Source organism: Sturnira hondurensis, unplaced genomic scaffold (genome assembly GCF_014824575.4).
Source record: "Sturnira hondurensis isolate 20B ecotype Veracruz unplaced genomic scaffold, ASM1482457v3 Scaffold0024385, whole genome shotgun sequence".
Classification (NCBI taxonomy): domain Eukaryota; kingdom Metazoa; phylum Chordata; class Mammalia; order Chiroptera; family Phyllostomidae; genus Sturnira; species Sturnira hondurensis.
The window spans coordinates 1,488,126-2,061,200 of record NW_028097016.1 but is presented as its reverse complement, the minus strand read 5'-3'; the positions used below and the strand labels follow the sequence as shown (position 1 = coordinate 2,061,200).

The window sequence follows — 573,075 nt, the reverse complement described above, 5'->3', positions numbered from 1 at the left end:
GTGATCATAAAAAAGGATATGAAGTGATTGAAAAGTGATGGTCTTATTTAACTAAAAAAAATTCCACTGGAACCAGAGCCAAATTCACAAGCACACTCAATTAGCCTTTAGGATAAATCAACATTGCTTCTTAGCAAAGTCGCCTAGATTCAGTCTGATATTTGTCTTTGTGGGTGAGGTGGTTTATTCTGTTTGACTTAGGACTTACATTTCTTCTTTTTGTTGCATAATTGGAACAGCTGATTTTTACTGCCAGTTACTGTGCTGAACATTGTTCCTGAATTAATTATTTATCCTCGTATAAATTGTTTCCTCTCAACCTTCATGTACAAATGAGAAAACCGAGGCTGAGGGGATCAGCACCTTGCAGAAGATCCCCAAAACAGAAAGTTTCACAACTGAGCCTGAAACCAGGTAGTCCCTAAAACTGGGCTGTTGCTCAAAACTCAGTGAGTGAATAAATTTGAAAGATCCAAACAGCGCTGCAGAATTCAAAACAATGTGTAAAACGTCCTGAGTAAGATTCTCAAGTGGGCCGGATTGAAACTCTTCAGTAATTTGGCAATAGTTGACTTTACATTTTCTAATATTTCTTCAGCAACAAGGTGTGTGGGCCTTGTTGTTTTCAGATTCCTTGTTACATTTGTGAGCAAATATCATGATATTATCTGTCAAGCTTTGCCTCTTCGAACTGTGTGAACTTCAGTGTATTCTAGTTGCTGCTGAATTTCCTGTTGTGAGTGGTGCCCTTATCTCCAAAGCGTCAAAGGATGAAACAAGATTTGGGGAAAACAGGGTGGTTTGCAGGCCACCCTGAATTCAGCTGCATCACAAACTTTCATCTATTCTCACAGGTTTTCTCAGGAGGTTATTGTGGAATTCTCTGAGAGGTGATCCACCATCTACATATCATGACCAATTCACTGATTTTTCTCTTGTCTGGTTTTTCCCCTTGTTTGAAGAAAATGACATCAACATGATGGTTGGCCTTCATTCTTTAGCAGTCTTTAGTTCCAAAAGAGTCTTAGACTCACAGAAGATGGAGGGGAAAGTACCCAGCGTTCCCATTTACTCTTATTTCCAGACAGGCACAGCCTTTTCCGTGATCAGCATTACACACCTGGGGCCTGGGGACAGGAGGCAGATGGGCCCTGTGGGAGCTGCTACTGGAACCCTGAGGACCAGCAGGTGCCAACCTCCGCACTGACAAGAAAACTTTCAGGACTGCTTCCTTCTTGATTTGATGGAACCCTGACTTAACCGTGTTTGAAACCTTAGTTGAGAGTGGGATGGTGGGAGCTGGGGAGGTAGTCTTCCTCTTGGCATGGTGTTCTCTCAAGACCTAAACAACTGATATCTTCACAAATGCCCCACACCACTGGCCTTTCTGCCTCAACTTGCCAAAGTGACCCTAGTCCAGCAAGCATCCGTTTGCCCTAAAGATACACCCAAAGCAAACATTTCAAGAATGTGTGTTGATCCTCTTCTCTGTCCCAGGCACTAGACTGAGAAACATGAGCAAAACCTATCACAGCCCACAATTAAGGAGTTAAATTCTCAGGATGCTTCCATCAATCAACTGATTCTAAACCTCCAGTTAAGAAGCTGAATCCTGAGGGGCACCTGCTAGTAAACTGATTATAGTTTTGTATAACTCCAGCCTCAGGATTGCCACAAAGGAGCTATGCATGGTGCCACCAATGGCTACGCAATCAACTCACCAGGGCTGTGACCATAAAGGTTGGAATTCAGCCACAGTGAGAAAAACAGAGCTGGAAGTCAGGCCTTGTGGCCTACCATGTCCAAGTGGGCAGGACCTGTGAGGCTCACTGGGTACAAATAGCCTTGAACTCCTCAGGCTGCTGAGTCCAGCTGCTAACTAACTGCTCATTGTTTGCTAAAGCTGAACTCAAAGGAACATTGACCATGAAACTGTCCCTGTGTGACCTGTTGATCACTCTGGCCCTTTGCTGCTATGAGGGTGAATATCACTCCTAATCAGACTACCACCAACCCAAGTAAGTAACCTTCTATGAAGTAGGTAACTTATTTGTGAAGGATTGGTGAATGGATCTGAACCCAAACCAGCTCCACTACCTCTAGACTAGCTCACCGAACTCCAAAGTCTCCTCTACTGATTCCCAATACCCAGAAACATTTCAGAACACCCTCTGAGGCCACTTTAAAGAAATTCTCTTCTGAAACCTCACTCCCTGTCTAGGGTCTATGTTCAGAAGCAGCAGGATGTGGTAAGATTTGGTTGCATCACACTTCTGTCCCTCAGCAGACCTGTGACTTGAACAAAATGCTCTACCTCCCAAGAGTCCTCTTATCCTCAGTTTTTACACCCACTAGCGAGGGCAGCTGTGATTGTGGAGTAAGACAAAGGGTGTCAGGAGCCAGCTCTGAGTCTTATGAGGTTTTCAACTTCCCAGAGTCTTTGATGCCAGTTAAACTATGGTTTTCAGGGCAACTAAGTCGCTGGGTTGTGACGTTGTATGTGGGGGCAGGGTCAAAGAGGAACAATGGCGTCCCATCTGCCGCCTGCCGCTGCGGCCCCCACTGGTGCGGCAGCTGCCACCGTCACTGGGCCCACGTGTTTCGTCCCACTGCACTCGAGTGTGCCACCACCGTCAGCCCTCGCCCCCTGGGGCCTGCATGGTCCGTCTCACTGTGCGCGAATGTGCAACCGCGGTCAGTCCGCCCCACACCCCAACTGGTTCCGGGCTGCCTCTGCGCCTGGGTCGGGGGACCTGTCCTGTCCAACCCTGCTCGCTGCTGGCTCCGCCCCTCTTACCGTCCCCGTTGAATGGTTAGATGTAGTCAGACTTCCGTATAATTCAATTTTCTGTCCTTTGGCTGTGTCTTTGTTCTCCAACCCTTAGCTGTATTCAAACTTGGTTGTGGGAGAAGGCACTGTGTTTCCACCTATGCCTCCATCTTGGCCTTAGGGCTCTGATCCTGATACAGAACAGGCACGAACAACCTGAAAGGTGGCACAAGAAGAACTCAAAGTCCAAGAGCCAATAACTCTCAGCTACCGAGAAATTGCCAGCCTCTCAGAAGCACAATTCAAGATGCTTACAGAACTGGTTGATTATAGTCACAAATTAGAAGAACATATGAAGGCTAAACTAATTCAAATAAAGGGAGATGTCCAGGAAACCAATGGTGGTGGAAAGGAAACTGGGACTCAAATCAATGGAATGGACCAGAAGGAAGAACTAAACATTCGACTAGAAAGGAATGAAGAAATGAGAATTCAAAAAAATGAGGAGAGGCTTAGGAACCTCCAGGACATCTTTAAACGTTCCAACATCCGGATTATAGAGGTACCAGAAGGGGGAAAGAAACAGCCACGAGTGGAAAACGTATTTGAACAAATAATAAAGGAGAACTTCCCCAGTCTGGCAAAGGAAATAGACTTCCAGGAAATCCAGGAAGCTCAGAGAGTGCCAAAGAAGTTGGACCCAAGAAGGAACACACCAAGGCACATCATAATTACATTAGCCAAGACCAAAATGAAGGAGAGCATCCTAGAAGCAGTAAGAGATAAGGGGACAGTCACCTACAAAGGAGTACCCATCAGACTGTCAGCGGATTTCTCAAAAGAGACCTTACAGGCAAGAAGGGGCTGGAAAGAAGTATTCCAAGTCATGAAATCCAAAGACCTACAGCCAAGATTGCTCTACCCAGCAAAGCTTTCATTTAGAATGGAAGGCCAGATAAAGTGCTTCTCAGATAAGGTCAAGTTCAAGGAATTCATCATCACCAAGCCCTTATTATATGAAATGCTAAAGGGACTTATATAAGTAAAAGAAGATGAAAAATATTAACAGTGAAAGGACAGCAAACACACAGTTATTAACAACCACACCTAAAACAAAAGCAAACCAAGAGGACAGCTAGATCAGGAGTGGAACCATAGAAATGAAGATCACATGGAGGGTTAGCAACAGGGGGGTGGGAGGAGGAGAAGGGGGGAGAAGGCACAGAAAATAGCATAGAGGGTAAGTAGAAAATAGATAGGGGGAGGGCAAGAATAGTGGGGGAAATATAGAATCTAAAGAACTTGAGACATGTGGTTATAAACTAAGGGGGGAGAATGGTGGGGGAGGGAGTGTGTGGGTGGAGGGGAATGAAGGGGGGAATAGGACAACTGTAATGGTATAATCAATAAAATATATTTTAAAAATAAAAATAAAAATAAAATAAAAAATAGAAAATTTTAAAAAAACTATGGTTTTCAAACTCTTTCACACTCCTAAAATGCTACAGCTGGGAGGGTTTTAGGAGAATTTTGACTCCAGTTGAAGAACCAGGGTGCTCTGGCTCTCTCAGGAATCAGTCAGGATCAGCAGCACTCAACACATGCACATGCCCTGCTTCTGTGCTAGGAGTTTACACAGATTCAGAAGAACCAGTGCAATCTCAGGGCTGCACTGGTTGTGTTTCTAGCTGCTGCTATCCACTCATCCATCTGTACTTTGTTGTGGCATCATACCCTCCACTCTGACCAAAGCGCTTTTCACTATTTCTCTTTCATCTGAGTTTCTCCACTCCTCTGCTTTCCCCATGTTGCCAAAGATCTGTCCCTATCTCAGCATAGTTGTTGAGATCAGGTAACATAGGAGCTTGGTAAGGCAGGCACATTTTCCACTGCAGGTGATTATAAAGACCTGGGGACAGAGCTGGAGGTGGGGATGAAAAATCCACACTAGGAAGTACAGTGACTACAGGTCTTAGCACAATCTCTTTGAGTCAAAAGCAGGCCCTACTCTGCACCTCCCAACATCTCAAAGGAATTCTGTACTTAGTGCAAACCAGAAGAGCTAGTGGTGGTTCATGTGTAAGCCTCAGATTGCTTTCTAGGCTCTTTAACTGCTTTCACCCAATGACATAATTCTGTTTAACTTGCTCTCAGAAGAGCATTTTCCAACATTCAATCATTCTCCCTATCCCTCTCCAGTCTTGGTCCTTGTTCTGACCTTTGTGAGTTCGACCCTTCCCACTTTGCTGAAAAGACTGATCGCTAAGACTTCCTCTTCCCCAATGTCCAAGGGCAAAGAACATGTCACTCTAACAAAAGACCAAACCCTAATTTCTGAAACCCAGGGAAAGTGAATTTCATCAAAGCAGAGTTGTCTTGGGAAAATGTGCCTGTACTTAACACAGGAGAAGAGCCGAGTTGCATCTCAGTGAACATGTATTCTAGGACAAGCCCTGCTGCTTCTATGTGATTTGAGCATGTCATGGCTTTTAGGATTTTACAATGTCATTGGTGCAAACATGGGATGAGACCATACACCTCCAGGTGTTCCTGTCTAGTTCTACTAAGCTCAGAAGCCATCAGGGAAAAGTGACTTTTTTACATTAATTGTATTTCTTCTTCTACTCCAGCAAATGCAAGAGTCTGCCCAGCTATTGTGTCTTCATTTAGAAGCTTCTTTTTGGATCCTGCACCGCTCTACAATATCATTCTTCTGAAATGTCTTCCACCTAGAGAAGCTGCTGAGGCCATGGTAAAAACGAAGCAATGTGTTGACCTTTTACCCAGGCAATACAGACAGGATATTTTCAGTGTTGCAGTAAGTTGTTTCTGCTTCCTCTGTAGGGCCTTCTGCTCAGCTGTACAGCCAGGACAGAGATCAGAGTTATTCACTGTGGCACAGGGTGGGGAGGCACCTGCCCCTCTTCTCACCTCAAATAAAGAAACTGGTGGATATAGGGTGGATGATGACATGACACCTGCTGAGCTAGACTAAGGCTGCACATTATGTGTCGCATATTCCTCCTTCTCAGATAACCTTCCTGGGCACCACGTCCCCAAAGTGTCCCAGGCAGGACAACCAGGACCCAGGTGGTGATGCTGAATGGCAGGCACTGCTGCCTCATTTCCTTGGAGGATTCAGAGGTTGGAGGGCCAGTTCTCTCAACAAGGGCACAGTTCCTGATTTGCCTCAGGGAGAGTGGAGAATGTTGGAGGGATCAGCAGTTGAGAGGGTGCAGGCCTAGGCCCTACATCAGGATTGAGGGGTGGATGTTGGGGCTTCACCAGCTCTCACAGTGCAAGGCCCTCCCTATACCTAAACCCCACTTTTCCAACTGGATATGTCACCAACCATATCCAGCAGCCAGAGACCCTCCCTGTATGTCCTCTCCCACCTCTCGTGGAGCTAAAACACTTCCTGAATATATTGAGGAAGAAATCAGATACTTACAATAGTTTGCCAGCTTGTCCACCCCTGAAATGAAGTTGGGTTTGGTACAGATTTTTACACATTCAGTGAGGAGATGTCCATGTGCTGTCAGTTTGGTTTCCTCAAGGAGACAGGACATCTCCTGGAGACAGAATGTCCTTTGTCCCTTCTTGCTCCTGTCCTGTTCTCTCACCCTGCATCCAGTTTGCACAGAAAACATAGAGCCCTTAGTCCTGAGGCTCTGAGGAAGGACCTCCTGGGCTGCTCTACCCAACCCCTGAAACTATCCCAATTCCATTAGAAATTCGAGTCCCACTCCTGGGCCACTCAGGGTTTGTTTTTTGGTTTTTTGTTTGTTTGTTTGTTTGTTTTGTCTATGGACATATTCTTCCTTTTTCTGCATGTTTTCTTTTCATTGTTTCAGTATTACTGAGTTCTCCATCCACTCAGCCCTCCTGCCTAATGGCTCCATGTGCCTTTGCTGTGTGTGATGTCCTTCACATGTTGGGGTGATCAGAAGTTTCTGTGAACGTGTCACCTCCAGGGACAGCATGACTGGCATCCCCTGTCTCTCTTTATTGCAGAAAAATATAGCGTCCACATGTAACAAATAGACTTTAAAAAAAGTCTTACACATGAGAGCCTCTGTCATTCAAAAATGGCCTGATCACCCCCGGAAAATGTGAAGGTTTCAACGTCTTGCTTCAATAAAGTACTTGCCCTGCACTTCTCCACCTGTTTTGTTTTTTGTTAAACAATCTCTCCCTGTAGTTGGGGTGGTTCTCCATATGAAGTTGCCACATCTCTTCAGTCTCTGCTCCAATAGAGGACCTTGCCATCTCCCTTTCTGTGTATTTGCAAACCTCTCTTGGCTTTTTTCTTTACAACACATGGGATGGCATTTGGAGGCCACCAGGAAATTCAGAATTTTCTCTCTAACTCACAGTCTGCACCCATGTCACATCTACAGAACTCTTTGTGCCATGGAGGACAAACCATGGGCCTTGATTTATGATATGGATTTGGCAGGGCTCTGGGGGTGTTATGAACCTACTTCACCTCATTTGCTTCCTAAAACCTAAGGGTCTACTAAGTTCTGCCTCCTTCATGGCCAATAATCCCTCGGATATCTTTGCCTTCCCATCCCCAGAGCCATTCTCACAGTTGAGGCCTTACCCAGTGTGCATAGGTCCCCTAAACAGCCCTCTGGGTCAGAGAGGCCCCTCCTGAGATACACCCTCCCTATCGACTCCACTGTGACTCTCCAAGTCAGACTCCAACCTTACATCTGTAACTTCGAAATACTAGAGGTCATGGCTTCCTAAATGTTTCAAGTAAGAGTACTTATTATTAGATCTAACCCATCTCTAATTATGAAGGATATGTGAAGGACAAGCTATGATTCAGAAACCAAACCATAAAACTTATCTACTCTTATTAATTATGTCCAAACTCCTTACAATAATTGTGTACTTTTGATTACTTCAGGGAACATGTACACTTACATTAGTCTCTGTTTTCTGAAACACATTCTATATTCAGTCTTCATACTGTGATTGGTAACCCCAAGCATTTGTGACACCCTTGGGCTATCTTGAGAAACACACCGGGCCACACAGGGAGCACAGGGGACCACAGTCGGTGTTGTACACAAGGCCTTGCACCACCCTGAGCCTGGATCCTCTGAACACATCATCCTGCTCACCAGGCTCTTGACTCAGCCATCCCCTTCCATGTACCATTCCTCCTGTGTAACATTGAATCACACATCTGCACGGGGCTAGTAGTGGTTCCTTTGCCTCTGTATTCTCCACTGCACAGCTGATGACCTCAACTTTCAGGCCCCTTTCACGTCCCTTCTTCAGCGAGAACTTTTCTAACTCTCACATCCTACAGTAAATCTTTACACACAGACACACAACTAAACTCATGAACACACAGATGGTGCCATGCTGGCACACACAGCACACCTGCAGGCATGCACTCACATGCAGACACAGACAATGAAAGGTGCTTCTATTTCTCTGGCAGCACTTTACTTTTCTCTGGGGTGGCATTCATACCAAAAAGTTCATTGGAGACCATACTGACTGAACTGACCATATGAAAGCACCAATGTTCTCATTGTTATTTTTCTATAACACATAAGAGTTCACATGCATTGAATACCCCTATGGGCAACATAGTCCTGGAATGTTGCTATTTTCAGATTCATTTGACCCTGACTTGTCTCCAAGAAGGTGACAGACTGTTACAAACATGGCCAAGGGTACGAGGGATGTCCTGCCCACTAAGTGTCAAGCCTGCCTCTGTGTCTTCTCAGAATCAACTGGGAAGACACCAAAAGACAGTGAGGCCCACACCGCACTCCAGGACTCACATGCAGGAACATCTACAATAGATGGGTTATGGTAGTTGAGGGCCATCAACTTTCCTCTTTGTTTTTCCAAAACAAAATGTTCTGGAAAACTAAAAAATATCACAGCAGGAAAATGTCATAATGGTTATGGAAGATAAAGCAAAACTGCAACAAAAGTACATATGATGGGGAACTCAAATGTTGAAAATTGTTCATTTTCAGGTAATACCTAAAAAGCTTAGTAATCAATATATGTAACAAGGTATTCTTTCAGGAACTGAAGGTATGACTCACTCTGGCTCCAGGAGACCATCAGCAGTTCCATGTTTGTACCTCAGGAGAAATGCAAGCAATGAACATGGTATCTGAGCCATTTGGATCCGGAGCGAAATGCCTACTGCCCAGGACGCATATAGAAACCACCACCCAGGATACAGATGAAAGACCACCAACCAGGACCCAGATGGAAGGCTCCTGCAGCTTTAATATGACAAATATTTTTTCTGAAGTCCAGTCTCCTTACCTACACATTTCTCTCTTTATTGAAAGAAATTATTGAAAATGAAATTGAAGACAGTCTGTTAGGGTAAAAACTCACCATCTTCTCAGTTCATCAGCCAAGTTAATAAAGTGCCCATAAAGATTCAACCTCTGCCTCTGCTTTTGGTTCTGGTAGGTGACACGCAGCAGTAATGCTGGCTTTTCTGGGTTCCCTCATATAAAATATAGAAATATGAAAGGAAAAAAGCACATCTAACTAAAAATTTGGGAGATGAGAGAGGTGAGTAAATTTTGGACAGATATGAGACAAATGATGGTGGGAAGAAACTCACCAAATAAATATACTTAGAAAAATTCCCCACAGTGAAAAATATGACATGAAGCACCTCTGTCATTTTCCACACATTTTGTGACTTTTTGGAACATCATCATAAACAAAGATGATTCTTCAAAGAAGACATGTCAATCAACAGTATGGGGAGCTCTGCTGCATGCCTCTCTCCTCTAGGTAAAAATCCAGTGGTAGAGGTTTGGGAAAAAAGAAAAGAGGTCATTCATGCAAAAGCTCCACAATTCTCAAGGAATAGCACGCTTCTACCACAGAGCCTATTTCTTCTAGAGCACCCAGAAAACCCCCCACTGCTCTGCCATACACAGACATGGTGTACCCTGAGTTCCTTCTCCCATTTAAAAATACCATCCCTCCAGAAACTGCAGGTGGCTGCTGCACCATTGTCCATGCAACATGGCTTCTTTCACCTTCACTGTTGGGCCTCAGCCTTCTCCTAGAGTCGGGTGGTAGTCAGTGTCCTACATGCAATGCACTGCCCTTTCTTCCACTTGGTGCCCCTCAGCTCAGCACCTATTCTCCATCACTCTGACTGTATGCTCACCCATGTATCCATTCAACCAGTGGTTCAAGAAACTGCAGCACCAGTCACTACCTCAGCTGCTTCTTACTATCTTGAGACAGGGACCAGGTCCCGTCTCCTAGCAAAGTGGCAGTACTTCCAACTGGTTCGCAGGCACTTCCACCCAGCAAGCCAGGGAAATAAAATCAGCATGTTTCTCCCTACCTTTTATTTTACATCTTCAGGCAAAAAATTTTGTGAACTCCTAGAACGTTCTGCTTCCCCAGCCAATCTCATCATTTTCCCCACTGAAAATGGCAGTTCATCACCTGACCCTGCCACCGTGTTGTGGAAAGGAGATGGTGTGCTTCTCCTTCTGTCAATCACCAAGGCCAATCTGTGCTGACACAAGGCAGGGCCTCCTTCTCACTAATTCTCATCCTGTGGACAGGGAAATCTGTCACAATCCACACCAGAGGATTCACGCTTACCATCTACAGTGTTTCCTGCAACCCGTCACACACTCAGCCCCTCCTCACCACCCACCCCTTTCCCACGACCATCTAGCCAGGTCTCTTCCAGATCCATCTCTATCAGAAACACTAACTCACAGGCAAAGGTGGACAATAAAAATTCAATCAACACAAGACTGGAAAATACAAAGTAATACTGAAAATTCAGAGGCTCTGACCTATACTTGTGTACAACTAGAATTCTTACACAGTCAGTTAGCCTTTAAGCAGGAAGATAAACATGTTTCAGAATGGCAAATATTCAAAAGTTTTATCACCAATTACCTTTTTCTCAGAATGCAGGACAGAATATGCTCTACAATGATGTATAAATGAAGAATGATGAGGCATGCGATCCAGTGAGCACAGGATACAACATGGGTGTCCATAATGCATCCACACAGAAGAGTATAAAATACTCCCACACTCAACATCTGGAAGCAAAGTGAAAGAAGCTGCAGGTGAGGCTGGTACAGCAGGTGTGGGCCAGTTTGGACAGGTGTCTATTGCCTCTCATTGGAAGTTCTTTCTCCTTGGTTCATTTTGGAAACAATGTTCCTATTTCATTACCTTTTTAAAAATGTTGGCAATGACAGGAAGTTTAAGACAGAAATAGCAGAGAAGGACAGAATTGAAATTTGCAGAGAAAGAAAATTGGCAAAACATAGCTTAAGATGCTACACATCATCTCAGTCAACCTGGATGCTACGCTGTACCACAAGTTCTGTATTTGTTAAATGGATATCAGGGAAGAAGATGCTTGTACTTTCTTTTCTTTTTGTGGTTGCCTGGACTATGGTAATGATAAGATAAATGGAAGGAAGGAGAACCATTTAAGTTGCTAATTAACTCAAAAGGCAGGAATGGAGGAGAAAGACCCAGAGATGACACTGATGGGTTTGCAATACAGAAACGTGGGTGGAAAAGAGACAAAAACGGTTTTGAACACATCAGAGGACAGGAGGATATTGCTGGGGAGAAAATGAAACAGGTGGACATGAAGAGAAGGGAGGTCTGAGTGAAAGGTCATTTCAGGTATTTGTTTTCTACACCTACGGTGACAAACTATCACAAGCTGGGAAGCTGAAAATGATAGCGATTAATTTTCTCATAGTTATGGTATTGAACATAGAGGTATGAACAGGGCTGTGGCATCGGTCAGCAATGGAGCTCCATTCACCGCCCAATGAGTATCCACTGAGACCCCCTCCCAGTCTTCATCTGTTGTCACAAGGTTGACAGAGATATGTCTATCGCTGGGAGTCTCTGCCATGCTTTTGTGCCACTAGAAGTGAGACACTTATTTCAGTGGAATTTCTGAGCATCTCAGGCTATTTAGCGACACAACTGGCCTCACCCTTTTAATGCACATACCACACCACCCACCCTGTCGGGACATCAAAATATCTCTGGACTCAGAGGTATGAGGGGACAAATGTCAACAGAAGTGGACGCCAGGAGTGAGAAGATCCACTGCAGTAGACAACTGTGGCTCTACCAGAGTAGAAACGCACTGTTAGATTTCCCATATTCTTTGGATAAATTCCCCCAAGGGACAGAAGGGCAGGTTCTGGAGGCCCATGGTTAGCAAGAAAATGTGAGCCTGAGCAGAGGGGAAATGAGTTACTGAACAGGGAAGATCTGGTCTAGAAATCTAAAGAACCAGTGAATGTCATGACTGTGTGCTGATTAAATATTTAACAACACACTTTGTATAAATGTCAAGTTATATAAAGTTCAGAATTTAGGTGACTGAGCCAAGGAGAGTAGCTACAGGTGACACCTGATCCTGACTCAGCTTCCAAACCCAACTCCTTGTCCCCAGTTAGTGAATGAATCCAGGATAGGTTGGATCAAGAGAATGTTTATTCTGTGGACCAGTAGGGCTGAGGTGGCCCAGTCCCTGAATGTCAGGGCTCCAACTTCTCCCTCTCCCAATCCTGACCTTGCCTTTGGTGCCTGAGTCCACAGCCCTCACCAGAAGCACAAAGAACATGGTGTTAGCACCAGGAGGTCAGACTGGTTCCCAGGCTTAGAAGTGGATGGGAGTCTTACCTTTATTGGAGTTTCTATTTTAAATGAGCTTCTCTTTCTAAGAACACCCCCAAATAACACATATTGTGTAATCAGAGAGTTCTTTGTAGAATCTCAAAATATGCCCCCCAAAGCAGTTACACAACAACTAACTAAATGCCTACTGTGTCACCTTTGTCACACAAGGACAAGAAGAACACAGGTCTCTAGGAGCTACACAGAGAGAGAAGACCCATAATGTCAGGTCTCACTCACTAGAAGAAACTTGCACATGGAGGGCCATGAGGTCTTGGAAACGAGATTCCCAGAGATTCTAGACCATCATATGATACAGGAGGTAGGCTGTCTCTGATGTGGCATCCAGAATATATAGAGTTTTAACCTTAACAGACTTAGGCAAGGACAATAGAGAAGACTTCAGGTGGAGCAGTGGCCTCAGCAGAAAATTGTGGGGTCTGCACAGAGATCTACCTGGAGTCCACAAGGGCAGTTGTGCAAGACAAGGTCACAAGAGTCCACCCAACTCACAATGGGAAGTGCCCATAGGGGTCAGACTAAGGGAGTCAAGAGTGTTGAGAGTTGTCTCTAATGCCAGAACATCTGGCTCTCTAGGTGCCTCTACCATCCACTATCTCTGTGCCTTTGGTAGAGTTACTTGCACTGTCCAACCCACCTGTTACAAATGAAGAGAAATGATATCCTTGCCTTGTGGGTTGGAAACCACATATCTCCCTTTGCTCATCAGAGACCTTGTCTATGCTACTGTCCTGGTATTCCATCCTTTCTGTGACCACGTCTACCTTCTGTAGTGACCTCAGTTTGGATAATAATTTCTTCATCACTCTGCTCAATGGCTTGTTGTGAAAATTAAAAGCGGTGGTCCAAAGGCCTTGCATTAAGTAATTGCTCTGTAATGGTTTGCCATCTGTATTTCACTAAATCCACATTTAGTAAGCAGCACAGGTAGGAGCTACATTGTGAGAACATTAATGGGACACCAGGAGGTAGACTACATTCAATAGCAGTGTGTAAATCATGCTTCAATAAAACTCTTCAAGAAAGGGTCTGGCAATTATCAAGTAAGGTCAAAATATAGGGCTTAGTTTAAACTGTGGTGGTTTTCCTTCTAATGGAACAAGAATATCTCTAGGAAATGTAAAGCAGCAGCAAGTTTCAGGAGTCTCTAGCAGTCTGAGCAGTCCTCCCAGAACTTCAGAAAAACTTCCTCAGTGTTACAAATTAACCTCTGGCAGCTTCTGCGGAGGCATTCGCTGCCTCGTGCTTAGTGCACATGTGAAGACTTTCCACTGTAACTCACTAGGGCTCATGGAAACTCCTGAATGATTCCCACTGTACAAGAAGACCCTGCTGGGGCAGCTTGAAAGCAACATTGGCCTGAGGCCTGGGAGGCACCTGCTCTACAAGTGGCCAAGAAACTCTGACCATTAAACATCTTGTTGCTGTGCAGACGTCTCCAAGACCAGGGTCATCCCTGAAGTTTGTGGCCTAAAAAAGTACCGCTTCACTTGAATTCTAAATGTTAGCTGGATCAGAAGTTTAGAGAGGTTCTTGTCTGAAGACCGTCCTGGGGGCTAATGTCAGCCCTAGAGATGAGGGGCAGAACCAACTTTACAGAATGAGTGAAAAAGAAAAGCATGACTTATATTGTGCCCAAAGACTGTGGGGCTGATTTCTAGGAACTACTTACAATCAACAAAATTCAGGTATCATTTCATTTTCAGAACTCTTTCATAGTCTTGCTGCCAATGCATAAATCACCAAGAAAAAACATCTTTCAGTTCATGTTATTACTTTTACTCAGCCTGGCAAGACTTCAAATGACAAAATATTAGTGAGATTATATTTCAGGTCTTCAATAAGCTGAAGTACAGGCCCAGTATAACTCTCACTTATCGCACATGTACATGTTCCTCATGACCCAAGCTATCCAGGGTAAAATGAGAATAGTTCTCTTCTACATCAGGGTTTCTCATAGCAGGTGGTCAGTAAATGTCATGCCAGCATAAAACCAAAAGCTACCCTATTCCTTTATTTCTGAATTTAGTCTGGGAACTTCAATCTAACTACCTTCCGGAGGAGAAATCAGGAGGTGAGCAATACCAGCATTCAACCTTTCAGAATCTCCTATTTCTGCTTAAGAATGTTTCCTTTTAAATATCTGTTTTGTGAGTGGTTGTATAATTCTTTCACACACCAGGAATAGTCACTCTAGGCTCTGCAACAGACACGGAGATGAAAAAACACACACTTCACTGTACTTGATGTGAGATTGCTTTTGCTGAGGACAAAACCTGGGAAGAATCTGGTGTAGCAGCAGATAGCAGAGCAAGTCTATATCCACTGGGTATGAAGCAGAGCCCTCACCATGGCCTGTTGAATGAGTCTGGCTCCATTTCCTTATGACAGTCTTTCCCTCACCTTTGTAATGAAGATCTCGAACAGTGGTCAACAGGGAGAAAGTACACATGTAAGAACATAATGTTCTTTCCATTTCTAGCTTCTTCCTAAATCAATATGGTTCTTAACGACTTCGGATCAGCTGAGTGATGAAAAAACATGAGTTCCTAACAAACCTAACAGAGAACAATGTATCCGCAGGTGGTTGATCATTGACAATATTTCAGGCCCTGTTGTCCATTTCTTTTGTCTTCACTCTCCTCCCAATTTGTTTGTGTTGTTTCTCTATATTGTCCCTGCTTAGGCTGATGTGGTGACTCTGTCCTAGGAAGCAGCCCTGTCTGCCCCTCACTGAAACCAAGAAGTGCACATTGACTGCTTTTGTCAGCTGGCCAAGTGCCACCTGAACTTCCTATGTACTTGCTATTCCCCCTGCTTAGACAACTCATCCCAAAGGACCCTTGGGATACAGCATTTACTCAGGTAAGCTGAGAAATCACAGTCCAATAGCCTGCCTGAACATCCTACAGGATGCTGCCCTAGTAGTTGTTTTTTTTTCTTCTTGACATACTCACTTTTTCTTTCTCCCCTCTCTAAATGCAGCCTTCTTTGTTACTTCCCATTAGAGGCAAGGTGCACAAGTGCAAGGTCCTACTTCACTTGTTCCTACAATGAGATTTCTGATATGTAGCACAGTGCCCATCCTAGGAGATTCATGGTTGTTAACAGCATGGATGGATACATGAATGGGTGGATGGATGGATGATGGTTGGATAGATGGAAGGGCGCATGGGCGAATGGAAGACTGAAACCTCCAGTTTAGTTCTAACTACTCTTTTCTCAGCCCTGTGACAGGCTCTTGACATAAATATCAGCCATCCTTACAAAGCCAGGCATGGGATCATGGGTGCCCACTTCAGAAATGAGAAAAAGGAACCTGGGGACAACCAGCACTGTAACTTGCCTAAGAACACGTCATGATTAGGGGTTGCATCAGAGGTTTGAATCTACAGATGCATGAGCCCAGGTTATAATCTTCTCACCATACATCACTCCCTCCCTCCCAGCATCTGTAATTAAACATCTCTAATCGTCTTTTGAATCAGTGGAACAAAATCCCTAATGAACTAAAAAGCACTTAATTTTGAACTTATGACTAATTTGATGAAGTTGACCTAAAGGAGAGTGTCTTTGTGAATACAATCTTCAAAGGAGATGAGAAATTATTTCTATTTCCCAAGCAAAAGCACCAGAGTTGCAGTCTAAGGGTGAGGAAAGTCTGTCTTCTAGAGGCAGCATGTGGAATTGCACCCAACCAGGTGTTTGCAGAATCGGGAAGAACACAGATTGAATGTGAAATGTGTTGTTGTACCCTGAAAGGTTAAAGGGAAACAAGAGGAGTAACAGGGTGCAGGAACAACAAGAGGGGAAGAGGATGGTGGAGAAGAAGGAAGAGCTGAAAGTGAAGAAGAAATAAGAGGTAGGAGGAGAGAAAGAATTCGGGAAGGGGGAAGGGGTAATGAGGACCACAACAATAATAAAAGAACAGGAAGGACCACACAGAATCACAAGGTTATCATTAGCTTTATTATTTTGCAAGCATTTTGATGTTAACTTCATCTAATGTCCTCACCATTCTGGGGACCATGGAGGGTTTTCAAAGCTCTTTCTTAGGGTTGTAGGAACAGAGCCCAGGCCTGCTGTGTCTGGGAGATTCTCTCAGTCCCTTCCTCTGCCAGGGCCAGGTTTACCCTGTATTCATCCCATCATCCACATGAGGGATTAGGGCAGCCACCAGCAGAATAAAAGGCTTTCATATGGACAGTCACCTTCATCAAAGCGCCTTCTTCCTGCCACTTCTGAACAACCAGCCCACAGCAGCTGCCTGAACCATGAAGCGCGTGAGAGTCCTCATGCTGACCGCCCTCCCCTTTACTTCTGTACAGGTGAGGATGGACTGATTTCTGGCTTTGGAGGAGGGCTATGCTCAGGGCTGAACAGCCCGTTTTTCTAGTGTCAGAACTGTGTGTATTGTAGTTGGGTGGCGGTAAAAGCCAGGAGGCAGATGCTTCAGGGCTACAAGAAACTCCCAGGTCCTCAGATGAGTCTCCTAGAACTGAGGACTCAGACCCTACCAAGGCCTCTCTGAGCATGTGGTCATATGGGGACGTAAGATGATAGCAACACAGTCAAGCCCTACACGAAGCTTATACCTATGTCACTGAGCCTGCCTTTTCCATGCTATTGTCCCAGGGATTGGCTTCGATATTTTGGATGATGTGGTGAATATGACCATTGATCCTGATGTGGATGTAACTGAATACATCAGTAACATGCAAGAGTTCTCACCAGGCAAAGAAACTGAAAAGGCCTTCACATTCATGAAGGAATGCTTTCTCCCTCAAAGCAAAGAAACTCTGGAGAAGGTCCAAGAGCTGCAGGTAATTTCGGTGTCTCTTTAACTGCATTTGAACTGCCGGACAGGACACACAGTTTCTCAGTTAGTGCAACTCCTTGGAAGCATGCGACGGTCATGCTAGTCAGGAAGATTCCTTTCATCTTATTAACACAACCTTCAGTACACTGTCAAGCAACCTAGGTGTGCTAGCACCAGTGCTTGGATTCGTTGACAGTGAGTCCACATGAAAGGACACAGAGTGACACATAGAAACCATGGCTGTGAATCCCTCCTGGGTGGTGGGTGAGGTGAAAACAGAAGTTTGTGGTTTCACATGCGGCAGTCTTTCCATGTATGACAGATATTGTATAGTGTTTTCTAGTGCCCATTCCATGCCCTAATATATGTTTTGTCACACTTTTAGGTAAACACCTGGACATACTGCCACAGCAGAAATAGGAAGTGCACATCGCTAGGATATTCCTGACACAGGGGGTGGCCTGGAGGAACCTTGAGGAACTATGAAAAAACAAATGTGCCAGTCACCAAAAGACAAATATCATATTTTGTAGAGTAGACAAAGAGCTGTACTTTGAAAGTCATGAACGAATAACATTTGTATGTGATATCACTGTAAGTAACAGTTTTAAATTATCAGCCCCTTCAATTCAAGGTGATGGGTATTTTCTTTCAATCCTTGGTTAGACAAATCACTAGGAGCACACACCTGCAATATGTTGCTGACCAAAACTGCTGGGTGGGCAGCATGGGGCGGTTGGCTCTTCTTCTAACCTGTAGAAACTCAGAACTTCACATTCCCTCATTTTTGAACTGAGGTACTGAAAACTGAAACACAGCATATTGTTGGCTACCTTATTTCAATGAGAAGGAAATAAGCAGATAACCTAACCAAAGGAACAAACCCTGGGGGAAAAAGATCAGGCACCATCAGCAGCCTTTGTCATCACTCATGGTCACCTGAGACAGAACAAATGTGATACTTCCAGCTTCTCTTCCAGTACCAGCTTCCTGTCAATATCCATTGGTTTCCTGGACCAATTCAGGAAAAAAATGCCGTGGCTTGTTTGTTCATCAGGATGTTCCTTGGTAAACACAAGTGAGATGTAAGTGATGTCTCTGTCTTTGTTTTCCAGCAAGCAATATACAGTAGCTTTTGGTGTGTTCGGTACTAACTTCCACACCACCTCAGAGATTGTCCAGAAACCGATGTTCATGGGCAGAAGCCACAGTTTAGCTTTCCTTCTTTGTCTTTAGATCTACAAATGCGAGACAATTGTTGAAACCTCACAAACATTTCATTTTAGTAAAGCATCTGCAAGACTACTGTTCTTTCTTGGTGGTTGAATAAAATGGAGGATTTAGAGAGGCTTACATCTCAAACACATATTTCTCACACACACGCATGTGCACACCCACCAACACCAAATCGATCTTTACACAACTCAAGGGCAAAGTGCTGAAAATCTGAAAGGCATCTTGTCCTTTCTCCCACGCAGCTCAACACAAAACCAGTCTCTGGCAAGTGACTCTCCTCCCTCCTCCCCGCACTTGCAGGTCCATCTGGGCACTTGCAGGCTCTCAGGTCCTAGTGATGTTGTCCTCCTCAGGTTCTAGGGTCCATGGTGGGCCTGGAGTGATGCTGTCCTAAAGGCATTCTTTTTCCTAGACCTTAGGTCTCCATGCACAGCTGACAAAGACCCTCACCATCTATGTGCATGAAACCTTTACCTAATGCTAATGAATATGCTCACCCTCAATTCTCACCTCTAAGAGGAAATTCTGACCCTTGCTTGTATGCCCACTATACACACTTGGTTTCTGACTATGTTGAGCTTTCTCTGGGACAGTCAAGCGTCTGTGATGACCACTGTATGCCACGTGGTGGCTCATCTCTTTTCCCGCTTACCCCCTGTAGTGTGCCCCCACTGGGCCTGCCTCCACAGGTTACTGGCAAGCTTCCCAGGGTATATCAATCAGGGGTGTTCACATTACCTTGATCCCTTTCACTAAATATTCATTCCCTGGTTCATTTTGGCAGCTTTCACCTGCTTTGCTCCCTCTCAGCCCATGGCATTTTCAGAGGTGTTGATCGCACATATTTCTCATTGGACACTTTCTCAGGAGTCAACGCCCCCTCTTCAGGATTCCACACAAGCCACCACTTGGAACTGGCACTCTGGCGCTGCTGCTTCCCTTCCCCAACCTTCAACATTACTTTCAGTTCTTCAATCAACCTCGTCCTCTAGCCATTCATGGTGTGTTGGAACAATCCACATAGTTCATTGTGATTTTTCCCAGTGATGCAAACAAATTCCCTCTGACTGACCTCCAAACTATATCATGAGACAAGCGGGACACCGGGAAACACGTGAACACATAGACGGTACCCTAATTGCACTGGGGCAGCATAAGCATGTCCTTAAGCACATCGAGGCAATGTGGTCCAGGAGTTGAGTCTGAGGAGCTGGGGGTTATCACTGACTGCCTAATCCAGGGGCTGACCTCTGGTTCTCCACTCTTGTTCTGGGCATCCTTGTTCTTGAGCATCATTGCTCAAGATCCTGAGCCCTGTCCTTCTTTCCAAGCCAGTAAACAGTCCAATGAGAACATGACCATTTCAGTAACTGCAATCAGACTTCCCCTTCTGACTCTCCAGCACAGGCTTCTGTTGCTCCCTCCACACAGCCAGTCCAAGTACAGATATGTGGAACCCTCTCTGAAAGGGCCATATCAACCAGTGAGCAATGGTCAACTTCTGCATGTACGTGAAAAGCACCGAGACAGAGCAAGGGCTATGAGTCACTAATGAACAAGTTTGTCTTTTGAGAATATAATAACCAAAATGTGAAAATGTGAGGTGTGGATCCAGAAACATGGTCCTTTTGTTTGGGCCTAATATTGTCACCGACCTGAAGGTGCTGTGGAGAACTGGAAGGATGTTCCTTATGATGACCTATTGAGTCTTAGGTACTTTCAGCCTCCTCTTTATGCATTGATTTTTTTTAAATCGCTCTTCTGGGCAACACAGTCATAGGTACATATGCTTCACCTCCTCATGGAACCAGAATAGGTAAACAACCAATTTACAAACAAAAATCAACCAGAAATAACACAAAATTGAACTGAATGGAAGCCTCACAATAAAGCAGTTAAAGAAGCAAAAATCAACTAGACTGGTGGGAGCAGCAGACATAGCAGCTGGGGCAAAGAGGATGCGTGGCAAGGCCACCACTGGCAGACTAGGTGGTCCTACATTTGCCTGCAGATAAACCAGGAGAAACAACATGGAAGAGAAACACACTGCACAACCCAGGGTTCCAGAGTGGGCAAGATGAATCCTCTGATCCACTGATGTAAAAACCTGTTGGGGTTGCAGCAGTGTGAGAAACTGCCAGTATCTTGAAAGTGTGAAGAGAGCCAAGAAAGCACCATTGTTTCCTTTTTCCCCTCCCATGCATAGAGCTCCACACGCAGCATTGTGGATTGCCCTGCTCTACAGAATACCTAAGCCTCTGCCCCTTACAACATTAACAGGTGTGCCTAGAGAAAGAACTATGCACCAAAGAAGATGGTTTCGTTATCAAAGTAGATACAGTTATCAAAACTATAAATAGTAAAATGAAGACAAACTCACACTTGTCAACAACTAAACCTAAACAAACAAAAACTAAGCAAACAAGTAGAGTAGGAAAATAGTCAGAGAAAGGAACATTACATGGATGGTTTTCAGTGGGAACGGGGAGGGTAAGAATCGTGGGGAAGTTACAGAATAAGAAGAATAAGAAACATAGTTGGTCAGCATGAAATACATGAGGAGAGGTTAAGAACTGTATAGAAAACAGAGAACTCAAAGAATTTATTTGAACTACTGACGGACATGAATTGAGTGGGGGGGGGATGCTGGAGGGTTGAAGGTATATGGTGGAGGAGGGATTAAGCGAAAGAATTGGAAAAACTGTAAGAGCATAATTAATCAAATATATTTTAAGAAAAACATATATAAGTCCAATTAAAGAACTAACCAAAACTCTAGAAATAGAACTAGGTGACCAGGAGATAAAGGAAAAGTTAACACTATACAAAGTGATTATATATAGGGAACCAACAGTGAAGGGAAAGAAAGCTGGACTCAAATCAATCATTTGGAACAAAAGGAAGAAAGAAACGTTCACCTGGAAAAGCATGAAGAAGCAAGAATTGAAAAAAACGAGGAAACTATCAAAAGACTTGGGAAAATGTCCAAATATGCGACATTAAATTCATAGGGATGCCAGAAAGAGAAGAGGAAGAGCAAGAAATTTAAAACTGATTTGAAAATATAAAGGAAGAAAATTTTCCCAAGTTGGTGAAGGAAATAGACATACAAATACAGGAAGCTCAGAGAGTCCTGGAAAATTTGAATCCAATAACTTGAATCCCAATAGGACCACATCAAGACACATTGGACAAGAATTAAAGATTAGGAACATATCTTAAAAACAGTAAGGAAAAAAAGAGAGTTATGTACAAAGAATTGCCCATAAGACTGTCAGCTGTTTTTCATTAAAAAAATTTTTAAAACTTGCCATTAAAAAGGGGCTAGAAAAAATATCCAAAGTCATGAAAAGTCATGGAAACCTACAACCTAGATTACTGTATCCAGCAAGTCACTCATTGACAATGGAAAGGCAGACAATGTGCTTCACAGTCAAGTCAGATTGAAGGAGTACATCATCACCAAGTTCTATTATATGAAATGTTAAAGGGACTTGTCTAGGAAAATGAAGAAGATCGAAACTATGAACAGTAAAATGACAACAAACTCACAGCTGTCAACAACTGAACCTAAAATAAGAAAACAACCAAAAACAAACGGAGCAAACAACTAGAGTAGGAACAGAATCACAGAAATGGAGATCACATGGAGGGTATCCAGCAGGAAGTGGGATGAGGGAAAATGGGGAAAAGTTCAGGGGAAAAGAAGCACATATGATAGATACAAAATAGACAGGGGCATGTTAAGAATAGCAAAGGAAATGGAGAATCCAAAGAACTTATATGTATGTCACATGGACAGAAGTAAAGGAGGGGAGATCCTGGAGGAAATAGGGTACCAGGCAGAGGAGGATAAAGGGGAGAAAGCAACAATGGAACAACTGTGATAGCATAATCAATAAAATATCATTAAATGAATAGACAAAGAGAACCCAGAAGATTCATTCATACATATTCATTATTACTATTGTCACTTTAGGTTAATATTGTTGGAGAAATTGTAACAGTTCCATGGAACCTAAAAATATTGATTGCCTAATTCCCTATTTGGGTTTTGCCTGGTGAAAGAGTCAGTCCTGAAGAGAGCTGAATTGTCCTGAGAAAGGTCAGGGGTCATTCTGGGTGAAGAGATTTTCTGGGAAGGAAGAGGGACTAGCAGCAATTTGAGCAGAAGGGTATTCATAACTTTTGCCTGCAAACAGAACTCTGGGGACTGGCAAAGGGAGGAGGGCTGAGGTCCAATCTCAACATCTCCTGCTTTGCTTTATTCCTGTGAAATGCACACATGTCCCACAAACCCAACTACCTGTAGGTGACAGAGGAAGAAATGACAGAATGGGCCAATTGCCACTTGCAGGGAGAGTCATACAGGTTAAGGGGGCACCAGTAACCCCAGTAATCACATTTTAGTAAAAGGTTGTTTAAAACCAAAATAAATGTCATATACCAACTTTCAGGATTAAGAGAGCATGTGGCCCTGCTTTGTCTGATCACCTCTCTCACTAGCTCAGTTCCCCTCCTGGCACCTTGGGTCCCAGACAGAGTACACCCAGAGTGGAGTTTCACCAGCTATAGAAAGCAAGGCACAGCAATTCCCCTGTCCCTTAGAAGTTATCATCCCCCTGCTGTGTGTTAACTAGTTTGAAGACAAAACCCTAGGCAACCCCTGGGATGTCATCCTGAGACCTGAATGACATGTAATGTATGCCTGCGCATCCTGCTGAGGACAGAATTTGAAGACCCTGTGTGCCCTGGGTAAGTAACACCCAGCTTCACCTGTCACCCTCCTCTATGCTGCGTTCCAATATCCCTTATTAGGGTTTTTAACATCACAGTAACAGTGACTCAGAGGTGATCACGAAACAGTAAATGAAGTGATTGAGAAGTAATGATCTTACTTTAACTGATAGAAATCTCAGTGAAGCCAGAGCCAAATTCAGAAGCACACTCTGTCAGCACAGGAAACAAACATTTCTGTTGGCAGAGTCAGTTAGACTCAACCTGCTGTTTGACTTGGGGATGAGGTGATTCATTTCATGTGACTTCATATTTACATTTGCTCCCTCCTGATGTAGCTGTAAGAGCTGAATTTGCCCCCCAGACACTGTGGAGCACGTTTCTTCTTTTAATCCATTCATCCCAACACAAGTCTTCTGAGGTCGGCACTAAGATATCAGCCTTACTTTACAGATGAGGCTATGGAGGCTAAGAGGGTTACCACCAGCTGAAGACCCATGGGTAGAAAGATCCAGAGGTAACCTTGAAACCACTAGACTGTGCCCAAAGTCAGGCTTCTCTCCAATAACAAAGAAATGCAAATGTTCTCATTTTGAGTCATGCAGACCGCACTTTAGAATTCAAAACAGAGCACACCTGTCCAGCTAGGGTTCTGGTGGGGACAGCATTGAATCTGTAGAATGATTTGAGAATAGTTGACATCTGTAAAATTATAAATGTTTCCTTGAAAAATAAGGTGTGTGGCTCTGTGAACAAAGTTTCAGGATTTTTCCTGAAGACACTGCGCATTTCTGCAGGTCCATTTCAGTGTTATGCTGTTCCTCTTGTCACCATCCCACTCTTACCACGATGTCATGTGATGGGAATGGCTGAGCTACAGAAGAGGAGTCACTTGTCCTATATTGAGCGTAAGTTCAGCTCATGTGAGGAATTCTTATCAGTTCCAATAGTTTTCTTCTCAGTAGATTATCTTAAATATTTATTTATTTTTTTGTTTTAACTTTCTTTTTTTAAATAATTTTTTATTTAATTCTTGTTCAAGTAGATTATCTTAAATATTTAATTCATTAATTCATTTTTAGTGTAATCTTCATTGTACTTTTCCCATGACTACCTAGTTCCCTTACACCCATCTGCCCCCAGCAATCTGCACACTGGTGCCCATGTCTATCAGTCTTCAAAAATTCATCTTTCAAAAATCCTCACTTGATGATGTGCTTATTGATTATAGAGGAAGGGGTGGCAAGGAAAGGGAGGAAAACATCAATGTGAGGGAGAACATTTATCAGTTGCCTCTGCTATGCACCCCAACCCTGGGTTGAAACTTCAACCTAGGCATGCACCCTGCCCAGGAATCGAACCTTTGACCTTTGAGTTTAAGGGACATCGCTCCAATGCTCTGGGCTGCAATGGCTAGGACTCAGATTATTTTATATAGATTTTTTTGCCTAAAGAGTATATTTCTTACACTTTTCTACTTTCCTTTTTAATAGGCAATTTTTAGAGCTGTTTAGGTTCACAGAGCAATTGAACAGCAAGTGCAGGCTTTCCACATACATCCCACTCCCGAACATGCACAACCTCCCCACTCCACATTTGCAGCCCCACAAGAAAGGGACATTTGTGTCACAATTGATGAACCTCTGTGGACACATCAATGAGACATACAGCCCATAGTTAACTTTAGGGTTCATAATTGTGTTGTATATTCTATGTCTTTGTTGAAATTATAACAATGTGTACCCACCCTTACAGTGCAGATAGCTTTCCTGCCCTCCACTCTCTGTTCTCCACCTATTTTCCCTCTCTCTCCTATACTACTTAAGACCACTGACTGATCCCTCAATGTCTCCATGGCTTTGACCTCTCCCAGTGTCTGTCATAGCATCATAAACCCTGTAATCCCTAAGGGCCTGTGAGATGCTGTAGCAGGTCAGTGGGAGAAGCCTGGGTCTAAAACTAACCCTTGACCTCAAGATGTGTTCTGGACAGGCATCCAGGAGCAGTAGGCTCCAGGTCAAGGTAACAGTTATCTATAGTGTCCATCACAGAGGACTGTGTTAATGGTGATACTATTGAGAACACTGAACCTCAGTGATCATCAAAAGCACTGGATTTATTTCCATTTTATTATCATTTCTCAGTTCTCCACAGGCAGCACACTGTTCATCACACACACCCCTTGGGGCACTACCACTGCCCCACCCTCCAACCTCAGCACATTCTACACCATTTCTCCTCTGCTGGCCTCTGCACTGCACCCAAATGTTACAATAATAATCCACCATTTTTTAATCCACTACAGGGAAAAAGATAGTGAGATGATGATAGACATGTGTTCTGGAAGAAAGGGAAGATTAGAAACTTTGGAGAACACACACAGCAAATCTAATAGATTGCCACCTTGGTCCTGTGTGCAAGCGGTGAGTCTTCCATAATACACTGAATAACATACTTGAAGCTGCCTGGGGTTTTTTATTGCATATGCAGTGTGCAGCAGTGCTTCAGTCCTCTTTTACTTTCTCCTCAAATTCCCTTAGTTCTTTGGTAATTTTTAAAGGATTATATTTCTTTCCTTCCACAGAAGAAGGGAGTGAGAATGAGAGAGAGAGAAACATCTATGTAAGAGAGAAACATATTGGTTGGAGGCAAACAAGCTCACCTGGGGACTGAACCAGCACACAGCCATGTGCCCTGAACAAGAATCCAACCAATGACCTTTTCCTTCACAGGATGACGCCCAACCTACTGAACCACACTGGTCAAGGCTCATTGGTCTTTATTTGAATGTCTATTTTCAGAGGGGAGAGTAACACTGTTTAGATCTTCCTAAGTCTTTAAATGTCTGGCTCAATGGAAAACAGGTGCACTCACTTATTTGCTTCACTCTTCACTCTGCTGTCATATCACAGGTCAGGGAGTCTCCAGAAAACTCCACTGCACACCTGTGAGAGAATGGCATTGAGCAGAGATTATAAACCTTGAAGTTGTTATTAACATAGGTTTGTGCCAGACCCCCTGAGCCAGAGGGTCCTATAGGCAGTGACACATAAGTGTGTATTTGTATAGTGACATTTCTGCTATGTGACATTAGGTGAAGTCCAGGGAGAAGACTGGCCTTAACAAGTTAAAAATGCGGAGTGGATTCCAGAAGCAAGTGTGCACTTCTACTTCTAAGGCTTTAATATATGTTCTTACTTCAACAAGTGTACACCGTAAAATCTTGTGCACTTCTTTTTGTTTGTTTCAAGGAGGGCTTTACTAGGTAAAGTAAGTGTAAAAAACATTCCAATTCATAAAATTTAGAGAAAACAGTAAAAGCACACTTTGTAGCTCTAGTAATCGCTTTTTATCACAAATAAGGTAAAGTCTCAATTACAACCTAAGCAAACACTATTCTGTTAGGCTCTATTGTAAACCCAGGCAGGAAACCCTGCAGTTATTAGAAGGGAGACCAGTGTTGTATCTGTGTTGAGGCTGAAAAAATGGCAAACAACATGTTCTGACTATGGCATCACAACATACCCACAAGAACAAAGGTAACTTGGCTGATATGTGGAGCGGTAGAGTGTGTGTTACTAATGTACCCATGCATTAAAATTCTCATCCTGTCCCTAAGAGAGTAATCAGTCTTCTTCATAATAAATTATGTTTTACTGAGTTTTCTGTGGTTTCTCCCTCTCAGAATTGCTGCTAGTAACATTACTCCTCTGGGGACAGGTTCCTGAGATACCCACTTTGTTTTCCCTGACTCAGTTTGGTCATTGAATAGCAGACAAAAAGTCAGAATACAGGGTGGGTAAAAGGCCCCTCCCTGAACCCTAGGTGAGTCAGCTCTCCCCACCATTCAAAACCTGATGGCACAATAAGTCAATGGGCACCACACTTGGCCAAGAGCATTATTTAAAACTTAGTGTGGGATTCTATGAGTAAGACATTTTTACTTTTATTTAAGCTTATGAGTTATACCTAGAAAAGGAATCCTAAATTCTGAAAGTGTTAATGACCAACTGAAACACAATTGTGCCCTTGCAAAAGTCCCCACCTGCCCAGGTTTAAAATCTGTGCAATTTGACTTCAGTGTGCTATTCTTCAAAATCATTCTAGTGAAGAATTGTGACTGATGTTAAGGGCCCAGAGGGTTTGGAGAAGCTGGCTAGTGCAGCCTTGGATGTTGTCCCTGGTACTGAATTCTCTTTGGGCTTCCACAGGGTTCACCTCCATCTTCGGAGGTGCCCATTTAATTCTGGCCCGTGTCTTGTCCTATTTCTCTGTCTTCACCAAGGCCTTTCCTCAGGTGTCTCCCTCTTTCATGATGCAGATGGCAGTTTGGATAAAGCCATACTCTGAGACCTCTGGTATTTAGTGGAGGCCACAAAGAATGCATTCACCTTCTGCACTATGTCATTCATCAAGTTATTGGTGGCCCATATGGGGGACATGGCCCTGCTTAAATGAGAAAATGAGCTCCCTCAATGGCTCTGCACCTCATCCTTGACCTTTCTACAGATACTGAGCTTGCAGAGAGCAATGCGCTATAGGGACACCTGGGTCTCCAAATTCTAAGTGTCTCACTAAAAAAAGAACATGGAATAATTTTAAATATCTTCAAAGATAAAATTAAATACCTCCACTTGCCGACAACATGGTTCTTTCTCCAGGAGACAAGAGACAGGCTCACACAGAACCACTGAATGTGTTCAAATAATATGAGGAGATACATTGTAAGTGGCTGAATACATGTTCTATATATAAAAATACAAAAAGTTGTGTATGGTATAGGAGAGAATGAGAACTACAAATGGAAGAAGTGTCTCATTGGAAAAAGTGACAAAACCATAAACACCAAAGAACAAATCTAATGAGTAAGGTAGTATATACAGCGTGTTTGAAAGACTAATTATAAAAATGTCAATCTTTCCAATGTAGCTACATAAATTCGATGCACTTTCATCCTGAATGCCACTGGATCTTAGTGAGAAAATGGATAAAATTATTTAAAAATTCATATGGAAAAATATATGTCTGAAAATGGCCAAGAAGATGCAAAATAACACTGAGTAGTTACTTTTCACTCAGATATTGAAAATGAATTAATAAGAACCTCTCCTTTATCCAGATTAGTATGGCCTTAGAAATAGACAACTATGCTGTGGTACTTGATAGGTAATTCAAAAATGGATGAACATGCAGAGAGAGCTTAATGCATGGTATAAACAATGTTGCAATTCAGCAGTTCAAAGACTATATTTTGTGGTCAGACATGGCTGCTGACCATCAGCAAAAGAGAAAGCAAGACTTCTACCTTTTACAATATACAAAATCAGAACTGGGTTCAACACTGACATATAAGAAGTGAGGAATTTCAGTAAACTGCTTAGGGCAGGAGCCAGATTACATTGGGTCAGGAGGGGGATTTGACGTGAGCAGTGGAACCAGTCACTGGAATGTGACACAGTAAACACTCCCACATCATGTGATGCACACACACCAGCTCTGGAACACACTGACCTCATCTACAGGTGTGTGGTTTTCTTTTCAGCCTGAAGGAGGTCATTTTTTGACCTGTAAAAAAGCTTATAGTGGGTAAGATAAATATCCTAAAACATGATACAGATGACATTATCAGCGTAATAAATGCATCAACGAACTAACACACAAGTTTAATTGGTCAATACCTGTGTTCCAAGGAATGTTGAATAAAAAATATTCCTTTGCAGTCTTATGCTTTGTGTCTTACATCTTACACCAAAGAGTGGCCAATCTACAATGAGAGGAATTTACAGAAGATGCCAAGGCTAGGTGCACATGAATGTCAGGTGTTTAGGGATTAATGAGGACCAATATTCACAAGGAACAGAAGACTTCTATTATCCCCTTCACTACAAAAACCTGTTCCAGAAGAAAGGTCTTTCTGGTGAGCAGGGGATAAAATTAAGCAAAAGAAGTAGTCTTGAGTATCCTCTAATGAGTGTTAGTTCATCAGTTTCCTCGTCCATCTGACAAGCCCTGAGGCCTTTAGGCCACTTTTCCCAGTTCCTTTTAGCAGTTCCTCCAGAATCCCTAAACCAATTCTGTCAACTTCCCATGGTGTCCCAACATAGTGCCTTTATTCTCCAGAGTCAGGACGAAGAACACCTGCTTGTTTTCATAAGCCTATTTGGCACCTGTGTACGCAGAGGACTCAAACTCCCATGACTAAAAGGTGCTTTTCAGCATTATCCTCCCGGTACCTGTTCACATGTAGGCTAAGATACACTGAGAAGCACAGACTTCAAGGATGTCCAGCACACCTACCTCATGTTGGGAGAGTCAAGAAGAGCTGAGTGAGGAGGTGAACTTCATAGCTTTCAGTCAGTTCATCCTTAGAATGGCTGTGTGCAATGTCAAGTCCTCAGGTAGAACATGTGTACTGTGAAAGAGCCTCCACTTGGCCCAGTAACCTCAGCTTCTGCTGAAAAAAGCTCAGGATGGAAGGACAGTGCTTGACCCCTAATTGCTTCTCCAGGTAAAGAACACCACTGGATCCTACCAGGAACTCTTTTAGGACTAGAGGAGGTCACATGAGTAGAGCTCCAATCACCTTTTCACACAAGCTCCATGGTCACTGATACAGAGAGAGCTCGAATCCTCTTCTGGGTTGTTCGTTTCTTTGTTTGTTTGTTTGTTGTAATTTACTCATTCTTTACCTTTCTGCTGGATCTGTGTGACCTTCCAGAGCTCTGGGATTGGAGCAGGGTATGTGATTGTAATTTGATGTGTAAGACTTTGTGTATCTGTTGAATAGTTTTCCTCCTAAGATGCGATACGTGATTATGACACAGGAAAAAAACATGCAGCCATCCTAGTGCAATGAAGCTGTAGCGAGAATTGCTGAACAAGAGAAACAGAGCAATCTCTGATGCCCCAGCACATTCCTGGATGTGGGTCTCCCTTGGCAGCTCACCACTTGTAGCCAGCAGTCAGATCATTGTTAGGGGACCAAGGGTTGCAGACAGGGGCCAGTGGGAAAGAGAAGGGGAGGTGCAACCACCTACACACGTCCTTGAAGCCTCAGACGCACGTCTCAGGGGCTCTTATGTTCATAAGACAGGGGAGGAAGTGGTAATATGCTTTATGGAGTTTGTCATATGAGTCACATGACTAATGTGGGCACCATCACAGACCCTTGCAACCTTGAGTAAAGCACACACTTGTATATTCCCATTTTTTACACTTATCAAAGTAAAATGTTATCGATAAATGCATTTGTTATTGAGCAGACGAGGCCTCCTTTTTATGTTGTATACACCTAGATAGCATCATGTATTAGTAAAAATGAGTCCCATTTAGTCATGTGCTTCATTTTTAAATGCCTTGACTCAGAAACCACGTGTCACTTGATTGTGCACATGTAAAAAGGACAAGACTGTGGCGCTGCTGTCACTGGCATATATAGCATAAACAATGTCACAACTCAGCAGTCCAAGTATTCCTTTGGAGAATGGGCCAAGACTGACAGTGGTACCTGACTCTCAAAATTATTTTTAATAGTTTATCAGCCATAGCATGTTAGGTCCTTCTTTGATGGTTTCCTAAGCCAGGAAACAGAGACAACTCTCTACAGAAATATACTGTGTCCTACAAAATACTGCCTACACTGAACTCTTTGGAGTTTAAAGTTGTACATGCAGAGTCAGTGCCACATAAGATCAAACAAACCACGTGTACATCATCTATTTTGGGAAAAGAGAACAAGGATGTCTATGTAGGGGAGGTGGCACGTAAGAACCAGTGTCACGAGAAGACACGTAAATTGTATTTTAAAGTACACTGGGACATCATGACCAGAAGTGATGATGTCTCCAATGTTTCCATCCCCCACATTCCTGTTCCCCAGTTAAACACAGAAAGCTGAAGGATCCCTGAAATTTCAACCACTGCTGAAGGACACCTGTCACCAGTACGTCCTGGTGAGGACTGTGTTCCAGAAATTCTGTGTGTCTTGGAATAGAGTACTCACCCTGCCCACCACTGTCCTGTACTCTTAGCTTCAATACAAAGTATGTAGGATTAAAAATAACAATAACAGTCACTTAGATGTGACCACAAAACAGGATATGAAGTTATTGAAAAGTGATAATCTTATTTAAGTAAGAGAAATTCCACTGGGACGAAAGCCAAATTCAGCACAGTCAATTAGCATTTATGATAAATCAACATTGCTCCTTGGCAAAGTTGATTAAATTCAGTCTGATATTTGCCTTTGGGAATGAGGTGGTTATTCTGTTTGACCTCCCACTTACACTTCTCCTTTTTGTTGCACAACCGGAACACCTGACTTACTGTCAGTTACTGTAGTGAACATTGCTCCTGAATTTATTTACTTATCCTCGTATAAACTGTTTGCTCAAAACCTTCATGTACAACTGAGAAAACTGAGGCTCAGGGGGTCAGCACCTTGCAGAAGATACCACAGGTAGAAAGTTCCACAACTGAGCTTGAAACCAGGTAGGCCCTAAATATGGACTCTTATTCACAACTCAGTAAGTGAATAAATTTGAAAGATCCAAACAGCCCAGCAGAATTGAAAACAATGTGTAAAATTTCCTGAGTAAGATTCTCAAGTGGGAGGGATTGAAACTCTACAGTAATTTTGGAATAGTTGACTTTACATTTTCTAAAATTTCTTTAGGAACAAGGTGTGTGTGCCACGGTGTTTTAAAACTTCCTGAACCAATAGTGATGGGAAAGAAACTGACACCAAAATCAATCGAGTGGACCAGAGGGAGGAAAAAATGAACAAACAGAAAAGAATAAAGAAACAATAATTTTGAAAAAATGAGGAGAGACTTAGGAACCTCCAGGACATTTTTTAAGATTTTATTTATTTATCTTTAGAGAAGAAGGAAAGGAGGGAAGGAGAGAAATATCAATGTATGGTCTCCTCTTGTAGGTCCCCTGCTGGAAACTGGCCTGCAACCCAGGCATCTGCCTTGACTGGGAATCGAACCACAATCCCCTGGTTCACAGGCCCATGCTCGATCCACTGAGCTACACCACCCAGGGCCTCCAGGACATCTTTAAACGTCCCAACATTTGAATTATAGGGATACCAGAAGGGGAAGAGGAACAGCAACAAGTAAAAAAGATATTTGAGCAAATAATAAAGGAGAAATTCCCCAATCTGGCAAAGGAAATAGACTTCCAGGAAATCCAGGAAGCTCAGAGAGTCCCAAAGAAGGTGGACCCAAGAAGGAACACACCAAGGCATATCATAATTACATTGCCCAAGATTAAAATGAAGGAGAGAATCCTAGAAGCAGCAAGAGATAAGGGGACAGTCATCAACAAAGGAGCTCCCATCAGACTGTCAGCGGATTTCTCAAAAGAGACCTTACAGGCAAGAAGGGGCTGGAAAGAAGTATTCCAAGTCATGAAATCCAAAGACCTACAGCCAAGATTGCTCTACCCAGCAAAGCTTTCATTTAGAATGGAAGGGCAGATAAAGTGCTTCTCAGATAAGGTCAAATTCAAGGAGTTCATCATTACCAAGCCCTTATCATATGAAATGTTAAACAGACTTATCTAAGAAAAAGAAGGTAAAAAATATGAACAGTGAAAGGACAGCAAACTCACAGTTATAAACAACCACAACTAAAACAAAAGTAAACTAATCAGACAGCTAGATCAGGAGCAGAACCATAGAAATGAAGATCACACAGAGGGTTAGCAACAGGGGAGTGGGAGGAGGAGAGTGGGGAGAAGGTACAGAGAATAAGTAGCATAGATGGTAGGTAGAAAATAGACAGCGGGGAGGTCAAGAATAGTATGAGAAATACTATGGAACTGTGTGAATCTTACTGTATGTTAGTTGCTGCTGGATTTCTTGTTGCCAGTGGTGCTCTTATCTCCAATGCGTCCCAAGATGAGACAGGTTTATGGGAAGAGAAGGTGGTTCGCAGGCTGCCCTGCATTCAGCTGCATCACGAACTTTCATCTGTTCTCACACTTTTTCTCAGGAGGTTATTGTAGAGGTGATCCACCACCTACATACCCTGACCAATTTATTGGTCCCTTTTTTTGTCTGGCTTTTTTTGTTGTTGTTGTTTGAAGAAAATGACACAAACAGGATGTTGGCCTTAGTTCTTAGTAGTCTTTAGTTCCAGGACTGACTTATGTGCACAGAAGATAGAGAAGAAAGTACACAGTGCTCCCATCTACTCTTATTTCCAAACAGGCACAGCCTTCTCTGCAATCAGCATTGCACTCCTGGGGGCTGGGGACTAAAGGAGGACGGGCCATGTGGGAGCTGCTGCTGGGACCCTGAGGACCCAGCAGGTGCCAACCTCCGAACTGAGAAGCAAACTGTCAGGAAAGTTCCCCACCTGACGTCATGGAACCCTGACTTGACCATGTATGAAACCTTAGATGAGAGTGGGAGGGTGGGAGCTGGGGAGGTAGTCTTCCTCTTGGCATGGTGTTCTCTCAAGACCTAAACAACTGATATCTTCACAAATGCCCCACACCACTGGCCTTTCTGCCTCAACTTGCCAAAGTGACCCTAGTCCAGCAAGCATCCCTTTGCACTAAAGATGCACCAAAAGCAAACATTTCAGGAATGTGTGCCCATCCTCTTCTCTATCCCAGGCACTAGGCTGAGAAACATGAGCAAAACCTGTCACAGCCCTCAATTAAGGAGTTAAATTCTCAGGAGACTCTATCAATCAACTGAGTGCACACTTCTAAAACTCCAGGTAAAAAGCTGAAACCGCGGGGAGGGGCACCTGCCATTAAACTGATTGCAGTTTTGTATAACTCCAGGCTCGAGATTGCCACAAAGGAGATATGCATGGTGCCACCAATGGCTACTCGATCAAGTTAGCAGGACTGTGACTATGGAGATTGAAATTCAGCCACAGTGAGAAAAAGAGAACTGGAAATCAAACCTTGTGGCCTGCCATGTCCAAGTGGGCAGGATCTGTGAGGTTCGCTGGGTACAAATACCCCTGGGCTCCTCAGGCTGCTGAATCCAACTGCTAACTGCTCATTGTTTAATAAAGCTGAACTCAAAGCAACATTGACCATGAGACTGTCCCTGTGTTTCCTGCTGATCACTCTGGCCTTCTGCTGCTATGAGGGTGAGTATCACTCCTAATCAGACTACCACTAGCTGAGGTAAGTAATCTTCTATGAAGTAGGTAACTTATTTAGAGAAGAGAAGTGAATAAATCAAAACCCAAACCAGCTCCACTACTTGTAGACTAGCCCATCTAACTACAAAGGCTCCTGTATCAATTCCCAATACCTAGGAACTTTCCATAAAACCCTATCAGGCCACTTTAAAGAGCTTCTCATCTGAAACCTCACTCCCTGTCTAGGGTCTGTGTTCAGAAGCAGCAAGATTTGGTAAGATTTGGTTGCATCGCACTTATCAGCTGTTCAACTTCCCAGAGTCTTTGATGGCAGTTGAAACTTGGCTTTCAAACTCTTTCTTCCAGGCTCCTAGAATGCTCCAGCTGGGAGGGTTCTGGGAAAGTTTTCAGTTCAAGAAGAGCCAGTGTGGTCTGGCTCCCTCAGGAATCAGTCAGGTTCAGCAGCACTCAACACATGCACATGCCCTGCTTTTTTGCTAGGAGTCCACCCAAGATCAGAGGAACCAGTACAGTCTCAGCGCTGCACTGGCTATGTTTCTAGATGACGTCTAGCCACTCATCCAACAGTACTTTATTGTGGCATCATGCCCTCCACTCTGACTCACATGCTTTTGACTCTTTTTTGTCTGACTTTCTGAACTCCTGCTCTTTCCTCGTGTTGTTGGTGATCTATCCCGATCTCAGCATAGTTGTTGTCTGATCAGGTCACATGGGAGCTTGATAGGACACACTCTCTGCCGCAGGTGGTTATAAAGACTTGGAAACAGAGCTGGGGATGGGGATAAAAAATACAGACTAGCAAGTGTGGTGACTTCATGTCTCAGCACAATGCCCTTGGAGTCAAAAGCAGGCCCTAGTTTCCACATTCCACCACCTCAAAAGAATTCTGTATTTAGTGCAGACCAGAAGAGCTAGTGGTGGTTTGTGTGTAAGCCTTAGATTCCTTTCTAAGCTCTTTAACTGTTTTCACATTATGACATAATTCTACGTTTAACTGATTCTCAGAACATTTTCTGACATTCAATCATTATCCCTGTTCCTATCCAGTCTGTGTCCCTGTTCTGACCTCTTTGAGGTTGGCCCTTCCCACTTCGCTGGAAAACAGATCACTAAAAGTTCTTCTTCCCCAATGTCCAAGAGCAAAGAACGTGTCATTCTACCAACAGACCAAACCCTAATTTCTGAAACCCAGGGAAAGTGAATTTCAGCAAAGCAGGATTGTCCTGGAAAGGTGTGCACATACTTAACACAGTAGAACAGCTGAACTTGGGCTCAGTGAACCTGCTTTCTAGGAACAGCCCTGCTGATGCAATGTGATTTGAGCTTGTCCTGGTTTACTAGGATTTTTTAGTGTCACTGGTGCAAACATAGGATGAGACCATAAACCCCCCGGTGTTCCTCTTTAGTTCTACTAAGCTCATTGGCCACCAGGGAAAAGTGATTTCCTTACATCAATTTTATTTATTCTTCTACTCCAGCAAATGCAATAGTTCATCCAGCTTTTATGTCTGAACTTTGAAGCTTCTTTTTTGATCCTGCAAAGCTCTACAATATCTATCTTCTAAAATTTCTTCCACCTAGAGAAGCTGCTGAGGCCATGGTAAAAGTGAAGCAATGTGTCGACCTTATGCCCAGGCAGGACAGACAGAATATTTTCAATGTTGTGGTAAGTCATTTCTCCCTCCTCTGTAGGGCCTTTTGCTCAGCTGCACAGCCAGGATGGAGATCAGGATTATTCATTGTGGCACAGGGTGGGGACTCACCTGCACCTCTTCTCACCTCAAGCAGAGAGGCTTGTGGCCATAGAGTGGGTGATGACATGACACCTGCTGAGCTAGACTAAGGCTCCACATTACATGTAGCATGATTCTCCTTCTTGGGTAACCTTCCTGGGCACCACACTCCCCACAATGTCCTGTGGAGGGCAACCAGGGCCCAGGTGGTGATGCTGAAGGGCAGACACTGCTGCCTCACTTCCTGGGAGATTTCAGCGGTCAGAGTGCCAGTTCTCTCACCTAGTCACACAATCCCTGGGGAGCTGCAGGGAGAGTGGAGAATGTGGGAGGGAATCAGCAGTTGAGAGGGTGCAGGCCCAGGCCCTACATCAGGATTGAGGGGTGGCTGGTTTGGGGCTCCACCAGCTCTCACAGAGCAAGCCCCTCCCTATACCTGAGCCCCACTTTCTCAGCCATTACAATCCATGGCCAGCAGCCAGAGACCCTCCTTGTTATGTCCTCTGCAGCCTCACATGGAGATAAAACACTTCCATTATATCTTGGGAAAAGAAATCAGATATTTGCAGTAGTTTCCCAGCTATCCACTTCTGAAATAAAATGGGTTTGGTACAAATTCCCACACAGACTGGATTCTCAGTGTAGAGATGTCTATGTGCATTAGTTTGATTTCCTCAAGGATACAGGACAACACCTACAGACAGAATGCCCCACGTTCTCTCTTCCTTCAATCCTGTTCTCTCTCCCTGCATCCACTGTGGAAAGAAAACATAGAGCCTTCAGACCTGGGACTCTGATAAAGGATGTCCTGGGGTCCTCAGTCCTACCCTTGACTCTATCCCAACTCCATTAGAAACCTGAGTCCCATGCCTGTGTCACTCAGAGTTTATTTATGAGGCTATGGACATATTCTTTTTTGTCCTGCATTGTTTATCTAGGCTGAAACAGGACTATTGAATTCCCCACCAACTCAGCTCTCCTGACTGGTGGCTCCATGTGCCTTTGCTGACTGCGATGTCCCTCACATATTGGTGTGAACAGAAGTCCCTGGGAATATGTGTTCTCCAGGAACAGCATGACTGATGTCCCCTGTCTCTCTTTCTCTGTCTCAGAAAGAATTAAAGTCCAAACGTAACAGCTACACATCAAAAATCTTACACATGAGTGCCTCTGTCATTCAAGGATGGCCTGATCACCCCCAGAAAATGTGCAGGTTTCAACATCCTGCTTCAATACAGTACTTGCCCTGCACTTCTCTACCTGTCTTATTTTTGTCCAACAGTCTTTCCCTGGAGTTTGAGTGGTTCTCATCATAAAGTGGCAACATCTCTCCAATCTCTGCACTGGGAGAAAACCTTGCCATCTTCCTTTCTGTGTGTTTGCAAACCTCTCTTAGCCTCTCTGTTTACAATTCATGGGATGGCATTTGGAGGCCACCAGAAAATTCAGAATTTACTCCCTAACTCACAATTTGTACCCACGTCACATTAGCAAAGCCATTTGTGTCATGGTGGATAAACCACAGGCCCTAATTTAGGGTACGGATTTGGCATGGGGGGGGATCTATGAGCCTATGCAGCTCATGTGCACATGACACTTAAGAGTCCACTAAGTTCTGCCCCCTCCAAGGCCAAGAATCCCTTGGATATCTTCGTCTTCCCATCTGCACAGCCATCCTCACAGTCCAGGCCTTACCCAGTGCACCAAGGTCCCCTAAATAGCCCTCTGCTTCAAAGAGACCCCTGTTGCAAAACACTCTTTCTATCGACCATACCGTGACCTCCAGGTGAGATTCCATCCTTACTTCTGCAACTTGGAAACACTGGAGGTCATGGGTTCCTTAATGTTTCAAGTAAGAGTATGTATTATTAGATCTAACCCATCTCTAATTGTGAATGATGTGTGAAGGACAAGCTATGATTCAAAAATGAAAAAAATAAGACTTATTCACTATAATTAACTATGTCCAATGTCTTTAAAGTAATTCTGTATTTTTGATCACTTTAGGAAACATGTACACTTACATTAGTCTCTGTTTTTCTGAAATGCATTATATATTCAATCTACACACTATGCTTGGTAAACACAGGGACTCATGAGGCCCTTGGGACAGCCTGAGAAACACAGACGGGACCACACGGGGAGCACGCAGGTAAATCTTTGTGTTACACATGAGTCCAGGCAGGACCCAGAGCCTGGGCTTCTCTGACCACATCCTCCTGCTCACCAGGATCTCTACTCAGTGATCCTTGTCCATGTGCCATTCCTCCTGTGCTACGTTGGGTTACATCTCTACATGAGCCTACTAGTGGCCCCTGTGGCTCTATATTGTTCCTGGCACAGGACAGCAGACCATCTCAACTGTGAGGCCCTTTCATGTCCCTTCCTCGGTGGGGCTTCCTCTAACTCTCACATCCTACAGTAAACCTTTACACACAGACACACAGGTTACACTCTCTGACACACTTTTGGTGCACATGGTGGCACACACAACCCACCTGCAGACATGCAGTCACACCCAGACACACACACGGAATGGCACTGCCAACCCTCTGGCAGCACTTCACTTTTCTGTGGTGTGGTATTCACCCCACAAAGTTCATTGGAGACCATCCTGACTGAACTGACAATACCACATTGTTATTATTTGTAAAACATGAAAGAGTTTACAAGCAGAGTTTACACAGATGGAAGACTGCTGCAGCTTTTTATCTGATAAACTTTTTCCCTGAAGTCAAATCCCCTTACCTACATTTTCTCTCCTTATTTAAAGTGTCAGTTGAAAATGGAGTTTAAGACGATCTGTTAGGGTACAAACTTGCCATCATCTAAGTTCATCTGCTATCTGAATAAAGTGCCCATAAAGATTCTATTTCTGCCTCTTTGATTGATTCTCATAGGTTACAGGCAGCAAAAATACTGGCTTTTCTGGGTTCCTATATATAAAAAGCAGGAATATGAAAGAAAAGAAAACCATACCTAACTAAAAAATTTGGAAATGAGACAGATTGTGGTGAGAAAAATGTCACCAAATAGATATACTAAGAAAATTTTCCCACAGTGAAAAATAGGAAATGGAGCACCTCTGTCACTTATCACACATTTTTGTGACTTTTTGGAACATCACCTTAACCAAAAGTGATTTTTTTTCAAGAAGAAATCTCACTGAACAGTATCAGGGGCTCTGCTGCACACTGCCACCCTCTAGGTGAAAATCCAGTGGCAGAGGTTTGGGGAAAACGGAAAGAGGTCATTTATTCAAGAGCTTAAAATTTTTAAATGATGACTAGCTTCATCCTTGGAACCTATTCCCACTGGAACACCATGCCAACCTCCCATGGCCCTCTGCCAGAAAGAGACAAAGTGTACCATGAGTTCCTTCACCCATTTAAAAATACCATCCTTTGGGAAACTTCAGATGGCCCCTGCACCATCCTCCAGACCACTTGGCTTCTTTCCCCTTCACTGGTGAGCCTCAGACATCTCCTGGAGTCTAGAGATAGTCAGTGTCCGCATGCAGCACATTTTCCTTTCTTCCACTCGCTGCCCCATGGACCAGCACCTGTGCCCCATCCCTCTGGCTGACAGTTCACTGGCCCATTGGTGTGACCAGCAGAAAAGGACAGTGCAGCACCAGTCACCAGTTCCACTACCCCTTCCAGCACTGGGGACAGGGGATGGGGCTTGTTCTCTGGACATGTAAATGGCAACATGAATTGCATTGCCCATTGGTCCACAGGCACTATGGACTACCAACATACTGAGCAAGAAATGGGGAATCCACATGTTTCTCCCTACCCTTTGTTTTATACCTTCAGGCCGAAAATTTTTGTGAACTCAAAAAGGGCACTATTTTCCCAGCCAATTGCATTCTTTTCCCAAGCAATTTGCAGAGATAATATTTGGCAAAAAAGAGGTTAAGATGCTGCACATCATCTCAGGTCAACCTGGAATCTATATGTATCATGCTTGCTGTGTTTTGTTAAAAGGATATCATATAAAAAGACTTTGATCTTCTTTTTATTATTACCTGGACTATGATAATGATTAGGAATATGAAAGAAAGGAATACCTCTTAACCAGCTAAACAACTCATGTATTTGTTTGTGTTGCATGTTGAGTATGCTACAAGGCAATGGAAACACAGGAGTGCATGAGACAGACCCAGGGATGACTCTGATGGGATTTGTGGTCCAGGACAGTGGGTGGGAAGAAGATTAAAATGGTGTTGAGCACATCAGAGGACAACTGGTAATTGCTGGGAAGAAAATGAAACAAGTTGAAATGATACGAAGGGAAGTCAGGCTTAGATGGTTTCATATATTCATTTCCTACAGCTTCCCTAATAAAGTACCAAAAGCTGGAGCGCTTACAACAACAGAAATTAATTCTCTCATACTTATGGCATTGACTATTGGTATTGACAGGGATGAAAGATCAGTCAGCAGTTCAGCTCCACTCACTGTCCACTGAATGTCCACTGAGGCCCCCTCACACTCCTCATCTTTCACCACAAAGTCAACAAATTACTCTGCCACTGGGATTCTACACCATGGTTTATACCATTGGACTTGAAGAATCTCTTTGTAGGGAAATCCCTGAGCATCACAGGTTGTTTAGCGGCACACCTGGTCTCACTCACTTGATGCCAATAGCACAACACCCACCCTCAGGACACCAAAATATTTCTAGACATGGACAAATTACCACAGCGGTGGGTGCAAGGAAGAGGAAGATCCACCCAGTAGTTCTAGCAGTGTAGAAACACATTGTAAATCTTCATTATCTCTGGGTTTATGCCCCTAGGCACTAGAAGGGCACACTCTGGAGGCCCACTGTTAGCAAGAAAACGTGAGCATGAGAAGAGGGAAAATAAGTAACTGGACAAAGAAGACTTGCTATAGAAATCTAATGAATGAGTGAATGTCATGACTGGGTGCCAATTAAATATTTAACTACACATTTTGTAGAACTCAAGTTGTGTAAAGTTCAGGATTTTGGTGACTGAGCCAAGGAGAATAATTACAGTGACACCTGATTCTGACTAAACTCCCAAATCAGACTCCTTGTTCTAAGTCACTCGATGGATGCAGGTTAGGTTTAATCAAGAGAATGTTTACTTCTGGGGACCAAAAGGGCTGAGGTGGCTCAGTCCCTGGATGTCAGGACTCCAACTTCTTCCTCTCCTCACCTGGCCCTGCCTGTGGTGGCTGAGTCCACAGCCTTCTTCAGAAGCAGAAAGAATGTGATGTTAGCACCAGGATGTCGGGCTGGTGCCCAGGCTTAGACTTGGGTGGGAGTCTTGCCTTTATTTGAGTTTTTATTTTAAATGAGCTTCTTTTACTGAGAGCACCCAATAATAACACATGTTATATAATCAGAAAATTTTTTGTAGAATCTAAAAATGTGTCCTCAAAAACAGTTATAAAACAACTAATTAGATGCCTACTGTGTCACATTTGTCACACAAAAACCAGAAAAGCACAGGTCATGCCTGTAGGAGCTTCACAGAGGGGGAAGAGTCATGGTGTCAGATACTTATGACCAGTAAAAAGGTTCACTCAGAGAACCATGAGGTCTTGAAAAGGAGATCCCCAGAGACTCAAGGCCATGATACTTCCTACACAGGAAGTAGGCTGTCTCTGATGTGGTATCAAGAATATATAATAAGTTTTCAACTTAAGGGACTCAGGCAATGACAGTAAAGGAGAGGACTTCAGATGAAGCAATAGCCTCAACAGAAAACTGTGGGGTCTGCACATACATTTACCAGGAGTCCACAAGGGAAATTGTGCAAGTCAAGGTCATAAGAGCCCACCTGACTCAGAGTGAAGGCCCATGAGAGTAGACTAAAGCAGTCAATAGTGTTGGGAGCTGTCTCTCATGCCAGAACACCTGGCTCCTTAGGTGGCTCTGCTACCCACAAGCTGTGTATCCTTGGTCAGGTTACTTAGCCTCTCTATCTCACTGTGTTTGGCTCAGGGGAAATGATATGCCTGCCTCATGAGTCAGAAACCACACATCACTTTTTGTTCAGGAAAATCCTGGTTACTGCTACTAGAAGCGGTGGTCTCAGTACCCTGCACTGAGTAGGTGCTCTATAATGGTTTACCATGTATGTTTTGCTAAAACTGGAAATAAATACCACATGTAGGAGCTAGATTCTGAGAAGATTAACAGGCCACTGGGAGACAGAATATGTTCAAAAGCAAACCTATGTGTAAATTACACTTCAAAAAACTTTTATAGAAAGAGTCAGGCAACTATCAAGTAAGAATCGATCAAAATATAGGGCTTGTTTTCAACTCTGGTGCTTTTCCTGCAAACTGAACACAATCCTCTCTAGATCTCGTAGAGAATGAAAAGTAGCAGGGAGTTTCAGGGGTCTCTAATGGTCTGCTCTGTCCTCCATAGGGGTACAGAACAACTTCCTCAATGTTACAAATTAATCACTGGCAACTGACATGGAGACAGTCCCTGCTCCATTCCCAGCCCTGTTGTGAGGACTTCCCTGCTGTACTCAATCCAGCCTCATGAAAACCCCAGAAAGATCACTATTGTATGAGGAGACCCAGTGAAGTCAGCTCCACAGCAGCATTTGCCTTAGCCCTGGGAGGTGCCTAGTCCAGTAGAGCTCTGGATACTGTGATCAGTAAACATCTAGCTACCACCAAGACATCTCCTAGATCGGGGTCTTTCCTGGAGTTACTGGACTGGCGAAGTACTACTCCACACAGCTTCTAGACATCTGTGTGATCAGAAAGGAGGATAGATTCCCATCCAAAGCCCATCCCAGAGGCTAATGTCAGCCCTAGAGTTAAGGGGCACAACTAGCTTTACACAATGAGTGGAGAAGAAAAGCATGAAGTATCCTGTTTCTAAAGACTATGGTGCTGATTTCTAGAACTAGCTTGCAATGAACAGAAGTCTGATATCCCATCTTCAGAACACTTTCACAAGCTTGGTGCCGATGTGTGAATCACTGAGGAAGGAGAGCTTTCACTGCATGTTATTACTTTTATTCAGCCAGGCAAGACTTCACATAACAAAATACTAGTGTGTGTATCTCAGGCTTTCAATGAGCCTGAGGATAGGCCGAATATAATTCTTTCTTACAGCACAAATACCTGTTCCCCATGACCCAAGCTATCCAGGATAAAATCGGAATACTTCTCCTCTATAGCATGGCTTTTCATAGCAGGTGGTCAGCAAATGTCATACCAATATAGAACCAAAGACTACCTCACTCCTCCAGTTTCTGACTCTAATTTTGGGCCTGACTCAGAATAGCTTTGGGAAGAGCAAACAGCAGGCCAGCAATACCAGCATTCACACCTTTTGGGTTCTCCTATTGCTGCTTCACAACCCTTGCTTTTACATATTTCTTTTGTGAGTGGAGTTGTAGTCTTTGACACGCCAGGAAGGATTACCATAGGCTATGCAGAAGACACAAAGATGAAGAAACATATACTTCATTGCACATGATTTGGGATTCTTTTTGCTGATGATGAACCCTGCTGTGGGTCTGGTGTCACAGAAGACAGCAGGGCACATCCAGGCCACTGGGCACCACACAGAGCCCTCACCACGGCCTGTTCAACCAGTCAGGCTTCATTTCCTTACAAAAGTCTTTTCCTTGCCTTTGGAATGACCATCGCCAACAATGGTCAATGGGGAGAAAGTACACACATAAGAACATAACTTTCTTTCCATTTCCAGATTCTTCTAAATCAATATTGTTCTTGGCAATGTCACGTAAGCTGAATTATAGAAACACATGAGTCTCCAATGATACTGACAGAGAACAATGCATCCACAGGTGATTGACCCTTGACACATCTCTCAGGCTCTCTCACCTATTTCTTTTCTTTTAATCTCAACCAACTTTGTTTCTCCATACCATCTCTGTTTAGGCTGTTGTGGTGTTTCTGCCCTAGAAAGTGATCCTGTCCCTCGCTGACACCAAGAGGGACACATTGACATCATCCCTCAGCTTTCCAAGTTCCATGTGCACTCATGGCCTGTGTATTTGCTGTTGCCTCTGCCTAGACAACTTGTCCCAGGAGGTCCCCTAACTTACAGTGTTCATTCAGGTGAGATGAAAAGTCCTCATCTGATAGCTTTCCTGGACCTCTTTGTAGGATGCTGCTGCCCTAGTGGTCATTTTGTTGTTCTTAACACAAACACTTTCCTTTTCTATTCAATTGCAGGCTTCTTTGTTACTTCTGCCTAGAGGGAAGGTGCACAAGTGCAAGGTCCTGCTTCACTTGCTCCTATAATGGAATCTGTGACACGCAGCACAGGGCCAATCCTAGGAGATTCAAGGTTTTTAGGAGCATGGATGGATACATGAATGGGTGGAGGATGGATGGGTGGGTGGATGATGGATAGATATACAGATGGGTGGATGAATGGATAAATGAATGGATGGATGGATGGATTAGTGGAAGGACTAGTGGAAGAATTAAACCTCAATTTAGCCCTCACCACTCTGTTTTAAGGCCTTGATAGGCTCTTTACATCGACTGTTAGCCATCCTTATGAAGCCAGGCATGGGATCCTTTGCGCCCACTATAGAAATTGGAAAAGGAAGCTCTAGACAACCAGCACTGTAACTTGCCCAAGAACATGTCATGACTAGGGGTTGCATCCAAGGTTCAAATCTACAGATGCACAAGCCCAGGTTCCAACCCTGTCACCTTCCAGCACTACCTGCCCCCTCCCGATGATCTCTAATCATACTTTTCACATCATCCTTTGAATCAGTGGACCAAAAACCCTAAGGAACTAACAAAGACTACACTTAATTCTAACTTTATAACTAATTTTATAACATTGGCTTAACTGAGAGTGTTTTGTGAAAACAGCCTTCAAAGAAGGTGAGAAATTGTTTCTATTTTCTCCTTCAAAAGCACCTGCGCTGGGGTCTATGGGAAAGAAAAGTCTGTCCTCCAGAGGCAGCATGTGGTATTGCACCCAGACCAGGTGGAGAATAAGGAGGAACAGACTGAATGTGAAGTGTGTTGTACCCTGAATAGGTAAAAGAGAAATAAGAGGAGAAACAGGGTGCAGGAAGAAGAGGAGGGGAGGATGGTGGTGGTGGAGGAGGAAGAGTTGAAGGTGAAGAAGGAGGAGGAGAGAGTTGAGGAGAAAGATTTAGGGAAGAGGGAAAAGATAATGAGGACCACAACAATAACAAAGCAACAGGAATGACCACCCAGAATCACAAGGTTGTCATTGCCTTATTATTTTGCAAGCACTTTGATGTTAACTTCATCTAACATCCTCACCATTATTTGGAGTCCGAAATCTTTGAGGCTTTACAAAGTTCTGTCCCCTCAGGTTATATGAACAGAGGCCATGGGTGCTGGGTCAAAGAGATTTTCTCAATACCTTCCTGGCCCAGGGCCAGGTTTACGCTGTGACTCATCCTGTCATCTGTGGGATGGATTAGGGTGGCTACCAGGGGAATAAAAGGCTGCATTCTGGACAGGCATCTCCAACTGAGCTCCTCCTTCCTGCCACGCCAGCGTGACCAGCCCACAGCAGCTGCCTGAACTATGAAGCTGGTGACAGTCCTCATACTGACTGCCCTCCCCCTGTACTGCTATGCTGGTGAGCATGGGGATGATGCAGGCTTTGCAGGAGGGATGTGCTCAGGGCCCCTGTGCAAGTGCTGCTGCTCCCCAACCCCCAAGCAGAGCAGCCCATTTTTCTAGTGTCAGTGCTGTGTGTATGGGGAGTTGGGCGGGGGGGGGAGGGGTGGCAAGGACAAGGAGGCAGATGCTTTAGGGCTAAAAGAAAATCCTAGGTCTTTGGTTGAGTCTCCTAGAAGTGAGGACTCACACCTGACCCACCACCATTTGAGTGTATGTCCCTGTGGGGAGGTAAGATCACAGCATCAGAGTCAGGCCCTACACAAAGTTCATACCTATGTCACTGAGATTGTGTTTGCATACTTTCATCTCAGGGATTGGCTGCAATATCATGGATGACGTGATCAGTATGACCATTGATCCTGATGTGAATGTGACTGAATACATCAATAATATGCAAGAGTTTTTACCAGGTGAAGAAACTGAAAAGGCCTTCACATTCATGAAGGAATGCTTTCTCCATCAGAGTGAAGAAACTCTGGAGAATGTCAAAGTTCTGCAGGAAATTTTGGTGTCTTTTTAACTGTGTTTGAACTGTGGGACAAGACACACAGGCTCTCAGTTTATAACAACTCTTTGGAAGCACATGATGGTCATGCTTGTCAGGACGATTCCTTCCATCTTATTAACACAGCCTGCAGTGTACTGTCAAGCAACCTAGGGGTGCTAGCACCAGTGTGTGGATTTCTTGACTGTGGATTAAAGGCCCCAGAGTGACTTGTGGAAACCACGACTATGAATTTCCCTGGGTGGTGAGAAAGGGGAAAACAAAAATCAGTGGTTTCACATGAGGCACTCTTTCCATGTATGACAGATGTGTAGAGTTTTCTACAGCTCATTCCCTGCCCAAACATATGGTTTGCAACATTCCAGGGTAACCACCTGGACATATTGCCATAGCACAAAGAGAAAATTGCAGATCACTAAGAAATTCCCAACACAGGAGACAGCATAGATGAACCTTGAGTTACTATGAGAAAAACAATGAGCCAGTCACAAAAAGGCAAATATCACGTTGTTCAGAGTAGACAATCTTTTAGACAGAGAGGTCGAAGAGTGGTTTCCAGGGTGGGTGGGGAGGAAATTGGCAGGTGGGGAGGGTCTGTAGCCACATGTCATTGAGATGAGAAGGTCCTGGAGGTCAGGTGGGCTGCTGACTAAATGTTATTCACACGATTAGCTGTGCTTTGAAAGTGGTGAAAGAGTAACATTTGTATGTGTGTTTACTGTAATTTATAAAATTTTAAATTACTAGCCCCTTCAATTCAAGATAATGGGAATTTTCTTTAAATACTTGGGTAAACAAGGACCACACACATACAATGTGTTGTAGCCCACAGGGGCTGGGTGGCAAGGCGCATTGGACTGTTGGGTCTACTTCTGATGTGCTGGAACTCAGGATCTCACATCCCTCATTTTTGGACTGAGGTACTGAAAACTAAAACACAGTTTATTGTTGGCTATTTTTTTTTAAAAAAAAGAGGAAATATGCGGTTAAAAATGGCCAAGGGAAGTAACCCTGGTTGGGACAAGATGGGGCAGCACCAGCACACTTAGGATCAGTCATAGACACCTGAACAAAAGAACAAATACTATACTTCCAGCTTCTTTTCCAGCACCAGCTTCCTGTTAATGCATATGGACCAATCCAGGAAAACAATGAGGAAGGATGTTTGTTCTTGAGGATGTTCCTTGGTAAGAAAAAGTGACATGTAAGTGATGTCTCTGTTTTTGTTTTTCAGCAAGCAATATACAGTAGCTTTTGGTGTGCTCGGTACTAACTTCCACACGACCTCAGAGATTGTCCAGAAACTGACTGTTCACAGGTAGAAGCCACAGTTTAGCTTTTCTTCTTTGTCTTTGGATCTATAAATGCAACACAATTGTTGAAACCTCACATGCAATTCAATTTCAATAAAGTGTCTGCAAAAGTACTATTGTTTCTAGGTGGTTGAATGAAATGGAGGCTTTAGGGAGGCTCACACATGTGTTGCTCCCACACATGCACATGCACACCCACCAGGACACAATAATTGCTTACAGAACTCAAGGGTGAAGTGCTAAGAATCTAAAGGGCATCTTGTCTCTCAACACCCACAACCCAACACTGATCCTGTCACTGCCTTGTAACTGTCCTCCCTCATCCTTGCCCCCAAGACCATTGGGTCACTGTCAGGCACTCAGGTCCTAATGGTGGTGGCCTGCTCAAGTTCCTAGGTCCATGGCAGGTCTCGCATTGACTCTTTGCCCTCTCACCAAATCCTGTCTCCACTCTCATCATTCTCTGTCTTAGACCTGAAGTCTCTACCCAGTGCTGACAAAGACCATGACCATCTATCTGCATGAAACCTCCACACAGTGCTGACAAAAGTCCTCACCCTCAATTCACACCCCTAAGAGGAAATTCTCACACCATAGGTGAACCCCCATGGGATAATCTTGCCCCAAACAGCAAATTAATGCCATCTCCTCCTCCTGACAAAGCACTAAGCCCCGCCTGAAGGTCCACGTTCCACACTTGGGTTCTGACTATGTTTGGGCTTTCCTCCTGGGACAGTCAGGCATCTGTGATGGCCCCTCTAAGCCAAGCCATGGCTCAACTGTTTCTTCTCTTTAACCCCTGGAGTGTGTGCTCCCACTGAACCTGCCACCACTGCTTTTTGGCAACCTTTCCAGCAGGCATCAGGCAGGGTGTGCATTGGGAAGCTTATGCCTCAAAGATGCTTTCACACCTTCTCTTTTCCCTCACGTTATTTGGATCCCTTTCACAAGAATGTTCATTCCCTGGTTCATTTATTGAGCTTTCAGCTACTTTTCTCCATGCCAACCTTCTTCTTTTCACTGGCATTCATTGGACGTATTTGGCCATGGACAGTGTCTTGGGAGCAACTCCCCCATCTGGGGTCCACACACACCACCACTTGGCACCAACACTCTAGTACCAGTGTTTCCCTCGCCCCATCTCCAACATTTTTTCCAATACACCAGTCAACCTTGTCCTCTGGCTATTGCTGTCATATTGGCACAGTCCACATGGTTCACTGCGACTTTTCCAAGTGATGAAGGCAATGCCCTCTCACTCACTCCCCCAACTATATCATGAGACAAGAGGGGCTTCCAGGAAACATGTGAACACATAAACATCCCCATAACTGTACTAGGGCAGCTCAGGTGTGTCCTGAAGCAGATAGAGCCAATGTGGTCCAGGAGCCAAGACTGAGGAGTTGGGGGGGGGGGGCGTTCCTGGACTGCCCAGTCAAGGTTCTGCACTCTTGTTCTGACAATCCTTGAAACTGCCATTGCTCAGGATCCTGAAGCCTCTCCTTCCTTCCAAGCCAATAACCAGTCCAATGAGAACACGGCCATTTCAGTGGCTGCAGTCATACTTCTTCTCACTCTTCATTATAGGTCTTCTGTGGCTCCCTCCACATGTCCACTCTGAGTGCAGATAAGTGGACCCCTTTACAAATAAGCCACATCAATCTGTGAGCAAAGACCAACTTCTGCATGTGCGTGCAAAGCACCAAGACTGAGCAGAGCCCATGAGTTCCTAATAAGCAGATATGTATGCAGGAGGTGTAAGAAGCAAAATGTTACAATGTGAGGTGTGGATCCAGGGACATGGTCCGTTTGTTTGGGCCTATTATTGTCACCAATCTGGAGGTGCTGTGATGACATGGAAGATATTTCCTATTATGACATATTGAGTCTTTGGTACTTTCGGCCTCTTCTGTATGCATTGATATAAAGAAAAATAGGAGCTCTGGCCAAGATGGTGACATAGGCAGATGTGTTTCATGTCCTCGCACAGTCAGAAGAAAGAAACAACCTATTTAAAAACAAAAACCAACCAGAACTAACAGAAAAAGCAAACTGAATGGAAGCCTGACAACCAAGGAGTTAATGAAGCAACAATCATTAGACTGGTGGAAGTAGCAGAGACGGGCAGCCAAGGCAGAGAACACCCATAGCAAGGCGACCACTGGTGGACCATGCAGTCCCACATGAGCTTGTGGATAAAATGTGAATGACAACTGGGGAGCAACAAAGCCCACACAACCCAGGGTTCCACAGTGGGCAAAATAAACATTCAAAACCTTTGGCTGTAGAAACCTGTTGGGGCTGTACCAGTGGGAAAAACTGCCAGTATCTTGAAAGCATGGAGAGAGCCAAGGAAACACCATTGTTGCCTCTCTGACCCCTTCCCTGCATACACTTCACAAAGCAGCCATGTGGATTTCCCAACCTGGAGAATACATAAGGCTCTGCCCTTACAACGTTAACAACTATGCTTAGAGAAAAAAATATGGACCAAAGAAGATCAAAATAATAAACAGTAAAATGACAACAAACTCACAACTGTCACCAGCCAAAAGTTATAAAAACTAAGCAAACTACTAGAGCAGGAATAAAATCACAGAAATGGAGGGGTAATCAGCAGGGAGGAGGAAGACCAAGAATGGGGAAAGGTGCATGGAATAATAAGTATAAATAGTAGGTACAAAATAGACAGAGGAATAGTAAAAATAACATAGGGAATGGAGAAGCCAAAGATCTTATATGTATGGCTCATGGCCATGAACTAAGCAGGGGAATGCTGGAGGGAATAAGGGTACTGGGAAGATGCAGATAAAAAAGAGAAAGAAAGAATGGGACAACTGTGATAGCATAATCAATAAAATATAATTAAAGAATACACAAATAGACTCCATGAGTTTCAATGGTACATATTGGTTATTACAATAGCAAAGATGGATTATAACACTTTGGTGAAACCTAAAAGTATTCATTGCCTAATTCCCAGTTAAGGAGTCACTTGGTGGAAGAGTCAACCCAGAAAGGAGCTGAATTGTCCCAAGGAAGGCCAGAGGTCATTCTGGGTGAGGGTTTAGCCTGGGAATAAAGAGGGACCAGCAGGGGTATAAGCAGGAGAGTAGTAATAATTTTTCAGTCCTGTCCTGCAGACAGGACTCTGGGGACTGGCAAAGGGAAGAGGGTTGAGGTCCAATCTCAACATTTCCTGCTTTGCTTTATTCCTGTGAAGCATATGCATGTCCCCTGAACCTGAGTGCCTGTAGGTCACGGTGGAAACAGAGAATGGGCCAATAGCCACTTGCAAGGAGAGTCATACAGGTTAAGGGGGCACCAATAATCCCAGTAATCACTTTTTAGTGAAAGGTTGTTAAAACTCAAGATGAATGTCATATAACAACTCCTAAGACTAAGAGAGTATGTGGTCCTGCTTTGTCTGAGTCACGTCTCTCACTGGCTCAGTTCCCCTCCTGGCACCTTGGGTACTAGAGAGAGAGTGCCCAGAGTGGAACCCCACCATCTATGGGGAGCAAGACACAGTTATGCCCCTGTCCCTTAGAAGTTTTCGTCACCCTGCTGTGTGTTTACCAGTTGGAAGAACAAAGCCCCAGGCAACTCCTGGAATGTCATCCTGAGACCTAAGGGACATATGTGCCAGCGCATTCTGCTGAGAGCAGAGGCCAAAGACCCTGCGTGCCTTGGGTAACTAACACCCATCCCCACCTGCCACCTTCCTCTACCCTTAGTTCCAATATCCTATACTAGGGTTTTAACATCACAGTAACGGTGACTCAGAGGTGATCATGAAACAGTAAATAGAGTGATTGAAAAGTAATGATCTTATCTTAACTGATAGAAATCTCAGTGAGACCAGAGCCAAATTCAGAAGCACACTCTGTCAGCACTTAGGAGAAACAAACGTTCCTGTTGGCAGAGTCAGTTAGACTCAACCTGCTGTTTGACTTGGGAATGAGGTGATTTATTCTGTGTGGCTTAGTGTTTACATTTGCTCCTTCCTGATGTAAGTGTAAGAGCTGACACTGACCCCCAGACACTGTGTGCAGCACGTTTTCTCTCTTGATCCATTCATCCCAACACAAGCCCTCTGAAGTCGGCACTGAAATATCAACCTTACTTTACAGATGAGAAAAATGGGGCTAAGAGGGTCAGCACCAGCTGAAGACCTGAGGGTAGAAAATTGCAGAGCTGACCTTGAGTCCACTAGTCTGGGCCCAAAGTCAGGCCTCTCCCCATTAACTAAGAAATGCAAATGTTCTAATTTTGATTCATACAGACCACACTTTAGAATTCAAAACAGAGCACACCTATCCAGCTAGGACTCTGGTGGGGGCAGCATTGAATCTGTACAGTTATTTTAGAATAGTCAAAATCTGTAAAACTGTAAATGTTTCCTCTAAGGACAAGGTATGTGGCTCTGGGAGTAAAGTTTTGGATTTTTCACAAACACATCGCCCACACCCCTGGGTGTACTACCACTGCCTCACCCTCTGACCTCAGCATGTTCTGCAACATGTTCCCTTTGATGGCCTCTGCAATGCACCCAGAAGTCACAATGATAAGCCACTATTTTTTAATCTACTGCAAGGAAAAAGTTAGCAAGATGATGACAAATGTGTGTTCTGCAAGAAAAGGAATACTGGGGACTCAGAAGAACCCACAAAACAAATCAAATGGATTGCCACCTTGGTTCTGTCTCTGAGCAGAATGTTTCCCAAAATACACTGAATGACATACTCGAAGTAGTTATTTTTTATCGCATATGCAGTGTGCAAGAAAGCCTGAATCCTGTTCTACTCTGTCCTCAAATTCCCTTGGTTCTTTGGTCTTTACGTAAATGTCTCTTCTCAGTGGGGAGAGTAGCAATGTTGAGATCTTCCCAAGTTGCTTAATGTCTGGCTCAGTAGAAGACAGGTACATTCACAAATTGGCTCCATTCTTCACTCTTCACATATCAGGTAGTCTCTCGAAAATTCCACTTCACACCAGTGAGAGAATAGGTTTGACCTGAAAGCATAAACTTTAATGTTCTTATTAACACAGTTTTTTCCCAGATGCCCTGAGTCAGAGGGTCCCATTGGCAGTGGCACGTAAGTGGTGTGTGTGTGTGTGTGTGTGTGTGTGTGTGTGTGTGTGGTCACATTTGTGCTATGTGCCAATTAGGCGAAGGCCAGAGAGCAGACTTACCTTAACAAGTTAAACATATGGAGTGGATTCCAGAAACAAGTGTGCACCTCTACCTCTAAGGCTTTAATTGACATTCTTACCTCAACAAGTGTACAAAGTAAAATCTTGTGAACTTTTTTTTGGTTTCATTATGGACTTTATTAGAAAAAGTTAGTGTAAAAAACATTCCATTTCATAAAATTCAGAGAAGACAGTGAAAGTATACTTTGTAGCTATAGTAATCACTTTTTAATCACAAATAAGGTAAGGTCTCAATTACTGCCTAAGCAAACACAATTCTGTTAGGTTCTATTTATTGCAAGCCCAGGCAAGAAACACTGCAGGTATTGGAAGGGAGCCCAATGTTGTATTTGTGTTTGAGGCTGCAGAAAGGTAAATGGCATGTTCTGACTATGGCATCAGAACATTGTAGCCTGAACAAGGGTAACTTGCCTAATGTGTCCTGCAGTGGAGTGTACTTAGTAATTGTACCCATGCATTAAAATTCTCATTTCTGTCATAAAGAGAGTAATCAGTTTTCTTCCTGAAAGATTGTGTTTTACTCAGTTTCATGTGGCTTCTCCCTCTCAGAACTGCTTCTAGGGACATTGCTCCTCTGGGGACAGCATCCTGAGATACCCACTTTGCTTTCCCTGACTCGATTTGGTCATTTAATAGCAGCCAAAATGCCAGGATGCAGAGCTGGTGAAAGCCCCCTCCCTGAACCCGGCGTGAGTCAGCTCTCCCCTTTATTCAAACCTGATGCCACACTAGGACAACAGGCATCACACTGGGTCAAGGACATTATTTACAAGTTAATGTGGGATTCTGTTTGATTATGAAATGTTTACTTATATTTAAGCTTATTGAAAATATAGCTAAATATACGCTCCTGAATTCTGAGAGTGTTTGTGACTGGCTAAAACACAAGTGTGCCCTTGCAAAATTTCCTGACTGGCCGGATCTAAAAATCTGTGGAATCTCACTTCAGTGTTCTATTCAGTAAAAACATTCTAGTGAAGAGCTGTGACTGATGTTAAGGGCCCTGAGGGGTGGTAGCAGCTGCTAGTGCAGCCTTGGGTGCTGTCCATGGTTCTGAATTCTCTGAGGGCCTGCACAGGTTTCACTTGCATCTTCGGAGATGTCCTTTTAATCTTGGCCTGCGTCTTGTCCTCTTTCTCTGTCTTTACCAAGGCATTTTCTCAGGTGCCTTTATCTTCCATGACATAGCTGGCAGGTTGCACAAATTCATACTGTGAGACCTGTGGTATTTGGTAGAAGCAGGTTGGAGAAAGCCATACTCTGAGATCTCTGCTATTTGGTGGGGGACACATAGCATACCTCCACCATCCTCACCATGACATTTATCAGGTACTTGGTGGTCCAGATGAGGGACAAGGTGGTGTTTTCCCCAAAGACAATGAGCTCCCCACCATGGTCCTGCACCTTGGCCTTGACTTTGCTGCAGATGTGACATTGGAGGGCAATGCGCTGTAGGGATGCCTGCAGGTCCTGCTTGCAAGCACATCTTGGCAATGGTCTGCAGTGGCGTGGCCACACTTGTCTATCTTGAATCCCACCTTGGCAGCACTATGTATCTGATGTATTTTTGAGTGATCTCAACTTTGAGTGAAGACCTTGGCCTCCACCATGAACCCACTCATCTGCCTGGGTCCCACAATCATGTTGTTACCACTGTCGCCCCTTTTGAACACTCAGCATCCAGGTGGTTCTTCTCTTCCTGGATGCTGCAACCCATTCCACAGTGTTCCTTTTCTGCTCTTGGGGAGGCTGAGTCATGATGGCCCTGGCACTCTGGCCCGCTATAGGCTGATCATATCCTGTCAAGATATTTGTCTTATTTCAGACAATGAAGTCATCACTCTCAAAGTCAGAGTAACCCAACTCCTCAGGAGTCCCTATCACCAGCACCACTTTCCTGGTGTCCCTCATGCCATTGCGCTCAAGGTAGGAGGCTTCAATCAACTCATTTATTCTCATCCATGGGCTGATGGGATCCAAGCTGAGGGCTTCCACCAAGCTTCTATCCAAGCTTGGTAGCTTCCAGCACCTTCTCTGTGTGGTCCCCTAGCCCATAGATGTCCATTGCTGAAGTGACTGCAGAAATGACCCATACTGCTTGGCACCAGGTGGCACCAACTGTGTAGTCCCGCCCATCCACATCTTTCTCATGGGGAACAATGACACATTTGTTTACATCTTCCAATATGTGATTCTCTGAGACAGCCAGGAAGTCATCAATTGAGATGACATCACCGACAGCGTCTGGCAGGACATGGAGTTGTTTTACCCATTGTTCTTTCAAAAGATCCATGTACTGGACTTGCAGCCAAGATGGAGAAGTAGGTAGACACACTGTGCCTCCTTGCACAGCCAAAATAAACACAACAATTTAGAAGCAAAACAACAACCAGAACTGACAAATCATCGAAATGTATGGAAGTTGAACAACCAGGGAGTTAAAACATAGACACATTCACCCAGGCTGGTAGAAAGGGCGGGTCAGATGGCCAGGAGGAGAAGGATTGAGACACAAAAAGCAGTGGCACTGGGCACGCAAGGCACCCTGGGCACGCAAGATAGTGGTGGGGGGACCCTGGGTTCAGGGTGGCAACAGGCAGACCCAACGCGGTGGTGTTTGTGAAGTTAGGCAATGTGTGCAGGGCAGGTGGCTGACAAGTCAGTCCCATGTTTGTGTGCAGATAAACCACAAACTGGGGAGAAAGACAGACTGCTCAACCCAGGGTCCCAGCTCTGGGAAATAAAGCCTCAAAACACCGATTAAAAACACCTGTGAAGGTTGAAGCACTGGGGAAAACTTCCAACCTCACAGTAGAGTTCCTTGAAGAGACCCACAGGGTCCTAGAACACACACAAGCCCACCCACATGGAAATCAGCACCAGAAAGGCCCAGTTTGCTTGGGGAAAGCAGCGGACTGAGATACAACAGAGAGTAGAGCAAGCAGCACTGTTCCTTCTTGGACTCTGCCCCCACATACAGCATCACAACCCAGTGAAATGAGTTGACCCACACAGGTGAACAACTAAGTCTCTGCCCCTCATATGTAACAAGCATGACAAGAAAAAATGGTCCAAATGAAAGAACAGATCAAAACTCCACAGCAAATATAACTACGTGACCAAGATATAGCCAACCTATCAATGCACAGTTCAATGCACTGCTGATCAGGATGCTCACAGAATTGGTTGAATTTGGTCGCAAATTAGATGGAAAAGTGAAGGCTACACTAAGTGAAATGAACCAAAATGTACAGGGAACCAATAGTGATGGAAACCAAACTGGGACTCAACTAAAAGGAGTGGACCAGGAAAAAGAAACAACCAAACAGAAAAGAAAGAAGAAACAAGAATTCAAAAAAATGAGGAGAGGCTTGGGAACCTCCAAGACATCTTTAAGCATTCCAACATCCGAATTATAGGGGTATCAGAAAGGGAAGAGGAAGAGCTACAAGGGGAAAAATTATTTGGACAAATAATGAAGGAGGATTTCTGCAATCTGGCAAAGGAAACAGACTTCCAGGAAGTCCAGGAAGCTCAGAGAGTTTCTAAGAAGGTGGATCCAAGAAGGAATGCACCAATTACATACTTACATTACCCGAGATGAAAATGAAGGAGAGAATTCTAGAAGAAGCAAGAGGTAAAGAAACAGTACCCTACAAAGGAGTACCCATCAGACTGTCGGCTGATTTCCCAAAAGAAACCTTGCAGGCAAGAAAGGACTGGAAAGAAGTATTCCAAGCCCTGAAAGGCAAGGGCCTACATCCAATATTGCTCTATCCAGCAGAGCTTTCATTTACTATGGAAGTGCAAATAAAATGCTTTCAGATAAGGTCCAGTTAAAGAAGTTCATCATCACCAAGCCCTTATTTATTTTATTTTATTTTATTTTATTTTATTTTATTTTATTTTATTTTATTTTATTTTATTTTATTTTTATTTAATTCTTGTTCAAGTACAGTTTTCTGTCTTATATTCCCAGCCCTGCCTGCTCCCCCCCAGTGCTCCCCACCTCCCTCCCATCTCCGCCCCTCACCCTTAGTTATTGTCCATGTGTCCTTTATACTTGTTCATGTGAGTCCTTCCCCTCTTCCCCTGTGATTCTCTCCCCTCTCCCTTCTGGACCCTGTCAACCTGTTCTGTATTTGAGTGTCATTGGTCATATTTTGCTTCCTTGTTTGTTTTGTTGTTTAGATGCCTGTTAATGGTGAGATCATATGGTATTTGTCTTTTACCGCCTGGCTTATTTCGCTCAGCATAATGCTTTCCAGTTCCATCCATGATGTTGCAAAGGAAGGAGCTGCTTCTTTCTTTCTGCAGCATAGAATTCCATTGTGTAAATGTACCATAGCTTTTTGATCCAGTCATTGACCAATGGGCATCTAGGTTGCTTCCAACTCTTGGCTATTGTGAATTGTGCTGCTATGAACATCGGGGTGCATAGGTTCTTTTGGATTGGTGTTTCAGGGTTCTTAGAATGTACTCCTAGAGGTGGAATTGCTGGGTCAAAAGGCAGGCTCATTTTTAGTTTTCTTAGAAAATTCCATACTGTTTTCCATAGTGGTTGTACCAGTCTGCAATCCCACCAACAGTGAACTAGGGTCCCCTTTTCCCCACAACCTCTCCAACACTTCTTGTTTGTTTCTTTGTTTATGATAGCCATTCTGACTGGTGTTAAGTGGTATCTCATTGTGGTTTTAATTTGAAAGCTAGTGATATCCAGCATCTTTTCATGTGTCTCTGGATCCTCTGTATGCCCTCCTTGGAGAAATGTCTGTTCAAGTCCTTTGCCCATTTTTTTAATTGGGTTGCTCATCTTCTTTGAGTGGAGTCGAGTGAGTTCTTTGTGTATTTTGGAGATTAAACCTTATTTTATGAAGTGTTAAAGGTACTTATCTAAGAAAAAGAAAATAAAAAACATGCATAGTAAAATGACAACAAACTCACAACTTTTAACAAAAACACCTAAAACAAAAACAAACTGAGCAAACAACTAGAACAGGAAAAGAACTACAGAAATGGAGCTCACAAGGAGGGATAGCAACAAGGTAGTGGGAGGGGGAGAGAGCGGGGAAAGGTAAAGAGAATAAGTAGCATAAATGGTAGGTAGAAAATAGACAGGAGGAGGATAAGAATAGTATGGTAAATGTAGAGGCTAAAGAACTTATGACACATGGACATGAACAAAAGAAGGGGAATGTGGGTGGGAGAGGAGGTGCAGGGTGGAGAGGAGTGAAGGAGGGAAATGGGATGACTGTAATAGCATAATCAATAAAATATATTTTTAAAAATCTATGTACTCTTTGGCCAGTTTACTCCATGGTTTTTCTGTGACAGCCAATGCAGCATCAATAAACTTAGGATAGAGGGCTTCTAGCAAGCAGGCTGGCAGATATTCAAACAAGCTTGATATCTTCTTCCTTGTTTGAAATGTAACAGGCCAAGTTGGTAACCTGACTTTGCTGGCACATTCCTGGAAAATCTGGGTACGCTCTTTAATTGCTTTCTTATTTCCATTCCTTGCAGCTTCAATCTGTACTAACAGGAGAACATTGGTTTCCAGGAATGAATCTGACCAGGGTTATGTGAAAGTTCCCAAAGTTCTCTGCATAGATCTTCATTCTTCATCATTTTACTGATTTCAGAATTGAGTTCATCTGTTCCTTTTTTAAACATTTATATATTTATTCATTTATTTACTAATGAAGAGAGATAGAGAGGGGGAGAAATATTGATGTGAAAGACAAACACTGATCCCTATGAGTCCCCACATGATCATGTTGGCCCACACCTTTCACTCCCTGTTGCCTTTTACCTGCCGTGATGTTAGGTTTATCCCCATGAGGATCCTGGATTTTATACTGTATTCCCAAGACTTGTTCAGTACCATCATTACTCGGTTTCAAAACACCATCTCCACACCTTTCAGCTGAACAAGTAATCTGTAGACACCTGCCATGTCAACCAAAAGAGCATCCAGCTAACAGGGAAGAGCAAAGCTCAAGCTGCCTGAACCACATTGCCTCACATCACAGAAAAGAGGACATTTGCACATTCCCCCACAGGCCTCTGGATCATTCACCTTGTTTTCCAATATCTTCTGCAGCAGAGACTAGCTTCTCCTTGAAAAACTGACTCTCCTTTGGAATTTTATCTCATTCCCAATTTTATCTCTCACTTGCTCATTCAACAGATGCAGCCAGAACCTAGGCCTTCTTGGAATGGCCTCTCTTCTCATTAGAGGTCCCCTTCCTACTGCTGCTCACCAGTCATAATGTGTGTAAGTAAGTTCTTCAACAATCTCTCCACTGCCAGAGTCATGATCTCTAGACTTTAGAGGATTACCCTCTGGAGCCTATGTTCTCTGCATAGACAGCAGGCATCTCTGTGGGGAAGGGAGCAAGCATAGGAATGTTCCAAGGCCCAGAACCAATGGACACCAGTTGGTCTCCCTTCCATCCAGCTCCAAGGAGAGAATTCCGGTGAACTCTCTCAGTAAAAATTCTAAAGAAATCCCTGGCTGGCATAGCTCAGTGGATTGAGCATGGGCCTGCGAACCAGAGGATCGCGGTTTGATTCCCAGTCAGGGCACATGCCTGGGTTGCAGGCCAGTTCCCAGTGGGGGACTCACGAGAAGCAACCATACATTGATACCTCTCTCCTTCTCTTCTTCCCTTCCCCTCTAAAGATAAATAAATAAAATCTTTAAAACAAAATCTGAAGAAAGTAGAAACAGAAAAAAACTGTTTAGAACCAATAAAATCAGTGTTCACAGCCAACAGCCAACATCACTCTAAAACAGTAAATGCTAAAGGCACTTCACTATAACAGGGGGAGAGAATCCCTGATGAACCCAGTATTAGTCAACATGGGTGTGCAAATTCTAAGTGTCACACTAAAATAAGAACATGAAATAATTCTAAATGTTTCCAAAGATCAAATGAAATTCTTCCACTTTCCAACAACACAAATCTTTCACCAGGAGGCATGAGACTGGATCACAGAGAACCACTAAGAGTATTAAAATGGCATGAGAAGATACATCGTATGTGGCTGAATACATGCTCAATATAGAAAAATACAACAGCTTGTGTATGCTGTAGGAGAGAGTGAGAAATAGAAACAGAAGAAAATGTCTCATTTGTACAAGTGACAGAACCATAAAATACCAAAGAACAAATCTAATGAATAAGGTAGTATATACTGTGTCTTTAGAAGACTAATTATAAAAATTTCAACCTTTCCAAAGTTGATATATTAATTCAATGTACTTTCACCCTGATAACACTGGAGCTTAATGAGGAACTAGATAAAATTATTTAAAATTCACATGGGACAATATATGTTTGGAAATGGCCAAGAAGTTTGGGAAGAACATTGAGTGGTTACTTTATACTCAGATATTGAAAGTGAATTAATAAAAAACTCTTCTTCATCCAGATTAGTGTAGCCTTAGAAATAGACAACTATACTGTGGAACATGATAGGTAACTCAAAAATAGATGCACACACAGAGAGAAAATATATGGCATAAATGGTGTCACAACTCAGTAGTTAAAAGGCTACTTTTTTTTTTGGTCAGACACTGCTACTAACCATCAACAAGAGAAAAAAACAAAACTTATATCTCTTACAATACGCAAAATCAAAACTGGCTTCAACACTGACACATAAGAAGTGAGGAATTTCAGTGAAATGGTTGGTGCAGGAGCTAGATTGCATGGGGTCAGAAGGTAGATTGGAGGTGAGCAGTGGGACCAGTCACTGGAATGTGACGCAGTAAACACTCCCACATCATGGGATGCACACACACGAGCTCTGGCACACACTTACCTGATCTACAGGTGCTTGGTTTTACTTTTCAGGCTGATGCAGGCCACTTTTTCCACCTAATGAAAAGTTCATAGTGGGTAAAGATAAGAGACTACAAGAAGATACTGATGGATTTATTAACATAACAAATACATTGACAAACTAACACATGAGCTTCATTGGTTAACAACTATGCTGGGCAACGCTGGATAAAAAATATTCTTGTGAAGTCTTATGTCTTAGAGTGGCAGATCTACAATGAGAGGGATTTAGAGAAGATGCTAAGGCCACATGCACATGAATGTCAGATGCTTAGGGGTTAATGAGGACGAATATTCACAAGGAATAGAAGACTTCTATTGTCCCCCTCACTACTAAAGCCTGTTCCAAAAGAAAGGTCTTTTTGGTGAGCAGAGGATAAAGTTAAGCAAAGTAAATAGTCTTGAGGATATTCTAGTGACTGTTAGCTCATTAGTTTCCTGGTCCATCTGACAGGACCTGGGGCCTTTTGTCCTCTTTTCCCAGGGAGTTGGTCCAGAATCCCTAAACCATTCCCCTCATACTCTCAAGAGTGACCCAACATAGTGCCTTTCTTCTCCAGGGTCAGTACGTAGAACACCTGATCATTTTCATCAGTCTAAGAGGCACCTATGGGTGCAGAGGACTCAACCTCCCATGACTGGGGGATACCTTGTTAGTTTATGACTTGCAGTCCTCCTGTTCCCTGTTCACATGTGGGCTGCCATACACTGAGGAGCACAAACCTCAAAGATAGCCAGCACACCTGCTCTGTGTGGGAAGGGACCCAAAAGCTAACAGAACAGGAGGCCTTCATGGCTTTCAGGCAGTTCTTCCTTGAAGTGGCTGTGTGTGACATCAGCACCCTGAGTAGAACACATCCACCCTGACAGAGCCTCCTACTAACCCAGTACCATCGGCTCCTGCTGGAAAGAGCTCAAAATGTAAAGAGTCCTTTACACTCAAGAATCTTCTCCTGGTGAAGAACACCACTACTACCCCACCTGGAAGTCTCCTAGGCCCAGAACAGGTCACATGAGCAGAGCCCCAAGCACCTTCTTTGCATACACCTGGATAGTCACTGTGACACTCAGAGGACTTGAAGCAACTTTTGGGTTACTTTTCTGTAATTTACTAAGTCTTTACCTTGGCACTGAATCTGTGAAACCTTCCAGAACTCAGCATTAGGGCAGGGTATGTGGCTATAATTTGATGTGTACAACCCTCCATATCTTGGATAACTTTCCTCCTAAGTTGAGATTCTTGGCTACAACACAGAAAGAAACATATAGCCAACCTTGGGCACTGGACTTATAACAAGAGTTGCTGAACAAGAGGAAGAAAGCCCTCTCTGATGCCCCTGGCCTTTCCCTGGTCGTGGATCTCCCTGATAGCAAGCAGTCAGATCATGGTTCGGGGACCAAGGCCTGCAGACAGGGGCCAGTGGAAGAGGGAAGTAGAGGTACAGCTGCTCACACGCATTCCAGAAGTCTCAGGGGGTACATCTCAGGGGCTCTTCAGTGCACAAGTCAGGGGAGGAAGTGGTAACATGCCTATAAAGTCTCTCAAAGGAGGCACATGGGTGGCGTGGGCACCATCACAGATCCTTGCAGCCTTGGGTAAAGCCTAACATGTATCTTTCCATTTTTGATACTTCTTATCAAACTAAAAGGTTATTGATAAATACTATTCTTAATGAGCTGGATCAGGCCTGCTTTTAATGTTATATATCCCTAGAAAGCATCATGTATTGGAAAAGATGAGGCCCACTTAGTCACATTGTTCTTCCTTAGAGGTCTTGACCAAGAAAGCACTTGTCACTTGATTGTGCACATGTGAAAAGGATAAGTCTGTGGCTCTGATGTCACTGGAGTCCAAGTATTCCTTTGGAGACTGGACCAAGACCGACAGTGAAATCTGCCACCCGAAGTTATTTTAATGAATTATCAACCACAGCCCATTAGGTCCTTCTTTGATTTTATTCAAAGCCAGGACACAGAGATCCCTCTCTGTAGAAATAAATTGTGTCCTGAAAAATACTGCCTACACTGAGCTCTTTGGAGTCTGGAGTTGCACCTGCACAGTCAATGCCATGTAGGATCTGACAGATGACGTGTACATCATCCATCAGTCTTGGTAAAAGGAAACAAGAATGCTTATGCAGGGGAGGTGGCACATGAGAACCAGTGTCACCAGATGATACATAAACTGTATCTTAAAGTAAATTTGGACATCATGACCAGAAGGGATGATGTCTTCAATGTTTCCACCCCCCACATTCCTGTTCCCCAGTTAGACAGAGAGAGTGAAGGAGCCCTGGGATTTCCACCACTGCTGAAGGACACCTGTCACAAGTGCATCCTGCTGAGGACTGTGTTCTAGGGATTCTGTGTGTCTTGGGATAAATAGTACCCACCCCACCCACCACCCTCCTGTACTCTTAGTTCCAAAATGCAGTACTTTCGGTAAAAAAAAAAAAAGAACAATAGCAGTCACTTAGATGTGATCATAAAACAGGATATGAAGTGATTGAAATGTGATGATCTTATTTAACTAAGAGATATTCCACTGAAACCAGAGCCAAATTCACAAGCACACTCAATTAGCATTTAGGATAAATCAACATTGCTCCTTGGCAAAGTTGATTAGATTCAGTCTGATATTTGTCTTTGGGGATGAGGTGGTTATTCTGTTTGACTCCTCACTTACATTTTTCCTTTTTGTTGCATAATTGAAACACCTGACTTTTACTGCCAGTTACTGTGCTGAGCATTGTTCCTGAATTAATTTATCCCTGTACAAATTGTTTGCTCTCAGTCTTCATGTACAACTGAGGAAACTGAGGCTGAAAGGGCCAGCACCTTGCAGAAGATCCCACATGTATAAAGTTTGACAACTGAGCTTAAACAGGTAGGCCCTAAAATTTGAATCTTCTTCACAACTCAGTAAGGGAATATATTCTAAATTTGGAAGATCCAAACAGCCCTGCAGAACTCAAAACAATGTGTAAAACTTCCTGAGTAAGATTCTCAAGTGGGCGGGATTGAAACTCTACAGTCTACAGAATAGTTGACTTTACATTTTCTAATATTTCGTAAGCAACAAGGTGTCTGTGCCTTGGTGTTTCCAGATTCCTTGTTACATCTGTGAGAAAATACCATGACATTATCTTTCAAGCTTTGCCTGTTTGCAATGTGTGGACCTCAGCATATTCTAGTTGCTGCTGGAGTTCCTGTTGCTAGTAGTGCCCTTATATCTAATGAGTCTCTCACAGGGTGAGACAGGTTTCTGGAACAAGAGAGTGGTGAACAGGCTGCCCTGCATTCAGCTGCATCATGAACTTCCAACTGTTCTCACAGTTTTCCTCAGGAGGTTATTGTAGATTTCTCTGAAAGGTGATCCACCATGTACACACCATGGCCAATTCATTGACTTCTTTCTTTATCTTACATTTCCCATTGTTTAAAGAAAATGGGACCAAAAGGATATTGGCCTTTGTTCTTTACTAGTCTTTAGTTCTAGGACAGTCTTAGGTTCAGAGAAGATAGAGCAGGCAGTACAGAGCTCCTATCTACCCTTATTTCCAGACAGGCACAGCCTTCCCTGTGATCAGCATTGCACTCCTGGGGGCTACAAACAGGAGGAGGACTATCCCTGTGGAAGCTGCTGCTGGGACCTTGAGGACCCAGCAGGTGCCAACCTCCACACTGACAAGAAAACTGTCAGGACTGTTTCCCACTTGATTTGATGGAACCCTGACTTGACCATGTTTGAAACCTTAGATGAGAGTGGGAGGATGGGACCTGGGGAAGTAGTCTTCCTCTTGGCATGGTGTTCTCTCAAGACCTAAACAACTGATATCTTCACAAATGCCCCACACCACTGACCTTTCTGCCTCGACTTGCCAAAGTGACCATAGCCCAGCAAGCATCCTTTTGCATTAAAGATACACCCAAAACAAACATTTCAGGAATGTGTGCTGATCCTCTTCTCTGTCCCAGGTACTAGGCTGAGAAACATGAGCAAAACCTGTCACAGCCCTCAATTAAGGAGTTAAATTCTAAGGAGGCTCCCATCAATCAACTGATTGTACATTTCTAAAACTCTAGTTAAGGAGCTGAAACCGGGGGTGGAGTGGGGGGGTTCCTGTCAGTCAACTGATTGTAGTTTTGTATAACTCCAGCCTCAGATTGCCACAGAGGAGATATGCATGGTGCCATCAATGGCTACTCAATCAAGTCACCAGGGCTGTGACCTTGGAGGTTGGAATTCGGCCACAGTGAGAAATAGAGGGCTGGAAGCCAGGCCTTGTGACCTGCCATGTCCAAGTAGGCAGGACCTGTGAGGCTCACTAGATACAAATAGCCCTGGGATCCCTAGGCTGCTGAGTCCAGCTGATAACTGATCATTGTTTTCTAAAGCTGAATTCAAAGCAACATCAACCATGAGACTGTCCCTGTGTGTCCTGCTGGTCACTCTGGCCCTTTGCTGCTATGAGGGTGAGTATAACTCTGAATGAGACTACCACCTGCCCAGGTACATAACCTTCTCTGAAGTAGGTAACTTATTTTAGGAAGGGGGTTGAACAGATCAGAATTCAAATGGGTCCTGCTACTTGGGGACTAACCGCCTGAATGTCAAGGGCTTCTGTATTAATTCTCAGCACCCTGAACCTTCTAGAAAATTCTTTCAGGCCAATTTGAAGAGCTTCCAACCTTAATACTCACTACTTGTCTATGGTCTATATTCAGAAGCAGCAGGATGAGATAAGATTTGGATGTGCATCATGGTTCTGCCACTCAGCAGCACTATGACTTGAACAAAATGCTCAACCTCCCAAGTTTCCTCTCATCTTTGGTTTTCACAGCCACCAGCAAGAGCAGCTATGACTACGGAGTGAGACAAAGGGTGTCAGGAGCTACCTCTAGGCCTCAATAGCTGTTCTCCTTCCCAGAGTCTATGGTGCCAGTAGAGTCCACAGCTCTCTGTCTTTCAGACTCATAGAATACTCCAGCTGAGGGTTTTAGTGGAGTTCTCAGTTCAAGAAGAGCCAGTGTGATCTGGCTCTCTCAGGAATCAGTCAGGAGCAGCAGCACTCAACACAACCACACGCCCTGCTCCTTTTCTGGGAGTCCACCCAGAATTGGAAGAACCAGTGCAATCTCAGGGCCCCACTGGTTGCATTTCTAGGTGACTTCTAGCCACTCATCCAACAGTATTGTTTTGTGTCGTTATGCCTTTGACCCTGCCCAAGTGCTTTTGACTTTTTCTCTTTCGTCCGACTCTCTGAACTCCTCTTTCTCCCTGTTGCCTCTGATCTAATCTGTTTCCATCTCTGAATAGTTGCTGTCTTAATACATTATATGGGTGCCCGAAAGGAAGCATTCTCTGCTGCAGGTGGTTGTAAAGACAGGAGGGCATAATGCGGGGTGTTGGTGGAGAAACCAGACCAGAAAGAGTGGTTACTTCAGATCTCAGCAAAATCCCTGTGGAGCTGAAATCAGGGCCAGGTAGCTACCTCCCACTGTCTCAATGGAATTCTCTATTCAGTGCAGACCAGAAGAGCTAGTCGTGGTTCATGTGTAAGCCTCAGATTCCTTTCTAAACTTCTTAGCTGTTTTCACCCAATGACATAATTCTACTGTTTAACTTACTCTCAGAAGAGCATCTTCCAACACTCAATCGTTGTCCCTGCTCCTTTCCAGACTTGCTCGCTGTTCTCTGATCTCTGTGAGATTATCCTCTCCCACTCTGCTGCAAAGACTGATCACTAAGAGCTCCTCTTTCCTCATGTCCAAGACAATAGAACCTGTCACTGTAATGACAGGCCAAACTCGAGTTTCTAAAATTCAGGGAAAGTGAGTTTCAGCAAAGCAGGAGAGTCTTTAAAAGGCCTACTGAACTGGGGCTCAGTGAACATGTTCTCCAGAACCTGCTGCTTGCTCGGTGATTTGAGCAAGTCACAACTTCTAGGATTTTCCATTGTCATTGGTACATTTATTGAACAGGACCACAAAACCCCTAGTGTTCCTGTCTAAGTCAGAGAGGCATGGGGGGAAATCCCACGGTTTTGAGAGTGACTTCCTTTCATTAATTGTATTTCTTCTTATTCTGCTCCAGGAAATGCAAAGGTCTGTCCAGCAGTGATATCTGAATTTAGAAGCTTCTTCTTCGATCCTATAAACCTATACAAAACCCATCTTCAGATGTTTGCTCCACCTAAAGAAGCTGTCGAGGCCATTGTAAACGTGAAGCAATGCGTAGGACATAGGTCCCTAGAGGGCAGAGAGAGACTTTACAATTTTCTGGTAAATTGTTTTTCCTTCCTCTGTAGGGGCTTCTGCTCAGCTGCATGGCCAGGAGGGAGGTCATGGTACTGCACTGGGCACAGGGCAAGGAGGCATCTGCCCCTCTTCTCACCTTTGAAACAGTGGCTGGTGGCCACAGGGTGGATGATGACATGACACCTACTAAGCGAGATTAAGGCTGCACAGTACATGTAGCATGTTCCTCTTTCTCGGGTGACCCCTTTGGGCAGGTATACCCAGTGTCTTGGGGAGTGCAACCAGGCCCCAGGTGGTGATGCTGAAAGGCAGAGACTGCTGCCTCCCTGCCTGGGAGGTTTCAGAGGTTGGAAGACCAGTTCCTCACCCAGGAGCATAGTCCCTGGAGATTCTCATGGAAGTTGGGGAGTGCTGGAGAGGAGACAGTGAGAGGGACAGCATTGTCCCAGGCCATCTGTCAGGGTGGAGAGGTGGCTGACTGGTGGCTCCACCAGCTCTCAAAGAGTGTGCCCCTCCCTGTCTCTCCTCCCCACTTTCCCAGCCCTGCCCAATCATGTCCAATGGACAGAGACCCTCCCTGTTATACCGTCTTCAGCCTCTCTTGGAGCTGAAACACTTCTGTTATGTGTTTGCAAGGAAAGTGGAAGCAGAGGGTTCTACATGCAGAGCTCACTTGTGCTGCTGTGGATGAGAATAATTCTACCAAGACATGATCTGCTTGGGAAAGAAGGCTGACCAGTCTCTCAGAGGAGAAAAGTTTTTTAGCCTCTCTCCCAAAGGGCTTTTATTGAGTTTGGCTTGCATAGGGGTGCATATCACAAAAAAAGAGGTGTGGTTTACAGATAACATTTCTGAGATTGGGGTTCCTTTCGAGTCACAGTCTGGTGACAGTGTGACACCTATCAGCTGAAAAACCTTGGGAAACAAACTGATTTTGTGCTTGGACCATTAACATTTAAATTCAGGGCATTCTTAGCAAAGCAGGTTTCATGGGACTTCATGCATTGTCTCTGAGACCTGTTGGTCATCCTCCAGGATCTGCCAGTTCCCTCACAGGGATGCACCTCCCATCAGCATTGTTTCAGGCTGGAATCAGGTGGGGGCAGCAAGACAGCCAAGAGGTTAGGAGACATTTTACAGATACAATGAGGACTCAGGCTGTGATAAGGCCAAGGGGTGAGGGGTGTTTCCCTTCTGCACAATCCCCTGAGTTCTTCCCAATGGCCCCTTTGTGGCTGTGCCCATCTTAGGTTGTTTCTTTCTTCAGGAATCTTACCCATCACTGGCTATCCAGCCATCCTCCAGGGGACACAGAGGGTGAAGAAAAGGAACAGAGGCTGTTTTGGTGGGAGAATAGGCTCCCTTTGATGGGAGAATATGGTTTGCCTCCTTAGTGGCCTATGGTCTCAGGCCCCCTAGACAAGGGGACTGTTCACCTATTGGCATGGTTATATCTCCTGAAACCAGGCAGGATGGTCCCCAAAGAAGAAATCAGATACTTACAATCATTTCCCAGCTGGTCCACTCCTGGAATGAGGTTAGGTTTGCCACAGATTTCCACACAGGCTACATGCTCAGTGTGGGGAAGTCCATGTGCTCTCAGGTTGATTTCCACACAGAGGACAGCACATCCCCTGCAGGCTGAACATCCCACATCCCCTCCGATCCCTATCCTGTTCTCTCACCCAGCATCCAGTTTTGAGGGAAAATGTAGAACTCTGAGATCTGATACTCAGAGGAAGGAGATTCTGGGCTGTTCGGCCCAACCCTTTACCCTCTCCAGGCCCCATTAGAAACCCGAGTCCCAAGCCTGAGTCACTTGGGGTTTATTTGTTGGGCTATGGACTTGTTCCTCCCTGTCCTGCACAGTTTTGGTGTGGCTGCACCAGGACTATTGAATTCCCCACCCACTCAGCTCTCCTGACTGGTGGCACCATGTGCCTTTGCTGGAGATGTCCCAGCGCATGTTGCTGTGAACAGAAGACCCTGTGAAGGTGTCATTTCCAGGGGCAGCATGACTGGCACCCCTGTCTCTCTTTCTCTATTTCAGAAAAATATGGCTTCCAAATGTAACAACAACTAGACTATAAGAATCTGACATACCAGTGCCTCATCATTTAAGGATGGCCTGATCACCCCCAGAAAATCTGAAGGTTTCAATGTCTTGCTCAAATAAAGTATTTGCCCTGCACTTCTCTATGTCTTGCTTTCGCCCAACAGTCTGTCCCTGGAGTCATGGTGGTTCTCATCATGAAGTGGTCACTGGTTGGTGTCCATAGTACATTTCAGTGATACAGCATTCAGTGAGCATGGTGGCCTGATGGAAGGATCCCAGAGAGACTGCTGGCTCAAGAGCCATCCCACATCCCTGCACAGACCCCAAGCCATGGGACCATGAGAGAAAATGAAATTAGGGATCAAAATCCCACCTAAGGGTCCTGCCCCTGGGCTTTGCTGAGGGAACCACCACCTCCCTGAGAAGTCACACAATTCCCAACCTTCAGCCCCACTGCTGTTTCATTCCCATCAGAAGTACAAACAGCCTGCCTGGTTCTCACCCCTCCCTGGGTTTCCATGCTGGGGAATTTCCATGCAGAGTAATTTGTTTTCTGTCCACTTCTCACTTTGTAGTGAGTCTTGGGGCTCAGCCTTCAGGGAACTCTTTGCTCTCTGGACACTCACATTGCTCACCACCCTCGGCAACTCTTCTTCTCTCCAACTCCCCCTCAAAGCACAGAAACTAGCACCCCGCTGCCATCTAGGCAGTGCCATGCACACAGTCCGCACTTACTGCAGGAGGAACAGTCCCCTGAACAGTGTTGTGCCCAGCCAAACCCTCCCCTGGGCGTCCTGCCCAAGTGATAGGCCCACCCTCCAGGGAGACCACTGACACAGAGCACTGGGAAAACCCTAGGCTCTGGGATCAGTTTCCAGTGTCTGCCTGAACTCAACACCACGTACTTGGTGTCTTCTCAGAAGGTGTTTTCTTCAGATGTGGGGAACAAAAGTCTAATGTCTGGGAGACTCTGCCCAAATCACACCATCAGGAGGGCCAAGCTGGCACTGGAGAAGTGAGGTGAACATTTGTTCCTGGCTGCTTTCACCTTTGAAGGTTGATGGCAGTCCTTATCTGGTGCCCACATCACTCCAGTCTCTGCCCCGGGAGGGGAGCTTGCCTTCTCCCTTTCTGTGTGTTTGCAAATCTCTCTGCCTCTTTCCTTCACAATACATGGGATGGCATTTGGAGGCCACCAGGAAATTCAGGATGTCCCCCTAACTCACTATCTGCACCCATGTCACATCTGCAAAGCAAGCCCCTTGTGCCATGGTGGGGAAACAACTGGCCCAGGTTTAGGGTATGGATTTGGCGAGGGGGCAGGGCTTTATGAGGCTACTTCAGCTCATCTGCTTCCTGACACCTAAGACTCCACTGAGTTCTGCCCCCTCCACATCCCAGCAACCCTCAGATAACTTGGCCTTCTCATCTGCACAGTTGTTATCAGTGTCCAGTCCCAGGCCTTCTGCACCCAGGACCCGTAAACAGCTCTCTGGGTCAGAGAAGCCCCACCTGCCACACACCCTCCCTATCCACCCCAATGTGACCCTGTCAGTGGGATCCAACCTTATTCCTGCAACTTCCAATCACTAGAGGTCATGTATTCCTAAATGGTTCAGGTAAGAGTACTCTTTATGGGATCTGTTCCATTCTCTAATTATGAAGGTTGTGTGAAGCACAAGCTATGATTCAGAACCCAAAACTTAAGAGTTATCTACCATTATTAATTATGTCTAATTTTTACAATAAATGTGTATTTTTTATCACTTCGGGAAACATGTACACTTACATTAGTTGCTGATTTCTGAAGTGAATTAGGTACTCAGTCTACACACTATGCTTGGCAAACACGAGGACTTGTGATGATCTTGGGACAGCCTGAGAAACACACACAAGGTCACATGGAGAGCATGGAGGCCCACAGATGGTGCTGCACACGAAGCCTTGCACGACCCTGAGCCTGGGCCAGTTGCACCACATCATCCTGCTCATCAGGCTCTCTACTCACCCATCCTTATCTGTGTGCCATCCCTCCTGTGTTACACTGGGTTGCATCTCAGCACGGGGCTCATGGTGGTCCCTGTGCCTCTGTATTGTCCCTGGCACTGGACACCTGAAAACCTCAACTGTGAGGCCCCTGTCACGTCCCCACCTCGGCGGGGCCTCCTCTAACTCTCACATTCTACAATAAACCTTCACACACAGACACACAGGTTATAATCACCGACACACATATGGTACACGTGGACGTACACACAGTCCACCTGCAGTCGTGCAGTCACACCCAGACACACACACAGAACGGTGCTGCTGTCCCTCTTGCAGCACTTTACTTTTCTGTGGTGTGGTATTTGGCCATCTCAATAAAGTTCCCAAAAAGATTCCATCTCTGCCTCTGATATTGGTTCTGGTTGGTAGCACAGGTAGGAGCTACATTCTGAGAAGATTAACAGGCCACCAGGAGGTAGAATAAATTCAAAATCAATGTGTAAATAAGCCTCAGTAAAACCCTTCAAGAAAGAGTCAAGCAAGTAAGAATACCAAGTAAGAATCGATCAAAATATGGGACTGATTTTAAACTCTGGTGGTTTTCCTCCTAATGAAACAAGATTATCTGGAGATTTGTAGAGAATGTAAAGTAGCAGCAAGTTTCAGGTGTCTCTAGCGGTCTGAGCCATCCTCCACAGGGGATCAGAACAACTTCCTCAATGTTACAAATTAACCTTTGACAGCTGGTGTGGAGGCAGCCCCTGCACTGTGCCCAGTCCCCACGTGAGGACTTAACTGCCGAAACTCACTGCATCCTCATGCCAACCCCTGAACCATTCCCAATGTCTGAAGATACCCAGCAGAGACATCTCCACAGCAGCCTTGCCCTGAGTTCTGGAAGGCACCTGGTCCAGGAGTGGCCAGGGAACTGTGATCAGTAAACCTCTCATTGCCCTGAAGAAGTGTCCAAGATCAGGGTCTTTCCTGAAGGTTTTGATCTGGGAAAGTACTACCCACCCAATTTCCAAATGGTGGATCCATCAGAAGATAAGAGAGGTTCCCATCCAAAGACCATCTTGGAAGCCAATGTCAGCCCTGGAGGTAAGGGGCAAAACCAAATCTACGGAATGAGTGGAAAAGAAAAGCATGAAGTATCTTGTTCCCAAAGACTGTGGGGCTGATTTCTTTCTTCTTTTTTTCTTTTTTTTTATTTTTTTGGTTTTGTTCTGTTTTTTTTTCTTGTGCTTTATTTTTATTAATTTTCAAACATCACAGAGCTTATAATTATAGATAGCTACTGTTCAAAATAAATATTGGATTAAAAATCTGCATCTCCCAAACTCTGCTCGTCTAAAAAACATTTCTATCAGCTTACTCTGGACCAAAGATCTCCACAGATATATCATTATTGAACTCCAAAAAGAGTAAACCATGATTTATTCAGTATTATTTCTCACGATTCCTCTAAAGTTCTTCTTAGAAAGCTATTCCAAACTCCTGTCTCTATTTCAGGGTGTGGGGGAAGTAGCAAAATGCCCGTTTTAAGGTTAAGCATCATGAATGTTACCACGTGATAATATGTGTTATGATCACCACATTGCTTCTGGTTTTCTGTTGATTTTTCTTAATTTAATTGTTGTCCAAGTACAATTTTTCTGTCTTTTAGTCCAATCCCAGCCCAGCCCCCAGTGCTCCCCACCTCCCTGCCATATCCACCTTCTTAGGTTTTGTCCACGTGTCCTTTATACTAGTTTATGTAAATCCTTCCCCCTTTCCCCTGAAATTCCCTCCCCCCTCCCCTCTGGTCACTGTCCGCCTGTTCTCTATCAGTGTCTTTGGTTATATTTTGCTTACTTGTTTGTTTTCTTGTTTAGCTTCCTGTTAAAGGTGAGATCATATGGTATTTTTCTTTCACTGCCTAGCTTATTTCACTCAGCATAATGCTTTCCACTTCCATCCATGATGTTGCAAATGGTAGGAGCTCCTTCTTTCTTTCTGCTACATAAAATTCCATTGTGTAAATGTACCATTGTTTTTTGACCCATTCATTTACTGTTGGGCACATAGGTTGCTTCCAACTCTTGGCTATTGTTAATTGTGCTGCTATGAACATTGGGGTGCATAGGCTCTTTTAAATGCTGTTTCAGGGTTCTTAGGATACAATCCTAGAAGTGGAATTGCTGGGTCAAAAGGCAGGCTCATTTTTAGTTTTCTGAGAAAATTTCATACTGTTTTCCATAGTTGTTGTACCAGTCTACAATTCCACCAACAGTGAACTAGGGTCCCCTTTTCCTCACAACCTCTCCAACACTTGTTGTTTGTTGCTCTGTTTATGATGGCCATTCTGACCGGTGTAAAGTGGTATCTCATTGTGGTTTTAATTTGCATCTCCCTGATAGTGATATTGAGCATCTTTTCATGTGTCTCTGGATCTTCTGTATGTCTTCCTTGGAGAAATGTCTGTTCAAGTCCTCCATCCACTTTTTAATTGGGTTTCTTGTCTTCTTAGAGTGGAGTCGTATAAGTTATTTGTACATTTTGAATATTAAACCCTTGTCTGAGGTATCATGGGTAAATATGTTTTCCTATATAGTTGGTTCTATTTTTATTTTAATATTGTTTTCTTTAGCCGTGCAAAAAGTTTTAATTTTGTTTTTATATATTTTATTGATTATGCCATTACAGTTGTCCTATTTTCCTCTTCATTCCCCTCCACCCTGCACACTCCCTCCCCCACCATTCTCCCCCCTTAGTTTATAACCACGTGCCTCAAGTTCTTTAGATCCTATATTTCCCATACTATTCTTGCCCTCCCCTCTATCTATTTTCTACCTACCATCTATGCTACTTATTCTCTGTACCTTCTCCCCCCTTCTCCTCCTCCCACTCTTCTGTTGCTAACCCTCCATGTGATCTTCATTTTTATGGTTCTGCTCCTGATCTAGCTGTCTGATTAGTTTGCTTTTGTTTTAGGTGTGGTTGTTAATAACTGTGAGTTTGCTGTCCTTTCACTGTTCATATTTTTCATCTTCTTTTTCTTATATAAGTCCCCTTAACATTTCATATAATAAGGGCTTGATGATGATGAACTCCTTAAACTCGACCTTATCTGAGAAGCACTTTATCTGCCCTTCCATTCTAAATGAAAGCTTTGCTGGATAGAGCCATCTTGGATGTAGGTCTTTGATTTCATGACTTGGAATACTTCTTTCCAGCCCCTTCTTGCCTATAAGGTCTCTTTTAAGAAATCAGCTGACAGTCTGATGGGAGCTCCTTTGTAGGTGGCTGTCCCCTTATCTCTTGCAGCTTCTAGGATGCTTTCCTTCATTTTCATCTTGGCTAATGTAATTACGATGTGCCTTGGTGTGATCTTTCTTGGGTCTAACTTCTTTGGGACTCTCTGAGCTTCCTGCATTTCCTGGAAGTCTATTGCCTGTGCCAGATTGGGGAAGTTGTTCTTTATTATTTGTTCAAATGAGTTTTCCACTCGTGGCTGTTCCTCTTCCCTCTCTGGTACCCCTATAATTCGGGTGTTGGAAGGTTTAAAGATGTCCTGAAGGTTCCTAAGCCTCTCCTCATTTTTTTGAATTCCTGTTTCTTCATACTTTTGTGTTTGGTTATGTTTTTCTTCCTTCTGGTCCACTTCCTTGATTTGAGTCCCAGCTTCCTTTCCATCACTACTGGTTTCCTGTGCATTTCCCTTCATTTCAATTAGTTTAGCCTTCATTTGTTCCTCTAACTTGTGACTAAAATCAATTAGTTCTGTGAGCATCCTGATCACCAGTGTTTCAGAACTGTGCATCTGAAATAGGTTGGCTATTTCTTGGTCTCTTAGAGTTATTGGCTCTGGGACTTTGAGATCTTCTTGAGCCATAATGTTGTGGTCTGTTCACACCTGTTAGGTATGAGGGGCAGAGCCCTAGGTGCTCACCAGAGCCGGGCAACTCAGTCACTGGGCTGTGACACTGGATGTGAGGGCGGGGTCCAAGAGGAGCAATGGCGGTTCCCTCTGCTGCTTCCCGCTGCTGGGACCTGCGTGGTCAGTCTCACTGCTTGGCCTTCACCTGGTTTATCTGTGCACAAATGTGTGACCGTGGTCAGCCTGCCGCCTTGTGCCTTCACTGGGTCTGCCCATCGCAAGCCCACGCCTGGGATCTGCCAGCCACCACCCCAGCACCTGGGTCAGTCTGGCCAAATTTTCGTGCACAACCCTGCTCTGCCAGTCGCTGGCTCCGCCCCTCTTACCAGTCTAGCTGAATGGTTGGTTTTTGTGGGACTTCATATGGTTCCATTTTCTCTGTTTTGGTTGCATTTTTTCTTACTAAAACTTTGTTGTCTTTAAACTTGATTGTGCGAGGAGGCACACTGTTCCCATCCACACCTCCATCTTGGCCAGAAGTGCCCCAAAGGTTTTCAATTTTGATGAGATCTCATTTGTTTATTCTTTCCTTTATGTCTCTTGCTCTAGGGGACATATCAGTAAAAAATGTTGCTGCATGAAATATCTGAGAATTTCCTGCCAATGTTCTCCTTTAGGACTTTAATGGTGTCACGGCTTATATTTAAGTCTTTTATCCACCTTGAATTTATTTTGGTGTATGGTGTAGGTTGGTGCTCAAGTTTCATTTTGTTTGCACGTAGCTGTCCAGTTCTCCCAACACCATTTGTTGAAGAGGCTATTTTTTTCTTCATTTTATGTTACTGCACCCTTTGTTGAATATTAATAGACCATAGAGACTTGGGTTTATTTCTGGGCTCTCTGTTCTATTCCATTGGTCTATGTGCCTATTTTTATGCCAGTACCATGCTTTTTAAATTACACAGGCCTTTTAATATAGTTTGGTATCAGGTACTGTGATCCCTTCTACTTGTTCTTCTTTCTCAAAATTGCAGCTGCTATTTGGGGTCTTTTATGGTTCCACATAGATTTTTGAAGTGTTTGTTCTATGTCTGTGAAATATGTCATTTGTACTTTAATAGGTATTGCACTGAATCTGTAAATACCTTTGGGTAGTATGGACATTTTGATGATGTTAATTCTTCCAATCCATGAACATGGTATATGTTTCCATTTGTTTGTGTCTTCCTTGGTGTCTTTCTTCAGTGTTGTGTAGTTTTCTATACACAGGTCTTTTACCTCCTTCGTTAGATTTATTCCTACGTATTTTATTTTTCTGTTTGCTATATCAAATGTGATTTTTTCTTGATTTCTGCTTCTGCTGATTCATTGTTAGTATACAAAAATGCCTTAGATTTCTGGATATTGAGTTTGTACCCCACTGTTTTCCCAAATTCATTTATTAGTTCAAGCTGGTTTTTGGAAGAGTCTATAGAATTTTCCATGTACAGTATCATGTCATCTGCAAACAGTGAAAGTTTTGCTTCCTCCTTTCCAATTTGGATGCCTTTTTATTTCCTATCCTTGTCTGATCACTGTGGCTAAAACTTTCAATACTATATTTAATACAAGTGGTGAAAGTGGACAACCTTGTCTTGTTCCTGATTTTAGTGGAAAAGATTTTAGCTTTTACTCATTGAGTATGATGTTGGCTGTAGGTCTCTCATATATGGCCTTTTTTATATTGAGAAATTCTCCCTCTATTCCCACTTTGCTTAGTGTTTTTATCATAAATAGGTGTTGTACCTTATCAAAAGCTTTTTCTGCACCTATTGATATGATCATGTGATTTTTTTCTTTGTTTTGTTTGTGCGATGTATTACATTTACTGATTTGAAAATATTGAACCATCCTTGCATCCCTGGGATCAATCCCATTTGATCATGGTGTATGGTCTTCTTAATGTATTGTTGGATGTGGTTTACCAACATTTTGTTAAGGATTTTAGCGTCTTTATTCATCAGCAATATTGGCCTGAAGTTTTCTTTCTTTGTTGTGCCTTTATCTGGTTTTGGGATTAGGATGATGCTGGCTTTATTTAAAACGTTTGGGAGCCTTCCATCATTTTGAATTTTTTGGAATAGTCTGTGAAGAATAGGGGTTAGCTCTTCCTTACAAGCTTTGTAGAATTCTCCTGTGAAACCATCTAGTCCAAGGCTTTTGTGTGTCGGGAAATTTATTATTACTGCTTCAATTTTATTTGCTGTTATTGGTCTGTTCGTGCTTTCTACTTCTTCTTCACTGAGTTTTGGAAGATTATATTTTTCTAGAAATTTGTCCATTTCGCCTAAGTTTTCAAATTTCTTGGCATACAGTTCTTCATAGTAATTTCTTACAATCTTTTGTATTTCTGTAGTGTCAGTTGTAATCTTCCCTCTTCCATTTTTTATTGTGTTTCTTTGGTTCCTCTCTCTTCTTTTCTTGATGAGCCTACTTAAAGGCTTGACAATTTCATTTATCTTTTAAAAAAACAGCTCCTGCATTCATTGATCCTTAGAATTGTGCTTTTAGTCTCTATGTCATTTAATTCTGCTCTGACCTTGGTTATTTTCTTCCTTCTACTTGCTCTGGGCTGTCTTTGTTGTTGTTCCTCAAGTTCTTGTAGGCATAGGGTTAGATTGTTTGTTTGAAAGGTTTCTATCTTTTTTAGGTAAGCCTGTATTGTTATGAACTTCCCTCTCAGGACTGCCTTTGAGTTAACTCCTATTCTGCCTTTGCTGCGTTCCATAAGTTTTGGGTTGCTGTGAGTTCATTTTCATTTGTTTCCAGCTACTTTTTAATTTCTTTTCTAATTTCATTCTTGACCTATTCAATGTTTAATAGCATGTTACTCAATCTCCATGATTTTGAGTGTTTGGGTTTTTTTTCCTTTGGTGTTGGTTTTCAGTTTCAGTCCCTCATTGTCGGAGAAAATATGTGGGATAATTTCAATTTTTTGAATTCGTTGAGGCCCATTTTGTGTCCTGTTGTGTTGTCTATCTGAAAATACTCCATGTGCATTTGAAAAGAATGTGTATTTAGCTTCTTTGGGCTGAAGGACTCTATACATATCAGTTAAGTCCATTTCATCTAGGGCATTGCTCAATGCCACAATATCTTTGCTAATATTTTGTTTGGAAGATCTCTCCATTTTTGACAGTGGGGTGTTAAAATCCCCAACTATAATTGTGCTGCTGTTGATATCTTTCTTGAAGTCCTGTAAGATTTTCTTTATATAGTTTGGTGTTCCTACGCTGGGTGCATATATATTTACAATGTTTACGTGTCTTTGGTGGATTCCCCTGAGTATTATGAAGTGACCTTCTGGGTCTCTTTTTATGGCTCCTGTTTTGAAGTTTGTTTTGTCTGATATGAGTATTGCTACCCCAGCTTTATTTTTCCTGGGGGTTGTTTTTTTTTTTTTTGCTTTGAAAATTTGTTTCCAGCCCTTCACTTTTAGTCTGTGCACGTCTTTTGTCCTGAGGTGGGTCTCTTGTAGGAAGCATATGTATGGGTCATGCTTTCTAATCCATTCAGCTATTCTGTCTTTTGATTAGAGCATTTAATCCATTTATGTTTAAGGTTATTATTGAGAGATACTTATTCATTGCCATTTTTTACCTGTGTTCCTCTCTGTCTCTCTCTTCTCCTTCTTTTCCTTAAAGCAGTCCTTTTAGCATCTCTTGCAGAGCTGGTTTGCTCAAGGTGTATTTTTTTAGACTTCTTTTGTCTTGGAAGCTCTTTATTTGTCCCTCCATCTTGACTGAGAGCCTTTCTGGGTAAAGCAGCCTTGGTTGCAGGCCTCTGGTTCTCATTACTTGGAATACTTCTTGCCATTTTACTCTTGCTTAGAGCATTTCCATTGAGAAGTCAGCAGCTAACCTTACTGGGGCTCCCTTGTATGTGATTTCCTTTTTCTCCCTTGCTGCCTTCAAGATTCTCTCTTTGTCTTGGAATCTTGCCATTTTAATGACGATGTGTCTTGAAGGGAGCCTCTTTGGGTTTCTCTTGATTAGAATTCTCTGTGTTTCCTGGATTTTTGTGACTTTTTCTCTCATCAAATTAGGGAAGTTTTCCATCATTACTTTTTCAAATCGGTTTTCTATTCCTTGTTCTTCTTCTTCTCCTTCTGGTATCCCTATTATTAGAATATTATTACATTTTATATTGTCTTGAATTTCTCTTAATCCCTCTTCATTCTTTCTGAGCCCCTTTTCCTTTTCTTGCTCTTTCTGGGAGTTTTTTTCTGCTTTGTACCCCAACTTGCTGATCTGATCTTCTGCTTCATCAATCCTGCTTTTCATTCCTTCCACTGTGTTCTTCAGTTCAGAAATTGTATCCTTCATTTCCCCTTGTCCCTTGCTGATAGTTTCTTTTCCCTTTTTCATGTTCATATAATTTGCAGTGAGTTCATTGTAGTTCTCATGTAGTTTCTGGTAGCTCATTGTGAGCTCTTTGAACTTCCTGATAACCAATCATTTGAATTCAATATCTGATAGCTGACTTGCCTCTATTTCATCTAGCATTCTTTCTGAGGCTTCCTCCTTTTCTTTCATTAGAGGATCGTTTCTTTGTCTTCCCATTGTTTGCGAGACTCTTCTTGTAAGCTTCAGCTTCTTAAATTGATTTGTTCTGGCTTCCTGGGTTTTTGGTGTGAACTTCTGTGGTATAATACCTGTGAGATTCAGTCGTATAGTCTCCTTGATCTCCCAAGCTCACTGGTCTTGGGCTTTCCTTTAAGTTGACTCAGTGTTTGTCTTTTGGTTTTGGCTGTTTTGGGGTCTTTCTTTTGTGGGTCCTTCCCACTAGCTAATAACTGATGGTCCCTCTGTTCATCACCCATTTTAATTTGTTGTTTTGGTGAGAACAGGTTGTGTTGAAGCTAGTTCATCTGTGTATACAAGGTTTTAAGGATTCTCTTTTGCTCTTGTTCAGTTCTTTGCCCTAGGTAGTTTCCTCACTGTTTAGTTGTATCTCCAGATAGGTCTTGGATTAAGATTTGTGTGGTTTCCACTCTCTCTTTCACCTTCTTCTATTGTTATCTGTTGGTGGTTCCATTGTTGTTGGGTTTCCTCTTCCAGTAGGTATCCTGGTGTTCACCACTTCCACCTACTCTTTTTTTGTGTGATCCATTGGAGGAGAAGGCAAAATGTTTTGTGACAGCAGAAGAGTATTCTATATTCACAGTAGCAGGTGGTAGAGAAGAGATAGGAGATCTTTAGATTATTTATAGTGTTAACCGTAATCTTCAGCCCAACTAGCCACTTTTTAGAAAAGATAGACAGGAGATAAGACTCTTGTTGGGGAGGGAAGGCTTGTGAGTTGGATCTAGAAAGAAGTGAGGTTATAGGAGATTGGGTTCTAAGGTAAGGTGAGAGTAAAGGATAGTAAGTAGGTATAGTGTGTGAGAGAATAGAGTTCACCACTGCAATAATAGAGTTCAAGAAACTGTGAACTGTGCTAAGATCCAGGAGGGGTGTTGTGAAGTATATACAATTGTATGGAACAGCTATTGTTTACAATAATATTAGAGAAACAGTCAAATGACAGAATCCATGTGATCTGGATAATGAAAATAGGGTGTATAGGACTTTGAGTGGTGTGCTAAAGGAACACATGTAAAGTGAAGGACAGTAAATTAGCAGTAAACTGTGAAACAGAGAACAGAAGAAACCTTTCAAATAATACAATATAACCAGCCAAGCAAAAAAAAAACTATACAGAAAGAAGAATATAGAAATACTATTAAAATAAAAGATGTAAAAATAATGAAAAAATAAAAAATACAAATATGCAGTAACTTGTAGTTTCTCTGCTATAGCAAAGTGAAATTTGTCTCTCTGTCTCTACTATTGGGATGCCCCCTCTTTGGGTCCAATTCTGGTCTTTTAGCAGTTCCAAGTTTTTAGTCTCACTTGTCAGGGGGGAAAGGCAGAAGGGAGGAAGAAGCAAAAAGTTTGGAAATAAAGAAAGAAGAAATAAAACAAGAAAGAAGGAAAGAGAGTAAAAAGGTATTGAAACATAAAACATAATAAAATGTAAAAAATAAAAAATTACTTAAAAAAAAACACCTCTTGTTGTTTTCAAGCTGGCCAAACTAATTTTTCATGTCTTGCTGGCTGCAGCTGGCTCAGGTTGCCATTGTTGTGGCCTTTCTTCCTTCCCTGTGCCTACTCAGCCAGTCTGGAGAGCACTCTCCATTAGCTAATCTGGCGCCTCCCCCCAACATCCCACTCAGGGGATCCAGGTCCCCTTCAGAGTCCTCTTTTGTTGTGGACCACTCTGCATGGTTTCAGAAATTGTAACTCTACCTCCCATGGCTAAGGATGAGTGAGCGACCTCCGGAATGTGAGCCACAGGAGACAAAGTTTGTCTCTGGTAGCAAATTCTGCCTCAGTTTTCTCTTTCTGCCCCCAAAGCATGGTCTATGTTGTTGCTGGGTAAGACCCCTCAGGGGAGGGGCCACCTAAGCCAGACATGATCACGTGGAAGGCCATGATGGAAAGACTAGGGGGACTGCAACAAAGAGAGAGCAATAGATCCATGCCCCCTGGTTATGTGACATAGCCCAAGTCCCCATGTCCTCTGAGAGAAGCGCTTCCTGGCCCTAATCCACTTAATCGTGAATACCTGTTGGGGAGAGTTGCAGCTCCTTTCCTTGCCAGAGTGAATGTCGGGGCGGGGGGTTGGCAATCTGACATCACAAAGAACTCCTGAAAAACCTGTGAAACCTGCTCTGCTAAAAGTGCTTTCATTCATATGTTAAGGGTCCGAGCAGGAAACCCTAAAAGTTTCTGCAAAACCCCCTTTCTGACAGACACTGACTCAGACTAAGTCCTCAGTTTCTTTGAAATATTATCTACTGTTTGATCCTTGCCACCCATATTCCTGTGTATTACAACCCAATAAAAGTTCCTGGAGGAAGGGGCTCAAGGCCTTTTTCCCCTGAGAACCTGCCCACTGCTCTGGGCCCTCCCCTTTTGGGGGATCAGCCACCTCTCCTCCCAAAGAAGATCATGTGTTTACTTTTATCTGTGGCAAATTGGGGGACATGCAGGGACACTTACCCCCACACTTTTTTTCAGGGGTCATGCCATGGACTCAGGTGCGGGCAAGTGGGCCCGGCCAGGCTGCCTGTGTCCCGCAGGTTTGGGCACAAACCCTTCCCAGTACTATGGGAGAACACAAGGCCTTTCACCCAACCTTGGGATCCCATTGTGCACATGGGGAAAGAATAAGTCTGTGTCAATGTCACTGGAGTCCAAGTATTCCTTTGGAGACTGGGCCAAGACTGACAGTGAAATCTGCCACCTGAAGTTATTTTAATGAATTATCAACCACAGCCCATTAGGTTTTTCTTTAATGTTATTCAAAGCCAGGACACAGAGACCCCTCTCTGTAGAAATAAATTGTGTCCTGAAAAATACTGCCTACACTGAGCTCTTTGGAGTCTGGAGTTGCACCTGCACAGTCAATTCCATGTAGGATCTGACAGATGACATGTACATCATCCATCAGTCTTGGTAAAAGGGAACAAGGATGTTTATGAAGGGGAGGTGGCACATGAGAACCAGTGTCACCAGATGATACATAAACTGTATCTTAAAGTAAATTTGGACATCATGACCAGAAGGGATGATGTCTTCAATGTTTCCACCCCCCACATTCCTGTTCCCCAGTTAGACAGAGAGAGTGAAGGAGCCCTGGGATTTCCACCACTGCTGAAGGACACCTGTCACAAGTGCATCCTGCTGAGGACTGTGTTCTAGGGATTCTGTGTGTCTTGGGATAAATAGTACCCACCCCACCCACCACCCTCCTGTACTCTTAGTTCCAAAATGCAGTACTTTCGGTAAAAAAAAAAAAAAGAACAATAACAGTCACTTAGATGTGATCATAAAACAGGATATGAAGTGATTGAAATGTGATGATCTTATTTAACTAAGAGATATTCCACTGAAACCAGAGCCAAATTCACAAGTACAATCAATTAGCATTTAGGATAAATCAACATTGCTCCTTGGCAAAGTTGATTAGATTCAGTCTGATATTTGTCTTTGGGGATGAGGTGTTTATTCTGTTTGACTCCTCACTTACATTTTTCCTTTCTGTTGCAGAATTGGAACACCTGCCTCTTACTGCCAGTTACTGTGCTGAGCATTGTTCCTGAATTAATTATTTATCCTCATCTAAATTGTTTGCTCTCAGCCTTCATGTACAACTGAGGAAACTGAGGCTGAGAAGATCAGCACCTTGCTGAAGACTCCCAAGTAGAAAGTTCGACAACTGAGCTTGAAACCAGGTAGGCCCTAAAATTGGGCTCTTCTTCACAACTCAGTAAGGGAATATATTCTAAATTTGAAAGATCCAAACAGCCTTGCAGAATCCAAAACAATGTGTAAATCTTCCTGAGTAAGATTCTCAAGTGGGCGGGATTGAAACTCTACAGTAATTTAGGAATAGTTGACTTACATTTTTTAATATTTCTTCAGCAACAAGGTGTGTGTGCCTGGGTGTTTTCACATTCCTTGTTACATCTTTGAGAAAATTTTCACAACTTTCTCTTTCAAGCTTTGCCTGTTTGAATTGTGTGAACCTCAGTGTATTCTAGTTGCTGCTGGAGTTCCTATTGCCAGTGGTGCCCTTATCTCCAATGAGTCACAGGGTGAGACAGGTTTATGGAACAAGAGGGTGATGAGCAGGCTGCCCTGCATTCAGCTGCATCATGGACTTTCATCTGTTCTCACAGTTTTTCTCTGAGAGGTTATCCACCATCTACACACCATGACCAATTCATTCATTTGTTCTTGTCTGGTTTTTCTCCTTATTTGAGGAAAATGACAAAAACAGGGTGTTGGCCTTCATTCTTTACTAGTCTTTAGTTCCCGAACAGTCTTAGGTTCACAGGAGATGGAGCAGAAAGTACACAGTGCTCCCATCTACCCTTATTTCCAGACAGGCACAGCCTTTCCTGCAATCAGTATTGCACTCCTGGGGGCTGGGAACAGGAGGAGGACTAGCCCTGTGGAAGCTGCTGCTGGGACCTTGAGGACCCAGCAGGTGCCAACCTCCACACTGACAAGAAAACTGTCAGGACTGTTTCCCACTTGATTTGATGGAACCTTGACTTGACCAAGTTTGAAACCTTAGATGAGAGTGGGAGGATGGGACCTGGGGAAGTAGTCTTCCTCTTGGCATGGTGTTCTCTCAAGACCTAAACAACTGATATCTTCACAAATGCCCCACACCACTGACCTTTCTGCCTCGACTTGCCAAAGTGACCATAGCCCAGCAAGCATCCTTTTGCATTAAAGATACACCCAAAACAAACATTTCAGGAATGTGTGCTGATCCTCTTCTCTGTCCCAGGTACTAGGCTGAGAAACATGAGCAAAACCTGTCACAGCCCTCAATTAAGGAGTTAAATTCTAAGGAGGCTCCCATCAATCAACTGATTGTACATTTCTAAAACTCCAGTTAAGGAGCTGAAACCGGGGGTGGAGTGGGGGGGTTCCTGTCAGTCAACTGATTGTAGTTTTGTATAACTCCAGCCTCAGATTGCCACAGAGGAGATATGCATGGTGCCATCAATGGCTACTCAATCAAGTCACCAGGGCTGTGACCTTGGAGGTTGGAATTCGGCCACAGTGAGAAATAGAGGGCTGGAAGCCAGGCCTTGTGACCTGCCATGTCCAAGTAGGCAGGACCTGTGAGGCTCACTAGATACAAATAGCCCTGGGATCCCTAGGCTGCTGAGTCCAGCTGATAACTGATCATTGTTTTCTAAAGCTGAATTCAAAGCAACATCAACCATGAGACTGTCCCTGTGTGTCCTGCTGGTCACTCTGGCCCTTTGCTGCTATGAGGGTGAGTATAACTCTGAATGAGACTACCACCTGCCCAGGTACATAACCTTCTCTGAAGTAGGTAACTTATTTTAGGAAGGGGGTTGAACAGATCAGAATTCAAATGGGTCCTGCTACTTGGGGACTAACCGCCTGAATGTCAAGGGCTTCTGTATTAATTCTCAGCACCCTGAACCTTCTAGAAAATTCTTTCAGGCCAATTTGAAGAGCTTCCAACCTTAATACTCACTACTTGTCTATGGTCTATATTCAGAAGCAGCAGGATGAGATAAGATTTGGATGTGCATCATGGTTCTGCCACTCAGCAGCACTATGACTTGAACAAAATGCTCAACCTCCCAAGTTTCCTCTCATCTTTGGTTTTCACAGCCACCAGCAAGAGCAGCTATGACTACGGAGTGAGACAAAGGGTGTCAGGAGCTACCTCTAGGCCTCAATAGCTGTTCTCCTTCCCAGAGTCTATGGTGCCAGTAGAGTCCACNAGAATCCATACCAGGAAAAGTGGTGACTTCATGTCTCAGCACAATCCCAGTGGAGCTGAAAGCAGACACCCATTGCCAACCCCACCATCACAAAGGAATTCTGTATCCAGTGCAGACCAGAAGAGCTAGTCATGGTTCATGTGTAAGCCTCAGCTTGCTTTCTAAGCCTCTTAGTTGTATTCACCCAATGACATAATTCTACTGTTTAACTTGCTCTCAGAAGAGCATCTTCCAACATTCCATCATTGTCCCTGCTCCTCTCCAGACTTGCTCCCTATTCTCTGATATCCGTGAGATTTTCCTCTCCCACTCTGCTGGAAAGTCTGATCAGTAAGAGCTCCTCTCCCCTTGCATCCAATAAAAGAGAACCTGTCACTGTAATGACAGGCAAAACCTTAATTTCTGAAATCTAGGGAAAGTAAATTTCTGCAAAGCACGAGAGTCTTGGAAAGGCATGCGTGTAATTTACAAAAGATAACAACTGAACTGGGGCTCGGGGAACCTGTTTTCTAGGACCAACTCTGCTGCTACTCTGTGATTTGAGCAAGTCATGACTTCTAGGATTTTCCATTGCCATTTGTACATTTATGGAACAGGACCATAAAACCCCTGGTGTTTCATGTCTAAGGTCAGGGGGCCATGGGGGAAAAGTGACCTTCTTACATCAATTATATTTCTTCTTATTCTGCTCCAGCAAATGCCAAAGTCTGTCCAGCTAGGATGTCTGAACTTAGAAGCTTCTATTTAGATACCGAAGAGATGTACAATCTCCGTCTTTTGATGTTTGCTCCACCTAGAGAAGCTGCCGAGGCCATGGTAAAAGTGAAGCAATGCGTGGATCTTGCACCCCTAGAGGGCAGAAAGAGATTTTACAATGTTCTGGTAAATTGTTTCTCCTTCCTCTGTGGGGCTTCTGCTCAGCTGCATGGCCAGGAGGAAGGTCAGGGTGCTGCACAGTGGGCACAGGGTAGGGAGGCACCTGTCCCTCTTCTCACCTTTGGCAGAGTGGCCTGTGGCCACAGGGTAGATGATGGCATGACACCTGCTGAGCTACACTAAGGCTACACAGTACACACAGCACGTTCCTCCTTCTTAGGTCACCTCTTTGGGCACATGTACCCACAGTGTCCTGGAGAGGACAACCAGGCTCCAGGTGGTGATGCTGAAGGGCAGAGACCACTACCTCCTGCCTGGGAGGTTTCAGAGGTCAGAGAGTACATTCCCTCACCCAGTGGCATAGTCCATGGAGAGTGTCACGGAGCTTGGAGAGAGTTGGAGTGGGGACACCAGACGAAAGGGCACTGTCCCAGGCCCCCTGTCAGGATGGAGGGGTGGATGGCTGGGGAGTCCACCAGCTCTCACAGAGTGAGCCCCTCCCTGTCCCTCTGCCCCACTTTCCCAGCCCTGCCCAATCATGGCCAATGGTCAGAGACCCTCCCTGTTATGTCCTCTGCAGCCTCGCTTGGAGCTGAAATACTTCCATTATGTGTTTGCAAGGAAAGTGGGGGTGGGTTTGCCACCCAGAGCTCTCTCATGCCACCATCGATGAGAATAATTCTACCAAGACATGATCTCCTTGGGAAAGAAGCCTGACCAGTCTCTCAGAGGAGAAAGGTTTTTTAGCCTCTCTCCCAATGGGCTTTTACTGAGTTTAGCTTGCATAGGGGTGCCTATGAAAGAAAGGAGGTGTGGTTTACAGATAACATTTCTCAGATCAGGGGTCCTTCTGAGTCAGGGTCTGGTGACAGTGTGACACCTATTGGCTGTAAATCCTTGGGAAACAAACTTATTTTGTGCTTGGACCACTAACATTTAAATTGAGGACATTCTTAGCAAAGCAGTTCTCACAGGACTTCATGCATTCTTTCTAAGACCTGATGGTCCCCCTCCAGGAACCACCAGTTCCCACACAGGCCTGTGCTCCCCACTGGCATTGTTTCAGACTGGAATCAGGTGGGGGCAGCAAGGCAGCCAAGAGGTTAGGAGATGTTTTACAGATACAGTGAGAACTCAGGCTGTGATAAAGCTGAGTGGTGAGGGTTTTTGTCCCTTCACAATCCCCTAGTCCTTCCCTGATGGCCCCTTCATGAATGTGCCTGTTTTAGGATGTTTCTCTCTTGAGAAATCTTACCCATCTTTGGCTATCAAAACATTTACTCTGAGGAAGAAAATCCTGGGCTGCTCAGCCCAAACCTTGACCCTCTCCAGGCCCCATTAGAAACCCGAGTCCCAAGCCTGAGTCACTTGGGGTTTATTTGTCGGGCTATGGACTTGTTCCTCCCTGTCCTGCACAGTTTTGTTGTGGCTGCACCAGGACTATTGAATTTCCCACCATTCAGCTCTCCTGACTGGTGGCACCATGTGCCTTTGCTGGAGATGTCCCAGCACATGTTGCTGTGAACAGAAGTCCCTGTGAACAGGTCATCTTCAAAGGCAGCATGACTGACACCCCTGTCTCTCTTTCTCTATTTCAGAAAGAAGTGGAGTCCAAGTGTAACAACTAGATGTTAAAAATCTTACACAACAGTGCCTCATCATTTAAGAATGGGCTGATCACCCCCAGAAAATCTGAGGGTTTCAATGTCTTGCTCAAATAAAGTATTTGCCCTGCACTTCTCTACCTGTCTTGCTTTTGTCCAACAGTCTGTCCCTGGAGTCATGATGGTGGTTCTCATCATGAAGTGGTCACTGGTTGGTGTCCATAGTACATTTCAGTGACACAGCACTCCGTGAACATGGTGGCCTGATGGAAGGATCCCAGAGAGACTGCTGGCTCAAGAGCTATCTCACATCCCTGCACAGACCCTCAGTCATGAGGCTGGGAGAGAAAAGAGAAGTGAGGAATCAAAATCCCACCTAAGAGTCCTGCCCCTGGGCTTTGCTGTGGGAAACACCACCTCCCTGAGCAGTCACACAGTTCCCAGCCTTCAGCCTCACTGCCATTCCATCCCCATCAGACGTACAAACAGCCTGCCTGGTCCTCACCCCTCCCTGGGTTTCTATGCTGGGAGGGTGCAGGGTAATTTGTTTTCTGTCCACTTCTCACTTTGTAGGGAATCTCAGGACTCAGACTTCAGGGAACTCTTTGCTCTTTGCATACTCACATTGCTCACTACCCTTGGTGACTTTTTGTCCCCCCAATTCCCTCTAAAGGCCCAGAAACAAGCACCTCAATGCCATCGGGGCAACCACATGCACACAGTCCACACTTACTGCGGGAGGAACAGTCCAATGCACAGGATCTGGACCCAGCCAACCCCTCACCTGGGAGCCCCATCCAGGCTAATGGGCCCACCCTCCAGTGAGGCAAAAGGAATGTAAGACAATCTGTTAGGTTACAAACTTTCCACCTTCTCAGTTCATCAGCCATTTGAATAAAACTCCCATACACATTCAATCCCTGCCTCTGTTATTGGTTCTAGTAGGTGATAGGCAGCACGAATTCCAGCTTTTGGGGGGTTCCATTATATAAAAGGCAGGAACATGAAAGAAAAGAAAAGCATGTCTAACTAAAAAATTCAGGAATGAGACAGATCTCCTCACAATTGAGATGGGAAGAAAGTCACCAGATGACTACACTAAGAAAATTTCCCCGCAGTGAAAAATATGAAATAAAGTAGCTCACTCACTTTCCACACATTGTTGTGACTTTTTGGAACATCACCTCAAACAAAGCGATTCTTTCAAGAAGAAATGTAACTGGATAGATCGAAGGCTCTGCTGCATGCTTCACCCCTCTAGGTAAAAATCCAAAGGCAGAGGTTTGGTGAAAACAGAAAGAAGTCATTTATTCAAAAGCTGCACAATTTTGAAAAAAAATGGCACGCTTCCACCTCAGAGCCTATTCCCTCTAAAGCATCCAGAAAAACCCTAGCACTCTCTGCCAGACGAACACAAAGTACACCCCAAGTGCCTTCTCCCTTCTAAAAATACCATGCTTTAAGAAACTGCAGGTAGCCGCTGCATAATCATCCAGGCCACTTGGCTCCTTTGCCGTTCACTGTTGGGCCTCAGGCTTCTCCTAGAGTCTGGTGGTAGCCAGAGTCCTGCATTCAGCACACTGCCCTATCTTCCACTTTGCTGCCCTGCAGCCCAGCACCTGTGCTCTATCCCTCTGCCTGTCAGCTCACTGGTGCACTGCTGCAACCAGCAAAGTAGGACAGTGAAGCACCAGTCATCAGCTCCTCTGCCCCTTCCTGCACTGGGGACAAGGGCTGGTCCTGTTCCCTGGCCATGTGGCTTGCAATGCTCACTGGTCTGCAGGCACTCTGGACTCCAAACACAGGGAGCAAGAGGGAGAAACCCAGTATTTCTCCCTACCCTCTGTTTTACATCTCAGGGCCCAAAATTTTCTGCACTCCAGAAGGGTTTTGCCTCCACAGCCAATCCCATCCTTTTCTCAAGCAAGTCTGGCTCTGCCACTATTTTTTGAAAAAGAGTAGGCAGGCTTTTCCCTCCCTCAATCACCATGGCCAGCCTGCACAGACTCCAGGCGGGGCCTCCTTCTCTCTGAGTCTCAGCCTGTGGGGAGGGAAATCTGTCAAACACCATACTAGCAGCTTCACCCTTTCTACCTACAGTGTTTCCTGCAAACCATCCTTCAATCAGCCACTCCTGGCCCCCTGTCTATCCAGGTCTCTTCCAGATCCATCTCTATCAGAAAAACTAAGTCACATGCAGCTTGTCAATAAAAATTCAATCAACACAAGATTGAAAAACACAAAGTAATACTGAAAATTCAGAGGCTCTGACCTATACTTGTGTACAACTAGAATTCTTACAGTCAGCTAGCCTTTAAGCACAAAAATATGTATGTTTCAGAATTGCAAATCTTCAAAAGTTTTATCTCCAGTGATCTCAGAAGACAGGAGAGAATATGCTCTACAAAAAGGCCTAGATGAAGAATGATGAGGCTTGCAATCCAGTCAACACAGGACAGAACATGGACGTTTATAATGCATCCACAGAGAGGAGTGAAAAATATTCCACACCCAACACCAGGAGACACAGTGAAAGAAGCTGCAGGTGAGGCAGGCGCAGCACATGTGGACCAAATTGGCGAGGCATCTAGTGCTTCTCACTGCAAGTTCTTTCTCAATATTTCCTTTTGGGAACAATGCTCCTATATCATTATCTTTAAAATGAAAATGTTGGAACTGACAGGAAATTTAAGACAGAAGTGGAGAGAAAGGACAGGATTGAAATCCTGGAGCTAAAATTTGGCAAAAATCAGGTTAAGATGCTTCACATCATCTCAGGCCAACCTGGAATCTATACTGCACTGTGCTTGCTGTATTTTGTTAAAAGAACATCAGAGAAGAAGACCATTGTTGCTGTTGTTGTTGTTGTTGTGCTTCTTCTTCTTCTTCTCCTCCTCCTCCTCCTCCTCCTGAATGCCTGGAGTATTATAATGATAAGGAATATGGAAGGAGAGAATACCATTTGACTAGCTAAGTAACTTGTGTATTTGTCTGTGTTGTGTATCGATGCAATGCCCTGCATCGAGTAAGTGTTCTATAATGGTTAGCCATGTGTGTTTTACTAAATCTGGAAGTAAGTAGCACAGGTAGATGCTACATTCTGAGAAGATTAATGGGCCACCAGGAGGTATAATATGTTCAAAATCAGTGTGTAAATGGTGCCTCAATAAAACTCTTCAAGAAAGGGTCAGGCAAATACCAAGTAAGAATCGATCAAAATATAGGACTTTCTTTAAACCCTGGTGGTTTTCATTCTAATGAAACAAGATTATCTCTAGATTCGTAGAGACTGTAGAGTAGCAGTGAGTTCCAGGTGTCTCTAGTGGTCTGAGCCATCCATCACAGAGGACCAGAACAACCTCCTCAATGTTACAAATCAATTGCTGGCAGCTGGCATGAAGGTGGCTCCTGCACTGTGGGCAGCCCCTGCACTCTGCCCAGCCCCCATGTGATAACCTAACTGCTGTAACTCACTCTGGCCTCATGACAACTCCAGAATGATTCCCATTGTCTAAAGAGCCCCCTAAAGAGAGCTCCACAGCAGCCTGGGCCTGAGGTCTGGAAGGCGCCTAGTGAGGAGTGGCCAGGGAATTGTGATCAGTAAACATCTTGTTGCCATAAAGATGTGTCCAAGACCAGGGCTTTTCCTGAAATTTCTGGCCTGGGAAAGTGCTACCCCACCCAACTTCTAGATGTTGGCTCAATCAAAAGTTACAGGTTTCTGTCCAAAGACCATCCTGGAGGCTAATGTCAGCCCTGGAGGCAAAGGGCAGGACCAACTTTACACAATGAGTGAAAAAGAAAAGCATGAAGTATCTTGTTCCCACAGACTGTAGGACTGATTTCTAGGACTAACTCACAATGAACAAAAAGTTAGGTATCACCTCGTCTTCAGAACTCTTTCATAGGCTTGGTGCCGATGCTTGAATCACTGAGGAAAAACAGTTTTCACTGCACGTTATTACTTTTATTCAGCCTGGCAAGACCTCAGATGACAAAAATATTAGTGTGAGTATAACTCAGATCTTCACTGAGCCTGAGGACAGGCCCAATATGATTCTTACTTACTGCACATGTACATGTCCCCCATGACCCAAGCTATCCAGGGTAAAATCTGAATAGTTCTCCTCCTCAGCATGGCTTGTCATAGCATGTGATCAGTAAATATCATACCAACATAGGAACAAAAGTCTACCTCACTCCTGCAGTTTCTCAATTTAATTTGGAAACCTGAATCAAAGTAACATTGGGAAGAGAAAAGAACAGGCGAGCAATATAAGCATTCACACCTTTTGGATTCTTCTATTGCTGCTTAAAAACACTTGATTTTAAATGTGTTTTTTGGTAGACTTCCGCCAAGATGGAGGCATAGGTGGAAACACTGTGCCTTCTCCCACAACCAAGTTTGAATACAACAAAGGTTTGGAGAAACAAAGACACAGCCAAAGGACAGAAAATTGAATTATACGGAAGTCTGACTACATCTAACCGTTCAATGGGGACAGTAAGAGGGGCGGAGCCAGCAGCAAGCAGGGTCCGGCAGGACAGGTCCCCCGACCTAGGCACACAGACAGCCCAGAACCAGTTGGGGTGCGGGGCAGACTGACCGCGGTCGCACATTCTCGCACAGTGAGACAGACCACACAGGCCCCAGGGGGCGAGGGCTGACAGCGGTGGCACACTCGCGTGCAGTGGGATGAAACGTGTGGGCCCGGTGACGGCAGCAGCTGCGGCACCAGTGAGGGCCGAGGCAGCAGGCGGGCCTCGGCGGCAGGGGGCAGACAGGACGCCATAGTCCCTCATTGACCCCGCCCTCACATACAGCGTCACAACCCAGCGACTTAGTTGCCCTGAGCTAGTAAATACCTTAGGGCTCCGATCCTGCTATGGAACAGGCACGAACAGCCCAAAAGATGGCACAAGAAGAACTCAAAGTCCCAGAGCCAATAACTCTCAGCGACCGAGAAATTGTCAGCCTCTCAGAAGCACAATTCAAGACACTGTTTATCAGGATGCTCACAGAACTGGTTGATTATAGTCACAAATTAGAGGAACATATGAAGGCTAAACTAATTAAAATGAAGGGAGATGTCCAGGAATCCAATAGCGATGGAAAGGAAACTGGGACTCAAATCAATGGAATGGAACAGAAGGAAGAACTAAACATTCGACTAGAAAGGAATGAAGAAATGAGAATTCAAAAAAATGAGGAGAGGCTTAGGAACCTCCAGGACATCTTTAAATGTTCCAACATCTGGGTTATATGGGCACCAGAAGGGGGAAAGAAACAGCCACGAGTGGAAAACGTATTTGAACAAATAATAAAGAACTTCCCCAGTCTGGCAAAGGAAATAGAATTCCAGGAAATCCAGGAAGCTCAGAGAGTGCCAAAGAAGTTGGACCCAAGAAGGAACACACCAAGGCACATCATCATTACATTAGCCAAGATTCAAATGAAGGAAAGAATCCTAGAAGCAGTAAGAGATAAGGGGACAGTCACCTATTAAGGAGTACCCATCAGACTGTCAGCTGATTTCTTAAAAGAGACCTTACAGGTAAGAAGGGGCTGGAAAGAAGTATTCCAAGTCATTAAATCCAAAGACCTACAGCCAAGATTGCTTTATCCAGCAAAGCTTTCATTTAGAATGGAAGGCCAGATAAAGTGCTTCTCAGATAAGGTCAAGTTCAAGGAATTCATCATCACCAAGCCCTTATTATATGAAATGCTAAAGGGACTTATATAAGTAAAAGAAGATGAAAAATATGAACAGTGAAAGGACAGAAAACTCACAGTTATTAACAACCACACCTAAAACAAAAACAAACCAAGAGGACAGCTAGATCAGGAATGGAACCATAGAAATGAAGAACACATGGAGGGTTAGCAACAGGGGAGTGGGAGGAGGAGAAGGGGGGAGAAGGTACAGAAAATAGCATAGATGGTAGGTAGAAAATAGATAGGGGGAGGGCAAGAATAGTGGGGGAAATATAGAATCTAAAGAACTTGAGACACGTGGTTATAAACTAAGGGGGGAGAATGGTGGGGAAGGGAGTGTGCGGGGGGAGGGGAATGAAAAGGGGGGAATAGAACAACTGTAATGGTATAATCAATAAAATATATTTAAAAAAATAAATGTGTTTTTTGTGAGTGGAGTTATAGTCCTTTGACACACCAGGAATGGTCACCATGGTCTATGCAGAAGACACAGAGATGAAGAAACACACATGTCATTGTACTGGATGTGGGATTGCTTTTGCTGAGGACAAAACCTGGGCAGGGTCCAGTATTCCAACAGACAGCAGGGCAGGACCAGACCACTGGGCACCTGGCAGAACCCTAACCAAGGCCTGTTCAATGAGTCTTGGCTTTCCATTTCCTTATGAAAGTCTGTCCCTTGACTTTAGAATGAAGATCGCCAAAATAGGACAAGGGAAAGAAAGTACAGATGTAAGAACATGTCTTTCTTCCAATTTCTAGCTTCTTCCCAAATTCATATTGTTCTTGACAACTTTGGATCAGCTGAATGATGGAAAGACATGAGTCTCCAACAATCATGACAGAGAACAATGCATCCACAGATGATTGACCATTGGTGCATCTCCCAGGTGCTCTCACCCATTTCTTTTCTCTTTACTGTCAGCCAACTTTGTTTCTCTTGTTCCTTCATATTATCCCTGCTTAGGCTGATGTGGTGTTTCTGTCCCAGGAGGCTGTCCTGTCCCTCACTGAAACCAAGAGAGACACGTTGCCTGCTTTCTACAGCTGGCCAAGTGCCACCTACAATTAGGACCTGTGTAATTGCTATTTCCTCTGCTTACACAACTTGCCCCGGAAGGTCCCCTGAAATTAACCATTCACTCAGGTGAGCTGAAAAGTCCCAGTCCAAAAGCTTCCCTGGGCCTCCTAAAAGATGCTGCCCTTGTGGTTATTCTGTTGTTCTTGACACAACCACTTTCCCTCTCTCTCCTATTCAATTGCAGTCTTGTTTGTTACTTCCAGTTAGAGGGAACCTACACAAGTGCAAGGTCCTGCTTGACTTGTTCCTAATGGAATCTGTGACATGCAGCATGGCGCCCCTCCTAGGAGATTCATGGTTATTAGGACCATGGATGAATACATGAATGAGTGGATGGATGGATGATGGATAGATAGATGGAAGGGTGCATGGACGAATGGAAGAATGAAACCTCCGATTTAGTCCTAACTACTTCGTTTTCAGCCCTGTGATAGGCTCTTGACATAAATGTCACTCAACCTTATAAAACTAGGCATGGGATCATGTATGCCCACTTCAGAAATGAGGAAAAGGAACCTTGGAAACCAGCACTGTAACTTGCCCAAGAACACAGCATGATTAGAGGTTGCATCTGAGGTTCAAATCTATACCTGAGGGATCACAGGTTATAACTCTCTCACAGCACATTTATCCCATCCCCATGCCCACACCCGGAGCATCTGTAATCATACTTCTCACATCATCCTTTGAAACAATGGAACAAAAACCCTAAAAAACTAGCAAAAACTAAACTTAATTCTGAATTCATTCTTTATATTTTGAAGTTGACCTAAGTGAGAGTTTTTGTGAAACCAACCTTCAAAGAAGGTGAGAAATTATTTCTATTTCCCCACCAAAGCACTTGTATTGCACTCTGTGGGTGAGGAAAGTCTGTCCTCCAGAAGCAGCACGTGGAATTTCACCCAACTCAGGTGTTTGGAGAATCAAGTGGAACAGAGACTGAATGTGAAGAGTGTTGTACCCTGAAGAGGTAAAAAAGAAACAAGAGGATTAACAGAGTGGGGGGAAATAAGGAGGGCAGTAGGGTGGTGGAGGAGAAGGAAGAGTTGAAGGGGAATGAGAAGGAGGAAGCATAGGGGAGGAAGTTTGGAGAAAGGGGAAGAGATATTGAGGGCCACAACAATAAGAAAGCAACAGGAATGACAACAGAGGGTCACAAGGTTGTCATTTGCCTGATTACTTTAGCAAGCACTTTGACGTTAACTTCTTCTAACATCCTCAGCATTATTGCAGCTCTGAAACCTTTGAGGGTTTTCAAAACTCTGTCCTCTCAGATTTTATGAACAGAGCCCAGGCAGGCTGGGTCTGGGAGAGTCTCCCAGTACCTCCCTGGTCCAGGAACAGGTGTACCCGGTGATTCATCCCATCATCCATGGGGGGGATTAGGGCAGCCACCAGGAGAATAAAAGGCTGCATTATGGACACTCACCACCAACAGAGGGTCCTTCTTCCTGCCACTTTGGAGTAACCAGCCCACAGGAGCTGCCTGAATCACGAAGCTGCTAATGGTCCTTATGCTGACCACCCTCTCCCTGTACTGCTATGCAGGTGAGCCCAAACAGGGCACCAGCTTTGCAGGAGGGCTATGCTTGAGGCCCCTGTGCAAGTGCTGCTGCTCCCCAACTCCCAAGCAGAGCAGCCCATTGTCTAGTGTCAGCGCTGTGTGTACATGGGGGCAAGTGGGAGCAGAGGCAAGGAGGTAGATGTTTTAAGGCTAAAAGAAAATCCTAGGTTCTGAGTTGGCTCCCCTAGAACTGAGGACTCAAACCCTTCCCACTGCCTCTCTGAGCATATGTCCCTGCAGGGAGGTAAGAAGATGACAGCATCACAGTCAGGCCCCACATAGAGCTTATACCTGTGTCACTAAGCCTAGGTTTGCATGCTTTCATCCCAGGGATTGGCTGCAATATTTTGAATGATGTGGTCAATATGGCCATTGATCCTAATGTGGATGTGACTGAATACATCGATAACATACAAGAGTTCTTACCAGGTGAAGAAACTGAAAAGGCCTTCACATTCATGAAGAAATGCTTTCTCCATCAGAGCCAAAAAAAATCTGGAGAATGTCTCAGAGACGAAGGTAATTTTGGTGTATCTTTAACTGCTTTTCAACTGCAGGACAGGACACGCTCTCAATTTGTGACAACTCTTTCAAAGCACGTGATTGTCATGCTTGTCAAAGAGATTCCTTTCATCTTATTAACACAACCTTCAGTTTACTGTCAAGCAACCTAGGTTTCCTGGCATCGGTGCTTGGATTCCTTGACTGTGAATTAAAGGCCCCAGAGTGATACATAGAAACCGTGGTTGTGAATCCCCCCGGGCGGCGGGAAAGCTGAGATTAGAAATCAGTGGTTTCACACGTGACAATCTTTCCATGTATGACAGATGCTGTGTAGTTTTCTACTGCTCATTCCCTGCCCTGACATACCATTTACAACATTCCAGGGTGACCACCTGGACATCCTGCCACAGCACAAAGGGGAAAGTGCACATCACTAAGAAATTCTTGACACAGGACAACATAAATGAACCTTGAGGAACTATGGAAAAACAAATGAGCCATTCATCAAAAGACAAATATCACACTTTGTAGAGTAGCCATAGACACAGAGATCAAGGAGTGGTCTCCAGGTTGGGTGGAGAGGAAACCGACAGGGGATAAGGGTCTGCAGCTGCACATCAGCAAGATGAGAAGGTCCTGGAGATCAGTTACACTGCCGAACGAATGTTCTTCACACAATTAGCTGTGCATTGAAAGTGGTGAAAGGGTAACATTTGTATGTATGTTTACTGTAACTAAAAATTTTTAATTATCAGTCCCTTCAATTCAATATGATGGAAATTTTCTTTAAAAGCTTGGTCAGACAAATCACAAGGAGCACACACCTGCAATGTGCTGTCAACCACAGGAGCTGTGGGGATTTGGGCACGGGGCTGTTGGCTCTTCTTCTAACCTGCAGAAACTCAAAACTTCACATTCCTTCATTTTGGGGCTGAGGTACTAAAAACTGAAACACAGCATATTGTTGGCTATGTTATTTAAAGAAAAGGAAACATGAAGATAAAATAATCAAGGGATCTTTGGTAGGGACAAGATCTGGCAGCACCAGCACCCTTTGGGATTGGTCACCTGAACCATAGAACAAATGAGATGATTCTAACTTCTCTTCCAGAACCAGCTTCCTGTCAATGCATGTGGACAAATCCAGGAGTACAAAGAGGAGGCATGTTTTTTCTTCAGGATGTTCCTTGGTAAGAACAAGTAAGATGTATGTGGTGTCTCTGTTTTTCTTTTCCCACAAGCAATATATAGTAGCTTTTGGTGTGCTTGGAACTAACTTCCACACGACCTCAGAGATTATGCAGAAATTGACTGTTCACAGGTAGAAGCCACAGCTTAGCTTTATGTCCTTGTCTTTTGATCTACAAATGTGAGACAATTGTTGAAACTTCACATACATTTCCATTTCAATAAAGTCTCTGCAAAACTAAAGTTGTTTCTTCATTGTTGAATAAAATGGAGGCTTAGGGAGACTCGTGTCACACATGAGTTGCTTGCATACATGCACATGTACACACACCAGCACACAATAATTGTTTACAGAACTAAAGGGCAAAGTGCTGAAACTCTGAAGAGTATCTTCTCTTTCACCACCCACAGCTCAACACTGATCCTGCCTCCACCATGTGAGTGTACTCCCTCATCCCCACCCTCAGGACAATCGGGGTGCTGAAAAGCTCTCAGGTCCTACTGATGGGGCCTGCTCAGGTGCCTTGGTCCATGGCAGGTTTCGCATCAATGCTGTGCCCTCTCAGCATGGCCTAGCTCCACACTCTGCATTCTCTGTCCTAGACTGAGGATTCTACCCAGTGCTGACAAAGATCCTCTCCCTCGATTCACACCCCTAAGAGAAAATTCTCCCCCCACAGATGAACCCCTATAGGATAAGCTTTCTCTAAACAGCAAATGAATGTCATCTCCTCCTCCTGACATGGCACTGAGCCTTGCCTGAAGGTCCACTTTCCACACTTGGGTTCTGACTATGTTGGGTTTTCTTCTTGGGACAGTTAGGCACCTGCGATGACCCCTCTAAGCCAAGTGGTGGCTCATCAATTCCCCGTCTTACCTCCTGAATCATGTGCCCCCACTGAGCCTGCCTGTATGGGTTACTGGAGAGCTTCCCAGGGGGCGTCAGGCAGGGTGTGCATTGGGCAGCTTATGCCTCAAAGGTGCTTTCACACCTTCCCATTCCCCTCACATTACTTGGATTCTTTTCACAAAAATGTTCATTCCCTGGTCCATTTATGGAGCTTTACTCTCTTCCCTCCCGGCCTCGTGCATTTTCACTGGTGTGGATCAGACATATGGGCATGGACAGTTTCTCAGGAGTCAGCCCCCACATGTGGGGTCCACACAAGCCACCACTTGGCACTAGTACTCTGGTGCCAGTGCATCCCTGACCCCGTCTCCTACACTAATTCTAATACTTCATTCAACCTTGTTCTCCAGCCATTGCTGGTGGGTCAACACAACCCACATTGTTCACGGTGTCTTTTCTAGGAGATGCGGGTAAGTGTCCTCTAACTGACACCCCCCCAACTATAGCATGCAACAAAAGAGGTATGCAGGAAACACGTGAACACACAAACAGCCCCCTAACTGCACTGGGGCACCTTGGGTGGGTCCTGAGTTACCTGGGGCCAACCTGGTCCTGGAGACAAGTGTGAGGAGTTGGGGGGCATTCCAGAATGCCCAATCCAGGGGTTGACCTCTGGTTCTGCACTCTTGCTCTGGGGTCCCTTTTAGCTGACATTGTTCAGGATCCTGAGATCTTTCTTCCCTTTCAAGCCAGTAACCAGTCTAATGAGAGCATGGCCACTTCTGTGACTGCAGTCATACTTCTCCTTCTGATTCCCCATCACAGGCCTTCATTGCTCCCTCCACATGTCCAGTGCAACTGCAGACATATGGAGTCCTCTCCAAATGGCCCATGGTCAATCAGTGAGCAAAGGCAAACTTCTACATGTACATACAAAGCACTGAGACTGAGCAGTGACCATGAGTACCTAATAAACAAGTATGTGCATAAGGAATGTATAAGCAAAATGTTAAAATGTGAGGTGTGGATCCAGGGACATGGTCCTTTTGTCTGGGCCTAATATTGTCACCAACCTGGAGGTGCTGTGAAGAAGTGGAAGATATTATCTACTGTGACCTATTGAGTCTTTAGTACTTTCAGCCTCTTCTATGCATTGATATAAAGAAAAATAAAAGTCCTGGCCAAGATGGAGACATAGGTGAATATGCTTCATGTCCTCACACAATCAGAAGAAGGAGGCAACCTATTTAAAAACAAAAACCAACCAGAACTACCAGAAAATGGAACTGAATGGAAGCCTGACAACCAAGGAGTTAATGAAGCAACAATCAACTAGACTGGTGGGAGCAGCAGACATGGGCAGCTGGGGCAGAGAAGCTGCATAGCAAGGCGACCACTGGTGGACCAGGTGGTCCCACATTTGCCAGAGGATAAACTAAGTGGAACAACTCAGAGGCAAGACAGCCCACAAAACCCAGGATTCTAGAAATAAGTCCTCAGAACCTCTGGCTGTAAAAATCTGGGAATGGGGTGGGGTTGTGGCAGTGGGAGAAACTGCCAGTCTCTTGAAAGTGTGCCAAGAGCCAAGCAAGTGCCATTGTTCCCTCTCTGTCCCCTCCCCCACATACAGCTCCACAACACAGCCATGTGGGTCGCCCCACCCTGGAGAATACCTAAGACTTTGTCCCTGACAACAATAACCAGTGTGCCTAGAGGAGAAAATATGGGTCAAAGAAGATCAAAACTATGAACAGTAAAATGACAACAAACTCACACCTATCAACAACTGAACCTAAAAATACAAAAACTAAGCAAATAAGTAGAACAAAAACAAAATCAGAGAAATAGACATCACATAGAGGGTTTTCAGTGGGGGTGGGGAGAGGAAGAATGGGGTGAGGAAAGGTACAGGGAATAAGAAGCATAATTAATAGGATAAAATAGACCGGAAGATGTTAAGAATGGTATAGGAAACAGAGAAATCAAAGAACTTATGTGTATACCTCATGAACATGAACTAAGGGGGAGAATGCTGGAGGGTTGGGGGTACAAGGTGGAGGAGGGATAAAAGGAAAAAATGAGAAAACTGTAATAGCATAATCAATAAAATATACTTTAAGGAAAAATGGGCCAAATTAAAGAACCAATCAAAACTCTAGAATAGTGGGGGGTGGAAAGTGGAGGGAGGCGGGGAGCATGGGGTGGGGGGTGGGCAGGGTTGGGAATATAAGACAGAAACCTGTACTTGAACAAGAATTAAATAAAAATTATATTTTAAAAAAATAAACTAAATAAGTTAAGACACACACACACACACAAAAAAAAACCTCTAGAATAGAACTAAGTGACCAGGACATAGTACCTATCATAATTCAAAACACTAGCAACCAGGATGCTCACTGAAATTATTGGGTACAGCCCCAAAATAAAGGAAGATGTGAAGGCTATACAAAGTGAAATAAAGAAAAATATACAACAGTTCAGGGAAAGAAACTGGGACTCAAATCAATCATTTGCAACAAAAGGAACAAAGAAACATTCAGCCAGAGAGAATGAAGAAACAAGAATTCAAAAAAAAAAAAACAGGAAAGTATAAGAAGGCTCTGGGACATCTCCAAATCTGCCAACATCCAAATCATAGGGATGCCAGAAGGAGAAGAGGAAGAATAAGAAATTGAAAATTTGTTTGAAAAAATAAAAACAGAAAACTTCCCCAATCTGGTGAAGGAAATAGACATACAAGTCCAGGAAGCTCAGAGTGTCCCAGACAACCTGGATACAAATAGAACCACACCAAAACACATTGCCCAAGATTAAAGATAAAGAAAGAATCTTAAAAGCACTAGGGGTAAAAAAAGAGAGTTGCCTACAAAAGAGTTCCAATAAGACTGTCAGCTGGTTTCTCAAAGAAATCTTGTAGGCAAAAAAGGCTGGAAAGAAGTGTTCAAAGTCACAAAAAGCAAGGACCTACAACCTAGACTACTCTATCCAGCAAAGCAATCAATTAGAAGAGAAAGGCAGATAAAGTGCTCCCCAGATGAGGTCAAATTAAAGGAGTTCATTATCATCAACCTCTTACTATATGAAATGTTAAAGTGACTTATCTAAGAAAAAGAAGGTCAAAGCTATGAACAGTAGAATGACAACAAACGCACAACTGTTAACAACTGAACCTAAAAAAAAAAAAACTAAGCAAACAACTAAAACAGGAACAGAATCATAGAAATGGAGACCACAAGGAGGGTAATGAGCAGGGAGGAGGAGAAGCAAGAATGGGGAAAGGTACAGGAAATAAGAAGCATAAATTGTAGGTACAAAATAGACAGGGGGATGGTAAGAATAGCACAGGAAATGAAGAAGCCAAAGCACTTGTATGTACAGCTCATGGACATGAACTAAGGGGGTGATGCTGGAGGGGTTAGGAGTACTGGGCAGAGGAAAATAAAGGAGAGAAAGAAAGAATGGCATGCCTGTAATATCATAATCAATAAAATATAATTTAAAAATAGACAAACAGACCCCACAAGATTCATTGGTACATATTTGTTATTGCAATGCTCACAATAGGTCAATATTGTCAAGAAATTATAACACTTTGGTGGTTTTGCCTGGTGGAAAAGTCAATCCTGCAGGGAGCAGAATTGCCCCAAGAAAGGTCAGGGGTCATTCTGGGTGAGGAGATTACCTGCAAAGGAAGAGGGACTGGCGGGGGTATGAGCAGAAGGGTGTCCATAACTTTTGCCTGAAGATAGGACTCTGGGGACTGGCAAAGGGAGGAGGGCTGAGGTCCAATCTCAACATCTCCTGCTTTGCTTTATTCCTGTGAAACATATGCGTGTCCCCTGGATCTGACTGTCTGTAGGTCATGGTGGGAACAAGAGAACAGGACAATAGCCAGTTGTAGGGTGAGTCACACAGTTTAAGGGGCACCAATAATCCCAGTCATAACTTTTTAGTGAAAGATTGTTAAACTCAAGATAATGTCACATATCAACTTTCATGATTAACAGAGCATGCGGCCCTGCTTTGTCTGAGTCACCTCTCTCACTGGCTCAGTTCCCCTCCCAGCATCTCCGGTCTGGGACAGAGATTGCCCAGAGTGGAGCCCTGCCAGCTGTGAGGAGCAAGACACAGCAAGTTCCCTGTGCCTTAGAAGTTTTCATCCTCCTAGTGTGTGTTCACCAGTTTGAAGACAAAGCCCTAGGCAACTCCTGGGATGTCATCCTGAGACCTGAGGGCCAATGTGTGCCTGTGCATCCTGCTGAGGAGAGAGTCCAAAGACCCTGCATGCCCTGGGTAAGTAACACCCATCCCCACCTGCCATCCTCCTCTACCCTGAGTTCCAATATCCCTTATTAGGGTTTTAACATCACAATAACAGTGACTCAGAGGTGATCATGAAACAGTAAATTAAGTGACTGAGAAGTAATGATCTTATCTTAACTGATAGAAATCTCAGTGAGGCAAGAATCAAATTCAGAAGCACACTCTGTTAGCACTTAGGAGAAACAAACGTTCCTGTTGGCAGAGTCAGTTAGACTCAATCTTCTGTTTGAATTGGAAATGAGGTGACTTATTCTGTGTGGCTTAGTGTTTACATTTGCTCCTCCCTGATGTAAGTGTAAGAGCTCACATTGACCCCCAGACACTGTGTGCAGCATGTTTCCTCTATTGACCCATTCATCTCAACACAAGTCCTCTGAGGTCAGCACTAAGATATTACCCTTACTTTACAGATGAGGAAAATGAGGCTAACAGAGTAGGGACCAGCTGAAGATCCACAGGCAGAATGTTTCAGAGCTGACCTTGAATCCACTAGTCTTTGCCCAAGGTCAGGCTCCTCTCCACTAAGCAAGAAATGCAAATGTTCTCATTCTGAGTCATGCAAACCACACTTTAGAATTCAAAACAGAGCACACATATCCAGCTAGGGCTCTGGCAGGGGCAGCATTGAATCTGTAGAATTACTTGATGATAGTCAACATCTGTAAAATTATAAATGTTTCCTTGAAGAACAGGGTTTGCAGCTCTGTGAGTAAAGTTTCAGGATTTTTGCCGAACACACTGCGTGTTTCTGCAGGTCTATTTCAGTGTTATGCTGCTGGTACTGTCCCTGTTGCCAGTCCCTCTTTTCCCACGAAGTCGTGTGATGGGAATGGCTGAGCGACAGGAGAGGAGTCACTTGTTCTGTGCTGAGCATAAGAATTTCTCATGTGAGAAATTCTTATCAGTTCCAATAGTTTTTTTCAGTAGATTATCTTAAATGTTTAATTTGCCAATTCATTTTAAATTTAATCTTTATCGTACTTTTCCCCATTACCATTTAGACCCCTCATACCTGTCTCCTCCAAGCAATCACCACACTGTGGCCCATGTCCATGAATCCTCATCCATTAGTTTTTGAAAATCCTCACTCAAGGATGTCATTATTGATTTTAGAGAGGGGGTGGCAGGGCAAGAGAAAGGGAGAAATATATCAATGTGAGAGAAAAATATCTATTGGTTGCATTGTGTATGCACCCCAAACAGCCATTGAACCCCCAACCTAAGCATGTGCCCTGGCCAGGAATCAAACCTGGGACTTGGGTTTATGACATATTGCTCCAACCCTGAGCCACACTGGCTAGGGCTCAAATTGTTTTTATATACGTTTCTTTCCTTGTCAGTAGAGAATATTTTTTACAGTTTCCTACTTTCATTTTTAATAGCAATTTTTACGGCAGTCTAAGTTCACAGAGAAATTGAACAGCAAGTACAGACTTCCCACATGCATCCCACTCATGGCCACGCACAACCCCCCCAGCCCCCATCTACAGCCCCACCAAACTGGAACATGTGTCACTATTGATGAACCTCTGTTGATACATCAGTATCACCTACAGCCAAAAGTTACTATTAGGGTTTGTACTTGTGTTGTACATTCCATGTGTTTGGTGAAATGTATAATGATGTGTACCTACCCTTACAGTGCAGAGAGCTTTCCTGCCCTCCAGTCCCTGTGCTCTGCCTATTTAGCCTCCCTTTCCCCAACCCATGGAGACCACTGACTGATCTTTTAATGTCTCCATAGCTTTCACCTTTCCCAGCATCTGCCATTGCATCAGGAATCATGTAGGCCTTGAAGGCCTGAGACATGCTGGAGCTAGTCAGTGGGAGAAGCCTGGGTCTGGGCATCTGGGAGCAGTAGGTCCAGGTCAAGGCAACAGTTGTTCAGAATGCCCATCACAGAGGACTATGTCATTAGTGATATTGTTGAGAGCACTGGACCATGGCGGTAATCAAAAGCAGTGGATATATTTCCTTTTTATTATCATTTCTCAGTTCTCCACAGACAGTGTACCCTTCATCACCCACACTCCTGGGGCACTACCACTGCCTCACCTTCTGACCTCAGCACATCCTGCAGCATGTCCCCTCTGCTGGCCTCTGCATTGCTCTCAGATGTGTCAATGACAAGCCATTATTTTTTAATCCACTACAAGAAAAAAGGTAGCGAGATGTTGACAGATATGTGTTTCAGAGGAAAAAGAAGATCAAGGACTCAGAAGAATGCATAAAACAAATCGAATGAATTGCCACCTTGACCCTCTCTCAGAGCAGCATATTTTCCAAAATACACTGAATAACATACTTGAAGCAGGTTTTTTTTTTATTGCATATGCAGTGTGTAGCAGTGTTTCAGTCCTCTTTTACTCTCCTCAAATTCTCTTACTTCTTTGGTATTCTTTTTTAAGGATTTTATTTATTTTCATAGAGATGAGGAGGGAGGGAGAAAGAAAGAGAGAGAAACATCTATGTAAGTGAGAAACATAGATTGGGTGGAGGCAACTGCACCCAGACTGGGGACTGAACCTGCACACAGCCATGTGCCCTGAACAGAAATCCAACCAGTGACCTTTTGCTTCAAAGGATGGTCCCCAACCTACGGAACCACACTGGTCAGGGCTCTTTGGTCTTTATTCAAATGTCTCTGCTCAATGGGGAGAGTAGCACTGTTTAGGTCTGCCCAAGTCTCTTAATGTCTGGCTCGGTGGAAGACAAGCACATTCACATATTTGCATCACTCTCCACTCTGTTGCATGTCAGGTAGTCTCTGGAAAATCTCACTGCCCACCTGTGAGAGAACGAAACTGACCTGAAAGGGTAAACCTTAATGTTCTTATTAACATTGTTTTGTCCCAGACACCCTGAGTTGAGGGTTCCATCATCAGTGGCATGTAAGTGTGTGTGTATATGGTGACATTTGTACTAAGTGCCAGTTAGGCGAAGGCCAGAGAGCAGACTTGCCTTAAGAAGTTAAACATATGGAGTGGATTCCAGAAGCAAGTGTCTATCTCCACCTCTAAGTCTTTAATCAACATTCGTGCTTCAACAAATATACATAGTACAATCTTGTGAACCATTTTTATAGTTTTCAAGGTGGACTGTATCAGGAAAAGTTAGTGTAAAAGCATCCAAATTCATAAAATTTAGATAAGACAGGAAAGCATACTTTGTATCTCTAGTAATCGCTTTTTAATGACAAATAAGGTAAGGTCCAGTTACTGTCTAAGCAAACACTCTTCTCTCTGGCTCTATTGCAAGCCCAGGCAGGAAACACTGCAGGTATTAGAAGGGAGCCCAATGGTGTATCTGAGTTTGAGGCTGCAGAAAGTGTAAATGGCACGTTCTGACTACAGCATCACAACATTGTAACCTGAACAAGGGTAACTTGGCTGATGTGTCCTGCAGTGGAATGTGTGTGCTAGTAATTGTACCCATGATTAAAATTCTCCTTTTTGTCATTAAGAGAGTAATTAGTGTTCTTCATGATAGATTATGTTTTACTGAGTTTCATGTGGTTTCTCCCTCTCAGATCTGCTTCTAAGGGCATTCTTCCCCTGGAGACAGCTTCCTGAGATATCCACTTTGCTTTCCCTGACTCAATTTGGTCATTGATTAGCAGCCAAAATGCCAGGATGACAGGCTGGTGAAAGAACCCCTTCCTGAACCCTGGATGAGTCAGCTCTCCCCTTTGTTCAAACCCTGATGCCACACTAAGACAATGGGCGTCACACTTGGTCAAGAGTATTATTCACAATCTAATATAAGATTCTGTTTGGTTGTGACATTTTTATTTTTATTTATGCTTATTAAAAATATAGCTAGAAATATGCTCCTAAATTCTGACAGTTTTTGTGACCAACTGAAACACAAATGTGCCCTTCCAATGTTCCCTGGCTGGCCAGGTTTAAAAGTCTGTGCAATTTGACTTCAGTGGTCTATTCAGCAAAAACATTCACGTGAAGACTGTGACTGATCTTAAGGGTTCAGAGGGGTGGGGGCAGCTGGCTACTACACCCTTTGGATGCTGTCCATGGTTCTGAATTCTCTGGGGGCCCTCACAGGGCTCACCTGCATCTTCGGAGATGCCCTTTTAATCCTGGCCTGTGTCTTGTCCTGTTTCTCTGTCTTCACCAAGGCTTTTTCTCAGGTGCCTTCATCTTCTATGACACAACCAGCAGTTTGGAAAAAGTCATATTCTGAGACCTCTGGTATTTTGAGGAGACCACATAGGAAGACTTCACCATCTGTACCACTATGTTCATCAAGTTCTTGGTGGTCCAGATGAGGGACATGGTATTGTCTTTCCCAGAGACAATGGGCTCCCCACCATGGTCCTGCACCTCGGCCTCAACTTTGCTGTAGATGTTGAGCTTGTGACAATGGATGGCAATGCACTGCAGGAAGGCCTGCAGGTCCTGCTTGCAGGCCACATCTGGGCAATGGTCTGTGGTGGTTGGCCATGCTTGTCCATCCTGAAAATTGCCTTGGCAATTTTTGACAGCACTGTGCGTCCAGTGTATTTTTTAGTGGTCTCAATCTTTGATGAAGTCCCTTGCCTCCACTTCAATCACAATTATTTGCTTGAGCCCTACAATGGTGTTGTTACCATTTTCATCCCTTTTGAACACTCCAGGTGGTTATTTTCTTCCTGGAAACCTCTACCCAGGCCACAGGGTTTGCTTTTTGCTCTTGGGGAGGCTGAGCCATGATGGCTCGGGCACTTGGGCCAGCTACAGGCTGATCATCTCCTGCCTGGACACTTGTTTTAATTCAGACAATGAAGTCATCTGTCTTGAAGTCAGAGTCACACAATTCCTCAGGAGTCCCTATCACCAGGACTGATTTCCTGGTGTCCCCCATGCCATTGAACACCAGGCAGGAGGCTTCAATCAACTCATTCTCACCCATGAGCTGGTGGAATCCAAGCTGAGGGCTTCCACCACTGCATCCACTTGCTTGGCAAAGTGCAGCATAACTGTGTTGGAGAGAAGCTTGGGAGCTTCCTGCACCTTCTCTGTGTGGTCCCCTGGCTCATATGTGTCCACTGCTGAAGTGATTGCAGGAATGACCCAGGCCACAGGTGGTGCCAGCTGTATGGTCCAGCTTATCCACATCTTTCTCTTGGGGAGGAATTACATGTTTTTTCACATCTTCTGAGATAGCGAAGAAGTCATCAATAGAGGTACCATCACTGACAACATCAGGCAGAACATGGACTGTTTTTTTCCCACTGTTCTTTCAAAAGATCCATGTACTCTTGGGACAGTTTGCTCTGTGATTTTGCTGCAACAGCCAATGCAGTATTGATAACATGAAGACAGAGGGCTTCTAGCAGGCTTGCAGGCATCTGAACAAGCTTGATACCTTCTTCATTGTTTGAAATGGAACAGGCCAAGTACTGACCTCAGTTGATTTGTTGGCATGCTCCCAGAAAACTTGAGCACTCTCTTTAACTTTTTTCTCATTTCTGTTCTTTGCAGCTCCAATCAGTACTAACAGGAAAACATTGGTTTGCAAGAATGAATCTGACGAGGGGTGTGTGAGAGTTTATGGAGCTGTCTACTCAGGTCTCTGTTCTTCATCCTTTTACCTATTGCAGAATTGAGTGCATCAGTTCCTTTTCTTAAAAGATTTTATTTATCTATTTATTTATTCATGTATTTAACTACTTAATTATTAGAGACAGGAGAATGTAGAGAGAAAGAAATATCAATGTGAAAGACAAACATTGATCCCTATGCACCCCCACATGATCACGATGACCCACATTTTTCACTTCCTGCTGCCTTTTAGCCACTGTGATGTTAAATTTATCTAATGAGGTACCAGGGTTTTACACTGTATTCCCAAGTCTTGTTCAACCCCATCATTCCTCATCTACAAGATACCATCTCCACAACTTTCAGCTGAACAACTAATTTGTAGACACCTGCCATGCCAGCTAAAACAAGCAGCCAGGTAGCAGTGGAGAGCAAAGCTACAGATGCCTGAACCACATTGCCAACATCACAGAAGAACAGAGGACATTTGCAAATTCCCCGGCAGCCTTCTGCATCAAATAACCTTGTTTTCCAATATCTTTTGCAGCAGGGACCAGCTTCTCCTTGAAAAACTGACTCTCTTTTACAACTTTATCTCATTCCCCAAGAATTCTCACTTGCTCATTCAACAGATGCAGCCTTCTTGGAAACCTGGACCTTCTTGGAATGGCTTTTATTCTCACTAGAGGGCCCCTTTCTGTTTGGTGTTTGCCAGTCATAACATGTGTAGGTAGGGTTTCCAACAGTCTCTCAACTGCCAGAGTCCTGATCTCTAGACTTCAGAGGGTTACCCTCTGAAGTCTATGGTGTCTGTGTAGACAGCAGGCATTTCTGAAGAGAATAGAGCGAGCACAGAAATTTTCCTGAGGCTCAGAGCCAACAGACGCCACTTGGTCTTTTCCATCCAGCTCCAAGGAGGAAATCCTGATAACTTTCTTAGTCAAAAATCTAAAGAAAGTAGGAATAGAAGAAAACTCTTTAGAACAAATATAACCAATGTCCAAAGCCAACAGCCAGCATTGCTCTAAAACAGTGAATGCTAAAAGTGCTTCCACTATAATGAAGGGGAAAATACCTGATGGACCATTTGTTAGTCAACATGGGCATGCAAATTCTAAGTGTCATACTAAAATATGAACATGTGATCATTGTAAATATTTCCAAAGATGAGATTAAATTCTTCCACCTGCCAACAAAATCATTCCTTTGCCAGGAGACTTGAGACTGGATCACAGAGAACAACGAAGAGCATTAAAATAGTACGAGGAGCCCTGGCTGGTATAGCTCAGTGGATTGAGCGCGGGCCTGCGAACCACACAATCGCGGTTCGATTCCCAGTCAGGGTACATGCCTGGGTTGCAGGACAGTTCCCGGCAGGGGACGCACAAGAGGCAACCATACATTGATATTTCTCTCCCTCTCTCCTTCCCTTCCCCTCTAAAGATAAATAAATAAAATATTTTTTAAAAAATAGTACGAGGATTTACTTTATAAGTGACTGAATACATGCTCAATATAAAAAAATACAATAGCTTGTGTATGCTGTAGGACAGAGTTAGAATTAGAAATGGAAGAAAATGTCTCATTTGCACAAGTGGCAAAGCCATAAAATACTTAAGAACAAATCTAATGAGTAACGTAGTATATACTGTGTGTTTGGAAAACTAACTATAAAAATGTGAATATTTCCAGAATTGATATATAAATTTGATGTACTTTCAACCTGCATGCCACTAGAACTTAATGAGGAACTGGATAAAATTATTTAAAAATTTATATGGTACAATATATGTCTGGAAATGGCCAAGAAGGTTAGGAAGAACATTGAGTGGTTACTTTCCACTCAGATATTGAAAATGAATTAATAAAAAAGCTCTTCTTCATCCAGAATAGTACAGCCTTAGAAATAGACATCTATACTATGGAACATGATACATAACTCAAAAATGGATGCACACACAGAGAGAACTTAATATGTCGCATAAACGATGTCACAACTCAGCAGGTAAAAGACTATTTTTTTGCTCAGACATGGCTAGTAAGCATCAGCAAGAGAGAAAACAAGACTTCCACCTCTTACGATATACAATATTGGAACTGGTTCAAGATTGACATGTAAGAGGTGAGGAATTTCATTGAAATGGTTGGTGTAGGAGCCAGATTGCACAGGGTTGGGAGGTGGACTGGAGGTGAGCAGTGAGACCAGTCACTGGAATGTGAACTGGTCTCACTGTGAGACCAGTGTTCACATGATGTGAACACTCCCACATCATGTGATGCACACACACCTGCTCTGGCAGACACTGACCTGATCTACAGGTGCTTGGTTTTGCTTTTCAGCCTGATGGAGGCCATTTTTCTGACATGTAGAAAAGTTCATATCAGGTAAAGTAAATAGCCTACAAGAAGATAACGATGTCTTCATTAGTATAATAAATACATCAACTAACCAACACACGAGCTTTATTGGTCAATACCTGTGTATTGAGCAGTGTTAAGTAAGAATTATTTCTATACAGTCTTATGTCTTATATCTTACACCAAAGATCGGCAGATCTACAATGACAGGGATTTAGAGAAGGTGCCAAGGCTATGTGCACATGAATGTCAGGTGCTTAGGGATTAATGAGGACCAATATCCACAAGGAACAGAAGACTTCTATTGTCCCCTTCACTACAAAAACCTGTTCAAGAAGAAAGGTCTTTTTGTTGAGCAGGGGATGAAATTAAGCAAAGTAAATAGTCTTGAGGATCCTCTAGTGAGTGTTAGCGCATCAGTTTCCTGGTCCATCTGACATGCCCTGAGGCCTTTTGGCCTCTTTTCCCAGGGACTTCTTCCAGAATCCCTAAACCAATTCCTTCAATCTCCCAAAGGTGGCCCAACATAGTGTCTTTCTTCTATAGGGTCAGGACATAAAACACCTGCTTGTTTTTATCAGCCTAAATGGCACCTGTGTGTGCAGATGACTCAAACTCCCATAACTAGGAGGTACCATTGTGGGGTTATGACTTGCTGTCCTCCCATTTTCTGTTCTCATATGGGCTGATGTACACTGAGGAGCACACACCGCAAGGATGGCCAGCACACCTGCCCCATGTGGGGAGGATCCAGAAGAGCTGAGTGAGGAGGTGGCTTTCATTGTTTGAGGCAGTACTCCTTGGAAAGCTGTGTGTAACATCACATCCCCAAGTAGAACATGTGTTCTGTGACAGAGTCTCCCCTAGGCCCTGTAACCTTGACTCCTGCTGAAAAGGAGCTCAGGATGGAAGGAGAGTCCTTGACACCTGAGAATCTTCTCCAGGTGAAGAGGATCACAGGGTCTCACCAGGAAGTATCTTGGGGCCAGGACAGGTCACATGATCAGAGCTCCAAGCACTTTCTGTGCACACAGCCTTTGTGGTCACTATGACACTGAGATCTTGAAGCCATTTTTAGGTTATTTTTTTTAATTTATTCAGTCTTTACCTTGTCATTGAATCTGTTGACCTTCCAGAACTCTGGGATTGGGATGGGGTCTGTGCTTGTAATTTGATGTGTAAGACTTTGTGTGTCTTTGGATAACCTTCCTCCTAAGTTCAGATTCTTGGCAACAACACAGAAAAAAGATGTAGCCATCCTTGGACAATGGAGTTATAGCAATAGTGGCTGAACAAGACGAAGGGAGCCATCTCTAATGCCCCAGACCCTTTGCTGGTTGTGTGTCTCCCTTGGCAGCTCACAGCCCATAGCAAGAAGTCAGGCGATGGTTAGGGAACAGAGGGCTGTGGGCAGAGGCCAGTGGGAAAGGGAAGGAGCTGTGCAGCCACTCAAATGTGTGAGCCTCAGGGCATATGGCTAAAGGGCTCTTCGGCGCACAAGTAGGGGAGAAAGTGGTAGCATGCCTATGGAGTCTGTCAGATGAGGCGCATGGCTGATGTGGGCACCATCACAGATCCTTGCAGCCTTGGGTAAAGCCCAACATGTATCTTTCCATTTTTGATACTTCTTATCAAACTAAAAGGCTATTGATAAATACTTTTCTTAATGAGATGGATCAGGCCCGACTTTGATGTCATATATCCCTGGAGAGCATCATGTATTGGTAAAATGAGGCCCATTTAGTCACATTGTTCTTCCTTAGAGGTCTTGACTCAGAAAGTACTTGTCACTTGATTGTGCACATGTGGAAAGAATAAGTCTGTGGCGCTGATGTCACGGGAGTCCAAGTATTCCTTTGGAGACTGAGCCAAGACTGACAGTGGGGTCTGCCACTCAAAATAATTTTAATGAATTATCAGCCATAGCCCATTAGGTCCTTCTTTGGTGTTATTCAAAGCCAGGACACACAGACCCTTCTCTATAGAAATAAACTGCCCTGCAAAATACTGCTTACACTGAGTTCTTTGGAGTCTGGAGTTGCACATGCACAGTCAATGCCATGTAGGATCTGACAGATGACGTGTACATCATCCATCTTGGTAAAAGGGAACAAGGATGTTTATGCAGGGGAGGTGGCACATGAGAGCCAGTGTCATCACATGATACATGAATTGTATCTTAAAGTACACGTGGACATCGTGACCAGAAGTGATGATGTCTCCAAAGTTCCCATCCCCCAGGTTCCTGTTCCCCAGTTAGTCACAAAGAGCTGGAGGAGCCCTGGGATTTCCACCACTGCTGAAGGACACCTGTCACAAGTGCATCCTGCTGAGGACTGTGTTCTAGGGATTCTGTGTGTCTTGGGATAAATAGTACCCACCCCACCCACCACCCTCCTGTACTCTTAGTTCCAAAATGCAGTACTTACGATTTAAAAAAAAAAGAACAATAACAGTCACTTAGATGTGATCATAAAACAGGATATGAAGTGATTGAAATGTGATGATCTTATTTAACTAAGAGAAATTCCCCTGGAACCAGAAGCAAACTCAATTAGCATTAGTATAAATCAACATTGCGCCTTGGCAGAGTTGATTAGATTCAGTCTGATATTTGTCTTTGGGGATAAGGTGGTTATTCTGTTTGACTCCTCACTTATATTTTTCCTTTTTGTTGCATAATTGAAACACCTGACTTTTACTGCCAGTTACTGTGCTGAGCATTGTTCCTGAATTAACTTATTTACCCTTGTATAAATTGTTTGCTCTCAACCTTCGTGTACAAATGAGGAAACTGAGGCTGAGAGGGTCAGCACCTTGCTGAAGACTCCCGAAGTGGAAAGTTCCAAATTGAAGCTTGAAACCAGGTAGGCCCCCTAAAATCAGGCTCTTCTTCAGAACTCAGTAAGTTAATATATTCTAAATTTGAAAGATCCAAACAGCCCTGCAGAATTCAAAACAATGTATAAAACTTTCTGAGTAACATTCTCAAGTGAGCAGGATTGAAACTCTACGGTAATTTGGGAATAGTTGACTTTACATTTTCTAATATTTCTTCTGTAAAAAGGTGTGTGTGCCTGGGTATTTTCAGATTCCTTGTTACATCTGTGAGGAAATATCACGACATTATCTTTCAGGCTTTGCCTGTTTGAACTGTGTGAACCTCCTTGTATTGTAGTTGCTGCTGGAGTTCCTGTTGCCAGTGGTGCCCTTATCTCCACTGCGTCACAGGGTGAGACAGGTTTATGGGAAGAGAGGGTGGTTAGCAGGTTTCCTGCATTCAGCTGCATCACGAACTTTCATCTGTTCTCAAATTTTTTCTCAGCAGGTTACCATAGGTTTCTCTGAGAGGTGATCCACCATCTACACACCATGACCAATTCATTGGCTTGTTTTTTGTCTGGTTTTTCCTCTTGTCTGAAGAAAATGACACTGATAGGATGTTGGCCTTCATTGTTTACTAGTCTTTAGTTATGGGGCAGTTTTAGGTTCACAGAAGATGGAACAGAAAGTACACAGCGTATCTCCCCCTCATTTCCAGACAGGCACCGCCTTCCCTGTGGTCAGCATTGCACACTTGGTTGCACCTTTGTCCCCGCAGAGTGCAATTGCTGGGTGGTGGGGTCAGAGGACATTTAGTTTACAAGAAACAGCCACGCTGTCATCCAACTGGCAGCACTGTTTGGAATTCCCAACACCCAAGAGGAGGAGGTCCCATTGTCCCACATAAGAAAGCAGTGGGGCAAGTGGACTGGTATCGCCTCAAACACCCCTCATCCTCAGGGCTACTGGGGCACAGGGTCCCTTTGCTTGACCTGACCCCATCCGTCTACAGTCATAAAGCCGTCCCTATCCCACTGTGCACTGGTGTTTCAGGGTAACACACACAGGTTCCTGGGTTCCCTACCCACCACCTGGTTCATGGTGTCTGGTCTTCTCTTGCTCTGTTCCCACAGGATCCCTCCTCCCAACACCACTTCACATCAAACCCTGTCTCTCCTGAGAGGCTCTCAAGCATGCTCCTCTGTACCAGACTGCTTCCTAATGTCTTCCTCAAAACAGTCTGTGCCTCTGGGCTTCAATGGGGTGCCTGTGTGTGCCCATGGACAGGAGGAGGGTGGGCCCTGTGGGCATTGCTGCTGGGACCCTGAGGACCCAGCAGGTGCCACCCTCCTAAATGACAAGGGAATAGTCAGTTAAAACAGTTTCCTGCTTGATTTGATGGAACCTGGGTTAACTGTGTTTGAAACATTAGATGAGAGTCAGGGGGTGGGAGCTGGGGAGGTAGTGTTATCTCAAGACCTGACCACAAGAATCCCCACACAACTGACCATTCTCCCTCAACTCCCAAAGTGACCCTGGCCCAGCAGGCATCCTTTCACACTAGGATGCTCCCAAACCAAACATTCCAGAAGTATGTGCCTATCCACTTCTCTTTGCCAGGCGTTAGGCTAGGACAGATGAGCAAAACCAGTCACTGCCCACAATTCCCACAATTAAGGAGCTAAATTCTAAGGGGACTCCATCCATCAACTGACTGTACATTTCTAAAACTCCAGTTAAGAAGCTAGATTCTGGGGGCACCTGCCAATCAACTGATCTTAGTTTTGTGAACTCCAGCCTCCATATGCATAGTGCCAGCAATGCCAATGGTTAACCAAGTCACTAGGGCTGTGACCTTGATGGTTGGCACCAGGCTTCTGTAAAAAAAAAAAGAAAGGCTAGAAGCCAGGCCTTGTGTCCTGCCACATCCAAGTGGGCAGGACCTATGAGGCTCACTGGGAACAAATAGCCCTGGGTTACCCAGGCTGCTGAGTCCAGGGGCTAGCTGCTCATTGTTTGCTAAAGCTGAACATAAAGCAACATCGACCATGAGACTATTCCTGTCTGTCCTGCTGGTCACTCTGGCCCTTTGCTGCTATGAGGGTGAGTATCATTTTGAATCAGACTACCACCAGCCCCAGTAAGTAACCTTCTCTGAAGCAGGTAACTTATTTGAGAAGGAATAGTGAACTGATCAGAACCCAAACTGGCCCACTACTTGTGGACAAGCCGCCCACATGCTGAGGGTTCCTGTATCACTCCCCAGCAATTTTAAACTTTACTCTTTCAGGACACTTCAAAGAGTGTCTCACCTGAAGCCTCATTCTCCATCTAGGATCTATGTTCAGAAGCAGCAGGACACAATAAGATTTGGATGTGCATCACGGTTCTGCCACACAGCAGTGCTGTGTCTTGAACAAAATGCTCAACCTCCCAAGTCTCCTCTCATCCTTAGTTTCCACAGCCACCAGCAAGAGCAGCTCTGACCACAGAGTGAGACAAAAGGTGTCAGAGGCCAGCTCTGGGTCTCATCAGCCGTACTTCTTCCAAGAGTCTTTGGTGCTAGTTGAGTCCACAGCTCTCAAACTCTGTCTTTCAGACTAGTAGAATGCTCCACCTGAGAGGGTTTTAGTGGAGTTCTCAGTTCAAGAAGAGCCAGTGTGGTCTGGCTCTCTCAGGAATCAGTCAGGAGCAGCAGCACTCAACACAACCACACGCCCTGCTCCTTTTCTGGGAGTCCACCCAGAATTGGAAGAACCAGTGCAATCTCAGGGCCCCACTGGTTGCATTTCTAGATGACTTCTAGCCACTCATCCAACAGTACTTTGTTCTGTCACCATGCCCTTGACTCTGACCCATATGCTTTTAAGTCTTTCTCTTTCATGTGACTTTCTGAACTCCTCTTTCCCCATGTTGCCTCTGATCTGACCTCTCCCCATCCCTGCATAGTTGCTGCCTGATCGGGTTACATGGGAGCCTGGCAGGGCACATGTCCCGCTGCAGGAGGTTGTAATGATGTGGGGGCAAAGTGGGGTGTGGGGATGGAGAATCCATACCAGGAAAAGTGGTGACTTCATGTCTCAGCACAATCCCAGTGGAGCTGAAAGCAGACACCCATTGCCAACCCCACCATCACAAAGGAATTCTGTATCCAGTGCAGACCAGAAGAGCTAGTCATGGTTCATGTGTAAGCCTCAGCTTGCTTTCTAAGCCTCTTAGTTGTATTCACCCAATGACATAATTCTACTGTTTAACTTGCTCTCAGAAGAGCATCTTCCAACATTCCATCATTGTCCCTGCTCCTCTCCAGACTTGCTCCCTATTCTCTGATATCCGTGAGATTTTCCTCTCCCACTCTGCTGGAAAGTCTGATCAGTAAGAGCTCCTCTCCCCTTGCATCCAATAAAAGAGAACCTGTCACTGTAATGACAGGCAAAACCTTAATTTCTGAAATCTAGGGAAAGTAAATTTCTGCAAAGCACGAGAGTCTTGGAAAGGCATGAGTGTAATTTACAAAAGATAACAACTGAACTGGGGCTCGGGGAACCTGTTTTCTAGGACCAACTCTGCTGCTACTCTGTGATTTGAGCAAGTCATGACTTCTAGGATTTTCCATTGCCATTTGTACATTTATGGAACAGGACCATAAAACCCCTGGTGTTTCATGTCTAAGGTCAGGGGGCCATGGGGGAAAAGTGACCTTCTTACATCAATTATATTTCTTCTTATTCTGCTCCAGCAAATGCCAAAGTCTGTCCAGCTAGGATGTCTGAACTTAGAAGCTTCTATTTAGATACCGAAGAGATGTACAATCTCCGTCTTTTGATGTTTGCTCCACCTAGAGAAGCTGCCGAGGCCATGGTAAAAGTGAAGCAATGCGTGGATCTTGCACCCCTAGAGGGCAGAAAGAGATTTTACAATGTTCTGGTAAATTGTTTCTCCTTCCTCTGTGGGGCTTCTGCTCAGCTGCATGGCCAGGAGGAAGGTCAGGGTGCTGCACAGTGGGCACAGGGTAGGGAGGCACCTGTCCCTCTTCTCACCTTTGGCAGAGTGGCCTGTGGCCACAGGGTAGATGATGGCATGACACCTGCTGAGCTACACTAAGGCTACACAGTACACACAGCACGTTCCTCCTTCTTAGGTCACCTCTTTGGGCACATGTACCCACAGTGTCCTGGAGAGGACAACCAGGCTCCAGGTGGTGATGCTGAAGGGCAGAGACCACTACCTCCTGCCTGGGAGGTTTCAGAGGTCAGAGAGTACATTCCCTCACCCAGTGGCATAGTCCATGGAGAGTGTCACGGAGCTTGGAGAGAGTTGGAGTGGGGACACCAGACGAAAGGGCACTGTCCCAGGCCCCCTGTCAGGATGGAGGGGTGGATGGCTGGGGAGTCCACCAGCTCTCACAGAGTGAGCCCCTCCCTGTCCCTCTGCCCCACTTTCCCAGCCCTGCCCAATCATGGCCAATGGTCAGAGACCCTCCCTGTTATGTCCTCTGCAGCCTCGCTTGGAGCTGAAATACTTCCATTATGTGTTTGCAAGGAAAGTGGGGGTGGGTTTGCCACCCAGAGCTCTCTCATGCCACCATCGATGAGAATAATTCTACCAAGACATGATCTCCTTGGGAAAGAAGCCTGACCAGTCTCTCAGAGGAGAAAGGTTTTTTAGCCTCTCTCCCAATGGGCTTTTACTGAGTTTAGCTTGCATAGGGGTGCCTATGAAAGAAAGGAGGTGTGGTTTACAGATAACATTTCTCAGATCAGGGGTCCTTCTGAGTCAGGGTCTGGTGACAGTGTGACACCTATTGGCTGTAAATCCTTGGGAAACAAACTTATTTTGTGCTTGGACCACTAACATTTAAATTGAGGACATTCTTAGCAAAGCAGTTCTCACAGGACTTCATGCATTCTTTCTAAGACCTGATGGTCCCCCTCCAGGAACCACCAGTTCCCACACAGGCCTGTGCTCCCCACTGGCATTGTTTCAGACTGGAATCAGGTGGGGGCAGCAAGGCAGCCAAGAGGTTAGGAGATGTTTTACAGATACAGTGAGGACTCAGGCTGTGATAAAGCTGAGTGGTGAGGGTTTTTGTCCCTTCACAATCCCCTAGTCCTTCCCTGATGGCAACTTTGCAACTGTGTATGCCTTAAGTTGTTCCTTTCTTGAGGAATATTACCCATCATTGATTATCCAGCCATCCTCCAGGGGCCTATCAGGGTGAAGTAGGGCGCAGAGGCTGCACCTCTGCTGGGAAGGTAAGTTTTGTCTCCTTAGTGGCTTACAGTCCCAAGGTCCCCTAGCCATGGGGCCTTTTCACCTGATGGCAGGATTACAGATCATAAGACCAGGAAGTATGGTCCCCAAAGAGGAAATCTGATATTTGCAATTGTTTCCCAGCTGCTCCACTCCTAGAGTGCAGTTGGGTTTTGTACAAATTCTTGCACAGGCTAGATGTTCAGTGTGGGGATGTCCATGTGCTATCAGGTTGACTTCCACACAGGAGACAATTCATCTTCTGAAGACAGAATGTCCCACATCTCCTCCCACCCCCGTCCTCTTCTTTCACCCTGTGTCTTCTTGGTGTGAAAATGTAGAGCTCTTGGGACTTTGAGGAAGGAAATCTGGGCTGCTTGGTCCTACCCTTGACCCTCTCCTGGCTCTATTAGAAACCTGAGTCCCATGCCTGGGTTACTCAGGGTTTATGTGTCAGGCTATGACAGGTTCTTCCCTGTATTGCATGGTTTGTCATGACTGAACCAGAACTATTGAATTCACCTCCTGCCTTGTGCCTCCATGTGCCTTTGCTGGGTACAATGTCCTTCACATATTGGTGTCAACAAAAGTCCAGGTGAATGTGTCATCTCCAGGGGCAACATGACTGACTCCCTCTGTCTCTCTTTTTCTATTTCAGAAAGATATTCAGTCCACGTGTAACAAGTAGATATTAAAAAGTTTACACATGAGAGCCTCTGTCATTTAAGAATGGCCTGATCACCCCCCGGAAAATGTGAAGGTTTCAACAACTTGCTCCAATAAAGTACTTGCCCTGCACACCTCCACCTGTCTTGTTATTGTTCAACAGTCTCTCCCTAGAGTTGTGGTGGTTCTTATCATGAAGTGGCCATTGGGTGTGTCCATAGTACATTCCAGAGATGCAATGTCCAGTGACCATGGTGACCTGAGACATGGATCCCAGAAGGTCTGCTGACTCGGGAGCCATCCTGCATCCCTGCACAGATGCCAAGTCACGGGGCCGGGAAAGAAAAGAGGGATGAGGGGTCAACAGCCCTTCTAAGGGTCCTGCCCTGGGCTTTGCTGAGGGAACCACAGCCTCCCTGAGCAATCACATGGTTCCCAATAGCCAGCCCCACAGCCATTCCATCCGCATCAGAAGCACAAACAGCCTGCCTGGTCCTCACCCCTCGCTGGGTTTCCATGATGGGAGGGTGCAGGGTAATTTGTTTTCTGTCCACTTCTCACTTTGTAGGGAATCTCAGGGCTCAGCCTTTGGGGAACTCTTCACTCTCTGTACACTCACCTTGCTTACCACCCTTGGTGACTCTTCACCCTCCCAATCTCCCCTAAAGGCCCCAAAACAAGCACCCCACTGCCACGCAGGCAACCACATACATACAATCCACACTTCCTGTTGGAGGAACAGTCCAATGCACAGTGTCTGCACCAAGCCAACACCTTTCCTGGGAGCCCCGCCATGCTGATGGGCCCGCCCTCCAGTGAGGCAATGCGGACTCAGCATTGGATGCACCCTGGGCTCAGGGATCTGTTTCCAGTGTCTGCCTGAACTCAGCACCACATGCTTGGTGGTTTCTTGGAAGATATTTTCTTCAGGTGTGGGGGACAAAAGTCTAATATCTGGGAGACTCTGCCCAAATCACACCATCAGGAGGGCCAAGCTGGCACTGGAGAAGTGAGGTGAACATCTGTTCCTGGCTGCTTTCACCTTTGAAGGCTGATGACAGTCCTTGTCTGGTGCCCACATCACTCCAGTCTCTGCCCCGGGAGGGGAGCTTGCCTTCTCCCTTTCTGAGTGTTTGCAAATCTCTCTGCCTCTTTCCTTCACAATACATGGGATGGCATTTGGAGGCCACCAGGAAATTCAGGATGTCTCCCTAACTCACTATCTGCACCCACGTCACATCTGCAAAGCAAGCCCCTTGTGCCATGGTGGGGAAACAACTGGCCCAGGTTTAGGGTATGGATTTGGCGAGGGGGCAGGGCTTTATGAGGTTACTTCAGCTCATCTGCTTCCTGACACCTAAGACTCCACTGAGTTCTGCCCCCTCCACATCCCAGCAACCCTCAGATAACTTGGCCTTCTTGTCTGCACAGTTGTCATCACAGTCCAGTCCCAGGCCTTTCCCACTGTGCCCAGGTCCCCTAAACACCCCTCTGGGCCTGAGAGTCACCTTCTGTCATACGCACTGTTGGCCCCACTGTGACCCTCCAAGTGGGATTCCAACCTTACTTCTGCAACTTGGAAACACTAGAGGTCATGCTTCCTAAATGTTTCAAGTAAGAGTGCTTACTGTTAGATCTAGCCTATCTGTAATTATGAAGGATGTGTGAAGTACAAGCTATGATTCAGAAACCAAAAATTATCTACTGTTATTAATTATGTCCAAAGTCTTTACAATAAGTGTGTATTTTTTATCACTTCAGGAAACATGTATACTTACATTAGTCTTTGTTTTCTGAAATGAATTATATATTCAGTCTACCTACTATGCTTGGTAAACACAGGACTTGTGATGCCCTTGGGACAGCCTGAGAAACACAGATGGGGCTGCACAGAGAGCATGGAGGCCCACGTCTGGCATTCTACACCAGGCCTTGCACAACTCTGAGCCTGGGCCCTCTGACTGCATCATCCTGCTCACGAGGCTTTCTACTCAGCCATCCTTGACCATGTGCCATTTCTCCTGTGTTACATAGGGTCACACTTCCACACAGGGCTGATGGTGGTCCTTGTGCCTCTGTATTGTGCCCTTACTTCACACAGACATTCAGTGGCTCTCCATTCTGATGACGTGAGACTCATGACTCCACTCAGAAATTAGCGTATTCAGGCCTGTGTGATCATCAAACTTCGCCTTGTGTCCAAACAAACACCTCTTCATCTCTGTTCTTTGTTTAAATTCTTATTCAAGTACAGTTTTCTGTTTTTTATATTCCCTGCCCTGCCCCCCAGTCTCCCCACCTCCCTCCTATTTCCACCCCCCCACCTTAATTATTGTCCATGTGTCCTCTCTATTCTTTACTTCCACCTTTTCTCTCCCAGACACTAACCTTCCTTTCTGACAGAATAGGGCATAAAGAAGGGGAGAGACAAAAAGACAAGAAAGAACTCTCCCAACATTTATGAAAGAAAAAGCAATGATGGTAAGTCTCTAAAACATAGTCAATTTTTCTGGGATACTCTACTTGTAAGTGTGAAGTTTGATTTCCAAACACATGCCAGGGCATATGTGGTTCCCAATTGTGCTGGGTCAGTGAGAGGTTGGAATCCTAAAATGTTCACCTTGCAGCTTTTTCCAGGCTCTGGTCCGTCTTTGGATCAGCAGCAATCATCTGAAGAGCTACAATGGCGGCAATAATTCTGGTCTGTGTTTCTTTGAGCTCTTCTATGTGCAGCAATTACAGAATTTGAGCAGCTTCATCAAGAACTGCATCTCCTGTGTCAAACCAAGGCTACACTCCACTAAAGTAACTGGCAATCAACCCTTCTGTTGTCTGCTTTGCTTTGGCAAGTGTGCCTTTGTCTTGTGCTCCTGGACCAAACAGTATGTGTCCTTCAGCATTTCCAGGTGATCCTGATGACTTAGAATCTGAAGGGCAGCCAGGGTTGTTATGCCAGCCTTAAGATCAGCATTATGTACATGCAAAATGATGAGTGCTTCCATATTTTTAGGTGCACTGTCGACCTCTTTTGTATTTTCAGATATTGAGTCCTTGTATTATTCAGCATTATGTCCATATTCAACTCTAACAGCTAAACCAAGAAGCCAGTTGATTGATTCTTGTCAATCTTGAATCTTGAAAAGACAACTAACACCTATGAGATACTTTTCAAAAAATGTGGGTCAGTCACTGCTGTGGATGTTGCTTAAATTACTGTGACTTCAATCTTTTAGTGTCTCGTTTTCTGGTCTGTAAGCCAGAGAATAAAGTTTCTATATTCTGTTTCACCTTTGCAGACAAAGCTGCAGGGTTACGGTAGTTGAAGGCCATCAGCTTGCTCTCAGCCTGGCCTGGCTTCTTGCTCTGCTCTCTGAGGCTCAGCCAAGAAGGTGAGGCAAAGATGAGAAAGCCAAGCAAGAATTTAATCGACACATACTCGTTTAAAACTATTCCAGGTTCTCTAGTCCAAACAAAACGTTCCCTTGTGGGTCTTCAGAAAACTCATATTACAATGGTCTGTTCTTTTCTCATGGTTAATAAACATTTATGGTAAAACAAAGTGTTCTGGAAAGGTTAAAGATAGCACAGCAGGAAAATGTCATAATGGTTTCAGAAGACAAAGCAAAATAGTGCAACAAAAGTACATATGATGGGGGACTCAAATGTGGGAAAATTTTCACTTTCAGATGATAGTTAATAAGCTGAGTCATCAATGTATGAAAAAAGCTATTGTTCCAGGAACTGAAGGGAGGATCCACCCCGACTGCAGGAGACCATCAGCAGTCCCACCTTTGTGCCTCAGGAGGACTGCAAGCAATTCAAGATGGTATCTGAGCCATTTTGCTTCAGGGTGAGATGCTCACTGCTTAGGACACAGATAGAGACCACTGCCAAGGACACAGATGAAAGACTACCAACCAGGACACAGATGGAAGACTGTTACAGCTTTTATCTGATGAGCATTTTTTTCTGAATTCCAATCCCCTTACCTACACTTTTTTATCCTCATTGAAAGGGTCGGTTGAAAATGGAATTGAAGACAGTCTGTCAGGGTATAGACTGGCCATCTTCTCACTTCATCAGTCATCTCAATAAAGCACCCAAAAATTCAACCCCTGTCTCTGTTACTGGTTCTGGTAGGTGACAGGCAGCACAAATGCTGGCTTTTCTGGGTTTCTATATATAAAAGGCAGAAATATGAAAGAAAAAAAAGGCATGTCTAACTAAAAAATTCAGAAATGAGACAGATTGTGGTGGGGGAAAAGTCATCAAATAAATATACTAAGAAAATTTCCCCACAGTGAAAAATATGAAGTGGAGTAGTTCACTCACTTCCCACATGAAAACACATTTTTTGTGACTTTTTGGAACATCACTCCAAACAAAAATTATAGTTTCAAGAAGAAATGTCCCTGAACAGTATCGGGGGTTCTGCTGCACACCAACACCCTCTAGGTAAAAATCCAGAGGCAGAGATTTAGTGAAAACAAAAAGAGGTCATTTATTCAAAAGCTGCACAATTTTGAAAGAATGACAAGCTTCCACCTCAGAGCCTATTTTCTCTCGAACACCCAGAAAAACTCCAGCTCCCTTCTGCTAGATGGACTCAGGGTGCACCCTGAGTTCCTCCTTCCATTTAAAAATACCATCCTTTGGGCCCCAGCTGGTGTAGCTCGGTGGATTGAGCACAGGCCTGTGAAGTAAAGGGTCGCCAGTTCAATTCCCAGTCAGGGCACATGCCTGGGTTGCAGGCCATTATCCCAGTAGGGGACACATGAGGGGCAACCACACATTGATGCTTCTTTCCCACTCTTTCTCCTTCCCTTCCCCTCTCTCTAAAAATAAATTTTAAAAAAATTTTTTTTAAAGGAAACAAATACCATCCCTTGGGAAACTGCAGGTGGCCACTGCACAATATCCAGGCCACTTGGCTTTGTTCCCCCTTGCTGTTGGGCCTCAGGCTTCTCCTAGATTCCACTGGTAGTCAGCGTCCTACATGCAGTGTGCTGCCCTTTCTTCCACGTGCTACCCTATGGCCCAGGACCTGGGCCCCATCCCTCTGGCCGTCAGCTTGTTGGTGCATCAGTACAACAGGCAAAGTAAGAAGTGCAGTGCCAGTCACTGGCTCCTCTGCCCCTTCCTGCACTGGGGACAGGGGGCTGGTCCTAACCCCTAGCCACGTGGCTTACAGGGCCCACTGGTACCCAGGCACTCCAGACACCCAACACAGCAAGCAAGGGGGAGAAACTCTGCCTGTTTCTCCCTACCCTCTGTTTTTCATCTCCAGGCCAAAAATTTTGCGCACTCCTGGAGGGCTCTGCTTCCCCAGCCAAACCCATCCTTTTCCCAAGTGAGACTGGCAGATTATCATTTGCCCCTGCCGCCATGTTCTAGAAAGGAGTTGGTAGGCTTTTCCCTCTGTCAATCACCATGGCTGTCCTGCGCCGACTCCAGGCAGGGCCCCCTCCACACTGAGTCTCAGCCTGTGGGGAGGGAAATCTGTCACACACTGCACTAGTGGCTTCACCCTTTCTACCTATGGTGTTTCCTTCAACCCATCCCTCACTCAGCCGCTCCTTGCCCATCCCCCATCTAGCCAGGTCTCTTCCAGATCCATCTCTATCAGAAACACTAAGTCACAAGCAAAGGTGGACAATAAAAATTCAATCAACATAAGACTAAAAAACACAAAGCAATACTGAAAATTCAGAGGCTCTGACCTATACTTGTCTACAACTAGGATTCTTACACAGTCAGCTAGCCTTTAAGCATGAAAATAAGTATGTTTCAGAATTGCAAATCTTCAAAAGTTTTATCTCCAGTGATCTCCTCAGAAGGCGGCAGAGAATATGCTCTACAAAAAGGCCTGGATGAAGAGTGATGAGGCACACAATCCAGTCAACACAGGACAGAACATGGGTGTTTATAATGCATCCACAGAGAGGAGTGAAAAATATTCCACACCCAACACCAGGAGACACAGTGAAAGAAGCTGCAGGTGAGGCAGGCGCAGCACATGTGGACCAGATTGGCGAGGCATCTAGTGTTTCCCACTGCATGTTCTTTCTCAATATTTCCTTTTGGGAACAATGCTCCTACATCATTATCTTTATAATGAAAATGTTGGAACTGACAGGAAATTTAAGACAGAAGTGGAGAGAAAGGACAGGATTGAAATCCTGGAGCTAAAATTTGGCAAAAATCAGGTTAAGATGCTTCACATCATCTCAGGTCAACCTGGAATCTACACTGCACCACACATGCTGTATTTTGTTAAAAAGACATCAGAGAAGAAAACGCTGTTCTTCTACTTCTTTTTATAGTTGCCTGGACTGCAATAAGGATGAGGAATATGGAAGGAAAGAGCACCATTTAAGTTGCTAATTAACTCCTGTATTTTTCTGTGTTGGGTGTCACTTGTGGTGCCAGGCACTGGAAATACAGGAGTGGATGAGACAGACCCAGGGATGACTCTGACGGAATTTGTAGTCCAGGAGGGTGGGTGGGAAGAAGACAAGAATGGTGTTGAACTCATCAGAAGACAAGTGGTAATTGCTGGGAAGACAATCAAACGTGTTGAGGTGATGTGAAGGGAGGTCGGGGTGAGAGGTGGTTTTGCATATACTTTCCTACAGCTGCTGTAACAAATTACCACAAATTGGGGAGCTTAGAACAACAGGAAGTAAACATTTCATACTTATGGAGGCTAGAAGTCAAAATCAAGGTATTCAGAGGGCTGCAATATCGGTCGGCTCTACAGCTCCGGTCACTGTCCACTGAGTGTCTACTGGGGCTGCCTCGCACTCCTCATCTTCCACCACAAAGTTGACAGAGATTTCTCCAGCACTGGGAGTCTCCACCATGGCTTTAGTACCATTGGAGCTGAAGAGTTTCTTTGCAGTGGAATCCCTGAGCATCGCAGGTGACTTAGCAGCACACCTGCTCTCACCCCCTTGATGCCAATAGCACACCACCCACCCTGTGGGGACATTAATATATCTCTATACATGGGCAAAGGTCCACAGGGATGGGTGCAAGGAGTGAGAAGGTCCACTCCAGTAGAGAATCGCTGCTCGAGCAATACAGAATCAGGTTGTTAGATCTCCCATACTCTCTGGGTTAATGCCCCTGAGGGCCAGAAGGGCACACTCTGGAGGACCACGGGCACAAGAAAATGTGAGCATGAGCAGAGGGAAAATAACTAACTGAGCAGAGAAGATTTGCTCTAGAAATCTAATGAACCAGTGAATGTCATGAGTGTGTGCAAATTAAATATTTAACCACACATTTTGTAGAAATGTCAAGTTGTGTGAAGCTCAGGGGTTTGGTGACTGAGCCAAGGAAAATAGCTACAGGTGACACCTGATCCTGAATCACCTTTCAAATCTGGCTCCTTGTCCCAGTCATTGGATGGATCCAGGATAGGTTGGATCAAGTGAATGTTTACTTCTGGAGAACAGAAGAGATGAGGTGGCCCAGTCCCTGGATGTCAGGGCTCCAACTTCTTCCTCTCCTCACCTGGCCCTGCCTATGGTAGCTGAGTCCACAGCTCTCTCCAGAAACACAAAGAATGGGTATTAGCACCAGGATGTCAGGCTGGTGCCCAGGCTTAGAGTTGGGTGGGAGTCTTGCCTTTCTGTGATTTTCTGTTTTAAATGAGCTTCTTTTACTAAGAACACCCAATAATAGCACATGTTATGAAATCAGAAAATTCTTTGTAGAATCCCAAAATCTGTCCCAAAAGCCAGCTATACAACAACTAATTAGATACCTACTGTGTTACCTTTGTCACACAAATAGCAGAAGAGCACAGGTCATGCTCTCTAGGAGCTTCACAGAGAGAAGAGCCATGGTGCCAGGTACCACTCACCACAAGAAAGGTGCACACAGAAGGCCATGGGGTCTTCAAAAGGAGATCCCCAGAGAATCAAGGCCACAATATGACACAAGAAGTTGTCAGTCTCTGATGTGGCATTGAGAATATGTCAGGACTTTTAACCTTAAGGGACTCAGTCAAAGACATTGGAGTAGAAGATTCAGATGGAGCAACGACATCAAGCAGAAAACTGTGGGTCCTGCACAGAGATCTACCTGGAGTCCACAAGGGCAGTTGTGCAAGTCAAGGTCACAAGAGTCCCCCTGACTCATAAAGTGAAGTCCCATTGATGTCAGACTAAGGGAGTCAATAGTGTTGAGATCTGTCTCTGATGTCAGAACACCTGGCTCCTTAGGTGGCTCTGTCACCCACTCACTGTGTGCCCTTGAATTGCTTGCAGCAGGTGACTTGGCCTCTCCGTCCAACTGTGTTCATCTGGGGGAATGATACCCATACCTCATGGGTGGGAAAGCACTCATCTCCCTTTGCTCAGGAGAATCCTGGTGTGTGCCGCTAAAAGCGGTGGTCACAGGGCCCTGCATCAAGTAAGTGCTCTATAATGGTTTGCCATGTGTGTTTTGCTAAACCTGGAAATAAATAGCACACATAAGAGCTAGATTCTGAGAAGACTAACAGGTCACTGGGAAGTAGAATATGTTCAAAAGCAACATTATGTCTAAATTACACCTCAATAAAACTCTTCAAGCAAGAGTCAGGCAAATATCAAGTAAGAATGGATTAAAATATAGGGCTTATTTTCACCTCTAACAGAACACGATTTTCTCTAGATCCCTTAGAGAATGTAAAGTACCAGTGAATTTCAGAGGTCTCTAATGGTCCAACCAGTCCTCCACAGAGAATCACACAGCTTCCTCAATATTACAAATTAATTTCTGGCAGTCAGCGTGGAGACAGTCCCTGCTCTGTCCCAGCCCTGTTGTGAGGACTTCCCTGCTGTAACTCACTCCAGCCTCAGGACAATGCCAGAAGCATTCCCATTGTCCAAGGAGACCCAGCTGACAAAACTCCACAGCAGCACTGGCCTGAGGCGAGGAGGGTCCTGGTCCAGAAGTGGCCGGGGTACCGTGATTAGTAAACATCTCACTGCCATCAAGACTTGTCCAAAACCAGGGCATTTCCTGAAGTTTCTGGCCTGGGAAAGGACTACCCCACTTAACTTTTAGGCATTGGTACGATCGGAAGGTAGGAAAGATTCCATCCAAACACCAACCCAGAGGCTAATGCCAGCCCTGGAAGTAAGGGGAAGAACCAGCTTCAGAGAACAGTGAAAAAGAAAAGCACGAAGTATATTGTGCCCACAGACTGTGGGGCTGATTTCTAGGACTAGCTTGCAATGAACAGATTCAGAACTCTTTCATAAGCTTGGTGCCGATGCGTGAATCACTGAAGAAAAATAGCCTTCACTGAATATTATTATTTTTATTCAGCCTGCCAAGACCTCAGATGACCAAAATATAAGTGTGAGTATATCTCAAGTCTTTAATGAGCCTGGGGACAGGCCCAATATGGTTCTCACTTACCTCACATATACCTGTCCCACATGACCCAATGTATCAAGGGTAAAATAAGAATAGTTATCCTCTACAGCATAGCTTGTCATAGAAGGTGGTCAATAACTGTCATATCAACATGGAAACCAAAGGCTACCTCACTGCTCCAGTTTCTCAACTTAATTTGAGAACCTGAATCAGAGTACCTCTGGGCAGAGAAAACAGCAGGCTGGCAATTCCAGCATTCACACCTTTGGATTCTTCTATTGCTGCTTAAAAATGCTTGCTATTCTATTTTCTGAGTGAAGATATAGTCCTTTGACACACCAGGAATGGTCACCGTGGGCTATGCACAAGGCACAGAGATGAAGAAACACACGTGTCATTGTACTGGATGTGGGATTGCTTTTGCTGAGGACAAAACCAGTGCAGAGTCTGGTATCGCAGCAGACAGCAGGGCAGGCCCATAACCCATGGGCATCTGGCAGAGTCCTCACCAATGCTTCTTCAATGACTCAGTTCCCATTTCCTTATAAAAGTCTTTCTCTTGTTTTTGAAATGAGACTGCCAACGACGGTCAACAGGGAGAAAGTACATGTGTAAGAACATGATTTTCTTTCCATTTCTAGTGTCTTCCTAAATCAATATTGTTCTTGGTGACTTTGGATCAGCTGAATGATGGAAAGACATGAGTCCCCAACAATCCCAACAGAGCAAATGCATCCACAGGTGATTGACTGCTGACACATCTCTCAGGACCTCTCACCCATTTCTTTTCCCTTTACTCTCCTGAAACTTTGTTTCTCTTCTTCCTGCATACCATCTCTGCTTAGGCTGATATGGTGTTTCTATACTGGGAGGCTGCCGTGTCCCTCACTGACTCCGAGAGGGACATATTGCCTGTGTCTCTCAGCTGGCCACGTGCCACCTGCACTGGACACCTGTGATTTGCTGTTCCATTTGCCTAGATAACTCTTCCCAGAAGGTCCCCTGGGTTTCACCATTCACTCAGGAGAGCTGAAAAATCCTGGTGCAATAGCCTGCCTGGACATTCTTGCAGGATGCAACTGCCCTAGTGGTTGTTTTGTTGTTCTTGACTTAATCACTTCCCCTTTCTCTCCTATTCAATTGCAGTCTTGTTTGTTACTTCCAGTTAGAGGGAAGCTGCACAAGTTCAAGGTCCTGCTTGACTTCTTCCCACAATGGAATCTGTGACACATAGCATAGGGCCCATCCTAGGAGACTCATGGTTGTTAGGAGCATGAATGGACACATGAATGGGTGGATGGATAGATGATAGATGAATAGGTGGAAGGGTGCGTGGGCGAACGGAAAAACGAAACCTCCAATTTAGTCCTAACTACTCTTGTTTTAAGCCCCGTGATAGGCTCTTGACATAAATGTCAGCCATCCTTGCAAAACCAGGCATGTGATCCTGTATGCTCACTTCAGAAATTAGAAAAAGGAAGCTCAGGACAACCAGCACTGCAACTTGCCCAAGAACACGTCATGACTAGGGGTTGCATCTGAGGTTCAAATCTACAGCTGAGGGAGCCCAGGTTATAACCCTCTCACCACTCAGCGTGGCCACCACCCGAGCATCTCTAATCCTACTTCTCACATCAGCCTTTGAATCAGTGGAACAAAAACCCTAACAAACTAACAAAAACCAAACTGAAATCTAAATGTATAACTAATTTTTTGAAGTTGACAAAACTAAGAGCATCTTTGTGAAAACAACCTTCAAAGAAGGTAAGAAATTATTTCTATTTCCCCACCAAAAGCACCTGTATTGCACTCTGTGGGTGAGGAAAGTCTGTCCTCCAGAGGCAGCACGTGGAATTGCACCCAGCCCAGGTGTTTGCAGAATCAGGAGAAACAGAGACTAAATGTGAAGTGTGTTGTACCCTGAAGAGGTTAAAGAGAAACAAGAGGAGTAACAGGGTGGAGGAAGAATAAAAAGGGAGGAGGGTGGTAGAAGAGGAGGAAGAGCTGAAGGTCAAGAAAGAGGAACAGGGGAGGAAAAATTGGGGAAGGGGGAAGAGATAATGAAGACCATAACAATAAGAAAGCAACAGGGATGGCAATACAGGCTCACAATGTTGTCATTTGCCTTGTTACTTTGAAAGCACTTTGATGTTAACTTCATCTAATGTCCTCGCCATTACTGCAGTTCTGAGACCTTTGAGGGTTTTCAAAGCTCTGTCCCCTTGGGTTGCATGAAACTAGCCCAGGTAGGCTGAGTCTGTGAGATTTTTCCAGTCCCTTCCTGGCTCATGGCCAGGTATACCCTGTGACTCATCCTGTCATCCACGTGAGAGATTAGGGCAGCCATCAGGAGAATAAAAGGCTGCATTCTGGACACTCACCTTCAACAGGAACTCCTTCTTTCTTGCCACTTTGGGTTGACCAGCCCACAGCAGTTGCCTGAACCATGAAGCTGGTGACAGTCCTCATGCTGACCGCCCTCCCCCTGTACTGCTATGCAGGTGAGTACGAACAGGGTGCCAGCTTTGGAGGAGGGCTATGCTCAGGGCCCCTGTGAAGTGCTGCTCCCTAAGTCCCTGTGCAAAGCAGCCCATTTCTCTAGTGTCTATGTTGTGGGGGGTGGAGAGCATGTTGGGCTGGTGCAGAGGGCAAGGACGCAGATGTTTTGGGGCTTAAAGAAAATCCCAGGTCCTGAGTTGAGTCTCCTAGAACTGAGGACGCAGACCCTACCCACCACCTCTCTGAGCATGTGTCCCTGAGGGGGTGGAGTAAGATGACAGCATCACAGTCAGGCCCCACATAGAACACTCACCTCTGTCACTGAGCCTGCATTTGCCTGCTTTGGTCCCAGGGATTGGTTGCGATATTTTGGATAATGCAATGAGAATGACCGTTGATCCTGATGTGAGTGTGACTGAATACATGAAAGACATGCAAAAGTTCTCACCAGATGAAGAAACTGAACAGGACATCATATTCATGAAGGAATGCTTTCTCCAGCAGAGCAAAGAAACTGTGGAGAATCTTCCAAAGATGAAGGTAATTTCAGTGTCTCTTTAACTGCATTTGAACTGCAGGACAGGACATGCAGGCTCTCAGTTTGTGACAACTCTTTCAAAGCACGTGATGGTCATGCCTGTCAGGAAGAGTTCTTCCATCTTATTAACACAATCCTCAGTGCACTGTAGGGCAACCTAGGTGTGCTAGCACCAGTGTGTGGATTCCTTCACTGTGGATTAAAGGCCCCAGAGTGACTTGTGGAAACCATGGCTATGAATCCTCCCTGAGTGGTGGGTGGGGGGAAAACAGAAATCAGTGGTTTCACAGGAGGCAGTCTTTCCACATGTAAAACATGTTGTATAGTGTTTTCTAGTGCTCATTCTCTGCCCTAACATATCATTTGCAACATTCCAGGGTGGCCACCTGGACATACTGCCAGAGCACAAAGAGGAAAGTGCAGATCACTAAGAAATTCCTGACACAGGACGGATGAACCTTGAGTTACTATGAGAAAAACAATGAGCCACTCGCAAAAAGACAAATATCGCATTTTGTAGAGTAGACAATCTCTCAGACACAGAGGTTGAAGAGTAGTTTTTAGGGCAGGTGGAGAGGAACCTGGCAGATGGGGAGGGTCTGCATCTGCATGTCAGCATGATGAGAAGGTCCTGGAGGTTAAGTGTGCTGCTGACTGAATGTTCTTCACACAATTAGCTGTGCTTTGAAAGTGGTGAAAGAGTAACATTTGTATGTATGTCTACGGTAATTTAAAAATTTTTAGCCCTGGCTGGTGTGGCTCAGTGGATTGAGCGTGGGCCTGTGAACCACACGATCACAGTTCGATTCCCAGTCAGGGCACATGCCTGGGTTGCGGGCCGGTTCCCAGCGGGGGACACATGAGAGGAAACCAAACATTGATGTTTCTCTCCCTCTCTCCTTCCCTTCCTCTCTAAAGATAAATAAATAAAATTTTTTTTAATTTTTTTAAATTTTCAGCTCCTTCCATTCAAGATGATGGGGATTTTCTTTTTTTATTTATTTAATTCTTGTTCAAGTACAGTTTTCTGCCTTGTATTCTCAGCCCTGACCCCTCAGTACTCCCCACCTCCCTCCCATTTCCGCCCCCCACCTTAGTTATTGTCCATGTGTCCTTTATACTTGTTCATGTGAGTCCTTCCCCTCTTCCCCTGTGATTCTCTCCCCTCTCCCCTCTGGACCCTGTCAGCACGTGCTGTATTTCACTGTCTTTGGTTACATTTTGCTTGCTTGTTTGTTTTGTTGTTTAGATTCCTGTTAATGGTGATATCATATGGTATTTGTCTTTCACCGTCTGGCTTATTTCGCTCAGCATAATGCTTTCCAGTTCCATCCATGATGTTGCAAAGGGTAGGAGCTCCCTCTTCCTTTCTGCAGCATAGAATTCCATTGTGTAAATGTACCATAGTTTTTTGATCCAATCATTGACAGATGGGAATCTAAGTTGCTTCCAACTCTTGGCTATCGTAAATTGTACTGCTATGAACATCGGGGTGCATAGGTTCTTTTGGATTGGTGTTTCAGGGTTCTTAGGATATACTCCTAACAGGGGAATTGTTGGGTCAAAAGGCACGTCCATTTTTAGTTTTCTTAGAAAATTCCATACTGTTTTCCATAGTGGTTGTACCAGTCTGCAATCCCACCTACAGTGAACTAGAGTCCCCTTTTCCCCACAACCTCTCCAACACTTCTTGTTTGTGTCTTTGTTTATGATAGCCATTCTGACTGGTATTAAGTGGTATCTCATTGTGGTTTTAATTTGAATCTCTCTGATAGCTAGTGATATCGAGCACCTTTTCATGTGTCTCTGGATCCTCTGTATGTCCTCCTTGGTGAAGTGTCTGTTCAAGTCCTTTTCCCATTTTTTAATTGGGTTGCTCATCTTCTGTGAGTGGAGTCGAGTGAGTTCTCTGTATATTTTGGAGATTAAACCTTTGTCTGAGGTATCATTGGCAAATATGTTTTCCCTAACAGTTGCTTCTCTTTTTATCTTGATACTGTTTTCCTTAGCCATGCAGAAGCTTTTAAGTTTGATGAGATCCCATTTGTTTATTCTTTCCTTTATGTCCCTTGCTCTAGGGGACATATCAGTAAAAATATTGCTGCGTGGAATATCTGAGATTTTCCTGCCAATGTTCTCCTCTAGGGCTTTAATGGTTTCCCGGCTTATATTTAAGTCTTTTATCCACCTTGAATTTATTTTGGTGTATGGTGTAAGTTGGTGCTCAAGTTTCTTTTTTTTGCACGTAGCTGTCCAGTTCTCCCAACACCATTTGTTGAAGAGGCTATCTTTACTCCATTTTATGTTACTGCCCCCTTTGTTGAATATTAATTGACTGTAGAAATTTGGGTTTATTTCTGGGCTCTCTGTTCTATTCCATTGGTCTATGTGCCTGTTTTTATGCCAGTACCAGGTTGTTTTGATAACAGTGGCCTTGTAATACAGTTTGATATAAGGTATTGTAATTCTTCCTACTTTGTTCTTCTTTCTTAACATTGCAGCTGCTATTCAGGGTCTTTTATGGCTCCATATAAATTTTGAAGTGTTTGTTCAATGTCTGTGAAATATGCGATTGGCACTTTAATAGGTATTGCATTGAATCTGTAAATTGCTTTGGGTAGTATGGACATTTTGATGATGTTAATTCTTCCAATCCATGAACATGGTATATGTTTCCATTTGTTTGTGTCTTCCATGATTTCTTTCTTCAGTGTCGTGTAGTTTTCTGTATAAAGGTCTTTTACCTCCTTGGTTAGATTTATTCCCAGATATTTTATTTTTGTTTTTGCTATATCGAATGAGATTTTTTTCTTGATTTCTGTTTCTGCTGCTTCATTGTTGGTATATAAAAATGCCTTTGATTTCTGGATATAGACTTTGTATCCCACTGTTTTGCCAAATTCATTTATTAGTTCGAGGAGTTTTTTGGTAGAGGCTATAGGATTTTCCAAGTACACTATCATGTCATCTGCAAACAATGACAGTTTTTTTTCCTCCTTTCCAATTTGGATACCTTTTATTTCCTTTTCTTATCTGATCGCTGTGGCTAGAACTTCCAACACTATATTGAATAGAAGTGGTGAAAGTGGGCAACCTTGTCTTGTTCCTGATCTTAGTAGAAAAGCTTTTAGTTTTTGTCCATTGAGTATGATGTTGGCTGTAGGTCTTTCGTATATGGCCTTTATTATGTTGAGGAATGCTCCCTCTATTCCCACTTTGCTGAGTACCTTTATCATAAATGGGTGTTGAACCTTATCAAAAGCTTTTTCCGTGTCTATTGATATGATCATGTGGTTTTTGTGTTTGCTTTTGTTTATGTGGTGTATTACATTTACTGATTTATGAATATTGAACCATCCTTGCATCCCTGGGATGAATCCCACTTGGTCGTGGTGTATGATCTTTTTGGTTTCCTGTTTTCTTACAGATTTATTGGCTGCCAGGTAGTGAAAGGAATTATGTCAAGTTGAAAGCTCCTGGTTTTCAGCAAGTGGCCCGGCTAAACCCCATTGAAGAACTTACAAGAGAAAATATCAGTATAATAAATGTTGACTACAAGAAGTTGTTCTACAGTGGGTTGAGGTAAGTGCCTAGCCACACCTCTCTTGGCACATATTGCCTGCCTTGCACAAAAACCTGCATTCTGACCAAACTGCTTAGCTTCCCCTTTCCATCTCAGGATTTCTGTGTGCGGCTGTCTGTTTGGAATCCCCTATCATCCTCTTCTTGCTCTTCCCTCTCTTTCCTTCTTTCTCCCTCTACCAACAAACCCTCACCAAGTGTAGACTAGCCCCTTCTCCTTTGTGCTTCAGTCTCTCATCGTTCAATACTCGTTTTTGTATGCTTGGCATTTTTGTTTTTTATAAAGTGATTGTTGAAAAGTCAGAACTCAGAAAGGTGTTTATTTCCTCCTGCCATTGTTAAATGAATTGCAGTACCTCATGAATAATAGCTTTGTGGTCCAGATAGCCAGATTTCTAATAGGAGTAATTAAAGACATTACTAAATCATTATTTTAAAAAGTTCAAGCAGCCAAGATGGGAAGAAACTAAAATTATTAACCACCACATTGGTGAATATGTAGTCAGAGACAGTTTTCAAACTTAAAAGCACCTGAGAATAAAATGATAACTTTTTCAAACTTAACTGTTATGAATCACTTTTTAATTTAATCCATATCCTCTTTTTCTTGAGATTTAAACATAGTTTTTAAATTTAGGTAATTCTAAATGTTTAGGAGACGAAGTCATCCTTGGAGATAAATACATCCAAAGTCTCCTTGGGCTTAATAAAGATTCCCCCAGATAACTCTCTGCACCTCAAGCTGTGAGCGAAGCTGTGGAACTCACCTCTGTGTCTCTTCCTGCTTTTCCTAATGCTTGCCCAGGGGCTGGTGGAACATACCATATGTCTCTTTTTTAGCACTGGAAAATTATGTGCTATCTTCATGTTCTAATTAGATTTCTCTTTCCCCGACTACTCCTCTATTTTGAATGGATCTATAATTTTAACATTTTTAAAAGAGAAAATGGCTCTAATGTGACTTGCTTTTCTTTTAATCATAATTTAGATTAATCTAGTAGTTGAGAAAGAATTTTAAGAGCTTCTATTTATTAAGCATTTATTATGTTCAGGTTCCGTGATTGGGAGACTATAGACTCTTTTTCAAATCCTAGACTACTCTTTAGCTACACATAGGACTTTGGACAAGTCTCTAATTGTCAGTTTTCCCATTTGTAAATTGAGAATAACAATAACCTGATTGAATTGTTAAATTATTAAATGAGATAATTCTAATTATGCACATAGCAAAATGCTGAGTAAATGTAAGAACACAATAAAAGTTAGCTTCTGCTTTTATCTTTACCATCCTTATGTTCTGTGCCCTAGAAATTGTCTTGATGCCCATTTTGCAAATGAGGAAACTTTGGCTTTAAAGAGGAAGATTTCAGAGGGGTTAGGTAATTGGCCATGGTTAATACAGGTGGTCAGTAGGAGACCAAACAGGGCAAATGTAGGTTTGATGGATTACAGAGTCCAAATTATTTTGCCATTGAGCCTTTAAATTTATTGCTTGGCCATAGTTACATGGACAAAGTTTCAGCTGACATTAGAACTAAGGGGGTGCTGGCCATGTCCTGAGTCCTATTACAAAGTTAAACAGTTTATTTTGGTTCAGCAAATACTTACTGAGTAGTAATATGTAGAGTGCAGCATAATAGTTTCACCTGAAAAGTCGACCTAAGCAAGGCATCATCCTTTTCCTTAAGGAAACCGTATGTTCTAGTAGGAAGAATAAGGGCTTTTCCAATAAAGCTATACTACAAAGCTGAATTTATACTAATAAATTTATGAGCTGGATGTTGTTTCAAATCATCTCCCTAAGATATTAAACAGTTGTGCCTTCAGTTATTTGTGTGATGTTTAGGACCAGAATACTGGGGATCCTGCTGGTATTTTCAATGCATTTTCTCTGATGGGTGCTCACTTGCTAGTGAGGGGACCTCAGACCACTGCCACATGCAGGCACATGTGACCTTGCCATGTTGACAAACTGTTTTAAATATGTTATTTCAAATTAAAATTATATTCATAGAAAGATGTCCTCTGTTTTACTTCTGATGTGGGGGTTATTAAGGGTTTTTTTGACATTTTTAATTTTAAAAACCGATTTACTAAGATGATATTTGCATAAAAATTTAAAATATACAATACAGTGTCATTTCATACATTCACAGTGTTGTACAGCTATCACCTCTAGTTCTGGTACATTTTGATATTCAAAATTTTTATTTTCCCAACTTTTTTGGACGGTCTTGCTAGGGGATTGTGGATTTTATTTATTATTTCAAAACACCAGATATTGACTTTGTTAGTTTTTCTTGCATGTTTGCTTTCCTGTTTATTATTTCTATTTTTTCCCTTTGACTTACTTTAGGTTTTTGCTTTTTTTAATCAGCCAGCTTCTTTACCTATGTAGAAAATGAGATGGATGGTTTTAGATCTCCTGTTCTAATGTAAACACTTAAAGCTATAAATTTCTTTGCAAACATTGCTTTAATAGCATCCCACAAATAATTTCAATATACTGCTTTCACTATCATCCAATTTAAAATATTTTAAAATTTCCTTATTTTCCACTTTACTCATAGGTTGTTTAAAAGTCTGTTAACATTTCTAAAATTCAAGGTTTCTCAGCTATCTTAGTGTTATTGATTTCTGATTTAAATTCATTGTGATGAGAGAACATTTCTATATGATTTTAGAACTTTTAAATTTATTTAATCTTGTCTTATGGCTCACTTTATCATTTATCTTGCTGAATCCTATGACTACCTAAAATAATGTATTCTCTTCAGTTGCTGGATTTAGTAGTCTACAAATGTCAATTTGTTTAGATTAGTTTATGGTTTTTTCAAACATTTTATAGTGATTTTTTTCTTTTTTTTTTTTTCTGTTAAGTGAACACAAGGGATTAGGTTGCAGATCAAACTGACGTATATCAGAGAACTTAATACTATTAATGACTAATCTCAAAGATAAGTTGGAAATCAAAAGGCTCAGGCAAAGCAAGGAGAAGTCAGGAACACTGATTCCAGCTCCACGACTGTCTTTCTCTGTTGGACACATGCTCTCAGGCCCACGGTGATATTCCACACAGAAGAGGAGCATTTGAGTCACAAAACATCTCCATTTAATACTCCCAGGGAGTTGTGTAGCTTGTGTGACCTTCTCCGGGGACTCATGCCTCATAAATCCACATTTTATTTTTACTTACAAAATACGTGATAAAGAAATACTTAAGGAGCATCCTTTAAAGGATATTTTCTGTATAAAGCCTCTCTTTCTACTAATTTTTTTTATATTTACAGAAAGGGGAAGTTATCATGTTGACAAGGAGATTAGACCAAGTCTTCTGCCTTCTTCCTTCTGGGAGCAAACTCCACAGACAGAAAGAAATGAGTGGCTCCTTATGCCTCATCTGCCAGTTCCCAGAAGGAAGTGTTCATGTCTCCAGTTATGATTGTTGATCTGTGTATCTCTCTCTGGCTCTGTTTTGTTGTTGTTGTTGTTTTGGCTTCTTATGTTTTAAAATGCTTTTGTTAGGTTGTATATGCATTTAGAATTGTTAAGTCTTCTTGGTGAATTGACCCTTTCATTATGAAATGTCCATTGTGTCTGGTAATAATTCTTATTTAAAGATTACTTTTTCTTTTATTAATATTACCACACTAGTTTTCTTATAATTAGTGTTTGTATTATACCTCTTTTTCTGTAATTTATCTTTCAACTGATTTGCATCTTTATTTATTCAAAGTTCATCTCCCATAAAAAGAATATTATTGGTTCTTGCTTTTATATTTAGTTAGACAACCTCTGCCTTTGAATGGGAACGTTTGACCCATTATTACCCCTACAATACCTCTAAGTGTTCAAGTGAAAGAAAGAATCAAGTGTCTCTCACTTTAAATTAAAAGCTAGAAATGATTAAGCTTAGTGAGGAAGGCAGGTTGAAAGCCAAAAGCTAGGTCTCTTGTGCCAAACAGCAAAGTTGTAAATGCAAAGGAAAAGTTCCTGGAAAAAATTAAAAGTGAATAAACAAATGATAAGAAAGTGAAACACTGTTATTGCTGATAGGGAGAAAGTTTTAGTGATCTGGATAGAAGATCAAACTAGTCACAACAGTCCCTCAAGCTATGCCTAATCCAGAGCAAGGACCTAACTATATTTAATTCTGTGAAGGCTGAAAAAGGTGAGAAAACTGCAGAAGCAAAGTTGGAAGCTAGTAAAGGATGGTTCATGAGGTTCAAGGAAAGAAACTCTCCATAACGTAAAAGTGCAAAGTGAAGCAGAAAGTGTTGATGTGGAAGCTACAGCAGGTTGATAAGGTGATTAATGAGGGTGGCTACACTGAACAACAGACTTTCCATGTGGACGAAACAGCTTTATATTAGAATAAAAGGTCATGTAGGATTTTCAAAGCTAGAAAAGAGAAATCAATGCCTGGTCTCAAAGCCTCAAAGGACAGGCTGACTCTCTTGTTTGGGGCTAATACAACTGGTGACTTTAAGTTGAAGCCAGAGCTCATTTACCATTCTGAAAATCCTATGGCCCTTAAGAATTATGCTCATTAATTATTCTGCCTATGCCCTATAAATGGAACAAGAAAGCCTGGTTAACAGCACATCTGTTTACAGTATGGTTTACTGACTATTTTGAGCCTGGTGAGAGATTCTCTGAAAAAAAGATACTTTTAAAAATATTGCTGCCCTTTGATAATATATCTGGTCACCCAAGTGGTCTGATGGAGATGTACAGTGACATTAATGTTGTTTCTATGCCGCTAACACAACATCTATTCTTTAGTTCATGTATCAAGGAGTAATTTTGAACTTCAAGTCTTGTTACTTAAGAAATGCATTTTGCATTTCTTAACAGGGACTCATGCCTCATAAATCCACGTTTTATTTTTACTTACAAAATACGTGATAAAGAAATACTTAAGGAGCGTCCTTTAAAGAATATTTTCTGTATAAAGCCTCTCTTTCTACTAATTTTTTTTATATTTACAGAAAGGGGAAGTTATCATGTTGACAAGGAGATTAGACCAAGTCTTCTGCCTTCTTCCTTCTGGGAGCAAACTCCACAGACAGAAAGAAATGAGTGGCTCCTTATGCCTCATCTGCCAGGGGAATTTCAGGGGAAAAGGAGAAGGGTTTGCAGGAACAGGTATAAAGGACACATGGACAATAACAAGAGGAGGTGGAAATGGGAGGGAAGTAGAGAGGTTTGGGGGGCTGGGCTCAGATGGGGGTAAAAGGCAGAAAACTGTACTTGAACAACAATTTTAAAAAAGAAATGCATTCTGTAAGACTCTAGCTGCCATAGGTAGTGATTCCTCTGATGGATCTGGACAAAGTAAATAAAGAACTTTTTGCAAAGTATTCACTATTCTAGATGCCATTAAGAACATTTGTGATTCATAGGAAGAGGTCAAAATATCAATATTAACAGGAGATTGGAAGAAGTTGATTCCAATTTTTATAGATGACTTGAAGAGCTTTAAGACTTCAGTGGAGGAAGTAACTGCAGATGTGGTGGAAATAGCAAGAGAATTATAATTCCAAGTGGAGCCTGAAGATGTGACTAAATTGCTGCAATCTCATGATAAAACTTTAATAGATGAGGAGTTGCGTCTTACAGATGAACAAAGAAAATGGTTTCTTAAGATGGAATCTACTTCTGATGAAGATGCTATGAATATTGTTGAAATGACAAGAATGGATTTATAACATTATGTAAACTTAGTTGATAAAGCAGTAGCAGAGTTTGAGAAGAATTGACACCAATTTCTAAAGAACCTTCACTGTGGGTAAAATGCTGTCAAATAGTAATGCATTCTACAGAGGAATTATTTATGAAAGGAGGAGTCGATTGATGGGGCAGATTTTATTGTCTTATTTGAAGTAATTGCCACAACCACCCCAGCCTTCAGCAGTCACCACCCTGACTGATCAGCAGCCATCAACATTGCAACAAGACCCTCCACTGGCAAAAAGATTACAACCTGATGAGAGCTTAGATGATAGCATTTTTTTCGATAAGATATTTTAAAATTAAGATGTGTATATTATTATTGTAGGTATAATGTTATTGCATACTTAATGAACTACAGTATTATGATGTAAAAGTAACATTTGCGTGCACTTGGAAACCAAAAAATTCATGTAACTTACTTTATTGATTTTGTCAATATCTTCACTTTGTTGTGGTGGTTTGGAACTGAACCTGCAATATCTCTAAGGTATACCTGTATACCCAGACATGGAATTGCTGGGTCATATAGTAATTCTAATTGTTTAAAGAACCACCATGTTGTTTTCTACAGGTACTGTATCAATATTGCACAAGGTTTCCAATTTTTCCACATCCTTGATGTTCTTGTTGGTTTGTTTTTTTAATGTAGAGATCCTGATGGGTTAGTATTAATTCTTTTTTTAAATGTCAGGTGGAATTCACCAGTGAAGTCATTGGCTCCAAGACTTCCGTTGTTGAGAAGTTTTTTTTATTGTTATTCATGTACAAGTGTCTCCATTTTCACCCCACCCCTCCCTTGCCCCACCCATCCCCACTTCCTACCCTTGAACCTATACCCCCTTTGGCTTTGTCCTTGTGTCCTTTATACATGTTCCTTGATGGCCCTTGTTGGGGAGATTCTTGGTTAATGATCCATTCTCTTTACTCATTATAAATTTTCTCATTTTCCTGCTATTCAAGATTCAGTCTTGGTAGGTTTCGTGTTTCTAGAATTTTGTCCATTTCGTGTAGGTTATCCAATCTGATGGGGAACAGTTATTCATAGTTCTCTTATACAATCCTTTATATTTCTGTAAAATTGGTTAACGTCCTTATGTTCATTTCTGATTTCAGTAATTTGAGTATTTTCTCTTACTTGCACCTAACTAAAGGTTTAGCAATGTTGATCTTTCCAAAGAAATAATTTTTGGTTTCATTGACTTTCTGTTGTTTTCCTGTTTTCTATTCCATTTATGCCTTCTCTAGTTTTTATTATTTTCTTTCATTTGCTATGCTGGATCAAGTTGTTGTCTTTTCTACCTTCTTAAGTTGTAAAGTTAGGTTGTTTATTTGGAATTGTTGTCTCTCTTTTTTCTTTCTTTCTGTTCTTTAAATGTAAGCATGTATAGTTATAAATTTCTCCCCTAGAATAACTTTTGCTGCATCCCCTGAGTTTTGGTATATTGTTTTTTAATTTTTATTCATGTATTGTCCAATTTCCATAGCATTTTCTTCTTTTATCCATTGGCTATTTGAAAGTGTGGTGTTTAATTTCCACAAATGTGTGAATTTTCCAGTTTTCCTTCTGTTACTGACTTCCAAGTTCATCCTGCTGTGGCAGGAGGAGGTACTCTGTGTGCTGTTATCATTTTAAATCTATTGAGACAGTTTGTGGCCCAACATGTGGTCATCCTGGAAAATGTCCCCTGTGCACTTGAGAAGAATGTATAAGCTGTTATTGTCAGTTTGAGTGTTGTATATATCTTAGAAATAGTTTGTTTCTTGTGGGTTTTTTGTCTTCTATTTTTTAATTTTAATTCTTACCCAAGGATATGTTTATTGATGGGAGCAGGGGGAGAGAGACATTGATTAGTTGTTTCCTGTACCCACCCCAATTGGGGATCAAACCCACAACCTAGGTGTGTGCCCTGATCAGGGATGTGTGGGGGCAACTTTGCCAGCAAGTCTCTCCATTCGCCACGGATGAAAGTAACACTACCAAGACATGATCTGCTTGGGGAGGAGAGGTGGCCAATCTCTCAGAGGAGAAAGGCCAGGAGCCCCTTCCTCAATGGCTGTTATTGGGTTGTAATACACAGGAATACAAGTGGTAAGGATCAAACAGTAGATAACATTTCAAAGAAATCTGAGGGCTTAGTCTGAGTCAGTGTCTGTCAGGAAAGGGTTGCAGAAACTCATTTCCTGCTCAGACCCTTATCATATGAATGAAAGCACTGTTAGCAAAGCAGGCTTCACAGGACTTTTTGGAATTTTTTCTTATGCCCAATCACCCAGGATCCCACTCTAGCCAGCAAGAGGCTGCACCACCTCCCCCATCATAGGTTTTCAGGCTTAAGTGAATTAGAGCTGGGAAGCGCTTCTCCCAGAGGACATGGGGACTCGGGCTGTATCAGAATAGCAGGGGGGCAATGGTCCATCACTCCCTTTTTGTTGCAGCCCCGAGTCCTTCCATGATGGCCTCCCAAGTGATCACGTAGGCTTATGTTGCCCCTTGTCTGAGGAATCTTATCTGCCATCGACTATCTGACCATGCACTGGGGGCAGGGGAGGAAGCAGAGGCAGCATTTGCTACCAGAGACAAGCTTTGTCTCCATAGTGGCTCACATTCTGGAGGTCACTCCACTCAGCCTTAGCCATGGGGGGCAGTTCCAATTCCTAAAACCAGGCAGAGCGGTTCCCAACAGGGATGGAAACCACAACCTAGGTGTGTGCCCTGACCGGAGATGGACCCCACAGCTTTTTGGCATATAGGCCAACACTCCAACCAATTAAACCACTGGGTCAGGGCTGAGCTCTCTATTTCTTTACTTTTGCCTGTTTTTTCTATTTATTATTGAGGGCAGAATGTTAAAGTTCTCAATTATTATTGTACAAATGCCTATTTCTCCCTTCAATTCTGTCCATTTTTGCTTTAGAAATTTGGCTGGTCTGTCATTAGGTGTGTAAATGTTTATGATTGTCTTATGTTCTTGCTATACTAAATGTTTTATTAATACACACGTCTAATGTCCTTCTTTGTCTCTTGTAACCTTTTTGATATAAATTCCATTCTGTCTGGTGTTAGTACAGCCACCTCTTTTTGGTTATTCTTTGCATGGAGTATTTTTTTCACCCTTTCACTTGCAACCTATCTGTGTCTTTGGATGTAAAGTGAGTCTCTTATAGAGAGTATGAAGTTAAATCATGTGTTTTTATCCATTCATTAAATTTGACTTTAATCCACTTAAAAAATAATTACTGATGAGAAAACACTTTTGTCATTTCGTTACTTCAGTCCTTTCTGCAAATATTTGTTATTTTGCTTCTATCACCTGATATTTTGTTATTTCTGTATGCTTTATGGTTTGTCCCTTATTGTCTGCATTACTATTATCTTCTGTTTTTAGTTGATTTTTTGTGCTGAAACATTTGAATCCTTTTCTCCTTTGCTTTTGTGTATATTCTATGCCTATTTTCTTTGTGGTTACCATGGGAACTGTATTTAACATTCTAAAAGTTATAACACTTTTTTGAATTTATACCAGCTTAACTCCAATAATATACAAAATTCTGTTGTTTTTTACAGCTCCATTTCTATCCTTTTCAGTTGTTGCTACCAGAGAACTATATCTTTACACATTTTATGCCTTCAAACAGAAACTAACCATTTTAAAATGCATTAGTCTTTAAATTATATAGAAAACATGTGGAGTTAAAAAACTAGCTTTTAGAGTAATAATTGGTTTTTCCAATTAAGAGATGTATTAGTCTCTTAATCACATAGACATGAAAGAGTATATATACAATCCATTGTTACAATACTAGCTATTCTGGTTGTCCACGTCTTTACTGCCATTGAAGTCTTTGTTTCCCCGTCAGTTTTGAGTTACTGTCTAGTTAGTGTCTCCGTTTCCCCTTTCTGCACTCCCTTGTCTTTCCTTGTGGGGCACATCTAGTGTCCATGAACTCCCTCAGCTTTCATCTGTCTAGGGTTTTGTCTGTTTTCCCTTCAGACTGAAAAACAGTGTTGCTAGATAGAGAATTCTTGGCTGACAGTGTTTTTTAACACTTTGCCCATGTGGGCTCACTGCCGTCTGGCCTTCAGAGTTTATGATGGGAAACAATTTTAGCTAACAATTTTAGTTGAGATCCCTTGTATGTGACAAGTCACTTCTCTGTTGGTGCTTTAAGATTATCTTTTTGTCTTTGTCTTTTGAAAGTTTGTTTAAAGTGTGTCTCCATGTGGGTCTATTTGAATTCACCTTACTTGGAGTTCACTGGGCTCCCTGGATGTTTGTGTTCACATCTTTCATCAGACTTGGCAGTGTGCAGTGTGGTCTCTTCAGGTGTTTTCTCTGCTTCTTTCTTCTCCTTCAGCGACTGAATCACTGCTCGTGTGCATGTATCAGTCTGTTCAGTGGTAAACAACAGATCTTGCAGATTCTTTTCTTTCATCGTTTTCTCTCTTTTTTTCCAGACTCATTAACTTTAATTGTTCTATCTTAAAGTTCATTAATTCTTTATTCTGACTGCTCAAATTTGCCTTTGAATCCTAATAGTCAAATTTTCATCTCAGCTACTGTATTTTCAGCCCCAGAACTTTTTGGTTTCTTTATAGGTTTTCTGTCCTTTTATTAACATTTCCATTTTGTTCATCTTTTTTACTTTATTCACATCTTTTTTTAGTTCTTTAATTACCTTTAAGGTGGTTGTTTTAAAGTCATTATCTAATATAGCAGCCTTTTTATGTACAGTTTCTGTTGATTTTTTCCCCATTGAATGGAGCCTACCTTCTTGTTTTGTTTGCTTTGTGATTTTTTTCTTTTATTGATTTCAGAGAGAGGGGAAGGGAGGGACAGAAACATTGATGGGAGAAACATCAATTGGTTGCCTCTTGTGTGTGCCCCGACTAGGGACTGAGCCCACAACCCAAGCCTGCATCCTGACTGGGAATCAAACCCACTACCTCTAGGTCTGCAGGATGATACCCAACCAATAGAACCACTGGCCAGGGCTGCTGGTGATTTGAGGGGGAAAAATAGGACACTTGAATTTAATAATCTGGTAACTCCAGATTCTCACCCTTCCTTGGTTCTCCCCCTTCCTCAGGGTTTGCGGTTTCTCCTTACGTATTTACTTGTTGGTTGGTTGGTTGCCTCTGTGCCAAGGAACAGCCTGAGATATAAACTTAAAGGCCTCCTCATGTCCCTTCTGTTTCTTTCCTTAGACACACACAGTCACTTTCTAATACTCCCTATGTATGCAGTTGCTTTGTGTCCTAGCACTTCATATCTGGATCCCAAAAGGAGAAGAAGAGAAAAATAAAGGGGAAGAACGATCACTGGTCCTTTAAGTCCCGAAAGTCACTTCAGCTGGGAGGGGAGGGGTGTGCGACAGTGGAAGGAAGTGGAACAGCAGGGGCTTCTCTCCTTGTCACACCTCTCTGACCAGAAGCATCAGTTAGTGATCCTGTTGTGACCAGAGAGCCTAGTCCTGTTCCAGAACAGCCAATGGGGCCCTACTGCTCGCCACCCACAGGCAAAAACTCTGGAGGCAGAGTCTCGTGGAAAGGAAAAGGAATCCTTTATTTAAAGTATGTATAACTTGAAATAATGGCAGGTTTCTGCCTCAAAGCTAGTTCCCTTTAAAACACTTCAAAGAAAATCACCCTGCCACATTCTGCCAGCTCAGTTCAAGAAGAAACTTGAAGTTCCTTCCATCAGGAACTTCTCCTCCCACCCGAAGGTACTGTCCCTTAAGAATCGCAGTGGCTTATCTGGCTTCAGTGTGTGTCCAAGTGTCCTACTCGCGGGGCCCATCCTCTTCTCCTGGCTGCTGTGCTCTGGTGTGTCAGTGTGCCTGGCTGCGCAGAACCTGAGCAGCAAGCCCCAGTAGTCAGCATCCCGTGTGGGGGAGGGGCGTGGGGCACGTTGCCTTGCCACCAGGCTTCCAGTACTGGCACAGATCGGTAGACTAAGCCCCGTCCCACACGTTGGTGGTGTAGATCCAAGGCCCTGTCTGGGCTGGAGCTGGCAGAGCAGCAGTCACAGCAGAAGCCACGGTTACCAGGCCCCCACCAGAGGAGCCCCTGACAGAGGAGCACTCAGGTAGCAGATGGGAAGCCGCAGGCCCCCTGCCCTACTCTAGTCTCCTACGGCTCCCTTCTTACCAGCCTAGTGCCCCCAGTGCTCCTGGCCAGGCAGGTCCCAGAGTGCCCAGGGGTGGGTGCAGGGAATACAACCAACTAGCCAGGGGAGGGGAGAGCAAAAGTGCACATTTTTCCTGTGCTCTGCTTTTAAAGGCAGCCCCTATAATCCCCACGGCAGAAGTAGGTGGGAGGGTGTGTCCCTCCCATCCAATCACTTTCCTAGTTCCAAGCATCAGTCCTACGCGTTTCAGCTGAGTCATGCATGTCCCTGTCCTCAGGGCGACGCATGAATGCGGTCTTCTGTGCTTTCCCACCCATCCCCATTCCCAGGGGGTCCCCCTACCCCCTGTTACATTATCAGAGACCTGCCCACCTTGGCCCCCACAAGCTGTGCCGCAAGCTGCTCCAGGAACTTGTGCATAGCTGCTTGCCATGGGGCTAGGGGGTGGAGGATGGGTAACTGCTAATGTGCTAAATACTGAAATTGACCAAAGTTAATCACTTACCATCCATATCCTGTTCTGGAAGTTGCAAGCCTTCACTAGACTTCACAGTTTCAAAATAGTTACATTAGCAGATTCTGCCAGTGCAGTTGTTGTCTATGTGAGGAGACAGATTTCTGGTGCTCCCTTTTCTGCATCTTCTCAGAATCCTTTCCTGTGTACACACGTTTTTATTTCTATGGACAAATGCCCAAGAGTACAATTTCAGAGGTATGGTAATTATTTCTTTAGTTTTGAGAAACTCTAGTGTTTCAAAGGGGCTACACCCTTTAACATTCCCACCAGCAATGTGTGGTCATCCTGAGGCTGCATCTTCGCCAGTTTTGGGCACTGCTGCTTTTTCATTGCAGCCACTCTGATGGGTATGTAACTGCGTCCTCAGGGTGATTTAAATTCTGATCTCTGACGGGTACTCCAATGGCACACCCTCTTCAGTGCAGTGTCTTCCTATCTCATCTAATTGGATGGCTTGATGTTTTTCATTTTTAACTTTTGAGAGTTCTTTATGTATTATAAATACTGGTCCTTTGTTGAATATGTGGTTTGCAAATACTTTGCCCCAGTCTGTAACTAGGCTGTAGCATCCTCTTCACAGGGTCTTCAGCAGCAAAGAGTTTTTATTCTGATGAGGTGTAACCTCATTTTCCCTCTTGTGGCTCATGCTTTAAGTGTCAACTCTGAGAACGCTTTGTCTGCGCTTAGTTCTCAAAGATTTTCTCCTATTTTTCCTAAAGTTTTACAGTTTTATATTACATATTTAAGTCTGTAATCCATTTTGAGCTAATTTTTATATAAATTGTGTGGTGTAGGTCAAGATTTTTTTTTTGGTTTGTTTGGTTTTGCCTATGCAAAATTTATCCAACACCATTTGTTGAAATCTCTCTTATTCCATTGAATTGCTTTTGCACCTTTATCAAAAATCATTTGGGCATATTCATGCAGGTCTATTTCTGGGTATTAAATCACGTTCCACTGAACTATGTGTCTGTCTCTTCTCTAAAACCATACTGTCTTAATTACTGTAGGTCTATATAAACCCTTAATGTTGGGTAGAGTGATTCTCTCTCAATTTATTATCTTCCTTTCTGGGATTTTTTTAGTTATTCGCGGGTTGTGTCTTTCCATTTAAATTTTAGAATCAGGTGACCTAATTGTACAAAAAAAACCTCGTTGAGATCTGATAGGCATTGCATTAAGCCCACGAATCAGTTTGAGGAGAACTGGCATCTTTGTGACACTGACTCTTTCGATCCACGAACACATGTGTCTCTCCATTCATTTAAATCTTGTTTGATTACTTTCATCAAGATTTTGTATTTTCAGTTTACACATCCTGAACTTTGTTAAGATAACTGTTTAATTTTCTTTGGAGTGATTGTTAGTGGGACTGTGTTTTTCATTTTAGTTTCTATCTGTTCATTATTATCAAATGAAAATGTGATTGGTTTTTGTGTGTTGGTTTCAAAAAAATAAGAAGGTAGCTTTTTACTACTGTTTCCTTATTTCTATTTTTTTAAATTCGTGTTTAGGTGATCTGTAGAACTGCCTTAGAGACACACTGGGTAATGAGCTGACAACCCTCCTGCAAAGGAGGTGTCACTGGATTTGTTCTGCAGTTGATACAAAGAGCCCACGCACACGCCAAGCCTGTGTATGGCAGAGGAGGGCCTCATAGCCTGGCTGTATGGAGCTGTTTCGGATAGGCTGCACTGTCTCAGGGCTGTAGAACATTGTTGAAGGCCTTACATGGTGTATTTTCTGAGGCGTTTAATCCTTGAAAATGACAACTTGGTTAGAATTACTAGATGTTCCTCTAGTTCTCTTCTTCCTGTTTCTGGAGACAGTGCCCAGGCATCTACTGGCACTTCGTGTATTGGGAAGAGTTGGGTTCCATTCCCTCTACTCAATTGTATAAAAATTTTTTGTATAAAAATTCATCTTATTTGAAATTTAAATATTCGTCACATTGGAATTCATTTATTCATTCCTTTGAATACTATGTATGAAGGGAAGTATTATGCTAGGTACTGGGTATACAAAGATGAATAAGACACTGTCTTTATTTAATTAGCTTATACTCAAGTAAAGAAGACCCATGGGAAGGCAGATGCAATAAAGGGCGGTAAGTACTCAATGGTGTGCTGAAGTCAGCGCAACCCAGTGTGTGAGAGCCTGTTATCAAGTATTCAAAAACTCTGAGAACCTGTTTTACTGATGGTCGCTTAAAATTGGCTATGGTCAGACAATTTACACCATGGAAATTAGCAAATACTACACGTAGGGCTTTTCTTTTTCCTTCTTTACTATCCCTTAGGCCGGGGGTGTCAAACTTATTTTCACCGGGGGTCACGTCAGCCTCTCGGTTGCCTTCAAAGGGCCAAAATAATTTTAGGCCTGTATAAATGTAACTACTCCCTAACTGTTAAGGAGTTGAAATTACATCTGGCCCTTTGAAGGCAATCTCGAGGCTGTTGTGGCCCCCGGTGAGAACGAGTTTGACACCCCTGCCTTAGGCCATCCAGTTCACTAGCGCACCACCGCTGGTGTGGGGGTAGAGGTAGTAAACCCGCTCCTTTATCTCATTGCAAAATGGACCACCTGCAGGTCATATCTTAAGTGGTTTATTAAGGACTGGGTGCTCCTGGTGATTTAAGCCTTTCACAAACATGGTAGCTGTGAGGCAAAGATTAAGCCTCAATCCACTGCGGGTCCTGTTTTTGTTCCAGAGATTACAAAGCAGCTAACATCACCATCAACTTGTACCTGGTCAATGAGCCGTGGCTCTTCTCACTGGCGTGGTGCTCCAGGATTCACTCAGTGACCACCGACAACGTTCAGCTCCTGAGGCAGATGCATGTCCCTTACTACTTCATGGTGAGCTGCTTGTCCAGATGGCTCTCCCAGGTCTGCTGTGATAGGTGTCTGCATACCCTACCCAACCCCTATATGGCCCATGATGCAGTCCCCTGGGGAGCTACCAAGGAGCAGAGACATTTGCAATTTTGGAGGTGTGGCATTCTCCCTTCTCTCACACAAATCCTACTGTGAACTTGGAACTGTTCTGTTGCCAAAGAAAATCACATGTCCAAGTCCAGGTTCAAGGTGGATGAGGGTAGAAATAGCAAGGTCACATTGCATGCTTTTCACTCAGATGTTACAGATTTAAGTAACATTTAATTACACTGCACAATTGTGCAATAGATGTACCTTTTATAAGCTATTTAGGAGCAAGAACAACTTAATCTTGGCGTTGCTTGCTGATGCTCACCTGGTACGCATTGCAGAGCGGGCCAAAGCTCCAGTTAGTATGTTTCTCAGGGGCCAGTAACAGCCTCAGTTTAGCGGACTTTGGTTTAGAGCTTCTGTGGTACTAGCTTAGCAGGGCTGTTGTAAGGATTCAATGTGAAAATATCCTAAAAGTGCTTAGAACACTTCCTTAGGTCCTGTAAATGCTCATTAATTGCTCATTGTTGTTATTATCACGATCACTAGTATTTTTATTGATATTATTATTCAGTCCAAGAAAATACCTTGGGGTGGGAGAATGGCCTAAGAAAGTAAGAAGTGCTACCCAGTAGCATCAAGTAAAACTGGAGGGGGAACAGAGGAGGGGGAAAGGAAGGGTCCAACCAGGGAGTTAGGAAAGTCACACAAGAGGCCCCAAGAGATGGAGCTCTGGGACAGGGACAATTCAGGAGAGGAGCATAGAGGAGGGGGCATGTTCAGGGAGAATTATGATTTCAGCCTATTTACTTGAAGCATCGTGATGTAGAACAGTGATTTCTAAATGCTAGCTCACTGACTGAGGAGTTGTTAAAAATGCAGGAGTTCTTATTCCTGAGGTCTGCAGGCAGACTTGGGACCCGTGTTACTGCAGGTTATTACTGTGGATCTGCGCGCACAGCCAGGTTTAGGAAGCTGTACCAAGAAAACACAGGGCACGGGAGCCCACAGAACTTGGGCTGTAGTCCTGGGTTCGGAGCAGAGTTGCTGTGTGACTTCTCTGGGACTCCCCAGGCCCCTGTGTGGAGGGTGTGCACTTGCATCCCTTGTAGAGCCCCCAACACGTGGAGGGTCACTGGTAGGTAGCAGCAGGTGTTGTGTGTGTTGGAAGTCACGCATCAGACAGGCTCCTAGGTGGGTCTGTGGCCCCTCCACTCCACTCCAGGCCTGGCAGCAGGCAGGGGGCTTGGCCCATGTGATCAAAAATCCCTTCTGTCTGTGAAGTTCTTTGACGAGAAAGTGATTTGTTTTCTGTTTTGCAGACACCAGGTTACTATATGTTCATGTGGCTTCTCCTGGATATTGTTTCTTCTATTTTTATTGTTGCCATATTTTATTTTCATTGGTAAGTATATGTTTATAACTGTAAATGAATTTTTCCCAAAATAAAAGTATAAATGGTTCTTATGGAAAGTTAAGAAAACAGTTAAACACTCTTCCTATATTACATCCCCTATGGCAAGTTCTCAGGAAGGCAGGTTAATAATCTGAGCCCTTCATTTCCTCTTGTGCTGCCTGCAACTCCTCACACCTCTTCCACCTCCTCAGCACGAGACAGTATTTTAGGGGTAAGGGCTGTCATTCATGCTCAGTTACAGCCTGTTGCCACAGACTCAGTGTGATTCCCCTGAGAGGGGACAGAATTGTGCAGACTGTCCAGAACTCAGCAGGATGCGGTACGAAGAGCAAATCCACAAATATGGAAGCCTGGCTTTCAGCCCTGGATTTATTGGTGACCCGGGAAAATCACTGCCCCTCCCCAGACAACAGTGTGTATCTATCCAAGGAAATGGCATTTGAGGGTCCTTGCCCAGAAAATGCTGCAGGATTGCCAGGTTCGGGTGGGAGAGGAGACACCCAGTAGAGGGACTTAGCTGGAGTGTGTGGGCCTCGTCACGCCCATCGTTTCTTTACTTGTGAGTTTTCCCTTGCAGGGGAAGTGCCAGTTCTTAAGTGAGAACTTGACTGGGTAATGTTTCTTTTCTGGCCACTGCCTTAGATTATTGTTATTTCTGGAAGAGATCTGTGAGAGTCAAGGATGGTCTGCTTCCTTCCAGGTGGAGAGAGAGCCTAAAAGAAAAAGTCTTTGAAAGCACCAGCAGTTACACAGGTAAAGCCAGAGGCCACCCCAGGGCTACCCCGTGCCTGCAGATGATAGGGCCTACTTGAGGGAGTGTGGGAAATTGAGGGTGGGGACCAGGAAGAATTTGGGAGGTGTGGCTGGGCACAGATGCTGGAGGACCCTTGACATCAGGCCTCATTTTGGACTTGAGTCTTTAAGCAGTGGACCCCTTGGAAGTGTTTGAACATGGCGTTTATTTGTTAACTTGTTCATATATTCTTTCATCACACTTTGTACCAGGCACTCTGAGAAGGGCTGAAGCTAACTGAAAGTGTCTGTGAGGGTGGCCCAAGAGAGCAGAGGGTTGGCCCACAGAGAACAGTGAGGACGCAGACGAGAGGATAGCAGTTGACACCATGGGCCCAGCACCTAGGTCCAGGCCAGAGAGATTTCCGTGCCTGTCAGGGCTGAGTGTGCTTCGTGGATGGGACTTCAGCTGTGGGTGAAGTGTGTTGTAGTGGGGGGAACACTGTGGAGGTCCTGAAATGCTGGACTGGAGTCTGGGCTCTGCGTGTAAGCAATCGGGAGATGGCAAATGAGATTCAAACCAGGGAGCGATGTGCTGGATTTCTGTGGAGAGGGGTGGAATCACAGTAATGGATTATTCAGCAGGAGAACTCGGGGGCTGAGGAAGTGCCATAGGCCAGTAAGGGGAAGGGCAGCTGGCTTTAATTTTCCAAAGGAAACAACCAGGCAGTGCGTTGTGGGTTTGGGGAGCCAGTGCAGTGGCAACAGGAAGGCCAGTCAGGAAGCAGGGGACTGCAGCACACGGTGGAGTTTCCTTACACAGCCCCTGGAGCCTTAGTAAACTCGAAAAGGCATGAATTAATTCAATTTCTGTGGACAGGGGTGACTGTCCCGAGATGCTGTGCACCATGGGCGGGGGTCTGGGTGATCCAATGCTTAGAGTCAGGAATGGATCGCAGAGATGGTGGAAAAAGAAGTTCAGAAATTGGAATAAGTTAAATGGAAGGCAGTGGTGTTTCCTGCTGTGGAACTGAGGGTTCGAGCCGAGGTTGCCCGACTCTGCAGAGGGGCAGAGAGTTCTCAGGTGACTGTGAGTTACACGGGTCTTGAGATCGCTGACCTGGCGGCAAGAGGTCTGAAGGCTACATTCCAGAGGCCTCGGTGTTTTCAGTAGTTGTGTGACTAAACTAGGGCTGTTGTGACAAAATGTCCCAGACTGGATGGGGAAACAACGGGTGTTTATTTATTTCTTTAAAATATATTTTATTGATTATGCTATTACAGTTGTCCCATTCCCCCCCACCCTGCACACCCTCTCCCTCCCACATTCCCCCCCTTTAGTTCATGTCCATGTGTCTTAAGCTCTTTAGCTTTTACATTTCCCATACTACTCTTGCCCTCCCCCTGCCTATTTCCTACCTACCATTTATGCCACTGATTCTCTGTACCTTTTTCCTCCTCTCTCCCCCTCCCACTCCCCTGTTGCTGACCCTCCATGTGATCTCCGTTTCTGTGTTTCTGTTCCTGTTCTAGTTGTTTGCTTAGTTTGTTTTTGTTTTTGTTTTAGGTGTGGTTGTTAATCATTGTAAGTTTGCTGTCATTTTACTATACGTGTTTTTTATCTTCTTTTTCTTAAATAAGTACCTTTAACATTTCATGTAATAAGGGCTTGGTGATGATGAACTCCTTGAACTTGACCTTAGCTGAGAAGCACTTTATCTTCCCTTCCATTCTAAATGACAGCTTTGCTGGATAGAGCAATCTTGGATGTAGGTCTTTGGATTTCATGACTTGGAATACTTCTTTCCAGCCCCTTCTTGCCTGAAAGGTCTCTTTTGAGAAATTCACTGACAGTCTGATGGGTACTCCTTTGTAGGTTACTGTCTCCTTATCTCTTGCTGCTTCTAGAATTCTCTCCTTCGTTTTTATCTTGGGTAATGTAATTATGATGTGCCTTGGTGTGTTCCTTCTTGGGTTCAACATCTTTGGGACTCTCTGAGCTTCCTGGACTTCCTGGAAGTCTATTTCCTTTGCCAGATTGGGGAAGTTCTCCTTCATTATTTGTTCAGAGAAGTTTTCCACTTGTTGCCCTTCCTCTTCCCCTACTGGTACCCCCATAATTGGGATGTTGGAACTTTTAAAGATGTCCTGGAGGTTCCTAAGCCTCTCCTCACTTTTTTTGAATTCTTGTTTCTTTTTTTCTGTTTGGCTGTTTCTATCTTTCTTCTGGTTCACCCCATTGATTTGGGTACCAGTTTTCTTCCCATCAATATTGTTTTCCTGTGCATTTTCCTTCATTTCACTTAATGTAGCCTTCATTTTTTTCATTTAATTTGTGACCAAATTCAACCAATTCTGTGAGCATCCTGATTACCATTGCTTTGAACTGTGCATCTGGTAGGTTAGCTATCTCTTCGTCGCTTAGTTAGCTTTGCTCTGGAGTTTTGATCTGTTCTTCCATTTGGGCCATTTTTTGTGGGGGGGGTCTGGTCGGGCCTGTTACATGTGAAGGGCGGAGCCTTAGGTATTCACCAGCGTGGGGCAACCCACCGTCGCTAGGTTGTGACGCTGTATTAGGGGGCGGGATCTGAGAGAGAACAATGGTGCTTGCTCTGCTCTCTCTTGGATTTCAGTCCCTTCCACTGCTTCCCCCAAGCAAACTGGGTCCTTCTGGTGCTGATTCCCGGTAAGTGGGCTTGTGTATGTTCTAGGACCCTGTGGGTCTCTCCAACGAACTCTCCTGTGAGGCTGGGAGTCTCTTCCTGCACCTCAACCCCCACAGGTGTGTTCAATCGGTGATTTGAGGCTTTATTTCCCCAGAGCTAGGACCCTGGGTTGCATGGTCTGTCTCCCTCCCCACTTTCGCCTGGTTTATCTGTGGGTGAATGTGGGACTGCCCAGTCAGCCAGTCGCCTTGCACACCATGCCCTGCTTCACAATCGCTGCCTCACTGGGTCTGCCCACTGCCATCCCGCTCCCGGGGTCTGCCAGCCACCACGCGCGTGCCCAGGGTCCCCCACTGCCGTCTTGCATGCCCAGGATTTTTCAGCTCTGCCCGGCCATGCCTCCACCCCGCCTACCAGTCTGGATGAATGTGTCTATTTTAACTCCTTGGTTGTTGGACTTCCATACAGTTCAATGTTGTCAGCTCTGGTTGTTATTTTGTTTCTAAATTATTGTTGTCCTTATTTTGGTTGTGCGAGGAGGCACAGTGTGTCTACCTATGCCTCTATCTTGGCCAGAAGTCCCAACAGAGATTTATTTATCTCACGTGTACTGAGGCTAGGAATTCAAGATCAGTGTATCAGCAGGTTCAGTTTCTTCTGAGCCCTCTGTCCTTGGCTGGCAGACAGCCCCCTCCGTGCTGGGCCCTCCCGCAGCCTTGCCTCTGTGTGCGCACACATCTTCAGTGTCCATCTTCTGTCTATCTGTCTCCAGATTTTCCCTCCTCCAGTAAGAGTGGCTCAGGCCCACCCTAATGGCCTCACTTTAATCAACTCTTTAAAGGTTCTACCACTGAGTACAGTTTAGATTAAGGTACTGGGGTTAAGGCTTTGACATGTGAATCGGGGTGGGGGAGCACACAACTCAGCCCATAACAGTAATCCAGCCAAGAAATGAAAAGAACATGGAAGTGGTGAGGAAATCGTGGATAGGAGAGAAGTTTTGAAGAAAAATTCAAAGATACATACACATTAAATGAAGGAAGTGGCTACAATGCAGTAGAAAAAGTACTCATCAGGTGAGTACTTTTTCATCACTTTGAAGAATCAGTCTTTTGTCTTCTTAGTTTCTTATGGAAAGTCTTCCAAAATGAAACAGTCTCCCATTTTTATCTTTGTTCCTCTGCTGGTAAATGTCCTTTTTCTCTGGATAATTTCATGATTTCTTTTGTTACTGGGTTCCGGTGATTTGGTTGTGGCTCACTGTAGTGGTGCACATGAGTGCACCACTGTCTGTCATGCTCGCAGTGTGCTAGACTGCGTAGACCAGTCAGGGCATCATTTTCATCAAATGTGGTAAATTTTTAGTCTGTAGTTTCCAGATAGTTTTCTGCCCCTATCCTTCTTCTGGTATTCCAACTGCCTATATGTGAGAGTTTGATATTATTCCACAGGTTACCGAGACTGTTCATTTTTATTGTTAGACTATTTCATTCCTGTGCTTAGATTCTATTGTTGTATATATTCCTTGTTTATTGCTGTGTAGCAAATTACCACAAACCTAGAGGCTTAAAACTACACAGATTTATCATTCACAGATTCTGTGGGCCAGGAATTTAGGCATGGACTAGCTGGGTCCTCTGCTTAGAGTCTCACCAGGCTAAAATCGAGGTCCTCTGTCTGCTTTGGGTCCCACCAGATTAAATTCAAGGAGTTACTAGGCTTAGATTTCATCTGAGACGTAAGAGCCCTCTTCCATTCTCACTGGCGTTTGGCAGGATTTTGTTCCCTACAATTGTAGATCTGAAGTCATCCCTGTTTCTTTGATCACTGATGAGAGGGTTTTGCTCTGAGCTCCCAGAGTTCCCCTTCGGGTCTTAGCTGTATGGCCCTCTCACAACGTGGTAACCTACTTACTCAAAACTAGCAGAATACTGTGTCTTATAGCCGGTGGATTCAGGAAAAGGAGAACAAAGGAAGAAAAATAACAGAAAAAATTGACAAGTTGAGACATGCTAGTCATAAATCTAACCATTTTATTAATTACATTACATATAAATGGACTAAGTACTCAAATCAAATGTAGAGAGTGTCAGATAGATAGTTTTTAAAAAGAAAGTCCCAACCATATGTGGTATACAAAAGAAATAACATACAAAGACACAGAGAGGTTCAAAGAAAAGAATGGGGAAAATTGCAAACAATCAGCATGAGAAATAATATCTGAAAACATAGACTTCAGAACATGGAACATCACTGGAAACAAAACCAGATTCCATAGTGAGGAAAAGACCAGTATATCAGGGAGGCATTATAAATAAAGCTGTGTATACACTCAAAATCAGAGCTTCAAAACACGTGAAACAAAAAGTGAAAGATTTTGTTTCTCCCATAGTTGGAGATTTTAAAAGTTTTCTCTTAGTCCCTGAAAGAACAAATAAGCACACCCAAGAAAATCAGAAAGGAAATAGAAATGTGAGCAACAATTTCAGCCACACTAATATAAAACAAATCCCCCACAACTGAAGGATATACAATATTTTCAAATGTACACATGGCATATTTGCCAAAATAGATTATATGACAAGCCATAAAATAAGTTTTGATAAGAAAATTTTGAAAGACTGGAATCCTACAAAGTAAGTTCTGTGAAAATCTTACAAAGTTTGTTCTGTTCTTAACAACAAAATTAAGTTAAAAACAGGTATTAATGAAATATCTAGATATGCTTCTAAATCCTAGAAATTAATGTGTTTTTAAACATCCCATTGATCAAGGAATAAACCACAATGGAAATTGGAAAATATTTTAAACTAAAGGATAATGCATATACAACAGTGAAATTTGTGGGGTACCAGCCAATGCAGGACTTAGAGGGAAATTTATAACTTTCAATGTTAGAAGGAAAAAAGTTTATGTTGATTAAGTTTTCCTACCTTAAGAATCTACAAAAAGTAGAGTACATTTTTCCCCAAGGAAAAGAAAGGAATTACTAAAAATAGCAGGAGTCAATAAAATAGAAAAAATACAGAGCAAGTGAAAAAAAGGAAGAGTTGCTTCTTTGAAAAGTTCAATAAAATTGATAAACTCTTAGCAAGATGAGGGAGGTTGCCAGGTTGCTAATATAGTGAATGATGAATAAAAGATGGAATATCCTTCCAGCTCCTAGACATCAAAAGGAAAACTATGAACATTTTTATGTCATAAAATTTGACAACTTCAATGAAGTAGACCATTCCTTAAAATATCTAACTTATGTAACTGGGAGAAGAAATATAAATTTATAATACCCCACTACTTATCAGAATCAAATTCATACATCACAAATCTCACTAGAAAAAAAAGGTTGGCCCAAAGAGTTTCACTGGTTATTCAGATGTTTAAAAAATAATACTAACTGTGCACTAACTCAGAAAAAAGCAAGAGGAAGGAACACGTCTCAGCCGATTCTCTGAGGCCAGCAATGCCCTCAGATCTTTGTGAGCAAAGACATTACAAGAACTAAATTTATAGATTGATGTCACTGACGGACATAAAAATCCTTAACAAAATGTTAGCAAAGTGACCCCATCAATGTAAAAAGGCTAACCCATCATGAGCAAGTAAGGTTTATATCACTAATGCAAGATGGATAAATTATTTGAAAATCAATATAGCCCTGGTTGGTGTGGCTCAGTGGATTGAGCAAGGGCCTGCAAACCAAAGGGTTGCTGGTTCGATTCCTGGTCAGGGCGCATGCCTGGGTTGCAGGCCAGGTCCATAGTTGGGGATGCACAAGAGGCAACCACATGTTGATGTTTCCCTCCCTCCCTTTCTCCTTCCCTTCTCTGTCTAAAAATAAATAAATAAAATATTTTTTAAAAAAGAAAATTAATCAATATAATCCCATATTAAATAGAAAAAGCGTATTTAACAAAAGTCAACACCCATTTATGATAAAAGTTCTGAGCAAACTAGGAATAGGGATTGAACTTCCTTAATCTGATAAAAGATATTTATTAAAAAAATCTAATGCCAGTATCATTTTTAACGGTGACACAATGAGTCTTCTCCCTGCAAGGTCAGAAGTGAGGCCAGGCCATCTGCTCTCACAGCAACTCCTCAGCGCCGGCTGGAGAGCACAGGCGGTCTAACAAGACAAATGGCAGGTGTTACGGGACAAATGCAACTCCTGATCTGCAGTCATGATTATGTACATTAAATATTCTAACGAATCAAACAATCCACCTGCTGGAAGTAGTAAGTGGGTTAAGCAATGTCTTGGGATACAGGGTCCACACACAGAAAAATCAGCCGTGCACATATCTATATATTAGCCCTGAGTGACTAGAAACCTTAAACAATTTTCAGTGATATTTACAACAGCATAAAAACTAAAAACTACAAATGTTTACTGGGAGAGAGAAGACCCAGATAAATGGAGCAATACACCACATTCATGATTTAGAAACCTGGTATCATAGGTGATTGTTCTAAAATCCGGTTCACCTAAAATTCAACTCAAGAGCCATGAAATCTCTCCCTCCTCCCGTGAGGCGGACGGAAGATGAGGATCATGTGCGGGCCTGTTTCCCCGGGACTGAAATTACATTCAGGGTGAAATAAAAGAGTTCTGGCCTTACTGCTTTGGATTCTTGCTTTCTTCTGGATTTTGGCCCCGCAGTTCCTCCCCATGTTATAAATTATTTTTTCAAAAGATATATATATATATATGGAGGGGGGGAAGGGAGAAAGAGAGGGAGAGACACATCAATGTGTGGTTGCCTCTCGTGTGCCCCCTACTGGGGACCTGGCCTGCAACCCAGGCATGTGCCCTGACTGGGAATCGAACTGGCGACCCTTTGGTTCACAGGCCGGCACTCAATCCACTGAGCCACACCAGCCAGGTCCCCATATTATAAATTCTTACACGATTTTAAGATGTTTTCTTGGTTTTGTACATTATCCAGTTTTTAGTCTTTAGTAAGAGTTAAGTTCCTAGCTCTGTTGCTAGACCGAGTCTCCACCATCTATTTGTCCTATTTGTCTATTTGTCAGTCAGTTAGATAAAAATTACTGTGCAGCAGCACTGTGTATGTAGTGGCAAGCAAAGACAAAGTCTCTGCCGTGAAAAGCTCCTATTCTAATAGAGGAGTGTTTATTTTTTTAGAGTAACATTTTGTGAAATGCATGAACTTTAAGAAAATGTCGGTCTCTGTCTTCTGAGGGCTTCCGTGGGGAGCCAGAACCTCACACAACAGACTCAGCACTGTGCTGACCTGGTGGACAAAGCCGCACAGATCTGCACCTGAGACGGTGGGGAGGGACTGCCATTTTAAAGATGACCAGGACCACACACATGACCAGCAAAGACCAGAACGGTGCCATTTGAAGAATCTGTTGAATCTCTTTATGTGTTTGGTTTTTGTTGTCTTTTCTTTCCCATAGATGTTGAGAGTATAAGCCTCGAAAGGAGAAAAAGTGAGAAAGGAGAAGCTTTGAATGTGCCCCTAGAACCTGCCTCCCAGTTGAGGGCAGGCCCCCAGAATCTGGCAGCCCCTTCTGCAGGTCTAACTGGCCCCAGGAAGAAAGACAGCAAAGCAAGGCTGGTCCAGGAAACCACCACACCACCAATGCCTACAGACGACTTTACACAACAGGTGCCCACCGAGGAGGCCTTTGAGCCCACCCAAGGACCCACCTATGAGGCCAACACCGAGGCCACCGTCCAACCTGCAGTGCCTGACAGCAAATGAACCGCGATTTCCCTCCATGGAGGTCCCTCATCCTGGAACAGAACTCGAAAGACCCCCGCCCCCCACTATGGAATCCTCCCAAAAAGCCTATTTTATGATGTTTTCCACCATATCTGGCATGCCCTGCCCTTCTCCTTTGGGCTGTCTTCAAAGAATTAGCCACATCTTACTCTTCCTCTCTGTGCCTCTGGGCAGGCCTGGGCAGGCAGGGAGTGCAGGAGAGCGCTGAGGCTCAGGAGCACGCTCTTGTCGAGCCTCTTTATGTAAGATGCAGTTCCAGCGCACAGGCAGGGAAAACCAGCCGTCGTGGTCTTGGAGCTGGAGCTTGTTCTCTGGGTGATACAGGGTCTGACTCATCCTAACCCCTCACAGTACCCGCTGCTAACGGGGCGGCCGTGGTCAACGTCAGCATGTAAATAAAGGCAGGCTTTCAGGAATGCAGAGGTGGATGCTGTGTTCTTCGGACCCTTCTGTGATGACAGGCTGACAAAGACTATGAGATGAGTGTACAGGTAATGCTGTCCTGAGCCAGAAAATCAGAGGTGGCGTGCGCATGACTTGGGGGCAAGGACTGTATCCCTCGTGCACTTTCTGTGGTCTGGTGTGAAGGGGGCTGTTTCCTAATAGCTTTCTGTTGGCTGACTCACCAGTGGAATATTCGATGGGCATAATCCTGAGCCCACCCGATGACCTTTGGACTTGAAGGGAAACCAAAGCCCAAACAAGCCTCTGAAGCCCCTTCTGCTGGTAGATCAATGGTAGAAGCAGTGAACTGAGTTCCACTCGGTGACCACCACCTATTCACAGTTCCTGTCTGGGCCTCAGTATCCCCATCTGTATATATGCTGGTGGAGGAGGGCAGACCACTGCAGTGCCTTCCTCCTGGCTCGGATTTATCCTGGGCTGACTGAGGAGTCACGTAACCATTGGGGACAAACGGGGAGGTCTTGGACAGCCACGTGGTCATCCCAGAGTGGGGCTTCCTGGTTTGGGGGCTCCATTTCTACCACCAGCCCCTCCCCTCCCACAGACAGCTGGGGAAAATAGGACTAGTGCCCCCTGTGGGGACTAGTGTGGGGTGGCTGGGCACCCAGACACGTGGGGGTGTGAGGGCGAGCAGGGCTTGGCTCCACTGAGCATCAGGGGGACCCTGAGGCAGGTCACAAGCATACCCACTTTGAGGGGATTCTCCACTGTCACTTCTCTAGGCACTTATCCCAGCCACTGCCCCAAATCACACCTTCCCTGTCTGTAGCCCCCTCCCCAGACCTGCCCAGGTCACAGCCCAACTTGGTTGTCCCATCCTGGTCACACAGTAACATTTTACAGGCACCCACTGGACGTAAGGATTTAGCCCAAGGCAGCATTGTTCTCAGGGTTCTCGGTGGTTTCTTGATGAACCATGGAGCTATTTCAGGCAGGAGGCAAGGGCCCCTCTGGCTCCACCGGCCCCAGTTAAGGCTCAGAAGCCGATCCCCAGCCCACACACACTTAGCTCCTCACCTCCCAGGCTGCTGTCCAGCGCTTCTCTGCAACCTGTAAGTCCCTTTCACGCACACCTTGGGCTCAGGCACTCCTGTCCCCAAACCCAGACCAGCTCAGCCCTGCACACACAGACCAAGGAGAGAGTTACACAGGCCACACACGCACACACACACAGGGCCCTGTCCCTACCTACTCTCTCCCCTCTCCTCCCATTCCCCCAACAAAGACATTCCAGGGCCAGAGGGTGGAACACGTGCTTTATGTCCTGAGGTGACCAGGAAAGCGGGGGCTCTGCACTCACACCGCAGTGTGTAAAAGTGGTCTGTCTGCTTCACCCCAGCTGAGGATCCTGGACCTCGGGCAGCTGGAACAGGCCCTTGGGTGTCCGAGTGGTCTTGGTTTGGTTTGGTTGATCCTAGTAGGGAGCTCAAGGTTGTCCTCTTGGTTCCCTGTTCCAGTGGGACAGAGAAAAGCCCAAGGTGGTCACATGGCCGGGCTGGTCTGAGATGAGAAAAGCGTGCAAGGAATGCAGGCTCTTCCAGCCGGGAAGGCCACCACAGGCCAGAACCAAATCCGACCCCAGGGCCTCAGGGGTGGCTGGAGGGGTGTTCTGCGTCCCAGCAAGGCCGCCCATCTGGAAGAAGGGCCAGAGTCCAAACTGGTGCTGTCACTGGTGGCCAGCTGGCCCAGCCTCCCTGCCCAGGTGGCCAAGGCCTTCCCCCAGCTGCAGAGGAAGCTGATGGGCCTGAGCTGGCCACTGCCTGGGGAGAAGGGACAGAGCCAGTGCCACCTCCACAGTGTTCATCTGCCAGTCCTGGAGCCCCGCTGTTTGCTCATGGCCGTGAGCATCTGGCTGATATAGGACGTCAGGAGGTCATCCATCTTGTAGCCCTAGGAACAGTGGCAAGGAGGTAAGCAGGGCACCAAGTGGGACAGGGCCAGCCCACTCAGACCCAGAGCACAGCTTCCCAGGCACCAGGCAGATCCTGGTCCACGGTGGACTCTGCCTACCTCGCTGCACAGCAGTGGGTGGGACTCGTCCCGAGAGGTGTCTCGGGTTCCAAGCTGTTAGAACCCCAGGCCCTAGCTTGTGGGGTCCTCAAGTCCTGGATGCCCTCATCCAAGTGACTCTAAAGGCTCTGCCAGTTGAGCTGTGCCTTAGAAACCAAGCCCAGTCAGGAGGCCTCAATGTGCAATAGTTTTACTGTTGAACTCAGGGGCTGAAGGCTCCCGAGACACCGAAGGCACTCAGACAGTAATTACTGAGGGACGGATTGTTCCTTAGCCTCAGGTTAAGCCCCTGCCCCCAGACCTAAAGCTGGGCCTCAATCTGACCTGACCTTGGCCCCAACCTGACCCTTGATCTGGACCCCAGGCCCTGACTGGCAAACAATCTCATGTTTGCTCCAGGGCCTGGGAGAGTGGCTGAAGCTGCAGGGGAGGCAGGGTGGCCCACCAGGGCCGGAGAAGAGCCCTCACCAGTGACGTCTCACAGAGCAGCTTGCTCCCGCGCACCAGGTTCCCGATGGTGATGTGGAAGTAGGTGTTGCCGCTGCTCCAGTTGGAGATCTTGGTGAACGGGTGAGTGGTCAGGATGTCCTGGGGGCGGGGGGGCAGGAAGTGTGAAGCTGCACAGCCTGGATCCTCTGGCCTCAGTCCCCTCAGCTCCAGCCCACAGACACCACCCACATGATGGGCCTCCAGCCCTTGGAAGAGGAGCAGGAAGGAAGAGGCCGGCTGAGCCATGGAGCTGCTATGGGAGGCAGGTACCTTCCCCCTCCGAGTCTCGGCTGGGACCAGCCAGCGGGGCACCCAAGGGAGTCCAGGAAACTGCTGGGCACATGGGACTGGACATAGAAATGCTGGAACTGAAACTGTGGTCCAGGAGGAAATGGTCCAGGGACAGTTTGAGGAAAGAGACAAGAAGACAGCACCGAACCTTGGGGAACAGAATATGTGTGGTCCCATGGAAGGGTCTGAGAGGAGAGGCCCAGGGAGAGATGAGAAGCACCAGGAAAGTGGGCAGATGAGGCCCAGGGGAAGACGGCGGTCGCTGGCGCCTATCCCAAGGGTCCTGTGCACGTGGTTGGACTGTGCGGCCTGGCACCCTTGGTGAGGGCTGCTCTGGCCCACAAATATGAGCCTCAGCCCCCAGCACAGCCTGCCATCCTGACCAAGGTGGGCAGAGAGCACTCGAGATGGACAGTAGTGTCCGATGATGCTGAAAGGCCAAGTACTACAAAGAGTTCACCGGGCCAAGCGACAAGGTGTTTGTGAGTAACTCTAGAAGAGCCATCATGATGGAGCAGATGAGGCCTTAGGAAGTCGGCAGAGCAGACAGCCTCTCAAGATGTGTGGCCAAGAGGGCGGACGAAGGGAGGCTGGGGGCTGGTGGGGACTCTGGGCGAGGAGCCGACAGAGCAGCCCACCCTGCCTCCCCGACCCAGTCACTGCTCACCTTAGTTCTGGGATCGATGAGGCTGACCCCGTACTTGTTGATGGCAATTAAGAGGATCTCAGGGAAGTTTGGCTCTGTAGTTTGCTAGTAAGGGAAGCCAAAACCATCAGACAGGGGACCAGCACGGGAGGAACTATGTGCATTTGGAGCAGGAATGAAGACCCCCAGCCAGGATTAAGTTGACCCTCCGTCTGCCCCCTGGTGCCAGGGGTGTGGCGGTGCTGGCAGCCCTGCGGTGACTCCACCCAGCCTCCACGCCCCCGCAGCAGCTTCACCCTTCTCCCCTGCCTCTCCAGGAATCTTTACTGTCTCCTCTCTCAGCCCAAATGTCTCATCTTTAAAAGCCCTCCTTGAACCTTACCCTGCTCTAGCTGTCTGTCTACCTCTGTCCCTGGCATGGCCAGCCTTCTGTGAAGGCTTCCCCTCCTTGGCGTGTAGCAGGCCATCCTCAGTCTCCATCCACACCTACCCCCTCATCCTCTCATGCCAGCCTCTCCACTGTTCTCCTGTCCCTGGTCGTGCCCCTCAGACCTGCTCCCCAACCCTGCAGGCAGAGTAGGGTTCTGGCCCCATCACTCTTGCTCAGAACCCTCTGGGGCTGACCAACACCTGCAGGAGAAACTCCCACCTGCTCACCCACCTGCCTCTCACCACAGCCGGCTCTCCCCACACCCTATGCCTAGCCACATGTAACCACTTGCTCTTTGTGCCCACGCCTGAGCCCTCACAGCTCGTGGGCCATGCTCACACTGGCTGCCAGGAGCGTCTGCCCCCCACCACCACCCCATCTCCCTGCAAAGCTCAGGTGCTGCCTCCTCCAGGAAGCCCCCTCAACCTTCACAGTCTGAGTAGGCATCCCTGCCTGTGCCACCTTAATGAGAGGTCCCCGCAGACGACCCTCCATGCTCCTAGCCTGTTTGCACTCCTGCCCCACCTGCCGGGCTGAGCGCTGGCCCCTGCATGTCCCAGGACAGAGTCCGGGGCTCTGGGCTCGGCCGAGTCACCCAGCGGAGACCTGGCTGAGGCATTTCCCTCCTTCCCTTGCCCACCACCCCGGGAGGATCTCTATGTCCTCTCGTCCCCCCTCCTCGCCTCCTTCCTCCTCTCTGAGAATCAGCCCTCAACGTACCTTCACCTCGAAAAAGGCGGAGCCAAAGGTGGGCCACTTGAAGATGAGCTTCAGGAAGGCCAGCTTGGCCTCCTCCTTGGACTTGCCCGAGTGCTTGTTGAAGTAGGCGACGATGGACTGCGGAGGGCGTGGGTCAGAGGCCTCTCCCCACCCCTCCACCCCGTCCACTCTGTCAGCAGCTGTCACGGGCCTTGGAGGGTCAGGCACAGGGTGGGGGTCCTGGCGGCCATGAGGCGTTACCTCCTTTATTCCAATTAATAGACCCTCGCCCTCCCTCCCCTTCCCCACGCAAGCAGGCTGAAGTGTATTAAGTCAAGTCAGGACACCACGGTAACCAGGACACGGCAAATCACTGCCAGTGGCCAGCCGAAAGGATCCTTTGCCTGAAAGACTGCAGACTAAAGCAGGTAGAGAGGGGATGGCAGGGTGGCCTTGTCACGTACAGTGCCACCAGGAGACACTTCCCTGGTCTGTTGGGCAACACCTGCTCCTTTGACCCCTGGGGTGGCCAGAGACCAGTCACAGGGGACCCTGTCCCCACTACCTCCCCCACACTCACCCGCTTCCAGTCGTCAGGGGAGACCTGCCGGATGAGGTCCTGGGGCACCAGTTCCCGTAGCATCTTTGGGATACTGGGGAAGTAGGACTTGTCCTCCTCGAACTTGACCCTGTAGATCAGCGCCCCCAGCTGCAGCACCTCCTCCCGAGTGCACTTGTGGTACCCTCGGAGATACTTGGGCAGCTCCTGCCAGAGACAGAGCAGACCACAGGCAGGGAGGGACTTGGAGGAGGTGGGCTCCTTCCCTACCACCCTGAGGCCAGGTCTATGCCTCATCCCCCGTGGGGCCCACCCGATTCTCCAACCCCCGCTGACTCTGCTCCTCAAGGGAGATGCTGTCGCACAGGGAGACAGCAACTGTGGCTGCACAGAGCCAGCACGCGGCAGTTCAAAAACGGAGCTGTTGAGTGAGTATTATGTCATTTCCCCCGTAACAGTGCAGTGGGGTAAGTGGTCCCATGTCAAAAATGGAGACACTCCAAGTGACCAGCTGGTGAGCACTGGCCTTCCGGGCCTGTGCTTCCTCAGAAAGGCCTCCTAGGCTGGCCCCCTTCCACTCTGAGACCTGCTGGTCTCATCAGCAGCACCAGCCCCTCCTCACCTCAAACTTCCAGGCCCAGAACCAGGGAATGGAGGATGAGGCGCTAGTATGCTAACTCGAAAGCCAAGATGAAGCCTCTAAAGGGCCAGCACTGCCCACCGGCTCCCGGAGCCTTACAGCCTCCTTACTCGGAGCACAGGGAAACTGCCCTGCAGATGTGCCACAGACTGGAAAGCTGAGTCGATTATTATCCCCGTTTTTCATCTACTCACTCATAGACTCGCCCACCCTGCGCAGCTGCTACCTGTCTGCCCATCCACACCCACTCACCCATCTATCCACCCATCCGCACCGGTTTCCCACCCACTTCTGCATATGCCCACCCTCCCACCCACTCTCCCTCCTACCCGCTTACCCATTCACCCATCCACTCACCAATATCCAATCCATAAATTCATTTATATCCATCCACAGAGTCACCCACTCACCTGTTGACCCATCCACCAAGCCAACAAATATGTATTGAGCATCTATGAGCCAAACCATTTAAGCAACAATGTGCACCCTCCTCGCTCTCATGGAACTTGTAGTCAAGACAAGAACAGACAGTAACCATCACACCAAACCAAGGTGCACATCCAGTCTCTGAGTTGTTTGGAGCTGTGAGAACATAAGGCAAGTGAGCCAATACAGTCTTGGGGACAGGAAAGACTTCTCTTATAGGACAATGATTGATGGAAAACTGTATAGAACTTCCACAAAAAATAAAAAACAGAGCTGCCTTATGACCCAGTAATTTCACTTCTGGGAATACATCCAAAGAGACCCAAAACATTAATCCGAAAGAACATAAGCACCCGTGTTCATTGCAGCATTATTTACAATTGCCAAGATATGGAAGCAGCCCGAGTGTCCATCAATAAACAAGTGGATAAAAAAGCAGTGGTACATATACACACGATGGAATACTACTTGGCTATAAAAAAGAACAAAATCTTTCTATTTGCGATAGCATGGATGGGCCTAAGAGGCATTATGCAGAATGAAATAGTCAAAGAAAGACAAATACCATATGATCTCGCTTATATGTGGAACCTAAAGAACAACATAAATGAACAAACAAAACAGAAACAGACTCAGACAGAGAACAGACCGATGGCTGCCAGGGGGAAGGGGAAGGCTGGGAAAGGGGAAGGACTGGGAAAACAGGAGAAGGGGTGGAGAAGTACCAACTGGCAGTCACAGAACAGGAGCGGGGTGCAGAGTACGGCACAGGGAACAGTCGGTAATATGGTAGTGACCACGCACGGTGCCAGGTGGGGCACTGAAAATACCGGGGGGGACTGACGGCCTAACCACTAGGCTATATAGGCTTGAAATGAATACAAAATGATATTAAATGTAAACTGTAATTTTTTAAAAAGAGATAAGATGACTGAATTCACACCTAAAAGCTCAGTAGGTGAGGAGGGAAAGAACTGAAAGAGGAGCATCTCAGAAGAGAGCGCGTGGCAGGAGCCCTGTGATGAACTGGAGATTGAGACAGTGAGGCTGCAATGAGCAGGGTGACGGACGCTGGGGGCCAGACGGGCAGCGGAGCAGGCAGGGGCCCTGTGCAGGGCCTCCGGCAGGATCTGCAGTTGTCCCCTCAGAGCACCGGTGGCCCACCAATGGGGGCCAGGAAGCATGGTGACCCTACCGTGGGGACGGATTGAGGGGGGCAGAGATGGACCGGGGAGGTCAAAGGAAAGGTGACGACAGGCTCCATCCAGAGGAGAGGAGATGGCGGACTGACCCACATGGGTAGGAGGCAGGGGAGAGGAAGATGTCAAGGCTGCCCCATGGAAACTGGTGGTAGACGGAGCTGCTTACTAAATGGGCCATGTGGTGTGAGGATGGGCGGTGTGGGGAGAGGCAGAGCCCAGAGTTCAGTGAGGGTGGCCCTCTGACTCCAGGTCAAGGTCCTCACCACCACAGCAGCTGCGATCCCGGCGCCCCTACCCTGCCCAGCACCCTGGTTTCTCTCTCCCACAGATGGTACACTGGGTTCCCCCAGAAAGATCACTGCGCTGACAAATAAAGAAGACCTGGAACCGAACCCAGTTCCATCAGCCCTGTGACCCCAATTATACCACCTGAACTCTCTCTCTCAGTTCCTCCCTCTGTAAAATGAGAACGACATGCCTATTTCTTGGGGCTTGTTGGGAAGACAGAATGAGGGAAGACCCCCCAGACACATAACAGAGGCTCCACAGGTGACACTTCTACCTCCTGCCCCTGCGGACACCTGCCTGTGCTGGAACACACTGACTGAGGCCTCCCACACGCGGAGCGGCAGAGTCTCGGACTCAGAGGACGGGCCTCACCAAGGGAGGGGCCTGCACAGATGGGGGTGGGAGCTCAGGAGACACTGCCGAGCCCCCAGGGCTGGAGGGTGGAAAGGAGAAGGATCTGAGGCTGGGGCTGGACTACCACCCCACTGGAGGGTGGGGGCACAACAGGAACCTCTTCAAGGCTCGGCTGTTGCTGGCCTGCCCCAGTGAGGCGAGCAGACCCCTGCACTCGCAAGAGGCCGAGACACAGGGAGGGAACAGAGGCAGAGGTGCAGGGCGGCTCACCTGGTAATAGTGGAAGATGGAATCAGCCATGGGGTCCTTCCCCGGCACCGTGGTGGTCCACAGCTTCTTCATGAAGAACACCTGGTAGGTGAGCGAGGGCACAATTCCTGTGGCAGAGGGCAGCCGTACTGTCACCCAGAGGGTCCCTGCACAAAGGCGTGCCCAGCACCGGCCCCGCCCCAGAGGAGGCCCTAGCTCGGTCTGCCCAGGCAGGCCTCGTGGCACGGCCCCTGTTCCAGGCCTCAGAGCATCCCAGGCCCCAGCCGCACGTTACCGTCCTTGACGGGCCGCGCTTTCTTTATCCAGTCTGTCAGGTGCCGCACGAAGTCGAAGAAGAAGTCATTCTCAGGCACGCTGATGACCTAAGGATGTGGCCATTCCAGTCCCGGTTTCAGTTCGAGCAGCACTGAGTTTTCTGGCTTCCCCACCCCAGGACCTCCTGGCGGCCCCTTCTCCAGAAAGACTCGCTGGCAGCCAGAAGGGGTGTCCACGGGCCAGCTGCACCCTCCCCCAACTGGACTGTGCATGTGGAGTGTCTCAGCACACAGCCTGCCACTCCATTCTGTCAGCACAGACCTGCTGAGCACTGCCCACGGCCCCGGGGGAAAGGCCGAGACCAAGGCCCAGTCCCTGGACAGTTCCCAGCATCCACATCCTGCTCCTCCCACGGCTCTGAGCCACGCTGGGTTGAGGACCTCACTGAGGTCACCTCTGCGTCCCCCACATCTCACACAGGAAGTGAGGAGGCGGCACGGGTGCATGGGGAACTGGGAGCAAATAGCAAGAGGGATCCCCTGATCGGCCTGAGCTGGTCAGGAGGTCTTCCCATGGGCAGGGGCTTCACCCTGAGCCTTTGACTCTGGGGACAGAGGTGGGACAGGGTAGTGAGAGATGGTGGCAGGGGCTGCAGTTTGCAGTCTGACCCACCTAGTTCTCAGTCCCTTCTGTGTGACCTTGGATAAATTATTTAACCTTTCAAAGCAGAGGTTTCGGGATCTATTAGGTGAGAATGATCACTCCTCCTTCAAGGGTTAAGTGGCCTCCGGATGGCCACCGAGGGATAGTCAGATCACAGCTGGGAGGTGTGTGTGTGGGAGGGCTGAGGGGCCTGGGGTGAGGCCACCTCCTTGTGCCGTGCCACTCGTAGGAGAAGAGAGCCGCACACAAGGGCGACTCTTCCTCTCTCGCCTCCCACCCCCACCCCTGCTGCCCTCACCACCTCCCCCCCCCACTGCTTCGGCTCCAGCAAATTTCCCAGCACACAGACCAACAGCAGAGAACCACCCACCTTGTCTGCAATTTTGACAAAGAGGCTGAATCCCTCAGAGGACTTGAGGAGCAGCCTGGCCGCGATGTTCTGGCAGAAGTCCTTGGCCTTAGTGCTGGACTCGACCTCGAAGGCCTAGGGCATGGGACGGTGCGGGGCTCACTGGCTCTGGCAGGGCCCCTCACACAGCTCTGGCCATGCATCCAGCTAGACTGACCCCCTCCTATGCAAGACGCCTCCTCGGAGGCGGCTCCCCGTGGGTCCAGAGCTAGGCATAACACTTAAGAAACGCAAAAGGCAACTGCTGTCTGGGTCTTCCCAGATCACGTCTTCCCAGCCCTGCAAGCGCACTCGGCCTTGGCCTCCAGGTGCCGGGTCTGTCTGTACAAGCACAAGTGCTGCAGAGGCCCAGGGAGCACGGACGGATGGCACTCGAGGTGACTGGAAGGAGAGGGGCCGAGAAAGAGGACAGCAACTTCTAGAAAGGGGAAGAGGACAAAGGAGGGGGAAGCAGCCCAGACTGGGCTGGGAGGGCTGGGGGCTCTGGGGAAGTTTACATGGAGGGAGCGGTGGGATGGGGGCCTCTGTGGAACTTTCCACTGGAGGGAACAGGAAAGGGCCTTAGCCCGTTTTTCTGTCATTTCTGAGTCTCCAGTCTCTAGGCACGTTTTAAAACTGCTTTCAAACTGACGGTTTGGGTGTTGGACTCATCCACCTGAGCGAGAAGGTGCTGAGACGGGTACGGAGTGGTGATCAGGAGGCAGCCTGACCGAGTGGGAGGGACAGCAGGGCAACAGGACCTTTGGACAAGGGGACCGAGGTGGCGGGAACCGCCCCGCCCTGACCAGGTCAGGGGAGGGGAGGAAGGACGGGGTCTGGGGAAAGCAGGCTCGGGGCAGCAGGGTAGGTAGGGCTGGGGCTGGGGGCAGGCGGGCTGCGCCCCAAAACAGAGCCTGCACAGGGGGCAGCACCAGTGCAGGGCTCCACTCAGAGGGAGGAAGCAGTTGGTTCCCAGGCAGAGGCTCTGCAGGGTTGGGGAGGACCTGCCCACAGGGACGCAGGGTTGGACGGGGAACCCAAGGGCTCCCGACTCAGGGAGTCTGTGGCCCCTCCGCTGAGCCCCGACCCCACAGAGGAGCAGGAGGACGAGGCGTCAGGGCTGTGCCCTGTGTCCCTGAGGGGCTGGAGTTTCAGATGCTCCTGGATCAAGAAGCCAGTGGCCCTCACCTCGTCAGTGTCGTCGGGAAAGTAGACCTTGTGGAATATCTGGGTGGTTTTGTGCTGGATGGCCTCCACCTCCACCAGGTGCGGCGGGTACTTCCGGGACCCGTTTCTAAAAACCAGGGGGCAGAGGGGGCAAAGTCAGGGAGCAGCGGGTTCATGAGGTGAGGAACGGAGGGAAATTTGGAGACAGAATACCCCGCTTCTATTCCCTGTCCATCACTTCCTACCAGGTGCCAGTCACTCGACCTCTGAGAGCCCCCAGGTGCCTGTCTGTACACTGGGATGGCAACAGCACCCACCACGTAGGGCGGTGGAGGGGGCCAGGCAAAGTGAAGGACGAGAGTAGGCTTTCCGCATTCAGTCGTGCGGCTGGCGTCTGCCTCCCTGATAGACTTGAACCTGCGACCAGGCCTGTCTGAGCAACCTGACACTTAGTGTTCAGAACGGGCACTGAGTGCTGCGACCGTTGTCGAGCTGGCAGCGAGGGGACCCTGGGGACGGTCCCAACTGCTGTGCCTGCATGTCCTCCGCCCCCAGGGACTCGTCCCACAGGCCTGGGGTGGCCGGGGGCCCGACTCAGTGCTGGCCCGGCCTGTGCCTGCTGCCCCCGGCCCTCGGGCGCTGTACCTCAGGGCCTTCTGCAGCCGCTGCAGGCAGTCGATGGCCAGCGGGCAGTGCTTGCGGGACTGCAGGAAGCGCTGCACGTGGGGCAGCAGGATGTTGCTCGGGGGGAAGAGGCCCGTGCACAGCCAGAGCAGCTCCCAGCCCCGCTCCTCACTGTACCTGCAGGGAGAGGCGGGTGTCCGGCGGGGGTGCCTCGGGCCAACCCCGGGGGTCTGAGCACCACCCGGGGCACACGCCCCCAGCAGTAGCGCATGCCTGGCCTGCCCCCCATCCCTGTCTGAGCACCAACACAGTCACACCTCCCTGACAGCCTGATCCCATCAGTGCTACACAGTGTCGCCAGCCAACCCTCGTGGGGCCAGGCAGTCACCAGCCACATGGAGCTAAGATGCCCCTGCCAGACTGAACGTTGGCTGCGTCACCAAGCACTCTATGTGGTTCAGCTAAGTGTTTTTCCTCAGCAAGACTTTCCTGTGATGGAAGTGGTGTGTAATTTTGATTCTGGCTCTTTAACTCAAGTATTGTTTGAGTAGCACTGAGTCAGACCAGCCCCTGGGCTCCGTCAGGCCTGACAGGAGGAAAGTTTGGAGGGCTTTTTGGAGGAGGTGGCATTTGATCTAGGCTTTGAAGGAAGAGAAAGATTCTGATATGCAGAGGAGGTGGGAGGATTTCCTGGCTGTGGGTGTGGTGCACACACAGGTCTGATGAAGGTCGGAAAGATCTGATGGACGGCTCTTGAGTGAGAGCTGTAGAGAGTGACAGGGCTGGGGAGGGGGCTGGGGCGTGGGCCCAAGGGGGGCTGGCCAGGCTTCTTTCAGGCTGTGAGACCAGCCAAGCCTGACTTCCCACTGCCGCAGTCAGATGGCTCAGCATGGAGAAGATGGTAGGAAGGTGCAACCCTCCGGGACCCAACAACTTCAGCCTGTAAGGGTTTTCAGCTGGAACCTCCAGCTGACAGCTGGCTGGGCCCCAGCCAGGAGGGACATTGGCTCAGGAGCAGACCCGAGGGCATCAGCAGAGTCTGGGCTGGCTGGGGGGCCCAGGGGAGGCTCAGTCAGAGTGGCGGGAAAGTCACGGGAAGCTGTGCCTGCGAAACTTGGAGGGTGGACTTGGAGGGCACAGCCGACACCTCTTGGTTCTTGACCCTCCTTGAGGCGAAGCTAGGACACGAGGGGGTCTCTCTGCTCTGTGTGATGAAGGACTGCTCCCAGGTAGACCCAGCTGCTGCCTCGGGAGGGAGGGAGCTCCTCATCAGTGGGTGCTGGACCTTTGCGATTCCCTTCAGTGTGGGCACTGGGGCTGGGGGCCTGCCCCCTCACCCGCCCATCACCCCAGGCTCACCGGATGTGGTTGTCGGTCAGCTGCTTCAGGATCTGCACATACACCTCGTCCTTGAGAGGCTCGGCCTTCAGGGAGCCCTCGAAGATCTGGTCAGTGAGCTCGTTGACTGAGCGCATCCTCTTGGACGGGTAGTCGCCCATGTACTTGAGCATGGCTGGGGAGCCGTCAAGGAAGGGCTTCGGCCAATGGGGGTTGGGGGGTCGGTGGGGAGGCCCTGGCCAGGACGGAGGCCATGTTCTCCCACAGGGCCTGCCTCAGGGTCCTGTGGCCCTGGGCCTCAGGCCACTCACTTAGGAAATGGACATTATTTTCCCATCCTGCCGTCCTTGCCCACTGCCCACGCTCTCTCAACTCCTCCCACCGCCTCCTTGGGTCCCCAACCCCACATCCAAAATCCTCACAGCCACCAGGATGCACTGTCCAAATCACTAATCGGACTGTGCCACCCCTGCCCAGGGGCTCCCCATGGCACTGGGACACGGTCCAAGCTTCTTAACAGGGCTGGGAAGCCTCTGTGAGTTGTGAACATCATTAAGAGTGCCTTCAGGAATCTGTCCTCCCGCTGTGCTGAATTCCTTAAAACAGCCCTCATCTGTTTTGCCTCAGGATCTTTGTGCATGCAGCTCCCTCTGTCTGAAACATTCCATACCCATCTCCCGTGTGGTCTCAGCCTAAATGCCACTTCCTCCAGGAAGCCCTCCCTGCCTTCCTCTAAGGCTGGATCAGGTCACTGTGCTGCCAACCCCATCATAGCACTGATCCCAGTCAGTATGTCTCCCCTGAGGCCAGGGACTGGGTCTGGTCACCACTGTGTCCCCAGGCCTGCCCCAGCACATGGTACAGCACTGTCAACCAAGTAACAGGGTCAGAAGAGACAGGGGTTGAGGTGGCCCCTTGCACACTGTAAGGTGCCCGGCACATGGGTGCAGCTGCTCCATCAGCATCCCTTCACATCTGCCCAGGACCCCGCTGGGCCCTCAGAAGGAAGTGGGTGTCTGTATAAAAACCCGAGAGGCAGGGGCCGGCCCCACCCTGCGCTGCGGTGCCCTCCCCTGTCGGCCACCCCCTCTGGCTCTCAGGTGTGGATACCAATGAAGGCCATGCAGGCCTCCTGCGAGAGCTCCTCGCTGCCCAGGATCTTCTTGAGCAGCGCCTGCTTGAGCGGCTCCCGCGTGTGGCTCCACAGCCGGTCCTTGCCCCGGGCCTTGGACACCATCACTCGGCTCAGTGTGTGCTTGGGTGGGGGCCTGACACGGCACAGGGCCGGTCAGCTCTGACTGATGCCCACGTCGAGACACACCCCACCAGCCCCGTTTCTGGAGGCCAAGGCAGGGAGCAGGCCCTGTCCTTCCCTGCTGCCCTGTGGCTGGAGGTAAGTGCCAGCCCCGCTGGGCTTTACTTCTCAGCCGGGAAACGAAGTCTCAGGGGCCATGCCCCAGACAGCCCCCTCACCCTCACCAGCCTCCCTGCCCCTGCTCCTCCCACTCTGGCCTTGGCACGTGCTCCACCGAGTCACCCCCTGCAGGGCTCAGCTCAGAGGCCACCTCCTCCAGAAAGCCTCTCCCCTGTCCCCAGCAGCCCTGTCCCAATGCTGAGTGCACAGAACCGCAGCTGTCTGGTTTGTGCCCGGGACTGTGGGTCGTGAGTGCCCAGGCCCTGCCTGGGGTGGGCATGGTCAGGACCCCTTCAATGGAGGGAGGATAAGATGACCCAACACCAGAAGGGCCATCTCGGCAGACAGAAGCTGTCCTCTGGCTGCCCCAAGCCAGGCCCTCCTCAGAAGCAGGGTGGCTTTATGCTGCCCCCAGAGAGAGTTGCAGAAGCCTGCAGCTTGCTGCCCGGGGCTCCCTCCCCTTTCCCTGTCACCTGAAGTAGTCGTAGGAAAACTCCTCCAGCGTGTAGGGCTTGGTGCGCACCTCGGGCTCCGGTGTCCGCAGCTGCAGGAGCCGGATGACGTCCTGCCTCTGGTCGGGCGTCATGGTGACCAGGGCCTAGAGACCGAGGGACAGGGGGCTGGGGTCAGCTCTCTGCCTGGGGCTCCGAGGACCAACATGGCGAAGCCCAAAGCCTTCCAGACCGGGGCCGGGGAGGCTGCTGCTGTGGGGTTACCCGCACCCCATTCTGACCCCGGGAGCCCTTTGGCTCCTTGTGACCTCTGAAGCTCCTGCCGCCTCCATCAAGCTGGACCCAGGACCCGCCCCTCGGTGCCCTGAGTCTGAACCAGGCCGCTCAGTCAGAAAGGCGGGACAAGGCAGGAGGGGGCTGGGAGGGCCAGCCAGGGAACGGGGAGCTGCCTGGCAGAGCCGAGCTCTGAGTCCCGGGAACTGAACTCAGGGGCCCAAAGGAGCAGGCTTGCCGTCCAGTTCTGCCCTCACTGCCCTGTCAGACACAGCGAGCGGGTGTCCCCGCCCTTCCACCCCCTGCCCCTGGGCACTTCCTCACCTGCTGCACTTTCTAGGCCCCTCTCCAGGTTTGAAAGCCCCCTGCAACTTGAAGCTGTGGCCCCCTAGGGCCCCCAGATCATCCTCACGGAAGCTGCAGGCCATGCATTTACTGAGATCCCTTACTCAGACACGGAAAGAAGACAGACAAAGAGGGGTTCAGGAGAGCCCCCCATCCACATACCACAATCTCCCGTGGTGGCAGGGTGACCGTGGGCATGACATACACGCAGTCGGTCGGGAAGTCCCCGCGCTGCTTGGTCCGCTCATTGATGCCGTTGGCCCAGCCTGAGTTCATGACCTGCTCGCCTGTGTCGTGGTCCAGGATGATGAGGTCTCCCTTGGCGAAGCTGAGGAAGCCCGACTCCTCGCCCGCTGGGAGGCACGGTGAGAAGGGTCGCGTGTGGGCAGAGAGAGAGTCTGGGTTGGAATGTCCGTAAGTCCTCCTCACCCTGAAGAACTGTGGCCCCGCCCCACTCCTGACAACCCCCTGGTCCCCCTGCCTCCACCTCACCACAGCCCTCCACACAGACGTGGCCAGCAGGGTGGGCCACACGCCTGCTCAAAGCCTTCCGTGGCTCCCCACTGCCCCAGGAGAAAGCCCACACTCCCTGACATGCCCGTGAGGCCTGTTGTGGGCTGGCCGTCTTGACCTGGCCTTTCACCTTGCTGCTTGCCCCCAGCCCAACCTGCTCCCGCCAAACCAAGCTCCGCAGCTGACAGGCCCGACACCTCCGTCATGCACACACATCTCCCGCCCCGAACCCCAGGCTGCGGGGGCCTCTCTTTCAGCCTTCCCTGGTCACTCTCCTGTCACCGGGACTATCACTGTCTGTTTCTACCCCCTGTCCCCACTGAGGGCAGGCCATTTCCTCTCCGTCATTTCCCCTCTCTGCCCAGGGCCTGGGAGGCTCAGGGGACACTGAGTCAGGGTAGTTGTTACTGCTACCGTCATTTGAAGGCAGCGAGTGTTTGGATAACGCTGAGGAGGACCCCTGATCTCACCTGGAGAAGTGACAGGGGACAGCTACCAAAGACCAGAGGAAGGGAGGGAGGGAGGTGGGGAAGATTCCCCACAGAGCACAGATGGAAGGCACAGCGTCTGGCTGTTTGGTCCAGCTGGAGCCAAGGGTGTCTGGGGCAGGACTGGCAGCTCTGACCACCAGGCCAACCCATGGAGCGCAATCTGCCTACGCCCTGGCTGGTGCCTGGCAGCCTGTGCCACACCACTCACCAGGGTTAGGGTTGTCCTGCAGGGCCACCACGTACTTAGACCTCTTCCGGAGCCCCTCCAGAAAGGTGACCACTAGGTCACGGATGTCCTCGGCGTTGCTGGAGGTGAAGGTATACTCATCTCCCTTGATGGTGGCCAGCGTGAAGCTGGGGGCTGTCAGTTTGGCGCCCCTGCAGGACCAACACGAAGAACAGGGCCCAGACGGGGTCAGTCCTGCCCAGCCCGAGTGAGACGAAGCACAGCCCAGGTCAGAGCAGCCCAGCGAGAGCAAGACACGGCACTCCCTGAAGGAGACCAAGGCCAGCCTAGTCAGGCCCAGCCCAGCCAAAGAGGGCTGGCCTAGCCAGGTCAGACACAGCTCAGCCTGAGCCAGGTGTGGCCCGGCCAAAGCCACACCTGGTCAGAGGGAGGCCTGTGGTGGCCCAGCCCACTTCTCTTTTGCTGTCTAATTCCTACTCACTTTTTAGTCTCTGCCTAGATACCCCTTCCTCCAGGAAGCCTTCCCTGCTCTCCCATAGCCCTTCTTACACTGGTCCTGCTTTAACATAACCTGTTCAATATCCACCTTCCTTCTCGACTGAAGCATCAAAAGGTGGGGAACTACTTCGTCACCACCGCATCCTTTGTGCCTGGCACATGCCTGCTCAGAGCCGGCCATGGCCCAGCCCTGGCCCACATCTGCACAGCCAGGGATGGTCGTACAAGCCCCAGAAGGGGAGGCACTGCTGGGAACCCACCCCACCCTTGCGCTCATGCTCCACACTTCCAGTTCACAAAGAGCTCTCCCACCACATGTTGCATTTCTCACCACAGTTGCTGAAGAGAAAGATCAAGACCCTTTTTAGGGCTGAGGACAAGGAGGCAAGTCCCACCCAAGCCCCTGAGTTTTAAGCCAGGGTCTTTCTATATACATCTTAGCACTGCCTCAGACTGTGCTGGCCACTCATGCCCATCTCAGAACTACCATGAATGTTCTACAAAGGCCCCTGTGAGGCGGTGGGGGGCGCCCTGAGGAGTCTGCACAGTCCCACACACACTGCTCAGTTACACGTGAGCAGGGCAGGCCACTGCACTGCACCTCCGTGATGCCCTCTGTGCAGAGGCGGAGACTCCCCTCAAAGGCCCTGTGACCCGAAGGACAGCCTGAGAGCCCTCTCCTGCCCCAGCTGTCTGTCTGGGTCTCCCTCTACACAGAGCCGACTCAGGACACCGAGCCCCACCTGCTGTGGTCTCTGTGCAGCTGCAACAGCTCCCTGCCCCCCACTGAAGGGAGGTGCAGGGGCTGGGACTAACCTACTGCTGGACACGGCCATGATCTCGGGGAAGGACAGCTCCAGAAGCACCTGCTCCTGCTCGTCCACGAAGTAGACGCCCGTCCAGTTGACGGCCACAATGACATCATTTTTGGGGAGGTTGGGACCTGGGGCAGAGACCGAGGCACTGAGAGAGAAGCCTCCCCGTCCTGGGCCCAGCCCTGCCAAGTCCTCGCAGCTGCCAGGACGGGCAGCGCGTTGATTCCCACTGCACAGAAATGAGACTGAGCCTCAGACGGCACAGCCCGCTGGAAGCCGAAGCCTGGGGGCGGCGGAAGCGGGGTGCTGGGACCAGGACACTGGTGTGAGCCCACATCCCTGGTCTTTGTGCTGCCTTGGACAAGTCCCCGCCCTGCCGCGAGATGGGTGTGGGAGGGCTTGGCCTCCCCCGGGCCCCAAGGTTCCCCGGCCTGACCACTGGCAATTGTGTAAAGCCCGGCACCAGCACGGGGCCTGGCACGGAGCAGGTGCCCCGAAATGACAGCCCGAGGACGGCTGAGCTGATGGCCTGTGGGTTTGTCTCCAAATCCACTCCAGCTTCATGGAGTCTGCCCAGCCTGTGCTCTCGGCCACCCTCTTCTGTAGGTGCCTTACGATCTCAGGGCTTATTCTGTTGCTCAAGCCAGCGTGACGCTGAGACCTACTACGTGCCATGGAGCCCAGCTGGACTGTGCACAGGCCTGGAGTGACCAAGCAGCCCCACAGACAGGAGACGGGGCACCTGTCTCAGGCCATCCCTTCCCCCTGACGTGGGCCAGAGTGAGGAGGGAAAGAGGGGGCGGAGGAAGCAGGGCTGGGGTACCTGAGAATTTGTAGGCTTCGTAAAACCTGGAGAAGAGCAGGGGCCACTTGAAGCGGGCGTAATTGACCACATCCTCCTTGACCTTCTGGGAATCAGTCCTCCTCTGGGCATAAATCCCCTGGAGGACAGATAAGGACGGGGGACAAACAGACGTCACAGGTGCTCTGTCTGGAAATCCAACGCTCCTGTCCCCAGACCGGGAGTGGCGGCAGGGCTGCAGTGCCTCCTGTGCACGGTGGCCTCGCCCCCCACCCACTCATCTCTTACTCCATCGAGAGCAACACCTACTAGGGGAACACAGGTCCCGCCCACAGGGAGCTCCCCATTCCCCAGAGTGACAGAGAAGCCCACAATTCCAGCCAGCACCAGTGCAAGGAATGGACGGGCTTTAGCAGCGGGCGTGAGAGGTGTGACGGGTGTTAGAGAGGAGGTCGCCAAGGACAGAAAGACAGAGGGGTGGGGGAGAACACACATTCTTCTGGAAGGGTGAGAGGGCCTTGGGGGCGAGCCAGGCCTCGCATCAAGGGGTGCAGGGAGCCTTCAGGGAGGAGTGCAGGCTTGTGGGCAGCTCACCAGAGAAGTGAAAGAGCCACATGGAAAGAGGCCATATTGCGAGGGGGTGAGAGGCTGCTAGTCTTCGAAGCCCTCTGGCTACTCGTGTGCAAAGATGATTCTGCTCGTATGCAACCAGGGCCCGGAGGTGGGGAGGCCTGGGGGTCCCCTCCAGTAGCCAGGGTCTCCCACCCCTGCCCAGCAGGCTACCCTGCTCTACTTGGGCAGCCCCTTAGTCTGCAAGGGAGCTACTCAGGGCTGGTTATGGGCCTGGGGCCTCCAACAAGGGGGCTGAGAGGGCCTGGACCTAAAGCTCACCAGGCAGGGGGGGTGGGCCAGAGTTTTCATGGGTGGGGAGGAGAGTGCCCTTCCTAGAAGCTCCCCCTGCATGTACCAATGCTGCTGAGCTGCAGCTCTAATAGGGCCAGCAGGGGGTACCCGGCTGACCCCCCAGGGTGGACGCCCCTGGCCCGTGCCTTCCCTTATGAGGCTGCAGGGCTGGATGTGATCTGTGTCCCTGGAACCCAGGCCAGGACAGATGACAGAAAGATGTGAGTGAACTGATGTTCATGGTGGAGAAAGGCTGCTGGGAAGCAGGAAGTCAAGGGTGCCATCCCGTCCCCCTGCAGCCTGGGGACAGGTGTGCCGGGTGAGGGCTGTGATGCCTTTGTCCAGCTGCTTCCTCCTTGTCCCAGCTCACCAGAGAGCCCCTGCCCCACCCTCCCCCCACCCCGCCCCCGCCCCTACCTTCTTGTGAGCAGCAATGGCCAGATGGGCCCACTTCTCGAGCGTCTTCAGGGGCGTGATCTCGCGGTCGGGGATGTAGGTGGGCACGAGGCTCAGCAGGCGCTCCAGGATCATCTCGGCGCCGTAGTCCACGAAGTACTGCTGGGAGGCCAGCTCGGCCAGGTCGTCCTCCTGAGTTGGGTCAGGAGTGTGAGCGAAGCCCTCACTCCCATCCTCACTCCCACGCCCTCTGGGAAGCCCTTCCAGATGAAGCAGCCCCCACGGCCCGGCTTCCTGCAGCCCCTGGCCTTTGAACCCAGTGCTCTCACTGATGCAACAGGATCTCCTGTGTGCCTGGGGGAACCCCGAGCTTCTGAGGGGCAGGGCCTCGTCCTGGCCTTCTCCCAGGTCCCCGGGCATCACAGGTGCCCGCACTGACCCAGAGAGACCAGTCAGTCCCCCGGAACGGGTCAGCTCGGCCACCATGTCCTCAGCCCGGTGAGATGGGACTGGGGCTGACAAATGAAGGGACAGGCAGGCACTGTCCTGGAGAGTAGGGGCCTGGGTACTGCTGGAGACTGTCCGAGTGAAGGGAGAGCGTCAGCGCTACCGACTCCGTCACTGTCACCACGTCCCCAGGGATAGCCGAAGTGTGAGCACTCCAGAGGCTGCAGGAACGAGGCCTCGCAGAGCCAGGCGGGCACCAGGCAGGTGCCCCTTCCCTGCCTGCAGCTGGTGCACAGCAGCCCCGGGGATGCCTGCCTGGGGCTCCCGGGGCTCCGCAACAGGGGCAGTAGGGAAAGGCTCTTGGATGTCTTAAAGGCAGTAGGTGTTTGCCAACTAATCCAAAGTATTTCAGAATTCTAGCAATTGATACACACTGCCTGAACATCAGCTCACCCCCATCACCAAACCATCATCATCATTGTCACCACCTACACCTACACCAACACTGCTTCCACCATCGCTGCCACCGCCACCAACCGTCCCTTTCATTTCCATCATCGCCATCCTCCTTCCTCCATCATAACCACCAACCGAACCTTAGGTACCATGAGAGCCACCATCAGCATCATCACAAGCAAAGCAACCACGTCTCTCCTGTCCTCAGGAGGAGATAAAGGGATCCATATTCACAAACTGCATCTAGTGAACAGATCACTGACTCCTTCAGAGAACAGAGTCCCGCTGGACCCAGAACAATATGGCAAGGGGTGAAGCTGCCTCTCTGTGTGCGCTGTGGGCACAGCGGTGTGGGAACACCCTCCACTGGCAGAGCTCGGCCGGCAGGCAAGGCCAGGGCCAGGAGGGGCTTGGGTCACGCCCACCCTCAGCCGGACTAGCCTCCACGTCAGCTAGTGGTGGGTCACGGACAGTGCCGCTCAGCCCGGGCTCAGAAAGGCGGCTGCCAGCCAAGCAACCCCAGCCAGAAGATCTGCCCACACGCACCTTCTCACACCTGTACTCCCCAAACTTGACGCCTCGCACCACCTGCTGGTAGATGAGGTTGGTGGCCACGTTGTCCTCTGAGGGGTTGTGCCAGGGCGTGAAGACCTCTTTGCGGAAGAAGAGCCTCCAGGGGGCGTTGCGCTCCTGGGCCCCCTGCTCCTTGGCGTACTGCTCGCACTGGGAGATGGCATCCATGACGTGGTCACTGCCACTGCCCAGGGAGGACACCTGTGGGCACAGGCTGGAGGTCACCCAGTGGAGGGGTGAGCAAGCGGGGAAGGAATACAGAGAGCCCAGCGCTCTCATTTGGATGCAGAACCCAGGCTCAGAGAGAGGTCGCCCTGGGGGCAGACCAGCACAGTACCCCAGCCCCCCCCCCCCATGGCTCAGAGCCAACACAGCCACACAGGAGTTCCTGCTTCCTAGCGTGAGGCTTTTGTGAAACTCTGACAGACAAATGGTTACTGAAACACAAGGTATCTGTCTATACAGGAGAAAACTCCAGACAAATTGTGCTGGACAATGTGGTTCCATCCCTGGACCTGCAGGGTGGGGGCGGGCACCCTGCCTGTGTGTGACGAGGCTGGGGGCAGAGGCAAAATCACCCGCCCCAGGCCCAGCTCCACAGAGAAGGCTCCAGGCCTAGACGTGCCAGGTGGTCACTGAGGAGTGAAAAGAAATCACCACAGCAAGCTGACGAGGAATCCCATCCCCGTTTGCAAATGAGAAAATGGAACCTTGGAAAGCCAAGTGGCTGCACGTCCCGGCAGCCTGTCTTTGCTGTGGCCTTTCTCCAGCACCAGAGAAGGACTGCCTAGGCCTCGCCGCATAGGACTGCAGTGAGTTCTGGGTTTCAATCCACACTGCACTGTTAACTTTTTCTTTAGGAGCTTAAGAGCACTCCATAATCCTAGAGTTGGCCAGAGCTTGGGTTGCCACCAGCTAACAGAAAAAAACCCAAGGCCCTGGAAGGTAAGTAACCACGCAATGTCACTGAGCCACTAGGTGGCAGCACTGGGCTGGGAGCCGGTGGGCAGCCTGGTGGTGCCAGGAGGAGGCCCTGCACGCCCGGCCTTACCTTATCAAACAGGGCAATGTAGAGGGAGAACCCAAAGCGGTCCTTGAGTGAGATCTTGTCGGACAGTGCATTGCAGAGCTCCTTGGCCGTGGTGGCTGAGTCTGTCAGCAGGGTCTTGGTGGTCCCATCCATGAATGTCACAGGCAACATAATGGGCTTCTTGGACTTGGTGGCCTAAAAGTGACCAAAGAGGGTTTGTGGGAGTCCTTTCACTTCAGGCCCCCTACCCGTCTGGGCTCCTGGCTCCCTGCTGCCTGTGAGGTTGGACTTGTCCCCGGAGTCTCCAAACCCCAGCATCTCACTGGGGCATTGTCCCAGGTCCCAGGTGCCAGGCAGCCCTACTGTGCTGGCCAACCTGGAGGCCAGGCACTGCCACACGCCTGGGGCTTTTGCCCTCATGTCTCACAACCATCCCAAGCCTGTACGAAAGGCCTTACGGCCACGTTGCAGTGAAGCCACTGTGCTCAGAGGGAAGCCCAGCCAGGTGACTTTGATGGTAAAGCCTGCAGACGGGAGTCAGCCGTCCACTGAGGGCTTCCCTGTCCCGACAGGCCTGGGACCCCAGAACTCAAGGGTGGGTGTGTGAAGAACCACAGAATCCCAAAGCAGGGAGTTTTCAGGGTCACGGGGCATGGGACACGCGTGCACACACCCATACACACAGACACGCCTGGTGGGGCCGGGGTGCACCTGCAGCTCCAGCCAGCTGGGCGGCTGCGTCCGTGTCCCGTTGACGAAGGTCCTCCTGAGCCGCTCCTCACAGTACGGGGCATAGCCAGGGGGTCCCCCGTGGATGAAGTTCCGCAGGAACTGCAGGCAGAGGGACCACTGAGGGAAGCCCCACTCAGGCCCCCCAGCCTGGACCATCCGAGCAGCCTCGTTGGGTCCCCTGCCTGCAGTCCCTCCACCCACACTCAGGACCTGCTCTTCAGGAACATCTGCCTGCGGCTCCCTCAGCCTTCTGTGGCTTCTGCTGCCCTCAGACTCAGGCTGCATGCCTCGTGTTGGCAGCAAGGCCACCACCATCAGGCCCGTCAAGTCTCAGCCTTGCCTTCCGCCTCGCCTCACACACTCCACCCCCTCTTCACCCAGACGAACTCCTCCTCCTCCTCCTCCTCCTCCTCCTCCCCCGGGGCACCTCCCTGACTAAGGGAGTGCTTCCCTCTTGACCGCACAGGCCAGCCAGGTTGGTCCTGCTGTTGCCTGCTCTGTCTCTGTGTCCCCAGTGCCCAGGGCCTGGCACCAAGGAGCAGGCAAGAAGGACTAAAGCACCTGCTCGAAGACAGTATCCAGAGGGTCCAAGAGATGCTGTGCCCCACTGGGCCTCCCCATAACTAAAAGGGGCTGAGGGGAGAACAGTGTGAGGTTCTGGGTGCTGGGGAGGAAGAGACAGGAAGAGGGGCCTGGAGGGACTCTGAGGCCTGAGTGAGGCGCCTCGGAGGCAGCCTCATTGCCAAGCCCCTTCGACCGCCTTCCCCTTGCCCACTCCCATCCCTCCTTCCCACCAAAAGAGGCCAGGCACCTGCCCTACCTTCACGAACTTCTCAGAGGGGGCGAAGCAGCCCACGCAGAGAGACATGAGGATCCAGCCCCGGGCGTAGCTGCTCTTGGAGGGGTTGTGGGTGAGCTGCTTGCTGATCTGGCAGTAGATCTCATCCCTAGGCAGGTGGGGAGGTGAGGGAGGAAGACCACCTCAGAGGAAAAGCCCCCCCGAGCCACACTGCCTTCCTCTCCTACTTGCCCAAGATCATCCAAGAGAAGGCAGATGGGGCCTGGTGAGGAAGGCGGGGCCAGTACTCGGGCGGGGAAGAGGGTCTGCTTTGGAGACTGGCTCATCAGGCACGAAGTCCTCCCTGACTCCAATCCAAACTGCAGAGGGGGCCCCGTGATCCAGAGGGCGGTTCATACCCTGCTCTGGGCACAGTGGCCACAGACACTGGTGACCACTTCAGTGAGGCTCTGCCCTAACCCCATCCCTCATCGGCCAGGTGGGCCAGGCAGGAGAGTCCTTACAGGATTGCTGCGCAGAAACACGGGCCAAGGCTTATGAAGTAAGTGCTTTCTTGGTAAACCCTCAATACGGGTGAGCTGCGGTGTGGACACTGCCTGCCTGTTCAGCACCGAGTGGGACCCGTGGCGATGATGTGACCAGCAGGGGACACTCACGGCTCTTTGCCCAATCAGAAGGGCAGGACCAGGTAGGAAGGAGGATGACCTAACACTGGGGAGACTCACTGTCTCCCCAGATCTGAGAGTTCACAAACCAGAGCAATTTCAACAGAAATCCTGGGGGTTGCTAACTTTTCATCATGACAAATAAGGACATTTAAAACACATACCACACACACAACCTGCCTACTATTACCTCACAATTATTTCATAAAACAAAGGTAAGTTTAATATTCAAAAAGTAAGATGGGCAGAATCTCAGGATGAAGAACAGTCTTTAAATAAAGCAAATTTAGCTTTCAGAACATCCTTTTTTCCCCATATGGTCACAGACCAATGAAAACTTTACCACCTGCAGCTGGGAGGCCCTAGCCCCCATCACCTGATGGCCCTACGGGCACACCTAGGACCGGCTTTGGTCCTTCTGGGTGTCAACACCCCAGCCTTCCCATTCTGGGTCCGGGGCTCCTGGCACTGCAGTCTCTAGAAATGGCCACTCCAGTCTACTGTTGAGATAACTGGGTCACAGATTCTTGCCCCTTCTTCCTGGGGGTAGGCAGCCCTGGATGCTGTGACTATCCTTGGAAGTAGTGATGGCCTCAAGGGGCAGTACAGGAGGCCTGGGAGGAAGGCTGGAGCCTGGGAGGCTACCGACCCCGGGGGAAGTCTCTCCCCTCTCCGGACCTCAGTTTCCCCACCAGTAAAATGGGGCTCAAGCCTCCTGCCCCATCCCACTGTGCTCCCAGCCAGCACACGCAAGTTCACGGATCACTCTCCTAACCACCTGCCCTGTGCACATGGAGCTCTCAGAAAAGTCCTGCTTCCCCTCCACTGACCCAGCTGAGCCGACTCCTGGTGACACCCGATCATCCATTGCCTCTCCAGTACCCCAGGGACCTGAGGGATGCCCCTCCTGGCCTGGGTGGGGAAGGAGGCCCTGCCACGCATGTTGACCACAGCAACCCTGCTCACAGGCCCAGGTTGAGGGCGCTGAAGGGGAGCTGGGGTTCAGGGGTGGGGTTAAAGCATAAAATGCATGTCAGGTGACAACAGGTCCCACTTAGTGAGTGCCCCCTGCGTTACACACTTTCCAGAGGTTTATCTGCCCACACGCCTATAGGTCTTGTACTATTATTATTCCCACTTGCAGATAGAGAAACTGAGGCTTACTGAGAGGAACCAATGCTACCAAGGTCACACGACCTGTTAGCAGCAGAGCTAAACACGGGCCAGTGTGATTTAATCTATTGCTAAGGTGACAGAGCCACAACTCGGCCACCGGAAACCTTTCGGGAGGGCACTCCAGGAAGTGCAGGGTGCCTCCCCCACCAGCCGCCGCCCTCCACGCTCCAGCCCCCTGGGCGCTGACCGGAGCGCTGGACGCAGGATGCCATTGCCAATGATGAAGTGCAGCTTCTCCAGGTTGGAGGTGGGCCGGTCTTCCAGCATGCTGTTGCCTTGCACTGTTGGCTCCCCATCATGCAGCCTCTTGGTCACCTGGGCCACAGGGAGGGGACAGGGCTTGGCCCCGGGCAGGGGGAAGTGAGGGGCCCTGCCTTGCCTGAGCCTGCCCTCTCCCCGCCCCCAAGGCAGAACCTGGGAGGGGGCAGAAGAGCCGGCCCCACAGTCGCACCTCCTACCCGCAGACCAGTCAAGCCCCGCTCTGTGCAGAACAGACATTGGATCAGTGACTGGTGCATGAGGCCAGGAGCGCTGGGCTGGTGACCACCACCTCCGCAGCAGCCTCCTTGACAGCCCTTCCAACCCTCTTCTGCAGGGAAGCCGTTTCAGCCAGGACAGGGACCTGCTCTTCTCTCTGCTGGCAGAACCCCTACCTCTCCAGGGAATCCCACATGCAACTCTGACCCCTGGAGCGCTCCTTGGCGCCATCGCCCAGTCACCGTCACCTGTCCCCAATGCCCTGCCCCCATGTGAACAGCCCTGGCCTGGGGTCTTCTCTCTGGTCTCACACAGCCCACACCTCCAGCCCTGCCCCCGGCCCGGAGCCCAGGAGTGCGTGAGAGCGTGAGAACATGAGCAGCGAGAGCGTGCCTCTCCATGCAGAAGGGCTGTGGGAGGCCCTCGCGTCTACCGAGCACCCTCGGTTGTCACTGTGCATCGTCCCCCCAGACACCCGCAGGTGGGCGTTTTCGCCCCTGCATAGCTCAGATACCCAGGGACAAAGGTGGGGTCCAAATCTGGGCCTGCGTGACTGCATGATTGGGTCTGAGCCTCAGACGGTGAACAGAACAAGGACGGCGGCGAAGCAGCTGCGGAAGCCCCGGGAAGGAGCCAAGGCTGCACAGGGGTCCCACGAGGCTTCCTGGAGGAGATCACCCCAGGCAGAGAAGAGGAAGGAGGAGTTTGGCACAGAGGGACTGGTATGCGCAGAGGCCGGGCACGGTGAGCCAGGCCCCCGTGCTGCAGAGGCTTTGGTTTGTGTCCCTCTGTGCTCCCAGCCTGAGTGACCCTGGGGCTCAGGGCCAGGCCGGGGCTCGGAAAAGGCAAGGTGACTACACCAGAGAGTCCCAACAAACCACTAGTGTTGATGCACCGTGGGCACTACCCCCACAGAGAGGTCTTGAGATCAACCTCCCCGGCAGGAAACGTCCTCCCTCCTACCATCTGCCACGAGCTCCCTTCCTTCTTCCTGTCTCCTTGGGTCACCCGCTAGGCCGTCTGTCACCAGCTGTCCCAGAACCCTGAGGACCAGCAGTGTGGGCCCTGCTCCCACCCCCGTGGGTCCCAAGGCCAGCCTCGTCCCAGCCTGGGCCACCTGAGGCAGCTCGAGGTCTGCTCTAACCTCCTCTGTCAGTTTCGACTTCTTCTTCAGGGTCAAGTGCACCAGCTTGTGCCTCATGCTGCTCTTCTTCTGTCCGTCGGGGAGCTGGGCCTGCAGGACAGTGGGGGTCTGAGTCAAGCAAACGGGCCAAAGTAATGACAAGCCCGTCGGCAATGGGACGATGGCTGGAGTGTCTCAGCTCTGCACAATGTTCACGTGGCAGACCCCATATCGCCACCCCCACCCCACCCCCGACACTGCCCCCACCACCACCAGCCAAGTGACAGATGGGAAAACTGAGACTCAGGAAAGTGGTGTAACCTGCTCAGGACTCCCAGTGAGCGAACTCTGACTGCAGAGCCGTCTGCTCTGCCCCGTGGCCTCACTCACTCATGTCAACACCCGATAGCCTGCAAAATGCCCAGTTATCTGTTCCCATGCGTAGACAGAGGAGAGCTGGGGTCATGGAGGGGAGGCGGAGGCAAATTTGAGACCACCCCCCTGCCGAGGACCCCAAGGCTAGGGACACTGGGCAGCACTGTCCACTGGGAGGGGCATCAGCGTGGGCACCTGGGCCTCACCTCGCTCTCGCCTTGCAGTACCTGCAGCTCCCTCTTGTACGTCTTCTTGCCCAGGGTCTCGTAAATCCTGGTCATCACGGGGATCTTCTCGCTGCCGTCACTCATGGCTGTGTGGTACTTCGGCTCGGGGAGGTCCCCCATGAACCGGAGGATGGTGATCCACACCGCCAGGGCCGCCTGGGGGCAGAGCCACGTGAGTCAAAGAGGCCCAGTGCAGGAAGGCCATCAGAGTAACCTGGGGGTTTGGGGAGAGGGCTGGAGACACCCACAGGAGGCCCCCTGCACTGGGATCTTGCCTACGTGGCCTGGGCCCAGGCAGAGGAGCCCGGTGAAGTCTGCCCTAGTCCCAGCCCTCCAGAGGCCCGCCCCTCAGCACCCACGCGCCCCTCAGCACCCACGCTGTGGACACTGCCCCAGCCTCACCAGCTGGTCGCCCTCATCGTCGTGGTACAACAGCGGCTGCTTGAGTGGCCGCCGGGTATAGGTATGCGTGGTCGTGCCCTGGAAGTAGGTGGCAGAGAACTTGGCGAATTTGTACTCGGAGAGGTCCTCCTCGTCCTCGTCGGGCAGGGGCAGGGCGGCGTCCAGGTCCTCCTCCACCATCTCCTTCCGCCCGCGCTCCAGGTCCTGGGGAGGTGAGCGGGGTTCCCTGCTGTGGGGCGGACTCAGGGCTGGGCTGCAGCCCCGACCTGCACCTGCATCTGCGGGGCCAGCACCTTGTCAGCGAGGGTGTGCTGTGCCGCCCTGTTCACTGCTCAGACGCAGCCTGGTCAGTCCTCAGTACACAAATGAGTAGAAGTTTGTGAGTGGCCCTGATAGGGACCTGACATGGCAGGTTGGTGGCTGCATGGGCCTGGGACCCATGGCCCCTGACCCAGGTCACTGCTGCTGCCCTCTGCTCAGTCACACTGAGGCCTGTCCCCAGCCCCTGTTTCCAAGCTGGTACCTCAAAGCCACTGGGTGCCTGGCCCTCCTGGCCTGGCAGGCCGCCCGAAGTTCCCAGGAAGCCAAACATCTTGTCCACCATGTCCGAGTGATTGATGGGCTCGTGGCGCGCCCTCTCCATCTGCTCCAGGAGCTCCTTCTTCCGCCGAGCCTCCTCCTTTTCCTTCAGCTCCCGCTCAGCGTCCTCGCGAGCCAGCTGGGCCAGGCGCTCCTGGGAAGGCGGGGAGCGGGTGATGCCGAGGGGACAGCCTCAGAGAACAAGCCCCCCCTGGGGCACCCGAGAGCCCCTGCGGCAGCCAGGCCACAGTTCCAACCTTCCCTGGGGGCCTCCTGGCCACTGGGAAGGACTGAGGCTTGGGCTTCCCCACCTTGGGCCTCAGAGCCGAGCACAGACAGATGCCCAGACAATAACGCCGCCTGCCCTCCAAGGCTCAGCTGGAACACCACCTCCAGGAAGTCTGCTCATGCCTCCCCAGCTGGAGGGAACCCCACCAACCAAAAATCCCACAGAAGCTGGGTCGAGGCTTTAGACCAGCGCAGTCCACCAGAAAGACAATGCAAGCAATGCATGTAGCAGCTCCACTTAAAACAGTAAAAGGAAATAAGTGAGATCGGTTTTAATAATACGTTATATTTAGCTCAATATCTCCAGCCTAGAACCTCAACATGTAATTAATATTTTAAACACAGGACTGAAAGGGTTTATATCCCTTTTCCTCTCACTGTCTTCAAAACCCCATGTGTCTTACACGCTCAGAGTGCTCTGCGTTCCACGTGCTCAGTTGCCATGCATGGCGGGTGCTCTGACCCACCTGGGCTTTTGTCTGGGTGTGTGTCCCAGCCAGAAAAGGCCCTCTTCAGGGCATGCGCCCTCACACTGAGGATCACAGCCCCCGAGCTTTGTCCTGGCCCAGGACCAAGCACCCAGGGTACAAACGAAGGAGGGACAGGCAGGGACAGAGGATGGGCAGCCAGTGCGGGCGAAGGCTGCTGAACCAGCGAGTGGACATCTGAGGGCTGGGACGTTCCCCGCGCACCTGGTGCTTGCGTTCGGCCTCCTCCTTGGCCATCTTGGCACTCATCTCCTTCCGGAGCTTCTCCTCCTCCGCCAGCCGCATTTTCTCCGCCTCCAGGCGCCGCCGGTACTGAGGGGAGGGAGAGCCGGTGGGGCACCAAAGGGACCTGTCACAGGGCTTCCTGCCAGCTCTACCCCAGCCCCCCCGCTGAGCTACAGGACTGTGAGCAAATGTACCAAATAATTTGAAAGATAGGGAAACTGAGGCATCTGAGAACTTCTCCAGGGCACACAGCAGGCTGGGGGCAACACTGATCCCCAAAGCAAACCAGGTTCACCTCAATCTCCCAAAGATTCGGGAGAGTGACTGGGTCCCCAGTGTTGCCCTTGTCTGGGGGTGTGAAAATGTAGGGTCTGGTCTCAGTTTTGTCATCTCTCAGAGGAGACACAGTTTGAAGTCTCAGCCAACAAATGTGGGTGGTTAGTCCCCCTGAGGTGGAGCAGCGCCCCTCAGAGCACACGCCCCTCGGGGGCTAGGAGCTGCAGATGCTGTGGACACCGACTCCTCACCTCGGCCCTGAGGCGCCGGTGCAGCCTGCGGGCGATCATGCCCCGGACGTAGGCCTGCACGGTGAGCACGGCCCAGAGGCGGTGGCGGAAGGCCTTGCGCACCAGGTAGGCCCGGCAGCGGGCCTGGAACTCGATGATGCGCCGGCGGGCCAGGCGGTACTGCTGGTGCAGCTTCCGGGAGCGATGCAGGGCCTGCAGCCGCAAGAAGCCCAGCCGCATCTGCAAGGACAATGCCCGCTCAGAGCCCCAACTGCCCACGGGACGCGCAGTCACTGCACTGCCTCCCCACCCCCCGCCAGCAGGCCCCAAGGAACAGCTCTGACCTCCCTGGGTGAGCCGTCTCCTCTCAGGTGAGTTTCCCAGGGAGAGGCCTTGGCTTCCCCACCCTGGGCGGGGGCTGCTCTCCTTCCTGTCCACATCCCCAGCCCCAAGCCCTTCCGCAGAGGTCGCTGGGACGCGGCTGCTTCTGCTCCCCCCCCTATAGATCTCTACGGACCTAGTGTGTACACTCATTGAGACATCCCAGAAGAAAAGCCTAAACACTGGGGACCAGGTGGGAAAAGCCACCGAGCCAGACTTGGGGCTGGAGAAATGGCAGGTGCCGGCTGGGGCAGTGGCAGGAGACCACCCAGTTTCTAGGCACAGGTATGTCCTGCTGCCATGGTGACAGCAGGGGGCGTGCTTTCAAGGCCTTGAGGGGCCAGGAGCAGCCCTCACGGGAGACTCACCAGCCCATAATTCCTCCTGCAATTGTGGCCCCGCCAGTGCCTCTGGATCAGGGTGGCCGCGCTCTTCAGCTTCAGGAAGTTGGACCTGAAACAGCCGTGCGATGGAGGTCCTCCAAGCACAGACACGGAGCCCAGGGGCAGCCAGGGTGCGGGGAGGGGGGGGGTGGTTGGAATCAGGAGAGCAGGGCTAGTACCAGCTCTGTGTCCCCCAGATACATGTCATGGGACAGCAGCGCATCACCTCTCTGCCTCAACTTCCTCATCTGCAAAGTGGGTAGAATGAGACCTGCCCTGACTGTTCATAGGATTGTTGTATGAACCCAATAATCAGACTTCCAAACGGTGTTTATTATATAAATGACAAGTAAATAATATGAAAGATGATTAAAGAGTAAAAGATTTTAACACTCTGCACATTACTCACTACAGTCAAACTTCCCCATTTTAGAGATGAGGACACTGAGACTCGATGAGGGTGGAACTAGAGCCCCACGGGCAGACTGAGTGAGGCAGTGCTGTTCCCCGGCACACACTAGTGGCTGCCACGGGATGACAGTCACCTATAACCTGATGGAGGACAAGGACACCACGCATCAGACATCCTGCTGAGTGTAGAGATAAACACAGGAGGAGTGTGAATGAGCCAGCAAGCCGACGCCTAGACACGCATGTGAGCAAGTGAGCAAGGGAATGGCTAGGTGGACGGACAGATGGACAGATGAACAGACGGGTAGGTGGAGGGAGGGAAAGAGGGAGGGAGGGCCAGATGAACTGCAAAATGGGCAAGTTGTGGCATTTTTGTGGGCCTGAGTCGCACCCCAGTCCTGCTGGTTTGTTGTTGCAGCTACACAGGCCCTTACATGGAACGGGGAGCACGCTGTGTGACTTATAAAACCTCAGACTTCCTCTCTAAGGAATTTCATTAGCATGTGGGACACCAGTGTCCTGAGGTGTACGTCCCATGAATCCATGTACATGTTCTGGTGAAAATTGTGTGTTCACCCGTGTGCTATGCATGCATATGCTTGTTTCGGTGGGTGTGCATGAGTGTGCATGCTTATTCCTAGTGTTCAACTCAGGGGAACAGAGGTAATCCAAGCCCCTACACACACCTGTGTGTGCACTGAGGTAGGGAGGAGCTGGTCCCGGCACGTACCTGTCTTTGAATCCCCGGATGACCTTCTGGAGAAGGATGACTCTGTCGGTAATGGCCTTGTCCCGCTCCACCTCCAGCAGCATGTCATGGTGGTCCTAGAGGGCAGAGCTCCTGAGCAGTGGAAAATTTGCTCCAGAAATCCAAGTGAAGGCCCTCTCTATCTTCCCTGGGATTCCAGGCCTGGGGCTGGGTTGGGCCCCACAGGCCCCCGGCCCTGCTCTGGCTGCGTGGGGCAGCCTCTCCCAGCCACCAGCACAGAGGGGGGTGACTGTGGGACAGACAGAGCAGGGCAAGCCTAATCTGCCGGGATGGAGTCAGAGGGCGCAATGGGCATAAGCACTGGCTTCGCCCCTATGGCCTTCTCTGCCCAAACCCGTGCCTTTCTGGGTTTCTCTGTCCTGTCAGCCCCTCCTGACCTGGGGAGGCCACCGTCATAGCCCCTAGGATCTTGGCAACAGCCTTCTAACCAGCCTCTTGGCCTCTGTCGCTCCCCCGTGGCCTTCCTTAAGGAGGGACCCTCCTAATACAAATACAATGGTGATCTTACAGTGACACCTTGCAGTTCTCGGGTCCAGCCTGGTCCCCTCCCCTGGCACTCAGCCCCTCCACGATCCAGACACTACCAACTTCTCTAGGCTTCTCTCCTCCTCACCTCCGAATCCCCAATCCTCACTTGGGTTGGACAAAACCTCACCATTCACTCAATACCTAGGAACTGAGTGTTGTGTTGTCAGCACTGTGCCAGGTGCCAGAGTGGGGCCCAGGGAGCCAGCCACGGGCCCTGCCCTGGGGAGGCTGAGTCTCTGTGGTGGAGCCACACCCACCAGTTAATCAGACCACAGCTCTCACGGACAGGGCTCAGCCCCACGGAGCTGCTCAGCCAAGCCCGTCTGAGTAAGTGAGTGAGTGAGTGAGTGAGTGGATGAGAAGAGGCCAGTGAGGCTCCGGAAACCACTGCCTATTTCTGAGGAGCCCAGAGAGGTGACAATGGGGACAATGATGTCTTCAGAGCTGTCTGGCCCTCATGCTGCATGCCTTCCCTCTCTTACCTACACACACCGGCCGTCAGCCAGCTGGGAGCCCAGGCCTATCCTTGGGCAACTCACTGGTCTCTGAGCTCCTGAAATGGGCGTAATAATCACTGGCTGCTGTGATGACTAAATAAGATCATGGCTGAAAAGCCCCACGGGGTCCGGGCATGTGTGAAATGCAGAGGCAGGGAACAGGGCACACGTTTTTCCAATGAGGAAATGGAGGTTCAGGGAGACGAAGAGCCGGCTGTGGCCCCTCAGCCAGGAAGGAATTGCACTGGAGCCGAGCACTCCCTCCAGCTCAGGGCCGGCCCCTCCCTTCCCTCCACACGGATGTCCTGCACTGCCCGGGCCCCGCATGGTGCCAGAGGAAGGGGCCCTGCCCTGTCACCCAGAACAGCCAGAAATCCAGTACAGAGGAAATGGAAATGGGGAAGCAGCCACGCTGGGAGCTCACGCTGTCCCCACTACAGCTGCAGAGCCACGGCCAACTCCCAGCAAGCTCTGCTCCAAGGCCAGGATTCCCTACAACCCAGCTTCCTGCTCCCAGCCCTGCCCCCTCCCCAGCTGTCAGGCTCTGATGTCCTGCCCAGGCTGCGGTGGAAGCCTGAGAGCTCCAGGTCTGTGTTCAGGGACGGTAGAAACAGGCCCCAGACACTAGAGAGAGACGGGGTGGCCAGGGCCCACCAGAGCCTGGGGTGAACCCCGCTGGGCAGGAAACCACAGAAGAGAAGACCTAAAATACACTTAAGAATCACACCCCCCACGCCCTGGGCACAGCCTGTTTTACCGGAAAAGGAGGCTCAGAAAGGGCCGGAGACCTGCCCAGAGTTCCAGGGCAGACGGCCCCAGGGTCAGGACTCCAGGCCTCCCCGGCAAGCCCACTTTGGTCTTCTGCTCTCACCTGGGGTCAGCGCTCGGGCCTCAACCCCAGGCCCCAGATGGGCTCAGTACTAGTTGCCCCTCTTGTACCGCGGAGGCCGCATTCCCCACCCCCTCGTCCTACTGCTGACTGCAGGACAGGAGGATCCCAAGGCCCAGCCCGGGCCCGTCTGATGCTGCAGCTTCTCTAAAGTAGCCCGGGACGTCGAATTCCCCACCCCCACGGCAGAATCGGAGCCTTTCTCACCTTCAGAAAGATCTTGGTTTTGCCGATCTGCCAGTCGTCATGGGTGCCCAGCACAGCCTCAGCCATGCGCTGGCACGTCCCCCGAAGGTCGTCCTGGGGGTGGGGGTGCACCAGGGAATGGACGGTTGGAAAGGCCACCTCGGTGCACCTCCCAGGGCTGGGAGGCAGGGTTCCTTCTCCCGCTCCACCCCTGCCTGGCTGTGTGAGCCCAGGAAGGTCCTGCCTCCTCTGACCCTCACTCTTCTCCCCAGCTCGGCAGGATGGCCACCAGACCTCTCCCACATCTGACATCCTGGGCCCACTTGGTAGCCCTGGTCTCTCCTGTCACACCACGTGTGTGATGTCCATGACCCCACGCGTGGCCATCAAAGCTGTCAGTGTAGGCCACTACCTGGCCCCCAGTTTTCCCAGCTGTACCGAGGTGGCCGAGCTGATGCCATGCCCAGCGTACTGTCTCAATGAGAGAGCAGGGCCCATCCGCAGCTCTGTACCTGCTTGTAGGCCGGCTTCACGCCAGGCAGCAGCACTCGGTACCGCTCCACGAACTCCACGAAGCTATAGCGGATAGGGTAGCCGGCTCGGCGGATTCGAATGGTCTCCATCATCCCAGAGTACCGCAGCTGGCGCACGCACAGGTGCCGGTCGAACAGCTGTCCAAAGCCAAGGGCGTCAGTGCTGGCGGCTCCTGCAGGGAGGCCAGCCCTACTCTGCATTTCCTCAGCCCCAGACGGAAGCCCGGGGCAGCCAAGGCCACACAGCAGGTGAGGAGCAAAGATGGGAATGAACCTGAAACTGCAGTTCTAACCCACAGTGGCAAGAAATGAGACCCTCATGTGGGGTGAGCTGCTGCTTTGCAGGCACAGAGGAAAGATAGCTCAATTCCCCTTGGGACATCGGGAGGGCGCGTTTTGGAGGATGCAGTCTTTGCTCTGACCCTAATAGGAGAAGGGGTACTGGAGGGGCAGGGTGAGCACGTACAAAGGTGTGGAAGCCCGAAAGTGGAGGGGAATTTCCAGGGACTGAGGAGGCTAGTCCCCGTCAGTATTACAGCTGTGCAGGTGCCGGGGGCCTTGCACAACTCCAGGGGGCGCCCTTCATGCTATAGCTATTGTGGATTGGTAATTATTTAGACAGCTTTCTGGCTGCTGACAGGAAAGTGCTCAAGAAAGAGATATATTTGTCTAAGTGGCACAAAGTTGTTTTTGTGATGGAAGTAGGGTAGGGCTGGCCAGGGGGGTTCCTGGAGGGGCCAAGAAGGCGCTCAGGGGCCTGGCTAAGGAGGCAGCAGGGAGAGATCAGTTCGATTTGCATTTGGGACTCTAGTCTCTTACTGCACTGGAAGCACCCCCCCCACACACACAGGAAAGAGGGAGGCAGGAGAGGAATGAGGTCACAGACCCGGGGGTCCAGGCCCAGAGAAGGTTCAGGGAGCATCTGAGAGCAGGGAAGACGGTATCCAACTGCCTGGGCAGGGTCCTGGCCTCATTTGCCCAGACCTCCTGCTTTAGATGGGGAGCTCGCTGGAGCCCCCTTTGAACCTCACACTCCTGCAGACCTGGTCCTGAGCCCCAGGGTCAGCCCACCCAGGGGAAAGTTTCCAGGCGGGGGCGGGGCCAGCAGGCAGAGGGCTGGCTTCCGACACCTGTTTCCTCTCTCTCTAGGCACTTTCCCTGACCCAGGCCTGGCCTCCCACCTTCCTTCCCAGACCAGACCCCTGGCGGGGAGGGGTCCCATCCCACCTAGGGCCTCTGGGAAGATCCTTGTTGTAAACAACACGCCCCAGAGCCCTGGAAGGAAGGCTCGCTCAGTGGGGGTTTGGGCTCTGCAGCCTCGAGTCCCTCGACCTCCCTGTGCCTCCAGTTCCACAGCTTTGGTACGTGGGCCGACACCCAGCCCCCACCCTGCCCCCCATGGCCAGGCCCCTCCCCCCAGGCCAGATCCAGGCCTGCCCCCCAGCCAGGGCCGCTCACCATGGGCTTCTTGAACTCGTTGGGCTTGATACAGCGCACGAAGAAGGGCTGGCAGGCACCCAGGGTGCGCATCAGCAGCTCCAGCGACCGCTTGAACTGGCTGCTGAGTGTGGGCGAGCGCTTCCTGGTCTCCGCGCCCTGGGGGGATGGACGGCAGTGGTGGGAGGGGCTGACCTGTGCCCCTCCAGCACTCCAGGAAGGGAAGGGAGGGTGGGAGGTCAGTGGGGTCAGTGCCTAAGGGAGAACAGCGCAGGGAAGCAGGCTGCCCTGGCACTTGGGGTTTTCCTGTGACCTGCCTGGTCTGGGCTGGAGCTTGGACCCCAGATGCACCCCCTCCAGGGAATCTCCTGGGGCCTGGGCCAGGAGGCTTCAGGGGAACCTGGGAGCCCTGGGTCCCCACCCTGGTGTGCTGGATGATTCTAGGAAAGGGGCAGCCCTCTCCGAGTCTCCGATCTCCCTTTCCAGGAATAAACAAGTGGTCAGACTTGGTCATCTCAGGGCACTGGAGTCTACCCTTGAGACAGGTTAGACAGACTTAAATGGAAACCCTGGCCCCACCACCTCTTGTGTGACCTTGGATGGGTCAGTAAGCAGCACTGAGCCTCCCTTTCCCTAGTGGAAATGGTGCCATCGTGAACAGTGTGTGACAGCAACCTGGGAACCTGGGAGGGGCCAGGGAACTGCACGTGCCCTCCCCTCCCTGTGGGATTAGCGGCTCAGCAGTGGGCTGGGCAGAGCTGGCCAGGATCAGCCTCCTTAGAAGCCAACCTCCTGCTGCATGGCCCCAGGTCCCAGGCCCCAGACCCCAGGCCCCAGGCCCCAGGCTCTGAGTTCTGCCAGCTACCCTCTCTGGGAGAGCCCAAGGCCCTGCACCTCCCTGCCCTGGTGGAGTCCCCTCTCAGAATATTGTGAAAGAGGTGGGGGAATGGGGGGACAGAGGGGGAGCTAGGGGAGGACCTGAGCAGCAAACAAACAGAAAGCGGACCGCCTCAGATCTATACCCAGGAACTGGACATAGAAACCAGATTCCGTTCCAAGGCATTTTGATGTTACTGTTTTCCTGGCGATTTCTCTTGGGTGAGGATTTCTTAAGAATGAATTTGATTATCATGGTAAGATTTGATCCTTAAACGAGACATAATCTGACCTATCTCCTGTAGTACCAAAAAAAGCCAGGGCTGCAGACACAGACGCAAGGGAGGCGGAGGTGCTGACGCAGAGACGACGCGCCCTGAGTGAAACGAAATGCGCCGAGGAACAGCGAACGCTTGCTACTCTGAAATGTGCCATGTTCTCCATTTTAGTTTTACTTGCTTTGGTTTTTTGGTTTTATTTAGTTTTATTTATTCTAAGGTTTTGCTAAGGGAAGCTGGGAGTATTTGCGTTGGTGAAGGAAGAATGTCAGGCTGGCTGTCCCCAAACCTGGCCCAGCAGCAGGCCTGGAGACCCCTGGTGGGGGGGCGGGGCGGGGGGCGGTGCTGTTTAGGCAGGGGCGTGGCCAGGCTGCGCTGGAGCCCCGGCCAGGAGACACACACTCACACACAGCGCACACAGAGATGCAGCACACACTCACCATGTGCACAGCACATGACACAGCACATGGGGCACCCACACACAGTACACACAGTATATGTCCTGTGTACACACAGCACACCTACAAGTACACAGCACACACATACCATGTGCACAGCACATGACCCAGCACACCGGGCACACACATACATTACACACAGCACACGTCCTGTGTACACACAGAGCATGGCTGCAAGGACACAGCACACACATACACTGCACACACAAAACACAACACATACAGCACATGTGGACACACAAAGCATACACACAGCACATATACGCAACACACCCCCTTGTCTGGTTTTGATCCTCACGCTGGAGCTACAGCTGGCCTGTCTCCTCTGCTGAGCTGTGAGCCCCCAGAGGACAGGTGGGTTCGTCTGGTTTCTTGCTGTGCCCAGGGCCCAGCGCCCTAACTGTCAGTGTGGTACTGAGCCGGCTCCAAGGGTCCACGGGCTCCCAGACATTGTCCACCTTCCTCTTGCTTGGGCCAGAAATCCAGGAACCACCCCCAGCTCCTCTCCTCTCCTCTCCTATCCAAGAGCTCAGCCACTTGTTGGTCCCATCCAAAACGGACCCAGGGTCTGACTCCTTACCACCTCCTCACTGTCAGCCTGGTCCAAGCCAGCAACGTGGCTCTCTCAGATTATAGCAGTGACTCCAAACTGGGCTCCCGCTTCTGTTCCCCACAGTCCAGTGCCCTCCACTCTGCTATCAACGCAGCAGCCCGAGGGAGGCTGTTAAAACACGGCCCGGTTGTGTTGGCTCCCCTCCAAACTTCCCAATGGCTCCCCAGCATAAACGCTGAGGTCTTCGTAAGGACTGGCAACGTCCCACTCGTCTGGCCCCAGGGGCAGCTAGTCTCCCCGCCACCCTGCTCTGTCCCTTCCAGCCAGCCAGCCTTCCCTTGTACAAGGCACCAGACACGCTTAGGGCTTGAGAAGCACCTTAGGGCTTTGCACTTGCTGTTCCCTCTCCCTGCCATGCTGTTCCTCCATACGCACGTGGCTGGCTTCCTCGGCTCCTCAGCCACATCCCCAAAAGGCCTTACCTGGCCCCCCCTCTTCAAAATTGCAAAGCCCCACCACTGGCTTTCCCCACTCCTTAATTTTTCTCCACATCGTATATCACCACCTGACCTACTAAGTACTTTACATATCTTTATGCTTCTTAACTATTTCCCCTTCTGCTAGGGTGTAAGCTTCATGCAGACAGAAATGTGTTTCTGTTTTGCTCACTACTGTGTCCTCCAGACACAGAGCACTGTCTGGCATATAGAGGACACTCAGCGGACATTTGTGACTGAATCAGGGAGGGAGTGCACGGGGTTCTGGGGCTGCAGGGGCTGCCCTCACTTCCCTGGCCACCTGGGTTCCTGATTTGGCTTTACATCATGGCGGGGAAAGGTGGTCCTTTCTGATGGTCCTTGTCGTCCGGGATAATCTGAAGCTATTTGAGGATGGGAGGGGGATAAATGCAGAAGCGAAAAGTCCAAAAGTCCATGTTAAATGACTCACAGAAGGGATCTGAGGGGCAGGCACCTGAGCACGTGTGTGCGGGCAGGAGAAGCCACCTGCACAAAGAGTGCACGGAGCATCCCGTGGACTCAGGGTCCCAGGGACACGTGACTGGGGTTAGACATTAATCTGGGTGCTCAATGCCCCGGAAGAGCTGCTGTCCTTATGGCCCGGCTGCAGTGGTTGGGATGGGGCCACCCGGGCCGCCCTGGGGAGACCGAGACCAGAAGTAAGGATGGGGAGTCGGGGTGGGGGCCTGCACGGAACACGAGGGTTCAGGCCACTGGTCGAAGGCGTCTGGGCTTCCGCCCTGAGGAAGGTGCTGCAGCTAGCACTCGGTGCCAAATGAGCCATGACGCTGCACTCCCCCACGCTGATTCGTGTTCCTTTCACAGTGCTATCACGTTGCTCTCCTAGAGGTGACGCTTATGGAGACAGCATCATGCAAGGGAAAGGAGCTGGGGGAGGGTGAAAATCTCACCTTAGCCCTCATTTGGATGTGACCTTGGACAAGCCCCTGCACCTCCCCGAGACAGACCTGGGAGGTCTGTCTAGACCAGATCTAGTCTCCGTATGTCACAAGCTATGTGAGCTCAAGCAGGCAGCCAGGCCTCTCTGGGCCCCAGCTTCTTCAGCTGTAACGGGGGTGATGGTAATCACACAGTGGCCGTGGGCAGTGAATGAGGTGAGAAATGTAAGTGCAGAGCTCACAGCCCAGCCCAGGAGAGTAGATGTTATTGGTTTCATCTGTCACTGCTGTGTCTAATTCTGTGCTCTCAAAACCCCCTCAGGACTGGGCGCTTTCTGGAGACCTTGGGGCTTTATGCCTGGCCTGCTCCATGGTTCCTCAGCAAGTGGGCCCTAGTGCCGTGGTCCCCAGGAAGGAGCCCGAGAATGGGAACTTTGTGGAGAGGTTCCCAGATGCTTGGGATGAGGCTTGGAATGAGGGGAGAGGGGATGAGAGAAGACAGGGTTCAGTGGCACTCTGTGACGATCTAAGACCAGAAGCAGTGGGTGGACCCGGCAGGGGGTGGGCCGAGGCTAGCAGACAGAAGAAAGGATGGAGAGCCCAGAGGCACACCTGTGACAGGTGGGTCAGGGCGGGACTGCAGGATGCTGGTGCTACAGGTACCTGGGGCCCCCTGCTGGTGGGGCCCTGCATTCACCCTGTCAGCTGACTGAGCCACAGTGCAGGCCTAGGGGTGGGGTACCAGGACCCATTGATGGGCAGAGGAGTGCTCCCTGCTCCTGCCGTGCAGGCGCCCTGCCCTGCCAGACTCCAGGGGAATGCCAGACACGTGGGAAACAAGAGGAGCTCAGCAGGAAGACCAGATGCAGGAGGGTGTCAATATTCGGCAGAGAGGAAATTAAGGGTTGAGAAAAGGGAAGCGAAGGAGACGGCAGAGCTGTGCCACTGCTAAGGGGTCCCCAGCACCTTTTCAACCTGAAGCACGTTGGGGCCATGACTTGAAGGTGCTGGTCAGGAGACACGGGGATGCTGTTTCAGGGCCTCAGGCGGTCCGGGGGTGACAACTTCTAGTGCCAGCTCCCCGGAATGCTGACTCGGGGTGAACCACACCCCATCTCTGAGCTGTCTATCTGCAAAATGCCACCTGTCTCCCCTGCTCTACAAGGTTGTCAGAGGACCTGACCATGGTGCAGACATAGAAACGTGAGCGCAGCCTGGGGGAAGGAGCCGGCCTTGACGCACTTGGAGACAAGGGTGTGGTCCGGCTCTGCCCTGGTACATGGAGTGGCTGGGCAAGCCTTGCCTCTTTCTCCAGGACTCAGTTTCCTTCTTTAAGAAACTGAGAGGCCTGCATACACACAACTCAAAAAACAAAAAACCAAAACCACGCCACAAACCACGCCACAAAAAAAAAGCACACTTGAAAAAAAAAAAAAAGAAAGAAAAAGCCAGCCCTTTCCCCAAACCTCAGTGCCATGGGAGCCAAGGGCACAGCCTAGTCCCAGGGGCTGTGGAGGCCGCTGGGTCTTTACCTTGGCAGAAGCGGCTGACTGGCGGAGAGTGCCTGATGCATAACCACAGAGAAACTATCACAGGAACCACAGTGCAGGGCGAGATGGGGGAGGGACGAGGAGAACGGGGTGGGTCAGCAAGTGGAGGCCAAACCCACCGGGGAGAGAAGAGGACCCTCAGGGCAGAGGTCTGGGCCCCTTGGGGCTGGGGGCAGCAGAGGCACCTGGGTGGGCACCGAGGGGGCAGCAGCTCTGCCCTCCCTGGGAACCCCGCCTCTGCCCCTGTGCACCCTCCAAGGAGCCATGGGGCAGGAGGAAACATGAGGTAACAAGGCAGGAGACCCTGCATGAAAACGCCCACCAGCACCACTCTAGGGACAAGGGAAGCAGAGAGGGTGGAAATCCCGCACCCCTGTCTGGGGTCCAGGGCTGGCGCAGATGCAGCCTTTGTGCCATTTCTCCCCACACCCACAGCCACCCACACCCACAGCCACCGTGTCCTTGAGACTGGGCGCACTCCTGTGGTCTGCCCTCCCTATTAGCAGCAGAAGGTCCAGGTGGGGAAGAGGAACTCCCGTGGTAAACCGAGTCCTGACCTCTCTCTCACGTGACCCTTCTCTGGGCCTTGCACCCTACCTGCACACCCCCAGGCAGCACAAGGGGACCAGAGGGGGGATCTTAGAAGCCTCCCCACTCCCTCCTAGAATCACGGCAAAGCACCGTCCAGGCCCTGAGGCCAGAGGAACTCAGCTGAAGCAGCAGGACAAGGGGCACCTGGGCACCTAGACATCAGCCCAGCTTCTGGGGCCCCTTCCCGCCCAGTGGGAGCCCTGTCCCGACATTACCATGGCGACGTCGGCCTGGAAGATCTGCTTGATGAACTTGTTCCTGGACGAGTGGACCAGCTGGATGATGTCCCCGTGCAGGGTGTCCCGGTTCTTCTCCAGGAAGCCTGGGCAGTGGCAAAGAGCGGTCACACCTCCCAGCCCGGCAGTCTCCCCCTGACCCGCCCCAACCCTGCCCCAAATCCTCCCCAAAGGCCAGGAGGAGCCTCAGATTCGCCTAGTTCACGCACATCCGTGGTACAGTGGGAGACACTGAGGCCTGGAGAGGACAGCAGCTGGCCCAGGCCACAGAGAAGTGAGGGCACAGCTGGAACTGGAACTCCGTCTCCCCAGCCACACAGTCCCCCTTCTGTCCTGGTCAGAGAGACAGTGGGAGGTCTGTGCCCGGAGCGAGCAGGGTACCTTAGTCTTTTAAACGAAGGAGTCAAGGCCCTTATTAAATAAGTGTATTATCTGGGAGAGAATACTTGTTGATCTGGTACCAGCTAAGAGTAAAAAAATTAACTAAAAATAGCTTGCCTTATGTTTCACAACATGCCTTCACAGCTCTGGCGCTCACAACGCCCCCTTCTCCCCCGCCCTGCCCCACCGGACATGTGGGACAAGCAGGAATTATCTTCTCATCCCACAAGGGAGTAAACCGATGTTCAGAGAAGCTAAGCCAGGCGCCAAATGCCACAGGCGGAGTTAAGGCTCGAACCCAGGCCCCCTGGAGCCAGCCATTCCCAGGGACCAGGGAACCGGTTAAGGATGGGGCAGGAGTCGGGGCCCAAGGGCTGGAATGCCTGAGGAGAAATGACACTACAGAGGAGCAGCGCCCTCTCCCCACAGGGCTCGGGCTGCCCTGGCTGGTCGGGGTGCAGAGACCCAGCAATGGGCAGTCCGTCGGGCGTCTGAAGAGGGGCGAGCTGCAGGAGGCACTTATAGTAGAAGGGCCAGCTCTGGAGCTGGGATGGAATTGTAGGGCTCTAACTAAAGCCCCCTGACAGACTCACTATGGGACCCTAGGAAGGTCCCCTCTGAGCCTCAGCTTCCTCACCCATCAGGTGGGATGACAGTGCTCAGTGCTGTGGCTTCTCTTCGGTCACCTACCACCATCCATGCCGTAAATGAAATGCTGCATTAAAACAGGGCTGCATGCACTGCTTAAAGCAACTCAAAACTGGCTAGTGACCTTAGGCAAGTCATTTCATTTTCTGGGCCACAGTCTGCAAATCCGCAAAGTGGAGGACCTTCATGTTCCCTCCGGATCTAACATTCTCTAATCCTGTCACTTGGTGTTCGGTTAGCTCAGTCTTCACTTCTGTATCCTCAGCAACAGAAAGCCTGGTGCATAATAGATGCTCAGTGAATGCTGGCTGAACCGAACTGAAAAACACAATCCTCTGTTACGCTGAACAGAGGATCTATTGGTTTGCCCAACAGTCTCAAACTTAACATTGACCTTTTTCTAATAAGTGGCTGGGATCTCACATCCAGTATTTGAAGGAGGACTGAGCAGCCTTCAGTTTCCATCCCTGCAGCCTGGCTCACTGGTACACTCTGCTGCCTCCGGACTAACACAATGAGGAAATACCAAACCGACCGCATGCTTGTTTTGAATTTTGCTGGCTTGGGCTGTGGGTGGGACCCTTAGGGGCCGAATGGCAGGAGCTCAGTGTAGACACACCCAGCAGCTGAGGCCCACTGGGGGCTGGCCCTTTACCCCAGGGTGGAGGGTGCAGTTGGCTGGGACAGTCTGCAGGCTTTTGACAGACACCCTGAAAGAATTCCAAATGGGGTACTCAACTGTTTCTGACCCTCTTCTTGACTTCCAGTTTGAAAGTGACCCCAGTTTCATGCTCCAGCAGGAAAGAAGTGCATCCCCTTCAAAGCTCACCCCTGGTTTGGTTTCTGAATCTTGGGAGGTAACGGGGCGGGCTCTGGGCCTGGCTGTGCATCCAATGGGCTATGTCACGCAAGGACAGTCAGAGCCCCCTGACAGCCTCAGTGTCCCTTGTGTCCAAAAGAGCACCACGCCCACCCCAAAGAATTGAAAGCAGGACCCAAACACACCCTCGTACATGGGGTCCACAGCGGCAGTGTTTGCAGCAGCCAAAAAGTGGAAGTGACTGAAACACCCACCAACAGAGGAATGGAAAAACTAAAAGGACCCAGGCTGCCACAGGTGTGAACCCTGAGGACATTATGCTAAGTGAACTAAGCCAAACACAAAAGGACAGATAATGTGTGATCCACTTACAGGAGCTACTTAAAACAGTCAAGTGCGTAGAGACGAGAAGTACGGTGCAGGGTGGCGGAGGCTGGAGGGACGGGGAGTTACTGTCTAGGGGTAAGAGCTCCCACCCGGGGTGGTGGCCAGGCTCTGGAAATGGGCAGCGATGACGGCTGCACTCTATTGTGAGCACACTTGTCACTGAGTTGTAGACTTAAACATGGTTAAGGTAGTAAATTCTATGTTCTATATATTTTACTACAATTTTTTAAAGTAAAAGTCATCAATCCCTATGTGTCCTCTCTGTACTCAGGACCCTGGTGTCTCTGTCCTGGGCTGGAGAAGGTGAGAGAGGGAGGGGCCCAGGGAGGGATGTGGTGGCTGGCGCGCCTGTACCTTGACTCTCGTAGTAGACGACACCGGCGAAGTGGTTGATCCCAAACTGGGTCTCGTGGTTGTTCTTGGGAGGAATGTAGTTTGGGTTGAGCTTGTGCTGGGAGTTCAGCTTGTGCAGCATGGTGGTGTCCGTGCCCTGCGGGGACCGAGGGCAGCTGTCCAGCCCGCCTCCCCTCCTCCCCACTCCCCTCGGTCTCCAGCATGGTCCACCCGCCCTTGTCCTGCACCCCCTCTTCTGTCTTTCTCAGGAGCCTCCCTCCCTTTGTCCACAGCCCACACAGGATCTCTCTGGGCCTCCATCCCCTATCTGTTCGGTGGATGAAGTGGAACAACACAACGGTGATAGGACTTTCCAGTTTAGAAAGTCTGTTCCTGGGGGTAAAATCTGGAGCCACCCCTCCCCCACACCAAGACATAGTCCATGTCTGGAGCACCTATTCTGCACCAGCAGCATGCTTAGATCTTCACCATTTGGTGTAGAACCTGGTGGACCGTAGGTGATTTCCAAATGTCCCAGGAATGCACATGAACTGGCCCCAGACACCCCTGAGAGGCAGGTATCATCGGCCCCATTTCACAGATGAGGAAAGCCGAGGCTCAGTGCAGGGGACCCCACCCTGCTGCAGGCCCACCTTGGGGAACTTGCTCTCCTCGTCGATGAGGGAGATGATGTTCATGGGCTTGTTGGCAATCATGTCCAGGGCGTCCTGGTTGTCGGTGAACTCAATGTGCAGCCAGTCGATGCTCTCCAGGTCGTACTCCTCCTGCTCCAGCTTGAACACGTGCCGCACGAAGAACTGCTGCAGGTGCTCGTTGGCGAAGTTGATGCAGAGCTGCTCGAAGCTGGAGGGTGCAAAGGGGACATGGGGGGGTGAATGCGCGCTGCTGAGGCCCTGCTCCGCCGCTCAGGCCCACCTCTGCCTCCCTGTGCAGCATGCCCTTGGGCACACTGTTCCCGTCAAGGACTCTCCAACCTCCAAGGTGGGGCAGGATTATCAAGTCCAACCCCCTCTGTGTGCAGGAGAGGCCACTGAGGCCCAGGGAGAGCAAAGCACTACCCAAGGTCACTCAGCCAGTCAGAGGAGAGTTAAAGCTAGGGCCCAGGGCTCAGGGCCCCAGTTCATGACCCTTTGCCTACATGGCCAGGCTCTGTGGGGACAGCCAGCAGGGGACTCAGTCCCCCAGCAGAAGGGACAAACCAAGGCCCTGGTGGGGGCCTGGAGAGACCCCATAGTGTCAGCAGGACCTGAGAAGGGGGCTGATAAGATTTGGAAGCAGAGCCCTGACAGCTGGCATCTGTGAGCCACCAGCTTAGCACCTGTCCAGGTGACATGCAATGTGGGGGTTTGGTGGGGCTGGGGGAGGACTCGGAGACCCCCACACATGGCAAGAATTGAAGTGACTTGCCAGAGGTCACATAGCCAGGAAGTGGGGCAGGCATGGCTGCCTGCCACCTGGGCCCCACCCAAGCCTGTTCCATCTACCTGCCCCTCCCATGGTCCCCCAAGAGTGTGGGAGCCCAAGCATGTCTAAGACCCCCATCTCAACCTTGAATTACCAGCCACTCGCCTTGGAAGTGGCTGCAGCTTAGGCACCGGGCAGATTGGCAGTGGGGGCTGGGGCAGGAGTCTCACCCCAGGAGGCTGGAGCCTCCTGCCCCAGCCCCAGCAGCCCCAGCCCTGGTCCCAGCCCCAGCCCCAGCCTCGGCCTGCCTCCAGCCCTAGCGCTCCCTTGCTGGGCTGCCCTCAGCTGACCCAGGCCACTGGAGGGCATGGGAAGGAAAGGGAGAAGGCCCGTCAGGATGACTGGCGCCAACCGTCTAGCAGCCTGGCAGAGGGTGCATGAACCAACTGAATGTAGTTTACAGGGAGAGATGTGACATTTCTCACATCTGTGTCGTGGAAGACAGTTCCCACAGGGCAGAGCCCCTCACGGTACCTGTTCACAGCAAAGTTCTCAAACCCGAAGATGTCCAGGAGGCCAATGGACCGGCGAGAGCTCTTCACGTCCTGGGAGGGGGGCTTGTAAATTGCGGCATTGATCTTGTCTACAATCCACACGAAGAGCCGCCCGTAGATCCCCTGCGAGGGAGGGTGGCTGCATCAGCCACTGGGCCCAGCCGCACCCGCCGAGGGGACAGGCCAAGCCCCTTCCGGGGAGCAGCATGCCCTTCGAAACCCCATGCCTCTATTCCAGCCGTTCCCTCTGCCTGGAGCACCCTTTTCTGCTTTAACAAGTCCCACTCATTTTTCAAAGCTCCCCCAAGACACCTTCTCTGACCTCACAGCCTGGGAAGGAACCCTCCTCTGGGCCCCCATTGCTCCACCCTTCTCTGTCTCCCTACCAGCTCTGAGCATCCTGAGGGTCCCAGAGCCCAGCACAGGGCCCAGAGCAGGGAGGGGTGAGATGGACAGCAAGCACGTGACCGTGCAAACAGGCAGGATTCCGAGCCCTCCCCATCAGACCGACTGAGCTCCTTTTCAGTGTCTTCTTTGAAGAGATCAGAGAGGGTGCCCTTGGTCTAAGAACAGCACAGCAGACAGAGTACCCAAGGAATGTGACCCAGTATGAGGTCTGAAGGGCTGGAGATCAAAGCAGGCCAGAGTGGAGGGCCTTAGGGGACCACAGCTGGCAGGGGCCCTGGAGGGCACAGACCCCACCCTCTGGGGCTCAGGGGAAGGCAGACTCTTGCCCAGTCACCAGACAGAGCCAAAGGCCATGGCCTGGGCCCCAGGGCAGGCCAGGATCATGGCCCAGATGTCCACCAGCTCTGTGGGCACCTCAGCTCCTGCCCATCCACAGCCCATCCTCCCAAAGGGTGGGGAGAGCAGGCGGTCACTGCACAAACCCACCTTGACAAAGGCATCTCGGACATCCAGCGCCTGCTCCCTGCTGAGCGGGGTGGACACCGTCTCCCCGCGGGTGATGAGGGTGCGGCTGGTCAGGCAGTTCATCAGGTCTGGGGGGTTCACCTGGTGGGGTGACTGACATCCAGGTGTGCACACAGCCACCTGCCAGCTGGTCCCTCCCTGGGATCCCCACCACACCTCCTCCTTCCCTCTTCCCAACCAGGCCTCACTCGGACTGCCCCCCACTAAGAATGCCCTCCCCCACTGCCCTATGGCCAAACCCTCCCCCACCATCAAATCCTACCCAAACACTGCATGGGGGACCTGCTCTCTGACAGCCCCTGCCTGTCACCCCAGCAGGTCACTGTCCCTCCAGGACTAGCCCTGACTCTGGCTTCATTCACCGCACTTTTCCAACCCAGCAGAGCCTAGTATGTGTTTGCTAAAAGGCTGACTGACTCACTTGGGGCTTCCAACCCTGGTCCCGTCAGCCCTCTCCGAGCTTGGGAGCAGCTTGGCTAAGACGGGCAGCGTGGCTCCCCAGCTCTGGGCTCCCCTCCTCCCAGGGGGCCTGCGCCCAGCCCAGATCCTGTACACAGTGGTTCTCAGTGTTCAATTTCTCCACCTGCCCAGCCCCCAGACCTGAAGTCACACCTGCCCCTCTGGAGAAACAAAAGCAGCCGTGGGGCAGAAGACCAGGCACTGACCTCGAGCAGAGACGCAGCTGTGGCCAGGGACGGGGAGAAGAGGACCTCGCAGGCATCCAGGTTTTCAAATGTCCGGGCTGTCAGCAGCAGGAGGGGTGGCATCAGGCAAGCGGGCGGGCATGGGGGCCGGGGACTGTCCAAGGGGACCAAAGGCCACCACCCCTGCTCTCAGGGGACTGCTCTGTCCACAGAGGACACCATTCTGGGACTAAACCCTTCCCTGGGTTGCTGTACATTGCGTGTTCTTATCACGAACTGAGAGCACACCATGAATATAGAAACTGTGTGGGTCCCAGCCCCCAAGCCACAGACACTGGTGGTCTCGCCCCCCACCCCCGACCTTCGCTCTGGTCTCCCAGGGCACTCAGTGGCTCCCACCAGACAGGCTTTGTGAACCCAACTAGCTTAGGGCCTGATACGCTCTGTCCTTCCCCACACCTCCCCCACTCCAGGCCCTGCTTTCTCAGGCCTCGGAGGCTTCGGCCTACTGTGCCCCTTCTTCTTGTCTCTTAGTCTTTTAAGACTCATTAGATTGTTAGCTCCTTAGAGCTGGGATTATTCATTCATTCACTGAACAAACTCTCCCAGAGGGACAGTTTTGACTAAAGCTCAGGTTTTTACTCTGTCTAGGGACCACGTTGGGGACCAAGGGCAAGAGCAAAGTGGGACTGGGGGGACCTGCCTCAGAGGACCACCTTCCAGCCTGGCACACAGTAGGTGCCCAGGGAGTGTTAGGTGAGTGAACATGTTCTTTCTTGCTCTTTCCCCTTTTCTGAAGATGACTCTTCAGTCACTCACACCTTAGTATGAATTAATTCAAAAATTTACAAACAAAAAAACCCTTACTCTCTCTGACCTTAAAGAAGAAACCGAATTTGAAAGTGGCCTTGAAGGCCCAATAGTCTGCCCCATTACACTTTATCTGTGCATCTCTACGGTGGAATTTCAGCACTGCGGAACCACACCAGGGGCTAGCTGAACCACACCTGGGTCTGTTCAGAGCTACCTCTGGTGCATTCTTCCTAAGAGGGTACACGCTGAGACAGAAACAGCTGCCTGGACTCCCAGGCAGCTAGGTGTCGGGCTGCCCTTGAATCCAGTGCAAGGTGGGGGGTGGAGTGCCATTCGGGCCCTCACCCTCATACTGCAGGTTGCCCAGGTGCAGGATGGAGGCCAGGAGCTTCGAGATCTCCCAGTTTTCGGTGTCGGTGAACATGAGCACCTTCATGGCAGAGCGGATGTTGGCATACTCCTGGCTGTCCTCCCGGCCCTCACAGGTTATGCAGTTACCCTGCCAGGAGAGTGGGTGCAGGAGGGCATCAGGGGGCCCAGAGAGGCAGTGCCTAAGCCGGAGGGCCCTCCTGCCCAGCCAAGCCAGCCTGGGTCTCCTGGTGCATGGTGAGCACCCCGACTCCTCCAGGAAGCTGAGAGAGCTCCCACCTGGGCATCTCAGGAACATGTTTCCCATATCTGGAACCCTGGAGGCCCGTTTTCTCGTGAGTAGGAGAAGCGAGGCCACTGACACCAGGCCTGGTCCATCACCCTTCCCGGCAGGCCCAGCACCCAGGCCCTGCTGTGCTCCCCTCCAGCCGTGGTCACCTACCCTCAGGGACCTGAACCCCTCACCAGGTGCAGCTGGCGTGGGGAGCACTGCCAGGGCCAGCCCCACTGTGTGTGCCTGGAAAGCCCCACTGTGTGTGTGTGAAAGTGTGCCAGGCCAGCCAGCTACAGAACGTGTTGAGGAAGACCTGTCACCCTTCACACACATGCACGCACACATACACACACACCCCTCAGGTGCCATTGCCCGCACTTGTGTCCACATGACTCAGCCCAGCTCCAGGCAGCCCGCCATAGGTCCTCTCCAGGACTAGGGGAGCCAGCACCCCCAAGCCAGTCTGCTGTGTGCCTGGCAGCCCACCTAGCTCTGGGCGGTGGCAATAGTCCTGGGGCCCACGCCTCCTAGGTGGCCTGCCAGCAGCAAGAGGCTGACACAAGAGCCCTGCAGTCCACGAGCCCTGGAGTAGGAAGCCACAGCGGCCCACACCCTACACTCCAGGGGGCCTGGCGGAAGTCCCGGGCTTCATGTCCCCTAAGACTGAACCAGCACAGCCAAGGTGTACAGGCGGGTTTGTGTGCACATACACACGGGTGTACGTGGGACACCCTCACGCATTTAGGAATGTGCGGCTGTGGCAAGCATCTGTCTAGATGTATGCAAGCGGGTATGTGTCCAAGCGGGGGACAGGTCTCATGGCAACCCAAGGCCAGGGCGGGCTGGGGCAGGTAGGGGCACAGGAGAAAGCCCACACGGAAATTCCCACCCACTGAGCCCAGAGCTGGGGAGGGGCGCACAGGCTGCCCTGACCCCACTGGGGTGGATGTCCCGCTCCCCGGACGCCTGACTGGGCCTCACCATAGCCAGGTAGTTGTAGTCCGTGGCCTGGCCCAGGCCCAGCTTCTTCTTCTGGTCCTCACCCATGCCCTCCAGCATGCAGTAGAACACATGGTAGTTCCTTTCATCAGGGGCCTGGAAACGTGGGCACAGGTGTTGGGGGTCAAGGGCACGCAGGCAGCAGCCTAGGGACAGCTGAGGCCGTTCGGATGGCATGGCCACCACACAGCGCTGCGGCTCGGGGGGCCATGCGGGGACAGCTCTGCCCCGGGCGTGGGCCCACCTGGCGACAGACGCGGCACTTCTCCAGCAGGTACTGCTCGATCCTGGCGCCCTCAATGGCGCCCCGTTTGTTGAAGTGGATGTCGATGTACTTTCCAAAGCGGCTTGAGTTGTCATTGCGGATGGTCTTGGCGTTCCCGAATGCTTCAGGGTGGGCAGAGGGTCACGGACAGGGTCAGCCCCCGCCCGGCCGCCCGGCCCCTCCCTGAGGCCCCGGGCCCTACCTTCCAGGATGGGGGTGGCCTCCAGCACCTGCTGCTCGATCCAGGAGTGCTGCCCGCTGATGGCTGCCAGGAACTGCAGGATCAGCTTCGTGCTCTCTGTCTTCCCTGCCCCCGACTCCCCGCTGCGGAGGACGTCCAGCGAGCCGGTCACAGTCTGCGCTGCCCCTCCCCACGGAGCTGAAGCTGAAGCTGCTTCCCCCACCGTCCCACCCCCATCTGTGAAACGGGCTGACAGCCTAGACCTTCCGGGGCTGGGGGAAGACTAAAGGGGTTCATTGCTCCGCCACAGCCGGAGGTCACTTTCCTCGCCCTTCATTCAGACGTGCACACCCCACCGTTCTTACTTGCCACAGAGCAAGGCACATGTTAGATGCTTGATTGTGCTTTGTCCTTTTACACTCTGCCTGAGGAGGACAGGATCCCGAGCTTTCAACTGACCCTAACTTAACAGGGGCCAGCAGTGAATAAGGTTGGCCTCAAAGCTAACATGAGCTTTGGTAGCGTTAATGGAGATATAAGACCTGGGAAAGGGGAGGTGATTCTCTGCATGATGAGGCATTGGCAGGGCTCCTTGGGTGGGTGGGGGGGCTCTCTGCACGGCACTGAGAGAGGAAGCGTTGTCCTGGGCCACACATTAACTATGCCGGGACACGAAATCACACACACACAAGATCTAATGTTTTAAGTAAATTTACAGTTTGTGTTGGGCCGCATTCCCAGCCATCCCAAGCTGCATGCGGCCACGGGGCTGCAGGTTGGACACCCCCTCGAGGGGGTTGGGCCTGGGGCCCCACACGGGTGCTGGTACGCCCACCTGATGATGCAGCACTGGTCACGGCTGTTGCGTTTCATGTTGAAGTAACAGTTGTCGGCAATGGCGAAGATGTGCGGGGGCATCTCCCCGATCTTTTTGTTGGTGTACTGGCGGATGTGCTCCGGTGAGTAGATAGAGAGCAGCTGGTAGGGGTTCACCGCCACCAGGATGGAGCCCGTGTATGTCTGTGGGGACGATGAACGGGGAGCTCACCACTTTGCGTGTGGGAGGCTCTGACTCCCGAGAGCTCTCCGTTCTGCCTGCTCCGTCCGTCCGTCCTCTGGGAGGGACAGCACTGGCTTTGCGGCCACACCGCTCTGGTGGCAGAATCCTACCTCTCCACGGGTCGGGGTGGGTCTTCAGACTGGTGCTGGGTCTGGCCCAGAGGAGGTGTCAGCGACATGGGATGAAGGGAGAAAGGAGATGAGGAGGGAGGGAGAGAGGGTCTCTGAGCCCTGATTTCTTTATCTGTAAAAGTTTCATACAGCAACTGTTTATGAAATTGAAAAAACCGATAGCACACGGCAGGCGCTCCTCAGGTGCCGGCTGCTGCCTTTGTCTCCCAGCTGGGCAGCCCACACTTCTAGAGTGAAATTCTGAACCTTTCTAGGGCCCAGGGAGTGGAACCAAGCCACGAAGAGCTGAAGGGGCCGCAGGGGTGGGTGGTTTGGGCGCTGGGCGGGCGGAGGCTCCAGACGCCCCGGGCAGCGCAGGCTCCGGGGCCAGATGTGCCCCAGGGAGCTGTGTGGGTGCTGTCTCTCTGTGGGCTCCTCCCTCGTGCACAGAATGGACCCCGAGTGCAAAAGTTCCTGCTGGGGGCCCGGCCCTGCCGCACAGGGGACAACGAGGCCACCAGGCACGGTGAGGCACCCAGTGGTTACTTCTCCTGCCTCCTGCCCCTCCCCACCCCAACCTGAAAAAGTCAGGCCTAGCTTGTGGTGGGTGATGGGTATGTGACATCTGGGCCTGGACAGACTGAAGAAAGATGAGAAGAGAGCTCACAGGGGAGGTGACAGCCCCGTCCACCCCCTCCCAACTTGGGTTCAGTGCCCCCCACTAGAGCCACAGCCAGGCCCCAGCAGCCTCAGCCTGCGGCGGCCACACAGGAGAGGCCCTGCTGCCGCCACCAGGGAACACAGCCACCTTGGAGCCAGGAAGCCCTGGTGGGCACCTGGCAGTCAGACTCCGGTCCTGGGTCTGTCCACCCTGGGCCAGGAGCCCTCACCAGGCACCACCCTTCCCTGGGACCCAGAGGACTCTCCTCTTGCTCCCCAGCTCTCCTCCAAGTAGCCAATGCCAGAAGCAGCTGAGTGTCACCATGCTGACCAACTGACTGTGTGCAAGAGCCCAAGCAGGAAGAGGAGGTGGGATGGGGACGGAGGCTGGAGGGCAGCGGCCAGGCCAAGCACACGTGGAGAGCTGGGCCGCACTCGCCCGGCCGCCACGGCCGGTCTGAGGTTGGGAAGTGAGGAGCAGGAGAAAAGGAAACTGGTCAGTGGGGAACAGGGAGACGAGGTCCTTCTCCACCAACACCCCCCCACACACCCCAGGGTGGGTCAAGTTCTCAGAGCAGGGCCAGCCAACCTCCAGCCCCAGGACACCTCTGCCACCTTCCCCTGCAGCTCAGCCCTGTCCAGCTGCGGGAACCAGCTGGACTCGTCTCCCGGTGGAGAAGTGACCACAGGAATGTCCCCTTGGCAGGCCACTGGAGTCTCCAAGCCTCAGTTTGCTCATTTGTAAAGGGGGTGGTAAACATCCACCTCCCAGGCTGTTGTAAAAAGCAAAGGGCATAACCTTCACCTGGCTCACAGCGGCTGTCCATAGCACTACCTTCCTTTCTCTCCATGCCTCCTTAACAGTGTGATGCTCACCCACCTGGCCCATGGCCACCACAGGGTACGAACCCGAGACACACAGGGAGGCTGACAGCCGGACGCTGGGGCCAGGGAGGGAAAGCCTGGGGCTGTGGGGGCCGGTGGGTTCCTGGAGGTAGGGGCGCGGGAGAGGGAGAGCTGAGGTCTCTCAGTGGGAATCAAGCACGGAGGCATGAAAGGTCATGACATGTGGGCGGTCTGCTGTGAAAGGTCACCCTGGCAGCCGTGTGAGGATGGACAGCAGTGGCTGAAGCTGGAGGCAGAGCTGTATTTCAGGCCTAACGAACCAGACAACGGGAAGGGGAGTTGGAGCCAAACAGAGGTGGCCCAAGAGCAAGCTCTGTGACCAGGAGCAAGACAGGGGCCATGACAGAGAGGGCCAAGGGCATGCTGAGACCCAGGAGAAGGCTTCCCGGGGCTGGGGCCGGACCCTCTTGTCCCACCAGGGCTTCCAGGCCCTCTCTATTATGTCCACAGTCCTGAGGGTCCTCCTGGGTGTCCCCGCCTGATGTCCACTCCGGGCAGAGCAGAGCTCCTCTCCCTTCCCAGCCTCCTCCTTCCCCGCCTCCCAGCTCGGCCAACAATGCCATCAGCATCCTCACCCAGGCGGGACAGGACCTGGGACCCCTCCCTGGGCACCCCCTTCTCCTTGGTGCCAGCCCACCTCTGTCCAGGAGCATGCCCATGCCCCAGCCAAGCACCGGGAGGCGCCTGGGCGACTGTGGAGCTGGCAGCGGAAGCGAGAGGCTTGGCCACCGCTAGCCTGAGCCCCAGGCCAGCCTGCCCATCTCTGGGCCTCAGTGCCCATCCATCCCCTCAGCCTCTCAGCACTGCTTCCTGAGCCCTCGGGCCCTGTCTGTCTGAGTCCACAGTCAGCAGACAGTGAACCCCACCTGCCCAGCACAGGCCCCTTGCTCAGGTCTCCAGTAATAAAACCTGTGCTTCGAGGCCACGGGCTGGGCTGGAGAGAGACTACTTCCAAGCCAGGAACACAGCACACAAGGTCCCTAGGGGCCTCCAAGTCCCCAGGAGGGTTTCAAGAGACCTCTCTGGGTCAGACACACCCTATGAGAAGTGGCTGGAATCCATTTTACCTCAAGCTCCACCTCCTCCAGGAAGCCCTCAGGTGTGCCAGCCTATGGGCTCTGCCTTAGCAAACCATGGAAACTAAAACACACATCCTGGGACACACACACCCTCCCAGGGTCACTGCCCACCCAAGAGGTCTCCTCATTTGCCGGAGGGAAGGCTGTGACCAGAGAGCGGCAGAGACCCCCCAAAAGCCACATGGCAAGACTAGGACCCAGGCCTCCCAGATCTCTGTTCAGGAAGTCATAGGTCCCTATCAACCCTGCCACCTGTTCCCTGCTGAGCCCCAGGGCAGCCTTGGCCTCTGTGACCACGCTATGGGAGATTGCTATGTGTCCTGGGGGTGCCTCTCCTATCTTCAGTGCCCAAGGCTGAGAGTGGCCCTGGGAGACCGTCTGTTCCTCAGGCACCTGGAGGCGGACCAGCTGGCGCAGGCGAGCCCAGGGCAGACAGTTAGGGACAGAGTGTCCGCCCCCCTCACAGCTATGAGCGGCACGGTAATCTGAGGAAATCCTGGGTACGTGGGGCTGCGCCCAGGGTAACCCAAGCCATGAAGTGCCCAGGGGTTGCCATGGTTAGAGACAGGTATGGTTTCTGGGTGGGACAAAGGCCCGGCTGCTCCTCCAAAGCCCTGCTCCAATCCCACACCATCCCAGTCACAGAGGTGGGGAGTCGGCAAGCCAAGGAAACCTCCTTGGTCACTGCCGTTCCTGAGTGTGACCCCCTCCCAAGACCAACAGACACCTAGAACCTCAGGCTCGGGGACTGTTGGAGCCGAGGACCTCTCTGACCAGAGCCTCTGTAGAAGCCACACAGACGCCTCCTCCTGGCTCCACCCCGGTCCTCCCTCCCTCCATGCCCTCACCCAGAAAGTGGTCAGAAAGGTTTCCAGTGACACTTCTAACGAGGCAAATGGTGCAGATCTCAGGGTTTTCTGGAGGGTGGGTAACCCTCTGGAATTCTTTTCTTTGACCCCCTGGTCATCCCACTCAAGGACACAATGTCCAGGCTGATTTCCCATTGGCCAGCTAATCCATAGACCCCACAAAACGTCATGAACAAGATTCACTGATCCCGACGGTCTGAAGTTTCCACCCCTCACTCTGTGGATCCTGTTGCTGCCTTCGTTCCTTGATTCCATCCACTAACCAACTCTCTCCCCCGTGAGGAACTAGGTTGCCTGCAAAATCACCAAACGACACCTGAAATAACCAGCTACGTGCTTCTGAGTGATTCTCAGACAAGGTCTGCAGGGTCCCCAGTGGAGACGGCTCCCATCTCACTCAGCTCCTCTCTGCAAAGGGGCCTTCAACCTCTGCACCCAGAGAGGTCAGGAAATCAGCTCTGGCCTTCCTGGTGGGTGGGCGGGCGGCTCCCTGCTCACCCAGGGTCAGACTCCACTCAGCCTGAGTGAGCGGCTGCAGAGGGCCCCAGGACCCTCCTGTGTCCACCTGCCATCCAGGGAGAGGAGCAAGGAGGGGTCCACCAAAACTGGGGTGCATACCAGTGGATTCTCTTGGGGTACACCTGGCATTGGCTTAAGTTCTAGCCCCACTGGGCTGGCTGAGTCACACTGCTCCTGGCTGGAGGCGCCATCATGGGCCCGCCCCCTTCAAATCCTTGTGGGATTTGTCATACAAGTAGCTTCCGTGAAAGCAGCTTGCTGAGCAATAGGTGGATGACAGAAGCCCAGACACGGGCTGTCCTTGGGAACTCGAAGTTACAGAGGGACCCAGAGTGGGGAGGGTGGCAGAGGGCTCCCCAACAGCTGAGGGGCCACAATGCCCGGGCTTCTGAGGGGAGGGACGCCTGGCTCCCAGAGCGCCTGGCTGTGATTCCTCAGAGACAGCCCCCAGGCTGCCTCAGACCCTACAATCCTGTCTCCCCAGCTCCCCTTCCTGGTCCTGACGACCTGAGGGACTCTGCTGCTCGCTCACCTGGCATGGTCTTGCCTCCAGCCTTCTGTTCCTGCAGTGCCCGTTCCTGGATGCCATCTCTACCAGCCAGCCTCACCCACTTCCAGGGGCCCCACCTCTGTCCCCCAGCTGAGAGTGACATCTCACTCCTCCAAGCCCTTGGAACCTTCTCTGCCCTTCTCTCAGGCAGTGATTACCCACATCCCCCCCGAGCGTGCCCTTCACACCAGCCTGCCCAGGGCCTGGGGCCCTGTCCAGGACTCCGTCTGCTCTCTCCTTGTTGCACATCCACAGTTACCTTCACCCCTGAGCTGCTTGAGGGAGGGGCTGGGTCAGAGCCACGCAGTGACGCCTGCTCGCAGCTGTGGCCCTGGCAAAACCTTCTGGAGTCTCAGTTTTCTTGTCTGTGTAATGGGTCAATGGACTAGCAGTTCTGAGCATGGTCCAAAGGGCTCCGAGGGTCCCCAAGACCCTTCCAGGAAGATGGCAAGGCCTTTCCATTTCCACCACATGTTAGTGAGGCCAGATTTTCTCCACACCCTTCAACCAACATAACAGCACAGCAGACGGAGTGCGAAGCACACGTGAGAATCCAACTGTCTTCTGTTACAGCCAGACATTCAAGGTTCTTGGAACTGCTGTAACACAATGTCACTCTTCTCGCTATTTTTAAAATTTTAGCAAATATGATTCTTTTTCATAAAAATGTTGTCCCATAATGGATTTTATGGTTATTTTTAAATGAATTAGTAGAATTATTACGGTTTTAGCTTTAATTTATAATATGGAAAACAGCACAAGATGCCACTCGCATCAATGCTCTTCGGGCTCCTCAGTCATTTCTAAGAGCATGAAGGTTTCCTGGGCCAAAGAGAGTGAGACCCTCTGCACTGAATGGTCCCAGTGGGCCCTTCTTTCTCTGATGGTCTCTGAGCCCACCTCTTGGGGTCAGCTCAGTCCTGTCTGAGAAGACTGTCTGCATTTCTCCTTCTAAGTTTTAAAGTAGCGGAGCGTGGGGTGTGCATATGACTGGTTGTACTAGGGAGTCTTGAGGGGATGGTCAAGGAACACGTTCCTCCCACCATCTGCTTCCTTAGGTAAGGACTCCCATCCTATTTTCCCTGGATCTGCAGGAGTCAGTAACAGCCCTGACCTCACAGAACCCCAGGGGGCCAGAAATTCCCTGTCTCTGGTAAACACTGAGCCTCTCTCCAACTCTGCCCAGTAGTTTCAAGACCTGTGGATGAACAAGAACCTGTGGTATGAGACTTCAGGTCAAGATAGTGGCCCAGGTAAACATGGCTGTCTGTAAGATGCAGAGTTCAAAACACTGGTTGTGAGGATGCTTAAGGAACTTAGTGAGAACCTCAACAGCATAAAAAAGATCCAGCCAGAAACAAAGGACACACTAACTGAAATAAAGAAGAGTTAATAGGGAAACAACAGTAGAGTGAACGAAGCTGAAAATCAAATCAATGATTTGAAATATAAAGAAGTAAAAAACAATCAATCAGAACAACAAAGAGAAAACAAATCCAAAAAATGAAGATAGTGTAAGCAGCCTCTGGGACAACTTCAAGCATTCCAACATTCATATCATAGGGGTGTGAGAAGGAGAAGAGAAAGAGCAAGAAATTGGAAACCTATTTGAAAAAATAATGAAAGACAACTTCCCTAACCTGATGAAGAAAATAGAGATGCAAGTCCGGGAAGCACAGAAAGTCCCAAACTAGATGGATACAAAGAGGCCTACTCCAAAATACATCATAATTAAAATGCTAAAGATGAAAGATAGAGAGAAAATCTGAAAAGAAGCAAAAAAAAGGCAATTAGTTACCTACAGGGGAGTTCTCATAAGATTGTCAACTGATTTCTCAAAAGAAAGTTTGCAGGCTACAAGGGATTGGCAAGAAATATTCAAATTCATGAAAAGCAGGGACCTACAGCCAAGATTGTTCTACCCAGCAAAGCTATCATTTAGAATTGAAGACAGATAAAGAGCTTCCCAAACAAGAAAAAAACTAGAGTAGTTCATCATCACTAAACCATTATTAGTGTATGAAATGATTTTTTAAAGGATCTTATTTATTTTTAGAGAAAGGGTGAGAGAGAAACATCAATGTGTGGCTGCCAATCACGCACCCCTTACTGGGGACCTGGCCCACAACCCAGGCATGTGCCCTGACTTGGAATTGAACCAATGACCCCTTGGCTCACAGGCTGGCACTCAATCCACTGAACCATACCAGCCAGAGCTATATGAAATATTAAAGAGACTTATTTAAGAAAAAGAAGAAGATCAAAATAATGAACAATAAAATGGAAATAAATACATATTTATCAACAATTGAATCTAAAAACAAGCTAAGCAAACAAGAAGAACAGAGACAGAATCTGGATACAGAGAGTTTCGATGGTTGCCAGATGGGAGGACGTGTGGGGGAATGGGTGAAGAGGTGCAGGGATTAAGAAGTACAAATAGGTAGGTACAGAATAGCCATGGGGATGTAAAGTACAGTATAGGAAACGGAGTAGCCGAAGAACTTATATGCATGATCCACAGACATGCATAGTGGTGTGAGGACTGTCTGAGGGAGTGGAGGTTGCTGGGTAGATCAAGGCCAAGAGGGAAATATGGGGACAAATGTAATAGCATAATCAATAAAATATAATTTAAAAAAAGAAACTGGTACAAACCACCGCTCTCCCCACCCACAGGCCACACAGACCATGGCCCAAAACAGAGGAGGAGCCAGACGTTGGGATACAGGCAGATGAGTCCCTGGCCCTGGTGGTCAGCAGCAGACCTCATAGTCTCAGGAGGCTGGGCCCTGGGCAGCACAGGCAGGGCTGTGGGCAGGTGGGACCTGCAGGGGGGGGAGGGGGTTGCGGGGGGGGGGGGACTCACATAGATGAGGTGGTCCCGGTAGCGGATGAGCAGGTTGCGCAGGATGCCGGCCTCGTTGAGGTCCCCCAGACGGATCATGTCCTCCACGCCATGGACCGATGTGGGGTGCATGGGCTTGATGTGCGTGGCCTTCTGCGGGGAGATCCAGTGTTCCTGCAGGGAGGCACGGAGGCTGAGGTCAGGCTGCTCCCCAGAACGCCGGCTGCACTCTGCTGGGGTAAAGGCCCTGGGAGGAGGGGAGCCCTGTGCCTGCAACCCTGGAGAGACTCTTGTCCTCTTCCGCAGCCAAACGCTATCAGCACTAACAACAGGGTTGAGTCTGTGAGGATGGTGCCCACCTCCAACACCCTTGGGCCTCTCCTCCTCCTCTTAGGGACTCTCTCTACAGACAGAGAGGATAGGCAGGCTAGGGACGTTGGCCCCACCGTCTGGTTGTCATAAAGGGGATTAGAGTCCCCCAAGTACTTTACAGGATGGAGCGGACAGTGTAATACTTGCAGATAGTGTTGACCTCAGATCTAGGCTCCGACAAAAAAATACACAAAAAGTCATTTCAGATAGTTCCCAGAATAAAGCAACAGGCTCATGGGATGAAGAATCACTGAGGAGCTACTTTAGATAGTGTGGTCAGGGGCCACCTCCCTGAGGAGGTGATGGTTAAGACTGGGGAGAGGAAATTCCAAGTGTGGAGAACAGCAAAAGCAAAGGTTCTGAGGCTGGTGCAGGAGCGCAGGGGCGGTGGAGATGGGGAGAAGCGCCCCATTCAGGACAGGTTGCACAGGGCTAGCTGATTGACACACGTGGAGCAGGGGAACTTTCAGGCTTGAGCTGAAGCAGAAGCTAGGACAGAGGCTGTCCTGACTCCGCACCTCTTCCCTGCAATATTCTCTGCTGCCACGCGGTGGCGCACGGTGGAGCAATTGGCCAATAGCATTGGCTCTTTCAAGGAACTTGCAAAGCCCAAGGAAGGAAGTTTTTGGGGAGGAACTTGGTTTCCTCCCAAGGCTGGAAGCACACCGCTCCTCACCCCGCATCCCATCCCAAATAGTCTCCAGCTTTTCTCCTCACAAGCCTTCCAGGAAAGTGAGAGTCTGACCTGGGCTTTGGGATGTGGCCACAGCCTCCAGAAAGCCCCCGCAGACCTCTGGGGCCCCCACAGACCTCTGGGGCTCCCTCCCTCTTCCCAAATGCCAGAACCTTGGGAGCCTCAGGACCGGAGGAACCAGACTCCGGGGAGGGGTGTGAAGAGGACCCCTCCCTGCCTTCCAGCTCAAGCCTTCAGACTTGCTGAGCAGGTGCGATGTGCATGTCAGGACTCATACCTGACCTCTCCCCCAGCCTGGTCTGGGATAGCCAACCCCAGCAGATAGTCGCTAGCAGGAATCCGGGCATCAGCCCCCCTCCCACCTCGACCGCAATCTAACTGGTCACCCACTCCTACCCACCCGACCCTCTAAAGTGCCCTCCCACCACCCTCAAGCTCCCACCCTGATCCAGACCACCATCTCTCACGGGATTCCCTCGCTGTCCCGCCCCTCCTGTCCTTCATGCCCTGGGAGGCTCCTCAAGCACCAGTCTGTCCCTGAGTCCCATCTGCCCCAGACCTGAGAGCTGTGTCTGCTGTGTCCCTTCCACAGAGCCTCATACAGGGACCGGGCACAAATGACATGGTGGGGAATCTCTGAAGGGACAGATGGCCAGCTGTGACCACTGAGGACCATGTCTGGATTACAAGCAGAAGTCCTAGTCGTGGGGGACACCCCGGGGGTCTCCTACTCCAACCCCCTCACCTCACATGGGAGACTAGAAACAGAGTAGGCTGGTGGCCTGCACAGGCCTCAGAGGGTTTGGGGACAGCGTCCCTGGCACTTCATGGTGCCTCCTGGGCCAGGAGCCTTCCCGTCCAGGTCAGGGCCTCGAGCAGCTCTTTCCAAGGCCTGAAGGGGACGGGTGGTGAGATCGAAGAATGCGCCTGGACTTTCCAATCCCGAGTGGAACATTCCTCTCACCCAACATCTTGTTTCTTGATAAAAGCTGATCCAGTTGGAAAATTCCCTCTGCCTGGTCCCTGCTCACTGACTGGGCCCTAGGCCCCCGCATGGCCCCGAGGGAGCGGACTCTGGGGCAGGCTGTCGGCCCTGCCCACTGGACCCCAACTCTCGCCCACAGCTCCTCACCCCAACGGTTCAGCACAACCTTAAGAGGCAGCTCGGCCACTGTGTGGCCCCGTCGCCCGTGCATGTCTCTGCTGCCCTGAGCCTCCATGACCTCCTCTATGAAATGGGAGCTGGAATAATCACCCTTTCCTCTTGGGGACGGTGGGAAGATTAATTGATACAACAAAGGCCGACGACGTTTGTTTTACACCTGCTAGGTCCAAAAAGCACCACTGTCTGGTAATTGCTCAGCCAGGGCTGGGTATTATTACTCCTCATAACAATTACCAGCGCTGTTTCACCGTAAGGAGTCCCACTCAAGAGGCACAGTGGCTCGCCCAGTGAAATGGCAGAGCTGAGCCTGCCCCGTCCCCCCCGGCCCCCGCCTTTCCTGCGTGGAAGGCCTCCCAGCTGACGTCAGCACTTCTCAGATCAATGTCCATGGGCACCTACAGCACCAACCATGTGTGACCACGAGTGTGACCAGGGCAGAAACCCAGGTCTGGCCCTGCAGGGCTACCAGAGAGTGGGGAGAGGGAGGGAGAGAGAACATGGCTAATTCCAGAGACTGTGAACACATTAAGAAAAGAGCTGGCCCGCACTGAGCTCGGAGAGCCAGGGGCCACAGCTCTGTAGAGGACGGGAAGGAGGGGTGCATCTGGCAGTGGGAACAGCCTGAGCAATGGCAGAGTATTAGGGTGCCAGTGAGCACCCTAACCTTTCCCATGAAAGGGAACCAAAACCTTTCATGCATTCACTCAGTAAGTCTTTATGGAGAACATGCTCAGGGCAGACCCTTTGTTGAGCTCTGCAGAACCAGACGTGAGTGGCCTGGTCTTTACCCTCAAGGTGAAAGAGTCTTCTTAAGACAGGAATGAGACAGCCTGGAGGGGTGAGGAGGGCGTGAGACTGGGAAAGCCTCGTGAAAGAGGAAGCCAGGAGCCACGGCATCCAAGTCCATTGAGGCAAACCCAGACTCCCAAGCCCACGCCCCGCATTTTGGCCTTGGCCCTCCCTGTTCTGCAGCCCCCACTCTCAGGCCCTTTGTGGGAGCAGGTGGGAGGGGACCTCTGAGATCCGGTGACACCGTTACGGGACACCATCTGACATGCAACACGACCCAGGTGAAACTCAAGCCTGCAGGGAGAGCCCCTGGGCCCCACCCTGGAGGCTGCAGGCAGGATCGAGGGCCTGTCTGTTCCGCCAGCCCTGCTTCTGCAGCCTCTGGGGTGGGGGGCGGCTTCGTAGACAGGCCTGGAACTGGAGCCTCCGGAATGACACTGCAGGCTCAGGGGACAAAAGTGTGGTCAGCAGAGCCTGAGCCCCCAAGCTGCCACTGAGATACTGGGGGGAGAAACAAACGCACAGAGGCCGGAGGTCCTGGGCCCTCAGCCCAGCTTAACCATCGCTTACCAGCTGTGTGATCAGTTCTGGCAGTCCCACTCTGTGCCCCAGTTTCCCTTGGGGGTAACGGTGGCTGCCCTCCCTGCCTATCACAGACATTTGTGAGGGCCCAAAGCCAGAGCTGGGTCAAAGGGCTGTGGAGACCCTGACAGGGTGCCCCAGGGGCCACAGAGACAATGATGCTGCTGCTGAGTCTCCTAGTCCACCCCTAAGCCTCCAGGGTCCTGAGCCCCCCCACCCCGTCCCCAGCAGAGCCTTCTGCTCCAAGCCGCTGTACCCTCTTCCTCTGCCAGCAGACTAGGAAGCTAAGACAAGGACTCAGTCCCAGCTCTGTGTCCCCAGAACTGGGCACACATGGAGCACAACCCAAATTATGGGGGAGCTGAGTCTCCCTACGTCCCTCATGTCCCTACTAACCTGCAACCCAGCTCTCTACACCACATCCACGTGTCTCCGTGCCCACATGCACACGTCCAGAAGCCCCGGGCGTCCCCTCTGGGCCCTCACCCAAGCCATCCACCTTTTTCAGCCCTTTCCCTCCCTCCCCAGAGCCCCAGCCTCACTCCCTACCATCCCACACGTCCCATCCCCCTTCCTTCAGGGCCATGGGAGATAAAGGGTTCACCTGCTGGGCTGACTCCCAGGGCAGCGTCAGGGTGGACAGTGAATGCACGTGACGCCGTAACCCAGCAGAGACGAGGGGCGGTTCAGACTGACCCTCGGTTACTGAGGTGTTCTCCATGTGTGATCTCACTGGGGGGTCACTGCTCTGTGAGATGGGCCCCATTACCCGCATTTTACAGGAGGGGAACTGAGGCTCCAGAGGGACAGAGACTTGGCAAAGCTTGCGTAGCTAGTAAGGGTCAGAGTGGGACCTGAATCTATTCTGTCTGATGCTAAGGCACACCTGTGCCTGAGGAGCTCCCTGCCCGGCGCCACCCCGCCTCACCGCACCTACACACATGCCCACCTGGACACACGTCTCTGATACTGGACAGATGGACTATACACCTGCGGGCATGGAACAGGTGGCCTGGGCCAGAAGGGGAAGCACGCTCTCCCCCAGGGGAAGACTCCAGGGGGGTGTGAGGGCACAGGCACCACCTCCACTCTCTCGAGGTGGTCACTGCCTGGCCCCTGCCTCAGGTCACCCATCGGCCTGTGCCCTCCCCAGGGCAGGGGTCGGGGAGATGGGGACTACTCACATTGCCTTCATCGTCCACCACCTGGATCTGCCCAGAGTCACACAGCTTCACCACCGCCCCGATGGGCACATCGAACTCCTGCCCGGACCTCAGGTCTATCCAGACATAGTCTCCCTGCAGGCGAGAGACAGTCCCAGGCCAGCTGAGCAGGGGCAGGTCTCGGGCACCCCCTCCAAGCGACATGGTGCCCCCCCAGGGACTTTCGTGACAACCTCGCCCTTTCTGGGAGCCACTTGGTGCCCGGCCCAAGGCTGGGCATCCACACAATGTCACCAGCCCCTCCCCTGTCGTGCCTGTCACTGTCCGATTTGACAGGTGAGTAAGCAGAGGCTCGGAGGGAAGAACTGAGACCACACTGCGGGGCAGCTTCAAACCCAGGCCTGTTGGGAGCCTGGCTCTCACCTGCCCCAGGCTCTTGCCTCACACGTGGGCGGCGGACTCACTGAGCTTTAGGTGGAAACACCAAGGCAGCCAAACCACTTTCCCTCTGTCCTAAAGGAATGTCCACACAGGACACCCAAACAGCCTGCGTCACCTTCAGGGCCAGGTCTCACAGTCGTAGTTACGGGTTTCTCGCAGGACACCGTTCTATACGGGCCCTGTGATACAAGTTCAGTCGCACTGTCACCTGGCTCGTGGGCAGGGCCCTGACCCTGAGGTGGAGAGGCGTCCTGCGTGTGTTCCCTGTAGCATCGGATCCCACTGCCCACTCAGCAAGGGCACACGGAAGCCGAATGTGAAACCCAGAGTCGGAGGAATGGACTCGGAACAACCACTGGCAGCAAGGATGCATTCGGCAAACACACGTTGAGCACCTACTGTGTGCAGGGCACTGACTGATCTAAATGCTGGGGATCAGGTGGCGAACCCAGAATCCGCCCTCTGGCTGGGAGGGACACAGAAGATGAACAGCTGAGCAAATCCTGTCCCAGGGCCATGTGGAATGGTGGTGAGTGACTGAGTGGCCCACAGTAGGTACAGGAGCCAGGGAAGCCACCTGTGGAGGAAATCTCTGAGCTGAGACCTGAAGGGTGAGAAGCAGCCAGACCAGGAAAGAACCAGGGTAGAAATCTGGGCAGAGGAAACAGTAAGTACAAAGGCCCTGAGGCAGGAAGGACTAGCGAGCAAGGAGGCCACTGTGTCGGGACCTGAGGAGAGAAGTCAGCCACAGAGGTGAGCACAATCCAGGACTCGGAGGCTGTCACTGGCCTGCAGATAAAAGTTGGGATTTTATTCTAATCCTAATAAGAACACTCTTTTTGGCAGTTCTGAAATTCCATAGGAGGGTAAGAGAATGTAAACATCCTAATAAAATATAACTTCCTGTCAAGCAACAGTTGAAAACCTAAGAGCTGATACAACTGATCCGTGGTGAAATAAGCCCATGGGAGTGCGTGGTCGCAACAGCTCTGGGCTGTGTCAGAAGACTGGGCTGCAGGACCTGCTTGGCTTCGGACACGTCACTGACCGCTTGGAGCCTCAGTTTCCACATGTCTCGGTGAGGGGTGGGCTCAGTGATTCCCCAGGTCAACTCGTCACTGCTTCAGCCCCATCCTGTCCCCATCGGATCCAACTATTTTCAGCCACAGCTGTCACTGTGGGCCTTCATTTCATGGGAGGTGTGTGTCAGAGACTGGCTTCCTGCAAACCCAAGCTGTTTCCCCAAAAAAGTGAGACTAATTGGAGAGCCTCTGGGAAGGAAGGAGAACTCATAATTCTCGAGACTGCTCTGATCCCAAGCCCAAGCCGCACTCCCTGCGGCCCTCCTTGCCCACTCTGAGTGCCAGCCCTCAGGCCGCCTGGCACGTCCCTGCTCCGGCTGTTCTTCTCCACCTGCCCCCCACCCCACCTTCCCAAAGAGTGGACAGCCCTTGTCTGTCCAGATCCAGAACAAACAGCAACTCTCCCTGACGCCTCCCCACCTCCCTCCTTTCCTCCTCCTCCTCCTCCCCGACTGCTGAGAGTTTATTCATTTGTTCAGCCCGTAGAGCCAGCTGAGGGCCGGTCCTGTTCCAGGCAGGGCAGAGAACCAGCAGAGTGCCTGGAGCGGTGATGGCAGCCCCAAGCTGGAGCCGGATGAGGGGGATGTGGGCAGGTGCCAGGTCACACAGGTCCTTAAAACCATGGACAGGAGCTGGACCTTTCAGTATGACAAGAAGCCATTGGGCGGTTGTAAGCAGGGGAATGGAGTGATTTTTCAAAACTTCACCCCGGCTGCTCTGTGGAGCAGGAAGGCATCCCTAGGACCCACTCTGGGTCCTCACCATCTGAGTTCATTCTCCACTAGCCCGCAGCCCTCTGAGGGCAGGGCTGGGTCTGAGACTTTCATCCACGACTCCCCAAGGTCAAGCACAGGAAAGCAGAAACTGTCTCTGAGAGATATAGAGAGAGAGACAGAAAGAGAGAGAGAGAGAGAGAGCACGAGTATATATGTGAGAGTGCGTATGAGGTCTATCCAGAAAAAGTCCAGCCATTGTTAATACAATGAGAACAGTTTGCACAACACTGATGCAACCTGGCAGCCAAGGAGAGTGGACTGGAATGCACAGGTGTGAACGGTGACAACTTCACTGTACTGGTCAGTGGGGGTGGTAGACACCATTGAGCGAGCATGTGTACTGTGTGGCTGTCACACTCAGAATGACTGAGTGAGTAGAGCAACGAATCTGCATCAGATTTTGCGCTGAGCTTGAACATTCCTCCACGGAACCTAACAGGACGATTCAGAAGGCCGCAGCTATGGGCAGCTGGACAACGGCGGCTTCATCAGGACAACGCACCTGCTCATGTATCACGTCTCATGCAGAGTTTTTTTGCGAAACATAAGCCACCCAGGTGACTCAGGCCCCCTCCAGTCCAGATTTGGCACCCTGCAACCCCTGGCTTTTCCCGTTTTGAAAATCACCTTTGAAAGGGAAGAAATTTCAGACCATTGATGAGATACAGGAAAATACGATGAGGCAGCTGATGGAGATTGGGAGAACTGTGTGAGGCCCCAAGGTGCCTACTTTGAAAGGGACTGAGGTGTCATTGTCCTGTGTACAATGTTCCTTGTCTCTTCATGAATAAATCCAGGGCATGGCTGGATACGTTCTGGATGGGACTCCTAAGGGAAAGTGCGTGGGGCAGAGCACGCGTGAGAGAGAGAAGAGTGTGTAGCATGTGTGCGTGTATGGGTGAGAGAAAGGCAGACGGACTCCTGGAGGCCAGCGTGGCAGGCATGGCAGCGGGACATTGCTCTAGGCTACCTCCCAGTCAGTCCCCACAGTGGGCCAGGTAGTGAGTTCTATGCCTCCTGGTAATTAACTATTTTGTTAAACCTCACGACAACCCTTAAGCAGAAGATTCTGCCTCCACTCATCTTCTCAAGGAGGTCAAGAAACAGCGCCCAAGTTCACACAGCTGTTTCATGGTAGAGCCAGACATGAAACTCCAAATTCGGTGTTTTTCCCAGCATGCCCTGGGCCCAGCCGTGAGCCCAGCTCAGTGAGCAGAATGGGGAGCACCAATAGGGTCTCTGCTCGCAGATGACTCCTGGGCCCGGAAGGCAAGCTGGAAGCTGGGCTGAGGGGAGCTAGAGGGCAAGGTCACTGTCTGTGAGTCACCGGTATCCCCCAACCCCGCTCAGAGTCTGGCACACAGAGAGTGCGCCCCACTCAGGGAACAAAAAGTAACCAAAATGAAAGGCCTCACGTCAGCAGGAGATGGAGGCTGGGAGGGGCTGAGCCAGGATCTCAGAGCCACACAGCAAACAGAAGCGACTAGAACTCTCCCAACCAGAGACAGATACCAGGATGGCGGTGACTTAACCATCTCTGCTCTAGGTCAGAACTTGAGGAAAGAGGCTAAAAGGGCAGCTAGGAGGCTCCAGGGAGAATCCGGGGGCCTGAGGACCCCTCAGAGGGAAAGCTCCCGTGGCCCCAGGGAAAGGCTCCCGATCCCCTTGGAGTGTCGGAATGCAGTCGACTTGTACGGGGCTTCATTATTTACAGGTGATGAAACTGGGTTCCGAGGAGAGAGAGGAACTTGGCCGCCATCACTCATCAAATCAGTGGCCAATGAAGCTAAGAGCGTCCGCAGAGCCCGAACCCAAACCAGCATGCGTCAGGAGTCACTGGTTGGGTGAGGGAAGGTGTAAAAGAATGTGAAGCTTTTTTCAGGGGCAGGAAGAAGGATGAGAGGAAAGGGACACCGGACCCCTCTAGACCTGCCACCCCCGTGGCCCCACTCCCACCCCCTCACCTTGAATCTGCGTGACACACGCCTGGTGTGGCTTCGGAACTTGCAGCAAGCCCCAGCTTCGCTGCTCTCACCTAAGTGGCTGGAGCCGAGGGTCTCGCAGCCCCAGAGTGACTTCCTAGAATGGGTCTGTCTAAACGCTCTCAAGGGCACCCCAAGACCCTGGTGAGGCCCCTCAGGGAAACAGGCGAATGGCCTCAGTGAACAAGTAGTTCAGAGATCTAGGTTCAGGTCCCAGTTCTGCCACTAACACTGTGTGGCGGACGGGGTAAGTCTTCCCCGCTCTCTGGGCCTCAGTGTTCACCAGCCTTAAAATGGAAGGGGGCAGCGTCTGTGGAGGCGCTGAATGTCCCCCACTTTCCTGCCCCCGCAAGAGCGCGGTCTCCCATCAAGGTCCGCAGCCCTTTAGGCCTCTTGCCCCCTTGAGGGCAGCGCCTGGAGCTCAGTTCCTGTTCGTGGGATGAAACGGAGTCCGGAGTCCGTTTCAGGACCTGCCGGCCTCCTCCTAATCCCTCCAGGACACTGGTCTGATTAGCCCCCTTTTTTCCCCACAGGTGGGAAAGGTGAGCCGATCCACTGGCCCTGGTGGTGCCTGTGCGACGGAAGTGTCCAGTTGCTAACCTTAGGTGATAGAGGAGACTCAGTGAGCCAACCAGTCCACAAACGTCTACTGAGGTCCCTGGGGCACCTGGACGGCTCCCTGCTCCGGACAGAGAAACCTCTTCTGGGCCCCTGCCCACCCTCCCCGTGTAAATGCAAAAGCCCTCCCAGGGACGGGCAGCCGGGGCCAATTCATGCTTGAGTCGGGGACCAAACGCACCACCGCAAGCACCCCATCCCACCCCAGCCGCTGTCCGCGTGCACCCTGAGGCTTCGAGACCCCATGGTCCTTCTGGCCTCCGACAGGCAGGGAAACTGAGGCCCGGGCGGAGTTCCCCCGGGCGCACCTCCCCCTCCCGGCCGGGCCTCACCGGCATGAGAGTGTAAGCCTTCAACGCCTGGTTCAGGCTGCGCACCAGCGCCCACTTGCCGGGCTGCTTGGCGCTCGCCTCGGCGGGGTCCCCGGGGTCCCCGGGGTCCGCGGGGTCCGCGGCGCCCGCGGGGTCGGTGGGGTCCTCGGCATGGGCGGGGGGCTCCATGGCGCAGAAGGTCTGGCGGCGGCGGTGGCGGCAGCAGCGGCTCAGCTGGAGCTCCCTAATTCACCTAATCCTGTGCGCGCCGCCCTCGGGGAACCCTAAACCGGGCCATCTGCCGTGGGCCCATGGCAACGGCGGCTTAGGTGACGCCCGCGGCCCGGAACAAGGAGGGGGCGCCCGCGCCGCCCAGGACCCCTCCCATCTTGGCGGGACCCCCAACACCCCAGCATCATCCGGGACTCCCAGCGGCTTCACCGGGCCTGCAGCAGGTGGCAACCGCTGCGGGCCTCAGCGAGAATGAGGCACCTGGAACCTCGCCTCGACTGCAGTGTTGGAGAAAATCAGTATGGTTTCTATGAAAAGAAACGTGGGGATGTTCTGCGGTAGAACACCATGAACTTTGTGAATCTTTAAGACTAAAGGGAAGCTGCCACTAAGGTCTTTCTCGCTCACCGGAGGCCTCTGGGAGAGTGAGGGCCCATGAAAAACGTGGGGCTGCTGGGGGGTGGAGGGTTTTGGGGGTGGAGGGTCCCCCTCTGGTCCCTACCCAGCCTCTGAGGCCAGCCAATGCTGACCTGCAGCCTGAAGAGGGGGCACTGAGGCCTGGGGTAGGGGCCCCCTGGTTCCTGAGTACAGCAAGCACCCCCTAATGGATCCGAGTTCACTCCACAGCGGGTGCCCAGCTGGGCTCCTGTGTCCTGGCAGCCACACAGGACTGGGAACCAGGCTCTGGTCTGTGCTGGGCTGTGGGCCACAGTGGCCAAGGTCCCATGCAGAGGGTGTGGGATGCCCAGGCCTTAGGACTTGCCATCCACCCCACCTTCTCCCCTCTCCCTACTTCTCTTTAGCTTCCTCCCTTCTTTCCTCCCTGTTTCTCTTCTCTCTCCAAAGCCTCTTGTTCCCATTTCTCACCCTGACATTGTCTGGGATTCTGGAAGCCCAACGGCACGCAAAGAAGCTAACCACAGTGGGGAGCAGGGGGAATGGCCAGGAAGCAGAGAGCAATGCCTCCCACAAACTCAGAGCTGCCCTGCTGGACCCAGGTTTCCTTCCACCCCAAACGCTTAGCCCAACCCCGGGGACACAGCTAGTGCTGTGCCGCCTAGCACAACTGGATGACTGCAGTGAGCCCCACCCACTCCCACAGTCAAGGCCAAGACACATCTCCCCTGCACCTGCACCCCAGGAGTCCACGGGAACAGGTGTCAGACCCTCAGACACCGGCAGGCACTGGTGGTGGGCTTCCAGGCATCCTTCCATCTGTCCATCTAACCGATCTTCACAGGCAGGCTCAGACCAAAGCTCAGGGCGCACCGTCCTCAGAGCCCCCAGCCCAGGACTGAAGGGATAGACAGACCAGGCACAGACAAAAATGGCACCACCAGGTAAGGGGCAGATCAGCGTTGGAGAGGCAGGATAGCATGGCCACTAAAAAGCTGGACTCTGGAGACAGGTGGCTTGGGGCAGTCCAGGTTAGGCCACTCACAGGCTGTGTGACCTCGAGCAAGTTTCTCACCTTCGACGTGCCTTTGTCTCCTCCGCTGTGGAAAGACAGGGTTAAACAGCTTCATGTGAGTGACTAAGATTGCTGCCCCTTAGAACAAATGTGCTGTGTGAATGTTGGTTATTATTTACTGAGCCAGTCATGCTGGGAGGTGGCAACTGGATATTGTAATTTTTTAAAGCAGACATGAGGGGAAGGGCATTCAGAAGAGGGAACAGCAAAGCACAGGGAAGGGGAAGGAAGAGGGAAGAGATAGTAAAAACAGGCCTGGTGGGTGGAAAGAAGACCCCCAGGAAGAGACCCAGCGGAGTGCTACGAGTCTGGCACCTGCCAGGCCCAGACCTACGGCTCAGCCCCACAACCCCCACCCCCGCACCCTGAGCTGGATCCTGTAAAGAGGCCCCTGCCCCGGGGTGACCTGTGCACCAGGTCTGGGAGGCAAGTCTAATGCCCCTGCAACCCGCCCTGGCATCACACCAGACCTTCTCCTAGACCCAGGGCTCACTACGAGTCCAGGCTCATCTCCTGCTACCCTGATGCCCCAGAACAGGGCCTCCCACGCTTGCTTACACTGGGCCTTCTGCCGGGAATGTTTCACCCACACTCCTCTTCCCGCCCCTGCCTAGCCACCAAGGCTCCACTGAGTCACGTGCCCCTGGTCCCCACACTCCCCTCTCCACTTCCTTCCTTTCTGTATTCCCTTGGTGCCTCACACAGACAGACCACGGTCCTGCCCTCACCCCTCCCCACCACCACCACCATTCAACTCTGGCCGCCCACTTCACAGATGGGGATGCTAGGGATCTACCCAAGGATATACAGTAAGCTGGGACAAAAAGCTTTCAGAAAATGACTGTGCCAACTGGCATCGGCAAGCAGTGTTGGCGAAGATGACACAGCAGGGAACTCCAAAAACTTATCCCTTGACAGAAACACCAAAAAACATAGCCAAAACGATCAGAATCAACTTCACTGGAATTCTAGAAAATATTCAGAAGCTTACAGTAACCACAGGAACATTCAGTAAAGAGAAAGGTGACTGAAACCTGGCAGCAGGTGTTTTAACCTGCCCGTCCCCCACCCTGCTGCGCCCTGGTGGCAATCTTGCAGGTGGCAGCCTGCATCCCTGGTTTTTAAAGGGACAGTGCAAAGGGCTTGCCTTTATTTCCCTAACTTCGAAGTCTCCCAGGGCAGACAAACCACTATGGAGAGCACTGGTCAAAAATATCCAAAGGCCAATGAATGAACTAGCCACGGCCTCCAGGGTAAAAATGACACTCTAGAAAGCTTGGAAGAAAAGCAAGGAGTGAGATGCTTCAGGGAATAGGGGTTCTGAAAATCTCCTGCATATATTGGGGAACCTGAAAGGCCGTGCACATGCCCAGGAATGGCAAGTGATCAGAAAAAGCCCAAGAGGATCCTAAGCTCTCACCTCCAGCTGACCTTCAAGTTCTATGCAGACAGGAAGTGAAGGCTAAGGCGGAGCTGGCTGGGCCGTGAGGCGGTGCCCCCGCCCACACAGAAAGAGCATTTGCAAAGACCAAGGGTTTTCGTTGGTTTTGTTTTGGTCCCAGGTGTGTCAGAGACTGTGGTGACTACACAAAACAAAACACAGTCTTTACAAAAAATAGTTTAGGAAAGTCACTAAACGAAATTACAACTCACGACAAGCAGCAACAACAGACCCTGGGGAGAGGGGAGACAGTGACTTCCAGAATTGTCACATTATCAAAAATATTAAAATGCTCAGTCGACAACAAAGCACTACGAGGTATGCAAAGAAACATGAGAGTATGACCCATTCACAGGAAAAAAGGAAGTTAACAGAAACGTCCCCTGAGAAAGCCCAGACCTTGCACTTACCAAACAAAGACTATAATCAACTGTCTTAAATATGCTCAAAGAACTTAAGGAAAGCCAAACAACATCTCACCTGAAAGATAATATCAATAAAGGTACAGAAAGGAGAAATATCAATAAAGGTACAGAAAAGGGGACCAAGTAGAAATTCTAGAGTTGAAAAGTACATGAACTGACATGAAAAGGTTCACTACAGGGGTTCCACTGCCTATGCAGAGGCAAAAGGAAGAAGCAGCAGACTTGGAGAGAGGTTCGTTGCGATTATCCAGTTGGAGGAGCAGAAAGGAAAAAAGAATTAAGAAAAATGGGCAGAGACCCAAAAAATCTGTGGGACACGTACGAATGGGGGCCCCAAAAAGAGAGGAGCAGAAAGAATAGTTGAAGAAATACTGGCCGAAACTTCCCCAAACCCAATGAAAGGTCTGAATCTACATGTACAAAGTCAAACTGCCGGAAGACAAAGAGAGACTCTCGAAGGCGGAGCGTGAGAAGTGGCTTGTCTGTACACAGGACCTTCAGTAGGATTAACAGCCAATTTCTCGTCAGAAACTACGAAGGCCAGAAGCCAGTAGGGTGACCGATATACTTAAAGTGGTGAAAGAAAAAAACTGTCAAATGAGAATTCTATATCTGGCAGAACTGTCTTTCAACTATGAAAGTGAAACTAAGACATTCCCAGACAAACAAGAGCTGTGGGAGTTCACCCTTTGTTGACGAGCCTCCCAAGAAATGCTAAAAGCAGTCAACCCAAATTAAAGGGCACAGGACAGTGACTCACGGGCCGACAAGAAATAAAGAAGCATGGTAAAGGTAGCCACATAGGTCATTTTAAGCCAGATTATTATTACTTTTTGGTTTGTAACTCCCATTTCCCCCCTTTTTTCTATCTGATTTAAAGGACAAGTACACAAAACAACACTTACAAATCTATGTTAATGGGCACATGGTGTATAAAGATGTAATTCTAAAAAGAACAACATAAAGTGAGGGATGGAGCTGTATAGGAGCCACATTTTTGAAGCTCAATTGGTATTAAGGCCCACTAGGCTGGTATAAATGGAAGAAGTAAGTTGCAAACACTAGGGTAATCACTGGAAATGTGCATATATTAACATACACAGAAGGGGAAATGAGAAGAGACTCAAAACAGGACACCAGAGGAAAAACCAATTAAACACGAGGAGGGCACAGAAGAATTGAGGGGGAAGATGCGCCATTAAAAACAGCGCAATGGCAGATGTAAGTCTTTAAGTGGAAATGAATTAAAGTCTCCAATGAAAAGATAGAGGTTAGCAGAATAGGTTTTTTTAAAAGATCCATTTATATGCTACTTACAGGAGACTCACTTTAAATCCAAAGGTACAAATGGGTTGAAAGTGAAAGTGTGGAAAAAATATATTCTGTGCAAATAACTTCAGAAGATCTGGGATATTTATACTAATATCAGGCGAAATGTACTGTAAGTTAAAAACGGTCACAAGAGACAAAGAACATTATTCAATACTTTAATATAAAAGGGTCCATCCAGCTGTTATCAACAGCCCACAAACTTGTCTTCAGAATCCCCTGTGCCCATCAGTCTGGGCAGAGTACATCCAGTCCCTGGCCCCACCCTGGAGCCAAGATCACAGCACACTGAAGCTCCGCAGCCTCCCCGAGCTCCTTAAAGAAGGGGCTCACATGCACCTCAGATCTCCGAGTTCTTGCAGGACCAGCCAGCCTCGAAGCCTGAGGCAAGTCCCGCCTCCTGAGATCTCAGCCCCCCATCTGTGTGTGAGGGACTGCCGTGAAAGCCTCAGGGCCTCCCTAACACCCTACGCCACCCCCAGGGACGGCTCCTCCCGCAGTTCCACTCCTGGGCACCTTGCTCTGTTTCTGACCCTCTTCTCACTTTAGTCTGGGAACTCCTCTAGGACAGGGAGCGATCCCTTTATCTGTGCATCCTTTGTGCCCAGTCTGGTGTGGAGAAGGGGCTCAGCGCCACTTTGCTAGGTGGGTGGGTGAGGACTTGGCCGGAGCAGGTAGGTCCTGACACTCCAGGACTCTCCAGGCTCCCCCACCCCACTGCTGAAGCTGTCCACACAGTGGGTCTGCCCAGACTGCCACAGGGTCCCTAGGAAAGGGCCCATGCTCTGCAAGTGCTCCCTGGCAGGGGCGGTCTGACCTCCTTCCCACGCCTGCTCCCATGCCACACCCTGGGCCCTGCAGGGCAGCCTCCTCCCCAGGTCTCTGCTCCCCGTGGGTTGCCCCTCACTGTCATGGCCCCCTGGCCTGTGCACTTTACCTGGCCTTCAGCTTCTTCACCTGCAACAGAGCCCCAGGATCCCTACCTCACAGCCCGCGGCAACACAGAGTAGGAGAGTGCCTGCGGACCATTGTGGGTGCTGATTTCGAAGAATTAGACCTCTCAACAAATGAAAAAAAATGTTCACGCCTTGGATTCTTAGTCCATCTTTGTGAAAGTGTTTCCTGTGCCCGGGACCCTGTGGGGGCTCAGGGAGGTTGGGCGGGAGGGAGGGAGGGAAGGAGGGAGGGACGGAGGGAGGGCTGAATCTCTGTCATTGATATGTCCCACGTGGGGACACTCTTCACTTGGGAAAGAGCCATCATATGCTCTCAGGTTTCCTGATATTTTTATACCAAATAAAGCGAGAGAGAGAAGACTGGAGAATTCTCCTACACGGCAACACCACTCGTATAGTTTTATTCGTAGTTGTTGTCATGGTAGCTGGCCCTCCGTGGGCTGGTCTAGCACCAGGCTGAGCACTATGCTCTTTCACCCTCAGCATCCCTTTAACGTAGGAACCACTGTCTGCCCTGGCCCCTCGGACCAAGTGAGGGTGTCATGACAACCACCCATTCATTCAGCACAGCGCTCCATCTCTGAGTGGGCTGGTACGGGGACTCAGGAGACAGTGGGGAGCAGGGCAAAGGCTGTCCCCCACTTCTGGCTGACCAGGAGGCCCCAGGTAAGCAGGAGAAGAAGGCAGAGTGACGAGACCACCAGGAGCAGAGCAGGGAAGGCTCCAAAAGGGAGCAGTGACCACAGTGGGGCCCGAGGGAAATCAGCCAGGAAGAGGAGAGACAAGCACCCTGAGGCGGGGGGAGGGAGGGAGGGGCGGCCCCAGGAGGCAGGTGGAAAAAGCAGCAGTGGGTGGAATTCCTCCCGGCATTTTATTTTCACACCAACCATCCCAGAAAAGGAGGGTTTTATCCTTGTTTGGCAAATGAGGAAACTGAGGCTCAGGAAGGCTGAAAATATAGCCTGAAATCTGCCCAGGACGGAGCCCATTGGTGCAGGCTCTACCTGCGGCTCTGTGCAGCCGGCCAGCTGCCCAGAGTTGGGGCCGTTTCCAGGACCAAAGAAGGAACAGAAATACACTTTCTCTGGAAGGGATGGTGGACAAAACTGGCATTCACCTGCAGACACCTGCTCCCAGCACAGGCTGCCCGCAGGGGTGAGATGGGCCAGTGCTCAGAGGGGACAGTCAGCCAGAGGTCTGCCTTGGAGGCTCCCAAGGGCACACACCCATGGAGGGCTGTGGATGGCCCAAGGTGTCCCTCCGGGGGCTGCGTGTGCACCCCCCAGCCCCGCCTGCATGCAGCTCCGGCCCTTGAATATAGCGAACACTCAGTGACAGCGATGTGCCTTCTCCTAATGGCCCTGGCTGTCCCAGATAGGCCTTTGAATAGACTCAGGCCGGGGGACCAGGGGGGTTCAGAGAGGGTCTTCTCCAGTCCCCAGGTTCTGCCCTGATGCCAACCTTCTCACATGCACAGAGCACATGCTCACACAGAAACCCACTGCCTCAGGACACACTGCCCATTGGCCTGTGATTGTCCCCGGGACATACCCCCACCCCCCTAGGGCCTGGTGCCAGGCCCACCTGGCTTAGGGCCCACATTCCTGGCTTGGGAGACCAGGAGCTCATTAGAGCCTCAGGCCGATCACGGGAAAGGGCTAAAGGTCAGGGGCCACTGTAGCCCTGGGAAGGAAGCAGGGCTGGAGGACTCTGCTGGAGACAGTGCCTCTGCCTCTCCCCGTATTACCCCGGGAGGCTCCAGCTCGGGCCATGGCACCCCCAATTCACTGCTCCCCACTCAGGTTCAAGGCCCTTCCTAGTCTGGCGTCAGTAAACTTGTCGAGTTCCCTTTCCCTTTCCCCAAGGGCTTTCCCACATTTGGGCCCTTGCACACTCTGTTCCACTGCCTGGAATACCCAGGGATTCAGAGATGAAGGCAAATAAACAACTTCTACCTAGCGGGTGAGTGCAGTGGCAAAGGGGAGTCCCAACAGACCCATCAGAGGGAGTAGTTCTGGAGTGGGCCTGGGACAGTCATGGAAAGTTTCACTGCTGGGTTTTGAAGCATAAATAGGAGTTTTCTGAAAGAAAGGACTGGGGAGGGCATTCTACAGTTAAGCACAGGGGTGAAAGAATATGGGATGGGACAAGATGGGCCACCCAACAGGGTTATTCCTGGCACAGAAAGATGAAGGGTGCAGAGAGCACTTACCTGCTGAAGAATCACCATTGTCCTTTGTCAGATTCCCCTGCCGCCCGCCTGGTCAGATGCAGTTCTGCAGGGGGGATACCATAGCACGCCCCTGAGCAGACCAACCCTGGCAGGCCTGCACCCGTCAGGGGTCACTGGGGCCACTCCCAAAGCCACAGTCTCCCCTGCCTCTGGGGATGCTCCCTGGCTTCTCTCCCTCTGGTTGCAGCCCAGCCTGTGTGACCTGAGCCTCCGCCACCATCTCCAGCCCTATTGCCCTGGGCACCTGAGCTTGTCTCTGGGTCACTGTTATTCAGAGATTCCAAAGGGCTCCTAGAGAGTAGCAAGTCTACCCCCTTACCTGGACATACGAGCCAAGGCCCAGAGAGGGGCCAAGACTTGCCTAAGGTCACACAGCAGGACAGGGCAAGTCCAGCACAAGGGCTTGGTCTCTGTCTCCCAGCTCAGGACTGCCCAGGGAGTGTGGGTGACAGGGACAGCCTGGCCCAGGGGGAGGGTCACAGGCTGAGCCTGCCTACACCCTTCCCGAGCACCCACTGCTATCAGAGGGAAGGCTCTACGCCCCCAGTCTGGCTTTGAGGCCCAGCACCATGTGGCTCCTACCGATGGCTTTGTCTCCCTCCCACAGCTCCCTTCCTTCCCCAGCCCTGCACTTGAACCATCCCAGCACTCACTGCTCCTTCAAAGTGCCAGTCCTTGTCATACCTCCTGGCCTTTGCATACACTGGCTCCTCCACCTGACTGTGGCTAGTAAATTCCCACTGGTACTTAGTTCAGATGGTGCCTCCTCTGGGAAGCCTTCCCTGACCACCCCAAGGCTACCAAGCATCCTGATATTTCCCTCTATCCAACCCTAATTATACATATTATGTCATCTGGTCAGGGTACATCCCTATCTCTGACCCCAAAATCGGAGAGCTAAGCCACGGCAGGGTGTGCTTCTGCCCTTGACTCGCACAGCACAGGACCAGGCTTGGAGACACTCCAGAAGGACTTGTGGGACTGAGCATGGCGTCTGCAGGCAGCTGAGCCCACAGGCCCTGGAGTGAGGTCCCCCAGCCCCCTGCCTGCCCCCGGGATGAGCATCAATTTTTCACAAGTTGCATTCAGAGGCACCGGGGCATTTGATCCTCTGCCCATGACACTGCCTGACACCCGAGCCCTGACCCCTGCCCTGGAGCTCTGGGCCACAGAGGGCACGCAGTCCCTCTGGGACAAGCACCAGGCCTGCCTGTCTGGCAGGGAAGGGGATGCAACGAAGGCCATGGGAGCTCTGTCTGAAGAAGAAGCCTGGTTGCCGGGCAGCGTCCTGCTCCAGCATGACCCACCGGAGCCAGGCCTTCCATTAAGATTCCAGGCCTTGGGCGAAGACATGGAATAGAAGGACCACCCATAAGAAAAAAACTGAGATTGACAGTTCTTTTTCCTAAAAAAAAGAAATAGTCCATGTTCAAGTTTGTTGCTTTATGAATTGAGAAGAGGAAATACAGAACTGCTTTTACATCTTGGCCACCCCTGCCTTACTGCGCCCCACAGTGGGCGCTTCGTGTTCCCAGTTCACAGACAGGAACCTGAAGCTCAGAGGAAGGAAGTGACTGATCCGAGGCGAGAGATGAAGAAAGAGACAAAGTGCTGGAGAAGGGCCAGAAGGACTCCCTCTCTCGCTGCCCCCCGCATGGCTGCCCCAGGCCCCAGCCCTGGGCAGGGACAATCCAGGGGACACCATACCCCTTGGCTCTTCTCTTCCCCAGGGTACAAACCTCCGCTTTTCCAGGCTCAGGACAGTTTCATTTGATGGCTTCCAGGGCCCCCAAAGGTGGCGGAGGCCCAGATCAGGAGCAAATGGCTGTGGTGGCAGGGGCTCCAGGGTGGTCCAAGCCCATGACACCCCCTGAAGTCCAGCAAACCCTTCTCCCAGTGCCCAGGACAGGGCAGCCCATGCTTACCTGGGTCCCAGCTGCTGCTCCCAGGGGCCCAATAGCCTGGGTGCAGCCGCCGCCTGCCCAGAGGGCTCGGGAAGCTGGGGTCAAGGGTCTGGGACAATCTGCAGACACTCGTCCTCTCTTCTGTCTTGCTCCAAAGCTTGCTCTGGGGGCGTCTCCCCCAGTCTTTCAGTTTTTCACTGTGACTCTCCCTCTCGGTCTCTCTCTTTCTTTCCTGCCCAGGTCGGCTGTCCAGCCTGCACTGCTGCCCTCTCTCCCCACTCCAGCACCTGCCCCCAGGAGGCGGAGTCCAAGGGGCCTCCGAGGTCTGAGTGCCGTGACATCAGCTTGAGGGGAGGGCCGTGCAGAACGCCAGCTGCCCAGAGGGAGGCAGGGCACCGGGATCTGTCTTGGCTGTCTCGTGACCAGCTTGGGACCTCGGCTGGGCCACCCCTCCGGGCCGGCTGCCTCCTGTCACTTGCACTAACAGCACCTGCCTCTCAACTCCAGGCAGGAAACCACATCCTGATCCTGACTTGGTCACTGATTTGCCTAGTCTTGGCCCCTGCGCCCCTTCCGCCAAACCCGTTTTCTCCTCCAGAAATGGCTGTTTGAGAGGAAGGACCAGACAGGGCAGGACGTCACAAACCCCCCAGTCTAGCCCGTTTCTCCCCCACCCCTGTGTACACACCGCCCTCACCCCCTGCCGCCCACCGAGGGCTCGCTCAGGTGTGTCTCCCGAAGCTCCTCACTCCACCACTGCCCCACAGCCTCTGGGGAGGACCGGGGAGGAATGTTGTCTAAAGTCATCCAGGGAACTTTCTCAGACCGGCTGACCTGGGGCAACCCTGCACGGAGCAGGGACGCATACAAAGGAAAGTGAAAAGCGTGACTTTTAAGGGGTGGAGGGTAAACAAGGAGGAGCAACACGAGATGTTTGTCCTTAGCACTGGCAAAGACAGTAACGTCGACGACTCCTGGCTGAGTCCTGGCACTGCCTCATTTCCACCCTTTGCCTGCCCCGTCAGCGTGGGCTCCCCCAGCGGCAGCTAGGCCTGGGCGGAGGGAGTTGCTCTTTGGATCCCCAGCCTCAAACGGGAAGGTTTGCAAGGAAAGGACTAGTTCAAAGGATGGGGCGCCCATCCCCCAGGATACAGTGGTCCTAGTGCGCCACCTGCTGGTCACAGGCATGGCTGCCCGATGGCAACCCTTTGGGAGCAAGGCTGAGCACCCAGCTCTGCCTGGAGAAGTGACAGCAGGGGGACTCAGCCTCTACAGACCCAGGGCTCCCTGTGACCCAACAGACCTGAACCCTGAAGACTCCTGGATGCTGGGGGTGTGTCTGGCCAGATGGCCTTCCCAGGAGTTGCTGCAGAACACAGTCACCACAGAACACCATCGCCACTGCTAGACTCAGGCTTGCGGAGACAGCTACCTACCCTCCCCCAATCACCTCTTGCTGAGCCAGAATAGGAGGGCAAGTGGCGTCAGCCCTGCACAGATGGGAAAACTGAGCCCCGAGAGGCAGATGGTGCCCCAGGCAGGATGTAGGTCTGAGCTGTGAGGGATGGGCGAGGAGTGGAGCTGAGTCGGGGTATGTGGCCATCTCCAGATGCTGTAACAGTGACAATGTCCTCAGCACCAAGGGCCAGGCTTTGCATTAAAGTGGGCACAGAATTCATAATGTCCTTTTTGCAGTCATATGAAGAAAATCTAGGAAATGGCCTTAATTCTTTTCCTCACTTCCATGCTAACCCCGTCACTGAGTCCTGTCCACTCTGCCTCCAGGACTCTGCCACCCTTGGCTTCTTCACTCAAGCTGTCTGCCCTGCCCTCCTCACACCCACCTGCACCCCCACAAACCCAACTCCTCTGTCCACGGCCCCTCACGCAGCTGCTCCTCACGACTGGATCAGATCTGGGCCTTCCTCCCCCTAGTGGGCTCCCACGCCACCCTACCAGTGGGATGTTTGTCCAGATGAGTGTTTCTATCGGTCTTCCCGCTGGTCTGCAGACTGCTCCAGAGCAGGGAGTGCGGCTGGTCCACTGCATCCCTAGTGCCTGGGATGTGGCTTGGGATGAGGCCAGTTGAGGGAATAACCACATGACCCCCAATGACCTCAGCCCACAGATGCAAGGGACAGGCAGCGGGGTCCAGCCTCAGCTATTACACCCAAGCCCTCCCTCACATTCTCTTTGACCAGAGAACAGGCACCTGGGCCTCAAAAATACTCCTCCCATTATCCTTACTCTCCAGAGGGACAGACAGACAAAGCAAGGTGTTTCTGGGGTTGTGGTAATGTTTATTCTGAGAACAGGTCTCCCAGACCCCAGGGTGGGCCCTGAGGGCAGTGCAGTTCAGAGCCGGTGGTGTGGACCAGAGGCCCCACCATCTGCAGACGGGGACTGGGCCCTGTGGACTGAACAGGCGGCACGCACGGAGCAACTGCTCTCCCACCCACCCTCCAGTCCCAGCCTGGAAGAACTCCAACCTCACCGGCCCCATCCCCAGGACCTCCTGGGGACCAGGGGCCTCCACACATTCAGGAACCAGCCTGGCCCACCAGGAGGGGCAGGAAGCAGGGGCAGGGCTGCAAACAAGTTCTGTTGGGGGAAGGGAGCAGGGCCCAGCCCCAGCGCTAGAGCTCACAAGTCTGCAAGTGGATACTGGTTTGCTTCAAGGCCCAGGTGGATGTGGCTGAGAAAACACCCAGACGTCGGCCCCAGAGGCCCCAAGCTGGCGTATCCAGCCCTCACCTCTCCACCCCAATCTTGTATTCATTTGAAACAGACATTGAAAAGTGATTCCATGAGTGTGCACGTGTGCACGCACACAGGGATACAGAGAGAGGTTATGGGTGTGCCCTTATTTACACTTGTTACTGAGAGTGCTGACAAACAGGAATCATGGGCCCCACTTTACAGAAGGGGGAAATTGAGGCACAGGAGGTTTGAATGACTTGCTCCTGGTCTTCGGCAGGGTCCTGGCCCCAGGCCCAGCTTTCCCAGGAGTCCTCTTGCCCTCCTTGTTGTCCAGTTCCTGGCCCTCATGGGGCCTGGGGCCAGGACACGGGAGCAGAGCCGGCCACGAGGTGAGGAGGCAAAACCAGGGAACCAGCACCTCCGGCTAGGACACTGGACCGAAGAGCCAGGAAATCCAGGTTTCCAAAGGGATTCCCGTTCCTGAACCGGCTGAACTCTTCCACTGCTCTGCCTGGTCTGGAGCCCAGGAAGGGCGCGGGGAGACCCGAGGCAGGTCACAGCAGCAGGGACTGGCACCGGCTTGTCACACATCCGTGTGCCCAACACCCTCTTCCTGACCCACCTCCCGGCCTCTTCTGAGAAAGTGAGACTCCTCCCTGTCCCTCCCCAGGTGGAACCCAAACAAAATCAGAGGAAAAATAAGAACAAAATAAAATCAGCAGACCACAGACCTGGAGTTAAAGAAGAAAAACAAGATTCACAGGCTTTCAGCTTTCCTTTAAAAACAACAAAACAACCCTTGGTTAAAATGGAGAGGTTTAAACCAGAAAGAATATAGAACGTTGAGGACTGAAAGGAACAGTTTGGTCCGGCAGCAGGAAGACAGCCTTGCTGCATGTGGGGGGATGTTGGAGAGCCCCTGGTCAGGGGACGGATTTACCACGCTCCTGCCATGCCTAGTGGGTGACCTGACCCCGGTGGGCTTGACATCGGCACCCCGCAGACCCCTCTCCCTGGAAAGCCCAGGTCTGACAGCAGAGGGGGGGCCACCTGCCGGGGCCCTGGCCGCTAAACTGGGCGCATTCCTCCTGATGTCAGAGCAGTGGAGACGGGAAGACACCCTTCCTTCCATCACTGTCAAAACTTCTCCAGGCCCTTAGACCAGAGGCTGGGGGCGAAACCAGAACCTGGAATGTGAAGGTAGCTGCGGCTCCTCTGGGCATCCGCGCAAGCCGCCTCAGAGCAGAGGTGTGGACCGGGACTGTGGGCAGGGCCCCGCCCCACCCAGGGCCTCACGGGTGTCCAGTGCTCACTTGACAAATCTCTGTTGAATAAATACATGGATGGGCAGGGAGGTGGCATTCGAGAACGAACACGTGTCACCTGCACAGTCCCCAAATTCCAGCCTGGGCAGGGACCCAGCGAGAGCCAAGAGTCCTTTCAAGATGCCTAGAAAAGCAGATGCAGGTGACAGAGAAAGCGATGCCGGTGGCCCTGGGGCAGGCGCAGGACAGGAGTGGCGAGATGGGGCTCAGGCAGGTGGCAGTTTGTGTGTAAACAAGTGGCATCTTCTTGGCACTCGTCGCAGACAGCAGGCCTGGGGAAACCTTTCCGATGGACAGAGCCCCTAGTGGTGGTGACGGTGGGGAAGGAGGCTATGTCAAGTCTTAGCCAGGAAGACTCCTCCAAGAGAAAGGAATGCTTCGGGTCCTTAGGACACAGGCCCAGAGACGAGCGGAGACCTTCCAAGGTCACCCAGCGAGTCAGTGGGAAAGCTGGGAAAAGGACCCCAGTGTCCTGGCTCCCGGCCAGTGCCTGGCTGGGGACATGCAGACGGTGGGTGGATGGCGTCAGATGGCTGTGAGGGAGGCACTGCTGAGGAGGCTCACAGCGATGGTGCCTGGCAGGTCACTGGGCTGCCGGCTATTGCGATCTCGGAGGTGAAGGGTGTGCAGGGCCTGCAGGTCATCCGGGTCAGCCTTCAGTTGCACCTGGCCCAGGAACTCATCCTTCAGGACTCGGTGGTTCCAGACCTGGGAGGAGACAGAACGTGGCGGGGGCGCTGGCAGCGGTGGCAGGGCCCAGAGTCCCTCTCCTGTATTGCTTCTGTCTCGCCACAGCCCCTGGGCAAGGCCATGCCCCATCCAGAGCCTCAGGCCTCCCCCATGACTGTCACAGCTCCCTTCCACGTATACAGTTAACTCTGTAACTATTGACTCTGCTGTTGACCTTGGGTGACCTTGAAGAGTGACACACACACCCATTCCATTTTCCCTATCTTTAATATAAGGGTAACAACCCCCAAGGGATTCTCTGGCCCCCTTGTCTATGGGTCTGTGATTGGACCCAGTGGGACCAGTGTGAGGAAAACTGGGAAAACAGAGTGTCCCCAGTTCATTCACAGACGGTTTCTCAGAGGCAGATGCTGGCCTGGGTCTGGGGGACAGAGGGATCCCTGCCAGTGAGCTCAGAATTGTCCCCCGGCCACTCGGCCTAAGAAGAGAGGGAAGCCCGGCCCAGGGACCTGGCTTCTGACCCCTGCCCTCAGGAAGCAGCCGCCCCACCACAGGCCATCCTGGTTCAACCTTTCCAGGTGAACCTCAAGGGTAACTTGAGGAACGGATCGCAAGGCTTTGGAGCCAAGTCTGCAGAAATGGCCATTGTCCCTGGCCGGAAGACATCCTGCTGGGTCTCAGAATCACACCAGCTAATCTCACTCACCCACTCTACAGAAGGGACTCGGGGGCAGCAGACGGGGCAGGCAAGATAATTCCCAAGGCCACGCCATGCTAGGGACAGAGAGGCGGAACCAGAACCCAGCATTCCCGGGTCCTGTCGCAGGTTCTGCCACCAGGGACCAGCCCCTCTGAGTGGGGAGGGGCAGGCTAGGGGCTCGAGCAGGCTCACCTGGACAGTGATGGGCCGGCCCGGCTTTTTGCGGTAGAAGATGCCCTTCACGTCGTACTTGGGCGCCGAGGTGCCCTTCTGCACAGCCGAGTGGACTTTGTCCCCCTCACACTTGATGATCACATAAGAGTTGGCCCCTAGAGAGATGGAGGGGGTGATGGGGTGAGGGTGGGGGCTGGGGCAGGGCCCAGGTAGGATGGATATCTGGGAGGGGAGGTCCTCTCACGGAGCAAATCCTGGCCTCACGAATTCAGAGACAGGAGGAGACACACCGGAATCTCTGGCCTCCAGGCCTTTACCCGTGTTGTTCCCCCGCCCAGTATCCTTCGGGCCTACTCCACTTCACCAGGCTTCCTACCTCAGTGCCTCCTCAGCCCTGAGAAAGGCCACTCCCGTCAGGAAGCCCGCCCTGAGCCCTCCCTCCCCACTGCCTGTCCCTGTGCCTACTGCCCCACCTCACCAGAAGACGCCCAAGAGGAGGAAGCAGAGGGTTCCTCTCTATGCACCCGGCTGTGTCCCAGGGCTGGGCCGGAGTGGATGTCAGGCAAGGTTCTCCACCTCCCTAGGGCGGGGGTGGGGGGCTTTTCCTGAGCCAGCGCACCTGTTGGGGAGTCCTTGAGACCAGCAGCCCTCTGGACGTGCACCTGGGTCACCAGCTGCGGGTAGCCGCACAGGGAGCTCCAGCAGGAGCGGGGTGGCTCATCCAGGCAGAGCTCCCTGGTACAGAGCCCAGGACAAAAAGGAGGAGGTCAAGGAGGGGGGTCAGGAAGATGGAAGATGGAAGGTTCAAGCAGAGGGGAGGGGAGAAGAGCACTACGCAGTCAAGACATTGATTGTTCTGGGCAAAGCCCCTGGGCTTCCTGCTGCTCTATCTTCACCTAAGGGTGTTCCATCTTTCCCAAAGGAAAAGCAATTTACTGAGCACCTACTATGTGCCAAGCTCTCTGTTGGGATGCTACAGGAATTATTCGTAAACCTCACAAAGCCCTGAAAGGTAGGCGACTATTTTGTCCATTCTACAGATTTGGAAGCATCAGGCTCGGCAGGGGGAGGCACCTGCCCGCACAGCTGGTGAAGCTAGGCTGGCAGGACCGAGGCCCACCGGTTCCACCACACAAGCTGCCTCCCGCCGTGGGATGTGGGTAGGCGGCACCGAATCCAGGCTGCCCATGCAGGCAGCAGGGTCTGCGCCCTCACAGGAGTTGGGGGGCTTTAGCAGTCCACCTAGCCCAACTTTACCACTGGCTACAAGGTCTTGGAAAACAACCTCAACCTCAATCCCTAATTTTGCCCTGTAGAATGGAGGGGTTAGGCCTTCCAGCCTGGGTTCGAGAAAAGCAAATGAGTGAAATCTTCTTTGTTACTGTGAAGTGCTATGCACACATGAGACAGAGGCTGGGACAAGGGGCGGGGCCTGGTGGGGAGAAGGAGTTAGGCCTTGGGGTGTGTGGAGCAGGGTTCTATGCCTGGGGCTGACACTGAGCACCGCTGGGCTGTGGACTCGCGGCCAGCCTGGCGTGGACCTCAGTCCCACCCACCCTGGCCCGGAGTCCGTTGCTACGCACCGGCAGTTGGAGGGCACGTCAGTGAAGACCCGGAGCAGGAACTCGCCAGCGTGACCGGGCTCGAAGGTGGTGGGGATGATGACGTAGCGTCCCGCCGGCTGGTCGGTGCGCAGGAAGACGCTGCGCGAGTTGATGTAGATGGAGCTGGCGGCCCTGTGCTGCAGGCTGTGCATGCGGTACTGGCGGTTCTCTTCCACCTGAGGGCGAGGGGACTGGTCTGGAGCTCGGGCGCCACCCCCACCCCACCCCCCACCTCTCCCTCACCACCGTGAAAGAAAGTGATAGAATCCACTCACATAAAACGCCCAGAAGAGGCTGATCTACAGAGACAGAAGTAGATGAGTGTTTGCCAGGGCTGGGGGAGGTCGGGGAGGTGTGTGGGACTGGGTGATGAGGGATAAATGGGGTTCCTTTTGGGGTGATGAAAATGTTCTAACATCGACTGTGGTGATGGTTGCACAACTGTATAAATAACTAAAAGTCACCACACACTTGAAATGACTGAGTCATATGGTATGTGAACTCTATCTCCATTAAGCTTGTTAAAGAGGAGGAGACAACAGGAATTCCCCCGACAACAATGTCTGTGGCGTTTCTGACTGTCACAACAGAAGCAAGCGTGACTATCTGCCCAGGTCACAGCACGTGTCCATGAAATGACCTTGCACATCGCCAGCATATGGGACATGCTGGACAACCACTAGAACAAAGGCCGAGATAAGCTGTATTCATGTCAGTGAAGGTCAGACACGTCATGTCAAAGCGCCAGTGCAGCAGCACACCACACATGGACCAGCACGTGACATGGGCACACCGGTGGCCTGACCAAGCATGCCAATGCCAGGCTCATGGCTCAGACCATGAGCGGGCATTTCCATGTGGGGTCATCAGGTTCTCGCTGCCTGGATGCTGACCCTGTACAGTGGGCGTCACAGCATGTGGAAAGTACTTGGGTACCAGGCCAGGAGGGCAACCATTGGTGAGCCTGCCTGGCTCTGCCCAGGGCACCTCCCCTATGCCTAGCAATGCCTCCAATTCAGGGAGACCCAGAGCCCTGGGGAGGGGCCTCCTAGAGCCCGGCCCCACCCACCAGCCACCTTTCCCTTCCCCACCCACTAGGAGTCCAGGCCTGTGGGTCTGGGGCAGAGATTTCAGGCTGGGGGCCACCACAGCATCGATCCCAGGCAGGTTGGGCCCTCTGTTGAAACTGCAAACAGAGCCCCTGCCACAGCAGGTCCATGGGGTCAGCCTATGTATGTGGTCGGGGTGGCAGGGATGACGTCGGTGACTAGGGTGTTCTGTCCCCGGTGCAGGCGGTCTGACTCCGGCTCGCATGCTCCCCTGCTCCCCTCACCCACAGCAGCCCTCACCTTGTAGATGTCGAAGCCAATGACCAGATTCTCGCCCTTGCCGTCCCGACGGGTGGACTGCTTTGGCCGCTGCTGGATGCTGATCAGTACTTCATCTTCTGGCTTCTTGACATCAAAGATGTACTGCAGGTTCGGCCGAGGAAGAGACACCACAGTGAGACTGTGCTGATGAGGGGCTTGCTGGCACCCAGAGGCTCAGCCCAGAGCCAGGCCCCAGCTCAGCTGTGTGACCTTGGGCAGGTCACGTTGCTCCTCTGAGCCTCAGTCCCCCATCTGCAAGATGGGCCTAAAGTGGCTATCCTGCATGAGGGGTGGGAGGGTTGGATGAGATTATCATGCCCGCATGCAGCCGGTGCTCAATAAAGACACACCAAGTGTGGGGACGATGCAGGTTGCAGGGGCGTGACCGAGGAGGCTGCAGGGAAGAGGCCCCTGTGGAGGAGCCGGCCTGGCCAAGCTCCGCCAGAAGGAGCAGCGCTGTGTGTGTGAGAGCAAGGGGTCTGAGCCCCCGGCGCAGCCTCTAAATACCCCTGTAGCTCCGCACAAGACACTTGCTCTCAGAGCCTGTCTCCTCAGTTTTGCCATCTACGGGTCAGACTGAGAGGCTGGGGACGACCACCCAGACACACCATCCAACCCTGCCTGCAGGGACGAGCGCACTGAGGCCCACAGAGGGCCAGGGTGCGCTGGAGGTGCTGGAGGAGCCCGGGGCAGGACAGTGGCGAGGCCCCCCGCAGCTGCCTGAGAGGCAGGGTGGGAGCCCCCGAGAGTGCCCACCTGCGGGTTCTGGAAGAAGGTGTCCTTGTGGTTGATGCAGCCCCCGCTGCGGTTCTGCCATGGGTCCTCGTGCCGCGTCCAGGCCCCGTGCAGCCGGGCCTCCTCCCACGTCTTGTGGATGCTCAGGTAGGACGTGTTGATCAGGCGGCACTTGATGATGTCGGTGAAGTACCGGCACACATCCTCAAAGGTCATCCTGGGTGTGACAAGGGGCTGAGCCAGGCGGGTCCCCCCCGCTGACCAGCCGTCCACCTGCCCTGCATGCTCTGAACCGTGACTCACACCAGAGTGAGCACAGACATGGCATCACGCAGACCTTCATGTCTCTTGTGGCCTCAGTTTCCTGCTTTGTAAATTGGAAATGGCTCTAACAGCAGCTGCCCATCTCNCTACCTGCGGGTTCTGGAAGAAAGTGTCCTTGTGGTTGATGCAGCCCCCGCTGCGGTTCTGCCATGGGTCCTCGTGCCGTGTCCAGGCCCCGTGCAGCCGGGCCTCCTCCCACGTCTTGTGGATGCTCAGGTAGGACGTGTTGATCAGGCGGCACTTGATGATGTCGGTGAAGTACCGGCACACATCCTCAAAGGTCATCCTGGGTGTGACAAGGGGCTGAGCCAGGCGGGTCCCCCCCGCTGACCAGCCGTCCACCTGCCCTGCATGCTCTGAACCGTGACTCACACCAGAGTGAGCACAGACATGGCATCACGCAGACCTTCATGTCTCTTGTGGCCTCAGTTTCCTGCTTTGTAAATTGGAAATGGCTCTAACAGCAGCTGCCCATCTCCCAGAGCTACTGCAGGAACTAATGAACGCAATAAAGGCACGCTGTACAACTCCTGGCAGGCAGAAGCAATTGCAAAGGCCGGCTGTTACAAATAGTAATAGCATGAAGAGCTAATATGCATAGACCTCTACAGTTCATAAAGCATGTTTCCACCGACTACTTCCAGGCCTGAATAAACGAACAGGTGGCAGGAACCCCTTGGTCAGCTCGCTGCAGTGGTCAGGATGTTGCCTTGGTCACTGCATGCTAGGCACATTTCCAGGAGCTGGGTGGGGGAGAGGGAAGTGCTCATCCTCCTTCAAGTATGCACAAACAAGAATATGCACATATACGTGCCATATGTAAACACATATGAGAAAGGCCTTGGGAAGAAGCCCCTGGCACTGATGAGGGGTTTCTATTAGTAGGTTTTAGTTCAACTGAGCCCGGAGCCAGACTCAGCACAGTGGATCTCCTCCATAGAAGTCCAGATTCAAGGGACCTGGGGGAACCCCGACACCTGCAGAAGGGGTCCTCACTGGGGTACCAAGGTCACTGCCATCTGCCTCTGGGCTGCCTGGGGCCCTCACGGCACCCACTACACACAGGGGACCCAGTACCCCTCCCAGAAGTGGCTGAGTCTCTGAACCAAGTGTCCTGCTGAAGAATGACGCTGAACCTGGCACACGGTCGGAACTAAATGTAGGCTGAGTGAAGGCAGGCTGAGTGAATGCAGGAATGACTGAATGCAGGAATGAATTAATATAGGGTGAATGAATGCAGGGCGATGAATGAATGCAGGAATCAATGAATGAATGCAGGAATCAACCAATGAATGCAGGGTGAATGAATGAATGCGGGGTGAGTGAATGACTGCAGGAATCATTGGACTCTTTAAGTGATGCTGTGGCCATCTCCTCAGCCCACCCCACCCATGTGCCTCCCTAAACTTCCTCTTCCAAAACCCACGTGTGCACTCTTGCCTCTGGGCTGGGTCTCTGTCCCTGACCACCAATGGATCCTCTGCCCCCCAAGTCTCGGCTTAGGAGGCAGCCCGCCCCTCCCCCCACGAGGCCTCTCCTCTTCCCTATCTCCTCTGGGCCAGCAGGTGGCCAGCAGGTGGCTAGCATGCCCCCTACCCTCTGGTCCATCCCCACCTGCTGGCATCCTAGCTGGGCTGCTGCAGGGCCCAGCCTGGGTGCTGGAGCAGCCTAGGGTCTCTCAGGTGGGCAGAGGGGACAGCGGAGAGGAAAGGGCTTACAGAGCAGGAACCTGCTCAGAGAGAGAGCATGACTTGTGCAAGGCCATACAGGGAATTGATGGTGCAGCATTTGCTAGAACGCTGGCTCCTCCCTCCTCATCAGTGACCCCTGCCCAGCGCATAGGAGGTCCTCCCTCAGCCCCGGACGTCCACCTGGGGCAAGAGCACACTCACCAGAACTCGCCATCATCCTGTACAGTCACACCCATCTTCTCCCGCTCACTCTTGCTCACCTTCTGCCACTCCTCTGAGCTGGGGTGTGAGCACAGGGAAAGGGGAAAGGAGAGAGTAAGTGGAGGGTCCCCGCCAGGGCAAGGAGGATGAGGTATGTGCAGCGCCAGGCCCCCATCAGTGTGGGTGTGGTTGGGGCACCCAGGGCCATCCCAGCCCCTAAGAAGCTTGTCTGCCCACTCCCACAGGTCACTAGGGGCTGTCATCACGCCTGGGCCTGGAGGTCAGGGAACAGGGGGGACAAGACACTCAGTGGAGGGGGTCTTCTACTGGGGCCAGGTCTCCTTTCACCAGGCTGAGTGTCACCCCCACTCTCACCCCTGATGGCCTCCCTCCCTGCATCCTCTCTGACCCCCATCACTCTCCAGACTGGTCTGTGTCCCCAGCTCATCCCACCTGTAGGCCTTTGCCCACACTGCATCCACTCCCCATGCGCCCACTCCAAAGTCAGTCTCCTCCTAATGTCGTCCAACCCCTAACCTCCTCAGGAGGCCACCCCCACCAAGCCACCCCCACCCACCACCTGAGGTCGCACTGTGCCTGCACCCCCACCCCAGGCCTCACGTGTCACTCCAGGGCCCGGTCCACTCTCGCTCGCCCCAGGGGTTGCGCAGGCGGATCATGTCTAGCTTCTCCGACTTGAAAAAGGACAGCAGGCCATGGCCCAGGCGCACCTTGCGCACATCGGTGATAGCATATGCGTGGCCCTTCACCAGGCCACATGCCAGGCGGGCCTCCATGTCCGCCGCTGTCAAGGCCTGCGAAGACAGGGTTGCTCAGGGGCAGGGAAGGCTCGAGTTGAGCCAGGGGCCACAGCGCCCCCTACAGAATAGGGAGAGAATGGCAGCCCCACAGTGTTTTGCAAGCTGGGTATTACAATGTTAGCTTGAAATCAACCGTGGTAGGACAGTTTGCACCATGGAAATCAGCAAATGCTACAAATCATTTTTCCAGAAAGCCCATTTATCAGCACAGCACTTGGTTAGCCAAGCCAGGGTTCAAAATTCAAATTCTACCTTCATTGAGCCCAGCTTTCCCGACTGAAATACGAGCAGTCAATGAGTAAGACTCTTGAACTGCCCAGGCCCATGCCAGCAGACAGTAGGGCTCCCTTCCCCCACCTGAAACCTTGACAGAGGGACTCTCAGATATACAGACACTCATCACCCCAATAGGAGAGGGCCAGAAAAGGGGGGTGTTGGTCGAACAGTATGGGCAAGGCATTTCATAGCATAGGGGGCTAGGGCAGGGGGCTTGGGGCTTGTGCTGCCCAGCATTGGGGAGAGGCCTGCACCCTCCAACTGCTCTCTTCCCCCATGAGGCTGGGGGTCTGGATTTAAGAGCCAACCTGGGCAGGGGCTCTGCCTGGGACACCACAGCCACCTCCCACCCCTGTTAGGGTTGACAAAGGGGAGGGGCCACCGCTCAGGTCTGGCTCTGTGTGCCCACCTTGATGGAGGCACTGATGAGGCCTCCCCGGCTGTGCACCTTCAACACGCGCTCAAAGAGCGCGTTCCTCTTGGCCTCGTCGTTGGCGTAGTCGCCCTCAGTCAGGTCGATGGGCTCGGAAACGCCGCCCGTGAAGTCCACCAGAGCGTCTGCCGTGTTGCCTCCATCCAGGGCCTGGTAGCAGCCTGCCAGCCTGGGGAGCAACGTGGAAAGAATTCCCAGCTCGTGGTCCCCAGCCGGTCTAAATTCTTCACATTATAGGGGCTATTTTTGGGACTCAGAGAGGTCAAGCAAACTGCTTTGGTCACACAGCAGGCCACAGCAGGACCAACACTTGTCCCACTGAGCCAACCGTTTTATCACTCGAATCTCCCTCAGCCGTAGCAGCCGTCCAGACAGCTATCAATTCTTTACAAAAGTGTTAAAAGCTCGTATGTCTTTTGACACATCAATTCTGAATGAATAACATTATTTGTGATCACGTAAAATGAGAAATCACCTAAATGTCCAACCATAGGGAATTGGCTTTAAAAACCGACCCTGCACCTCACTCACTCAGTAGCCAGGGAGCACAGCGCTGTGAAGGAGCTCTTGGGGCTGCCCAGCTGAGGGCTTGCTTGTTACATTTAGGAAAGTAATAAAGTTGGGTTCCCACTGTGTTTAAATGCATTCATTAAAAAATATTAAACACCTACTAGGTGCAACACACGAGGCGCTAGGGACATAGCTGTGGCTCCTTATCAGATGTTAGGAAAAGGGTTGGGGTCTTAAAGGCAAAAAAACACTTAAGTGACTGTTAGAAGCGGAATGGGAAACATAACAGAATACTGTTTATGTAAATTGGAAACAGCAAGACAGGTGTTGCGAGATAACCTACAAACAAACAACAGAAAGCACCCAAGCATCAAATATGTTAAAAGAGTTGCCCTGGTGCGGGTATGTGGGGGAAAAGGCAGGAAACGGAGACACAGAGTAGGCAGAGGAGGGGCCCGTGGGGACCACGGCTGTGGCTGGCGCTCTGAACAGAGGAGGGGCCCCAATGACCCAAAACAGGGCAGGGGAGTGGAGGGGCTAAAGAACACCCAGGACTACAGGACACGTGTGTTACCAAACGTTTGCATGATTGTCTAATATTTTCTAGATTTGCTGTAACAGACACGCATGAGTTTTACCATTTAAAAAGTAAATTAGCCCGGGCTGGTGTAGCTCAGTGGATTGAGTGTGGGCCTGTGAACCAAACATCCATGGTTTGATTCCCAGTCAGGGCACATGCCTGGGTTGCAGGCCAGTTCCCAGCAGGGGACACAGGAGAGGCAACCATACACTGATATTTCTCTACTTCTCTGCTTCCCTTCCCCTCTAAAGATAAATAAATAAAATCTTTTTAAAAATAAATAAAAAGTAAATTAACAAGCAAACATAAGTGGCGCAATCACTTGGTGGTTGCTCAAAACCGCAAACATAGAACCGTACAGCCCAGGTGGCTGAACAATGCCCCCCTGTGTGTGTGTGTGTGTGTGCTCATTCCTGCCCCTGCCGATGGATGCTCTGGGGAACGATGCCTCTGTGAACACCGGTGTGCAAACGTCTGCTTGGGTCTCTGCTTTCTGTTCTTTGGAATATACACCCAGCGGTGGGTGAATTGCTACAACATGACTGGACCTTGAAAACATTGTGCTCAGTGACATAAGCCAGACTCAGGGGGACAAATACTGTATAATTCCACATACATGAGCTACTTGGCATTGGCAAACTCAGAGACAGAAAGTCGAATGGAGGTTCTGAGGGACCCGGGAAGAGCGAAAGGGGGAGGTGCTGGTTATCGGGCATACCACTTTGGCTGAGAAGGATGAAAAGACCGGGCATAGATAGTGGGGTGGGTACGAAGCATTGTGAATGTGATTAATGCCACGAAACTGTGCACTCAAAGACAGTTAAAATGATGAACAGTATATTTTACCACACATCAAAAATCTGTGATTTAAAAAGAAAACAAGCCCTGGCTGGTGTAGCTCAGTGGATTGAGCACGGGCCTGCGACTCAGACGATCGCGGTTCGATTCTCAGTCAGGGCACATGCCTGGGTTGCAGGCCAGTTCCCTGCAGGCCAACTCCCAGCAGGGAACACGCGAAAGGCAACCATACATTGATGTTTCTCTCCCTCTCTCCTTCCCTTCCCCTCTAAAGATAAATAAATAAAATCTTTAAAAAATTAAAAAAAAAAAGAAAACAAAACAAAAATGAGCAAGCCCACAGAGTGGGTCTCCCAAGTGAGAGGAGCCGGGCCTTGACCACTAGGGGGCAGGCTTTGCTTTCTTAGGATTAAAAATGGAATGGGCTAGCAGGGGTGTCTGACCTGCTGCCCAGGATGGCTATAAATGAGAACCCAACACAAATCGTAAATTTACTTAAAACTTTTTTGCTCATCAGTTTTCATTAGTGTTTGTGTATTTAATGTGTGGCCTAAGACAACTCTTCTCTCTGTCTCTGTCTCCCTCTCCCTCTCTCATACGCACACATACACACACACACACAGTCCCAGGAGACTGACAACTGGGCTGCGGAGGAGGAGCCAGGCTCCAACTGAGCTGGTGGCTGCTCTCCGACCCTCTGGCCCTCCTGCCCCAGGCCAGTCCCTGTCCTGGGCCCAGGCAGGTCACTCAGCCCCAAAAGCTTAGCTAGCCGTTGCTCCTGCGTGTGCTGGGGACCCAGGGCCCAGCGCAGAGCAGGAGGAGGTAGTCAGCAAACACAGAATGGATGGACAGTCAGACAGGCAGATGGAGAGGTGGACACTCATTCACGTCCCCAACAAGGCCTCCGGAGGGCTCGGCAGCTGGGTCTTTGGGAAAGAACCACAGACCTGAATGCGAGGACGGATCAGCCCACAGCGACTGGCAGGAAACCTTCCCAGACTCGACCTTCTCAGGTCTACGTGGGAGGAACTATTCCTCCCTCTGTGGGCTGGTTGTGGGGACCTGACAACCAAGCACCTGGAGGCCCTTCGGTCTAGGCCCCCACCCTGCCCAGCGCAGGCTCAGCTGGCCATGCCCTGGGTGCCTGGGCTCTGAGCACACCATGGCTTCGCACCAGCCTCCGACTTCTCTGTGCCGGGAGCACTGGCAAGAGGAACCCCATACTGAACCCATCTGCAGCACCACCCTGGCCTGCCCACCGGCCCACCTGCCCACCTGCCCACCACTGGCACCTACTTGGCATAGGCCTTCTCCACCAGGGCACACCAGAACTCGTTGCGGGAGTTGGAGTGGCAGTAGATGAGCTGGTTGTTGACTGTGGGCAGCCGGTCATCGATGACCACGTCCACCCACTCCCCAAAGCGCCAGAAGTGGAAGTGGAAGATGCCCGCGTAGGCATCGGGCTTCTCGGGGTCCCACTCCTGCTCCTTCCAGTCGGGGATGACCTGGATGCAGGGAAGAGGATGGGGACACGCTGAGGTTGCATCTGCTTCCTGGGGAACTAGGGGGCACGCCTCCAGGAAACCAGAATGGGAAGGAATCCTGGGTGTGTGTCCCACTCTGCCCCCAATAGCGCAGGACTTGCTTCTCTTCACTGCCCTGCATGGTTGGAGTCTCCCTCCAGCTCTGTCATTCTGAGACCCTGTGAGCTTCCCTGCTCCCTTCCTTGTGCCTCCCTCTGCTTCCCCCCCTCAGAATCAGATCATACCCCTCCCAGCTCCTGCCTGGTGAATAGGGCCACAGTCTCCCCGCCCCCCACCTCCAGCCTGAGACAGAAGCGGCCACCACAAAGACAAAGAGGGCCTCCTCCCTCTCCCCACCCAGGCAGGCCAGTCCTAGCTCCTACATTCCACTAAAATCCGTCTCCTCCTGTCCCTCCCCCGGCACTCCCTGGCCCAGTGCCCCATCTCCTTGCTGGCCCAGGGACACTGTAACAACATCAGCAGCCACACTGCCTCCAACAGGTACAGAAGCAGAGTGAGCTTTCTGATCACGTCACTTCCCTGGAAAATAAGGTCCAAATGCCTACAGAGCTGTGCCCCCTCCACCACCTCCCAGGCTGGAGTCTCTCCCCAACCCCCAACTCTACCCCCTGCTCCTGCTCCAGGCTCTTCCTCTGGTTGGGGACTCGGAACCTGTTCCTTCTCCAGCTGACTCTCACTTGTCCTTTAAGGTCCACCCTCCTCCTACAGGAAGCCCTCCTTGACTCTTCAGACTGGGCCAGCACCCCTGCCCTTGAGTCTCATGGCCTCTGGTACCTCTCCTCTGAGACACTAATTCCAGTTATAATTAAACAAGTATGGGACATTGTGAACAGCTGTGACACAGTTGCTGGAATGTCAACACTCTGAAGGCAGGAACACATGGGACTTGGTCACTGCCATCTGCCAGCACTGAGCCCAGGGCCTGGCCCAGAGAGGGTGCTTAATGAACACACGCTGGCCGAATGAATACGTTCACAGGCATCACATGGGGCTCGAACAACAATTACTATGATGGACCATCTTAGAAATGCCAGGGAGCAAACCTGTGACTGCCACGGGTGGTGTCAGTGTAATTCCTACAATAAACTCATGAGCAGATTACTATTATCCATCCCTACTTTGTAGATTTAAAAAATCAAGCCTCAGAGAGGGCAAGTAACTTGTCCAGGGTCACACAGGTAGAAAACATGCACATTCTTTGTTAGGTAACACCGCTCTTTGCATAGCCCCATGTGGGCCCTGGGGACCCAGATGAATCAGACATGGCCCCGGCCCTCCAAAGAATCCCAGTCTGGGGAGAGGCAGGCACACAGGGAACATTTGAGCCTTGGAGAGAAGTGGGTGAAGGGCCCAACCTGAGGAGCCAGCAGCAGCTTCTGAGCAAGTGTCCTGAGAGCTGGCAGTGAGTGGCCCTAAGCAAATAAGGGCAAACAGAGGCAATTTGGGCATCAGGAGGTGGGCAGGGAGGGAAAACCCTTCACTCTGCCAAGTCAGGGGGACCTGCCGGGCCTGCTGCTCGTGAGGGGAGCGGGGCTGGGCATCACTGGGACCATGCGCGGCTCCTCTGGAAAAGCACCACTCCCAGGAATGCATGGTGGACGTGCAGGCATCCGGACCGAGGAACCCAACGAGCATCAGGAGCCTGAAAACCCCGGGACCCAGGCCAGCCTGGGCCCAGAGGCCAAAAGCTGTTCCCTAGGCCCCACGCTCATTAAAGATGTTTTTGTTTGTGTGCCTTGTACCGTCAACGGGGTGTTGGCAAAGAGAGAAGCTCCCTAGCGGGACATTCACGACTGAGGAAATGAAAACGCTAAGCACAGTGTGAGGCGCCACAGCCACCGACACGGCCTGCTAGCTGCCGGGGCAGGCTCGTCCATCCCATCGCCCTGACCCTCGCTGCTCTCTTTCTGGCCAATGCGATGGCCATTGCTGGCAGAAGCTGCCCAAGGGCACAGTGAGGGAGGCAGGGTTCACACCCAGGGCTTCGGAGACTGGCGCAGCATCTGGAACCCTGCAAGGGCTTGATTTGGCTGGTCCCTTCTCCCTCCCCTTCCTCACCTCCCTTTCCAGGCAACTCCGTGTCCTTCCTAAGTAAAAACTCCCAGACTGGCCTCTACCCTGACCCCTGGCACTCTCTCCTGCTTTGTTCTCAGGACAGAAAGTTGTATCAAAATGGGGCACATGCAGAGTGGGGATCTCATCCCCACTACACAGACGGAAAGGCTGAGGTCCACAGGGGAGCAAGGAGTTGCCCAAGGGCACAGAGCCACGGGGAGTCCAAAGTGGAGAACACAGGCCTGGCCGCTACACCTCTGTCAGCTCCTCCTGGCTCTGAAAGCCCTGAACTGCCTGGGAATGGAGGAGGGCACAGAAAGGGGAGCACCGAGGAGGGGGAGGAAAAGCCCTCACAGGGCACTGGGAGGGCCTTCAGGGGCTGTGGGAGGATCATTAGCCAAACCCAGAGCTTGGCTCTGAGCCCTCTCTGGTTCAGGATCCATCTAATAAGGCTCCAGGGCCCAGAGGTCCTGAGTCGGGAATCCTCGTGGGCCTCACTTCCCCCTTCTGCGGCACTGCCATTGGGCGAGGCAGGGGGTGGTGGGCCCCAGGAGGGCCCCTCTGCTGCCCGCAGGCACCCAGCAAGGGAGATCAGACTTTCCGGGAAGAAGTGCTCTGCGGGCACACAAACTCACTCCCTTTCCCACAGCGTCTGGTCCTGCCAGAAATCCAGGAAGCAATCAAAGCCCCCGGGCGCCTCAGAGGATGCAGGACCAGCTTGAAGGGGCTCTGGATGGCCAACGGGCCAATCCGGGCAGTGGTGGGGGTAACAACTTGGATGGATGAAGGCACTTCGGGTGCATTTGCATCCGTGAGATCCGGACCAGACCTAAACAATGAGTCACTGCTGGCAGGGGACCAGTTCGTTGTGAAACTGGAAAGTGAAGGGGAAGAAGGGCGAGCTTATCTTGCTGGTTCTACACGGACTGCACCGGAGAGTCACCAAATAGCAGGTGAAGGGAGGTTTGCATCTGGAGACAAATGCCAGCAAAGAAATGAGGGAGAAACTAGAGCATTAGGCTCCCACTATTTTGCAACCACTGGCGAATAATGGATTTATGAAATCGTGGCTCTGAGCCCTCTGTGGTTCAAGGAGCCAGGGAAAAAAAGAGGAAAACACCACAGAAAGAGAGAAAAACAGACATTACATGCCTCCTGAGAGAACATCGCCTCTGAAGCAGTTGTGCCAAGTAAAATTTGAGCCAGACCCTCAGCAAGGCTCTGGAGCGAAACCCTGGCTCACAGGAACGACGGGGCCCCGGGAACACGCACACGACACCAGGGAAACAAGGCCTGCAAAACACAGGCGCGGCAACGCCCCCTTATCCTCGGGGAATCTGTTCCAAGGCCCCCAGTGAACGTCTGAAAGTGCAGATCCCTCTCCACACTGTTTCCCTGTACATACACACCTATGATAAATCTTAACTCATAAGTCAGGCACAGTGAGATATTAACTTAGCAGAAGTTTAGACTTAGTAAATATAAAGTATAGCCCTGACTGGTGTGGCTCCAGTGGGCAAAGCGAAGGGTCCGTGGTTCGATTCCTGGCCCCATGCCTGGGCTGTGGGTGTGGTCTCCAATTCAGGCAGAGAGAGGCAGCCAAATGATGTTTCTCTCCCTCTCTTTCTCCCTCCCTTCCCCTCTGTCTAAACATAAATAAGCAAAGTATATTTTTCCCATATGGTTTTTTCCTGTACGTGCATACCTAGGATAAAGTTCGATTTATACCTTAGGCACAGTAAGGGACAGCCTGTTGACACGGGGACAGTTGGTTTGGTAACAGAGATGCGCCCTGAGCGACTAACAGAAGGTACCGGTGCAGCTCGGGTACTCGGCACAGAGGGATGAGTCACAGCTGGGCGGGGTGGACCCAGACAGCACACGATTCCACCACGCTGCTCAGGGCAATGTATGATTTAAAACATATGAACTGTGTATTTCCGGAACGTTCCACTTAATACTTACAGACTGCGGTTGACCATAGGTAACTGAGACCACAGGTAATTGAAACCACGGGAGACGAGACCGCAGATCTGGGGAATCACTGCTGTCAGAAGCCGTGCGGATGGCCGGCTTCTTCAGCAAACAGATTGCAAGGGACAGAAGACAACGTGAAGTGGAATCAAACGACCATCGTTACGGACCTTTGGTTTGGGCCTCGTTTACACAAACAAACCGTCCAATATACACATTCATGGCACAAATTGTGAACCAGAACATTTACTGGGAATTTGATATTAAAAATCAGTGTAAAATTATTTTAGTTGTCTGACAGCAGCGATTTCCAACCTTTTTCATCTCATGGCACACTAATTATTAAAATTATGCAGCACAACAAAATATATAACATTTTTTGCCAATCTCACAAAAAAGAGGTATGATTTTTTTTAAATTTGATTTATTTATCTCTAGAGAGGAGGGGAAGGAGAGAAATATCAATGTATGGTTGCCTCTTGTGAGTACCCTGCTGGGAACTGGCCTGCAACCCAGGCATGTGCCCTGACTGGGAATCGAACCACGATCGTGTGGTTCGCAGGCCCCCGCTCAGTCCACTAAGCTACACCAGCCAGGGCTAAAATAGGTATGATTTTGATTCATTCACACTGGATGGCTATTGTCATTTTTTCACTTGACAAGTCCAAGAGAAAAGGTCAGTGCCTCCGACTACACACACAGTCAGTACTGCGTGTTTTAAAAACCTATTGAAAAACCTCATGTTATGGCATTACGGTCAGGGATTTTTGTTTGTCTTGAGCAAATCCTTGTCATCCAAAAATGCATCCAGAAATATGATTGTACCTCGCTTGGCGGGGCAGGGGAGGAGGGGAAGGAGGCGGGCCGAGCATGGACGACGCTGAAGCAGAGGGGTGGGTCCGCAGCGCCCACTATGCTGTCTTGTGTGGTCTACAGTGGAGGCGCCCCATCACCAGGGACACGGGCTTCCTGGCCGGTGCTCATAGGTGCGTGGGACGGGTGTGCTGTCCACCTGAGCCCTGAACACCGCCGCCTTAGGCCCCACAGCACCCACCTCGAGGTGGCGATGCATTCGGCCACCTCGGCTAGGCACCTGTGGCTCCCTGCAGGGACCCACCCTGCTTCTGGTCCCTTAGAGGATGAGCTGCAGGGGCGTCCTGACCCCACACTCCCCTTAGACACCACTGGGCAGCTCCAGCTCTTCCCCTACTCACTGAAGGAGCTGGTGGAGGGCAGGGCCGTGTCTCCCTCATGCCCAAATCCCCAGCGCCAGAGCTGGCTGAGTCTCTCTGAGAGGGCGACTCCCAAGCACTGGCTTTTGTGAAGCCCTGGCTGAAAGGTGACCTTGCGTATGCTAGCAGACACCACGTCACCAACTGGGGTGTGTGGCAGGGACAAGTTTTGACCAGACCACCTTTCCGGTGTCCGCATCTACCGACCCTTCTGGCAGGACTGGTGTGAGAACTAAGGTGGATCATGGCCTGGGAGGCGCTGTGGAAATTGTGGAGGGCTGTGCACACCTGAGGGGTCACCCCTGTCGGTGGAGGAAGCGTGTGGTGCACCCACACAACATTCCCAACCTCAGGGATGGAGGGAGCTGTGAGGCCCAGCGGACTTCCCTCCCCTGGGGAGAAAGGGAAACCTCCACGACAGCCCCCAGTGAGGCCTGAGGGGTCGAGGTGCCCCCTTGTACTGCCCAGACAGTGAGGTAAGGATTGTGTGGGATTTGAAGCACCCCTCCCCACCCCCACCGGCCTACTGCAAGCCCAGGGGACCCAGTTAACCATGACTCAGCGCAGAATCACTCCGAAAGCTCCACTCATGAGTGCACCACAGCGCCCCCTGGTGTTCCTGGCACCTGGTGCGCCCCCGGGATTGTCCCTGGGGGACTCCCACCGAAATCCAAGTGGCAGGGCTCCCATCCTGCTGGAACAGGGGCTCACCTGGGCTCTCCCAGGCGTGTGACAAGATTATAGGGAGCACTCCGGGGTGGAGAAGAGGGATGTGAGACCTGGCTGGGGGGAGCATTTGGAAGCAGGAGTCGTTTGCAAGCAAAACCCCAGGTGTGGGTGTTGAAGCAGGGTCCGACCATGGCCTCCAAGAAGAAGCCAGCCTGGCCTAAGACTGGGCACCCAGGCAGGGGGCGGGGGGGCTTTGCCTCTGCTCACCCCAGGGAGCCAGGGTCACAGAGGCAAAGGTTCTCATTCCCAGAGCTGGGTCCACACACCCCTCTGTGATTTGGGGCACGCTGCTTCCTCCTTTGCGCTTGTCTCCACCCAGAAACCGAGGGAGCTAGAGATGATGAGGGGACAGAGCTTTGGAGAAGGCCCAGCGGGGCACAGCAGCCATGTGGCAATATCAGTCTTTTCTGGTCGGCAGGACCAGGTTGGGAAGGACTTCGCAGAAGCCAGATGGCCCCCTCTAGAGCCTGAGACTGCAGGAGGGTCAGGAGCCGCCCAGGGACAGGCAGCAAATCGGTGACAAAGGCCGGATGAAACCTGAGCACAGGCCTGGCCCCAACCCACCCCTTGGCTACTCCCGTCCAGCGGCCCAGCCACATGCACTGCAGAGCACGGCCTGGTGTACTCCCACCCCGGGCCCCACCTACCTTAGACCAGAGGGCTCCTCCCCACACCCTCAGTGTGGCTCTCCACACGCCCCACACAGAGGCTGGTCTGGGTGCCCCTGGAGAAAGTCCTGTTGGGGTGCTGGTCCCTGGATGGGTGTCAGGAGACCTGGTTCTAAACTCCTTCCTGCTGTCTGACCTTGGAGTCAACTCACAAAGCAAGAGGAGGAGGAGTGGGGAGAAAGCCAGGGAAGGGGTGCTCTGGGCTGTGAGCGGGCAGGGCTAAGTCAGAGCTCCCAACGGGAGGGAGTGACTCGCAGTGAGAGACTGCACACCACAGAGGAAGGGAGGGGCACACAGACTTTATTGGGGCCACACAGTGGGCCCAGCAGAGGCACTCACACGCCCGCACAGGGCAGCCAGTCTGCACGAGGGGGTCCCCAGAGCTGCAAGGAGAGGTCAAGCAAAGAGGCGGAGGGCCTGGCCTCCCGGCAAGTCGGTGGAGAAGCCAGGCAGGCAACGCGGGGGCTGTGAGCACGTCCTGGAAGAGGCCAGGCTGGGAGTTAGAGAGGATCGTCACCCACACCACAGCCAATCTCCCACCTAAGAACCCAGGCCCCCACACTCCCTCTGCCTGCACACCTCCAAAGTGGGGACTCGCCCTCCCAGCAGCCTCAGCCAGTGGGGGAGGCTCTGGCCCTCCAACTCTCAGTTTCTAGGGCATCTGTTCCCAGGGCCCTGTGGCCCCCAATGGCTTTGCTTCATGAGGGAAAGGTCATGGGCACACCCAAGCCAAAAACCAAGGCTGGCCTTGAGACAGGGTGCTGGGAGCACTTCCTGAGGTGCCCTCAGCCGATGCCAGGCAGGTCGGGCCCCCTCTCCCGAGGGGCTCGCTGGGTCTGTGCAGTGTGAAGCGGGCGAGGCTTGGGAGGCAGAACTGTGTCTGTGGACGACTGTGCCGCAGCCTCCTGTCTGGTGGCTGGGCTGTGCTGGGGGCCAGCCTGTCACAGCACGCTTCTGGCAGTGGATTGCCTCCAGTCCACTTCTGGCCATCAGCCGCCACAACTGCCCCACCAGGCCACCCCTACCGCCTCCACTCCATGGAAGATGCCAGAGATGCCACAATAGATGGGACACCTGAGGCTCCAGAGGACCTACTGTCCCAGCTCCAGAGCTTGGGACTGCTCTATCCAGCCCTGCCCCAGGCAGAGGGGAGCCCCTGTGCCACACTGTTCCTGTCACTGCACAGACCTCAGAGCCTCCCAGCTCAGGAAGCCCCCTCCCCAAGGTCATCCTGACCAAGCCCCCGCAACAGGCTGCTCATGCACCAGCCGGGCAACTATGTAGCAGATGATCTAAAATCCGGTTTGTCCACAGGGCAGGTAGGGACTCTAGAATGTATCCACATGAAAACAGTGTGCTCTCTCTCGGTGCACATGTGTAGGTATGTATACACAGATGCCTCTGTGTGAGACTTTTCCATGTCCCATTCACCTCTCCCCTCCTGAAGTAATTCTCAGAAGAGCGAGAGATGGGTGCATGGCCTCCAACATGCCAGCCACTCCTCACTGCCCAAACCAACACCCACAGCCACCCTGCCCACTGTCCTGAGGGCCCCCGAGGCATCCTGGGACCACCCCAGGCCCGTGCCAAGGACAGCACCTTCCTGGATGTGGCTGGACAGACAGCCAATACCGTTTGCTGGCTTCGCCACGGAGGCTGCCCTGCTGCCTCCGACCCCCCATCCCCAGAGGAGGCCTGATGGCTGGTTCTTTGGATCTCTCTCTCTCTCTCTGTTTCTCCCTTGGTCTCCCTCAGTCTCCTCTCCCAACAAGGCGGCACAGAGAAGGCAGATGCCCGTGGACCCTCCACTCTCCTGCGCGAGCCCCACGCCGGCCTCTGTGGTCTACAGGACGGCAGCAGCAGCCAGTTCAGCTTCTAGGCTACGAGCCTTTGCTTCTTCCTCCCTAAGCAGGAGCACCAGCAACACGGAGAAGAGCGCAGGTAGGACACAGGCTTGGGGGGGCCTGGCCAAGCTGAGTGCAGGACGGCAACCAGGAAAATGTCCCCAAGTACACAGGCGGGAGCAGGGGTCATGGGCAGGGTGCAGCAGTGAGCAGTTGCCATCAGAGCTGGTTAAAGACCACGGAGGCCTTGAGGTTGGCGGGCTCCACGCCCTCGCTGAAGGTGATGAGGAAGTACATGACCTTGCGGATCTTGGCCAGGTCGGACAGGCGCTCCCCGAACTCCAAGGCGTCGGCCTCGTTCCAGTCCATGGCCTCCGAGTCCTCCTGGCGCCAGAAGATGGCAGCAGGGTCCAGCAGCTGGCGTGTCATGAGGTTGGTGAGGTCGGGCGTCCAGTTCTGGGAGGTGCCCGTGATGGTGACCTTGCCTGGCTTGTCCAGCACGACGTCCCAGCGGTCGAACTGCAGCTTCTGCTGCTGGATGAAGTCGAGGCGGTACACGGACTCGGCCGGCCGCAGCAGCTTCTCGCCGTCCTGGCGCTTCTCCCCGCGCTGCTTCAGGGTCTCTACGCGCAGCCGCATCTGCTTGGTCAGGTCCTGGTCCAGGACCAGCGGCATGCTGAGCTGCGGCTGCTTCGGCTCGTCCTCTGCCATGGCCCAGGTGCTGCTGTTGCTGCTGCTGCTGCTGCCGCTGCGGCCGCCTCTGTGTCGTCTGGGAGCCGAGTGGGCTGGGGCCAAGCCGCCCAGGCGAGAGGCCACCTGAGAGGGGCCCCGCCCACCCTGGCACCCTCCCCTCCCCTCTTGGCCTCTGGCCCTTCCCAGCTCCACCCGGCCTCCAAACGGGTGTGTATGACTGGGAGTCCCCCAGCGCCTCCTCTCCACTCCTCGAAAAGGTGGTGACGGGGCTCTTCAGGCAGCCAGAGCGTGACAGGCCCCCCGGGGACCAGATGGCTGACGTCGACTGCTGTGGCAACCACCCTGACGACCGCGGGCCGGCGGGCAGCGGGCTTGTTTGCAGAGAAGGGAGCTTGGTGTCAGGGCAGTGAGATGGGGAGGCAGGGCGGGGGGGGGGGGGTGGCGGGTGCTTGCAGGAGACGTGCCAGAAGAGTCTAGAAGACCCCCTGGCAGGGGCGTGGGGGGAACAAGCACCAGAGGGGCCCACTGATCTGAGACTTGAAGTCACCGAGGCCAAACCTAGGAGCCGCCCTTGACTCAGCACAGCCCCCAGCCCCCCACACCCCAACCCCAAGGCCTGTCAATTCTGTCTCCTGGGCACCCCCACTCCCACAGCCAGGGCCCCGGCCCAGCCACCACAGGTCTCTCACCTACGCGGTGTTCTCAAGTCTCAGGGAGCATCAGGACCAGTGCAGGACCTGAAACACCAACCGCGGGGCCTGCACCCCCAGAGTTGCTGATGCACGGAGCTGGTGCAGCCACCGCCCCCTGCTCAGCCACCAGACGGCGGGAGAGGACCCACCGAGGTCGGACACAGAATGACGCTCTAAACTTGCACGTGTGATTGTGAAAATGTGTGTTTAAAAACAAAACAAGCACCTCTTTAACCCCAAATAGCAGAAAGACTGGGAGGAACTAGAGAAAACCCTTAACACTGGCTGTTTCTGGGTGAAGAAAACCTTCAGTAACTTGGCGCATTTTCCAAATCTTCTGTCCCCAGTGCCCAGAACAGTGCTGAGGCACGGCCGGCGTTCAGCTGACGAGTGGACAATGAACGGACAGGCGCGACCTGGCCACACCACAGGGGCAGATGGGATGGCGAGCTTTTAAATGGAACCAAAACTCAGCCCGGCCCTGCTGCCAGGTGCTGGGTCCTGAGACTGCCCACCCCCCAACGTTCGCTCCCTGGCGCCCAGGCACCGCCCCCCGAGACTCTGCTCTCACTTCTGCTCCTACGGCCAGGGCACAGCGGACTCCTCTGGGCTGGGGTGCCCCGGAATTCACAGCAGGGATCAGGCCGGCCCCATGCCCGGGGCAGGGTGGGGGGCACCAGGTCCTGGGGGAGGTGAACTCCTCCGGCTCGAACCAGGCCAGGCCTGATGGCAAATGCTCCACCCCATGGTCACAGCCCGATTTCTGGTGCATCCCAAGTCTGCTGCCCTGCCCAAGGGAATGTACAGTCAAGCTGGGGGGAACATCATGCTCCCACAGGGGATCCCATCCTGGGGGCAGCGTGCTGCCAAGGCGTGACTGGTAGAACAGGGAAATAGGTGGGAGCCCAGAGGATGGGCAGTGAGGGGGGTTTAACACATGCAAATTGCCCCTATGCTTTGGTCTCACCCCTCCCCTCCAACACACACAGGTTCCTTTAATTGTCCCACAATCCTGTGGGCTGAAAAGGTCAAGTTTACACTGAGGCCAAGAGAAGAAACGTGACCTGCTCAAAGTCACGTGACTGGCATGGGACCCAGTCAGATGAGACCCAAGTCTGTCTGGCTTCAAACCATGATCCCCAGGCTGCATCATGAACTGAGACCAAGGCCAGGCTGCCCAGAGAAAGGCGCATGTGTGGCACGGTGCAGTATGCCCACGTCTGAGGATCAGCGTTCAGAGTGTGGCGGATGGGGCAGCAGGGGTGCGGGGAGGTTGAGTACCTCCATTCCATGGAGAGAACAGGGCAGGGCTGGGCAGGGGAGGCCCTGCAGGGTAGCAGGCCCCGGAGGTGAAGGGTGACAACAAACAGGGCCCAGCCAACAGGGACAGGGAGGGAGGGGAGGCACAGTAACAAGCTCCCTGGGGCCGCCGAGTCTCTCCATCCAGGGCCCGGGGGGCTGTCACCACAGCAGCACCGGGAGCAGAGTGCAATTAGTCTGGAGCACCCCACCTTGCCGCAGGCTCCTGGGGACACAAGTGTCCAGAGACCAGCCTCCTGACCCTTGAAGCCTCCAGCCAGGCCTGGTGCCCTAACACCACCCTGCAGGAGGAGCCGTCAGCCCCTGCAGGTTCTGGATGCTTTTATCCCCTCATTGGATGAGGGGCTGCACCACAGCCCATCTCCCCACACATGACCAGACGGCCCACCCCCAGGAGGGGACAGCACAGGTCAGGCTCTGTCCCCACCAAAGGCCCCTGGACCCTGACAGCAATAAGGACGGCTGTGGGGCTCCTGGCGGGTAGCAGGGCCTGACAGTTTGGAAGTGGTTTCGTTCTCAAAACTTTCTTGAGCCTTCTCTGTGCCAGGCTCCTGGGAACACAACGGGAAGATATCAGCTGGCCTAGCTCTACCCGTGGGGAACGTACCCTGGGAGGGGAGACCACAGGTAAACACGCAGTTCCAGGGCAGGGCGGGAGGTGTGGACCCGACCCTGCAGGCCTCCCGTGTGCCACTCCCACCCCCAGACTGAGTCCTGACGGGGGTGGTTTTCAGAGGTAGGAGAACCTTGTTCTGAGCTCAGAAAAGGTGGTCAGGGCCTGGAGGACTGCCCTACACGCGGGGAACAGTGCCAGGCCTGACCCTCTCCAGGCCGTGAGGCCCACGAGCACAACGGTCCCACATGCAGCTCGCTGAGGCCCTCCTGCCTCCGACACCCCAACAGTGCCCATGCCTGTGGGCTGTAGCAGCTACCCTGTCCCTGCAGGAGGGTCAGGGGCCAGGCCCTGGGGATCTCCACCCAGGGGTGGGGTGGCTTTGAGAAGTCACACTCCACTCAGAAGACTTGACAGCAGGGCCCCACAGAGTCCCGCCTCGGCTGAAGGCACGGTGCCATCCGATGGCCGAGGGGTGTCTCAGGGTGGGAACAAACTCTCTCTGACTGTGTCCTGCTCACATAGGAGTTCCCACACAACCCGCGATTGCTAATTGTCACAACACTGGTAAGGTAGCCCCATTCACAGAGCACCACATGAGCCCCTTTAAGTACAGCATTTTGCTTCACCCTGACATCCTGATTTTTCACATGAGGGTATTTATAAAACTACCAAACGGTGAGCCTGGGTTCACACCCGGAGCCTGTAACATTGAGATGCCCAGCGCTCTTGAGCCCGGCTGCCTGCCCCTACAGGAAGAGCAGGATGGGCAGGGATGAGAAAGAGGCAACGACTTGTATTTGCTGGCATGGGAACCCAGGATGCAATCCCTGTTGATGATTCTTTACAGAGCACCAGTCCAGCCTCTGCAGCAGCTTCCCCATCTCCGCAGGTCTGATTTAAGGGCTGCACTGCCGCCTGCTACCACAAGAGGGCGAAGTGTCAGGACCAGTGCCCATTCTTTCCAACCTAAATCCTTTGCTGCTGGTCCAGGACCCCAGCAGTTTGGAACCAGGAATCACGGATTGCTCCCACTGAACAAGTGAGAAAATGAACAAGGCCCAGAGGAGGACAAGGACTGGCCGTGTGATACAATAGGTAACCGGCAGGGGTCTTCTGAGCCCCCGTCAGCCGTCTCTCCACACCGCACACGATTCAGGCAGCTTCCACTTTCCCAAAGTATCTACTCTGCCCAGTGACTCCAGCGACACTGTGGTCCCACAGGAGGGAGGAAGCACATCAGAATCCCCGTGGGAGCTACACGGATTCCCAGCAGCTGCCTCAGGGACCGCAGACTGGCAGGTGAGGGGAGGGTGAGTCTAATGCTCAGCTGATGCCACGGAGCCCCGGAGTGACCCGCCCCCCAGGCTTCCACAAAGTCTCGCCTGCATGTTCAGGCTGCCCCTCCCCTGTTGGGCAGTGAGGCCATAGGCTGAGCACACATTTCCCAGCATCCCCACCTCACTCCAGGCCTCACCTTTTGCCACAGCGACTCTCGGGAGGCGAGTGATGAGCAGGCTGCCACAAACCAGCAGTTGCCCACCTGGCCCTGGTGCAGGTCGTGGGAGCTGATGCCATCCACAAACAGGCGTGGGTCCTCGCAGATGTCCTGCGGAAAAGCCGAGAGGAGATCTCACTGTCAGCATGGAGGCTCTCGCAGACTGGGGACTCAACGTGGCCAGTCAGTTTCCCCATGCCAGCCTCCCCCCGCGCTGCCTGGAAGGCCCCTGTCCCTTCCCCTTGCTGAAGAATTCTGCTGTTCTGCCAGAGGTGCCACGGTGCACAGATTTTATGGAAGGACTTCGGGGGCTGGACCCTGGCCACCACCTTCCTCCTGCCCCGTGTCTTCCCGGATTAGCATACCTTTCCAACACCGTCAGCCCAGCGGTGCCCACCCCGGTCTGCCCTCGGGTGCCCAGTCATGAAATGAAGTGAAGGTGCTGGGAGAACACACACCAAAAGTATGTGTGACGAGTGCAGAGGGCAGGGAGAAGTGGGGAGCCGACGCACCATGCCCCGTGTGGGCACGTCCTTGGTCTGTTTCATGGACCCTCACTCCCCCTGAGGATCCATTTTACGGATGAGGAATGAAGGTTCAGAGAGGGGCCGTGACTTCGTGAGGTCACACAGCAAGCAAATACGGGACAGAGCTGAGCTGAAGCCCACAGAGCTACCGGAGTGCCCACCCCAGGCCCGTCCTCCTCACCCATCGGCATCTTCACCCCACAGAGCTGAAAGGGAGGACACCTTCCCCAAGAGGGGCTGGCTGCACTGGGCGGGGGGGGGTGGGTAATCACTAAGACACGGCTTCCCAGCTCCAGGCATCCTGCACTAGGGTCAGTCCACACCGTGGTCCTCAGAGGTGGGCACTCTGCTCACTTTATGGATAAGCAAACTGAGGCCCAGGGAGGTGGAATAACATGGCCCACCACACAGCATGGGCCCGCCTCCACTTCAGCAGGGGCTCCAGAGTCAGTTCAATCCCCACAGAGGTGCTGTCCTCCTGTAGGCACCCAGCAGAGGGCTCCAGAGTCAGGAAATCAGAGTTCAAGTGCCTGCACCCACTGATTTACTGGCTGTGCAACTTTGGGCCAGTGGCTCAGCCTCTCTGAGCCTCTGTTTCCTGACCTATGCAAAGGAGGTAGATTATTCTTCTTGAAGGGCTGTGAAAGGACTCCACAGGTGCGGAGGCACAGCACCTACAAGAGAAAGTGGGGCAAAGGGCTTTCCCTTCTCAGTAAGGTGTTTGGGACCCTACTGTCACCTCTGCCTGAGCAAACCCCGTGTTGGAGGCCCAGACTGAGGCCATAACTCCCTGAGGATATGAGTGGCTTCAGAGGGAACTTCAGAGCGACAAGTTCGGGGCCAAGCTGCAAGGCGGTTTCCCCAGGTTGCATAGGTAGCTAGATATCAATGAAGGAAGATAGCAAAGGGAATCAGATATTAAGCAGCATAATAAACTAGGGCGCAGAAGCCTGCTTGCTTCCATAGGAAGTTACAGCTTCACACACTCCAAAGAGAATCACTGGTCTGTTCCCTGCAGATCACTGGGGGGAGGGACAGAACAGGAAAGGGGGAGGTAAGCACATGCGCAATAGGAGACAGGACAGGGACCTAGCAGCCTGTCAGTCTAGCCTGGGAAAAGGATCCAATTGGATAAGAGACACAACCCCAGAAGATCCAGGAAATGCACTGGTCAGGGGGTGGACCCATGAGAAGCCCGTTAAAGCTTGGGAAGTTGATTGGTTATTTTGAAAAAGCACCTGGTCCATCCCAAGCCAGAGATAATGCGAGAAGACGAACAAAGACAAAGCCCTTCTCTCTCTGGCTCGGGACCACGCTCACCCCACGCACTTGCACGGGGTCTCTCTCCATAGCAACCAGGCTGGTCTAGCAGCTCCCTGGGGCTCAAAAGACTCAGCTTTGATATCGTTATCGTAGGGGGTAAACTACAATTAGTTACTAATAAAAGGAAGAAAACAAAGGGAATGGGACACTGGGCCTGTTTAACCAGGAAGCTACAGCTTCACACGTCCCCCCTGGGAGTCCCCAGGCGGTCCCACAGACCATGGGGGTGGGGGGAGGACCTGTGCAACAGAAGTCAAGATGGGAACTCGACCAAGGAGGCCCATCAGTCCACCTGGGAGAGGGGTGACTGATCAGGGGCTGGACCTGTCAGAAGCTGCAAAAGCTTGGGAATTTGGTTATTTTGAAAAAGCCCCTGGTTATAACCTCAGGGAAGCAAAGAAGCTCTCTCTCTCGCCCTCACTCACCCGCACTCACCCCATTCATCCCTGCATTCCTCCGCTGGCACCTGGGAACACTCGCCACCACGTGGTCCAGCAGCCTGGTGGGCTGGCAGAGGGCCACCCAGGCTCCACAGAGGACTGAGCTTTACCTTGGCACAGAAAACTCCAGACACTGGCCTTCGTTCTGGCCTTGCCAGAGACCAGGTTGGACTTTTCCCACGGCGGGACAGATGGAGATGCAACACAGGGGCGGCCACTCACCAGAATAAAACTTGCCACACCACAGTTTCCTGCGAGTGCAGCTGTCAAACACTTTTCTTGCAATCCTGTGGAAGAACAGGATTTCCACCAGCAACTTTATGGTGCAAATCTCTGGACACCAGCCTTTGTTTTGTCCTCGATGAAGGCGAAGCTGGCCTTTATCCACAGTGGGAAACAGGGAGCCTGAAAACCCAGGGGGAGCCTTCTATTCTCACTCAAAATCAGTCTCACCCTCCGAAATCTCCCCTACGTGGGCCCCTGGACTCCTTTTCTCACGACCCCGTGAGAGCACAAACCTCCACCGGCAAGACCCGGGGCACAGGCTGCAGAAATGCAGCCCCAGGTCACAGGGACCCAGGGAGGCAGCACCCGGAAGTCTGGCCTCTGTCCCCCTCCTTATCTTATCTCCCAGCTCTGAACCCTGAGCCTCAGAGCCAGGGCTTAGCATCTGCCTCCCTGGAGTCCAGAAGGATTGACAGGACAAGGGGGAAGGGGGCTTCATCTCCAGGGAGCCAGAACCACAGCCCACCCCGGGAGGAGAGAGCTGCAGCCTGGCGTCCCCAGGGTCTGCAGCAGAGGTGGTCTCGGAGGCCCTCCTCCCGTCAGACCTTTCCAGTCATGTCCCGGAACGGAGATGTGACTGCCCGTTGCGAAGAGGAGGACGCCGGGGCCCAGGAGGAGACAATGACTCCCAAGGTCCTGTGCCAAGTAAGTGGACCAATGGGACAGAACCCAGGTCTGCTGGGCTGCCCGGGGGGCGGTGACCCCAGCAGGGCAGGCGTGGAAAGCTCTGGCGGGCAGGGAGGCTCTGGGGGCAACGAGGATTCCAAATCCCCCCAAGACACAATCGTGCCACAGCCCCAAGACAGCTCCCACCTTTGTCACCACCCTCCCCCAGGCTCCCGGCCACCTGTGCTCCCTCCCATCGCAGGGGCTCAGGCAGGAGCCCCGGAAGGAGGGCAAAGCAGCACGCAGGACTGGGGTGAGGGCACCTGCCGTGGGCCCTGGGCCCCGCCACTCTGCTGCTCTGGTCAACACACCTCCCTCGGGGGCACAGCCTTCTGCACACCCGCGGCCACCTCTCTGGCCCTCCCAGCAGGTTAGACCAGCTCCACTGGGCACAGGTCACTGCCCATAACCACCTCTCTCAGCAGCAGCGAGAGCTGCAGGTTCCCAGGCCCAGTTTCAGTCAGGAATGCAGCGGGTCCAGGGCACCTTCCACCCCTGCTCCCGCCCCCCCCCTCGGCATCCATCCACCTTCACCCCAGTCACCTCCTTCCCAGAATCTAAGGTCATAGCAGGAATCAGACACGTGGGCAACAGGCTGAGGAAGGAAGCAGGACCTTCACCTGGGACGGGAAACCAGGAAGTGTTCTCAGGGGTTACAGCTTGTTCCCACTCCACCCCCGCAACACACTGACCCCCCGCCGCATGCTCCCCACGGTATCGCATAAGCTGATGCCATGAAGGGTCATTCTTGGGCCGGGCAGAGGACGGGCAGAGGCCAGGCAGAGGCCGGGTGGCTGGCCTTGGTGCAAACCGCCTGTTTCATGGTATAAAGTGGCCATAGTTCAGCACAGCCAAGGAGGGAGTGGGGTCTTCCCCAGGTGCTGGAATGATGACTCCGGGCCCCAGGCCAGGTTCTGGGACCAGCAGGCCACCTTGGGAGGATTCTGGAAGGTTCCCAAACTAACAGCTGTGTGTAGGACCCCAGTTGGTTCCCTTCTTGGTCCCACCAAGGGACCTGCAGGCTTACCTCTAGAGACGGGGGTGGGGACAGAGGGCTGGACAGAGGGCGGGGGCACTCTGCCTACTCAGGGATGAGCAGGGGCCCTAGGAAAGGCTCTGGGCCCAAGAGACAGGGAAGTGCACACACACCCCTTCACATCGGGGTTGCCCAAGTGACGAGCCTTGTCGAAGCTTCCCTTCTCCCTCTCTCCCTGGCCTGTGGGGGAGGCCAGAAGATGTTTACTGAGCTGGAAGGAACAAAGAATGAGGAATCTGTGGGGAGGAGGAGGAGGATGTGGACCCAAGGCAGGTGCCCTGGGTGTGGATGCCGTGGGCGGGGGCCGAAGAGGGCGAGGCCTGCTCTGGGTCCCCTACACGAGGTTGGCAGGCAGAGGAGAGAGGGGAGCCGGTTTGTCATCTGCCTGCCATGCGTCTGAGGCCACAGGTGGCTCAAGTCATTTCAACCCCCAGAAACCAGGATCGGTGAGAATTATTCCCCCCATTGACAGATGAGGCGACTGAGGCCCAAGGAGGGGAAGTGACTTGCTCATGGTCACAGCTCCCATGAAGCCAAGTACATCTGGCTGAAAACCAGCCTCTTCATCCCATTTTGGGAGAGAGGAAGGAGGAGGCCAACCGGCAGGGGGCTGGCTGAGGAGCTCCTAGGTGGACACAGGGGCCACGGTTCCCACGGCCGAGTGCGGGGGAGCTGGAGGTGAGTGGGAGCGAAGGGCCTCCCTGGGCTGTGGAGAAAGTCGGCTTTTTGCTCTATTTGCACACAGTCAGGGCACAGGACCCAGGAACTGGCACTCCACAGGAATGCAGAAGCCGCTGGCAGTTCTGTCTCGCTGGCTGAGGGTGGAGCAGCTGGGGGTAAAGGTCGTCCTGCTGGGCTGGCCTCACCCCCGCCTGAAGCAAGCCAGGCCTGACTTCTTGCTCCGCCGCCTTCTCCTCCCCATGCTATCTGTGCAGTGAGGGCCTGCGAGTCACACTGACCCTGCCACCACCCAGCAGGCACCTCGGGCACACTGACGGTTAGCCACACCCTGATCCACAGGGTCTCAACTCCGGATCAACTCCACTCAGCCATGGCCTTGAGCTGCCTCCCCACTCCAGAATGGACACCCCCCCCACCCCTGGGCCCGGCTCAGACGGCTCCCTCTCAACACCGCCCACCACCACGTGGCTCTGTCATCAGCCTGCGCATCCGGGGCAGGGGCAGCTCCACTCCTTCTCTTTCAGTGTCTGGAAAGGACCAGGCACCAGGCCAGAGAGGACAGTAGAGAAAAAGAAGGCAGTGTGGCAGGGAAGGAAAGAGGCTCCGAATGGGCAGGTGTCCTCCAGGGTCACACAGCACCCTCTCGGGACACCAAGCTCAAACCTCCCCAGCCAGGCCTCACCAGCCTCCTTCACAGCGACAGACCTAAAATGTCCGGGTGATGGCAGGAGGCAGGAAAGGGCCCTGAGGGGCCAGCGAGGGGGTATGAGACCGGGCGGAGAGCTTGAGTGTCTCTCCCTCCTTCTCTCACCCAGGGCCTCACAAAGGCCCTTTGAGGCCGGCCTCCTCCCCCACCCACCAGACAAAGGAGAGAGGAAGGCATGGGCCAGGGCGGGGGGGGGGGGGCACCCAAGAGGCAGGAGGCTGCTGGGAGTTCAGGGCCAGAGGTTCTGGTGTGGCGCCTGGGGCTGCAGCCAAGGGCAGCAGGGCCCCTGTGTCTGCTGTCAGGGTGGAGGGCCCCTGCCCTCTCCCCCTCGCTCCCCTCCACCAGCCCTGTGCTCCCGTGGCACTGCCATGTCCCAAACAAGCGTGGGGGCTCAGGCCTCCGTGTCTTCTTCGCACTGTGCCTTCTGCCTGCACGGCCCTTCCTGACAAATGCATTCTCCAATTATGGGACAGCGGGAGACTGCTCCCAGCCCCAAGTGCTCCTGCACTGAAGGCCAACCCTCACAGTGTCACCTGGGTGGTGACCTGCAGCAGCCTCCCCTTCCTCTAGGCCCCCAAGGGCACCCACTCTCTGACTCAGGAATAGTCTAAAGAGGACTCAGGTTAGAGAGGGTGAAATCAAGCCATGGGGCCAAACACTTCCACTCTAGCCCCGAGGACCAAGGCCCGGCGGGCAGCTGGCCAGGTGCTACGTCCCTCCCTGTTCTCAGCTGCGATGTGAAGGCTGCCTGGGCTGAGTGCCGGGCGCTCGGCCAGTCCTCCCCGCATCATCTCTCACTACTCCCAACAGCCCTGTGAGGTGCTATCATTTTTTACTGCTATTATTATTTATTAATCAGAATAATAAGTACTTTTCATTTACAGCAAATGACTATTTCAAAATCATTATGAACATAATCAGCAAAGTAAATTCCCTGCACAGGAACGTCACTAAATGGGACTTAAATGTTACTCACGCTTGAATTTCACTAACAAAAGGTCACATCCACAACATCTTTTTATGCCAAAAAAAAAGGCCATGGAGGAGGGTGCCCGGGCAGAGGACCCCACTTTCCTTGTGAGGAAGCTGAGGCCAAGAGGGGTGAATCCTGGGCTGGGCATTGCTGTCCAGGGGTGAAGGCCAATTCTCCTGGTGCCCATCCCCCACATCGAGGTCAAACCCCACAGCAGGAGGCCCGGCATCAGCCCCCCCACTTTCTCAGACACCCCACCGACCCTACAGCCTGGGTGGGTCGGGGCCTGCTGGCCTCAGACCAGACACTGACCTTGGGTCGCTGCCACCGGACCGCAGGCCCTGGGGTGCCCTTGTAGTACAGCGAGTCGTCTGTGGCCGGGAAGTTGGGGTCCTCAAAGAGCACCTTCCTGCGCAGACAGGCCCGCTTCAGGGCTGAGTAGTTCTGGTCTCCGTAGGGCTTCACACACGAGAACATGGTGACCACTGCCCAGGGAGGGGAGGCCAAGACCAGTGAGCGGAGGGCTGGGTGGGTGTGTGGGCAGCTCTGGGGGCACCTGGGAGGCAAGAAGAGGGGACAGAAGGCAAGAAGAACATCACTTTCTGAGGACTGAGGCCCTGAGTCAGGTGATCCCACCTGCTCCCTCCCCACAGGCCTGTGAAGTGGGCACCCTCACTCCCATTGGCCGGGAGTGAAGGCTCAGAGAGGGGGCGAGACCTGCCCAGGGTGGCACAGCTGGTACATGCAGAGCAGGAACAGAGCCGGCCGGCCTCCCCCCAGAGCCCGAATTCTCTCATTTCTGATGCCTGGAGGTGAGAGCAGGCCAAGGGCAGAAACACGCGGGGCTCTGGGGCACCCAGCACGCCCACCCCCCACTGCCCGAGAGCTCCGTGGCTGCCACCACACCCGCAGGGGGGCGGCAGCACGGTCTCCAGGTCTCTCCCCTCCGGACGCCGCCCCTTAGTCTAGAGCAGCAGGAGCTGCCCGTGGGGGCAGACCTCGCCGGCCCCCACCCCCCCAGCCGCCACTCACATTCGTTCTCTCGCCCCAGAACACGGAACAGGAACGTAAGAGCCCCAGAAGGCAGAGCCCACTGGTCCAGGGCCCTGCACACACGGCCGAGGCACAGAGCCTGAGGCAGGAAGTGGCTGAGGGCCCTCCCGTCAGCCCCCACACGCCCCGGTGGGCCTGGCCCAGCCCCCTGAACCTTGCTGCCACCTGCCAACCAAACTCGACGGACCTGGACCGGACTGGACCGACATGGCAAGGAAGGCCTGGGGTTGGGGGCGGGGTGAGGCGCGGCAGTCTGCGGGGCCTGACACCTCAGACACCCCGACAGACGTGGGGCAGCCGGGCACAGGGCTGACAGCCCCGTTTACGTCCCCGTACCTCCGACTCTGTCTGGGCTGCTGGCAGAGCTCTGCACGCCTGTCTGCTCAGCCTGGGGCCGGCCCAGGGCAGTGCAGCGCAGTTCCAACTTTCCAGACCCGCTGAGTGAAACCGAGGCAGGGTGGGCCGGCCGCTGGGGGAGCCCCAGTTGGAGAGCAAGGCCGGTGTGGGGGCCAGTCCCAGCTGCACTGCTCACCTGCTGCGTGACTCTGAACAAGTCACTCAGGCTGAGTCCCCATTCTATCACTGCTACAACGGGAACAGCGATTGCTTCAATACTCCGATGACATGAAAATTAACCAAAGGCCAAAGACATTGCTTAGTGGGCCAGAGGGAGCAGGAACAAGAGATGGGGACAAGTCCCCCCTCACCTCCATTCCTCTGCACCTACCAGGTGCAGACCGACTGGCTACAGGTTTGTGCATGGCATCTGCGCACAGGGCCGTGTAGGCCTTGCACTGTTGACCTTCCTCAGACGAGAGAACTGAGGCTCAGAGAGGGGAGGTGACTTGTCTGTGTTCCGTGGAAGAGTCTGACTCAGCCACATCCTCTGCCTTGGGTGCCTCCACCTTGGCCTGGTGACCCCACAAGGCAGGATGAAGGGCTGAGTGGCAGGCACACACACACACACACACACACACACACACAGCCTGCTGAGCCAGCCTCCCAGGAAGGGGAGAAGGAGATCCAGAGAGGAGGAGAAGCAGGAAGGAAAGGAGGTGAGCATGGGCAGTGAGTGTGAAATAGCATGGACAACAGGGAAGGCAGGCAGGGGCCGCCGTCCCCATTTGCCTGCTGACGGGCCAAGGGCTGGTTTGTCCTCTGTGCTAGACTCACAGCCACTTCACCTTCTGCCCCCACGTCCCACAGGGCCTGCTTGCTCCACTGCTGTGTGAGCTCAGGCCAGCCACTTAACCTCTCTGGCCATTCCTCTGTCCAGGAAGGCCAACAACCCTGCTCTGTCCCTCCCACCTTCCAGCCTTAGAGGCCTGATAGAAAGAGAAGGGGGGAGCCAGGGAGCCAGGCCCCTCGACTTCTGGCACACGGCCACCCAGGAGAGTCATTAGCACCAAGGCTTCCAGTTTCTGCAGGGCCTCTCAGGAAGCAATTTAAGCTGCAAGGATTAGATCAAAAAGCTGAAAGCAGGAGCCCAGAATCAGTTCTAGCAATTCCAGTGTTCAGACCCCAAAGGGCCCAGGGCGGGGGAGCAAGTTGGCTGAGGTCACCCAGCCAGGCGGCTGGAAAATGAGGGTTCTGGCAGCCCTCCAGGCTACACAGCGGCCAGCCCTCGGTGGGAAGGTTTGCTCCTGCGGAGGCAGAGGGAGACCGGGGTCTGAGAGGGGAGTGCTCCGCTGGGCCAGGGCCTGGGAGGGCCTGGGAGACCCTGGGCCACCCAGTTCAGCCACCCCTCCTTCCTCACCCAAGCCAGCCAGCCTGACCCTGCCTACCCGTGCTAGGCTCTTGGGCCCGGGCCTGTGCACAGGCTGTGCCTGCTGCAGTCTCCACTCCTGTACCCTGCATTTGCCCCAGGGTCATTTCCCACCCCTCCCACTGATTGAGCCAATACCTCCCTGGGGTCACAAAGTCACCAGCCTCCTGGCTTTGCTCTCCCTGTAGTTCCAGGCCAAAGCACAGAAGGCCACGGATAAACCCAGAGTCAGGAAAGCTAGGCTTCCTCTGCCGGGCCCTGAGCTTGCAGCTTCAGGACCACCAACTTCTGAAGGATTTTCCTGTGTGTGTGAACCATGCACCCACAGGACAGTCTGAGCGCCCCAGCTGCCCTTCATCCCGCCCTCACCCCTCTGCCCCGGCCAGTCTCGGCCACCCCCTGCCGCTCTCCACCGGGGGCCTGAGTTCCTGCGCTGCGAGCTGCCCACTCCCTAATGCTGTTCCTCAGGGCCACGCCCACACTGCTGTCCCACACCCGGAGAACCCGTGGTCAGCAGAGAGGCTCAGCCCAAGCACCTCCTGCCTGCCCCCCACACTGCTCCTCCCTTCCGCCATCCTGGAACCCCTGTGACTCCCCCCATTACCTTGTACCCCATCTTTGTATGCTTGTCCCTCTCCCCAGCCCTGCCTGCCACTCTCCAGCGCAGGGCCCCCTCCTCTCTGTATCCCCAGAGGCCAACACTGGCTGGGCACGTTTAGTAAACTGGTGTTGAATGAACCAGCACAGGTGACACGGGAGGAATTCCTTCACGGATGGGAAAACAAGCACAGGGAGTGGCGGGGACTGGGGGGGGGGGGGGGNGGGGGGGCCGGGGGGGGGGGGGGGGGGGGGGGGGGGGGGGGGGGGGATCGGCTTTCCAGATCAGGGCGGCGCCAGCTCTCAGGTCTCCTGAAGACCAGGGCCCCGCCTCTCTCTCCAGCTCCTACCCCTGCCCCCTCTGATGGCTGTGTGCTGTCGGCTTCAGCCCAGCAGTCCCCTCCTCCTGAGAGCAGCCTGGCTGCAGTCCCCCGGTGTCTCTGTAAGCTGTGTGGCCCAGCGCCGGCCATGTCACCCCTCTGGGCTGCGTGGCCCTAGTCTGGAAGGAAGAGATAATGTGCCAGGGCCTCTGGGAGGATCAAATGAGACAGTGTCAGCAGAACATCACTCTGTCGCTTTAATGCACGGTACCCTGGGGGATGTCCACACGGTTTCCAGACTCTGCCCAGGAGGGTTACAGAAATTCAGGGTTTCGGTCCCCAGCAAACCTCACGAATACAAGGCAAAATTGAAAATTGTGTCATTTCAGAGGTTCCAGCCAGAGGGACACAAAGGCCTGGCCCCAGGAGTCAGATGTCCTTGAGGAGAGACGGCCCCTGAAGAGAGGCAGAGGGAACAGCAGTGCAGGGAAAGGCTCGCAGCAGGCACGTGCACAGTGACTCTGAGCCAGCCTAGCCTAGCAAGGTGGGCCCTGGGCACCACGCATGGGAACGGAGCTAGGCTGGAACTGGGGCTTGCCAGAGAGCTCAGAGAACCCAGTCTTCCAGCAGGTCTGCCAGACCAGAGTTCAAGCCCCAGCTGCACCACTTAGAGCTGCGTGTCCCTGGGTAAATCTCTAACCCTCTGAGCTGCTACCGCCCCATCAGGTTCCAGCTTCTAAGGTGGCAAAGTAAGAAAGTGGCATCTACCATGGGCCTGCCCTCCAGGAGCCTCTGTCCCTGCCTTGGAAACAGTGTGCATGCCCTCCAGGAGGCTGTGGCCCGGCCTGCTGTTCCCTGGACCTGATGGCGGTGGTGCGGACAGGCTGGGCAGGGAAAGGGCTCACCTCGAAGCCTGCAGTGCTACACCCGTGAGCCTTCTCTGGTCGTGGCAGTCATCAACACCAGGAAGAAACAGGACAGACAGTTTTACTCCCGTTCTGTAGATGAGAAGGAACATCAAGGAATGTGTCCCAAGCCTGCAGCTTGTTGTGGTCTCTGCCAGGCTGGCCACACCACGTCAAGGGTTTCCTTTGAGATCACGCTGATAACCTACCTCCGGCTGCCATGCACAGAGCTCAGATTTCCTAAAAGTGCACCTTTCACAGGGGGCTGAGAGAGTGCAGTGGAGGAACGGAGAGTTCCTACTGCCACAACCGCAACTATTACCAAAGATGGACTAGGAATAAACCCTGCAGGGACTGCCGGAAATGTCTCCCTAAGCATGGTTCAGAACTGTGAATTATTCCTGGAGAGCCTGTTGGAAGTTGTTAATATTCACTACTCGGAGGATAGGATTACCTTTGAGAGGAAATATTGGTGGTGTTGTAAAAGTGAAATCAGGCATTCAAAGAGCTGTGACAACACCCATGGCTGATGCAGCAATGTCCCTCCCTGTTATCCCCACACTTTGTGTGAAGGCGGAGTGCTTCTGCGTCGAAGGTGCACACCTTCTCCACAGAAGGCCTAGTCTCTCGCCGCTGCCTCACAGCACACCCAGCTAGTCCATCTGGGGTGAGCGGTGTATCCAACTGTGTCTCATTACTGGAGGGTGCTTCTGATAATTCTTTCTGAGAACATCCAGCAAATTAAAAATTACTGAATATTTCTATTTGTCTTCAAGTTAAAAATTTTAAAGATTTTATTTATTTATCTTTAGAGGGGATGAGAAGGAGAGAGGGAGAGAAATGTCAATGTATGGTTGCCTCTCATGTGTCCCTTGCTGGGAACTAGCCTGCAACCCAGGCATGTGCCCTGACTGGGAATCGAACCGCGATCCTTTGGTTTGCAGGCCCATGCTCAATCCACTGAGCTACACCAGCCAGGGCTTTCCAAGTTAAAATTTTAAAAGGATTGCGGATCATATGTTGCAGTTTGCTGGACAGCACCTGATTCAAAAATAGTTGAATTCTGCCCTGGCTGGTGTAGCTCAGTGGGTTTAGTACAGGCTTCAAACCAAAGGGTCGCTGGTTCAATTCCCAGTCAGGGCAGGGCACATGCCTGGGTTACGGGCCAGGTCCCCAGTGGGGGGCATGTGAGAGGCAACCACACATTGATGTTTCTCCCCCTCTCTTTCTCCCTCCCTTCCCTTCCCTCTAAAAATAAAATATTTAAAAAATAGTTGAATTCTTAATTCAGTATCATTTATGATCAAAGATAGAGACATATCAGTGAGTAGTTAACTGTATTAACTTTTGTTTTTAACCCTCACCGGAGGATATTATTGATTTGAGAGAGGGAGGAAGGGAGAGCGAGAGAGAACATCCACCAGTTGCCTCCTGCACACGCTCCAACCAGGGGTCAAACTGCAGCCTTTTGGTGTGTGTGGAGGGGGGTGGGGGGCGATACTCCAACCCACTGAGTGGCCTGGCTAGGGCTGTCTTTGTATCATTCTGGGTTTCTTTCTTTATTTTTTTAAGTTTCAAGGTTCATGTGTCCATATTACTTTTAATTTAATCTCAAAGAGCAGAGCCAAACATCAAATTTTTTAATGTAGCCCTTATGTGGAAATTGACACCCCACACCAAAGAATTTTAACTGTGGTCTTATAGAATCCAATACTTGGTAAGAATTGAAAATAAAGTAGAAGCATCCTTTGTCGAATTATGCATTCCTTTGCCAGTCTCTTTTAATACAGCCTTTAAAATAGGACTTCTCAGAAAATTGTCCTTGTTTTTTTTTAGGATAGTATTTCTAAATAGCATTCAGGAAGAGGGTGTCGTAAAGACCTGAAGCTCCCCACACAGCTCATCAGAATGCTGGCCAGTTAAGTGCAGGCCCAACAGTTAAGGAAGTGTTAGGGTTGTTTAAGTGAGTGAGAAGCCAGGAAAGAGCCGATGGGGAAGCCCAGATGACCAGGCTTCCAGTGAGGAGGAAAAGACACAAAGAGCAAGAGCAAAGCGGACAGAAAGCTGTAGCAAAGCGTCACAGGAAAAACCAGAGGGATGGGCGAAAGTACAGAGGCTGAGCTGGGAGACCGAAGGGGACACTGTTTCGTCAGAGGGAGCAGAAGGCGACTGGAGAGAGCAACAGGCAGAGTTCGAAATCCCCTTCATGGGAATTCCAACGGATGATATGCACCAGGGCTATCATGGACCCTACAGGGGAAATCAGGATCTATGCAAATCTCTAAACATGAAATGAGGGCTCATCTCGATTGAGCATCGGGGCTCGATTCATCGTGTCCTGCTTGGTGAGCTCTCTGGAGGCTGGCCTGCGTCTGCCTTGCTCTTTCTAGACCCTGACATGGAGTAGGCTTTCCATAAATACTTGCTGAATTATTTATGAATCAAATATCTCTTAAGACCAGCTTTTATCTAAGCATGTTCCAGTATGTTTGCTACCAGAGGCCCTAAGTTCCCTGGGGGGAGGGGGGACAGTAAAAAGGAAATGTAACAAAATCACCATCGGAAGGCTGATACCAGGAGTTAAGTTTGAGAAAACAGCCAGGTACTGTTCCCGTGTTGGATAAGTGAACAGCAGAACTCTGAACTGTGAACGAAAAAACCTTTGCTGAGGCGGGAAAGTATACTTCTGATGTTTGGGGAAGTTTTCTTTTTATAGGCAAAATCTGATGTTCAAAGACCCACTTAATACTATTAAGCCTCCAGCCTCAATGAACTACATGAACACGCCTCCCTGAATTTTTGTTCAGCTTAGTCTCCTCTCACTTCTCCTTCAGGCAGAAAAATCTGCCTGCTGTTTCGTAAATAAGGTGATTATATCCTGTACCATAAAGTCATTGGTTTATTACGTTTATCTTTGGTTTTGACATTTTCATTGTAGTTATTTTCTTCAAAACACTTTCTTAAAGAACTAGACATTTTTTAATTGAATAAATATGATCTGTAAGTTCTCTATGCAGAATGTTTTGAAGTATTTAGCGTAAATTGGCACATACTGTCTTATGAAAACACACATTTTATATCACAAGCCATATTTTCTACTTAGTATTAAAGCTTTGAATGAGCACACACACACAAATCAGTGGCCTGTTAGGTGGATCCGAGCTATCATGGCAGGGTTTCCCCAGGCAGAGCCTGGGTTCACGCTGTTACTGCTCTAGGGCGTGCTCTGATGTGGCAATAAAGAGGCTAGTAAAAAAGTCGCTCCCCAGCCATTTCTCTCCCCAGAAGGACTCGGTTGGTCCATCAGGATGTCAGTCCCTCACAGCCCTTCCCCATCTACTCAACGACGGAGACGCAGGCTGGGTTCAGAGCCACAGCACCCGTCAGGGTGGGTCTGTAAGATTCTCCAGTCACCCTGTAGTTCCAGAGACTAACAGTGACATTCCATTCACAGTATACACACGACTTCCTTTAAGAGATAAGGAAGAAGGAAGTTGATTTTTAAACAGACTATTATATTCCTAGAGGTGTGCGAGAACCTTAGCCTGACACCAAGCGTCAGAGGGCAGGGCGCTGCGGAGTCAGGCTGAGTGGCAGGGGCATGTCACCTGACCTGTCTGACTGAGCCTTGGGGATGGCTTGAGGTGGGATGACGGGCCCCACACAGAGGGCCGTGAGCGGACACGGCCCTCTGAGGAACAGCTGGAGGACTCACACTGACAGTTCACAGATTAAATCAGGTGTGAGGAAGACTCACACCTGCCAGATAATCAAGGTGACACCACAGGGCACTGGGAAAAGGTGGGTCAACTGTCAATCGTGTGGAAAAAGCTTTACCTTATGATTCCACGCAGAGTGCAAATCCAGCTGAGAAGTAAAACAATAAAGCTTTTTGAAGAAGACCAAAGAAAAAGAGCATGTTCAAATGGCCAATAAATGGGAAGAAAATGTGCTTGACTTCACCAATCATCAAGGAAATAAATACACATTAAAAAGTCAATAAGCCCTGGCCAAGTAGCTCATTAGAGTGTGGTCCCCATGTGCCACAGTTGCAGGTTCAATCCCCAGTCAGGGCACATAACAAGAAGCAATTAACAAGTGCACAACAAACTGGTGTCGACCGGCTTGTCTGTTTCTCTCTCTCTCTCTCTCTGTGCCCCCCTCCAGGATTAATTTTATTATTTTTTAAAGATTTTATTTATTTTTAGAGAGGGGAAAAGGGAAAAAGAGAGGGACAGAAACATCAATGTGTGGTTGCCAATGTGTGCCCCCTCCTGGGGCAAACCAGGCATGTGCCCTGACTGGGAGTTGGACTGGCGACTCTTTGGTTGGCAGGCTGGCATTCAATCCACTAAGCTACAACAGCCAAGGCCCTTCAGAATTAATTTTTTAAAAATACACAATGACATATCTCTACATCCCCCACCTAGAATGGCTATGGTGAAACCCCCCCCACACACACACACACACTCCCCAGGAGATCGTCTACACTGGGGCTGAGAATGTGGGTTGGTACAACCGCTTCGCAAAATCATTTGACCAAATCCACAGCTGAACAAACACATACTCTATCATTCAGTGATTCTACTCCAAAGTAAATACTGAACAGAAATGCATGCAGCTATTCTCCAAAAAACATGCACATGAATTTTATCACAGTGGTATTTGTTATAGCTGAAGGTGAGAAACAACCCAAAAGTGCAAGAGAAGAAGGGATAAATACGTTGTGATGGAGTATTACATAGCCAAAAAAATGAACAGATATTGTTGTATGAAAATCCGCAGATGGATCTCACAAGCATAATGTTAAACAAGAAAGGCAACACGGGGATCCCATTTACACAGAACTGAGAAGCAGGCCAAACGCATCCACAGTGAAAAGGCGAGAGCGACCCCCTCTGGGGCGGCGCCTGAAGGGAGTGAGCGAGACCAGGGCTGCTCCGTGATCTGGGCGGGGGCCGCACAGCACAGTTGCTGCACCGTGCACCTATGGTTCCGGCACTGTTGTCTGTGTTTCCCATAAAAACTTTGTTAACAAGCCAGCACAGTGGCCCCGGGCAGAAAAACTGGCTGCATCTGGGGGCCCCGATCCTCCAGTTCTGCAGGGCCCCTCACAGTCCAGCCCTATCAGGCTGGACACTACATACCTGGAGAGCAGGAGGCCCAGGCTGGGTCAGAGCCTTGGCCTGGCCTGGCTACACACAGGCTATGCGAACTTCTGCAAGTTTCCCATCTCTCAGAACACTGTTGCTTTCGCACTTGGTGTGCTCAAGTTCAAAGTGGGTCCCACAAGATGAAGGAGGTGCCCCCTCACCCCAATAGGGCATAAGCCTACTTCCCAGGTTTCCTTGGCATCCGAGGGGGTGCCAGCCAGCTAGGGACCATCTCCAGGAGACATTCTCGGCCCTGAGAGGAATTGCGCTGATGCAGAGTGGACGTGGGGGGGGGGGGGGGTTGGCACAGGATCCTGGTCAGAGGTCCTGGAGGGCCGGGCACAAGAATCAGACCTTGCCCTGAGGTGACAGAGTTCTGGGGGGGTGCCCAGCAGGGGAGAGACTTGAGATCCATCGGCTGCCACATGGATCCACTGCCACATGAGAATGCACTAGGAAAGGACGTGACTAGAACAGAAAGGACAGAAGGAAGACCGTAGAACTTGAACTTACAGGCTCATGTGTGAATGGTGAACAGACCAGTCTAGAGCTGTGTGGGTGGGAGACTCAACTCCATCTGTGGCCAGCTGGGTGTGCGGGTGAAAGGGAGAACGAAGGAAGGCCTGCTGGGCGTGCCCCCGCTGCACCCCAACCCCCCATGGCGGGTGCCCACTGGACAGCAATGGACCAGCAGAGTGGGTGTCACTCAGTAACAGTGCAGCAGCCAGTGATGCCACACCCACAGCCTGGCAACAAAGCCCCCCTCCCCCTCCCTGCACTCCCTCGACCTCCTGCTACACCCCACTTCTAGAAACAGGGCCCCTCCCTTTTGCCATATAATAAGGGAAGGGCTGAATAGCTGTGTCTAGTAATTCAGGGGCACCGTCACTTAACACACATGTTCACTGACACCCATCCTGGGCTGGCCCTGAGCTGACAGGAGAGGGGCAGGTCCAGAAGGCAGTCCCAGGGAGAGGGAGCCCAGGGACCAAGGGCTGAAGCGGAGACACGGTGGTCAGTACTCCTGGGAGTAAGGCGCGGCCAGGGGGGCTACACGGGGTGGGGGACAGGATGGTGGTGGCTCTTCAAGATGGGACCTGAGTGGGGCTTGAAGGCACTAGGCCGGGATCACAGCGGGCAGCAGGCAGGATGCTCGGGAGGCAGGTGGAGGGAAGTCTGGAAAGCAAGAAGTAGCAGCTGCAAAGCCAGGGCCCTGAGCTCTGAGTGGGGAAGGCTGAAGACGGGCCCTGCAGGGGGCTCACTGAGGGCCCAGGGCGCAGGGAGGGGCTGGAGGGTGCGGCCAGGGTCAGATGCTGCGGAAAGGGGACGAGGTAGTGAGCCAGACTGCTGGGGGAAGGGACTGGAAAGGGCAGAGCCTCAGAGTTTGGTGACTTCCTGATTATTTGGCTGTTTTTTGTTTGTTTTGTCAATGTAATCATTCTCTTTCATCCCATCCTCCTCCTTTCCCACAAGCCACCATCTCAATAACATACTTAATGCGTATCTCTGTCCTATGGCGGGTGCTCTGTGGCCTCCCAGGACCCCATCTCCCCTCCTTCTGTGCAGTGAGTGAGGGATGGCAGGGTGGGGGAGGAGACCTTGGAGGGAGGGCTGGGCTGGGGCCGCAGGGCTCCAGGCTCTGCCAGTGGAGCCAGGGCCCAGGCCGGGTGAGTCAGTCCAGCCACCGCCAGGCAGGCTGGCACCGGGGCTGGGAAATCCTGTCTTTCTTCTCCACTCCCCTCCCCTTATCACCTCTGTCTTGTCCAACCCAGTCTCCACCCAGTGGCAGTACTGTTTCTAGCACAAACACCTGACAAACAGCCCCCTGCTAAGACACTCCGAAGGCCTGCAGGGCAGGGCCAGGGGGTCGGGTGCAGGCTCTCTCCCTGGTCCTGGGGGGACCGTGGTCCTGAAGCACTGATGTCCCCCAGGCAGCGTTTTGAGGGAAAATCCAGCCTCCAGGACAGCCTGCTGTATGGCCCGGCAGTCGGAGACTTGTGCCCAACAGCTGTTCCTCACTGGGATTTGGGTCCCATCCCAGAGTGGCAGGAGGGGTGGGCTGGGTGAGCGGGGGTGCACCTGGGAGACAAACCTCCAAAAGCACATTCCACAGAGGGCTGCAGCGAGGGCGGGAACGAGAAAGCGGGGAACCTGGCTGCCTGCCTTCTTGGCTGTGGGGGCCTTGAGTGCCAATGCCCAGGCAGGGGACGAATCCGCGCTCCAGAATGTCCCATGCACATCCTCGCCCTCAGACGGGGACACGGATGCCCAGGGAGAGGCGGTACAATAAATAACCTCCTTTGTGCCTTAGATTTCCCACCTGTGAAATGAAGGTCTTCTCCACTCTACTTGCCCAACCTGCCTCACCTCGCTCCTCACACACTCTGCTCCAGGCAGAACGGAGCCTGTCAGCCTTCGCTCCACAAAACAGGGCTCCCCCAGCCCCAGCCCTACAGGGTGACAGGGGGGAGGGTGTCACGCGACCTCCCTTGCACAGCACTGGGTGTTTGCTGAACAAACATCCAAAATGAGCTGTACTCCCCGCTGAAAGGCCCAACACACTGTGAAATGCAACACTGGGTCTGGTCATTGGGGCGGCCCACGACGGGCACATTTCCTCTCTTCCAAACACCCCTGAGCTCTGGCCCTCCGGGTCCCAGGCTTGGCTCTTGGGCCAGAGCCACAGCAGGCCCAGGCCCAGGCCCAGGCCCTGCCCACACGAGCTTCTTGGCTGGGGGGCCAGACGCTGAGAATGACCTCACGGGGGAAGAGCCAACAGCTGTGAGCGCCCAGGAGGCGGCTGAGGAAGGTGCCCAGGATGACACGGCAGCTGGCTCCTGTGGCAGGCCGAGTAACAGCAGCCCCTGAAGGTATCGACATCCCACTCCCTGGAACAGCGAATGTTACCTCATACGGCAAAAGGGACTCTGCAGATGTCATTAAGGATTTCGAGATGGGGGCGATAGTCCTGTCACCCAGGTGGGCCCTCAGTGTCATCACAAGTGTTCTTATAAGAAGGAGGCACGGGGAGAGGAAAGGAGAGGAGATTGGGGTGAGGAGGTCACAGGGATGCCAGCAGCCACCAGAGACAGGAGGGACAAGGAGGAGCAAGTCTCCCTGAAGCCTCCGGATGGGCCAGCCTGCCGACACTTAGACTTTAGCCCCACGAGACTCACTGCAGACTCCTGACCCCCAAAGCTGGACGAGGGTACCTCTGCGTTGTTTTAAGCCCCTCAGGGTGTGCCACTTTGGCACAGCTGCAGTGGAGAACGACTGCTTTGCTGTGGGCTCCGGGAACGCGGCCTCACTCCTCTCTTCCGCTTGAGGAGGTGAGCGAGCAAGTGAGGATGACGTTCTCACACCTTGAATTGCTCCAGGGTAAGACAAAGGCACCCCAAACTTCAGTGTCTTGGTTACTACTGCTGGTAACAAACCAGTTGGGTCCCACCTCACTGACTGGCAGGTCACAGGGGGTGGGGGGTGGGGTACTGGGGCAGGGGCTGGCTGGGCAGGGGTAAGCAGAGCAGGCCAGCAGCTCTCTGCCTTTTGTCCCCCAGGCCTCAGGATCCTGTGGCTATCACTTGGGATACCCCAACACCCCAACAGTGATGGTCAGCTGGGCACCAGTGGGTGGGATGGGCCTGCTCTGGCCACCAGCCCCTCCTCCTGTGACTGACCACAAGCCGCATCATGTCAGAAAACCACAGCCCCAGGCCACCGCAGCCTCAGCCACTGGTGCCCCCACACCCCCCACCCTGCCCACCCTAGAAACACAGCCCTGAATAGTTAGAAAGGGTGGCAGCCACATTCCAGACCCTCCCAGGTCCAAGCCCAAGGCTGGCTTCCTAAAACATCCTGGATTAGAACCCAGAGGGACTTGGCTCGTTTGCCTTTATCGAGCAGGGAAAGGCAAGGCCTGAGGCCACTGGGAAATTGGAGGCTTGGCCGAAACTGAAGCCAGACCAGCCCAGGGCACCACATCAAACCAGAATGGAAGAGAAGCTGAGGTGGGGGGGCGGGGGCTGCACTGCCAGCCAAGGAGTGTTTTGAGCAGGAAGGGCAAGGAGGAAGAAAAGAAGAGGCGTCTGGAAGGGACTTCGGGGCAAGGGAGGGGGCTCTAAAGGACCCAGGGTGGGGCAGAGGAGGGCTGGGGCCAGGTGAGAAGACCAGCTGTAGACAGACAGACAGATGTCCACATCTGTTCAGGCTCCAGATGGCTGGGGAGCTGCACAGGGCTGGGAGAGTCTTCGTTACGACACGTAGGGTTAGGGGCCTTGGGGGGCCCAGAAACTTGGTCAGGCAGACAGAGAGACCACCCACTCGAGGGTTCTAAGAGGGTCACACCCACTGACACCAAGGGGGCTTCCACTTCCATGGGAGACCCCATTTCCCTTCACCCCTCTTCTCCCAAAGTGGGTCCCTCTTTCCTCTGCATTGCGTCCCCCCCCCGCCCCAGGGGAGAAGAGACTGTGTGATGCTGACGGCTAATTACCATGTATCCCAACAGCTGCCAGGGCAGGGCCACTATCGAACGCGATCACCCTAACCCTACGACTATGCAGCACTTATCCCCACTTCCAAGACTCACGGGGAAGTTCCTTGCCTCAGGGTCATGCACACAGCCAGTTCCAGCAAGAAGGGAACTTAGACACAGGGAGGATAGAGGCCACCCTGTGCCCCTGGGGGTCCAGAAGGGCCTCCCATTCAGGGTCCAGAACTTCAGAGCTGTCCCAGGAAAAGCAGAGGCAGCAGCAGCCAGAGACAGCACTGGCCTGGTAGCAGTGTCCTGGATGTCACTCCCCAGAGCCCACAGGCCTCTTACAACCACACTGTCCAGCCGCCACCTTGCCAATGTCTCCCAGACCTAGTCCATCCCCCGTGGTAGCCCCATCTTAGCTGCCCCAGCCACCCTGCCCCAAGCTGGAGTCCTGTGTGGCCAGCACCTCAGCACCGCCATTCACCCCCACCCCTGCTCTGGGAGCCCCCCTCAGATCCCCTCTGGGGGGAGATGGAGAGGTGGGAGATGGGCAGGTGGGGAGCAAGCAGGGCAGCTCTGGGCTCACCTCACTGCCCTCTGTAGGGACCCGCCCACTATAGGAGCCTGAGATGACCTTTCTCAGACACGAATCTATTTAACGCCCCTCCCCCCAGACTATCACTCAGTTTGACACTTCCAGGCCTTTACCCATCTGCTCCCCGGGCCTGCAATGCCCTGCTTCTTTCCTGCTTGGTGAACTGTTCGTCCCTGGAAACCCAGCACCCATGTACCCAAACTGACCCCCCCCCACACACACCCAGGCAAGGACTGCCCAACTCCCACCCTAGGCACCCAGCAAGGACCATAACCCTGGGCAAGGGCTTATCTGTTGACCTGTTTGCCTCAGGGCACAACCCCCCAGAGCACCTCTTTGTCCTGGCACCAAGCTTTGGCCAGCTGGGCCTGAAGCAACAGCAGCCGGGCCCACCCTACCCCACCCGGTCCCTCAGCCAGGGGAAAGTAGCCAAGCCTCCGACCACCACCTCAGACTTTGGGGGCTGAAGCAAGGAACAGGCCCACAGACCTTGGGGGTGTCGATTTTGCAGCTGAACACAGAGCTTTTCCCAGGAGACCTCACACTCAGAGCTAGTCTGAACCCCACCCTCAAATCCTTCTCTTCCAGGAAGTCTACTCAGATTTCTCCATCCCTAGAATCCTAGTCATTTCCCAGGCTCTTCCCTCCATGGCAGGTGCAGGAAGAAGATTCTGGCTTAAGAGCCAGGTGACCCAGGTTCAAATTCTGGCTCAACACCCCTGACAGTAGCTCACTTCACCCCTCCATGTCCATTTTCTTCATTCCTGTGGGGTTGGTGCGGGGGTGGGGGGTGGTGGTGAGAATCCCACCACATGAAAGCCTGGATAGAACTTGGCACCTGATAATGACCTGCCCTACTCCACCTCTGGACCCCAGGCGGATCTCCCCAGACCCTCAACTCTGAAGGGCAGAAGCAGGATCAAAGAAGCCCAAGATCCACTCTCTTCCAGATCTCCCCACCCCACCCCCTGCTCCTCACACTACACCCAACCCAGGAAAAGGGCCCCTGTTCAACCATGGAAGAGGGTCAGGAGGAGAACCTGCGTGGCCTCCTTTCCTAAGTCTTTCGGACGGGGGATGGGAAGGAGGGAGGGCACCCAAAAGGGACTTGGAATTAATGGGTGGAGGGCTGGAAAGAGAGCAGGAAAGGGAAATTGTGAGGAAGAAATGGTCAAGTCCCAGGGGTTCAACACCAGAGCGCCTGAACTAGGAAACTTGCCCCGGAACTCCGGGAGGTGGGAAGGGTGGGGGTTGGGGTGCCCGGGAGGCTCCTAGGTGCGGGGTGGAGGTTGGGTGGGGAAAAAAACCCTGGGTACCCCGACGGACCCTCCAGGCTCCCTCCCCCCTGGGGCTGAAAGCCAGGGCGGTGATCACCCTCTTCCTCCCCGGCGTGCGGGATGTGCACCCCCCCCCACACACACACACACGGATCGGCGCTCACAGGGCACGCACTGACCAGCGCTGCACCTGCACACACACCTCCGAAACACACACAGGAACTCGCGCGCGCTCGCACACGCCTCCCTCTGCGCAGCGCCTCCTACCTGCCGCGCCGCCACCGGTCGAGCCGGACTCCGGGATGCAGGCACGGCACGGATAGTGAAGCGGAGGCTGGACAAGCCCCAGGAAGCAGCCAGCGGCTCCTGCCAGAGATCAGCTGGGGCTGGCCTTAATGCGGGGGATAGAGCTGGGACTCCAGGGCTGAGGCCCACCCCGCCCCGCCCGGCAGCCTCCACCCATTTGGAGACAGAGGCGTGGTTTCCAGTGGGGCGGAAGGACCAGGGTTGCTGCGCATGCGAACTGAAGCCGCGCTGTGGGGCGAACTCGCGGGGAGGTGGCTGCGGAGTTCCCGTTGGGGAATAGGAGGGGATTTGGAAGCCCCTGAGGCTCTGCCTAACCCCTCTGGGCTGATCAGGACCCTGTTCTTCTGGCCTCCCTTCCAACCTCGCTCTGTCTGCTGTGGAATATCTTCGGGAGCCACCCTAGGCTAAGCCCAGGTCGGCAGGTGCCGGAGGGTTCCGTGCAAGCCCCGCAGAAGGGGTGCAGGCCACTGAGCTTTGGGCACGCATCTTGTACAGCGGCGGTTACCAACTTTTGGGGCACCAGAGACCGGTTTTCCCACGGACAGGGCACAGGAGGGGGAAAGGGACGGAGCCCAGCGGGGAGGGGGCGGTCATTCACTCGCTGGCCGCCACTCACCTCCTGCTGTGAAGCATGTTGGGGGGCGGAGACAGGAAGCGGAGCTCAGGCGAGCTTCCCTCGCGGCCCCGGCACTGGGGACCCCTGTTGTACTGTGAGCTCTGCAACGATCACCGCAGGGGGTTGAGGAAAGAAGGACTTAAGAGGCGTGTGCCCATCTCTTTCCCATCTCCCTGTCCATGTCCATCTCCAAGGTTCGAGGTGGAGGTGGGGGACCCAGACCCCTGGAGGCTCCAAGAAGGATCCTGTCAGGGGGGAAGCCGGCTCCAGGCCCGTAGTGAGCCCTTACCGTGCTCTATTCGGCAGAAGGAGGGACAGGTTCCAAGAATGAGTCTGAGAAGATTTCTGAACTACCAGTTCTGGCACACTGTAGGGGCTCAGGGCTTCCTCCGCACTGCTCCGATCTGCCGTCAGAGGCCTGTACCAGCCCGCTTTGCAGGTGGAGAAACTCAGGCCCACTCATCTTTCCCTCCAGCGCTCCCACCCTTGGTTCCTGATTTCATCCACCTCCCAGTCACTCAGACTAACCGGGCCTCTTCCACCATCTCACAGCCTCTTTCCCAGGCTTCCCAGACGTTCCTCCCCGGGGAGTAGCTCCAGCCCCCTCCAGAGTCTCTTGTTCAGCCAGGGAAGACTCATAGGCAGCCATGACCCACCCTTGCAGGACAATGTCCAAGTCTGTGTCCCTGTCTGACTCTCCACCCTATTCTACCGCCTATGCCCTGGGCTGCAGTCTCCCCTGGGCCCTCAGTGCTGCTCTCCAGGGCTCTCTGCACCCCAGCATTCTTGCCGATGCTGATCTGCCGACTAAAAGGCTGCTCTCTCCTGGCCCACACAAACGTCTTGAGGTCAGCCCTCAGCACCCATGCAATGTCTCCACCATGAGCCCCACCACGAGCCCACCACACCTTCAGCATTCCCACCTGGTTGTCGTGTCTCTTCCAGGGCCCTACACTCAGGCTGCCTCTGGGAGTTAGTGGCCCCCCTGAAGGGCCAGGCAGAGGCTCAGTGCTTGGTGAAGCCAGGTGGCTCCAGGCCTCAATCTGCTGGCTATTGGTTGTGTAATCCTGGCAAGTCTTGTCCTTTCCAAGCCTCGTTTTCCTGTCTGTAAAACGGGCTTTCTAGCAGAAGTGTGTAATGATCAGGTTTTGGCAAGTTGTGGAGCCTAGGAAGTCCCCATCATGTAGGGTGTTAGGCAGCATGGCCTCTGGGCTGGGCAACTCCCAGGTGTTCAAAGTGGGGCTGGGGCCTTGTCTGAAAAAATATGTGTGCCTCGGCCCGCAGAATGGTGCAATTCGAAGGATGCTTGGTCCCCCTTTTGTATTTCAGAGTGTTAGGGCCTCAGGAGGGGTGTCATGTGGTGGCTGAAAGCATGGACTCTGGACTCATTGCCCGGGCTTGTGTTCGCTGTGTGACCTTGGACAAGTGACCCACCCTCTCTGTGCCCCAGTCACCTCACCTGTAAAGCAGTATTACAGCACTACAGCATGGAGTCATTGTGGGGATTAAATGGACCAATCATGTGAAGCCCTAGAGTGGTCCCTGGTTCTGCTAAATCAGTGCTCAGCTTGGATTAGCTGGTGTGGTTTTCATGTAGTCCAACCCCCACATTTTGTGAAGACACTGGGTCCCCAGAAGCAGAGACACATACATGTGGCCAGTTAGATGCACAAGCACCCCAGAATGTTAGAACTGGAAGATTCCAACCCAGAGCCCATTGCTGGCAGATGAGGAAACAGGCCTAGAGAGAGACAGTGATCTGTCCAAGCACCCAGCCTGGTGGGGTGGGGGGTGGCACTGGCCCCGCTTTTGTTTCGGGGGATGGGGCATTTTCAGACAAGTCAAGAAGAGTCTGGCCTCCCGACAACTGTGGGGAGGAAAGGGGGTCCAGTGGAGCTCTGACCCCAGGACGCCACTGGCTACTTTCATAAACCGAGCCGTCTAATAGTGCCATCAGGTGCAGCTGCCTTTCCCACCTGCTGCAGGAGCCCCATTGGCCCCATTTCCTAGAGAGCAGAGCTGAGCTTCAGGGCGATCCCCAGGTCACACAACGAGGAAGCTGCAGAGCTGGAACCCATCCCTGCCCTGTCTGACTCCACACTTGGTACCCTTCCCCTCCATCCTCCTCCTTGTCTCTCCCCCAGGAAAAAGACACCTCTATAGGCTCCTTGACTGGCTGTCCAACCTCTGCTTGCATCCCCCTGGAACCATGAGCTCATTCCCTCACAGGGCAGCCCGGTCCATTCCACTTGGGAGAGCCCTTTGTCACCCAAAGCCAATGCTCCTCCCTCTTCCTTGGTCCACAGGAGACAGAACCTTCTCTGCCCCTGGCCAGAAAACCCCTATCTTTTCTGCTCCTCTATGAACAGGGTTTCCCATATAAAACTTTTATAATGATAATAATTTCTTTAAAAATCCCAAGTAGATCTAGTTGCCTGGCTCTTGTTTGAGAACCCTAAAAGAAGCTCCTTGGCAGGAGCCGAGGCTCCAGATGGGGGCTCCCAAGGCCTGGTGTCTTGGGGCGGGGAACATTCAAGTAACCACCTTAGCCAGCCTCCTCCACCACCCCCATTTGGAGGAGCCCAGTCAAGCACAGGGAACTTCCAGACGCTCTGAGTTCAGACATGGGAGGGCCACACTGGGCACCAGAGCTTTCTGCCTGTTACTCATCTAGAAGTGTAGCTACCTCTTTGATTTAATTTGGTTTCTGTCGTGATCATTAATAATTTAGAGGACCTTCTAGTGTACTGTCAAATTTCAGAGCTTCCTCTTCTGAACCTGGATGGTGCCTCCTTGCCCTCCTGTCTGCTGGGTTTGGGTTCGCCCATTCTGGACGTCCATGCGCTGTTGACCTCACACCGTGTAAATGTGGCCCCCACTGTTATCCTCCCTTGTTTTCATCCGTCACCGAACAGAACCAGTCACATTCCGGCTTCTAAAAATCTTATTATTTATGCGTTTGAAGTTTGCTTGAAAAGTCCTTCCCCACTCCTAGGTCACAGCGAGATTCTCCTCTGTGCCCTCTGCCATGTTGATAGTTGTACCTTTCACAATGAGGGCTCTAACCCGGAGACTCTTCCCAAACGCAGCAGGAGGTGAAGCCCAGGTCGGGGACTGACCCACGGAGCGAGCCGCACCACCAGCCGCATTCCTACATCCATCCGCCTAGGTTCCCACCTGCACAGGCCGCCTCGGAACTGGCGCCTCCCTTGATCCGTCTGTCCCCGCGTTAGCCCTGAGACGTTCGTGCGTGTCACCACGACTTGGTGGTCGTACACAGCAAGGCAAATGTCACCCCTAACTTTTAATACTTAAGAGCAACTCAGCAATTCAACTGCTTTTTTAGAGTAAGCTCATTGAGTTCCTAAAAAACAAACAAACAAAAATGGAATTTAGATTAGGGCGGCATTGAATTTTAAGATTGCTTTGGGAATAATTGGTACCTTTATAATATTAGGTAGTTTCATATACGAACATGGACTAGCTTTCTATTCAGACATTGCCTATGTCCTTTATTAGAGTTTAATTCTTTTTCTCATGGAGGCCTTGGACATTCACGTAAATTCTATTGTAGATACTTCAAAAATTTTTGTTGCTATTGTAAAGGTATTTTCTCCCAAGTTTTTATTTTTCTAAATGTCAAACCGAGAGAAAAGGGAATGGGAAGAATGATGAACACACTTATACCTTTTATTTGAATTCACCAACTTTTAATATAGGTAAATTTTTTCACATACACTCACTCATACACTCTTTTTTTCTGAACCACTAGAAAGTAAGTTCCAGCCATCATACCAAAATATTCCACCGTTTATGAAAATGACACTTTCTAGCTGGTTATGCCTGGTGTAGAGAAATGGCATTGGTTTTTGTAGGTTGGTTTTGAATCTGGCAACCTTGTCATTAACGGCTGCTGGCATTCAAACAAAATCAGAGCCACAATTAGAATCACATTTTCTATCAGGATCCTCTATCTCTACTATGTGTGATTCACTTGATATTTCTATTTTTTCCTCTTTAAATTTTTTAAAATGTGGGTTTCACACTCTGAATTGATTTCACGACCCGCTTATGAGTCTCAGTTCATGACTGAAAACTGACACTCTCGACTAGGTTGGGGGGCCTTCCTCTGTGGCCCCCAGTGCAGGCTCTGATCAGACTCCAGTGTCACTCCTGGCACAGGAGACTGTAGCTGCCTGACTGGAAACTCAGGGGGCCGGGGGCAGACAAACACTCACAGTATTTTTCATTCAAACCCCAAAGGGTCCCCACCCCAGGCTGGATGCCGAGCTGGTTTCAGGCCCAGCCTTCTCACGCTGCCACAGACCTGCTGCTGTGCTTGCTGGGCTGGGCACTGTTCCTCTCTGAGCCCACTTTCCCATTCACTGGGGCTGGGGGCAAGCAGGGCATCTCTCAGGCTCAGACTTCCTGTCCCTCCATAACTGCCGTTTGCTTTTTTCTTCTGGGTTTGAGGGAGTGAGTTGGCAGGCACTGAGGTGGGAAAATTGAAGTGTGGCCTCACCTTTAGCTTCATCCTCACCTCCTCCCTCAAAGGGCTACTGCCTCCTGTTTCCAAGTGCCACTGGGCCAGGACGGGCTGAAAGCATGATTAATATTGTGTGTGTGTGTGTGTGTGTGTGTGTGTGTTTGGCTAAGGCTAAATTGCTGGACTGCAGATGTGGTGGACATCAGGTATGGCGGCCAGGGCAGGGGTGAGGGCCCAGGCACTGCTAGCAGGAAGCCTGGGCCTAAAAGACACGTGTGACCTTGCACAGGCCACTCACCTACCTCTGCCTCCACATGTGGCCAATAGTTGTGATCACAATCCCTGTTCCCTGATTGGGGTGACAGTCCAAGGAAGTCAGGGGCTTAGAGGCACCTTAGTTACATGATGTCACTTTACATTAATTTGGTTGTTAAAATAATATCTATAATTTTTCTTATTTTCTTGCATGCCTTTTAGATTCAGTTAGGTGCTTTTTTATTTCTATTATAAATGCTACTTTTAAAAAAGGACTTTTCCTGACTGCTTGTTACTACCAAATAGAAATTAAATTGAATTTTAAACATTGATTTTATACCTGGAAAACTTGATATATTCTTTAAAATTAATTTAATCAATTGTATGTAGGGTGTGTGTGTGTGTGTGCATGCGTGTGGTGGGTTTTCTACTTAGACCACAGGTGGCAAACACAAGGCCCACGGGCCGAATCCCGCCCTCCACCTTGTTTTGTCCAGCCTGGCACCTTGTTTCTACCCGGTGGCAGCGCCGAGCTCCTTGCTCCTAGTTAAGGAGCAGTTACATTTATACAGTCCTAGAATTACATTTGGCCCTTGAAGGCAACTGAGAGGCTGATGTGGCCCCCAGTGAAAATGAGTTTGACACTCCTGATTTAGACTAATTGTGTTCAGTGAGGTGTGCTGCCCCCTAGTGGGAGATCTGGAAATTTGTATGGGAGTTTTTGTGGGGTTTTTTGCGCCTGAGAATTTACACACCAAAATTCATATTTTATTTTGAAGTATTTTTCTTTTATTAATATTTTATATTAAAACTAAAGAATTGTATTCATTTAAAAAATATATCTGTGGATGTATGATATTAGCTAAGAGTTAATTTGTTAGAGAAAGGGGAAATTGAGTCTGACAGGATTGCAAACCTGTAAGGTTTTGATAATTTTTTTCTTTTTTTAAGTCATTATTTTTTTATATATTTATTTATTTTTAGAGGGAGAGGAAGGGAAGGAGAAAGAGTAGAAGAGAAACATCAATGTGTGGTTGCCTCTCATGTGTTCCTCACTGGGGACCTGGCCTGCAACCCAGGCATGTGCCCTGACTGGGAATCGAACCGGCAACCCTTTGCTTCACAGGCCCATGCTCAATCCACTGAGCTACACCAGCCAGGGATTAAGTCATTATATTTTTGACTATCTTGCCTTACTGTGCTCTCAGCCAAAGCTTAGCCAATGCTGAGCATAAGTGGTGAACATCTAGTCTTATTTCAAATTCAAGGGAAATTCTTTCAAATGCTTTCACTTTTTACTAAGATTTTCCTTAAAATCACTAATGGATGTTGAATTTTATTTAAAAATTTTTCGGTCCTGATCTGAAATACTACTCAACTCTCTCTTGATGTCACTTACCACGTTGACAGACCCTCATATGTTCTAACTGCTTTTCTAACGCTAACCCCACCCTGAATTCCTGGGATAAACCCATCAAGATGCTGATTAATATTTTACATATTTCGGGTAGGATTTTGAATTTGTGTTTGAGTGAGACAGGCCCAACATTTTCCTCGCTCATGAAGCCCTGGTCAGTTGTGCTGACCACTGGTCGGGGAGACGGAGTTGAGAGCGCAGGCTCCCTGGGCCCAGATTCACACTGACCCAAGGACCCACCGCTCTCCTCCGCTTGGAAAGTGTGAGGGGCGCGCCCCCTGGTGGCAACGGGGCGCAACAGCTCCAAGAGTCGGACCTGGTGAGCGGAGCCAGGGCCCCGAGACTTGAGACAAGTGACACCAGGTGATGCCAGGTCTGGGCTGACTGTGCGCATCGCTGGGCCTGGTGAGGCGAGCATCTCAGCTTCAGAAACGGGGCGACTAGGACCCACAGTGACACAGCAGGCCTCTAATGGCGCTGTTCTGACCTTTTCGAGTTGTGGAGTTTCTGAATTATTATCTCTTTGCCTCTAGAGTGGGCTGGGGGTGGGGGGTTGGGAGAACAATCCACCTGTCTGTCAAACGGGAAGTTCTCAAAGCACAGAACTCTGACTTTCCCGATGGTCCCCAAGTGTCCTCTCCTGGCCTCAGCATTCTTGTTTTCTTGTCTCCTGCAAGCGCTTGAAAAGCGGCAGCTAGGGGAGAGGGAATTCAGGACTAGTGTTCTCGGTTTTCCAGAATGAGAGTCCACACCAGTGAGGTCTGTGTGAAGGAATCTGTTCATTCTTTGATTCTTATCCTGTGTTTCATTATTGTTCATTTATTTGACAAATATTCATTGGACACTGTGGTAGGCAAACTAATGGCCTCCCAAAGACACTCATGTCGTAAACCCTGGGATTTATGGACACATTAGGTTGCGTGGAAAGGGGAAATTAAGGTCACAGATGGAATGTAGGATGCTGATCTGCTGACCTTGAGAAGGAAGATAATCCCAGATTATCATGGCAGCGGGCCCGGTGTGATCACGAGGGTCCTTAAAAGTGTGTCCACATCCTGCTAACCTGTAAGCTGGGAGCGGTTGGTGAGGGTGGTAGGTGGTGGGCCTCGCCCTCCTATGCTCCTTCATCCTGGGCTGCTGCACGGCCTGGTGGTCTCGTGGTTGAGGTGGTGAAGCTGGAGGCTGCGAGACCCCTTGAGTCCTGGGCTTTGCAGCTCACATAATGTCACTTCCACCACTGTCTGTCGGTCAAAGCAAATCACCAGACCAGCCCTGCAAGGAGGAGCTCCAGAAACTGGCAGCCATTTGTAACCTGCCACATGGGTTCTGAGGAGGTAAGCTGTCCCTGCAGGCAAGGAGGGGTGGGGAGGAGGAGGGGGCAGTGCAGGCAGACGCCCAGAGGTCTGTCTGGGACCACACAGGACACCTCTGGGATACATTCCAGGTTTAATGTGGTTGGAGGGGGAGATATTGGGAGTTGAAGGAGCAAAGCTAGATTAGAGGCACCCTGAGAGGGACCTTGAATGCCATAACTGGACTTTTAACTTGGTCCTTTGAAAGTTTTAACAAGTCCATGCCTGTTTTCAAGAGTCCATTAGAGCAGGTGGTATAGATGCTGGAGAGGGCAAGCCTGGGGCAGGGGCCCCAGAGTAGGTGGGACAGTGACCCACGGGAGAGAGGTGAGGCCCAGGCCTGAACTGGGCAGCAGCTGTGAGAAGGGCTGGGACGGTGCCCTCGAGACTTGGTAACTTACTGGGCATTCTATGAGGATGTTCACCTCTCAGGCTCTCTGTCCTTCTTGCTAATTTAGAGGGGCCTGGGGTGGGGGGATGCCTGCAGGGAGAGTGAGGGATAAGAAGGAGGGGGAAGCGAGTGGTGGGAGGATGAAGGACTGAAAGAGGGTGGAAACACCGATTAAATCTGGAACAAACAAGCGCCAGAGGCAGCGGCCCGGGGCGGGGGGGGGGGGGGGGGGGGGGGGCGGANGGGGGGGTGGGGGGGGCGGACCGAGCCCCGCCCCCCAGACTGAGGGGCGCCTGCCAGTCAAGGCCGGAGTGGGCACCACCTGGGCCTGCTGAATGGCTTGATTGTGTTAACTCGTTTTTGTCAAGCCCCCTAAAAATTCATCTTTTCACCTTAGCAGAAATGTCTTTTGTTTTAGCAATGAAGTGGGAAGAAAGTTCAACAGGGCTAATTTTACTGGAGTAAACTGAACCAACTTCGGGACAGGCAGCTATGACCTCTCTAGGGAGGTTCTGGAATGGCCAGAGAGGAACGCAGTGGCATGTATGCAGTGGCGTGTGCGGCAGGGTGGCTTCAGAGAGCTGAGTACTGCTTGGAGGTGGGAGCGAAGCGGTCCTGACTCCTTCCCAGCCCTCCCCTTAACGCGGGCAGGCGCTCGGACCCAGTGGGAAGGTCTCCGCCCGATTCTCTGCGAGTTCTGCAGCACCCTCGTCTGAAAAACCGGGGTGGGCAGCGCGGAGAAACCTGCCCCCGCTCCAAGATAAATAGGTTCTGTGGGCACAGGCCGGCAGTGGCGACCAGGAAGGGGCAGAACGCTGGATGGTCCCTTGTTCCAGATCGAACTGCTCAGTGCAAGAAGGATCTAGAAACAGGGTGGACTCCCCACGTTTGTCAGGAAGGTTGAGGTGCCCCTTGCAGGCCCCGAGCAGGCGTCTGACTCTTCCAGGAAGGATCCCATCCAGAAAAGCCATTGTAATTGGATGCATACTACCCCAGGGTGCTGACCCCTAAGACAGCCCTACATCCCAAAGAGGCAGAATTCAACATTCAAGGTCAGAGACTTGGCCACAACCTCAGTTTTCCAGTGGTGGACCAGGATGGCAGTGGAGGCCTTTAGACACTGAGGAGGACACGACCTGCGTGACAGCACCCGTCAGGACCGATGCCAGTGGGCTGTGGCTAGACGCCCGCGCCTCAGTGTAGTGCTGGGTCAGGGTCACTGCCCGTCACCCCTCATGCCACATGGAGGACCCTGCCAACCGCCACAGCCGTGTCCAGCCCAGCCGCTGGCATCCACAGACCCTCGGAACCAGAACTTGGTCTCACTCCGGGCGTCCTTTCCAAGTGGCTAGTAGTTCACTTTGGATGGGGGTGCCCTTGTCCTTCAAAATTCCTCCAGCGAGTTGTTAAATGGTTGGTTTCTAGGACTCAGTCTGAGACCCTCTTCCCTCCTTTCATGATCTCGTCTGCTCCCACAGGTTCAAATGTGACATGTGCTTTGTTTCTCAAATTTGTGTCTTAGCCTGGACCTCTTGGTGGAGCCCCAGACCCACACTCCTATTGTCCCGAGGCCGCCACCAGGACAGGCAAGTCCTCACGTAACAGCTTTAAAAGGTTCTTGGAAACTGCAAGTTTGAATGAAAAAAGCATATAACAAGACCAATGTTACCATAGGCCAGTTGATAGAAGCAAGAGTGAAGTTCCTATGGCATATTTCTGGTCACAAAAACATCACCACACTTCTCAGGAAAGGCCCCAAAACACTTCTAATATTAAAATGGAAATAAATGTGAGCTATACAGACATCTAAGAAAGATGAATAAAGCCAAGTAAGATCATTCTTTCCCAACCCACTTATTCCAGTCCAGGGTCATGGTGGCTGGAGCCTCTGGTGGCAGCTCATGGAGCAAGGTGGGAACCAAGCCAGGAGAGGCCGCCCTTCCGTCGCAGGGCCCCCCAGGCCCACCCCGCACTCACGCAGGCCAGGCAGTGCGGGCACTCTGGTGAGGGCAGTGTGCACACCTTTGGGTCTGTTTCGTGCTGGGACATCTGACCAACTTCACCGTCCTCAGCAAGCACATCGAAGCTTCCAGTTGATGACCATCATCTGTGTTCCTGAAAACGTAGCCACAAATGTTTCCGAGAGCGCGTTTGGAGGTTCTAGCAGGGGAGCGCGGCCACTAGCGTACCCCTGAGCGAGGACGGGCCCTCTCCGCTAGTGCGGGAGGCCGACCCCTTCCTCCCGGCGCGCAGCTTCGGGAGGGACGCACGCGGATCGGTGAGGACGGAAGGGGATCGCCAGCCAGACCAGCCGAATCAGCCCTGGCGCTCAGTGGGGCGACAGACGTCGCAGCCCGGAGCAAACTCTCGCAGAGGCGGGAGGACGGCAGACTCCACACAGACGCGGCCTAGCCGGGGATCAGGGTTTTCCTCTCACCAACGTTAGAAGGAAACAACATCCGACAAAATCGTTACTCAAGGACATTCCCTATCTATCTCACACAGACTTCAAACTCAACAAACTCCACTTATTTCACATCTCCCCCCAAATCTGCCTCGTCCCACGTAACTCAGACATACTTTTCCATCTCCAATGTCATGCTCCGCCATCGCTTTCTCCTGGGACCACCGCAGGCTCTTCTGTCCGGAACCCCGACATCCACCGGCTCCTTTATCCCGTTTCCCGCCCTTCCAACCGCTTTCCAAACTCAAATTCTCACCATCCCCTCAAGGCCCCGCGGGACTCGCTCCTGCCCTTGTCGCCAGACACTCGCCTCCTGCTCTCTCTGCCATGATCAGCCAGTTTTCTTTCTCGTTCCTCTCACCCCTCCCTTGTTAACTTGGCCTGCAGGGAAGTCTCCCTCCTCCAGGTCCCCAGGGCACACCCCAGAGCTCCCCGTGCCCTTCCTTCGCAAAGCTGCCCCCAACCGTGAGCGGCAGGCTGCCGGACACTAGACTGTGAGCGTCACAGGGCGGGGTGTCCGTCCTGTTCTCCTCTGCAGTCGGAGCACCTAACATGGCCACGGCATCCCGAAGTCTGTTGGATGGGTGGCACAGTGCCACACAGTCCCCACAGTGCCACACAGTCCCACACAGCAGGGCCCGGAAAGTGAATCCTCTCTTTTTATGCTTTCTCCACAGATTCCTTTGTGAATGGAGCCCTGTTTGGGACTAGCACCCCCTACCAAGTGAGACAGGTCCTTCTTTCTCTTGCCTAGGTAGAGACATTGTGCATTGCAGTCCAGGGCTGAAGCAAGAGACAAAGGTGGAAAAATACCTCCAACGTGCCAGAGCCGAGCCCAGAGTTAAGATCAATAAAACTCGCTCCATCGAATGATGCACGCCTGTGGGGGTGTGGCAGGGTGGCTTTAGAAAAGTGTGTTTGGTTCACAGGCAAAACTGAAGCAGTCCCAACTCCTTTGCAACTGTCCAATTTACAAAGCACAATTCAAAATGCTTTGCACAGTCACTTATGTTCTCTGTCGGGAAAGGGTTGATCAGGGCAAGGCTGTCCCTCTCTGAAACACAAAGGAGGGACTAGTGGAAGAATCTACCACACAGTTAATCAGCAGTGATGGAAACTACACATTCCAGCAGGCTTGGTTAGAACAGCTAATATTTAAAAATCGAGGTTTGGGTAAGGAGCAGAGGGCTCACCCAAGAAAGACAGCACTGCAGTGTGGGAGAGTGACTCAGCACGGGGGTCCCAGTGGCTGTCCCTTCAGCTCTCTCCCAGAGCCACAAACCCAGTCTCTCCTCACGTGCCTCTAGTCGGCTCCCCCCATCCCCTTCCACAGTCCAAAGTGTGCCTGGTGAGGATAAATTGCCTTCCTTTTCTTAGACACAAGGCAGTCTCTAGAAGGCCTGAAGATAAACAGCCAGAGGAGATAACTGTATCTATTCAGTTTTGCTGGGCTCCCCACAGACAGCGAACGAGGGAGTGATCGATTCTCTGTAAGAAGCTGCAGTGGCACCGCCATAAGCAAGGCTGGCGGAGGACTGGGCTTCAGAGGCTCAGGGGACGGTGATGGATGCCCATGTCCCAGGCAACTGGCCAGGGTGCCAGCAGCCACGGGCTCCAACAAAACCAGCCAAAAGCACAGACCACAGGGCAGGTTTTAAGGCTGCAGCTTGAAGAGCTTGGAAGATACACTCGCAAATAATTACTGTCTCAGTTCTCACGAAGTTCTGTGTCCACGCAAAAATTCCCGGTTCAGGTTGATTTGCTCAGTGACTCCTTTCATCCCCTTTCAAGATGGCAGGTCCTTTAAAGGCAGCCCTGGGATGACCCTCTTGAACCAAGACCACTGCTCCTGGACTTAAGATACTGTGAACTTGAGATATTTTCACTCTTGTCTGATTTCATCCCTTGCCTGTATTCCAGAGTCTCCCTGATTGTCTCTTTCCAGTAGACTCAATGACCCACGGGTCCCTTTGCTTTAATTTGGATTCTCCACAAGAACCTGCCCACAGAACTCTTTTGCTCCCTCTTGGATTTGCAGGCCTCACATCAAGGGCAGATACTCTACTGAAGCTTCTTTTGCACACACAGTGCCACTCTCCTGAGAAGACGCATCTGACAAGAACCACTTTGCAGGTTCTCACCTGAGCCTTCTGGTGGCTGAGCGCTCCAACCTGGGGGTAAGACATTCACATCTACAGTGCCCCCTGCAGAGGAAAGACACGCTTTCTCAGATGTTTGTAACCAAGGGTTAAGTTTACGTATTTCCCAACCCCCTGCTTCATGGCTAACCTCCCAACCCCAACATGATTCCAAAAGAATAATTTACTTACTGAGTGTGAGTGTGCCTTGTGAGTTCGGAGTGGTCAGAACACCTCATGGTCTTTTCTCCTGCTCTCTTCCCCCCCTGTCTCAGCTCCAGCGCCCCTTCTAATGTCATCATTCACATTCATCAGCTGCAGCTCCTTGATGGCTGGGAATGGGCTGGAGCGGGTGGATTCTTCAGGGTTTGGGCTGAAAGCACCTCTGTGGGAAAGTGAACCAACTAGAAGAGGATCACAGCAGGGAAGAAGGCTGGGAGAGGGCGGGGAGAAGCCAGGCAGGAACGCACTCTGCTGCGTGATCTTACAGCCCCTTGCAGAGACTACCCGGGTATGGTCTTCCAGGTCATCACTGTGAGGGGGCAGGCAGACACACCTTGCCTGACCACAAAGTATTTTCCAAGTAGGATAGACATATTAATTTGGCCAACATTTTTGTTCCTCATTGTTATTTTTCGAAATTTATAATGAAGACAATAATATTGTCCCAGATTAATTTTTCCTCACAGAACTTCACGGAACTTTTTCATAGACTTTCACAGAACTTCGCAACAAAGTGCTGTGGTTTGGAAAACTAGGTGAATTATGGAAAATTCTAATTTGTTTAAGTCTCATAGATGGCACCTTGGGCACTGCTGACATATGTGGCTCATGCAGCAGTTTTTGTCTGTTTCTCATCTGTCCCCACCCCCCTTAACTGTGTAGCCCTGGAAGGCTCCTGCATTTACTCCGGAGCTTCTAAAGTTGAGCACACTTGGTATTTATAGATCATACTGTTTAACTGAAAAGTTACCAGCTTTCCACTTGGGAGCGCCTTTGCTGAAGGTCTGAAGGGTTACGGTAAGCACACTCCCAGAACCAGGTGAATCTTTGAGCTTTGCGGTCACATCCATCTTTCCACGCACTTCCTCCTCTTTGTTTGAAACTTTGTACATTACCCAGCCCTGGAGTGGAAGGTACTGCAGTGTAGTCTGAGACTAGTAACAGAAAAATCCTAGCATAATTACTGAAGATCCTTTCCTATGAACAGGACGGCTGCTGGCCTGTATGGCCCCCTTCACTTGGAAATTGGCATATGGTGTGTCCTGAGATGCAACCCCACCACAGCACATATCTGGACAAGCTGGGCAGAGGCTGGATTTCAGCCCCCACTAGCCCCCACCCCCAACAGCGTGCCTTGTGCAGGGCACAAAATGTGCAACTAACCACAGTGGCCCTGCCTTTATACAAATGTACTGATACATTAAATGTGAACCAGGGGTAAGACATTACCAGAGGTCTTACTTGAAACAGCATTATTTAATACTGTTACCAACACAGGGGTAATTGAATGCTGAAATATAGCCCAGATTATAGCAGATTAGATAAATATACATAATTCTATTATCTTCTAGAAAAAGGATTGTGGCATTGGCAAATCAAATGGGAAAAGTGGGTAAGCAGATGTGAGATCACCTGGAAATGCTTAGTTCCTTGTACCAATTCAGGACAATCTATGTTTATTAAATAACTGCTAGCAGAACAAACATCTACACCAAAATGAAACTAGGAAACCACATAATTAACTTGAACAGTTTATCTGCTGGTCACATTGATAAATGACTCAGAAATATTACAAGTATGAAAATGCTTGACAATAAACAATGCCCAATCAGTACATTAAATAGAAATTCATAATAGCTATTTCTTAAAATAGGTTTATGTATTAATAAGCATTAATTTAGCTCTACAAAAAGAAATACAAACTACTTGTGAAAAAAACTTTGAACTTTTCCTTTTGAAAAAAACGTGTACATGAGAATGGCATAGCTTATTAGCTCCTTTGCAGCTCCTGTATGGCACATGTTAAATGGCGTGAGAAAAAGTAGCTTTAGCTTTCTGGAAGTCAACTCAAAAGATGAACGCGACTAACATGTTTGGACTTTGCAATACGGAGAGGAATTCCCTTTTTAACAAAAACAAAATCACGTAATTTTTCAAAGGTTTAGGCACTTCGCAGCAGACTGTTGCCAATCTAGTAAAACTGATATGAAGACATAATTTTATAGTGTACATATTTAAACGCAAATCATATGATTACATTCAACAAAGTGAGATTTCAAATGTATAACATATTTCATTCTGACAAGTACACACTGAACTGCCTCGCAGAGAAGGGCAGTGGGAAGTACTGCCCGACTCCCACTGTGGAGCTCACCTGCTGAAGGCCTCCCGGAACCAGAGCGTGAGCCCCCCGGGCTTTGCAGTCTTTGTCCTTTTGTATGTTCAATCAACACTCAGAATGTGGGAATCATTCCCACCTTTCCGCCCTCTGCTGCAGGCTGGATTGGGCCTGGGGGCTGCAGTTTGCCTACCCCTGTTCTACGGCCATTTGGTATCACAACATTTGTGTCATCTTTTGGGTGAAGATCACCTCAGAATGAGTACTTATAGGGATAGATACATATGCTTAAAGATTTCTTTAATACATGTCCCCTGCTGCAACCTGTTACCTCTGTAAACTCAACTCAAAAGAGATGATCTGAAGATCTAACCTGGCCATGTTTCAGAACCTTATGACAATGTGGTGAATATTTAAATTACCGTATTTTAGGACCATAAGATGCACGTAGGTTTTAGAGGAGGAAAATAGAAAAAAAAATTGGAGCAAAAAATGTGGTAAAATATTTAATAACTTGTGACCCTGCTTCACTGTCCCCCCTCCCACAGTGAGCCAGGTAAGCTACATTCAGACTATAAGACGCGCCCTCTGTCCCCCAAATTTGGGGGTGCATCTTAGAGTCCAAAAAATACGGTACCGAGGACTAAATCTCTTTAAGCATCAACACTGTGCTTTTTAAAGCAATGAAGCAGGTTTTGTTAATGAGGCTGAAAGGACTTGTGAGCAAAGGGTGACCTGTGGTTGACAGTGTAATATTGCCAGCTGCTGAGCTAACCGAGTGGGGCAATTTTAGGTGATGTGCATGCCTGTAATTGAATTTCTTGAGTTAGGTTTTAGGGTTTTCTAGTAGGAAATGTCCCTGTGATCATTTTCCACATTAGCTACCAATCAAAACAGATAGTAACTTGCTGAATTTAATGATGAATGAAGGTCTTGTGAAGCAATACCAGATGTGTCAAGTGTATGAAAGTGGGAGTAGGTACTGCTTCTTCCAAATGGCTGAATGTGCGTGAACAGCAGAAATTCTGTAGCTATTAATTGTTTCAGTTCTTTGGTAACGCCTTCTCCTTAGCTGCTCGGACAGCCTCCTAGAAGAAGGACTGGCATTTGATGGAAGTTGTACCCCTTACATTTTCTACTTCCCCCCCCATGATGTCAAGGTTTCATGACCCAAGGTGGAAGTTTATGGTCCAAAGCCAGAGTTTTACCTTCAGTTTGACTTTCAAGTGAAGCAGTACCTGCATCTGGGTCTAGGTCACTTCCAAATAAGACACTGGGCCACTAATTACTAAACCTAAGTTTAGTACTGCTGTTCTTTAATTTTCTGTTTTCCAGATTTAAGAAACCCCTTTAACTCTTTTAAGCGATCTATAACTTACAGAATTTAGTAGATTATGTCTTTGTAAACAAAAATAAAACACTTATCTTTTCTCCTTGCCTGATCCCTCCAAAGTTTGGAAATCCTTATTGAACATTCTTATTTGTATGGCAATATAGTGATCTGATTGTGTCCAAAAAGAATTTGTTCTCCTCGTAGCAGGACACGGCTGGGAGCACCGGTTATCACCAGGGCTTTGACTAGAATGTCATATTTGAGAAGATATGCATCGAATAGGAAATGACTAGTTTTAAGGAACTAAGCTCAACTCACAAGGTGCCAACACTTACAAAGCTCTCCTGGAAACCCGGCCTGGCGCCCTTGCAGGGCTCCCAGCCTTGCTGGTGAGTGAGGAAGGGGGACTCTCCTTTTGGGAACTTCATGGCAGCTCAAAAAGCTCAGAATATTTTGGGGACCCTGAGAAGGAGGAATTCATCCAAATCTACAGGTACTGCAAGTGAAGCCTGATGGTGAGATCTTGGCTTGGCGTCCCAGCCTTAAGGCTTTAAAACGTCCGATCTGAAATTCCGGGTAAAAGTCCCAGCAAAACAAAGTTTAAAAGGCCTATGTCATCAATTATTGTTTTTGTTGCACTTAACCTATCAGGCCAAGTTTGATGAGACTGCATTTGTTTTATAAACAAAAACAGTCTTACCCTGATTGTCTTTGATAAAACTGAAGGTGAGTAGAGAAAAATTTTGTTTCCTTGGAAAACTAGATTCTAGTCCGGTTCATTCTCTTTGAGCTATTTTATTTCACCTGTTTGTAAGCCGGATGCTGCCATCTTGTGCATTTTTTCAGTAATGAACATTTCCAATTTTCTCCCACTCCTCACTTGGTATCACTAAGAACTAAAACTGCCCCTTTCCTAAAGCCTTGCAAGCTGAGGCTGGACGACCTGCTGTAACTTTAAAGGATTTATCGCTACGACAGTTCATGACTCTCAGGAAGTTCACCAGAACGTGGGTCTGTGAGCTCCAGAAAATAACCATGATGGAGGCTGCCACTGCTGACCTTGCTCCACCACCTAAAGGCACTTCAGGACCAACATCTGGAGATCCTTGGGGCTGCCCTCTGGACTCAGAGACTGAGTTTATAATCTGCTCCAACAATTCAGTTTTGTTTTTCCTTTTGTTTCTGTGTAAATCCCTGTCTTTTCCTTTGCAGGTCTTTTGCATCCCAACTTGTAACACACGTCTCTCCACAGCCACCAACTCAGCTTTTGGTTACACTTTCTGGGAGGTTTAGATGGGAAGAAAAGGGGTGCAGAATATACCACTGTGGCAAGAGTTATTTTGAGCTGAAGGCATCTGGGAATGAGCAGATGCGGGAAGAAGCCTTTTTCCTGAAGTACTTTTATTTGCCCAAAGAACTCAACTGTCGTAAATCCACCCTGCCTCCCCGGAGTTCTGTACCACACCTTAAGGGACACTCATGAAACTACCATCTCTTCCACCTGTTCTCTTAAGGCCCCATTATCTTTCCTAAAAGACATTTGTTTTCCCATAAGTGCCCTCTGTCCCCGTCCTTCTCCTTATTAAGCCCCAACTTCTTCCTCCTTGAGGCACATTTTTCTCTGAACTCCGGTGTAAGTATGTGAGTATGTGTGTAAAAGTCTGCCTTCTCCCTTGCTAACCTGTCATTTGTCAGGCCCCCAACTACTGAATCTAAGAGGTCAGGAAAGATTTCCCTCTCCAACAGGAGAAATTAAGTCCAGTGGCATGCTCATATATACCTCCACAATACTGACAACTTATTCCTGTCCAGCTACTATAGTTGGACATTAAAATGAAAACATTTCCTTATTCTTGAAGGAAATGCCACAGTTTAAAAAAACACAGCACTGAATTTCTCCAGGTGGATGGGTCATGACCATTCTTTTTCTTTTTACAGCTCCCCCAAAGGGGTTTAACTACTTTTAGCCAAATTTTAGTCATTATTACCAAACATTTACAGTACAGTGAACACACTGTAATTTTCAACACTAAAACACAGGACAAAGTCATCAAATTAATTACATTACGGCACTGACAAGATGTAAAATGCAGGGAGATGCAGATCCGCAAGTCACCACATGGCTGCGAGTTCCAATTATAACTGGTCGCTGAAATTCCTGGCTCACACAACTGTTAAACCACCATAAACCACAGGGTGAAAGGGGGTTCTTCTGTCATGTAAGTGTGGAATTGAGAGCTAAAACTGTACGCTTAGCAACAAATGATTTTTTCAAGAGTAAAGTAACATTGAACCCATAAAACATACAAAAAAACCTTAAACACTTGTAGGGACATTGGCTAAATTCAGAAAGTGTTTGCATTAAAATGGAACTTTTTGCAGGTATTTAAAAACTTCCATGCATTGTGTACCTGAAATTTGTTGTCTCTTGCTTTTCTCTGACTCATCCCTCCTCTTGGTATAAGAAAAGCCCTCTCAGTGCAAGGAAAGCCCAGATTACCAGTCCTGGGAACTCTGCAACAAGGGTGAACTGTAATATTTTATCGAATTCTGCTAAACGACATACTACTATTTGGATCTCTTGTTTGCAGACTATTCAAAAACGAATGTTTCTCTGTTAATGGACAATTTACATATCACAAGGATCAAAGAGACGGCTTCAGGTGGTGGCAACGTTTCACGGAAGGACCGAGGTAAGGAGTGGGGAGAAGGACCAATCTGATGAACACCACCACCTTTCAGCTAGTTTTTCCTTAAAAAATAGGCCAATGGTTTTTAATTTTCTGGAGTGAAAATGGAAGTATAGGAAGGTTATTAAAATGTGCAAGCAAACTACCTCTTTCATGTCCTCATAAAGAATTAATGTTTTCTAAAATATAATTTGCTATAGGACTCACAGAGGAGCACCTTTCACCTCAGGTGACGATATGCAAACAAACCATTATTTACTTAGAGAAAACAGGATTTTGTTTGTTGTCTTTTTGGGGGTGTATATTCTAGTTAACAGGAAGTCTTCCAAGAAAATAAAGGGAAGGGAGAGGGGGGGTAATCCAACCCCATAGTGCCCACCCAGAATCCTAGAAGGAAAAAACAAAACCATTGAAATAAAGGCGATTTAGCAATGTCCTAAAGGTTAGCAGTATTTCCAAAATACTTGCAGTGGCACAGATACAAAGTCTTGAGTATGCTAATACTTAGGTTGCCAAAAAGAGAGCCACGTGGGGCAAAAACTAACTCGGAAAATGAAAGAGACTGGATTTAGTCTCTGCCTTTTGCCCAACATTTGTAAAATAGTTTGATGCTGTCCATTTTCCTGATGGAAACAAAGGTCTTTGAAAAATCGGCCACAGTGTTACAAGTCACCCAGCGGCGCCCGTGCTTCTCCAGTGCGGTGCAGGACAGCTGCATTCAACAGGCAGCGGCCGGGGCCTCGGCCGGGGCGTGCTGGCCACTCAGTCCGACTTTAATACTGTAGAGTCTCAGTCGCCCAGTGTTCAGCAGCATCCCTCATGTCACTAGGGATGTGCCTGTTTCTATACATAGATTCTTTAAGCAGAAGCATATCTTGAGTGAAAAGCACAGAAGACAATGGTGAGAAACAAATGGAATTCATTTAAAAATGTAAGATGGCGGATAGCCTAGGTAGCTGCACATGACATGCAGCCAGAAGTCAGAATTTCATGGTAAAAGAAAGAGCAATCTGATGGGCTGTGTGTTGGAACTGTTTAGTTTCATGTTTTCCTAAGGCACGACCACAGCTCTTTTATATTTATGTTTTGGAAAGTGCTTTTCTATCTGGAGGATCATAAAAGTAGGGGAAGTATCCGCCTAATGGCATGTTAGCATGCTAGGTAAGGAAAATACTACTTGGACCAAAACTAAGGCAAGTAGGTGAAAAATGAACAAAATTTGTATTGGTTTTAAATTTGTACTAAGGCTACTTACTGAATACTGGGAAAATGGTGGAAGTGTTTAATATCTTTGCATAAGAAAAATGAGCTTCCTTTTGAAGCTCATAGCAACAATTTGAAGTTTATAATAATGTATAAGCAAGACAAGTCATAAAAATGCTAATGGTGTAGAGCTACAAATATGGTAATATATGAGCAAAGGGGTCAAATGAAGTTTTAAACCTGGACAGGTGTTAGAAGTGATACGATTTGTTACCCATTCGAATCCAAATTAGCACTAGCTGCCTTACAGTGAGATTTCACTGCCACTTTTGGGAGTTCTGTTATAAGTTCAAGTAAGTTAGAGCTGTTCCCAACTCTTAAATCTATTTCCTTCAGAAAATGAAGGAGCAGGTATTCTAAATAATAAGTTTTATGTAAATAGGATCCTGATTATTTAGCTCTAGTTAACCCAACACATTTTCTCTGAAAACTGGAAAATACTGCATAATTTAAAATGTCAGAGTAGAATGATATTCACTGGTAACTTCAAATAAGTTATGCTAGGAGGATGGAGTATGGGTAGACCAGACCATGTCTGCCTAGCCATAAAAACAGTAACGACTCGAAGATCTGCCAAGGTCAAAGGCAACAGAACAACCACCTCTAACTGTCTGCAGACACAACACTGCACAGGTGTCCTCGTCGTCTTCATAAAGGCTGCAGGATGACCCTCCTGCTCTGATTGGCTGTGGCCACACACAGACAGGCCAGAGCTGGGATGTGACAACCCAACCCAGTGGCAGGTCTGAGCTTGCTTATGACACCCTCTGATTAGCACAGAGGCAGACAGTGAAAAACTATCAGAATCCCACTGATAGCTCTTTAAACAAAACAAAACAAGGAAACCTTGGAAAGCCAACTGTCATGAGGTTACTTGGACAAAAATACAAATCAAGGCTGACACAGCTAAGTGCTAGGTCATAGCTGGTCTTCTGGAGACAGAGTGTTGCCAGTATAGTAATTTCATTATTTCACCAAATATTAAGAAAGTATAATTCACATGCAACCCTCGTCAAAAAAAGGAAATGGTAAACTTCCTATGATCTGCACAAACTGTTAACCTGTTAAGAAAAGCCCAATTTTTCTAGCATTCAAGTATACATAGACATATTATGTCTGTTTCTTTTTAACATCTTAGGGTGAGGAGGACAAGGAGGTAATGACATAAGCTGAACATCCAAAGAGCCCCACCCCTCATTCTCCGCGTGGCTGGCAGCATCAGTCAGAGTCACTCCCCGGCTGTGATGGTCATGATACAGTTGAACATGTAGATCTTCGAGGATCTCCTTACTCCTTTGACCAGGCCTATGGCAGGCATTTTTTTGTTTTCTTGGTGGAATAATTTATCTGTGCTTCCTGAGAGGCTCCAACAGGATCATTGGCCAGATTCCGAAGAGAAACTGTTTGGAAACAAGTCAGGACAAAATGAAGGAAGATGAAAGTGTTCCATATTATCCCTGAAAAATGGGGAAAAGCGCATGCGCTATGCCTACAGTGCTTGGTAGGTTTGCTAGTGATTGTCTTGGTAGAAGTGCCTGAGCACAGCATATTTTTTCAGGCTTGCACCAGATTTCAGAAACGATGTTTATTTAATTTGTTTAAATGTATTAAGCACCTATCTGTCAAGCGTGGAGCTGGGAATTAAAATCGTCTCAGATCCTTAAAACAACTCTGCAATGTAGCTATTAACAGGTCCATTTTATTGTTGAAGAAACTAAGGCTTAAAGAGAAAAATCTTGCCCAAGGTCATAATGCATTAAGTGGAAGAATTAAGACTCAACAGTATCTGGTTCTGAAGCTTGTGCTCACTCCCCTACCGCTCCACCCCATCCCTTCCTTCCACTCCGTCCCACCTTCCCAATATCCCCTCTCCCCCAACACACACACACCGTGTGAAATGGACTTACCTTCACTTTTGGCCTGCATCTCAGGTAAAGTGTTCTTGTATATACACTGAAAGAAAAGAGGAGAGGAGAAAGCTGTTCATACTGATTTTTAATCCATGTAAGCTGGTGTACGGACAAATTTAACCACAGTGTCTATGTATATACAAAGAACAAGCAACACTGGTATACCTTTTGTTCTTTTAGCAAACATATATATATATATTTATATATATATATATATATATATTTAATCCTCACCTGAGGATATGTTTCCACTGCTTTTAGAAAGACAGAGAGAGGGAGAGAGAGATCAAAGTAAGAGAAAAATACTGACTGGTTGCCTCCTGCACGTGCCCCAACTAGGTCTCAAACCCACAACCTAGGCACGTGCCCTGACTGGGACTTGAACCAGCAACCTTCCAGTGCACAGAACAACGCTCCAACTGAGCGGTGTGACCAAGGCTTGGCGACCGCTTTTTCTGAGCACCTGCTCTGCACAGGACACTTGGCAAGGTGCTGCTGGGACAGAGAAAGGGTCCGCTCTCAGACTGCGACCTTGGGATGTTGGCAGCTTATCAGGGAGCATTTCGTTCATGCCCCACAGGATGCAGGTTACAGTTGCTAGTTTCCTCTTTGAAGACACATGGTAGTAAGGATTAGAATATTCTTAGAATATTTTGGAAATGGTTTTATTAGCTCTACAGGTACAAAACAAACAGAAAGATAACAGCTTTTTTCATAGTATCCTTTAAAATGAATCACCTCTGGCCCTGGCTGGTGTGGCTCAGTGGATTGAGCACAGGCCTGCGAACCACACAATCGAGGTTCGATTCCCAGTCAGGGCACATGCCTGGGTTGCAGGCCAGTTCCCAGCAGGGGACTCACAAGTGGCAACCATACATTGATATTTCTCTCCTCTCTCTTTCCCTTTCCCTCTAAAGATAAATAAATAAAATCTAAAAAAATTACTTAAAAAAAGAAAAAAAATGAATCACCTCTGAAAATATCAGAATCAAGTATCAGTGCATACAGCAAAGGTAAATTTAAATTTACCATGAAAAATTCATTAAAAATGTCCATAACATACAGCATACGTAGTTTTGTGTACAGCACACTATTTAAATGTATTTGAATAATAACATACAGTGCATCATGTGTGCATGTGCAAGACACAATGTTAGAGTGTGAAAAGGTTTTTTCTTTTTTTTTTAAGATTTTATTTATTTATCTTTAGAGGGGAAGGGAAGGAGAGGAGAGAAACATCAATGTATGGTTGCCTCCCGTGCGTCCCTTGCTGGGAACTGGCCTGCAATCCAGGCACACGCCCTGACTGGGAATCGAACTGCGATCGTGTGGTTCGCAGGCCCACGCTCAATCCACTGAGCTACACCAGCCAGGGCTGAAAATTTTTCTTTTACTTAAGATTTTATTTATTTATTCTTAGGAAGGAAGGAGAAAGAGGAGAAAAGAAGCATCGATATGTGGTTGCCTCTCATGAGCCCCCATCAGGGACCTGGCCCCCAACCCAGGCATATGTCCTGACTGGCAATCAAACCTGCAACCTTTTGGTTTACAGGCCTGTGCTCAATCCACTGAGCTACACTAGCCAGGGCCAAATTTTCTCTTTAAGAGAAAGAAATGGTGAAAGAGCATGTATACTTGAATTTGTGCAATGTCATGTGGCTATAATGTCACTCTACCCAAAACCAAAACCATAAAGAGGAGTATCAATATTATGAAGAATACTCTACTATCCTAAAATACAACTGCTCTGACAGTTAATCTCTAAAGGAAAGTTGCCACCTTTTCTCTTTTCTTTAGGAGAGAATCCTGAACTGGGACACAGAAGCCTGGATTCCAACCCTTGCTGTTACCTCCACTGCTCCCAACAGTACCTGCCGTAGTGGGGCCCAGGTGATGGTGGCAGCTGCAGCACCGGCCACCTGTGGGGGCCGCGGCGGGAGGCAGCAGACATGACGCCACTGTTCCTCTTTGACCCCGCCCCCACATACAGCGTCACAACCCAGCGACTGAGTTGCCCTGCTCTGGTGAACACCTAGGGCTCCGATCCTGCCACATAACAGGCATGAACAGCCCAAAAGATGGCGCAAGAAGAACTCAATGTCCCAGAGCCGACAACTCTAAGCGACTGAGAAATTGCCAGCCTCACAGAAGCACAGTTCAAGACACTGTTTATCAGGATGCTCACAGAACTGGTTGATTATAGTCACAAATTAGAGGAACATATGAAGGCTAAACTAATTGAAATGAAGGGAGATGTACAGGAAACCAATAGTGATGGAAAGGAAACTGGGACTCAAATCAATGGAATGGACCAGAAGGAAGAACAAAACATCCCACCAGAAAGGAATGAAGAAATGAGAATTCAAAAAAATGAGGAGAGGCTTAGGAACCTCCAGGACATCTTTAAACGTTCCAACATCCNACCTACAAAGGAGTGCCCATCAGACTGTCAGCAGATTTCTCAAAAGAGACCTTACAGGCAAGAAGGGGCTGGAAAGAAGTATTCCAAGTCATGAAATCCAAACACCTACAGCCAAGATTGCTTTACCCAGCAAAACTTTCATTTAGAATGGGCGGACAGATAAAGTGCTTCTCAGATAAGGTCAAGTTCAAGGAGTTCATCAACACCAAGCCCTTATTATATGAAATGCTAAAGGGACTTATCTAAGAAAAAGAAGATGAAAAATATTAACAGTGAAAGGACAGCAAACTCACAGTTATTGACAACCACGCCTAAAACAAAAGCAAACCAAGAGGACAGCTAGATCAGGAGTGGAACCATAGAAATGAAGAACACACGGAGGGTTAGCAATAGGGGGGGTGGGAGGAGGAGAAGCGGGGAGAAGGTACAGAAAATAGCATAGACAGTAGGTAGAAAATAGATAGGGGGAGGGCAAGAATAGTGGGGGAAATATAGAATCTAAAGAACTTGAGACATGTGGTTATAAACTAAGGGGCAGAGAATGGTGGGGGAGGGAGTGTGCTGGTGGAGGGGAATGAAGGGGGGGAATAGAACAACTGTAGTGGTATAATCAATAAAATATATTTAAAAAAAAGAAACATCAATGTGTGATTGCCTCTCATGCATCCCTTAGTGGGGGACCTGACCTGGCCTGCAACCCAGGCCTGTGCCCTGAATGGGAATCAAACTGGCAACCCTTTGGTCCAGAGGCTGGTCCTCGATCCACTGAACCACACCAGCCAGGACTGAGGGCTAAGTCTTAAAGGGCACATGTATTATACTATTATCAAATCATCCCTTTGAAGTAAATATTATTATTCACATGCTCCATTCCATGTACCCACAGAATCAAAATTTCTATATAACTAACGTTTAATGTCCATTTTTTAGGTTAGTTATTTTGGATGGAATATATTCTGTTCTTTCCTTCCTCCTTTAAAAGTCACAGTAAAAACACTTTAATGTTAAATGAAAACAAAGCAAAAAGTTAACTCAAAACCCTGTTACCAAATCTAATCAAATGCTTCAATTTTTCTGCATTTACTTTAACTATTGTCAACATGCAAATTAATGTTTACACAGATTTAAATATTACATATATGATTTTTGTTTGCTTCACTTAAAAATGATATACATTTTTGATATTTATAATTTTAAATAACTGAGTAAAGGACATATTATAGTTTATGATTCTGCACTATTGGGTAGTTTCTTTTATTTTTCTTCTATTATTGTTATTATTATTATTTTTTAAAGTTTTAAAAAGATTTTATTTTTAGAGAGAGGGGAAAGGAGGGAGAAAGAGAGGGAGAGAAACATCAGATGGTTGCCTCTCACACGCCCCCAACTGGGGACCCAGCCCACAACACGGGCATGCGCCCTGCCTGGGAATAGAACCAGCAACCTTTGAGTTCACAAGCTGATGCTCACTCCACCAAGCTACACCAGCCAGGGCTATTATTGTTGTTATTTTGTTAAATCAAACAACATTGTGACAATTTCTTTTGTGTTTACACACACATGTTCATCATTCTGGGTTATTTCTTTATGATAAATTATGAGGATTATAATAACTGGGATAAAAATATAAACATTTTATTTTCATTTATATAAGTAGTGTCAAATTTCTTTCCAAACAGGTTGCATTAATTTACACTGACAAGTGATGTGTGATCATACCATTTGCACTGCAACTAAAGCATATCCAAGGGAACTTCAAAATACTGTATGGATATAAAAAAATCCCATCACCAGTTAGATGATCATTTTTCTATTTGTTTTTTTTACTACAAATTCCTAAAAAAGAATGATCTGGAAGCCTGGCCTTATCCCCCACCTTTTTTAAATTTAAAAACAGTTTCAAACTTACAGGAAAGCTGCATAATTGGTATGAAGAATCCCTGTATCCTCTTCTGCAAGATTCCCAATTGGTATCACCTAGCTACGTTTGTTTTACACACACAAGCACAAATACACATGTATGTGTGTGTATCTATACCTTAGAGCGCCTTTGCATGACCTGATGCCCATCATCCCTAAACATTCCGTGTATCAGCACAAAACAAGGAAACTGCTAAATCACCACAGTACAACTGCTCCAATCAGGATATTAACATTAACACAATACTACCATCTAAGTCAAGACTTCATTCGAAGTCTGCTATGTCAACAATTTCTTTTTCTTTTTGATCCAGGTTCCTATCCAGAAACATGCACTGCACTTAGTTTTCAGGTCTTTAGAAGTCACTTGTTGTCAGTCATGTACTCCATGGTCTTAAGAGAGTACAGAACTTTCATTCTGCAGAAGAACCTTCAATTCAGGTCCATTAATGTTTCCTCATGTCCAGACCTCGGACATGCCCTTTTGGCAGGGATACTACAGAAATGATGCTGAGCTCATCCCAACGCATTAATCAGTTCATTACCATACCCACCTGCTCCATCACAGGCAATGTTAACCTCAAACGCATGGTCAAGTTGCTTGCTGCCGGTTTTCTTTATTGTAAAGTCACTGTTTTCCCTTTTGTATTAGTATGTCATGGGGAGACATTCTGAATTACACCAGTGTGTGTTCCTCATCAAACTTCCACCTACCAGCCAGAGCACCCATTGCCAAACGGTGATTATCTGCTTCCATTGTTCCTTCTACATTTATGAGTTGGCATTCTTCTTTAAGGAAGAGCTTTTGCTTCTCCTCCTTTTTCACTCATCTATTTATGTTGGTATACACTCATGGATTCCCATTTTATTCAATAGGTTGTAATTAGAAACTCTTGCTTCTTAATTCTTTTTTTAAATTTTTTAATTTAAAAAATTTTTTTTAGATTTTATTTATTTATCTTTAGAGGGGAAGGGAAGGAGAGAGGGAGAGAAATACCAATGTATGGTTGCCTCTCATGTGTCCCCCGCCGGGAACTGAGAACTGACCTGCAACCCAGGCATGTGCCCTGACCGGGAATCAAACCGAGATTGTGTGGTTTGCAGGCCTGTGCTCATTCCACTGAGCTACACCAGCCAGGGCTTGCTTCTTAATTCTGATACTCAAATTATATTAGTTTTTGGCCAATGGGCCAAAGTTTGCTTTCAGCTTTCATAGAGGACACAGCTAGGTAATATATGCATGTGTAAACACAGGTATACATACACATTTATAATACACACAACAGATATACATCTAACTTTTTCTATATCTGAGTGTATACACACACACATATGTACACACACACTGGGTGGGACAAAAGGAGGTTCACAGTTCTTCAAATGGAAAATAATACATTAATAAATAATAACAATTATATGTATATGTGTCACACATTCATTAGTTTATACCAATACTTTAAATTCTAATCTTATACCCTCAGAGTTCCTTCTAGCTTTTTCCCTTTCATATTTTTAAGTCCTTTCTGAGACTGGAGAAAACAGGCTTTTGTCATCCTCAATATATTCATGTATTATTAAATTAATTTATTTCCCTTCTCCAGTCACCTCCTCCAGCGACCTCCTCCACACACCTTTCTGCTCGGCACCCTGCTTCCTTGCCCTACACAGCGGCCCCTTCCCCATCACCACCAATTTTCTTGGCAGCTCAGCATGCTGCTACCACTGACCCCTTCTACTTGTTCCTTGTTCCTTGGACATTGAACACTACTGTGTCTGCACAACACTTCTTCCCCTCAGGGCTTCCTCGAAGGGTTTCCACACCAGGAGAGGGGGAAAAGTGAAAGGAAGTTGGAAAGGAGAAGTGGAAAAGGAAAGGGGAAAGTGGGAAACTCCAGTCTTCTAAAACAGAATATAATGAGTATAATTTCATCTCTTCTTGAGTATTCATTATAGATTGTATTGTATTATCCTGTGATAATGCCCTTGGGACTTCTTGGGCAGTGTAAAGGCGCTAGGTTTTTAATTCTTGGGTTTTATTTACAGTTATTCTTGTTTTGCTTTTCTATCCTGTCAATTTCCACAAGCATTTTCTCTCATATCCTTTCCCTTTTAAATTAGATATTTCTCATATGCAGTGTGTTGAGAATAAAAATAACCAATGCAGTAAGAAGTTGCAAAAAGTGAAATGAACATGTTTAGAGCCAGAGTTGAAAGAGCTCTTCCATGATCAATAACCTTGAGCTGTTCACAGCGTGAATTCAGTGACTCTTATTGAGCTGCACAGATGTTTTGTTTATATAATCCTTGGGTAGTTAAATTTTAGATAATTCAGGTTGCCTAAACAAGTTTTCTCCAGATAGGTGAGATGCAAATGTTATTTTGAAGAGGTGTTCTAAAAATTTCACTTAAATTAAAACTGCACCATCTTTTCATTCCACGATCTTATCAAGATTATGTCCCTGTGTGGTCTGAGTTAAATATTTCTAAATCTAGATTACAAAATCAATTAGAGAATGCAAATTGAGTGATCACGGCAATAAATATAGATGAATCAGTTTTATCAATTAACTGATAAAATCAGCCAGGCTGCTTAAGTATGTTTTCACATTGGTTCAAAGAAATACTTTCTTCCCCTTTCTACAAATATTTCAGCTCTCAATTTTTGAGAATTTGAGATTAAACAACCTGATTTCCTGGTAAAGAGATCAATATGTATACATTCACTCATTAAATCATTTAACAATACATACAAAGTGCTCACTACGTGATAGGCATTGTTCTATACATTTGGGAGCGTAGCAGTGAGTAAGATAACGTCCCAGTTGCTCTCAAGAAACTTATAGTCTAGTTGGGGGAGATAAACAATTAAATAAATGTATAACTGGTTATAAATACTTGAAAGGAAAATACGACCCTGGCTAGTGTGGCTCAGTGGATTGAGTGCCGGCCTGCAAACCAAAAGGTCCCTGGTTCCATTCCCAGTCAGGCAGGGCACACGCCGGGGCTGCAGGCCAGGTGCCCAGGTAGGGGCGTGTGAGAGGCAACGGATGGATGTACCTCTCACACATCGATGTTTCTCTCCCTTTCCCTCCTCACCTCTCCCTCTTTCTAAAAATAAATAAATAAAACCTTCAGAAAAAAAATACGGCCTGATAAGGGGAGAGGGTGACATGGAAGTACCGTTTGGATAGGGTGATGAGAGCGAATTCTGATTCCATTTTTGCTGGTGGTGGCTGACCACCAATAGGCTCTTCACCGGGGAGCAGGGAAAGGAAAGTGGCAGCCAACTTATTTCAGGGAGGGGACAAATTCAGCAGGGACTTCAGGTACGGACACTTCTCCAGGCCTCTACTCAAGGGGTCTGAGTGCTTTTCTTTTCTCCCTGAGTTTCTTCTTTAATGCTGATCAGTAATGGCAATATTTATATCCTACTTGCATTAAGATGCAGATCACGTGTCAGAGGGAAGGGACTTGGGTAAGGTCATCCAGTGGCCAGGGCAAAGCTGGAACCTAAGTTCGTGATTCTGTCTCCAAGATCCTATTTGAAGAATATAAAGAACAATACAAAACAAACAAAAAAACCCCACTTAAATACTAGGGTTAAAGAGTCTATTTCCTACCTGAAAAGGATGTGAAGGTAAGAACCAAGGCCAGTTAAAATATGCCACCATGCATGAAACTGGGTGGTAACACCTACAATAGGTGGTGCCTTCTTTCGAAAGTCCCTGTGAGGAGAGAGGGAGAAAATCACCATTTAAATTGTTGTAAATATTTAGTAACTAATGTTGACAGTCTTCGGGCATTCTGAAATATCATTCTCAAATACAGCAATTATTTAATTTCTTCAAGTCTGCTGTACTGTTTTCCAAAGTGTATTTTGAGGAATAGTATTCCTAGCAAAAGTTTCATGAAGAAATGACTCTGTGGTCAAATAAATGTGAGAAATAGTACAGAGTTTACTGTCCTCTTGGAGATCTGTGATGCATATTAACAGATTAAAAACTTTGAAACGTCCTACAATAACTAATACAGTTTATCTTCATCTTCCCCTGCCCCAGGTAACCTACTTATCCATGGGACCCATCATTTAGGTATTATCTTATTCACACTGTATGGAACAAACGTGTCCTGGAGCACACTTCGGGAACCACTGGTCTACTTAGCTATTCGTGCAGTTAAGGAATTAGGCATATGCTTTCCCCATGTCCTGCATACAACCTTCATCTTAGAAGTGTACCACACAGACCAAAAAGTCCTTTTGTATCTATTATTGTACTTCACAGTGAATTTCTGAGTTGGCTATTATTAGATTTGCCTTACAGATTAAGAACCTAAAATTCAGAAAAATTAATTGAATTGTTCAAGTCACTCTGCTAGTGGCAGAGCCAAGCCTAAAATTCTAGATCTTTTTATTAAGTGTATACCATATTAATATTCTCATTTATTAGAAGGAAAAATCAGCCTGGCTGGTGTAGCTCAGTGTATTGAGTGCGGGCCTGCGAACCAGAGGATCACAGTTCTATTCCCAGTCAGGGCACATGCCTGGGTTGTGGGCCAGGTCCCCAGTAGGGGGCATGCAAGAGGTAACCATACATTGATGTTTCTCTCCCTTCTTCTCTTCCCCTCTAAACATAAATAAATAAAATCTAAAACAAAATGATGTTTAAAAAAAGAAGGAAAAATCAACATGAAACACTAAGTTATTTTTCTAGATACCCCCAGGAATTTTTGAGACAATTACCATCTCTAAGAACTCACTTTGTTTCTTCGTGGCTCTCACCCAGAGGATGATGACTGACTTAGCTCGGTGGTGTAAAAGCTCTAGAGGGATTTCTGACGGCTATTACCAATTCGGAACCATTCAATTAGATTCCCGTTTTCTAAGCAAGTTGTATTACTTGTTTGCTTACATACATTAAAGTCTACACTTACTTATCTAACTTTGTATTATGAAGAATATCAAATGTGCAAAAAGCAGGCAAAATAATAATGTACCCACTACCCAGCTTCAACAGTTATAACTTACAGCCAATATTGTATCATCTAAATTCTTGGCTACTTCTCCCCATCACCCTATATTATTTTGAAGCAAATCCCAGATATTGCATCATTTATCTCTAAATATTTTAGTATGTGTCTCTTGATGACTAAAACCACTTTAAAAATAATAATACCATTTTCATATCTAAAATATTAACAATATCTTAACATCACCACATACTCAATTATCAAAGTCCTAATCATCTCAAACTTTTAAAAAATATTATTGCTAACTCATTTCAACTTAAAAAAAATACTTTATTTATTTACTTTTAGAAAGAGGAGAAGGGAGGGAGAAAGAGGGAGAGAAACATAGATATGCGAGAGAAATATTGATTCATTGCCTCTCGCACACTCTGAACCAGGGGACCTGGTCCACAACCCAGGCATGTGCCCTGCCTGGGAAGCAGACCGGTGACCTTTTGTTTTGCAGGCCAGGTGCTCAATCCACTAAGCAACAACAGCCAGGGCTCAATTTTTTTTTAAAGATTTTATTTATTTATCTTTAGAGAGGAAGGGAAGGAGAGGAGAGAAGTATCAATGTATGGTTGCCTCTTGTGAGTCCCCTGCTGGGAACTGGCCTGCAACCCAGGCATGTGCCCTGACTGGGAATCGATGATATATCTCTTAAGTGTCTTTTATTCTATATGTTCCTTCTCCTTTTTTTCTCCCCTCTGCAATCTATTTGCTGAAGAGACCAGGTCATTCATTCTGTAGATTTCCCACTGTCTGAATTTTGTTGAGTGCCTCTCCATGGTGCTGTTCAATATATTCCTCTGTCCCCTGTGTTTATGCAAAACCATTAACTCACAGAATTTTGAGTTGGAAGGACCCACTATTTTAATTTATTTTACTGTTCATCGTAATAGAAATTGCGGCCCAGAAAGACAGCGCTTCAGTAACAGACTACAGTCCAGAGACCCAAGATTCAAACTCCAGTCAATACATAATTGCTGACAAGACAAAACAAAAGAAACATGTACCTTTCTTAGAAAATAACATTAAGCATATTAAAGCACAAAATTATATAAATGTATTTCATATTCTTATTTCAAAGCATTCTAATTTCTTCAGTAAAGCAAACTGGGCAGATTTCAAAGACCCAGTCAATATTTAATTAAAAATCCCTACAGATGTTACAAAATATTCTTAGGTCTAAATTTTTAATTTAAACAAGTCTTCCCAGAATTTAACTTTATTGTATTGTACATATCTTTTTAATTTCAACAATGGCTAAAATACACTTTGGGGCATAACAATTCTATATGCCTATGAAACTCTGCTTAATAGATTGCTTCCAAAAATATTTCTCAAAGATTGAAAATATATCTTACCTCAGTGAATTGCAAAAGATGTTATCTACGTTCCATAATAAAAATCCCAGTAAAAATATACCCAAGGATGTATAACCCAGTCCTCTAAGCCATGGATAAACCCTATGAGAAAATAAAAAAGCACAAGGAGATTTTTGTCAGCTCATGTCATGACCAAAGCTTGAAGTCATTCCTTTCATGAGAAAGGAAAGGTTTTTGTTAGTATTAAATGCAAACCTAGCTATTAAATTCTCTAACACATTTCGCTATTACATTTAGCCATTAAAAGGTATGGAGAGAGAATATGCCTCTAAGACTTGGTCAGGTGCATCAAGAAGAAAATCTGAAAGCCCCTGATAACTTCCAGTCCCACTCAAGTGCAAGGGGAGGGGTGAAACAGAATTAACACTGAGTCACCTGTTCTGTGTCAGGCACTGGTAAATTAGATACACGCTATACACACACACACACACACACAAAATAAGGAAAATCTTCAAATAAATCCTATGAGGCAGGTATTATTCTTTTCATTTCACTGATGAGAAAACCGAAGCTTGCTGAGTTAATCAAAATATTAACAGTAGTATATATATTTATATATTTTATACTTGCAATGAGGTTTCATCGACTTACATTAAAGCACACACATTTAAAGTGCACATTTGAGGAGTATACCCGTATGTACCCAGGAAACCAACATCAAGCTCAAGATAATAAATATATCCATCACTTTCAAAAGCCGAGTTTGCATTTCTTTTACAATGTGACATAAATTGGATACTGTATATCTGCTTTATTGTGTGGTTTTTTCAACTTGGCATAATTATTTTGAAATTCATCCATGTAGCTACATGTGTCAATACTTCAGTTCCTTTCACCACTGAGTAGTACTCTACTGTACAGATATACCATAATTTATTTGTCTGTCCAAATATTAGTGGACATCTGTGTTGGTTCTAGTTTTTTTACTGTAATAAATAAAGCTGCTACAACCATTCATAAATAAGTCTTTTTATCGACATATGCTTTCATTTCTCTTGGGTGAAAAGCTAGCTAGAATGGATGGCTTATAAAACTGGAACTGTTTTCCTAAGTGACTGTATCATTTTACTCCCACCAGCTGTGTATGAGTGTTTGTTCTTCTACATCCTCACTGACGCTCACTACGACATCAGTCTTTTTAGTTGTTCTAGCAGGTGTGTGGTGTTGTCTCATGGTGGTCCCAATTTGCATTTCCTTGATGAGTAATACAATTGAGCATCATTTCATGTGCTAATTTGACATCCATATATCTTAGACAGTTTGTTAAATCTTTGCCCATTTAATATTGTTTGCCTTATCATTGCATTACAAGAGTTCTTTATATATTCTAAATATAAACCTCTTGTTGGATATATATTTTGCAAATATTTTCTCCAACTCTGTGACTTGACTGCCATTTTCTTAAGTGTCTTTTGAAGAACAAAAGTTTGCTATTTTAACAAAGTTCAGTTGAACATTTTCATTATAGTTGGCCTTTTTGTGTCCTATTTAATAACTCTTTGCTTAACCAAGCCTACAAAGACTTCTATATTTTCTTCTAGAATTTTTATAACTTTAGCTTTTAAATTTTAGGAATATGAATCACTTCTAGAATTTTTTTTTAACTTTTAGAGAGAGGGGAAGGAAGGGAAACAGACAGGGACAGAAACTTCAATGTGCGAGAGATAAATTGATTGGTTGCCTTTTGCATGCTTCCAACTGGGGACCTGGACCACAAGCCAGGCATGTGCCCTGACTGAGAATCTAACTGGCGACCATTGGTTTGCAGGTCAGTGCTTAATCCACTGAGCCACACCAGCCAGAGCCACTTGTAAATTTTTGTAATGGTGTGAGTGCAAGTTCATTTTAAAGTAAGAATATCAAGCTATTCAACACAATTTGAAAAGATTATCTTTTCCCCATGGAATTATCCTAGAATGCTTATTTAAAATCCAGTCAGTATGGATGCGTGGGTCCATTTCTGAATGGGTCTATTTTCGCATGTTCCATTAATCTATAATTTCATTCTTACCAGCAATACCACATTGTCTTAATGCAGCACTGAGTAAAACAAGTAGTATAAATCCTCTAACTTTATTGTTGTTTTTCAAAACTGTTTTGGCTATTCTAGATCCTGTGCCTTCTCATGTAAATTTCAGAATCAGTTTCTCAATTTTTCCCAAAAATTCTGCAGTGATTTGTGATTGGGTTGAACTTATACATTAATTTGGGAAGAACTCATCTCTTAACAATTATTGAGTTTTCTATCCATAAAATGATACATCTCTCCATTTATCTAGGTCTTATTTAATTTCTCAGCAAAAATTAAAAATCTTATATTCATAATTATCAATGTGCAGGTTTGCATATAGTTGCTAAATTTAACCCCTAAACAACTGACATTATTTGATGCTAGTACATAAAGATATGATTTGTGAATGCTGACTTGAATCTTGTGATCCTGCTGAATCCCACTTACTGCTTCCAGTCTTTCGGTACATGTCCTGTGATATTTCCTGTACACAATCACATCATTTGCAAATACTATGTTGGATGGGACTCTCACCAGTGTAATGTTGGACAGTAGTGGTGATAATATATCCCCTTGTTTTATTCTTGACTTTAAAGAGGTTCTTTTCAACATACGATGACTAAAAGGAGTTAGATGCTATAGAGTTTACAGCTTAGAAAGTTCTCTTCTATTATGAACTGTGTAAAGGGTTTTATTTTGTTTAGTTTTAGATCATAAATAGCTGTTGAATTATTAAAATGGTTTTTCTAAGTATATTGTTATGTAGCTTTTCTTTTTTGGTAAGTTTATAGCTTTTCTTAATATGGTGAATTATTAGGACAAATTTTCTCAAGTATTTTAATAATATCTGTATGTAAATGAATGGAAAAGGTAATTAAGTCATCGGGAATGAAAAAGGTAATTAAAAATCACCAGGAAAGCACAAATTTTCTCAAATATTTTAATATTTATATGTAAATGAATGAAAAAGGTAATTAAAAATCATTGGGAAAGCACAAAATCATCGGGAATCACCTGACTGTCTGATGAAGGTTCTCACAGAGGGTGAGGTTAAGAGAATCATAATCTGTCTTCAGCTTGTTTCAGAGGGTTCGTCATAGCTCCATTTGGGGAAGCTATGGCTCCACATTTCATTAATATTTTGACTGGCTATAGAATTCTATAATTCTAGCTTCCAGTTTTGCTTTGGGAAGTCCAAAGTCATTCTGATTCCTGGACCCTTTGTATGTATATATACCTTCTAACTGTATAAACTTATGAAATCTTCCTTGTCTAGAATTCTGAGACTGAAATGGGTATACTTTCACCATTACCTATGCTGAAGAGCCAAAGGTTCTTTCAATTTACTAACTCATGTCTTACATTTAGAGATTATTTTCTTGACTTATTTGGGTGACATTTTCATCCCTTCTATATTCTCTGCAGTCACCCTGTTTTAAGTAATTGTATGACAGCCATTGTATGGCCCCTTTTGTTGCTACTTTTATTCTGGCCCAGTAATATTTCTAGTTTCTTCTATTCTTCATTTCTTTCTCATCACCCTGAGGGCCCCCAGGGTATGTGTGTTTGTCTCTCTGTCTTTGCGTCTGTCCTTCCCACAGTGAAGCCCATAGACTTAAGGAAACACCTTGCTGTCTCTCTACAGCAGTGGCAGAGTGAACCCAAGGGTCCTGAAGTCTTGCTCTGTCCTGTTTACTCTGGCCTGTACCATGGTTTTAATGCCTGTCCTGTGGGTGGGTGCTTGCTGGTAAATGGGGTGATGGGAGTAATGGGGGTGATCGGGGCTGCTAAATGTGGGAGGGGGTGATGGACTGTAATGCATTCACAACGTGTTCAAAAAAGATTCTGGTGGCTTCTTTAGTTGTACGTTTCAAACCCTTCACTACAGTTTCTTGTTTTATATTTTTAATATTTTGGGAGGATTATCTGAATGTTCCTTTTTTATAGCATCTTACTCTTGATACAATATATTTCTAAAAATATTAATGAATTAATATTTGTTCTAGCTTTATAATTTTTGAAGCTTTCATGCATAAGTTGTTTCCTCTATGTTGACTTTTCCTCATTATGTATTTTGGCCTCTATCTTTCATATTGGATGCATTCATTTTATGTCTGACACTGTTTCCTCGTTTCTAAGAGTAGGAATCTAAAATGGTGACAACAAGCTTTAAGCATATGGTTGAGGACTTTAGACTAATATTCTTGACTACCGAGTTATTTTGCTGGGCCCATGGTTAGTATTTTTAGGTCTTCCAGGATGCTCACATTCCCTAAAATAAGAAATCTTCCAATTTTCTGCATACAGGTCTTGGCATTCAGCATTCAGAATGCATAAGGTCACCCAGTTTCCCTTATTTCAGTATGGTTTTCACAGGCTCAGTTGTGCCTGGTAAAGTCTAATCTAGAGACACCGTCCACCCTTTCCAGAGAATAAACCTCCAGACTTTCACAGTTGCTCAGAGACACTGAGTGGGTGAGGAGACCTAGTCATTCAACAATTTCTTAAAGCTTTTAACCAATTCTCTTTATTTTAGATCTCTGCTCCATCTTCTTTTCTGAACTGCTTATTGCTGTTAATGCCTGATACTTGAGAAAATCCCAGAATGAAATTGAGGGTTCTTGGCTTGGGATTTGGCTTTCTTAGGTTAGTTAAGGTAGTTAGCAGTAATTCATTTACTTTCCAGCTTCTGCCTTTATTGGTCCCATTCTTTATTTCTCTTTGGGTTTATTCTGTTGACCTATTTTCTTTCTTTCTTTTTTTTAAAATTTTACTTATTTATCTTTAGAGGGGAAGGGAAGGAGAGAAGGAGAGAAATATCAATGTATGGTTGCCTCTCGTGAGTCCCCTGCTGGGAACTGGCCTGCAACCCAGGCATGTGCCCTGACTGGGAATTGAACCACGATCGTGTGGTTCGCAGGCCCATGCTCAATCCACTGAGCTACACCAGCCAGGGCCTATTTTCTAATTATTTAAGTTGGATGCTTAGTTCATTATTCTTGAGCATCTTTGTTTCTAGTGTAAATAACTAAAGCTATAAATTTCCCTCTTAGAACCACTTTAGGTACATCCTACTTTGATTGTGTAGTATTTTCATTATGGTTCCATTCTAAGCATTTCAATATCTGTATTATGATTTCTTTTACTCCCATTGAAAGTGTTATTTTAAGTTTCCAAATACATGGGCTATTTTGACTAATCCTGTTTTAAGTAATTGTATGACAGTCAGAGAACATGTTAATAAAGATACTAATTCTTTAAGGTTTTTTAAGCTGTTTAAACCTAGCATCTTATACATCTATAATCACTCCATGCATGCTTGTAAAGATCATGCATGCTTTCACTGTTGACTGTGCTAGATCATTTTGCTATTGTGTTACTAAAATTTTATTTATATTCTTGTTTATATTTTAAAAATGTTTTATTTATTTACTTTTAGAGAGAGGGGAAAGGAGTGAGAAACAAAGGAAGAGAAATATTTACATGTGGCTGCCTCTCACTTGCCCCCCACCAGGAACCTGGCCCGCAACCCAGGCATGTGCTCTGACTGGGAACCAAACCAGCGACCCTCCAGTTTGAAGGCTGGTACTCAATCCACTGAGCCACACCAGCCAGGGCTTGTTTATATATTTTTTTATTCTGAGTTACTGTGTTAAAATATCTCAAGATAATGGAGCATTTATTTCTCTTTAACTATGTCAAATTTTTCTTAAAAATTTCCACACAAGCCCTGGCTGGTATAGCTCAGTGGATTGAGCACGGGCCTGCGAACCACACGATTGCAGTTCAATTCCCAGTCAGGACACATGCCTGGGTTGCAGGCCAGTTCCCAGCAGGGGACTCACGAGAGACAACCATACATTGATATTTCTCTCCTCCTCTCCTTCCCTTCCCCTCTAAAAATAAATAAATAAAATATTTAAAAAAATTTCCACACAAATTTAAGATTTCCATTTTTTCTAGTAAACAAGATTTAATAATACAATGAACACGTTTTAAATGTCTTAAATATTTTTGTCTTTTATTAAAATGGCTAGTCAGTATTTGTGTAGTATATTTTAAATATCCTTTTCTTTTAAAATTACTGTCTATTTATATTTTAACCATGTGTCTTACGAATAGCACATTGCTGAACATTTTTCCTGTTTAACAGTCTTTATCTTTTTAATTGCTTAGCTTTGTCTATTGATATTTACTGTGATTACTGATATAATTTGAATTATATGTACTCCTTTATTTTCTGCTTTACATCTGTTCTGACTTTACTTCCCTTTTCCCACTTCTGATTTCTTTTTTTTCTTTCTCAATTTTTTTAAAGATTTCTTTTGGCTTCAGCTTTCATAATCCTATTTAACTCCTTTATGTTTTTTTAAACCCATAGTAAAATCAATTACTGGTTACCAAAAATGGGCATGTAAAATCTAAAATTGATCACTGCAGAACCCTCCTCCCAAATTAAAAACCCGAAGAACTTCGTAACTAAGATTATCCTCTTATATCACATGTTATTATGTCCATCTTTTAGTTTCATTTTTAAAATCTTTCAAATTAGGTATTATTTTAAACAGTCACAATATTTTATTCAGAAAGTCCAGTAGGTTACTATTTGTTTTCTTTCACTGTTCTTTCTTTGTTTTTAATTATTTATTTTTGAGGGGGGAGGAGAAGGAGAGAGGGAGAAACATCCATGTGTGGTTGCCTCTTGCATGACCCCCACCTGGGACCTTGCCTGCAACCCAGGCATGTGCCACAACAGGAATCAAACCAGAGACCCTTTGGTTCGCAGGCCCACGCTCAATCCACTGAGCTACACTGGCCAGGGCTCACTGTTCTTTTTCATCTTAGACCTTTCTTCTAAAAAAAAATCTTTTAGGTCTTTTAGTGAGGTGTATTGGAAAACTTTCTTCATTTTTGTTTGTCTCAAAATATCTTTATCTTACCTTTGTTCTTAAGAGACATTTGGGTATACAAGTCTAAGTTGATGGTTAATTTCTCTCAGCACTTTGAAGGTAACAGTCTACTGTGTTTTGACTTCCACTGCTGGTAGTCTGCAGTAGACAATGTTATTCCTTTATTGGTAATAGGACTTTTATCTCTCCATGTTTTTAAAATCTTTGACTTTGGATTTCAACAATTTCAGTATTCAACTCTATTTAAAGCAGGAAAAATTTTAGTAGTTTCAATTCCAACAGAAATGCTGAATCAACAAGATTTAGCCTCTTCAGGAGTGATTTATAAACAAGATCACAGAATTATCTTGCCAAGGAACATTTTTTTTTCCACATTTAGGAAGCTGGAGAATTGGGAAGCCTTTGGATCAACCACTGCATCCATTTTAGCTATAATTCACAGATCAGGAAGCTGCCATCACACCTGTTTGTTCCAGAGCCATAATATGCACACACTAGATACACAACAGTAAATGGATGCCTCTCACACTGCCTCTTCTCTCTCCCAACTTAATTGGTTCTGAATTCCAGTCTCAAGTGAATACATGTAAATGGCAGACACTGAATGTACTTGGAACCTTACTTGCAAAAAAGTATTGGAAATTAACTTTAGGCTCTTTAGCATCTACCTTATAAGGATGGAATGATGCTGAGGGAACTAATCTATCACACTTGCCATACCTGAGAAAGATTTCTTTTAATTTATCTTGCTTGGAAATTGTTCCTGAAGCTGAAAAGTCACGTTTTTTATCAGTTCTGGAAATTTCTCACCTATTGTCTCTTTATTTTCTCAAATTTGCTACTTTCTCATTTTGGAACTGTAGAGGTGTTATTTCTCTGTGATGCTTTCTAGATTATTTCTGTAGATTTGTCTTCCAATTTAATTAATTCTCTCTTCAACTCTGTCTACTTTTAACTTATCCATTGAGATTTTTAGCTCAATGATTTCTTAAATGTTACAAGTTCTTTAATTCTTTCTCAAATCTGGAATTTCATTTTTGATAATCTGTTCCTTGGTCACCTTTTCATCTTCTATTTCATTAAATATTTTTAAAATACTTAAGTTTCAGCATCTGATTTGGAAAGTTTATCTCTGCTGTTTTCTGTCGATGACTTTTGCTTATGGTAGCTTATTTCCTCCTCCACATTTGGAATTACTGATTGTGTGCACATGTCTGATCGCCAATTTGTTAAAATCCTGAGAGGCATTTATCAGGGGTATCTCTAAGATACACTGGGGTTCTATGAAAGTTGGATCAGCCTGAGTTAAGTTTACACTTTGAGGTTTCCCAGACAGTGAAGGTTATATGTGAATCCCAAATTTGTCTCAATACAGAATAGTGATTATAAATTTTCAGGAAAGTTATTTTTTCCTATCTAAAATTGAGCGTGAAACACAAGTTACTAAAGGGTAGATTTTCTTCTAACCCAGCCTTTCACTAACAGTTTATCTCTTTGGTAAACTTCAGATGGTCCTGGCTTTACGTCTACGTGTGTGGTGGTGGGGACACAGTTCCAACTGCCCATCTGAAGTATACGCCGAAGCTTTGTCTTCTCTCTCTCTCAGAGCTTCTCAGCCTAAGACTGATTTCCTGGTATCTGCAAATGATTTCAAGTAGATCACAATCTCAGAATTCATTTGTCAGCCTAGTTTGCAGCTCCTTCTTTGGGTCTGATGCTCCAGAATTTTCTTTATGTTCTTTTGAGTTCAGCTATGAATTTAAGGACGTTTTAGAATTTGCCCAAAATTTCTAGATGTTTTGTTACACGAGAGATTTTCAGATATCTTATGAAACATATGAAGAGAAACAAAAATTTTAGAGTTTCAATTTGACTTAAAAAATCCTTAGTAATAAACATTATCCTGAGTTCCAGAGGTTGCCAAGATAAACAAGACTTCAAGAAACGTACAATGTAGTTGCACAGACAGACAAGTAATCAATGAACAGTGCCAAATGAAATAATCACCAAATAAAGATTTTAAGAAGCTGTGGCAAGGCAGATAGAAGGAAGATGTTTTTATTTAACAGGATTTACACTGTTACATACTTTTTATAGGTCTGTCATTTGTGTTTCTAAAAGTATTTGTATCTTATCTATCAGATGTGATTTTAGACAAGGACTATTTTGTTTTGTTTTTTGCTTCTTTACATTTCCCTAAAGTGCCTAGATTAAGTACATAATAAACTGGGGACTTCTACTTCTGAGATGAAAAGGTTATGCTTTCCCCTATTCTTCCTACAAAGTACAATTATATATAAATAAACATAAGATTATGAAAGATAAAGAAAAGAAGGCAGACTGGTTAAGGACTCTGGACCTGAGGAACACTACGGTACTAAGTTCCAAGCATTTCATATTTGCATCAGATACCTCAGAGTTAGAACTGAAGAAGCGAGAAACCCAGAAATGCCACTAGATACAGACAAAAAACCTATTACTCTAGTCAAAGGGCCAGGAAAGAGGCAGCTTAACAAGACAGAAAATTTACTTGATCTTCTAGAGCCAAATGCCACAGAAAGCACTATGGCCCCACCACCATCCATGCTGCAAAGTCTGACTAGGAGCCTAGACTTCCCTCCTCATCAGCTGTAAGAAGGTACCCCAACCTCCTTCCAGGCTAAGGTCAAGCAGGGTGGGGCTGGGACTTTCATTCCCATCCTGCAGTAATGAGCTTCCCACTCCCTACAGAGTCAGTGAAGACCACATGGGGAGCCTGGACTTCCATCCTCATATGGCAACAAAGGGTACTTCTCTCTCCCTAAGGTGGTACATCAGGGAACACATGCTGGAGAATCAGAACTTTCACCACTGGCCAAATGTAACAAGGTCATGTCATTGAGATGTCAGTGGAGGCCACATGGTGAACAATAATTAGGCACTCCTGCCCCTCCCAACCAGGGTGGTATCAGAAAGGCCTAGTAAATTGGGAATTTCCTAGTAATGGGAATTCTACTGCAGCCCAACAGTAATGAGGAGCTCCTTCCCCCACTATGTGCCCACAGAGGCCTAGGAGGACCCTGGACACCCATCAGTATTTGGCAGTAATGAGGTGGCACCCAGGGACCCATGAGACTACAACAAAAGACCAAACATTCATGCTATTTGTGTCCTGGAAGGAGAGGGGAAAGAGGGTATAGCTGAAAAAGTTCTTGATGATATAATGGCTGAAAACTTTCAAATTTGGTCAACGCCTCCCACTCCCAAAAAGAACAACTATTAAAAAAAACTATAAACCCATAGATTCAAGAGGTTGAGTCAATCTCAAACAAGTTAAACTCAAAGAAATCCACATTAAGACACATCATAGTCAAATTTCTGAACTAAAGACAAGAGAAAAGGTCTTGAAAACAGTGAGAGACAAAAAACACCTTGCCTGTACTATAGGTGAAAAAAAATTGCATGACAGGATTGCCTATTAAAAAACTTGAAGGCCAGAAGGAAGTGGCACCGTTTTGCAAGTACCGCAAAAAAGGAACTGTCAACTGGATGACAGTTGGATGTAATTCTACATCCAGTGAAAATATCCTTCTGGAATGAAACAGAAGTCAAGACAGTCTCTGGTGAAGGAACACAGAGGTTATGTTGCTGACGCATCTACCCTAAAAGGGTGGCTAAGGAAGTCTTCTAAACAGAAAGGAAATGATGAGAGGATGAGTCTTGGAATGTTAGGAAGGAAGACAAACAAAAAGAGTAAAAATATCAGTAAATATAATATATTTTCCTTCTTGTTCAGAGTTTTAATATTATGTTTTTTTGTGGTTAGGGCAAAAATCATAATACTAATGAGGTTATAAATGCACATAGAGAAAATATTTAAGATGATATATTTTAAATGGAACAGGGAAAAGGCACTGTTATGGGTTGAATTTTTCCCCCTTGAAAAAGATATGTGTGAAGTACTAACCCACAGTACCTCCAAATGTGACCTTATTTGGAATTAGAATCACTGCAGATACAATTAAGATGAAGTTATACTGGAGTAGGGTAGGCTCCTTACCCAATATGACTGATGTCCTTATAAAAACACACAGACACAAAGACAACACTATATCATAACAAAGGCAGAGACTGGAATTATGTTGGTAAAAGTCAAGAAAAGCCAAAGACTGACAGCAAACCACCAGAAACCAGGAAGAGGTAAGGATGGATTCTGATACAGGTTTCAGAGGAAGCCTGGCCCTAGCGATACCTAGATTTCTGACTTCTAGCCTGCAGAACTATATGGTTTGAAGAGGTATTCTATAGCCACAGTAAATAAGAGAGGGTGATATTGGTGAAGAAATAGACACATAGATCAATGCAACAGAATAAAAAACCCATAAATAGAACCACACAAATACACCCAAATAAATTGTGAGAAAGGTATAAAAGCAATTCATTGGAGAAAGGATGGCCTTTTCAACCAGCGATCCTAGTGCAGTTGGGTATCCATAGGTAGAAAAACAGACACTGACCAATGCCTTCCATCTTGAACAAAAACTAACTCTAAATAGATGATGAACTTAAATGTGAAATGTAAAACTATACAAAACTTTTAGAAAAAAACATAGGAGAAAATCTAGGGTTTGGCACAGAATCCTTAGATTTGACACCAAAAGCATGATCCATAAAAAAAATTGGTAAGCTGGACTTCATCAAAACTAAAAACTTCTGTTCTGTGAAAGATCCTGTGAAGAAGGTGAAAAGACAAAGTACTGGAAGAAAATACTTGTGGGCCACATATTTGACAGAAGTTCATTATCTAGCATATATAAAGAACACTCAAAATGGAAATGAAAAAAAAAGACAAAAACAATCCTATTAGAAAATGGGTGAAAACACAAACAGACATTTCAACAACGAGGATAGACAGGTGGCAAATAAGCACATAAAAATACATTTGACATAACTAGAAATTAGGGAAATGAGGATGAACAGTACAATGAAATATCAGTACATACACTTAAGAATGGTTAAAATAAAAAACAGCAACAACATCAAATGTTGGCAAGGATGCAGAGAAACTGGGCCACTCGTACACTGCTGTCAGGAATGTAAAATGAGAGAGCCACTCCGGAAAACAGTTTGGCAGTTTTGAGAAAAACTAAACATACAATTATAATACAACCTAGCAATTTCATTCTGGGAATTTATTCCAAAGAAATGAACATTTATATTCACATGAAAACATGTAAACAAATATTCATAGCAGCTTTATTTATTATAGTAAAAAACTGGAAACAATGGAGGTGTCATTTAACAGGTGAATGGTTCACTGTGGTATATCCATATCATGGATACAGCTCAGCAACAGAGAGGTATAAACTATCGACACACTCAACAACTTACGTTAATCTCCAGTGAATCATGCTATGTGCAAAGACCAATCCCCAAAGTTACATATATTATATGATTCAATTTACAAAACATTCTTGGAATGAATACAAACTAGAAATGAAGGACAGATTAGTGGTTGCCAGGGGCTAAGAAAAGGGGGCAAAGGGATGGGAAGGGGGGAAGTGGGTGTAACCACAAAGGATAACACAGGGATCCTGTGTCGACAAAATTATTCTGTATTCTGACTCTATCAATGTCAAACTCTGGTTGTAATATTTTAATATAGTTTTGCAGGATATTTACTATTGGAGAAAACTAGTAAAGAATACTAATTTCTTACAAATGCATGTGCTTTGCTCCTATGATTACTCTAAAATAAAAAATTAATTAAGAATAAACCCATAAATCATACTATTTATTGAATACCTACTGTATTGGCTGGGCCTATGTTAGGTACTCAAATGAATATATTATTCAATCTTCATAAACTCTGTAAAGATTATGCCTATTTCCTAAGTCATTTTTCTGGAACACTGGTTCTATGGGACACTAACAGCCTTCTTTGAGAGGTGTTCTATGGAAAGGGTTTCTTAGTCAAGTAGTTTGAGAAACAAAAATTGTTTTTAGTCGAGGATGTCTTTAAAAAAGATTTTATTTATTTATTTTTAGACAGAGGGGGAGGGAAGGAGAAAGAGAGGGAGAGAAACACTGATGTGTGGTGGGTTGCCTCCTGCACACCCCCAACTGGACACCGGGCTCACAACTGAGGCCTGTGCCCCGACCGGGAATCAAACCAGTGACCCTTTGTTTCACAAGCTGGCTCTCAATCCACTGAGCCCCACCAGCCAGGGCTAGTCTAAGATTTTTAAAAGCCTTTAATACACTAATGCACATTACAAACAAAAGGAGGCCATCATATATAGCTTTCCTCAAATTTCTTTAATTTTGGAACTCTTGTCTTCACATGATGCCTATTAATAACTTGCTTAAAGGAGTAGTATTCCTTGTAATTACACTATAATAAAGGTTGGGTCATAGTTTTAAATCAATATCCCTGCTGGAGTTTGGTTTTATCTGTAATTTCAATTCAGGGTGTAGGTTTACTGCCTGAATATACTCTAACCATAGTGTGATTATCCAAACTACTTACCATGTAACAATATAAATAGATCGAAGTACTAATGTGAAGACCAGCATTCCATACATGACCTAAATAAGAAAAAAAGGAGTTAGTAAAACCATTATTCTTTAGCAAATGAAGTATATTTTGCCTACAAAAATAGCCCTCCTAATTAAATGTAAACATCATTACACTTTAAAGAACAGAATTTTAAAAACTATATAATTATATAATTAATAGTCAGGCTAACCTTTGAGGAAAAATTAAGAGCCTTCTTATGAATAACCAGTATCAGAAGTTCTATGTCAATTTAAATATCTGCTGAAACCTGAACAAATGCTATAATTTTGTTTCATGCTTCCTAGATCCTCCCCTCCTCTTGAGCTTCACTTTCAGCAAATGATTCTACTTCCCTTTTTATAACAGTATAAATATGAACTCCTTTAAACTCTTCTTCTAAATGTTTTTGTATTCACAAATGTTTCTTCTCCCTGCTCTCTTTTTCCCATTCCAAGTCTGTAAAGAAAATGGTGCCCATTTCTTCTTAAATTAATCTAATTTGGGTTCCTTATTCCACGTATATGCTCCCACATGTTCCTAGATTTGGCTCCCTCAGCTAATCCCTTTTCTCTCCTATACTGGGCCCTGTGTGAGTACTACTACTTGGAAAACTGAACCAAGTGGAAAAAATTAAACTTTTATTTTTTTAATTAATTTATTTTCTTAAAGATTATTTATTTATTTATCTTTAGAGGGGAAGGGAAGGAGAGAGGGAGAGAAATATCAATGTATGGTTGCCTCTCGTGAGTCCCCTGCTGGGAACTGGCCTGCAACCCAGGCATGTGCCCTGACTGGGAATCGAACTGCGATCGTGTGGTTTGCAGGCCCGCGCTCAATCCACTTGAGCTACACCAGCCAGGGTGGAAAAAATTAAACTTTTAAATGTGTGAAATAGTAAATATAAAAAATGCATAGGATACAAGTTAAATGTACACTTAACAAATATTTATAAAGACAATAGCTGGGAGAGTGTCATTCAGGATCCCGGTTGACACCCAGAGTGTTCCAGGTGTCTCTTCCCAGTACAACCCTCTCACCCACCTCCTCAGAAGAAACCATTTTCCTGCCTTTTATAATAAACATTTTCTTGCTTTTTTAACATATTTCTACATATTTACTAACTAAAACTTATCTCCTAAATATGCAATCTTAGTTTGTTTTTTGAATTTTAATTGAATTTGAATTTACAATAGAACATTGTAAATAGACATGTCTTTGTCTTGTCTTTTAAAATTCAATTATGTTGTATATGTAGCCTTAGCTCATTCATTTTTGATGTTATACACTATTTAATTGGATAAAATGCCACAATTTATTTACCCATTCTATGGTAATGGGCATCCTTAGGTTATTTCTAGTTTCATTGTTATGAACATTCATATGCACATATCCGAGTGCATATTTACACAAATTTATCTAGGGTATGCACCTAGGAATGTAATTGCTGGGTCAGAAGATGTATGTGTTATCAAAATTACTGTTAAAAAAAAAGGCTAACCTATTTCTCAAAGTGCTTATACCGATTTTTACTCCAGCCAATGTGCTGAAGTGTTTCTTTTGTGCCAGATACTCACCAACACACAATACGGTAGCCTTCTGAATTTCTGTCAATCCATGTGATTTTTAATATGTATTTCCCTGAACATTATGGTTGAACATTGTATGTTATGTTTACCGGTCATTTGATGTCTTCTACTATTCAAAACTATTTTTACATTCGATTGTCTAGTTGAGAATGACCTCAGTCTCCCAGAATTGAAAGCAACAGTTAGAACCAATGGGGAATGTGCTGTGTCTGCTTTGGTGGTTGGGAAGGACTGCACCGAGGTTGGATGCGTGGGGCCTGCATGAGAACAGCATAAAGGACGACCATTATAAAGATGGCAGGGAAAAGGGTCTGTGGCTTCTGTGTGTTGCAGTGACCTCCACTACATGTAGCTCCTATCTATGGCAGCTGTACACAGCTTATGTGGATGGGAGGGCAAAAGAAAATGATGAGATGAATATGTGACACCTGCTGTATACTCCACCTTGTATTCTTCTTTAAAACTAAACTCAGTAAATACAGTATTAGATTAAAGCCTCTTAGAGTCTGATTGCCAGCTTAAATCCATAACTGCACCTATGCTGCTATAATGATGAACAAGAAAGGCCTGATCCCTACCCTTACAGCAATTACAATCTAGTGAGAAGAGATAAGTAAGCAATTAAAATGCACTATTTTAACTCTGTGATGGGGACTGCACAAAATCCTCCTAAATACGTAGAAAGGCCACCTAAATCTAGACTTATGCAGATCAGAGAGACTTTCGTGGAGGAAATGATGTTTAATTTCGTAACCGAAGCATTTATAAGAGAAGTATTATCTATCAATTAAAACTGAAACATTATTAAGAGAAGGTGGAAGAGTGTAACCAGCACAGCTCATATTCTGGGGACTAGAAGAAAGTAAGGATGTCTAGAATATATGGTTGAAACAAGAGTAGGAAAAACAAAGTCTGGCTTTTTAAGTCATGTCAACAGTTAGACTTTTATCTTAAGAGCAATGGGAAGACAATGAAAGCTTCAGCAGTAATTCAGCATGATTACTCATGTATTAGAAAGATGGTCCTGTCTTGCTGGGTGGAAAATGATTTAGAGGGAGGCAAGACTAATGGGGAAAAGGCCAGGGACAAGGCATTGCAGTAATGAAGGTAAGAGACAGGGCCTAAACTAGAGCAGTATCAATGGGGATGGAGAGAAATGTACAGATTAGGAACAAGCCCTAAGGGACATATTTAGGGCTTGGGCAGAAATTTTGATATGGGAATTAAAAAGAGTTGGGAAAGTCAATGATGGCCTGGTTTATAACTTGAGCAGCTAAGTACATGGTGGAATTGTTCAGTAGGCTAGAGAACTGAAGAGAAGAAAGACTGAGGAGAGAAAAATGGTGATTTCATTTTTGGACATGTTCAGAATTTGAGGTACCAGTGAAATATCCAAGTAGAGTTCTCTAGCAGTAGTTGGATATCTGGGTCTGTAACTTAGAGGAAAAAATCTGAGCTGAAGATATTTATGAATCATCAGCATACAGAAATCAAGAGGAACAGGTTGTCAGGAAGTATGTTAAACATATCAGATAATGGATAAGGAAGAACCTATACCCTACCCATACAGTGGAGCTTTTTAAAATTAATTTTCTTCTTTCCACAAGCACCTCCACTCTATACATTCTGCTTCTCCCCAAGGAGTCTGTGGCAAACTCTGCTAGTGGCAATCGTCCATATCCATTCACTCCTCCTGCTTTTTCTTTTTTAAATCCTCACATAAGGACATTTTTTCATTGCTTTTAGAGACGAAGGGAGGGGACAGAGAGAGGCATCAGTGTGAAAGAGAAACATCAATAGGTTGCCTCCTGTATGCACCTAGACTGGGGACTAAACCTGCAACCTAAGTATGTGCCTTGACCAGGAATCCAACCCTCAACCTTTTGGTGCATGGTATGATGATGCTCCAATCAAGTGAGCCACTCCAGCCAGGATCTCCTTCTGTCTTCATAGAAGACTGACTTTATTCAGCTGGAAATATGTCTAGCTATAAAAGCTTGATTTTCCAGGCTCTCTTGAAGCTAAAGGTGGTCATATGACCTTCACAACTTTTTTATACATATTCTAATATTAGCCATTTTAAAATTAAAAAGATAATAGAATACATACTTTTCTGCTCCTTGCAATTTTCATGTAAAATATTTTACAAGGAATTTCTAAATCTTTCTATATTTAATAAAATTTTTAGCCTTCAAGTTCCAAAGACTGTAAAATATTACTAGTATTTTCTCTCTGCTAAAGCATCCTAGAACTATGCTGTGTGTAAACTGAGACTTGGTATTTATCCTCAAGAAACCTATCACCTAGGAAAAAAGCAGTTTGTGTTTTTGTTTATCAGTAAAAAGAAAATTAAAATATTTTAAGAAAAGTAGGAAAAAAATAAATGTTGTATTCTGTGAGTTGCACTAATATGGAAACATTTGAAGATGGATGAAACTGAGAGGTAAAAGAGGGCAAATTAAGTGGGACTTTGGAAACCATAGATATATAATAATTTTGATGATAATGAGGGAGACCAACTTTCATTATTTCTTCAGAGTTAATATTATTCTCCATGACTAATTCCTTAATCCATTCCACAGATTAAGCCAAAATACAGGCAAGAATTCCAAATAATGGACTGGTTTATTTTTTAACCAAGTCCTATTGAACAATGAATGGTAGCCACTGGACTAGGCAGTCATCATTCAAAGATAAAAAGACACATTACTCTCCCCCTCAATGAGCTCAGTCTAATAGAATCATGTGTAATCAAATCAAGCCCTTGGATCTGGTTTCTAACTTCCATTTTCCAATAAAAGGGATCAGGGCTCCATGGAGATTTGGGTGATTCCAGGCTTGGTGCAGGGAAAGAACGAGATGAAATATCTTGCCCGGAAAAGTAAGAAATACTCAAAAGAATAATGAAAACATGTCAAAAGGATACAGAAACCAGCTTGAAAGGGCTCCACTAGCCAAATCTGAGACAGTTTGTACACCAAAAATCGATAATGATAGTAACAAATCATAACCCGTTGGATAAAATAGGAATGTATATGTCCATAAAAATAAAATAAATACATTTAAAGTTTAATAATTAAAAGAATTTTCACCAGCCCTGGCTGGTGTAGCTCAGTGGATTGAGCATGGGCCTGTGAACCAGAGGATCGAGGTTCGATTCCCAGTCAGGGCACATGCCTGGGTTTTAGGCCAGTTCCCAGCAGGGGATGCATGAGAGGCAACCATACATTGATGTTTCTCTCCCTCTCTCCTTCCCTTCCCCTCTAAAGACAAATATATAAATAAAAAGAATTTTCATAAGTCTCAGAGTACTTTTCTACAAAGTTCTTATTAATTGTGAAGGTACAAAGAATAACTTCACAATGGAGAAGCCTGGTAGACAGCATCTTAGGGTCACCCTCCAACACGTGTATGGCACACTTTCAAGAGGCTTGGGCAGAGGAGTTCATTCTACTCTTCTAGCAACTTTTCTGTAAGTTTGATGCTGTTTAAAAATAAAAGTACAGTTAAGTCCTCATTAAAGTTGTGCATAGGTTCTTGAAACTGCAGCAAAATGATGTATAATAAACAATTTTTACTATAGGCTAATTAATATAAACAAGAATTAAGTTCCTATAGCATCTCACCAATGTCATCACAAAAAGACAAAATAATGTTATTTGAGGATCTGCTATATTTAAACAATAAAGAAAGAATTCTGTACTAACACACTAGAAAAAATTTTAGCTTCATATTTGAATCTCCTGAGGGAGCTCAAGTCTTTCACTCTATGAGAAAGGCACTCAGCTCACCTGTGGTGAAGAACCGTTCATCAGAAGGGGAGACAAGGTAGGGATTTGTGGAAAAAGTCCCTAGTTAAAGTCCAACTAGGCTAAGAGGCATTTATTTGGGGACTTAATATAAGTCACTCTGACATGATAAGGTTGGTGTTTCCTATATAATTAAATGCTAGTTTAAATACTAATAAGCTAAATGTAGATATTACTACATTTGGTAATATAACTATAAAATAATAGCACAAGTCTCATAAGGCAATGTGGTCTATTAGTAAAAAACATAGTTTTCATAGAAATTCAGAGCTGGTTTAAAATCCTAATTCTATCCCAAATATACAGCTTTCAGATTCATCCTACATAAAAGTGCCAAAATTATCTGAAATAGATCTTATCATGCCATGCCTTTGTCAATGGCAAAAGTGTAAGATCCAAACTTTAGCATGACTTCCTCGCAGTTAGGTTCCAGTCTTCTTCTCTTCTCATGTTCTGCAGAATTTTATATTAGTCTCCAGAATAATAGTCACCAAATAATAGTCCCCAGAATACTACTGTGCTGGGAGATGTTAAGTGATATTCTACAAAAAAGAATTCTATTGTCCAATAAATTGTGCTCAGCTGGCATCTGCTCTGTGAAGTCTTCCTGAAATCCTTCTATAGATATTACTTACTCTCTTTTTATTCCCAAAGTACTTCACTTATATTGTATTTTGAACAGTTTTTAAAGTTGGTAACTGAATTCTGATTTACCTACAGCACAGGTAGCAAACACAAGGCCCACAGGCCGCATCCGGCCGGACACCTTGTTTCTACCGGGTGGCAGTGCTGAGCTCCTTGCCCCTAGTTAAGGAGTAGTTACATTTATACAGTCCTAGAATTGAATTCGGCCCTTTGAAGCCAATAGCAAGGCTGATGTGGTCTATAGTGAAAATGAGTTTAGCCCTGGCTGGTGTAGCTCAGTGGATTGAGCACGGGCCTGCGAACCAGAGGATCGCGGTTCGATTTCCAGTCAGGGCACATGCCTGGGTTGCAGACTGGTTCCCTGCAGGCCAACTCCCAGCAGGGGATGCACGAAAGGCAACCATACATTGATGTTTCTCTCCCTCTCCTTCCCCTCTAAAGATAAATAAATAAATAAATAAAATCTTTAAAAAAAAAAAAGAAAATGAGTTTGACACCCCTGAGTCCTAAAGTATAGCTATACTTAAGTTTTACATATTCAGTCTTCACATTTTTTTTCTAATAAATTCATTGTTGCACTAAAATCTAAAATAAATATGCACTAAAATTTAAGTAACATTTTTCATTCTTTCTAATAACATATCTTTCTGATAATGAATTAGATGCCACAGTATATTGCTACAGGGACATCATCACATTACAGAAGATACATGGGCTTTGAAATTAAAAAGACCTGAGTTAAACTTCCAGCTCTGCTGCGAACTAGGTGAGAAACAGTTATCTCACCTACAAAATGAAGATGATAATTTTATGCAGTTTGTTGATATTTTTAAGATAATAGGTAAGTCAATCCATATAAACTATACAAAACAGATAATACTTAGCACATAACAGATATTTTAAAATGTCAGTTTTTTGCTTCTTTTCCAAGCATGCTTACATATTAACTTTCTTACATCTCTAATTTGTAATAAAGTGGCACAAATGAAACATAATAAAATTAAATAAATCTGCTTACGTTTCTGCTTTTCAAACTGTTTACATAGCATGTCCTTTCTTAAAACCCAAGAGGGCCAAATTAGAGGGGAGAGTTACAAAATACGGATCTGTCCCCTATAGAAACCACCTTTAGAAGACACCTACTCTGGCTGGAAGGTTAAAAGCCACAGAACTCTGAAACATCAGATGAGGTTGCATCTGAGATATTCAAGTACTGATTTGTCAATTAGCTGCTCAAAGAGGGTTCACTGACTTCTTAAATTCTCAAATGCTCTTTTAATCTAGTCACATATCTGCTTTTTTGTTTTCTTAAGATACATTGATATTTCTATTGAATGTGGCATATTTGTGTATTGTACCCTTGGCAGGGCTATCAAATTAAATAAATAGCTCTCTTTTGGCTCTCTTTTGGAGATGTTTGGACTACCTTATATTTAATATAGTAAAGTAGAACTGTTATCAGTATTTTCTCTCTCTGGGAAACTAACCTGATTAGCAAGCCAATCATCCTGGTTGTGGCAGATACTTTCAAAGTGTTTATTAACTCTTTCCTTCTAATAGCATGCCACTACTTACCTCTTAGGCCCAACTCACATATCTCCTTTCACATGCTTTCCCGGATTATCACAGGCAAAAATTCATGCATGTCATCTTATGTCTCAATATGTACTTTTAGTACCACACCGTGTTGTTTATTTTTGTGCTTTCACTATCTTATATTAATTATTTTTATATTACCCTTGTGAAATAACACTTCTTTTTTAAAAAACACTTTATAGATGAGGAATTGAAGTACAGGCACAGTGAAATTTGTTCATGGATAGCCAAGTAGCAAGAAATCAAAGTGGTAAGAAAGTAAGATTCCAAACTCTCAAACAGAGCTCCTTTAGATTAGACAATGTTGCTTTCCCCTCCTTTTCCATTATTTTCAAGATTTTGAAAGTTATTGTAAATCTTGTCACAAACTCCAAATCAACTTTCCACTTAAGAATGCCAAAATAACTTTTCCAAGTTTCTGTACATAAGAACATCAACAGTTAGAAGCCTGTCAGCTTAGTCTCCAAGCAACCACGCTTCCTCCCGCCATCCTGGCCCAGCCTGGCACCACCATGAGGGTTTTCTATGTCCTGCTGCTGCCTCTCTGCCTATTCTTCTCCCAGGCGGCCCCAGGCACTGGCCTTCTTACAGGTCTATTCCACAGGTGTCCAGAATACCAATGTGGGAGGGACCTGCCACTTCTCCCCGTGCCCACTCTGCACTGGGATTGAAGGCAACTGTTACAAAGGGAAGGCCAAGTGTTGCCTCTGAGCTGGGAGCCATGGGACAAGACCAGAAGCCATGTGAACGACCTGTAAGCATTGTTTTAGTTTTAAAAAAGACCTTTAAAATAAAAGAACAGCAATAGTTATATGAAAGAATAAAAGCTATACTCCAAACTTTGACAAATAGAAAAATCTCAGAAAATGCAATTTTCTTTTAAGAACAGTACTTTTGCTTTTTTAACACTAGAATAAGTAATAATTTAGCTATATGCAATAGATGTACCTTGTAATCCTCTCTTGAGTCATCTAAGCAGACAGACCATGATGCCCTTGTCTACATTAGCACTGCTTTTACATATTTATTACAAGACATATATACCACAAATAGTATTTTACAAGCCTGTTTTCCTGACCAGGTAGTGAGCACCTTGAGACCAGCACCTATATTTTATTTGCCTTTGTATATCAGTATTACTTAATGTTTATTGAATGTTTACTATGTGCTAAGGGTTTCTGGTATACATTATCTCATTTAATCCTCAGACAACTTTAGGAGATTATTATATCAGTTTTAGGTTATATAATAAGCCCCTTAAGAGCTGGGACCTCTTTATTTCATTTACTAATATATCTCCTGTGCCTATTATAGCACTTGGCACTTAAAAAGCCCAACGTTCTGTAACGGACCCAGGGTATACAGATAGTAAAAGAGACTCGATTGGAATTCAGGTCTGCCTGACTTCAAAGTCTTACTTTGATTTCAACTTCCAGCTCAGAATTTGGTACAGAGAAGGTACACAGTGGACATTGAATGAACGAATAAACATGTTCTACCTTCAGGCTGCTTATCCACTTCACACTAACATTCTTCTACTTCTTCACTTCTCTATTCTAATTTTTAATCTCTAAGCCTAGGGTATAAGTCATAGCTATAAGCTTTCATTCTGCCTCCTTCCCTATCAGCAAACATTACCATTCTACACAGAGAAGAAAATATTTACTGCTGGAAAAACACATGGAAATTGCAGCATAGGAAATTATATGAATAGCTTATTACTTTTATTATATAAACATAATGTCAAATAGATTTAAACACAAAATGGAAAACTGATGGTCATAAACTTACAACAATTAACCTCAAATTTCCAAAAAAAATTTTGGTAGTTGATTTTTCTTTCTTATAAATGCAAATAAAAATTTATGAACACTGTGCTATTTTTTTAAATAAATAAACTTACTTAATTTTTTATGCTGTATCAATAAATCTTTCTAAATAATGATATCACTTCAAACTACAATAAACAGGGAAGTGAGTTGGGGGTGTCCTCTCCTGTAGTACCTGCTGTAGCAGGTCGGCTTTCAGCTGGCCCGTAGAAAAGCAAGGCACAACAATGTGGTTTTGGAATTCACTTAAAAACAAATGATTTCTGCCCTGGCCGGGTAGCTCAATTCGTAGAGTACTGACCTAATACACCAAAATTATGGATTCGATCCCCAGTCAGGCCACAAACAAGAATGAATTAATGAATGCATAAATAAGTGGAACAACAAATCTCTCTCTCCCCCCTTCTTCTCTCTCTCTCTCTCAAAAGTGTAATCAATAAATAAATGTATATAGTCTATAAATAAAAGTTATAGAAACATTTACTTATTATATAAGCACAAGTATTCTAAAACTACAAGGCCTCTGATAATCCTGAAGTGTGTGCTTATTTCTTTATTTTTATTTGTTAGTTTGTTAAAATGGTGACAGGAATTGAACAAATCTAGGCTACAATCCTCCTGGCTCTGCCTCTTAATAACTGTGTAACCCTGGGGCAAATTATTTAATATTTCTAAGCTCATTTTCCTGGAAATGTAGACAGTCCCTGATTCGCAGGACTGCTGGGGAGATTAGTCTGTGTAGTAATGAGCACAGTGCCACGCACACAGTGGAACTCAATAGACAATAGATATCTCTCTTTAGTTAGGGTCTGTGGCTTTATTTCATTCTGGTTTCATTATGAGATGCATTTACATCATTATTTCCTATAGCAAAGTTTCCTGTGTTTGATTCCCTCAATTTAAATAATCTTCCACCTCAAAAACTTATTAAAATATATATTAGGGGAAAAATATTCAAAGACTTTTCAGTCTACCTTTCCTACAAAAGAATGCCACAAAAAAGACATATATATATATATATGCATAAGGCTTCCTGGTTTTTTCCCCCCTGCTTATAAAAGCAATGCTGCATCTACCTTACTGACTTCCAACAGTCAGGTGGGCCTGGGCAGTCACAGTTCCAGGTAGATTGCTGTTACCTACAGCTGGATCCTGTAGGCACTTGAGTTCGAAACCTGTTTTCAACACTGAGTTTTCTTAGGGTATCTATGATTTCATTTTCAAAAGTTGTATCTACATATTATTTACCAGAAGAGGAAAACACAAGGCAGACAAGTATGGTTAACCAATCAAATTTGTAATAATTTTTAAGAATTACCTGATGAAATACAGGCTCCTTTACCTTTAGGTAAACCTGTAAAATATTAAAACGCATGTAAATGAAGAGCATCATGGAGCAGGAAAGAAACCCTATTGCATATCCCAAACCTCTCCTGCTTTCCTAGTCCTGTGACCTAGACCTGACTCCAGCCATATAAAACCAATCAGATTCGGTGGCACGCCACAGGAGGGCCAGTGCCCACAGGTGGGTCTCCCCCAGTACTAGCTCTACCATGGTAAACTACGCTTCACAACTGTTGTGGATGACTCGGGCCTCTTGGCCTCTGCATCAGTACCAAGGAGGGGCAAAAACGCAGATACTCACGACGGCTGAAGAGGTTATGCCTGACAACTCTGTTCTACAGCAGTAAGAACACTGGCTTTAGAGTTAGAGACATAAATTACATTTCAGACTCTGCCCCTCACTTGCTGCATGCTTTGAGCAAGTGTAAATAGCATCACAACCTAAAGACTAATTTTCCCTTATCTGGATAATGGGAATAATAATGTTAGGAAATAAGAAGGTAAAATACATGAAAAGTGTCTAGCATAATAGGTGCTCTGTAAGTGAAAACATCTAAAACAGATCTCTTGGCTTCTGCTTCCCAAAACCTCTAACTCAACTCACCTAGATGTGTTCCTAATTACACAAAACCTAGTTCTAGGCTCCTGAGTGGTTAAGTTCAATGCCTATTCAAGATTTAGCATGTATTTATTGCATTACAGGAGTATATCTTCAAAATGACATGGTAGAGAGGAATGAAAATTCAAATCACAATCTTAAAATGACTCCCAACACTTACAAGACAAAGTCTAACTTTCAAAGCCTTCCATGACGTCACTCCTGCCTCTGTTTGGCTTCACTGTTTTTCTCTTGTTTCTTTTTACTCCTAGGCTCCAGAAAGGACAATGCTCCCCCAAATGTGCTATATTCGTGTTTCTGTACCTTTAAACAAGCTGCTCTTCACTTTGTTCAGAAATCCTCCCCTGCTGGCAAACACTCATTTTTCAAGATTCAATTCAAACTGCACCTCTTTCTGGAAGTCTTTTCTGATCCTCTCTCAATTCAACAAAAGCAACCACTCATTTTCCTCTGTAGCCTCATTGTCCCTGTATACATGGTTCTATGCCTACAGACAATGTCAGTATTTAGAAATGTTTCACCATGCTCTTGGCCCAAGAGCCTTGTGAACTTCTTTTTTTTAGCTTTTCTTTTTTTACAATTTATTTAATTATTTTTCCAGTACAGTTTTCTGTCTATTACTCTCATCCCATCCCACCCCCGTGCTCCCCCCTCCCATTTCCACCCTTCTCAGTTGTTGTCCATGTATCCTTTATATATGTTCCTCTAAATCTTTCCCCTATTTCCCCTGAAATTCCCTCCCCTCTCCCCTCTGGTCACTGTCAGCCTGTTCTCTATTTCAGTGTCTTTGCTTATATTTTGTTTGCTTGTTTGTTTTGTTGTTTAGGTTCCTGTTAAAGGTGAGATCATATGGTATTTGTCCTTCAACTTCTAATTATCAGTTAAAACTCAGCTTAAGTGCCTCTCTATGGAAAGTTCCTTGACCTACCCAAGCAATCTTCATTGAATGAATATTCCTTATTTCATCCTTCTATAACTGTTTTTTGCCTCTATTACTGTAATTTATCATCTTTTGAAGCAATTCATTATTTACATGTTTGACTTCCCTACTAGAATGTACTACTTAAGCAAAGCAACTACTTCTTAGACATCTTTGTATTTTCTACTGCCTGATATGGTATATTTGCAGTAAAAGTTTGTTGAAATGAGTATCTCTCTACACAAAATGCAATTCACTTGCAGGGGAAAAGAAGCTATCTCGCCTTATTAGGAAAACGTTAAAAATAGACATATTAGGCTCAACAGAACTGATCTAATCTCTCCCTTTTTTACCAAATAGGAGGTAATATATCTATCTATGAGAAAAGTTTATTTTTGTCATTGCTACTGAACATTAGCCTTTTGAATTTCCCCCTATTTTTTTAAAAACCAGAGTTTAAAAAAGTTGTTTCAACTTTTTGTTGAGAAATAACACCTAAACAGGGGGGAAAAAGCAGTATTTGTGAGTTTTGTGTAGAAACATTTCAGTTTGAACAGCATGAAGCAAACACTGGAAGCAAAGTGTGCCAGACTTCACAACTGCCTAGCTCCCATGCTTAATCTGTTAGATGACACGTGACTTACTGTGGTTACTATTAGACTGAATAGAACTAAGGTAAAAAGCAGGTGGTAGTTTACTGAGTTCTTGATCTTGAAACATTCAAACCTTAAAAACAGAAAAAAAAAGAAAATGGCTTTAGAATATATAACTAGGAGAATAAATAAAATGCTGTTTTACCAGCTGCATACGAGCCTCTGAGTCTACTGATGCCTGTTTCTTCCACCCATACCCTGACCTTAGAGAACCTATTCTGTCCACGGCATCCAAGAGCCATGGGGACCAGGAGCGGCACCTTCCTTACACAGGGCCAATGAGAGGAGGCTCTCCCCTGAAAATCTGGAGTCTGGTAGCTGGACTAAGGCATACTATTACAGACAATATCATTCTGTTATAATTGTCTCTTTACTTACCTGTCTCCCCAACCAGACCGTGAATTCCTTGTGTGCAAGGATAAACTCTTTTTTCCATATATCCAGTCACTGGGATAGTATATTCAGTAAATAAGTATGAACAAATACACGGCCATCAGTTAAGTGTCCAATGTTTGAACCTATGTTTCAGTACAAGCAGCAGAAGAGTTCTCTCAGTTTACTAATTAATTGGCTGTGGGAAGTGGACCCAACTCCTATTTCCTTTCCTGTAAAGAAAATGGTAGCCCAGATGACTTCCAAGATCTCTTTTATCTTGAAATTCTGGAACTTGAGGACTTAGTAGTAAGAGCTCATCTGAATGTATTTTTTCTAGATCAGGGTAGCAAACTACAGCCCAAGGGCAATTTCCCAGCCTAAACCTGTTTTTTCATAAATAGAATTTTATTGGAACAGTCACACCTATTTGTTGCAATTCTCCCAAGTCAGGCAGCAAAGTTGAAGGGTGGCCACAGAGATCAAAGGCACAGAAAGGCCTAAATAATTACTATCTGACCCTTTACTGAGAAACATTTCAGAAGAACTCTTTTTTAAAACTATATTCTTTGAACTCTTCTGAATTTATGTATCTTTGGAAGATATTCTTGAGCTAGCAATCATATTGAAAATAATCAGATTGTTATCACATGAGGGGCTCAGAGATGTCTTGAGTATTAGTACTAAGAAACAGAACATATACTTAGAAGGTAAAGCTATTAAACTTACAGCTCAATTTCCAAATCTGACACTTACTAACTAAATGACCTTAGGTAAGTCACCTAAGCATAAGTTCTGCTTATATCTGTGGATGAAAAAGAAGTCCTACGGAAAGTAACTTCATGGGGGATCTGGTCATAAATTCGTTAAGTGGTCAGGTCATGGTGGGTAGCAATGTCCCAGGCACATACCTTTCTAGTAAAAGGGTTATCTTTGCCATAAGCAAGCCCTGTGCATCTAGGTTAACACACCCTTGTAATAAGCTTAACCACACTTAAGAAAGTACATAAGCTTGTATACTATCCAATCCCTGCCTCGCTTTCTCTAATCTTCATGTAATCTTTCCTAGTTCCCTCTTTAATTACAAATGGATAAAATAAACCTGCAAAACTGTCATTCTCGGAGCATTTGAGATCTTGCTTTCCAGCAATTGTCATCATTTTGGGCTCAAATAAACTTTTAAAAAACCTCTTTACGAATGTTTCTTTCATCAATATATCCTTAGACCTAATTACTCAATCTGTCTGGGCTTCACTTCATCACCTGTAATATGGGAACAATATGCATTTATCTTATGCAACTGTGAGAATTAGAGATGACTTAGTATTGCTAGAACAATTAGATGTACAAAGTAGATGTACATTATTTTCATGGTATAATATATAAAATATTTATTTAAACATGTATACATTCATAACTCAAAGAAGGGCAAATGATATAGCTTAAGTCAAACTTAAGTAAGAGTCCATCTAAACTGGCTGTAGGGTATTGAGAACAAAAGTTAATAAACATTATAACTTCCCAGAGACTACACTCTCTATATTAAGATTACAAGTATCATAATCTACACCATTACAATCTCTCGGTAAGACTAACTGGGTTAGTTATACAACTTAATTTGTTATGAGGCCAATATGAATTTTAAAATACATCAAACAACAGAATTTTAAACCTAAATACTTACATGCAGTACACAAATACACAACAGCTGTAAATCATTGGGAGTTCATCCAATAGCTGTAAGAAACAAAGGCAAATAACAAGACACGAGTATTGTAGAGATGTAATTATACAAATCAAAATAAAACATGATTAAAATGGTCACCTCATTACCTATTATGTTTTACTAATTCATTTACATATTTATTATTGTCTAATTTACACTGTTTATTTTTGTCCTAATGTACATGCCCAAGTATAATGCAGGACTCACGGGGCGGCTCAGATCATTTGGTATCACAAACTATAATACCATACTTCCAGGAAAGAATGATGTCCACCACGTCGAGGCCTGTGGGTCCCATCAGCATTCTTTTGCATTTCTGCCCTTTCCTGTAGCACTTAAACTCAGTAAAATGTCCACTAACATACATAGGAAGGAGTATTAATGGTCAGGAAAGTCACTTAATTAATCTAAGAAACCTACATCTCAGAGAAATAATATTATTATTAGCAATAATAATTATAGCTATTATGTATTAAACCAGAGTGAGACATTATGCTAAGTGGTATAGATAAGTTATTGCCAACTCTTAAACCAATCCTGAACCCAATCGTATGTGTGGGGAATAGTCTGAAGGGAGAAAGCACAGATGTGGGGGAACAGCCAAGCGGCTACAGCAGTCTAGGCTAAGGAAAGTTGCCACTTGAATTCAGGTAGCAGAATCAGAACAGACATAAGTGAACAGTCTTGAGAAATACTTAGGAAGTAAAATAAACAGGGCGTTGTGGTTGATTTGATACAAAGGTGAGGGATGTCTATGATGAATGCCTGGTGTTTTGCCTAGACATTTCAGATGATGGTAGTCCAGTTTACTCAGATTGTGGAAACACAGAAAATTACAAGAACAATTTTCAATATGCTGAGTTTGAGGTACCTGTGAGGCAGCCAGGTAATGTCAATCAGGCAACTCGAAATACAAATCTGTAGTGGAAAAGAAATGTCTGGACTCCAGATTTTGAATGCTTGTTTATTTGTTTAAAGAACTGAATTGAACTGAGTATAGGTTCAATATGTTCAAAGAGCACAGATTTTATTTTTATTTATTTTAAATTGGTATTTATTTATTTTAGACAGAGGGGCAGGAGGGAGAAAGAGAGGGAGAGAAACTCTATATGAGAGATCACCATGGATCAGTTGCCTCCCACACACATCCCAACTGGGCATAGAATCTGCAACCCAGGCATGTGCCCTGACTGGGAATCGAACTGGCGACCTTTTGCTTTGCAGGATGATGTTCAACCTGCTGAGTCACACTCGTCAGGGCCAAAAGAGCACAGATTTTAAAATCTGGGTGTACAAATAGAATAGCTTTATTTTAAAACCATAAATAGCAAAATTATGACTGGTAAGAGAGCACAGAGTTCCAGAGTAGGGAAGGGTACAGATCTGAAGATGAATCTGGAAAGGCAGGCAAGGGCTAAATCACAAAGCCTGAGGTTCAAATTTATAAGCTTCAACTATAAAAAGTGACATGATGGGAGAGCAGGGACTATATTTTACATATCTCATCCCTGGCACTTAGGCAAAGCCTAGCAAATATTGCTCAAAGAATAAAAACAATTAGTTTTGTTTGTAGAAAGAGCTACTTCTGTTCCAGTGTAACAAATGGATAAGGAAAATTGGGAACACCAATGATGGGAATCTGGGTTGGAGATGATGGATTAGGGTAGTAGCAATACAGAGAGGCAGAGGCAGATGTATCCAAGAATTATGAAAGTTGAATCAAGAGGTTTTAGTAGTTGTAGAGGTGAGAAAGTAGGAGAAATTAAAGATGATTCATAGGTATTTGGCTTGGGCTTTCAGTGTAAGATGGTTTCATTCACTAAGATAGGGAACAAAGGAAAAAGAAAGGTAGCATTTATAAGTAGAACATCTGTTGTTTATAAAGTCTGAATTAGCTTACATTATTACCTAACATTTATGCTATTTACATTTTTGTATTATAAATAAGGTTATAGGTGAGCAAGTGTTTTTCTTTGGTTTTATTTTCTAGGAAAAGTAAATTATTTTAGTTATGAGAAACAGCTAAATGCATTAATTTTTTTACTAGCATTTATTTTTTCTATATCAAACCTATTATATGTTCATTACAGAATACTTGGAAAAGGCAGAAAAACACAAAGAAAAAATTAAGAAACTGCCTTTAATTTTATCCTCCCCAAGATTATCAATAACTGTACATTTTGATTACTGAAAGCAAAATGAATGAGTTGAATGAGTAAATAAATGAAAAAGGTCTGGGAGAAGACTTCAAAGACTTAAGATCTTTATGTTCTTACCAGACTCAGTACAAGACACTGTCCTAAGGCAAATAAAGGAAAAAAAGAATACGAAACGAAAGTTGGACCCTAATCTTGTCTTTAACTTCCTGTGTAACTTTAGTCAAGTTACTTCCCTGTTCTTAGGCTGTTTTTTCATTTATAAAATTTGTAGATTGGACTAAATTTTTAAAAACCCTCTAATATTAAAGCTCGATGACTTTGAATTGTCCTTTGGTACCTTTACCCCTTATTTGAAGGCCATTGTTCACTCTACCCCATCTCCACATGCATTGCTATTGGCTAGTTGCCACAAGAACGTAACACGTGAATACTGAGGATGGAGTTAGTCATGCTTAATGCTACGTTTCACAAGAACACACATAACTTAATAGTTCTCAAAGGAGTGAATCACTAACGATGGATGAGTAATGGTGGTGTTCAGACTGGCTGAAGAAAATTGAAGGAAACTACTATTTATTAAACATTTATTTACCAGGTCCTATCCTGGTATTGTACTTTCACACATGCCAGTCAACTGATCCTCATAATACTCTTAACAGGTATTATTAGACCTATTAGATAGATGAGAAAACACTAAGGTTCGTCAAGGTTAAGGAGCATATCTACACACAAACAGCCAGCAAAGGGGTAGAATCAGAACTGGAACCTAAGCAGCCACCTAGACATAATAAATCTGAAGAAAATACCATTCGTGCTCTAAATCATTCTCAAGGCAGAACTGTCAATATTTTGCTTGAGTTCACTTTAGGCAGAGCTGGGCCTCCAATATCTCTATTGCTACAATGAGCTAAGTTCAGGCTGGCAGAACGGTTCACTGATCACCAGAGCCAGGTAAGTGGCAGCACTGTCATTTCTTACTTTACTTCAGTGACTGTGTATAACAAATGATGGCCTAACACAGTAGAGTCAAATTTATTCTGAAAGGGGGCAACACAGGGAGCCACTAAAAAGATGGAGAAGTCCTCTGATACTGATACATGTCCTCCTCCTCATTCACTGGGAAAATGGGTCATGTCATTTCTGCCCAGTTAGACAAGCACAAAAAACCATAACTTTGTAGACTAAAAGGAGAAGAAAATAAGGCATTTGTATAATTTGCCCATGATAAAGTAGTGTTATGGTGACGATAGAGCGCAGAATCAAAGATCTCAGGATCAAAGGCCATCCAAATGTGTGCTATCTTGCTAACAACCTTGCCAACAATTGAGATTATGTGCCAAGCAAAGTGTGTCCCACCTTTGCTCAAAATCCATTAATGGCTCACAGAGGATAAAGTCCAAGAGGCTTAGATCTGTCCTCTGGTTAGTTTCCCAAACCACATCTTCATGCAGTTCAATGCCTGTCCCAGAGCAGGTACTTGATAATTTAACACATATTACTACTGGCCGCACTACTGCCATCATCACCACGTACTTCCAGTGCCATGGCTACAACCACAATGTACTACTTGCAGTGCCCTGAGATACCAGCCGCACTCTCGCACCTCTGTGCGCTCCAGTTGGCCTGGCAAATTCCTACTCATCTCTGATAATGCAACTCAAAACACGTGTCTGAGTCATCTGTGTGAAACCCATTCTCTGATCTTCCTACCCTAAATAATGAATTTCTTTTTCTATTTCCATAGGACTTTGTATGGCCCTTTATCACTGCGTTCTATCTTCGCTCCTAGACAAATGACTCCCTGAGGAAAAAACATCATCTTTACACTTGTGCATACCTGTTGCCAGGTACCAAATACACAATTTTGAACTAATTAAAGTGTTTGTTCAGCCTGTGCTCAGGCACCTCCAAGGACAGAGGACTCAAGATCTCCCAAGGCAGTCTTTGCCATCTACTAGCTTGGACAATTCTTCCCTATGTTGATCAAGATGTCTCTTCATCTTTAACGCCCCTAGGACAACATGGAATAAACCTAATACTCTCAACAAGTCAACCCTTAAACACTGATTCATAAAACATTTATGCAGTGCTATATGGCAATCCTGTGATATAAACAAGGGATACACCAAGGTCAACCAGAGAGAGAGAGTCCCTGCTCTTATGTAACTCACATGTTGATAGAGAAGTCAGAGACATATATAGTATATTTATAAACACTGGTAAGAGCAGTAATAGAGATGCACAGAGTGTTATGGAAGAACATGTGAAAAGAATATATCCTGCCCTGGAGCCATGGAAGGCTTCCTAGAGGGGCTGCCACCTTGCCTGAGACTTTGAGGAACAAACAGCAATTGTCCATGGGAGAAAGGGAATGCAAGAGGGCCAGGCACGAACAAATGCACAGAATAGAGAGGCTGGTGATTAGAGCTCAGTGTGGCTCACTGAGCATGTCTTCTGTTCTTTCAGCTAAATATAGTCACGTGCTGATCACACAGTGACATTTCCCACCATCTTGGAATGAACATATGACAGTGGTCCCATAAGATTATAATGAAAGATGAAAAATTCCTATCACCTAGTGATGTTGTAGTCAAAGTTAAGTCTTAGAGCACACATTACTCATATGCCTGTGGTGATGCTGGTATAAACAAAACTACCGCATTATCAGATGTTTAAAAGTATAGTACACACAATTACAGTAGTAGGCTATACCACCTAGATTTGTGCAAGTGCACTATGATGTTTGCACAAAAATGAAACTAACGCATTTCTCAGAACATATTCCAATGTTAAGCAGCACATGAATGTGTTCCCAGTTCCTTCCCCTCAGGCATCATGAGTAGGTTTTGAGTGCTTTCACCATTCCAGTGTCTTTCATCTGAACACATGCTACATTAGTCCTCAGAACTGAATGCAATATTCTTGCCATGATCTGATCAGCACAGAGTAGGCGAGACTTTCCCTTTGCTCACTCAGATGCCTAGTCTTGCCTGACATCTTGTCTCAGCACATTCATCTGGTTGTTTCTTCATATATATGGGACAGATAAATAAATGGATAATATGGGATTCAGCAAAATTAAAAACTTTTTTGCTTCAAAAGATGCTAGTAAGAGAAAGAAACCCCCCCACAGAATTTGCAAACTATATATTTGATCAGGGTCTAGTACCCATAACAAAGAATTCTTACAACTCAATAAAAAAAAGCAATTAACCAATTTTTAAAAATGAGCAAAGGGCCTTGGCTGGTATGGCTCAGTGGATTAAGTGCTGGCCCAAGAATCAGGGGGTCACTGGTTCGATTTCTGGTCAGGGTACATGCCTGGGTTGTAGGACAGGTCCCCAGCAGGGGGCACTCAAAGGACAACCACACATTGATGTTTCTCTCCCTCTCTTTCTCCCACCCTTACCCTCTGCCTAAAAATAAATAAATAAATATTTAAAAAATAAAAAAATAAAATTAAAATTAAAATGAGCAATAAAAATGAGCAAAGGGCCATCTGAATAGATATTTCTCTTAAGAAGCTATACAGATAGCCACTAAGCACATGAAAAGATGCTCAACATCTTTAGTCATTAAGGAAATGCAAACCAAAACCACAGTGAGATACCCCTTCACACCCATGAGAACAATATAATCAAAAGGACAGACAATAACAAGTATTGCCAAGGATATGAAGAAATTGCTGGTGGGAATGTAAAATGGTACAGTCACTTTGAAAAACAGTCCGGCAGCTCCTCAAAAGATTAAACATAGTATTACTATATGACCTAACAATTCCACTGCTAAGTATCCTACACCCAGGAGAACTGAAACATATCTACAAAAACTTGTATATGAATGTTCATAGCAGCATTATGCATGAAAGCCAAAAAATGGAAATAACCCAAATGCCCATTAATTGACAAACGGATAAACAAAATGTGGTATATCTAGACAATGGAATATTAGTTGGCCTATATAAAAGAAGATAGACACACCTGGTTGGTGTAGCTCAGTGGATTGAGCACAGGCCTGCGAACCAGAGGATCACGGTTCAATTCCCAGTCAGGGCACATGCCTGGGTTGCAGGCCAGTTCCCTGCAGGCCAACTCCCAGCAGGGGACGCACAAAAGGCAACCATACACTGATGTTTCTCTCCCTCTCTCCTTCCCCTCTAAAGGTAAATAAATAAAATCTTAAAAAAAAAGATACTTACTGTCAAAAAAAATAAAAGTAGACACAAAAGGTCATATTTTGTATGATGCATTGCTAAGAAATGTTTGGACTAGGCAAATCCACAGAGACAGAGAGTAGACTAGGGGTTGTGAGGGGCTAGGTAGAAGGGCTAGTGACTACTGGTGGGTTTCTCTTTGGGGTGATGAAAATGTCCTAGAATTAGATTCTATTTGAATGCCTTCAACTTTTATAGATTCTTCCCAAGCTCCTTCATGTTGCCATAGATTCTTTGTACTTCTTTAAAAATAATTTTAGTATTTTATTATGTTTTCCCAGCCAGAAAATATAAGATTTTTTTTGTGCTTGATTAGGTCAGCCCGGTGTCTTATCATTTGCATATTCTCCAAGTCCAGCGTGGCATGCACAACAGACATGACACTTTCTTATAAACATGTGTTGAATATTAAAGTGAATCTATTAATTAATTCTTATACATTTAATATGGCTACAATTAATAATTCATAGGCTGCTGTATATACAGACTCTTCTAGAATTAACACTGTCAGTAGCCTTACGTGGCTACTGAGCACTTGAAATAAACCTAATCTAAGATCCACTGAAACTATGAAATATAGATCTGATTTTAGGGCATGAAGCATTTCATTAATACATTTTTTATATTATGGGTGGAAATAATCCTTTGGGTATATTGGAGTAGATAAAATACATTATTAAAATTAATTTCACTTATTCTTTAATGTGTTTTTTATTGGTGTGGCAACTTGAAAATTTTAAATTACATATGTAGTGCACACTATATTTCTACTAGACAGTGCTGTTCTAGAAGTTTCCGGATGGGTGATGGGGAAAAGAGAGGTCAAAGATTGAGGACTAGATACATAGTCTCCTTAGAGAAAGGGCAACAAATAAAACTGCTTGCATAGCTCTAGAAGTTTGCTAGCTAGAAGAAACAGACCATTCAAGTGGACTCGGTAAGAGTGAAACATGAGGGAATGCAGGCATCTAAGAATAAAAATATATTATTTTGATGAACTGATTATGTCTTCTTAAGATGTCTCTATCGGACTCTATTTTTTGATCTGCTCTAAAATTGTACATACCTACACAGAGGGATCAAAAAGTTATACCCGCACTTATCATGGACCACTTTTTGCTTGCCTCTTTACTTCATTTAATCAATCTGGATCCTCTGGCCTGAAGTAAAAACTCCAGAGATTTTTTTCCAGTCTCTTGTCTCAATCATCCTCTAGCAACATGATCTTTTCTCAAATTTGAAGTGTCTCTGGATTAGGAGAAATAAGCATTTAGTCAATTCTGTCATTACTGACCTGCATTTCATATTTCAGAGTCATGTGGAAGCACCAGGATCCCATGCCTACCACTGAAATTAAAACAAACAAACACAACAATTAGCATTAAATTCTTTGGAGGTGGACAGAGTGACTTCAGAAAACAATAAGACATTGCAAAGCACTGAGCTGTTTTTTTAATTTTATTTATTTTTAGAGATAGGGGAAGGGAGAAAAAGGGAAACATCCGCGTATGAGAAACGTGGATTGGTTGGTTGGTTGCCTCTCGCACGCCTCTAACCAGGGACCTGGCCCATAACCCAGGCATGTGCCCTGACCAGGAATTGAACCTGCAACCTTTTGGTTTGTAGGAGGATGTCCAACCCACTGAGCCTCCCCAGCCCGGGCTCAAAGCCCTGAGTTTTAGGGAGTACAAAGTTTATGAAACCTGCGGCAGGATATAGTAGACCGTGTAGAAGCTCTATAATTATAATGACATTCTGGTATAGAAAAAAAGAAATACAGTGTCAGTTCTTTTAAATTCCCTCTAATACCTGATTTACTAGTTTAATCACTATTCTCCATTCTTTCTTTAAAATATATTACCTGATGCTCAGGGTAAGCTTTAATGCCATGGATGGTTAGCTAGTCTTCACTACTTGGCACATCTGAGCCAAACAGCTGAAGTGTATGCTTACTAAGTGTCGGTCGGCTATGTTTATTCCCAAACCTGTTTAATGGCACTGTACTTAATTATCAGAACTATGACTGCAAAAAGAGAGCTACCGTTTCTACAAAAACTATTTTAAATGCTTAAAATGCATTCAATAAAAGTAAGTTGCTAGTAAAAATTGCTGTTGAAATTAGGCGTGGATAAGATATATGTTACGGATTAGAAAAAACAGTAAAAATCTAAGATTCTACATTCATGTCTCAAAGTTCTTTCCAAGTGCCTCTATTTTAAATAAACTGCTTTCATTTTAGGGTTTAAAAAATGTTTTTAGAAGACTAAGCAGAACTATAATTAGAATCCTATATTCAAAGGCCATGCCCCATACCATATAATCATCAAAGATGGTACGACTACATTTTAATTAAAATAAACCTTGAAGGTGGGTGTATATATATGTTTTCAATAATTACATGCTTTGACTTTTTAAAAATCAACTGACCGAATATCAGCCCCTATCACATGTGGTAATTGAGCTTCTAATGTGATTCCTCAGCTTCTGTCAACAAGCATTTATTAAGAACCTATTTGCCAAAGTCAGTTACAGATGCTGAGGTACAAAGATAAGGCCCAGCCCTTGGCCTTAGTGAAGCAGATAGTCTAATGGAGGGCACAGGCCGATAACTGGAAGAGGCCAGTACCTGGAGGTATGATATGGAGATATGCAGAGAGTACCACGGGAGCACAGAAGAAGGGCACTTACGAAGAAAGTTAGAGTCGTGCGGATACCTGGAGACTCAGCCTTAAAGATGCATAGAGGTTAGGCCAACAAACGTAGTCAATGTGGGCATCACCAATAATTCGTACAAAGCCACTTGAGAAAAATTTCAAACTCTTTGTTACTCTTGCTTTTTTCAAAAAGAAAATCACCACACAAATGATTAGATTCTTTTTACTGCTCAAAATGAGACAAGAGAAGTAAAATGTTATTGTACTTGTTTTATTAAAGAAATGGGGAAGCAAGATGGTTGGTGTCTTTTTGTGAAAGGAGAAATTAGAACATGCAAAGGTAGGTAAGTTAATGGAAGGGTAAAAAATAAACACCGTGAATTATTTAAAGTCACACAATATGCTATGAAGTAAAAAAATAAAAACACAGTGGGATGACCTCTCACCCCAAAAGGGAGACTGGCCGCTTAATCACGCCTCACTCGAGGATCCAAACCTTTTCAAATGTTCTCTTGGTGCTGTTTATACATAGTGCAAAAGTCTGATTTTTCTAGAGCTCTGTAAAATTTATTTCTTTCAACAACCCATTTGAAATGCAAAGTAATGTAACAGAACAGCATCACCTTCCTCCACACGGTATTTTAAATTTTGATACTTTAAAGCAAACCACCAATATTTGCAAAGTTTACCACCTTGATAGAGATACAATTTACTGGTATATTCTACAAAATTAATTTACTGAAGTGCACAACTTGATTTCCAGTACTCTCATGAAGTTAAGCAACCATCATCCTAATTTTAGAACATTTTCATCACCCCAAAGAGAAAGCTAATACCTATTAGTAGTCACTAATATCTATCCATCCTGGTATCTATCCCCTTCTGATATCTATCCCCTGATAGATATACCTCCTGATATCTATCCCTTCCTCAGCCCTAGAAAACCATTAACTTACTTTCTGTCTCTACAGATTTGCCTGTTCTGAACTTCTCATGTAAATGGAATCATACAATAGGTAGTCTTTTCTGTCTGCTTCCTTTCACTTAGAATAACATTTTCAAGGTTCATTCATGTTATAGCATGTATCAATAACTCATTCTTTTATGGATGAATAATATTCCCTTGTATGGACATACTACATTCATTTATCCACCCATCACTAGCTTATGGACATTGTTCTAAATTGCATGTTTGTGTCCCCTCTAATTCATATGGTGAAGCCTCTAACCCCCAACAAGATAGTGTTAGGGGGTGGGCCTTTGGGAGGTAATTAGGTTTAGATGAGGTCATGAGGGTGGGGCCTCATAATGGGATTAGTGTCCTTGTAAGAGGAAGAAAAAGGACCTCACTCTCTCTGCACCTGCAAGCAACAAAAATGGGCCCTATGAAGACACAGGGAAAACATTCATCTGCAAGCTAAGAACAGGGCTCTCAACAGGAACTAACTAGACCAGCACCTGTAACAAAATAAATGTCTGTTGTTCAAGCTAGTCAGTCAATGGTATTTTGTTAAGATGCTTCAGCTAAAACAGATGTTTACGATTTCATGTTTGGCTATTATGAATAATGCTGTGTGAACATTCATACACAGGCATACCTTGTTTTGTTGTACTTCACTTTATTGCCCTTCACAGACATTGCCTTTTTCTCAGATTGAAGGTAAGACCCTCCACCAGTGAAGACTACAACTCACTGAAGGCTCAGATGATGGCGAGCATTTTTTTAGCAATCAAGTATTTATAATAAATTAAAGTATGTACATTGCTTTTTTAGATATACTGCTATTGCACACTTGATGACTACAGCACAGTGTAAATAAAGCTTCTATAAAACGCACTGAGAAACCAAAAAATTCGTGTGACTTGCTTTATTACGATACTTGCTTTACCGTGGTGGTCTGGAACCAAACCCACAGTATCTTTGAGGTGTGACTGTAATCTAGAGATGATTTGAAGTATACAGGAGAACCAGAGTAAAGACAGTTTATTGTTAATTGTTGCTGGAAAATTGGGCAGATACACACAAAAATATGAAACTAGACCCCCTTGCACCATCTACAAAAATAAACTTCAAAATGGATTAAAAACTTAAATGTAAGATTTGAAACCATAAAGCTCCTAGAAGAAAACATAGGCAGTAAAATCTCTGACATTTGTCTTAGCAATATTTTTTTCTGTTATATATCCTTGGCAAGGGAAAAAATAGATAAATGGGACTATATCAAACCAGAGTTTTTACACAGCAAGGGAGACCATCAACAGAATGAAAAGACAACTTTCTGAATGGAAGAAAATATTCATCAATGATACATCTGATAAGGGGTTACTATCCAAAATTTATTAAAAACTCATATTACTCGACATCAAAAAAAACCCAACCCAATTAAAAAATAGACTGAGGATTGAATAGACACCTCTCTAAAGAGGCATACAGATGGCCAGCAGACATATGAAAAAATACTCAATGTTGCTAACTATCAGAAATGAAAATTAAAGCCACAATGAGTGTTCACCTCACACCTGTCAGAATGGCTATCATCAGTAAATCCACAAATGACAAGTGTTGGTGAGGATACAGAGGAAAGGGAACCCTCGTGCACTGTTGGTGGGAATGCAGACTGCTACAGCCACTGTGGAAAACAGTATAGAGGTTCCTCAAAAAATTAAAATGGAACCACCTTACGATGACCCAGTGATTCCACTTCTGGGTATTTATCTGTAGAAACCCAAAAAAACTAATTTGAAAGAATGTATGCACCTCAGCGTTATTTATAGTAGCCTAGATACAGAAGCAACCCAAGTGCCCATCAGCAGATGAGTGGCTAAAAAAATTGTGGTACATATGTACAAAGGAATATTACTTGGCCATAAAAATGAAATCTTACCATATGAGACAGCATGGATCGACCTAGAGGGTATTACGTTCAGTGAAATAAGAGAAAGACAAATACCATGTGATTCCACTTATACATACAATCTAAACAACAAAATAAATGAACAAACAAAATTCAAATGAACTTGTAGACACAGAGAATCGACTGCTTGATGCCAGAAGGGAGAGGGGTTGAAGAACTGGGTGAAAGAGGTGAAGGGGTTAAGAAGCACAAATCGGTAGTTTCAAACCAGTCACGGAGATGCGGGCCGCACCACGGGGAGCACAGTCCATAGTGTTGCCATGACTGGGTGCGGGCCGGGAAGGCGCTGGGGTGGGGAGTGGGGCCCTTTGTGAGATGTGCGACCATCTGACCATTGTACTGTACACCAGAAATCAGTATAAAATAATGTTAAAGATAAACTGCAATTGGGAGAAACAGTACACAGGAAGATGTGCAGAGATTATTTGCAAATACTAATGCCATTTTATATTAGGGACTTAGGCATCCTCAGATTTTGGTATCTGAGGGGGTCCTGGAACCAATCCCCTGTGGATACTGAGGGACAACTGTATACATATACATACAGAGATTAACATGATCAGTTTTACATTCTAAAATACATAACTCTAGTTACAGGGAAGAACAATGTCTACAGGAGTAGTCTCCCAACTTTGACAGCAAAAAAAAATTTTTAGCAGCCCCATAAATGTATCTTATTTATAAATTGCATACCTACTGTGGCCTATGGTAAGGACCGGCATGATTTGGCCTCTGCCTAAACCTCCCCAACCTCCTATTCTGCCACCTTTCCCCTTCACTACTAAAACTATTAGGGGAAAGTGAACAGATAATTATAATATGGTATATCAAGTGCAGCAACAGAGATGTACGTTGTATTGACTGGGAGTACAGAAAAGGGCCATTTAGTTCTATCAGGGAGCTGAAGGTTTAAAGAATGGCTTTCTAGAGTATATGACACGTAAAATGAATCCTGAATGACAAACATGGTGAGCTTACTAGACAAAAGAGGTTAAAGGCAGAGACGTATACAGATGTGTCACTAAGAACTGTGAGTAGGTGGACAAAGCTACAGTGTGATGTACATGTGAGAGGGCCGTGGAAGATGAGGCTAGTAAGGCAGAGAATACAGATTAGGCTCAACCTGCCAAGAAATATATATTTTCAAATTGGTTCTTTCTTTAAAGGAAAAATGGTTGAACGAAGGAGGCCTGCCTGGCTAGAGAAAACTGATAAAATTTAGCACAATAAACCACTTTTCAGCATTGGCATGCTATAATTTATCAACAGGTGCATATTTTCTGAAAGCTTATCCAAATTGACACAAATAAAAAAAACTCAAGAATGGGAAGGTGAGTTACTTAGGCCAACAGAACAAATGTGAAATATGTGAAAGTTAAACAATATTCATTGATCATTAAATTACACAAATTAGAAATTCTGGAGATAACTCAAATCTAAGCATTTTTCTTTTTTTCCTCTTGCATATAAATTGATTGGTCCAATCACTTGGAGAATGAAACATTTAATTAATATAAGGGTGACTCTTAGCTAACATTTTATATAATGTTTCCCTTGAAAAGATGGAGTCATCAAAGTTAAAATAAAATTCACAGTTATAGGAATTATCTAGAGCATTCCAAAAATCAAGTAACAGGGACAAGTTTTCCTCTCCGGCCATGGCTGAAAAAACTGAGGCAGTCAAAATAGTAATGGAATTGGAATAGAGGTCAATGTCCCATCTGCATCTTCTGATTAAATGTTCATTTCATAGCACTTGACTAGAGTTTTTAAGAGCCTCTCAAGCATATAATAGAATTTCACTGTGTTGGAACATCTTGATTCAAATACTTTGGCATACTACCAAAGTGTTCAAGGTTACAACAGAATAAAGATATTTTCTGGTACATATTTATTTTGACTGTAGAAGAGTGCACAGTGGCTTTGGAATCAGACCTTAACTAGAAGCCCAGGTCTATCACTTACTACTTATCAACCTGAGTAAGTTGCTTAAATCTCTTTGAGACTCAGTTGACTCATCTGTGAGATAAGAATAACAATGTTTATTATGAAAGGTTGCTTGAGAATTACCTAGCATGTATCTGGCATAAAATAGGTTATCAAAATTTTTTATTTTCCAGTCCCTAACTCAAGCTATGAGAAAATTCATGTACATAGAAAATGGAATACTTAGATTTTGGAAGTAGGTTAACTTATTTGCCATGACACAAAATTAAAAGCCCAAGAAATACCCAGTTTCTTTAAAATTATATCATTATTTACCATAATGCATAAGAAGGGGCCCAGCATAGATGAAGAAGGACATATTAATTATAAAGTATCAAAGGCATTAACAGTATAATGTGTGATTGTTTTAAATCTATGAACGGTTTAGTGTTATTGGTAGTGTCAAAACAATGTCAGCTACAAGTATAGGGCATGCAGAATTGTACTTCCCAGTTAAAGTTAGCATTCACATTAGAAACGAAATGCACTGTCGTATTAGAGAGGGAGTAGAGTGCTACGGTTAAAAACATGAGCCTTGGAGAGCTGTCCTAGAAAGTTTGGACTCTATCCCTAAACTGCTGGGAAGCCATTACGGCACAGGTGGCAAACACAAGGCCTGCCAGCCAAGTCCGGCCCTCCACCTTGATTTGTCCATCTCAGTACCTTGTTTCTACCCGGTGGCAGCGCCGAGCTCCTTGCCCCAGTGAAGGAGCAGTTACATTTATACAGTCCTAGAGTTACATTCAGCCCTTTGAAGGACAACCTCAAGGCTGATGTGGCCACAGTGAAAATGAGTTTGACACCCCTACATTAGGGTATTTAAGAACAGCTTTTCTAACTGTCTGCCACCTACTCTAAAGGGAATTGATCACTCACTCCCTTTTCTAATCTATCATTAATCTAGTATATAACCTTATTGTAGTAATACACAAAGAGAAGCCAGAATATCCTATTTAGTTTTATCAATGTGTTTTAGATTACTTTTTTCCTTCCCACTCCACATAAGGATGCTGCAACATTAGTAGGTGGGCAACTACATTAATCTAGCAACTCATGGGCTACAGTAGTAACCACATTACTGTAGTAGGCAGGCAACGGCTCCGAAAGATGTGTACCCCCTAACCCTGTGACTATGTTGCTTTAAACAGATTATTACAGTATGCCCAACCTAATCGCCTGAGTCGTCAAAAACAGGAACCTTTGGGAGATGTGACTATGGAAGAATGGTCAGAGATACGTAAAGTTACTAACTGTGAAGATGGAGGAAAGGGGTATGTGCAGCCATATAAGCTGGGAAAGACAAAGAAATTGACTCTCTCCCTAGAGACCCTCCAGAAAGGAACACAGAACTGCCTATACCTTGATATTAGCCCAGTGAACCTTGTGTCAGATTTATAATCTACAGGACTGTTAGACAGACAGTACATTTATCTCATTGTCTAACCCACTTAATTTATGGTACTTTATTATAGGAGCAATAGAAAAACAATGTGATCACTAAAACTTGGTTAACATATTAGCTACTGAACATGTACCTGAATTGCCTTTTAAAAATTAATAAGAACTTTGGCTCATTTTCAAACTCTCAAGAAAAGTAAAAAGGCAAGCTGAAGACTGAGAAAAATATTCACAATTCATATAGTACATAACAAAAGGCTCACATCCAGAAAATGTGATACAAAAGTCACATAAAAAAAAGACAGACAACCCAATTTTAAAATGGGTAGAAGACTCATCACAAAGAAGGCACATTACAAAAGATGATATCAAAGGGCCAATAAACTTTAAAATATATTTTATTGATTATGCTATTACAGTTGTCCTATTTTCCCCCCTTCATTCCCCTCCACCCTGCACTCCCCCTCCCACCCACATTCCCCCACTTTAGTTCATGTCCATGGGTCATAAGTTCTTTAGCTTCTACATTTCACATACTATTCTTGCCCTCCCCCTGTCTATTTTCTACCTACCATCTATGATACTTATTCTCTGTACCTTTTCCCTGTCTCTCCCCCTCCCAATCCCCTGTTGCTAACCCTCCATGTGATCTCCATTTCTGTGGTTCTGTTCCTGTTCTAGTTGTTTGAAAGGAATAAGATAAACCGTAATTTGTGATTTGCGGAGTAAAGAGAAAAATTAAATCTCATGGAACAGATTTCTTCTGGCTTGGTTCTATTTTAGATAATGCAGTTTTAAATTACTAGCTTAAAGCTCAATGATTTCAGCCATGTGCCACCTAATGATGGGGATATGTTCTGAGAAATGTGTTGTTATGCAATTTTGTCCTTGTGCAAACACCACAGAGTGCACTTACACAAACCTGTACGGTAGAGCCTGCTACATACCTGGGCTATGTGGTATAGCTTATTACTCCTAGGCTATAAACTTGTACATGTTGTTACTGTACTGAATACTGTATGCAATCTTAGCAGAATGGTATTTGTGTAACTAAACATATCTAAACATAGAAAAGATACAGTAAAAATACAGTATAAAAGGTTTTTTTATATGGTACACCTGTTTAGGGCACTTACCATTTAAGGAGCTTATAGGACCGGAAGTTGCTCTAGGTGAGGCAGTGATCGAGTGGTGAGTGAGTGTGAAGGCCTGGGCATTACTACACACTCCTGTAGGCTTTATAAACACTGCGCACTTTGGTCACACTAAATTTATAAAAAATATTTTCTTTCTTCAACAATAAATTAACTTTGGTTTCCTGTAACTTTTTACTATATAAACTTTTTAATTTTTTTAAACTTTCAACTCTTGTAGTAACATTTAGCTTAAAGCACACACACTATATAGCTGTACAAAAATATTTTCTTTCTTTCTTTAAAAAATATTTTATTTATTCATTTTTAGATAGAGGGGAAGAGAAGGAGAAAGGGAGAGAAATATCAGTGTGGTTGCCTCTCCAGTGCCCCCTACTGGGGCCCTGGCCCACAACCGAGGCATGTGCCCTGACTAGGAATCGAACTGGCAATCCTTTGGTTCTCAGTCCATACTCAATCCACTGAGCTATACCAGTCAGGGCCATTTTCTTTTTTTACATCTTTATTTTGTAAGCTTTTTCTATTTTTAAAATTTTTACTCTTGTTTTTAAAATTTTTCTGTTAAAAACTAAGACACACAAACAACACATTAGCCTATACCTACACAGTATCAGTATCATTAATATCACTTTATTCCACCTTCACATCTGGTCCCTCTGGAAGGTCTTCAGGGGCAATAACAAACACAGAGCTGTCATCTCCTATGACAACAATGCCTTCTTCTGGAAAACCTACTAAAGAATCTGTCTGAGGTTCTCCTGGCGGTTTGCTTGGTTTGTTTCTTTTTTTCATCATAGATTTGCTTGTAAACAGATAATGTGCTATGAACATTTCTCTCTAAAAGTGAAAAACTTTTGAAGTTCAAGTTTTCAAACTTCTTAAGGAGCTTGTTGAGAACTGCAAAAGGTTCTGCTAAACCCTTCACTGTGAACTTTCTTGAGTGTTCTTTTCCTACTGTGGTTTCTTTTATTTCCTCTTCTCTAACTATGTGTTCCTATTTCAGTTCCAACAACTTCTCATTAGTCAATTCCTCAGGAACCACCTGTAGAAGCTCCTGGATGTCATCCCCATCCACAATCATGTTTAAGTTGTTAGCTATCTCAGCCACAGCTTGTCGATTTTTGCAACCTTCTTACCCTTGGAAAATCCTCTGAGGTCATGAACAAACCTCCTGAATGTCTTCTTCTACATGCCATTCATATCTTCCTTGGTAACATCAATCCTAGCCCAAGTGGTCACTACTTCAGTCAGAAATGTAATCCTTCCAAAACTGCATCAGTGTCTTCCTCAGTTGCAGCAATAGCCAGGGCAAAGGTCTGCCTCAGACAGCAGGCATTAAAGGCTGCTATAACTCCTTTATCCACTGGTTGGATCAAAGAAGTGATGTTTGGAAGGAGAAAAGCCACTTGGATATTGGGTTAAAGATCACCAGTAGAAGGAGAATGTTAAGAGCATTATCAATAGCAAGCAAAATCTTGAGTTATGTTATTCTCCAAACAGTACTTCTTCCCCATTTCCCTGGCAGAGCAAATCAGGAGGGCATCTTGGAAAAGGAGCTGGATCGTCCATGACTCACCATTGCCTCTGTAGTACAATGGCAGTGTGTACTTACTGACACGCTTGAGGCCTTGACATTTTCACTGTGCCGGACTATAAGCAGTTTCAATTTGTATTCTGCAACATTGCCTCCAACCAAGATTATCATCCAGTTTAAAAGCCTTGAAACCTGGCATTGACTTGGCCTCCTTGTAGACGAAAGTCCTTTCAGGCATCTGTTTCCAGAATAGGGAGGTTTTCATCCATATGGAATATTTGCTCTGGCAAGTAATTTTCCTCCACGATCAGCTTATCTTGAGTTTCTAAAAATTCTTCAGCTCCCTTTGTATCAGCACTTGCAGACTCACCACTTACTTTCACATTATATAATGAATAATGATTCTTGAATCATTTAAACCCCAAAGCTAGCAGTAAATTCAACATCATAGTCTGGTCCAGCCTTTTCTGTCATCATCACTAACAAATGTTTTACTGTGGCCGTGAATGCCATGGTGCTGAGGAGGATGTACTTCTATATTTGCTCTCCAATCTGGTCTATTAGAGCTTTCTCTAGGTCTGATGTAGGCACTTCTCAAACTTTTGTTAGTCTCGTTCCTTCAATAAAGCAGATCCTTTGCCAGTTTCTGTCACTCTATTCTTAAAACTGTAGTTATTGTGGAATGGGACATGCCTGACTAGCCAGCAATAACCATCACTGAGTTTCCATCTTCATAGTCCTCGATCACTGTTAATTTTGTTTCCAGGTTAATCACTTGCTGTAGTCATTAATAGTAACAATACAGGATGAGATTAAGTCAATCACAAGAGAAAATGATGCAATCAAGAGACTCAGTAAACACAAGATGAGGTGGCTGCCAGTGTAACCTAGCATACTGTTTGACAGCAAACTTTTTTTTTGAAAGAGTACACTGTAAAATACCCATAAAGCTATAGCCCTGACTGACATGGCTCACTGGGTTGGGTGTCATTCTGCAAAGCAAAAGGTTGCCTGTCGGTTCCCGGTCAAGGCACATGCCTGGGTTGCAGGCCAGGGCACATGCCTGGTTGGGGGCATGTGGGAGGCAGCTGATTGATGTTTCTCTTGGTTACACATTGATGTTTCTCCCCCTTTCTCCCTCCCTCCCCCTCTCTGAAAAAATAAGTAAATCTTTTAAAATAACCATAAAGTATAATAAATACATAAGTCAGCAACATAGTCATTTAATATCAAGTAAGACAGTTGTGTGTACTGTATTTACAACTGGCTGCACAGTAGGTCAGTTTATACCAGCACCGACACAGACATGTGGCAATGCTTTATGCTCCTTTACGACGGTCACAATGGCATTAGGTCTAGATGATAGAAATTTTTCAACTCCATTATAATCTTATGGGACCATCATCACACATGTGGCCTGTGCTAACTAAAACATTACATGGTGTATGACTGTAAAAGCATATAGATCCGGGTTCAAGGTATGTCTTCACCATTCACTAGCTGTGTAGTCTTGGTCAAGGTACTTCTCAAATACTGTACTTATAAAGTGAGATTGAAGAGTTCCTCATAGGTTATGAAGAGTTAATATAAATTAATGTACTTTCTACAGAGCCTGGTATATAATAAATGTTCTATGAATGATAACTACTGTTGTCTCTTCAAACCCCAACAATGGTAATAGCAAATTTTATGGCCTCATAAAAATTAAGGACTAAGCCAGTATCATATGAAACTTGCAAAATTCAGAGTCCTAAAGTCAAACACTAAGTAATCTTAAAAAGAAACAACATGAAGACCCAAAATGGAGTCACTTGTGCTAAAGTAAAGCCCCATCAAGATTTAATACCTAACCTAAATGCAACTTCAGCCTCTCCTAGGAGTGGAATTTTAAACCTATCAGTCTTGAATTCCCTGGTCAGCGCTACTGAGGTAATCTGCCTCATAAGACACCCTCTGCCTTCCCCTTTGGGAAGGTGACGCCTGAGGTAATACACTCTTTTAATTTTCTTGTCCTCCCATGACCATTTTTGCCTATAAAAGCCTTCATTTTGTGCAGCTCCTCAGAACAACTTTGTATTTATTAGACGGGGTGCTGCCTGATTCATGAATTGTTTAATAATGCCAATAAGATCTCTAAATTTGATTGAATTTTTGTTCTTTAATTATCATAATTAGGCAGACAGAATTTAGCTCCAAATAACTTGCCTATACTTTCAATTTATTGTCTCAGTTTTATTATAGATCAAGGTATAGTAAGCTCATTTGAATTCTTCATCATCTCTCTCTATATAAGCAAGAGTAATTTTGGTTTTAAAATGTTTACTTAGCCCTGGCTGGTGTGGCTCAGTGGATTGAGCACCAGCTTGTGAAACAAAAGGTTGCTGGTTGGATTCCCAGTCAGGGCACATGCCTGGGTTGCAGGTCAGTCCCCAGTCAGGGTCGTGTGAGAGGCAACTACTTATTGATGTTTCTCTCCCTCTCTTACTTCCTTGCCTTCTCTTCTGCCTAAAAATAAATAAAATCTTTTAAAAAATGTTTACTTAAAACGAGTACTAGGTTCTTATTCCTTCTTCAAGTTAATAGAAAACTTTACTGAGACCTATTAGAAAAATAATCAGAGAAGATATCTTTGATTCTTCTGTTGATCTGTTATAAGGATCTCTTCCTTTTATAAAGTGTGTACACTTGGGATATAATACAGTAGAAAAATAAACGAAGAAGAGAAAGATAGACAAAGGGATTAGGTGGTTTCAAAGCAGTTATAACTGGGATGGTGAATTAAACGGAAACCATGCTTACTGGGAGAACTGGCAATTGCTATGGGACATAGGTGGGAAAAAATATTTAAGAAGTTTTTAACTCTTAATTTCCCTAATTCTCCCTCATTCCTCAAATTGAACCATTTGAGAACAAGTTGAAGGGACTATGACCTTTTACCCCTAAATATGTTAGCATGTGTCTCCTAAGCAGGGACATTCTCTTATATAATCACAGTACAATGATCAACTCCATTATAATCTTATGGGACCATCATCACACATGTGGCCTGTGCTAACTAAAACATTACATGGTGTATGACTGTAAAAGCATATAGATCCGGGAAATCCTAAAATTTAGGAAATTTATCATTAATGCAATATTATTATTTTATATACAAACAGGCCACTTGTTTCGTAGTGCCCTCAATTTGGGTCTCTCTGATATTCTTCTCATCATCTGATTCATGTTATGCACTTTCAGTAGTAATACTGTACCAATGATGCTTCCTTTTCAGTGCCTCGCTCCAGGAGGAACCAGTTAGATTATACCATTATTAATAATGTTCGATTTAATTACTTGAATAAAGTGGTATTGGCCAGATTTCTGCAGTGCTACTATTTTTTCATTTGTAATTGATGAGTAATCTGTCAGGAGATACTTTCAGGATGTGTAATTATCATGTAATTATCAATTTACATACTTTCACCCAAAATTTTTAACATTCAGTGATGACTCTTACCTGAATCAATTACTACGATGGTAATCCAAAATGGTTATTTTTCTTTTTTAAAAACCCCATCATTTTGTTTATATTTGTAGTTGGTAATTCTGCTCTTTAAAAAATGCTTTTCCTTCTCACACTATTTATTTGTTGACAGTTAATATGAAATTGTGAATTTTTTATACCATGTGTTATAACTTGATACTGTCATTTTCATTTGGAAACTCAAATTATCCCAGTTTTGCCAAACTGCCTTCTATGTCATTTTAACACAACCCCCTCATTTTATGAGCACTTACGTACTTTCTGGCATGACAAAATGTTCCAGGCTCATCTTGTATTTTCCCTGCCTCAGTCCAAGAATCAACCATTTCTCCAAGAAAACCTGATTCCTTTTAGTGAGGAAAAACGTTTAGAAACCAAGGCCTGGACAACTAGAAGTGTTCAATGCTACTTAAGCCTCATTGCTTCTAGGTCCTTTCAGAATACAGAATATGTGAAATCTCTTTTTTTAAATCATGCTGATACCATTAATTCCAATTTAATACCATAAAGTTCTTCCTGGCCTTCCTCCAACCAAATTTATCTCCTTTCTTCCATGAGAAATGGCCTTCAACAGTGTCAGTTACATTTCCTCACTTGTTTAATCCTAAAGTGAATACAAAAATAACTTCAGGATTACTATACTCATACCACCAACAATAACTGTACAGTAAATAAAGTTAGAAAAGTAAAGTTCAAGATTTCACTGAATTTTCTTTTGTATTCAAACTGAAGATAAGTAATGAGACTATTATTCCAAAGTTAACTGAATTAATACTTTCACTTTCTCCCATGTGGTTATATTTTCCATTTGATAAACAATACAGTATTTTTATCAATATTTTATATTTTTAGAGCAGTTTTTAAGTTCATAGCAAAACCGAGGAAAAGATACACATATTTTCCTCATAATCCTTGCACCCCCCACATGCATAGCCTCCCCTATCACCAACACCCCCCACCACAGTGGTACATTTGTTACAATTGATGAACCTATATTAATACATCATTGGCATCTGAAGTTCACAGTTTGCATTATGGTTCACTCATGGTGTTGCACATTCTGTAAGTCTGGACAAATGCATAATGACATGTACCTACCATTATAGAATCATTAATAATAGTTTCATTGTCCAAAAAATCTGCTATTTATCTTTCCCTCCCCACTAACTCCTGGCAAGCACTTATCTTTTCACTCTCTGCATAGTTTTGCCTTTTCTAGAATGTCATAGAGTTGGAATCATACAGAATGTAGCCTTTTCAGAGTGTCTTCTTTCACTTAGTAATATGCCTTTAAGGTCTTTCCTTGTTTTTTTTCATGGCTTGATAGCTCACTTCTTTTTGGTGCTGAGTAACATTCCATCATCTGGAAGTACCAGTTTATTTACACTTTCACCTACTGAAGGATATCTTGGTCGCTTCCAGGTTTTGACAATTATGAATAAAGCTGCTAAAACATGTGTGAAGGTTTTTGTGTGCACATAAGTTTTCAATTCTTTTGGGTAAATACCAAAGGGCATGCTTGCTGAATCATATGGTGACTATAAGTTTAGTTTTTTCAGAAACTGTCAAAGTGTTCATACCATTTTGCATTCCCACCAGCAGTGAATGAGAGTTCCTGTTACTCCACATCCTCACCTGTGTTGGTGTTTTCAGTGTTCTTGATTTTGGCAATTCTAATAGATATGTAGTAGAATCTCGTTGTTACTTTAATTTGCATTTCCCTGATGACAGTTGATGTGGAGAATCTTTTCATATTATGTTATTCATATATCTTCCTTGGTGAAGTGTTTGTTACACAGGTTGTTTGTTTGATTATTGTTGACTTTTACATTTATATTTTATATACGAGTTTTGTGCATATTTGGGATAACAGTCCTTTATCAGGTGTAGGCACACCTGATAGGGATCCCTGATAGGATCCCTCCCTTAATTTCCCCTACTCCTATTCTGGTTGTTCTAATTATATTTTTGAAAATGTAAAATCATAACATATTTCCAAAATAAAAATAATACAAAGGTATATACAGAGAAGTGTCACTCCCTCCTCTATCCTCTCTATACAACCCCTAGAGTAACTAATTTCATTATTTTGTGGTTCACTCTTTCTATGTCTCTTTCTGAAAAACTAAGAAATGCATTAAATATATTGAATATTTAATAAGGGCTATTTAAGAAAGGCAGAAAAACAAACAAGAGAATCCAAATGAGATAAAGAAATAAAAAGGGTCAGAGAGAAAGGGATTGAAATGGAAGATAAGCAAAGATCTAATACGTATATAACTGAGTCTCTGAAGAAGCAAAACAATGAAACAGAACTTGTACTTAAAACTAATTCTAGAAGACTTTCTGAAAATGAAAACAGACCAGAATCTACATATTGAAAGGTCCACTTCTGCCTTATAAAACTGACTTGCGATGGTCAACTCTAAAACGCAGCCTAATAAAACTACTACACTTTAAAAGTGAAAAGTCCTCAAAGCTCTGGGGAAAAGATCAGATTACTTCAAAGGGCAGGAAGATTAGGCTCCCTGTGGACCTCACTGGCAACGTACAAAGAAAGGTACCCATGGAACAGCATTTTTAATGCAAGCCAAGAATTTTATATTCCAAACAAGTTTAATCAATTCTAATTTTATTTATTTGGGAGAGGGGGATGATATATGTGATATCAGTTTCTAAATTTTTTATTTGTTTCTTTGTTTGAGGCTACTTAATTCAGAGGTACTGTAATACAGTTTCTTTTTGCTTTATGATTAGTTGTGGAGGAAGAATGTCCATGAGTCAAAAGGTTTTGATTCTCATTTTCTCTCTCTTTAAAAAAAAATTTGTATGTATGTAGACTGCTTTATTGGGGTCTATTTTGTGGAAAGAATAAAGGTTTGGGGTGGCTTTAAAAAACCTGTAGTTCAAGACTGCCCCCTTCTGTCAGAACACTGAAGTTCAGTATCCTTTATCATATATATTTATTTACTGGTTCATGACGTGCGTAGGGGAAGGGTCTGATATGTTTTGCAGATCTTTTGTTTCAGTAGGATCTTAATTCCTCCCACTGACTTCCTTCTTTCCCTTTACTAAACCATCTCCAAAGGATTACTCCCCTTTTCTATTTATCTCCTTCCCAGAAGTAATATATTTCTCAAATTGTCACCATAGGTCTCATATACTTTCAAGACTCTTGCCTCTAGCCAGTACTGTGATCTACTAGGTCTTAGACTGCTTTCAGAAAATTTGTATCTATTGTGAAGCTTTACCTTTCTATTGGTGTTTTTGTCAGATTTAGGCCCTCAAAACTCCCCTCTCTTTTCCATGTAGTTTTCAAACCTCCCTAAGTCTAAAACATCAAATACAGTTCTGTTAAAATGTGGTGTTTATTTCTTATTAAAAAACATTTTGAAGTTCATAGCCTTCTTTTTCTCTTAGGAAAGCTGGAAGTGTGGGTTAAGTATGGTTTAATTTACATTATTTCTTCTTTTAAAAAATTACATGATTTCTTAATCTGTATGATTTTCAGAGAAAATGAGGGAACCAATTCTAACTTAGGAGGCCACCAATATCCTATGACAACCTGGAAATCCATCAGCTCTTCCCTGCCCCCACCCCCAGGGTCTACATATATTTTATTTTTATTTTTATTTTTTTAAATATATTTTATTGATTATGCCATTACAGTTGTCCCATTTCCCCCTTCATTCCTTCACCTGCACAACTCTTCACCTCCATTCCCCTTTAGTTTATGTCCATGTGTCACAAGTTCTTTAGATTCTATATTTTCCATACTATTCTTGCCCTCCCCCCTATTTTCTAATTGCCATCTACGCTACTTATTCTCTGTACCTTCTCCCCCCTTCTCCTCCTCCCACTCCTCTGTCGCTAACCCTCCATGTGATCATTTCTATGGTTCTGCTCCTGATCTAGCTGTCCTCTTAGTTTGCTTTTGTTTTAGGTGTGGCTGTTAATAACTGTGAGTTTACTGTCCTTTTACTGTTCATAGTTTTTATCTTCTTTTTCTTAGATAAGTCCCTTTAACATTTCATAAAATAAGGGCTTGGTGATGATGAACTCCTTGAACTTGACCTTATCTGAGAAGCACTTTATCTGTCCTTCCATTCTAAATGAAAGCTTTGCTGGATAGAGCAATCTTGGATTTCATGACTTGGAATACTTTTTTCTAGCCCCTTCTTCCCTGCAAGGTCTCTTTTGAGAAATCAGCTGACAGTCTGATGGGAACTCCTTTGTAGGTGACTATCCCCTTATCTCTTGCTGCTTCTGAGATTCTCTCCTTCATTTTAATCTTGGGTAATGTAATTATGATGTGCCTTGGTGTGTTCCTCCTTGGGTCCAAGTTCTTTGGGAGTCTCTGCGCTTCCTGGATTTCCTGGAAGTCTATTTCCTTTGCCAGATAGGGGAAATTCTCCTTGATTATTTGCTTAAATAAGTTTTCCACTTGTTGCTGTTCCTCTTCCCCTCTGGTACCCCTATAATTCGGATGTTGGAATGTTTAAAGATGTCCTGGAGGTTCCTAAGCCTCTCCTCATTTTTCTGAATTGTTTCTTCATTCTGTTCTAGTTGAATATTTTCTTCCTTCTGGTCCACTCGATTGATTTTAGTCCCAGTTTCCTTCCATCACTATTGGTTCCCTGTGCATTTCCCTTCATTTCACTTAGTTTAGCCTTCATTCGTTCATCTAATTTGGGACTAAAATTAACCACTTCTGTGAGCATCCTGATCACCAGTGTTTTGAACTGTGCATCTGACAGGTTGGCTATCTCTTGGTTGCTTAGAAGTATTGGCTCTGGAGCTTTGAGTTCTTCTTGAGCCATAATGTTTTGGTCTGTTTATGCCTGTTACGTATGACGGGGGAGCCTTAGGTGTTCACCAGGGCGGGGCAACCCAGATCACTGGGTTGTGACACTGTATGTGGGGGCGGGGTCAGAGAGGGGCAATGGTGTTTGTCCCATTCTCTCTCGAATTTCGGTCCCCTTTGCTGCTTCCCGCAAGCAAATTGGGCCCTTCTGGTGCTGGATCCCAGGTGTGTGGGCTTGTGTACCCTCCAGGACCCTGTAGGTCCTCCAAAAAACTCTTTGTGAGCCTGGGAGCCTCTCCTGGCACCTCGACCCCCGAAAGTTTTCTCTAATTGGTGCTTTTAGGCTTTAATTCCCGTTGCTGGGGCCCTGGTTTGCAGTCTGTCTCACTGCTAGCTCCTTTGCCTGGTTTACCTGAGTGTAAATGTGTGACTGCAGTCAGCCAGCCACCTTGCACCCTCACTGGGTCTGCCCGTTGCCACCCCACGCCTGGGATCTGCCAACCACCACCTGCGTGCCTGGGTTGGTCTGGCCACTTTTTCCTGTGGACCCCTGTCCACCAGCTGCTGACTCTGCCCCTCTTACCAGTCTGGATGAATGGTTCATTGTTGTCATATTTCCGTACAGTTCAATTTTCTGTCTGTTTTGGTTGCGTTTTTGTTACTAAATCTTTGTTGTCTTTAAACTTGGTTGTTTGAGGAGGCACAATGTCTCCACCTATGCCTCCATCTTGGCCGGAAGTCCTGTCAGATCTTTTTATTACTATTGTTATTACTGATTGTGATTGTGGTATTTTATAAACGTCCTCAACACACCCCAGGATTTAAGGCAAAGGGCTAAATTTGTGGACTAGTCTTCCTCTTGAACAAAACTCAAGTAACTTTCTTAAAACATCATGCATAGACAAACTGATCCAGAAATCAAAGTCTCTCATATCAGCCTGGCTCAGTTAGATGGGCACCCTCTGGCAAAACAAAAGGACACAGATTCAATTCCCAGTCAGGGCACATGCCTGGGTTGCAGGTTCAGTCCCCGGTCAGGGCACATATGACAGGCAACCAATCAATGCCTCTTTCTCACATTTATGTTTCTCTCCTTCTCTTTCTCCCTCCCATCCCTTCTCTTAAAAAATAAATAATAAAACTAAAAAAGTCTCTCATATCCAATTACTAATCTAGTATAGTAGAATCTGATATGATACACTATAGCTTACAGCATTGTGGTAGTTAGAAGTCCTTAGTGCTCATGTGTAAACAAAATCTACTTTGAGCTAAAACAAAGAAAATTGTGTTTAATTTACAAAGTTATATAAAAGAAACAAACTAGAATCTATGTTCTTTGCTATTTTTGTCTTTATGATGATAAGGCAATAACACGACAGAGTGATTTTCCCATCTGGAGCTCTAATAAAGTTCACTTGTCCATCCAACATTTATTGAGGACCACAAAATTGCCAAATAATAAGGATACAAAGGTAACTAAGCCCTTGCCCCACAGGAAGTAGAGGAATATATGGAAGTTGTAGAGGATTAGATACAGTACAGTGTTCTTTACAAGTCTAAAAATATGCAAACCATACTATGTATTCTCTTAACAATACATATACATGTAGTATAAATACAAAGATGTGGGAAAATTGTAATCAAATTCAGTATAAAAGTTCATTCTGGGAGGTTGAGGTGGGAGAATGAGGGGAATAAAATCAAGTAGGAAAATAAAGGAAGCTCTAATTTTATCTAGAGTTTGCTTCTTTAAAAAAGATAAAGATCTGAAATAATTGCAAAGTGCTAAGATACAACAAAAGTCAATAATAGAAACATGGTTATCTGTAACATTACCTCTAGTGTTTTCTGTATGCCTAAAATAGTTTGTGATTCAAAAAATGTGTTTAATTGATTTCAGGTAAATGATTTTTCAAAATTGGAGCTGAGGTCAAGACAAATAGAAGATTTGTGAAGCTTTAATTCAGAAGTTTTGGAACATGTTCAAACTGTGCAATAACACAAAACTGAGAACCAATATTAGGAATGAGTGAGAAAAACAGCCCAAATCCTGTACATCATGTTGCAGATGAAGTGTTATACATACCTGTGAGTGCTAAATAAGAAGCAATGTAGCGCTTTTCCAGTCCATCTCTAACACTTTGAATCGCACCAAAAATTGGAGGTATAATCATAATCAGGTTACTCACTGTATTCCCTGTAGGAGAAAAACACAAGGAGATAATTATGTTAATCAATACTACTTTAAATAAAGATATATACACTTGGCCCTCAACAAAAATTAAACAGATCACTTCTCAGAAAGATAGTGGAATGATATTTACAAGGTGTTAAAATTTCTTAAAAGAATACAAGTAAAATAGATACCTTCAGACAAAGATAACTAAGAACTGTCAACTTGATCATCCACTAAAAAAAACTTCTAAATTCTAAAGGCAAAAAGAAAAAATATCGCAGAAAAAACCCTCAAAGATACAGCAGAAAATGAGTTGGAGAAGGCAGCCTACATCTACTCCAGTGAAAGAGTGAGTGGTCCCTGGATACGGTATGACAAGATAAAACACAGGATTGAGTTAGCTTTGTCTACCAAATTAAACAGCAATAAACTGGGGTTTGCATTTTGCATTTCTTTTTAAAATGTCATTTCTATGGTAATCTTTTTAGTTTCTAGTTTCTGATTCTAGTAAAGTATGAAAGGCAATGACTCTTAATCTGATCTTTGTTCTTGTCTTTACAAAACAGAGCTCAACCATGAATAGCAAAGAAACAATGAAAAAAATAGCCCAAATAGACAGTAAAATGGGGAAAGAAATGGCTAAACTATTTAATAAATTGATTCTGAGCAGAATAAGTGGCACAATACATTCAAAATTCCAAATAAATGATTTTTCAACATTAGAGCTGAGGTCAAGACCAATAGCAATTAATGGACACGTACAGAACACTCTACCCTACAACAGCAGGTACATTCTTCTTAAGTGCATATGGGACGTTTTCCAGGACAGTGTACACGTTAGGCTATAAATTAAGTTTCAAGAGACTTAAAAAGATAAATATCATCTAAAATATCTCCTCCAGCCACAACAAAATGAAGTTAGAAATAAATAACAGAAGGAAAACTGGAAATTTTCACAAACTCATGAAAAAAATTTTTCAAACTTATGAAAAAATTTTTCAACATATTTTTAAAACAACCAATGGATCAAAGAAGAAATTACAAGGAAAATCAGAAAATAGAGAGGACTCCAAATGAATACACAACAGAACAACAATGACAGAATACAACAAAAACAGTGCTAAAGGGAGATTTTATAGCTATAAACATTTACATAAAAAATAAGGATCTTCAATCTAATTTGAAAGAATGCTCTTTAAGAACATGAAAATATACTACACACTGGTAAAGGTAACTATACAGTCAAATTCAGAACACTCTAATACAGTAATGTGATAGTGTATTAATCACTCTAGTATAAAGGTAAAAGGAAAAAATTATTAAAACTAACTAGAGCTTATAACAATTTGTTAATGAATACACAATAAAAATAGGTAAACAATGATAAAAAAACCTAAAAGGCTAGAGTTTTAGAATGGGAAGTTCAGTTATCAGCATAAAAGAGGCTGTCATATGTCAGCAACAGGTAACCACAAAGCAACAAAAACCTACAGCAGATACACAAAAAATTAAGAGAGGGAATCAAAGCATACCACTACAGAAAATCGTCAATTCACAAGGCATCAGGAGATGAAGACAGGTATAAGGGAACTACAAAACAACCAGAAAGGCATTAGTAGTCCTCAGTAGGCATTAGTAAATCCTAACCTATTAATTATTACTCTAAATGGCCCTGGTTGGTGTGGCTCAGTGGATTGAGAGCCAGCCTGCAAACCAAAGGGTCGCCAGTTTGATCCCCAATCAAGGAACATACCTGGGTTGTGGGTTCAGTCCCCAGTCTGGGAGTGTGCAAGAAGCAACCAATCAATATTTCTCTCTCACATCAATATTTCTCTCCCTCTCTTTCTCCCTCCCTTCCCCAATCTCTAAAAATAAATAAATAAAATATTTTTAAAAATATACTGAATAAATAAATGATTGGCTGGATGAAGAAAACAATTTTTAAAAAATAATTAAATCTCTAAGCCCTGGCTGGTGTAGCTCAGTGGATGAGCGCGGGCCTGCGACTCAGACGACCGCGGTTCGATTCTCAGTCAGGGCACATGCCTGGGTTGCAGGCCAGTTCCCTGCAGGCCAACTCCCAGCAGGGGACACACGAAAGGCAACCATACATTGATGTTTCTCTCCCTCTCTCCTTCCCTTCCCCTCTAAAGATAAATAAATAAAATCTTTAAAAAAATAATTAAATCTCTAAATGTAACTAGATTAGATTCTCCAAGAGGTTCGCTTCAGCTTTAAGGACACACATGGACTTACTAAGCCATGCAAGTGAAAACCAAAAGAGATCAAGAGTAGCTACTCTTGTATCAGATAAAATAGACTTAAAATAGACTTTAAGCCAGAAACTCTAACAAAAGACAACAATCACTATTTAATAATTAAAGGCTAATTCATCAAGAGAATATAATAATTGTAAACATATACACACTCAATGTATTAAGCACTCAACATATTAAGCAAATACAGTTCTGAAGGAAAAAACAGACAATATAATAGTAGGGGACTTTTAACACCCTACTTTCTATAATAGATAGATCATCCAGACAGAAAATCAATACAGTAGGTTCCCTTAAGTTCCAAGACACCTCCCTCCCCAAACCACGGATACTATGGTTTTTTTAAAATACATATATACCTACGATAAAGTTTACAGCTACTCTTTGGCATATCCAAATTGCTAACCATCACTACTCTTGTGCTTTGGGGCCATTATTAAGTAAAATAAGGCTTGCTTATGAGGCAGAATAGTAAGAAGCTGGGAACATTCCTGGGTAAGTAGAATGGGGAGACTGAGACAAGAAAATTAAACACGGTCAAACAGCATGAGCAACTTACAGCCAGCTGGTGAATCGCAACAACTTTTCTCCCCTAACCGGGAGAGAAGGGCGTATGGTTTATACCTGTTCTCCCTAACCAAAGAGTACAAAGCTTAAATCTCTCTGGTCTGGGAGATAGAAAACAAAGACCCAATTCATGTCATTCGTGCCAGCTAAACCCAAGGACAGATGAAGTCAGGGGAACAAATTAAAAAAAAAAAACATTAAAAGCCTCAAGAGAGAGAGACTCAAGATAAAAGTAAAACAGTATAGTGGATCAAAAAATATTCCCCAAACCCCACTATATGCTCCTTCTGACACATCACCACATTAAAAATGTACCTAGAGCCCTGGCTCGTGTGACTCAGTGGATTGAGTGCCAGCCTGCAAACTGAAAGGCTGCTGGTTCAATTCCCATTCAGGGCACATGCCTGGGTTGCAGGCCAGGTCCCCAGCTGGGGGCATACAAGAGGCAACCAATTGATGTATCTCTCTGGCACATTGATGTTTCTCTCCCTCTCTTTCTCCTTCCCTCCTCATCTTTCTCTAAAATTAAATAAATAAAGTCTTTAAAAAATGTACCTGGAAATCTAACAAATATTCTGCTGAAACCCTCCCCTAAGATCTTCACCCACAGAAAAAAGATAAGAAGCTCTCAGAACAAAGACGTAGGGAGAGCTTGCTCTAGAGCNTGCGAACTGAAAGGTTGCTGGTTCAATTCCCAGTCAGGGCACAGGCCTGGGTTGCAGGCCAGGTCCCCAGCTGGGAGCATGCAAGAGGCAACCAACTGATGTATCTCTCTGGCACATTGATGTTTCTCTCCCTCTCTTTCTCCTTCCCTCCTCATCTTTCTCTAAAATTAAATAAATAAAGTCTTTAAAAAATGTACCTGGAAATCTAACAAATATTCTGCTGAAACCCTCCCCTAAGATCTTCACCCACAGAAAAAAGATAAGAAGCTCTCAGAACAAAGACGTAGGGAGAGCTTGCTCTAGAGCATACCCATGCCCCTTCTTGGGCATGAACTCTTTATTTCCTCCTAAATTCCAAGGGTCTTAAGGAGACTTGTGGCCAGGGGGGCAGTGGGCAGTGGCTTACCCCCTGAGCCTGTCTCCAGGGCGCCATTTTCTCTGACTTCCCAGTGGGCTAACAGCAGCCCCACCTTGGCTCACTCCTTTCCTACATAATGTTTCTAGGAGCCAAAGCAGCCTCACCTAGGCTCTCTCCTGTCACTTTTTCTACCCTAAGTCTAAGTCCTTCCTTGGTTTCATTGTCCCCAACCTTAATAATCATATTCTCAAAATCACCTGGATTTGTGTTGTGAAAACTTTCCTACACTAAGTCAAGAATCCACACACTACCAGCTAGCCAGAGGCAGACCGGCTCCTGGCTGGTGCCTGTCTGGTAACACGTGAACACAAGCAGTGCAATACCACAAGAGTCGATCTGGTAAGTGAAACGGCTACTGAGTGACTAACGGGCGAGGAGCCCATAAAGTGAAGATATGCTGAGTGAAGGAATGATTCACAGAGCAGGAGAGTGAGAGTTTTCACCATGTTACTCAGACAGCATTCAACTTAAAATGTATGAATTGTTTATTTCTGGAAATTTCTTTCCATTAATATTTTTGGACTGCAGTTCTGAAACTGTGGAAAGCAAGACCACGAATGAGAGGGAACTACTGTACAGAAAAGGACTTCTGGACTTCAGAACTGGACTTCAACTATACTTGAGACCAAGTAACCCTAACAGACATACAAAACAGTTTACCTAAGAGGAGCAGAACACACATTCTTGTCAAGCATGTATGAAACATTCTCCAGGATAGATCATACAACAGATCATAAGACAACTCTTAGCAAATTTAAGAAGACTGAAATCACACAAAGTATTAGGTTAGCCAAAAAATTCATCTAGTTTTTTCTGTACACTGGCTCTAGCAGTGCTCAGTTGTCTTTAACTTCAGTCGAAACAATTATGTTAGAGTGTATTGTGACAGCTATCATATTAGTGTGCATTTTTTTAAAACATCAAAATTGGTAAATTTTTGTGCAGCCATTTTAATATTGAAGATCATAAAAAGGTGCACAATATTTTCAGCATATTATGCTTTATTATTCCAAGTAAGATAAAAACACAACTGAAACGTAAAAAAAGGGCTTGTGCATGTATGGAGAAGATGTCTATGGAGAAGAGGCTGTGACTGACTGAATGTGTCAAAGTGGTTTGCAAAAACTCTTGGTATTATGGACATTCTGGCCAAATAATTCTTTGCTGTGGGGTGTCTTATGCATTGGAAGATGGTTAGCCACATTCCTGGTCCCTACCCACTAGAAACCAACAGCAGGAGATAACCAACATACTCAAAATGTCCAAATCAATAAAGTTATTGGTGAAAATGAAAAATGTCTTTTATTTTACAGAAAAAACTAAATGGACTTTTTGGCCAACCCAGAATCTTTTCCAACCGTGTGATATAACATTAGAAATCAATAACAGAAGGAAAACTAAAAATTCATACATGTATGGAAGTTAAACAACATAATACCTGAACAACCAATAGCGCAAATAAATCAAAATGTAAATTAAAAAATATCTTGAATCAAATGCAAATGAAAACACAACATACCAAAACTTAGAGGATACGGCTCAAGAGGAAAGTTTACAGCAATAAATGCCAACATTAAGGAGTATCTCAAATAGACAACCTAATTTTACACCTCAAAAAACTAGAAAAAGAACAAACTGAGCCCAAAGGAGAAGAAAAGAAATGAAGATCAGAAATAAATGACATATATCAATTTCATGTCTTCAAACTAAGAGATTTTTTTTGGAAAAATAAACAAAATGAACAAAACTTTAGCTAGACTGAATCAGAAAAAGAGGACATAAACAAATAAAATTAGAAATGAAAGAGAGCATTATAACTTACACCAAATAAATATAAAGGATCAGTGATGCGACCCTGTAGGTTCTCAAATTTACTTTCTTTTTGAACTGGTGTTTCACACAAACCCTCCAGGCCCACTGTTTTTATCAGAAAGACTGTGATCATTTACCTCAGGAATATTTCAATGTGTTAGTGATGTTGGAAGGCTTAGAACAATGTGTGGCAGGCATATAGTAAGAATTGAAAAGTGACCTTTGTTTACTAAGATTTTAAAATTTTATGTTTAATATGTGATTGACCTTTGGTTGCACTATATTTTTCTGAATTCATTTTGCAATCTGTTCCATATCGATATTGTCTCCAACCTCCGTTAAGAAATGTTCAACGCACACACTGCAGTACATGTACTTTGAAACTGCAGAACTGCAGAGAGGCTGCCCCACGCTGAGGAAATTGAGCTCTTTCTGGCTATTACTTAACTGTAGGAGTGAAATCATAATTCTGATTTTTGGGTTGCCTTCCCCAATTCTTAGGCTTTATTATATTATGTATTTACCTGAACTAAATATTTCAAAGTTCAATGGTTCTTAATGTATTTTCTAATTCTCATGTTATATATTCCTTCTGGAATAAAAGTCTTTTCATTTGTTCTGAAAGAAGAAGTCTTTAAGATTCCACAAGTTATATTGTTTATAATTCCATTTACTTATTTACCTGCTGGATTTTTATGGGTTTCTAAAATGTCTGATTTACTTTTATTATAATTTACAGGTAATGGTGTTTGAATATCTATTATATGTTATGACTCTTATACATCAATGGTTAATGTTGCAAAATGTCCTTCTATATGAGTATAATTCTATTATAGAAATTCAGAACAATATTTTGTTATTCTGACAATGGTGTTTTGTCGAGTTCTTTCTTATTTTCTCAGTACAGTTTTTATTTTGTAATTGCATGTTGACATTTATTTATATGAGGTATATTTGTATACCTCATATAAATAAATAAAAGATTTTATTTATTTATTTATTTATTTAGAACTTTAGTGTTTCAGTATATGACATTTATTTATATTAGGTATACTTGTATACCTAATATAAATAAATAAGAGATTATTTTCCCTTACAGTATTTAGTGCTGTTTTTATTTTTATGTGGGTACAATAACTATGCAGTAAATATACATTAATAAAATATTGCTTTCCCTCAAAAAAAGTAGAGGAAAGAACGGGTGTAAATGGCAATGTGCAAAAGAGTAAACTTCAAACAACTCTGAATGAAGATACAGTGGGAAGATGTTTGCCTCATCCGGACAGCAGGTGGAGCCAGTGTGTTCAACAGTCTTAGCTCCCCTAAGCTTGGCAGAGGATACAGAGCCCTGGGGCAAGTGGGTACGCAATTTAGAGCTCAGTTGTATTTACAATTGTGTAACTACCATCCAGAGCTAAGGATAAAAAAAATAGAAGCATTAAAACCTAGTGAAGCTAAAAAAAGTGATCCATATACTGTTTAATGAGGAGCCCTCTTGCACACAGCAAGCAAATGATCTAAATGAAAGAAGCAACTGGTTTGAGTCTTAAAGAAACACAGCACTCCCTCCAAAGCATTTTGTCAAATATTTTACTTTATAGACAAATGTTCAAATGTTAAAAATACCAGAACTTCAGATGATCATCTAACTATATCTCCTCAATTTAAAGTAGGCAATATTTTGTTAGCTGTGTGAACTTGAGCAACTTTATGCTTAAGCTTTAGTTTTCTGGTCTGTAAAATGGGGAAAGAAACTCAATGCAAGAAACTCAATTTATATTTAAATTATTTAAATAATTAAATATAATGCAAGCAATATACATGACCAAATAATGCATCTAAAGATAATTTCCTGATATGAGAAGAACCACTGAACATTATACAGGAACTTCCATAATCTTGCTGTTAAGAATTAAGTGCTAGAAAGTGCTGCCTGGGAAAGTTCTTGTACTTGAACCAGCTCAAGAACAGATGTCACAAGGGAGAAAGTTTGCCTTACAATCCAGACAATAACAAAGAAAGTTGCAGGGCACTCTGGTTCACCCAAAGTTTAAAAAAATCACATAAATGAGTGCTACAGTACTAGGTACTCCTTAGTATCTTTTAAGGAAAACTGATAGAATAAAAACAGGAAACCAGTACCGTCACTAAATGTCCTTGATAAGTTCTTGGAAACTGCCACTTTAAGCGAAACGACAAATAATGGAACCAATGTTATCATAGGCCAGTTGATATAAATAAGAGTTAAGTTCCTGTGGTATATTTCTGGTCACAAAAACATCACCACATTTCTAAGTAAAGACCCCAAAACACTTCTAATATTAAAATTGAAATAAATGTGAGCTATACAGACATCTAAGAAAGATGAAGAAAACCAAGTAAGATAATTCTTTTCCAACCCACTTATTCCAGTTCAGGGTCATGGTGGCTGGAGCCTCTGGCGGCAGCTCACAGAGCAAGGTGGGAACCAGCCCTGGAGAGGAGAGGCCGCCCTTCCATCGCAGGGCCCCTCAGGCCCACCTCACACTCACGCAGACCACGACAGTGTGGGCACTCTGGTGAGCGCAGTGTGCACATCTTTGGGATGTGGGAGGAAAACAGAGTACAAGGAGAAAACTCATGCAGATATTGGGAGAAAGTGCAAACTGCACACAGACCAGTGGCCCTGTAACTGATATTTTCCCATTATCAAGATTATAATGAAACAACACTGAATGAAACAACTTTTATTCCAGAATCTGCTGTCTTACTTTAAAAAGTGACAAACACAAATTCAGTTCAATTTGAGAAACATTTATTAAATATTTTCTGTGGGCAAGGCACTTCTCATGAGAGATGAGAAGAAAGGTTAGTAAATAAATAACTCTGGCTCCTGTCCCACGGAAGTGTACATACAGTTTCATAGGAAAGAGAGGTAAACAACTACCAAGGGAGCATGGCAGGACCAAAGAGAATAAAAACACACTGGGGCGGGGGGGTAGGGAACCCAAGGGGCTTCAGTAAGGAGGTAGCACTTGAGCTATGCCGTAAGATAACAAGAATTTCTTATCATTACTAATATAGGAGTCATTCTATTCTCTTTGGCACACATACATAGGCTACAAAAAATTATTTAATATATGAAAGTTGTTATATTATTTTTTAAAAACATACATTACACTTTCCCTTTATTGCATGTAAGTTACAACAAAAATATTTTAAAACCACATATTATAAAAGTGGCAATGTTCATATTAAATTCAAGATGATGTACAATTTTAGGTTTGGGAAGAAAGGCCAAGTACATAGTGGTGAAGAGATAAGAGAAGAACTTGGGAGCTCCATTACCAGTTAGAGCCCAGGGGAACTCCAGCCTAACAAGATGGAGATTACATGGGAGAGAAAAGACAGCAAAAAGAGCATTACGTTAATACAATGATGCTTTAAATAAGGTTCAAGGATGAGAGCTGAACAGTGAGAATAAACAGTTAACAAACAGAGAAGCATGATGGAGAAGACAGGAGTCAGAAAAAAAGGGGAAATAAGATGGTTTTGAACTCCCTGGAGAAATATCTGGTGAAATGAAGATTTTAGATTTATTCAAAGGTCAAAGGGGGGAAGTTTCAAAGCTCAGGATGAAGAGGCATTAGTAAAATAACAAAATCTGAAAATGATTATTTTGATAACCCCTACTTCCTCTCTATTTGTATTAAAACTTTTCCAGGACCCAATTCAGTTAGGTTAAGTTTTGCCTAGTCACCCTACTGAAAATGATCACTCCCCCTTCTGACTGCACTGAATGTTCTATCTAACCTCTCATCTGGCACTTGGCACAGATAGCACTTTTTTCACTAAATAAGAATACAGATAAATGTCTTACCTACCTAAGTTNATATCTGGTGAAATGAAGATTTTAGATTTATTCAAAGGTCAAAGGGGGGAAGTTCCAAAGCTCAGGATGAAGAGGCATTAGTAAAATAACAAAATCTGAAAATGATTATTTTGATAACCCCTAGTTCCTCTCTATTTGTATTAAAACTTTTCCAGGACCCAATTCAGTTAGGTTAAGTTTTGCCTAGTCACCCTACTGAAAATGATCACTCCCCCTTCTGACTGCACTGAATGTTCTATCTAACCTCTCATCTGGCACTTGGCACAGATAGCACTTTTTTCACTAAATAAGAATACAGATAAATGTCTTACCTACCTAAGTTAAGCAATATGAAAGAGGCAACCATAGAAACAAAAATATAATCACACCAACAGCATGTCTACTAGGAACAAATTAGCTAAATAACACAGGTCTCACAATAAATTCATTTGATATTGCATTTAGTGAGTTATAATCTATGGAAGACTTACAAGTGCAGAAGCAATAACAAAAACTGCTAAACAGGGGTCATTGGTATTTCTTGTAAGAACTGGTTTCTGGCCCAATCTATCATAAAAACAGAGAGATTCCTGAATATGCGCCTCAGACTATAACATCATTGTGGGGGGAGTTCTTTAAAGCTGCTGGAGAAATTTTAAATAACTAGGATATTAAACTGGCTACATAATATAAAGTTACTGACCCACTCTTCCTGCAGGAATGGGTGAAGAAAACAGGGAGCACTGCAATGCATTATACACCTACTTTGTACCAGATGCTCTATACAACATGACGATTGTTGTTGTTTCAGAAACGGTAAGAATCGTGTAACGAACATCCATCCACCCCCTAGAACTGATCACTGTTTACATTTTATGCCTGCATCAAGCATTTTATTTTAATAAAGGAAACAAATTATTACAGATAAAGTCAAGGTCACCCCTATCTCCAGTCCAATTCCCCTTCACACATTTCTAGAAGTAATGGTTAGTGTTAATTTGGTATGTATCACTGCAATTCATTTAAAAATTATTTGTGTCCATAAACACATATATGTGTCCATAAATATGTGTCCATAAACAAATATATGTGTCTGCATATTTTTGTGTCCAAAAATATATATGTGTCCATAAACAAAGTTCTGCTATGCTGTGTTTTTGATTTTTTATCTAAATAGGATAACTCTGTATATATCATTCTTCAAATAGTTTTATCAATAAAAAATGATTGAGAAATCCATAAGAAAGTATAGTTCATTCCTTCCAACTGCTCTCAAAAGAATATAGTGGATTATATTTATTTATTCCCATACCAATGGGCATTCTAGGTTGTTTCCTATGTCTTTCTATTAAAAAATATTTCAGTGAACATCCTTCTTTATGTACATTTATACAAGTGTCTCGCTTTGCGCACTGTATGCATACAGGAGAGTCTTCCTAGTTGGGAGAAAAGAAAAGTAAAAGAGGAAAGTGATGGAAAGGGATCCTGAGCCACCACAGGAGGGAGAAGGTCCGTGGACAAGGGACGGGAACGCCCATCGAAGCAGAGTTCCCCCACACCCATCCTCATTACCCCTTTGTGTGATAAAAAGTAAAGGGAAAAGTAGGAGAACAGTGCATGCTAAGTGTACCATTTTACATGAGGGGTATCAACAGGTACTATTTTACTCCTAACAGATAAATGCAGATTACATTTTTTAAAATTTACAGGTAAGCTCTTATATAGAACTTTTTAAAAGTTTATCTTCTAAATCACTTTTTAAAGACATAGAAGTGTTTGTTACATTCATTAAGTGAAAAAACAGATCACAAAATACCACATAATGCATAATCATATTTTATTTAAAAATATGAATGTATAAATACAGAACGAGAACACCTGGGGGATATATGGCAATTAACTGGCCATAGGAAACTTTCATGTAAATGAGTGTCATAGTACTCATTTATAAGGCCACAGGTGAGGGCTGAGGGTGAAGTGGCGATACAGTAAGAGCTGGTACCATGCAATCGAATCACCTATATTTGTGCAGTTTAATTGTGTCTCGTGCACCTGCCTGGGCTGGACCCCACTTTTACCAATCTCATTGTATAATGGAATGCTGGGGAGAGTGATTACTGCTGCTTTTCATTTCTTTTTCTGCTTCTTTGTATTTTCTCTATTTTTTCTTCACAACATTTTAAAGAGCTGAATTATTTAAGTCCTTCCCAAGTCTAAATTATGACCTCCATGAAAATTTTACCACTGTTTACTCCAGGCTTAGTTTTGTGCCTGGCATACTGAAAGTAAATAATTAACATCTGCTGACTGATTCACAATTGTCTACAATAGGAAAGTAATTACTTTCTACAGGAAAAATGAGAAAAGTTGTTTTCACAAGGGAAACCCATATAAATATAATATCAATTAAAAAACACAACCTGCTTTCTTCCCAGAAGAGGGAATAACTTTAAATATGCAGGGACATCATCAGAAATATTCCCTAAACAGAGTTTTCATTATAATTAAACAGATGCTTAGCACGGTGGCTGGCACACAGTAAGCACCAATGAATATGAGCTGCTATATTAATACTATTGTTTTTAATATTATCTAAAAGGCCACAAAAGGAACTAGTTTTCAATGGAAATCTTTATATTTTTTAACTAACAAATAGTCAGTGGGTCTCCTTGAAATCCTGGCATGAGTTCTCAGAATTTAAATCTGCCTAGGGCATAAGGAATTTCATCAGATCTAATTGTTGAAAGAGTTGTTACATAGAAGAGGAAGTACATAAAACTTTTTAGCAGTGGCAGGGAGCTCACCAATGAGGATTTAAAAAATGTCTGTGCTCCCCATAGAGCAGGGCCCATTATCCGAACCAACTAATAAATTATATCTTCTTACTTCCTGCAGAAATACACTCCATTGAAATCCCTCTACAAAGTAGCAGATTCCCAAAAGCTAGATGTTAAATACTGTGTGCAAGTGGACAAATCTTTTTTTCAGTGGGTTAGAACAACAGTTCTCAAACTGTGGTCTGTGGACCCTTTCAGGGGAACTTGAGTTCAAAACTATTCTCATAATATACTGAGAGTTGTTTATCTCGCTCACTGCGTTGACATCTGCACTGGTGGCACAAAGGCAACGGTGGGTACAAATGCTGGCACCTGTGCACCAATCAGGGCAGTGCTGACCAAACTATACTATAGTCATTGTATTCTTCCCCACCACCATACAGTCACAGTTTGTTTGTTTTTAAATCCAATTAACAATGCCTTTGATGGAGCCTTCTATTTTGAAGCCTTTTAACAATGCCTTCCATTTTGATGAAAATAAAAATTACTAATTGTATTAAATCTCAACTCTTGAGTGCACATCTTTTTAATATTCTCTGTAATGAAATGGGAATTTTCACAAAGAACTTCTATATACTCAAGTATGATGGTTGTTTCAAGGAAAAGCATTTGTGTGATTGTTTTGAGTTGTGATCTCAACTAACTGCTTTTTCCATGAAATACTATTTCGTGGAAATAAGTTAAGTGGGACTGCCACTTTAAGAAAAATAACAAACAGTGTTTTTACCAATAATAAAATTCAAGCTTCTGAGCAAAAATTAGAACTTTTAAAAACTTGCATCTACCACTGAGTTTGACAGCTTCCCAATACTTAAGAGACTTCTCTAATAAAATCAGAGGTGCTATACTATGTGATCTTTTGATATTGTGTCAACATCTAAAAGACTGTCTCAATAGACAATATTTTCCATACGACTGATGTATGATACCATAAAATCACACATGCATAAAAATCCATTGTAAGTGCAAGACAGATCAAAAGATTTTAATGTATACATAGTACAAAAAGTTTAATGATATGGTCTCAGATTCCTCATTTCAACTAACCCTAAGACTTCCACTTGTAAATTTTTGGTATATTGTCAAAGACAAACATCAACAATTTTCTGAAAAGGTGATTATTTAAATAATTCTCCCTTTTCCAAGTACCTATAACTGTGTAAAACCTGACTTTCTTTATACACTTCAATCAAATTAACATATTAGAACAGATTAAATGCAGAAGCAGATGTGAAAATCCAGATGATTTCTATTAAGCCAGACACCAGAGAGACCTCCGAAAGGTAAACTATGCCACTCTTATTGTTAAATTTTGTTTTGTCTTTTTCCCATAAAATTATATTATATATGTTAACATACAATAGAATTATTACTTTAAATGAATTAAAATGAATACTTAAAATCTTTTTCTCAGCTTAATTTCTAATATATGGTAAATATCAAACACAGATAAAACCCATGAATAAAAGCTCTTTGAGAGTTCTCAATTTCTGAGAGTGGACAGGGGTCCTGAAGACAGACTGTTTGCAAATAGGAGAGTACAGCACAGTCTATCACAGGGCAAAGCCAATCTTCTATTCAGAAAAAGCCAGAGATTGAGGGTGAGAGGGGTCTACTTTGGCAAAGTTACCATAATGCACCTGTCTCAAAGATTTATACTTAGTGGCACAGTACTTAGAAAGCCTGAAGGGGGGGATTCCATAAGTCTTTTTTAATGCCTTTTAACTATGGTATGGGGGGACACAAAGGAAGGATAACAATTAAAACACCAGATACAGCACCAGAATCTTGGGGTTTGGTCCAATAGTAAGGATCCAATGGACAAGTAAATTTTCTGGTTTTGCAGCTTGGCCTACAGGCAAGCCAGTCATCACAGTGCAGCTAACCTCCAGATATAAAATCCTTTTGGCTTGAGGAGCAAGGGAGTGGAGCTCAGGGCAACCACTGCCATCAGAAAGTGAGGGGAGAAACACAGATGAGAGGAGATCAAAAAAGGGAGTCCCTAAACCCTCTGTATGAACTCTGCTCAAGTCTCTGGTAGACCCTTGAACCATGCATGCAGAGAGCCAACTCAAAGTAGCTCGTAGCTATGGTTGGAGAAGTGAACAGATACGTTTGTTTCTAACATGGCAAATACTGACAGACACAAACTACATAAACAAAAGCTCTTTGAAGTCTTCAATGAAGTTTTCAGAGTACAAGGGGTTCCCACATCAAATTGTCTAGAACAGGTCTACAGGATATTCTATTGTCTACAGCAGGGATCCCCAACCTCTGGCCATGGGCTGTGGCCTGTCAGGAACCCTGATGCACAGCAGGAGGTGAGCAGCGCTGGAGAGCAAGCAGAGCTTCATCCCACACTTCCCACCACTGGCATTATTGCCTGAGCTCCATCCCCACCCCCCACGCAGGTCCCAGTTTGTGGAAAAACTGTCTTCCAAGAAACTGGTCCCTGGTGCCAAAAAGGTTGGGGACTGCTGATTTACAGGATAAAACTCAGACTCACTAAGATGTCATGTAAGAGCTTTAATAACCTGTCCCTAAATCATTTTTCCATTACCACCAAGCATTCTTAGCACAACCACACAGATTAATCCATCCCCCAGGAAAGCTTTGTATTTTATAATCTATAAATTTGAACATACTGTTCCCTACTTTGATAGTTAAATTTATCAAAATATTTTTTATTTTTTATTTTGAATACCTACTTAGCCAGGCACTTGTGCTAGATGCTGGCAAAATTCTAATCACTTAACACTATCTAACTTTACTTTCTCAGTGAAGTTTTAAATAAATAGGGAAGAAGTCACCCAGATACCTTTACATAGTTACATGCTTACTCCTCTAAATGCCAGTACCGCCACTAGGTTGATTTCCTACTTTTTTCTTCACTAATTTCTGATCTCTCTAGTTGTCTAGGATGATGTTTCACTCCCCTTGGTATTCCAAAAGCATACCATATACCTTGTGCACAGTAGGTGCTTCAAATGTAACTGTGTAGGAGAGAGTCAATATACAACTGAAATGGGAAAGGTCTATCCTTATTTCTGGGGACATATGGATATCTGGCTCTTAAACAAGATAAGCTGAGTTGGATTTATGATATGCTTTTTAAAATCCAGTTTGTGAACCAGTTTGTTTATTGACGGTTTTCACCAGATGCAACTGGCTAGCCAGCTTAGCTTGACTACGTATGTCCTGAGCCATATAAGAATACTCCACTGGGAACTCCTGCTTTAGGCTCTCCTAAACCCAAGATCTGTGTAACAAATCCAGAGATGGATTTGTTCCAATCTGGTTCAGTCCTGAGATGAAGTGGACCTGGTGTGAATCAGGATCCTAGGGGGTTTTCCCTTGATGTCCCCACATCCTCAATGCTTGTCTGCCCCCTCTTTCTTTTGTGGTACCATATCCTTGTCCTTTAAATAAAAGCCTTGGCCCTGCCTGGTGTGGCTCAGTGGGTGGACAACAGCCTGTGACCTGAAACGTCACCAGTGCAGTTCCCAGTCAGGGTTGGGTTATCAGGAGGCACTGACAGACGTTCCTTTCCCTCTCTTTCTCCCTCCCTACCCCTCTCTCTAGAAATGAATAAATTAATATTTTTTAAAAAATAAATAAAAGCCTTAAATGAATAATGCTCTTATGGAGACTTGTGAGTCCTTTCAAATACCCAAACTTGTGAAATCTTTGCAATAACATTTTCTACACATTTTCAGGAATGTAAAAATAAGCCACATGGTCCACCTGAATCTTAGTCAGTCATAGTCAGTCTTAGTAAAACAAAAAATTTTATACTGTTTTATGGTTTATAAATACTACCACATCCACTAACACTAAATTCCCAAAGTAATCCTGTAAAGGGTGTACACTGTTTACTAGAGAAACTCAGGCTCAAAAGATTAAATGACTTGTCCACAGTAGCAAAACCAGTAAGGGACAGAAACGGGCCCAGCCTAACAATTGTCTAAGCTGCCTCCAAACTTTGCAGCAGTTACATGTCTCTGCTATAAAGACAAGGTTTAATGTAGTATCTCTGTATCCTGATGAGGCTTACTGAAACAAGTCACAAAGGCATCCGCATTCATCTATTCTTAAAGAGGTTAACTGTAATATACAATGCTGATGCCAAAAGGTTGAACACATTCATTTCTTCACAATTATATGAGGGACTTATTAAGGGGTTTGGCACTGTGTTAGGGAAAGCTTACAGTTTTGTGAAAACATGAGACATTTTAAAGCAAAAAAAATGAATGTTTTTTCAGTTCATGGATGAAAAAATCTGAATTTAATTGTATGATCTGATATTTTAAATTCTGAAGAAAGTCATTAACCAGTATTTTTATGGTACTTTAGAATATACAAGGTCATTATTCAAACCTGTTTCAAAACCAGTTTGAGTCCTGGCTGGTGTAGCTCAGCGGATTGAGCACGGGCCTGCGAACCAGAGGATCGAGGTTCGATTCCCAGTCAGGGCACATGCCTGGGTTGCAGGCCAGTTCCTGGCAGGGGACTCACAAGAGGCAACCATACATTGATGTTTCTCTTCCTCTCTCCTTCCCTTCCCCTCTAGAGATAAATAAATAAAATCTTCAAAAAATTAAAAACCAATTTGACAGCTAAGGAGAGTAAAAATCAAAGTTAAGTAATTTGAGCCCTGGCTGGTGTAGCTCAGTGGATTGAGCGCGGGCCTGCGAACCACACGATTGCGGTTCGATTCCCAGTCTGGGCACATGCCTGGGTTGCAGGCCAGTTCCTAGCGGGGGACTCACGAGACGCAACCATACGTTGATATTTCTCTCTCTCTCCTTCCTTTCCCCTCTAAAAATAAATAAATAAAATATTTTTTTAAAAAAGCTAAGTAATTTATCCCAATACATACAAGATCACACATCGCTTGTACAAGGCAAAGTCAGGATTCAAGTACAATGTACTAATCTGTCTTTCCACTTTGTAAACTACTGCTCTTATTCTTTTTTAAAAATTTTATTTAATTGTTGTTCAAGTACAGTTTTCTGTCTTTTACTCCCATCCCAGCCCACCCCCCCAGTGCTCCCCACCTCCCTTCCATTTCCGCCCCCTTTAGTTGTTGTCCATGTGTCCTTTATACTAGTTCCTGTCTTATTCTTGTATTGATTTCAGTTTAAATGTCCTGTTTCAATTTTTTTATTTAAAAAACCCACAAAATAAAAATAAGTAACACATTAGCTTTTTTCATCATCATCATAATAATTTAAAACTTTAAAGTTAAATAATTTAAATGTCTTAGTGGTGATTTTATCCTCTTTGTAACTGATTATTATAAATGTTTCTTAAATATTTATTGAATTACATATTTTCAATCCAGTAATTTCAAACAGCTTTTTGGCAAATAAAAATCACTCACTGCTTTTAGTCAGACTCCAGATCAATATGAATAATGGAAACAAATAATTAAATTTAGAGTTGCATTTTCTAAATAAGAAAAGCTATCTGAACTGTGGAATTCTTTTTGAAAATGTTTAATTAGTTGTTAACGTTTAGCAGTATCTCAGTCTTTAACGGTGTAAGCAACTAAATATTTGTTTCAAAAGAACACATTAAATGAAAAGTCGGTTTCCGAATATAATTCACGTAACTTTAATTCTCAAACAGTGTTCCATTTAAATCAAACTCCTAGTTCGACCCAAACCCTTTGGACCAAGTCCCACTGGTCCAGGACTTCTGTCCTGGGTAGTCACTACCTAGGTGCCAGCATTGAAAGGTCTGAAGAAAAGCCTGCCTTTAGAAACCCGGAGAAAACGACTTAGGTCAGCGAAGACAAGTGTAGCAAACAGAGGTTTCTCTGTGATCCAACCAAAATAACAGCTGTTACACCCACACTCACATATATAACTGAGATATTTCCATGGTCTTTCCCATTAACCTTTAACCAAAATAATGAATTTTTAATGTTCACACTTAATCTTGATTTTATTTAAAAAGAGAATGAAAGCAAAAAATTACACAAATTAAATATTTTTTAAAAGGCAGAAGAGTCCTAATTTCTATTGAGTTTATATGTCTGAAACCATGTTAGTGATTTTATTTTATTTTTATTTTAAATATTTTATTTATTTATCTTTAGAGGGGAAAAGAAGGAGAGAGGGAGAGAAATATCATTGTGTGGTTGCCTCTTGTGCATCCCCTGCTGGGAACTGGCCTGCAACCCAGGTATGGGCCCTGACTGGGAATCAAACAGCAGTTGATTGGTTAATAGGCCCTCACTCAATCCACTGAGCTACACCAGCCAGGGCTTTAAGAATTGACATCATTAAAATGTCCATACTACCCAAAGCAATCTATAGAATCAACACAATTCCTACCAAGATATCAGTGGTGTATTTCACAGAACTAGTACAAATATTCCACAAATTTATATAGAACCACAAAAGAACCCAAATAGTCACAGCAATCTTGAGAAAGAACTAAGCTGGAGTAATCATGCTACCTGATATCAAACTATACCACAAGGCTATGGTAATCAAAACAGCATGGTACTGGCATAAAAACTGACCTATAGATCAATGGAATATAATAGACAGCCCAGAAATAAACCTACTGTTTTATGGTCAATTAATATTTGACAAATGAAGCAAGAAAATACAATGGGGTAAAGATAGTCTATTCCATAAATGGTGTTGGGAAAATTGGATAGACATGTGTAAAAAAATGAACCTAGACCACCTTTGTATACCATATACAAGAAAGCCCAAAATGGATTAAAGACTTAAATGTAAGACTTAAAACAATAAAAATCCTAGAAGAAAAGACAGGCAATGAAATCTCAGACATTTCTTGTAGCAGTATTTTTCTGATATGTCTTCTCAGGCAAGAGAAAAAGAAAAAATAAATAAATAGGACTACATTAAACTAAAAAGTTTTTGCACAGCAAAGGAAACCAGCAACAAAATGAAAAGACAAACCACTGAACAGGAGAACATATTCACCAATTATACATCTGATAAGAAGTTAATATCCAAAATTTATAAAGAACTTATAAACTCAACACCAAAAATCCAAATAATCCAATTTAAAAAATGGGCAAAGTACCTGAACAGGTATTTCTCCAAAGAGGACATACAGATGGCTAATAGACATATGGAAAGATGCTCAATGTCACTAATCATCAGCAAAATGCAAATTAAAACCACAATGAGATATCACATCACATTCATCATGTCAGAATGCCTATCATCAATAAATCAACAAACAGCCTTGGCTGGTGTCACTCAGTAGATTGAGTGCAGGCCTGTGAACAAAGAGGTCACTGGTTTGATTCCTGGTCAGGGCACAGGCCTGGGTTGTGGGACAGGTCCCCCATTGGGGCACATGTGAGAGGCAGCTGATCAGTGTTTCTCCCTAATATTGATGTTTCTCTCCCTCTCTTTCTCCCTACCTTCCCCTCTCTCTAAAATAAATAAATAGAATCTTAGAGATAAATAAATAACTAGGATGAAGATGAAAAATTAAACATATTAAATAATTTTTAAAATAAAGCAAAAGAGTATTAACATCTATTAAATTTAAATGCCTTAATCCAAACTAGTGGCTTTATTCACATAATCTCTTTTAATATCAAAAATCATTTCATGCCCTGGCTGGCATGGCTGAGTGGATTAAGCACCAGCCTGAGATCCAAAAGGTTGCTGGTTCAATTCCCAGTCAGGGCACATGACTGGGTTGCAGGCCAGGTCCCCAGAGGGGGGTGTGCAAGAGGCAACTGATTGACGTTTCTCTTGCACATTGATGTTTCTTTCCCTCTCTCCCTCCCTCTCTTCCCCTCTCTCTAAACAAATAAAATCTTTTTTTAAAATTACTTTGTGAGGTGGGTTTATCATTCTTATTTTATGCACTAGGAAACTAGTGAGGCACAGCAAGATTACGAAACTTGCCTAATTACCATACAGCTCCTAAGCAGGAATATCTACATTCAATCTCATGTCATTTCCCTTTAACAACAAGCTGTGTGCCTCCTACCACATCATGCAAAAAGAAAAAGCAAGAGAGAAGAAAGAAGACAAAAGAGGCACAATCATTAATGTTCGGCCTATACTATCAATTCTTAAGAGGCATACAAACCATGTAATTCTGGCAACTATACTAAACACATCTGAACCTCTATAGAATTTATTCATCTGTCATCTGTATGATTAAAGAAATGATACTGTCTAAAAACAGTTCCTTCACTGCTGTAATGAACCCCTTATGTCTTGTGTTATTTACCTTTTCTAATGTTTATACTTATACCCTAGGTAGAACATAACCTATTGGGGAAAAGTCCAGCATACAACTTTTTCCAAAGTAACATATATACACTAGGTATTTAGTAAATATTTGTTGGCTAAATACTTTGTAGTCAGTAAGTAATTGAATAGTTGATGATATGATTAGCCTTCAGTGACAATGGACTTAAAGTTCTGGTTTTGAGGTTCAGTCTGGAAAAGTATTCTGCTCTAATGGATCATACCAAAACATACTACCAGTTATCTGAATTGATTCACTATTTATTTGGTATTCTCTCTATTTTATCAAAATGGCTCCAGAATGACAACCAGGCAAAAAAAATCTTTTTTTATTCTATAAATTACAATGGGCAGAATAGGCCAAGCCATTCCTCACTAGTTTAAGAAACATTCATTGAGAACTTTATCTACACTGTGCTAAGTGCTGTTGATACAAAGGTAAAGCTAAAAAACTTTCTAACTGAGGTAATACCAATATACTGGAGAATAGAGACATGTATATAAGTAAGTACAATATTGTGTGAAGTATATACACATCATTCATTCAATGAATACTTATAGAAAGCTCTGTATACTTATAAGCACCGTAACAAGCACTGGGATACAACAATGAACAAGACAAGATCCTAGCGCTCTTGACCTTACAGACCTTGTGATCTAACATGGACTCAAAGATTTTCCAAGTCTCAAGAAGAAATTCATGGTCAAAAATCACAAGAGCACATGAGAAAACATGCAGCCATAAGGGAAAAATTGACAAAACAACAAGCAACAAAGACAGACAAGCAAAGATGAAAGATACTGAAACTAATGGATACAGAATATTAATAAGTATGTTTGATATGTTTAAAGTAATAAAAAAAGGAAAAATAAATAAGGAAGAAAAAATGATCAATTATCAGGAAGCTTTGAAAAAGAAACAATTGAGCCTTTAGAAATGAAAAACATAATAATGAAAAATACTCAAGAGAAAAGGTGAATTTAACAGGATAAAAAAGGCTTAATTAACCAAACAAAGAGAAATGAAACGGATAAAGCAGGACATTCCGGACAGAAAAGACAATGTATGCAAACATGCGAGACCATGAAGCTGCACTGTGTTCAAGAAATGAAAGCTGAGTCATACTGCCGACGTATAAAGTGTGTATGTTTGCAAAAGCAAGCGATTACATCAGCAAAGTCATCAAGGGCTAGACTGGAAGTCTTCATACACTACCCTCTACATTCCATGTGTGCCGACACTGATGATCTTAAGTCTTTATTTTATATACCTATAAGTACACATATTTATATGTTACACAGCAAATAGTATTTCCAGTTTTGAAATATGTAAGTCCTTAGCTAAAAGAAAGTAAAGAAATGGCAGACAACCCCCAAATCCTCTCTTTAGAAATGCCTAGATATGCTGGATAAAATGTGGTAAATATGTTTTCAAATGCACGGCTGAGCCCCCAAAAGACTGAAGGCAATTCCCAGAGGGTTCACCTATAGCAGGAAGAGGCAGGGCAGTGACTTGCCTGTCACAGTACCACAGGTGGTTGAGTTTCAATGCTCACACAAGAATAGATGAGGCCTTGGACTCATCATGCAAGGATGGGAATTGGATCTGAGATCATAACACTGAGATGCTTGAGGGGCTATCTACTCAGTAGCTAAGTGAAATAGAAAAGTAACCACCCAGATTTCCCGTCAAGATGGAGGCGTAGGTAAACACGCTTTGCCTCTTCACACAACTACAGAAAAAAAATTACAATTCAGCTAATGGAGTCTTCCCTATTCAAACTCAGATGAGACCACAGCTCCAGCTAACACCGTGATTGCAGCCCATGACTACGGTCCTGTGAGACCCTAGGGAAAGAACCCAGATAAAATGGGGGAGACAGGGTTAGGGTTTTCAGGAACAACTATAAAGGACACATGGACAAAAGCAAGGGTGGGGGTAATATCAAGGGAGGGAGGTGGGGATGGCTAGGGTGGGAGAGAGAAGTAGGGGGGGAAAGGCAGAAAACTGTACTTAAACAACAATAAAATTTAAAAGAATTGGAAAAATTAAGATAGTAAAAAAACAACAAATTAACATGCTTTAAAAAAAATAGAACCCATATAAGCCAGGCACACACTCCTAACCTATAGAAAGAGATTATAAATGTGTGTTAACTAAAGCCACTAAATTTTTTTGGTAATTTGTTATGCAGCAAAGAAGACTAATATAAGGTAGAAATAAATGCTGCACAACAATAGTATATAAGTTAGAAGGAGCATATTCAAAGTTAAAGTAGGTTCTTTGTCTAAAAGGAGAGAAAAGTTTGGACTTTAAGTCAAATACACCTTTTAAAAAATTCTAAGTAATCTTTAAAAGAATAGAGCTAGAAAAGCAAAGGATTTGTGCACATCTTTTAAAACCACCACAGTTGACAAGCTGCTTCTAAAATGTATATGGAAATGCTTAAGACCTAGAATATCCAAAAGAATATTTAAAAAAACAAGCTGAAAGACTTACAGTATTTGACTTCAACATATACTATTAAGCTGTATTTAACAAGACTTTGTGGTAATGGTATAAAGATATACAAATAGATCAACAGAATAAAGAGCCCAGAAGTAGACCACTGTGTAGTGTCCACTGATTTATGAGAAAGGAGTGAAAGCAATTCAGTAAGGAAATAAATGTCTTTCAGCAAAAGATGCTGTAACAACTAGATGTTTACATGGGAAATAAATAACCCCCCATCCCTACTTCCTATCACATATGGCAATGAAGTTGAGATGCATACAGGCCAAAATGTAAAGCTGTAACTGTGTATCTTCTGGAAGAGAACATGGGAGAATATCTTCCTAATCGGAGGGTACACAGGTTTGTGGACAGGATAAGGAAGGAAACAGCCATAAAAGAAAAAGCTGACAAATTATAGACTCCAAAATGTAAAACTTCTTTTCATTAAAAAGCACTTCTAACACCAACTGGCATGGCTCCGTGGGTTGAGCGTCATCCCACAAACCAAAAGGTCCTGGGTGAGATTCCTGGTCAGAGTATATGCCTGGGTTGCAGGCCAGGTCCCAGTTTGGGCATGCAAGACACAGCCAACGTCTGGTTTCTCCAGTACACAGACGTTTCTCTCCCTCTCTTCCTCCCTCCCTGCCCCTCTCTCAATAAATGAATAAATGAATGAATAAATAAATAAATAAAATCTTTTTTTAAGGCACCTCTAAGAAAATGAATAGACAAAAAACATAAACAGGGAGAAAACAGTCACAAAGCATCCATCTTTGGACTCATGTCCAGAATATTCAAGCAGCCCCTACAACTCAACAATAAAAAAATAACTTTTTTAAGCAACAGATTTAAAAAGACATGTCACAAAAAAAGATATTCTAATGGCCAAGAAGCACATGAAAATGTGCTCAATATCTTTAGTCATCAGGTAAAAGCAAATTAGAACTATAAGCCCAGAATGAATAAAATTAAAAACAGTGACCACACAAAATGTTGCTGAGGATACAGAATACCTAAAACTTCCATGATGAGAATGAAAAATGGTACCTCACTTCAGGAAAAAGTTTCACAGTTCCTTAAAAAACTAAATATAAACTAACCCTATTACCTGGCAATTCCATCCCCCAGAATTTACCTGAGAAAGATGAAAACATGTGTTTATAGAAAGACTTGTATAATAATGTTCATAGCAGCTTTATCCATAACAGCCAAAACTAGAAACATCCCAGGTGTCCATCAATAGAAGAATGGATAAACAATCTATGGTAATATTCATACAATGAAACACCACTCAACAACTAAAAGGAACAAACTACTGATATAACAGCATAGATAAATCTCATTTCTCAGAAGCATGGATCTTAAATGGATTAATAAAGATTTAAAATGCTTTCAATTTTAACTTCTAATATAGAAAATACCAAGTGATTTATCACAGAGTTCTTCAGTGTCTTCAATACATTTTAAGTGTGTAAAGTGGTCATGAATCTAAAAAGCTACTTCTGATCTAGTAAAAGTTGAGTACAGGCATGCCCTACAATCTAACAATTACACTCCTAAGTACACACTGAAATCCTTAAACATTTATGCATACCACAAGAGGTACAAGAATGTTCATACTATTATCTTTTGTAGGAAAACCTGGAAACAAAACATCCAATAACTGAGGAATGGATAAATATATTAATACAGTAGAGTTCTAAACAACATAGAAATAAATATCCACATAAAAATAAATATGTAAGTACCCATATCCACCAACACAGACAATTCTCAGGAATATGTGTAATACTAAGGGCCACAATTTGAGTGAAAAAGCAAGTTGCAGAATATATATAAGGGACAATTTCACTTAAAATATCAAACAAGCAAACCTAAACAGTATATTTTTAAGAGTACATAAGTGGTAAAAATCTAGGAAATGATAAATATGAAATAAAGGATAAGCTAAACATTTAATGACTGCTCTTAACCAAAACATAGTTCTTCTTTATCAAAGTCATAATTCTCTTCAATTGTCAAGCTTTAGGTCTGACATTCCTAGTGTAGTGAAAGAACAGAGAACATATAATATCTGATTGGCAAGAGTAACTGAATCAACTCCAGTGATCAAAGGGATATTACACAACAAAGTAGACATGCCTTCCTGTCTGCTTAAAAAAAAGTGGGGGCACGGGGTGTAACTGCTACCCAGTAGGTAATATTTCATTTTGGGAACACTATCTTAGCTAGAATCTCTCCTTATCATTGTGTATGAATGAATAAAAGAGTGAATGTCAGTCATAAAAACAGTTCTTAGAGCAGTACCTAGATCTTAACACCCACAATTTTGGAGTTCTGTCCTGTTCTGGCTCTATCCAGTCTAGCTACTTGCTGTTAAAAGCAGCTTGCTCTGAAAAGTTAAAGAACTTTAAGAGCAAGAGTGCACACCTACAATAAACCAACGATTTTTTTGGCTCTGCAACTGAATTATTTCAACCTGAAGTACTTACTTTCATTGACTAAAACACCTCTTTTGAGTCTCATGAGCAAATTACAGAGATAAGGAAAACACTACTAAAATTCTTTAAAGTCTTCAGATAGAAGGGCCATTAAAGTATTAACCTTTTTATGTTTAAAGTCTTACGGTCTAAAAATAAAAGGTATTGTGTAATTTGGTATACTCTTGAGTTTACACAACAGGAAATCAAAATTGTTCGAAACTCAACTTCAGACACTGTTTCAATGATCTACTACTGAATAACAACCACCCCATAACTGCATGGCTTTAAAAAACAATTTATTACTATCTCACAGCAACAGCATGAACAATGAAAGGTGCACAGGAGTGTAAGTATATATGTAAATAGTCTGTTTTGGCAGACATGAGTAGACAACTTAGAGGGTACTAGGAAAAGGAGGAAGAAGGACTGAAGAGTTCAGAATAAACTGGATACCGTAACAGCTACAACTACATATCCACCACAATGGCTAAAATTAAAGACTGACACCAAATGTTGGCAAGACTGTGGCTCAAGTGCTATGTATGTAAAATATACAAACAAGCCCTGGGCAGGGGGTCCCCTTGATTGGAACATTGTCCTATACACACAAAGGTTGAGGGCTCAATCCTGGGAAAGGGCACATTCCTAGGTTGTGGCTTCTATTCCCAGTCAGGGTGCCTAGGGCAGGCAACCCATCGATGTTTCTCTTGCACATCAATGTTTCTCTCTTTCTCCCTTCCTCGCTCTCTAAAATCAGTAAAAATAGTCTCTAGTGAGGATTTTATACATACATGTCCACTTTGGGAAACATCTGACAGTTTTCTACCCTGTCACCCAGTTACTCCAATCCTAGGTATTTACCCCATGCAGAACGAAAATACACGTACACAAGAAGCCTTCTACAAGAATGTTCATAGCAGCTGTACTTATAATTGCCAAAACTTGAAAACAGCCTGGAGTCCATCAAAAGGAAAATAAAAAACTGTGGAACACTACTTACCAATACAAAGGAATCACCAATACATGCAATGACACAGATGAATCTCAAAAACATTATGCTGAGTGAAAGAAGCCTTACACCAAATAGTTAATATACTGTATGATTCCACATACATGCAGTTCTAGAACTGGCAAGTCTAATTTATGGGGGAGGGGCAGAAATCAGCACATTTTTGCCCCTGGGGAAAAGGAGGAAGGTGGAGGTGGGGAAAGGTATGAGGAACTTTCCTACTTGATGGAGAAGTTTCATGTTTTAGTAGGGGTTTTGGTTACACAGCTGTACGTATTTCTTAAAATTGAGCAAATATACACTTAAGATTTGTGTAATACACTGAATATAATTTTACACCGAAAGAAAAAAACCCAAAGAATTCAACTTGAGTGATATGTTGGAGTACTTAAGGGAAAGTGTACAGATGTCTGCAAATTTACTTGAAATGTGTCAAAAAAAATAATGTGAAGTGATAGATGAAGAGAGGAATAGATAAAATGGATAGAAAAGTGATAAAACAATTACAGAAAATTGTTAACAGTAGAATCCAGGTAGCAGATGAACAGATATTCACTGCAAAATTCTTCCAACTTTGTTGTATGTGTGATAATATTTATTTTTTAAAAAAGAGGTTTTCATGCCATGTTAAGAATGTGGCCTTTATCCTGTAGTCAATAGAAAGTCTTTAAAGAGAAACAGAAGAATCTAATTCTTAAGGAGTAATAAGTCAAGGTATAAAGAGCTATCACTGACTGAGAATGTAGCTACAAATGGCAAAGGGAACAGTGCAAAAGCAACTAGGTAAAGGCTGTATGGCACATTAGATACCCCAGCTGACCTTCCCACTGAAAACACCTAAAAATTCTGGTACAGTCACAGTATATTCACACAAATGAAAGAGAGAATGAAGGCAGAAAGATCCACTAAGGTGAGGAGTCAAGTAAGAGGCCTCACCAAATAAAGATTTAATCTCCCCGTCCCACCCCACTAAAACTCAGTGTTTGATCCTAAAGCCCTTCAACCACCTGGATGAAGCCTAGCCACATTACTGAGAGTAATCTTTACTTAAAATCAACTGATTGTAGATGTTAAGCACATTGACAAAATACCTTAAAAAAAAACACCTAGATTAGTATTTGACTAATATGACTGGCTACTAGAGCTTAGCCAAGCTCACATATAAAACTAACCATCACAGATAAGGAGGCCACAACTGTAACAAAGCATGATTTACTTTTTAAAAAATTATTTTGATTCCAGTTCAATATTTACTGACCACCTAGTATTTACCAGGCACTACAATGTGTGCTTACACATGTATCATGCCATTTAATTCTCATAACCCTACCAAATATCATTATCCTCATTTTATAGAAAATAAATTGATACAAAGAATAATTAAGTGATTTGCCCAAAGTCACAAGATTCAATAAAAGTTCAGGTAGAAATCTTGATGCTGAGTTCAAGTAACACAGGTAGGACTTTCATGTCACCATAAATTGCTTTTGCTGTCTCTTTTGGGCTCCATCATTTTTCAGGGTCCTAAAATATTTCTTCAATGCCTTTACTTCTTTTTAGAATATTTTAAAAAATTTATTTACTGATATTTAGAGAGGGGGGAGAAAGAGAGAAACACTGATTGGCTGCCTCCCATACTTGCCCAGACCAGGAATAGAACGTGCAACCTTGGTATGTGCCCCAACCACATACCAATGCAACGGGACACCGTTCCAACCAACTGAGCCACTCAGCCAGGATTTGTAATGCTTTTACTTCTTTTAAAATGAAAGAAGGTGAATGTGTTACAGAACACAGCATACACACAGACAGGGCCAAGGCGGGTCACGATATACTATTACCAAAAGGACCCCCCTACCAGGATTGTTATGTCTACCACCAGATAGGAAAGACGGCTCTCAATGCCAGAGATTTGTGAAAAGGAAATGTTTATTTAATGCTGTACAGACTTAAAATAGTGACCTAATGTCTTCATTAAAATATCAAAGTCCTTTAGGATACCCACAGATGCCCACAGTGCTTCCTCCTCCCCCTGCCCTAATTTGGGGTACCATATCTCAGGAAAAGAAGCAAACATCTGTGTTTCAGGCCGCTGGCACTGTCAGCTGTGTCACTGTCCAGGCAGAATCTCTAATTATCCAAAGCAATGTGGCACCTTCTCATGGCAAGAGTTCTTTCACCATCCTTCCAGGCAAAGTCTCTCCTGCTTCCCAGGCCACGTGGCCAAAGGGAGAACCCCAAAGTCACGTGGTCCTCTTCTACCAAAACTGCATGGTTCTCCCCTAGCAAAGCTGCAGGGAGGGTAGGGTTGCCACTCTGACAAAGCCGAGTGGCGATTCTCTGCTAAAGCCGCATGGTGACTGCCTTTTCACCTAAGCTGCGGGGGTCTCCACTCTGGCAAAGCCACGTGGCTCTCTCTCCAATGGCTGTCGTGTCTGGGTTTAAATCCCCATGCCAATCTTCCTCTGTACCCCCATTTCTGACTCCTCCTACAATCAGTTACACCTGCCAGCATTCCTGTATGATTCCAAGTTTACTGGGCTGCCATCATGAGTCTGGGCAGGTGTAGTCCCATGTCATGGAGCCAATCTTGTCCAAGCTCCCACGCAGGCGCTGTCACCTGGGGGACCTGCCCGCAGTTACATCTTGGGGGTAAGTCCCTTTCCATTCCCTTGGCTCAAAGCATGGTCACAGCTATTTAACATATCTATGCAACCAGTTAAAGGTTACAGCTATGTTAAATGACCATGCCATGGATTAGCTGCAAAGCTGAGGCTGCACAAAACAGCTCTGCATGTTCCTGCTCCATGTGTCCCTTGTCCCAACTCACACCTGAAGGGGGAAGGGGTGAGGACATCTTATATGTCTTTCTAATATTTCACGGACACCCTGAATTCTGAGCACCATTCCAAATCCCTATTTGGGGCCCCCCTCTTGGCTGCACCCTGTATCAAAGGGATTAGCAAAAAAATATATATGCATGACCGATGGACACAAGCAACCATGTGGTAATGGCCTGAATGGTGGGAAGCGGGGGCATGGGTGGCAGCTGTGTGGAGGTGAGCAAGGGGGGGGGGGATGGGATAACTATAATAACATAAAGAATAAAATACAATAAAAATAAAAATAAAAACAAAAAATAAATGCTCTGTACACTGCCTAAGTCTCCAAGTGAGAGTTTTTTCCCCCATCAACTGGTAAACAGTTAACAAAGGGACAAGGGTAGAACCAAAAATCGAAGAAACAACTTAAAATTTTAATCTGAAATAATAACGTACTGGGTCTGACTTTCATTTAAATGTTTACTATTCTATGTATTCCAGCTCAGTAGAGTTCCCCAAATTACCACGAGATAATTTTTTCTCCTTATTTATCCACACATGAATTACTATTCCATTTTAAAAAAAGTCAATCTTTTCTTCCAACATGGGCTACCAAATAACAGTTCTTCCTAGTTAATATCTTGACCTGAGTAAATGCTAAGTCAAGATTACACTTCAGCCCTGGCTGGTGTAGCTCAGTGGATTGAGCACGAGCATGAGAACCACACGATCGCAGTTCGATTCCCAGTCAGGGCACATGCCTGGGTTGCAGGCCAGTTCCCAGCGGGGGACTTGCGAGAGGCAACCATACATTGATATTTCTCTCCTTCTCTCCTTCCTTTCCCCTCTAAAGATAAATAAATAAAATCTTTAAAAAAGATTTTAAAAAATTACACTTCAAAATGTAATTAGCCATCGAGTATTACTAAACTAATTAGTAAAACTACAGACTTAAGTCTAAAAGGTACTTGTTTTGAGCTTAGCTAAGGTATTATTAGAAGCAAATGAGATTGGAAACTTTCTGAAATGAAAATGCAGTTAGTTCAATTTTAAGTTCCAATTTTGCGGATTGCCCGGGATAATCATTTTCAAACTTTCCTTTCAAATGCAGTGCTTTCAGCCTATTGCTGGGGGTGAGGTATGGTGTGGGGAATGAACACCTAACTTGGTTTCCAAAGTTCCAGCACCAGCCCTGTGACCCTGAGCAAGTCATTATCCTTTAGAACGTGGTTTCCTCACATACAAACAGGGATAACATCTACACCTCACAAAAGAAAAAGGAATTAAAAATGCCTTTTGAACTGTAAAGCATTGCTTCTTACAGTCTCTAGACCAGCAGCACTGGAATCACCTGATAGCTTACAAGAAATGCAGAGTCTAAGGCCACATTCCAGACCTACCGAATCAGAATTTCCATTTTAGTAAGATCTCTAGGTAATTCACATGCACATTAAAGTCATCAACAATACAGTATCAACATTTGACATCCTCCTCTGCGGCTCAACCATTTCCCATACTGAGAACATTTGACATCCTCCTCTGCAGCTCAACCATTTCCCATACTACACGTGGATTCTGGCCTAGGTTTCATCACTAATTTGCAACATAATCTTGGGCACATCACTTCAGTTCTCAAGATCTTTCTTCTTATGTGTACAATGAGGTTTCACCACTAGTTCCAAACCTGAGGCTCCTGGACCCTTGGAGTCTAAAAAAGTGGTAATGAAGGGAGGCAAGATAATAAGGTAGTTAAGAGCATAGCTTTGTAACCAAACAGCCCATGGATCATTTAGGCTCTGACACTTAACAGTGTGTGACCTAGAAGAAGTTACTTAACTTTCACAAACATCAATGTCTTCAACTGCAAAATTAGGATTATAATAGTATCTACAACTCAGAGATCAAGCGGTATACCACATGGTTACAAACGAATGCTCTGCTAGGTGACTCTTTCAGAGCGATAGAAATAGTCTACAACTTGACTGGACTGGCACAGATGTATACATCTGTCAAAACTTTGCAAACTATATGCTTAAAATGAATACATTTTATTGTAAGTAAATTATACCTAACAAGGCTAATGTGAAAAGTAAGAGGAAAGGGAACGTGCTCTGGAGTCAGATTCTGCGAATTCAAATCCTTGCTTTGCATCTTGCCAAAGTGGAAAACTTTGCACAAATTATTTAACTTCCCTGTGACCTAAATTTCTACATCTATAAAATAGTACTCACAGAATCTAACTTAAAAGGATTATTATAAGGATTATAATAAAGGTTCTTATAAGATAATATACATGACAGCTTTGCACATTAAGTGCCTACAGTGTTGGCTATTATTTATATTGGCTATTTTCAGTATTTTAAAAATCACATTTAGCCCTGGCTGGTGTAGCTCAGTGGATTGAGCACGGGCCTGCGAACCACAGGATCACAGTTCGATTCCCAGTCAGGGCACATGCCTGGGTTGCAGGCTAGTTCCCGGCAGGGGACGAATGAGAGGCAACCATACATTGATATTTCTCTCTCTCTCTCTCTCCTTCCCTTCCCCTCTAAGATAAATTTAAAAAAATCTTTTAAAAAAATCACATTTATTCACAGAAAGGAGGCAGTGAAAATATTATGCAGATATGTTTTGAACTTATACCAATTAGTCAATGCATTAAGGTAATCAGTGAGTGTAGGTCAATACAGTGTGATAACAGTGACTAGATCTCCTCTAACAGTTATATGTGCCTCTGATTAATTAAAATGGGGTAGATACATTAATAATGATGATTTATGTAGAAATAATAATAATAATAAATTAGAAGAGGCAACTCAACTACATGCTTTGCTCCCTGTACAAGAACTGAACAACAGATGTGCAGTGACTAATCACCAACAGACTTTGCCCTGATGTTTTATCTATAGTTAGCAGTTTAGGCAGAGAAAAGAGAGTGGGAAAGGACCTAAAAAAATAAAAAAGGAAAGAAAAAGAAAGGCAGCAATGAACTAGGAGCAGCTGGATGCCTTGACTGGCATTGTGTGTATGGTAGAGGCAGCTGGTTGAAGCTTCTCTGGTCCTGCATGGCAGTAGCAAGAAAAAAAAGACCCCTTTGCCCCATCTAAATGAATCTCATAATAAAGGTCGAAAAAAGTAAGGGCTGCCCTGCTTTTCTTCTGCCCAATTCCTGAGAAAAGGATGGGAAGAGGGGCAGCAAGCCTATGAGAAAGGACAGCAACTACCTAGCTTTTATGACCCCTACAAACCCACAGTTAAAAATCTGAAAATATATTTTAGCGTTCTGATAAATAAACCCTCCATAATATGTCAATTCTTGGACATTTCTTCTTTCAAATACATTTTTAGTAATGCATTTCCCTTGAAAATAGGAAATGCCTATTTGAACTTATCTGCTTATACTATTATTAGCCTGTTACCTACCTTGATCAGAGTGTCTTCACATAGTTTTGCACTCTGAGTCAATGACTAAAAAGGTGTTTAGCAACTATTTGCTGAACGAACAAGAAATTCTGAAAATTTTTTCACTAGGCAATTCTTCTTGAAGGCCACAATTAAAGTATAGCATTCACTTCCACTTCCCTTTAGGTAATATTTCTTCCACGAAACGAACTACACCTGAAATTCCACTTCCTGTAGACAGAACGACGTCTTGAGAGAAAGATCTGTCAGACCTATACTTGAATATCGTTTCTGCCACTTAATAGCTGTACGATGCTGTGCAGGTTACTTCTCTAAAACTCAGTATCCTCATCTAAAAAAAGGGAATAACATCATCTACTTATTACTTCCTAGGAATGTCCCGAGGATTAGAAATCCACAAGCAGTCTTTACTTTGCAAGGTTCTAATATGCACAAATTTCAGTTACCAGTTTAGTTCATACCAATCCCCCAACAATACAATTCAAATTTCAGTTACTCACAGTATATTAACTGTGAGTAATTAAACACAGTACTACAAACTTTGCTACTAGACCTTCAGTCTGCAAATCACATGTAAATAACAGACGCACATCACCATCAGTGATTAACCAAGTCATTTCTTTCAAAGTCTGTTGGTGGATTTGACAAAATAAACTGCAAAGGAACAACAATTAGGCTGTTGGAGAACTTCTCATCAGCAACAATAAAAGCCAGGACACAGTGGAATAATAATTTCAAAGCGCTGAGAGAAATATATCTCTCTGCCTAAGCCCCGTGGTGCTTAGTCACTGTATATCTGTTACTCAGCTCTTGTGCAGATAGCAAAGCATGTAGTTGAGTTGCCTCCTTGTTTCCTGGTGATGAATGTATGTGACATTTTGCAAAAATGAACAATCAAAAGAGAGAACAGGCCAACAATGATGAAAGTACAGCAAAGAAACAAAAGCGACAATGTTAGCAGTGAAATTCCAATCATCCATAAATAGAGACAGAATAGATGACCATGACAATGTTGACCCCACTGTTGTCTGGGAGACTCTAGGTATGCAGGTAAAGGAACTAAAGGCAAACTTATTGACACAAATAAATGACACAAAGAAAATGGTTGTGAGAAAAGTATGAAGATGGACCAGAAGTGACACCAGCAAAAAACTTAGTATTAAAGGAACCCTCAGAGCTATTTTACAATGTGGAAAGTACAAGGAATAAAATGCTGGAAGCTGATTCAAACTTAGAAAGGAGTATAACAATTCAACAAGGCATAGAAAAAATACTCCTTCCATATCACACGTTATAATACAAGAAGGCAGGTACTGTTCAAGCTACTCTTAAGTTCTTTAACAAAAAAATATATTTTAATCCTCAATGTACTAAATAAATATTAGTTTAACTATCTTTTTCATTTTTCTATATATTTATAACCAACAAAAAAAGGTTTACAATGTATGAGAAAAATTTTTAAAGGTCACAGAACAATCATAACTTTTCCCATTAATTAAGATCACTTTGCCAGTTTTAACTTGCATGGTCATTTATGTTGCACAATGCGCTACAAAGTGAAGACTATCTGTACCTGTAACTTCTAGCACACCAAGATGCTTATTATTTCACAACTAAAATCTTCTACCCTGGTCCTTACAATCTGTTCAAACAGAAAAGAAATTTGAATTCAACTTTGCTGATATTAAGAAGATAGCTTCTAAGAACCACTGCCATATCTGAATATGCAATTCCCCAAACTCATCTTTATATTACCCAAAATACACGCACCATAATGCTGCAAGATAGGCTTCTTGAATAGTTACTCACTTTTTCCTTTGTGATAGTATACTATATCATGCTTGTCCTCGTCCCTTGCATGGAGGATATGAATTAACAATGAATGTGACAGAAGTAATATAGTATAGTAGCTCTGGAGTCAGACCTCAACTTGAATACTACCTCCACACCACTCTTTGCCACCTTCCTTCTTAGAGTACAACCTTATTACTTACTTCAATTTCCTAATCTATGAAATGAGCATAATAATGTCTTCTTTTTGGAGTTATGGTAAAGACCATAAGATATATGAAGCACTCAGGAAAGTGTGGTACATAGGAGTCACTTAGACATAGTTACTGTCACTATTATTACTATCTTCAATGTTTCTATCATTAATTTAAATACTAGAATGATGATAAAGTTGCATTTGTTTTAAAAGCATCATTATTGATCAGTATTTTTTACTTGCTGGGTAAGAAGACTTGACCTCAACTTCCTCCAGATCCTTTTTTTCTCCCAAGGTACATGTGCGAGGGTGGCCAACATTCACTCATCATCTTCTTGCAACCCCCAATTCCTATGTCAAAACCCTCCCTGCAGTCTGCTCAGAGCTTCCTCTTCTAAGGACATTAGTAACTAAAGCCATTTCCCATTTCTCAGAGCTATCTGCCGGAACAGTGGTATCTAGTTCACATGACTTAACTGTCAGTTTCGTCTTTTAATTCTAACCCTTAGTTCTAAACTAAAAGTCATTATTACCTATATTGACCCATAAAGATGCAAAGAACCTAAAGGCCAACTAAAGCCAACCCATCCTTTTCTCTATTAAACAAATAACTCCTCCCTAAAATATTCATGTTTTGAGTTAGTTGAGCAATGTCTGTGAATCCTTGATATCCCAAGGCGTTTTAACACTTTCCGTGTCAAAAAGTCCTTCCTCTACCTCATGAGTCCACCCATTCCAAGATCCCATCTTTAGATAAAAAGCTGCCTATGTTGAAGCAAAATCTCTCCTTATAGTTGTTTCTACCGATAGGCACTAATTCCAGATTATAGGAAATACTGAAAGTTTAACTCTCTATATGACAGCCCATGTAACTCTTGAAGACCCTTGAGTTTCTCTTCCATCTCCAGTTCAGAGAGCATGGTTTTACATCCCTTCCCTCATGGACCTCCTCTGGACCAGGGATAGGCCTGCCAACGAGATCAAAGAAACTGGTAAAGTGCGTCCTTTGCCAACATTTAAACTGCTAAGTATATACTCTACAAGTGATCCTTTGTCCATATTTTCACCATTATTTTAAAAATATTAATTTAAACATGTAGTTCAGGAAATGCCTCAGCCTAAATCATGGTATAAAGGGAATGGTACTAAAGTCCTAAAACTTCAGGATGAGTTCTGTTTACCTTCTTTTTTTTCCCTTTTAAACAGCCAATTACTGGAAACAGAAATAAATAGGATCAGGTAGTAGGAAACCCTTGCCTCTTTTCTACAGGCCAAAAGCACATGTCTGGGAGAAGGACCCAGCAATGGGAAAGTTAGCTAAAAAGTGTGCTCTATGTCCTGAACTAGTGGGGGAAATGAAAAGGAAGTAATAGACAAAAAATACTCTCTACCCCTCGCCAGAAGCAGGTGCCTGAAGAAGCATCAAACGTTGTGCTCTCAAAACATGACCAAAGTAAACAACAGAAAAAGAAGTGTCCGATTTTTCCCGTGTTCACCGAGTCTGGCAGGAATGCTCATCTGGGGAAACACACACACATCACACACAGGGCGGGGGGTGGGGGGGGCGCCGTGGTGCCTGTCAGGGGCAGCAGCTGAAGGAAGTGTGATCAGTGACAGCAGTGTCCTCGGATGACGTCCTCGGATGACCCCTAACCCTTAGGCAGAGCAGAAGGCACTTGGTCCCTTGTGCTCTCGGGACCCTGGCACCGGCCGGAAGGCGGAGACCAACGAGATGCTCTGCCTTCTACCTCTGGTGCAAGCCGAGAGTTCAATAGTTGTGCTCAGGCACTTGAAGGTGTCCGAGGTGGGAGGGAATGGAGGTAGGGGGTTGAGACCCGAGACTGGAAAACCGTTTCCTGGAGGTGACCGAAGAGGTCTAATATTAACAGGGAAAGAGGAAAGCTAAGAGTTCTCACGTATGGGGGAGGGGAGATTAAACGGAGATCTGTTCCCTTCTGTGCCCTTAGGGTGGTGGCAGCAACAGGAGGAGCAGGTGTCCCCCCTCCCCCAACCCGTCCAGACCCTGGCGCTCCTCGGCGACACACTAGATTCCCACCCGGTCCCTCCATCTGCAGCCTTCCCATTCCTGCCTCCCGGCCAGGGCTCCCACTCCACTCCCCGAGGCTGGGCCTGCTGCCTCCCTGGCTCCAGGTCCGCCCTCACCCTTCCCCACACAGCGTCTCCCCCTCAGTCCGGCGCCCTCTCTCCCACCCGCCCGCCCGCCTCAGGCCAGGGCCCGGGGCCGGAGGTCGCACTCACAGAACTCGGCGATGTACCAGGTCACCGCGTAGTTCTCCTCACACCAGTCCAGCGTGGAGGTCGTGCGGCCCCAGTAGCCCTCACGGTCCGCGGCCGGAGCCATCGCGCGCGCCGCCGCCGCCGCCCAAGGCGCTCCGCTCGCTGAGCTGGGTTCCGCGGGTTCCCAGGCGGGCTCCGGCCCTGCTCGCGCGCTCGCCTAGCACGCCCGCCCCTTCTTCCCGGAGGGGCGGAGCCCGATGGCGTCACCGACGAAGTCGTGCAGGGAGGCTCCGCCCCCTTACGCCTGGAAGCCGTCCCAACCTAGCCAGCGCAGGGTCGCGTAAAAGAGGTGGCTGGGGTTGTCCTGCCCCTTCCTTCCCCAGGAAAGGGTGTGATCCCGAGAGGCCGTTGGCGGTGACTGGGGCGGCCTGCCCCGCCTCGACACGCCCTTGGCTGTAGTTTCGGGGTTCCTGATATCCCAAGGCGGTTTTCTGGCAGGATGTGTCTGAACCTCCATCTGCGTGTGTAGTTCCATTTAATTGGGCCGGGGGTGGGATGAAGCTTTCAACCAAGCCCTGGCTTGACAAAACCTGTGCAGAAATGCGCCTCAACATCTTGTGGACTCAGGCCTCAAAGGAGGCCAGAACAGAACACACCAAGCCCCCCACCCCCCGGCGGGATTCCCCGGAAATACACTGATTTTTTCATCGAAAGTATAAGTAAGTGTTTCTTGGAAAACAAAGGGAAAGGGCAACAACAACCTTGGATCGAAAAAAAAAATTAAAAATGGGCTTTGAGATCCTAAAAAAGAATGCAGCCAGAGCATGAAGAGTTTTACCTGCTTCCGTTTGGGCTTCCAAGGCCAGAGGTATCTATCTATCCTCTAAGTATAATTGTGCCCCACTGTCCACACAACCAGCAGCCTCCCTGACTTCCAGCCGCAAGACTCAATACTCCGCAGAGCTGCTGGAGGGATCTTTTAAAACACAAATGCAACTGCTCCTGCCGCTTGGGTTCAGCTACACCAAACTCTCCCCTCGCTTGCAGTATGCTAGGTCCACTCCCATCTTCCTGCCTTCACTCCAGCGGTTCAGCTGGGACCTCCTTCCTCCTTTCCCCATTTAGCTAACTTCCCTCCGCCCTTCAAAATCCGGCTTCTTGAAGCCCACTCTGACCCTCAAGAGTTCCCTTGCTGTTTGTTCACATCCACCCATGATATATCCAAAGAGAGCTTGCTTTCTATTCTTTATGAAGAGTATAGTGAAAGATGATATGAATGCTGTTTTCCAAAGAAGTTAAGTCAGCAGAGGTGTAATCAAAGGTAAAAGAGAAAACAAGGAGAGATGAGTCCACAGCTTCTTCATAAATTGACCCTAGCAGGTGATAGATGCAGAAACTTTTTTACAGGGTGCAAAACCTAAGGTTGGGGGTATTAATAGAAATAGTAGGATATCTGAAATTTTTCTTTTGCACCTCAGACATAGAGCTTCTGCTATGTACCCAGCCCTTGCCTGAGTGTTGGGAACTCAGGCAGGTTAATAGGAAAGATCTAAGAGGCAGTCTCTAGACAGATAAAACCCTATGAAGTGTAGGAAAACTATTTGTAATCATTTTTATCTCATTCTCTAAAATTTCTGTTTTGTTTATATTTTAATATACATAATGATCATAAGTGTATACATTTTACAAATGAATGAATATACATATATTTGTATACTCAAAATGAAAATGCAAAAATACGCACTCAAAAGTGATTTGCAGATGAGATTGCAATAAAAACAGTGTAGAGGACACAACAATAGAGTGTGATGATACTTTGCTAGTAGTAAACCCTAAATTAGGATGTTGTGGGAGCCCCTTCATGGAAAGAACCCCTTACCCAGCCAAGTGACTCAAGGCAGCAAATGAGGCCTTAGATACATCTGCACACCCTGCACGTTGTTCATCGACAGTGGGAGAAAAAAACAACAACAAAACTATGACCAGGACAAAATTTAGGAGAGAAAAATTCCCCTGCCCAAGAGAAAAGGTGTACTGCATAGTACCACTCAGAAAACACAAAAGTAGATTTCCCAGTTCCTTCGGCAACGTCTATCTTCCTTTCTCTCTTTTCCAAAAATCTTTTCCCCTCTGAGTATAAAAGCAATGCATGGAAATGGAAGGGGCCCAGAATAGCAAAAACTATCTCAAAAGTGAAAATCCAGGTTGAAGACCTCACACTTGCAGATTTCAACACCTAAACAAAAGCCACACCAACCAAGACAGTGTGTGTAGTAGTGGCATAAGGGTAGATCAGTGGAGTACAATTGAGACCCCAGAAATAAACCCTTATATTTACAGTCAATTGAGTTTCAACAAGGATGCCAAGACACTTCAGTAGGAAATTGTCTTTTCAACAAATGGTGCTGCAACAACTGGGCATCCACTTGCAAAAGAATGAAATTAGGCTCCTTTCTGACACAATAAAAATTTACCTCAGGATGGATCACAGACTCACATGTAAGAGTTAAAACAATAAAACTCTTAGAAGTTTAGATAAAAGTAAATCTTTGCTTATACAAAATACCAAAAGTATGGGTAACAAAAAATTAGATAAACTGGATTAAAATTAAAAAGTTTTTTATTTAATTGGTACCATCAAGAAAGTGAAAGGACAACCCAAAAATGGGAGAAAATACTTGCAAATCATACATCTGATAAGGAGACTTGTATTCAGAATATATAAAGTACACTTACAATTCAGTAAATACACAACACAATTAAAAAGTGGACAAAGCATCTGAATAAACATTTCTCCAAGGAAGACACACTATTATATAAATAGCTGAAAATCACAAGAAAAGATAATCATGTTTGCCATTAGAGAAATACAAATCAAAACCACAATGAGATGCCACTTCTCACACACTAGGATAACTATAATGAAAAAATAAATAAGAGCAAGGGTTGACAAAAATGTGGAGACATTGGAAATCTTGGACATTGCTGGTATGTAATACGCTGCAGTCACTTTGGGAAATAGTTTGGCAGTTCCTCAAAATGCTAAGCAAACTTACCATATGACCTAGCAATTCTACTCCTAGGTATTTATGTCCATAAAAAGTTGTATGAAGATGTTCGTAGCAGCATTAGTCATCATAGCCAAAGAGTGGAAACAAAACAAATTCCATCAACTGATGAATCAATTCATAGAATGTGGAATATTCATACCATAGAATATTATCTGGCAATAAAAAGAAATAAAATACTGACACATGATACAACATGGACGAACCTTGAAATGTTATGCTCCACTAAAGAAGCCAAACACAAACAGGTACATATTGTACAACCCCATTTATATAAACCAGCCAGAATAGGCAAATCTATAGAGATAGAAAGTAAATGAGTGATTGCCTAGAGAGGGAGTGGGAATGGGCACTGATGTGTGCTGGGTTTCTTTTGGGGTGATGAAAGTGTCCTGAAATTAGACTGCGGTAACGGTTGCACAACTCTGTGAATATGCAACAAAACAAAACAAAACCTCGAATTGTGTAATTTAAATTGAACACAGATGTTTTAAATGGTTGCAGTATATAGTATGTGAATCATATCTTAATACAGCTGTTATTTTAAAAAAGCAATGCATTCTTATGTTGGAAAATTTAGACAACACCCAAAAAAGTGTGAAACATAAAGGAAATCACTCATAATCCCACAAACTAGCAATAACTATTGTTAACATTTAAGTGTATTTTCTTTCAGCATTTTATCTGTGGATTTATTACATGATAATGTTTATATTGCCTTTACATTTCACATTCTTTCATAAGTGTTTCACATTCCATTTTAAAATCTGAGTAAATATATAGTTATGTCATATTCAATTTGATAGGTATACCACAAGTTAATTATCATCTATCATGTTACTATTCCTTTCCTAGTGGGTATTTAGGTTATTCCCAATACCTCTATTTATTTTTCAACTAACAAATGAGAACCCAACTTTGAAAGCTTTCAACCACATTCCTATTGAAAACCTTTTTTCACTAGTTGCCACAACAAAAGAAACAGAAACGTTTTTTCAAATTTTTGCTGTTACAATCAATGCTAGCCTGAACATTCATCTTTACAAGTCTGATAAGTGTGTGCAAGAGTTTCTTCAGCACATTCATTACCTATGGACAGAAGAGTCTGCACATTTTCAAACTTATTAGATAATGCCAGATAGTTTTCTAAAATGTCTTTACCAATTTACATTTCCACAATAAAAGTATGCTTCACAATATAAAATATATTTATACAATAAAAGCATAATCCACAATAAAAATACATAAAGAGTCCTGAAATTTTATCACTCAAAGGTAACCACTAATAAGATTTTTACGTATAACTGGCCAAACATTTTTCTCTGTGTGTGTTTTGTTAAAACATACATATGTGTTTGTTATTTAAATCAAATTTTAAAGTACAGATTATTTTGGATCTCCCTATTTCCACTTACTCTACATGATAAGCATTAAAGAATAAATGTCTTCTGCATCTACTGATGCTTATACTTCCAGATGTATCAGTAAAGTAATCCCCACCCCCAATCATAGGCCCTGAGATTCTGCGGCCACCTCTGGAGCGGGACCCCAGTCCCCACTCCTTAGACAGTGCTTCCTTCTCCTTGCTCCCTAGTACCCTGTGCATTTCCCACATTCTGCCTCACTGCCTGCTGACTAGTTTGTACCCACAAGGCAGCTACAAGTTCCTGGAGAAAAAGGATAACTCATACTTTTTTAAAATGTATTTTCTTCTTTTTATTGAACTTATGGGGGTGACACTGGTTAACAAAATTGTACAGGTTTCAGGTGCACAATTCAATAACACATCATCTGAACACTGTATTGTGTGTTCACACCCCAAGTCAAGTCTCATGCCATCAACATTTATCTTCCCTAAAACCTCCTCATCTCTTCCCAGCAATCGCCACGCTGCCGTTCGAGGACCACCCATATTCATCTCTACGTTTCTGGTGCCCAGCACTGGGCCTCACATGTGAGCAAATCCATTAATATTTTCCTGATTAAATAACAAATCCACTTTTATAAAGTAATCTGGCACAGCAGTTAATATTATCAGCTCTGATAGTTATTGTGCAAGAAAACCTATTAATAAGCTGTGATTTAGGTCCTATTAACCTCTCTTAGCCTCAGTTTCCCCACATATAAATGTGGAAGCAGTAGTACCCGCTTCATGTATAGGTTAAATGAAAAACTTAGCTGCTAAATATAGTACCTGAGAAATGGAATAAGATCAATACTTCTCATGGTCTCGTGGTATTATTATTATTACTTTGAAGGAAGGAGAAAGACTCCTCGGTGAAGCATAGGAAATCAGAGTGTCCACCATACGCAGGGGAGATGGTGGGGACTATTTGAGTCTGATTTTTCCCACCAGCCACGTTTCCTAAACTAAAATGAAACAGGTTACAGAGAACAAAAATATCAAATTCACACTTCCTGAGAGGTCTCAGTGTCCTTGGTCCCTAGTCTCCTAGCATTTCCCCTGAAGCCCTCCCCCACTGCCCATGTCCTAGTCACAACCCATCTCTTGCTGTGTCTCCTGCATTAGGCTAGACAACAGAAGAGGAACAAGAGACCAATTTTAAGGATGAAAATGAAATGTAACAGTCAATTGTAACAGCTAACACTTATACAGTATATACTCTGTTCCTGACACTGTTCTGAGTGCTCTTCAGCACTATCTTTTGAGACAGGATGGTAAAAAGCTAGGAAAATTCCTTGGCAAGTGGATTAGGGAAACTGAGACACACAGCTGAACAAACTGGTGGAGCAATTTACAGCCAGATGCAAAGGTCACCTCCCCAGAGATAACATCTGGCCTCAGTTGTGCTTCAGCTCCAAGCCCAGAAAAGCAGCACACCCAGGTAGGCAATGCCAAGACCAGCTGCAGTGACTAAGGACCCCCTTGCCCTGGCACTGACCAATCAGAGGAGGCCAGGATCCTGAGAGGGCACACCTGGAAAACTGATGAGGTCTGCTGAAACCCTCCCCTAAGACTTCCCCTAAGGTTCCCACCTTCAGGAGAGAGAGAAAAGCCTCATGACAAAGGACCCAGTTTTCTCTCTTCCTCTAAGGAGCAGCCCGCTCCACTCCCTTTCCCCTTTCCTACCCTCACCTCTTCCCCCAAAGGCATGGATCACCTAAGCTGGTCCCACGCTATCCCCCGAACTTGCCCCCAAGACCCCCGTTTCTCTGACTTCCCAGGGAGCTAAGGCAGCCCAATCTGGGCTCTCCTGTTGCTTCTTCTATGCCGATCCCTTCCTCGTTTTACTGTGCCCAGCTTTAATGCACGTACCCCCATAGTCACCTGCGCTCGTGTTGTGAAATCTTTCCCATGCAAAGTCAAGAACCCAACCACTACAGCTGGCCCTCGGCAGACCCACTCAGGGCCAGGCCGCTATCCAGTAACACTTTTACAATCTAACAACTCTACGAAGTAGGGCTAGCTTTAGCCCTCATTTACCAATGATGAAACTGACACAGTAAGATTAAATGTTTCACCCATGGGCACCCAGCTACGAGCAGCTGAGCAGAAGTTAGAATCCAGGCAATCTGGTGCCAGAGGCCATGTTCTTAACTATTGTCCCAGGTAGCCCTGCACAAGCTCTGAAGAGGCTGTGCAGACCAGAGAGGACTGTGGGCCAGCGCTGGGTTTGCTTCCTCTCTGCACCCGAGCCGTAGGAAACAAAGCTGGAGAAGTCTGCAAGGACAATACCATGAGGGACCCAGGAGGTTTTCAGGAAGAGATCAACATGGGTAAATTTGCAGAAAAGAGGACAAATTGATTAAATTGGGAAAGACTGAAGACATAATGCCACTGAAGAGATTTGCAGTGTTGTTAGTAAAAGTTGTGATGGAGAAGAAGGGACAGAGTTACAGATGTTAAGAGGGTAGAATCAACAGGATTTGGAAAGAGATGCGGGGTGGGAAGAGGGGTTAAGGGGAAGAGAGGAAGTGGACCACTCTTAGGTTTCCAGCCATCCCAGCTGCTCGAAGACAAGAAAATTAATCTAGCTGCAGTGGATGGATGGGGATAGGTAGTCAATGCAGGAGGCAGAGAAGCATTTTTGAGCAAGAAAACAGCCTGCAAAGGCTTGAAAGGGAAATGCGGGCAGGAGGCATTCGGCGTGGCTGACTGGGTGTGCAGAGATGGGGAGAGGCGAGGACAATTATCGAGGACCAAGAATGAAAAGATTGGGGCCTACATGTTGTAATGGGCACTCGGATTTTATCCTGCAGATGACAAAAACATTCACAAAAGGGAATGACACGTTTCTGTTGTCAGTGGAAATTAGGCTCTGACATGTGATCACAAAGAAAGCATTCCAAGGACCCTTGCCCGGAAGATTGTGGGGTGGCAAGATGGTTTATCAGTGTGGAAATAGAAGCTGTCCCGCTTTTCCAGTGTCCCATCTCCCTCCATCCCACCATCCCATCTCCCTCCTTTCATCCCACCATGAAACATGGGAGCCAGAGAGTCAATGTCTGGAGATTCTGTGCTGTACCAAAATACAGTCCAGTCCAGCATCCAGCCAGCTTAACGTGTGTTTCCAGCTGCAGTCCACTGCCGTGCTGTGGTGCTCAGTCTCCCTTCTGGAGGCTGTGTGTGGAGTCTCCACAGCCACGGGCGTGTGGCTGCTATGGCTGCATGGCTATGGAGAAAAGACGTGTGAAAGCACCAGGCAAAGGCAGGTCACCCAGAAGAGAGAGGGCGAGCGAGCATTTCATTGTTCCCCTGGGATTATAATTAGCTTGGTTTTGGGATGGACCAGGTACCCATTCAAAAGAACCAATTAACTTCCCAAACTTTCACGGGCTTTTGCATAGGGTCTATCCCCCAGTTAGACTGACAGGCCTCGATGATCTAGCACCTCCCCCTACAGAGGAGGAAAGGAAGGAGCTTTAACCCCCTTGGCAGAGCAATGCTGTAATCCCCTGAGGTGTGAAGCCATAGCTTCCTGGCTAGCAAGCAGGCTTATGTTCCCCATTTTATTAAACTCATATCTGGTTTCCTATTGCTCCCCTTCTCAATATCTAGCTAAACACTGATGGCAACATTACCACGTTCTAAGGAAAATAGATTTTTGGTTTTGTATTTTTTTTCTAAGAGATTGGTGGAGAGAAGAGAGGAGTCAGGAAAATTGCCAGGTATTGGTATATACTTTTAGCAAAAGATAGGCCAGTCATGGGGATATAACTTGTAGAATAGGGAATATAGTCAATAATATTGCAGTAACTATGTATGGCATCAGACAGGTACTAAATTTATTGGGGTGATTACTTCATAAGTTATAGAAATGTCTAATCATTGTGTTGTACACCCAACACTAACATAATACTGTATGTCAACTGTAATTGAACATAAAAGAAAATCATATATAGAAAGTAATGTAAAGAAAAATAAAAAAGAATACAATGTCAAAAACATAGGACAGACACGTGAGATTGCAGCTCAGGTCCCATGGAAGCCCTCTCTTTAGCCTTCATGAAGGGAACTCCGGGGCGACTTCCCTCATGCAAAACGGGGGAGCTGAGCTTTGCCAAGTCAGCTCCTAAACCACCACCCCCACCACCCCGCAAGCCACACCGTGGGAGGTAAGGCACCATCCCTATGACCAGAGTCGCCATCCCTTGGTTAAGCACCAGGAAAGCTGTGGTAAAATAAATTTCATGGGGTTGAGTATGAATTAAATAGCCCTAAACGGGTTGTTTTGTGTGGAATAAGGCTGTGGAAACAGCGACAAGGAAAAAAAAGCCCAGACAATTGCCCTGTGAACAGGAATTCCTTTTCTCAATGTCACCTACAAATGAGCCCTCGCTGTCCTTTCACTCACAAGAATTGTTTGCATTTGCACATATTTGGGTGCCTGGTTTTCTTGTATCCACCCAGATGCTTTCAGTTACTATCTGGTTGCCGACCCAAATCTCTATCTCTAACCCAGATCTGTCTCCAGAGCTTTAGCCCTTGAATCAACTAAGATCATGTTTTGCTGCAGGTGATAGAAAACCAACCCCAGTGGCTTAATTAAATTAGGATTTATTTTTCTCGGATGGTAGACAGCCCAGGGCCGTACCAGCTCCACAACACCAGGATCCTTCTGTCTTTGCACTCTGTACCCCGTAGCATTGGGTCTACATCCTCATGGTCACAAAATAGCTGCATCTTATCTAAGCGTCACAACTCTCGTTAGGCAGAAATAAAGAAAGAAGGATAAGGGTAAAAGTCAAATTCCAGTTGGGCCTGTTCATTGTTATCAGGAGAAAACAATAGCTTCTCTGGAACCTCCACCCAGTAATGTCCACTTAGAGCTTGTTGGTCAGAACTGGACCTCATGACAAACTGTAGAGATTCTGTAAAGACTGGCAAGAGAGCCTAGGAAGGTGGGTATTTTAACCGAGTGCAGCACTGTCCCAAAGTTGGCTTCTATCAGGAAAGAAGGGAGAGGGGATATTGAATGAGCAACTAACAGAATATTCCATAGACCTGCATTTCCAACTGTCTTCTGGACAGTTCTACTTGGATATTTCATTAGGATCTCAAATTCAGTACGTACTGAAGTGATCTCATCATTTTCTGTCCACGGTGGTTTCTCTTCCAGTGGTTATTTTTCTGCAGTGAAATTCACAACCATTGACCCAGTTTGCTAAAGAAAGAAGCCTTGACTCCTTCCCATCCCCACCCATCCATAACCAATCGGTGGCAGTCTCTGCAGATCTTCCTGTCCATTTCCATCTGTCCCTCACTGCCACTGCCTCAGTCCAGGTCATTACTGTCTGTGCCCTTCCTCGGAGCCCTAAGGAAACTCTTGCCCTTTTCCAACCCCCACAGCCTACTCTTCACACTGTGACTGCCAGGGAGCTCTTTCTTAGACTCGAACCTATCAACACCCTCCTCTGAGTGTAGACAAATGTCAGTGATTTTCCACTATTTGTAGAATAAAGCCCAAACTCCCTGACACAGCTGACAAGGCTCTTTGTGACCTGGCCTCTCCCCAGCTGACCCCTGAAAGAGTCATTTGTCTCACTGCTGGGCTTTTGTGAATCTTTCCCCTTCAACTGGAATCTCCTCTTCCGTTTCTGCTGCCTCGGCTGACTGTTCTTTATCTTTCAGGTCTCAGATCAGTCCAGGCTTCCTCCAGAAACTCTTTCTGGACCTGCCATTGTAACTTATCATTCTGCATTGTAGCCATCTGCTTACTTGGCTTCCTTACCAACAAGATTAGTAGCTCTCACACTTACGAGAGTGTCAGAAACATTGCTGGGGGGCCAGGAATCCGCATGCTGACAAGCAGCCTAGATGATTGTGGGGCAGATGGTCCAGGTTCCAGATCTTGAGAAACACTGAACCAGACTGAGCCCTGACGACATGTAAGGCGGTTTCTATACACATTTTTTTCACTGAATCCTGATAATTTTGTGAAGTAAGTGTTACTGCCCCATTTGCAGATGAAACCCTCAGCATGAACCAAGTGAGTGACTTGATGGACGTCACACAGTGACTAAGTGATGGAGCTCAAACTCAGACGCAGAGGCTTGCTTGTCCCAAGCTGATATGCTTTCTCACCACACCACGCTGCCCTGTCAACTTCCCTTGCCTTGGTGAAGGCTTCTTGGAGGAGATGGCTTAACGTAGTGAAAAGGCAGGAGCTCCTGAGTTTGAAAAGTCGGGTTCAGTTTTGGAGACTTTCTGTATGAACCAGGGCCAATCGATTGACACCTCTGTACCTCGGTTTTCTCACTTGCAAAATGGGGATCATGACACCTATGCCACTGAGCAGCTGGACTGAGCAAATGGGTCTGACAGTCTCCTTAAACTTGAAAGAGCTATGAGGTTGTCAGCATTTGTTAGGGGCTAGAGTCTTTGGATGTCTCTGAAGAAGACTGCTCAGCAAGGTACCAAATGCAGAGAAGGACCTCTGCTTGAGCCTGGAGGAATGACACGGGGGAGTGGCTTGGCTTGCCTACAGCAGGAGGGCTTTCTCTGCACAGTGTTTGGTGCTTTAAAGCAGATCAGTAAACATGAACTGAAATCAAGCCAAGCACAGCATGAGGAGAAGTTTGGGTGAAAATTGATCTTTTAAGTACATACCATATTTTTGGACTATAAGACGCGCCTTTCCCCCAAAATTTAGGAGGAAAGGGAGTTGCATCTTATAGTCTGAGTATAGCTTGCCTGGCTCTCTGTGGGCAGTAGGGGGTGGCCTATGTTATTTATGTTATGAAATATTCTAGCACATTTTTTCTTCAATTTTTCCCCTATTTTCCTCCTCCAAAACCTAGGTATGTCTTACAGTCCAAGAAATCCATTATTTGTTGCTTACTCAGTGTATGGGCCTGAGCTGGGCCCTGCCTAGATAAAGGAGAATAAAACAGGTCCTTCACAACATGAGTTAGAAGGTGCTAAGTACCTCTACAGAAATTCTCTGGGACTGCTGTGGAAAGAGACATGATTGACCCAGAGTCTTGCTCAGAGAGCTCCCACCTGGGACAGTGGTGTGCTGTGGCATGGGCAGAGGATCGGGGCCATCAGAGTAGGTGGAGCTGTGGGTGCTCAGGGTGAGAGGGAAGATGCCTGAATGCAAGAGGCTAAGAGCTAGGGAAGGAGGGAAGCAGCGGTAGGTGGGAGATTAAGGTCCTTAGCTCTTGGTTCGAATTCAGTGGATGGTTAGCATCAACTTGAACCTTGGACAGTGGTGGATTTTAAGGATAGAGAGGAAGTGGACAGGGATGAATGAAGTTGGGAGAGGGGAACTGGTGGGACACTGTGAGGAGCAGGACAGGGTGGGAAGGGGAGATGGGAGAGGATTAGGGGTTGTCCCAAAAGGAACTCTTTGCTTAGGGAATGGGTCAGAGGGTAGGTTTCTCCTCTGAGAGAATACATCACGACACGGGGAGACTCAATGTATAAAAGTCTTACATTTCTAATTAAACTCATATCTTTACTCACTTCAATTTTCTGAACCTCAATTACTTTTCTATACAATGAAGCTAATTATACATCTGTGCCTCATATGATTGTCGTAAGGGATGAATTAAATCAAACCTGTAGCAATGTGCCCTAGGAGACACATCCAAGAGTGTTCCTAACAGCACTGTGTGTATTGGAAAAACACTGGGATCGTCTTAAGTGTCCCTCAACTCAATAGATAAATGAATTACAATGCATTAATAAAACAGAATACTACACAGCTCATAAATAGGAATGAATTAGAAGTCTATGTATCAACAACAACAAAGTTTAGGAACAAAATTTTGAATAAAAATATGTCACAGAAAAATGTGTATACTCTAATTCCTCTAATTTAAAATTCCAAACAGCCCTGACAGGTGTTGCTCAGTGGTTGAAGCATCATCCCATTCACCGAAAGTTTGGAAGTTTGATCCCCGGTCAGAGAACATACCTGGGTTGCCGGTTCAATCCCCGCTTGGGGCACATATGGGAGGCAACCAATCAGTGTTTCTCTCTCTCTCTCCCTCTCTCTCTAACATCAATAAACATATTTTTAAAATAAATAAAATTCAAAAACCTGCAAAACTAAAACAACTCTTTGAGGATGCAAATATGTAACTGTAAAGAAAAACAAGGGAGAAAGGCAGAAAACTGAGGACTGTGATTATCTCTGGGGTGAGGAAGGAAGGCAAAGGGATGAGGAAGGGGCACGTAGGGGTGCTCCAAGGTCACGGCAATAATAATGTTTAAAGGCTGGTTTTGGGTGCAGGAGTTTTGTTGTATCATTGTTTTTTATAGCTTGTGCATACTTTATGAGCATTTTATCTACTTAATGTTAATAAAACCAGTTTTAAAAACCTATCTCATCTAAAACTAAGTACTATAAAATGTGTAATATTTTTTGTTTTGTTTTGTCTAAGATTTTATTCATTTATTTGAGAGAGATGGGGAAGGAAGGGAGAAAGAGAGGGAGTGAAACATCAATGTGTGGTTGCCTCTAGCACACCCCACCCTGGGGATATGGCCTGCAACTCAGGCATGTGCCCTGACTAGGAATCAAACCGGTGATGCTTTGGTTCGCAGGCCTGCACTCAATCCACCAAGCTACATCAGCCAGGGCTAATAGTTTTTTTAAAAAACAGGCAAATTTAGGGAATTAACTTTGCATAATTTGTCTTTTGAGAATTATCTTCTGGTTTATTAGCCATTTGGCAAAGTGATAGACTGAAGAATTATTTGTTTGGGCAGCTGGCTTTCTGTGATTTGCTTGTTGCAAAATTCACCTGCTGGTAGTTAAGGTCAGGGCTCCACTAAGGAGGAAGGCAGGCATGGGCAAGCCTGGAGCGGGGGAGGTTTGTGGGAGCCCTGGGCTCAGTACTGAAGAATGAATAAATGCTAAGTGGTTCTGTCAGCTCTCCCCCTGAATAGTTCTCCAACATGCCCACTTCTCTCCACCCCCACAGCCACCCATCAAGTCTGGGCTCCTGGCATCTGGCCCAGATACCTACTGTGGAGACCCCCCAGAGCATCTCGTACCACCCACTCTGACCCCCTGCAGTGCCCCATACCAGAGCCAGGGGGGAAATGCTCACACACAAGTCTGGTCTCTTTTCCCAGCTTGACATCATTCAGTGACTTCTCATGGTCCATAGGACGATAATCACAGTTGTTAACCGCTTAGGTTATTGGGACAATTAAAGGAGTGTGTCCACCTAGAACAGTGCCTGGCCCATTGTGAGCACTGCACCAATGCTAGCGGTTATTGTAGTTATGAGTCTGTGCCCCACCCCCGCCCCCACCTTGCAAGCCCTCTGCAGCTTCACCTTGGGATCTCACCCCTAATGTCCGTGTGTTCTCCACCTGTCTTTTTTCATTCCTAGAATGCACCTTGCTCCCTCAGCCTGCAGGCACTTGTTCTTCGGAACTTAGCCATGTGGTGATTTATTCTTTGAGGGACACGTCTGGGAGAACATGGCCGGCTTTCCCAGACAAGTCACTTCTCTAGGGCAGGAACAGTCCAATCTCTCTCTGTTCTCAGAGCCAAGCATCTTTGTTAAAAGGAAGAATAGGCACATTTGAGGGTCTGAACAGTTGTTGCTAAGACCAAAACTTACTTATTTTCTGCCACCTCGCAGGTAAGAAAGCCACCGCGCTGTGCTCCCTGCAGCCTATGTAACCTGTTTACTGCCCCAGCATTTTGGGGGCTATAGGGAATCTTCTGAAGACTTTGCCACTGAGCCTCACTTGCTGGAAGCCTGAGGAGGAGCCCTGGGACCGTCAAAGCTGAAGCACCTTTTTGCTATTGATAAGCAGGACCTGGACTCTAAAATAAGATGCAGGAGACCCTCTCCGCTTGGGTAGGACCTTCAGTTACCTCGCTCTGTTCCCCACTTGACTCCCTCCCCTCTGCTCCCCCCTGCAGCTCATTAGGGCTGCCCATGTGTGCTGGCACTCCGAGTGCTCAGTGACCAGAGGTACTCCGTGACGAGAGCCAGCCACAGCCCGGACCTCCGTGTTCCAGGGAAACAAAGCAGGTACGAGCACAGTTCACGTCAACACAGGGCAATGACTGCAACCACAGGAATCTGACCAGTGCAGCGGTGGCCGAGGGGTGTGTCTGGTGCATGGTGAATGCCCAGGATTTGTGGGGTAAATGGTTAGTGGGGGGCGTGCATGCAGTCAGGTATCTCCTCCACAGAGGAAGCTTTCATCAGAGCTCGGTATTAAGTCACAGGCAGCTGTTATCAGGTGACAGGGGATGGGGAGTGGAGGTGAGGTGTCATTTGAAGAAGAAGAAACAGCAGATGCCAAGACACAGAGGCCTGAAAAAGCACAGGATTGCCATGATATTACAAGGAGCTCTGCAGGAGCGCAAGGAAGTATGTGTGGGGAAGGGGGTGGTGGGGAGCAGAGCATCAGATTGAAGAGGAATTCAGCTGAGGCTTTATTCTGTGGCCATTGGGAGCTAATGCAAGATTTTCAGCAGGGAAAGGCATGGTGAGATTTTTGTTGTAGAAAGGTCATGCGGGTAGTCTGCGTGGGGCCCCGAAGGGAAAAAGAGAGACTGCCAAGAGGCTGTTGCAACAGTCCAGGGGAGACAGTGTGGTCTGACTTAGAGGAACTGAGGAACAAGGGACTGATTTGCTCACGAGAATAGACAAGGCTAGGTGACTCATCTAGTAAACTTGTATTATGCACCTGCTGTGTTCGAGAAAACAGGCCCCTCTGTAAGAAGAGAGGTAAAGAGACGAGTACAGAGGGAGGTACAGATACTTCCCTTTCCTGACTATGGGAGGCCAACACGCATTTGTCCATCCCATTGACTGAGTGCCCCGCTGGCTTAGGCACACAGATACAATACAAGGTCCACAATGGCCAGCGTGCACGAAGCAGTCCCGTGGAGCACTGTGAGAACCTAGGTGCTTCTACCTTGTGGAATTGGCAGAGGCTAAGTGGAGAGGCGACATTAGAGTGGAACTTTGGAATATGGGGTGTGTGCAGCTTCGGGAGGCCACGCCAGGCAGGGGGAACAGTATGAGCAAGGGCACAGCAATGTCAAGATCCAAGGAACTGTGATTCATTCTGGTGTTTGCGCACATGTGTGTATGTGTAAGATTAGGTGGGGGAGAGAGAGAGGACATGCAAGGGCAGCCAGGGGTGGTCTGTGGTGAACCTTAAACACCAGCCTCAGGAGCAGGGGCGTTTGGGCCACCCCTAGAGGGTCACAAAGGCTTCTGGGCAAGGTAAGGGCATGGTCTGAGCTGTGCTTTAGAAGGACGAATCTGGTGCCACATCCAGTACAGCTGGAGGGACAAGCCCCTCCCTGAGTGGGGAGATCAGTACATGGCTATTGGCATAGCCACCGCGAGAGAAGATGATACTCTGAACAAGATTTTTGACAGAAAAAAAAAAACCAAAACGGAGATGACAGATGTGTGAAATATTGCAGTGGCATCCTACTTAAGGATGTGGTCTGACCCTGGTCTCACTAACCAGGGTCCGCGAGTGTTTATAGTCTGCTCACAGGGCCAGGTCCTGTGCTAGGCACTGAGGGTGTGGGCAGGTTCGGGCACAGTTAACAAGGATCTCGTGTTTGGCCAACTCACAGGCTAGCTGGGAGAAGAGAGAAAGGAAACGTTTGTTGCCTCTAGATTAGGCGCCAGGTGTTACGCCAGAAACTTGATATACATGATCTCACTAAGCTCAAAGCTACAATCAAGTAGGGTAGGTCATCTCCCTTTTTCAGATACGAATACAGTCTGAAGGGTGATGTGAACTTGCCCAAGGTTGTAGCACCAGCAAATCAGGTGAGCCCTCCAACGACAGCGCTTTGTCCCCTAAACAAAGACTCTCCACTGAAGCCACTCAGACTTTTCTTGGATTTGTCTTCCTCATTGCACACGTAGGTATCAGTAATGACATCAATAACTAATAATTGATCAGTAACAAGAATTGTGCTAGGCACTTTATATATATGAACTAATTTAACACTTGGAACAACCTGTGAGTTCAATACTATTGTTATCCCCATTATGTACACAAGAAAACTGAGACGCCCAGGGATTAATAATTTAGCCAAAGTCAAACCACTGGTCAGTGGAAGAGATGGGATTTGAACCTAGGCAGTCTGAGTCAAAGCGCACGCTCTTATCCAATGTGTTACACATAAATAATAACCAGAGAGACTCTCCTGCAAAGACATAAATTAAGTCACCTAATCTGCTGGTTTTGCAGGATTTCATATCTACACATGTTAATTTTTTTTCATTCAGCAATTATTGATCTCCTTTTATGTGACAAATTCTACATTTGGCAAAGTGAAGATCCAAGAATATCCAAGGCAAGGGCCCATCCTCAAGTCTGGTAAGAAGACAAAAAAAAGGAACAAGCACAGGGAAGCCGTCAGAGGGTGAGCAGAGGGGCGGGCAACACGATCCTAACCGAGTTTTACCATGAACCTGCTGCGTGCTGTGCAGACGATAAACCTTAGGAGACTAAAGGTGGGAGTCAGAAGACCAGGGGAGGCTGGTGCAACGGACCAGGAGAAAGACACAGTGGTGGCCTGGGTGGTTGCGCTATAGCCTGGTGTCACTGGTTTGGCTGAGAGCTCTGTTTTAACACCCTGAGGAGTAGGGATTCCTGTGTTCCACCAAGTCTTGGCTTTACCACTAACTGACCCAGTTGGGTCTCTGGACAGGTCATTTCGGCTGGACCAATGTGAGGTGCTTGGGTCAGGGTGTCTCCAAGGCTCACCTCTGAGGTTGGATGTCATTACTGTGCTTACCTTCCACCAGTGACTTCCTCTAGCTATCTAAACCCCTTATCTCATAACCCGTCTCCCACATCAGTTTCTGCCACGTTTCTTATCTTTAATCGCTCTGGTTTCCTTTCCGTTCCTCAGTTAGTTAAGCCAGTCCCTGCCTCAGTGCCTTTTCACCTGCTGTTCCCTCAGTGTAGGAGGCACTTGCCCTGGGTGATCACACGGCTCGGTCCTTCGCAGCCTGACTGCAGCTCAGATTTCATCTCCTCAGAAAGGCCATTTCTGACCACCTTAACTTAGACAGATCCCCCCTTCAAACCTGCCATACCTATTCTACTTCATGTTACTCCTAGAACTTATAATAAACGGAAATCATTTGATTTAGTTTGTTCCCATATTTATGGACTGTCCTGCCAGTACACTGTCGGTTCCATGCGACGGATCGTGTGATTACGATTTCCAGTGCTCAGAACAGTGCACGGCCAGCACGTAGGAGACCCTCAGGAAATATTCGTAGAATGAATGAGCGAATGAATGAACAGACGAATGAGCCATCGTTCAGGTTTTTTGTAACACACAGTCTAGAACAGGATAATTTTCATCTCCTAAATAAAAAAAAAATTACTGTACTTGGTTAACAGCACAGACCTAAAGGAAAAAACATGCCTTTTCCTGAATTAATCTCTTTTATTTTTCTTGACATCACAGAGTTATAGATGGTCCCAGTCGGGTAGGAGCCGTCTCAGCCGTTTCAGAGTCAGGCAGATCCGGGTTCAAATCCCAGCTCCGTTGTTGCTCACTCCACGTCTTGAGCCCCAGTTCCCACACTGTAAAGCTGGGGTAATAATGCCTGCCTTGGAGGAGGCATTAACTTAGATAGGAGATGTGAGGTGCTGGGGATACAGTTGGCGCTCAGGTCCTCCCTCTGTGGAAGGACCACGTGGGTGTCAGCCTGCTTTACTCTCCCGGCTGTGACTTCCTGAGGGCAGTCTTGTCCTGTATATTATGAACAAACGGAGAAACCCCAACCAAGGCCCTCAGTTAGGCAGATGAGAAACTAGCTCAGAGAAGCAAAGAGACTCTCCGGGTCACACAGCATGTGAGTGGCAAAGAGTAGCTTTACTTAGAACCTTAGCACCCAATCAATGTAATTTTTAAAATTTTTATGTATTAATTTTAGAGAGAGAGGAAGGATGGAGAGAGAGAGAAACATCAATTTCTTGTTTCATTTATTCATGCATTCATTGATTGATTTTTGTATGTTTCCTGACTGGGGATTGAACCCATAACCTTGGTGTATAGGGATGATGCCCTGATCAACTAAGCTACAGGATCAGGGCTTAAGCCCAGAGCTTTTTTGTCCCCCTATAGTCTGCTGCTCTGGTTTTATTCATTTTCAGCATTCTGGGTCCTGTCCTAGGTTTTGTATGCATTCGCATGGCTCCTCAAGTCTCGAGGGGGTTTTTAGGCTCTGAGGCAGCCTGTGCCAGAGCTAATAAACAAAGCTGAAAAACTTCATAAGCTTTATCAGACAGTGTTTACACTCAGGATTACTGTTGGCTTACAATGGTAAACTCTCTGAAATAAGTTCTCACTAAGTGGAAGTATAGGCAGAATCACACTGTTACGTTTGCCAGCTCCCAACTGTCTTCTGTATGATACACTTCAGTTCACAGCACTTCCTGATTCCACCCCAGTGTTTGGCTTTGTGCTGGGCCCTGGACCCCAAAAGGCCAGTGAGTCCAGTTTGGGGGGATGGGAGCAGACATGGGCACAGGCAATGACCACATGATGTAATCTGAGAAGAGACAGAGAGAAATGCAAGAAGCTAGGTAAGTCTAGAGGAAGGGTCCCTAGTCCAACTTGGTAGAAGGCTGCAGAGAGGGCTTCCTGGAAGAGGTGACATCTGAATTTCACTTTTTTTTCTATGTGAGGGATATTCTCTTATTCTGGTAACATGGATTTCACTGAATCCATAAACCATAAGGTTAAGGGGAAATGAGCTATCTCCAAACCCTTTAATTTTTGCTTTTTGGATGTTTGGGTAATCCTGATTTGCCATGAGATCCTGACGTGGTCATTTTTGTCATAATGCTCTATGAATGAACCTCAAAATAAAACAAAGTAAAAAATCCTTTTGCAAAACCATGTGGTATAAAAATTACAGGGTTTAACAGAAGTAAGTTTTGAGCAGATCACTCAAAACCTGTGGGGCTTTGTGTGGACGGCCCTACAGAACCAGAGACCTAAAGTAACCACACAGAATGGTTTCAGATTAAAAACTTTCTAACCAACAGCAGGTCATGGTGGGCAGTCATGTCCAAGGCTGGAATTCTGCCTGACGAAAGTCAGTCTTTACCTTAATTGAGCCTGTCTCTTGTCTCCTCGCATCTACCACGACACGCCTGGGGAATGTCAAATTTCCTTTTTCCATCCGCTCAAAGCACCGCACCAGAGGGTGAACACAAATCCCCTCATTGTTATTGTTACTGTGTTAAGTACAAGACTGTTAACCGTCTTGTAATCATCTATGTAAGAGAAATATGCGTCTATGATTTTACTTTTTTATCCAGTCCCAGAGGTCCTCCCCGCACCGTGGCTTCGCTTTCTCCTGCCTCTCTAATCTTTCACCAGTGGATTTCACGGAAACCCATACACCCCTCCTCTTTTGACCGTGATATATAAAATAAGGTGCAACCCTGCAATTTCCAAAGTGTTTCTCAATCCATGGAGGTTTTGCTTCCCAGCCATTGTTGTCAATTTGGCTCAAATAAACTCACGAAAATTCTTACAGGTTTGGACATCTCTCACATTGCCGTCTGTAAGGAGAACTCTGACCAAAACAGCACCGGGGCTAACTGGTGGACCGATTGTGGACCCAGCCTTGTGGTCACTTCCCCTGCAGCCATAAACCTGAGAAAAGCTTCCTCCCAGAGGCAGGACCTTGGTGGCACTCACCTAACAAAGATTGAATGTATCATAGTGACAACTCTGAGCTAAGGTTCAGACTTCTTCAAAAACTAAAAATTTTTTTCATAAATACTAGAGGAAGTGTCTCCACAGCTTCTCCATCTGCACTTCCCGCTTCCCCAGAGAGCCTAACATGGGGAAAGGATAGTGGTTCTCGAAGCCACTAAGTCAGTGACAGCTTGCCCCAGAGAAAATTGTTTCTGCAGGATTTCCAGCATCTTTGTAAGGTCTTTGTAAGTAACTACAGCTTCCTCTTTAGTTGTCAGAAAGCTGGTTTCTAATTGCTTCAAAATACAAGCGGGCTGCAATATATTGCATGTGAGTCAGTACGACTTCCATATAACATGGACGCTGTGCCCTCTCCACCACTCTCGTGCAAGCTGTTCCTGTGGAAGCAACACCCATCAGCAGCACCAAGCAGTGTGAGTCTTCCTAGAGGAGGTATGTGTCCTAGCGAAGGAATGAACCACTGCTGAGGGCTCCCAGGCCACACATCTCGTGCCACACACCTGCCATCTACCATGTAATTTCATTCTTGAGGAGGGTTCATTTCCCGGTTCGATGCTGTCTTCACTTTTCAGGGGGGGCCGGATGCTCAGAGATGTTTGAGGTCCCCTAGCTGAGGAGTGATGGGGAACCTGGCCCATGTGAAGATGACACCCATGGTCTTCCCCACCAGGCCTGACGCAGGGAGCCGAACGAGCGCTGGCAGCGTGGTGAGTGAAGTTATCTGGCTGCAGAGCAGCCCTTAAAACCCTGGGTGCCTTCCAGGCCTGGAGCAGGAAGCGTGTCTCAGCGGGGCCATGTGAATGATAATTTCCCATTGAGTGAGCATTTATTATAAGCCAGGCAGTGCGCCAAATGCTCCGCAATATTCTCTCTCTAAACTTCTCCCAAGCCCTGTAAAATAGGGGTTTTTAAACCCAATTTGCCAGTGAGGAACCTGAGACCAAGAGTGCAGCAACTTGCCCCAGGGGCTGGTTAAGCAAGGGCCGGGATCTAAATCCACATCCCACTGACTCCCATGAGTTGTGAATCTAAGCCACGTTGGATCAGTGGAGCCTGACAGGGCTGAGGCAGCTTCCTGTTTGTCCCAGTGTCCCGGAGGCATCAAAGACCAAGGGCAGACTTGCACGGAACTTCCTGAGAGACTAAAACCCTCTCGGTGAAGATACACAGGAAGGTGAGACTTGAGCAGTTCAGGAAGAGGGTGATGAAGGTTTCATCTGTGAATGGACAGTATTGTCCATTTCTGTCCCTGCCTGTGCCCCAGCCCAACCCCCATGTGGAAGCTTCTTTCTGACTTAAACAACTGAGTGGGGCTTCCAGGGAGCCATCCAGGGAATGTGGCCTGCGTGCCTTGACATTTAGTGGGTGTAAGGGCTGGTCTCTGACCCACACCTGAAAATGTGTGGGACGAGGGAGTTGGCTAGAGCACCACCGTCTAGAGTTGGGGTGGGGGAGGCGGTGCTGTGGAAACAGCCCAGGTGCTGGCAGGAAAGGATGCCTGGGGTTTCCCATGGGCCAGACGGGATACCATGGAGAGGATCTGGATTAAGAGGACCACCTAGGATGGCAGGTGACTCTCAGAGGAGAGTCAACAGGAGCTGAGCTGAGAGAAAAGGCATAGCTTTCAGCCAAAGAAGGCAAAGCCAAGTCAAAGGACTACCCCTTGGATGGGGAAGGGCTTTGAGAGACCCACAGACTTCCCCTCCTCCCATATGACAAATGCAAACAATTTCACACAGCTATCGTGAAGAAGGACCCAATGCCAAATATTTTTTAAATATTTTATTTATTTATTTTTAGAGACAGGGGAAGGACAGGAGAAAGAGATGGAAAGAAACATTGATTGGTTGACTCTCACACCTCCCCAACCGGGGACCTGGCCCACAACCCAGCCATGTGCCCTGACTGGGAATCAAACTGGTGACCTTTCAGTTTGCAGGGTGATACCCACCTCACTGAGCCACCCTGGTCAGGGCCAATGCCAAGTTTTATCTGCAACAGTCCTTAGACCTTGCCTGTCCTTTGCCTCTCTTCCTGTCCACTTGCACCTAACAGAGGGATTAAAGTGTGGGGGGAGAAGAGCACCAGCTAGAGAGTGTGGGGAGAGGTGCTCAGCCAACCCAGGAGACCCACTTAGAGACCACAGAGCTACATACTGCACTCCTTTGGAAACTCCCTTCTAAGGCCAAGAAGAAAATCATTCAAAACAGTTGTTTGGGGTTTTTCATTGTGATGAAACACTCCCTGCCTGGAATAAAATCACTTTTTTTTTATATTAGTAAGCCTCAGTCCAATATACCTACTATCATTCTTTTGTTTTGGAATGGCAATAGGAAGGGCCTATTGCTTTAAATTCACATCTGGGTAGACTGTGGGTGCCCAGTTCCATCCCTCAGCTTCTGTGAGCAGAGGTGTTTTTGAAAGAAAAGCCTGGCCCTGCACAGGAATTTGTCTTGCACAGGACGAGAGGCCAGGGCGCTGTGGAGCTCGGCACTGAGCATCAGCTTGGTGGACTGAGCAGAGGTTTCCTCAGGCTCCCAGGAGGTGGTGGAGCCTGAGGAAAAAGGAGGAACGCTGCATGTATAAGGAGTTGAAGGAAAACGAGTGTCCTCTTAGGCAGGGATCACAGATCACTATGTCTGTGTGAGGTTCTCACTTGGGCAGTGCCAAGCTAACCAAGCCCAAGGGAGACCCCCAAACAAACATCACTTTGGAATGAGTGGCAGGCATATTGCTCTTACAAAAAGATAAGTATCCCCCTGGCTGGTGTAGCTCAGTAGATTGAGCCCGGGCCTGTGAACCAGAGGATCCCGGTTCGATTCCCAGTCAAGGCACATGCCTGGGTTGCAGGCTGGTTCCTGGAGAGGGACCCACGAGAGGCAACCTTACATTGATGTTCTCTCCCTCTCTCCTTCCCTTCTCCTCTAAAGATAAATAAATAAAATCTTTTTTAAAAAAGATAGGTATCGTTATCACACGTGCATTCATTTATCAACAGATACTTGTTGGCATCTGCTATAAGCCAGAAATTGTGCTCCATTCTTGGAAATACGCCAGTTTAATAAGAGCCTTTCAGGAAAACAGGAAATATCACCTCACTAAATATAGGTGCCAATTTCCAGATATATCCTGATTTCAAAAACAATACACGAATAAGCCTGTATTCTTCTTCCTGGAAGAGAAGGGTGGAGCTGCAGCGGCTCTGGGGTAGGACTGCTGCAGTGCCATCCTGGCTGTCACCAGGCTTCCCTCCAGAGCTGGACTCTACACCTTGGCCAGGACCCAGCTGCAAAGCTGCCTGGAACCCTGAGAACCAAATGCCAGGTCCCTGCCAAGGCCCTGCCAGGCCATTTGGGCAAGCCCCGGGTGGCGGAGCAGGGTGGAGCCCATGTCTCCGCACCACTCCCGTGAGCCGCTCAGTTCCTGGAAGCAGCCTGAGACTCCGGCTGTCACATCAGGCTTTGCTGCCTCTAAACCGATTCGAGATGAATGAGATATGGTGAATTCCTTCAAATTTTTTTCTTTTCATTATATAAGTCATATATCCCTTGTTGAAAAGTTGAAAAATACAGAGAAGACGAAAGAAAAATAGCTATTAGTCCTACTACCCAGAGATACACTTTTATCATTTTGGTGTATAGCATGAAAATTGATCCAACTACCCCTGCACACACACACACCATGCACACACACACCATGCATCCATATGCAGCACATACATGCACATATACCACACATATGACACATACCGCAGCCACAGGCAAACAGACACATACCATGTGCACACATATAACACACATGGCCACACCCACACACAACAGACAAAATGCACATGGTGCACACACATGCACCATACAATACACATGTGTGCATGCTGTGTGCATATACCATACACACATTTGTCTTTCTCTGACTGGCTTAGTTCACTTAGCATAGTGTTTTCCAGTTTATCCATACTGTTGCAAAGGATAAAACTTTCTTCTTTTTTATGGCCAAGTAGTATTCCATTGTGTAAATGTCCCATTGTTGTTTTATCTACTGATCTATTGACGGACATTTGGACCACTTCCATATCTTGGCGACTGTAAATAATGTTGCAATGCCAATAGGGTGCTTATGTTCTTTCAAATTGGTGTTTTGGGTGTCTTCAGACAGATTCCCAGAAGTGGGATTGCTGGGGTCAAAAGGCAGATCCATTTTTAATTTTTTGAGGTGTCTCCATACTGCTTTCCACAGTGCTACACGAGTCTGCATCCCCACCTGCAGTGTACAGCGTTCCCCCTCCCCACATCCTCACCAACACTTGTTTGTTGATTTGTTGACGATGGCCATTCTGACTGTGAGATGATACCACATTGTGTTTTTTATTTGCATTTCTCTGATGATTAGTGACATTAAGCCTCTTTTTATATGTCTCTCATCCATCTTCTCCTCTTTGGAGAAGTACAGTACCTCCATTTTTTAAATTGGATTGTTTGTCTGTTTTGTGTTGAGTTTTGTGAGTACTTTATACATTTTGGATATTACCCCCTATCAGGTGTATCGGTGTCTATGTTCTCCCATTCTGTGGGTTGTCTTTTTATTTTGTTGGCAATTTTCTTTGCTGTGCAAAAACTTTTTAGTTTGACAAAGTCCCATTTGTTTATTTTTTCTTTTATTTCCCTTGCCTGGGGAAATATATTTGATAAAAAAATTTCTTTGAGCAATGTCTGAAATTTTGCTACCTATGTTTTCTTCTAGGATTTTTATGGTTTGGGGTCTAACATTTAAGTCTTTAATCCATTTTGAACTTATTCTTGAGTGTGGTGTAATAAAGTGGTCTAGTTTTATTTTTTTGCACATATCTGTCCAATTTTCCCAGCATCATTTATTGAATAAACCATTTTTAGCCCATTATATGTGCTTGCTTCCCCTGTCAGATATTAATTGACTATGAAGGTGCAGGTTTATTTCCGGGCTCTCTACTCTGTTCCATGGATCTACGTGTCTGTTTTTACACCAGTAGCAGACTGTACTGATTACTATGGACTTGTAATCTGTTCGGTTTCTCTGATAGTTTAGTCTGATATTAGGTAGCATGATTCCTCCAGCTTTGTTCTTCTTTCTCAGGATCACTGTTGTAATGCAGGGCTTTTTGTGGTTCCATATCCATTTTTTAAATATTTGTTCTAGTACTGTGAAGGATGTCATTGGAATCTGGATAGGAATTGTGATGAATCCGTAGATTGCTCTGGGTAGTATGGACATTTTAATGATGTTAATTCTTCCTACTCATAAAAACAGTATTCTCTACAACTAAATTGTAGAGAAATCATCCCGAATAATCATGGACCAATGGAAGAAAACGCTTCACCACAACCAGACTGGTCCGGAGTGCAGAGGAGAAGCAGGAGAACTGGGGGCATCTTGTCCCTGGTGCCGTTCAGGGAGGAGTGTGCTGCCTGAGAGAGTTGGCTCCTGCGGTGTGGGGGATGACTCAGCACGTGACTCATCCTGGTTGCCGTTCCCTCAGTTCTCTACCCACAGTTCTCTTGTGCCACCTCTGCACTCCCGACCAGGCTCGTTGTGGTGAAGTGTTTTCTCCTGTCTGTCCATGGTTATAAGGCCTCTCTCCAGCCACTATTCAGTTGGTTATTCAAGATGATTTCTCTACAATTTAGCTGTAGTTCCAGATTGGTTTTGGGAGGAGACTAGTGTAGCTTCTACTTACTCCACCACCATCGTGGATCCTCTCTCTCTCTCCCTTTAATGTTTATTGATTTGACAGAGAAAGGGGGAGAAATATTGATGTGAGAGAGAAGCATCAGTTGGTTGCCTCCCACAAGTGCCCCGACTGGGGATCGAACCTGCAACCCAGGTATGTGCTCAGGCATCAAGCCCCCAATATTCTGATGTATGGGATGACACTCCAAGCAACTGAGCCATACCAGCCAGGATAGGCATGGTAGACGTTTCTAAGCCTCAGTGGGTCTAAAAACACAGATTAAAAAGCACAGATTTCTGGCCTCACCCCAAGGATCTTTGTTCAGGAGGTCTGGGGGCTGGGGCAGGATGGATCCGGAGAGTGAGCCTGCCTTCTCTGTGATGGGGGCAGATTTCTGTGGGACTGCAGTTGAAGCAGGTGGAGAGGCTTGAGAGAAGAAGGCTCCTGGAGTTGGACAAGTGTGACTCTCACAGCAAAGCTGGGGAAGTTAGAAACTGGGGTGCACCCTGAGGGAAACTCCCTCTTTATGAAAGATCCCAAAGGTTTCTCTTTTTATGCTGGGAAATGTCAAGAGAATGAGAGCTTCAACTTTCTCTTCAGATGTTGTAGCACCTTTCAAGATTGTCCCAAGCCTTTTGTGCAGAAATATTTATCCTCTGTCTGGTTGAGTGTGTAATTATAGGGGGATCGAAGGGACAGAGCGGTGAGGAGGAAGGAGCCCTGTTACCCCATCTCCCCCAGGGCTTCTGTGCAGAAGGGTACTCACCCCCCCATGGTGGGGGGTGGCTAACGCCCAGATACGTAGACAAAGACCTGTGACTAGGTGGACAAGGGCCCCAAAGCCAGGGGTGCTTCTGGGTGGACATCTCAAGAGCAGCAAAAAGATTGAAGCCCCTCGGACCCCCACCTGTTAGAAAGTTTCCCTTTCGACAGGAGAAAGGAAGACACCGTGGGTACCAGGTCACCTGCAGCCCACTTGGTGTCTTTGCACAAACTGGAAAAAGCCGCTCTTCCTCAACACTCTTTACTTCCACCTGTCACCACCTGTCACCACCTGTCACAATATTTTAAGAAGGCATGTACTCAACTATCATTCACTAGAAAACGGTCATCACCAACATCTATCTCTTAGTGGTCACGGGCACGTCCTTAGAAGGAGCACGGTGACATACTGCCTGACTGTGTGTGACAGCCTTGCTTTCAGGTGTCTATTGACCTTACAGTTGAGGAAGCTGAGCTGAAAGAGGGTGAATAACTTGACCAGGGTCACACAGCCGGTTAGAGGTGGATTCAAATTCAGCCCATCGGACTCCAGAGCTCAAACTCTGCACCGTTAGGCCACTCTGTTTGTACTGAAAATATTTATTACTTCCTCATCTGCCTGACATACCCTTGACTAGTATCCTCACAATGTCAAATTTTAAATTTCAAATGTCACCCCCACTTATGATGCCTTCTTTAACCTCACCAAATCCACTTAATCATTCCCTCCTCTGTTCCACCTTCGCCTCCTGGACTATATCCAGCTTTCTATTGAAGTCTTATCTTTCTGAATAAATTTGGTGATTTACAGTCTGTCCCTGCCGGCAGACTGTGAGAAAATCCTTCAGGGCCTGCTGGGGAAATTGAGGAGTGCCAGCTCTGTGCCCCCAGAGCCTGGCACTGGTCCTGGCACAGAGAAACAGCTTGGTAATGATGGATGAAAAGAACTGAAATGAGTTCGCACATGAGAGCATCGGACCCGATGTTCTCCCAGGGCCCCTCCAGCTCTGACCTTCATGAGTGCACGACTCGGAGTTTGACTCTGAGACTCTGCCAGTGCTAAGGGGCAGGAATGACAGGAGTGCAGAGCAGAGGGGAACAGGACAAAGAGTAATTGCCAGCAAGTGGCAACCACATCTGCTCAAGATGTCAGAGTGACTGGATGGGAATTGATCTAGATATTGTGGTGCTTTTTGGAACGCTCATGCGAGCGTGTGAAATGCCACTGAATGCCCGAGGGCTCCCCAGACAGAGCGGCTAGAGAAGCTGTCAAGGTCATCGCCAGTTTTGAAATCCTCCACATGCTTCTACATAAATAGGTTTTCAGGAAAGGAAGAAAAAGCAATGAGCTGCCATTCTGGAATCAGAGAATATTAAGAATGCTCTTCCTCGGAATAGAACAGGGGCTTTCTGCCGACTGCAGCTGAGTGTCCAGGGACATCCTCTGTGGGTGAACTTATGGAGGGAGGTGTGAGAAAACATCATTGAGCTCAAAGAGGTGACAAAAAACAGCTAGTGAGGCCCTCCTTGCTTCCATCCCCTTCGCCTCACTTAGTGGACGATAACTGAGCTGCCCCCGTGGACTGGGCCCTGCCACAGGGAAGAACAAAACTCAGCTGGATCTCAGGGGACCAATGGTGTCTGTTGCCCATTGGATCTGAGTAGGACTGAGCTCTGTTTATCTGGGCCAGCTGACACACAGTGATTGGCACTGGTGTTGACATTAGTTTCTTCATAATTCTCTTTAATTCACTTCTCATTCAAAAGAAGAGTTTCCAATGTACCCAAATAAGAGGGAGAAAGTTGATCTTGCCCTTTCGTTAATTCACATCTTTATTGCACATCTATCACGTGCTCCTGGCCCAGCTCAACAGTGCCTTACCTTTGTCCTTCCACAGTCTTGGCCTTGGCAGATCAACCTCAGCCTCCTTGGAGTGCACTCCTAAAGCCTCCCTAGGCCAGAGACCTTGAGGCAGTTTGTGGTGGCTTCTGTTCCACTGGGACCAGGACCCAAGAATCAAGAGGGATTGTGTCATATGGAACCCAGAGATGCAGACACTCAGCCATTGCCTGGGCTCCAGACAGCTGGCTCCCCACGTGACTGAACATCCAGGGCGGAGGCACGTACTTAGGGAGTAGAAGTGTCCTCGGACCTTCTGGCATTGCTCTAAGGGACTGTCAGTCTGAAATCCATTCTTCTTCATAGCAGAGGGCACAAGTAAGCGACATGTGTCTCTCCTTCCACAGAGCAGGGAAAATATATGAAGGAGGCAGTAAAAATTCGTCATCAGGAGATAACTACTTTCAACATTTCGATGCTTATTATTTCACTTTAAAACACACACACACACACACACATGTGTCTATCTTCTTTACCAAAATAGGATTCTTCTGCAATACTTTTTTACGACTCTTTTTCAAAGCATAAATTATTGTGACTATTTCCCTACTGCTCATATTTCATAATGTTGCCTAATATGATGTAATGGTTTATTTAACTTACCTCTTTGACATCTAAACTATTTACAGTGTTTTCCCTATTATGCAAAGGGTGAATTTTTAAAAGAGATGATGGCCCTTTTCTGGCTGTCTCTCTCTCTCCCGGACCCTCATCCCTAGCTCAGATGTCATTGTTCCCTGTGGATCATCACTCACAAAGGCTGGGCCTACTAGAGGCCGCCCCCTACAGCTGCACCCGCCACCCACCGGTCCTCCTCCTCTCCATTCTGAATTATCTTAAGAGCAGGATGATTCGCAGTTTACTCACCTATTGTCCTTGAGTGCAGAGAAAGGAGCCAAAAGCTCCTAGTCTTGGCAGAGGAGGAGAACTGCGTTTGATGGGGCTCACTGGGCCTTGTTTTAAGGAGGCAGGTCTCCAAAGGATAGGGGAGAAAGTGGTGACTGGGCACCAGAACAAGAAATGACTTCTAACCCACCTGGTGGCCTGGTGGGAGTCCTGGGGTTCAGGACTGGCTGGGCTGGCTCTGCTGCCGGGAGCTCAGCCCCTGCCCTTCTTCTGCCCACACACTCTTTCACAGGCCCTCACTGTGTGGGAGGGGTGGAGTTCCTGCCCTCCCAGGAGAAGCTGCAAAGGATACTTAAAGCTTGATTCTGGGAAGGTGAGGCCCTCCAGGCAGGGAAGGCTGTGCATGGTTGAGGTGCCTGCACTGGCAGACAGATCCCACTTGTGAGTCCTGTAACCCGGGCAGTTTGGCTCAAGACCCTTCTTTATCCCTAAGACGTGACACTGCCTCCTGGGTGCAGAGGAAAAATGACCTTATGTTTTCCTCCTAATCAGGGTCAACTCAGACCTTAGAAAGTCCTGAAAGGCCTTTTATTCCAGCCTCTCTGTTCTCTGCTTCATGTTCTCTCCCCAGAGTATTCCAAACAAAGCCAGCTCCCTCCCAGGCCCTGACTTCACAGGAAATGTTTTCGTCTTTGCACGGATCTTTAGAAAGCTCTTTGGGACCATTAGCAGAGGCACTTTTCCACATTCGTGCCCTGTCTTTGCAAGTAGAATATGCCCTTTCCCCTCTCGTCCACCAGGGCCTACTTCCATAACGTCTTAGAATCCAGGCCCATGCTTACTTCCTTACTTCCTTACTTCCTTGTTTCATGAAGGCTGAATAAATTTCATTTATCTAGATTCTCCCACAATGCATGAGCTTTCCTTTATCATTTGCAATTGTTAGTTTAATTGTCTGCCTTCTGAACCCCTTCTCTACCCACCTCCTGCCACCATGGACACTCCTGAGGGTAGTACCTTGGCTGATTCATGTTTCTATGCCTAGAGCCTGGCCCAGGCTTCGCCAAAAGAGGAGGAATGAATGAATGAATGAACGAATAAAAGAAAGAGAAAAGGAAGGAAGGAAGGAAGAGAAAGGGGAAGAAAGAGGGGTCTCAGATCACTTTAAACATCAATAGCTCCTGCACCACTTCTGTTACCTGAGGTCTCTGATTTTTCCAAGCCCTTCCCTGTATCTGATCTTCCTGGTTCTTCACAGTAGCCCTGCTGCAGAGACGTAGGGCAGGGACCTGCACCCTGGTAGGCCAATGTGGAAGCTGAGGTCCTAAGGGGAGAAGTGACTTGTTCAAGGTCACTCCAGAACATCTCTGGAGACCAGGAACTGTTTCCTTTCTTGCTTACATTCTCCTCTCAGCTCCTCCCACTTGACCCACTTCCCTCAGGGCTGCAAGAGCAGAGCCGGGATTCCTGCTGGGAACTGAGGGGTGTTGGAGGCCTAGAAGTAGTTCTGGGAAGTGGGGTATGTGGGTGGAGTGCACCAAGACTCCACGTGGGGTGGGCAGGGTGATTATGGCTCCCAGGGGACGCCAGAACAGGTTTGGCACGGAAATCTCCCCACGTCTCCTTTCCACTCCCTACCCCTGGAGGGGGGATGCAGGTGACCCCCAGGGTCTAGGTAGCTCCAGCCAAACCAGCAGAGTACTCTACTACGGAGTCACTCAGCAATCACCTGTTGAAGTTACTGTGTGACCTTAGGTGTGTCACTCAACTTCTCTGGGTTTCAGGGCCTGGAACTAGAAAATTAGAAACTTGGGGTTCTATTCCTAGGCTCGAGGGACAGGGAAAGAATAGTTGTCTCCCAAATTCTACAGATCTATTGAAATGTGTATGATGGGGGACTTAAGACTTAGAACATTTTAGTTTAAGGTAAATAGTTATAAGCCCGGTAAGTAATGCATAAGTTTAAGCTTTTGTTTTAAAAACTACAGATAAGGCCCATCCTGGCTCCTGGGAAAACAGCCAGCCTCCTGGGGCACTGCTAGAGATGACCGCCTGAGGACAGCTGGAGGCCTCTGGACCTTTGTGTTCCAGGGGGAGACAGATGACCACTGCCCCTGGGAACAGCCAACTGCCCAGAACAGGAATGTTGCAGCTTCTGAATCTCAGAGCCCTCACTGTACCTTGTTTATTCCCCTGTTATAAAAAGTCTGGCCTGGAAAGAGAAGACAAGATGGTCTGTTAGGGTATGAACCCGCCATCTTCTCAGATGGCCAGCCATCTGAATAAAGTGCCCATAAAGATTCAACCCTTGCCATTGTTTATTGGGTTTGGGATTGACAGACAGCCGGAATGCTGGTGTCTTTTCCGGTTTCATATCTTCTTCAGTGAAATGTCTATTCATGGGTTTCCCCCCTATTTTCCACTTGAGGTGTTTGTCCTTTTTACCTTTGAGATTTGAGAGTTCTTTATATATTCTAGATATAAATCTTTTGTCAGATATATGGTTTCTAGCTATTTTATTCCAGTCTGTATCTTGTCTTTTCATTCTCCTCCTGGGGTCTTTCACAGAGCAAAAATTAAAGTTCCGATGAGGTCAAGTTTATCAGTTTTTTCTTCTATGGATTGTGCTTTTGATATCAAGTCTAAAAATCTCTTTGCCTTGCCTGTGATCTTGAAGATTTTATCTTGTTTTCTTATTCCTGAAAGCTGCATGATTTTATGTGTTACTTTTAAGCCTGCGATCCATTTCGAGTTAATTCTCTATAACATGAAGTTTGGATTAAGGATTGGTGTTTTGTTTTTGCCTACATGCTGCGTAATTTTTAGCAGTTGGCCAATGTTCTCTCCTTACACCTGGGAGGGGCTCCTTAAACAGCCACCCTATGGATGAACCTTTAGATTGTTTTCAATATTTGTGCTATTGAGCAATAAATGAGCAATAAGTATCCTTGTAGCTAAATTTCTTACTTCTCCATGATTGTTTCCTAAGAAATGCATTTCAAAAGTGGAATTGCTATGGCAATGTATAGGCCGCTGGGTGCACACTAACAAACTGCTCTTTGGTGGAGCTTCTGCCGGCGTTTTCTCTCTCGTCAGCTGGGCCCGAGACAGGCCGGTTTCCTACCCCTTTCTCCAAGGAGGGACCACCTCCTAGAAACAAAACAAAAACGGTGTGAGTGGGATCTCCACAGTGTTCTAATAGTATTTTGATCACTTAAGGCAGTTTTGGGGGGCTGACACAGGGGAGTTCTATGTCCCCCTATCTTTTCCTCCTTCCCCATCTGTGCCTTCCCTCTCCCCCACCCTCACAGGCCAGGGGACCAGAATCAGAGTTCACGCTCCTCTCTGTCACGGGGTGCATGGCCCTGAACAGACCACATGCCTCCTCCTTGAGCCTCGGTCTCCCCTTTGGCAAAGAGCGCTAACAAGGCCGTCCTAGCTCCTCACAAGACTTTTGTGAGGAGCAGAACATATCATGGAGACACAATTGCTTTGAAACATCACATGTTGTTTAGATGCTAGATAGCCATTACTCATTTTATTTTTACTTTCAGTTCCTTTTGTTCCATAATTTCTGGCTACACTTTGCAAGCATGTAGTTTGTTTCATCAGGGCCTCTGGCTAATTGTCAATGAAATGACACCCCGATCCTCTCTTGGGCTCAGTTTAGACCTAATGGCCGGGTGGGGGGGCAGCAGGGAGAGGGCCGCGGGGTTCAAGCACCAGCCTGGCACCAGTTCTGCCCAGTCAAACCAACTCAGGGCCCTATCCCAGGACATGTGCCTGGAACTCAGCCTTGGGGGGAGGAGGAAGGAGCCACACTGCCCGCTGCCTGACCCCCTCAGTGAGCCAGGCCATGTGATGGGGGCTATGAACTGGTGTAAATGTCCCCACTGGCTATTGAGGTAACTGAATCTCAAGGGGTAAATGCCTCATCTGGGGTGATGCAGCTAGAAAGTGTCTAGAGCTGTTGGGCCGGGAGGTGCCCCCCAACCTTCCTCACCACCTGACTTGAGAGGGAGAATATTTTCCCTGATGACCTACTTTCATACCTGGGTATCCCCATATAACCAAATATTTTTAGTTAAACCTCAGAGGTCCCTATTAAAAAGCCACAGACGCCCTGGCTGGTGTAGCTCAGTCGATTGAGTGCGGGCCTGAGAATCAGAGTATCACGGTTCAATTCTCAGTCAGGGCACATGCCTGGGTTGCGGGCCAGTTCACAGCAGGGGATGCATGAGAGGCAACCATACATTGATGTTTCTCTCCCTCTCTCCTTCCCTACCTCTCTAAAGATAAATAAATAAAATCTTTTTTTAAAAAGCCAGACTTGGGTGGGGACTACGCAGTGGTGTCATCTGCCGTGAATTATGGGACATTCCTGGGTTTACCTCGTGTGAGCAGGGCCCCATGAGAGGATGAAGAAGGTCAGAGGATCCCAGTTCAAATCCAGCCCACTCAGCGGCTTACCCAAGAAAAGGAGGGAAATGAAGACTTGGGCCTACAGAGCCTTTCTCAGAGGAGCTTCCAAACCCAGAGCGGCTGTTATAATGTACTGGGACAGGGATCTAAACCACCGCCCGTACGGAAACAAAGAAGGTATGGTCACCAGCTAAATCCCGGGCCACGAGATTCCCCATATCAGAGGCAACTAAGGTGTAGCCGCTAGCATCCTGCTGGAAACCAGTTGAATTCTCACTGCCCCCTCCCCTCTCCCACAAGGTTTCTACAGAATCAGCCCTCCCCAATCATATACCGGGGACACCTGGAGCAGACCAGCAGGGTGACTGACCCTTCCCTGGGGGTCTGCTGCACGCCTTAAAAGCCCTTCTACCCTTTCCCTTGGGGTTGCCCTCCTTTGGACTCAGCCTGCCTGATCGCAGAGTCCTGACTTGAATAAAAGCCCTTAATTGGACTTTTCTGGCTCCAGGCCCTTTCTTAACCACCTTGGCTATCTAACCGTAACCGTGCCAGGACAGCAACCAAGCAGCGGTGACTAGAAGCTCCTCAGTGACCCTGCTCAGAGGATGGTGGATTGGGCTGGAGCCTGGACCAAAGCAGGTGGACCACTGGTCTGCAGAACATCAAGTCTCCTCCAAGGTCCCCACCAAACTCCAGGCTTGGCTTCTGTGAGGGAAAAGCCAAGGATGGTAACATCTACTAGAATTCCCTGTTTCTGATTCCGTAAGGCTACCACGCTACTTTTCATTCTATGGACTTAGCAGTTTATTTATGGGCTCTGGAAACAGACAGACTTGCTTTTAAAATCTGGAATCTTTCGCTTACCTGCTGTGAGACCTTGGGCAAATTACTTAACGTCTCTGAGCCTGACTTTTCTCATCTGCCAATCATGTTTTCTTTTAAGATTTTATTTATTTATTTTTAGTCAGAGGGGAAGGGAGGGAGAAAGAGAGGGAGAGAAACATCGATATGTGGTTGCCTCTCACATACCTTCTACTGGGGACCTGGCCCGCAACCCAGGCATGTGCCCTGACTGGGAATCGAGCCGGTGACCTTTTGGGTCACAGGCCGGTGCTTAATCCATTGAGCCACACCAGTAAGGGCTGTCAATCATGTTTTTATAGAATGAGAATGAAATACATTAATATATAAGCACTGACTATTTGTTGAACTTAAGAAAACCCACCTGAATAAATGTTAGTTTTAAAATTCTGTAAAATACAAAGATTGGAAGTTAGTTTAACAGAGGGGCAGGTGTGAAGGCGATGAAGTTCTTGGTGACTGCCCAAACCACTGCTTATTCAGGCTTCTGTGTCTCTAAGTGTGTCCCCTGCTCTCAACTCATGGGGATCACCTCTCCTCTGCCACCCCTCACCCCACAACCTCTGGTTTGAGCTAGAGTGTCAACTCCTGGAACCGGCGGGAAGAAAAGGGACAAATACACCGGGAGAGGAAAGGGGAGTATCACAGGCAGCGCCCTCTAGTGGGGATGACGCTGTGACAGGTCAGAGACCTGACTCCAAGCTCCGCCTGACACTCGGTTCTGGCAAGTTTTCCCAATTTGGAACACAAGTTCCAGCCCCGCCACAGTAGCCACTTGCCACCTTGCATTTCAGTCCACAAGGTGACTCTGGGGTGTGGGCTGTGTTTGGTCCACCTCTGGGTGTCCTGTGGCCAGAACTGTGGTGTCTTTCTAACAAACTCAGGGCTTAAAAGTGTTTGTGTGGGCAGGACTTGAACAGTGAGGCACCAATGCTCACCCCCTGGGCTGCCCTAACGCTTTGAGTCCCCGAGTCGCCCTCTCAGCATCCTGTTGCCTTTGTCCCAGAGTTTTACTATTCCTGTCACCTCTCTCGCCCCCCCCGTCTCCCAGCGAATCGGCTCCCCACCAAAGGATTTTGCTCCCTGCCAGGGCTAAGGAAACTCTTGGGCAGGACTACCAGCCAAGTAATTACACTTGTCTTCGTCGTCGTTTTGAATCTGAATCACTCTGCAGAGGGATGGGGAGAGGACAAAGTTCAGAGTAGGGCTTCTGAGGACGAGTCCTGGGTTCTGCCACCTACTTTCCAGGCACCAGGTTCCCCATCTGTGAAATGGGTTAGTGATAAGCCCTGCCTGGCTTTCTTCCTGAGAGCTGTGAAGAGCAATTGAGGTTTGGATATAAAATGTGTAAGATCCATGTAAACTTTAAAGTCTTGCCCACATCTCGTTATGTATTAGAATCATCTGGGTTTGTTTGTTTTTAAAACCTGAAAACTACATGCCCTGGCTGGTGTAGCTCAATGGATTGAGTGCCGGCCTGTGAACCAAAGGGTCACCGGTTCAATTCCCAGTCAGGGCATGCGCCTGGCTTGCAGGCCAGGTCCCCAGTGAGGGGTGTGCAAGAGGCAAGCACACATTAATGTTTCTCTCCGTCTCTTTCTCTCTCCCTTTCCCTTTCTAAAAATAAATAAATTTTAATAATCTAAAAAAGAAATAAAATAAAACCTGAAAACTACCACCATCGCCATCCATGGGTGGGCATGTGCATGCACACATTAAAGTTAAAAACGTACGTATCATTGAAGTAAAATTCTGGTATTTTTGCAAAAATGAGAGAGAGAGACAGATTTCCGGTGCTTGGTGAGTGTTTGTGCTCCGCGCCACGTCGCAAGCATCATGGAGCCGGTGCACGCCAGTCTCCTTCAGTCTCTTGGGGTCGGTCAGAGAGAGCCTCACAGTCTCCTCGGCTGACTCATCTCCCCGCTGGGCAGCAGGCTCGAGGAGGGAGGGCCACCCCTCCGCAGTCCGTGCCTGTGGCTGCTGTGAGAGCGGGTGAGGCGGGCCACAGATTAGTCACCGGGCAAAAGTCAGAGCAGAAGTAGGTCCCTGCCAAGAAGCTGGAGAAGCGAAGGTGGAACCTCACAGGGGACTCTTGCCCCATTCCAGCTTCAGACCTGTCAGTGCACACACCTGTCACCAGAGGTAGAAAGGAGGAGCAGGGAAGAGAGGTCCCTATCATAGAAGAACTGGAAGTCTCAAGACCAGATTTCTGCCAGGAGCTTGCTGTGTGGCTTTGGCAAAGTCACTTAACCTCTCTGGGCCTCCGTTTAACGGTTGGTAAGATGGATGTAACAGACCCATTTATTCATTTGTTGGGTATGTATTAGCAACCAAGTATGGTGCCAGGCACCAGCCTGGAAACTAGGGACCCTCTGGGTAGACACAGTTTTTGCCCTCAGGATAAAGTGAAAGCTGGAAAAATAAACAGAAAATAAATGTGATGAGTGTGACTGTGGAGGGAAGATGAGGGGACTGGGTTAGCATAGAGGAGGAGCACCTAGCCCTGCCTGGGGTAGCTTGGTGGGGAGGGTGGTCAGGGGACACTTCCCAGAGGAGGTGGCACAGAGGCTGAAACAGGAGGGATAAGTAGGAAGTACTCAGGCTGGTGGCTGTGAGAACAGGGAAGCATTCATGGTCCCCACCCTTACTCCTCGAGGGTCACCTTTCATCAGAACATGCTAGCGAGGGAAGGTTCTGTGCAGTCACCCCTGAGAGGTCTGCCAGGACTGGGAGACGCACTCCCTCCCAGCACCCATCCTGGTCCCCACCCCCTCTCACATGTCTGCACACCATGTTGGCTTTTACTGGAGGGTGGAGCGAGTCAAGGGAATTACAGTGTTTGTGTTTGTGTGGAGAGGGTATTTTTAAAGCCCTCACTAAGTATGACTTTGCCCACAGTCTGTGGGAAGCATCCAAAAGCCACGCCTTCCCCAGAGTCTGTTGGGAGTGCCCTGTGTTACAGACCCACTGCCCTCTGGTCTCCCCACCTCTGGTGGCTCTCACCGACCCCGCCCAGTGACTGGCCTCCCCCCAGCCTCAGCTCCCCTCGTATCTGTCCCTGGGTCTGGAGGCCAGCCCCCGAGGGAAGGAGAAGGCATCTTAGAGGGACAGTGGGTTTAGCCCTGTGTTCCTCCAGTCCCTAGCAGGGGCTTTAGGAGAGAAAAGGGAGAGGTTGGTCTGTCTGGGGACCTGCAAGTTGTTTGTCTGCCCTGGGAGGAGAGCGGGGCTGAGAGGAGACGGGCCAAGCCTGCTCGTGTCTGCAAGACAAAAATAGAACAAGAGACAAACTCTTGGGCAGGGAGCACCTCATAATCTTTACAACACTGAGTACCTGTGTTTCCTTTCAATTGTGCCTCTCTGCCCCGTCGCCTCAGAGTGGCCATCTTCAAGAAGGCTCTGGCTGGCTGGCTTTGTCACTTGGCATCTTCTTGGTGTTTTGAATTTTCAGCCGCTCATGTCCCAAGGTGTAGTGATGGTTTCATTGGCTCAGGGTTCTGCAGTCAGGGCTGGAAGCAGCTGGCTGCCTCTTCTCCTGGTTTTGTTTGTCCCGTGTGCACTAAGCCAGTGGGTCTGCCCGAGGTCTGAGATCTGTTGGATGACGATGGCTGAGCTTTTCTCTCTCCATGTGGCCTTAGGTGAGCAGCCCTCCCAGCCCATGCCTGTGACAGGCCTCACCCAGGTTCCTACGCGGCAGCTCCCAAGGCTGAAAAAGTGAAAGCCATCAGGCCTTACTAAGAGTCAGGTGTGAAACTGGCTCAGAGCCACCACTGGGTTGAATAAAGCAAATCACGGGGCCCAGCCCAGACTCGAGAGGAAGGTTCTACACAGTGATAATACGAGGAGGTGTGGTCACTGAGAACCGCCAGTGCAATAGGATATCCCATTGGGCAGTAGAGATGCAGCTTTATCTAACAGCCCTTATCTTTCAACCACCTTCTTCGTGGGCCTCCCAGTCTCACACCTACCATCGTAGCCTTAACAACTAGCAACAGAGCACCTTATCATTTTGAGGGTATATCACGATTGGGTAAAGTGGCCAGGTGGCCCTTGCTCCCCAGTTAGTGAATGAATGTCCTATTACCACGCAGACACTCCTCTCCATTCCCCACTCCACTCGTGTTGCCCCAGGCCCCCGCCTACCCAGCAAGGACATCAGACACAGCTCAAGCCAAAGAGCACTGGTGGAATTTCAGACCGTGTGAGGCTGTCAGGGAGAGGGAGGCCAGGGGAAGGTTGTCCCTGCGTCTCAAACCACAGCAGGCCAGGGCTCATCAGTGACTGCCAGGCCTTTGGGATGGTCACCAGGATGTTTCCTAAGCCCTGCTCCCTCCCAAGGGTTGAGTCAGAAGGAAGCTGTAATGGTGAGGCAGCTTTGACCCACAGTGGTGCAGAGAGTAGAAACTTTTCTGACAAAAGTCCTAAGCTTAACGGCACAGGTGAAGTCACCACTGAGAGCTGATGGCCACTGAAGAAACCTTGCCTGAGAATATTGTCAGCCATGGCACGCTCGTCAGTTTGACGAATGAAAGAATTTTCCAAAAAATAAATTTTCCTATTTTTTATTATGTGGCACTCAGTACATGCCAGGCACTGTTCTAAGAGCTTTCTGTGCATCGGCTCATGCTCCCCACTACAGCCCCTGAGGCAGCGACCATCCCCATAGCGCAGACGCATCAGCTGAGGCTGTGGCAGAGCTGGAGGGGCTTACCCCGGCCACCTGCCGTCAGCAGCAGTGGAGCCCCGGCTCTGAGCCCAGGCAGCCAGCCTCTGGGGCCTTGTCTTCACCACTGGTTTTGTTGCCTTAAGGAGCCCCTGTGTTGTGCCTTAACCTCATTAGGGCACCTGGCTTTTTTTCTTTCTTTCTTTTTTTTTTAGCCCAAAGCAGGGCTCTTTGTCAGTTCTTTGGCTTGACAGGAGAGCTGGTGCCACCAATCATCACTCCACTTTGGCAAAATTGCTGCTTCTAAGAATCATCTATTTAGAAAATTGTTTCAGGCTTGACATTTCTGTCCTCGGACCAGTTTATTTTTCTCCATTTTCCTGCATTTGTAAATAATAATTATATATGCATGCTATCGATACACACGTGTGTGTATCAAGAAGCAGAAATGCTTGCTGACATCCCCAGTGCAGAATGTTTTGACTCACGGGTGTGTAAAAGATAATAAATAGTTTTTGGAATTCAACTGTAAACACAGGAAGAATTTCTGCAGAACTCAAGAAACTCAATGATCCCCATAAATACAACTACTGGCACTTCAATAAATAAAACAGAAAAATAAATGCACAGCATATGGCTTAACTGGTGGCTATTTGCTGTTGCTGGCTGTTGAGCTACAGACTGACACTAGGTATCAATGCACAGAGAAGCTATACCGCATTAGTTACCTGCACACACTGGGCATTGGTGGATACTGAGTGGCAGTGGGCGTTGCCACCGCCAGACATTTTCCCTTTGCCCAATCTGCCTTTGGTGAGACCTGTCACTGATGGACATTAGGTATTGATACACATTTGGCATCAGTGATATTTGCTCCCTAGTACACATTAGGCAATACGGTGCATTAAGCATTGATGAGCAAAGTCCTTTTAGCCTATGATGGACTCTGTTTTGTCTTGGTGGACACTAGGTTCGAGCAGAGGGTAGACCTTCGTCCCTCACCTCCCACCCCTGCCTGGCGGTCTTGTCCGAGGAAACACCCAATGTGCTGGCTCAGAGGCAGTTGGTGGGTGTCAGTACCTACATCTCCACCTGCCTCTCTCTGAAAGCCTCTGGCCATGGTGACTTGGGGAAATCAGTGGGTGGTGTGGTAACACCCATGGAGGAACATTCCTGGGATTGAAAGGATCTAGTGGGCTCTCAGAGCTACGGAGGGGTCCGCAGCCCTCCCCCCCATACTGACCAGCACTGTCTGTGCATTTGTCTCTTCCTTGTACAGGGTGTGATATAAGCACACCGGGGCTGGCTCCTTGGGCAGCGGGGCCTTAGAAGGGCCCTGTATTTGACTTAATGCTAAGATCCCGTGAATTAGTGTTGTTCTAGGATTCTAAATTTTGAACTTCTATGAAATTGTCCAGTTCTGAGTCAGCTATCAAAATGGGAGTCCAAGACTGCGTGTTTCTATAGTCTAATTCGCGGTCCTGCGGTTGGCTGAGGGAGTTCTGGAACACGCATTTGCGGGGTGTTTACTCTCTGCCAGGCACTGTGCTCCGTTCCTTACAAGTGTGGCTTCATCTACTCTTCATACAACCCTGTGGCGGGAGACATTTTCACCCCTGTTCTCCAGGCTCAGACGGGGAAGTGACTGGGCCAAAGTCACCCAACTGACCTGTGATGGACCCAGGATGTTAACCCTTTTCTGTGAACTCCAAAGCGGAATCTTTGCACTTATCTCTATAATTCTGTAAGAATTTAAGGACCCCATTCTCAGCCTGGGATTCCAGGAGGGCAGAGGGCGGCAGGATGAAAGCAGGGGTGTCTGGCCATGAGAGACCACAAGGTGGCACTGTGGGCTGGGAGCCTCTGGAGGGGCCTCAGGGATGCCCTGCTTGCTCCAGGGTTTGCACTCCTTCTGAGACAGGGAGGCCAGGGCTGGGGGTGCAGAGTAATGTCCCCACAGGAAGGAGGGGCCGGCACAGTGTGACAGCATCTGCCCCCACCCTCCCACTACAGCGGATCTCGGTGGAGGTGACCTGCCTCAGAGCTCGCTGTTCTGCAGGAGTCCCAGCCTCCCCTCCCCTGCCTTCAGCACCACTTTAAGACCCCTGTATTCCATGACCCTCCTCCAAGGGTTTCTCCTTCAAGCAGAGTTTTGGGAGGGCCCAGACCCCTTGGGTCAAAATCCCAGGGATCTCTCCCCTAGCCCTGCATTTGAAATCTCTAATCCGGAGGAAAGTGGAAGGGGTAGAGAAACAGTGGGGCTCTCGGACAACACCCCTTCCTGTGGCTGAGGGCTTTCTGACTTTCTCAGCCTTAGGCTCCTGCGGTGTATGTATGTGGGGAAGGGTGCTGAGCAACAAGACGGGCAAGCTCCCCACCCATACCTGTGGCCCAAACCTTCTGGGTTCTGTGTCATTGCTCACATTTCCAGGCCCACTCGTCCCTCTCAGCTGTGTGAACGAGCCTCCTCCAGGAAGGCTTCCTAATCCTCCCACAGGGCTCTCACACAGCTCTGTGCAGCAGGCTGTGTCGTGTCGTCTCTCCCGCTCCCTCCCCACTGATCCTGAGTCCCCTTAGGGGAGGGCTGGGGGTGGACCTATGGTTGCTGGCCATGGATATTCTTGTAGACCTTGGCCAGGTAGAACTTGCTGACAAGTAGAGCCACTGAGTTGGAAATGAGCTCCCAGTCATGAGCAGTGTACAGAGGAGTTAGGCTCCCACGGCAGTCAAAATGCCAGAAAGCAACAAAGCCCTGCGGGTGCTCAGAGGGAGGTGGAGAGGGACCTCAGGGAACACCTCTGCAGTTGAGACACAAACTGGGTCTGTCAGGATGGGGAGCAGTTGAGCGTGGGGATAAGGGCAAAGGCAAGGTCCCAGAATAACAGCCTGAGCACAGGCAGGGGCGTGCAAGTTCATGGACCTGGGGCAGCAGCGAGAGGGGAGATAAGGAAGGTGGAGAGGGTGCAATCCACTCTGGAGTAATTTCCACACCCCCGTCCTGGGCGATTATTGGGCTTCTCAGGCAGAACACACTGCCCAGGACGGGGCTGGACCTGATTCATTCTTGTGGCCCCGGGGCTCAGCCTAGGGAATATAAATGGACACTGGTCGAGTTATGGAAAGAGGGATTCTTTATAAATGTTTATTAAACCAAGGATCAGTAAAGTGTTGGGAAGGACTGGTGGGGGAGGACAGAGCTCTCACCGTCCTGTGGGCATCTCTGTAGGACCAGCCACGCATGCCCACATGGCCACTGATGGCTGGCTTCCACCCAGCACCTCCTCCCCCAACACATCCCCAGGACACCCTATTACAAAAGTGAACAAATGCAACTTTTTTCTTTTACAAACGACACTTTCCATCCCCAGCCAGCAGGGGTGGGGGTAGGGAGCTGGTTGAAAGTGGCAGTCCATTAAAAAGGCAACAACTGTATAAAATGAGCACAAGGAAAGAGCCCAGGGCTGGGAAGTGGAGATGCTGCCCTGGCGGGGCACATACAATTCTGGTGCAAACTGCCTACCTCCTCCCACTGCACTCAGTGGGGTGAGATGGGCTTGGGCTCTGGACCAGCACAAGCTGGATCTGGATGGCCCCTCCTTGCTTGAGGCCAGGTGGGGCTCCAGGATCACATCAACCTCTTAGGGGAGCATCTAGAGGCAATGCCTGAAGATTCATGGGGATGTTTCCAGTTTTGGTGCTGGGCGATCCCACCCCAGAGTGGGAAACTGGCAGGTGAGACTGGATGGCATGGCTGAAGCTTCCAGAGGCTCTGAGAGGTGAAGAGACTCAGCCCATGCAACACAGCTGGGCAGGGGGCCCAGAGTCCCACCATGGTGGCCCTTGCCTGTCCCCGAGATGACAGAACAAGGGCTTATATGACAGGATGTGAGTCGTGGTAGAAAAGGGGAGCCCAGAAAGGGGGGCAGGAGGGCATGATTAAGAGAAGACAGCAAAGAGCATAGGGGCCGAGCTGGGAGGCAGGACACGGGTCCAGTTGTGCCTCTGCCGCTGGGGCCCCTCAGATTGGCAATTTTCCTTCTCTCGACCTCAGTGCCCCCACCTGTCACATGAGGAGGTGGACTTGATTTTTTTCTGTCCTTTTTATAACTGGAGTTCTACCCAGGGTCCTAGGGGAAGAGAACAGGATAAAGTGGGCCCCATGTGCCCAGAGCAAAAGAAACCCATGCTCCTGAGTGACTGGACCACAGGCCCAAAGTGGCACTGAGCCAGGGACCTGACCTCTAACCTTCCTCTTATCAGTCAGGCTGGCCCAGGCTTGAGGGAAGGCACTTCATGGTGGAGTGGGGAGAAGGACAGCAGGGGACTGCTGTCTGGTTTGGCATCAGAGACCCTCTGCTTATGGTTTGGGGACAATATGGACAGAGGAGCAAGACTCTGCCTCTGGGGTTAGTCCCAGGCCCACAGCTATCTGTCAGTGACGCTGCCACAGAGGCCTGCAGAGTCCTCATTGGCCCTGGCACATTAACGTACAAATTGCCCAGGACCTGAGTCGGCCCAGGGCAGCAGTCTGTGATGTGGCCCCAGGCCATACCATCTGTCACAAGGTGCTGGGGCCCCTGGAAGCCTGTCTCCCCAGGTCTGTGCAGTGCAGGGCCACCTTGGGGGTGGCTCCAGGCTGCCGGGGGTAGGCACCCTCCCGCACTAGGCGCCGGCACTGCATACCCTGCCCCACAATGACGCTCTGCAGTGCTGGGAGGTGGAGGAGCAGTGTCTCAGGCAGGGGCACCAGGCCTGTGCCCGACAGGTCCAGCTCCTGCAGAGAGCTCAGGCCGGAGAACACCTCAGCTCCTGCCCACTTGAGCTGGGGGTTGCCCGACAGGTCCAGGACCTGCAGGCCATGCAGCTCACGGAAACCGTAGGGTTCCAGATGGGGGAGACCCTGCAGGCTCCCCAGTGACAGGTGTGTCAGGTCAGCCAGTCCCGTGAAGGCCCCTGGGCCAATGGCAGCCAGTGGGTTCCCGTCCAGGCTCAGGTAGCGCAAGGGCAAGTCCCGGAGGTCAGGCACGGTGCGGAGCCGGTTCCAGGCCAGGTTCAGGCTCTGAATGGTTGGCACGGGCAGGCTGGCCCGAGTGGCATGGGGCAGGAGGCGGTGGATGAGGTTGTGGGAGAGGTCCACGTGCAGCCCCCTGCCCTGGCTGTGGGTGGTGAAGGCAGACACTGGGACCTCACGAAGCCGGTTGTGGCTGAGGTTCACGTCACTCAGGGGTGAGCTGGTGAAGCTGGCCGAAGGCAGGGCTGCCAGGCCGTTATGGCTGAGGTCGAGCGACTCCAGGTAGCGAAGGCGGGAGAAGGTGGTGGGTGAGATGCTGGTGAGCAGGTTGTGGCTGAGATCCAGGCCGGCCAGCGTGGTATAGCCTGGCCCTGCCAACACCGACTCGTTCACTGTCTCTAGTCGGTTGGAGGACAGGTCCAGGTGGGTTGTGTCCAGAGGGATGGGCACGGGCAGGATGTGGGGGCCCAGGCCACTGCAATCTACTCGTGTCAGGCTGAAGCTGTCAAAGAGGCCGAAGGTCTCCACCTCACACTGGCACCCGGGGAAGCATGGTCGGGTCGTCTGGACCCAGCGCGCAGCCAGCAGCAGCAGCAGGGGCCACAGCATGGTGGGGGCTAGAAAGAGAGCCATAGGTGAGGGTTGACAGCAAGGTGCCCCACCCCAGATGGTTCTGACCCCAGCCCACAGACACCAGTCAGTGTGTCCAGGTGCAGCTGAAAGTTGCTCCCAGCACCCTGTCCTCCTGCGACGCCTTTCCTGAATACTCTTCCTCACAGAGTCCCTCATCCCTGTTACTCTTAGGCCTTGGTGGGGAAGAGGGGGTGAGGCCAGACCGGTGGATTTTCAACTGGAAGCAGCAGAACCCTATCTTAAATAAGATTAGCAGATGAAAGTGGGCCGGTTCTGGCTGAAGGGAGGGTGGGGGCCTGGAACCCTTCAGGCCTGCTCACCGTCTCTGCCGTGGGATGCTAACAAACCCTACTTGGGAGCCCATTGGATTGGATGGGTCGTTGGCTGGCCTCTAGGGCTCTGGCAATCTAGGGTTCATGGGCTGGTCTTGATCCAGGCCCTATCAGGGAGGTGCCTGAAGCTTAGGGATCAGGGTCACGGTGCTGAGCATGTGGCATGTGCTGTGCTAGCTGCCTCACTACACAGACTCGCTTCACCTTCACAGCTACAAAAATTGCAAGGTAGGCCCTGGCTGGTGTGGCTGAGTGTAGCAACCAAAGGGTTGCTGGTTCTATTCCCAGTCAGGGCACATGCCTGTGTTTCAGGCCAGGTCCCCAGTTGGGGGCATGTGAGAGCAACCACACATTGATGTTTCTCTCCCTCTGTCTAAAAAGAAATGTTTTTTTAAAAATTGCAAGGCAGAAATTTCCGTCACTGCTTCATGAAGAGGGAATTGAGACTTAGAGAGGTTCAGAAAGTTAGGCCTGGCGACAAGTAACTGGGAGGGGAAGCAGACGGAGCACAGAGGAAGCATGGCCGGCTGTCATGGTTAGGCAGTGGCTGAGCCATGCTTGAGACTCACATGCCAGCCTCCCAGATCAAGGCCTCTCCCTGCGAGGACTGGCCCTACCATACCTCTTTAGTGGGTGACAATGGACAAGTCCACAGTCCTAAGCCCCCTCACCTAGCCTGTCCTCCAGAGGCAGGATCCTTTATTCTAATTGTCTAGACCTCCTGATGGTTCTGGAATACCCGTCCTGAGCTCCTTGCCCCTTGCTCTGTCCTACCCCAGAAAATACAGGTATTACACCTCTCTGGTTCTTTCTTTAACCTGGGCAACTGGGCTGGTTCTCTCATACAGATGAAGAAATAGAGGCTCAGAGAGGAAAAGGGTTTACCCTAATCAGTAAAAAGCAGGGCAGGATTAGAACCCAGGCCTGCTCAATTCCAATTGCTGTTTTCATCTGCTGCCTCTGGTAGGACTGGCAAGGAGGCTGGTGGAAAGTCAAGATCCAAGAGGGGCTTTTTCCAGACACAGGCTGTGATATAAGCCACGTTCCCTCACCTGGCCGTTTCCACCCCTGTACAATCACACCATAGCTGCCACATGTCAGACACTACACGTACATTGTCACATTCAGTCTTTACACCATGGTAGCTCCATGATGCTCACGGGAGGATGAGGAGCAGGTGAGCGATGAAAGCATCGAACTGGACCATGTCTGCTTGTCCCCTCCCACCACACACCAGCCACTCAGCCTGGGAGACAGAAGGCACCCTGCCTCACTCCAGCAGGTCTCTCCATCTGGGATAGCCCCACTCTGCACCCCTGCCCTGTCCCCCCACCCCCGCACCCTCCCACTGGCCTTCAGGGAGGGATGGACCGGGGACCTGCCTGCCTTCTAGACTGGGGTAGATGTGGAGGGAACAATAAGATAGTATTACCAGCTCTCCATGAAACTTTAAAGGGGCAGCTACCTGATCCTCACACTGGCTCTGCATGGGAGCAGGAAGAAGTGGGGCTCTTCTCCCCTGCCCTGCTATGGGGTGCCTCCTCTCCCACGCCTTTCTATTATAGAGTCCAATTTGAGGATTAAATCTAGCCCAGGTGCATCCTGGGCTTGGTCCCAACTGTGGCAAGGTAGTAGAGTGTTCCAGTGTCTGGAACCAAAAGGAAAATAATTAATTTGCTGCAAGCACCCTTTATTCCCTTGAGTGAGAGCTTCTTACCACAGGGATTCATTACCACTCAGGGCCCCACCTTCCCGACTAAGCTGATCTGCTCACTCACCCTTCCTGGGGTTTAAACAAACATCACAAGTACAAAAAAAAAAGGGCCTGAGATCACCCTTTGGATCCTAGTAGGGTACATTATACAACGTACCTATTAAATGCCAAACGGCCTCTCATGATCTCCTGATTACGTAACTGGGAGCTCAAACACAATCCCTCCAGGGATTGTGTTCAGCCTTGGTTGAACGTTGGCTATGGTTCAGCCTTGTCCTCTGAGCCACAAAGCAGTAATTCTTGTCCTGACCCCCTCACATGAGCTGATGGATGCTTCCTGAAATGCAATCCAACTGCGAAGAGCTCTGCACACACCCAAGATGCCCTTCAGTGGGCCACTGTGGATACGGAATCGAGGCAATGGTAGGGACAGCTGATGTAAAGGGAGCAGGAGCGTCAATGAGACTTCGCATTTCCTGGGATGCCTCGCTCAGCCCTGCACAGTAGACAACTCTCTTTGGGCTCCTGTTCCATGCCAGGCCTGGACACTCCCCTGGGAAGCGCCAACATGGAGTCAGAGCCGGTCCTCACCAGGTGCTGGCACTGAACATACATTCTCTCACATGCAATCTTCAGTCCATTTTAGAGCGCAGGAAACTGAGCATGGGGAAAGGCAGGTGGTGGAGCTGGGAACTCAGCTCTTGCCTTTGGAACCTCATAACTGGCTTGGTTCCAGTGGAGTGTACACTTCTGTGTGTTTATGGGAAAAGAAGAGGTAGGTGTCCAGAGTCCGAGGGCCAAACTCTAGCTGCAACTGCACCAAGATTTTTAGTATTTAATGGCTCTAGGGTTTTCCTGAGGTCACAGCAGAGCCCGGAAGACTCTCAGGGACATCCCAGGGTGTTGGGAAAAGAGAAAGGAGAAATCCCTGAAAGGCCTCACAACTTTGGACCTAGCAGTGGGCAAAGGCAGAGGTGTGGGCTGGTGGTCTTTGAAAGTCAGGGCCCGTGTCCTGCTCAGAGGAAGTGTCCCCTTTGGAGGAACATACAGCAGGGCGCATTTATGTGTTGCAGAGACGAGGGGCTCAGCCACTGCCGCTGGAAGGAGGCCTTTAGAAAAGGCTCAGGGGCCGACGGGAGGGCAGAACTTTCCCAGGGGGAGACTAAGGGAAGATAAGGAAAATTCCTGCCAGGGCACAGCCCTTCACAGTTAACAAGGACTTTGCTTATTTGATGTTGGAAGGTCCCAGAGTGGGTGTGCAACGCTTCACTTTAGGGAGTGTGCAGGGACTTGTCCTGAGAGTCCCCGGTGAGGCGTGGCAGCCGACGCTTGGGCTCCGGCCTCCCGACTCCAGGCCCGCACTGCTCAGCCCACTCGAGCCAGCTGCTGGCATCTATAAAAACGATGCTCTGAAGGGTTTGCAAGCTCATGCAGGGGGCTGAGGCCATAATGATAGATATCATAAGATAAATTGCATGTCTAGGAAAACTGTAACTATGCATTAAAAAAAAATAAACCCAACCCAAATCCTAATTTTAGAAAGGCCAAAAGAAAATATACCAACAGTGGTTTTCTTTAGATGGTAGAACTCTGAGTGATTTAAACATGTCTTAATCTCTTCACACACACCCCTACTCCATGTCCTCTCTTATAGTAAGAGAAAAAATATATTATATTTTTCTTTGTGTTATATATATAATGTATATATAACACACTGAGTCACAAAGGCTCCTAACAGGACTGCCTCACTCATGACTATCTCTGCTTTCTCTGATGCTGGGTAGCCTCAGTCTTCTCACCTGTGAAATGGGATATTAATAGTCACTTCACAGGACCATCATGAAGATGAAACAAAATTGTAGAAATAAGGCACCTAGCAGGGCTCCCAGTACAGGGCAAGGCCAGAGTGGGCTGCCCTGCCTTCCCTCCCAGACAGCAGCTGATGGGGTGGGGATCAGCAGGCAGGCCTGACCCCCTCTCTTCCTCCTTCCTTTAGCAACCATGTCATCACAATGTCAAAGCCCTTATCAGCGCCCTCCTGGACAGTCATTCTCTCCAGACAGGCCACACCATGATATTTCTCAACAGGGCTTCTGGGTCTGGGAAGGGATGAATAATGTGAGTTCCTCTTGACAAAAACCGTCAGCCTCAGCTCCTCGGAGAGGAAAGGCCTCCACGGGGAGACGGCCTTGGACATCAACGTGCACTGCTCACTGGGAAAGGCACTTTACTTCTCTGAACCGGTTCCTTCCGTTGTGACTCTGAGATGGTACTGAGGGTCCCACCGGCCTCAGAAAGGTTGGATGTGGAGAACAGACAGAGAAGCTGAACAGCCCTGTGGAGAAATGAGACCCCAACGGGTGGAAGCCACATCATGGAAAGACTGTTCATTTTCACTCTACCTATACCCACTGCAGACATAATCAACCACAGTACCACTACCTAGGGCATCTGCACAGGACCTCTGAGCTCTCCTGCACAGGTGCTCTCTGCCCACTGATTACAGTTGGCCCTTGACATGAAAGCTGCCATTTGGTGGTGGATTCTCTGATCTGAAGGTGTTACATCACTGGGAACAGGAGTCACCTGCTAAACCGGTCAACTTTGAGAAGTGTCCTCCTCTCCCTGAGCCCATTTCCTCATCCAAAAGGGAGACAATAATCCCTTCCGAAAGGTGATGCTGTGAGGACTAGACGTCACGGGGCCAGGACATTGAGAGACGTGCAGTCAATGGGTGCCTGTGTCTCTCCCAGGCAGTATGGTAGAAGGAGTCCCCCAGAAAGGGCACCCATGACCACCTCCCACCCCCTTCACCTCTCCGGGCGTGGGGGCAAGGGGGCAGCAACGGGGTACCTGGGCAGTGATGAGGCAGGCCCTGGAAGACAGCCGAGGGTCCCAGTTTCAGTCCAGGCTCTGCACGGCCTGTTCACATTTTAGGACACGCCCCCTCCTTCCCTGAGCCTGTTTCTCCAGTCCCACAGTGAGAGGTTAGGTCTACACAAGCCAGCTCCAGTGTTTTAGGCACTCAAAATTTAACGAAAGCATTTGCCAAATCTCTGCTAAGTACTGTGTGCACCGTATCTTGGGGTGGGGTGCGCATACTCAGTCCTCCTGGGGCTTACTGACCAGCACTGGGGACAGGACCCCAACTCGTAACCAGGTCACTTATACCTGCCTTGGCCCCGGGAGACCAGGTTTGCCACTCTCTACATGACCTTTGCAGTTTTCTTCATTTCTTTTGAGCCTCAGTTCTTGCACCTGTGTGAACAGTATTAATTCTGTCTCCCTCTGGGAGCTATGATCGGCCCCCTGGAGAAAGAAAAAGGCAGACAGCTGGTCACCATGGAAGGCTGAGGGAGGACAGGGACCTTTGGCTCCAGATACATCGCTTCTTTTCCAAACCCTGATGTGCAGAGAAGAGATCCACTCACTGATCAGCCAGGTTACAGAACATGAGAGCAGAAGGACAAGGGCTCAGAAATTGTGCCCACCCTTGGTCTGGGGGACACAGCGTAAAGTCCTCTGGGCAGGGGCCATGAATGTTTGCTGGTGGGCCATGAGGTCCGATGAGTACATGCTGTGGCCCTAACAGGCCCCAGGCAAGTCTCCCCATGGTGGCACTCCAGGCCTTGCTAGAGAGCCTCTGAAACAACTTTGAACTCTCAAAAACTTTCTGATGTCCTACTTTTACCCCCAGAAATCAAGTTCTCCCTAGCAAGGAGACATCTGCAAGTTGTGCCACCTTCCTCCCTCCCCTGGCTAAGCTCCCGATCTTATTTATTGATTGTTTGAAAGACAGAGAGAGGAAAGGGGGAGAAGAAAGGGGAGAAAAACACGGATTTGTTGCTCCACTTATTTATGCATTCATTGGTTGATTCTAGTATGGGCCCTGACCGGGTATTGAACCCTCAACCTTGGGAAGACACTCTAACCAACTGAGCTGCCCCACCGGAGGTCAGCCCCCAACCCCCAGCCTTGATTTGGGCCTATAGTGATGGTGGCAGCTGCTGAACTAATCTCAGCCTCTGCTCTCACACTTCCCCAAATGCAGAGAGTTCCAGGGCTGGGGAGCTGGAAGGCCCCCGGGAGAGTAACTGAGGCAGAGGGGGGCAGTGACAGCACTGAGATGGACCCAGGACCCGAGTCCTGACGTCTCACACTGCTGCCAGCATCACCCGCACCCACCCGGCCTGCCCCGGCCCCACCAGTGGAACAAAGCCCGTCCTGTCCACTCAGGCTCCTGGGCCACCCTCCCTCCCTTGTTCCCTGGGGGCTTGCCACATCACACTTTGGGCACACCTCCACAGACACAGACTGAGTAAATTCTGTCATTAGTTATTTACCTGCTCGTTTCCTGACTTGAAGTGTGAGCAGCTTGAAGCAGTGACCCTGCCTTCTTCCCCCACCTGAGGCCAGAGCCAGGCCTGGCGGGAGGCACTGCTGGATAAATAAAGAGCCGGCAGTTAAGAGTCAACCGCTGGACTCAGATCTGAATGCAGCTCTGTATCTACTAGCCTCAGTAAAGTCTCAATCGGGTTGGGTCTCAGTGTCCTTGGTAGGGATCACAACACAGGGTTGATGAAAGCATTCAGCTCTCTCCACCCTCAAAATGCTCAGGGCATGGAAGACGGTGCTGGTCATGATCTACTAAGCTTCCTGAGGGCAATGATGGTGTCGTTTTTCTTTATGTTCCTCTGTACTCAAGAACCCAGTGCAGTACCAGGCACCGGGCACGTCTGTGGCTGTTGTGCCAGCACAGTCTAGTCACTGTGCGGGTGTCTGCCAGCAAGGCCCCATGCTCCCTCCTCTGAGATCTCTCTGGGGTTAGCAGCTCTGGCTTGGCCCCCTTGGCCCCAGCTGCCTGCCTCTGGTGCTGCAACACAGCATCTCTGGCCCATAGGTTTGCCAGCTCCTTCACCACAGCTTCAAGAGGGAGACCCTGGCACAGGAACAAGGTGGGCAGGGAGCTGAGCCTCGGGCTGGACCAGAGCCCTGCACCGACTTGAGACAGGCCTTTGCCTCTCCCAGCTGCTCCTCAGTGCCCAGCTGCCTCCCACCCCTCTCCCTTTCTTGTGAGCTCACTCAAGCTGACGCCAGTGAAAGCCCCAGGTGGAAATTCCATGAACATCCTGCCCCCCAACCATTTGTCAGCTCCAGAAACTCAAGGCAAAAAGAATTTTAGGGCCAACTCCTGGAGCCTTGAGGGCTGGTGCTCCCAAAAGAACCACTAACGCGGCCGCCCCTCTCCACAAATATGTCAGCTCACCACGCACTTCTGTTCCAGTGCCTCGTGTCTGTCTCACCACACCTTCTGACTGTGGGGATTACTGTCCCTGTTTTGTAGACAAGGAGACTGACATTTTTCAGCTGGGTAGTAGGGGAACCAGGCCTCAGCCTTAGAGGTCCTAGCTCCAAATCCAGTGCTTCTTGTACCACGCGCCACAGCGTACCAATGACCGTGTGGTTGACAGCTGACTGATCACTCTGGGCTGATCACATAACGACATTTACCCATCCATCCTATCTCGGGCAGGGACAGGGTTAGACTCGTTTTTACGTCCTAGGGGCTGAGCACTGAGCCTGGAACACAGAGAGTACTGCATGACGATATATCCTGGGCATTTAGAACACCAGGACTTCTCCTGAGGACATCTCTCAGCTTTTCCAGTGCTTCCTCAATGGTTACCTGCCTAGTCACTCTAAAGGTCAGCAGGTTAGGTGGCATCCTACCCATTTTATCGGGAGGTTCAGTGGTCTGTTCAGAGTCACCCAGCTTAGGAGGCCAGGGGCTGGACTCAGGAGCCAGGTAATCTGACACCCAGGGCCTGGCCTCCTCCAGGACATCTGTGCAAGTACAGGTGGGCCCCGGGGGCCCAACCACCTTCCCTAGGGATGCTAATCTGCAGGGAAGCAGGCAAGGGACCCAATACTCAATACTGGTTCTCCTTTCGGTGCGTCTTCTTTCTGAAGCTTTTCTGAGGCAACATGTGTGGACACACGGGGAGGCAGCCCAGGGCACAGGAAATGGGTTTTGCAACCAGGCAGAAAGGGCCCCACCCCCACAGGGCCTCACCTGCCACGAGGCAATGTGTGTGCCCTCACTCCTGAGTCTGGGTCTTCACCTGTGAAGTGGTGAGAAGCCCAGCACTACTCCCAGCAGGCCACTGGGGTGATGGCACGAGAGAGAGCGAAGACAGCCCGGGCCTGGCACACATGGGTGCTCACTGCATGTGGGCTCCTGTCCCTACCAATGGGTGATCTCAGGGACCAGGAACAAACAAGGAATTGCAATACCAGGAGACCTGTCAGAGCCTTGGGTCCTTTCTCAGGGCACCATTCCTGGTCCCTCCAGGGGCTGCAAGTGCTGGCCAGGCGCTACCAGGAAGTTGGTGAGTGAGTCTGGTAAAGGCTCAGAGGACAAAGCAGGCTGAAGTAGTTGTGTCTCCTGTGACAAAATGCAAATCAGCAACCTCCCCTTGGTGGGGGGGTCAGTATCTTCTCCAGCCCTCACCCTTAAGCCAGGCACTCACTCACACTGCCCAAGTCGGGCTCAGGAGGCCTCCAGGCCTGAACTGGAGAAACAGCCATCTCCCTGGCCTCCTGCCTCCAATGGCCAGGCTTGCTGGGCGCTGGAGTACAATCCCAATAGAAGACTAGGACCCCACCACGGCTCCCTGTTTAAAACCTGTCTCTTACCAGTCTAGAGTCCTATTCCCCTCCTAGGGCCCTACACCTTTGCACAGGCTCTTTCCTCCTACGAAGGCAGCCTTCTTTTCTTTGTCTGCTCTGCAGGATCTTACTCACTCAATTCCAAAGCCACCTCCTCTATGAGGCCTTCCCAGTTTAACCTGTGCCCTCATTTGGCAAAAGGTCACCTTCCCTCTGGGCTTCCCTGGCCCCTGGGCTGTCTGTCAAGGCAAGACACACTTCATGGTCTGTGGCCATCTCTGAATCCGACTGCGTCCAGCTCCTCTCCTGCCTGGGGCCTGGACATGTGAAGGGGGATAAACCAGATGAATGAAATGCCCTGGACAGAAAGCGTTCACACTAACGGCTTTGCCAGGTGCTGAATCAGGTGCAGGACCACAGCTGAGGCTGCCGCTGCCTTCTTTTGTCAGTGCAATTCAATAAATGTCTTCATAATGTAATAAAATACAAACCCCTTTTCATTTTATTGGCACATGTAATTCATTATCCCAGTTAACACTCACAACAGATCAGCAAGGTAGGAATTCTTATCCTCATTTGAAGGATGAGGACACCGAGAATCAAAAAGTTCAAGTTACTTGCCCAAGGCCACAGAGCTAGGAAATAATGGAATAGGAGTAAAATCCAGGTCCTTCCAACTCTACAAGGGTGGGGCACTCAGCCACCTTTAGACTCATCTCCCAGCCTCCAGAACCATCAATAAGCCAAAGGAAGTTTCCTCAGAATTACCAATCCCACCCTGTCAGGCCTGTTTCAACCTTCCACCAACTCTCCATTGCCTAAAGGTTCAAATCCCACGTCCTAGGTCTGGGATTCAAGGACTTCATATTTGGCCCCTGCCTTCCCTCCCAGCCTCCAGTTGAATTCTAATCCACTTCCACTCCCCCCTCCCCTCTGTTGCCAGAGCACACAGCCTTGCAGTGCTGTTTCCTCAGTGGGAGACACTTCCTACCTCCAGCATGTATTTACCTGGCTTCCCCCAGCTATTGCATTCCACCCTTCCATTCATTCCTGGGCTCCAAGGGGTCCTGGCCCATCTCACTCCATCCCTCCCTAACTTCAAAGCCACCTTCCCTCTCCCCCTTCAAAAGAGCAAATTAGTGCCAGGGAACTGGTCATGTCAGAACAAAGGTGTGTGTGAAAAGAAACATCAAAGTGTTTTCAGGTTCTGGGGTCTCAACCAGTCAGCCAGAATAGGAAGGGAAGAGAGAAGCTGTCAACACTTCTCTTCCCAGACGGGAAACTGAGGCCCAGAGAGGGAAAGGAAAGTACCAACAGTGGCCTCCTTTCCTAGTGAGGGGCTTGTGCCCCTCCATCACATCTGCAACATCCGGCGAAATTCTTAGTTTAAGACTGGGGCATAGTTGGGGGTGGCGAGATATTAGGGTTATCTTTGCTACTCAGAATCAAAAGCCCAGCAGGCTCCTGACGCCTGAGCTCCCCCTCTAGGGTCAGACTTGGGCTCTGCAAGCCCGAACTTCTCCGAAGCCTAGAGCAAGTAGGGAGGAGGCATGGGAGAGGTTCCTGAGACATCTACTCACCCAGGCCTAATGGGGACGGGCCGGGTTCTCAGGCCCGCTCTGGAAGGCTGCTCCGGTTATCCCCAACGAATGCTGGACACCTCCTGGGAGCGCTCACCCGCATCCGTAACGGGCTGAGCAACTTGCCCAGTGCAAGTTGGGCCATTCGCAACCTTTCTCTGCAAGGTTCCTAACCCCTCGCAGTCCACCAGGGAGTCTCGGAGCCAGCGCCAGGGGCAAGGAACCTCACCTCCTCACCTACCAGATCAGAGGTTTGGTGCCCCCAGGATGCAAAAGGAGAGCGGATCTCAAAGCGGAGCCGGGACTGGGGCTGGCCTCTCTGCCCAGTAGACTCGTCTCTCTCGGTCACACACACTCCGAGAAGCGCGGCTGCCCTCTCCTTTCCTCTCCTCAGCTCCCGGGCGGGGCCCTCGACCCACAGCTTCCCTCTCCCCACCTAGCTGGTTCCGAGAGGGTGTCGGGCACACTCCTCACAGCCCTGGCCAAGGCCAGTCCCCAGGCACCGCCAATTTCCCCACCCGCCAACCCTATCTCATCCCTCTGGTCTCCGAGACCCCAGAAGACGAAAGAGGGGAGGGATGCCAGCGCCCCTAGACCAGACGTCAGAGGAGAGGGGGATCGGGGCTGTTGCCGGAGGAATCCAGAGAAAAGTTTGAAGCCAAGTCCGGGGGGTGGTGGGAGTGAACAGCAGGGGAGCGGGGAGTTGGGGGCGGTGTCTGGCTCTCGGCGCACACACACTCCACGGACTCCCAACCTAGACACGTCGACAGGCACAGACCACGTAGCAAACACACAACGATGCGCCCACCAACACCCACAACCAAACGAGGGCCCACAAAATGTGAACAGAAGAGCTACACAGTCACGCAAAGCCACGGGCACACAAAGGCGCAGGCAGACCCACATGCCCAGACCCAAATCCACAAAGGCCCACAAACGCGAGATGCACGTGTCCGCACAAAGACCCCAGAAGCGCTGGCCCACACCGGCGATCCGAGCCTTTGTCTCTTTGAAGCCCTCTCCCCCTGGTCTGGGTTCCCCACTCCAGCCAAGTGCCGGGCGTCTCGCTGCTGCGGCTGACACCCCAGGTCCAGGAAAAGTTAGGAGGCCCTCGCCCTCGGCCCTGCGTCCAGCGCCGCCTGCCTGACTGATGGAGCGGCCAGGTTGGTGACCGGGGCTTCAGACTTTTGCTCGCAGCGCGGACTCCCATTCCACCCGGGGACCCGCACCCACCTGGAAGCCTGCGCCGCCGCCGCCTCGGCACGCTCACCTAGGCGGCCCGGCCGCGGGCTCTCGGGCCGGCGCTTTTCTCTGCGCCGCGCGGCCCGGCCCCCCACCCCACCCCAGTCCCCGCCCGCCGCCTGGCGAACCCCCAGCCCGCCAGACACCCAGTGGCGGCTCCGGCTGGCGGCCCAGAGACTTAGGGAGTGTCACCAAAGTGCGGGCCTTTCCTGGAGCGCTCTCGGCTCCCACCCCGCGCCCGCCCGCGGAGCCCGCGCCGAGCCCGGGTTCCACCCTAGGGAGCGTCTCAAAAGTGCGTACGCAGCTCCCGCCCACTCCGGTCCGCCTTGCTCCCAGCTTCCAGGAACCCGGATCCCTGCCCCCTCTCCGGAGTGCCTGAGAAGTCTCAGCAGATGGCCCTCTTGGTTGGTAACATCTGGAGGTCGCTGGAGTTTGTGTGTGGGGGTGGGGTAGGAGGAGGATTGGGGGAGGGAGTTGGTAAGAAAGAGATTGGGTGGGCGAAGCTTCTTCTTTTTTTTTTTTAATACGGGTGAAAGGGGTCCAGAGACGTTAGTGAGAGGCAGACCAAGAATCTGAAGCGTACAGAGACAGGCTGAAAGATGAACCTGCAGAGAAAGGAGATGGGGAATGAGGCAGAAAGCCTGGAGGGAGAGAAGAAAGCATCCGACTTTTTTTTTCTTCTGGAGGGAACCATGAACTTCTGGTTTCTGGGATTCTAAGAAGGGAAACTGCATGTGTGACTAGGCAGTGATGTAAGTCTATTCTTGCCTATGCAGCCCACCCCTTCTCCTCCCTGTCTGTAGTAAAAAGGGCAGAAAAACATAAAAAAAAACCCTTAAAAATTGCCTGGTGGATGCATTCCCTACAAGGGCAGGTGGATGGGGGAGGTCTGAGTCTTCCAGTTGACAGACTGGAGGAGGAAGGGGGAATTCTAATGCACCCTAGAGGCATGGGGTCTGGGGCATTGTTGAGGGGGGCTTTAGTCTCCAATCCTGGACCTCTCTGGAGCTTTCCTGATGTGCAAAGGTTGGGCAGTGTTCCTCCTGCAGTGGCCCAGGCTTGCACACCCAGTCTTTTTACTTCTTTCCTTATTTTTTTTAAATTAAAAATATTGTTTAGACTTGTGTGTGTCTCCCTGTCTGCCTGGGGAAGGAGGGAGGCAAGCAGGGAGATAGGGAAGGGGGGTAGAGACCACCACCCTAGGCCTCAGGGCAGCAGAATCAAAGCTGCTGCCCACAGAACAAAGTGCTCTTGCAAGTCTTCCCTCTGCACTCAAAAGTCTCAGTATAGTGGTGGTGTGACGTCTTCACTCGCCTCGGCTGAGACCCTTGGACCCTGTGGATGTTGCCAAGAGGGGCGTGCAGGGGGAAGGCGGGGAGCCTGACCTGATCAGTGTGGCGCAGGGAGACCTCCCCTCTCTTCTCCGTGCCCATCCTCCTCCCCTAGCTTCCAGAACTGTGAGGCCAGTGGGGCCACCCGCCCAGACTTCTCATGGGTCTTTAAAATTGTACCATAGACTTCTTTGCATCCACTCACCTCCTCACAATCAAGCTGAGTAAGTGGGCTGCTGAAAGTCATCTCTGCACCCCCTTAGAGTTCTCAGTGCATCCCAAGGCCCTTGGAAGGAGCCAGAGCCCTTCCTGCACTAGAGGGGATAGAGACTGGAGAAAAAGCAAAAACTAGCATTTGGTGAGGACCCCAAGCTTGGTGTGCAAGGATCAGTCTCCAGTCCTGCCACTTACCAGCTCTGGGGGAAATGGAGGAATTTACCTAAGGTCTCTGCTATGCAGAGTGAAACAAGGTAATGAGGTAAAGCTTTATCCGTTCGCTGGAAGGACCGCTGTGTGTGGTGCGGTGATTGTCCCGGGAGGTCTCCTGTGAGGGGTCAGGTAGAGTGTGGGAAGCCCAGTAGGCTTGGGAGAGGAGGATGCAGGGAAAGGGTCACCTGATGCTCTGGCCCCACTAGCCCTTCCTGTGGGGGTGGGACTTTCTTTCAAAGAAATCTCCCCTATCCCTTGACCCTGGCCTAGGGACTTCTAACCTTCTCCTTCCAGGTGTGTTGTGGAGTGAGGTTCACTTCTGCACCTGAGAACTGGAGACGAATACTCCACCCCCCCCCACCCCCCGCCTGCCGCCGGGGGGACCTCAGGGATGCTATCTCCCACTGCCCTTTGTGTGCAGAGTGGAGCCCGCTGGGCTAGAGGCTCTAAGCCACTCCAAAGGTTCTCTCAGTCACTGTGACCATGACAAACAACACCTAGGCTGGTGGGTGGTGGCAGTTTCTGAGCTCTTCTACTTTCATCATATCCCTGATCTTCCCTAACTGGGAGGTGGTCTCCGGGGCTTCCGGTGGGGAATCTCCATCAGCTCTACCTGTCCACTGCACTGAACCTCACTGTGGTCTGTGTGTCTCTAGACTCCCCCTCCTGTCTGCTGTCACACTGAAGGGGATGGGGTTGGGGGGAGGCCTTTCTAAACTGCAAATCTGCCGAATGGACCATGACACCTGTAAAACCTTTTGGTGCCAACATTCAAACTTGCCTTGAAGGAGACCACAGGATTTGCCTTTTGGGATTTTGATTTTAGGCTGGCTATTAAGAAACAAAAGACTCAAAGTAGCCTTGGCTGGTGTGGCTCAGTTGGTTGCAGTGCCCTCTCATACACTAAGAGGTTGGGGGTGGGATTCCAGGTCAGGGCATAATGCCTAGGTTGCAGGTTCAATTCCCTCCCACCCCCAACCCTGCAGTGCATTTGGGAGGCAACCAATCAGTGTTTCTCTCTCTCTCTCTCTCCACCCCCTCCTTCCCTCCTTCTTGCCCTTCCTCTTTTCTCTAAAGTCAGTAAACATAATAAAACAAGCTTTTTTTAAAGGAAGAACCTTTGACCCTCTCCCCTTTCCTGCCCAACAGATTCAGAGAGAAAAACCTCCTTCAGGGAAGGAAACCTGAGGATGTTGCCTTAGCCTAGTTTGAATTAAGTGTTGTGACTAGGGGGCATGCTACGGGGCCTGTTAATCAGATACTGTGTCCCATATCGGGAGTGACTCATCTAGGGTCATGCAGCTAGAACTTAAAACGCTCTCTTTGCGATAACTCCAGCCATTGCTCTGCAGGGGGTGGATTCTGTGGCTTTGCTGGTGTCTCAGCAGACGCTGCAAGATGAAAACCCCTCCCCTCCTGCCAAATCAAGTGCTTCCCTAAATATTTCTCTCCCACTCCCCACCTCCATGCTTTTTCCCCTGTCCGGAATGACTTTCTCAGCCCAGTCTACCAGCTGCAGTCCTCACTGCCTTCCAAGCGGGCTGCCTCATCCTCAAAGCCATTTCCATGTGCCACACTTGCTCTTCCTTGGAGCCTGGGAGCACTTGGTTTGTGCCTCCAGGCAGCCCTCTCCAGCGCTGCCTCTTGCTGACACTTGGCGAGCCCGTGCTCCTAGCTGGTGGGGCTTCCCCGCAGCTTCTGGTGGTTTGCTTCCTCCATGTCTTTGCTCTTGCTGTTCCACCTACAGGAGTGTCCCTTGCCCCACACCACCTCTTACTTACTATTAAAAATTCAGTATCCCCTCTTCCAGGAAGCCCCGCCCCCAACCCACCACCAAACTTCCCAACCCTTAACTCTACCACTGGAGGTCCTTCCTTTGTGCCTCTGTGGTACACTGAGAACACCTCTGTCATGAGCAGATGGTCTCTGCGTTGTCAGATGTTCATCCGAGAGAGCCCCAGAGAAGGGTGCCCAGGGAGGAGGATGGCTCTGGGAGGCCTTTTCCCTCTCTTGTTAGCCTGTCATTCTCCTTCCTAAGGCCGACAGCTCTCTAGCCTTCAGCCCCTCTCCCATGGGCACCACTCCTCCCTTTCTCCGTCTCTGTGTTCCCCCTTCTATCCCTCTCTCTCCTTGCGGCCTCTCAGTCCTTGGACCGTCCCCTGTTTCCTCTTTGTCCTGTCTTCCTGACAAAAGCAGGCTGTGTCCTACCACCACACTTTTTAGGCAAAGGGCCCCTGACCGGAAGTCAGGACATGGGATTCCAGTCCAGGCTTTGTCCCCAGCTGGTGTGGACAAGAACGGCTCATTAATAACAGTGCACTTGCAAGGCCATTTCCAGCTGACAAAGTCTGTCCACCCAGTGTCACTGCATCGATCACCCTCTATCGTGGTGCAGAAGCCTTGCCGACTGGTCTAGTCCTTGAGGGCCAGTGAACTCAGGGACCTTTCTTATCAGGCTTGGGGTGTGTGGTTACCTTATTTCGTGCAAAGGGATGTGTGTCAGATTTATTATTTTCTGTGCCAGGACACACAGAACTACAGAATGCTACTACACAGCAGTTGACTCTGAGGTCATTAGAATCGTTCCCACCCCTTGAGCAAACAAGTTCTATTAAGAAGTTTGCAGATTTTTTAAAGTGACAGCCCAGAGTAAGAAATGGATGTTATCACACGACCTGCATGTACATACACAGAGAGCTGGAACAAAAGCTCGGCAGGCCAGTGCTCACCCTGATCACAGGCAGTGCGCTCTGCTGTTCCTCTTCCATCTCTTACTGTATTCCATTCGGGAGAACAATAGTGGTCACATCCCCGAACATTGATTTTACTTCCCACTAACAGTTTACAATGGGAAGTTTGAGAGCCTCTGCTTCAGCATCACCTGTGTTCAAACAAAACAAGCCAAAGGAACAAAAGAAGATCCGCCCCAGCCGGGTGGCTCTGTCCTCACTGCTGTCCTGCTCCCCGGCCCCTTCTCTGTTACGTTCACTTAGAAATGTTTACTGAGTTCCCCCCTTCATATCAGTCAAACTTCTTAAGTGACAGCCTAGATTCATTGTTTCCACTCTCTACTCATCCTCTCTGGAAAATGTAAACGGCCTTTGCTGCTATTGCTCAACGGCCAACGGTGGGTCGCCAGCCCTCGCTGGGTCACGTTGTCACAGCGGACGCTTTCTCCTGCTTTCCTTCCTCATTTTCTCCCACATCATGGCTGCTCCTTCTTGGGCTCCTTTGTTGACTCCTCCTTGGTGCCCAGCCCACGGGAGACTGCTCCCCATGCTCTGCTCTGTACCCCCAGCGTCTCTGACCCTGCAATCAGTTTCTGGGGCTGCTCACCCCACCTGGCCCTTGCCTTCAGTTGGTCGCCATGCCGAACAGTATGTATCTGCATCTTTAGCTGCCACCTCTCATGTCAGCCTCTGGAGTCTAGGGACTCCACTGAGCTTGTTGTTGTGTCCCCAACGTCAAGTCAGGACCTAGCACATACTAGGTGCTCAGTGAGTATTTGCAGAAGAATGGGCATTTGGACTTAATGAATGTTGGAGGCATAATAGGGCTGCCACGATGTCAGGAGGGGACAGTAACCAGATGTTTGGAACATCAACTGTTACAATCAGAGTCGTACGAGGTTGGAATCACGGAAATACAGTGGTTGGATTTGTAGAATGTAGACCATGGGGCCAGAGAAAATGTCTGTTCCACTGCTTCTTAGCTGTCATCTCAAGCAAGTTGATGAAGCCCCTTTTCTGAATTTCCATTTGACTTTTTAATAAAGTGCTGATAAGAGGCCTATCCTGCTCAGTCTGGGGCTTGTAAGCAATGAGACTATGGAGTCTGTGAACACGAACACCTTTCTCTCCCTTTGATAGGGAAGGCAGGTCTACGGCTGTACCGCCCCGAACATGCCGATCTCATCTGATAGGGAAGGCGGGTGTCTGACCCGAGCGAGTCTCTTTGTAATAAACAACTGTCCTAGTTTTCTGCTTGGGAGACCTTGGTTGGTTATTTTACCCATCCTGACTGTGCACTGGGGGCTATTTTCCCGGGGGCCCAGAGGACAGAGCCGAGTCCAGGCCAGGATCAGAGCCTAGGGGCAGGGACAGGCACCCTGCAGGAGGGACTCTCTGCAATCAGCACAGGCTGACCCACCTTAGAAGCAAGCCTGGGTTCTACAGATGGAGAAATGAGGCTCGGAGAGGGCAGGGGCTCGTTTAGGGTTGCACAGCACGTCAGGGCAGAGCTCCAGCTGGAACCTACTCCTTTGGGCTCCAAGTCGGTCTTCTTAAATCCCCCACCTCTCTAGCTCTAGGCTGTCTGGGGGTATTACTTTGGTCTTGGAACAACAGGAACAGTGCTTGAAATTTCTGAAGACAGTGATTTTCAGGGTCCATTCTTCAAATGGTGGCAGACCATTGCATTCTGGGTCTACCAGCCATGCAGAGAGCTCTGGTTAATTGCTGACCAGAGCAAGATCATGTGCACAAAGTGAATCTCACACCCCTGCGTGAGAGGAAGAGAAGGCAAAAGGCATCTAGTTCAGACTCTGAGCTGAGTGCACACATCCACCGCTTCATCTTACCTCTGTGGTCTAGATGAGGAAACAAGGTTCAGAGAGGTAAAACAGCTTGCTCAGAGTCACTCAGCTTGCCAGTGAAAGCCAGAACTTGAACCCGAGCCTCTGGTTCTGAGGCCCACACTCTTTCTGCTGCATCACACTGTCTCCCTTGGGCACTCACAGCCTCATGCGCTGGGAAGTGAATGGAGCGGGGAGACTACTGGGAAAACACACAAGCTGAAAAACATGGGGGGAACAGCAAGAAAAAGTGGGGAAACGCTCAACCCCGAGACCCCACAGAGCTCGGGCTGACTTTTGGCTCTCCCACTTCCTTCAAGCTCCTTTAAGACTCCATTTTCTGTAAAAATAAAGAAAAGTATTACCTTGGAGGGTGGTAGAAGGGATTCAATGGAATCATTTATGTAAAGTGGTTCACACGATTCTGGACACATAATTGCTCGGTAAATATTTACTACTATCAGAAATAATAATCTCTTATAACAAACCTTTCAGAAGTGCTGTTCAGGAAGGTTCTATTGTGTAAGGCCTGACTCAGGTCACTCAGCTGCCCTTGGAGCTGAAACCAGAGGGTCATGGAGTAGAGGGCAGGGGGAGAGACTAATGTTTATCGAGCTCTTGCTGTGTGCCAGGCACTGTGTTCAATGTAATCGCTGCCAACCCTGTGTGAGTGCTCACAACAAAGTACGTGCAATTAGTAGTCTGATTTTGCAGCTGGGGAAACTGAGGCTCAGAGAGGGGAAGTGGTTGTTCAGCTTACTAGAGGCTAATGGGATTGAAACCTCGGGCTGTTGGATCTATGAGCCCGTGAGCACGTGGCCGTGCCCCTCCATGCTCAGAGCTTCACTCTGAGCTGGTTTACCTTTAGCTCACCTGCTGAGAGACCCCTGTCACACTCCGGGATGGGTCTCTCTGGGCCCTCGAAGTGGCTGTGGCCCCAGGGAGTGCACTGACCACCAGGGCTTTGCTGCATTGCCTCTGTCAGTCTCAGCCTCTCATGTTCTTGGGGGACCATGAGGTGAGGTCCCACCTGCCTGTCCAGCCTAATTTCCCACATACGTCTGCCCACCTCCCTACGTAGCTAATGATCACCCCTGCTAGGTAACAGGGCCCCAGACGCGTCACGGCTTCCCATCCTCCAGGGGTGTCCAGCACATGTGGCCCAGGATGCCTGTGAATGGGTCCGACATGAAATCATACATTTTTTTTTGCTCATCATTTTTCATTAACTTCTTCTTCCAGTGTGGCCCAAAGACACCAAAAGGTTGGATATTCTTGCAACCTTTGCTCTGGCTGTGTCCTCTATTTGTTAAAGTTGCTCTCCTGTCCCCAAAGATTGATAGCATGAGTGTCTTCAGTTAAAGCCCTAGGAGCTGGGAGGTCAAGGTCTGTCTTTAAAACGGGGGCCTGAGGGGAGGAAGGAGGATAGTCTCGGTTTAGGAGGCAGGCAGGAAGTAGCAAGTACGAGGTGAAGGAAGAGGGACGTGAGGGAAGGAGGGAGAGGAGGGAAAGAGCAGAACAGGACCCGGTGTGCAGTTGCAGGAGGGTGTGTGCCCAAGGTCGGTGCATGACCTAACCCAGGGGCCCTGCCAGGTAGGTGAAGGAAGGTTATCAGCTCTGGCTTTGGCCTAATCAGAACAGTTGTCCCGGGAACAATTACGTAAAAGAGGGAGAGTTCAGTACCTGGTGAACCACCAGGGTCAGTGAACCACCTGTGGCTCAGGCAGGGCCCCTCCCACCCCCACTCGTTCTATGACTTACTCTTTGGAGCTGCGGGAGAAGATGTGTCCCAAAAGGAAGATGAGACACTTGTCTGTCAACCTGCCTTTCTGTTAGTTTCTGTGCTAGACACAGGAATTAAACATTTGCAGAGCCTTTCCTGGGGCTCCTGCTGTCGTTCGCTCTGATGCTCACAGTGGCCCCGGTGGGCAGGGCTCATGCCCTCGCTTTAGAGATGGGGGCTCAGAGCAAGGCAGTGGTTGCCCAAGGCCACACAGTGAGAAAGAGGCAGAGCTGGGACTTGAAATTAGTTGTTGTGGGGTGGGCACCTGTGACAATGGCCCCAGTAAATAAAACTTCAAGTAAAGATCCTGAAACTTACAGTGGGCAAGCTGCAGTTCTTGGCTTATCTCATCTAGTCCTCACAACTCTACATGTGAAAGGCTACTACCATTGTCATCCATATTCCACAGAGAGGGAAACTGAGGCATAGAGCTTATTAAGTCACATACTGGATTCATGGAATTTGTCAGTGATGGAGCTAAGGCTTGAACCCAGGTCCTCTGGTTTCAGAGTCTGTGCCCTTAACAGCTTCACTTACGTGGGGATCAGGGTAGAGGGAGTTCCAACTGTGCTATGAGGCCCCCATCCCCTCACTCCTGGCTAGTGGCCCATCCGGGCCCTGTGGTCGATGGCATGGTCAGCTGACCTGGCCCTGGACAGGCAGGGGGCTGAGGCATCTCTGGGGATGGCTGCCAGCCTCATTCAGCCTAGCTCAGCTCAGGTCAGGAAGGAGGTCCAGGGAAGTCTGGTGCCCTGTTCTTGGTGTCTTGTCTCTAGGAGAAGCCAGAAGACCAAGAGGCTATGGAGCTCACCTGAAGCCTTCATGGGGTGAGGCAATGAGCGGGCATGAGAGGCTGGTTCTGGTGGGGTCTGAGTGCGCTGGGAGATGTAGTGACCCTGGCTCTGGTCTTGCTCATGGTATGAAGCTGGGCACATTCTCACCCCTGGGCTCCCGTCCCCCTACCTGTACAGGAAGGGGTTTGGGCAGCACGGTCTCCCAGGCCCCTTCCAGCCCTGCTCCCTCTGCTCTGAGTTATTACTCCTTGGACAGGGCTTCCCTTTTCAAGGGAAGGAAACACCTTGAAACACCATCAAGCACCTTCTAGACCAGGAGGAGCTCCTACCAGTGCTTCTACCCCCATCAGCTAATTCTGGCATTTAGCCATGGTCCTAACCCCCAAAGGAATGACTCAGGGAGGTGAGGAGGACCGGCGTTCAGTCTGTATGTATCAGGGCTGCTTTCCTGGCTGTAAGAAGATTGCTATACTTCTAGATCGGTTGGTAGATAGCCGTTTCCCTCAGTTTCCCCTAATGCTCCTCATTCTGCCTGGGTACTTCAGCAATTCAGTGACTAGTGCCTGGCGGCCCTGTGCCCCAGCCGGGAGTGCCGGCTCCCATTTGGCCATGCTGCTGAGCTGCTGTGAGGCCATACCGTGGTCAGATAAGGTGAGTATCAGCTCAGGAGGGGAAGCAGTGTGGCAGGAAGAGAGGGCCAGGCACACTAGTGCACACCCTGCCTGGGCCACTTTCCCTCCCTCAGCCTCTGTTTCTCCAAGGTGTCGTCCACTTCACAGGGCTGTTACAGTGAGTGAAATAAAGGCGGCAAATTGCCGTGTACGCAGTAGGTGCTCAGAACACATTAGCTCCCCTTGTGCAGGCCAAGGAGAAAGATTTGGTTCGGGGAGAGGGGGAGAAATGATATGTGATGGTAGGAAAAGGGTAGGTTTTTAAGTGAGAAAAACCCATTTTCAAAGTCTGGCTCTGTCACCCATGGTTATGGGCTGACTTGAATCTCCCCCAAATCTACATGTTTGAGTCCTGACCCTCGGGACCTCAGAATGTGACTGTGTTTGGAGATGGCATCTTTAGAAAGGTGATTAAGTTAAAATGAGGTCCTGTGTGGTCCTGAGTGCAGTATGATGGTGCTCTTCCAGAAGAGGGGGTTTGCACACAGACACAGGGAGAGTGCGGCGTGAACAGGAAGATGGCCATCAGCAAGCCCCCCCAAGAGAAGCCCTAGGCAGAAACCAACACTGCCACACCTTAACGTCAGCCTCCCAGCCTGCAGAACTGCGAGCAGATGCATTTCTGTCCATTGAGCTACCCAGTCTGTTGAGCCACCCAGTCTGTGAAACTCTGTTATGGCGGCCTGGGCAGGCTAATGCACTCAGTGTGCAACACCGAGCTGGTCCGTTAACATTTCTGTGATTTTCACAGCAGATTAAATGAGATAGTGCCTGAGCAAGCACCAGCACATAGTAGTCCCTCCTCCTCTGGGCATGGACTTGGCAGCAGGGACGCAGAGATATCACGGAGTCATTCTGCCTCAGCATGAACCTGCAGGACTTCTAACCCTTGACCCAGCCCTCACCTTTACCCAGATGGCAGTCCAGTCCTCAGCACCATCCCTGGTCTAGATGCTGGCTTTCTGCCTGCCAGGCCATGAGGTAATCAGGGTTCATAGGGGCTGGGCCAGCAGCGTGCTCATGCTTGGCACCTGCCGTGAGTGTTCGGCTTGCTTGGTTTAGGCCCCGACACCAGGGCAGGTGGCCCAGGGAGGGTGGCAGAGAGATCGCATGACAGTGTGTCATGATGGTATTTTCCAAATAACTCACACGCGGTGTTTCATCTGATGCTCGCAGCAACATCTTCAGGTGGACTGGGCTAATGGGCTCCTGTTGACACAAAGAGAAACTGAGGCCCAGAGAAGTTAAGGGGCTTCTTCTGACTTAGTGAACCTGTGTTGGGATTAGCACCTTGGACTCCAGGCTCAGGCTCAAGCTCTGTCCACCACAGGGACTACGTGCCTACCCTCTACGGCTTCAGGGGGTTGTGGGGTCTGGCGGGAAGCTCATGGACTCAGGAGTCACCAGGCCTAGGCTGAAATCCCCACCTGGCCAGTCTGTGAATCCACTCTGTGAGAGAGGGAGGCCACCTTTGCCCCTGAAATTCCCAGGCCTGCAATAATTGACAGTCATTGTGGCTGTTGCATAACTAACTGCTCAGTAGCTGTTGCTGAATCGAATTCCTGGAGAGCCAGGCAGCATGTCTGTGGGTGGGAGAGACGTCTGGCACTTCCAGGGGTGGGTGGTGATGGTGGAACAAGGCTTCTTTCTCACAGGCCTCCTGCCCCAGCACCTGGCAGCCCTTGAGAGGGAAGGGAACAGAGAGACCTATGGGTGGGGTGGGGGTTGGGGGAGGTGGGGGTGGGCCGGCAGGTAGGTCTGGAATTTACCCCGCCCTGCCCCACCCCTGCCCTCTGCCCACTATACCTATCTGAAACCCCTGCCTCCATATTTGTAGTTTCTGGTCAATACACAGTGTTTTCCTTTTTTTCATAGCATCTCTCATCATCCAAATTGATTTGTATTACTTTATTGTCACTGTCCCCTGCACTTCCCACCCCCCACCACACACAGAGGGATTGATGGTCATGCAACGGGCACTTGTCTGCGTTACTGCTCTATCTCTTGCACCTAGAACGACATCTGGCTTTTAGTTGGTGTTTGGTCACTATTTGTGCAGTGAATGAGTGAAGAATGAATGAATGAACAAACTAGTTCATCCTTTGCGGTCAGCCCTTTGCTGCCTTTTTTTTTTTTTAATTTATTTAACTTTTGTTCAAGTACAGTTTTCTTCTTTGCTGTCTTAAGTCAAAGGCCAACCCTGTTTTCTAGAGGCTTGCAGTCTGGTGACAAAGGCAGACCCAGACCCAGACAGTGACCACTGGCGTGACCCATGCTGTGACAGAGGGAAGGAGGTGCCTGCGCTGGGGGAAGCCAGGGCGGGCGGCGTGTGACCCATTCAGGGAAGAGGAGGTGTGGTGTGGAAGGGTCCAGAAGTCCTCTCTAAGGAGCCTCAGAGGAAGAAGTAAAAGATGAGCAGGAGTTAGATTAGAGGGCGAGGGGGGAACGCTGTCCCAGACAACAATCGGCACGTGCAAAGGCACAAAGGCAAGAGAGATCACGTTGAGTTAGACGCGTCTGATGCTTTAGAGGCAGGACAGCAACTGAGGAGATGGATCCTGCGGGTGGGGAGGGGGCACCTGAGGGAAGAGCAGGGGTCTGAAGGAGTACAGCTGGGGCATGTGCAAATCTGAGCCATTTCCTCTCCGGGTTCTCAAAGGCTGATCAGTAGAGTGCCCAGGGGCTGCAGCTGTTGCCCACTGTTGCAGATGCTAACTCCCTGCTGCTTGACTTTCCCAGGTTGGTGCAATCTCCCCTCACAGCTGGAGAGCCTTCTCTTCTCCCCTCCCCTCCCCTCCCCTCCCCTCCCCTCCCTCCCCCTCCCCTTCTTCTCTCTCACTCCCTGGGAGAGAAAGGGTTGCAGCCAAGGACTGCCCCGACAGACCGACAGAGTTTTGGTGTTTTGATCAGAGGAGCCAAGGGAATGTGAGGTGGCTTTTCCAGCCTAGAGATGCCTAGCAATGGCCCCAGGAAGTGACTCATTGCAGCCTTGACAGGGGTGGGGATCAGGCTTCTGACTCTTGCTCCACCAGCCAGAAACCTTTCGGCCCTGGCAGCCATGCAGAGGCCTTGAAGCCAGAGGTGGACTGTGATCTGTCACAGACTCTCTTGGAGACCTTTTCAGAAGGTTTCTGCCTTCTTTTGGGCCTCAGTCTTCTCTTTTATAAAACGGATGAAACAGTACCTGTCCTCTTTCTGCAGAGCCCAGAGACCTGCCCCTCATCCTGGATTTGGCATTGGCTCACCTTGGGCGAGTCTGTTCCCCTTTTGTGCCCCAGCCACCCCGTCTGTATGTGAGGGAGTTGGACCTGGGGGGTCTCTGAACAGCTTTCCAACTTGGACATTTCTCCCCAGGCTCATGGATTCTGTGGGTCCCGTTGGGCCTTGGTGGTCACACCCCTGCCAAACACCCACTCGGGGTCTGCTTGGATGCTTCCAGGAGACCAACAGCATCTTCCTCCTCCCTGTGGACAGTCTAGCAGACACGCCTTCCTCACGCTGTGCCTGCCCCCTGCCTTGCTGCGCCACTGGGGTCCGCCCTGCCTTCAGAAACCACAGAACTCTGTACGGTTCAATAAACCCTGGGCCCCGGGTGCCCTGGCCGCCCTGGCCGCCCTGGCCGCCCTGGCCAGAACTAGTGCTGGCCTCTAAGGACACAGAGGAACCAGAAATAGTTAGGTCCCCCCTAAAGAGCCACGTCACGCTGGGGAAAAGATGAGTGAACACACAGTAAACATATAATGTCAGTAAAAACTTAGGGTCTGAGGGAGAAAGCTGGACCTGCTATATAACAAAGCACGAGTGAGGGAACTGAAGAGGTAGGGGATGTGTCTTTTTTAAATATTAGCAACCTTTTTACATTTTGTTTCTCAATTACCGTTTACATTCAGTGTTATTTTGTTTTCATTTCAGGTGTACGCATAGTGGTTTGATAATCGTATACTTTACAAAGTGTTCCCCCAACGTTTCCAGGACCCACTGGCAGCAAATGCAGTTCCTCGTTAATTGTATTCCCTATGGTGTACTCGACGTCCCTGCAACATCCCTGTGGCTCCCAATCTGTCTTTCTCCGTCCCTTATGTTTCTCAGCCAGCCCCCCAAGCCCCCTCCCCTCTGGCAGCCATCAGTCTGTTCACTGTGTCTGTGAGTCTGTTTCTGTTTTGTTTGTTTGTTTTGTTCTTTAGATGCCACAAATAAGTAAAATCATATGGCCTTTGTCTTTCTCTGACTGACTTATTTCACTTAGCATAATACCTTCTAGGTCCATCCATACTGTCACAAGTGGTAAGATCACATTCTTTTTCATGGCCGAGTAATATTCCTCTGTGTATAGGTACCACAGCTTTTAGATCCGCTCATCTATTGATGGGCACTTGGGCTGCTTCCGTATCTTGGCCATTGTAAATAATGCCACAATGAACATAGAGGTGCATATATTCTTTCAAAGTAGCGTTGTAGGGGTTTTTTGGATACATGCAGGGTGGGTGTCTTAAGTGCTGGGCCAAGAAATGTCTATGTTGTCCAGCAGGGACGGGAGCGATGTGACAAGTTCACTAGAATGACTAGTAGTCTCAGCAGCTGTCTGTGTCTCCCTCTGGGCCCCGGGCCCCGTCGCGTCACCAAATACCCTCAATGTCTATCTCGTTGAGTGCCCTCTGCAGCCCTGCCAGAGAGTAACTCCCGACCTGTTCTGAGATGAAAACACTCAAGCCCAGCGCAGGCAGGTGCCCTCCCGAAGTTACCATGTTCGACACATTTGGCACCCAATTTAAAACCAGTCTGGCTAAAAGCCTCTCTCGGCTATGCTGCCTGTCCATCTTGTGTGTCCGTCTGTTCCTGTCATGTCCTGATTTGGGGTCTGCTCCCTCCCCAAGTCCCTAGAACCAGCCCCTGACTGCTTGTGCATTTCCTAAGGCGAGGGAGCCAAGGCAGGGCCTCCCAGCCAGGGTGGGGACTTTAGGCCTGAGTGAGGGTCAGGATGCTCCTCACCACAGAGGGTCCTCAGGGTCCGAAACCCTCTGTGTGGGTGAGGAGGAACTTTCCCCAGGTCCTCAGATGTCCCCTTCAGGACGGCCCTTGCTACAGCAGCCTGACAGTGGCAGGGCCCTGATCTGGGGGCCGGAGTCCGAGTTGTAGCAGAGGGGCCTCTTCCCCTGCAGGGAGGAGGGATGATGTCTCCAAGCAGCGCTCATAACCGCAGCTGAGTCAAACAGGGTTTGGTCTGATCTGGAAGGGCAGACGTGATTCTGAATGTCCTCCCCACCCCGTCCCAAGGCCCTGCCCAAGTTTCTGGGGACAGCAGCTGGGCCCACCCCATACTCTAGTGGCAGGGAGTTCCGCAGTCAGTGATGGGTGGGGGGAGTGGGAAGGGATGAGATCAGCGAGTCCCAGCTGCCTGCTGGTGTGGAGAACAGCGTCCTTAGTCACATAGTCCAGTATCCAGCTGTGCTACCTTGGTCAGAGCTCCTAACCTTTTGAACTTCGGTTTTCATATCTGTAAAGTGTTGGTAACAATAGTTCTCACTACTGGGGCTACCGATAGTGAGGACAAAATAAGAATTAGAGGGAAGTGTGTCTATAAAGCACCTGGCCCAGAGCCTGGTTGTAGTGGATACTGTGGCCTTGCTGGTCAGGACGAAGAGGGCGGTGAGGGGACAAGCACGATGCCAGCAGTTATGTGGGACAGCGTGGGGCACTGCCGGCCCTCTCCCAGCTCGGGGGCACTGTCCTGCTTCCCGGCTTTGCAGTACCAGTTTCTTCTCCCTTGCTCCTGCGTTTCCCGACGTCTTCTGCTCCAGTTCCATGAATGTGTCCTGAGTAACTGAGGCTCCTTGTGGCACCAGATCCTGTGGATCTGAGCCTGGATGAAGAGCTCATGCAGCTCGGCGCCAACAACGGCACCCTGGTCGTGTGGGAGCACCCGCTTAAAGGAATTAGTAGAAGCTTTCTCAGGAGAGGCAGAGGTGAGCCTGTGTTGTAGATGAGCAGGAATGGGCTGGAAGAAGGGAATAGGATTTTTTCTCCTCCATTTAAAGGCATTCCAGACAGATGAAATAACATGTGCAAAAGCAGAGAGGTGTGAATAGCATGCTGAGCTTGGGAAGCTGCAAGAAGCACAGTATGGTTGTTAAGTTGGAAACAAGTGGGGAGGGGGGATAGATAAGAGCGGAGGGGAGAGGATGTTGGGGGCATATCGTGAAAAGCCTTGTGTACTAAATAAAACATTCCAAACGTATCTTCAAGGCAATGGCGAGGAATTCTTTTTATCATGAAACAGACATTCCTGAGGATGTACTTGACCCAGGGGGCCCTGTGGCCCACTGCCCAGCAGCCATTGTCTCCCACCTGAGACTGGAGGATTTGTCCCTCCTTGACTGCCAGCTTGCTGACGAAACTCCGGTCCTTCCCATGCCTCAGGCTGAAGAGACACTCCTTGTGGAACATCACTCCCCTTCCCTGATAAACCGGTGTCCGATAATTGGTCCACAGGGTAGAATAAAGGCCCAGCCCCCTTGCTCCAATTACGAGAAGTCATTCCAACTCCAGAGCTCCCCAAGAGGTGGGCTGAGGCCTTTGTGGGCTCTGTATCACAGCCCCAGTGGTCCCATTGGCCAACAGGTATTGTTCTTGAGATCAACTCTCAATAAACCTTTTGCCAACAAATTATCTGAGAAACTCCTTGCCCCGGAGTTTCTCAGCGGGTGACAGCCATCACCGAGGGCTGTCCCCGCTGGTTGCCCCCTCATTGTGGGGTCAAAGAGAGACCCTGCTGGTGGAAGGCAGCTCACAGTGCGAAATGAAATAGAGGGAGAGACTGGAGCCCAGAAGCCACTGAGAAGGTTGGCCTGACTTAGCAGAGGATGATGGGGACAAAGGTGGGTGGGGACAGGAAGGAGGGACGGATCCAGAGGACTCAGAGGACACAGAATTGCCAGACAGGGGCCAGACTGGGTATGGATGCTGCCTGGAACAGCTGGGCAGAGGTGGAGCCAATTTCTCAGATGGGTTTAGCAGGACTCAGTTCAGTTTGGGAGTGGACAGCATGCCATGCCTATGAGACATCGAGGTGGAGCCCAGGGGGCGGGGCTGAGTACCCGGGATCAGGAGGCGGGATCTGAGCTGAAGGTGTGGGTCTGGGGATTCGATAGCTCAGACAGTTTACAAACCACTTCGACTTAGCTATTAGGTTAATATAGGTACCAACTGACCAGAAGCATCATCAGGGTCCTGTCCCAGAGACCCACTGTTGGGCTAGATGTTAACTCTTTAGCTGCTGGACCATAGGGGCAGGGTGGTGTACTGAATGTGAGGGGCACTGAGTGGGGCTCTGAGCAGCAGCTATTTACTTAAGTCAGTGTCCTCGTGTGCCAGCGGGACATCTGTGCTCCTAGTTTTTCACATGACCCCCACTGGAGTCCGCTGAGGCAGATGTTATCATCCCTTCTTAAAAAGAGAAAGCCGGGGCTCCGTGTGGGGAGTGATTGACTTGCCAGACAGCTTCTGCACATCAGAGCTTCTGCACCCGGGGCCCGCCTGACCCTGTGTCCCATATCTGTGGAGGCCAGAGCCCGGAATTGTTGTCTCCTCATCCGCATCCTTTCCCCTTGTTTAAATGACCACTTCCTATACTGAATTCCAGAACTTCTAATCATTAGCCATTGTCTCCTTCCAAGAAATGGTGCTGAGAATGTCCAGGCCTCTGAGGGAGGGGTGGTGGAGGGGGATGAGCCCAGGCTCGAGGGAGCTTTAGGCCCTGGAAATCCCCCAGCTCCTGATCTGGAGCCCAGTGTGAAAGAAGGTTCTCGGCCTCCCTGAGGGGTGGTGGCAGGAGACCTCGGGGGACGGCTGCCCTGCCCCATCTGGGGCCCTCCACTTCCAGCCAGTTCCCTCCAGGGAAAAGGGCAACTTGCGAAGCAGTGAGAATCTCGTTACTGAAAATGCTCCTTTGGGATCTAGCTAGTCACACATTTGTTCATCCCTTCACTTAATGTTGAACAGCTATTTAGAAAGTGCCTCTCGTGTGTCCTGTGCCACCTGGGTCCTACCCTTGCCTGGGTCCAGGCTGGTGGAGGGGTTGGGTGCTGAACAGTGACACAGACTAGGGAGTCCACCAGGCTGTTCTGTCTGTCCCTGGGTCCCTAAGGCCAGCGCAGATACGCTGCCAGGAGCTATTGATTATTGATAAAGAAAGGAAGGGCTGAAGCTGGACAAAATGGCTGCCTGCCTGGCATGAGATAAGGCCCTGCAGTGGGAGTCAGGAGTGGGGTGGCGCCCCGTCCCTGGAGAGCACCAGCCTCTGCCCTCAGTGTTTGACAGCCACTGACCCAAGGACAGGCAGCTGGATGCCAAGACGCCAGGGCCTCCCCGGAGCTGCGACCTTCAGTTCTGCCACGGCTCCGGGTGGCAGCCAGCTGCCAAAAGAACATTTTGGCTGTTTTCTCAGCTGCGACCCAGAACCCACTGAACGGACTTTCCTGTTAAGCCCTGCTCGGGGGGGGTCCCAGGGAGAGTTGGCGGGGAGAATGGAAAAGGGAGAGAGGCCCCTTCGGTGTCCGGTCCCCAAGCCCACCAGCAGTCTCGGGCGTGACTTCATAGGATTGCACTGTGTCAGGTGTTTAAAAGCGAGACCTGTTTTTTTTTTCCTTTTCTTTGAACTCTAAAGACTTTTCTGCGGAGATGATTGTAGAAGCTGGCTGCTTACTCTTCTCCTGTCCCTGTCACAATTTCATCTTCCTCCCCACAGGGCTGTGGTTCTCCCCAGAGAGGTCAGGCTGCCCTGTGACCCACCGTGGGAGAAGAAGAGGAAGAAGAGACTGCCTGAGAAGGGGGACGAGGTGGGGAGACCAAGCTTCAGTGAGTGCCCACCACTGTGCTGTGGTTTTTGAGACAAGGAGACGGGTAAAATAACGTATACAAGAGCACACGGTTAATGATGTGCTAATACTAAGAAAATGATAACTATTGGGTGAAACCATTATTTGAAAACCCAACAATTTCTTACGGTTCAATCGAATACATGGTGTTTGGACACAACCCAGACTGTTGCATATACTCTTTGAGGAAGGTTGTGTTATTCTGATTTCAAAGCTGAAGAAATGGAGGCTGAGAGAGTTAGGTGACTTGCCAATGCCTTCCCGCAAGTCAGCTTCCAAAGACCCTCAGTTCCTGGACCTCAAGCCAAAAGCCCCTTTGTACCAGCCTCCTGTCAGAGCTCGCGGGGAAGAGACACTGGCGGGGGCCCCCTGGGCTGCAATAGGCTCTGCCCCAAAGCACTAGGGCCTCAGGCAGGTCTCTGCCCTCCCTGGGACTCACTGTCCACGTCTGTAAAGGGAGGGGTGGAACTCAAATCTTTCTCACTGTGACCATCTCTGGATGTGTGATGTGTGTGGAAGGTGGGGGCCACATCTGCCTCACAGGTGCTCCCAGGGCCTGGGATGGCCCTTGGTTCAGAGAGGGCCTCAGAGAACCTGCCCTGACTGTGGGGGGCTGGGCCAGGGGCAGGCGGCTCGCAGGCACCAAGTGAGTGTGCCTGGCGTTCAGGGCTGCTCCTCGTGGGGTCAGAGGCTGCCTTCCTGGGCAGTCCTCTCTGCCCAGGCCTCTAAAGGGAGAGATTCTGGGAGTTCCTCCCAGCCTCACTGGGGTGCTCATAGCCTAGGATGCCCCTCGACAGAAAGGCCCACTGCTCTTGACCTTTATTGGACCTTCTGAAAGGTCAGAGTTGGAAGCCTGCTAGGGGGCTGCAGTGTCTAGAGGCCTCCCCCGAACTGCCACAGTCACTTACATCACCAGGTTCTAAGTCATGTTCTTTCACTCCGTTCTAGAGAAAGAAGACTGAGCCCGAGGCAATGCCCAGCGGAGACAGAGCCGTCCATCTGCCTGCCTCAGGTCCATACCACCCTCTCCCACAGCAATTCAGAGGAGAGGAGCAAGGACAATGCCAGTGAGGACAACAGCCAGGCTCTGGGAAGGGAGGGAAGCCTGGCTGCCCCCAGGAAAAGAGCTCAGAGGTGCTGGGCACCAAGACCTGGGTTGACCTCCTGGTTCACAAACTTGAGGAGGCTCAAGAGGGAGGCATTATGGGCCTTTATTTTACCTTCTGCCAGGACAGCCATAGGAGCAATTGTGACCATTTATTGAGCACTTACTATGTGCCAAGCAAGGTGCTCAACTCTTTGCATTTCTTCTCACATTTGATCTTCACACCAGCCCAGTGAGTAAATTACTGTTTTTAATCTCATTTTACAGCTGAAAAAAAAGTTGTAGGGATATTATATATATCCCTACAGGCACCTATAAGTGGTAGAGTTAAGGTACAAACAGGCACCTAGTAAGTGGTAGAGTTAAGGTACAAACCCTAGTTAAGCTCAAACCCTAGTTAAGCTCAGGCACCTAGTAAGTGGTAGAGTTAAGGTACAAACCCAGGCTATAAAACTTGTACGATAACATTATACTAGTCCCATCAGTCACCCACTTGTATCAGACAGGGTCCCAGTAGAAAACAGACTCTCACTTAATTAGGATAGTTCAAAGTGGACTCTACAAAGGGACCATGCATAAAGATGGGTGTGTGTGTGTGGAGGGAAACCACACAGGTCCTGCCACACCCTAGAGTCAGGAAAAGCAAAGTTGATATTACCTAGAACCTGAAGAGGTGAGGAGAGGGACACATGACTGGAACCTGGGCTGAGAGTCCCATGCAGAGGGGCCTGGCAGGAGTGGTGCCCTTTGTCCAGAGCTGCACCAGTCCAGGCCACCACCCAGGGAGGGGGCCTGGGGGATCGGTACTCTGGCGTCCTCCCTTCCTCTCTCATTCTTCCATCTCCTGCTGGGCTCCCCTTTGCCCAAACTAACCAGAAGCCAAAAGGCATTGGAGCCCGTTGGTGTAGCCCCTTCAGGCCAGCATCCGGGGCACAGAGTAGTGTGGAAAGGTGGACAACAGATCTAGAGGGGCAAAGGGAGGACACCGCCCACCTGTCCTACGTGTCTTTTCTGGCGCTGTGCAGTGTGGCTCTGCTACTGGTGTGAGGATACTATTCCAGGCAAAACAGATGTTCATTCATTCATTCATTCATTCACCAAGCGCCTTTGAGGCCTCTGTGAGAAGCTCTGCCCTGGGTGCTAGGGACCCAGGGAGGGGTGGGACCCAGCCATGTCCTTACTGCTCAAAAAACTGCTGCTAAGTGGTCCTGAGATGTGACCCAGGGCTGCCTGCTTCCTTGTTGGTCTGGGGGTGGGTCGGATGAGATGGAAGTGGTCCAAACAGCAGAAAACCTATTTGCTGACTTTGCTAATCGACCCATTATTCTTAAGATTTTATGTGTCTTTTGGTGATGGGAGCAGTAGTCAGGGCCAAGGTAAGGCCTGGTGCCTTGATCTCGTTAACATCATTATCTTATGATGAAGAAACAGAGCCTCCTCACATGAGACCCAGTCACAACTCCAGAACTTCCAGGATGCCTGGGGCACACGGGGAGGTAGGCAGAGCCCGTTCCTCATAAAACCTGGCTTCCACTCCAGCCACCTTGCCTTGGAGGAGCCCCCGCCTCCCTCCTGGCCTGCCTCCTCAGCTGTATGGAGGCTGCTGGGACCTCCAGCTTTGAGGTTTGCTGGGTCTGAGAGGAGGCCACAGCTGTGGACTCCTGTCCCTTTCCCTGTGCCATCCCCAGAGCTTTGGACTGGCCCACGTGGATGCCTCGGTGCTGGTTTCCCTTCAGGACCCTGAGGTTGCTGCCTCACTTTCTTGCACTTAACCATCACCTGCCCTCTTTGGCCCTGATTTAATTACTGCACCTAAACCCCTCCAAACTCACCACTTCTGGGTGCTTAACTTGCTCTGAGGTTAATGGCGCTGGTAGTGCTGATGCAAAGGACTCAGGCACGCTGGGGGCAGCAGAGAACCCACCTGGATGTGGGAGGGGCTGAGGGGCCCGCTTCTCTGATGCTCCTTTGCCTCCTGACATCTCGGTGTGTCTGACACAGGAGTGCCTGATGCCCGCACAGGGTGCGCTCAGCCCTAGCTCTGGGGGCAATTTGTCTCTTACTCCCTTCTCTGGTCTTTTCATTTGCTCAATCACTTGGTGGGCTTCCAAAATAATTTCTGAGAGGCCATCTCTGTACAGTGTATCTAGATCTGTATTTATATCTGTATTTCAGTCTCTGAGACACACATGAGCCTCTACAGCACAGGGGCCCTTGTCAGATGTCCCACATCAGTGTGGGTCTATTCACATGGGAATGTAGACTCTTGGACAGAAGCCTGTGATGAGAGATGTTGGTGACCGGAGCCACCAGTGGGAATGCAAGGGTGGTGGGGGGTTGATGTTACGGAATGAAGGTGACCAAGGACAGGTGGCCCTTGCACTGCCCTGGCACAACACACCCTGCCCAGCCCCAGAACGGCAGCACCCGGGCTGGGAGGGGCGGGAAAGCCCTGGATTGCCTGGGAGAAGCCTGGACTGGCCAGAGTCGTTTCCACGGAGGAAATGACTGCAGTCTGCCCCTATGCACCGTGAGCACGGCCGACGCAGCCCTTCCCTCTCTCCAGCCTGAGCCTGTCAGGCGTCTCCGGGGGGAGCACCTCCCATCTCGCTCTGACGGGAGGAACACCAGAGCCCCTTCCAACTAGAAACGTCAGGCTGTTTTTGGAGTGGGAGCTGGAAAAGAATATCCTTTGTATAGAATTATGACGTTTCCCATGTCACAGACTTCTGTACCCTGCCCACCCGCTGCCAGCCGCACAGTCCAGCAGGCAGCTGCTTGGATTACGTGTTCTTGGCTGTGAGGGTGTGGGACTGCAGGCCTGACTGTGAGCCTGAGCGAGGCTTGCATGTGAGAGTGAGTACCCACTTGAAGAACCTCATCAAATTAAAAAAAAACCAACAACAAAGACCATCAAGTCCTACTGCCCTTCAGCCTCTGAGTCAAGGTGTACATTTCCAACTCAGGCCCAGCAGGCAGCTTGCTTGGTAGGACAGTTTGGCTGCTTCAAGCTAATAGATTCCAATTTGATATCCCCTACCAGGGTCTTTTGGTGTCTGGGGACCAGGAGCCACTCAGGCTGAAAAGTGAGGGGAAGCTAATGTCAGGGGCCAGGGAGCAATTCAGTCGTCCAAAGCAAGCATGGTGGTCCCTAAGTTGGACCTCACAGCAAAGCCCATCATTGGATCTGTCCATGAAGAGGGCCTGGCCCATGGTGGGCAAGGGAGCAGGGTAACCAAGCATGGAAGAAGGAAAGGGCAGACCTCACCTGGACACTGCCCGTGGTCCTTCAGGTGTGACTCAGTCCCCCTCACCACCGCCCTGGCAGGTGGATGATCATCCCTGCATTATGGAGGCAAAACAGACACTCAAGACAGGGAGATAACTTGCTCAGGCTCACGCATCCAGGAGAAAACTCCATCCTGCCCTGGCAGACCCTTGCTCCCTAACACGCAACAGAACTACTTTAGGGAAACGGCGAGGGAAGGAGCAGTTTTGCACAGCACCATGGAGTTCCCATGTTGAGGTGTTTCCAGCGCAGCGACAGACGGGAGCTACTTTCGATGTCCCAGCACACCGCAGGGGTCAGCCTGGGGTTCAGATGGGCACTGGGTGCCCCAGTAGAAGGGGTGTCCTGTAGGAAGTAAGTTGTATTTCCTTTAATGAGAGAAGCTACAGGCAGATGATAACCTTGGAATCCCCAAGTGTGGCCTTTCTTAGCACCATCATTTGGGGAGGGGCTGTAGGTTAGGGCTGCGGAGAAGGCGGACACTGGCAACAACCTGAACCCCTGGCTCTGGGGAGGCCTGGAAATGAACGCCGAGAAAGGGCCTCCTGGGAGCTGCAGTTTGTGGCAGAGGCTGTCTGGAGGGAGAGTCTTTGAGGGGCGAGGCAGCCGCTGGAGCATTCCCCTCTGCCACTCTGGGAAACACAGCCTCCCTTTGATAGGAGTGGGGAGGGAGGTGTGGAGGAAAGCCGTCCCTGGGTGGGACCAGCGGTGTGGTCAGGGAGAGGGTGTATAATTAGAGTGTAATTAGCGTGTTTTGTGGGTTGAAAGGAAAAGCTGCCAGGTACCATAGGAGAGAAACTTACCAAATTCTTATCCGAGGGAGGCTGGAGGCCAGACCTTGCCTCGTTAGGGCCGCCTGTGGCCACGGGCCCAGCAAGGGGACCTACTCGGCAAGGAGCCCAGGTGTGCGTGCAATTATCTGAATGTGGCATGGAGGGGGCAGGATGGGCCCTCGGAGGAACATACGTCCTGGCAGACCGCCCTGCTTCTGTAGCCAGATCGGGGTTGGGGGCGGGGGGGAGGCCAGGTTTCTGTGTGGTGGTGCTGGGTGCTAGGCCGGAGCCACCGTGAAAGGGACTACGTGGGCATGGGTGCGCTCTCACTGCTGCTGGAGACAATGGACTATGTTCTTTGTGTGGGGAACTGTTCAGGACGTCCCTCCCAAAGAGAGAGAGACCAGATTGGAGATCTCAGCAAATTTTTTTGGTAAAGATTTTATTTATTTATTTTTAGAGAGAGGGGAAGGGAGGGAGACAAACATCAAAGTGTGGTTGCCTCTCATGTGCCCCCTCCTGGGGACCTAGCCTGCAACCTGGGCACGTGCCCTGATTGGGAATTGAACTGGTGACCCACTGGTTCCCGGGACAGCACTCAGTCCACGGAGCCACACTGGCCAGGGTACAAATTTTTATTTTAATTTAAAAGAAAAAGTAACAGTCCCAAAGGGTAAGTTTGGCACATTTGAGCAGGTGTTGGGGACTTCTTTGTAAGAAGAGACAATATAACATTAGAATACAAATGACAAATCAAGAGAAATATTTGCCACATGTATTAGAAGAAATCAATGTCTAGAAAACAGAACTACAAGTCAATGAGAACAGAGAGACAAGCCAATGGAAAACTGGACAAAGTGTTTGAAAAGGAAAGTCACAGAAGAAATAGAAAGGATTTCCACATGCCAAGATGCCCGCCCTGCCGCTCCTCAGGGAAACAAAAGTTTAAAATAAACATTGATTGGGGGATTAGCTTTGGCTTATGAGATTGACACATTCTGAAAAATACTGATGCTATGCAACGTTGATAAGAGTTTCTGGCAGTGCAAGTTGGGGTCACTGTTTTTGGAGGCCGATTGGCAGACTCTGTGAGAATTTAACCTACACATACCTTGGTGTATTTGACCTAGCAATTTACCTCTTATTATCTACCCCAGAGAAACACCTGCATAAGGGTACCAAGAGGAAGGTACGAAGATGTTTATTGCAGGATGTTTCATAAGAGTAAAAAAATTGCAGGGAAATGTACCAGAATAAGGGGTGGTGTATGCATTCTATGCAATATCATGCAACAACAGGCACACTGTAGCCTTGTAAACTTGGACTTGTAGGTGAGCCAAGAGAAGGAGGTCTGAGCGTTTGCTGTCCTGAGCTGTCCTGTGTTCTAAGTGGCCTGGAGGCTGAATTGGGAGCCAGTGAGCGAAAAAAGCAGGAGGGTGAAGGCTAATGCTGTGGGGAGACCAACGGGCAGGGGGCTAATAAGGGCTAAGGCAGAGACTGTGGCTCTGCAGGTGTCTGGAGCCAGGGTGCAGCCCTGTCAGCCAGGGCCACCGCTGGGGCGTGGCCTGGATTGAAAGAAGACCCAGAGTTCACTAGCTGGAGACCTCATGTGAGGAGCCCAGCACAGATACAGATTCACCCTGGAGAGATATGGCCCGAGCCTCCCTCCTCAGGGCGATCCTGTACCTGCCTGGTTGCTCACAGTAAGGCCTCTCCACCCGTATAGGCCTGGGGAGGCAGGTGGAGGTGGGGCTACCTGAGGAGCGGGGCATTTTTAGGCAAGACAGACTAAAAATTTCTTAAAGAGATTGTTTAAATGGACAGATCAGACCAAGCTTTAAACCACATTAGATGACATTATGTAATTTTTTCCTGCTAACCAAGGTGGGGGCGGGGAGTGGTTTGGGAGAAAAATCAGTTGAGTAACAAACAAAATGTTCCGGCTTCCTTGAGCCGCAGAGGGCACAGTGAGATGAATTTTGTGGCCCTGACACAGCAGTGTGCTTTGTGGGTCAGCTTCCTCTGTCCACCATGTTCTCCTTCACCTCCTATTAGCTCTTACTTGTCTCTCCATTTAGCCCTGATTTCCCCACTCAGGGAGCTGCCCTTGAACTCCCAGACTGGCTTCCATACCCCTGAGCTTCCCTTTCTTACAGCACTCAGCTTGCTGTGCTGTCACGCTTGCCTCCCCCGGCAGACCCCGAGCCCTGGGGGCAGGGGCCGTCTGCAATGCCCCAGTGTGCTTAGGGTCTCCAACACAGTTCGTAGCACATGGCAGTTGCTTAGTTAATACTTGTTGAATAAAAGAGTGAATAAATGAGTACATGAGCGACAGGGCTGTGTTTAGAGTAGACATGAAAACTGTGTGACCTTGGGCTAGTCATTCCTCCCCCTGGGGGTGGGGGTACCTCTTTTCTATCTTCAGAGAGGTGAGGGTGGGCAGCTGGGCTTCTCTCTGACAGCCCTACCTGCCCAGTCCTTCTCTGGTCCAGAAGCCCAAAACTTCGGGCGTTCCATCCTTTGTGCCCACTGAGAAAATGCAGGCCGGAGAACCCAGTCTGTGAAACCTCCCCTCCTCCCCCAATTCAGGCCTTTGCCAAGTGCTGCCGCTTGCTCCTTCCAGACATGGCTCATGTCTGGCTTCCTCCCCACACCCTCCTCCTTGAGGCACCCTGAAGCTTCCAGATGGGTGTGATCCCTGCCTCTTTCCCAGAGGCCAGCAGGCTGGCAGCCCAGCCCCTGCTGAAGCGCGGCCCTGGGCCTCCCTCTGCCTGGCAGAAGGACCCCTCTCCTTTCCTGCCCTCTCTGTGTCATTCCCCCTCCTGTTGCTGTGTCCCCATCACCTTCCTCTCCATGCTTCTGTCTCTTGGCCTTTGTGCCTCTGGCTTTTGTTTTTCTTTTTCTCTTTCTGCCTTTCTGTCTACTTGCTCTTTGTACTTCTCTTTCCCTTGTTGACAGAAGAACATCCAAACCTGTAGAAAATTTTTATTAAAATGTATTTGCGGTGAACAGCAGATACACCGGAAGCAAGGCGTCAACAGTCTGAGATGAGTGCTTCACAGAATTACCGTCTGCGGCTCCTTGAGCGCGCCCAGAATTGAGGAGGGAGCACGGGGAGGATGGCATGGAGGTGGGAGAAAGCGGGGCGGGGACTGGGTTACAGTATAGGTAACATGATTATGTGCTTTCTTGAGGGTCATTTCTCTTTTTTAATTTTTGTCAGTTAAATTTATTGGGGTGACCTTGGTTAATAACATGATACAGGTTTCAGGTGTACCATTCCATAATACACCATCTGTATATTGTATGGTGTGTTCAACACCCCAAGTCAAGTCTCCTTCCATGACCATCTACCCCGACTTTACCCTCTTCCCCCTCCCCCCACCCCCTTTTCCCTCTGATAATCGAGGGTGGTTTCTCCTGAGGGGTCTGAAAAAGAGGCATTTCAAAGGTGTGTTAACGAAGATGCACAAGAGCCATGCACAAGATTTACTTAAGGCAAAGATAACCCTTTCACTAAAGACTCTATAGACCTGGGGGAGACTGCGCACCATGACCTGATCTGGCAGTTACCATGGGGTAGCACTGGGGGGTTCCTTTCCGTGGAACCCCTTCACCGTCCACACCTTCTCTGTCCCTCTCTCCCTGTCTCGGTGGGTCTGTGTCCTCCCCTCCGACTCCTTCTCTCCAGACCCCTGTTCTACCTACTGTCCTCCCTCCTCTCCACAGGACTGAGTCTCCCAGCCTGGCTCAGAACTGGTCTCAGTTTCTCCCAAAGCCCCTGCCTGGCTCCTGACTCACCTGCCCCAGCCCTGGCCAGCCTGACTCCCCACCCATAACCCTCTGTTGGGAGGTTGCTCCTGGACGGCCACTGGCCCCAGCCCAATCTAGGGGGCATGCTGGACTCACACCTCCTAGCATTGCCTTCCTGAAGAAGAGGAGGGAGTGGTGTGACCCAACCCTGCCCAACCCTGCATGAGGCAAGGCCCCTTTCTGTCCCTGACTGCCCCAGTGCCCTGGCCAAGGAGCAGGCACCCCCAAATAAGCGCTGTACTCCTGGGCCCCTGGAAGGGGCTGCTTTCCTCTGCTGGCACCGTCCCACAGAGCCTGCTGGAGCTGGGCTGTTTGGTATCAGGGCTGCTTCGGCCGAGAGGAACTAGACCCCAAGGCCCAGTCCAAGGGAGTTAAGAACCCAAGAACAAACATGAGACAAGATGGTGGAGCCTGGAATGTGGAAGCTGAGGTGGGAATTAAACATGCAAGATGGCACGCTGTTGGATTCTGGACTCCGTCCCTTGCTGGTGGGGCAGTCTTAGGCAGATCCCTCCTGCTTTCTGACGCTTTGTTTTCTTCCCTCTGATTCCCCCCAAGTGCACTGTTACAAGAACTACATGTCAAGCATAGATAAAACGCCCAACACTGAGGCCTCACAACAACAATAAATGTTACTGGACCTGAAATCTGAGTGTCTTACACAGACATGAGCTCAGGGTCGGGGCCTTGTGTACAAATCCCACCTACACTTTCTGAGGCTGGTGCGGTGGCTGGGCTGGGGGGAAAGGCCCTCAAAGAGGGCTGAAGAACAGAGGAAGGGCTGAGGGGGTGAATGACTGACTCTCAGTCGCTGATCAACGGTGGCCCTGCAAAAAAAAAAAAAATGAAGAAGAAAATTACAAGTCCTCAATCAAGTGGAGAGATCATTTTTACCTGGCAGGGTGTTATATGAATGAAGTATAATAACAAATATAAAAGTGTATAGTTACTGCTCAATAAATCTTAGCCCTTATATAAATTACTATAATCTTAGAATAAGAATCAAGGTGAAAAATTCAGTGTATGGGGTTAGTCCTTATACAAAATAGGCCAGTTGCCCCAACAAAGCTCACAGCACTAAGGGGCCTGGACAAAGGGCCTGGCTTGCTTTTTGGTGGCCCTTGGGCTCAGAGTGAAGGTGCCTGGAAGTTGTTTTGACTCGCTCCTGACAAAGCAGCTGCTGAGGTGTCAGAGCTCCAGACCCAGGCGAGCTGCAGCCTGGGGGCAGACCCACGAAGACCAGGGCCTGGGGGACAGTCCTGCCAGTGAGGGCGGGGGCCCAGCGTGGAAGCTGTGTTTCCTCCACCACTGTAGGCCTCATCCCACCTTGGGAGCGAGCCAGGGCACACCCTATCTCCCAGCTGGGCACCAGACCCTGCCCCACCGGGGCACGGGCCACCCTGCCAAGCGAACAGGTCTGCTCTTCCCTGACTCCGGCTGCCTGCGAACACGCCCCACAAGCTCCTGGAGGGGTCCAGAACAGGTCTCCCGAGATGCGCCTCTGCGGCATGCGAACTGTTTTTGGCTGAAGGCAATTGGGGCCCAGTGAGCTCACAGAAACTTTTACCTTTCCCGTAAAGGAACTAAATTAGGGGCCTTCCCATAATGAGAATTATCACCAGAAATAAGCTTTATGAACTACCCATAAGGCAGGGAAAACACCTAATTACTGAGCATCTGCTCTTCTTATCCTCCTGCATCGACCTTCCTCTCCTCTGAAGTCCCAAGGCGCCTTGGCTCATCCGTAGCCTGGAGTGCCATGTACCCTCACCACAACTTCTGTCTCTCCGCCTGGCATGGCTGTGGCGGTGGGGGGGGGGGGAAGCCCTGACTCTCTCATGTATTTAGGGGTTCCTGCACATATATATGTCATTAAATTTGGTTATTTTTTCTTGCTAATCTTTCCCATGTAGATTTCAAATGAAATCGAACGAAAGCACCTTGAGGGGCAGAGGCAAGTTTCTTCCTCCCCTCACGGCCCAGCTGTGCCTTGGCTCCCACCGTCCCTGCCACCTGAGGTGCGCAGTCCAGCCTTCTCTCTGCTACTGTCCTGTTCTCCCTCCATCTGCCCCCTTCAATGCAGCCCCCTGAGGCTTCTCCAGGTCAGAGCGACTCCCTCGCTAACCTGATCTGGAGTGAGTTACCTGACCCGCTGAGCCTCAGCTTCCTCATTTGTACAATAAGGCCATTCCACACCTGCTCATGGTCTTACGAGTGTTTAGGGAGAAAACACATGTGCGAGTGTCTGACATGATTTTGGCACACACATTCCCCCTTATCTGGACCCTTTTTTTCCTCCAGGAAAACATCTGCCTGGCTGTTCCCCTTCTGTTAGTTGGCATGTGTGCCCCGTCGGAATGGGAATTCCTTGGGGACAGAGTTATTCCCATCCCCACCGCCAAACACAGGACCTACCCAACATGACACACACAAAGGGAAGTGGCCTTGGCCCTGACCATCACGAGATAAATTAATCCGCGCTCTCGGAACACTCACTGTGTGCCAGGCAACACGGGAAGCGTTCCCCGAGCATCATTCAGCCACTGCACAGACACCTAGTGGGCACCTGCCGTGTGCCAGGTTCCGTCACTCAGGTCACCTCGGCAAACCGGAGTCACAGAGTCTGTCCTCCCGGAGCCTGCCTTCTGGCAGAGGGAACAGCCGATGAACAGCAGGGTCAGAAAGTGACAAGTGCTGTGAACAAAAATAGAGCAGGACAAGGGGGAGGGTGGGGAAGGGGAGTGGGTTACAATTTTAAATCAGGAGGTCAGTGTAGGGTTCCTTAGAAGAGGACCTTTGTGTCCAGGTTTGGAGGGGCAAGGGAGTTCACCATATTGATCTATCTGTGGGAGATGTGTTCCTGGCCAGGGGAACAGCCAGGACAAAGGCCCTCGGGTGAACTTATCTGACCCATTAAGGTGGAGAAGTGGAGCGGGGAAACTTTGGGGCATGACCCCAGGGCATGACTGGGTCAACAAAAGGCTTTGCCCTGAAGAAACGGAGGTATTGGAGATTTTGAGTACAGTAATGATGCAATTTGACACATCTTTTTTTAAAAATATTTGAGGGCACACTTACTGATTTTAGAGAGAAAGGAGGGGAGGGAGAGAGAGAGGGAAAGAAACATCAATGCAAGAGAGAAACATGGATCAGTTGCCTCTCATATGCACCCCTGCTGGGGACCAAACCTGCAACCCAGGCGTGTGACCAGACAGGGAACCAGACCCACCACCTTGCAGTTTATGGGACCATGCTCCAGCCAACTCGGCCACGCTGACCAGGGCGATAGACATATCTTTTAAAAGGATGGCCCTGCATGACTCCTCTGTGGGTTTAAATCCAGCTCCATCTCTTTGTAGCTGCATCACTGGGCGAGACATTTTACCGCTCTGCTTCGGTTTCCTCTCTGTAAAAAAGCAGATTAAGAATATGTGTCTAACAGATCCTTGGCAGAAACTCCTGTCTGCTCTGAGGCCTAAGAATAGCAGTCCTTCCGAGCAGTTGGTCCGTTGCAATCTCACAAGCACGGTGGCCGCATTTCTCCTGCTCACCGGTTGTTGAGAAGCCGAGAGCAAAGGCGGGGGTCCCACATGGAGCAAACGCGGTTGCAGCTTTATTCTTGCACTTGTTCCTTTCCATGCCTACTTTAAAAAGCATTTTCAATGTTATACACTTTAAACAACTTCCTGAACATAATAATTTTTCCTCGATTATAAAAATAATATACGTTAATGTTAGATATTTTGGAAAAAGGCTGAGTAAAGTATCATGAAGGAAATATATGTGACCCAAAGATAATTACTTTTAATCTTTTATCTCCACGGCCTTGTCCCCACCCAGGCTGCTGGGGAATTGTACCTTTAGGCCATGGTGGGACACAGATAATGAAGTCAGCAAACTGTTGGCTTTTGAGGTTTGAGTGTAAGCAGCACCTTTGAAAGAATTGATGGCCAAGATGGAGGCGTAGGTAGACACACTGTGCCTCCTCACACAACCAAAATAAGGACAACAATTTAGAAACAAAATAACCAGAACTGACAGAAAATTGAACTGTACGGAAGTCTGACAACCAAGGAGATAAAATAGACATTCATCCAGACGGGTGGGTGGAGCGGAGTCGGGCGGCTGGATGAAGAGGCGTCGTGGCACAAGAAGCAGTGGCACCGGGTTTGCAAGGCAGCAGCTGACAAATCCCAGGTGCGAAAGACAGTGGTGGGCGGACCCTGGGCGCAGGGTGGCAAAGGGCAGACCCAGTGAGGTGGTGATTGTGAAGTGAGGCACTGCGTGCAAGGCAGCTGACTGACTGGGCAGTCCCACATTCGTGTGTAGGTAAACCAGGTGAAACTGGGGATCGAGACAGACTGCAACCCAGGGTCCCAGCACGGGGAAATAAAGCCTCAAAACACCAACTGAAAACACCTGTGGGGGTTGAGGCACAGGGAGAGACTCCCAGCCTCACAGGAGAGTTTGTTGGAGAGATTCAGAGGGTCCTAGAATGTACACAAGCCGACCAGGAATCAGCACCAGAAGGGCCCAGTTTTCTGGTGGAAGCAGCAGAGGGGATTGAGATCCTATAGAGTGGAGCAAGCACTATTGTTCCCTCTCTGACCCCTCCCCCACATACAGTGTCATAACCCAGCGACGCGAAGTGGGAAGGAGTTGCCCTGACCTGGTGAACACCTAAGCCTCCACCCCTCACAGGTGTGACAAGACAAAAAAAATGGCCCAAATGGAAGAACAGATCAAAGCTCCATAGTAAATACAACTAAGCGACCAAGAGATAGCTAACCTGTCAGATGCACAGTTCAAAGCACTGGTGATCAAGATGCTCACAGAACTGGTTGAATTTGGTTGTAAATTAGATGAAAAAATGAAGATTACGCTAAGTGAGATGAAGGAAAATGCACAGGGAACCAATAGTGATGGGAAGGAAACTGGGACTCAAATCAATGGAGTGGACCAGAAGGAAGAAAGAAACAACCAAACACAAAAGAATGAAGAAACAGAATTCAAAAAACGAGGAGAGGCTTAGGAACTTCCAGGACATCTTTACACGTTCCAACATCTGATTTATAGGGGTACCAGAAGGGGAAGAGGAAGAGCAACAAGTAGAAAACTATTTGAACAAACAATAAAGGAGAACTTCCCCAATCTGGCAAAGGAAAGAAACTTCCAGGAAGTCCAGGAAGCTCTGAGAGTCCCAAAGAAGGTGGACCCAAGGAGGAACACACCAATGCACATCATAATTACATTAGCCAAGATGAAAATGAAGGAGAAAATCCTAGAAGCAGCAAGAGATAAGGAGACAGTTACCTATAAAGGAGTTCCCATCAGACTGTCAGCTGATTTCTCAAAAGAGACCTTACAGGCAAGAAGGGGCTGGAAAGAAGTATTCCAAGTCATGAAATCCAAAGATCTCCATCCAAGATTGCTCTATCCAGCAAAGCTTTCATTCAGAATGGAAGGACAGATAAAGTGCTTCTCAGATAAGGTCAAATTCAAGGAGTTCATCATCACTAAGCCCTTATATAAAATGTTAAAGGGACTTATCTAAGAAAAAGAAGATAAAAAACATGTACAGTAAAATGACAGCAAACTCACAATTATTAACAACCACACCTAAAACAAAAACAAAAGCAAACTAAGCAGACAGCTAGATCAGGAACAGAACCACAGAAACGGAGATCACATGGAGGGTTAGCAACAGGGGAGTGGGAGGAGGAGAAGGGGGAGAAGGTACAGAGAATAAGTAGCATAGATGGTTGGGAGAAAATAGGCAGGGGGAGGGCAAGAATAGTGTGGGAAATGTAGAAGCTAAAGAACTTGTTGTTCTAGTGAACACTTTAGGGCTCTGATCCTGCTATGGAACAGGCACGAACAGCCCAAAAGATGGTGCAAGAAGAACTCAAAGTCCCAGAGCCAATAACTCTAAGCGACTGAGAAATTGCCAGCCTCTCAGAAGCATAATTCAAGACACTATTTATCAGGATGCTCACAGAACTGGTAGATTATAGTCACAAATTAGAGGAACATAGTCACAAATTAGAGGAACATATGAAGGCTAAACTAATTGACATAAAGGGAGATGCACAGGAAACCAATAGTGATGGAAAGGAAACTGGGACTCAAATCAATGGAATGGACCAGAAGGAAGAACAAAACATCCGACCAGAAAGGAATGAAGAAATGAGAATTCAATAAAATGAGGAGAGACTTAGGAACCTCCAGGACATCTTTAAACATTCCAACATCCGAATTATAGGGGTACCAGAAGGGGGAAAGAAAGAGCCACGAGTGGAAAACTTATTTGAACAAATAATAAAGGAGAACTTCCCCAGTCTGGCAAAGGAAATAGACTTCCAGGAAATCCAGGAAGCTCAGAGAGTGCCAAAGAAGTTGGACCCAAGAAGGAACACACCAAGGCACATCATAATTACATTAGCCAAGACCAAAATGAAGGAGAGAATCCTAGAAGCAGCAAGGGATAAGGGGACAGTCACCTACAAAGGAGTACCCATCAGACTGTCAGCGGATTTCTCAAAAGAGACCTTACAGGCAAGAAGGGGCTGGAAAGAAGTATTCCAAGTCATGAAATCCAAAGACCTACAGCCAAGATTGCTTTATCCAGCAAAACTTTCATTTAGAATGGAAGGACAGATAAAGTGCTTCTCAGATAAGGTCAAGTTCAAGGAGTTCATCATCACCAAGCCCTTATTATATGAAATGCTAAAGGGACTTATATAAGAAAAAGAAGATGAAAAATATTAACAGTGAAAGGACAGCAAACACACAGTTATTAACAACCACACCTAAAACAAAAGCAAACCAAGAGGACAGCTAGATCAGGAGTGGAACCATAGAAATGAAGAACACATGGAGGGTTAGAAACAGGGGGGTGGGAGGGGGAGAAGTGGGGAGAAGGCACAGAAAATAGCATAGACAGTAGGTAGAAAATAGATAGGGGGAGGGCGAGAATAGTGGGGGAAATATAGAATCCAAAGAACTTGAGACACGTGGTTATAAACTAAGGCGGGGAGAATGGTGGGGGAGGGAGGGTGCGGGTAGAGGGGAATGAAGGGGGGGAATAGAACAACTGTAATGGTATAATCAATAAAATATATTAAAAAAAAGAACTTGTGACACAAGAACATGAACTAAAAGCGGGGAATGTGGGTGGGAGAGGGTGTGCAGAGTGAAGGGCAATGAAGGGGGGAGGTGGAACAACTGTAATAGCATAATCAATACAATATATTAAAAAAAATAAAGAGTTGATGAAGAGTCAGATTCTAGACCAGATAAGGAATGCTGTAATGGACAGAAGGAGAGAGGAGGGAAGGTGAAGAATCGGGGTTCCTCAGAAGGTGCCCAGCACCAGCTATCCCCACCCCCACCCACCTCGCTTTCCCCCAGGAAGCTGGTGTGCTGGAGCAGCCCCAGGGAGGCGGAGGGGTGCAGGGGGCCCCAGGAGCAGGGAGGAGGCCAGGGCACTTGACTTCCTCGCACCCAGCTGAGGCTCTGCAGAGCAGAACGGACATGACTGCAGAAGTCCAAGCAGATGGGCCCAGGAGAGTCTTGAGGGAGAGAGAGGGAGGTTCTGGCCCAGGGGGAGGGGGGTGTGGGGCATGAGGGAGAGCTCCCGGGAGTCCCTTTGGCTCACACACAGGGGAAGATTTCAGCACACCCGATGCACAGCTGTTTCAGCTTCCTGCGGCTGCTGCAACCAGTTGCCGCACACTCACTGGCTTAAAACCACAGAAATTTGTTCTTTCACTGCTCTGGGGGCCAGAGGGCTGACCTCAGGTTCACTGAACTGAGATGAAGGTGCTGGCCAGGCCATGCTCCCTCCGAGGCTCTCGGGGGGGTGGGGGGGAGGACTTCTCACTTCTCCTGCTGGCTGTTGGCATTCATTAGCTTATGGCTTCATCTTTCTCTGTTCCATCTTCATTTGTGTCCAGTCTGCTTCCTCCTCTCTCTCTCTTTTTAGATTTTATTTATTTATTTTTAGAGAGAGGAAGGGATGGAGAGAAACACTGATGTGAAAGAGAAACAGCGATTGGTTGTCTCTCATAAATGCTCCAACTGGGGACTGAACCCATAACCCAGACATGTGCCCTGACTGGGAACCAAGCTGACAACCTTTCGCTTTGCGGGATGATGACCAACCGACTGATCCACACGGGTCAGAGCTTTTGCCTCTCCCTTGTAAGCACATGTGTGATTACAGTGAGGTCCCAGGTGGATAATCCATGATAAATTCTCAAGATCTTTATCTTAATCACATTTTTGCCATATAAAGCAATGTCATCTCTTATCATAGGAAGTTATATCACAAGGCTCTAGGAGTTTGGAAAGTGAGTACGTCTTAGTGGAGGGGAACGTTTTCTTCCTGCCTACCACAGGGGCCCTGAAGTAGCCATGAAAGCTGCCTGCAACCGAAGGGCCGTGTGGTTGGGAGTGAGGCTTGACCACGCAGCAGCCCCTGAGGACTGACAGCTGGGACTCAGACAAGCTGGTGGGAGGTCTCGAGGGACATCACTGTGAGCAGGTGACACCCGAGAACCCACCTGTGAGAACAGGCAAAAGGAGAGGGAGTGGTTTGTGTGGGTGGGGGACTCAGGAATGACTGAGAGTAAGTTTCTACCTGGTAGAATGGAGGTTCACAGCAGAAAATCCATTTTAATACATGAAGCTATCACATTGTTCTCCACTCTGGAGTCGGAGTGGCCTGCAACTGGAGGTCCTGGCATGTAGCTGTGTGTATGAGAGTCGCACATGAATTCGCATCCATAAATACTGATTTTTACACCGTGTTTTTTAACTTTAGAAAATCCTGTAAACATCTTTCCCTGTCATTAAATTAAATATTCCTCTACATCATTTTAATAATCGCCTTTAACATTCCATTGATTGTCATGCAATGCTGTGTATACACCATCTTGTATTTTTATAAAATCTTGTAAGAGTGAACTGAAACAGGCCAGAGGTGTGTGAGCAAATCTCAGGACACCGGATTTTATTCCGTTCAGGCGACACTGGAAAGGCTGGGTACTTAGCTTCTGATGAGCAGGGGAAGCCACCTGGGAGTCTATGGTGGCCATGGACAATCCGCATTCAGATTGAGAGGTTTACCCTGTGCTTTTGACTAAGGCATAAAAGGTATGAAGATGTATTTAAAGACTTGATTTATTTTTAGAGAGAGGGGAGGGAGGGAAAAAGAGAGGGGGACAATCATCCATGTGAGCAAGAAACATTGACTGGTTCCTTCTCTCATGCACCCTACTGGGGACCTGGCCCACAATCCAGGCATGTGCTCCAACTGAGAACTGAAACAGTTGATCTTGTAGTTCACAGGATGATGCCCAATCCACTAAGCCACATAAGCCAGGGCTGAACATGTGTTTAAATTATGCCCTGGCTGGTGTGGCTCAGAGGATGGAGTGCTAGCCTGCAAACCAAAGGGTCACTGGTTCAATTCCCAGTCAGAGCACATGCCTGGTTTGCGGGCCAGGTCCCCAATAGGGGGCGTGTGAGAGACAACCTCACACTGATGTTTCTCTCATCTCTTCCCCTTGCTCTAAAAATAAATAAATAAAATCTTTTAAAAAATCAACATTGGTGACAATTAATACCCTTTGATATGTCTGTAAATCTTACTAGAGAAAGAAAGAACGCCAGTATTGGAATATTGCCAATACTGGAAAATAAATGAATAAATGAGAGACTCATGTGTATCATGAGACCAGCTGAGAAGGCAGCTGCCTGGAAGCTGGTGACTTTCCCGACAGCCCCGTGACTCTCTTGGGGATCTCAGAGAAGCCTGGGGACTCTTTGGAAACGTGCTGCATGGCCTTCAGCCAGGGCAGAACTTTCTGTGTCCTCTTACAGGAACAAATTTCAATATGTGCTAATTAAATAATTAGTTCAGTGGCCATTTCCTGGTGCCTGCTTTGTGCCAGGCCCTGGGCTGGGGCTGGGACACAGAGGTGGTTCAGACACGATTTTTGCTCTCTGAGAGTTCACCAGCAGGGGTGGCCGAGATGAGAGACAGAATTTGGTGCTGCGATGGAGGGAAGCATGGAGACCTCTGAGTTGCTTGATGAGTCAAGGGGGACTTCCTGCAAGGATGAGAAATGAGATGGGTCTTGATGACTGGACAGAAGTTTGCCGCTTGGATCGATGTGAGGAGTATGGGAAGAGGGCGTGCCTTCAGCTCCCTTCAGGGAGCACCCGCTCGATACACCGGGCCCCCTGGAGGTAGTAGCTGCATGAAAATGAGAAATGCAAGAACTCTGGGGCTGGGGAACCTGAGCCCCAGAGGACAAAGTGACGTGCTCACAGTCAGACAGCACAGTCAGAGGCAGAGCAAGGACCCACACTCTCCAAATCCCACCCTTTCCCTGCCCTTCCCGGGCATGGCTCTGGAGAACAGCACCAGTCAGCTAGTGGGGGCCATGGCTCTTCACTCTGAGTGCACCCTCACGGGCTGGCCCTGGGCCACCTCTTCCCTCAACTCTTCAGCACAAATGGGTGTTGGATGTGCCTTTGATTTTTGTTTTCTGTGCCTCCCTCCACCTGTCAGGTTGGAGACTGTACAAGTGTCTGCCCCCAGGTAAGGCCAAAGTGGGTCTGCAGGCCAGGCAGTCCAAGGGGAGGGTCTTGCTGGGACAGTTGGAGAAGTCAAGCTCATATAAACACCATATCAGATGTGGTGAAGCCAGGGTCTGAGCCAGAAAGCAGTCCTGTGTCACCTGCCAAGTCCAGGGTGCGGGGGATGGGAAGGAGGCCAGGAGCAGGGTGTGGAGGTTGACTTGTATGTGCAGCATTTGTGTGACCTAGCCTTGGAAGTCACGCAGCATCACTGGCTGTACCCTATTGGTCAAGGCAGTTGCAAGAACCTGCCAGGTCCAAGTACAAATTCTACTTCTTGATGGGGAGTGGCAAGGTTTCAAAGAGCCTGTGGGATGGGAGATGCCCTTGCCCTCATCTTCGGAAAAGACGGTTTACCAAACTACTTCACAGCTTGCATCTGCACTTTCTCTCTGGTGTCTTGTGATGAATTGAATTTCTAAACTCTAAGGCAGTCACCTTTATTGCACTTTTCCTTCCCTTCACATTTACATTTTTAAAAAGATTTTGTTTAGTCATCTTTAAAAAGAGAGAAAGGAGGGAGAAGGAGAGGGGGAGAAACATCCCATCAAGTTGCCTCTTGAATGACCCCAAGGTCTGCAACCCAAGCAAGTGCCCCGACCCGGAATCGAACAGGTGACCTTTCGTTTTGCCCGAGGATGCCCAACCCACTGAGCCACCCCAGTCAGGGTATGTTTGCATTTTTAATGTCTCGGTTAAGAAGTTCTTCTCTATCCTCAGTTCACAAAGGAACATTTCTGTATTTTCTCCTAAAATGAATAAAAGCTGGCTTTCACATTTAAGTACTTGATCCACCCGGAATTGATTTTTGTGTGTGGTGCAAGGGGCAGATCACGTTTTGTCTTTTCCCAGGAGGACAACCGAAAGCGTCAGCACCATTCAGCCAATGCCCCTTTCTCCCGCCACCTGCACCGCAGTTCTCAGCTACCAAGTGTTTTTTAACCATGAATGAACATTGACTTGGATTGAGTCTTTTTCATCTAAGATAAAAACATGGCATTTCTCCTTTAATATGCTCTTGTGGCTCATTAGTCAAGACAAGATTTGGCTTCACTGAGCGACAGAAACTCCCAAACAATAGGCTTACGCAGAAGAGGCGTTTGTCTCGCTCACACGCAAGCCTGGAGCAGGCAGTTTGTGGGCGGTTCGGCCTCTGTGCTGCAGGAGGTCTCCCCCAGTGCTCCAGGCTCTCCCACTCCACACTCGGTCACCTCTCAAGGGGGCTCGCTCTCCTGACCCAGGGTGGCACCCCTGGGGCACAGTCGCCTGCCACAGGAGCTGGAGGACCACAGGGTAAAGGGCTGGTGAGCTGCTCCCAAGAAAGGCTCTCAGAATCTGGTGTCCTAGACTTTGCTTGCATTTTATTTGGGATTTTTACACACATGTCCGTAAGTTCTATAAGCTTATCACTGTCCTTTACCACACTAATGTTGATTTTTGTATGGAAGAGTTGTATGAATTTAGGGTTATTCATTCATCGAAGGTTTGGCACTGCTTATATGAAAAACTCTTTATCTTGTGATTTTTATTGTGGGAAAATTAAAAACTCCCTTTTAACAATTTGACATTTTCAGAAAAGCACAGATAGTTTATTTTTCCCTGAAGGTCTATTTTAGCGTTTCCTACAAGCAAGGATGGTGTCTTACCTAGTCACAAGAGGACCGTCGAAACCAGGAGGTAGACATGCATTTTGGCAGGCCCTTCTCCCTCGACCTCATGGGCTTCCCGCGCGCTTCTCCCACTGTCCCAACAATGCCCTTTAAAGCCAAAGGGTCCAGTTCAAAACCTGGTGTTATTATGACGTGTCTCTTATTCCCCTTCGAGTTGAAGGGGTTCCTCAGTCCCTCCTTGACTTTAGCGATCTTGATACTTTCAAACGCCTGTCAGTTTGGGATTGTCTGATGTTTCCTCACCATCAGATTTAGGTCTCGCATCTTCAGCAGGAGTATCACGGCAGGGACACTGTAGTCTTCTCATTGCACCTCCTCAGGTGGCACATAACTTCACCCTGTCCCATTAGTGGTGAGGTCTGATCACTTTGATGGTGTTTGCCAAGCTTCTCCACAGGAAAAGTGCCGAGAAAGATTATTCCTTTTCCTATTTGTAATGAGTAAGTATTATGTGGGGAAGTATTTTGAAACTATATAAGTATTCCATTCCTCATCAAATTCTCCCTCTCTCCTCTTTCCTTCCCTCCCTGCCTGACAGTTGGGATTCATGCCTTCTTATTTTATTCAGTGAGTTATAATCTGTTATTTATTTTGATACACAGAGTGTTCTGGATTTGACTAGAGAGTTCCGTGCCTTTTTTTATACGTCCTCGTCATTCTTTGAGCCCTTCCTTACTTTCCAGAACTTACTTTACAGTCCAAGGGGTGGGTCTTGCTGGGACAGTTGGAGAAGTCAAGCCCATGTAAACACCATATCAGATGTGGTGAAGCCAGGGTCTGAGCCAGAAAGCAGTCCTGTGTCACCTGCCAAGTCCAGGGTGCGGGGGATGGGAAGGAGGCCAGGAGCAGGGTGTGGAGGTTGACTTGTATGTGCAGCATTTGTGTGACCTAGCCTTGGAAGTCACGCAGCATCACTGGCTGTACCCTATTGGTCAAGGCAGTTGCAAGAACCTGCCAGGTCCAAGTACAAATTCTACTTCTTGACGGGGAGTGGCAAGGTTTCAAAGAGCCTGGGAAATCCCACTCTCTCCCTACCTCAGGCCTGAAATAAGCCACTTCTACAAGGAGCCCTGGTTCCTTCAGAAGCCAAGATGGAAGTGGTGGGGGTGCGCGCTGCTGTGGGGTGCTGCTGCGCCCAGATCTTCTCCCTGGGGAGAGCTAGAATGCATCTCTCCCCAGAAAGTCACGAATTTATATCGTGGACTGGTGCTCGGTCCAACTCCGGAGGGCTAATTCTATTGTCCTCCCTTTCCATATTGGTGATTCCTCTTCCATCAGCGAGGAACCGGCCCCCAGGATCCTCGATGCAGTGACTTGTTGGATCACGTCTAACCGACCTTCCATCACAGCCGCTGCCCCTGCGGTGTGTGGACATCGCTCTGTGCTCTGATGACACTCCCTGACTGGCCAGCCCCCCGTAGGCCCCGTGGCCCAGCAAAGGGAAGTGGAAGTCGGCAGTGGCTAACCGACTCACTCAGGACTCAGTCGTTCTTGAGTAACTCTGACCAAGAAATTCGAGTCTTGCTCCACAAACATCTCTCTTAATGTGGGGTTACCACTGACAAGGAAGCAATTTGCCTTCATAATTGGGAGAGAGTTTTTAGAGTAATGTCAGATAAGGAAAACACACACTTGAAAATCCACACAAACGTCTTGCACCCTCATTTCTGGACTCCTGATGTGAGACTCTCTCTCTAAGGTGCCTGTTTCCCTTCTACACCTTTGTGAGTGGCATTCACTAAGGTGGCTGCTCACCTGCCCCAGACAGCTGGGGACCGTTACTGAGCACACTCACTGTTGTAGTTCTGACACCCCTGGTCTGCATGGCCCCACACTAAGAATCAGGGTGACCTCTGTATCTGTTGTTCATAATTATACCATCTCTTTCTTCACCATCGGCTCCTGTTTCTCAGGCCCACCGGCGTGCCTGCCCCCAGTGTGCTTCCTCCAGTTTCCCGGTGTTAATCTGAGGAGGTCTGAGGAGTAAACGACTGGGGTCACACATAAGAATGTGTGAGAATGAGAACTGCTGTTTGTGTTGCTCAGCCACGCAGCCCCCCGCCCCCCCGTTCCTCCACCTTCGGCTGGGACGTGGATCAGGCAGAAGGTTCTCTGGTCTGCTGCCCCGGCTGGACCCCCAGCTTCGGGAGAGGCCCCATGGTCAGGCTCTGGGTGTCCTGAGTCTCCCTGCTGCAGTGGCCTGGCCTGCGGCCCTCTTCCTCGCCTCTTCCTGCCCCCCCCCCTTGGGGGTTGCTTCCAGTCTCTCAGCTTTTTGCCAAGTTTCTTTCTCCTTTTACTCTCTTTGTTGCCTGTATTCTAAGCCTGATTCTGCCTCTGATTTGCTGGGCCTTGGTCTTCTCCTCTGTGAAATGGGGAGGGTGGACCATGGTAGAGTCTAAGGCCTCACTGGCTCCACTGTCCCCCAGCTCCCAGCTCTGGGCAGGGCCTTTTATTCGCCCTTGTGTCTGTGTTCCGTGTCCCACCATACACTCTTCCTGTGTCTGATTCTCTCCTAGGTTCTCTGCTTCCTCTTTCTATGACTTTATTTCCCTTTCTGAACACCTTCTTCCTATCTCAACTTTTCTGTCTTGAATCCATTCCTCTCTTTTCCCCCTCTCCGTGTTTCCACTGCTCCCAACTCTATAGTTTCTGTCTCTCTCTGACCTGCTCTTTGACTGTCTACCTCCTCCTCGTCTACAACAACTTTGTTCTGAATTCTGTTTCTCCTTCTCGTTCATTACTGCTGGACCCCCTCCCCCCGACTCCCTCCCTGGTATTGCTTTCTCAGCCTATTCCTGAGTCAGTGTCTCTAGGTCCCCATGCCTTTCCTATCCCTGCTGAGAGTCCCCTTTCCCATTCGTGTCCTGGCGGGGGGCCAGGAGCTGCGAGCCTGTGCCAGGGGGCCCCTGCCAGAGCCAGGCTCCTCCCTGCAAGGGGAACGGCAGCTGTGAGGCTGGTTCCAGGAGGTTTGTCGGGCCCCTCTGACTCAAAGAAGCTCAGAAAATCAGACGCAGCCCTCGCTAAAGTGGAGTGCCCCATCCTGCCAAAGCCCAAACCCACAGAGTGGGCAGCAGCTGCCCATGTGATCCTACCCCGTGTTGCAGGCACACGGCTGGGCATGAGCACGGCGGTCCTCTCCCTTGGGGCATGGCTGCTGGCACCACCTCACCTAAACAGCGCTCCTTCTCTTTGGAGGATACTCTGGCCTTCGTTGCCAGTTTCCAGCCCTTGGAATGTTCTCCGCATAGACAGGGATCAAGACTGTCAGGAGAGAGAATGCTGACCCGTCATGGGTTAGGATCTGGTTTCGCTCCCACCAAACCCACAGGTTCTACAATGTGCAGCCTGGCCCCATGCTCTCCAGAATCCAGAGCTAACATGCATTTCCTGGGCAACTCCCTACCAGTGCCAGGGGCACCGGTCACCACCCACACGAACCTCACAGTGACCCCTGAGGCAGCCACAATTGTCCTCCATTGTAGTGAGGAGACTCAGGCTTCCAAGATCACAGGCCAGGCAGAGGCAGAATGCACAGCCCACACAAGGCTGTTTCTTTCTACAGTGTCCTCTATCCTCCGTGACAACCCAATAATGACAGGAGAAGCTGAGAGATCGTGTGGAAGCTGACCACTGGCAGCTGGTCCAAGTCCTGGAAGAGGAATGGCCGGACTAAGTGCAGTCGGGTCTGCTGTCCTTGCAGGCGCCCGGTTACAGTCAGTTTCCTGACCGAATCTGATCTCAGATCTGTGTGGCAGGGTGAGGGAGTGTGGTGGCGCTCAGGGTGGAAGCCAGGCCACATCACTGGTAGCATACCCTTAAAGGAAGCAAGAAGGCCCCAAAAAGTGGCCTCAGACGTCAGGGCGAGGAGTGGCAGCCCCTGTTCGGAGGTGCCCGGCTGGTGGCAAGATTTTTACAGGGAGGAGCAGCCTTCAACCCACTGCTCAGGCCCCTTGACATCGAGTCCAAGGGGGTTCCTCAGGCCTTCACAGCCCAGTGCCGGCTCTGTGCTTTCGGTCCTGCTCCCAGCCTGTGGCTACTTCTGCAGACACTGCTGGATCTGCCCTGTCTGGGGCCCTGGGGCCACAGGAGATAATCGGACAGTGCCTCAGGCTGCAAACTCTCAGGCCCCTGTCCTCTGGGGTGCTGGCTGGGATCCACCTGACAAGTGTGGCTCATTTTCTCATTTCGTTGCTGCTCAAGGTTTTCTAGATTCTCCCATCCACTCCTTACTTGCTGCTGGCTCTTTGTCAGCTGCCGGGTTTGCCAGGCTGCCCTCTGCTGCCTCTGTTCTGCGCAGTCATTGTGCCGAGATTGGGCTGGAGCAGCAGCCCAGCTCATCAGCCTGTACTTGCCCGAGGAGGGGAGGGGCCGAGGCTCACCAGACCACAGAATCCATTCCAAAGCCAGTCAGTCGCCATCCCGCCGTCCCCACCACCTTTTGTGCCTCCACCCTCCACTAGGTTTCAATCCTCTGCTTCCCCCACTAGGTTATAGCGGGGATGGAGGGGGGGGGGGACGGGGGCATCTGGCCTAATTGCCCGTCTCCCTGGGAACCAAAGACAGAGCTGGATCAGGGGATCAGAAAATGTTGAAATCACAGATGAATGAAGGCGAATCTCAACAAGCTGGACTTGTGAATGGGAGGTACGAAGAGTAACTTTATTGAGAACGGGTGCCAAGATCCTGCTTGAGCTGGGCCAGGGGACAGGGCCCCGTGCTGCTGGCGGAGGAGGCAGACCCTCTCAGTGACACTCCACACAGGTGAGCAGCGCCAGGAGCTGCCGAAACCCAGCAGAAGCAGGTTTAGACGGTGGTAGGTATGACCCTGCTCAACGTTACCTACGCCTGCGGCACCTTGGCAGGTTCCAGACACCCTCTTACGAGTGAAAAAAAGGGCAAGCTGAAAGCATCCGCCCTCTTTGCGGCCCCTCCCCCTCCCCGTCCCGTGGCCTGCCCGGTGCACGCTGTTTCAGAAACAGCAGCGCTGCAGCGTGGGCAGCGCTCCTCCCAGGATCAGCCGTTGCCCAGGCCAGGTTTCCATCCGGAGCTCACTCCCTGTTTGTGTTCTGGGCCGGACGCTCCCTCAGCCCAGCAAGGTTGCTTGCTCCAGAAAAATTGGCTTTCTGTTTATTTTTTTTAAGGTGTGTAGAACTGGGCGTAGCTTTCTGCAGGGTGCTGCCTGTCCCAAGCACATTCCAAGCCAGTAAAAGTCAGACCTGGTCCCCGTGAAAAACCCCCAGCAGCAGCGATTGGGAGGGACAGTAACACGAGAACTAAATGCTGAAGGAAAAAATCAGCCTCCTGAAACACTCGTTAAGATGGCAAATGAAATCTAGTTCCACATTAAAAACGTTAATTTTCCACATTAAGCAGGCGCACTCGAAGCTCCTGGGTGGGCTGTTCAGTGGGTATTTGGTATCCACCCCTGGTGGGCTCACCTAATTCTGTCTCTAAGAACCTTCCCAGCTGCTGAGCAGCTCCACCCACAAAACTTCCACGTGTGCCTAGAAGTGTCTTCATTCCCCGGAACCACTTGGACCCTAACAGGACTTTTCTTATTCTCATAGAAATTTCACTGGGGACATCAGAAGCCGTCGTTACTTCCCACCTCGTACTTGTAAGTCACACAAACCTGTGTGAGCCATGAACGCCTCACCTGTGAGTGTGGAGGGCCTCCATATACCGAGCATTCTCTGGCGTGTATCTTGTTTAATCCTCACCTAGAAGGCGCACTTACTGCTCCATTTTATAGAAGGGAACTTGGCTCCGGGGTGTGCAGTCCTCTCCCCGAGGTCCCGTGACGAGACTGGGCATCTGAGTCTGCCTCTAAACCTGTGCTCCTTACTCCTCCCCTCTGCTCCCCACGGACTCGGGCCTGGTCTTCTGTGTCTTTGATCCTTTCACCTTCCAGAGCTGCCATCAAGCTCTAGGCCAGGCCTAGTGCTGGCTACAGCAGTGCCCTGCTGTAGGGAGCCTCTTACAGCTGGAAAATTGTTTTAGGTCACAATTTTTCTACTGGACCTTGGTGCCCTCTACTGGATAAAATCTAAATAGCAGCCTGAGTCCGTGCTGGCATACTCTTTTTCAAGAGGGTATTGATTTCCTCATCTATCCATTTGTCCCTCCTTCCATTCAGCCCCCCATCTACCCATCCACTTAACTACCTATCCATCTATCTACATACCCATCCACTAATCCATCCATCCATCCATCCATCCATCATCCCAGTTTCACGAGGTACTGTAGGCATCACTGCCATTCACTTGGGCTCTCACGCAGCATCCCCTACTCCTGCCTTGTACCAGATCTTGTGCAGGCCTCAGTGACGCAGACACAGAATGAGGAGACATCACACCTGGATGCCCCTCTCCTGTTTGCACAGCACCTTCTCATCCATTACATCCTTTGTCCCCACTGTAGCCCTAGGGAGCATTAGGGTCCCCACTTCCCTGGTGAGGAAGCTGAGGCTGAGGGAGGCCAGACAGTATGGTGCAGTGGAAACTGCTTTGGGGACAGAGACTGGTTTCAAATTAGGGCTTTCTCACCTACTAATTCTGTCACATAGGGCAAGTTTCTGAAATGATATGAACCTCAGTCCCTCATCTGTAAAGTTAACTCACCCAGCCTGTATTTATTGTGCATATTTTATGTGCCAGGCTTGGCTCTGGGGGTACAGCAGTGAGCAGGACTGGAAAGGCCCCTCCCCCTCTGAATTTCACACTGTGGAGGCTGTAATGAACTTAAGTGAGCTGAGAACATATCACAAGGTCATGTAAGTGCCTCTGACGTCCTGTCATCGTCATTACCGGGATGCCTCACTTGAGAGCTGTGTGATCTTCAACAAGCAATAACTTCCCTGTGCTTAGGGCTTCTCATCAGCAAAATAGGGATAATGCAATGAAACACATACTGATTGCACTCATAAGTGCCAGGCAGGGTGTTGGGGACCCCAACGTGAGCGAGGCAGGAAAGTCCTGCCCTATCTCACGGGAGTGTGACGATTAGCCCTAACTGTGGTGCATGCCTCGTGTTCACTCTGGTGATGGCCCCGGGCCACTGTGAAGGCTCTGCGGGTGTCCTATATTGGTCCTTCATGTCGTGACGCTTCTTGACTCTCTGGGGCTGATGAAGAGGACAGGGGCCAAGCTTGTTCTGTGGGCAGAGAGTGTAGAGCAGGGACCAGGAGGTCAAGGTCAGAGAGAGGCAGGTTTCTCAAGAGGAAAGAAACCTTAACAGTGAGCAGCCCACAGCAGGGCACCCCCCCCCCCGGGAACATAGGGAATGACCATGGGAGATGTGCAAACACGGGCAGCGACACCCCAGGGAGCCCCTACCCTGGAAGAGAGGTGCACAGAGACCAGTCAATGCTCCTTCTTCAACCAAGGGCTTCTGGGGACAAACTCTGAAATGCTTGGAGAGAGCCCCCAGGGTGGAGGGGAACCAGTTCAGGGCAGTGCTGCCTCCTGGTGACAGCCACCAAGGCATCTGGTGGCCACCTCCTGGTTCCAAACCTGATGCCAGGCAACTGCCTTCTGCTTGTGTCCAAGACCTGACCACCCTTCACAGAACCTGCCTCCTGGTGCTAGATGTGCCCTCCCCACAACTTGTCTCAGGCCGGGCAGCGGCCACAGCTAATGCTTTGGTGTGGAGGCAAAGCTTCCCTGCCCAGCCCTGCCCAGGTGGCAGATTCATGAGCAAAATAGAGTTGCTGTGGTAAGCCTTGAAGTGTGAGGTGCTTTCCCAGCATTAGCTAGAGCATGACAGCTCCTCGAAGCCTTCCTTGCCTCTACCCAGGCAGTTGGTCTCTCCTCACTCCGTGTCACCTTGTCCTTCCTGTCAGAGTTGTTACTGCTACAGGACTCTCTCTGCAGGCACACACCAGGACAACACAGGCATCCTGCCTGACTGCAGGGCTGGGCACCCAGCACAGATTGGTTCAAGGCCAAATTTGGTCAGATGAGCCCCAGCAGGAGCAGGACCCAGAAGGCCACGGCTGCTGGGTGGACGGCAGGGTAGAATGAGTGGGGCTCTAGCTGGGGGTGTCAGCCCTGGGTGGACCACGGTGAGTCGAGCCTCCTGAGGTCTCCAGGGGCCTTGTGCAGGAGGGGCCAAGCCAGGAAGACAAACAGACTTCAGAAATAGAGTGTCTTCCAAACGAAAGAGCTGGGCCCAGGTCTGGCCCAAGCCAGCCTGCCAGCTGTGCATGTTGGCCCCGACCCTTCCCTTTCAGGCACACAGCTGGCACCCGGCACTCTGATCTGCACATCACAGTTACTTTCTCCTTTCTCCTCAGAGGACCTCCTATGATCCACTCCTGGGAGAACCTCCTTATTGTCAGGGCCTGGATGGGCCAACACTGCCCGTTGCTGACCGTCTCAGGGAAGAGTGGTGCCAGTGTCTTCCATTTGCCTGCCCAGAACCCCCCTGCCTTTACCCACCTCTTCTGGGCCCCAGGAGGCTGATCTGTATAAGCAATGTCACCGGGGGCGAGTGCCTCACTAAATGAGATTGAAATGCCAGAGCTCCCCTGGAGCACTGTCTGGGAAAGAATCGGAGTGGATCTACTACGTCTAGGATCTACTGGATACAGTGATCTGCTCACACCCCGAGGAGGAGCTGAGGACACCCCCTTCCCCACGTCACTAAGGAATGCGTTGTCAGCCGTGGGGGCTCCTTGCCATCCTTGAAGAACTCCCGGTGCTCATCCTCTGCAAGCCGCAGGTGGCCATGGCGGGTGCTGTAACGGGGGTTCCTGATCTCCGTGTGGATACTGGGAGCCCAGGCAGATGGCCGCACTTCACCACCAGAAGCAAGATGAACACAATGACGATAATAAGCCACAGACATGCAGTGGTTACGGGTCCTTGGGGTGTTTTAGGGGTGTCTAGTTAACCGCAGGGTTCCTGGGCCTGCTGGGCGGAAACCTGTCTGGAGTCCTCACCATGTGGACGCATTGCCCTTCGCCCAGGTTCCAGGCCAAGCAGCTCACAGGTTCAGAGCTCCGGGCTGCGCTGAATCCTGGGTCCCTTTGAGCAAAGTGTATGTCATCAATTCCCGCCCCTCCCCCAAGGGGTCCTGTTGTCGCTTATAGGAAAAGGAAAGTACCCCGCCCACCCTGGAGGTTGCTGCGTACTGGCTCCGCTGCTGCTTCAGCGAAGGCGGCTGCAGGAATCCTGCGCCCTACAAACCCGAGGGATCTGGAAGCGGGTCCTTCCCTCCTGGAGCCTCCAGGTGAGGCCCGCCCGGTCCGATGCCTTGGCTGCGGCCTGAGAGACCCCTAGGGGAGGTTTCCATTAGGCTGTGCCCAGACGTCTGACCTGCGGCAACTCCATCCAACACACGTGCCTGGCTTTACGTTGCTGAGTGGGTGGCAATTTGTTGTACAATATGGAAAACGAATACAATGCGTGATATTTTTAAATGCTGGTTAAATTAGAATACTAAATGCAGAGGAGGATATGGTAAAACTTGTGCATTTTTAATAGGTATTAACCCTATTTTCTTTTGTTACGAGAGTTTTCAAACATACACAAAAGTAAGGAAAATACTACAATAAACCCAAGTACAACCATGGCCGAGATTCAAAAATTAAGGTTTTTCTATACTTCATTGATCCCTCCTCTTTTTGTATAATAATTCCAAACAAACCCCAGACATCCTGTCATTTCCCCTCTCACACGTTCGAGTACTCCGACCTGAAAAACATGCCTGATTTGTTACATAACAGCCTTGCCATTATCATGTCCAGAAAACCCTAAAAGTAACGTTGTATCAACTAATGCTCAGTCCATATTCAAATATCTCTAATTATTTAAAGAGTATCTTGACTCAGTACATTTTTTGGAACTTGCAATATGAAGCTGTACGCAACAAAAGCCTCAATAATGTTCCTGTTCTTTGATCCAGTATGGCTATTCTGAAGATTTATCAAAAGGAAAAATTTCAAAACACTACGAAAGTGTGGTATCTATTAAAGAAGTATTCATAATGATGAGAAACTGCCAGCAAATCGGATGTGTAATGTATCAGTCTGGGTACACTCTGGAAACCGGAATCCTCTCCAGGAGTCCAACGGCGGGAAACTAGAGTGGGGAAAGGTGTTGGGATCAGAAGCAGTTCAGGGATTGGTCACAGCAGGATGTCTCTCCCACCCCTGGTGGGGAGGGACAGGAGTGAGGAAGGAGGTGGTTGTACCAAGTCCACAAACTGGGGCCACCTCGGAAGGGTGTATGACGAGGACAGAGCCCGAGAGGAGACCGAGTCATCACTGGGACACTGTCCAAAGCATCCTCTCTCTCCCTCTCTCTCTCTCTCTCTCTCAAAAGCTCACATGCACACACACAAAAAGGGAGAGCCACCTCCTGGCTTCTCCCGTTTTCCTGTCCTCCAGTTTCCTGCGAGTGTCTGCTGTTGGCTGAACCCGGACGGAAGCCAGTGGCAGGGGATGCTGGGAGGTGCAGCTGTCGGGGTAGCTTCCTGGGGGCCAGGGGTCTCTCTAACCTCCCTCTTGGAAGCCCTGTCAGGGTGGAAACGTCAGGGCATGGTGGGTCTGGGAGCAACAAGCATCTGTCTGGCACATCAACAAGGGCCCTACCCTCCTTCCAGAACAAAAAAGGGTTAAATAGAAGTATGTAGAAACATCCACTCAGTGTGTTCCTTGACCATTAAAATTATAATTATGAAGCTTATGTAGAATTATGGAAAACGCTTGTGCTGAATTATGATATGGCATTATTACCAGTCTTTATGTTTTTGTTTGTATGCCACTGATCACTTTCTGACATAAAAGATACATCTACTTGTTTATTGTGTTGATTGTTTGTTGACTCACAACACATCTCTCTCTACTTCTGCTATAAAGTTAGCTTTGTGAGGGGCAAAATCTTTGGGTCTTTTTATTTCTTTGTTGATATATCTCAAGTAAGCCGTACCTGAAACAGAGTTGGTGCTCAGTAAATATTGCTGAGCGAATAAAGTGATGTGATGAATGCAAAATACAACACTTACTTCACAAGGTTGTTGTAAGGGTTAAATGAGAGGAGTGTGTGTGCGACCCCTGCCACACGGTGGGCACTTAGTGTACTTGGCAAAGGAACGTTGCTTTCACCTGGGTGGAAGGGAGCAAGGCAGGAGGAACGGCTGAGAGGCCACTGGAGAGTTGTACCTATCTCCTCATAAGGGTCCCGTAAAAGGGAAGATAGAAAAGTCTTCCTCATAATTCCCAAAGAACCAATGTGGTGCAATGAGCAGAAACCTGGATCTCTAGTCACCGCTCCACTTAGGAGCACTGTGCCCTTGGTCAAATTACTTAACCTCTCTGGGTTGGGCTTTCCTTATCTATAAGGTGGGAATACAGTAACAACAATAGCTGTCTTGGCGGGTTGTATAAATAGTGTTGGCACGTAGCGGATTTCCAGTGATGCTAGTTTCTTGAGTGCTGGCTCATCCCCTTCCTCCTGGGAGTCCCCGCCAGTCCTGGAGCTGTCCGGAGTGCTGAAGACATCCTCCCTCCCTGCCTCCCTGCCTCCCTCCTTTTCTCCCTGCCTCCCTGCCTACCGCCCTCCCACAGGTACTCCTTCATCCCCTCCTTCCTTTCTGGCTTGGTTCCCCAGAGCCGTAGAATCTAAACAGATCAAATTTTCCAACTGACTTCCTCATGTTCCTGGGGGGACAGGAAGGGGACGAGTGGTTTATGAAGCACTCCCCAGGCAGGATTCTCTGCAAGCTGATGGGCAACAGCAGCAGGGCCACGCTGGCTGCAGTGGCAATGGGGGCTCCCCAGGCCGGGGTCTGTTTGATGTCCGAGAACACTGTGCAGAAACCTAGGATCCCAAAGAGACAGTAAATCAGCCCCAACAGCACAGTCTAGCAGGTGGGTCTTCAGGAATCCCACCCTGAAGAAAGGCCAGCAGGACCAGGTTGGGGGTCAGGAGGGCGGCCCTTGGATACAGAAGGCAGAGGAGCGCTGGCCCTGACTGGACTTGCCCATCCCCCTTCCCTGGTTTCCAATCATCCTCCCTGTTTCAGTGTTTTGTCTGTCAATGTAGCTAAAGGTATCTTCATCTTTTGGGGTTACAGTAGTGTGTGGAGTTGGCTAACTCCATGAACTTGGCCCTATGAGCCAAGTAACCTGTGGCTAATTCTTGGTGTCCATCTCCTTGATTCTAAAAATGCCAATGACCTCCCCCACAAAACACCAGGACGGTGGTGTGTTAATCCACTGCGCGGGAGGTGGGAGGGCTGTTGGCCCACTTCCTCCTGGGGGAAGGGCTGGAAGAGGGGATGGGCCAACTTCAGAGACAAAAGCCACCCGTTTCCTAATTTTTATTAACAGCCAGAACATCAGAGCTGAGTGACTTTGGAGACCTGAACATCTAAATCAAGTCTTCCCTGTACAAAGGGAATAACTGAGGCATAGAAAGAAATATGGTCTCCATTCCACACAGCAGCAGCAGAGCTGGGGCTGAAACTGGCTTCTGCCCTGGTGCCTGGCTGGCCTGAGCCTTCTGTGAGCCCCTGCTGGCCATCAGATGCAGAATTCCTGGGACACTGGGCATGGCCAGCCTGCTGCTGCTTTGTGGGACCTAGGGAAGGCCCTTCTTCCTACTCTTTTCTGCGCCGTGGAGGAGTTGGTTCAGATGTTCAGATTTCCAAGGATGCCTCAATTCTGATGTCCTAGGTACTCAATAAAGAGAGGTGATTTTTGTCTTTGGGCCATGGGAAGTTAAGCCTTGGTCCAGCCCTAAGTTTCTGCAAGACCTCAGATAAGTCACTGTTCCACTCAGGTCACTTTGTCTCTTTTCAGGGCCTCTGGGAACAGAGGCAAAGCAGTGGGTCGCAGGTGCTTTGGAAAGTCAGACTGTGGAACAAGGTGGCTATCATTACTATCAGCCACCTATGCTTATGTTCCCAACTGGAAATGATTCATTCTCTGTGCGCCCAGAACAAGCTCAGCTCCTCCAAGGGGCCCGTCCTCAGGGGCAGGGATGCTGGGAAACCACTTTGAGGAGCATTGCAGAAAGGCAGGGAGGGCACAGAGGGCTCCTTGGAGGCTGGCGAAGAGCAGCCGTCCCCATGTCCCCAAGCCCTGAGCTGGGGCAGCCATAGTGTTGCAGACCCGGAGCAGCTGCATTGGCCAGCCCGGCAAACTGGCTTCTTTACAGCTGGAGAGGGTGAGGCTTTGAGCGGGGCAGAGGCAGAACGGGGGCTGAAACTCACACTCCCAGCTCCCATCCATCTCTCTTTACACCACAGAGCAGCTGCCTCCACTCAGAGAGCCAAAGATAGTGATGACGGTGATCGTGAAACTGAATTGTGTAGAGCACAGTGGGGAGACTCCTTGTGGTAAGCAGGTAAGTAAGTAGCACGTACTGAAGGGGAGTAAGTAGGTACTTACTAACTGGCGTAGTTTCACGATTCAGTCTTCACACAACACTACCAGGTAGCTATTCTCATCTCTGTTTTATAGATGAGGAAACCCACGCCCAAGGGTAGGGGCTAGTGAGTGATAGAACGGGGGTCTATTGCTCCGTGTGATTCCAAGGCCCTTCTTATTCCTTGGCTCTGAACAGACCATTACTGTTGGCATCAGAAGGGTGTCCTCTTGCTCTCTCCATCTGCCCTTCGAAGTGTTGGCCAGTTCCAGCTGGGCCTCCCCCGGGGAGCCCCTCCTGAGCCTTCTTAGGAGGCCCTCCGGGCCTTGACCCTGGCCCTGCCTGCTGCCCATACTGTGGCCAGCTCTGCTCTCAGCTGGGACCTGCCTCCTCATCAGGCCGGCTGTTTCTGAAGAGTGAGATTAAGTCTGACGCCTTCCGGGGGCACCCACAGTGGGGGCTGCTGGCTGCATGAGTGTTGTGGGAAGCCTGCCGAGTCCTGTGGGTGGGGAAGGGGCAAGGGTCGGGATGCAGGCAGAGGTCAGGCATGAGCCATCGGGTCACAGGATGGCATCGAGGTCCTGGAAGAGTAGGGTGGGGCGGAGATGCCCCAGTCCACATATACTGGTCAAGGAGGCCCCCGTCCAGTTCCCCTCAGTTTCCTCATCTGTGCAGTAGGGGAAGAAAGCCCTCTGCACAGGGCTGTGTGGCATCAGAGGGGGAACTGTGCTTATGCATTGGGAGCCCTCTGGCTGCAGGCACGCAGTGGGGAGGTCCCTGTACCTTGGCCCTGCTTGCACTAGGGACCCATGGATGCCAGCAGAGTCAAGTGCTATGAAAGGGTCCTGGGACTGAGGGTAAGAGGCAGGGGAGGCTCCCAGGGGCACCAGGAGAACTCGGCCCCCTTGGAGGACCAGTACAGAAAGGAATAATAGTAACAGACTGAAAGAGGTAAGATTTATGGAACACCTAAGTCCCAGGGACTGTGATAAGTATGTCACATTATGTCACTTAATTATCACAGTAACTTCACAAAGTAGGTTTCATTATCCACCTTTTACAGAAAAAGGGGATGGGGCTTGAAAACTTCAAAGAATGGTGTAGGGCCACAAGGATGGGAAGCAGTGAGAGGGGCCCCCAGGTCCCCCCAGAGGCCACACCCTGAGCCCCCGGGCTGCAGCTGAGGACCTCGTTTGGGCCTCCCGAGGCTGGGGCTCTTCCTGCATTGTGGATCCAAATCCCTGTCTTACCAACGAGGAGGCTGAGGTTTGGGCAGAGTTGTCTGCTTCGAATTTATGTAGAAAGTGCTGGCAGAAAATGTTGGAGGCCTTGTCCTCGTCCCCCTTCCCCAGGACTGGGGGCTGGTGCCCTGAAGGCTGGTACTTGCTGCCGTACACAGGGAGACCCGAGGGACCTGCCAGGGTCTGCGGGAATCCACTCTTGGCCACCCAAGGAGAGCCCCTCCCCTTCCACTTCTCTCCATGGTTCTTTGGGATGCCCTTCTGTGGGCTGGCTCCCTCCTCAATCTGGCCTGTGGGGTGGGCACCTTCACCCTGGAGGTGCTCAGTCCCTGGAACTGCAAGCCCAAATTTGCCCAGGCTCTCTGCAGTGTGGCTGCCCAGATTGCTGTGGACCAAGCTAACCAGGATTCCTCACAGGTGCTGACTTCTATGGTCCTTCCCACGGGCTGTGACACCCCTCATGCCCTAGCCACATTTCTGGCCCACAAGCACACGGTAGCTGCTTTTGTGGGCCCCGTCAACCCCTGGTGACTGTGCAGCGGCAGCCTTGCTGGCCCAAGGCTGGAGCAAGACCTTCCTCTTCTGGGCTTGTGGGGCTCCAGAGGGAGTCGGTGGGCTAGGGTCCACTCTGCCTTCGGCTGCCCGGGTGCTCCTGTACATCATGGGACACTTCAGCTGAGCTCGTGTGGCCGTCGTGTCCTCCCACCAGGACATCTGGGTGGCCACAGCCCAGCAGGTGGCCATAACTCTCAGGACACACGGGTTACCTGTGGTGCTGGTGACTTCTCTGGGACCCAGGGGGCAGGGGGCCAGAGGTACTGAAGCAGCCCCACAGCGCGGACGGCCTGAAAAGTAAGTGTGCGGGGTGCCTTCCTCTCATGGGTGGCCTGAACTCTATATGCCTGCAGATGGGGAGTTTCCCCCACATCAGACACTAGGCTGAGCACTTGACAATGACTCACATTTAACCTCCCAGCAGCTCTGAGAGCTAGTCCTGCTGAGTCCTAGCCTTGCAGCTCAGAGAAGGGGAGTAACATGCTCGAGTCACAAAGATGGCAGGCAGTTGAGCCGGATTTTGAGTTCTGATTCAGACATCGTGTGTGGAGTGGGAGCCAAAGGCTTCCTTAGTCGTTGCCTGGTACCTGGTACCGTGAGGGGAATGAGAGAGGAGGAGGGGCGCCCCTGGAAGGGAGGCGGAGCCATTCTCGGTTTCTTGGAGTTAAGAGTCAGAACTTTCATGGCTTTGTTGATTGATTGATAGCTTCCTGAATTAATCAAGCCCCTGCTATGCGGGGTGCTGGGTTGCATGGGTGAACAGGACAGATCAGGTGGCTGGTCCCCCGGGGATGACTGTGTGATAAACAGACAGGTGGTTATGGCAGAGAGGTCAAGGCCATCCCAAGAGCAAAGACCCGGAGAATCAGAGGAGGCATGGGGCTAGGTAGGGCTGGGGGTTCTGAGGAGGCTTCTTGGAGGAGGTGACACTTGACCTGCCTTTAAGGAAGTAGTTATACCCTACTCTACCACGCCTCTCTCCCCAGGTGTGGTAGAGTAGGGTATAGAGAGAGATGTGACCTGGAAGACAGAAGGGACCTTAAAGTTCATCTAAACTGGGGTTTTTCAAGCTGTGGGCCATTTGGGTCCCTAAACCAATTTAGTGAATCAAGATGAACATGAGAGAGAGAGAGAGAGAGAGAGAGAGAGAGAATGAAGTAGACAGTGATAAAGAAGAATGGAATTGAGAGGAACAGAAGAAAATAGAATGGAACGAAAGCAGTGACTGTGAGTGTGCATTGCAGATGTACGTGACCAAGCACTTTGCAAACACGGTTCAAACAACAGTCACTGAGCACTTCTCTGCGTGGAACCCGGCCTGGCTCTGGGCATGTGGGGAGCAGTGGGCTGGGTTTCACCCAGCTGTGAGGAGCTGGAGCCAGCCCAGCAGGAGATAGGTGTGTATTTAAGCAACAGAGGAGCCCATTGGCTGGGGGAGCTGACCCACTTGGGGGTGGGATGGGCTTCACAGAGGAGGTGACTTTGGGGCAGGACCTGAACACAAGAAGCTGATTGCAGGAGGGGTGAGGGCAAGGCATTCCAGGCTGAGGGATCAGCTAGTGTGAAGGAGCAGAGAGTCGGCAGGCTAACGGGACTAGGAGAATGAGCAGGTCTCCTCTGGGCAGTTGGAGCATGGTGGCAGTCAGTGGGGGGACCAACCAGATTCCTTCCCCAACACTGTTGCAGGAGATCGAGTTCAGCCACTGCGCTGACTTTCAGCAGTCAGGAGCAGAGTGGTTAGGGCCACACTCTCTGCACTCAGATAATCAGGATTCCAGACCTGGCCCCACTTCCTACCAGCTGTGTGACCTCAGGCAAATCACTAAACCTCTCTGTGCTGTTGTTTCCACATTACTGATAGGAGCCTAATAAAAGTCCTTACTTCATAGTGTTGTGAAGATGAGGTAAACTACTGCAGATAAAGCATTCAGAATCCTGCTCTGTGTACAGTGAGCACTGCTTTGAAATCAGTGCAGGCTTTTATCCATTAACCTTCCAGGTTTGTGAATCCACTCCGTCTTGTGGCCAAATATAAAACCCTGGCTCTGGCTCCTCCTAAGACAAAGGGGAGGTTTGGTGAGAAGTGGAACAGAAACCGGGGAGGGGAGAGGAGATGGGACAGAGGAAGCCTAGGTTTGGTTCCCCCCTCCCCCGGTCCTGGTGGGGTCCTGGTGGGTCTCCTTAGGAAGGCCTTCCCCAGCTATTCTGGGGACAAGGCGGGGTGGTGCCTGTCCACGCCCAAGTTGCAGGGCTACCCAGCCTCTGCTGAGCCTTCAGGCCCTGACTTCCACATGACTGGTGCCCTGAAGCCACAGCGAGGAGACCCTCAGCCTTCCTCGGAGGCCCCACATTCCCGGATTTTTTTAGAAAGGGATTGCAGTAGGAACCTGGGCCACATTCAAAGTGAGTGATGGTCCCTTTCTGTCTGGGGTTGCAGCCCAGGTCAGGGGCCCAACATACAGGCACCTTGACTTTGGGCAGATGTGTGGGACACTTACATTAGGCAGGGTCCCTTCAGGACTGGGGATGAAATTGGCTAACTTATTTCCCAGAGCCAACGTATTTTACTGAGGCGAAGAGGAGTGCATTCCTGTCTGCCTAGACCTTGAGGATGCACCCAGAGCCACGGTTCGATTTATAAGCTGATGATAAATGGATAAACAAAATGCAGTCTACCCATACAGGGGAGTATTGTGTAGCCACAGCAGCGGATGAAGTACTGGTGCAGGCTACTATATGGATGGACCTGGAAAACATCTTGCTTAGGGAAAGAAACCCGTCACACAGGACCACATAATTGTTTCATTCCATTTATATGAAATGTCCAGGATAGGCAAATCCATAGAGACAAAGCAAATGAGTAGTTAGTTCACTGGGGTTCGGAGGAGGGAGGAATGGGGAGTGACTACTAACGGGTTGGTTTGGGGGTGATAGAATGTGTTCCAGAATTAAGTAGTGGTGATGGCTGCACACGTTGTGTGTATCCTCAAACCACTGAGTTCACTTTTTTTAGTTGTAAATTTTTAAAAATTATTTATTTATTTATTTTTAGAGAGGGGAAGAGAGGGCAAAAGAGAGGGAGAGAAACATCAATGTGTGGGTGCCTCTCATGCACCCCCTACTGGGGACCTGGTCCACAATCCAGGCATGCGCTCTGGCTGGGAATCCAACTGGCTGCCCTTTGGTTCACAGGCTGGCTTTCAATCCACTAAGCTATACCAGCCGAGGTTTTTTTTATGTTGTAATTTTTTAAAGGGCAAATTTGATGGTATATACATTATGTTAAATTTTTTAATGTAAAAAATAAGGAGCACGAGCTGGGAGCCAGGCTGCCCGTGTTCAGATCCTTGCCCTGCCACCAGGGGCGTAAGTGCGCCTGGACTGTTCCTGAAGCTTCCTGGGCCTTGTTTTTTTCATTTCAAAAAAGAGACAAGGATAAACATACTTCTTAGTACTGTTGTAATACCAAATAACTAAATGTTCACAGAAGTACTTTAGGACAACTCAGAGCAAGTCGTCAGCACACATCAGCGACTGTCACAGACAGCAGGGTGGCAGGAAGGAGGAAGCTGCTCAAAATGATGGGTGCAGGCTACAAGGGATGAATTCATGCAAATCTGTCCTCCATTGAGGGGACCTTTTTTTTCATCAGGTTGAACCCAGGTTGGGTGGCCCTGGATGTTCCTCTTACAGAGGGAATGGATAAAAGGGTTATCTCTCCTTTCCCCAGTCAGGCGGGGAGGAAGCTGGGTAGTGGCCGCAGAGGGGTGGGGGCAGACCTATGAGCTCCAAGCAGCTGTCCAGGACCACTGGCTTCTGGGCTTCAGGGAAGGTCTGCAAAAGTGCTCCTGCCACTTCTGCTTCCAGTCATGGTTCTGGGCGTGCACTCTGAGCTCCTGGGCAGCTCCGAACAGATGGCCCTGCTGAGACAAGCCTGGGCCCAAGGCTGGTGGATGGGAGGCTGGTCTTCCTGCCCTATGACACCATGCTCTTGGCCTTGCCCTACTGGAACCACTCTTACCAAGCCCTTGGCCAGAGTGGGCCCCTTTGAGAGGTCTATGATGTGGTGCTCAGCGTCACCTGGGAGTCTGGCCCCATGGGTGAGGCCTTCAAAGACTCTGGGATCAGTGGAGAGGCAGCTGATCACCTGGAGCTAGAGCAGGGAGGTCAGTGCTGACCCTCTGTGGATTCAGAGCTCAGAGCCTGGGCCACGGGCACATGTACATGCACCCCTCCCCCACTCCAGGCCTTCCTGGCCTTGGCCAGCTGCCTGCCTGGCCAACTGGTTCCACCTCCACTGTGAGCCCATGACCTGTCCCTTTTTGAAAAAGTGACTGTCTGGTCTCTGGTGTCCTCTTTCTTTTTCTTTCATAGTGTTTTTTTTTTTGCATATGTGTTTATGTGGGCACATCTGTCTGTCTCTGTTTTCTTTCTCATGTTATTCACTCTTTTGGCCTCCTTGGTCAGCTCTCCTCTTGTGTCTCTTTTGCTTCCATTTTTCTATCTCTGACTTAATTTCTCTATTTGTCACTTCTGGCCCAGAAGCTCTTCTCTTGCAAACATTATTCCCCTCCTTTCTCTGTAGCTCCAGCAAATTGTGAGGGTCAGACGGAGAGTGCTGGGGAGTGGGAGGGTGGGAAGGTTTTCTGAAGTCGCTGCAGAGTGTCGGGTGGGGGTTCGGCTGCTGGTACCAACCATGCATCTTGATGACAAGAAGACAACGACATCTAGAGGTGGTGACAGAAATTCAGATGCTAAGGAAAGTCATTCAACCAGTAATTCCTCTGACAAATGTGTACTGAGTCCTTCTCATGTGCCATTGGGCCAGGTGGCAGGGACGCGGTGTTGGAAAAGACAGATCTGTCTTTCGAGGAACTTCCATTCTGTCAGGGTGAGGTAGACAATAAGCAAGCAACCTAATAACAAAATTTTATAGTGATGATGTTGCCAAGAAAATAGGACAGTGACAGAGGGTGGCCAGGGTGGAGTAGGATAGGCAGGGAAGCCTGCTTTGGAGGTGGCACCTGAGCTGGGTGTGGAGTGATAAGGAGGCAGCCAGGTGGAGGTCTGGATGAAGAACGACCAGGTAGGGGAAACAGCAAGTGCAAAGGCCCCAAGGCAGTGTGAGCATCAAAGGCTCAAGGGGCAGGCAGAGGGAGTGTGCAGCGGCTGGGCTATCACGCGTGCTGGGGAGAGGGGTCCGAGATGAGCCTGGGCCTGGTCATGTGAGGCATCGTAGACCACGGTTAGGAGCCTGAACATCTCATAAGGAAACCATCAATGGGTTTCAAGTAACAAATGCTTTGGTTTGTTTGTTTTTTAAACCACTTTGGTTTCTTTACGGGAAGTGGCCTGGAGAGAGGGCTAAATGAAGGAAAGGGGCCCTCGGGAGCTCCTGAGTGGCCCAGGTGAGCAGGGAGTGTGGCTCAGCCCAGGTGGCAGGGGTACAGCTGGTGAGTGGGCAGCCGAGTGTGGAATGCATTCTGAAATAGAGCCAAACAGACGTGTTGGGCCAGAAGACAGAAGGAGAGGAGTCGGGAGTCAAGCTGAGGCCCGAGACCCCAGGCAAGTGGTAGTTCCGTTTCCCAAAGTGCAGGAGGAGCGGGGTTTGGTGTGGTAGAGCCAGGCAGAATCTCGCAGAATCAGGAGCTCTGTTTGGACGTATGAGGTGGGTTCGAGGAGCCTGAGACATCGAAGTTNTTGCTTTACGGGGAGTGGCCTGGAGAGAGGGCTAAATGAAGGAAAGGGGCCCTCAGGAGCTCCTGAGTGGCCCAGGTGAGCCCGGAGTGTGGCTCAGCCCAGGTGGCAGGGGTACAGCTGGTGAGCAGGCGGTCAAGAGTGGAATGCATTCTGAAATAGAGCCAAACAGACGTGATGGGCCAGAAGACAGAAGGAGAGGAGTCGGGAGTCAAGCTGAGGCCCGAGACCCCAGGCAAGTGGTAGTTCCGTTTCCCAAAGTGCAGGAGGAGCGGGGTTTGGTGTGGTAGAGCCAGGCAGAATCTCGCAGAATCAGGAGCTCTGTTTGGACGTATGAGGTGGGTTCGAGGAGCCTGAGACATCGAAGTTGGTGGTGGTGGTTGTCATAGAGACTGGGAGGCCGCTGAGTGTTTGGGGGGTGATGGCCAGGGAATAACAATCCAAACAATCGCTGCTGGCAGAGGCCAGGGCTCAGAGCCGAGTGGGAACCTGTGCTGTGGGGTTTGGTGTTGAAGTGCCTTCTCTTCCGCAGGTGTCCCGCTCTTTGGAACCATCTGTGATGCAGTTGTCCTGCTGGCCATGCCTTGAACCACTCTGAGAGATACCGGGCCACACAAGGGCTCTGGGTGTGGTTGGCTTTAGCCAGAAGATCCACATGGATGAAAAGGGCAGAAGGCTGGCTCAGTACATCATTTTGGACATGGACACTGGGAAAGCCAGCTGGTCCCCACCCACATTCTGGACACGGGCATAAGGCAAGTACGGCCTAGGAAGGCCATACTCCTCCTTCCCGGAGAGGCCCCTCTGGCACGAGACTCCAGCTGCTGGTTTGACCCTGATATCTTATGCATGAGAGGTCATCCATTCATCCACCCATCCATCCCTCACTAAGGCTCTCCATGTGGACGGTCACGTTAGTCACATGAGGTGCAGGAGCAGGCAAAGCAAGTGAGTTACTAGTCACCCTGTTGAGAGGACTGAACCAACAGCTGTGCGGGTGTCAGCAAGGCTGCCCACTCCTCAGCTGAGCGGGGCCAAAACATTTACATGGTACGTGGTCCTAAGCAGCCTCTTTCCATCCAGCTTCTGACATAAGGGCTTGAGATTTGGACTCAGTGTTAGAAGGACACTTCTAACAGTCAAACTGAGTGACAGTGAAGCTGACTGCCAAAACAAGGAGTGAGTGGCCCATCGTGAAGGGCATGCAAAAATAAGTAGGGTAGGACTTCCAGCCAAGATGGAGGCATAGGTGGAAATACTGTACCTCCTTGTACAACCAAATTTAAGGACAACAAAGATTTAGAAACAAAAATACAACCAAAACAGACAGAAAATTGAACTGTACCAAAGTCTGACAACAATGAGCCATTCATCCAGACCCATAAGAGGGTGGAGTCTGTGGCCAGTGGAGAGGGGTCCTGGCAGGAAAAGGCGGTGGTTGGAGGACCTGGGCAGGTGCAGGGACGAAACAAGCAAACCCAGTGAGGCATGCAATGTGTCTGGCTGACCCCGGACACACATTTGCAGATAAACCAGGCAAAAAACAGGCAGGGAAACAGACAGCACAGCCCAGGGGCCCAGCAACAGGAATTAAATCCTAAAAGCACTGATCAGAGGAACTTTAGGGGGTTGAGGTGCTGGGAGAGGCTCCCACCCTCACAGGAGAGTTCATTAGAGAGACCCACAGGGTCCTAGAATGCACACAAGCCACCCACCCAAGAACCAGCACCAGAAGGGCCCAATTTGCTTGTGGGGAGCAGCAGAAGGGACTGAAATCCGAGAGAGCGCAGAACAAGTGCCATAGCTCCCTCTCTGACTCCGCCCTCACATACAGCACACAACCCAGCAACTGGGTTGACCTGCCCTGGTGAGCACCTAAGGCTCCATCCCTCATACCTAATAGGTTCAAACAGACCAAAACATTATGGCTCAAGAAGAACAGCTCAAAGCCCCAGAGCCAATACTTCTAAACAACAAAGAGATAGCCAACCTATCAGATGCACAGTTCAAAATACTGGTGATCAAGATGCTCACAGAACTGGTTGATTTTAGTTGCAAATTAGATGAAAAAATGAAGGCTACACTAAGTGAAATGAAGGAAAATGCACAGGGAACCATTAGTGATGGGAAGAAAACTGAGACTCAAATCAATGGAGCAGACCAGAAGGAAGAAAGAAACAACCAAACAGAAAAGAATGAAGAAATGAGAATTCAAAAAAATGAGGAGAGGCTTAGGAACCTCCAGGACATCTTTAAACATTCCAACATCCGAATTATAGGGGTACCAGAAGGGGAAGAGGAACAGCCAAAAGTGGAAAACTTATTTGAACAAACAATAAAGGAGAACTTTCCCAGTCTGGCAAAGGAAATACACTTCCAGGAAATCCAAGAAGCTCAGAGAGTCCCAAAGAAGTTGGACCCAAGGAGGAACACACCAAGGCACATCATAATTACATTAGCCAAGATTAAAATGAAGGAGAGAATCCTAGAAGGAGCAAGAGATAAGGGGACAGTCACCTACAAAGGAGCTCCCATCACACTGTCAGCTGATTTCTCAAGACACCTACAGGCAAGAAGGGGCTGGAAAGAAGTATTTCAAGTCATGAAAGGCAAGGACCTCCATCCAAGATTGCTCTATCCAGCAAAGTTTTCATTTAGAATGGAAGGACAGATAAAGTGCTTCTCAGATAAGGTCCAGTTCAAGGATTTCATCATCACCAAGCCCTTTAAAGGGACTTATCTAAGAAAAAGAAGATAAAAAGTATGAACAGTGAAATGACAGCAAACTCACAGTTATTAACAACCACACCTAAAACAAAAGCAAACTAAGCAGACAGCTAGATCAGGAACAGAACCACAGAAATGGAGATCACATGGAGGGTTAGCAACAGGGGAGTGGGAAGAGGAGAAAGGGGAGAAGGTACAGAGAATAAGTAGCATAGACGGTGGGGAGAAAATAGGCAGGGGGAGGGCAAGAGTAGTGTGGGAAATATAGAATCTAAAGAACTTGTGACACATGGACATGAGCTAAAGTGGGGGAATGCAGGTGGGAGAGGGTATGCAGGGTGGAGGGGAATGAAGGGGGGGAAATGGGACAAGTGTAATGGCATAATCAATCAAATATATTTTTTAAAAAAGAAGTAGGGTAACAATTGATGAGGATACACAATTTTTATCCAGACCTGCCCTGTCCAGGCCCTGTGTTAGGAGCCAGGGGCCCCGAGAGGCATGAGGCACAGGCCCTGCTGTCCAGCTGCTCTGGCTGGTGAAAGGCCTCCATGTGATCAGGACTGTGATGGGGTGTGAACAGGGTGCTGGGGCCCTGAGGCAGGGAGCCCGAGGTGAGAACCCAGGCAGATATTGGAAATTAATATCTGCAGACAGGAATTTCCTCCTCGGGACCATTCCGAGCCTCACTCCTCTGGAGAGGTGGGCAGAGGTTCCTGTCTGCATTTCCCAGAGGGGGGCTGAGAGGTAGGGGCGGAGCTAAGTGAAGGGGCTGCCCTCCTTGTGCGGTTGGTTGTCAGGGTTAGGACTCATGCCCGCCCCTGCTTCCTCCCCAGGTATGCAGCCCCGGTGGCCTCCCTCTCTGCCCTGGCCTGTGTCCTGCTAGCCGGCGGGCCCTCACTTGGCTCATCAGGTGAGACAGTGCCTAAGCCTGACTCTGCCCCTCGATGCCCCTTGTCCCCGAGGGCCTCTCTCCCGTGTGCACAGCCCTGGCGGTCTGCAGGGGCCTTTCCCGTCCTCCGTCCCTTGGACCACAGGACCGTCCCACACTCCTGTCCATCCTAGAGCCCTGTCAGACTCTGTCAGGCCTGGGGTGCCTCCTGAGGAGACCTGGGGAAGAAGCCTGGGACTGGGATGAGACCTCGGCCCCACCGAGTTCCAGCCAAGCAGCTGCACAGTGGGGCTTGGCCAGGGTGACAGCTTTGGAAATAGTTCTTTCAGGGTCTCAAGTCATCTGTGTCCCCTGAGCCTCAGCCACATCCAGGGAGAGGCAGCCCCCACTTCCAGCCCTCACCATAGGCTCTGGTTGCCCCAGGAGGCCTCCAGGCGACATGGGAACCCTGGGGCTGAGACCAGCAGGGACACTGGGCTGGGAGTCCAGTTCTGAGTTAGGGCTGAGGGGGGCCTCTGCTTGGTAATGCTGTCTTAGCCCAGCTGGGACTGGGTCAGAGGAAGGTCAAAGGAGCCAGACAGAGGCAGGAGTGATATCCAGGATGTATCCTCTGCCCGGTACTTTCTCTTGTTTCCAGATGGGGCATCCAGCAAGTGCAGCTGGTGCGGGGCCCTGCCAAGTCCTGCTGACAGTCCAGGAGCTCACCTTCATCCATCACCCCTGAGCAGACGGGTGGGTGGGGCAGGCACTGGGTTGGGTGGGCAGGCAGAGAACTGAGGCCCGATCTAAGCCCTTGACCATGCAGGGCCCCCCTAGAGGCTGCAAATAGATAGTGTAAGCGAATCTGTAAGTGTGGCAGATGGTGGGAGCCTGCAGTCCATGGCCAGGGAATCAGCAAGGAGCCTGCCAGCCGCCTGGGAGCCTACCAATGTGGCCCTGTAACAGCTGAGAGCCTCCGCCAGCCCGGTACCCAGGCCTGGCGGCTGTGGCCTGTTTGGGAGAAGCTCAGGGAGTCCACAGCCTCTCAGATCTTTGTATGCCCCACCCTTGTCATGGAATGGGAAACAGGCCTGAAGAAGGGCAGTGATTTTCCTGGGTCCCATAGCAAGTCGGTGGCAGGACTAGAATTGGGAAGCAGGACTCCCAGCTCCCAGTCTGGCATGGTTCATGGGCTGACCTTGAGAAACAACTAGTTCCTGGGGGCTGTTAGCCATGGGTCCCTCCCAGGGCCTCTCTCAGCCCAAGGGCCAGCCTAGTTTGCTCTCCTGCCTGCCTTGGTGGGGGCAGTGAGGTCCCCGTCTGTCCCTGAGTCCCTGACACATAGGGGACAACACACGGAGTCCAGGACAGCCTCCAGGCGGAGCTTGGGCCACAGCTGACAGGGAGCCTGGAAGGTGAGAGGTTAGACTGGCAAGATTCTGAAGTCGCTGAGGACCCTGTGATTTCTGAGGAGCTGTGTTCTCAAATGCAACAATTCACCGGTGCTCCATTTCTCCTATTCCATGACTCACCCTTGACGAGCTGGCTAGTTGTTTCTACCGGAAGGATGCTCCTGCTCCTTCTTTTCTATCTTCTCCTTGGGGAACTCCATCTCTTTTCTTTTCTGCTGGAAAGAGGCTTTAAAGATGCATGAAGCAAGCTGTGTCTGCTTTTCTGAGTTAGCTGGGAAGCTGCCGCTGAGATTGAGGAGGCAGAAATCTGTCCTTGAGAGGGTGGAGAGGGCTAAGGTCCCGGCTGGCTCCAGTCCCAGGCCTCCGCCCCTCCCACCCTTCCCCTGCTCTCCCCAGAGCCCTGGGTCACACAGCCCCCTCATTTCCAGGGTCTGGGGTGTCATCGTGGGTGTCTGAGGCCCTGCAGAGTAAATCTGACCTTGGGGCTAGGAACTAACACCTTTATATTCACCATCTCGTGAGCCCTTTCGATGGGAGTGGGGGTGTCGCCTCCGTTTTACAGACCTGAAACGTGAAGCTCAGAGATCTGAAGTCTCCTGCCCAAGGTCATAGAACTTGAAAGTGGTGGAGTTAGGATTAGAACTCAGCCAAGCGGGGCCCCTGGCTCAGCCCCTGGGCTGCAGTAAAAGTTCAGCTTTTGTTTCCCCTGGCCGTGGATCCCACCACGGAAAGAGCACATTTAAGGGGAAGGAGCTGAGGCAGAGAGAGGCTGAGGGACCTGCCCAAGGTCACCCAGCTGGGAACTAGCAGCCCTGAACTCTTGTTCTTGCTGGAGCAGGGAGAGTGGATGTGGCCAGAGAAGTCTGAAGCAGGCACAGCCCCTGAGCTCCGGCCGGGCTGCCTCAGCCTCCTGAGAAAGGCAGGGCTACAGAGGGCCTTGGAGGGGGGACTGGGGACAGGGTGTCTTCAGGAGACCCCTACTGGTCTGGACTGCTCCTACCCAACGTGGAAGCTTCTAGCCTCAGAAAGGAAGCCTCCTGTTATCACGATCGCCACCATGTCAACCACAATTACACACCATCACTGTCACCATCACATACCAGCACCCCAAAGTTGCGTCACCCCTTAACATGATCATCACCATGGCCACCAGCGGCATGATCCCTTCCATCGGTGTCATCCTATGCGTAACCAACACCAGCCGAGTAGCCACCCTCCCCCCACCCACCATTTATTCACTGCTTATTGAGCACCAACTGTGTGCCAGGCTGTGTTCTGTGTTTGGAAGATACAGCCATGGAGAGGGGACAGAATTCCTTCCCTTGGGGAGCTTCCAGTGACTTGTCACCACTAATTGCATAAGCCTCCTCACCCCCGAGATTGTCACCATCCTGAGAAGCGCTGTGGCGTGGAGGATAGAGCACAGGCTCTCAGTCGGGAAGATCCCAGGTGGGACTCTGTCCCCTCAGGACAGCTGGCTTTTCTGCAAAACGGAGATGATGAAACCACCCAGGGGAACTCTGACCACCAGAGAGAATGCATGGCACAACCCAGCACTGTCCCTGGTGAGCAGGGTGCCTTCGATAAAGTGTGAGTTTTATGATCATTTCCAACACCGCTGCCATCTGCAATAGGGCTCGTGGAGACTAGGGACTAGGGGACTGGAGGCAGGCACCTCGGTGGCCATCCTGTAATCCGTGCACATAGATGTTTCCAGAAAGAAGAGGCGCAGCTGTATTTAAATAAGTTTGGAAATGGCTTGGGTTAGCAATAGGACTTCTCAGAACTTCTAATATGCTCTTCTGCTTATCTATGACTGTGTAACAACTTACCCCCAAATATAGTGGCTTAAGTAACACCCCAAATTATTTTATAATGTCCTACAATTTTGTGGGCAGGAAATTTGGGCAGAGCTCCGCTAGATAATTTTTCAGTCTCACTTGGCATTGATTGGGGTCACTCAGTGGTATTCAGCTGATAAACAGTCAGAAGTTGGCAAACTGTGGCTCATGGGCTAAATCAGGCCCGACACCTGTTTTTATAGATCAAATTTTATTGGAACACAACCATGCTCCTTTGTTTCTGTATTGTCTATGGCGGCTTTTGCAGTCCAATGGCAGAGGTGGGTGTTTGTGACAGTGACTGTGTGGCCTGCAAAGCCTAACATCTTTACCATGTGAACTTCTGCAAAAGTTTGCTGACCATCCGCCCGGAGGACCTCATGTTGCTCCACTCGCGTGCTATGTGCCTCAGCAGGGCTGGGCCTGCCTTCCTACTCCATGTGGCCTCTCCAGTGTGACTCTGGCTAGATGGACTTCTTATGGCCACTCAGGGCTCCAACAGCGAGGACTCAAAGAGACAGGAAACAGAAGTCTTCTAAGACCCAATCCCGAACCTCACAGGACCACTCCCACCATGTTCTGTTGGTCACAGTGTCACAGAGCCCACTCAGACTCAGGGTGGGACGGGGAGAGAGGCCCCACCTCTTGAAGGCAGGAATGGCAAAGGATTTGAGGCCATGCTTACCTTACCACATGTTAATATGTATGTGAATCTCTACGGGGGAATAGTATTCAGGTCTCCCCCTCTTGGCTGACCCCTGAACTATTTTTGGGGAAGGCCTCACCAGACAAGGGTTCCATCTTTCTTGCTTGAGCAAAGGCTGGCATTTTTGGTTGGGTTTAAGCTTCCTCTCCTTATCAGTCACTGAGGCTTGGAGTTTTCAGGTTCATGGTGTCCCTTAGGTTGGGAAACAGGCTTAGATCCCCGAACTGTGGACTTGGCTCATTCACTATTCATCTATTATGTTTCCACTCACTCATTCACTCATTCACTCATTCATCTGTTCATCCACTCATCTGCCCATCCATCCACCCATCCACCTATTCATCCATCCATCCATCCATCTACCCATCCATCCATCCATCATCCACCCACCTATCCAACATTTCTGATGCCTCTCTATGCTCAGCCCTGTGCTGCACATGCGTGGAGGGCCCCAACATGGATTACACCTGATCCCTCCCCCGGGGGCTCCTAAAGATGCTGATTGACCTGGCAGATGCGGGAGCTGCAGGATGAGAACGTTGCCTCCTGCCTGGGTTTCTTCATGGCTCCTGAAATCAGTGCTCTGGCGCTGGAGCACTGTGCCTAGGGCAGCCTGGAGGACCTGCTGCAGAAGGAGGCCCTGCAGCTGACTGGACCTTCAGGGTCGCCCGGCTGCTGGATCTGATTCATGTGAACAACCCCACCTCCCCCGCCCCCCATGGCCGTTGGCCTGGAGCTGTGGGGGAAATGGGGAGGGTAGGGAGACAAGATGCTCAGACTTCCCAGACCTAGGCTATCTCACTTTGCCTGAGAAACGTGTGGATAGTGTGGCAAAGGGTGAGGGGGAGCAAGAAGGTTTCCTGGAGCCCATGGGAATTCTGAAAGGATCAGGGTCCCCTTCATTCACCACAGGCCCGATGTCCATTGCAGGGCATGGGCTAACTGCACCATGGACGTTTTCCTCGTGGCCGCCACAAGTCCCAAAACCGTATGGTGGATGGCCGCTTTGTGCTAAAGGTCACAGACCACGGCTCTGCAGACCCCTGGGTGCTCAGTGATCTCCCCACCCACGGCCAGTGCCAGAAGGTCAGCTCACGGGCAGGTAGGGGTTCTGAGGCCGCTGTTTAAACAGGTGCTAGTGAGGCAGGGGAAAGGGCAAGGTTGCCCCTCCTCCAGCACTTCGTGCGGGGTGACCAGAGGCTGATGGGTATCCTCTCTGTGCCTTGGCCCCTGGCCTGTGGATGGGGAAGAGCCCGCCTCCTCCCGTGGCTAAAAGGTGAGGGAGGTGACCCCATGTGTGTGACATGCCCCCCCAGCTCAGCCCCAGTGAGTGGTTAGTGGGCGACACTGCGTGGCCCTGCCCTGCAACCTCAGAGCTGCTGGGGATGGCCAGGAGCTGCTGCATGTGCTGGGGAGGGGCCCACAGTAGGGGGACACCCTCACAGGAGATGCCTTCAGTGTTGGCACCGTCCTGCAGGAGGTTCCAAGGAGGCCGGCTCTATGGCTCCTCCGGACTCTCGGCAGACGGTTTGGCCTCCTCCTCCCCACGTAGTCAGGGAGCTCTGTGAACTCGACTGTCAGGACATTCGGGCCTGAACATAACCACACAGACACACTCGCCTAGTTTGACCATCAGAGTTGGTTTCTGTGGCTTAAGCCTGGCAGCCTGCAGCAACTCTGCCAAAATGGCAGCCGCAGTTCCAGGGCTGAGGACACTGTTTCTGGGTGAAAGCCTCAGCCTCTTCCTGCCCCTCCCAGTGTCATTGCCAAGGGTGCAGATGTGCGTGCAGGAACCCCGCCCACAGCCCAGCACTGACCTTGCATCTATATGGGTCTCGGTTCTTCCCCAGCTGTCCCACTGACTTACTGTGTGACCTTACAAAAATCACCCAGCCTCTCTGAGCCTCAGCTTTCTCACCTTTAAATGGGAATCAAATATAAAATGTGCCCAGACATCCAGCCCATGTCTGATGTGACCAGGCTGCTTGGTCTCGGGGGCCTGGTTCTCTGCCTGGGTGGGACTCCTTCAGGAGCGTCTCTGTCCCCATACTTTTGAGTATATGGGAGAATCACTCACACCTACCCCATTGTCGCCTGCTTCAGACACTTTCTCTCCCAGTGCCAGAGCCCAACTTCAGAAACATTTCCTCCCCTTTCATGTTCTCTGTCAGGGCTTCTGGGACTCCAGGCTGCTCTTCCATTGTCCCCCAGCTGCCTCTATCCAATCCCTGGGGCCTGTCCCTGCAGATACCCTGGCATCTCAGCTCCAAGTCCGGGGCAGTGGTGGAGCGGAGCCCACCATTCCTCTCACCTGCAGTGGACAATCTTTAACTCACAAGGAGGCCTGGCCCCGTTTCCGTTCTCCATCAAAGCAGCACTCAGTAAATAATGAGCATTCCAGGCCCCAAATTTATGAGGTGGAGGAGTGGGAAGGAGGGGGCTAGTCAGGCCATTTGTTCAACACTCTGCAGCTGCCCCCCCACCCCCTCATCTGCCCACTGAGAGAGGGGAGACCAGCCAGATGGGCTTGCCAGCCCTGCCTCAGGTGGGGGCTGCCAGGGTTGGGGTTGGGCCGCTGCTGCCTGGGCTACTCTCCCTGATCTCAGGGAGTTAACCGTCAAGGTGCCGCCACCAGGGAACACCGACGGGCACTCGGCGCCACACCGGTTCACCTCACAACTCTGAGTAAATTCTTTCAGGCTCTGAGCATCAGTTCCCTCCTCCGTGAAGTGGGGCCACCGTGCCTGCCTCGAGCAGTTGTGAGGATTCAGGGGCATACCTGAGACTGAGGGCCTGGCTCACGTGGCACCCAATAAAAATCTGCCTGGGTGGCTTTAGGGCTGAGCTAGTGAGGGTCTCAGGTTCTCTCCTGACTGTCCCCCCAGGAAGCCGACTTTGTGAGAATAACATCTTTTTAGACTCTGTGTGTTGGGGGTACTTTTGAGGGGGTAAGGGGTAAGTGCGCCCTGTTCAGAGGCAGTTCAGTGAGGCTCAGACACAAGAAGGGACTTCTCCACGGGAAGCAGGGGGTCAGGATTTGGGCAAAAGTCCCCTGATCCAAGCTTGGTTTAGGGCCAAGCTCTCGCCCTAAAGTCTCTTGGCCTCACCCACGGAGCATCTCCCCGTCGTGCCTTCTCCCTCAGCTGCCTGCAGAGTCCGACCGTCAGGGAGATGCGCTGGGCATGGACAGCCGGCTGGCACAGCTCGGGGAGCACGAGGCCCTGCCAGGCCTGGGCCAGCGCTGGCCAGCAGGTTTGCAGAGGAGGGCTCCATCTCCACGTCAGAGAAGGTGGGAGCCTTCTGTGCTGCTATTTGACTTTCAATATCCGCTGACTGAGAAAATACCTGAAGACAAAATCTGCTCTGAAAGCAGTAACACTTTGAAATGGGTTTGTATTTTAGTCATCACGGCGCCATCTGAACACTTCTGAAAAAAGTGTTGTGTGCATGTGTGCGCAATGTTATTGGTTCCATCTGCTCACACTCCTCCATGAGCACATACAGCCTCCGGACCCTGTAGTCAGGGGCCCTTGGGTCTGAGGCTGCAGGCTGGGAACCTCTGGGAGGACGGGAGGAAACCAAACAGGTCGGCAGGAGATTCGGCCCGGTTCCAGAGGCTGCTTTTTAGCGGCCCTGTGGCTGTGGGCGACTGACTTAACTCCAGGAAACTCAGTTTCCCAGTCTGTAGATGCAGGCACTACCCGCCCCCAACAAGGCAGCCAATGTGGGTGGGGGGAGAGTGCGACCGAAGGAAGCTTCTCCTGGGCTCCCAGGATGCCCTCTTCCTCACTTAGCAGAGGAGGATCCAGCCGCCCTTGGAGATGAACCAGCTGTGCCTGGTGAGAGCCCCAGGGGGTCTGCACTGTTATGCCCCTTTTATCGGTGAGGCAACTGAGTCTCGGAGAGGTGACGGAACTTGTACAGAATGTAAATGGATACTCTCAAAGTTCCCTCCTGATTCGTTGAAAGCCTGAACTTGTGCCCGGCCCCTCTTCCTCCCAGTGTCCTTGTGAATCTCTCAGCTCTCCCAGGCTGCCAAACTGCTTCCTGAGGTTCTCTGCCTGCTTGTTAGGCGGGGAAACCAGGCACCGAGTGAGGCCAAGTGGCAGAGCCAGCTCTGGAACACGGATCTGGCTGCCCTCAGCTTAGCCTGGCGATCTCTATCCCATGCAGACCGGCCGGGAGGTCCACGGCAGGAGTGACCTTGGGGAAACAACGATGATGGTGAAGGTGGTAACCATAAACAGGCAGTTTGCTTCACCCGCCTGCTGGAGTGGGCACGAGCAGGCCTCCAGGAGGCGGGCTGGTCCAAAGAGCCAGGTGGGCATCTCAGGCAGCAGCGCAGCCACAGAGCCTGGGGGTGGCGGAGTGGCTGCTGGGTGCCAGGGCCCTAACGTCCATCATCTCAACACCCCTCTGGAAAAGATAGTTCATTGATCTCATTTCACAGATGGGGAGACTGAGACTCAGAGAGGTCACTGCCTTGTCCACCATCTTACAGAAAGCTGGTGGCAGATGAAGAATCTAAACCCCACTCTTCCCTGAGGTTGACCCTGTCCTAAGACCTGAGACTCTCTGCCTAGTCACACACAGGGTGGACCCAGGAAAGCTATAATCCTGGGGCCACTGGCTAGCAGCCCTGGGGCCAGGAGCAGGGCCAAGGAGTGCCCTCAAGGCCTCCCCCCCCCCCCACAGGCCTGCCCTGCTCTCCCTGCAGGACCCCAGGCTTCTTCCACGGCCCTCCTGGGGGCCTCAGGCCACTACCAGCACAGTGTTTGTTGCAGAAATCACCAGAAAGGTGGCATCGCCCCTCCCCTGTGCCAGCCACTGGTGTCCCCTGACTGGGGGCCACCTGAGTGCATCCGGCTGACGCAGCGGTGTTGGGAGGAGGCTCTGGAAGACAGACCCAGCCTGGACCAGATCTACACCCAGTTGGGGCTCCCTGGAGGAGCTGGGTGCTACAAGAAGTGGCTGATCAGTTCACCTCACTTTGCCCAGCGGGAGCCCAAGGCTGTCCCTGGGGCCTAGAACTCTAAGCAGAAAGGGGGTGATGGGCCATCCCCAGAACCCCCAAGGATGGGGCCTGAGGTGCACCTTTGAGTGCCTCTCTGAGAGCCAAGCCCCATGCTAAGTGCCCCGTTTATTTTATTTAATCCTTCTTGTAGTTGGAAGAACTGTACTGTTCCTACCTGGGTTTTCTAAAAGAGACACTGAGGCTCAGAGAGGTGAGTGGACTTGCCCACAGTAACTGAGGGCTGGAGCCCAAACCCAGGTTCACCTGCCTGCAGAGCTGGCCCTGGGACCCCCAACTCTGTACTGGGCCTCCTCGATCCAGAGCAGTGACGCTGCTGGTGGCTGTGGTGGCATTGCTGATTCCCCACAGGACAAGCAGGAGAGGTGAAGGGCACTGGGCCTCCAGGTGGCCTTGGGGACTGCAGTGGGAGGGGTGAGGCAAGTCCGTAGGAGTTGATGGGGGCAGTGGAGTGTGTGGGCCTGACTGAACTGGCTAATGGTTCCTGCAGGGCCAACCCATCAGGTCTGAGGTGACATCCTCCTGCCTCCCCCTCCCACCTGCTCTCCCAGCCGCAGCGGAGCGCTGTCCAGGAGAGGTGGTGAGGTTGCTGTTGAAGGTCCGGTTCACAGCCACACAGAGTGTCCTTGTGGGAAGACCTGGGAGAGGCACTTCCCCCCGCAGCAGGAAGTGTGCTTCTCTAGAGCAGCTAGTGTAATGGGCCCTTGTCTCTCGGGTCCTGGTCGTGCAATCTGTACTTGTTCTTAGGGAGCTCGTATTGTTCTTAGGGAGCTCATATCCAAACCTGCGACAACATTCCAGCATGCATGGTGCACAGGGACCTCGCTCCTAGATTAGCTTTTTTTTTTTTTCCGAGTTTACTCTCCTTCGGTCCCAGTGTTCTTGTATACTTGTTGTTTTATTTTGTGGCATGTCTTTATTTTCTTAATGCTTAAGTCTTTTTTGGAACACAGAAATGGAGAGATAGAACTAGGTTATTATGTAAATATTCTACGTATATTCTTTCTCCCTTTCTATCCACGCACTTATTCATTCACGTATTCATCCCTTCGTACGTCATATCCACCCACCCATTCAGTATCCATCCATCCATCAGTTTATCCACCCACCCATGCATCTTTGAGAACAACGAATGCCTTGTCCACAGTGTTACTCTAAGAACAAATGCAGTAGGTTAGTGTTTGTTAGTGGTAATGCTGGGCCGGGCATGGGCTCCTTTGCCAAGTCTTCTCTGCTCGCCCCACACAGAACTAACCCATTTACCCACCCCAGCTGTTCATGCTTCCCCTCATCGGAGCTGCCATCCCTGTCTGTTACAGGACTGGTCCCCATCAACTTGTCTCTTCCAGGCGGGGACTGTGTCTGGTTCATTCCCGGGGCCAAGACTGCCACGCTGCAGACTGAGCACAGAGATCTTTGTGGATAAATTGGGATTTTTGTTCCACCTTCAAAAGCACTAACCAGGGCGAGAAGACCAGTGTTACCCACTCCGTGCTGTGGATGCCGGGGAAGTAATCCCAGAACCTGGAGCACCGGATCCGGCAGCGGACTGAGGAACGGAGTCGGAGAGGCAGAAGATGGAAGGCTGCTCTCTCAGATGCCCCCTCCGTGAGGGGCCCCTCAGGGCTTCACTGCATCTCTAGCTTTGGTGGCTCTGGGCACAGGACCTAGAACTCAGTAGGTGCTTAGTAAGTCTGGGTTCCATGCATTCATCCAATTCATTCATTGTTTATCCAACATATTTTCATAGCGCCCTGACAGTGCTAGGCACTGTGTTGGGCACGTGGGTGTTGAACCTCTGCTCCCTCATATTCTTGGAGCCGTAATGTCCCTTACCTCGCTTCAGAAAAAATACCGTTCAGAAAAACATTTGCTGGAGGCCAGTCAGCGTACCACCAGAGATCTCCTGACTCTCAACCCAGGACTTCCCCCTAACATTTCCCCTTACCTCGAAACTGTGGAAAGGGGGGGGTCCTCCTATCTTGTGACTCTGACCCTTCCCATCCCTGCAGGTTGGTGGCTGAAGCTTTGAAGATTGGGACAACTGTGGAGCCGGAGTACTCTGACCAAGTTACCACATACTTCAGTGACATCGTGGGTTTCACCGCCCTCTCAGGCCCGAGTGAGCCCGTTGAAATGGCGGACTTGCTCAGCGACCTCTACACGCTCTTCGATGCTGTCTGGGTGGCCACGACGTGCGCAAGGTGAGGGTGCCAGGAGGCTGGCTTTCTCTCTCTCCTCCCTTTACCACTATGCTTACGCCACACATTTACTTCCAGTCATTTATTCATGTGTTTTTATCAGGTTGCTACTGCTGTGTAACAAAGAACCCCAGACTCCGGGAGTGTAAACAATAAATATTTACTACTGCTCACAAGCCTGTAGGTGGGCTGGAAAGTTCTCTGGACTCATTTGGACTCACTCATGCATCTGTGGGCAGCTGTGGATGAGATAGGAAGCTTGGTTGGGCGTCTTACTTCTCTGGAGCCTTGGCTGGGCAACTCAGCTCTGGCCCACGTGGTCTCCCAGCCTCCAGCAGGCTAGTTTGGCAAGGGCAGACAGGTGAGTCAGCTCCTGTGCCTGCCTTCTGAGAGCTCTTGGTGCTGTAGGTAAAAGACAAAGGCAACCCATGGTGAAAGTATGATCAGGGGAGGCAGAGAAGGCAGAGAAGGCCTTCAATCCAGCCAAGGGCAGACATGCTGAATAAAGAGCAAGGAAGGCTTCTTGGAAGAGATGCCAGCGTTGCTCAGTCTGGGTGTGGTGGCTCCCAGTAAGCAGTGGGGCAGCTCGAGGCTTGAGAGAGCAGGCCTGGTGAGTGCGACGAATACTGAATGGGCTGTGATGGCTGGACATGGAGTGGGCCGGCGGAGGGAGAAGAGGGTGGTGGGGGTGTGGGGAGGGCAATGGGGGCCTTGACAGAGCTGTCAGACCCTCCAGCATCTGTGCACCCCTTGACCCTGGCTTTGAATCCCAGCCTGGCTACCGGCTTCTGTGTGGCTTTGGACAAATGGCTTCCCCTCTCTGGGCCTCCAGTTCTTTTATTTCTATAAAACAGAAACAAGGACCCCAGCCCCAGAAGGGGAACGGGTCCCAGAGGATGGTTGGATCCTACCCCCTGTGGAAGTGCGAGACTAGCTTCCTGCCCCTCTGAGCTCCCTGTGGGGACCTTCCCACCCCAACTCTGCCCCTTATTCTGATCCCGTTGCTGGGGTCTCGGATCAGCTTCAGACATGGTGGAGGAGGTGGGAAGGGAGGCCCCAGGATACGGCCATGCTCACCCTCCGCTGGCCGCAGCCTTCATTTGTGGCCCCCAGCCCCCTTCCAGCTGTGGCTCTCTAAAGACACTGTGACGGGGAGGGCCAGGCCTTGGGGCTAAAGCCAGAGTGGAAATGATGCTTGGACAGGAAGCTTCCGAGAGAACTAACCGTTCGAAGTGCTGAGCAGACTGCTGACAGCATTGTGTGTAGTATCCCAACAACAATAATCGGTACCTACTGCGTGCTCACTACGTACTGGATGGCAGGTGAAGCACTTTATAGATGTATATTAACCCATTTAATTGTCATAATAATCTATGAGGTATTCCCAATTAATACATGAGGAAACTGAGTGACTAAGTAGCCTATCTAATTACATATTCCCAGTGGGACAAGAAGCTGAAATTTGAACTTGGGGACTCTAGTCCCAAGACTCCCCGTTAGGGGGGCTCACCATCCCCACGATACAGACGTCCTCAGAATAAAGCCACAGGTTCAGAGTGGCCCACAGGGTCCTCCAGGAGCTGGCTCTGCCTACCTCCCCAGCTGCATCTCTGGTCAGCCCCCTCCACGACCTCGCTATTCCTCACACCTGCGGTGCTCTCTCGGGCCTCCGGCCTTTGCACATGCCTTTCCCTCCTCCTGGAACACTACTCTCCCTCCTCTTCACCTGGCTCCCTGTCCCTGCCGCCAACCCCGGCCATGGGGGACGCAGGTTAGCTTCCCGCCCTTCCAGACATGGTTAGGAGCCCCCTGTGTGATGCTTTCACGCCTACCCCAGGACAGCACAGCCACATTTTATGGCTCCAACATTACCTCTCTGTCTCCAGTGCCTGCCAACGTCCAACACATAGTAAGTCCTCAGGAACTGAATGTGTTGTTTGTTGAGGCCCAGAGTAGAATCGACTTGCCTGAGGTCGCACAGCCGGTAGGTGGCAGAGCCGGAACAAGAGTCTGCAATGCCCCCCCCCCCCCCCCCCCCCCCCCCCCCCCCCCCCCCCCCCCCCCCCCCCCCCCCCCCCCCACCCCCCCCACCGACNAGCATCCCGAGTCTGCAATGCCCCCCCCCCACCGCCCACTGCCCACACACCTCGCTCTGCCCACTGCACCACACTGCCCAACACTGCCCTGCAGAGACCGGGGCCCTGACATCCCCAGCATGCAGCATCCCTGCTGTTCCCGCCCCAGTCTGTGGTGCTGAGGCCTTGTCTCCTGGGCTGGCTGAACTTCCCTTTTGCCTCCAGAGCCGCCCTGGCCCCATGCGCCCCAGGAAAAGATTCCTCATCTCGTCTCGTCTGGCTGAGCCCTGCAGCTTTGATCTGCCCTGAGTCACCCCTGGCCTGTCTCTTCTTCTCCTGTTAATCTTTTCTCACACATGTGTCCCTCCCAGCTCTGAATCACGCGTTTTAATCTACTCTGAACTCTGGCCAAGAGGTCTGCATCTTTCTGGCAGAGTGAAATGAAATAAAACAAGGCCCGCGCACCCCTCCAGATGTGGGGAACAGGAGGCCCATTCCTCATGATGTGCGAGCGTGTCTCTCATCACTCACGCCATCCACCCTGGTTCCCCTCCATCCCCAGCAGGATCTGGTTACTGCTCTTTAATCCGGTCTGGGCTGGGAGGCCACCAGGCAATCATTTCCTGGTTCCACAGAGACTGCAGTTCCCTCCCAGCACGCCCTGAGTGAGCGTTTTTATGGAAAGAACTCTAGAGCAGAGCCCACGTGGGCTGCCCCAGGGGGTGAGCCTGGCCCCGCCACACTTCCAAGTGACCCTGGACAAATCACCTCACCACTCCAAACCTCAGGCTTCCATTTGTGAGCAGAGATAAAAGTGTTTATGGATTACAGTTGTTCTACAGACAAGTGACACGAAGGAAAGTGCTATCGTTCCTTTGCTCACCATGACTGTAGTGGGTAGAGCTGCAGATGCAGCCACTGAGGCCTCTCCCTGGAAGCACAGACCAGGGACAGGGGTGGCATCGGCACTTAGTTAAGCATCTACAGAGGGATGGCACAGCCTAGGGATTGTCACGGGGTATTTCATTTAGCCTTTGCAGTGCCCCTTGGAGAGATGGATCATTATCTCTACTGTGCAGATGAGAACACAGGCTCAGAGAGGTAGGTGACTCGCCCAAGGTCACACAGCAAGCCAATGGTGGAGTGGCTTGCTGTGTTTGTTAGTACGGAAGCCCCTGCTCTCACCTCTCCCCTGGCTGTGTTCTCCCATCTGCGACAGGGCCACAGCTGTGTACACCCAGGCATGGCCCTCACTTGCAGCCATGACCTAAGATCTAACTAAGTCTTCGAGAGATCACCCTTATGAGGCTGAGTTCCTAGCGAGTGGATGTGGTGCCTGGTCAGCTCTGTGTCGCTGGGGTTGTTCACACCACGCTCTCCTTTCCAGCTCAGGCAGCAGGCAGATGGAGGGCTTGAGGTCGACTTTCCCAGTTGGAGAATGTGGTCTGGATGTGAAGCCACCATGGCGCTTGCTACTGCACCTCCTCCCCCGTCTGGACCTTGGGTCACACATCTGAGGCCATGCTGGGTCCCCAGAGCAGGTGCATTGTCCTTGAGTTGCAGCCACACACCTGGTGGGCTGCTGGTGAGGCCCATCAAGCAGCAGGCCTCCCAGGCTGCGTGAGAGGCAGAACTCGGCCCAGACACACGTGCAGGGCAGGGTCAGAGGGAAGCGTCGCACGGCAGGCAGAACCTCTCTCCTCAAAAGAGAGAGAGAGAAAGGGCCGAGCCATGTGCACTGAGAGGCAGAACAGCAAACGAGCTCTGGAGCTGAAGTGACCAAGTTCAGAGCTACGCTGTGTGACGTTGGTGACTGACTTAACCTCTCTGGCTCAATTTCCATCTGCAAAATGGCAATAGTAATAATACCTACTTCGCAGAATTCCTGGGAAGATCTAGTGCGTGATATTGGTAAAGGATTTGGAACAGCGTCTAGCATGTAATAACTGCTACACAGTATTTCAACACTTGATCTTGCCCTCTTCCAAGAAGGGGATAAGCCGGGAGAAAGCTGGGCCTCACTCATATCTTTCTTTCCTAGGGTGTGGGTTGGGAGACCTCTTTCCTCTGTGGAAATATACACAGCTATTGGGGGGAGGTAGCCTTGCCCCTGCCCCAGTCACCACCAGCCCATAAATGCCGGGTGGACAATGGTAGATGACATGGAGGGAGAGGGAGGGCACGCAGCCCTGAGGAGGGGAAATCTTTTCCCCAGCTGGTGACCAGAAAGATTTTATGGACTCAAATCGAGTGTGAACTGGGCTGGTGGAGGGCTTGGTTCTCAACAGACAGGAATTTGTGGGGAGCATTTCAGGCAGAGGGGCCTGACGATCGCGTCCTTGAGCTGAGCGAGTGCCCCGTGTCTGTGGAAAGTAGAAAGGTCCCCGTTAGGCTGAAGCATGGGGAACCAGGAGCAACCATTAGGATTAAGTCAGGAAATCCTGCAGACTGTGGGAACCCCCGATTGCTAGGTGATGGGACAGGAATATTAAGCCATTGGCCACGGACAGCAAAGTTAACTAACTGAGCAGATTGTGGTGTGACCGGGGCAGATCACTTCCTGGTGTTAGGGTAGAGACAGCTGGGGTGAGGGGAGATTTGGGGGACAGAAGCAGTAGGGCACAGTCCACCAGCAATGTTGTACACTGAGTTACAGCGCCCTCTGTGGGCAAGGAAAGCATCACCACGATTATTATTATCCACCAGATGCTAAGGGAGAGTGGTCATGCCTGGCTAGGAGGAGGGCTCTGCTTCCCAGCCCCAGGGTGCCAGCACATGCTGGCTGGAGGAGTAGGAGCACAGGATATGAGTTCTTTAGCTGCAGAGGGGAAACCTCGGGAGGGGCAGTCGCCATTGTCAGCCTGGCTCCCGACTGGTCTGGCGTGTGGCAGCTGGTGGGGTGGGGGAGAAAGCCGTGGTACACGTGTCCTCAACTCCTGGAACAGGGCCTTAGGAACAGAGAAGACGTTTAGGAAAAGTGTGTGGATTAAATTCCGATGGTAGACCTGGAACCAGCAGGTAAGGGGCTAGTTTCCATTCAACTCAATATTTGAAAGTCAGGGTTACCCAAAGGGGGAAGTGGCCGCTCCAAGGAGGGACCCTCCTATTAACACAGGTGAGCAGGCTGGGATGGCCCCCGGGGCTGGGGAGGAGTGCAGGGGCGGGGGGCCTTTGAAGTCCCTCCCACTTCTGAGAGTCTGTGATCCTGTCTTCTCCAAAACCATTAGCCAAGGAAATGATGATGGTGATGATGCGGACAAAAGTGTCCATTTATTGAGCATTGTACTGCGCCTGGTTCTTAAAGTGTGGCGCCTGTCCAATGCATTCCGCATGGGAAGAAACAGGCTCACATGGGCGAAGTGGTCTGCCCCCAGTATAAATGGTAGAGCCAGGGTTTGAGCCCACATCTGCCTGATTACAAATCTACATTCTTTTCCCTACGTGTTGGAAGGCCAATGAGGTTTGGAAAACAGGATATATATTCAATATACATTTGTTCTTTTGCAGATGAAACCTTGATCTGCCACAGTGGCATCGTGCAGGCAGGGCACCCGCATCTGCTCCCAAAGAGCTCATGCGCTGGGGCCAGAGGGGATGAGACGGGCATGGCCGCCTGCAGCTCAGACAACGCGATCTGAAAGACCAGACCCAGTCATTGCTAGAGCGCCTGACTCGAGAGGCCTGGCAGAGACCTCGCTGCGGGCTCCCGAGGGGTGGCCTTGTGCGGGAGGTGGGGAAGACTAGGGGGAGCGTGCTCTCATGCAGGAGTGTGAAGGCTGTGATCTCTAGGTGGAGACCACTGGGGACGCCTCCATGGTGGCATCGGGGCTGCCCCAGTGTGAGGGGAGCCAGTCCGAGGCTGAGACTGCCAACACAGACCTGGACATCCTCAGCTCTGTGGGCGACTTCCAGATGAGGCACATGCCCAACGTGCCCATTTACGTTAGGGCTGGGCTACGCTCAGGTAGGGCTGGGGACCATGTGGGTGATGGGCCAGACCAGTCTCCCACCCCTGCCTGCGGTATTTATTGGCTGAGACAACCCCAATGATGTGCTTCTGAAATTCTGGATTCTAAAACTCTATGATAGAAAAAATGTGTGTTTCTTTCTTCTTCCTGTTATTTTAAGGTGTTATAAATCACAGAACCTGTGTTTAGAGATTCACATATCTTTGTCTTGTCGTCTATTAAGAGCATAGAAGCTCTGGCTGAGGAGCAGACAGTCTGATGGAAGAGGCAGGCAGAGACCGTCTGTGGTCAGGCGAACAACTGGAGGTTTGCTGGGATGAGTCTGAGAGAAGCCTCAGGGTCTTTGATATATCCTCCCCATGCCCCCGTTCTTCCCCCCTCCATAGCGTCTCCTACAGGATAAAGGCCAAACACCCTGCCCCCATGGTCACCAAAGCCCCTGGGAATCTCTCCAACCTCGCCTCCCGCCACGCCCCACTTGGCCCCTAACCAGATGCAGCTGTTTGCAGTTTCCCACAGGCACGTGGGCTCTGCCTCTGGCCCTGGCACTTGCTGTTCCCTGCTGACTCATTCTCTCACCTTCAAGAGACATCTCGAGCACCGCCTCCTCGAGGAAGTCCCCTGGGCTGGGTCTCAGTTCCCTCTCTGGGTTGGCACAGTGCTGGTGTTTTCCTTTTCACGCCGTTGACCAGAGTTTACCCATCTCCCCACTGAACCAGGAGTAGAAACTGGCTTTGATTTATCTGTGTCCCCACCCCCGCCAGCCCAGAACCTGGCATAGATGGCATGTCCTCTCTAGAAGTTTTTGGAAACTCCAGAGAGCCACATCCTCACCCCCTCACCCCCTCGCTGGAGCCTGAGATGCTGGGTGGGGGTGGCCATGCGGGCAGGAGGGGCAACACGGGGTCACAGGGACTTCTGTGTGGCACAGGGCCTGCTGGAGCCCACTTAGTACACTGGGATTCAGGGCCCTGTGTGGTGGGGGCCGTGGGGCTCACCGCACCTCAGTTCTGCCTCTTTGGAGACACTGTTAACGCCGCATCTCGGATGCGGTGCACAGGGCTGTGTGAGTGTCTCCGGTTCCTACTCCACCTCAAGGACCACTGCAGCCTGGCTGTTTGAACCTGCGCTTAGTAACAGTTCACCACCTGGTGGTGGCTCGCACTAGCTGTTGGTCGAGTCACTGTAAGGAGATAATGTATGTCACTGGTTCTTTTAACTTTCCACGAGGTTTTTGTGATCATCTCATGAGAAAATTACCAGGGAAAACAATGACTCAAGAGGCAGGAAACCGAGGTCTTAGTTCTGACTGCAGCTGGTGTGCTCAGTGTCCTGGAGCACAGCGCTCCTCCTCTAGGTCTCAGTTCCCCCGTTGTTACAGCGAGGAGACCCTTCTAGTGTTTCAATGCCATTTTAGGGTCTTGCTGGCAGCAGGAGCCACTCTGTGGTTTGGTTAGAGCAGCCAAAAAGTTGAAGCCCTAAGACCTCTGCTTCTGGCCTCCCTGCTGGTGTGCCATACACTGCCATTCAGTGCCCGCCCCGTAAAACCAGATGTTGCAGCTCTGCTGGGCAGTCCTGCTTTTAAAAGGAACAAACCTCTTATCTGCTCTGACTCAGCCTTCATAGACTTCTCTACAGGTGGAAATTCTGTTCCTGGTGGTTGTGACTTCATCCTGAGTTCATCTTAACTCTTAATCTGTGTATCGTGCTTTTCCTCAAGGCCTCTATTTTAGGGACCAACCACCTTCTAGAGAGATGAGAGAGCCAGGCAAAGGGTACAGCATGAATCAGACGTGTGTGCGTTACTGACTGGCTGGAACTGGGGCTATCACTGGCACCTAATGATTTCACCAAACACGGGGTACGCTGTCACCAGGTGGTGACGTGGATTACACCCTCCTTCTCGGCATACAAAATGCACGTCAGCAGAAGCACTGTCCAGACACTGCTTGGCCTGGAGGAAGGCCACAGCATGGACACCAGAGGCCAGACTGAGCTAAAGGTGAGAGACTTTATTTCCTGGTGTCGGTGAGGAAAGTGGGCGGCAGGAGAGTCTTGTCTGATCAATGTGACTGAAGGAGACACCTGCCTAGGGTGGGGGCGGAGCCGATCACCTTTATGTATTCTCTCCGCGCCCCACGTGCTGAGGGCACACTTCTCCCTGCAAGCCCTCTCTCACTGGCCCCTCATGAGAAGGGCCTGGGCAGAGAAGCCACTGTTACTAATGGGCGACCTGGGCCCCATGCTGGCATACAACCTACATATTTATTACTCCCAGCAGTAATGACAGGGGGACCAGTGTCCCTGTTTTATAGTTGAGGAAATTAGAGAGGCAAGGTGACTTGTCCAAAGTCCCACAGCCTGTCCCCTGGGTCTGGTGGCTCTGAAGCCTGTGCTGTCTCCATGACGCGATCGGGCTCCTACTTGTCCCTCGGACACTCGCCGAAGCCTGCCCTGACCCGGGGACACTCGTCCCCCTCTCCCCCAGTGGAAACTGTCGTGCCGTCTCCGTGCACCCACTGGTCTGACACCAGCCCTCTACTGTTGCAGATGGGATGCTGGGTGGCATTGGCCTGTGAGCACCCTCTGAGAGAAACTGTAACCTCTGCCTCCTTTTTTAATGTTAATGTTCATGAACTGGTGTGGTATTTCTAGAATTTTCTTTTTTCCCTACCCCACCTCCTCTCTTTCCCCCAATTCCTCAGCTTGAGCCAGGCTGGGTGGAGAGAGTAGAGCGGCCTGGGCATTTAAAGGCCCAGAACTGTGACCGGGCCTCAGAAACTGGGTGCTCCAGGGGACCCAGTGCACTGTGCTGCGGAATGTTAGAGTAGGAGGGTGCAGCTCAGAGAGGGGCAGTGACTCGTCCAGGGTCACACAGCCTGTGAGGGCTGACAAAGTGCAATCCTTTGCCCTGGAGGCTGAGGTCATGGGAGAGTGAGCTGGAGTGAGTCAGGGCAGGTGTGTCTTGTTGGGGTGTGGGCACCGGGTGTCCGGAGGAGCAGAGGCACTCTGATGGCAGAAGGGGGCGCCTCGAGGGAATGGGGAGGGTGGCAAGCCAGTTTCGTTCGCCTGGCCTGGGGGCTCCAAGGGGCAAAGCCATCTCTGCCCCAGGGCGAGGCGTGGAAGCTCTAGACCAGCTGGGCCTGACTCTAGGGCCCCTCATGCCCCCTCCATCCTAACCTCCAGGCAGGTGCACCCCCCATCCCAGGGAGGACCCCAGGTTCTTCAGCGGTTGGGGAGAATCACAGATCATAGAATTCCTGGCACCTTAGCATTCCAGATCTGCTGGCCATGGAACTCATAATTGATTTTTTATTTCTCTGACAGATAACTATTAACTCATCGACTCTGCACAGCAACTGTGTGAGGTATTAGGGCAACTGAGCACCGAGAGGTGAAGTAGGTCTGGCAATGTCACACATAACAAGTGAGAGAGCCAGGGTTTGGACCCAGAGAGTGCACCTCCACGCTCCAGGCTGCTCTCCATAGAGCCGCTGCAGCTGTGAGCCTCTGCCCGGCTCTCCGCCCGCAGGCTGCTCACCTCTCTCCCCGCTCCTCCGGGGGGAAGGGCGGGGAGGAGACCTACGGGTGGCGGGGAAGGCAGGCTTCCCCAGCCCCGCCCTGCGCCTCTGGACGTCAAACTTGGGTGAGTAAGAGGAATTTCCCCCAAAGTTTAGCCTCTTTTGTATGAAATCTGATATTTATTATTTTTTCCAATTATAAAAGTCTTACCTGTCCAGCATGGGAAACTTGGAAAACATGGCATTCTTTAATGATTATATAACCGTCACCTTCTCACTCCCAAGAGGCAGCACCGTTAGCGCTTGGCCCGGTTCCCGAAGGCCTGTTTCTGAGGGATTTCTGTCATGGATGAGACCGTGCTGCCTGGACGACTTCTTCTGGCCTGAGCTCTCAGGTCCACACGCTGAGGGCCCGCTGTGCTGTTCAGAGCACATGTGAAACACACTCGTGTTGCCAGTGTCAGGGGTGCGACTCGGGGGCCCACCGCCACTAGCTCGCCTCCCGCTCTTTCTCCCGCGGCGGAGCGTGCAGACGCTTCCCGTTCTGAGCTGCCTACAGGCAACGCGTTGATAAATATTATTGGCCATTTGTTCCCATTCAGACTACTTTTGTGGAGGTTGGAGGGCAAGGGTCACAGGCGTTGCCAATTCCTGAGAATTATAGCTTCCTATAAATAAGAAGGTCCCAGGGCCTATACGGGCCCACGGGTCATTCCACCGGTGGGGCGACTGAGCCGGGGGATGGCCAGAGGCCCCACAGGGCCCCACAGGGCCCCACAGCGTGAACACAGCCCAGCTCCCTGACCAGAGTTTTTCCTTTGTCAGAACTTCCCACTGGCTCCTCTCAGTTCTCCCAGGCTGCGCCCCTCCCTGGCTGCCTCCTGCTGTCTCTCAAAGATGAGAAATGTGTGGGACACACCTGGGCTTCCCGGGAAAGGACCAGCGCTAGAGGAGCCGGGGCTGTGTGTCCTCTGAGTGGGTAGATTGATGTGGACGGGGGTGACTGGCAGGGAGCCAGCTGCAGCAGCCGCTTCCCTTCCACCCTGCTGCCTGGGCGCCCCAAGGTCTCGGGACCCCCAGGGGTCCTGGGGCAGAGCGGTGCCAGAGGACAGGAACTGGCCCCATTCAACTCCAAGTGGCCTCCCCCAGCAAAGAGCAGGGACCAGAGAGGCAGCGAGGGGACAGGGCGTGGATGGGCACACACTGGCATACAGAGAAGCCGCCGGGATGCAGGACGCACAGATACACCCTTTTCATGAGGACCGCCAGCCTCCAACTAGGCTTGTTCGCACAAAGACGTCCACTCAGCCTGGAGTCCTTCAGTCCTGCAGGAAGTCTGTGTGGGCAGCTTACTGGAGTGGCAGCATGGTTGAGGGTGGGGCCTGGGTCCAGGACCTTGGGCAGGTCCCTGTGCTCTCTGCACCTCTCCCTGCACCACAGCAGCCTCTGCTCACCCACCCCCAGGAGAGCGGCTTCGGCCCTTGGTGAGGCCCCTACTCCAACCAGCCCTCTTGCCACTGCTCTGAATGCAAGCGCTCCACTTCCCACCCCACTTGTCGCCTGCACTCGAGATGCACTTCTCAGAAGAAGGCCTGTCTGCTGGTGTTGACTTCACTTCCTCACCTCCCACTCCCTGCCCAGCCCCGCAGTCTGACTTCCACCCCCACGCCCAGAGCGCTCCGTGAAGGTAGCCGGTGACCGCCACCCCTGCCGCTAGATCTGAGAGCAGTTTTAGTTTTCAGCCTGAGTGCTCAGCCCCATTTCCCCTCTGCCCTTTAGCTTCCTAGAAACGCCTCTCCCTAACTCCTGGGCACCTGCTAAGCTGGGCCTCTGAGGCTCACGGCCCTGGGGCTCCTCTCCTCTCCCATCCCTTACGTGCTGGGGTGCTCAGGGCTCTTCCCTGGGGCTCTGCATCCCATCCGGATGCCGAAAATACCCCTTGTGGGCCTCAGGCCCCCGCTGCCCCTCTGTCCCCAGGACCCTGCAGCGTACACTGTGTCTCACTCTTTCCTCCTGGAGCCCTCGTGGCACCGCAGAGCCCTGGGTCCACCTGGCGCTGGCCGTCCTCCCGAGTTCTCTTCCCATGGGTGGCCTTGCTGTCCTCCCTCAGGAAGCCAGACTCCGTCTTGGAATCTTCAGCAATCCCACAGCTCAGCTTCCATCAGACCCCCGACCTGCCAGGCCTCCACCTCCCCACCTCTCTCCTGGCCACAGCAGGGGACTCCTCACCATCCCCCCTCACCCACTGGGCCTTCATTGGTCCCCACTGGCAGCCAGAGTGATCTTTTAAAGAAAACACAAAGGTGATCAACATGAAAGTTCCCTATTTAAGCCTCTGGGGCTTCTAATCCCTCGGAAGGTCAAGCCCAAACTCTTTCCTGCTGCCTCTGAGGCCCTGCTCCCTCCGGCCCCTGCCTGCCCCTAGTCCTTGTCTCTCCTGCCACCTTCCACTGCCATGGCACCTGCTCGGGGCCTTCTCACTGTTCCTTAATATACACTGAGCTTCTTCCCACCCCAGGGCCTTAGCTCTCTCTGTCCCCTGTCCCTGGGAGGCCCTGGCCTGGACCCTTCCTGTCCTGCAGGTCTCAGCTCTGATGCCGCTTCCTTCGTGGGATAGCTCTGATCACCCACTCCTGCTGTCCCCGGTACCCCATCTCCCAGCACTGCATCCCCGCAGCCCTTGTTACTCCCTAATATGTCCTGTTGACCTGTGTGTGGAACGCTCCCCTGCATGAACAAGCCTGGACGTCCCGGCCGTCCTGTGCCTGCACAGCCCTCTGTGCCGGAGCCCCCCCTGTCCCGGGAGTGGGGACCAGCAGGCCCGGCGGCCACTGGCCATTCCAAGCTCCCTCAGCTGATGACTTTTCCAGTCTCAGCCAGAAACCTTAGAAAGTGCCAGAAACATTTCCATCTTCTTGGCTCAGGGAGGGAGGAGCGTAGCGACCATTCCCCCAGGCCTCCGGGCAGGAAGGGCAGAATCCCGCACCAACTCGGGCCCATGGGCTCAGACCCGGCAAGTGAGCAGGCAGGGGACTGCGCTCACGGGCACACACACACACAAACAAGTGCACAAATGTGCTTATATGCACCACACTCATCACAGACATTAGGGGGAAGCCCCTCAGCCTGCTCAGAAACGATATCACAGACAGATCCACAGACCCATGGACACCCGGACTCCCCACAGGAAGAGCGAGGATGCCCATTGGATGGGAACTTGTCTTAGAGTTGCATTCATAAGGCAGTTACCAAATTGTACTTGAACTGCTGTTGCTCGTTTTTTTAAGACAAATTTTCTAAAGAGGCTTTTATCCTCCCTTTCTGTATTCTTCATATCTGAATAAGTCATACATCTTTAAATTTGGCATGTTTGGGAAGACTGGTCGAGATTAGGGGAAGGGGGCAAAAGGCCCCTCCATGTCTTGGTGTGGCCACGGCCCAGGCAGTGGGGCCCACGGAAGTGCCTCCTGTCACGTGTCACAGAGACACTCCACACAGTGGCCCCTCTCTCCCCTCGTTTCTGCTAACCGGGCTCAAAAGCAGCCCCACCAGGTCGCTGTGAGTCATTCAGAGCCTGGCTGCCTTCTCTGTGTGAAGGCAGTAACCCAGCTCTACATTCCCCAAGCACACGTGGGAAGCGAAAATGTGAATATGAGCGTGAGCAGGGTGGGGGTCTGGTGTCCCTGCCCTGGACTTGGGTAATAGCCAGAGTTACAGAGCCCCTCACCCCAATGGCCTCCTTAGGCCATGTCCTAAGGAAGAAGGGACAGAGCTGGGTCCAGCTCCCCATCTCCTGGGAGACCTCAAAGCCACATGTACAGGGGAGTCAGCAGCACCACGCCTCTCTGACTCTTGGCCCCCTGAAGTTCATGTGTCGGGCACCAGCAGGCCCACGGCAGGGCCAGTGTGGAGGTCGGGAGAAGCCGGGGAGCCGGAAAAGGGGCGCCTTGGAAGCAGTGTGGGCTCCTAATCCCCACACCCGCTGTTCCCAGTGGGGTTTTATTGTTCCTGTTTCTTCTTTTCCCTTAGGGATTCCTGGAAGGACCTCAGAAACCGAGAAATCAGGGCAGCTTTTGCCAAAGTCCGCCAGCGCTCAGCTGGCCCTCCCTGCTCAGAGAAGGCCTAGGCTGGGCCCCGAGGAGAGGGACAGAGTGGGATGGGGCCTGCCCCAGCCCAGAGACTCTGGTGCCTGGACACTGGCAACACCTCTTCCCACTCTGCTCCCCTCAAAGAATCCCCTCGCTGAGCTCCCTGGCAGCCAAGTGGGTGCCCATTCACAGTGCCTGGGCGATAGTAACTGATGTGTTCTAGAATGAATCCTATGGGTAAACTTGCCTCTTGACACAAAAGCAGTAAAAACAGAAATATTCCTGTCCTTTAAGTCAGTGCTTTGTCCTCGACAAACTGTTTTGCCTCCGAGAGCACATCAGAGCAGAGCTCACTGCTCCTCACATCGAGACCTCTGCCCCCCAGAGGGGAGAACTACTATAAAGGACCCATAGACAAAACCAAGGGAGGGGGCGTGGAAGCAAGGGAGGGAGGTGGGTTTGGAGGCGGGGAGGGGGCCAGAAAATGCAGAGAACTACAATTGAACAACAATAAAATAACTTTTTTAAAAAAGAACTCTGTCCCTATTGCACAGCCAAGGTGCCCAGGTACAGGGGCGGAGGATTGTTTGTCCCCTTGGCGAGAATGGAAGCAAGACAGGTACCAGGAACTGGAGCCAGGCAGACGAGGGCTCCAGGCTCAGCAGGGCCACCTTCCCACTGGGGCCTTCGTTTTGCTGTCTCTGAAATGGGGGTGAGAGGGCCCACGCAGGCTCACTCCTAACACAGGCCCTGGCCCACGGTGAGAACTCAGAGAACACTACCTGTGCCCCCTGCCTCCTCCTGGAGCCAGTCTCATCCTTAGGGCGTCTGTGAGCACTGGGCTGAGAGTGTCCAGGTCATGGGCTCCTAGAACATCTGGGGGAGGGGAGGAGAGTGGCTTGATTCTTAGGAAAAGGAGACTTCTTACAGAAAAAAAACAAACCCAGGCCAACTCATTAGACTGGCTTCTGACATCAAAGAACATTCCCAAAAACCCTCAGGCAGACCAGGAGCGTGTGGGATTCATTTCCCTGACAGGGGGAGAGGGCGGGGGCCAGGGGCCAGGTTCAACCCTAAACAAACTGTCCTTCTTCAAAAGACCCCTTGGGAATTGTTGGGAAAATGTTCTGCCTGCTGGCTGTGCTCACAGAGGCCAGGCTGTGTGTGTGTGTGTGTGTATGTGTGTGTGTGTGAGAGAGAGAGAGAGAGAGAGAGGCAATGTGAAAGGGCTATGGGTGATGTGTGTTTGGAACCGTGAGCTGTCACGTGTGGTAAGTGCTGGGCTTGGCCTGGAAGACGCCACTGCCAGTTCCTACCTGCATGACCTTGGGCCTAACCTTTTTACACCTCAGTTTCCTCAAATGCAAAATGAGCCCAGCCACCCTTACCCCCCACGTGGCTGTGGGAGTAACAGAGAGGACAGTGGGTAAACTTGGGGCCACGTGGGGCTGGCCCCGAGCGAGCCTTTGGAGTGTCGAGAAGGGAGCATCTGCACCTGCCCGTCTGTGGGTCAGGCCCACAGCGGTGTGCATGATCGTGTCTGCGCGTGCGGTGCGGCCACGGGGTAGGGAATGGCAGCATGACCCTGGCTCCCCCACTGACCTACTTTAGGCTGTGGATTTTCTCTTGGGGCCTCAGTCTCTTCACACATAAAAGGAATGTCTGGTCTGGGTGACTGTGAGCTCCCTGTGGGCGTGAGGATGCAAGGGCACACTTCGGTAAGTGAGGGCCCAGCCCGGTGGGCAGACACAAGGGGACCAGAATTCAAGCCAGGACCCAGCTCTGCTACCACGAGCTGGTCAGTGGGCCTGTCCAAGCCTCACCTCCTCGCTGCACAAGAACCAGACCCCTGCCTGCCTGCCTGCCTCACGAGCAGCTCTGAGTCGAAGGCAGCTCCAGTCGTGAACACATGCTCTCAACTGAGGAGCATGCTACCACCGGGACTCAGGGCACACATACGGACAGTGGACCAGGTGGCGTTGTGCATGCCATCTGAATGTCAAAGCTCAAAGTGCCCTGAGCTACAAGTGACAGTGTGCGTGTGCATGTCTGTGAACGTGAATGTGCGGGTTGTCTGTCTGTATTTGTGTTTGCTGTGTGAGCTGTGTACATGCATTTGTGTGTACGTGGGCCTTGGTGTGTCTGCACGTATGCTGCTTTGGCTGTGTATGTCCTGTGTCTGAGTACATCTGTGTGGGCACTGGTCTGGGGAAACTGGTGCATCTCCTTATATTGGTGCCTCTGCGCATGATGTGTGTGTCTGTGTGCATGGTATGTGTCCAAGGTCCTGTTCTGTATGTGTGTGAGCTGTGTGTCTGGGTGTGTCTGCATCCAGCCATGGGTCTCCTTAGGGCAGCAGCCCCTGCCATTGCCCACCCCTCTGAGAAGGACTGAGGCAGCTCTGTGCTCAGATGCCCCTGCACAAACCACCAGGGCAGAGCCTGGGGCCTCTGGGAGGGAACTCTGGCTCCAAAGCTGACATACTGCATATAAAAGGACCACCGCACACTGAGGTCCCCACCTGTCCTCAACCTTCTCCCATCAGCCGGGAACAAGGTCTCTGAGGAGGAAAGCCAGTGCCCACCTGGCTCCTGTGTTGCGCCCCTGCCAGGGGCTGGGCTGGTTTCCTCTGTCCTGGGAAGCGTTAGGCTCCTGTACTCTGCCTTTCCCCACTGCCTGTGTGGGACAGACCCTGTCTGTGCCTGCGCTGTCCGCTCGTGATGTCTCCACCACAGACACCCTCAGAGCGGAGTTATTTGTCCACTTTCTAGATGAGGAAGCAGAGGCTCAGAGGGCGAAGCCAGTCTCCTGATCCGAGGTGGTTACTCAGTGTGGCCACAGCCCAGAGGAATGGCAAGGGTCCCTGCAAAGCTCCCTGGGATGGCCTCGGGGACCACACAGCTTTCTTTTCTGCAAACAGGGTGAGGACAGATTAGGCTGAGGAGGCCTCAGAGCTGGCCCTCCTCTTATGAGGAGCCACCCAGCATTTGCATGGGGCTTCTGGGCACATGCCCAGGTGGAACCCCAAAGATGGGGCCCTCATTATGACTTTCAGGATGAATCAGTGCTAGCTGGTCCCTCTGAAGTTCCCCTGTATTCCCCTGCTGGCCTGAGACCACCCCCCATTCCTTTGGGATGGTTCCCAGCAATGGGACACTCTTGGCACCTCTAGGGGATGGGGTTCTTGTGATGACAAATGGCCGCACAGGGCCAGGCAGTCTGGACGTGCTTGGCTTGTGGTTCTTTGGGCAGGCACGGTTTGGGATGGGCTTCTTAGAAAAGTCCAAACACTTGAACCTGGCATTCAAAGCCCCACACCCGCTGCCCTCACCTCATCTGCCCCTATACACTCAGCCCTACGGCCAGGACTGGCTGCTTGCTCTTCCCCAAGGCCCTTCTGATGCCACACCCTGCTCTCGCTGTTTCCTCTGTCTAGATGACCTTATCCCTTTGTCCACAGTTGGTGAACTCTTACACGTCCTACACAGTCCCCCTGAAAAGCCACCTACTCCTGAAACCCTTTTCCAACTGCCCCCTGTATGTAATGAGGTGGCTGCCGTGCCCGACTTGATGGCAGCGACATTATGTGGTTCAGCCCTTCGTTCCCACGCCCAGGGAGAGGTGGGCACTGGGAGGGTGAGTGGGTGAGTGAGCAAGGTCATGAACTAGTTAGCCCAAAGGCCTTAATCGACCCATCGCTGCTCCTGAGGTCTCCTCGGCTGCTCTCTGCACCTGGGCTTGCTTAGTCTATGGCTTAGCTGGGCTCCTGCATGCGAGCTGTGCCAGCCTGTGGGTCCTCTGGCTGCTCTTTCTCTCCCTGCCACCACCCCTCCTGCTGCCATGGGCCTCCTACCTCCAACCCTTGCACCAGCCTGGGTGCTCTTCTCAGCCCCTTTGCTTCCCGGTCCTGGCTAACTCCTCACGCTTCACACTTCTGCTCCTTCACCATTCCCTCCAGGAAGGCTTCCCTGAAATCTTCCTTTCCACCCCCAAGTGCTATGGGAGGTGTCCCTCCCTCTCTGGCTCTTCAGCCTCCTGGCCACCGTGTCTAGCAGACTTGGGGCTTCTGGAGGGCAGGGCTGGGTTGAAGCCCGCTTTCTGTGACCCTGGAGAGAGGAGAAACATAACAGGGTCAGGGAGTTAGAGGAAGTCACTGTGGTGGCAGGTGAACCTCATTTTTAAGGGAATCCACCTATATAAGTGCATGAAAATCAGGGTTGGCCCTGGCTGGTGTGGCTCAATGGATTGAGTGCTGGCCTGTGAACTGAAAGGTCACTGGTTTGATTCCCAGTCAGGGCACATGCCTGGGTTTCCGCCCAGGTCCCTAGTAGGGGGGTTGTGAGAGGCAACCATACATTGATGTTTCTCTCCCTCTCTTTTTCTCTCCCTTCCCTCTCTCTAAAAATAAATTTTAAAAAGTTTTTAAAAAAGATTTTATTCATCCATCTCTAGAGAGGAAGGGAAGGAGAGAAAGAGAGAAACATCAATGTATGGTTGCCTCTTGTGGGTCCCCCTCCGGGAACTGGCCTGCAACCCAGGCATGTGCCAAGACTGGGAATTGAACTGAGATCCTTCGGTTGGTAGGCCTGCGCTCAATCCACTGAGCTACACCAGCCAGGGCAAAAAAAAAAAAAAAGTTTTTTTAAAAAAATGCAAATTTATTCAAAGGCTGTTGAAGCTGAGTCTATACTCTTACAGGGGGAGGCGAAGTGATGTGGAACAGCAGCAATGGGCCACATATGCACTGAGTTTGTTGTGTGTGAATTATCTCAGGGACCCGAGCTTGCAGCCCTTGGAAGTGGGTGCTATTGTCCCCATTGCTCCTGCACCCACCTGGGGCAGTAGGACACTGCAGCCCCGGTCCTTACCTGAGGGCTTGCCATGCTTCCTTTAGTCTTAGCTCTGCCCTTGGCCTTTCTTGCAAGGCATTCGTGCTCTGGATTCCAAGGTGCACCAGAGCTTGAGACTCTTCAGAAGCCCACTAGGGGGCAGGCAAGCTGTTCCAGAAAGAAGCAAAAGGCTCTTTAGAAACGTTGAGGTTCCTGGTCCCCGCCCAGCCCACAGGCTGCCTAGGGGG

The 573,075-nt window shown here is 48.2% G+C and overlaps 12 protein-coding genes, 4 long non-coding RNA genes and 4 pseudogenes across 23 annotated transcripts in view; 12 read left to right on the top strand and 8 right to left on the bottom strand.

Annotated features, from left to right (window-relative positions):
• Positions 1-18,558, top strand: part of LOC118981587 (mammaglobin-A-like) — a 40,851-nt gene extending 22,293 nt beyond the window's left edge. The window contains exons 2-3 of the mRNA XM_037038391.1: positions 17,129-17,316; positions 18,428-18,558. Of these exons, the coding sequence (XP_036894286.1) occupies positions 17,129-17,316; positions 18,428-18,466 (227 nt within the window). The 3' untranslated portion in view covers positions 18,467-18,558. The remainder of the gene's footprint in view (positions 1-17,128; positions 17,317-18,427) is intronic.
• Positions 18,559-33,976: 15,418 nt separating this feature from the next.
• Positions 33,977-37,404, top strand: LOC118981591 (uncharacterized). The gene is made up of 4 exons (XR_005065372.1): positions 33,977-34,021; positions 34,089-34,405; positions 35,899-36,086; positions 37,266-37,404. It is a non-coding gene; the product is annotated as an uncharacterized LOC118981591 (long non-coding RNA).
• An 8,237-nt stretch (positions 37,405-45,641) lies between these two features.
• LOC118981588 (mammaglobin-A-like) lies at positions 45,642-47,702 on the top strand. The gene is made up of 3 exons (XM_037038392.1): positions 45,642-45,768; positions 46,124-46,311; positions 47,552-47,702. The coding sequence occupies exons 1-3, from the start codon at positions 45,714-45,716 to the stop codon at positions 47,588-47,590; spliced, it is 282 nt and encodes a 93-aa protein (XP_036894287.1). The 5' UTR covers positions 45,642-45,713; the 3' UTR covers positions 47,591-47,702.
• Positions 47,703-53,818: 6,116 nt separating this feature from the next.
• LOC118981637 (catenin alpha-1-like) lies at positions 53,819-62,795 on the bottom strand (annotated as a pseudogene).
• A 2,245-nt stretch (positions 62,796-65,040) lies between these two features.
• LOC118981589 (secretoglobin family 1D member 2-like) lies at positions 65,041-69,149 on the top strand. Its single transcript, XM_037038393.1, has 3 exons — positions 65,041-65,173; positions 66,795-66,982; positions 69,009-69,149. The coding sequence occupies exons 1-3, from the start codon at positions 65,119-65,121 to the stop codon at positions 69,039-69,041; spliced, it is 276 nt and encodes a 91-aa protein (XP_036894288.1). The 5' UTR covers positions 65,041-65,118; the 3' UTR covers positions 69,042-69,149.
• A 15,469-nt stretch (positions 69,150-84,618) lies between these two features.
• LOC118981590 (secretoglobin family 1D member 2-like) lies at positions 84,619-87,790 on the top strand. The gene is made up of 3 exons (XM_037038394.1): positions 84,619-84,747; positions 85,923-86,110; positions 87,703-87,790. Exons 1-3 carry the CDS (start codon positions 84,693-84,695, stop codon positions 87,730-87,732), a joined length of 273 nt encoding a protein of 90 aa, XP_036894289.1. The 5' UTR covers positions 84,619-84,692; the 3' UTR covers positions 87,733-87,790.
• Positions 87,791-106,945: 19,155 nt separating this feature from the next.
• LOC118981636 (catenin alpha-1-like) lies at positions 106,946-108,546 on the bottom strand (annotated as a pseudogene).
• A 7,082-nt stretch (positions 108,547-115,628) lies between these two features.
• Positions 115,629-119,650, top strand: LOC118981617 (secretoglobin family 1D member 2-like). The gene is made up of 3 exons (XM_037038424.1): positions 115,629-115,761; positions 117,398-117,585; positions 119,570-119,650. The coding sequence occupies exons 1-3, from the start codon at positions 115,707-115,709 to the stop codon at positions 119,597-119,599; spliced, it is 273 nt and encodes a 90-aa protein (XP_036894319.1). The 5' UTR covers positions 115,629-115,706; the 3' UTR covers positions 119,600-119,650.
• A 2,430-nt stretch (positions 119,651-122,080) lies between these two features.
• On the bottom strand, positions 122,081-126,494 carry LOC118981634 (RNA transcription, translation and transport factor protein-like; annotated as a pseudogene).
• Positions 126,495-130,953: 4,459 nt separating this feature from the next.
• On the top strand, positions 130,954-131,992 carry LOC118981621 (uncharacterized). Its single transcript, XR_005065379.1, has 2 exons — positions 130,954-131,453; positions 131,804-131,992. It is a non-coding gene; the product is annotated as an uncharacterized LOC118981621 (long non-coding RNA).
• Positions 131,993-132,078: 86 nt separating this feature from the next.
• On the top strand, positions 132,079-161,864 carry GDPD4 (glycerophosphodiester phosphodiesterase domain containing 4). Its single transcript, XM_037038435.1, has 6 exons — positions 132,079-132,090; positions 135,417-135,571; positions 150,664-150,811; positions 152,203-152,285; positions 152,998-153,050; positions 161,120-161,864. The coding sequence occupies exons 1-6, from the start codon at positions 132,079-132,081 to the stop codon at positions 161,425-161,427; spliced, it is 759 nt and encodes a 252-aa protein (XP_036894330.1). The 3' UTR covers positions 161,428-161,864.
• Positions 161,865-163,150: 1,286 nt separating this feature from the next.
• MYO7A (myosin VIIA) lies at positions 163,151-242,114 on the bottom strand. Of its 5 annotated transcripts, XM_037038385.1 has the most exons (49): positions 241,896-242,114; positions 239,950-240,013; positions 226,696-226,809; positions 221,931-222,083; positions 214,144-214,328; positions 213,330-213,451; positions 213,107-213,249; positions 212,845-212,958; positions 211,566-211,719; positions 210,429-210,505; positions 209,725-209,844; positions 208,811-208,953; positions 207,505-207,715; positions 206,873-207,008; positions 204,262-204,368; positions 198,345-198,482; positions 196,866-197,024; positions 196,375-196,467; positions 194,215-194,309; positions 193,059-193,143; positions 192,331-192,549; positions 191,783-191,890; positions 190,747-190,956; positions 190,224-190,427; positions 189,801-189,977; positions 189,241-189,330; positions 187,807-187,934; positions 185,800-185,926; positions 184,959-185,078; positions 184,269-184,442; positions 183,191-183,418; positions 181,763-181,933; positions 180,464-180,581; positions 179,642-179,768; positions 178,349-178,632; positions 177,299-177,489; positions 176,540-176,664; positions 175,763-175,920; positions 174,674-174,827; positions 173,336-173,491; positions 172,712-172,817; positions 171,506-171,619; positions 170,492-170,579; positions 170,218-170,324; positions 167,059-167,244; positions 166,500-166,616; positions 165,371-165,454; positions 164,392-164,511; positions 163,151-163,803 (listed from the first exon to the last, which is right to left on the bottom strand). In XM_037038385.1, the coding sequence occupies exons 2-49, from the start codon at positions 239,965-239,967 to the stop codon at positions 163,714-163,716; spliced, it is 6,648 nt and encodes a 2,215-aa protein (XP_036894280.1). In that variant the 5' UTR covers positions 239,968-240,013; positions 241,896-242,114; the 3' UTR covers positions 163,151-163,713. The 5 variants fall into 5 exon arrangements, with proteins under 5 accessions (XP_036894280.1, XP_036894281.1, XP_036894278.1 ...); XM_037038386.1 differs by lacking the exon at positions 226,696-226,809; XM_037038383.1 differs by lacking the exons at positions 239,950-240,013; positions 241,896-242,114 and adding an exon at positions 231,906-232,120.
• A 3,243-nt stretch (positions 242,115-245,357) lies between these two features.
• On the bottom strand, positions 245,358-294,795 carry CAPN5 (calpain 5). Its single transcript, XM_037038398.1, has 13 exons — positions 294,715-294,795; positions 278,618-278,861; positions 271,648-271,779; positions 258,103-258,311; positions 254,895-255,087; positions 254,010-254,203; positions 253,389-253,466; positions 251,587-251,782; positions 250,417-250,539; positions 249,047-249,243; positions 248,083-248,198; positions 247,482-247,618; positions 245,358-246,607 (listed from the first exon to the last, which is right to left on the bottom strand). Exons 2-13 carry the CDS (start codon positions 278,780-278,782, stop codon positions 246,425-246,427), a joined length of 1,923 nt encoding a protein of 640 aa, XP_036894293.1. The 5' UTR covers positions 278,783-278,861; positions 294,715-294,795; the 3' UTR covers positions 245,358-246,424.
• Positions 265,289-267,951, bottom strand: OMP (olfactory marker protein). The gene has a single exon (XM_037038397.1). The coding sequence runs from the start codon at positions 267,561-267,563 to the stop codon at positions 267,072-267,074; it is 492 nt and encodes a 163-aa protein (XP_036894292.1). The 5' UTR covers positions 267,564-267,951; the 3' UTR covers positions 265,289-267,071.
• LOC118981632 (ubiquitin-fold modifier 1-like) lies at positions 282,905-283,372 on the top strand (annotated as a pseudogene).
• A 1,912-nt stretch (positions 294,796-296,707) lies between the features above and the next one.
• LOC118981602 (uncharacterized) lies at positions 296,708-304,948 on the top strand. The gene is made up of 3 exons (XR_005065375.1): positions 296,708-296,719; positions 302,807-302,861; positions 303,689-304,948. It is a non-coding gene; the product is annotated as an uncharacterized LOC118981602 (long non-coding RNA).
• A 4,665-nt stretch (positions 304,949-309,613) lies between these two features.
• Positions 309,614-422,551, bottom strand: ACER3 (alkaline ceramidase 3). 2 transcript variants are annotated; one of them, XM_037038438.1, is made up of 11 exons: positions 422,386-422,551; positions 385,133-385,243; positions 364,370-364,422; positions 356,662-356,714; positions 354,597-354,678; positions 352,389-352,424; positions 341,576-341,634; positions 328,126-328,227; positions 325,372-325,476; positions 317,407-317,452; positions 309,614-316,899 (listed from the first exon to the last, which is right to left on the bottom strand). In XM_037038438.1, the coding sequence occupies exons 1-11, from the start codon at positions 422,486-422,488 to the stop codon at positions 316,843-316,845; spliced, it is 807 nt and encodes a 268-aa protein (XP_036894333.1). In that variant the 5' UTR covers positions 422,489-422,551; the 3' UTR covers positions 309,614-316,842. The 2 variants fall into 2 exon arrangements, with proteins under 2 accessions (XP_036894333.1, XP_036894334.1); XM_037038439.1 differs by lacking the exon at positions 422,386-422,551 and adding an exon at positions 385,414-385,448.
• On the top strand, positions 372,732-393,789 carry LOC118981644 (uncharacterized). The gene is made up of 3 exons (XR_005065382.1): positions 372,732-373,287; positions 386,667-386,669; positions 393,780-393,789. It is a non-coding gene; the product is annotated as an uncharacterized LOC118981644 (long non-coding RNA).
• A 42,325-nt stretch (positions 422,552-464,876) lies between the features above and the next one.
• On the bottom strand, positions 464,877-479,038 carry TSKU (tsukushi, small leucine rich proteoglycan). Of its 3 annotated transcripts, none has more exons than XM_037038404.1 (2): positions 478,931-479,038; positions 464,877-467,386 (listed from the first exon to the last, which is right to left on the bottom strand). In XM_037038404.1, exon 2 carries the CDS (start codon positions 467,376-467,378, stop codon positions 466,317-466,319), a length of 1,062 nt encoding a protein of 353 aa, XP_036894299.1. In that variant the 5' UTR covers positions 467,379-467,386; positions 478,931-479,038; the 3' UTR covers positions 464,877-466,316. The 3 variants fall into 3 exon arrangements, with proteins under 3 accessions (XP_036894299.1, XP_036894300.1, XP_036894301.1); XM_037038405.1 differs by lacking the exon at positions 478,931-479,038 and adding an exon at positions 473,792-473,888; XM_037038406.1 differs by lacking the exon at positions 478,931-479,038 and adding an exon at positions 470,040-470,814.
• A 48,301-nt stretch (positions 479,039-527,339) lies between these two features.
• Positions 527,340-568,355, top strand: LOC118981631 (guanylate cyclase D-like). Its single transcript, XM_037038434.1, is given in 20 exon segments — positions 527,340-527,429; positions 527,782-527,921; positions 533,463-533,826; positions 533,828-534,114; positions 534,116-534,156; positions 537,727-537,804; positions 537,807-538,025; positions 540,089-540,130; positions 540,133-540,159; positions 540,162-540,263; positions 540,266-540,412; positions 551,831-552,045; positions 553,592-553,722; positions 553,724-553,753; positions 554,158-554,321; positions 554,324-554,349; positions 560,211-560,385; positions 561,357-561,453; positions 562,295-562,391; positions 567,940-568,355. Coding segments are annotated over 20 exon segments (2,754 nt in total). The 3' UTR covers positions 568,222-568,355.
• Positions 568,356-573,075: the final 4,720 nt, after the last annotated feature.

Bases quoted from the DNA above. Each gene is read 5' to 3' on its own strand.
- LOC118981588 (XM_037038392.1), top strand. From the start codon at position 45,714: ATGAAGCTGGTGACAGTCCTCATACTGACTGCCCTCCCCCTGTACTGC. The intron at 45,769-46,123 runs GTGAGCATGGGG...CTTTCATCTCAG, and splicing joins CCCCCTGTACTGCTATGCTG to GGATTGGCTGCAATATCATG. The intron at 46,312-47,551 runs GAAATTTTGGTG...TTTGTTTTTCAG, and splicing joins AGAATGTCAAAGTTCTGCAG to CAAGCAATATACAGTAGCTT.
- LOC118981589 (XM_037038393.1), top strand. From the start codon at position 65,119: ATGAGACTGTCCCTGTGTGTCCTGCTGGTCACTCTGGCCCTTTGCTGC. The intron at 65,174-66,794 runs GTGAGTATAACT...ATTCTGCTCCAG, and splicing joins GGCCCTTTGCTGCTATGAGG to GAAATGCAAAGGTCTGTCCA. The intron at 66,983-69,008 runs GTAAATTGTTTT...TCTCTATTTCAG, and splicing joins AGAGACTTTACAATTTTCTG to AAAAATATGGCTTCCAAATG.
- LOC118981590 (XM_037038394.1), top strand. From the start codon at position 84,693: ATGAGACTGTCCCTGTGTGTCCTGCTGGTCACTCTGGCCCTTTGCTGC. The intron at 84,748-85,922 runs GTGAGTATAACT...ATTCTGCTCCAG, and splicing joins GGCCCTTTGCTGCTATGAGG to CAAATGCCAAAGTCTGTCCA. The intron at 86,111-87,702 runs GTAAATTGTTTC...TCTCTATTTCAG, and splicing joins AGAGATTTTACAATGTTCTG to AAAGAAGTGGAGTCCAAGTG.
- LOC118981617 (XM_037038424.1), top strand. From the start codon at position 115,707: ATGAGACTATTCCTGTCTGTCCTGCTGGTCACTCTGGCCCTTTGCTGC. The intron at 115,762-117,397 runs GTGAGTATCATT...ATTCTGCTCCAG, and splicing joins GGCCCTTTGCTGCTATGAGG to CAAATGCCAAAGTCTGTCCA. The intron at 117,586-119,569 runs GTAAATTGTTTC...TTTCTATTTCAG, and splicing joins AGAGATTTTACAATGTTCTG to AAAGATATTCAGTCCACGTG.
- GDPD4 (XM_037038435.1), top strand. The intron at 152,286-152,997 runs GTAAGTATATGT...GCTTCCTTCCAG, and splicing joins GCCATATTTTATTTTCATTG to GTGGAGAGAGAGCCTAAAAG. The intron at 153,051-161,119 runs GTAAAGCCAGAG...TCTTTCCCATAG, and splicing joins AAGCACCAGCAGTTACACAG to ATGTTGAGAGTATAAGCCTC.
- MYO7A (XM_037038383.1), bottom strand. From the start codon at position 232,073: ATGGAGCCCCCCGCCCATGCCGAGGACCCCACCGACCCCGCGGGCGCC. The intron at 170,580-171,505 runs GTGGGTGGTTCT...CCACATCCTTAG, and splicing joins TTGTCAAAATTGCAGACAAG to GTCATCAGCGTGCCTGAGAA. The intron at 164,512-165,370 runs GTGAGCAGTGAC...CCCCGCCCCCAG, and splicing joins TCATCGATCCCAGAACTAAG to GACATCCTGACCACTCACCC.
- OMP (XM_037038397.1), bottom strand. From the start codon at position 267,563: ATGGCAGAGGACGAGCCGAAGCAGCCGCAGCTCAGCATGCCGCTGGTC.
- CAPN5 (XM_037038398.1), bottom strand. From the start codon at position 278,782: ATGTTCTCGTGTGTGAAGCCCTACGGAGACCAGAACTACTCAGCCCTG. The intron at 271,780-278,617 runs GTCAGTGTCTGG...GCTTTTCCGCAG, and splicing joins TCCGGTGGCAGCGACCCAAG to GACATCTGCGAGGACCCACG. The intron at 255,088-258,102 runs GTAGGTGCCAGT...GTTGCTCCCCAG, and splicing joins GTGGAGAAGGCCTATGCCAA to GCTGGCAGGCTGCTACCAGG.
- ACER3 (XM_037038438.1), bottom strand. From the start codon at position 422,488: ATGGCTCCGGCCGCGGACCGTGAGGGCTACTGGGGCCGCACGACCTCC. The intron at 356,715-364,369 runs GTCAGTAATGAC...TGTTTCTTACAG, and splicing joins CTCTGAAATATGAAATGCAG to CTATTGGATGAACTCCCAAT. The intron at 317,453-325,371 runs GTAGGAAATAGA...CTTTTCTTTCAG, and splicing joins TACCTTCACATCCTTTTCAG to TGTATATACAAGAACACTTT.
- TSKU (XM_037038404.1), bottom strand. From the start codon at position 467,378: ATGCTGTGGCCCCTGCTGCTGCTGCTGGCTGCGCGCTGGGTCCAGACG.